Source organism: Oncorhynchus masou, chromosome 1 (genome assembly GCF_036934945.1).
Source record: "Oncorhynchus masou masou isolate Uvic2021 chromosome 1, UVic_Omas_1.1, whole genome shotgun sequence".
NCBI lineage: Eukaryota > Metazoa > Chordata > Actinopteri > Salmoniformes > Salmonidae > Oncorhynchus > Oncorhynchus masou.
The window spans coordinates 18,056,363-18,633,078 of NC_088212.1; the positions used below are offsets into that span (position 1 = coordinate 18,056,363).

General features: G+C 42.1%; 13 protein-coding genes and 1 long non-coding RNA gene across 24 annotated transcripts in view; 7 read left to right on the forward strand and 7 right to left on the reverse strand.

Moving 5' to 3' along the window:
- The first annotated feature begins 6,465 nt into the window (after window positions 1–6,465).
- LOC135523044 (fibrinogen C domain-containing protein 1-like) lies at window positions 6,466–117,771 on the forward strand. The gene is made up of 10 exons (XM_064949798.1): window positions 6,466–6,558; window positions 15,858–15,868; window positions 16,467–16,517; window positions 21,261–21,278; window positions 36,028–36,513; window positions 47,244–47,403; window positions 47,842–47,978; window positions 83,640–83,736; window positions 105,097–105,276; window positions 115,053–117,771. The coding sequence occupies exons 1-10, from the start codon at window positions 6,471–6,473 to the stop codon at window positions 115,313–115,315; spliced, it is 1,491 nt and encodes a 496-aa protein (XP_064805870.1). The 5' UTR covers window positions 6,466–6,470; the 3' UTR covers window positions 115,316–117,771.
- LOC135523135 (uncharacterized) lies at window positions 105,196–122,907 on the reverse strand. The gene is made up of 3 exons (XR_010452791.1): window positions 122,817–122,907; window positions 122,592–122,680; window positions 105,196–106,414 (listed from the first exon to the last, which is right to left on the reverse strand). It is a non-coding gene; the product is annotated as an uncharacterized LOC135523135 (long non-coding RNA).
- traf1 (TNF receptor-associated factor 1) lies at window positions 121,547–133,356 on the forward strand. 4 transcript variants are annotated; one of them, XM_064949555.1, is made up of 11 exons: window positions 121,547–121,590; window positions 122,838–122,994; window positions 123,229–123,313; window positions 125,779–125,877; window positions 127,895–128,056; window positions 129,040–129,099; window positions 129,235–129,303; window positions 129,429–129,902; window positions 131,817–132,000; window positions 132,280–132,428; window positions 132,687–133,354. In XM_064949555.1, exons 3-11 carry the CDS (start codon window positions 123,254–123,256, stop codon window positions 132,903–132,905), a joined length of 1,476 nt encoding a protein of 491 aa, XP_064805627.1. In that variant the 5' UTR covers window positions 121,547–121,590; window positions 122,838–122,994; window positions 123,229–123,253; the 3' UTR covers window positions 132,906–133,354. The 4 variants fall into 4 exon arrangements, with proteins under 4 accessions (XP_064805627.1, XP_064805789.1, XP_064805544.1 ...); XM_064949717.1 differs by lacking the exon at window positions 121,547–121,590 and having other exon boundaries at window positions 122,674–122,994; window positions 132,280–132,295; window positions 132,387–132,428; window positions 132,687–132,819; XM_064949472.1 differs by lacking the exon at window positions 121,547–121,590 and having other exon boundaries at window positions 122,674–122,994; window positions 132,687–133,356.
- A 1,143-nt stretch (window positions 133,357–134,499) lies between these two features.
- LOC135523202 (PHD finger protein 19-like) lies at window positions 134,500–154,590 on the forward strand. Of its 3 annotated transcripts, none has more exons than XM_064949943.1 (15): window positions 134,500–134,672; window positions 135,705–135,926; window positions 136,412–136,493; window positions 137,084–137,179; window positions 138,015–138,109; window positions 138,370–138,518; window positions 138,664–138,759; window positions 138,989–139,057; window positions 139,502–139,622; window positions 139,757–139,824; window positions 140,147–140,293; window positions 140,628–140,694; window positions 141,298–141,383; window positions 149,918–150,013; window positions 152,024–154,590. In XM_064949943.1, the coding sequence occupies exons 2-15, from the start codon at window positions 135,738–135,740 to the stop codon at window positions 152,364–152,366; spliced, it is 1,704 nt and encodes a 567-aa protein (XP_064806015.1). In that variant the 5' UTR covers window positions 134,500–134,672; window positions 135,705–135,737; the 3' UTR covers window positions 152,367–154,590. The 3 variants fall into 3 exon arrangements, with proteins under 3 accessions (XP_064806015.1, XP_064806028.1, XP_064806106.1); XM_064949956.1 differs by having other exon boundaries at window positions 135,709–135,926; XM_064950034.1 differs by lacking the exon at window positions 149,918–150,013.
- Window positions 154,591–165,659: 11,069 nt separating this feature from the next.
- On the forward strand, window positions 165,660–265,382 carry LOC135523445 (disabled homolog 2-interacting protein-like). 2 transcript variants are annotated; one of them, XM_064950157.1, is made up of 16 exons: window positions 165,660–165,854; window positions 195,085–195,188; window positions 215,835–215,953; window positions 237,410–237,563; window positions 238,335–238,433; window positions 238,550–239,104; window positions 243,076–243,220; window positions 244,599–244,743; window positions 244,898–245,134; window positions 247,544–247,745; window positions 247,972–248,168; window positions 250,625–251,528; window positions 255,054–255,206; window positions 261,219–261,421; window positions 261,570–261,657; window positions 262,144–265,382. In XM_064950157.1, the coding sequence occupies exons 1-16, from the start codon at window positions 165,815–165,817 to the stop codon at window positions 262,300–262,302; spliced, it is 3,504 nt and encodes a 1,167-aa protein (XP_064806229.1). In that variant the 5' UTR covers window positions 165,660–165,814; the 3' UTR covers window positions 262,303–265,382. The 2 variants fall into 2 exon arrangements, with proteins under 2 accessions (XP_064806229.1, XP_064806316.1); XM_064950244.1 differs by lacking the exons at window positions 165,660–165,854; window positions 195,085–195,188; window positions 215,835–215,953; window positions 237,410–237,563 and adding an exon at window positions 237,577–238,177.
- A 3,706-nt stretch (window positions 265,383–269,088) lies between these two features.
- endog (endonuclease G) lies at window positions 269,089–270,904 on the reverse strand. Its single transcript, XM_064950367.1, has 3 exons — window positions 270,230–270,904; window positions 269,886–269,995; window positions 269,089–269,700 (listed from the first exon to the last, which is right to left on the reverse strand). Exons 1-3 carry the CDS (start codon window positions 270,764–270,766, stop codon window positions 269,418–269,420), a joined length of 930 nt encoding a protein of 309 aa, XP_064806439.1. The 5' UTR covers window positions 270,767–270,904; the 3' UTR covers window positions 269,089–269,417.
- Window positions 270,905–275,838: 4,934 nt separating this feature from the next.
- On the reverse strand, window positions 275,839–347,744 carry LOC135523639 (netrin-G2-like). The gene is made up of 8 exons (XM_064950483.1): window positions 347,209–347,744; window positions 345,668–346,387; window positions 336,862–337,505; window positions 296,603–296,775; window positions 296,167–296,190; window positions 278,577–278,744; window positions 277,080–277,214; window positions 275,839–276,797 (listed from the first exon to the last, which is right to left on the reverse strand). The coding sequence occupies exons 2-8, from the start codon at window positions 345,902–345,904 to the stop codon at window positions 276,577–276,579; spliced, it is 1,602 nt and encodes a 533-aa protein (XP_064806555.1). The 5' UTR covers window positions 345,905–346,387; window positions 347,209–347,744; the 3' UTR covers window positions 275,839–276,576.
- A 939-nt stretch (window positions 347,745–348,683) lies between these two features.
- med27 (mediator complex subunit 27) lies at window positions 348,684–438,443 on the forward strand. Its single transcript, XM_064950607.1, has 8 exons — window positions 348,684–348,894; window positions 353,247–353,391; window positions 395,763–395,893; window positions 408,480–408,573; window positions 427,850–427,957; window positions 433,529–433,570; window positions 434,715–434,792; window positions 437,211–438,443. The coding sequence occupies exons 1-8, from the start codon at window positions 348,692–348,694 to the stop codon at window positions 437,343–437,345; spliced, it is 936 nt and encodes a 311-aa protein (XP_064806679.1). The 5' UTR covers window positions 348,684–348,691; the 3' UTR covers window positions 437,346–438,443.
- A 35,692-nt stretch (window positions 438,444–474,135) lies between these two features.
- On the forward strand, window positions 474,136–529,582 carry LOC135523785 (rap guanine nucleotide exchange factor 1-like). Of its 2 annotated transcripts, XM_064950731.1 has the most exons (24): window positions 474,136–474,353; window positions 489,938–490,083; window positions 491,831–492,009; window positions 492,463–492,619; window positions 492,875–492,963; window positions 496,226–496,384; window positions 498,114–498,240; window positions 499,735–499,912; window positions 505,999–506,490; window positions 509,687–509,889; window positions 514,079–514,168; window positions 517,853–517,935; window positions 518,087–518,192; window positions 519,785–519,860; window positions 522,615–522,699; window positions 522,893–522,985; window positions 523,619–523,804; window positions 524,088–524,172; window positions 524,265–524,359; window positions 524,517–524,595; window positions 524,710–524,811; window positions 525,166–525,263; window positions 526,110–526,238; window positions 526,408–529,582. In XM_064950731.1, exons 1-24 carry the CDS (start codon window positions 474,326–474,328, stop codon window positions 526,556–526,558), a joined length of 3,216 nt encoding a protein of 1,071 aa, XP_064806803.1. In that variant the 5' UTR covers window positions 474,136–474,325; the 3' UTR covers window positions 526,559–529,582. The 2 variants fall into 2 exon arrangements, with proteins under 2 accessions (XP_064806803.1, XP_064806886.1); XM_064950814.1 differs by lacking the exon at window positions 514,079–514,168.
- Window positions 529,583–531,868: 2,286 nt separating this feature from the next.
- On the reverse strand, window positions 531,869–544,851 carry LOC135524165 (zinc finger protein 501-like). Of its 3 annotated transcripts, XR_010452919.1 has the most exons (3): window positions 540,019–540,258; window positions 534,971–536,476; window positions 531,890–532,216 (listed from the first exon to the last, which is right to left on the reverse strand). XR_010452919.1 is itself a non-coding variant. In XM_064951603.1 (2 exons), the coding sequence occupies exons 1-2, from the start codon at window positions 544,704–544,706 to the stop codon at window positions 535,548–535,550; spliced, it is 1,008 nt and encodes a 335-aa protein (XP_064807675.1). In that variant the 5' UTR covers window positions 544,707–544,851; the 3' UTR covers window positions 531,869–535,547. The 3 variants fall into 3 exon arrangements, 2 of the variants coding, with proteins under 2 accessions (XP_064807675.1, XP_064807549.1); XM_064951603.1 differs by lacking the exon at window positions 540,019–540,258 and adding an exon at window positions 544,628–544,851 and having other exon boundaries at window positions 531,869–536,476; XM_064951477.1 differs by having other exon boundaries at window positions 531,872–536,476.
- Window positions 544,852–546,803: 1,952 nt separating this feature from the next.
- On the reverse strand, window positions 546,804–557,579 carry ccdc180 (coiled-coil domain containing 180). Its single transcript, XM_064951848.1, has 37 exons — window positions 557,469–557,579; window positions 557,203–557,372; window positions 556,891–556,979; window positions 556,652–556,761; window positions 556,321–556,449; window positions 556,117–556,227; window positions 555,938–556,033; window positions 555,683–555,846; window positions 555,383–555,502; window positions 555,183–555,262; window positions 555,001–555,089; window positions 554,598–554,717; window positions 554,319–554,492; window positions 554,103–554,218; window positions 553,847–553,979; window positions 553,705–553,747; window positions 553,475–553,602; window positions 553,201–553,385; window positions 552,929–553,104; window positions 552,644–552,824; window positions 552,378–552,524; window positions 552,134–552,278; window positions 551,899–552,015; window positions 551,673–551,768; window positions 551,431–551,517; window positions 551,059–551,237; window positions 550,762–550,832; window positions 550,469–550,532; window positions 550,246–550,323; window positions 550,078–550,147; window positions 549,777–549,921; window positions 549,516–549,676; window positions 548,962–549,099; window positions 548,744–548,855; window positions 548,553–548,658; window positions 548,271–548,412; window positions 546,804–548,135 (listed from the first exon to the last, which is right to left on the reverse strand). The coding sequence occupies exons 1-37, from the start codon at window positions 557,526–557,528 to the stop codon at window positions 548,001–548,003; spliced, it is 4,467 nt and encodes a 1,488-aa protein (XP_064807920.1). The 5' UTR covers window positions 557,529–557,579; the 3' UTR covers window positions 546,804–548,000.
- The window catches only part of LOC135524064 (serine/threonine-protein kinase Chk2-like), a 63,850-nt gene continuing 35,872 nt past the window's right edge, over window positions 548,739–576,716 (forward strand). The window contains exon 1 of the mRNA XM_064951261.1: window positions 548,739–548,811. The gene's annotated coding sequence lies outside the window, so the exon portion shown is untranslated. The remainder of the gene's footprint in view (window positions 548,812–576,716) is intronic.
- On the reverse strand, window positions 559,320–566,732 carry card9 (caspase recruitment domain family, member 9). Of its 2 annotated transcripts, none has more exons than XM_064951012.1 (11): window positions 566,443–566,732; window positions 566,048–566,185; window positions 565,543–565,868; window positions 565,169–565,348; window positions 564,432–564,584; window positions 563,963–564,088; window positions 563,482–563,670; window positions 562,960–563,005; window positions 562,667–562,776; window positions 562,348–562,421; window positions 559,320–561,142 (listed from the first exon to the last, which is right to left on the reverse strand). In XM_064951012.1, exons 1-11 carry the CDS (start codon window positions 566,639–566,641, stop codon window positions 561,040–561,042), a joined length of 1,644 nt encoding a protein of 547 aa, XP_064807084.1. In that variant the 5' UTR covers window positions 566,642–566,732; the 3' UTR covers window positions 559,320–561,039. The 2 variants fall into 2 exon arrangements, with proteins under 2 accessions (XP_064807084.1, XP_064807008.1); XM_064950936.1 differs by having other exon boundaries at window positions 564,432–564,587; window positions 566,443–566,731.
- Window positions 567,693–576,716, reverse strand: part of LOC135524005 (snRNA-activating protein complex subunit 4-like) — a 17,909-nt gene continuing 8,885 nt past the window's right edge. Inside the window, exons 19-24 of the mRNA XM_064951137.1 lie at window positions 575,967–576,147; window positions 571,393–571,463; window positions 570,956–571,012; window positions 570,254–570,293; window positions 568,134–569,722; window positions 567,693–568,066 (exon numbers count right to left, since the gene is read on the reverse strand). Of these exons, the coding sequence (XP_064807209.1) occupies window positions 567,971–568,066; window positions 568,134–569,722; window positions 570,254–570,293; window positions 570,956–571,012; window positions 571,393–571,463; window positions 575,967–576,147 (2,034 nt within the window). The 3' untranslated portion in view covers window positions 567,693–567,970. The remainder of the gene's footprint in view (window positions 568,067–568,133; window positions 569,723–570,253; window positions 570,294–570,955; window positions 571,013–571,392; window positions 571,464–575,966; window positions 576,148–576,716) is intronic.

Genomic DNA, 576,716 nt, shown 5'->3' on the forward strand with positions numbered 1-576,716 from the left:
ATTCATAACATATCATACAAATTGCACCCCCACCCCCCCACCCCAAAACAATGAATCACAGGACTAAACATACCATATGACATGGATAAGATAGTAAACAATGGGATGACGTAGTACACAACAAACTGGGACCCGTTTTGGCCTGTGAGCATCACTTTCAAAACTACTGACTGAAATTATACAAAAGTTTGGGAGCGTCCCTCTTACTTAGTCAGAATTGAACTGTTCTTGTTCTCTTTGTGTTCATCTGATGGTGGTGTGTGATGGTGAATTAATGAAAAATGGATGTGAAAGTGCCTTTCTGTTCTCAATGCATTTGGTGTCTTATTAAAACCCCAGACAGAGGCCTTTATAGTGAGGAGGCGGTTGTGAGTCTTGGGTCATTCCAATTTATCAAATTATCCCACTGATTGTGGAGACGGACACTATTTTGTTATTAGTACGCTGGCTAAACGCAATGCAGCTGTCAAGGCAAATCCTTGGCAGTATCTGCTTCTGAAATAATTGCCTATTTACGGACCCACTGAGGTGTAGAGGATGAAATGTGGCTCAATGAGGCTGCCTCGGTGCTGTCAAGGCTGAGGAGTGCTTCCTGGTGTTCCCCTTACCTACAGTATCTGCCCTCTCTGTGGTTCTGTCTTTCTACTCCCTGTAGAACTCCCTTCTCAACTGCCTCTGTAAATGCTGGTGTGATATTTGGTCATATGATTTTTTTTTACTTGCACTGAGTAATTCATAATTATATTATTAACGAGAGAAAGAAAAAAAGGAATACATCCATATTGTTGGGCAGTCATTCAAAATATTGTATGGGAAATTAGTTGATATGCTGGGGGTATTACATACAACTCACCACGTGGCCATTTTCCTAACTTGTGTAAATCTATCCATGAGTTTCTTAGAATAGTGTCAGAATTTATTTTTGACCACCACTTCAACCCAATGCACTGGCTGGTTGCTCTTTTGTTTGGTCGTTCATATCAAGGACCTCCTGTGGGCTCTCATTATACATTGTGCAAAACAAAGGCTCACCCTGTTTTCATTTCTGCTCTTTCATCCGTTAATTGTGGCCCTTATCAGCAATCACTCTGATCTGATCAAAGAGAATAGAGTCTAGAGAGGACATCTTGTCTGCTGAATGGATGATGGACCCCTAACGATTGCTGATACATCGTTTAGTCTACCAGTTGCTATCTGAGAGAACTCTAAGAGGACCATGATCCCCTATCTTATCTCCGTGATGCAAGGACATCTTCTGACATAAGTACACTTTGGCAATCGATCAGTGCATTTCATGTTGAAAGTGTCCATCTCTCTCATCTTCACTCTTTTTGACTGCTTTCTAATATGGATATGCCAATTTAGTCAAGTCTGGTAAGAGTGCCTTGGTGTTTCAGTGTTATTACTGTGGGGTTTCTGAATATGCTGTAAGTTGGAGCAGCAAAGTCCTTCCAAGTCATGTAATAGTAATGTCTTGTCGATAGATCAAGCACCACACTCCAAGAGGGTTTGCGCAAAATTAAGCTACTTTACATTGCTACAGTATAACAATGCTATAAGGATATCCAGAGATAGTTTGTAATACTTTATCTAGAATACAACTTTATTGTCCATCGTCACTGACATTTGAGAAGTTGAAGTGCCTTGCTCAAGGGCACAACGGCAGTAGGTGGCACCTACCCCCCACTTATTAGTCTGTCTCGCTAACCTCCAGACCGCCACCACCATAAAGAACCTGGCTCCACAAAACAAAGTGCTACTTTATAGACAATGTCTTTACATAGCTGCTGCTCCCTTGGCTAGAAGGGATGTAGCTAATGTCAAAGTGTTGAAAACAACAGCAGGCCGCTAGTTTAAACTGTAAAAATACATTTAGTTTATTTCGATGGGTGAGGGAGAAATGACCTGTAATATTCGTCACCATCTGGATGTCACAGTGACAGCATGACAACAAGCCGGTCACCAGTGTTGTATAGAGGTTCTTGCCGATCCGGTCGCACAGCCTCGGATAATCTTTTAAAAGTTTTCAGTTGATGTGTGAGTAAAGACAAGGGACATCAATCAATAGATACTACCAATGTCTTAGTTCAATGCAGTGGCATCCTATCACAAGAACAAGAATAAAACACCTTTTGTTTTACCATACCATGTGAATAATAGGCCAGCCTACAGCAGGTACAAAACTATATATTCATGATTAGTTGACTGATTCAATTCATTTTCTTAAAAATATTCAGACTTTAGAACTCAATTCCCTCACACCACACAAAGGAATGGGGTACCAAATAAGTAGTTACTTTCCATTTAAGAATCTGAAAACTATTCCTTTGGCTTTTAGTCCAAACAATAGAACAATTTAAAGAAAATTCTATCGACAAATTCTCCTTTCGGGGATGTGTATCATATTCTCTTATTCTCCATGCAGTTTTTTATTGGTGCTTTAACTTTAGAGAGTCTTTTCCCTCCATTTTAAGGGCCACTTTAAAAATCAGACGACTGCTTCATTGACAGCCCTGCTCATTCTGCCAGATGATTACAGGCCTCTGCCTCTCCGAGCATGAAGGCTCCTCACATAGAATGATCAATTGATTGGTTGTGTTGAGGAGGACTTGAAAAAAAATGCATGATGGAGTTATGGTGTTTGTGAGACTGTGAGAGGTCTTACATCACATGTTCGTGAAAGTTTCTGTTTCAGACTTGTGACAAAACCTTTATATAACATTGAACTGAATAACTGATATACATCTACAGTAATCCTCTGCCGGAGTGAGCAGGACCAAAAATCTGAGGAGTTGGAGAATTTTGCATTTTTCAAACACGTGAAACAGCTTTTACCTGCAATCTAGAGCCATAATTATTATGCTTCAATCTATGTAAAAAAATATGTCTATTTTTCTGCATATCTAAGCCTACCTCTTGATCTGTCTGTATCCTCCTGACTGGTGGTTCTTTTTTTAAAGAAACAAAATATATTTATCTGCATCTCTGCTAAAATCGGGGTACATTGTTTAAGTTAATGTGATTCTTAATTCAGCACATTTAGTAATTGCTTGCTTTTCCCAAGTCTACAATGCTTGCCAGCAGGACAAGCTTGCAAGAAAAGGTATACAAAGCTATACACCTCACACACATGGTTATGGTCTCTAAGACACCTGTACTATGTCAGATATACAGTTTTTGAGTTTGCATCTTAATATTAATAATAATAATATTTATATACAGTACCAGTCAAAAGTTTGGACACGCCTATTCTTTCAAGGCTTTTTCTTTATTTGTATTATTTTCTACATTGTCAAATAATAGTGAAGACATCAGACTATGAAATAACACATATGGAATCATGTAGTAACCCAAAAAGTGTTAAACACATCAAAATATATTTTATATTTGAGATTCTTCAAAGTGGCCACCCTTTGCCTTGATGACAGCTTTGCACACTTGGCATTCTCTCAACCAGCTTCATGAGGTAGTCACCTGGAATGAATTTCAATTAACAGGTGTCCCTTGTTAATTTGTGTAATTTCTTTCCTTCTTAATACATTTGAGCCAATCAGTTGTGCTGTGACAAGGTAGGGGTGGTATACAGAAGATAGCCCTATTTGGTAAAAAAAACAAGTCCATATTATGGCAAGAACAGCTCAAATAAAAAAAGAGAAATGACAGTCCATTATTACTATAAGACATGATGGTCAGTCAATACATAACATTTCAAGAACGTTTCTTCAAGTACTGTCGCAAAAAACATCAAGCGCTATGATGAAACTGGCTCTCATGAGGACCACCACAGGAATGGAAGACCCAGAGTTACCTCTTCTGCAGAGGATACGTTCATTAGTGTAACCAGCCTCAGAAATTGCAACCCAAATAAATGCTTCACAGAATTCAAGTAACAGACACATCTCAACATCAACTGTTCAGAGGAGACTGTGTGAATCAGGTCTTCATGGTCAAATTTCTACAAAGAAACCACTACTGAAGGACACCAATAAGAAGAATAGACTTGCTTAGGCCAAGAAACACAAGCAATGGACATTAGACCAGTGGAAATCTGTCCTTGGTCTGATGAGTCCAAATTTGAGATTATTGGTTCCAACTGTCGTGTCTTTGTGAGACGCAGAGTAGGCAAACGGATGTTCTCCGCATGTGTGGTTCCCACCGTGAAGCATGCAGTAGGAGGTGTGATGGTGTGGGGGGGTTTTGCTGGTGACACTGTCTGTGATTTATGGCACACTTAACCAGCATGACTACCACAGCATTCTGCAGCGATACGCCATCCCATCTTGTTTTCACTTAGTGGGACTATCCTTTGTTTTTCAACAGGACAATGACCCAACAGACATCCAGGCTGTATAAGGGCTATTTTACCAAAAGGAGAGTGATGCAATGCTGCATCAGATGACCTGGCCTCCACAATCACCCGACCTCACCCCAATTGTGATTGTTTGGGATGAGCAGGACTGCTGAGTGAAGTAAAAGCAGCCAACAAGTGCTCAGCATATGTGGGAACTCCTTCAAGACTGTTGGAAATGCATTCCAGGTGAAGCTGGTTTAGAGAATGACAAAAGTGTGCAAAGCTGTCATCAAGGCAGTGGCAGGTTGGCAGGGTAGCAGGGTGGGAGGGTAGCCTAGTGGTTAGAGTGTTGGAATAGTAACTGGAAGGTTGCATGTTCAAACCCCGAGCTGACAAGGTACAAATCTGTCGTTCTGCCCCTGAACAGGCAGTTAACCCACTGTTCCTAGGCCGTCATAGAAAATAAGAATTTGTTCTTAACTGACTTGCCTCGTTAAATAAATAAAAATGCAAAGGCTGGCTACTTTGAAGAATCTAAAACATAACTATATTTAGATTTGTTTTTGATCAAATGTTTTAACACCTTTTTGGTTACTACCTGATTTCATATGTGTTATTTCATAGTTCTGATGACTTCATTACTTTTCTACAATGTAGAAAAAGGTCAAAATAAAGAAACACCCTTGAATGAGTAGGTGTGTCCAAACTTTTATAATATAACAATAACATTTGACATAGAAACACCGGAATTTCGGCAGGTTTTGTGAAATTATGTTTATTAATTATGAAATTATGAACACAATTAATAACATGCCATTTGACTGCAGGATAGGCAGTTTTCTGTAAATCTGGCTTTTATTCGGGTTGGCTTACATTTCTGTGATGTGTCAGACCAGGGCTCGGGCTTCAGTTCAAGCTCTAACACACACACACACCTCCAGCACTCTAAGCAGGTCCTAAGAGGGAATCAGACAATAAATATTATAATTATGAATATTATTCATCATATCGAATAAATATCCAAGAGTAATAGTTTGTCTCTTATCGATTTTCCTGCCTCCTTGTCTTCTATATTGATGCAAAGACCTTTACTAATGAACGGCATTTCAAGTATTTTCAGTTAGCTGTTTCATTCTTATCTGATTCGTTCACCCAAAAGAGCTGTTCAGTAACAGCTCTTCGACTGGCCTGTGCCCGGGGCGTCCAAATCACTAAGTCTGCCCCTGAGTATAACGCCATGCAGGCTAATGACAGGTATAAGGGCAATGTTGAACAAGCTATCTTCCTCCTTATTCTCATGTGGAAATGTTGAGATGAAATTAATTACCTGCATCATCTCAGAGGGAGGGGAAACGGTGCATAAAGCCCATGCAGGTAGACTACAGACAGGCATTATTGTAACACACACACATACACATGCATGCATGCAAAGTCGCGCGCGCACACACACAACCACACACACAGCCTCTCTCACAGTTGCCTAGTTAAATAAAGGTTAAAAAAAAAAAATACACGCATACACGCGCGCGCACTCGCACTCGCACGGCGTAGAGGAATCACTGAAGCTTGGATTTCACGTCGAGGCGCTCTTGCCCAATGCAATATGTTGCTAATCTGACTGCGCGTTAAATTATATCAGAGAGCCGCTTCATGTTTATCAACGTCAACCAGGGAAACCAGAGGCGGTTTTATCTCTTGCCCGAGCTCTTTCACTTTTTAACAAGGACGTACATAGCCCACGCGTAAAACCTCGACAGGACACGTGTAATTTTGAGTCAGAACGGAGGAAATAGACGCAGGTTTTCTTCTAGATTCTGAATAACGCGGTGAAGTTTTGATTCATTAGAATCTGCAACGCATTGAACGCTTACTGTCAAAGTGCATGTGTGTTTTTTAGTAACACGAAGGAACGTTATAGCAATTTCCTAACTGCGAAAATTCAAAGCAACTATTCTTTGCAAGGGGTCCTACAAGTATGTATGATATCAACATGTTTGTACTACTAGATTCCCATCTGGACCTCCTTTAGAATTGTAGAGATCTGTGCAGTGATTGAAGTAGTTTTTATGTGTAAACCTTTTCCCCTTCTTATTGGAATAGTTCAAACAACATAAACCCTCTGGTTGACACTTTCCCTTTACAAATGATGTCAAATCTCGGATTTTAAGATTTTCAGAGAATGGTAAATGATCGATGGAAAATCATGAACAGTGTTTCAGAACTCGAAGATGGACATCAGCATAAATCTCAGGTAGGCATTGCATGCTGCAAGTATTCATTCATTGCTCTGCTCTGCTCAAAAACATACAAAAAAAGCAGGTGAAAAACCTGCAGATACCAGAAAGTATTTAATAAAATAGCATTAATATTTTAGTGGCTCATAGTATTGCATAACTATTGCACATAGTTACACATAGAAAACGAATGACCATTTATTTCGTGGGAACTAAATGTGCCTTTTACGAAAGCCATAGCCTACCTATCACATACGGTTTATCTAATGGTCCGACTTTAAAGTTATGGTAATATGATGTGAATTGAGTGTTAAATTCCAATAATATATGATTTGCTGGTAGATCCATAATGGTGTAGGCCTATTTATTTAATTTCCTACATTCATTTATTGTAGTCTATTCATCAATTGTTATTGGAGCGCATGAATTGATGATGATTTCTAATTGACAAATGGCAAGATGTCCAAATGATCCATGGAGAAACAGAAATTGAAGCCCTCTCTACCATCGGGACTTTTCCCCTTTAGCTTGTCATATTTAGAAATTAAAATATGTTGACCTTTCATTGTCGGGTCCAGTTACTCTACGATTTGTGCATCTATTGCAACATGAGCCAGCTGCAAATCAGCATTTTTTAAATATTTTTTTATAAATGCCTGTGTGATGTGATCCTTATGTCACCTATTAACTGTATACTCGGTACATAGCCAAGTTACTCTTACTCATTGTGGATCTATTCCTCGTGTTTTTATTTTTCTAGTTTTCTATTATTTATCATTGTATCTATCTGCATTGTTGGGAAGTAAGCATTTCACTGTAAGTCTACACCTTACGTTTACGAATCATGTGACAAATACAATTGTATTTAAATTGATTTATAACAGTCACTGTGAATGAGTGAGAGCACTTCTTTCTGCTAGAGTATTTGGTATTGTGGAATGGCGTGCATAGGTTGGGCTAGGGTTGTCAAGTAGTATTGTTTAAATGTAGTTTAGTGTCTGAGATGATACATGTTGGCATGATACTCTCTTCTCTTCTGGCAGTACAAATATAGCCCATAACTATGTTATAATTAAGCCTAATTATAATTACCCAATAAGGCACGGGGTGTTGTATATGGCCAATATACCACAGCTAAGGGCTGTTCTTATGCACAACGCAACGCGGAGTTCCTGGATACAGCCCTTAGCTGTGGTATATTGGCCATATACCACTAACCCCCGAGGTGCCTTATTGCTATTATAAACTATTATTGCTATTATAAGCTATTATTAACTGGTTACCAGTAATTAGAGCAGTTAAAATACATGTTTTGTCATACTCATGGTATATAAACTGATATGTCAGCCAATCAGCATTCAGGGTTTGAACCACCCAGTTTATAACTATGTTTATTATCACTGTGTGGTTGACTTCTACAAGGCTTTATGTAACTGACTGGAAACTCTGGCTTTGGTTGAGTGGAAGGAGATGAGATTACCGTTCTGCCTTATAGAGTCTGCCTCCATTCCTCACTGTTTGCTGTGACCAAGTGTTGTAAGCCTATCTACAATATGAGCATTTCTGGAATGCTGCAGCAGTTGGCACATATTGTTAGCCAGCAATGTATTTATTTTGTGGACAGATCTTCTTCAACACCTTTACAGTATATCCTGTGTGATACAGAAAATGAATCAGTAAAGTTAATGACCATGCATTTAGGGCATGCTGAGTTGACGGGGAAGGTTAGTGAAGCTTTTGGACTTATGGCTGTGGATAGTTCCACATGGACTGTCAGTACATTGGACCAGTGATCTAGTGATAAAACAAAATAGACTGGTAAACTCTTATCGCCGGTCGCAGTGAAAAAATTAACACTCCCCACACTTTCCGCAAAAGTTGGTAAACTGTCAAGCAAAAATAATTGTGGGTAAACTGTGTTTACTTGCATTTCCCCTCCACTACATCACTGCGTTGGACTAAATTAAGTATAGCAGTCGAGAGAAAGACATGAGAGTAGATCCTTGGATGGAAGTTATCAGCCTTATGAGGCCCAGTAAGATTGCATTTAACTCCATAAGTGGCCTTGATGGTACGTTAACACACTGACCGCAGACCAGGGAGCACGGACGCACACAGACAGACGGACAGACACTCCACACACACACACACCTGATAACTGTCTGTCCTTCCTTTGGCGTAAAGAGAGAGGAAAGGGAATCAATCCATCCATCTCTCTCGCTCTCTCTCTCTCGCTCTCTCTCACTCGCTCTCTCTCACTCGCTCTCTCTCTCTCGCTCTCTCTCTCTCTCGCTCTCTCTCACTCTCTCTCACTCGCTCGCTCTCGCTCTCTCTCTCTCGCCCTCTCTCGCCCTCTCTCGCCCTCTCTCTCTCTCGCTCTCTCTCGCTCTCTCTCGCTCTCTCTCTCTCTCTCGCTCTCTCTCTCTCGCTCTCTCGCTCTCTCTTGCTCGCTCTCTCTCTCGCTCTCTCGCTCTCTCTTGCTCGCTCTCTCTCTCACTCTCTCTTGCTCGCTCTCTCTCTCTTGCTCGCTCTCTCTCTCTCTCTCGCTCGCTCTCTCTCTCTCGCTCTCTCTCTCTCGCTCTCTCTCTCTTGCTCTCTCTTGCTCGCTCTCTCTCTCTCTCTCTCTCTCTCTCTCTTGCTCTCTTTCTGGCGCCGACAGAGATGGCCGCCTCGCTTCGCGTTCCTAGGAAACTATGCAGTTTTTTGTTTTTTTACGTGTTATTTCTTACATTAGTACCCCAGGTCATCTTAGGTTTCATTACATACAGTCGAGAAGAACTACTGTATATAAGATCAGCGTCAACTCACCATCAGTACGACCAAGAGTATGTTTTTCGCGACGCGGATCCTGTGTTCTGCCTTACAAACAGGACAACGGAATGGATCGCATGCAGCGACCCAAAAAAACGACTCCGAAAAAGAGGGAAACGAGGCGGTCAGACTACGGAGACGGGCACATCGTGCCCCACTTCCTAGCATTCTTCTTGCCAATGTCCAGTCTCTTGACAACAAGGTTGATGAAATCCGAGCAAGGGTAGAATTCCAGAGGGACATCAGAGACTGTAACGTTCTGTGCTTCACGGAAACATGGCTCACTGGAGAGACGCTATCCGAAGCGGTGCAGCCAACGGGTTTCTCCACGCATCGCGCCGACAGAAACAAACACCTTTCTGGTAAGAAGAGGGGTGGGGGTGTATGCCTTATGGCTAACGAGGCATGGTGCGATGAAAGAAACATACAGGAACTCAAATCCTTCTGTTCACCTGATTTAGAATTCCTCACAATCAAATGTAGACCGCATTATCTACCAAGAGAATTCTCTTCGATTATAATCACAGCCGTATATATCCCCCCAAGCAGACACATCGATGGCTCTGAACGAACTTTATTTAACTCTTTGCAAACTGGAAACCATTTATCCGGAGGCTGCATTCTTTGTTGCTGGGGATTTTAACAAGGCTAATCTGAAAACAAGACTCCCTAAATTTTATCAGCATATCGATTGCGCAACCAGGGGCGGAAAAACCTTGGATCACTGTTACTCTAACTTCCGCGACGCATATAAGGCCCTGCACCGCCCCCCTTTCGGAAAAGCTGACCACGACTCCATTTTGCTGATACCTGCCTACAGACAAAAACTAAAAAAAGAAGCTCCCACGCTGAGGTCTGTCCAACGCTGGTCCGACCAAGCTGACTCCACACTCCAAGACTGCTTCCATCACGTGGACTGGGACATGTTTCGTATTGCGTCAGATAACAACATTGACGAATACGCTGATTCGGTGTGCGAGTTCATTAGAACGTGCGTTGAAGATGTCGTTTACATTTACATTACATTTAAGTCATTTAGCAGACGCTCTTATCCAGAGCGACTTACAAATTGGTGAATTCACCTTCTGACATCCAGTGGAACAGCCACTTTACAATAGTGCATCTAAATCATTTAAGGGGGGGGGTGAGAAGGATTACTTTATCCTATCCTAGGTCGTTCCCATAGCAACGATTAAAACATTCCCTAACCAGAAACCGTGGATTGATGGCAGCATTTGCGTGAAACTGAAAGCGCGAACCACTGCTTTCAATCAGGGCAAGGTGTCTGGTAACATGACTGAATACAAACAGTGCAGCTATTCCCTCCGTAAGGCTATCAAACAAGCTAAGCATCAGTACAGAGACAAAGTAGAATCTCAATTCAACGGCTCAGACACAAGAGGCATGTGGCAGGGTCTACAGTCAATCACAGACTACAGGAATAAATCCAGCCCAGTCACGGACCAGGATGTCTTGCTCCCAGGCAGACTAAATAACTTTTTTGCCCGCTTTGAGGACAATACAGTGCCACTGACACGGCCTGCAACGGAAACATGCGGTCTCTCCTTCACTGCAGCCGAGGTGAGTAAAACATTTAAACGTGTTAACCCTCGCAAGGCTGCAGGCCCAGACGGCATCCCCAGCCGCGCCCTCAGAGCATGCGCAGACCAGCTGGCTGGTGTGTTTACGGACATATTCAATCAATCCCTATACCAGTCTGCTGTTCCCACATGCTTCAAGAGGGCCACCATTGTTCCTGTTCCCAAGAAAGCTAAGGTAACTGAGCTAAACGACTACCGCCCGTAGCACTCACTTCCGTCATCATGAAGTGCTTTGAGAGACTAGTCAAGGACCATATCACCTCCACCCTACCTGACACCCTAGACCCACTCCAATTTGCTTACCGCCCAAATAGGTCCACAGACGATGCAATCTCAACCACACTGCACACTGCCCTAACCCATCTGGACAAGAGGAATACCTATGTGAGAATGCTGTTCATCGACTACAGCTCGGCATTCAACACCATAGTACCCTCCAAGCTCGTCATCAAGCTCAAGACCCTGGGTCTCGACCCCGCCCTGTGCAACTGGGTACTGGACTTCCTGACGGGCCGCCCCAGGTGGTGAGGGTAGGTAACAACATCTCCTCCCCGCTGATCCTCAACACTGGGGCCCCACAAGGGTGCGTTCTGAGCCCTCTCCTGTACTCCCTGTTCACCCACGACTGCGTGGCCACGCACGCCTCCAACTCAATCATCAAGTTTGCGGACGACACAACAGTGGTAGGCTTGATTACCAACAACGACGAGACGGCCTACAGGGAGGAGGTGAGGGCCCTCGGAGTGTGGTGTCAGGAAAATAACCTCACACTCAACGTCAACAAAACTAAGGAGATGATTGTGGACTTCAGGAAACAGCAGAGGGAACACCCCTCTATCCACATTGATGGAACAGTAGTGGAGAGGGTAGTAAGTTTTAAGTTCCTCGGCATACACATCACAGACAAACTGAATTGGTCCACTCACACAGACAGCATCGTGAAGAAGGTGCAGCAGCGCCTCTTCAACCTCAGGAGGCTGAAGAAATTTGGCTTGTCACCAAAAGCACTCACAAACTTCTACAGATGCACAATCAAGAGCATCCTGGCGGGCTGTATCACCGCCAGGTACGGCAACTGCTCCGCCCTCAACCGTAAGGCTCTCCAGAGGGTAGTGAGGTCTGCACAACGCATCACCGGGGGCAAACTACCTGCCCTCCAGGACACCTACACCACCCGATGTTACAGGAAGGCCATAAAGATCATCAAGGACATCAACCACCCGAGCCACTGCCTGTTCACCCCGCTATCATCCAGAAGGCGAGGTCAGTACAGGTGCATCAAAGCTGGGACCGAGAGAACAGCTTCTATCTCAAGAAAAACAGCTTCTATCTCAAGGCCATCAGACTGTTAAACAGCCACCACTAACATTGAGTGGCTGCTGCCAACACACTGACACTGACTCAACTCCAGCCACTTTAATAATGGGAATTGATGGGAAATGATGTAAATATATCACTAGCCACTTTAAACAATGCTACCTTATATAATGTTACTTACCCTACATTATTCATCTCATATGTATACGTATATACTGTACCCTATATCATCTACTGCATCCTTATGTAATACATGTATCACTAGCCACTTTAACTATGCCACTTTGTTTACATACTCATCTCATATGTATATACTGTACTCGATACCATCTACTGTATCTTGCCTATGCTGCTCTGTACCATCACTCATTCATATATCCTTATGTACATATTCTTTATCCCCTTACACTGTGTATAAGACAGTAGTTTAGGAATTGTTAGTCAGATTACTTGTTGGTTATTACTGCATTGTCGGAACTAGAAGCACAAGCATTTTGCTACACTCGCATTAACATCTGCTAACCATGTGTATGTGACAAATAAAAATTGATTTTGATTTGATTTGATTTAATTTGATCTCTCTCTCTCGCTCTCTCGCTCTCTCTTGCTCTCTCTCGGTCTCTCTCTCTTGCTCTCTCTCTCGCTCTCTCTCTTGCTCGCTCTCTCTCGCTCTCTCAGAGTGCAGTAGTTAGGCCTATAAAAAGTACTCCACAGGAATTAGTACTGCATTATATGCTGTAGTTTCACAGGTAGCCTACATATTGTTCTCATGTGCTCTCTGTCACATGTCAGTCAATCCTAGCTATTATCTCCTTTACTAGTTTGATATGTCTTAAAGGTATACTCAGCCATATAATATCATCATACACACAACAGGGTGGTTTCCTGCCTGCAGACATCAACAACAACAGACCTCAAATCTACCAAGACAACATTTGCTCTTCCAATTTGCTTCCTCACTTGGGGCATGCCCACTTTGGGGAGAACGAACAGCGGCTGTATGCAGGATGTTGCCCGGTTGTATATAATGTCATATTACTGAGTCTACCTTGACCAATATATTCTGATTCATGACAGCAGCTATTTGACCTGTATTGAATTTGTTCATCATCACATGACCTTCTGCTAAGAAAATGTATAACACTGTTTCAGAATTTATAATTTTATATGTAGCATTTAGCCTGTGGTTTTTAATGACATGATAATGACATGAGTGAACACAGCAAACTTCAGTGAGCAGCACAATGTTGACGAAGTTTGATATCTGCAGAAAACATAATTACACACCCCTAAAATGTAGAATAATAATAATAATTACACTTCAATGAAGTCAGACAGCTCAAGGTAAATGAGTAGTAACAGTACCTGGAAATGGGAACATTTATTCCCACCTTAAAGGGGTGTTTTTATTTCTCGACATCAATAAGAATGCCACAGGGTTACTTTTACACCAAACTAATGTAACTTGATGACAGATGATGATGGCTTCGGCATGTGTGTGTGCGCACGCGTGTGAATGTGTTTCAGCTGGGGACTGGACTGTGAAAGCAGACGCATGAGGCAGTCTGCTTACAGGGAAACATGAAGAGGAGATATTAATAGGGCCCCCTCCTCTCGTAATGTCTCTTAGACAGTTATCTCTGGGAGATGGCTCATTAGAACATCCTGTCCTGCCACTGGCCCATCCACTGACTAGCCCACAATCTGCCAGCTCCCATTTGCTGCACGGTCGGACCTATTAAGATGTCCCAGTACGCCCACGTTACTGTCGTCAGTCTGCACATGACAGTATGGAAATGCTGGATTGTTATGTTTGCGCCTGTTGCATTAGCTTCTTATTGTATAAGCCAATTGATCCAAGATGTGGATATAGGATCAATTGATCAGATGTGGATATAGGATCAGTCATTCACCATTTACCATGAGGAGTCCATTTTTAGAGTAAATTGTCACTAGAATATACATCTACAGGCTCAGGCCTCTGAATAAATTGGTACAAGTTATGGGGTTATTTTCTAGAGCAGTGAAAAGCAAGTTAACATTTAGTCGTCGAAGCGGCAGACAATCGCATCTTCAACAATGAAAGCGAAAAATACTCAGGCTAAAATGTCAAGAGGGTTTATAATTTGAGCTACCTCTACTGCAAATGCACACATTTTCCACCCATTTCTCTCTTCTTCCCTCATTCTGATGTCCAGCCATTCTTTGTTCAATGTGTTTTTGTTTTTGTTTTTCATATTCAATTTGACCTTTTTTTATATACTGCTTTAGTAACAACCTACTGTTTCTACCAAGCCTAAGGGAACCCTGAGGGCTCTTAAAGCGCTGTTATCACAGACGCCAGGGATCACCCTGGTGTGAAGCCACCCAGAGGAGGTGCAAATGGCTTTGACTTGCTCCACTAGCCGGTCAGCAATCAGTGAAAGGAGCGTCAACACATACACACACGCACACAGACATGCACACATGCACACACACAAACACACGCACACAAGCTGTTAAAATAAGAAGAAATGACAGTGTAGTAGAGAAACATTCATTCTGTTGATGACTTTTGAGTGGACTTGGCATCTGTCCTATCAGATCATAGACTGATAGACTGCCAAGCCCCATAATCTATTATGGACAATTGAATCAGGCTTTACAGTACAAACTCTTACTAGCCATGTCAGTCTGTCAGACCGGCTTCAAGTCATCACAGTTCCAATGTGCTAACCTGACATCTAAGCAGAGCAGAGATTTTTGGCTTCAATATACATTGACTAAAGATGATGAATATGATAGAGAAATCACTTGTTGTTGCCTCTAACACCAGAGATACAGTACATTCCAACAGACTGTAGTCAATAATGTGTATCTGAAGTATCTGTATACAGTGGTCTCTGGATTCTAGACTTCACTCCTCTGCATTTGGTATGGCCGACATCATATACATTTCTAAACAACACATTGCTATGCAATGTCTCTGTGATGCCCGGCTAATGCATTCTGCTCTGATTAATGCCGACCTATAAACATGCTGTGAGCCACTAACTGAAAAGAATGGATTACTGTGATTACCTCCAGTGGCTGAAACTGCCTTCCTTTCCTTCCTTCCAATGATAAAATGTTTCCATTTGCTTTCTACTTAAATGAGCGCTTACTGTTCATTTATCTTTGTAGTTGCAGGCAGGGCTGGGTCAAGGCAAGGGATAAGAAGATATATATTTTCTACCGGGTGGTTGGTATTCATTTGATCTTACGGCACCATGGCTCCAAATGAATAGTCCTCTCCTGTCGGCTCTCCACCACTGATTTCAATGTGACGTTTGAACTAGAATATAACTATTACAAACTCCATTACCTCCTGCCGATTTATTAATGAAGATTATATTTTAACGGCAATACCTAATGCTGCATTTAGATGAGGGACGCAAAAACCGCCATACCGATCGGCATAGCGGGACAAGAAAGCAAGAAAGACGGTGATGACAAAAGCAAGCCAGCATGACGGGGTGTGTTACTATGGTGATTTCAGGAAACAAACAGTGCAAATCAACATCCGGTAGAAAACAACACTACAGCAGATGACAAAAGTTGAAATATTTGAACTCTGGCGGCAAGTCCCGTCTAGCGTAGTGGCTGAAGGCATTCACCGCCAGACTCAACGGTATTTACCATCGTTCTCTCGTTGAAAACAATGACATCACGTTTGGCATCTAGCGTCTACCTCGTGCCATCGGTGAGATAATAATATAATTCTATATTACAGTTGGAGGTTATGTGGTTAATTATGCATGTTGTAGACAGTGAAATTTAATGAACAACGGTTTAGACCATTCATCCATCTAAAACTCCAAGGATTTAGAACAAAATTCTCCCCCAAACCACCCAGTATGTGAAAGAAACCGATTAATAGCAACTTTCATTCTGCTTAATGTAATAACTTTGAAAAGCGCACAGCCACCCCCCACTCTTGACTATTATTAGTTTTTCACTCCTTTATGCACGCCAGTGTACAATTCTCTACATCCTCTTGTTATCTTCAACACCGGGGAGGCTGTGAAAGTATACCTGATGCCACAACACTCCTGAGTAACAGCCGGGGTGGATGTAGCTCATCACAAAGCAGTTGAAGTGGGAGGGAGGGTGTTTGATGTCAGACTTGTACCTCGGATGCGTTGGAGTGTGGTAGTACAAGGCAGGGTTGAGCAGCAAACCTTCCCCTATAAGAGCTCTCTAAAGCACAGGGAGGATATGTTGAGTATCAGACTTGTGGAAGTGGTCTCGGGAGCCCGGCTCCAGCCTGCAAGACAAATCGCTTTCTCCACACTTGGCTACCTGTCCTTGGAGTCCTCTGACAGAGGAACCTGCCTGCACACTGGGGGCTACTGGAGCTGGAGACCCGGTCTGTCTGAACAGGAACTGTCTTTAGGCTACAGGCAGAGGAGGGTAAAGGAACAGAGAGGCAAAAACATACCTACATTTAGGCACATTGCACACATACACACCAGTGTGTCCCGTAAATGCATATAGGGGAAACACTGCACACACACACACACACACACACACACACACACACACACACACACACACACACACACACACACACACACACACATAATGCATCCCCAGAAATGAAACTCCTGTCAATTTGGTGAGAGCCTATTTTCTATCAGTGGGTAAAATATAAATGTTCCCCATGATTTAACTTCTAAGTGGTCCGTCTGTGAAATCAGGAAACCGTGTAGAAGTTCCAACTAGGAACGCATCATAGCTACATGGTTCTCGTCACTGGAGATAGGGGTAACACACCATCACATTTCATAAAAAAATGACCTGCACTCCAGATCGCTAAATCAGCCCATAGATAGTACGGGCATACTTGTCTAGAACGCATCCATCCCTTTATATCATCATTTAAAAATATATATACAGTATATATATTTCACCTTTATTTAACCAGGTAGGCCAGTTGAGAAGAAGTTCTCATTTACAACTGCAACCTGGCCAAGATGAAGCAAAGCAGAGCGACACAAACAACAACACAGAGTTCTACAAGGAATAAACAAACATACAGTCAATAACACAATAGAAAAGTCTATATACAGTGTGTGCAAATTAGGTAAGATAGTGGAGGTAAGGCAATAAATAAACAGCTGGTGCTTAAAATTAGAGAGGGAGATATGAGTCTCCAGCTTCAGTGATTTTTGCAATTTGTTCCAGTCACTGTCAGCAGAGAACTGGAAGGAAAGGCGGCCAAAGTAGGAATTGGCTTTGGGGGTGACCAGTGAAATATACCTGCTGGAGTGCGTGCTATGGGTGGGTGCTGCTATGGTGACCAGTAAGCTGTGATAAGGCGGTGCTTTACCTAGCAATGACTTAAAGATGACATGGAGCCAGTGGGTTTGGCAACGAATATGAAGCGAGGGCCAACCAACGAGAGCATACAGGTCGCAGTGGTGGGTAGTATATAGGGCTTTCGTGACAAAACGATGGCACTGTGATAGACTGCATCCAATTTGCTGAGTAGAGTGTTGGAGGCTATTTTGTAAATGATATTGCCGAAGTCAAGGATCGGTAGGATAGTCAGTTTTACGAGGGTATGTTTGGCAGCATGAGTGAATGATGTTTGTTGCGAAATAGGAAGTCGATTATAGATTTATTTTTGGATTGGAGACGCTTAATGTGAGTCTGGAAGGGGAGTTTACAATCTAACCAGACACCTAGGTATTTGTAGTTGTCCACGTATTCTAAGTCAGAACCGTCCAGAGTAGTGATGCTGGACTGGCAGGCAGGTGCGGGCAGCGATCGGTTGAAGAGCATGCATTTAGTTTTACTTGCATTTAAAAGCAGTTGGAGGCCACAGAAGAAGAGGTGTATTGCATTGAAGCTCGTCTGGAGGTTAGTTAACACAGTGTCCAAAGAAGGGTCAAACACACTGACTCAACTCCAGCCACTTTAATAATGGGAATTGATGGAAATTGATGGAAAATATATCACTAGCCAACAATGCTACTTAATATAATGTTTACATACCCTACATTACTCATCTCATATGTATACGTATATACTGTACTCTATATCATCTACTGCATCTCTATGTAATACATGTATCACGAGCCACTTTAAACTATGCCATGTATGTTTACATACCCTGCATTACTCATCTCATATGTATAACCTGTACTCGATACCATCTACTGCATCTTGCCTATGCCGTTCTGTACCATCACTCATTCAAATATCTTTATGTACATATTCTTTATCCCTTTACAGTTGTGTGTATAAGGTAGTCGTTTTGGAGTTGTTAGGTTAGATTACTCGTTGGTTATTACTGCATTGTCGGAACTAGAAGCACAAGCATTTCGCTACACTCGCATTAACATCTGCCAACCATGTGTATGTGACAAATACATTTGATTTGATTTGATATACAGAATTGTGTCGTCTGCATGGTGGTGTCCTCATGACAAAGTATATATTTCACTTAGATGTGCTCAATCTAAACAGTGTACAAAATTATTAAACTCAGTTTCCCTTCAAGTACCATCTCGCAATGCACCCTGTGTGTCTGTAGGAAACGTGGGAATGGGCTGTTGTTGCCATAACAACGTACTCTGCACTCATTCTGGTCAGAAAGGAACTGCAAGTTGAACTCAGTGAGATAGACACCTAAATTGATAGTGAAGTTTGTTTAGGAGATTTTACAGCTAGCTAACTACTTCACATGCTGATATTGACTTTGGTATTATTGTGTGTAGCTACATTTGCTAGCTAGCCAGCCAGCCAAGAAAAGGAGCATTGCATTGTGGGTTTTGGAGTCGACTTCAACAGATTTTCACAACGATTTGCACATGTTGCTACCAACCTTATTTCATATTTTAAATTTGTTCACATTTTTTTCTCCACATATCATCATTTAACACTGTTTAACACTGTTAGGAATTAGTGGTTTGGGGTGGATTATCCCTTTAAGACAATTGAATATAACAATTGGTACATTCTGGCACTTACTTAATCATTTTTTGAAGTAACTACCTCATCCCAAAAGTTGCTTGTTTCAGTTAATCACAAATAAACCAAACCATAATTCTTAAGTATGTTTATCATTTTGCATGTTCTGTTAATACTACTTCAAAAAATAGCACACTGTAAAGTAAAGTGTAACGAATGCTTCCAGCTGTTGGGATCTAAAGATTTTAGCAGTTGTGTTCTCTGGTTAAAATGAGACATGTCTGTTTTTCTGCATCAGATGGGTGTGAGGTGTGTACTATATTGTCCTTTTGGACTATCACAAAAATATATTTTTGTGATAAAATGCAGTATGTTGATGAAATTGATGAACAGAACAGTGAGTGGTTGCAGAGTCGTGGAATTTAGAGCCCGACCGTTTTTTTTGGGCCCGATACCGATTGAGATTTTTTGGGGGACAAAACTTACCGATACCGATATATCTGCCGATATACTGCTTTACGCTGGGGAAATTAAAAGGTGTAATTTTTCCACACTGAATTCTCAAAAATTGCCATTGAAAACAGCAATTGTTCAAGAAATATGATTCAATTGATTTCTTATATTGTGAAATTAATGACACATCATGAGGATGGCCACAAGTTTTTCGATAAGCACGAGATTCCCTTTTTTCATCCTATTGACTGAATAAAGGTTATCGGTGGAATTATTGTCCGATACCGTAGCGTTAAAAGGCCAATATCGTCCGATGATATTGAGAAATGTTAAATCGGTCAGGCTCTAGTGGAATTGCACTTTTGTTAAAATAAAATAAGTTATTCCCATAGTGGCTCATAATTTCTTCCTTTAATGAGGTGAACATTTTGAGGTACCCTCTGTTCATATTTGCATTTGAATGGCAATGCATCATACTTACTGCTTACTGTACATTACCACCTCGTTCCTCTACTCACCTGATAAATATGCATCCGGCCGTCCATTCTTTTAACATTATACAATAGCAGTACAGTTTAGCTTAACCACAATTGGAATCAAACACTTTCCTAATAATTGCTGATATACAGCCATTCCCGTTGCACTCACTATCAGTTTCTCGATTAGACACAATCTCCCTACCACTACCACTTAAAGGATGTATCGCTCAGTATTGTCCTAAATAAGCTCTCGCTGTGGCGTGATGACAAGTTGCAAATATCAGTGATGCAATCCAATGAATGCTGAAACAGAACAGCAGTGTGACTTGTGTGTTTTCCCCTCTTGGCTAGAGGATCAGACTAACACACACACAAGAGGGAGTCTTAATCACCCAGCTGCGGAGGAATAAGTTGACGACTGAGCCCGGAGCACAAAGAGTCCCCTCTGGCCATTTCATTAGCTGTGCTAGACCGTTTAAAAAGACAAAGGAGACCATGTCACAGCCCCACGACATATTGGGTATTTTTGTACGATATCTTCATTAGGTTTGAGAGATTGTTGGTTACTGGTGAAACTAGTCAACATGAGAATGAAGAAAGCTTGGTAGCCAGCTATCAATATACAGTGCAGATGTAGGATCTTAATTTGATCACCCTGTTGCTTGAGAACTTTCCTGCCAATTTAAAATTGTAGTGTATTGAGGTTTAAAAAGGCTTCTGAAGTTACGAAAAATGTATCAACCCTTACAAAAATGTATATTAATTATAATTAACATTTACTGTTGCTGCAGGATTCTTTTTTCTGCTGTAGCAAACTGGCTCAAATTACAATCCTACGTCAGTATAGCCCAGCTTTTCACTTTATCTCTGCAGCTTTGTCACTTCGAAGTAAACCCAGTAGGAAATATGCCTAAAGCCATTTTAAAGATCAAGGGTAAGCCTCAGCATCTGGTCTCCTTATATTACAGACCTATTTGTAGGGATTGGTGCTCTTCCAAAGAATTATATGTTAGGATCCAGTATGAGACATCCTCCTCTTGATTCAGGCAAACTCTGATAGCTTTCTGGGATTATTCTCCCATGGCTCTGGTGTCCAAAGATCAAACTGTTTTCTTAATTTTTCCCCCGTGCCCTGCAGCCCTCTCCTACTATGAAAGTTTTATATTGACTTTATATAAGTCTGGTTTAGGGGTTCAGATGACCATGCGCTAAATGGGCCCTCAGCAGTGTACTTTGGCAGGCAAAGCAACCAGAATAGACCATTCCGGGGGCAATATTTACCATTTGTTAGATGTTAAACAGACAAACATGAACTGTGCCGTCGAGTGAACCGTTCACCGTGTATGCATGGATGAGAATCATAGCATGTCAGTGCCAGCACGGTCACAGGGAGGCAACCAGCTCCCTCTTGAGTATGCTTGAGAATGTTCAGTGTTTGTCTTGAAGGTGAGCTAATTCACCCCTCTTATCTCTGGCACTTTCTGCCAGCTGCTGTTTCCAGATAGATTACTGTCAGATTGAGTCCACTGTATGTGTGGTAAGAACATTAGAATGGCTCACCATGACTGACAGGGAGTGTGCTTTAACGTGAGTTACCGTCCCAAACAGAACACAGGATATCAAAATCTGGGGCAAAAACAACAACAACATATGCTTGGCTGCTGTCCGGGTTGCTTTTTTACCCCCTACTGTACACAGGTAGTGGTACACAGTCTGTGACATTGACTGTGTCTGCATCTGCCCAAAGACTGATCTAGACCCCATGGTCTTTCCCTATTCCCAAGTGGAAGACAAACCACCCTCGACATCTGCACTGACATTCTAGAACACGGGGAGTGACCTTCTAGAACACTGAGAGCAGTCGAACCTCTCGACAGCAGGTCAGTTAAGGGTTGTAACTGCTTCACTGAGGAGAGGCAGTTACATTTCCTGTATGATTTTTTTTATATTTGGTAAATACTTCCCATAAAAAAAAATATAATAAATGCAGCTCCTCTGGTAATTGTATTTGTATTTATCAGAGATTCCCATTAGCTGCTGCCAAGGCAGGGGTCCAAACACATTAACGCACTTACATCTCACATAAATCAAAGATAAACAGTACATCATATATCATTATTACACCACTACATACAGTGCATTCGGACTGCATACACACCCCTTGACTTTTTCCACATTAAAGCCTTAATCCAAAATGATTTAAATAGTTTTCCCCCCTCATCAATCTACACACAATACCCCATAATGACAAAGCAAAACCTGTTTTGTTTTTTTTACATTTTTGCAAATATAACAGTGGGGAGAACAAGTATTTGATACACTGCCAATTTTGCAGGTTTTCCAACTTACAAAGCATGTAGAGGTCTGTCATTTTTTTAATCATAGGTACACTTCAACTGTGAGAGACGGAATCTAAAACAAAAATCCAGAAAATCACATTGTATGATTTTTAAGTAATTAATTAGCATTTTATTGCATGACATAAGTATTTGATCACCTACCAACCAGTAAGAATTCCGGCTCTCACAGACCTGTTCGTTTTTCTTTAAGAACCCCTCCTAGTCTCCACTCATTACCTGTATTAACTGCACCTGTTTGAACTCGTTGTTTGGAGGAAGAAGAAGGATGAGTACAACCCCAAGAATACCATCCCAACCGTGAAGCATGGAGGTGGAAACATCATTCTTTGGGGATGCTTTTCTGCAAAGGGAACAGGACGACTGCACCGTATTGAGGGGAGGATGGATGGGGCCATGTATCGCGGGATCTTGGCCAACAACCTCCTTCCCTCAGCAAGAGCATTGAAGATGGGTCGTGGCTGGGTCTTCCAGCATGACAATGACCCGAAACACACAGCCAGGGCAACTAAGGAGTAGATCCGTAAGAAGCATCTCAAGGTCCTGGAGTGGCCTAGCCAGTCATCAGACCTGAACCCAATAGAAAATCTTTGGAGGGAGCTGAAAGTCCGTATTACTCAGTGACAGCCCCGAAACCTGAAGGATCTGGAGAAGGTCTGTATGGAGGAGTGGGCCAAAATCCCTGCTGCAGTGTGTGCAAACCTGGTCAAGAACTACAGGAAATGTATGATCTCTGTAATGGCAAACAAAGGTTTCTGTACCAAATATTAAGTTCTGCTTTTCTGATGTATCAAATACTTATGTCATGCAATAAAATGTCAATTAATTACTTAAAAATCATACAATGTGATGTTCTGGACTTTTGTTTTAGATTCCGTCTCTCACAGTTGAAGTGTACCTATGATAAAAATTACAGACCTCGACATGCTTTGTAAGTAGGAAAACCTGCAAAATCGGCAGTGTATCAAATACTTGTTCTCCCAACTGCTGTTATATATATATATATATATATATATATATAAACTGAAATATCACATTTACATAAGTATTCAGACCCTTTACTCAGTACTTTGTTGAAACACCTTTGGCAGCAATTACAGCATCTTCTTGGGTATGACGCTACAAGCTTGGCACACCTGTATTTGGGGAGTTTCTCCCATTCCTCTCTGTAGATCCTCTCAACCTCTGTCAGGTCGCTGCACAACTATTTTCAAGATTCTCCAGAGATGTTTGATCGGTTTCAGGTCCGGGCTCTGGCTGAGCCACTCAAAGACATTCAGAGACTTGTCCCGGCTGTGCCTTGGCTGTGTGCTTAGGGTCATTGTCCTGTTAGAAGATGAACCTTTACTCCTGTCTGGAGCAGGTTTTCATCAAGGATCTCTCTGTACTTGTCTCCGTTCATCTTTCCCTCGATCCTGGCAGGTCTCCCAGTCCCTACCGCTGAAAAACATCCCCACAGATGATGCAGATGATCCCATGATGCTGCCACCATCATGCTTCACTGTAGGGATGGTGCCAGGTTTCCTCCAGACGTGACGCTTGGCATTCAGGCCAAAGAGTTGAATCTTGGTTTCATCCGACCAGAGAATCTACCTACCTACTATAAAGGCCTGATTGGTGGAGTGCTGCAGAGATGGTTCTCCTTCTGGAAGGTCCTCCCATCTCCACAGAGGAACTCTGGAGCTCTGTCAGAGTGACTATTGGGTTCTTGGTCACCTCCCTGACCAAGACCCTTCTCCCCCGATTGCTCAGTTTGGCCGGGTGGCCAGCTCTAAGAAGAGTCTTGGTGGTTCCAAAATTCTTCCATTTATGATGGAGGCCACTGTGTTCTTGGGGACCTTCAATGCTGCAGACATTTTTTGGTACTTTTCCCCAGATCTGTGCCTCGACACAATCCTGTCCCGGAGCTCTACGGACATATCCTCTGACCTCATGGCTTGGTTTTTGCTCTGACATGCACTGTCAACTTGGGGACCTTATAGACAGGTGTGTGCATTTCCAAATCATTTTCCAATTAATAGATTTTACCACAGGTGGACTCCAATCAAGTTGTAGAAACATCTCAAGGATGATCAATGGAAACAGGATGAACCTGAGTGTCATGTGTGCTCTCTCTCCGGCCTCTCAGTCACCAGGCTGCTCGTTATGGATTACACCTGTCACCATCGTTACACACACCTGCACGTCATCAGACTCACCTGGACTCCATCACCTCCTTGATTACCTTTACCTATATGTTACTATCTTTGGTTTCTTCCCCAGGCGTCATTGTTTCTGTTCCTGTGTCATGTCTGCATTTTTTTTCGTGTGTCTTATTTTGTATTATGGTGTGTTTATTTATTAAAACACTCACTCCCTGAACTTGCTTCCCGACTCTCAGCGCACATCATTACACTGAGCTCAATTTGGAGTCTCAAAGAAAAGGGTCTGAATACTTATGTAAGGAAGGTATTTCATTTTTTTTTATACAGTTGCAGAAATTTCTAAACCTGTTTTCGCTTTGTCATTATGGGTTATTGTGTGTAGATTGATGAGGGAAAAAATATATGTAATCCGTTTTATAATAAGGCTGTAATGTAACAAAATGTGGCAAAAGTGAAGGGGTCTGAATACTTTCCTAATGCACGGTATCTACAACACAAAATGTATTATACCACCATACAACAATATTATAATGTACTGTCTGTATGTGTTCTTCTGTTCCTCTGTGTGTGTGTGTGTGTGTGTGTGTGTGTGTGTGTGTGTGTGTGTGTGTGTGTGTGTGTGTGTGTGTGTGTGTGTGTGTGTGTGTGTGTGTGTGTGTGTGTGTGTGTGTGTGTGTGTGTGTGTGTTCACAGTCCCCGCTGTTCCATAAGGTGTATTTTTATCTGGTTTTTAAATCTAATTATACTGCTTGCTTCAGTTACCCATTGTGTGATAGAGTTCCATGTAATCATGGCTCTATGTAATACTGTGCATCTCCCATAGTCTATTCTGGATTTGAGGATTGTGAAGAAATCTCTGGTGGCATGTCTTGTGTGGTATGTATGGGTGTCCGAGCTGTGTGCTAGTAGTTTAAACAAACAGCTCTGTGCATTCAGCATGTCAATACTTCTTGCAAAAACAAGTAGTGATGAAGTCAATCCATCCTCCACTTTGAGCCATGAGAAATTTGTAAATTTTATTAATGTTAGCTCTATGTGTGCATTTAAGGGCCAGCTGTGCTGTCCAGTTCTGAGCCAATTGTAATTTTCTAAGGTTTCTCTTTGTGGCAGCTGACCACACAACTGAACAGTAGTCCAGGTGCAACAAAACTAAGGCCTGTAGGACCTTCCTTGTTGATATTGTTGTTAAGAAGGCAGAGCAGCGCTTTGTTATGGGCAGACTTCTCCCCATCTTAGCTGCTGTTGTATCAACATGTTTTGACCGTGACAGTTTAAAATCCAGGGTTACTCCAAGCAGTTTAGTCACCTCAACTTGCTCAATTTCCATGTTACTCATTACAATATTTAGTTGAGGTTTAGGGTTTAGTGAATGATTTGTCCCAAATACAGTGTTTTTAGTTTTGAAATATTTAGTACTAACTTATTCCTTGCCACACATTCTGAAACTAACTGCATGTCTGTGTTGATGTGTTTGCAGGTTGACATTTATTGGGATGAATCTTGTCCTGGAGGCAAAGTTGGGCAACTTCCACTAGATGGGCCAGCGACAAAGTCAAAAATGTACTATAATACATAAAAATGCATGAAAATAACTGCTTTTTGGTCTTAATTTAAGGTTAGGGTTAGGCATAAGGTTAGCAGTATAATTCATGTTAGGGTCAGATTTAAAATCAGATTTGATGACCTTGTGTCTGTGCCAGCTAGTGATACCCTTTAGAGCTGCCTCCAGTACGAGGCCTCCCAATAAATATCAACCTGTGAGTGTGTGTGTGTGTGTGCTCGATCCAGGCCTTTTTGGCATGTACAGTACTGAAATTAAATTGCTGCTGCAACCGCCTCGTAATTCCCTGCCGGCAAGGTTTTTGATTTGGTGCCAGGCTTTTAGCATGAGACACGTATCCTGGACCCTGTGCGCCCTCCCTGTACCCATAGCATGGGTACACCATTAAGGCCAGCACCCCTGCTCATGTCACACCAGAGTGTCATGACCTTTATTATCCCTGCCTCTTTCTAATGGTGCAGAGATCTGAGCTAGCTTCGCCTCTGCCTCCCTCCTCATAGGCTGTGTCTGAAATGCCACTCTATTCACAGTATAGTTTGCACTACGTTTGACCAGAGCCCAGGGTGCCATTCCAGACGCACCCTAGCTTCTGCTCTGACAACCTCCACATAGAAAACGGTAATGCACTTGAAGACATCCTGAGTACAAGCATGCTCTGTTTAAGTGAGGGCCACAGCTCAGAATTGCTCAGATCCAAGGTTATCTGCTCAAGTGGATTATTGTGTGTAGTGTTTCAGGCTGAGTCGTGATCTGGGAGCTATTAATCCATCGCCTGACAATGAATAGCCTGATGGCCTCCAAAATAGCATGGGTCAGCATTATGTAGTACAAGCATATATACTGGCCTTCTGCAGGAGAATACAGTGCCTTCAGAAAGTGATCATACCCCTTTACTTATTCCACATTTTGTTGTGATACAGCCTAAATTCAAAATGGATTTAATTATGAAAAACAGAAAACGTGTTTTTAGAAATGTGTGCAAATTAATTGAAAATGAAATACAGAGATATCTAATTTACATAAGGAGTCACACCCCTGAATACATGTTAGAATCACCTTTGGCAAGGTTTACAGCTGTGTGTCTTTCTGGGAAAGTCTTCAAGAGCTTTGCACACCTGGATTGTACAATATTTGCATTATTCTTTAAAAAACCTTTAAGCTCTGTCAAGTTGGTTGGTGATCATTGGTGGATAGCCATTTTAAAGTCTTGCCATTGATTTTTTAATCGAATTTAAGTCAAAGTGTTAAAAAGGCCAATCATGGACATTAATGTCATCTTGGTAAGTAAATTTTTACAATTTTTAACTACCTCATCCCCATACTGTTTTTATTTATTTACTTTTCTGCTCTTTTGCACACCTATATCTCTACCTGTGCATGACCATCTGATCATTTATCACTCCAGTGTTAATCTGCAAAATTATTCGCCTACCTCCTCATGCCTTTTGCACACAATGTATATAGATTCTTTTTTTTTCTTTTTTCTACTGTGTTATTGACTTGTTAATTGTTTACTCCATGTGTAACTCTGTGTTGTCTGTTCACACTACTATGCTTTATCTTGGCCAGGTCACAGTTGCAAATGAGAACTTGTTCTCAACTAGCCTACCTGGTTAAATAAAGGTGAAATAAAAAAATAAAAAATAAATAAAACTTCAGTGTATATTTGTCTGTGTGTTTTAGGTTATTTTCCTGCAAAAGGTGAAATTGTCTTCCAGTGTCTAGTGGAAAGCAGCCTGGACCAGTTTTTCCTCATAGGATTTTGCCTGTGCTTAGCTCTATTCTGTTTATTTTTATTCCATATAAAACTCCCAAGTCCTTGTCGATGACAAGCATACCCATAACATGATGTAGCCACCATTAAGCTTGAAAATATAAAGAGTTGTACTCGTTGATGTGTTGTGTTGGATTTGCCCTAAACATAACGCTTTGTATTCAAGTTCTTTGCCAATTGTTTGTAGTTTTACTTTAGTGAAAAATTTCTTGTTAACAAACTATAGTTTTGGCAAGTCGGTTAGGACATCTACTTTGTGCATGACACAAGTCATTTTTCCAACAATTGTTTACAGACAGATTATTTCACTTATAATTCACTGTATCACAATTCCAGTGGGTCAGAAGTTTGCATACACTAAGTTGACTGTGCCTTTAAACAGCTTGAAAAATCCAGAAAATTGTCATGACTTTAGAAGCTTCTGATAGGCTAATTGACATCATTTGAGTCAATTGGAGGTGTACCTGTGGATGTATTTCAAGGCCTACCTTCAAACTCAGTGCCTCTTTGCTTGACATCATGGGGAAATCAAAAGAAATCAGCCAAGACCTCAGAAAAAGATTGTAGACCTCTGCAAGTCTGGTTCATCCTTGGGAGCAATTTCCAAATGCCTGAAGGTACCACGTTCATCTGTACAAACAATAGACCGCAAGTATAAACACCATGGGACCATGCAGCCATCATACCGCTCAGGAAGGAGACGCTTTCTGTCGCCTAGAGATGAACGTACATTGGTGCGAAAAGTGCAAATGAATCCCAGAATAACAGGACCTTGTGAAGATGCTGGAGGAAACATGTACAAAAGTATCTATATCCACAGTAAAACAAGTCCTATATCAACATAATCTGAAAGGCCGCTCAGCAAGGAAGAATCCACTGCTCCAAACCCAGCATAAAAAAGCCAGACTATGGTTTGAAACTGAACATGTGTCATGCATAGGTGTAATAGGTGGCAGGGAAGTCAGGCGCAGGAGAGTCAAACTGAGTGTAAAATGGAGTATTTTAATAAAGTTCCACGAGTATGCTCCATAACAATAAATGAACAAACAAACCAAACATGGGTACGAGGACCCGACGCACACCTATGCAACAATCACACTATACTGACAATAAAACAATCTCTGACAAAGACATGAGGGGAAACAGAGGGTTAAATACACAACAGGTAATGAATGGGATTGAAAACAGGTGTGTGGGAAGACAAGACAAAACCAATGGAAAATGAAAAAAGGATCAATGATGGCTAGAAGACCGGTGACGTCGAACGCCGAGCACCGCCCGAACAAGGAGAGGCAACGTCTTCGGCAGAAGTCGTGACAACATGGGGTCAAACGTCATACTTTTTGGAGAAATCTACTCTGGTCTGATGAAACAAAAATAGAACTGTTTGGCCATAATGATCATTGTTATGTTTGGAGGGAAAAGGGGAGGCTTGCAAGCCGAAGAACACCATCCAAACTGTGAAGCACAGGAGTGGCAGCATCATGTTGTGGGGGTGCTTTGCTGCAGGAGGGACTTGTGCACTTCACAAAATAGATGGCATCATGAGGGAAGAAAATTATGTGGATATATTGAAGCTACATCTTAAGACATCAGTCAGGAAGCTAAAGCTTGGTTGCAAATGGATCTTCCAAATTGACAATGGCCCCAAGCATACTTACAAAGTTGTGGCAAAATGGCTTAAGGACAACAAAGTCAAGGTATTGGAGTGGCCATCACAATGACCTGATCTAAATCCTATAGAACATTTGTGGGCAGAACTGAAAAAGCTTGTGCGAGCAAGGAGGCCTATAAACCTGATTCAGTTACACCAGCTCTGTCAGGAGGAATGGGCCAAAATTCACCCAACTTATTGTGGGAAGCTTGTGGAAGGCTACCCGAAATGTTTGACCCAAGTTAAACAATTTAAAGGCAATGCTACCAAATACTAATTAAGAGTATGTAAACTTCTGACCAACTGGGAATGTGATGAATGAAATGAAAGCTGAAATAAATAGTTCTCTCTATTATTATTCTGACATTTCACATTCTTAAAATAAAGTGATGATCTTAACTGACCTAAGACAGGGAATTTTTACTAGGATTAAATGTCAGGAATTGTGAAAAACTGAGTTTAAATGTAGTTGGCTAAGGTGTATGTAAACCTCCGACTTCAACTGTAGGTTAGTATTGTGGAGTAACTACAATATTGTTGATCCATCCTCAGTTTTCTCCTGTCTCAGCCATTAGACTCTAACTGTTTTCACCATTGGCCTCTTGGTGAAATGTCTGAACGGTTTCTTTCCTCTCCGGAAACTGAGTTAGGAAGGTGCAATTACTAACTTCATGCTCAAAGGGATATTCAATATCTCGCTTTTATTTTTACCCATCTACCAATAGGTGCTCTTTGTGGTTGAATCTGTGTTTGAAATTCACTGCTCGACTGAGGGACCTTACAGATAATTGTATGTGTGGGGTACAGAGATGAAGTAGTCGTTAAAAAGTAATGTTAGACGCTATTATTGCACACAGAGTGTGTCCAGCAACTTATTATGTGACTTGTTCAGAACATTTTCCTCCAGCACTTATTTAGGCTTGCCATAACAAAGGGATTGAATACTTATTGACTCAAGACATTTCAGTTTTTCAGTTTTTATGAATTTGTAAAAATGTCTAAAAACCTCATTCCACTTTGACATTATCTGGTATTGTGTTTAGGCCAGTGACACAGAATCTCAATTTAATCCATTTGAAATTCAGACTGTAACACAACAAAATGTGGAATAAGTAAAGGGGTGTGAAAACTTTTTGAATGCACTTTACACTGTAGCTACCAAAAGCATCTGACTTCATTCTTAATGACCATCTCTAGCGAATGGGATATTAGAGGTCGGTTCAGTTTTGGTTTGATTATTCATTTATTATTATGGTATTATTTGGTTATTATTATTACTATTACGGTCTCATATGGTCTGTGTGTTTAACCGCCTCTGCCTGTGGCCCGAAAGAACAGGTGCAATGTATTATGGTCATTGTAGTAAATTACCACTTTTATGCACTAAACTAGGTTGACTATTTGCCTAATGAAAATTACAACTTCCAATCAGCCACAGTTTTTGAATTAACTTTTAGAGAAACGGCGTGTTGAGCTCACCCAAAAAAATTACTAAATGGAATTTTAGAAATTGAATCGACGTCGGTCAATTAGTTGTTTAACAACCCACCAAAAAACTAAATGTAATTTAATCGCTCAGCACTACCGCTTGGGAAGGTGGACGATATCATCTCCCATAGTGTTGATCCCATACATACAGTACCAGTCAAAAGTTTGGAAACACCTACTCATTTCAGGGTTTTTCTACATTGTAGAATAAAAGTGAAGACATCAAAACTCTGAAAAACACATATGGAATCATGTAGTAACCAAAAAAGTGTTAAACAAATCTATATTTTATATTTTATATTCTTCAATGTAGCCGACCTTTGACTTGATGACAGTTTTGTACACTCTTGGCATCCTCTCAACCAGCTTCATGAGGTAGTCACCTGGACATAATTTATATTAACAGGTGTACCTTGTTAAAAGTGAATTTGTGGAATTTCTTTCCTTCTTAATGTGTTTTAGCTAATCAGTTGTGTTGTGACAAGGTAGGGGTGGTAAACAGAAGACCCTATTTGGTAAAAGACCAAGTCCATATTATGTCAAGAACAGCTCAAATAAACAAAGAGAAACGACAGTCCATCATTACTTTAAGACATGAAGGTCAGTCAATCTGGAAAATTTCAAGAACTTAGTACAGTCGCAAGAACCATCAAGCGCTATGATGAAACTGGCTCTTATGATGACCGCCACAGGAAAGATAAGTTCATTAGCGTTACCAGCATCTGAAATTGCAGCCCAAATAAATGCATCACAGTGTTCAAGTAACAGACACATCTTAACATTAACTGTTTAGAGGAGACTGTGTGAATCAGGCCTTCATGATCAAATTGCTGCAAAGAAACACTTTTTGGTTCCAACCGCTGTGTCTTTGTAAGACGCAGTGTAGGTGAACAGATGATCTCCACATGTGTGGTTCCCATCATGAAGCATGGAGGAGGTGTGAGGGTGCTTTGCTGGTGACACTGTCAATTATTTATTTAGAATTCCAAGCACAGCTTGGCTACTTTTTTACTTATATTACCCAGTAAGTTGACTGAGAAGACATTCTCATTTACAGTAACAACCTGGGGAATAGTTACAGGGGAGAGGAGGGATGAATGAGCCAATTGTAAGTTGGGGGTGATTAGGTGGCCATGATGGTATGAAGGCCAGATTGTAAATTTAGCCAGGTTAAATTTAGCCAGGTTAACACCCCTACTCTTACAATAAGTGCCATGGGATCTTTAGTGACCACAGAGAGTCAGGACACCCATTTATGTCCCTCCCCTACACAGGGGAATGTCCCCAATCACTGCGCTGGGGCATTGGGATATTTCTTTTAGACCAGAGGAATGGGTGCCTCCTACGGGCCCTGCAACACCACTTCCAGCAGCATCTGGTCTCCCATCCAGGAACTGACCAGGACCAACCCTGCTTAGCTTCAGAAGCAAGCCAGCAGTGGGATGCAAGGTGGTATGCTGCTGCATTTTGCAGTGACATGCCATCCCATCTGGTTTGCAGTCTGTGTAAGGGATATTTTACCAAGAAGGAGAGGGATGGAATTCTGCATCAGATGACCTGGCCTCCACAGTCATTTTACCTAAACCCAATTGAGATGGTTAGGGATCAGTTGGACTGCAGAGTGAAGGTAAAGCAGCCAACAAATGCTTAGCATATGTGGGAACTCCTTCAAGACTGTTGGAAAATCATTCCAGGTAAAGCTGGTTGAGAGATTGCCAAGAGTGTGCAAAGCTGTCATCAAGGCAAAGGGTGGCTACTTTGAAGAATCTCACATTTAAAATATATTTTGATTTGTTTTAACACTTTTTTGGTTACTACATGATTCCATATGTGTTATTTCATAGTTTTGATGTATTCACTAATTATTCTACAATGTAGAAAATAGTAAAAATAAAGAAAAACCCTTGAATGAGTAGGTGTGTCCAAACTTTTGACTGGTACTCTATGTGACATAATAATCTTATGACATGACAGTGTTCTCATATTTTTGCCAATCTTTGCATTCTCATCTGTCCTTAATTCTAAGACTTATTTGAGGTGTAAAAAAATGACAGTAAAACCCAGCACAATATTTACACACAAAAAACACAGGTCCTCCTCAAAATGTCCCTTCCTTTTAGGTTAGGCTCAATTCCATTGTGAGTACCAGACGCGTCGCCTTTCACAGTCCAAAGAAGTGATCAGTAGTGCTGTCACCCCTTGTCTCCTGTGTGAGTCAGTAGCAGTGACCTCCCCTAGTCCTGAGGTGTTCAGTGTCACTGCCTGTCTGGGCCCTATCTGGCTACACTAGGTGAAACGAGAGAGGAGAGGAATGGAAAGGAGAGGTGAGGCGGAGTAGAGATAGAAGAAAGTATAGGTGGAGGGATGGAGGAGAGGAATAAGGGGTGCTCATTGTGTTCGACAGCTCACTGCTGGTGCTGCCCATGCCTGTTCTCCCAGTGAGCTTTTCTCTCTGCTGCATGGATGTATAAAAGCTGTTCTCAAATATTGTCTGTGCTCGGCAGAGTGTGCTTTTTCAATCCCAACCTCGGTGCCAAACAGGGCCAGAGGTGGCAGAGATGCCAAGATATGAGCGGCAGCTTTGACGTTGTTGTGTGCCGTGGGGACTAGCAGTGGTACAGCATCAGGACCCTCTCACTCTCTCTGAATGCTGGGCAGACTTGTCTTGCTTTGACGATTCAAGGGCACCACGGCAGAATCGGATATGAGAGGTGACTACTTGTCTCGCTTTCAAATGCCTGTGGAGGAGAGTGCACACAAAGAGATTGCTGAGACACACACACACACACACCTCTTATGTGGCAGCTTTGGTGTTGTGTGAAAGGCTGATAATTCTTGCAGACAGGCGGCATTGTTTGCTTTGGTGTAACAAATTGGTCGGGGACTCTTCCTCTTGTGCAGCATGGCGCAGTAAGCTGGGATCCTTTGTGAACATTAATTGTCTTTAAAATAAATATGACAATGCCTGCAGAGGATGCTGTGGAGGATAGTAAGTAGCTCCACACTCTGTGGAGGGGCCAGGCCGGGCCTTGTTTTAACAGGTTGGATGCTCCACTGCAGCAGTGGCACGAATTCAATGACTGGCTGTATTTCCCATTTCCTCTCTGATGCCATGCCCAGCGGGCAAAACCGGCAGCAATGATGTAATTCTGACGTCTTATATGACGTCATGGTCAGGTTGAATGTAAACTGATGAAATGAAAAACACATTCTTAACTGGTAGCAATCTGGTTATCAGATAACAACCGACATCCGTCCCAGATTGTCTTAATTTTTTCATGATTGACATCGTTACCTGGTTTTAATATCGACATTTTACAACTCTGCAACCAGAAAACCAATTTACAACCACAAAATGATGTCATTATGACATCCCATGCCAAATGTTGTGAGCTGGGTAACTTTATAGAGTACATGCATTACTAAGAGGCAGTATATACTGTAGGAGGGAGCAGACATTAATGCCATGCTCTCGGTGATGCAGTAGTGACAGAGCATGTTCAGATGTAGGATCTTAATTCTACTTTGGCATTTCAGGCTTGATCTGCCCTTATAAAAAGTTATCAACCCCTACTAAAATGTTATAATCCACATATTCATTCATATTTCCTTTTGCTGCAAGATTATTTTCCTGCTGTAGAAAACTTGCTCAAATTAAGATCCTACATCTGTAGGCCCCACTCACAAATAGAATAGTATGTCCACTCACTGCAGTAGTGCTGTAGCTGTCAGTATGTAGTGTGTGTAAGAGAATGCACAAGGAAAATGCATGAAAACATTGCTCTGGTATCACATGAGAGAGCAGTCTCTCCTATCAAGTAGAAGCAAATTTAAATGGGATTTGAAAAACAGCAGGAGGGGAACGCTTTTTCCTTGAAAAATAAACTATAATAGCAAGGCATTCAACATGGCAGTGACAGGGTTCCTGAGCTGTAGTCTTTGCCCCTCGTATCACTTAATTTTTCATTTCACTTATGTCATGATCACGGAAAGCCTATTGTAGTTCTTATTTATTTTCATATTCTATGACAATGGATGTCAATGGTATGTTAAGTATATTTAAAATTGTCTGTGTGTGAGGATTGTGAGGTTATGTGTCTAATGGTTAGAGGGCTTTTCTATGAGTATGTGAGTAAGAATCTGATTCGTTGAGACAAGGTTGGATCCTAAAGAATGTTTTCACATTTCAATCAACATTTATTCACAAGTTGAAAGGGAAATCATGTACAGCATTTCAGACAATCTATCAAAATGACATTATACAGCACATTTTGTCATAACCTACTGTCAATCTGTGCAGTGGTTTTACTATTTCTCACTTTTTGAAGGCCATAACTGGGATATGTTATTTGTCATTTATAAATCACATATTGATGTCAATGTAATGTATGCACGAAAGTTTAAGTAAGTTACACACACTTATGTCATACTGATATTCAGCCTAAAAATCTATCCAGGTTAAGTCACTGTTCCTTCACTGGTGTGTTCTATTCTGGATGCTCATATAAACCCTTTATAAGGTGTGTATAGATATCAGTAGTTAGCCAACCATACTACAAAAGGTTGAATAGAATAGAATGGAATTACTTTATTTTTCCAGAATGAACTTCAGTTGTGGCAAGTAGGATGTGGCAAGTAAGATAAAGAAACATATAAACAGCAACTTTCACACATGACCAATACAAATGCTGCCACACCAATTTATTCTAATTTAAGAACCGTGCTATGCAAAATAAAAAATGTCAGACAATTACATTTTTATTTTAAAAGCCGTACTTATAAATGTATAAATTATTTGTGAAGTATCTATGTAGTTCTTATGAAGCCTTTATGAATGCTCTATAAAGCCACTATAAGTTGTTTATTTAAAGTGGGACCTAATCTAATGCTATTCTCTCCTCTCTGGTTCTCTCTCCTTTCTCCCCAGAGGATGGGCTGTAGCTACTTCCTGTGCACCATCATGCTCTTCGTGGCCGTCCTCCTGGCCGTGACGGCAACGGGTACCATCCTCTTCATGAACCACTACCAAGCCCCGCCCCCCGGCACTAACAACGGCCCCCCACTCATCTCCACCAACCAGGATGAAGGCAACGCCCTGGTGACGGTAGAGCGGGGCGACGGCTCACGCATCAACATTTTCATCGACCCCAACTGCCCCGACTACAACAACAACTTCCTGCGGATGGAGGGTGTGCAGACTTCGCTGCTCCACTCGCTGACCGACCACGACACGAGCCTAAAGTCAGTGAAGGGCCAGGACCGAGCCTTGCTGGTGAAGTTGGCTGAGGAGGTGGCCAAGCTCTCGGCCCATGCCAGCCAGCTCAGGTTGGAGTACGAATCTCTAAGGCGAGGCCAGGGGAACCTGGGACAAGAGCTCAACACTCTGCAAACCGAGCAAGGCCGACTTATCCAGGTTAAAGCCCTTCCCTCAACGCCCCATAGGCCCCAAAGCCCCATTCCTCATCTGACCCCTGGAAAGTGGGAGTTTAATGGTTACTTTGCTTAGTGGTGTCTTTCCACCAAAGTGACTTCCACGACTGTCCCGTCTTAGATTTTTCTAGCAGAGTATGTTCTGTACTCAAGTAATCCAGGTTAAGTATTGTGCTCAAGGGCATAACTGCACTATATTCCACCTGACATTTAGGCCACAGACCTTCTGTTCAACCTTCTGCTAGTTACCATTCACTGCTTGCCTCTACTGCTGCATATGTTCATGAAACTCATACACTCTTGGAAAAAAGGGTTCCAAAAGGGTTATTCCTCTGTCCTCATAGGAGAATGATTTTTGGTTCCAGGGAGAACCCTTTTGTACAACCCTTTTGGGTTCCATGTAGATCCCTCTGTAGAAAGCGTCCTACATGGAACCTAAAAGGGTTCTTCCTGGAACCAAAAGGGTTCTTCCTGCAACCAAAAAAGGGTTTTCAAAGGGTTCTCCTATTGGGACAGTCGAAGAACCATATTAGGTTCTAGATAGATACAGTGCATTCGGGAAAGTATTCAGACCGCTTCACTTTTGCCACATTTTGTTTGGTTACAACCTTATTTTAAAATGTATTGAATGAAACATTTCCTCATCAATCTACAAACAAAACTCCATAATGACAAAGCAAAAACAGTTTTTCGAAACGTTTGCAAATATATTACCAATAAAAAACATAAATACCTTATTTACATAAGCATTCAGATCCTTTGCTGAGACAAGACATGGAGCTCAGGTGCATCTTGTTTCCATTGATTATCCTTGAGATGTTTCCAGAACTTGATTGGAGTCCATCTGTGGTAAATTCAATTGGATGAATATTATTTGGAAAGGCACACACCTGTCTATATAAGGTCCCACAGCTGACAGTCCGAGCAAAAACCAAGCCATGAGGTGAGAGGAATTATCCGTAGAGCTCCGAGACAGGATTGTGTCGAGGCACAAATCTGGGGAAAAGTACCAAAAAATTTCTGCAGCATTGAAGGTCCCCAAGAACACAGCGGCCTCCATCATTCTTAAATGGAAGAAGTTTGGAATCACCAAGACTCTTCCTAGAGCTGGCCGCCCAGCTAAACTGAGCAACCGGGGGTAAAAGGCCTTGGTCAGGGAGGCGACCAAGAACCTGACGGTCACTGACAGAGCTCCAGATTTCCTCTGTGGAGATGGGGGAACCTTCCAGAAGGACAACCAACTCTGCAGCACTTCACCAATCAGCCCTTTATGGTAGAGTGGCCAGACAGAAGCCACCCCTCAGTAAAAAGCACATGACAGCCTGCTTGGAGTTTGCCAAAAGGCACCTGAAGGACTCTGACCATGATAAACAAGATGTTCTGGTCTGATAAAACCAAGATTGAACTCTTTGGCCTGAATGCCAAGCATCACTTGGCATTCAGCATCACAATACCATCCCTACGGTAAAGCATGGTGGTGGCAGCATCATGCTGTGGGGATGTTTTTCAGCGGCAGGGACTGGGAGACTAGACAGGATCTATGAAAAGATGAATGGAGCAAAGAACAGAGAGATTCTTGATGAAAACCTGCTCCAGAGAGCTGAGAACCTCAGAATGGGGCGTAGCGTCATACCCAAGAAGACTTTAGGCTGTAATCGCTGCCAAAGGTGCTTCAACAAAGTACTGAGTAAATGGTCTGAATACTTATGTAAATATGATATTTCAGTTTTTGCTTTGTCAATGTGGGGTATTGTGTGTAGATTGATGACAAATTCATTTTTTAAATCCATTTTAGAATAAGGCTGTTGTAATGAACACTATGGGAGACAGAGAGCTGGTTTCAAGACCTGGGCGCAGCAGGTGTTCATTTTTAAAGGACCAGTGGAGGAGGCAGGTAGCTGGGTCCAGGGGCAGGCAGAAGGGGGTGCAAAAACGCAACAGTACACGTAGGGAAAATACTAGTAACGTCATCCGGGAGATCAGGCAATAGGTTGATAACAGGAAATCCGATAGACTAAGTACAGGCAGGGAATAGGCAAAAGGTGTCGTTAGTAAGGCAGGCAAAACTATCATACACGGGAGGATTTAAATCACGGGAAAAACAGCTCTCCGAATAGAAGTGTGTCAAAATACAAACAATAATTCACAATGATGGGGTGCAAAGAACTGAACTAAATAGTGTGGGATAATGACATACAGATGTGTGACCAGGTGATCAGAAATCAGGTGATTGGGATCTGGAGAGTGAGCTGTATTCAGGGGATCTACATGTTTGAGAGTGTGAGTTGGAAGCAGACGTTACAGCTGTAACTTAATTAACAAAATGTGGAAAAGTCAAGGGTTCTGAATACTTTCCAAATGCACTGGATTTACTCTTTACAGGTTTTTGGTTTGAATAATAGCTTAAAAGTTTAAGAACCATGAAAAACAGCCCCAGACCATTATTCTTCCTCCACCAAACTTTACAGTTGGAACTATGCATTGGGGCAGGTAGCGTTCTACTGGCATCTGCAAAAAAGCCAGATTTGTCCATCAACTGCCAGATGGTGAAACATGATTCATACCACTTTGAGGCTGAGCCGTTGTTGCTCCCAGACATTTCCACTTCAGATTAAAAGCACTTACAGTTGATCGGGACAGCTCTAGCAGGGCAGAGATTTGACAAACTGACTTGTTGGAAAGGTGGCATCCTATGATGGTGCCACGTTGAAAGACACTGAGCTCTTCCGTAAGGTCATTCTACTGCCATTGGTTGTCGATGGAGATTGCATACACCTGTCAGCAACGGGTGTGGCTGAAATAGCCAAATCAACTCATTCGAAGGGGTGTCCACATACTTTTGTATATACAGTGCTAGTCAAAAGTTTGGACAACTACTCATTCAAGGGTTTTCTTTATTTTGACTGTTTTCTACATTGTAAAATAATAGTGAATACATAAAACATATGAAATAACACATATGGAATCATGTAGAAACAAAAAAAGTGTTAAACATATATTTTAGATGTGTGATTCTTCAAAGTAGCCACCCTTTGCCTTGATGAAAGCTTTACACACTCTTGGTATTCTCTCAACCAGCTTCATGAGGTATTCACCTGTAATGCATTTCAATTAGCAGGTGTGCCTTGTTAAAAGTGAATTTGTGGAATGTATTTCCTTCTGAATGCGTTTGAGCCAGTCAGTTGTGTTGTGACAAGGTAAGGGTGGTATACAGAAGATAGCCCTATTTGGTAAAATACGAAGTCCATATTATGTCAATAACAGCTCAAATAAACAAAGAGAAATGACAGTCCACCATTACTTTAAGACATAAATGTCAGTCAATAGGGAAACATACAAGAATTTTGAAAGTTTCTTCAAGTGCAGTCATGAAACTGGCTCTCATGAGGATTGCCACAGGAGAGGAAGACCCAGAGTTACCTCTGCTGCAGAGGATAAGTTCATTAGCGTTACCAGAATCATAAATTGCAGCCCAAAAAATTATTCACAGAGTTCAAGTAACAGACACATCTCAGCATCAACTATTCAGAGGAGACTGCTTGAATCAAGTCTTCATGGTTGAATTGCTGCAAAGAAACCACTACTAAAGGACACAAATAAGAAGAGACTTGCTAGGGCCAATAAACACAAGCAGTGGACATTAGATGGGTGGAAATATGTACATTGGTCTGATGAGTCCAAATTTGAGATTTTTGGTTTGAACCGGCGTGTCTTTGTGAGACGCAGAGTAGTTGGATGGATGATCTCTGCATGTGTGGTTCCCACCGTGAAGCATGGAGGAGGAGGTGTGATGGTGTGGGGGTGCTTTGCTGGTGACACTGCCAGTGATGTATTTCAAATTCAAGGCACACTTAACCTCTCTTGGGTAGGGGGCAGTATTTTCACATCCGGATGAAAAGCGTGCCCAAAGTAAACTGCCTGTTACTCAGGTCCGGAAGCTAGGATATGCATATAATTGTTAGATTTGGATAGATAACACTCTACCGTTTTTAAAACTGTTAAAATAATGTCTGTGAGTATAACAGAACTAATATGGCAGGCAAAACCCCAAGGACAAACCAAAAAATTCAACCTACCACTATTTTCAATTGCTGTCACTTTTATTATAAGGTGAAGTCCTCCCAGATTGCAGTTCCTAGGGCTTCCACTAGATGTCAACAGTCTTTCGAAAGAGTCTCAGGCTGGTTTTGGAAAAATTAACCAGAAATTGTAGTTTTTCTAGGTGGCTCCCATTTTGGCTGTAGTGTTTCCAAGCGTGTGGAAGAGAGCGCGTTCTTTGATATTTTTCTCAGGTAAAGACAATAACGATTCTCTGTCCTAAATTATATCATTTATTTATGTGTTAGGTTACCGAAGGTTTGATTATAAATTTTGTTTGACTTGTTTGGAAAAGTTTATTAGTAACGTTTGGGATTCATTTTATATGCATTTTGATGGAGGGAACACTGGGTGGATTATTGACTGAAGCGCGCCAGCTAAACTGAGTTTTTATGGATATAAAGAAGGACATTATCGAACAAAAGGACCATTTATGATGTAACTGGGACCTTTTGGAGTGCCAACAGAAGAAGATCGTCAAAGGTAAGGCATTTATTATATCGCTATTTCTGACTTTTGTGACGCACCTGCCTGGTTGAAATATGTTTTTCATGGTTTTGTATGCGGGGCGCTGTCCTCAGATAATTGCATGGTGTGCTTTCACCGTAAAGCCTTTTTAAAATCTGACACTTGTGATTTTATGAAAGTTAAATATTTATAATTCTGTAGTTTGAATTTTGCGCTCTGCAATTTCACCGGATGTTGCCCAGGTGGAACGCCACCGTCCCACCTTCACCCAGCATTGCTACCACAGCATTCTGCAGCAATACGCCATCCTATCTGGTTTGCGCTTAGTGGACAATGACCCAACACACCTCCAGGCTGTGTAAAGGCTTTTCGACCAAGAAGGAGAGTGATGGAGTGCTGCATCAGATGACCTGGCATCCACAATCACCCTACCTCAACCCAATTGAGATGGTTTGGGATGAGTTGGACCTCAAAGTGAAGGAAAAGCAGCCAACAAGTGCTCAGCATATGTGGGAACTCCTTCAAGACTTTTAGAAAAGCATTCTCGATTAAGTTGGTTCAGAGAATGCCAAGAGTGTGCAAAGCTGTCATCAAGGCAAAGGGATGACTACTTAGAATAATCTCACATTTAAAATACATTTTGATTTGTTTAACACTTTTTTGGTTCATAGTTTTGATGCCTTCCCTATTATTCTACAATGGAGAAAATAGTATTTAAAAAAAACAAAAAAACTTGAATGAGTAGGTATGTCCAAGCTTTTAACTGGTACTGTATGCTGTTACAGTACCAGAACTTGTCCGTTCTGCTATTTTGATATGAACAGTTAGTTTATTCCCATCCGCACTTATTTCAAACTCACGCATTTGATCAATCCCCAGCGTGATAAGAATTAGATTTTTTTAAATGAAATCTGCAATATCCCACTGGCAGCCTGACAGCGGGAGGAGTTAATTCTCAAGTACCTGTGTTAATATTTGTCGAAAGCACACACACACATATAAACACACATACTGTATAAACACACACACACCATTATCACTGTGAGTTTCTCACTAATACAAAATACACCATTGTAATCAGATTAGTCTTGGATCAGGAAGACAATAACACAATAACACATTTACCGTAACATATAGTGTATATCGTTTTTTGGGGGCATGTTGTTCAGTCTGACTACTGTTGCTCGGCCATTGTAAGACTTGCTTATCAACTCGGTGGACAGAGGTGTGACCAGTGTCATTTTAAACTCTGCATCAACGTGGGTGTGTTTATTAGGGCATTCAATGGAAAACATTTAAAAACTCTTTGCAACACAGTCCATTTTCCTCTAATGAACACAACCTACTGTATGAGTTAATGCGCAGTGGACTTTTCTTAGCACCGTTCAGATCAGTCCATTTTTATTAAGTTTTCTCACAAGATAATTACGCTTGAGTCCCATTAGGGAGGTGATAACCTAGAGAATAAGCTATAGTCACATCCCAGGGGCTGCTCTGCCTCCAGCAGGCTTTAGATCTACCAGGGGACGGATACATAGAACTCACCGTATAGAATGTGAATATTTATTTGCTGAGGAAGGCTCAAGGTTAGGTACTTTTATCTTGTCATAAACGTGTTTCATAGTGGTTCTTTTCAGGGGGTAAAGAATAAACACACCATAAATTGTATTCACAGCACAGGGGCATTTTCACTTGTGATTACCAAATGATCCTTTCATTGGTTGAGTGAGTCTCACACACACAACATATTTAGTTTTTGTCACTATTGATTCGAGAGTGATTTTGAAGAATCTTAACTGAGGACCCAACATGTATAGAGAACAGGATACCAATGATCCCTCAAACACCTATCAAAAAGGGGATTATTCATGGTGAATGAGTCAGGTGAAGCTGCTGCAGTATTGGCATTTATCATGCATTTTCAATGCTGTTGTTCCCCTCTCAAATCAATAGAGGAGCTTTCATCTCCTGCTGAATGGTAATGGTGATATGCTAAGTATGTGTCCTCTGAGTGCCTTTGAAACCCGGATGGCAATGTAACCCTGGGAGCCTGACTCTGCACAGGAGCCCTGTCACTAATGAGGCCTGAAGACACCCTATAGCCCCCTCATTATCTCAATACACACACACCATCTGCGTGGAAAATACAAAATGCTTTATACTATAGGCTACATATTGTAGGATACTGTTCATATGATACTGTAGCAGCAGAAGGAGAAATGCTAAATACAAAGCAACAAATCGTCAAGATCCATGCAACAGTAATTTGAGCCTAAATTGCACCAGAGTATGTCGGGATGCAGACAATACCGTCTTCCATAGCCCAGTTGTCAAACCTTTTAAAGGCCTATTGTGGTCAAAATTATGTTTTTCCTGTGTTTAATACCATATTGTACGACAGCTGATGAAACTAACACTGTAAAAGTGTGAAAACATTTGATCAGAGTTATTTCCTGATAGTTGCTGGTTGAAAATACAATCTACACAGGACCTTCTAATCAGCAGGTTTTCATGGGCGGGAGTTTGGGCTTTTCCATGGTTAATAGACCAATAACAAAGCGAGTTCCAAACAGCTGGTTTCAAATGTTCCCTCCCCACTCAGATCACACGTAGTCCTAGCAAAATTCTTGCTTGAGAAATATTTGTTGGCTAAAAAGTCCCCCCATCATGTCACCAGAATAAGATCCTCAAAATGTATTGGAAAGGAGCAGCTAGCTCATCACCGGGGGCTCTCACCACCCTGTGAAGTTCATCAGAACTTATTTAATCTGTAGCCTAATAAACTGCATAGTTTCCCGAGTCATAGTGGGAGGACCACACACCATATTATCGTGTGACTCCAAGTTTACTTCGATATGATGGTTATTATATCAATGTTTGCGCATAAAGGCGTTTCCACCAGCAGTTCTCGCATAATTAACTTTACAGAAACAAAGAGATCCCACCATGTCAAACGAACAAATGATCTGTGGGCATTTACAAAAACTACTTGTTTCCATCATAGCTGTTGTGATTTGTTGGAAACATGGTTTGTGATATTAAACGGCTGCATCGGGCCTTTAAGGTCTGCCAGAGAGAAAAAACATTTTTGGAAAGTCTTTGTCTGTATCTCCTCTCATTCCTCATACCTCTCTACTCACTCTACTTCTGTAATATTGGATTCAACTACAAAATGGAAAAAGAGATCTACTTTTCTAACCTGCTGTCTTTTCTACCCTTTACCAGGGGGAATCAAAACAGCTGAGTAGGTCATAATTAAGCAATAATACATTAGAGACCATGTGTTGTGACATTTGTATCATGGCTGTGACGTGGTCATAACCATGAGATTAAACCAATCTATTATGACCCGTCTATGGAAATATGAGACTCTGACATGTTGGTTGTTTTGTTCTAAGACGCCCACTAGCCTCACAAGACTCGTCTGAAGGTAGCCAAGTACCAGTAAAAAAAATGAAAGGAAGTATTTCGTTTATGGAAGTACTGTAGTTTAGTGCCTAAAAAAAGGGGTTACATTTAAGAATACATATATCATTTCCTGATCTTTCTTCCTGATCTTCAGATATAGGACAAACACTTCAAAACAAACTACCTTTTGATTTATTTTATGACTGTTTTATCTGTTTCTCCATTTATGAATCTGTTATTCAATGTGTTTCTATGGGCTATTAGTGCTAAGGACAAATTCTATGTTTCATCAAATAAATGTTATAACATTTATTTATTATTTGATTTGGAATTTTAAGACCCCTTTAGTTATAAAATATACAGTATATATATATACAGTATATATATATATATATATATATATATATATATATATATATATATATATATACTGTATATTTTATAACTAAAGGGGTCCTAAAATTCCAAATCAAATATCTAAATGATCCTTGGTATGAACATCTCAAAACAATTCCATATTGTTCTTAGTCGAACTTTGTAGGTTGCTATGGCAAGCAAAAATGGTATCATAAGGAGTGTGAGGTATAGGGGCTGTGAAACTATCTTTGCGGTCCTTTCTAGCTCAGTTGATAGAGTATGGCACTTATAACACCAGGATAGTGGGTTTGAGTCCATCCATATGTAAAATGTATGCACGCATGACTGTAAGTCGCTTTTCGATAAAAGTTGCATATATTATTTGCAGGGCCTCATTTGTAAACAGTTGCGGTAGAAGTGGATGGTTCCAGAGTCTGGTCTAGTGTTACAGTAGTGCTGCTGACTTTAGACCATATCCCCTTGGAATTCTAAACCTGTTTGAGCCCTTCCTATCTAACTACCCCCTCTGCATCTGTCTCCTTATCTCCTTTCTACCACGCTGTCCTAAATAATGGAATACCAAAGGGAATTGGAATTTCGATCTCCTTAAAAAAGGAATAGAGGTGGTGCTGTAGTAGTTCACTACCTGCTGGGAATTCACAGTCCTGCAAGAGCTCTGCTGCATATCGTAACTTTATTATCAAAGTAAGCTCATTAGAACGACCACTACAGGCGATAGATACCCAGTCCGTCGCTACAGTGCTACATTCCATCAGGGCCGGGGTGATTATAGCCTCTGTTACAGAAACAACCGTCTCTGCCCTTTGTCGTCTCTACCCTCGCATAGTCATAGGAATCAAGAAGGAGGCATGACTCACCTCGATTCATATGTCACCCGAGCCGTTAAATGAATACTGGCTGGCACTTCTCCCCCTCCCTTGTCCCTGCCCTCTTTTCAAGTGGCATCCGCTCACTGACAGCCAGCCAAACTCTGCTGCACAGTCACATTTACATTCACACACCGAGTGTCGGAGACCCAAAGCCTCAGCTGTAGAAACACTCTCAGACGATATTGACATTTAAAGAGTAGAGCCAATGCCTTCTTCCTCATACAAGGTAGCAGGTAAATGCGAGGAGTGTCGTTGTGCTTTCCAGGCAGCGCTTTCTGGGAAGCCATTTGACAGTGTTGAGAATAGTAGCCAGAGGGGGATAAGAAAAACGTTTTTGGAGGAAAGGAGAAAGAGATGGGGGAATTTATTTATTGATTTCAATGGAGAGACCTCTGGATGTGTTTTCAGTTATTACGGTGGTAATAACTGAATCTCAAAGCACAGTGCAATTTTTATATTTGGCACCCCCTTGTCATATTTATAGTTATTTTTGATGTAGAGCACATATGATTTAAAATTATGATTGTAGGCCTACATCACGTTTTCCAAGCCGAGAGTTCGAGCAAATCTTATCCTAGAGCAAAATATGTCATTGCACATTTTTACAAGACAACCTATTGCTGGAAGTACACATACTGTGGAACCACTGCTCATAGTTTTATATCACAAAGTACAGTATATCAAAGTACAGTATCAAACTGCTGTAGGAGTTGCTACTGTGTGAGAAGAGAGAGGGCTTCAGCAGAGCAGAGAAGAGAGGAGTGGAGTGTACACCTCCTGTGGTTAGCATGTATTTTTCATACCAGCATATTGTCGTTTGAGGCCCACTCGTGATTGACAAGCAAGTGTCGTTGCCTACAGAAGCATGTTAGGGAGGGGGCGAGTGGGGAAGAGGGGGACGGACATGTGGGAGGGAATATGTGCAGAGAGTGATCATGTTTACACCATGTGCACAGGAAGTACGCTCCCGTCGGCTGTCATCAATGTCAACCCCGGGGCATTGTGGGTCTCCAAAGAGTTCCTATGTCACCTCTCCTTACTGTAGCCTTAACCTCATACAACCATCCGGGATGTCTTGCAAGCCTACGTTCTGTTTCGCTACTCAGATTCCAGTCTAGTAATTACGAGGCTACTGTGGACTTCCTAAAACATTCTCATTCTAATGAATGAACACTCACACTCAGGGAGATCCCTTTTCTAATTACATTTACTCCCCATTGTGTGGGGTGTGCTGTTAGTCCTATGTCTATCAAGGGAAATGTAATCTAATTTGTGTGTGTGTGTGTGTGTGTGTGTGTGTGTGTGTGTGTGTGTGTGTGTGTGTGTGTGTGTGTGTGTGTGTGTGTGTGTGTGTGTGTGTGTGTGTGTGTGTGTGTGTGTGTGTGTGTGTGTGTGTGTGTGTGTGTGTGTGTGTGTGTGTGTGTGTGTTGTTAAGTTGTTTTTCCAACTACCGAGTGGGTGTTTAATGGAAGGTTTGTGTGTTTGTTTCCAGCTGCTGTCTGAGAGCCAGATCAACATGGTGAAGGTGATGAACTCAGTGAACGATGCTCTCAACTCCATGCAGAAGGAGACAGGGAACCTGAAGAGCAAGTTCAAGGCAGACCTCCAGAGAGCACCTGTTCGCAGTGCCCGGCCCAAAGGCTGCTCCAATGGTAGGCCTATGGATGGACACCAGTGGTGGTTGGTGGAAGGAGAAAAAGGCAATGAGTGCATGGAAATCTCCTAACTACACCATGTCAGCTGTAGAAATGGTTGATCCTTTGAGCTGAAGTAAACCATATGTTTGGCCAACTAGATGTATTTAATGCCTGACAAGGCTATTTCACAATTTCACTAGAAGGAAAAAAGCACAGCTTCATACTGAAATATGTTTGCATACTACACCTCTGATACCACAAATTATTTTTGTAAAAAAATTGCATTTCTATAAAGTACAGGATTTGGACATGATGAAGTGAAGCTGTCTGGACAGATTCAGACGGCTGACTATTAAGAGAAGAACATGTTGGAGCTCACTGGTTTCATTTAATAATTTATATGATAAAATCCAGGATTTAAAAGTTAATCTGGTGTCTATCTGATCTCGCTAGGCTCCAGACCTCGGGACTGCAGCGATATCTACGCAAGTGGTCAGCGGGAGGACGGGATCTACTCTGTCTTTCCCATGCACTACCCTGCTGGTTTCCAGGTCTTCTGTGACATGACAACGGACGGAGGAGGATGGACGGTGAGTGTCTGATCCCTGTATCAACCTGTGTCACGCCCAGCTGTTGCGTAGGAGAAACGACGATGTTCATGTATGGTCCCAGCAAACCGGGAACATTCCCAGAACATTGGCTAAGATTTCCTATAAAGATGCATGATGCAAAAATGGCTCAGCCATTTCCTAGTTGCTAAAATTCTAATAGTTCCACTGTTTTCAGTTTATGTGACAAAACAAGAAATGATAGTGTAGAGAATCATTGTACCATCTAAACCGCTATGAAATATATTTGAAATAATCAAAAATATAGTATTTTGAAATGTTCTGAGGACCTTCAAGACAAAGTCTTGGCATAAGCTTGCCTTCTAGGCAGAGTCGCAAAGAAAAGGACATATCTCAGACTGACTAAGATGGGCAAAAGAACAGAGACACTGGACAGAGGAACTCTGCCTAGAAGGCCAGCATCACGGTGTCATCTCTTCTCTGTTGCCAATGAGACTGATGTTTTGTGGGTACTATTTAATGAAGCTGCCAGTTGAGGAATTGTGAGGTGTCTGTTTCTCAAACTAGACACTCTAATGTACTTGTCCTCTTGCTCAGTTGTGCACCGCTCCTCTTTCTGTTCTGGTTAGAGACAGTTTTCGTTGTTCTGTGAAGGGAGTAGTTCACAGCGTTGTATGAGATCTTCAGTTTCTTGACAATTTCTCGCATGGAATAGCCTTCATTTCTCAAAACAAGAATAGACTGACGAGTTTCAGAAGAAAGTGCTTTTTTTTCTGCCCATTTTGAGCCTGTAATCGAACCCACAAATGCTGATGCTCCAGATACTCAACGAGTCTAAAGAAGGCCAGTTTTATTGCTTCTTTCATCAGAACAACAGTTTTCAGCTGTGTTAACATAATTGCAAAAGGATTTTCTAATGATCAATTAGCCTTTTAAAATGATAAACTTGGATTAGCAAAAACAACGTGCCATTGGAACACAGGAGTGATGGTTGCTGATATTGGGCCTCTGTTTGCCTATGTAGATATTCCATAAAAATTCTGCCGTTTCCAGCTACAATAGTCATTTACAACATTACGAATGTCTACGCTGTATTTCTGATACATTTTTTGTTATTTTAATTGACAAAAAAATAGTTTTTCTTTCAAAAACAAGGACATTTCTAAGTGGCCCCAAACATTTGAACGGTAGTGTATATATTTTTTATAATCATTTTTTAGCAAAAGGTTAGGGCTCAAAACAGGTGGGGCTCTCCCCCACCTGCCTTGAATGATGGGTCGCCACTGACAGTTCAGCAGTTACTCCGGTCGGCCCCAGTGTCAATAAATTAATAAAACCAAAAGCTGACCTTGACTTGGAAAAGTTCCAGTGTTGGATAGCTAGTTAACATAGCATCCCTCTCTGTTTGAGTTGGCCGGACTATCTTTTGCTTTCAGTACTAAATTCATTTTCTGATCCTTTGATTGGGTGGACAACATGTAATTTCATGCTGCAAGAGCTCTGATAGGTTAGAGGTTTCCTCAGGAAGTTGTCATAATTACTGTGCAAGTCTATGGAAGGGGGTGAGAACCATAAGCCTCCTAGGTTTTGTTTTGAAGTTAATGTACCTAGAGAAGAATGGAAGCTAGCTGTCTTCTGGGTACACCATGGTGCTACCCTACAGAGTGCTGTTGAGGCTACTATAGACCTTCATTGCAAAACAGTGTGTTGTAATCAACTATTTGGAGACGTGAATATATTTAGTATAGTTTTATCTAAAAAGGATAATAATAACATTTTTATGAAAGTAGCGCACAACACACATTTAAAAGAAACAGACAGACAGACAGGCAGACAGGTAGACAGGCAGGCAGACAGGCAGACAGGCAGGCAGGCAGAGAGATGCAAGCACCAAACCAACTTTATTTGTTTATTTTTTACTTGAGTCACAGAGCAGTTAAAAGTATGGCCTTTTGTAAAAGTATTACTCACTAATTCATCAAACACATAGGAGCTTTAATAGTGGTCCGCAAACTATTAAATAAGTTCTAATTAAGTCTAACTTTCAGGGTATGTTTGGACACATTCATTTGTGTTACTTTTCTCATCAATATTATTGAAGTGACCTCTATCACTTTATTGCTCAAACGCCAATTATTCTGAATTCTGGTTCTATGAGGGATCACTTAAAAGTGCCTCTTTCTCAATTTTCAAATGCATTGCAATGTGTTTCATATATAGTGCCCAATTAACTGTTCAAGTGTCTTGAATATAATATCCACGGGCTCCTTGGCTTTCTTACCTCTCTTGCATTTTATGTTGCTCTTGTATGTAATGTTGTACAGAGCATCAAACTTTACACATGACAACATGACATGAGGTCAACAAAAAACCCTGCATGGGGTTTGCTTTATTTGTCATTGGTCACCCGATGGACATCTTCCTCCCATATGTAAGCAAGTGGACTCCCTATCCCGCTGGTGCAGTTTGAATAAGTTCCATTCTGTCACACCCTGACCATAGTTTGCTTTGTATGTTTCTATGTTTTGCTTGGTCAGGGTGTGATCTGAGTGGGCATTCTATGTTGTGTGTCTAGTTTGTCTGTTTCTGTGTTTGGCCTGATATGGTTCTCAATCAGAGGCAGGTGTTAGTCATTGTCTCTGTTTGGGAACCATATTTAGGTAGCCTGTTTGGTGTTGGGCTTTTGTGGGTGATTGTTCCTGTCTCTGTGTTTGCACCAGATAGGGCTGTTTTGGTTTTCCACGTTTGTTGTTTTGTATTCTATTACTGTTTAGTTGTCTTATTAAAAAACATGAATAGAAACCACGCTGCATTTTGGTCCGCCTCTCCATCACACCAAGAAAACTGTTACACATTCATTTCCCCGCCTGCAGTCAAGGTCTGCAGAAACCCCCCAGATGGCTTGTGCTGAGAGGAGCGGTGGTGAAATGGCATTTTAAACTGAAAAGAGTGTGATATTCATACATTCCCCCCTGCGGGATGGCAATAGCTGAAATAGTGACCTTGCAGCATTGCCTCTATGACTTGTTGAGGTCTCCAGGGCTCTAGAGTCATCTCCCCTTAGCTTGATGTCTAGAGACTGGCTCAGGTTGGTTTAGCAGAGTAGTACCAGGAGACACATTCCCAGACCAAAGAGTCATTCAATGAATCATTCAAGGAGAGCCCTTTGTTAGCTCTCCATTAAACCAACTGTGGGCAACCACCGCTCATTAGGATCAATGGCTCTGATAAACTCATTAGCCATAGTAAAGCAATTCATAAGGAGAATATTACAGACCAAGCTGTTTCCCACCGACGAGTTTCCTATATTTCTGATACATTTTCTTCCTTCTGAGCACATCTCAGCAGTGGGAGATGGAAGGCGAAGAATGGCGCATTTACAGGGAATTAATAGTCACAGCGACCCTATTCATCATCGCTGGCTTCCAGCAGTTTCCTGATGAGGATGCAGTCTCATCTCTCTCTGCACCGTTGAAGAGCTGGGAGCTCTGCTTTCCTGAGGTACAGGAGGGCTGCTGGTACACTCTCAGACATAACCCCCCCCCCTCTCTCTCTCCTGCTCTCTCTCTCTCTCCACTCTCTCTCTCTCTCCCTTTTCCTCCATTTGTTTGCCATATAAACACATGAATAGAATATGAATGAGGAAGCCAATTTATGATGTGTGGTACGAGCCTTAGCCAAGTGCTTCCTCCAAGGTCATAGTGTTGGAATCCAGTATTACCGTAGTGTTAGCCTCGTGAGAAAGCCAGATCATATCATACAACCCTAATGGAAAGCATGGATGAAGGGACACTATATGGCCAAACATATGTGGACACCTGCTCATCGAACATCTCATTCCAAAATCATGGGCATTAATATGGAATTCGTCCCCCCTTTGTTGCTATAACAGCCTCCACTCTTCTGGGAGGCTTTCCACTAGATGTTGGAACATTGCCATTGGCACTTGATACCATTCAGCCACAAGAGCATTAGTGAGTTTGGGCACTGATGTTGGGCGATTAGGCCTGGCTCGCAGTCGGCATTCCAATTCATCCCAAAGGTGTTCGATGTGATTGAGGTCAGGGCTCTGTGCAGGCCAGTCAAGTTCTTCAACACCGATCTCAACAAACCATTTCTGTATGGACCTCGCTTTCTGCACGGGGGCATTGTCATGCTGAAACAGAAAATGTCCTTCCCTAAACTGTTGCCACAAAGTTGGAAGCACAAAATCGTCTAGAATGTCATTCTATGCTGTAACGTTAAGATTTCCCTTCACTGGAACTAATGGGACTAGCCCAAACCATGAAAAACAGCCACAGAACATTAATCCTCCTCCACCAAAGTTTACAGTGGACTATGTTTACTATGTATTCGGGCAGGTAGCGTTCTCTTGGCATCTGCCAAACCCAGATTAGTCTGTTGGACTGCCAGATGGTGAAGCGTGATTCACCACTCCAGCAGACTCATTGCATTGCGCATGGTAATCTTAGGCTTACAGTATGTGCGGCTGCTCGACCATGGAAACCCGTTTCACAAAGCTCCCTACGAACAGTTCTTTTGCTGATGTTGCTTCCAGGGGCAGTTTGGAACTCGGTAGTGATTGTTGCAAAAGAGGACAGACCATTTTTAATGCCCTACCAGCTTCAGCACTCATTGGTCCAGTTCTGTGAGCTTGTGTGGCCTACCACTTCATGGCTGAGCTGTTGTTGCTCCTAGACATTTCCACAATAGCAGCACTTAGTTGACTGGGGCAGCTCTAGCAGGGCAGACATTTGACGAACTGACTAGTTGGGAAGGAGTCATCCTATGACGGTGCCACATTGAAAGTCACTGAGCTCTTGGAGATTGTTTGACTGTGTGCTCAATTTTATACACCTGTCATCAACGGGTGTGGCTGAAATAGCAGAATCCACTAATTTGAAGGGTTATCAACATACTTTTGGCCATGTAGTGTATTTTCGCTGAGGCAGCCCTGATGTTGACAAAGTGACAAAGTGAACAGAACAACCACTTAGTGGTTCTTTGTAGTATAATTGGTAGAAAATGACGCTTGTAACATCAAGATAGTGAGTTAGATTCCAGGGACCACCCATCAATAAAATGTATACACACATAACTGTAAGTAGCTTTGGATAGAATCTTCTGCTAAAGGCATATATTATTATTATTACAAGCCAGAGTGAGTTGGCAGATGTCACTCAGATCACTCTGATTTCAGTTACATGTTGAGGCTTAGCATCAGCTGTGGTGGTGAAGGAAAGGGTTACCTGCTAATAAACATTTAATATAACATTTAATATATATATATATATATATATATATATATATTTATTTATTTATTTGTGTACTTTTACCCCATTTTTTACCAATTGGTAGTTACAATCTTGTCCCATCGCTGCAACTCCCCTATGGACTCGGGAGAGGCGATGGTTGAGAGCCATGCATCCTCTGAAACATGACCCTGCCAAGCCGCACTGCTTCTTAAGCCAGCCGCACCAATGTGTCGGTGGAAACACCGTCCAGCTGGCGACTGGGGCCAGCTTGCAGGCGCCTGGCCCGCCACAAGGAGTCGCTAGGGCACGATGGGACAAGGAAATCCTGGCCGGCCAAACCCTCCCCTAACCCGGACGACACTGGGCCAATTGTGCACCGCCTCATGGGTCTCTCGGTCACTGCCGGCTGTGACACAGCCTGGGATCGAATCCAGGTCTGCGATGCAGTGCCTTAGACCAGTGCACGCTTGGGAGGCCCCCTGCTAATAAACTTTTTGATAATTAACCGTCCCCCTGGTGGAAGCTCCATAACCAGGCCTTCTTTTAGATGAGCTCCTGAGTGGTGCAGCGATCTAAGGCACTGCTAGAGGTGTCACTACAGACCCTGGTTCGATTCCAGGCTGTTGCACAATTGGCCCAGCACTGTAGATAGGTGGGTTATGACACTCTGGTGTGCAAATATGCCTAAGAGGGAGTGTCTCCATCAGGACACTTCATGCTCTACAGGAGAGCTGTCAAAGATCAAGACCTCGGAGGCCCAGCATCCATACATTATGATCACATTATAACCATCATCTGGAGGGGTCGTCACTAGCTACCACAGTCACAAAGTCATAATTATGGCTAAACCCTGCCTATTTCTACAAAAATATTTATACAGTATAGCCAATTTGTACTTTGTAGCTGTGACAACTAGTTACTGTAGTGATCGACAATATGACAGTATGCCCTCTGCTTTTATAACATTTCATAAATGCCTATCTATAGTTATAAATGGCAGAGTTGTTGTATTTCCAGTACTTTTGATCCAAAAATGTTTTTGATTTGTTTTATTTATTTTGTCTTGTTTTAAAGAGAAAGTAAAAGAAACCAGACAGTAAAACAGCCTCTCAGGGAGATGGACTTACTGGGAACCAGTCATCCAGGAATCATTCTCTGTCTAACCAACTGGGGGATTACTCCAGCACACAGGTCCTCACTGTCTCTGGCACGACAGAGCATGGGAATAAGTTTCAAGTTTTAATGTCACATGCACAAATACAGTGAATTGCCTTTCTTGCAAACTGAAAAACCAACAATGCAATTACAATGTATTAGTAGAAAAAAACATGAGAAAAATAATAGGAAATATGAAATACACAATTAAGTAAGTAGGTAAGCATACTATATACAGGAAATATTTCAAAAAGGATTTTACATGTGCAGGGATACTGGATGGAGGGATGGAGGTAGATATGTTATGTATAGGGGTGAGGGGACAATGCTACAGGATATAAGATAAACAGAGTAGCAGCAGCTTTTATGTGAGTGGGTGTTGTGACTGTTGCTCATCGAATGATTACAAGTTAATAATTGTGTGATTAACTGAATCAAGCAATTATTAACTCATTAACCTGGGGCACCATGGGAAAACTAGTTTTTATTGAGTTTCTATTTCCCAAATTAACTCAAAGAATATCAGAGTATCGATTTTACAACAGCCGCTAATTAACCAGTTACCTCTACCAATCTCGTTCTGAACGTCGTATAGCCCGTGAATCTGCACAGACCCTAGTCTCACTAATGAATTCGTACCACACCAATCTTAGTTTAATATTTATTTACAAAAAAGCTAAAATGGTGATAAAAGATGCACATAGACAAAACACATTATAGGCTATTGATTAGAACTTAGTATAACGGGCCAACACACTATGGCACATGTTACCCACAATGAGGATTTCAAAAGAGAGAGAAAAAAGAAAGTACACAAGAGAAATATACATTTGGGTGAATTTGTCAGCTATGCTATTCTAACCCTAGCCTTGCCCCAAACTGCCGCTCTTATGGGTCAGAATATAATGATGTAATTACATGGGGATGATCTCAGAGGATTCTCTGCGTGGAACGTTCCGCTGTTCGATGACGCACTTCTCCTGCGCACCTCCCTGCTCGTCCTCCCGGTATCCGTGTCCTTTTTGGCTTAGGAGTCTGTTCCCTCAACCTTTTCACTGGAAGGGGTCTTCTGAGGACAGACAGCTCTGTAGCTCAGAGCTCACAGCATAGGAATGAAACCCTTTAGATACCATGATTCGATGGGAGATGGAGGCTAGGTGGTTCAACTTGAATTCACCCGCTTAGACACAGCTACTCATCCGTAGCTTGGGTAGAAAAGGATTTCTTTGTCCTCAAACTTGCGTTGCGTTCTTTTTTAGAACTTGCTGCAGCTGGGGTCACGTAGTCCTCCTGTAAATTCTATACTCGCAGGTTTTATACCCTTGGGTCAGAAGTGGGCGTAGCCACCTTTAGGGAAATTCTCTGGGCATACCAATTTAATGAGGCAAGGTCCAGATTTGACTCAAATCCAATTTTAGACAACTAACTTAACATTTCATCTTCCCCAAAACATTCTCTTTGATTTGGATATTTTCCATACAATGTACAATGTATAAACATCAAACATATACCAGGAAAACCCTTCACATTACAATGTTTTAGTAATAACACCATCTATTAACCTTTAATAACAAAACAAAAATGACATACATTTTCATATCCCATCTATCGTCATGACCACCATTGTGGCTGACGGAAACCATTGTTACAAAGTGCCTTTATTTCATGTTTAATGTTCTGAGGCTGGTTCTCCATAGTAACAGCACAAAGGAATTGTCTGTGGCCTGAGATTTACAAGGGGCGTGAGGGGTCATAAAACCCCCCACATCTTCAGACCCCTAGATCTCTCCTCCTCTGTTGGGGAGTGGTTGTGGTTGTAGTCTCCTGTAACCTGACCTGGTCAGGACAGTCATGACAGTGTGCTGGTGTGTAAATGTACAGTATGTGCATATTACGTGTGAGTGACTTAATGATGGAGTGAGTGCTCGTGTTTGTGTGTGTGTGTGTGTGCGTGAGTGCGTGCGTGCGTGCGTGCGTGCGTGTGTGTGTGTGTGTGTGTGTGTGTGTGTGTGTGTGTGTGTGTGTGTGTGTGTGTGTGTGTGTGTGTGTGTGTGTGTGTGTGTGTGTGTGTGAGAGAGCGATAGTGTGTGAGTGTGTAAGGCCCTGTGAGTGTGCATAGAGACAGTGCAAAGATTTTAATAAAAGCTCAATAAATATACAAGTTTAACTCAGATAGTCCATGAAGCTATTTTGTTAGCTATTTGTCAGTCGTATTGCTTGGGGATAGAAGCTGTTCAAGAGCATGTTGGTGTCAGACTTGATGCACCGGCAGAGAAAATAGTCCATGGCTTGGGTGGTTGGAGTCTTTGAAGATTCTTTTCACACTGCCTGATATAGAGTTCCTCGATGTGGAACGTGACGAGGTTGGACCCAGGTGCAGAGAAGAGACCAGACGAAGAATCAGTGGTTAAGGATAAACGTAATACTTTTCTGAGAAACGGTAGCTACAGGATCACAGTACACTTGAAAAACAACAAACACTAAGTCTCAAAAACTCACTCAGGAAACAAATGCACACTGTAAACAATTCAAGCTTCCGCAAAGGACAACAGAAAACATACCTCTTTTAACAAAAAAATCATATTGAGTTAAATTGGACACACCTGAGTGTCGTTAATGTCTCTAGGACGGTCTCTGCCGCCCTCTAGTGACAGGTGGAACCATGATGTACTGGGCTGTCCACACAACTCTCTGTAGTGCCATGCAATCGAGGGCGGTGCTATTTCCATTCCAAGCAGTGATGCAGCCAGTCAATATGCTCTCAATGGTACAGCTGTAGAACCCCCGTTTCCTGTAGTCCACGATCAGCTCCTTGGTTTTGCTGACTTTGAGGGAGAGGTTGTTGCTCCGGCACCAGGCTGCCAGGTCACTGACGTACTCCCTGTATGCTGACTCATCGTCACCGGTGATCAGGCCTACCACCGTCGTGTCGTCAGTGAACTTGATAATGGTGCTGGAGTAGTGAGTGACTACACAGTTGTGGGTGAACAGGGGGTACAGGAAGGGACGAAGCACACACCCATGTGGGGCCCCTGTGTTAAGGGTCAGCGTGGCGGAGGTGATATTGCCTTTCCTCACCACCTGAGTTCGGCCTTCAGGAAGTCCAGGATCCAGTTGCAGACAGAGGTGTTCAGACCCAGAGTCCTAAGCTTAGTGACGAGTGACGAGCTTGGAGGGGACAATGGTATTGAACTCTGAGCTGTAGTCAATGAACAGCAATTCTCACATACTGTAGGTATTCCTCTTATGTAGGTGGGTGAGGGCAGTGTGGAGAGCAATTGATATTGCATCGTCTATGGATCTGTTAGGGCGGTATGCAAATTGGAGTGGGTCTAGGGTGTCTGGGATGGTGGAGTTAATGTGTGCCATAACTAGCCTCTCAAAGCACCCAATGATTATAAAAGTGAGTGCTACAGGGCCGTAGTCATTGTAGCATGAAGCCTTAGAGTCTTTAGGAACAGGAATGATTGTGGTAATATTAAAACATGTGGGGATTACAGACTGGGACAAGGAGAGGTTGAAAATGACTGTGAATATGCCTGCCAGCTGTTCTGTGCATGCTCTGAGAGCGCGCCCGTCAGGCCTTGTGGCCTTGCGGGTGTTGACCTAATTAAAGACCCTTCTCACGTCGGCTTCAGAGTGCGAGATCACCCAATCTTCTGGGTTGGTGATGGCCCTCACACCCGTCTCGATGTTGTTGTCAAAGCGTGTATAAAATGCTTTGAGTTTGTCTGGTAGAGAGGCATCATTGGGCAGCTCACGGTTGGGTCTTCCTTTGTAATCCGTAATGGACTGATGCCCCTGCCACATACGGCAGGCGGCGAAGCCTATGTAATATGATTGTACCTTATTCCTATATAGTCCTTTTGCTTGTTTGGTGACTCCTGCGGAGGTCATAGCGGGCCTTCTTGTACTTATTCTTGTCTTCGGCCACAGCATCAGTGTTGCCTACAATAGCTCTGTGGTGGTAGCCCTGTTCTTTAGTTTAGCACCAAACTCTGTGTTAATCCAGGGTTTTTCATTGGGGAAGCAGTGAACCCTCACTTGGGTTCAACATCGGTGATGTATTTTATAATGAAACCTGTGACGGAGGTGGTTAGCTTGTCAATGTTATCGGCTGAGTCTCGAAACATATTTCAATCAGCGCTAGCAAAGCAGTCCTGTAGCATAGCCTCTGATTCCGGTTACAATTTCTCAATGGAGCGAATCACGGGTATTTCCTGTTTCAACTTCTGCTTGTAAACAGGAAGCAAGAGTACGGAGTCATTATCTGATTTGCCGAATGGCGGACGAGGGAGGGCATTGTATGCTTGCTTGTGTGTAAAGTAGAAGTGGTCTAAGACTTTATCGCCTCTAGTGGCGTTAGAGACGGGTTGATGGAAGTTGGACATCACGTGCCTAAGTGATGCCAAATTAAAATCACCAGAAACCAGAAAGGCAGCCTTTGGGTGTAGGTCTTCCTGCTTGTTTATAGTCTTGTACAGTTAACTTCTTACGGCTGAAATCCCGTTAACGTGATCGATATGACAACAGCCAGTGAAAGTGCAGGGCGCCAATTTCAAACAACAGATATCTCATAATTAAAATTCCTCAAACATACAAGTATTATACACCATTTGAAAGATAAACTTGTTGTTAATCCCACCAGTGTCCGATTTCAAAAAGGCTTTACGACAAAAGCATACCTTGTGATTATGTTAGGTCAGCACCTAGTCACAGAAAAACCCAACCATTTTTCCAGCCAAAGAGAGGAGTCACAAAAAGCAGAAATAGAGATGAATCAAATCAAATCAAAATGAATCACTAACCTTTGATGATCTTCATCAGATGACACTCATAGGACTTCATGTTACACAATACATGTATGTTTTGTTCGATAAAGTTCATATTTATATCCAAAAATCTCAGTTTACATTGGCGCGTTATGTTCAGTATTGTTTTGCTTCCAAAACATCCAGTGATTTTGCAAAGAGCTACGTCAATTTACAGAAATACTCACAATAAACATTGATAAAGGATACAAGTGTTATGCATGGAATTATAGACAAACCTCTCCTTAATGCAACCGCTGTGTCAGATTTGAAAAAAGCTTTACGGAAAAAGCACACCATGCAATAATCTGAGTCCATCATTTATGTCCAAATACCTCCTTTTTGTTTGCGTGTTTAGTTCACAAATCCAAATTCATGAGGAGCGAGCACTAGGTCCAGACGAAAAGTCAAAAAGTTCCATTACAGTTTGTAGAAATATGTCAATCGATGTATAGAATCAATCTTTAGGATGTTTTTAACATAAATCTTCAATAATGTTCCAACCGGAGAATTCCTTTGTCTTTAGAAATGCAATGGAACGCAGCTACCTCTCACGGGTGCCCGCGAGACTGAGCTCATGGCCTTCTACCAGACCTCTTACTCAATCAGCTCTTATTCTCTTCTACTTCACAGTAGAAGCCTGAAACAAGGTTCTAAAGACTGTTGACATCTAGTGGAAGCCTTAGGAAGTGCAATCGGACCAAATTGTACACTGTATATTGGATAGGCAAAGACTTGAAAACCTACAAACCTCAGATTCCCCATTTCCTGGTTGGATTTGTTCTCGGGTTTTTGCCTGCCATATGAGTTCTGTTATACTCACAGACATCATTCAAACAGTTTTAGAAATTTCAGGGTGTTTTCTATCCAAATCTACTAATCATATGGGGGGCAGAACTCAATACTGCCCCCCAGCCATAAGAAGTTAAGCGGCACCTTGCTATCCTGAGGTGGAATGTATACAGCAGTCACAATAACAGCTGAAAACTCCCTCAGGAGGTAGGTTTGGCATTTGACCACCAGGTACTCCAAGACAGTGGGTTGATAAAATATAGCAATCCAGTTTCAATTTGAGCCTGTAAAGTTTGATACTGTCACACCCTGACCTTAGAGCTTTTTATGTCTCTATTTTGGTCTGGTCAGGGTGTGATTTGGGTGGGCATTCTATGTTACTTTTTCTATGGTTTTGTATTTCTTTGCTTTGGCCGTGTATGGTTCTCAATAAGGGACAGCTGTCTATCGTTGTCTCTGATTGGGAACCATACTTAGGTAGCTTTTTCCCACAGGATTTTTGTGGGTAGTTATTTTCTGTTTTGTGTTTCTGCACCTGACAGGACTGTTTCGGTTTTTGTTCATTCTTTTGTGATTTTTGTTATTTAGTGAAATAAAAGTATGAACACTTACCACCCTGAGCTTTGGTCCACACCTTCTTCAACAGATGATCGTTACAGATACATCCTTTTCTCTTAAAGCTTCTCTCCAAGCGAAGCACCCGAAGCTCGGCAGTCCTCTCCGCTCATTCTGTTTTTTTCAGTAGTTGCTTTATTTTTCTACCTCTCATAACTTGGGAAACGACATTGGAGTGAATGTGGGCTTATTTTTTATTATTATTTTTTATTATTTGTAGTGTTTACCCCATTTTCTCCCCAATAGCTGGTTGTGTGTGCTCCCTCTCCGGCCTCTAAGTCACCAGGCTGCTCAATATGGCACACACCTGTCACCATTGTTACGCGCACCTGCGTGTTGTCAGACTCACCTTCCTCCCTGACTACCTTCCCTATATGTGTCACTTCCTTTGGTTCATTGTTTCTGTTGCTGTGTCATGTCTATGCGTTGTTTGTGTTTCTTGTTTTGTATTTAGTTGTGTTTAGTTATTAAACACTCACTCCCTGAACTTGCTTCTCGAGTTATTAATAAAAAGCACATTTAATCCATATAGGACTCAAATGTCCCTGATACTAGCAGAACTAGAAATGCAATCAGACTGAATACACAATTCTTTGCATTTTATTTTATTTGCTAAAGGAAGTGTTCAAATGAATGCTTTATTCATTATGGCTCTAGAAGGTTTACTGAAATATTTATCTTTGATATACAGCACAGCAAATTTTAAACATTTTCAGTTGGATGTAATATTGCAGGTGTCTTGTAAAAAACAATTATGTTCAATGTATTTTTGATGTGTATACTACTTTTTCCAGTAACCTGTAATTCATTAGTTCCTGAAGTGTCTTTAAAAAAACTATTTAAACATGTTTTCTCTGTTGGATAAGGTTTGAACAGTATTTCTGTATAAAACCTAAAATCCTACTCTCAGATTCTATGCAATAATTCCATTGTGAAGAAGCAGGTAATTTGTGGTGATACTGTATCTTGACATTCAAATTTACAGTATGTTATGTATGGACCCAGCAGCAGTACAGAAGTCACAGAGAATGTCTAGCTCGTCCTTGTAAATATCTTGTCTATCAACGTGTCTATTGTTTGAAATATCAAATGGGTAAAAAATATTATGATGCCTCCTTCATATACTGTAGATTTTTAATTCTTAATGGGTTTGAATTCATCATTAGACATGCCTGGAATTGGAAATCCAATGTAATTTTCATCCACAATATTTCAGCAGTAGATTTTCCACAGAGCCTGTCTGAATTGGTTAAGTATGATCTTGGCAGGCGATTGAACTTCCGTTGCTGACATCAAGTCAAAATGTATTTGTCAGATTGGACAAATACACAGGTGTAGTAGTCCTTAGCGTGAAATGCTTACTTACAAGCCCTTAACCAACATTGCAGTTCAAGAAATAGAGTTAAGAAAATATTTACTAAATAAATCAAATAAAAATATATAAAAGTAACAGAAGAAAATTACATAACAATAACTAGGCTTTATACAGGGGGTACCAGTGCTGAGTCAATGTGCAGGTGTAGAGGTTAGTCGTGGTAATTTGTAAAGTGACTATGCATAGATAATAAACAGCGAGTAGCAGCATTGTAAAAAGCAAGGGGTTGGTCAATGCAAATAGTCCGGGTGGCCGTTTGATGAAGTGTTCGGCAGTCTTATGGCTTGGGGATAAAAGCTGTTAAGTAAGGAGCCTTTTGGACTTGGTGCTCTGGTACCGCTGGAGACTTTGATCATTTTTTAGGTATTCTTCTGACACCGCGTATATACAGTTGAAGTCGGAGGTTTGCATTCACCTTAGCCAAATACATTTAAACTCAGTTTTTCACAATTCCTTTTTTAATCATATTCCTAGTGGGTCAGAAGTTTACATACACTCAATTCATATTTGGTAGCATTGCCTTTAAATTGTTTAATTTGGGTCAAATGTTTCAGGTAGCCTTCCACAAGCGTCCCAAAATAAGTTGGGTGAATTTTGGCCCATTCCTCCTGACAGAGCTGGTGTAACTGAGTCAGGTTTATAGGCCTCCTTGCTCGCACATGCTTTTTCAGTTCTGCCCACACATTTTCTATAGGATTGAGGTCGGGGCTTTGTGATGGCGACTCCAATACCTTGACTTTGTTGTTCTTAAGCCATTTTGCCACAACTTTAGAAGTATGCTTGGGGCCATTGTCCATTTGGAAGACCCATTTTCGACCAAGCTTTAACCTCCTGACTGATGTCTTGAGATGTTGCTTCAATATATCTACGTAATTTTCCTCCCTCATGAGGCCATCTATTTTGTGAAGTGCACCAGTCACTCCTGCTGCAAAGCACCCACACAACATGATGCTGCCACCCCCGTGCTTCACTGTTGGGATGGTATTCTTCGGCTTGCAAGCCTCCCCCTTTTTCCTCCAAACATAACGATGGTCATTTTGGCCAAACAGTTCCCTTTTTGTTTGATCAGACCAGAGGACTTTTCTCCAAAAAGTATGATCTTTGTCCCCATGTGCAGTTGCAAACCGTAGTCTGGCTTTTTTATGGCAGTTTTGGAGCAGTGGTTTCTTCCTTGTTGAGCGACCTTTCCTGTTATGTCGATATAGGACTCGTTTTACTGTGGATATAGATACTTTTGTAACTGGTTCCTCCAGCGTCTTCACAAGGTCCTTTGCTGTTGTTCTGTTTGTACTTTTCGCACCAAAGTACATTCATCTCTAGGAGACAGAACGCGTCTCCTTCCTGAGTGGTATGACGGCTGCGTGGTCCATTCGTGTTTATACTTGCGTACTATTGTCTATACAGATGAACGTTGTACCTTCAGGCGTTTGGAAATTGGTCTAAAATATATACTAGATCTGCTGTGGCCAAGTGACCAGTGTTAATATGACCCAGTATGTTGGACATCAGTTCTCCACCCAACCACTATCAGGAGGTTTCAATATGATGATTTTGCACTGTTGAGGTCTCGTGCCATTGCCTTAGAGTTCTTCCAATTATAGAAAGAGTATTTTAGGATGAGCCAGACTTGTGGAGGTCCACAATTTATTTCCTAAGGTCTTGGCTGATTTCTTTTGATTTTCCCATGATGTCAAGCAGAGGCACTGAGTTTGAAGGTAGGCCTTGAAATACAACCACAGGTACACCTCCAATTGACACAAATTATGTCAATTAGCCTATCAGAAGCTTCTAAAGCCATGACATAATTTTCTGGATTTTTAAAAAGCTGTTTAAAGGCACAGTTAACTTAGTGTATGTTAACTTCTTGCGTCGAGCAATCCCGTATCCGGGAGCGTAATCATAGCCTCAAGCTCATTAGCATAACACAACGTTAACTATTCATGAAAATCGCAAATGAAATGAAAGAAATATATTCACTCACAAGCTTAGCCTTTTGTTAACAACACTGTCATCTCAGATTTTCAAAATATGCTTTTGAACCATAGCTACACAAGCATTTGTGTAAGAGTATTGATAGCTAGCATAGCATTAAGCCTAGCATTCAGCAGGCAACATTTTCACAAAAACAAGAAAAGAATTCAAATAAAATCATTTACCTTTGAAGAACTTCAGATGTTTTCAATGAGGAGACTCTCAGTTAGAAACGACAGAAAGTTTAGGCTCATTCCTGGCGCATTCACAGCCATATAAGGAGACATTGGAACACAGCGCCCTTCCTGTTTGAAATTTCATCTTGGTTTCGCCTGCAGCATCAGTTCTGTGGCACTCACAGATAATATCTTTGCAGTTTTGGAAATGTCAGAGTGTTTTCTTTCCAAAGCTGTCAATTATATGCATAGTCAAGCATCTTTTCATGACAAAATATCTTGTTTAAAACGGGAACGTTTTTTTATCCAAAAATTAAAAGAGCGCCCCCTATATCGAAGAAGTTAACCTCTAACCCACTGGAATTGTGATACAGTGAATTATAAGTGAAATAATCTGTCTATAAACAATTGTTGGAAAAATTACTTGTGTCATGCATGTCATGCATGTCCTAACCGACTTGCCAAAACTATAGTTTATTAACAAGAAATTTGTGGAGTAGTTGAAAAACAAGTTTTAATGACACCAACCTAAGTGTATGTATGCTTCCAACTTCAACTGTATTTACTGTACGTTTGTTTATGTGTAACTCTGTGTTGCTGTTTTTGTCGCACTGTTTTGCTTTATCTTGGCCAGGTCGCAGTTGTCAATGAGAACTTGTTCTCAACTGGCCTACCTGGTTAAATAAAGGTGAAATAAATAAATAATGGGGGCCTGTTCAGCCCTCCTTTTCCTATAGTCCACGATCAGCTCCTTTGTCTTGCTCACATTGAGGGAGAGGTTGTTGTCCTGGCACCACACTGCCAGGTCTCTGACCTCCTCCCTATAGTCTGTCTCACCGTTGTCGGTGATCAGTCACTGTTGTGTCATCAGCAAACTTAATGATTGTGATGGTGTCGTGCTTGGCCAAGCAGTCATGGGTGAACATGGAGTACAGAGGAGGGGTCTCAGCATGCACCCCTGAGAGGCCCCAGTTTTGAGGATCAGCATGGCAGATGTGTTGTTGCCTACCTTTACCACCGGGGGGTGACCCATCAGGAAGTCCGGGATCCATTTGCAGAGGGAGGTGTTTAGCCCCAGGGTCCTTAGCTTAGTGGTGAACGCTGAGCTGTAGTCAATGAACAGCATTCTCACAGATCCGGTGTAGTAGGATTCAATCTTAGTCCTGACGCTTTGCCTTTTTGATTGTTCATCTGAGGGCATAGTGGGATATCTTTGAAGTGTCCGTATTAGTGTCCTGCTCCTTGAAAGCAGCAGCTCTAGCCTTTAGCTCAGTGTGGATGTTGCCTGTAATCCATGGCTTCCAGTTCAGAAATGTATGTACGGTCACTGTGGGGACGATGTTGTCGATGCACTTATTGATGAAGCCGGTGACTGAGGTGGTATACTCCTCATTGTGATTGGATAAATTCCGGAACATATTCCAGTCTGTGCTACCAAAACAGTCCTGTAGCATAGCATCCGCACCATCTGACCACTTCTGTATTGAGCATGTCACTGGTACTTCCTGCTTTAGTTTTTGCTCTAAAGCAGGAATCAGGAGGATAGAAGTATGGTCAGATTTGCCAAATGAAGAGAGAGGGAGAGCTTTGTATGCATCTCTGTGTGTGAAGTAAAGGTGGTCTCGAGTTTTTTTCCTCTGCTTGCACATGTGACATGCTGGCAGAAATGAGGTATAGCAGATTTAAGTTTGCCTAGATGACCTTATATCTACCAGCACGTCGCATGTGCAAGCACAGGGGGAAAAAACTCTGTTTACTCCATAAACAGAGACGCAGGATAAGAGTAGGAGGGCATGGGGGAAATGGAGTGGCACTGGATCTACGCACAGTTTCCACAAGACAATGTCAATTCTAGTGCAAGTGTGACCCAGATAAGACTGAATTCCTCTAGTGTGCTTCTGCACTTCAAAGTGTAGAAGTGTAGAAGTGATAGTATGGTTTGGAGAATATTGTTGGGTCAGTGAATGTAACACAGGAGGTTGATGGCACCTTAATTGGGGAGAATGGGCACGTGGTAATGGCTGGAGCGAAATAAGTGGAAAGGTATCAACAACATCAAACACATCATTTCCATGTGTTTAATGCCATTCTATTCGCTCCATTCCAGCTACTATTATGAGCTATCCTCCTCTCAGCAGCCTCCACTGGTATATAAGTATATCCATGATGTTGTTGGGTACAATGGAAGACAGAATAGGGTTGTGCTCATTAGGGCATACAATGGAAAACATTTTAAAACATTTTGAAATGAAAATGAGCATTTCTTATTGGAAAATTCCAAATAATCCCTTCCTGTTTTAGCCTGTTTCACTGTTACGCGTTCAGTTTCTCTCCTCCACTTATTCCATGTTTCATCTAAAGCTTTTGCCACTTACAGAAAGTCTGATACATTCTCCAAATGGATGTTGGCAAGTCACATAATTTGAGTTGAGGTTCAAAGCTCTTGAACATCTTTGATTCTGTCAATACAAGTCAGACTTGACCCAACAGCAAATGAAAAGCTGAAGGTCTAAGTCTACCCCAATCGGCTTGTGACAGCACCTCAGCCTTGCTCCCTCTCTGTGTCCAAATAGAAAAACGTACAGCTTATTGGAGCTCGCTAAGCAGTTTATCAGTAATAGAAAAGGATTACAAGGGCTTCATTTGCAAAGGTAAGTAGAGAAGTACTTTACAGGTGGCCTTTATTGCGTTTGGCTTGTTAGCACTGCATTTACGGTGTGGCTCCATAATCCTAAACAGGTTCAATTAACAGTGCCAGGCATTAAATACCTTACTTTAAGTAATACTCCAGTCTATTTTTCAGCTCATTTATCACCTGATTTACTTAACAAAAGGCACAACTCAATACGTGATCCTGTCATCCTCATGACATGGCACAAGTGGTGGGGAGGCCGAGTGGGGAGGCCGATCATCAGAGAACACCATCAGACCAACTCCTCGAATTGCCTCCCAATGAAGTTTTCACTTGTGTCTAAAAAAAAATTCTACCCCATACATGTGTGTGCATTACTCTATTCATATGTGGGATGTTGTTGTTCAACAGGAAAACATTTTTTTTAATTGCTTTAAATTGCTTTGGAAAGGCCCAGGGAGACCACAGGCAGTTCAGAGTGAAAGAAAAGAGTCTGCTATTTGGATCTTCAGACAATAGTAGATTGCCTTTCTCATGTTTAAAGACACAGCAATGGACATTATATACTGTCGCTTTTGGTCATGGAATAACCTATGCAGTTATGATACAGATATTCTTCGTTCCCCATTGAATTTCTGGTGTTCGGGAGACTGTGTACTTTAACATGTGCATTCATATGTGGTCATAACCGATCAGATGAACCTAATACTTTTATTGATCAAATCTGTATAGAGAATCATGAAGTGGCTTTTGCTGTGTGATCTATTTGAGAAAATGTACAGTTGGAATAAAAAGCCTTTGTTGTGGTGGAGTGATGCACTTTCTCTCTGAGGCTTTGAAAGCTGGCGTTGGTCAGCCAGAGAAAAAGTAGGGGTCATGACACACAAGGGGGTGCAGCAATCTTGCACAACAGAATGACGTCAATGGGAATGACTTTGGGCTAGAATGGTGCTGTGCTATTGGAAAGTGATTTACAGGGACAATCTGTAGCCCACCTGTCTTTTGGGCTTGTTAACAGGCCTGTATGGAGCCTTGTGATGGAACTGGGTAAGTTCTGTTGAGCAGAGGACTGTAGGGAAGAGCAATTTGTACTGCCAATGTGATGTACAGATTAATTTGAACCAATTTGCTACAGCATGATAATAATCCTGCGGCAACAGGAAATGTATTATTGTGTGGATTATAATTAATGGACATTCTTTGTAGGGGTTGATATATTTTCGCTAAGGCAAATCAAGTCTGACATTTTAAAGTGGAAATTACAAACTTTAGAAACTGCTTTAAACCTTGAATACACAAGTTTTCATTTCCTGCAGTGCAGGAAAATTCTCAGAAATAAATTAAGATAAAATTAATATCCTACTTCTGTAACGACAACAGGAGCTTTGAAAATATGCGGCATTGTGTACTTGTGGAACTGTCAATATGTTGACTATTGTTGCTGGTAGTAGTAGTAGTTGTGGGCCAATAACTGAAAGTTCGCTGGTTTGAATATGACAAGGTGAAACATATCTGTCAATGTGCGCTTGAGCAAGGCACTTAACCCTAATTCATCTAGGGCAGGTATTCCCAAACTGCGATACGTACGTGCAACGTACGCGTGATTCACATTTAAAATATACAGTATATCTTTTTTAAATGTAATGGTATTTAAAAAATACCTTTCTTCCCATTTTCAAACAGTACATTTATATTTTCCAACTGGCTATACATTTGGGTGAGTTTTTTTCTCGCCTGAGTAGCCTCGTTTCAGTGCCAAAAATAAAATTAAACCATCTAATGTTCAGCGAAATAACAACACAATGTCAAATACATGTAGCCTCGTCAAATAATTACCATCCCAATCACATGAACCATTACTCTCTCGCGGAAAACCTTCACTCTTGCACAGACATTTAGAAACGAATCATGACCTTTGAAAAATAAGCCACGGGAGTTTTTTGAGCAAGAATAAAGATGACTTTCGAGTAGTAAGACATGTACAAAAGCAACAGACACCATGAATAAGAAGGGGCTAGAAGCGTCTTATATGGTGAGCTACCGAGTGGCTAGGACAGGAAAGCCCCATACTATTGTGGAGGACTTAACTCTTCCTGGTGCCGCGGATATGGCTGGGACAATGCTGGGGGAAAAGGCCAAAAAGACTATGCAGACAATGCCTTCATCAAATATCACTGTTTCATGACGCATCAGTGACATGGCAGGAGATGTTTTGAAACAATTACTGCTTCTTATACAAGCCAGTAAATTATATGTGTTACATCTGGATGAGTCAACAGACATGGCGGGCCTGGCACAGCTCCTGGTATTTGACATTTATGTTTGTGGGAGGTCAATTAAGGAAGAGATCCTCATCTGCAAACCACTGGAAACCAGGACAACATGAGAGGATATCTTTTAAGTACTAGACAGCTTTGTGACATCAAATGGACTTTGGTGGTCAAGATGTGGTGGTATCTGTATTGATGGTGCAAAAGCCATGACAGGGAGACATAGTGGAGTGGGATCGCGTGTGCAAGCAGTTGCTCCCGATGCCACTTGGGTACACTGCAGCATCCACCGAGAGGCTCTTGCTGCTAAAGGAATGCCTGACAGCTTGAAAGACATTTTGAACACTACAGTGAAAACACTTCCGGCGCCGACAGAGATGGCCGCCTCGCTTCGCGGTCCTAGGAAACTATGCATACTACTCGCCAATGTCCAGTCTCTTGACAACAAGGTAGACAAACGTTCTTTGTTTCATGTCTCACTCGAGACACGCTATCGGAGTCGGTACAGCCACCTGGTTTCTTCATGCATCCTGTCGACAGAAACAAGCATCTCTCTGGTAAGAAGAAGGGCGGGAGTGTATGCCTTATGATTAACGAGATGTGGTGTGATCATAACAACATACAGGAACTCAAGTTCTTTTGTTCACCTGACCTAGAATTCCTTACAATCAAATGCCGACCGCATTATCTACCAAGATAATTCTCTTCAATCATAATCACTGTTGTGTATATTCCCCCCCCAAGCAGACACATCAATGGCCTGGAAAGAACTTCATTTGACTCTATGTAAACTGGAAACCACATATGCCGAGGCTGCATTTATTGTAGCTGGGGATTTTAACAAGGCTAATCTGAAAACAAGGCTCCCTCAATGTTATCAGCATATCAATTGCGCGACCCGGGCTGGCAAAACCCTGGATCATTGTTATTCTAACTTCTTAGACGCATATAAAGCCCTCACCCGCCCCCCTTTCGGAAAAGCTGACCACGACTGTATTTTGTTGCTCCCAGCCTACAGACAGAAACTAAATTTAGTTTGCCCGTGCATCGGTGATGTTGTATGCACAGCGTCTATTAACTTCTTCGATATAGGGGGCGCTCTTTTAATTTTTGGGTAAAAAAATGTTCCCGTTTTAAACAAGATATTTTGTCACGAAAAGATGCTCGACTATGCATATAATTGACAGCTTTGGAAAGAAAACACTGACGTTTCCAAAACTGCAAAGATATTATCTGTGAGTGCCACAGAATTTATGCTACAGGCGAAACCAAGATGAAATTTCAAACAGGAAATGGCCCAAATTCTGAAGGCGCTGTGTTCCAATATCTCCTTATATGGTTGTGAATGCGCCAGGAATGAGCCTACACTTTCTGTCGTTTCCCGAAGGTGTCTGCCGCATTGTGACATATTTGTAGGCATAGCATTGGAAGATTGACCATAAGAGACTACATTTACCAGGTGTCCGCTTGGTGTCCTCTGTCTAAATTATTGCGCAATCTCCAGCTGCGTCCACTTTTCCATTTGGTTCAGAGGAGAAAGGCAACTGCCACGAATGATTTATCATCGAATAGATATGTGAAAAACTCCTTGAGGATTGATTCGAAACAACATTTGCCATGTCTCTATCGATATTATGGAGTTAATTTGGAAAAAAGTTCGGCGTTGTAATGACTGAATTTTTGTTTTTTTTTCTTAGCCAAACGTGATGAACAAAACTGAGCGATTTCTCCTACACAAATAATCTTTTGGAAAAACTGAATATTTGCTATCTAACTGAGAGTCTCCTCATTGAAAACATCCGAAGTTCTTCAAAGATAAATGATTTTATTTGAATGCTTTTCTTGTTTTTGTGAAAATGTTGCCTGCTGAATGCTAGGCTAATGCTATGCTAGCTATCAATACCTCTAACACAAATGCTTGTGTAGCGATGGTTGAAAAGCATATTTTGAAAATCTGAGATGACATTGTTGTTAACAAAAGGCTAAGCTTGTGAGTGAATATATATTTCTTTCATTTCATTTGCGATTTTCATGAATAGTTAACGTTGCGTTATGCTAATGAGCTTGAGGCTATGATTACGCTCCCGGATATGGGATTGCTCGACGCTAGAGGTTAAAACAGTCCCCAACCAGAAACCGTGGATTGATGGCAGCATTCACGCAAAACTGAAAGTGCAAACCACTGCTTTTAATCAGGGCAAGGTGACCGGAAACATGACCAAATACAAACAGTGTAGCTATTCCCGCCGCAGGGCAATCAAACAAGCTAAGCGTCAGTATAGAGACAAAGTAGAGTCGCAATTCAACGGCTCATGAACGAGAGGTAAGTGGCAGGGTCTACAGTCAATCACGGACTACAAAGAAAAACCAGCCCCGCCGCGGACCTCGATGTCTTGCTCCCAGACAAATTAAACAACTTCTTTGCTTGCTTTGAGGACAATACAGTGCCACTGACACAGCCCGCTACCAAAACCTGCAGGTTATTCTTCACTGCAGCCAACGTGAGTAAAACATTAAAACGTGTTAACCCTCGCAATGCTGCAGGCGCAGATGGCATCCCCAGCCGCGCCCTCAGAGCATGCGCAGACCAGCTGGCTGGTGTGTTTATGGACATATTCGATCAATCCTTATCCCAGTCAGCTGTTCCCACATACTTCAAGAGGGCCACCATTGTTCCTGTTCCCAAGAAAGCTAAGGTAAATGAGCTAAATGACTACCGCCCATTAGCACTCATTTCCGTCATCATGAAGTGCTTTGAGAGACGAGTCAAGGATCATATCACCTCCACACTACCTGACACCCTAGACCCACTCCAATTTGTTTACCGCCCCAATAGGTCCACAGACAACGCAATCTCAACCACACTAACCCATCTGGACAAGGAATACTTATGTAAGAATGCTGTTCATCGACCTCAGCTCAGCATTTAACACCATAGTACCCTCGAAGCTCGTCATTAAGCTGTAGACGCTGGGTCTCGACCCCGCCCTGTGCAACTGGCTCCTGGACTTCCTGACGGGCCGCCTCCAGGTGGTGAGGGTAGGTAACAACATCTCCACCCCGCTGATCCTCAACACTGGGGTCCCACAAGGGTGCGTTCTCAGCCCCCTCCCTGTTCACCCATGACTGCATGGCCATGCACGCCTCCAACTCAATCATCAAGTTTGCAGACGACACTACAGTGGTCGGCTTGATTACCAACAACGACGAGATGGCCTACAGGGAGGAGGGGAGGGCACTCGTAGTGTGGTGTCAGGAAAATAACCTCACAATCAATGTCAACAAAACAAAGGAGACGATCGTGGACTTCAGGAAACAGCAGATAGAGCAGCCCCCTATGCACATCGACGGGACAGTAGTGGAGAAGGTGGGAAGTTTTAAGTTCCTCGGCGTACACATCACATACAAACTGAGATGGTCCACCTACACAGACAGCGTGGTAAAGAAGGTGCAGCAGTGCCTCTTCAACCTCAGGAGGCTGAAGAAATTTGGCTTGTCACCAAAAACACAAACTTTTACAGATGCACAATCGAGAGCATCCTGTCAGACTGTATCACTGCCTGGTACGGCAACTGCTCCGCCCACAACCGCAAGGCTCTCCAGAGGGTAGTGAGGTCTGCACAACGCATCACCGAGGGCAAACTACCTGCCCTCCAGGACACCTATGCCACCCGATGTCACAGGAAGGCCTAAAAGATCATCAATGACAACAACCACCAGAGCCACTGCTTGTTCACCCCGCTATCTTCCAGAAGGCGAGGTCAGTACAAGTGCATCAAAGCTGGAACCGAGAGACTGAAAAACAGCTTCTATCTCAAGGCCATCAGACTGTTAAACAGCCATCACTAACATTGAGGGGGTGCTGCCAACATACTGACTCAACTCTTGCCACTTTAATAATGGAATAATTGATGTAATAAATGTATCACTAGCCACTTTAAACAATGGCACAATGGCACTTTATATAATGTTTACATACCCTACATTACTCATCTCATATGTACCTGTATATGCTGTACTCTATACCATCTACTGCATCTTGCCTATGCCATTCGGCCATCCCTCATTCATATATTTTTAGTAGCAGTAGTACTATTTGTGATGTGAATTGAATATATAGTATGCTTACTGGTCATAGTAGGGATATAGTCAGTATGCCAAAAGTTCCCGTATCCCGTACTAAATTCACCAAAATACGAAGTATACATGCAGTATTTCCCTGCTTTTAGGGCCCATAATGCAATTCTTCCCGAAATTGTGCGTGGCATCACAACGTTTTCAGGTTTGAAGAAAATGGCGGAAAATATACAGCCAAAGTCCGATAAAAGTGGATACAAATTCTGTAGGAGACTATAACACAGTAGATATGGTAGGAGAAAATCCAAAGAAAAACCAACCAGACCAAAAACCAAGACCATGCTCTTACAATGGAAAGTATAGGGGTATACTGAATTCTAGCTCCCAGGATGCAATTCCTACGGCCTCCACAGGATGTCAGCAGTCTATGTTCAAGATTTCAGGCTTGTAACTTCCAAAACTAATAAGAAACATCCGTTTTAGTACAGGGACACTGTCTTGGAAATTCGTGTTTGGTAGCGCCATGAAGACAAGACACACCTGCTAAAATCAGTTTCTTATTGAACATACTTCTTTCGGTAATAAATATTTTAGTTTGATTACATTTTAGGGTATCTGAGGAGTAAATAGAAACGTATTTTGACTTGTTGAAAAAAGGTTTAGGGGTACATTTTCGGATTATGTTCTATGCATGTTGAATGAGTGGATTACTCAAATCGATGGCGCTAACTAAACAGACTTTTTGGGATATAAAGAAGGATTTTATCTAAACGACACTACATGTTATAGCTGGGACCCTTTGGATGACAAATCAGAGGAAGATTTTCAAAAAGTAAGTGAATATTTCATCGCTATTTATGAATTTTTGAAACCTGTGCCGGTGGAAAAAATATTTTGATTTGGGGCGCTGTCCTCAAACTATCACATGGCATGCTTTTGCTGTAATCACTGTGTAATTGTTGTCTAACCAATAACCAAACAGATATTCTAATTGATTTATGAAGATCAGTCCCCATGCTTTTCTCAGAGCAGTGCAAAACGGTGCTAAATAGTTGTAGGCTATTGCTTCAAATCTTATTGCTTCTAACTTCAATATGCTCTTTAAATAAATAAGACCTACACCACTTAATGGTATATTATAATTCTGTACACGGTGTCCAGGTCAGGATAACCAAAACCTTTCTTTATTAAAGACTATCAGGAAGAATGTTGAGTACTGGGCTACAGTACAGAATGTTGAAAATGGCTACAGTACTGGGCTATTTAGTTAAAGAATCCCGGTGTCGTGGGAGACCTGGGTTCAATTCCTTGACAGGGAGGAAGGGTAGGCTGTCCTTGTAAATAAGAAATTATTCTTAATGCAACCGCTGTGTCAGATTTTTTTTCATTCTGGAAAAAGCATGCCATGCAATAACCTGAGGACGGAGCTCAGAGCCCAAACCAGCGAAAATAAATATCCGCTATGTTGCGCAGTCAACATTAGTCAGAAATAGCATTATAAATACTCACTTACCTTTGCTGACCTTCATCAGAATGCACTCCCAGGAATCCCAGTTCCACAATAAATGTTTGATTTGTTCGATAAAGTTAATAATTTATGTTCATATACCTCCTTTTGTTAGGACGTCTGGTAAACAAATTGAAACGTGCGTGCAACTTCCAGCAGGAGAGGTTGGACGAAAATTCCAAAAAGTTATATTACTGGTCATAGAAACATATCAAATGATGTATAGAATCAATCTTTAGGAAGTTTTTGTCATAAATGTTCAATAATGTTCCAACCGGAGAATTCCATTGTCTGTAGAAAAGCAATGGAACGGGAGCTACCTCTCATGCGAATGTGCATGACTGAGCGTGTGACTGCTGGCAGACCTCTGACTCATTCCCCTCTCATTCAGCCCCCCTTTATAGTAGAAGCCTCAAACAACGTTCTGAAGACGGGTGACATCTAGTGGAAGCCTTAGGAAGTGCAACATAACCAATATCCCACTGGATCTTCAACAGGAGCTGAGTTGAAAAACTACAAACCTCAGATTTCCCACTTCCTGTTCGGATTTTTTCTCAGGTTTTTGCCTGCCATATGAGTTCTGTTATACTCACAGACATCATTCAAACAGTTTTAGAAACTTCTGAGTGTTTTCTATCCAATACTACTAATAATATGCATATATTAGCATCTGGGACTGAGTAGGCAGTTTACTCTGGGCACGCTTTTCATCCAAAAGTGAAAATGCTGCCCCCTATCCCAATTAAGTTAACTAACTTGCCTAGTTAAATAGGAGCGTAACATTTCTACACCATAATTGTAGTCTAACCAATACCCAAATGGAGATTCAGTGAAAATAAAAATCTAACCGATTTATCAAGACCAGTCCCCAAATAGTTGCGCATTGGTCTAAGGCCACCAGAGATTCTGGGTTCAAGCCCAGGCTCTGCCGCAGCTGGTTGCGACCGGGAGGCCCATGGGGCGGCGCACAATTGGCCCAGCATTGTCCTGCTTAGGGAGTGCTTGGCCATCAGGGATATCCTTGTCTCATCACGCACTAGCGACTCCTGTGGTGTGCCGGGCGACGTGCACGCTGACCAGGTCGCTAGTTGTATGGTGTTTCCTGCGACACACTGGATGCGGTTGGTTTCCCGGTTGGACATGTATTGTGTCAAGAAGCAGTGCGGCTTGGTTGGGTTGTGTTTCAGAGGACGCATGGCTTTCGAACTTCGCCTCCGTACGGGAGTTGCAGCGATGAGACAAGACTGTAACTACTACCAATTGGGGAGAAAAAGGGGGAAATAGTTGTAGGCTATTGCTTCAAATACTTTTGCTTTAACTTCAATATGCTCTTTAAATAAATAAGACCTACACCACTTTTATCAGCACATTACTCAACACTAGTGAGACTCACATCGCCTACAGTAGGCCTACAGTATATCGAAAAATATGACGTGACTCTCCACCAATAATTACATATAGAGGATTGGAGGATTCTAAATTCAACCCAAAAGCCGTCTCATCGATCCCCCGGTGGCGGCCGCCACGGATATCTGTAGCAACGTATTTTGCATTGGGATGCGGTGACAGCTGCCCTTCTGGAGAGGTCCCATCCACAATGTATCAAAATACTTGGTGTTGGGAAAGGTATATTGTCCTTCTAATAGCCCATAATTATATATTATAATACTGTACATGGTGACCATATCAGGATAACCAAAGCATTTCTTTATTAAAGACTATCAGAATTAATGTTGGTACTTATTTATTTTGATCCAAAGCCATGAATTAGTGATTATGACTGTGCCATCAACTTGATAATATATAACGATATTTTGGAGGTTATTTCATTTTTTTTAATGTAAGTGAGTGATTTTAATCTGAATAAAGGCCAGAGGGAGGGAGAGAAACGCAGGACCAATTGTGCACCACCCTGTGGGACTCCCAATCACGGTCCCAATGCTTTTTGTTGTATTATTTGCTTTCTTTTTTCCGGTGTACTAAACTAAAATTGCAACCAATCATGGCCGGTTGTGATACAGCCAACCTAACTGAAGAAATACATTTGACGATAGAATTCTCAATAGAATTCTCCACCTAACCAAGTCTATTGTCCAGCTACCTGCTAACAGCCGTAATGGCCCTGTACAACGTAACCGTGTGTGTTTAAAATAGTATTTTCCAGTAAGCAACATTTTGTTTACCTTCATTAGACAACTTTGTTCCAATATTTTTGTAATTCATTGATATTTATTCCCAAAGTAATTCATTATAGATCCAGAACTGAATTAACATCGGCATTTTGAAATAGTATTTTTACCATTATTTTATTAACGAAAGCATAACACATTGTTTTAGTTTGAACTTGCAGACTGGCACGAAGAACAGCGGGAACGTTTCCCTAGTCAGTGCCATTATTAGTGCAATACCCCTTAAAGTGTTGCTCTATGCTACCCAGTGTGGCGGCTCCTCCTCCCTTCGCCATGGGCTAGGTCCGTCTTATGTGCTCGGCACTGCGGGCCCATCCAGTGCCCCCTGCCCTCGTGCCTTGAACCTTGCGCGCTTTCTGTGGATACAGCTGGAGAACTGCAAGGCAATCCCATTGTGTGCAACTCGGGAGCCATGACCAATATATATTGTCCTGCTATTAACAGGGTTAATAATATATATGTGAGAATATCCAAGGGGCTTTTATATAATTCTAAATTAATAGTAATAATAATAACAATCGCTTTCTTTAAAAAATAACAATATTTTGGAGTTTATTATATCTTTTTTTCAAATGACCTAAAATGAGAAAAAGGCCATTATTGAACATGGTGTAAGACATTGTTACTAATTTGTAAATAAAACCAGTCTGTTATTTATTTCAGTTTAGAGGGAGAGAAACCATGGGTCTCCCAGTTGAGGCCAGCACAGGTATTGAACCAGCATCTGTAGCAACACAACTTGCACTCCTAACAAAATAGAAGAATAAAAACCTTAGTGTAACATCAGTTTTAGTAATAATACTGAAGTTGTGCACAATTATCAGTTTCTATGTAGGTTTATGTCGCCCATTCATTGTCAGTTAGAGACACAGTAGGACCCAAAAGCATAACCAGTGCTCTAACTCCCCCTTGCGCTGGTCTGGAGCAATGAAGATATGACGCAGGGTACCGTACTAAACCACAAATTACCTCTAAGTACCACAGCTTAATCGCAAAACTTTTAGTGGAGCAGCCACTGTTGCTACCTAACATTAGTTGGCTACTAATACATCAAACTTGCCAGGCAGTATTATTAACTATCTGCTCTCTAACTAACTAACCAATGTTTATTGACCTGATTATTCACATCATTCTTAGCCCGAGTGATATATTCATTGTGTGTTTCAATCGACATTGTTCATTCTGGCTATCTACTCCAATTTCAGAGCACTCTCGCACAGAATAACTGATTAATTTACGAATGCTCAACACCTGTTGAATATGGCCGGTGTCAGTAAAAGTCGGTGAAGAAAAGCCTAATTAAATTGTTGCCAGCAGCACAGTTACAGTCACCAACACTCTAGATAACATGAAAACAGCCTAACAAGCTCTTTTAGGGTGAGTAAAATGGTCAGAGTGAGGTGTTCTCTCAGTCTCATTTGTGTCTGGAAGTAGCTAGCCAATGTTAGCCAGTTGGCATGGGTGCTTGACTGCCATTCTACTCCTTCGCCAGAGTGTCCAGTGTGAACTCTGAACGCTCCGAATTTATGAACGGATAATCTGACAATGTTCTAGATTTACGAATGGCCAGAGCGCACTCTGGCACTCCAGATTGAATATACGAACACAACCGAAATCGTAGAATGTTTAGCTAGTCAATTTTTATGCTAACAAAAGCTAGCAAGAGGTTGCATAGCAACAGCATCAACTTCCGGGAGACAGGTGAAGCTCTAGACGCACAACTGAAACGATACAGTTCGTTTACAGTTTACTAAAATGAACTACTAGTATATACTGTTGTATGTAGTATATTCAAACACCCATACTCATTAAGTATTTAGTATACGGTATTGTAACAACCCTTGAGTTTATAAGCGCAGATATCGACTCTGCCACACGAGCATGCTTTTGCGGCACAGTCGATAGCACGAAGGTCGAGGGTTCGAGACCTGCTCCCTGCTGTTTCATTACATTGGTGTCAGAAGTGATCAGACCTTGCATCCACGACAGTGCGTGTGCTTGGCATGTGAGCACATTCTTATAAGATGTTGAGTCGCAAGCTAGCGCGAGGACGCGCTCTTTGAAAGGAGGGAGTAATGCAACGACCCTGGGTTTATAAGCACGGATATCGACTCTGCCGCTGGAGCATACTTTTGCGGCACAGTCGATAGCGTGCTGGACTTCGGGCTAGAAGGTCGAGGGTTCGAGACCTGCTCCCTGCCTGTTTCATTACACTATGTTAGTATGGGTATTCGAACACAGCTCAGGTTTGTATGCGGCATTATTAACTCAATGATATACTGTATATTGTTTTTTAACGTTGTTTAAAACTGATATGTGGCATGTATTAATGCCAAAATAACATGCAAAACAGACAAGCCCCCCCACCCAAAAAAATGTGGGGCTCAAAACAGCCCTGAATGACAGGTTGCCACTGGTAACAGTAGTAGTAGTAGCAGTAGTAGTAGTCTAAGTAACAGTAGTTGTGTTAGTAATAGGCATGGTAGCAGTATTCTTTGTAACAGTAGTTGTATTAATTGTAGTAGCAGTAGTCTTAGTAACAGTAGTTGTGTTAGTAATAGGCATAGTAGCAGTAGTCTTAGTAACAGTAGTTGTGTTAGTAGTAGGCATTTTATTAGTAGTTGTAGTAGCAGTAATCTTAGTAACAGTAGTTGTGTTAGTAATAGACATAGTAGCAGTAGTCTTAGTAACAATAGTATTAGTAGTAGCCATTTTTTATTTTTTATTTTTTTATTTCACTTTTATTTAACCAGGTAGACAAGTTGAGAACAAGTTCTCATTTACAATTGCGACCTGGCATAGTAGCAGTAGTCTTAGTAACAGTAGTTGTATTAGTAGTAGAGATAGTAGCAGTAGTAGTAGTAGCAGTAGTAGTAGTAGCAGTACTCTTTGTAACAGTAGTTGTATTAATAGTAGTAGTAGCAATAGTAGTAGCAGTAGTCTATTAGTAGTAGGCATAGTAGCAGTAGTCTTAGTAACAGTAGTATTAGCAGTCGTAGTAGTATTAGCAGTCGTTTAGGTCAGTGCAGCAGCTTCAGGAGAACGGCTAAGTCCACTGTCTCAGTTGATTGACAGCTCTGGGGGAGTACAGTACGTTATCAAATCCTCACCACGGCGCCGTGTGGTGTCTAATATTCCCTGCCAGATTGACAAGAAGAGGGCATGTTTGTTGGCATTGGAAAAGGCCTCTCCTTTTACAAACCAGAAGATTGGCATGCTATTCTACTCTGCCAGTATTGGCTGCTCCAAGAGTCTTCCTGGGAATATTCCAATGACATGATTTGATTCTTGTGTTCTTGCACTGTGTGGTATTGTTTGAGAAGTATGAATTCAGGCTTTCAACAGCTGAGCCAGCTGAGCCCTACAACACACCAAGTACACACCGCAGAAACTCAAGCCACAGACTTTCTAATGTCTCATGCTGGTGCATTAGGGTAATATGAAACTAGCTTTTAATAATCATTCTGAGTGCTGAGATTTGTGCCAAGGAGAAATATTATGTTTTGAGACATAATAAAAGGATGACAGAACAAAACAATATCTATCAGATGCGATTGTCATTTTTTTGTTTTATAAACATTTATGCAGTATTTTCCTCCGAGTTGAATGTAACATATTCCTAAAGTGATTCATCTGGAACTTCTTATGTTATGAAAATCAACAAAGTGACATTCCATCATGACTTAAATATTCACCATCATTCTCAGGTCCCCTTTAATCTCTCCTAAAGTACACTGTATCTCTCGTTTTCTTCCAAATAAAAACGTTTTGTAAGTGATTAGAAGTAGCCTAGTCCTATACTGTATGTACTGTAGCCAGCTCTTCCATCGTTGCCATGCGCCATCCCAACATAATTTCTATTTACCTATGTATACCCAGAACATTAGTACGAGAACGTTAAAATGGCAAGCTTTCTCAGAACTTTTGAGGTTTCCATGGATGTTCCCATGACATGACTATGACGTTATCTCTATGAACGTACGGATAACACATTCCGGAAACTATTGTCGCATGTCCTTCTACTAATGTTTATTCAATTAAGTTTTCATTTTCAAAACATTAATTGGATGTTGTCATTAGCTGGAAACCTAATTGGGCACTCAATGGAACGCTGTATAACTTTGTTGGAATGCTCTCTGTTTGCTGGGATGATGGGCCTACTAGACCATAGGAAAGTTACATTTGAATCCACAAGAGATTATCCACCACTGCCTCGTGTCCATGGCAGCTGTACCATCCCAACATGCTGTTAATGAAGAGCTAAACGATGGGAGTCTGGAGTTCTCGACACATTCTGAGCAGAGCAGACCACACAAACACACCAGACAGATTGAGTGCGACGACTGGCGATGGAATCAGTAGCCCTTTCTATGGCAAACGTTTAGTCCTATTTCAGTCTTCCGTAATGTATATCAAGTGTAATATTGGGATGCAAATTCAAAATGTAATACATTTCAACTCTATATCTGACATGGTACAGGTGTCTTCTTTTTTTAAGCCCATAACCATGTGTGAGGTGTATACATTTGTTTCAAATTAGATTTGTTTGACTACAAAGAAACACTCCGTGTGACCCTGATTCAGCCCACTGCAGTAAAAGGTTAAGCTCTTCTCACATACATTATTCAAGTGATTATGTGAACTAATACCATATTGTGGAATGTGTAAGAAGACCATGCCTCTTCCGATGCTGTGCCTGTCAGACAAAGTGTGTCATCTCTTTTTCTCCAAAATGCTGTCATCTAGCATGGCGCTTTACTGTGAATGACTGAATGACTGCTCTGTATTGGGGGCTGGCAAAGAGATTCATTGGAACAGGTGAAATTGCTTTCGGGACTCACTCTTTACGGCGAGGCACAACAAACAGACACATCAGAGACAGGGGAGGGAGCGAGCAGTACACCCGCCCCTTTGGATTTTATGACACAATAACATATTTCTTTTTAGTGTTTACCCAGCATGTGGGGCTTTCGAGTCAGCGCTTTTCTCAGCAATGTTATTACAAGTGCCCCGTAGCTATACCCATCAATCATCCCCCAATTTCCCATCTCTCTATCTCTTCCAACGCCCAGGACTGTGTCAGCCAGCCTGATATGCCAGCCCGGTTTCTTTATGCCGTCTGAACACCCCTTCATTTGAAGCCAGCATCAGGCCCTCTGATGGGAATATTCATATCCCAGCTCATCAAATATTTATTAAAACATGAGAATTTGCCTTTATTTTAATCACCTGGTTTACACAAGGTGCCGTGGTGATTGGGACAGATTAAGCATCGAGAGGTGGCTAGTTGAGCATTTCCACAGATTAGAGTGAATAAGTCAAATGTATTGGGTTTCGTGGTGGGTTGGAAGAGAGAACAGATTTATTCTCAGTGAGGCCTCTACATATTAATTTTGAATGTAGCCCGAAGCACCTGCCCAGAATGTTGGCATCCTTTATTGAGAGAATTAGGGTGTTTTCACAGATCTCATGACCAAGGTCAGCGCTCTTCAAAGTGTGCATGCTGCTACATGATTAAACACATCAAATGACATTGACCTAGCCATTAGTGCATTGAGCCAGTAACCAAAAGGTTGCTGGTTCAAAGAGCCGACAAGGTTAAAAACCTGTCAATGTGCCCTTGAGCAAGGCACTTAACCCTAATTTGCTATAGGGGCACTGTACTACTATGGCTGACCCTGTAAAACAACACATTTCACTGCACCTATCATACTGCTATGGCTGACCCTGTAAAACAACAAATTTCACTGCACCTATCCTGTGTACGGTATGTGACAGTAAAACATATGAATATTAAGAGGAATAGATGTACAGTTAGTCATTAGGCGCCACATGCTTTAAAAGAGCCTTACCTTTAGTAACATTGATTACTTGAGCTTCTCCAATGGATCACTGATGACTGGGCTAGAGATGGGAATTCTATGAGGCATTTTTAGCAAAATACTCGGAGGAATAACGCTCCGACTGTATCACAATCATAATTACATTTCACGGGGACGGGTCCTCTGTCACAACGTATTTGTTTTTCAGTCAACGGGTGTGGCTGTGGCTGTGGCTGTGGCTCCTTGGGTTGTTGGTGTGGAACATGTGAGGGGGGGGCTCATTTACATTGATGGCGACCCTTGCCTCCGCTGGCATTTTCATCGGCCATTGATCCAGTGCCTGACTGATTAATCGTCTATAAAGGGATCAGGAGTCAATTAGTGTCTGAAGCTCACTTCTAATTCCAGCCATGCATCAGCATCCTAGCAGCCTTACCAGGGACCACACAGTTTACACAGACTTTCTGGAGCTATTCACATTGTCAGGCATCCCAATATTGTGCCGTTTGAATGTTAAAATGTTTGTTTTCTCTTGATTTCAAAAGGACCGTTGCATACCAAAGACAAAGACCAACCTCTCAGAGGAAAGAGCATTGTTTTATGTTCGCTATGGGTTTTCGTAGCTTTCAGCATTTTTAAGAAAGCAAAATGAATTAAAGGATGATCTGAAACTTGTGACAGATGGTGTTTTGGTCTTGTTTCTAATGCCAATCGAGCACAGTGTCTGAGACATTTAGGAGAAAGATATGTTGACATGATATGGAATTTCCAATGGTATTTTCACTATATGGGGCTGGCAAACCAACCATTCAAATTCATATTCCCTAGGCACCCAACAGAAGAAAACAGACTGAAACAGGTAGGGACTACTTGAGCTCATCCAATAAGATAATTTTCTGTTGCAATTTCATATGGTGTACACTAATTAATACAGCCCTGGATTAGGTTGCATTTGGGCATTCGTATTCACACAACAATATCCTGAAATGTTGTCATGGTAATAATATGGGGTGTTTCTTATGTTCTTCCTCCCAGGTCATTCAGCGCAGAGAGGACGGCGCAGTGAACTTCTTCCGAGCATGGGACGCATATCGCGATGGCTTCGGCAAGATCACAGGGGAGCACTGGCTTGGTGAGCACTGATAAACAGGACCAGTACCATGTATGACATTGGTTCGATAACGCTTCACGTTCTTGTCACATTTCCAAAGTCTGCCCATGAAGAAAGGAAACATTTTATTTAGGTGTGTAATACCAAAACCTCTTCCACACACTAGAACAACAATTTCAAGCAGACAAGACAGCTGAATCAAATGAACACCTACACAGAAGCTACACTGGGTTGTTGTGAAAATAGTAGGTATTTTACCTGTAACACCAGAAGCGTAGAAGCACAGAGTTACACTAAGCATCTCCATCCTCTCAGGTTTCATTCATGAGTAGGAGTGTCTCACGCTCTGTAAAAGTTACACATCTGGTGTAGCAAACAACTTGGTCTTTTGCTTTAGCTGAAGATCTACAGGGAAGCCCAAAGGGACCAGCTGAGAGCAATTGCATGTTTGTGTGTGTGCATGTGTGTGTGAAGATATAAAGAAGTTGAGTAGCTCTTTTCCTTGTGGCATTTAATACTGGGTGTTGCTACCTCACCAAAAATAAATCTGCATACGGTGTTTATATGTTTCATTTCTCAAGTTGCCTCTTTGGGACACTGACGCTTCAGGGGCATAATTGAGTTTGTTTCCTCTTGTACATTCCACCTATCAGGCTCTGGTCAAAGGTAGTGCACTATATAGCGAATAAGGGTGCCATTTGGGGATTGGACAGGGTGAGGCCCCCCGTTTGGCCCCAGCTCGTCCTCATTGTCTCTCCTCTTTGTTGCCTGAAATATGTGAATACAAGATTGTGAAGGTGGAGTGTAGTGTGTGCTTGCATGGGTGCTTGTGTGTTTTTTGTTTTCCCTCAGTGAGTGAACCGGAGCCCTAATTCAGGGTTGGAGGATTGGAAATGACAGGCCTGCCACAAAGCATCAGCATGTCCAGATTGAGTTCTCCAAGAGAGGAGCAGGAAAGAGGAAAATTGCTGCCCACCACATGTTCTGAAAGTTATTTTACCTACAGGCACAGCAGAGCACTCTTTATGTACTGTGTGAAGCATCGAGGAGGAGGGGTTCAACAGACATGACAAATGTAAAACTTGATCAATATCGTAACTTTTGAGAGTATTCACTTTACGGGCACCATTTGTTTTGATCCAGGGTTTCAGTCAGTATGGGACCTGTCAGTAAATTGTACATAGATCCCATCCCTTGGATAAAGCTTTTCCCTTATCCAAATGCCTGAGAAGACTGTGGTCACCTCCACTTGGAAGATGATCCCACCTACCACACAGACACACACACACACACACACACACACACACACACACACACACACACACACACACACACACACACACACACACACACACACACACACACACACACACACACACACACACACACACTCAGTCACTCACTCACTCACTCTCACACTCACTCTCACACTCACTCTCACACTCACTCTCACTCTCACACACACACTTAACACATTCTGCTGCTAAATCAAAAATATTATAAGTTTAAGTTAGCTGACTTATTACTGATGTTATCCAAATAACTGTTTATGGTCGAAGCAATATGATCCTGCAGATTAATTTCAGGAAAATACAAATTTGTCTTGCAGCATAAGAATTTGCCTGAAATATGAAGCTACGTGTTATTTTGATATTGTGTAGATATGAATATTAATATTTGTATTTATAGGTCATCAAAGGGTATGTTTGAAAATGCAATTCCATTTTTTTTAATTTGGTAAAGCATTAGCATATTCAGTCAAAACCAACCTAGCAGAGGACTTCAGATAAGCAATCTCTTTTATCAGTCATTTTCAAATAAATTTCAATTGGTGATCAAAAACTTAATACCAATATTCTCCTATAAAACTCAGAACCTTTACTCAGCATGCCAATATATGACCAGTGCCAACACATAGAGACACAAGCATGTAGACACAAACGTTAAGCTCCAGTTCCAGTGGTCTGCAAGGGTAGGAGGGATTATTGAAGACCAAGTGGGGGGGGACCTGACACAACTGCCATGACGTGATTATGACAGTCATAACATAACAACAGGACACCTAACATAACTGCAGTCATTTTACCTGCCTAGCCTGTCAGCACATATTACAATCTTCTCTCACAGTAATTCATTAATGACAAGGTCCATGCCTGCCAATGCCTCCTGGCGTATTGATCACAGTCTGCATAGTAATGCCTTGTTGCTCATTAAGCACTGCATGCTGGAGAATGAGGGCCAGAGAGTGTGCTGCTAGCATACAATCTCATCACTCTGCTCGTTTAGAAGAACACATGTCCCAGGGACAGGCAGGGACCAAATTTCCGCGAATGTCTTCATACTGAAAAATAACAGTCCATTAGAAGGTGTTTTAAGCACCTCTATTGTTAATGTATGAAGTGACATATTTCGATGAACTGGGTTGGCTACTGTTCTTGACCCAAATGTCTTTTGAGGATATGTTTTTTTTTTGCCATAATACTATATTTCAGCTATACCAACTGATTAAAATGAGAAACTGTGAGGTGAGATTTTGGTCTAACAAGTGCCTTGCACCGATGAGATGAATGCATAATTAATTTGACTGCATACTTTTTGCATTAACTTAAGAAGAGGTGAGTTGCGCGCCCAGGCTCTGTCGTAACCGGCCGCAACCGTGAGGTCCGTGGGGCGATGCACAATTGGCTTAGCGTCTTGCGCACCAGCAACTCCTGTGGCGGGCCGGGTGCAGTGCACGCTAACCAAGGTTGCCAGGTGCACGGTGTTTCCTCCGACACATTGGTGCGGCTGGCTTCTGGGATGGATGCGCGCTGTGTTAAGAAGCAGTGCGGCTTGGTTGGGTTGTGTATCGGAGGACGCATGACTTTCAACGTTCGTCTCTCCCGAGACCGTATGGGAGTTGTAGCGATGAGACAAGATAGTAGCTACTAAACAATTGGATACCACGAAATTGGGGAGCAAACGGGGTAAAATTCAAAAAAAAAAAAGAAGAGGTGAGGTGAGGTGAGTAAATAAGGATAGCCGGTTAAGTTTTCACATCCGCCTGGGATTTTCTTCCATTTGAATTGCCATGATGTGGGGCATAAGGTCTGTTTTGGACTGGAATTCAAATAACTTTTTCACACTACTGAGCTAAGCCTAACCGAGCTGTGCTGTGCTGTGCTGTGCTGGCCAGGTAGCCACCCTAGTTGCTGGAACTGGCTGCACAGCCACCACAGTTGCTGGAAAGGACAATGTAAAAAGAAAGCTTTGATAGCCTGAGGAACTAACAAAAAAGGGAGGGACTTACGTTCAGTAAGACAGACTAATTTTCGCTTTCTGTTGCAAAACGTTTTAAAACATTTTCCGTTGCGTGCCGTAATGAACACGACCCAGGCTAGGGAAAACAGGCTAGTGGGATGTGGCCATGACAGGTTGTCTTGTCAGGCCGTTGCCCCTGTTTCACCTAATGGAATGCTGTCTCTGTAACTTCGTAATCCTTCTACAAACTCCCTGGTTTCTTTCTTTCTCTCTCACTTGTACTCTTTGTTTTCATATTCAAATTTAGAGTTCAATTGATTTCAATAAGCTTAGATAAGCAATTTCAGCCTTGGTGCATGATTCAGTCACCTTGCATCTCTTCCCATTAGAATTTGAACAACTGCACAGAGAGTAGGATATGGAGTCTTTGCAGAATAGCTCTTCTTATACCACACTATGCAGCCCACTTTTTTTACTAATGGGTCCATTATAAACCACTGAACTCTGATGGGAAATGTGATAACAAGACTTTCTGCTGTTGATCATTACTTACATAATTCCTTTCTCTCAGGACTAACTGCTATTGTGGTAGTGATTGTTCTTTGTTTAAGCTAGCTGTGGTACTGTTGCTAGGTTTTTTAAATTGATTTGTTGCCATCTTAAATATGCACATTTCAAAGAGTGCCTTTTCTAAATATGAAAACACAGCGTTCTGCCATTCATGTAGGTCTAAGCCCTTAGATCGGAATATCTCCTAAGCGAACATATGGAATTGTTTTAAGGTAGTCATACAATTTATCACTTAACCATTTGATTTGGAATTTTAGGAGCCCTGTAGGTCTAAAAATAATTTATAACAAAATGATTTGATAAAATATTGAATTTGTTCTTTACTGCTACAGCCCATAGAAACACATTGAATAACAATTGTGGCAAAACAGTCAAAAATAAATCATAAGGACTAAGGTTTTGAAGTGTTTCTAACGGACATGAAACAAAACAAGGACAGCGGACATGAAACAAAACAAGGACAGCGTCTGGACAAGGGGAACAAAAAGACATTAATGCAGACATGGGGAAGAAACTGAGGAATTGACAGATATAGGGGAGGCAATCAATATATAATAGAGTCCAGGTGAGTCCCATGAAGCACAGATGTGCGCAATGATGGTGACAGGTGTGCGTAATGATGGGCCGCCCTCGAGCGCCAGAGAGCGGGAGCTGGAGCAGGCGTGACAGTTGCGCCATTTTTACAGCCCGGTATTGGGTTACCTTCAGATGACTGTGTGATTTGTAGCACAAAACAACCGACACTCGTGTTCGTGAGTCTCCCCTTTCGATATTGGTGATATAGTAGTTTGTAGCTCAAACGTTTCGGTCTGAATAGTTGGTTTTGTGAGAAGACCTCTTCACAATTAGGACGTCTGCGCCAGCAAGTTCAGTTGACTGCCGTAAAGCTTGTGGATGTTTTAGAGCGAAACAATCAACACTTATTGGTTTGTAGCTCAAACGGCTTTACAGACGATTTTGTGACTATTTCCTTGTCTGCATTTTCTCATGTGTAGAAAAAGACCGCTTTCACAAACTTTATATTGGCGGAAAGAGGGGATTGAGCTGCAGCCACTACAAGAAATGGCAAGTACTAGCAAAAACACACAGGGAGCTATTCAGTATTCAAAATTACATCAACATGTGACGCACAGGTGCATCAATCGACTGTGGGGTTAATGGAGGAATTAGCTTTGGGACATTATATGATGCATGATCTATAGTTCTTTGCACAGAGAGTGTTCTTTAATGAAAGCCTCTCCAACATTATCCAGGAAGAATCAGGAATTCCCCAGGGCAGCTGTCTAGGCCCCTTACTTTTTTCAATCTTCATGAGTAAAGCCAGTGTGTCTATGTATGCGGATGACTCAACACTATACACATCAGCTACTACAGTGACTGAAATGACTGCAACACTTAACAAAGAGCTGCAGTTAGTTTCAGAATGGTTGGCAAGGCATAAGATACTCCTAAATATTTCAAAAACTAAAAGCATTGTGTCATTCACTGAACCCCAAACCTCAACTAAATCTTGTAATGAATATTGTGGAAATTGAGCAAGTTGAGGTGACTAAACTGCTTGGAGTAACTCTGGATTGTAAACTGTCAGAATGATACAACAGTAGCTAAGATGGGGAGAATTCTGTCCATAATAAAGCACTGCTCTGCCTTCTTAACAGCATTATCAACATGGCATGTCCTACAGGCAGGCCTTAGTTTTGTCACACCTGGACTACTGTTCAGTCTTGTGATCAAAGAGGGACTCAGGAAAATTGCAATTGACTCAGAATAGGGCAGAATAGGGTACATGGGGAGCTAACATTAATAATATGCATGTCAATCTCTCCTGGCTCAAAGTGGAGGAGAGATTGACTTCATCACTACTTGTATTTATGAGAGGTATTGACATGTTGAATGCACCGAGCTGTCTGTTTGAACTACTGGCACACAGCTCAGATACCCATGTATACCCCACAAGACATGCCACCAAAGGTCTCTTCACATTCCCAAGTCAAGAACAGACTATGGGAGGCACGCCCCCCATAGTCTGTTCTTGACTTGGGGGCTGTGAAGGGGACTGTGAAGAGTTCTCTGGTGGCATGAAGTCAACCTCTCCTCTCTCATGACTACATGGAACTCTATTCCACATCAAGTAACTCATGCAAGCAGTAAAATTAGATTTTAAAAACAGATAAAAATACACCTTATGGAACAGCGGAGACTGTGATGACACACAAACACAGGCACAGACACATGCATACACACACACAATAACTGAACGCACTCACTTAATGTGTTGTGAAATCTGTTGTGAAGGTATTGTAACATTTTTAAAATTGTATAACTGCTTTCATTTTGCTGAACCCCAGGAGCAGCTTCTGTCTTGGCAGGAACTAATGGGAATCCATAATAAATAAAAATACAAATAGATGAGAAACACATCTACAGTATATTGACAATACTATCGACATATTCATTGAACATTGTATTGTAAAATTAAATTGCAGTTGAAGATTTACCAAAATATTTGTTATGTTAGTGTGTATACTGTAGCCTTGTCCCGCTCCAGGCATCACAGTGGTCATTATGGAGTGCTATTGCTCAGCGAGCTGCAGGCATTATCTATCTCACAGCTCCACTCTTCCTACTCTCTCTGGGTTTAAACACATTGACCCCTCAAAACACACACACACACACACTGCACTGAATCTATGCACGCACACTGGACTCTACCCACACACTCACACATACTTACACTATATACGCCCACACACACATAACCATAACATACGCACACATGTATACTGACTACACACACACACTCACACCAGTGGAGGCTGCTGAGGGGAGAACGGATCATAATAATGGCCGGAACAAAGCGAATGGAATGGAGTGAAACACCTGGAAACCATGTGTTTGATGTATTTGATAACATTCCACTGATTACGCTCCAGTCATTACCAAGAGCCCGTTCTCCCCAATTAAGGAACCACCAACCTCCTGTGACTCACACACACACACACACTTTCACCACATATGCTGCTACTGCTCATTATCTATCCTGTTGCCTAGTCACTTTACCCCTACCTATATGTACATAGCTACCTCAATTACTTTGTACCCCTGCACATGGACTAGGTACTGGTATTTCCTGTATAGAGCCATGTTATTTTTACTCGGTATTGTAATTGTTTATTCACTGTGTATTTATTCCTTTTGTCACTATTTTATTTTTTATATTATTCTTTTTTATCTTTAACTCGGCATTGTTGAAAAAGGACCCGTAAAAGGACCCGTAAGTAAACATTTCACTGTTAGTCTACACACATCTTTACCAGAAGAATATGACAAATACATTTTGATTTGATTTGATTTGACACACCAGCCCTTCCATTGCTGTCTTTCCATTCAGTTGATGTTAATTGAAATACTGCTGACAAACTAATGGTCATAGTATGTCTATTTTATTCTGTGTGTGAGTGCCTCGGAGTGTTATGCAGTATGTGTGTAGTTGGATTACTATTGTTTACTTAAAGTGATGAGATGGGCTGGATCAATCACGTTTGATGTCCTGTGTTTTTATAGCGTTGTTTGTGCAGACATGGCAAATTCCTAAACCGGCGCTCCCTTTGGATCTGACAGATGAGTTGTATCCATTGGTCAGGAACCAGATTGAGCCAGGTATTCACTGGTGAAGTTTTTCTCTTGATGTGTCCGTTCTAGATGGATATTTAGTCGCTTCAAAGTACATACAGCTCTTGCAAGTAAATGATAAGGCGTTCACAGCCGCTGCAAAGTTATCCTCAATATATTGAATAATGTAAGCTACAGTTCTGTTTTTAGTCTGATATGTATATGCCCTGTATTGCAGACCCTCCCTGAGTCCCTAATCTTATATAGTCATAAAGTAAATCGCTATAAACAACTCTGAATGGCAGAGAAGGAGAAAGATAAAGAGAATGTAAAACATTGTATTCCATTGTTCTAGAATAATATCTCACAATAGCATAGAAGCTATGAGCAGGGGTCACCAACAGTGAATATATTGTTGTAATTGCTACATTTTCTTGACCATAATGTATGTACCTACAAATACCTAGGTGACTGGTTAAACTGTAAACTCTCCTTCCAGACTCACATTAAGCCTCTCAAATCCAAAATGAAATCTAGAATCAGCTTCCTATTTCGCAACAAAGCCTCCTTCAATCATGCTGCCAAACGTACCCTCGTAAAACGGACTATCCTACCGATCCTTGACTTCGGCAGGGCAGCGATCCTTGACTTCTACTCAGCAAATTGGATGTAGTCTATCACAGTACCATCTGTTTCGTCACCAAAACCCCATATACAACCCACCACTATGACCTGTATGCTCTCGTTGGCTGGCCAAATCAAAAATCAAATCAAATTTTATTTGTCACATACACATGGTTAGCAGATGTTAATGCGAGTGTAGCGAAATGCTTGTGCTTCCAGTTCCAACAATGCAGTAATAACCAACAAGTAATCTAACTAACAATTCCAAAACTAATATCTTATACACAGTGTAAGGGGATAAAGAATATGTACATAAAGATATGAATGAGTGATGGTGCAGAGCAGCATAGGCAAGATACAGTATCGAGTACAGTATATACATATTCATAAACAAAGTGGCATAGTTAAAGTGGCTAGTGATACATGTATATACATATACATAAACAAAGTGGCATAGTTAAAGTGGCTAGTGATACATGTATTACATAAGGATGCAGTAAGGATGCAGTAGATGATAGAGTACAGTATATACGTATACATATGAGATGAATAATGTAGGGTATGTAAACATTATATTAGGTAGCATTGTTTAAAGTGGCTAGTGATATATTTTACATCCTTTCCCATCAATTCCCATTATTAAAGTGGCTGGAGTTGAGTCAGTGTGTTGGCAGCAGCCACTCAATGTTAGTGGTTGCTGTTTAACAGTCTGATGGCCTTGAGATAGAAGCTGTTTTTCAGTCTCTCGGTCCCAGCTTTGATGCACCTGTACTGACCTCGCCTTCTGGATGATAGCGGGGTGAACAGGCAGTGGCTCGGGTGGGTGTTGTCCTTGATGATCTTTATGGCCTTCCTGTAACATCGGGTGGTGTAGGTGTCCTGGAGGGCAGGTAGTTTGCCCCCGGTGATACGTTGTGCAGACCTCACTACCCTCTGGAGAGCCTTACGGTTGTGGGCGGAGCAGTTGCCGTACCAGGCGGTGATACAGCCTGCCAGGATGCTCTCGATTGTGCATCTGTAGAAGTTTGTGAGTGCTTTTGGTGACAAGCCGAATTCCTTCAGCCTCCTGAGGTTGGAGAGGCGCTGCTGCGCCTTCTTCACGATGCTGTCTGTGTGAGTGGACCAATTCAGTTTGTATGTGATGTGTATGCCGAGGAACTTAAAACTTACTACCCTCTCCACTACTGTTCCATCGATGTGGATAGTGGGGTGTTCCCTCTGCTGTTTCCTGAAGTCCACAATCATCTCCTTAGTTTTGTTGACGCTGAGTGTGAGGTTATTGTCCTGACACCACACTCCGAGGGCCCTCACCTCCTCCCTGTAGGCCGTCTCGTCGTTGTTGGTAATCAAGCCTACCACTGTTGTGTCGTCCGCAAACTTGATGATTGAGTTGGAGGCGTGCGTGGCCACGCAGTCGTGGGTGAACAGGGAGTACAGGAGAGGGCTCAGAACGCACCCTTGTGGGGCCCCAGTGTTGAGGATCAGCGGGGAGGAGATGTTGTTACCTACCCTCACCACCTGGGGGCGGGGTCGAGACCCAGGGTCTCGAGCTTGATGACGAGCTTGGAGGGTACTATGGTGTTGAATGCCGAGCTGTAGTCGATGAACAGCATTCTCACATAGGTATTCCTCTTGTCCAGATGGGTTAGGGCAGTGTGCAGTGTGGTTGAGATTGCATCGTCTGTGGACCTATTTGGGCGGTAAGCAAATTGGAGTGGGTCTAGGGTGTCAGGTAGGGTGGAGGAGATATGGTCCTTGACTAGTCTCTCAAAGCACTTCATGATGACGGAAGTGAGTGCTACGGGGCGGTAGTCGTTTAGCTCAGTTACCTTCGCTTTCTTGGGAACAGGAACAATGGTGGCCCTCTTGAAGCATGTGGGAACAGCATACTGGTATAGGGATTGATTGAATATGTCCGTAAACACACCAGCCAGCTGGTCTGCGCATGCTCTGAGGGCGCGGCTGGGGATGCCGTCTGGGCCTGCAGCCTTGCGAGGGTTAACACATTTAAATGTTTTACTCACCTCGGCTGCAGTGAAGGAGAGACCGCATGTTTCCGTTGCAGGCCATGTCAGTGGCACTGTATTGTCCTCAAAGCGGGCAAAAAAGTTATTTAGTCTGCCTGGGAGCAAGACATCCTTGTCCGTGACTGAGCTGGATTTCTTCTTATAGTCCGTGATTGACTGTAGACCCTGCCACTTACCTCTTGTGTCTGATCCGTTGAATTGAGATTCTACTTTGTCTCTATACTGACGCTTAGCTTGTTTGATAGCCTTACGGAGGGAATAGCTGCACTGTTTGTATTCGGTCATATTACCAGTCACCTTGCCCTGATTAAAAGCAGTGGTTCGCGCTTTCAGTTTCACGCGAATGCTGCCATCAATCCACGGTTTCTGGTTAGGGAATGTTTTAATCGTTGCTATGGGAACGACATCTTCAACGCACGTTCTAATGAACTCGCCCTCACTACATCTCCAAACCCACTGGCTCCAGGTAATCTATAAGTCTTTGCTAGGTAAAGCCCCGCCTTATCTCAGCTCACTGGTCACCATAGCAACATCCACCCGTAGCACGCGCTCCAGCAGATATATTTCACTGGTCATCCCGAAAGCCAACACTTCCTTTGGCCGCCTTTCCTTCCAGTTCTCTGCTGCCAATGACTGGAACGAATTGCAAAAATCACTGAAGCTGTAACTTTAAGCATCAGCTGTCAGAGCAGCTTACTGTACCTGTACACAGCCAATCTGTAAATAGCACACCCAATTACCTCATTCCCATATTGTTATTTATCTTCTTGCTCTTTTGCACCCCAGTATCACTACTTGCACATCATCATCTGCACATCTATCATTCCAGTGTTAATTGTAATTCTTTCACCTCTATGGCCTATTTATTGCCTTACCGCCCTACTCTTCTACATTTGCACCCCATGTACATTGATTTTTCTATTGTGTCATTGACTGTATGTTTGTTTATGTGTAACTCTGTGTTGTTGTTTTTGTCGCACTGCTTTGCTTTATCTTGGCCAGGTCGCAGTTGGAAATGAGAACTTGTTCTCAACTTGCCGGCCTGGTTAAATAAATGTGAAATAGATCAAATAAAATAAAATAAATTGTATTGAGCTCCATGTCAAAAGATAGTGTAAATGGTCTGAGACATTCTCATAATGGTATATCTGTCAGCACAATACTAGTGTGATTCCTGATCACACAACTCGTTTTGATCTTCGCCTCTAGATGATTCTAATTATAGCTCTCTAAATCCCTCTCCTGTAGCACTCCTTCATCTCTGACTACTTGTCAAATAACACCATAGAGTGAAGGCCTGTGAATTGATGAATGGTCTCTAATACGGTTCCAATCGGCCTTTTTCCACACAATGTACAAGTTCCCACTCCCAGTGTCTCCTACGTTGGATGGAATAAGTCAGCGAATTGTACTGAATTTTATAGAGATGAGCCACCATGACATCAGCTACTCCCTGTTGTGTCGTTTGCCAACATAATCACGGAGTCGTGTGGACCATTCTCCCGCCATGTTAAATAAAACATTATTTGGTTCAGCATTGTTAACCTCTCTGGGATATGTGGGAAAGCCAGGGAAAATACAGAGCGCCAAATTCAAATAAATTACTATAAAAATCAAACTTTCATTAAATCACACATGCAAGATAGCAAATTAAAGCTACACTTGTTGTGAATCCAGCCAACATGTTAGATTTCAAAAAGGCTTTTCGGCGAAAGCAAACAATGCTATTATCTGAGGATAGCACCTCCGTAAACAAAAGAGAGAAACAATATTTCAACACTGCAGGGGCGACACGAAACGCAAAAATAATAATATAATTCATGCCCTACCTTTGTCAAGCTTCTTTTGTTGGCACTCCAATATGTCCCATAAACATCACAAATGGTCCTTTTGTTCGATTAATTCCGTTGATATATATCCAAAATGTCCATTTATTTGGCGCGTTTGATCCAGAAAAACACCGGTTCCATCTTGCGCAACGTGACTACAAAATATCTCAAAAGTTACTTGTAGACTTTGCCAAAACATTTCAAACTACTTTTGTAATACAACTTTAGGTATTTTTTTTACGTAAATAATCGATAAAATTGAAGACGGGATGATCTGTGTTTAATACAGGAAGAGAACAAACTGTAGCTAACTTTCTGGTCACACACCTTTATCTAACAGTACATTTCAAGTGACCCTCGTTCAAGATGGCCATACTTCTTCATTACACAAAGGAATAACCTCAACCAATTTCTAAAGACTGTTGACATCCAGTGGAAGCGATAAGAACTGCAAGAAGGCCCCTTAGAAATCTGGATACCCAATGAAAACCTATTGAAAAGAGAGTGATCTCCCCCTAAAAAATCTGAATGGTTTGTCCTCTGGGTTTCGCCCGCTAAATAAGTTCTGTTATACTCACAGACATGATTCAAACAGTTTTAGAAACTTCAGCGTGTTTTCTATCCAAATCTAATAAAATAATATGCATATCATATCTTCTGGGGATGAGTAGCAGGCAGTTGAATTTGGGCATGCATTTCATCCCGACGTGAAAATACTGCCCCCTGTCACCAAGAAGTTAATAATGTGTTTCGTTAATCGCTTTTGTGGTTGTCTTAGAATAACTACTTATCTAACTCTGCGAGAAACTCTCTGCTTGTTCCACTGTCCAGAAATGGACTGAAATAAATTAGAACCACCAGTGTTATTTTGGCCAACCCATTTTGCATAAAATGTATAGGCTATCACACCATTAAGCCTTTTTATCAATCCAATCCATGCCTCTGCAATTTGCAGCCAATGTGTGTTCAACTGAGGTGAATTCCAAGTCGGGGAAATTAGATGAACAGAGCTACAAGCAGATACCCTAACTATTTTCCCTTGACTAATCTTGGTCGCATACCATACGATGGTTCCTCTGTATCTCAACTTGAATATTCATTGTTTGGATTGTTTTGAATTAAATGCACTTTGTACTTTCAATGGTAGATTTTACTCTCCGTCTGTGTGAGCTTGTTGATGCGGTTGAGAACTCGCCAACAGTAATTTTTCCTTTTAATTTCATCTGAGAGGTGCAAAGACTAATGATGAGAGAGAGATGATGCCTGACTAGCCGAGGATGTCACGCCCTGATCTGTTTCACATGTCCTTGTGCTTGTCTTCACCCCCCTCCAGGTGTTGCCCATCTTCCTTATTATCCCCTGGGTACTTATACCTGTGTTTTCTGTCTGCGGGTTTGTTTTGTTCCTCAAACCCACCAGCGGGTTTCCCCTTGCTCCTGCCTTGTCTATTTTCTAGTTTTCCCGGTTTTGTCCTTTCTGCCTGGTACTGTGCCTGCATGCCATCCAGTACCTTTGCATGCCCGTGTTCAAATGAATACACTTTTGTTACTTCGACATTGTCTGCACCTGGGTCTTACCTTCAAATGTGATAGAGGAGGCAAAATCAAGTCAATGCCCTGGAAGATAAGATGTTGATGCTCCTGGGAGTGAATTTAGCTTGATTGTATTTCTGAATTTCTCTTGACGCGACAGTATCATATAGCCAGTACAGAAGTTCAGGGGAGTCATTTGTCATTCACGCGTAGGCATAGATATGTAGGTAAACCATGCGTGGGATCATTTCCATGCAAAGTGTGAGATTTATCAATACGAGCGCAGTGGTGTAAAGTACTTAAGTAAATGTACTTTTTACTCCATACATTTTCCTTGACACCCAAAAGTACTCGTTACATTTTGAATGCTTAGCAGGACAGGAAAATAGTCAAATTCACGCACTTATCAACCGAACATCCCTTGTCATCCCTACTGCCTCTGATCTGGTGGACTCACTTAACACACATGCTTCTTGTGTAAATTATGTCTGAATGTTGGAGTGTGCCCGTGGCCTTCCATAAATAAATAAAAATTTAAAAACAAGAAAAAGGTGCCATCCAGGCCTCCCCAGTGGCACAGTGGTCTGCATCGCAGTGCTAGCTGTGCCACCAGAGACCCTGGGTTCGAGCCCAGGCTCCCTCGCAGCCGGCCGTGACCTGGAGGTCCATGGGGGTCGAAGCACAATTTTACTTTTGATACTTAAACCAATTACTTTTAGACTTTTACTCAAGTATAATTTTACTGGATGACTTTAACTTTTACTTGAATCATTTTCTATTAAGGTATCTTTTCTTTTACTCAAGTATGACAGTTGGGTACTTTTTCCACCACTGTATGAGTGTTTGCTTGAGAGTGTGTAAATTTCCGCACAGTCATGACCATGCGTATACACAGTGCCAAGTGGTGGAATAAGGGAACTGCTTGTCAACGTAGAATGGTGAAAACACAAAACATGAACACTTGCTCTTCCATGACATAGACTGACCAAGTGAATCCAGGTGAAAGCTATGATCCCTTATTGATGTCACTTGTTACACCGAACAAAAATATAAACGCAAAATTCAACAATTTCAACGATTTTACTGAGTTACAGTTCATATGAGGAAATCAGTCAATTTAAATAAATTCAGTAGGCCCTGAGAATACAGATACAACAAAATACTGTTGGTCACAGATACCTTTAAAAAAAATGGGCCTCACAATGGGCCTCATCACGGTATTTCTGTGTATTCAAATTGCCGTCAGTAAAATGCAATTGTGTTCATTGTCTATAGTTTATGCCTGCCCATACCATAACCCCACCACCAGCATTCTGTTATGTTAATAAAGTGTATTATTGGGATGCAAACTCAAAATGTAATGCATTTCAACTGTATATCTGACATGGTAAATGTGTCTTCTTTTTTTAAGACCATAACCATTTTTGTGAGGTGTATACTTTTGTTTCAAAGTAGATTTGTTTAAGACGACCAAGAAACACTCTCTGTGTGACCCTGATTTAGCCCACTGCAGTAGAAGTTTGTGTCAAGAACTGCAAAGCTGCTGGGATTTTCATGCTCAACAGTTTCCAGTGTGTATCAACAATGGTCCCCTAACCAAAAGACATCCAGCCTACTTGACACAACTGTGGGAAGCACTGGAGTCAACATGGGCCAGCATCCCTGTGGAACGCTTTTGACACCTCATAAAGTCCATGTCGTTCTGGGGGCAAAAGGGGAGAGGGGTACAACTCAATATTAGGAAGCTGTTGCTAATGTTTGGTATATTCAGTGTATATGTTGAAAATGTCTGAAATTGTGAGAGTAATAATTTAATAATTGTTGTGAATTCATACAACATTGGCATCTCACAGCCCTCGATGAGCTAATGTTTTGGATGCAATCATCAGCAAAACAAACTGTGTGTGTATGACACTTGAAGGAGTTTGATAAATCACACTTTTTCAATGCTTTATATTATACTGTCTCTTAGGCCGTGTCTACACTTGACACTTGCATGTGACTTCTGCTATCAGAATACAAAGATCGCATTGAAAAGACAGGTCTAGACACAGAAACGTCGCATTGTGAGGAGGTGGTCAGGGACGCATTCGGTGTGGATTATCCTCAGTCTGGACGTAATCAGGCTACCGAAAGCGCATACAGTGGGAGACGTGGTCAGCACTCCGCCCACAAGACTCAATTTGTTTGGCTAGGATTATGCTAACCCGTTTGCAGTCCGTTTCGCTTTGCATGCCAGCTAGCTGGCTGTTAGCTACAGTAGTTAGCTACTGCCATCAAGTTGTTGTTGTGTTGTTGTCATATTTAGCCTATTCCACCGTTTGTAGAATGCAGATTTGCATTTGAATATAGCGCAGTAAAAATTCATCTGGACACATTTAAATGTAAGTATAGACGCATGATGTGTTCAGAATTCAAAATCGGAACTCCATGATCAGAATACAAAAACTGCATTAACTGTCAAGTCTAGACACAGCCTTATAGTCTCTCCCCATCGTAATTGTACAAGCTTCATTAGCTCAGCTTTCGCAGAGAACGGCATTTTATTTTTAATTGAATAATTGCTATTTCATAAGACTGTAGGTTAAACAATGACAGAGGTTAGCTGGATATTGGGCGGTCTCCCCCGGGAGTGTTCCCTCAGAATTGCTGAATCCAGGAGGACGCTTCTCATGGAGAAGAATGTCAAAGACAAAAGCTGCATCAAGCCTAATTAAATCTTCACCCTTATTTGCATAGAACTGCGCTAAAGGCGGAGAACGGCTTTGCAAAATCAACTCTGCACAGAGACCTGAGCCTCCTCAATGCAGACGTGCTGGAAATGAGTGAAATCAATACCGATGCAGTGGTGTGCCTGTCTACGGTGCCGAAGCCACAGGCGAAACCAGATATTTAAAGTAGGGGGACGTAGGGAGGGCCCCAGGTGTCATGGTGGGATGATTAATTTAGAGCAGAACTAAGAGGCTCCATGTCACCCTTTCTGACAGGTGTTCAAAGAACCCCTAACCTAGACCTGCAACTCTCAGGGTCGGCACAGACGGCTGTGTGATGTACTCTATGAAGTCAGCCTCCTCTACCTCTCACCTCTCTCTATGCCTTTATCTGACAAGGGAGGGAGAACACCCGCGCTAGATGTGTTACCAAGAACAAGCACGACTGAAAAGTACAATCCTGCTGCTGCACAGATGGAAGAGTGTATTCTTAATAATTGGTGGCCAGGAATGTTGCTTCCTGAGGGAAAGGTAGGGTAGTCATGATCATAACCAGGTGGCGAGATTCATGTTTCCTCCTGGCACAATAAAAAAAAAGAGCTGGTTAATAAATGCATCAAATGTGGCCAATCTCCTATACATACAATAATTACTCACCTTAAATAGTTACTCAAACATAATTTTTTATCAGACCAATTTTACAGTTTCTTCATAGTTACATGTAAGCCACACAATTTAAACTTACTTTGAAATGTATACAACTACCTCATCAACTTTACTTGGTATATTTGTCACTAAAGTGATCATTTCCATCAGCATCTTACGGGTGCAAAGACTAACTAATAATATTTTACAGTTGAAGTCGGAAGTTGGCATACACTTAGGTTGGAGTCATTAAAACTTGTTTTTCAACCACTCCACAAATTTCTTGTTAACAAACTATAGTTTTGGCAAGTTGGTTAGGACATCTACTTTGTGCATGACACAAGTCATTTTTCCAACAATTGTTTACAGACAGATTATGTCACTTATAATTCACTGTATCACAATTCCAGTGGGTCAGAAGTTTACATACACAAAGTTGTCTGTGCCTCTAAACAGCTTAGAAAATTCCAGAAAATTATATCATGGCTTTAGAATCTTCTGATAGGCTACTTGACATCATTTCAGTCAATTGGAGGTGTACCTGTGGAGGTATTTCAAGGTCTACCTTCAAACTCAGTGCCTCTGCTTGACATCATGGGAAAATCAAAATAAATCATCCAAGCCCTCAGAAAAAAATTGTAGACCTCCACAAGTCTGGTTCATCCTTGGGAGCAATTTCCAAACGCCTGAAGATACCGCGTTCATCTGTACAAACAATAGTACGCAAGTATTAACACCATGGGACCACGCAGCCGTCATACCGCTCAGGAAGGAGACGTGTTCTGTCTCCTAGAGATGAACGTACTTTGGTGCGAAAAGTGCAAATCAATCCCAGAACAACAGCAAAGGACCTTGTGAAGATGCTGGAGGAAACAGGTACAAAATGTATCTATATCCACAGTAAAATGAGTCCTATATCGACATAACCTGAAAGGCCGCTTAGCAAGGAAGAAGCCACTGCTCCAAAACCGCCATAAAAAAAGCCAGACTACGGTTTGCAACTGCACATGGGGACAAAGATCGTACATTTTGGAGAAATGTCCTCTGGTCTGATTAATCAAAAATAGACCATAATGTTTGGCCAAAATGACCATCGTTATGTTTGGAGGAAAAGGGGGGAGTTGCAAGCCGAAGAACACCATCCCAACTGGGAAGCACGGGGGTGGCAGCATCATGTTGTGGGAGTGCTTTGCTGCAGGATGGACTTGTGCACTTCAGAAAATAGATGGCGTCATGAGGGAGGAAAATGATGTGGATATTTTGAAGCAACAAGACAGCAGTCAGGAAGTTAAAAGCTTGGTCGCAAATGGGTCTTCCAAATGGACAATGACCCCAAGCATACTTCCAAAGTTGTGGCAAAATGGCTTAAGGACAACAAAGTCAAGGTACTAGAGTGCCCATCACAAAGCCCTGACCTCAATCCTATAGAAAATTTGTGGGCAGAACTGAAAAAGCTTGTGCGAGCAAGAGGCCTACAAACCTGACTCAGTTACACCAGCTCTGTCAGGAGGAATGGGACAAAATTCACCCAACTTATTGTGGGAAGCTTGTGGAAGGCTACCCGAAACGTTTGACCCAAGTTAAACTATTTAAAGGCAATGCTACCAAATACTAATTGAGTGTTTGTAAACTTCTGACCCCACTGGGAATGTGATTAAATAAATAAAAGCTGAAATAAGTCATTCTCTCTACTATTATTCTGCCATTTCACATTCTTAAAATAAAGGGAATTGTTACTCGGATTAAATGTCAGGAATTGTGAAAAACTGAGTTTAAATGTATTTGGCTATGGTGTATGTAAACGTCCGACTTCAACTGTATGTGTCAAAGTCATTAACAAAAACTATTTAAGGCATTACCAATTACTGATTAAAGATGCAGTCCGGGTTCTTAAGCGCAACGAATTCGTAACATATTGTGCGAATCGGATTCGTAACATAAAGTGTAATAATATAACCCATGACATAACATCATACGAAATGGACGACATAGTACACAATTCGATAATGTAGTACACCAAAAACAGGGATCCGTTTTGGCACTGCAGCACCACTTTCAAAACTATTGGCTGGAATTATACAAAGGTTCTGGAGTATCACTTCAACACCTGAGTGCTAAGATTTAATTTGAGATAATGAATATGCTGTTAAACGTCTCCACTGCAATGAGCGCTATTTCATTGGATGAGAGATTCCCAAGGGGTCTAATTAAAACCTAAGCACAATTATGGAAATTCACAGGAAAGTGCAGTTTAAATATAAGTAGTGTGCTTAATTTCCCCCAAAAATTCCAAAGCTTTGATGCTGGAAAATGTTAAATGATTTGGCTTGAGATATGTAAACTGTCAGTCTAAAAGCCAAAAGGAGCTGGGGTAAAAAGATACATACTGTGAGCACAGGGATGTAGGGTTAAGACAACACTGAAAAACTCACATTTTCAGGCATGAGAATTGATAGATTGACCATTTTGCGTTGATAAGGACAGACCTACCGGTATGTGCCAGACGGCTCAACTGGGATGAATGAGTGAAGGTCAGACAAAAAGAGGTTCCAATTGGAAAACAGCATGGAGAGTTGTTCATCTCATCAATAATTCAAAAGAGAACATGCAAACTGGCAAGTAAATGCATTTTTTTATTTGTGCTTTTTCAGTGTACATATCTATCTGTTTCGACATACAGGAAGTCTCTATGGCCTGAGGCTCTGCGTGTACCAATTAATGTCTCAAACTTTTTCCCAAATGATGAAATAACTATCAGATCTATCTGATTGGTACACGTTGCTCTAGTCTAGATGGTCGTGAACTGTTATGGAGACGCATGCAGACAGTGCCACGTCACTTAGTGCATTTTTGCATCATGCACATCGTCTAAGATGTCCTTGAGCTCCACAGTTTCACAAGTCCACAACACCCTCTTACGTTAGCCCTTCACTCATTCAATAAGTATTCCAACCTTGTGTGTGTCTGATGAAATAAACAGTCAATACAGAACAAGTTGAAGGGCACACAAAACACATTGTAGGTTCCCAATATTAAGACAATGTATTCCAGAATATGAAGCTGTTTGCCTTCAGTATTATTCTCCTGCCCTCTGTTTCCTGTGATCTGCAGGTTGGGGAGAATGTCAGACAATCTCTGTAGACCGCTCCTTGCAGAGGGATTATCAGGCAGTAGCAGCGATCAATGCCCGAAAAGGCATGGTTATCAAAGGGGGTTTGTGTCGACAACACTGACAAACACACAAGTTTACCCTGAGACACTGAAAGCTGTGGTGGTTTATTTACTGTAGTTACTGAGTTATCTGTGGGTGTCTTTAATCTCAAATTCTGTAGTCCTTATTTCTTCAGGGGCAAAACTAGTACATATGATTTCATATTATGGATGATGCCACAATGCCATCTCATAGCTTGTTTTGCGAACACACCTAAGTGCATGCAGAGTTCCATCTGATCTGTCATCATAATAGTATCTCATAATTAATAATTGTTGACTTGCTTATATGATCCTAACACACCCTTACAAAAAGGAATGGTGCCCCGTGTGAGGGAAACCCCTTTATATTCTATCGATACAGGTGCACGAGTGGGCACACCGTTGCATAACCTTCCAGTGTAAATAGCCCATCTATTTGCTGTGGAATGAACCCATTAAACAACACTGTTTATGCCTGATGATGAACTCTAGATATGCTCTGCTGCTGGGAGAAGCCTATCCAATGGATCCAGCTGTTTGAACAATGTGTCTGCACTGGGCAGAGGACGGATTAGGGGGGAGAGAGATTAGGCTACTTGGTGTGGCTTTCCACTGTAATATTAAGGTCATTCTCGAGTGCTGAACCTTTTGGAGTTAAACTTAATCTAAAATCGATTTAGACGCTCCTCCAGCAGCCATATAGTGAATTGGTCAATCAGCGTGCTAGCGATGCGTTCCAAGATTTCTATATGAGAACATTAACTCTTTCTGGTATTTGAGACCACCGCACCATAGCACAGCACATACAATGTGCATACAGAGCATTATGGGTAATAATGTGATAAATGTTAATTGTGACTTTCTCCTCAATTTTCTCCTCACTGGCTATGTGAAAACTAATGTGGCCACCTGCAGTGGAGGCCCACTGCAGTGGAGGCCCAATGAAACGACGTGGAACCAACATGGAATAGACGTTGAATTGACGTCTGTGCCCAGTGGGGGTTCACTTGTAGGAACCATACGAGATGTTCCACAACTGTCGACAACAGCTGTAGAGACGCAGCATGATTGGCTTAGCACTGGCAAAATCTCCTGGCCTATTGTTTTTCTGTCCTGGTGGTATAGCACATAGACCAGTCTACGGCCTACAAAGAGAATTCATATGAGGGAGAGCACAGTAGTTCCTTGCCAAGCACCCATATACTTGCAGAGAGAGAGAGAGGTGCACCCACTGGGTCTGAAACACCTGAAAAGTTAGTTACTGTGCCTTGGATACTGTTATTGTTCAGTGATGGAAAGTGCTCCATTGTGCCATTCCTATTTCTCCATCTTCCTATTGGTCCTACTGTGAAGCTGTTCATGTCAGATCATGACGGGCCTCTCCTCTGTTTCATCTCAGGTTTGAAGAGGATGCATGCCTTGACCATCCAAGCCAACTACGAGCTGCGAATTGACCTGGAGGACTTTGAGAACAGCACAGCTTTCGCCCAGTATGGAGCCTTTGGAGTGGGACTGTTCTCTGTTGACCCGGATGAAGATGGCTACCCGCTGACTATTGCTGACTACTCAGGCACTGCAGGTAATGCAATACCCTACTGTACTGTAGCCATTTATTATGGCTCATACCTGTCGGTTTAGTAGACTTTATAAATCCCCTATAAACCCTATAAATTTCAGTTTGTTTTAACTTCTTTAAAACTTGTCATTTCTATTGGTTCTACTGATCTTTCTATTGGTCCTATTGATCTTCCAATTGGACCTACTGATCTTCCTATTGGTCCTACTCATCTTCATATTGGACCTACTGATCTTTCTATTGATCCTACTAATCTTCATATTGGTCCTATTGATCTTCATATTGGTCCTACTGATCTTCATATTGGTCCTATTGATCTTCCTATTGGTCCTACTGATCTTTCTATTGGTTCTACTGATCTTCATATTGGTCCAACTGATATTCCTATTGGTCCTACTGATCTTCATTTTGGTCCTACTGATCTTCCTAATGATTTTCATATTGGTCCTACTGATCTTCCTATTGGTCCTACTGATCTTCCTATTGATCCCACTGTTTTTCATATTGATCCTACTGATCTTCATATTGATCTTCATATTTGTCCTACTGATTTTCATATTGGTCCTACTGATATTCACATTGATCCTACTGATCTTCATATTGATCTTCATATTGGTCCTACTGATTTTCATATTGGTCCTACTGATCTACATACTGATCCTACTGATCTTCATATTGGTCCTACTGATCTTCATATTGGTCCTACTGATCTTCCTATTGATCTTCATATTGGTCCTACTGATCAAATCAAATCAAATTTATTATATAGCCCTTCGTACATCAGCTGATATCTCAAAGTGCTGTACAGAAACACAGCCTAAAATCCCAAACAGCAAGCAATGCAGGTGTAGAAGCACAGTGGCTAGGAAAAACGCCCTAGAAAGGCCAAAACCTAGGAAGAAACCTAGAGAGGAACCAGGCTATGTGGGGTGGCCAGTCCTCTCCTGGCTGTGCCAGGTGGAGATTATAACAGAACATGGCCAAGATGTTCAAATGTTCATAAATGACCAGCATGGTCAAATAATAATAATCACAGGCAGAACAGTTGAAACTGGAGCAGCAGCACAGCCAGGTGGACTGGGGACAGCAAGGAGTCATCATGTCAGGTAGTCCTGGGGCATGGTCCTAGGGCTCAGGTCCTCTGAGAGAGAGAAAAAAAGAAAGAGAGAATTAGAAAGAGCATACTTAAATTCACACAGGACACCGGATAGGACAGGAGAAGTACTCCAGATATAACAAACTGACCCTAGCCCCCGACACATAAACTACTGCAGCATAAATACTGGAGGCTGAGACAGGAGGGGTACTGATCTTCCTATTGGTCCTACTGATCTTCCTATTGGAACTATTGATCTTCTTATTGGTCCTACTGATCTTCATATTGGTCCTATTGATCTTTCTATTGGTCAATTCACCCCTCTCTGGGAAGATATACAGTACAGTTTTGAAACATCCAGATATCTGGAAAATCTTATTCAGACATCTGTCAACCAATACGAGAGATCTTTTCAGCTGTAGATCATGAGTAGCAGCATCCAGGCAGTGTGTGTGTGTAATTCTCCTCGATTCAGCTCTATCGCAGGGGGCTCTTTTGGATGTTAATTGGATCCCTCTACTCAGTTAGTCCCAGGGTCCCCTCCTCAGACCCTCACTCATGGTTGGGCCCAGCCAGACAGACTGTTGACCTTCTGGAGCTGCTGGAAAGGGCAGGAATAATGAAGTTGCAAGATGCCTCTGTGGCCACTGCTAATAAAGCAGGTCGTTATTACGGCCCGACATAAACAAACATTCGGATTATCATAAATCAGGAGGAGAATACTGCTTCCACTCGTGTTTAATTAGTGAGGTAGTCTTTAAAGGGCTGCTGCTTGGGATTCAGGGAACATTGATTCCCAATCTTATCAATTAAAACAGTTTTTTCATCAGATTAATTGATTCTCTAGTGTTAAAAAAAATAACATGTTTATTTAATTAAGGTTGATACTGCAGCGGCACTGTGTTGTCTTTAGCACAGTCCCGAGTTTTCTTTCAATACCAGCATTTAAATGATTTGGGAAGGGGTCTGAATACTTTCTCAATGCACTGTAAGTCCCATGCCATTATTTTATTTTAATATTTTATATTATATGATTTTATAGAAAGAAAAATATAATTGAACTTAAAATATAAAGGATATTTTTCCCATTTCGGAGCGGGTGTGCATATGAAGTGGCTGTGTGAAGTGAAGTGATTCAGAGTTACTTGGCAACTCTAGTTGTGAATGGTACAAACCTTAGAATGTCTTAGAAATCAAAACATATACAGTATGGACTACATGATGCGACTGTAGGCTTTTTATGATTTGAGAAAGAGGCAGAAAAAGCTTGTGCTCTGTTCCTTGCCTCAGGCTGCACATCTGTTCTCTCATCAAGTGATCATATTTTCACCCATCATACTATTCTCAATTTAATCTTGTCTTAACTAATATGTAATAATTAGTTTAGAATGGCCCATTATCAAATGGACAGGGACAGGGAAAAAAGCGAATGGAGGCCACACGCTTTCCAGCCAGTCCGTTTTTCAAATATGCCTGGTAGGCTACTTCGGTTTTATAGCTGAGCTGTGCTTAATATGAACAGCTGAGAAGTAAATATTAAAACACTTATTTCACTCCATACATCAACCACTGTTTGAGGAGTGTGCTCTCACCACCCGACAGTGTAACGGCTTTCTTCTGTGGACGAAGGATCGGACCAAAGCGCAGCGTGGTTAGTGTTCAACATGTTTAATAAAGACAATAAACGTGAACACTACAAAATACAAAACAACAAAATGTGAAAAACCCGAAACAGTCCTACCTGGTGCATAGACACAAAGACTACAACCACCCACAAAACCCAACACAAAACAGGCTACCTAAATATGGTTCCCAATCAGAGACAATGAATAACACCTGCCTCTGATTGAGAACCATATCAGGCCAAACATAGAAATGGGAAAACTAGACACACAACATAGAATGCCCACTCAGCTCACGTCCTAACCAACACTAAAACAAAGAAAACACAAAAGAACTATGGTCAGAACGTGACAGACAGGTGATATTCTGCCCAACTCTGTGTGCCATGGGCTCTCCAACCCTATTCTTGCAGCTACCCAGTGCTTCACTTGGGAAACCAAGTGAAATCTGTTTGGAAACATCGATAGTAACATGTTTTCACAACCAAGCATATTTCACTAAACTGTTGACAGCCCCTCTCTCTGCACGCTGGAGAAAGAAATGAAGGAGAGAGGGGAGGAAATGGAAACGTAAGGTGGAGAGATATTCTGGATAGCTAAAGGTAATCTGTCACTCAATTAATTATGAAAATATTAAACATTCCCTATTACTAGGCTATTCAAAATCGCCCTGCACAATCAATGAACCAACTGCATCGCCCAGGGCTATATGTTCGCTCCCAGAATCATGGATAGAAATGTTGGAGTGAAGCATAAGGTCCATCCAGTATGCATCATAATACAGTCTACACTCAAAGGCGATCACTCAAATGTGTTTAATTTTGGAGTATAGGCAGCCGCTAGACCAATTATGTACCTCTTAAATCATCACTTTTGTTTAATGTTTTTCTGCCATCTGTAATATGCGGTAGGCTATGTATTATATAATGGCACAATCATAATTTTAATTCAGTTTTTGTTCGGGCTTGGGCTCATAAGCCTATGCATATGCATCATCTGTAATATGCGTATGAGTGTTTTGAATGAATCGTCACCTTAGAAAGCTCTGTCCATTTCATTGTGTTAGGCTTTGAAATGACATCCGCAATGACATGTTTTACACATGCTTTTGAACCTCTTTCTTCAAATTGATTATCACAGTGAGGTGAGTTTTTAAAGCAGATACTGTTTAGAATAGAAGTGTTTGATGTGATTTTCAATTGCATTTGGATTGTGGTTAGTGGTTAATTTTGGAGTATAGGCAGCCGTTAGAGGGACAATAGAGCCCTGAGTATCAGGCCATTAGAACCAGATGGAGGGACAATAGAGCCTTGAGTATCAGGCCATTAGGACCCGATGGAGGGACTATAGAGCCTTGAGTATCAGGCCATTAGGACCTGATGGAGGGACAATAGAGCACTGAGTACCAGGCCATTGGGACCTGATGGTTGTTAACGAGTTATTTACTACCAATGCATGTCTGGTGTGGCGGTAATACGGTCACCGCAACAGCCCTAGTTGAGAGAGAGAGAGACCGCAACAGCCCTAGTTGAGAGCGAGAGAGACCACAACAGCCCTAGTTGAGAGCGAGAGAGACCGCAACAGCCCTAGTTGAAAGAGAGAGAGACCGCAACAGCCGTAGTTGAAAGAGAGAGAGACCACAACAGCCCTAGTTGAGAGAGAGAGAGACCGCAACAGCCCTAGTTGAGAGCGAGAGAGACCACAACAGCCCTAGTTGAAAGAGAGAGAGACCGCAACAGCCCTAGTTGAGAGAGAGAGACCGCAACAGCCCTAGTAGAGAGAGAGAGACCGCAACAGCCCTAGTAGAGAGAGAGAGACCGCAACAGCCCTAATAGAGAGAGAGAGACCGCAACAGCCCTAGTAGAGAGAGAGAGAGAGAATTGGTAAACACCTTGAGTGCTTACTCTCAGAACTTAAAATAAACGCTTTAATGACAGTTTGTTACCTAACTGAAATGTTTTAACCGTTTCATTAGGTGGACAAAAAAGGAATACGATTACCCATGAGTGCTGAATAATTTTTGCTACAATGCTCGTGGAGAAGAGCATAAGTTCTCTCTGATGTTTTAATGTATTCATTATGATTATGAGTTCTGTTGCATGTTTAAATACTTTCGCTGCTCTCGTTGTAGATTTCTCTGATTTTTTTTATTCAAATGTGTCCTACATTACATTCCATTACATTTTTATAATGGTACAGTAGGCATCCTTTTTCGGAGGCGTTTTACAGAATGTAAGATGTGAATCATTAATACAGTGTTTCATATCCTGACACTATGTTAACAATAATTCAATATTATAAAGGTTGCCAACCTTTTTCTCAGTAATCCACAAGCTTGTTGATAAGGGGTAGAGTAGGTAGGCCTACAATGCTCCGGGGTGGATTACTGCAACTCGCTGTTGGCTGGGCTCCCTGCCTGTGCCATTAAATTACAACTCATCCCTTTCATCTGCAGCCCGTCTGGTGTTCACCACCTTCCTGCATGATTTTACTATTATCATCACCACCCCTTTCATCCGCATCTCTCCACTGGCTCCCAGTCCTTTCATCTGCATGATTTTACTATTATCAAGACCATGGTGCTTGCATCGGAGCTGTGAGGGGAACATCACCACTCCCTTTCATCTGCTGATTTCAGGCCCTCACCACCCAAGCAAGGGCACTATTTCATCCACCTCTGGCCTGCATCACCTCCCTACCATTGAGGATTTTACTATTTCCCGCTCAGCCCAGTCAAAACTGTTCGCTGCTCTTTCCCCCCAATGGTGGAACAAACTCCCTCATCTTAACGCCAGGACAGCGGAGTCAATCACCACCTTCATCGGAGACACCTGAAACCCCACCTCTTCAAGGAATACCTAGGATAGGATAAGTAATCCTTCTCACCACAGCCCCCTTAATGATTTAGATGCACTATTGTAAAGTGGCTGTTCCACTGGATGTCAGCACAAAAACCAAGGTGAATTCACAATTTAAATAATGAAAATGTCTGGATAACCAGGTCTGTAAAAAATGACAAAACTTAAATGTAATGTAAATGGGGTACTTCTTCCATAGGAAGAGAGGCAGACTGACATAGGACTGCAGTTTTCCCTAATCAACTGACACTGAGATTTGTGCAGTTGGATGATTTTACTATTATCATCACCACTCCCTTTCATCTGCATGATTTTGCTATTATCATCACCACTCCCTTTCATCTGCATGATTTTACTATTATCATCACCACTCCCTTTCATCTGCATGATTTTACTATTATCATCACCACTCCCTTTCATCTGCATGATTTTACTATTATCATCACCACTCCATTTCATCTGCATGATTTTACTATTATCATCACCACTCCCTTTCATCTTCATGATTTTACTATTATCATCACCACTCCCTTTCATCTGCATGATTTTACTATTATCATCACCACTCCCTTTCATCTGCATGATTTTACTATTATCATCACCACTCCCTTTCATCTTCATGATTTTACTATTATCATCACCACTCTCTTTCATCTTCATGATTTTACTATTACCATCACAACTGTAATGGTCTGGGTGTAGCTGGTGCAGAGGAGTCAGGCGCAAGACAGCAGAGATGAGTAACACAAGTAACTTTACTCAAAGATTGCAATAACATGTCGTAATACCGAGCCCACAATAACGGACCAAACATATATAAAACAATCACGCACAAAAACCATGGGGAAAACAGAGGTTTAAATAATGAAAATATAATTGGGGAATTGAAACCAGGTGTGTAAAACAAAGACAAAACAAATGGAAAATGAAAAGTGGATCGGCGATGGCTAGAAGGCCGGTGACGTCGACCGCAGAACGCTGCCGAACAAGGAGAGGGACCAACTTCGGCGGAAGTCGTGACAACAATGTTCTTTCATCGTCATGATTTTACCACTCTCTTTCATCTTCATGATTTTACTATTATCATCACCACTCCCTTTCATCTGCATGATTTTACTATTATCATCACCACTCCCTTTCATCTGCATGATTTTACTATTATCATAACCACTCCCTTTCATCTGCATGATTTTACTATTATCATCACCACTCCCTTTCATCTTCATTATTTTACTATTATCATCACAGCACTCTTTCATCTTCATGATTTTACTATTATCATCACCACTCCCTTTCATCTTCATGATTTTACTATTATCATCACCACTCCCTTTCATCTTAATGATTTTACTATTATCATCACCACTCTCTTTCATCTTCATGATTTTACTATTACCATCACAACTGTAATGGTCTGGGTGTAGCTGGTGCAGAGGAGTCAGGCGCAAGACAGCAGAGATGAGTAACACAAGTAACTTTACTCAAAGATTGCAATAACATGTCGTAATACCGAGCCCACAATAACGGACCAAACATATATAAAACAATCACGCACAAAAACCATGGGGAAAACAGAGGTTTAAATAATGAAAATGTAATTGGGGAATTGAAACCAGGTGTGTAAAACAAAGGCAAAACAAATGGTAAATGAAAAGTGGATCGGCGATGGCTAGAAGGCCGATGACGTCGACCGCCGAATGCTGCCGATCAAGGAGAGGGACCAACTTCGGCGGAAGTCGTGACAACAATGTTCTTTCATCGTCATGATTTTACCACTCTCTTTCATCTTCATGATTTTACTATTATCATCACTACTCCGTTTCATCTGCATGATTTTACTATTATCATCACCACTCCCTTTCATCTGCATGATTTTACTATTATCATCACCACTCCCTTTCATCTGCATGATTTTACTATTATCATCACCACTCCCTTTCATCTGCATGATTTTACTATTATCATCACCACTCCCTTTCATCTGCATGATTTTACTATTATCATCACCACTCCCTTTCATCTGCATGATTTTACTATTATCATCACCACTCCCTTTCATCTTAATGATTATACTATTATCATCACCACTCCCTTTCATCTTCATGATTTTACTATTACCATCACAACTGTAATGGTCTGGGTGTAGCTGGTGCAGCGGAGTCAGGCGCAAGACAGCAGAGATGAGTAACACAAGTAACTTTACTCAAAGATTGCAATAACATGTCGTAATACCGAGCCCACAATAATGGACCAAACATATATAAAACAATCACGCACAAAAACCATGGGGAAAACAGAGGTTTAAATAATGAAAATGTAATTGGGGAATTGAAACCAGGTGTGTAAAACAAAGACAAAACAAATGGAAAATGAAAAGTGGATCGGCGATGGCTAGATGGCCGGTGACGTCGACCGCCGAACGCTGCCGAACAAGAAGGAGAGGGACCAACTTCGGCGGAAGTCGTGACAACAATGTTCTTTCATCGTCATGATTTTACCACTCTCTTTCATCTTCATGATTTTACTATTATCATCACAACGTTCTTTCATCTTCATGATTATACTATTATCATCACAACACTCTTTCATCTTCATGATTTTACTATTATTATCACCACTCTCTTTCATCTTCATGATTTTACTATTATCATCACAACTCTCTTTTATCTTCATGATTTTACTATTATCATCACAACTCTCTTTCATCTTCATGATTTTTATTTGGATCCTCATTAGCTGTTGAAGCAGTAGCAGCTATCCTTCCTGCGATCCACAGAAAACATGTAGCGTGACAAAATTCAGAACAGTAATGGACAGGAACAGCAAGCAACATTTAAACTAAAGACACTATGACTAAAGGAAAAAACTACTATTTTAAAGATTATAAGAAGAAGAAAGAGAAAATAAATAAAATTAATAATACTAAGAATAATGTGTGGGTACGTGTAGTGTGTGTTTGTTAGAGTGTGTGTGTGTATGTGTGTATGTATATGTGTGTGTGCGTGTGCGTGCGTGCGTGTGCGTGTGTGTATGTCTCTTCACAGTTTTCTCTTCACAGAAAAAAAACAAATGATGCGGTCTGTAGGAATCCGATGACATTATCGTAGGAGTAAGGGAACGGTGTCCTGGCTAAATTCCCAATCTGACCTTGCATACTACAGTGTAACTTGTTCTTAGCCAACTCACCTGGTTGAACAAGAGTTCATTAAATAGGTCTATACTGATGCTCCTGGTGGAAAATTGAAATATACAACAGGATCTGTGCTCTGCATAGTGGGATATATGGGAAGAGATTTTCCTCGTTACCATCAGCCCAAGATTACAAGACAATGAAGACATAACATCCTGTATGGAAGCAAAATAAGCATCTGAGAGGATATCAGTACAAGAAACCACGGTGCTATGTAGGAAAGAAGCAGCTGTCCAGTCACAGCAGAATCAGCACCTGCAGAGTAGAGCTTGGTGTTGCATTGAGAGGGGATTAGATTAACATGCCACTGGCTGCTACGTTACATCCCTGAGACATACAGTACACCATAGGGTTTAATAAGGCCACCACTGCTGCAGCACATAAAGCCTACAGCCTCTCTACATGCCCCCCTCTGATCTGCGCACACACATGCACACACACACATATATACACACACACATATCTCTCTCTTTCACGCACGCACACACATTCAACCCACACATATCTCTCACACGCACGCACGCACACACACACACACACGCACACACACGCACACACACACACACACACACACACACACACACACACACACACACACACACACACACACACACACACACACACACACACACACACACACACATACACAGAACCTGTCTAAAGGGAAGTAACGGACTTCCCTGTCCCTGTGGTGTTCATTTTTTTTCAATTAGCAGTTTACTATTATATTTCACCCAGCAGTAATGGTCCTTGTTGTTAAACCTCTCACACATATACAGTCCGGTACAGTACCTCCACCCCTGTCATTATGATCCTGACAAAATGTCAAAGTGCTAACATGCTGGATGTGAAGGAGGTGAGAGCTAACACTGTACCTCTCTCATTACCCACCCTCTCTCTCCGTCTCTGTCTCTCTGTACTCCCTGCTGCTGCACCCACCCCTCTTTTTGTTCTGTCTGTCTGCCTGCCTGCCTGCCGGTCGGCCTGTCTGTCTGTCTGTCTGTCTTTGTAAGGTGACTCGATGCTCAAACACAATGGGATGAAATTCACCACCAAGGATCAAGATAACGATCACTCAGAGAACAACTGTGCCTCCTTCTACCACGGCGCCTGGTGGTACCGCAACTGCCACACGTCCAACCTGAACGGACAATACCTGCGTGGGCAGCACACCTCCTACGCCGACGGCATCGAATGGTCCTCCTGGACGGGTTGGCAGTACTCCCTCAAATTCGCAGAGATGAAGATTAGGGCCACGAGAGAGGAGAACAAATGAGATGGAAACAATACTACGTGAAACTATAGACTACTGGACTTAGGTGTTTTTAAAGACACTCAACCTGCCGAGAATCAGAATGAGGACTATGCTCGTACTTTAACCCCTGTCCAAAAACATTTTAATCCCCTCTTGTGGTGTTGTGTTGAAGCCTCCAAGGTTTTGTAACCTTTTGCAATCTCTCGCTGATCTGATCATGTTTGTAATAATTATGTCAAAATAATGCAGGTAATGTCAGAACTACAGTATCGTTGTGGAATTTTGAAATATGAAATGTTAGGATTTCTCTCATTCCCTTAAATTAATAGAATTTCTTACAGTTTATTTTGGCTGTCCCTGTTACTTGTATATACAGTTATCTGTGCATCTGACAGCATCATGAGTTCTCCTAAGTGTTACGCACTGGTTTCGGTGAACCAAGTTTGCTTGATGAGTAACCTTGCTTGAGACCTGGAGACTTGTGTTAGCTCCCCAAGCTAATGCTTAGACTATAGCTCAGTGGGCTATGACCATATTGTGGCGCACAGGAAACGTGGGTTTTAACCCGGTCAGTTACATGAGCTCCTGGTTGACCCCTAGCTCCTGGTTGACCCCTAGCTCTTTGTTGACCCCTAGCTCCTGGTTAACCCCTAGCTCCTGGTTGACCCCTTGCTCCTGGTTGACCCCTAGCTCCTGGTTGACCCCTAGCTCCTGGTTAATCCCTAGCTCCTGGTTGACCCGTAGCTCCTGGTTGACCCCTAGCTCCTGGTTGACCTCTAGCTTCTGATTGACCCCTAGCTTCTGATTGACCCCTAGCTACTGGTTAACCTCTAGCTAATGGTTGACCCCTAGCTCATGGTTAACCCCTAGACATACCTTGTGATCATGTGTCAGTCTTGTGCCCAGTAAGACACATTCATGACAAAGACATTATATCCGTCAGACAGGGTTTTTCAAGCCAATCACTTCATAAATGGCATCCTTGTTTTTTATGTAACATTTTCAAAAGACATTGACCCCACAAGACTGGCTTTGAGTGGCATGTGTGTGTGTGACCTGTGACAGTGGTAGTAGAGAGAATTAAGAGCATAGGTGAGGGGGCTCGGCCAACTCAAATCAGTTGTTTCAGTATACTGGCTGCATTTACACAGGCAGCTCAATTCATTAATCAGATCAGCTCTGAAAAAGATTTTATGTGAAAGATCTGATGTGATTGGTCAAAAGACCAAGGAGTGTAAAAAAATATCAGAATGTGGCTATCTGTGTAAACGCAGCCTTCTAGTCTCAGTCCTCTTCAGTGATGCGTCTGTACAGGAGGTGGTTAATAAGTAAGGCAAATCGTGTTCTTTACTCAGTACCAAATATTGAGATTCCCTTATGGGCACCCACAATAGAAGAAAAAAACATATCCAAAACGCATTATTTGTATCATAATACAATGACTTCTGGCAACTCATTCCCCACAAAAAGCAGCTATTTGGCCAGGCATTGAATGGCATTGTGTCACTGGTACAGTAGGACTGTACAGTGTGTCTTTCTCCTTCTTTACAGTGACTTGACATTGCTTTAGATGCCTTTGTGGCAGCAGACAATTGTACATCTGTGTGGTGTCTCCTCAGCTGTAAAGTCAGAATGACAACATGTCAGGTAGGCTAGCAGCAGGTAGGTAGCCTATAAGACTGGTGAGCAAGTTACCGAAGGTAACCGAAGCCTAGTTGAAAAATAAGCCGTTGTGATCTTGAGCAAGGCACTTAACCCTAATTGCTTCTGTAAGTTGCTCTGGATACGAGTGTCTGCTAAATTACTAAAATGTAAAAATATGTTGTTACAAAGTTGTAGTGGCACATTGAGGCTCACAACTTGGAGTCTTGAAACGACATTATGTGGTAGTTATGTATTTACTGGGAATGTGGTGGTCTTCTATGAATACTGTATTATGTTGCAGCCATTGTTAATTTACTGTAATCATGTACTTGTTTATTTCCTTATTTAACCATGATGTCGTCATGATGTGGCTAATGTTTCTATTTAAAGGTTGAGTGAAAGCATATCTTATTAACCTCACCAATATGTGATAGGTAGAGAGATCTGTCTAAGTTTGGCTGAAGCTCAAAAGATGGAATCCACAGTAAGGGAAACTGCGCAACTGTCTGCCCAACGGCCGTAGTTATTGTTTTGTTCATGAACTAGGGCAGAGAAGTCCGTGGGGGAAAAAAACAGTGTTTGTCGTTTACAGTAACTTCTTTGTTGTTGTAATACCACAATCTAACGTGGCAGTTTAACCAATAAGGATTCCAGCTTGAAGGTGAGATTTTTATTTTTATGTTGATATTATTTTGAGTCTGTTTATAATGGTCTGCTGTTGTTGTAAAAGATCCCTCAGTCAAATATGAGCACTTTAAAAGCAGATACGTTGCGATTGACATACAGTATAATTTGTATGTTTTGTCTCAAAAGGAATAAAAAAAGAAACCATTGTTTAGATGTGTATAGTTGTCTCTTCACAGAATTTGAAAATAAAGGTTTAACGGGTCTGGGTGGTAATGTCTGTTTAGAAGCTTCATAAAGGTATCTTACATGTACTAACAGTTATCATTTTACAAGCTTAGTTCTTTCTTTGTTATTATTGTAGCCTTATGGTATAGCTCATCATGGTAAGACTACAAAATTAGATGATAATCCATGATTCCACAAACTTTTTTTAACCTTTATTTAACTAGGCAAGTCAGTTCAGAACAAATTCTTATTTACAATGACGGCCTACCCCGGCCAAACCCGGAAGACGCTGGGCCAATTGTGCGACGCCCTATGGGACTCCCAATCACATCCAGATCTGATACAACCTGGATTCAAACCAGGACTTGCACTTAGATGCAGTGCCCTAGACCGCTGCACCACTCGGGAGCCCAAGTGGTGATGAGAAAGACATTGAAACAAAACATTCTCAATAAGAGACTACTGTCAGTTTGTAATTTTGGGGAGGTACAAAAATATGTCTATTCTACATAAATAGGCTGCTATAATATATTAGAAATAGAATATCCTCCCTAAAAATTAGTTAGTCTGTGACTTTAATGACCTCTGGAACCTCTAGTGGTGATCTGTTGAACTGCATCCTTATCCAAGACCCTAATAGCCCTAACCCACCATCCGTGGAAGTTACTAAGGCGTGAAATTGTGCATGTCCTTCATTATAACTCCCCCTTAGGAAGACGACTGACTTCTGCTGTTCTCATCGTTTTTCCCCTAAATGCACATTGTCCATCACCGTTCCCTTTCGGTTCATTTTTCTTTTTGTTTATGAACCAAAAAATAGGCAGAAATGGTTTGTTTTGTGGAACGGAATGAGACCAGGTAGACATTTGTAAACAGTCTATCATATACTACAATGACTATTAGCTCAGGATGTTTTCAATCTAAACCAACTGTCCTGACTGGGCTATTTCCCTGGATGTCCATGGCTTTTTCTTGAATCCTGCTACTGTGTTTGAATGTTCTCAACAGCATTTATGAAATATTCATTTTCTTGGTGTATGTATGCTTGGTGCGTTGGAACTATTTCTGTGTCATCCCTATTTTGTATTATCTGTCTCCAGTTGACATATTTATGCCTGGTAATTACTCTTCAAGTCAGGGAAGCTAGAACAAGGCTTTCTGGAGCAGGGCTCATAAGCAGGTAATTGAAAAGATGAGCCTAGAATAGATTGTGCGTGTGTGTGTCTCTCTCTCCCTCTCTTTCTCTCTTTTTTTCTCTCTCCTCTCTTCTTCTCTTTCTCTCTCTCTTTCTCTCTCTCTCTCCCCCCCTTCTTTCTCTCTCTCTCCCTCTCTCTCTCTCTCTCTCTCTCTCTCTCTCTCTCAAAGCCTACTTTCTGGACACTTTGACCACTTGATATAATATGAGCTCTCTCTTGCAGGCATCTTTAAGTGTTGCAATCAAGCGTTACAGACCAGGAATGGTGAGACGGTGCCTTTAGAAATGTCAGTGGGAAGTTAGCCTGGTTTAGAAACAAGGTAGGATAGACGGTGATGCGGGTACTTAAATAGTTTAATCTCCTGATTGGTAGAAGTTATTTCTGTTCTGCAATATTTTTAGGAGGACAAAATACTTAATAGTTTAAAAACTACAAATGGTATCAACAGCTGCAATCTATGTGTGGTATGTCTACATGTTTTAGAAATGGAATGGGGTGTCTAGCTTAAAAGGTTTAAGATAAATTGTGGTCTAAAGAATAGTAGGGAGAAGAAGTATGTTGAATGTCTAGAGCAGTCTTGAAGCAAGCACATTAGTTATGGCTCTAGGCGCAACAAACCTTTGTCAATGAGGAAGCTAAGAATTAAGAATTCAATGGCTGGATGGAATAACCTATGACATCCAAGCATCATTATGCAATTCACAACAGGAAATTATGGCACCAGGAAACAAGTAGTTGGTGAATAAACTGTGTGTGCCCCATCCAGCCAAACACTCTAATTATCCCACCATGTTGCAGCAATAGACTCATTGGGTGAAGTATTTGAAAATGACATTCTGACAGCACAGGGCTGTTGTGTGATTACAAGAGAAAATGGGGAGCGATATGGTGTGTTGAGCCACTGTCATCATTACCCTATAAAAAGCCTGTGTTCCTGCTGTTCTGTTTCTCAGCAGACGTGGGTTCAAATACTATTGGAAATATTTAAAATGCTTTAGCTCTAGTTTGCTCAACTCTGCCTGGAGTACAAAATGGGAGGGGATTGCACTCGTGTTCTATTGGTTCCATTGTGCCAGGCAAGCTCAAATTAAGCCCAGATAAAGTTTTTGAAATAATTTGAAATAGTATTTGATTTGAACCCAGGTCTGTTCCTTATCAGGGCTATCAGAGTCAGTGAAGTACAGAGACAGTACAGTTGATGTTTACAGCAACTCTCAGTTCTTTGTGTTCAGACTGAACTGCATACACCACAAGTTACTGACACAAACGGTCAGTTCTAGAAAATTTCTCCTATTTAAGGAGGTGTCCAAGTAATGTGTAAAACAAAAGGGGTGGAGAGTTAGTGACGTATAGGTTGACTCATAACGCGCATTGTTATACTGGTGGATTTAGGGTCATGATATATTGGTTGGATGAAGGGCGGGTGGGTTGCGGCCAGGTTGAATAAAGAGAAACAATACCTTAAAAAAATCTGTAAATGTATCATTCTAGTGCAATTCATATCTGTAAGCTACATTTATTTTTTTTCTCATTATTTGAGGCTATCTGGCATTAGTGCATAAGCCTAATCTTTAGGGCCAAACTATATGCGTGCCAAGTAGCCTACACCCCAAAAGCCAAATGGCTGAAAAACTTTGATTCACAGAGGCAAAAAGAACAATGCTTGAGTTGAATTCAATAAGAGAAAAGCTGTGAAATGGAGAGTTGAAAATAAAGACAACGGAGGGACATTAAAGTAACGTTTGGTAAAGTTTTGGTGAAGTGGTAAAAGAGGGTGATAGCAGTGCTGGCGATGTTATGTGTGAGGATGCTATATCATCATCCTCTTTTACCACTTCACCAAAACTTTACCTGCCTGTTGCTATTTGGCGCACATAAAGTTAGGCCCTAAAGCTTAGGCTTACTCACTAATGCCGAACAATAATGAATGTAAAACCTCAATGTAGCCTCCAGATATAAACTGCACAACAATTATACATTTATGGATTTCTTAAGGTATTGTTTTCTCTTTATTACGATTTTACTTGAATATGCTTTAGAGCTATTATAACTTTAATTTGAATGTGCAAATGTTTAAGCAAGAGCAGTCCAATAGGTTTTATATTATTTGTGTTCTCATGTGGTTGTAGCACAGATGGAAGAAGGAGCCCGTTGTCTCACCAGATGTATAAATCTGAAGCATCCATTTAGAACTTCCACTCACCACCAAATATGGAGATGAGAGGAAGTCCAGTGGCAGAAATTGAGAGAAGATGGAGCTAGATGAAATTTGGCCGACATTCTGCGGATGTTCTTATCATGAAACATTCAATCTCAATACCAATACAGTTTTTTGTTCCAAAAACTAGAGTCTGTTACGAACAGAGTGCAATGAGTTTTGTCAACTTAAAAATTGCATCGTTAGGAGTGCAAAGGCGAATTGAGTTATTGCACACACACACACTTCACAGAGTAGGCGTTCCCTAATGGAATTATGCAAATACATGCAAGAAAGAGCCAATAGGATCTCGCTAGCTTGTGCTTGGCTCTGACCACTTCCTTACTTGTTCTGCCCACTATGTTTCACTTTCTCCCATTGGTAACAACATCGGTGGTGTATCTCAGGTTAGTTACTAGTATCTTTGGTTGTACTGTACAGTGCTTCAACTTTGAACAGATTATTTTAGAATAATACCAATGTGAATAGAAAATATGCTCTTTTGCCAAGAACAATGGATCTTGTGAATGCTCCTGTAAACTGCACTTTTAAAACATCCTTGCACATCACTTGCATCACTGTTAGTTTTGCCATGACAGCCTGTTGCCATGCAACAACAAAGCAGATAGTTATGGTTCATTTTTATGGGACCTTTTGAGGAGTCAATGCTTATGCCATATTATGTGTTGTGTGTTGTTTTTTACAACTGTCATGTTTTAGTAATGTGCTCATTATTGTAATCATCTTCAGTTACCTAATTGAGTTATTCTGTATAATGACAAAAAACTTTTTTTACTGACAGTAACAGCAACAATAGGCAAACTTCTCAGGGGCCTCTACCACAAGGTTGTGTTCGGTGTTGAGTGACAGGATGTGTGGAAATGATAGAACAGGGACTTTCCTATTTGGCGGATGTGACGGTCATGGAGGCAATTGAACCCCCTCGCGATTTCTGAGAAATAGGTTACAATAACTGTGTGTGTGTTTGAGGGAGAGGGGGGGGGGAGAGGGATTGGGGAGAGGGGGAGGGAGAGAGAGGGGGAGGGGGAGAGAGAGAGAAGGGGGGAGAGGGCGAGGGAGAAAGCTTGAGAGAGAGTGAGACAGAAAGAGAGAAAGGGGGAGAGTGAGAGGCAAAGAAAGAAAGAAAGAAAGAAAGAAAGAAAGAAAGAAAGAAAAAGAAAGAAAGAAAGGAGAGAGAGAGAGAGAGAAAGAGACAGAGAGAGATAGAGAGGGAAAGAAAGAAAGAATGAGAGAGAGGAGAGTGAGAGAGAGAGAGAGAGAAAGAGACAGAGAGAGATAGAGAGAGAGAGAAAGCGTAGGGTAGGGGGTAATAGCATTACGTAAGCTGGCTCCTGGAAATATTTACCCCTCATTTGCACACCATGCTTGGAGTTGATGCCTTACTCACCGTAAAGTACAAGATTGCTCGGCACCACACATGGGGTTTTAACACGTTTCCAGGTTACCACAGGGGGGAAATCCACGGTAGTTTTCTCGCTTCAAAAAGGTTACAAAGGTTGACACTATTTAATGGACACATCATATATTAGGAGAGAATAGTGACAATTACCATCTTAAACATAACTTGGTGAATTATAAATGGAGTCTAGTTTAAAACCGACTGGCAACTTACACAATGATCCATCTGCACCAGGTGAAAATGAGTATCCTTCTGGATTTCCTCAAAGTATTTGCGATGATGTACCCCAGCAGAAGTACCTGTGCAGCAACTGTAATAACGTACTGAATGAGGCACGTCAGACTTTGTGCGGCCACCGCTACTGCCTCGCTTGTGTCAGTTGGTTAGTGAGGTAAGGCATTTAAATTACTTATATTCAAAGTTTTGTGAAACATCTTCAACAATTACCAAAGTTAACAATTTCCTCATTTATCATCCACTCTCTTGCCAGTGTCTAACACAGCCTACAACTTCCCTTTTTTGCCATTCCCTTAATTAAATTAAGTTAAGATATTACAATTCTGTTAACATATCTGTGTATATTGTATTGTAAATCTAATCCCATGTGTTCATTGTTGTTATTTAGTAATAACAACAACCTTGTTTGCAAGATGTGCAAAGAAGAAGATCCAAGCTCAGAGAGTGAAACAAGCATACTGACATCAGACAATGTATGTAAAGTATTACTGCACTTTGATTAAATGCTGTCATAGCACAAGTGGATAGAATTGAATGATACAGCAAGCCTATATGACCTTGAGTATGGGCAACAAAAACATTAAGGTACGGATAAGTTACTGCAAAAAAAAATGCTTTAACAACACATTAAAGAGGCAATCTAGGTTTGGTAAATTCTTTTTTAACTTTTACATTTATGATATACGTTGGACGAGTTTAATCCAAAGGGAAACCGTTGTTGGAGAGTCCCCCATGCCCCTGTATCTTTACATAGAGGTGTGATGATAATTTCCATTCTTCATTATTTGACTATTATGCATGGTACAGACGCCAAGGTACTGCTCTAATATAGAAAAGCAAGATTACATTTATTCCTAAATACACATTAAAATAGAGGCTCTACAACAGTATAATATTGGTGCTTCTAGTGTTATCCCAAGCACTCTCCTTCTATCTACCTTCTTCAGATTTCCATCTACCTTCCATCTACCATCCATCTACCTTCCTCAACCTTCCAGCTACCTTCCATCTACCATCCAATCTACCTTCCATCTACCATCCAATCTACCTTCCATCTACCTTCCCTTACCTTTCAAATATTCTCTGTGATTTACCTTTAATATACCTTCCATCTACCATCCATCTACCTTCCATCTACCTTCCATCTACCATCCAATCTACCTTCCATCTACCTTCCCTTACCTTTCAAATATTCTCTGTGATTTACCTTTAATATACCTTCCATCTACCATCCATCTACCTTCCATCTACCTTCCATCTACCATCCAATCTACCTTCCATCTACCTTCCCTTACCTTTCAAATATTCTCTGTGATTTACCTTTAATATACCTTCCATCTACCATCCATCTACCTTCCATCTACCATCCATCTACCTTCCATCTACGTCTGGCATTTAATCCTTTCTATTCCTACACAAAATAAATGTGCAATAGTAAATATTGTATCTGGATAGATAAAATGATTTACTATTGTCTGACATATGCAACATTTACTGTGAATGCAATCTCTGCTAAAGCGGGAACATCAGCTTTAATTATATTTCTACTGCACTGTAGCGCAACTCTTCAGCGCTACAGATTGAATAGTGCCCTAGATATTGTTTAAAACACTGACAATTGAGTTATACTTTTCAGCTCCCCAAAACAGGAAACTCATAGGTCTGACATTGGCAGTGACATAATCTACCCCCTCTAATCAGAGTTTATATTCTGATTTTAGCTGAATTCTCACCAGAGAATTGCATTGACACAAACTATTTCACTGTTCTGGTCTAAGTCTTCTCAGAAGAATGTAAGAATTGAGAAAGACAATCAATGTGAAGAGATTGCTGGAGTGGAGTGCAGTGGTGTAATTAGAATGGCTGTAGAGTTCACAGCGTTGAACAAGTTGAAATGTGTCTGATGTAAATTAGTCCACTGCTGAGGTTCTGAGTCCATAGAAAAATAATGACTAAAAAGGACATTCCCATTCATGTCAAAATGCAGTGTTATTTTTCTATGGCGGAGACATGTGTCTCACCAAAAAATGACTAGTGAATAGTAATATGTTAAGTCAGCAGGTAACATAAAACTAATACTTCAGCATGTGTGACATATAACTACAATGGTTAAAAGGTATTATTTTTCATAATACCATATTAATGAGCCCATGTTGGTCATCACTGTAACCGAATGCTTCTGATCCAAGTCTAAGCCCAGAAGAAGGTGGTTCAGCATGAGCTCCTCCCATCATCCTATGCAGAACAGCAGACGGCCCATAATCAGCTCACTTGTTTAATTAGGATTTTGGTCTGTCGTGCTAAAATAATAGGCTCGTAGTATATTCATATCAATATGACGGAACATTTGGAAAAATCTATTTTCATAGCGGATGACTCCTATATTTTGATTCAATCGGGTTAATGAGCCACATTGAATACTTAGTGAGCATCACAGTGGAATGGAAACTAATTGCTGAAGCTTATAACAGTAACTCACATTTTTTACCTTACATTTAGCATTAATCTTCCCTTTTCTATGGTCACAAAGCAAAGGCTTGACTGCCTCCAACTGTTCCTTCCACAGTGGGTGCATTGTTGGTCGTCAGTTTTCACTAGCTATTGTAATATTGAATGATTATTATGATGATGATTAAAGCGATAGAATGGCTCTGTGTGTTTATTGCTTCTGAAATCTAACAGTATAGAGACACAGACAGCAGCACTTCAAAGATCCACTTCAAACTGTATCAACTCAGAACAATGACAGCCGGAAAACGTTGTCGTTCAAACCAGTTTAGCACTGAAGAAATCGGCAGTGTGATATATAGAAATCCGGCCATTCTTTATTATGCATAAACATTTTCCCTCTGAGGAATAAAGTGATTTAAAGTGGAAGTACTGAATTATTAATTGAAGTACTGAAAGTTGATCATCTTTCTCCTATGTGTTACATCAGTTATTCAGTGATTCAGCCATCAATAAGGAGATCTTGGAGTTGAAAGTGCATTGTGCTAACCAAGGTTGCTCCTGGAGGAGTATTCTCAAGGACTTTGAGGTATTGACACTTTTTTATACATTTGAAGGATACATTTAAGAATGACTTTTTTGTGTGACAGTGGCACTCATATACAGTACCAGTCAAAAGTTTGGACACACCTACCTAGAATAATAGTGAAGACATCAAAATTATAAAATAACACATATGTAGTTATGTAGTAACAAAAAAAGTGTTAAACAAATCTAAATATATTTTATATTTGAGATTCTTCAAAGTAGCCACCCTTTGCCTTGATGACAGCTTTGCCCACTCTTGGCATTCTCAAAACCAGCTTCATGAGGAATGCTTTTCCAACTGTCTTGAAGGAGTTCTCACATTTGCAGTGTGTATCACTGCAGAATGCTGTGGTATGCTGGTTAAGTGTGCATTGAATTCTAAATAAATCACTGATAGTGTCACCAGCAAAGCACCCCCACACCATCACACCTCCTCCTCCATGCTTCACGGTGGGAACCACACATGCAGAGATCATCCGTTCGCCTACTCTGCATCTCACAAAGACACAGAGGTCATCAGACCAAAGGACAGATTTCCACTAGTCTAATGTCCATTGCTCCTTTCTTGGCCCAAGCAAGTTTCTTCTTCTTATTGGTGTCCTTTAGTAGTGGTTACTTTGCAGCAATTCGATCATGAAGGCCTGATTCACGCAGTCTCCTCTGAACAGTTGGTGTTGAGATGTGTCTGTTACTTGAACTATGTGAAGCATTTATTTGGGCTGCAATCTGAGGTGCAGTTAACTCCAATTAACTTATCCTCTGCAGAAGAGGTAACTCTAGGTGTTCCTTTCCTGTGCTGATCCTCATGAGAGCCAGTTTCATCATAGCGCTTGATGGTTTTTGCAACTGCACTTGAAGAAACTTTAAAAGTTCTCGGAATGTTCCGGATTGACTGACCTTCATGTCTTAAAGTAATGATGATTGTCATTTCTCTTTGCTTATTTGAGCTTATTTACTAAATAGGGCTATCTTCTGTATACCGCCCCTACCTTGTCACACGACAACTGATTGGCTCAAACGCATTAAGAAGGAAAGAAGTTCCACAAATGAACTTTTATCAAGGCACATTTGTTAATTGAAATGCATTCCAGGTGACTACCTCATGAAGTTGTGTCGTTGTATGTGTCGAACTGCTTTGCTTTATCTTGGCCAGGTCGCAATTGTACATGAGAACTTGTTCTCAACTTGCCTACCTGGTTAAATAAAGGTAAAATAAAATAAAATAAATAAATAAAAAAGTTGGTTGAGAGAATGCCAGGAGTGTGCATAGCTGTCATCATGTCAAAGGGTGGGACTTTAAAGAATCTCAAATATAAAATATATTTTGATTTGTTTGGACACTACATGATTGCATATGTGTTATTTCATAGTTTTGATGTCTTCACTATTATCCTACAATGTAGAAAACAGTACAAATTAAGAAAGACCCTTGAATGAGTAGGTGTGTCCAAGCCTTTGACTGGTGCTGTAGCTTTATTTTTTATTAAAAAATACACTGTAATTTGTAGGTAAAATGTTAAATGTTTTTTACAGTAGTTGCATAATTAGATCAGGATCAGGGGCCAATATGTAATCTAAACTAAATTAAAATGCCAAGTCCTCTTGTAACCCAAATCTTTTAAATTGGTACCAAAATAATTCAAAGATTTTTAGAGCTAAGTTATTTCGATCACAATGCTACAATTCTAATAAGGACAGTACTTAGTGATTATACATCATCCAATGCTGCTAAGATAATTAGGTTGTTTATTACAAGTATATCATCTCATAAAGTTTAGTTGAAATGTTGCCATTGAAAGTTTATTTGAAAAGAAGGGGAAACAGAATCTAATAAAAATAACAAAGGCCTATTTTGAATGATCTAGATCAAAATGACCTATGATGGCTGATATTGATTTTGCACTGAGATCAAGATGTTGAGGATGACATTGATTGATTCACTGAAATGTTGTGCTGAGCTCGGTTTGGTTATAGATTGCTTTGTTGTCCTTTCTAAATTGTCTTGAATCCTCGTTCAGGAGCACCAGGGGCAGTGTGAGTATGCCCTAATCCCCTGCAACATAGGCTGTGGTCACATGGTGCTGCGAAAGGCCTTGGCCTGTCACCTGGAGAAGGCCTGTCCAAACAACATGTCAGTGTGCCCCGCATGCTGCCACTCTTTGCGCCCCATAGAGCTACAGGTAAGACTGGCCCAAAGAATCCAGTTCCAGACGTGCATTCAGTAGCTGTCAAACTAACCACCTCGCCTGAGTTGCAAATACTGACACTAACAGGTCTCGCTGACATTCTGAGATGTTCAGCCCTGGTATGAAGTGTTTTTCCTCCTACAAAATGGTTAGATAAGAGGTAAAGAGTTCCATGAGTTTTGAAAGTTTGGAACACACCCAATAAAAATGTAGTGCTTGCTGACTAATGGAGTTATGGAAAGAAATAGCCAGATACTGTTTCCTGTGGCTCTAAACTGCAGGAGTTACAGAGTTGGGAATTCGAAAAAAAATATGTTGGAATATTTCTCTAGTAAAAAAAAACATTGGCTGGGGTCTTGGAGATGGGGTCAGTGTGACATTGGAGGGGTCCCTGCAGCGCAGCTGAAGCCGCAGGGTCTCTAGTGTTTACTGCTGCCCCATATTCCCTTTCGCCAGTGATCTGAGTAGGGCGGAGGCTGCCGAGAGCGTTGGACTGCAGCAAAGGGGAGCAGAAAGCCACAGAACACTTTAGACTCAAGTAAAGTTAGGTTAACCATTAGGGGGTAGGGCATCATGTTTCGGGGTAAAATGTATACAAGGGATTGTTAGAACCGACTGCAAAAGCTTTAAGTGCATACTACTCACAGTAATACTGTACTACTTAAGTAATTTATTTAACTAGGCAAGTCAGTTAAGAACAAATTCTTATTTTCAATGACAGCCTAGGAACAGTGGGTTAACTGCCTGTTCAGGGGCAGTTTGGAGATTTGAACTTGCAACCTTTCGGTTACTAGTCCAACAGTCTAACCGCTAGGCTCCCCTGCCGCCCCAAAATACTGTACTACTTTACTGTTCTACTGTTCTACAATGGTATTACTAGATACCTCGTGTAGCTATTGATTCTATGAAAGAAACTGTAGGCCTACAGATGACTGTTTCTCTCAATATCTTCAGCATTTTTGTGTGTTATTTTACAGACACACTCATGTCACAGTCTTGGAGAGGAAAAAGCGGATGAAAAACAAAGAAAGGGAAAGGTAGGAAAAAATATGTTTGTTCTTAATGTAGCGCCTGTCAAATCCAATGATGTTATTTGTTGTATAGCTGATGGTTGTTGTGAAACACTTCTTTGTTGCCACATGTTAATTGTCAAAATTGTCTTGATTCTACAGAGTAATCCTCTTCCAGGTTCCAAGGGGAAAGAGTATTGTGTTTTCTCTGAAGTTGGTTGCACATTTAAGGTATTCTATTAATGCCATTACTGCATTATAATAAATGGGGCATCAAATAAAAATAATGTGGCAAATAAGAAAGCTTTTGCAGTACAGTTATTGACATTTTTGCCTTCTAATCCCATGTATTTTAGGGGACCACAGAGAAGCTGAGAGTGCATGAGAACAGCAGCCATGTTGGCCACCTTCAGCTCCTGCTGCGTGCTGCGACCACCAGCAGCAGTGACCTGCAGGCCTCCCCACTAACAGCCCCTGCCCCAGGCAAGGAGAACAGGGCTATGGATGAGCAGCTGCCCCATCTCAGAGACACTCTGTCTGGCCTGAGACTCCATTGGGACATGGGACTATTAAAGGGGGAAGGGGAGCTGGAGACGGAAGGAGGGGACGGAAGGAATAGCTCGGCAGCTCACAGCCTGCGAGATGATGACCAGGTGACCATACTCTTGGACCTAGGGCGGCAGATAGACACACTGCAGCAGAGGGTCCAGATATCTGAGAACATCATCTCCGTCCTGAACAGGGAGGTGGAGAAGACCCAGCTGAGCATGAAGGCTGTGGAGAGGGAGAACCAGAGCAACCAGGAAATGATTTATCACTTAGAAATAAAGGTACAGTATATCTTGAGTTCGAGCATAAACTCATCTTTCTGGACCAGCTGATTCATTCCAGAGCATGCCGTGAACTTCCAAAAAGTTGAATCACACTCCAATAAGTTCAGTTGAATTATACTTCGTTAAACAACTATTAAGAAGTGCATGCGTCTACTGTCCTCCCAAATTGTAGAAAAGTAGGCTAATACGTTCAAGAAAGTAACTTTTCTGATGCTCCTAATTTGCAGCGGTGGAATTGTAGACTAAGTATTGCTGCATACACCAACTATTCTTGAATAGCATAATAAAATGCTGGTCTGGCTGGCTGAACAGTGATGGGGAAAAGAAATCCTCAAATGTCACATATTGGTCGGAAAAACGGACTGTTGTCAAGAATGAATTTGGCCTTCCTGAAAAATATCAATTTATATGCCGCTTCTGCAAGCATTCCTCCCTGACTCTTAGAGTAGACAGCCTCTTCTCATGTAGCAGTACATACTGATGTAGGATCTTAATTTGAGCCAGTTTCCTACAGCAGGAAAATAATCCTGCAGCAACAGGAAATGTGAATCATTATGTGGATTATAATTAATAGATATTTTGTAGTGGTTGATACATTTTTCGTAAGGAAAAATCAAGTCTGAAATTTCAAAGTGGACATTACCAACTTTAGAAGCCCTTTTAACCCTGAAAATACACTAAGAGTTAAATATTTCCTGAATTACAGGAATGTTCTCCTGCAACAGAGTGATCAAATGAAGATCCTACATCTGTAGAATACAATAGGTACTTTATTTATCCCAAGGGGACATTTAATGTCAAACAGCAGCAGACAAAAAATACACATTTATGAGACAAAAAAGTGGAATAGAAAATCAGAAGCCATAAAAAGTGCCATAAACATGCCATAAATGGCTTAAGAATGCACAAGCTACTGTTGATGGGAGTCAGTTGATGAAAATCACAATTCAACAACCCCCTTACTCATAATGAATAGGAAAAGAGATGTCATTATTCAGTGACAGCTGTGGGGATTTCAGCTTTTGGGGGATTTCCTACTGTAACTCTGAGTAAATATTTGATAAATCTGTTCTTAAGAAGCCCGCCCCTGGAGAGAAAATTGTATGTTTTGAAGTAAATTTCTTGCAATTCTACACATTTTGCCATGACTTATGTGATGTTAATGATCTGAGTAAGAGTGACTAAGAAAATCAATGTGGGATCCCTGGAGGTCAGGGCCCCTGGGCACATTCTCTGTGCCCGGTTGCTATTTGGCCATGATTACTTCAAGTATAGATAACTGGTTAAACTAATTTACCAATCTAAATATTGTAAACTGACATGGCTAATTGAGACACAACCAACTGTGGAACTTTTACCTTGTGTGTTCTAATATTGTAACCCTCAACGGTAAGTTGAGACCCTGACTGAGTTCCTAAAACATTAAAAAAGTTATTATTACATTTTTTGGGTCGAGGACCCCCTAGCGGCCGGGGGGCCCTAACCGACTGATTATGTCACTTATGCCAGGAGCAGGCCCTGTTTATCAGTTGAACACATTACAATGGTCTCTGTGCTTGTTGCACTGGATACTAAAATGTGTCAGCTTAATTAACAGAAGAATATAAGGTCATTTTACATTGTCAAGAAGTTTTTATCTGTTGTATTCACTGTAAACCATATGCTCCAATATTTCTCACAAATCAAAAACATAACTTTCAAAGTGGAAATTACAAACTCCAGATGCCTTTTTTTTAATACAATTTTTAAATGTTCTGCATTGCAGGAAAGGTGTCCTGCAACATGGTGATCAAATTAACATACTACATTTGTATGTGGAGGATGTTGATAGAGTAACCTGACTATGCCTTCTTAATTGACCCAGAGGAGATTAATAAAGTTGTTTGAATTTAATTGAATATTGCCCTGTAGGTGACAGAGCAGGAGCATAGAATGGCCAGGAAAGATCTGGTCATCAGCTCCATGAAACAATGTCTCAGCGCCCACCAGGAGGTCTCTTATGACGGCACCTTCATCTGGAGGCTGTCTGACCTCAGCACCAAAATGAAGGAGGCCGTCTCTAGCCATGGGAATAGACCAAACCTGTACTCTCCAGGTACAGTAGTCTTTCAACTTGATCTAAAACATAGGAACCAGTGGTGAAGGGCAGTCTATTTCCACGGAGGGACAGTCTTCTATGCATACAGCATTAAATAGGCCTTCATTAGAAAGTGCTTCATTTCAACTAAATTGTTCTTATGTAGATGCTTTGTTGAAACATTATACAGACAGCACTGGTTCAGAGGAACCAAGGTACCTCCAATATTATTCGTATCCACTGAAACACTGGAACAAGTTCATATCAATGTGTTTGTGTCCTCTCTCCTTTTTCTAGCGTTCTACACAGCCAGGTATGGATTCAAGGTGTGCATGAGGCTGTACCTGAATGGTGACGGGGTGGGAAAAGGCACTCATATCTCTCTTTTCTTTGTGATCATGAAGGGGGAGTATGACCTACTCCTCTCATGGCCATTCAAGCACAAGGTAAGGAAGACTATCTGTGTTATATCTGTGTAACATACATCATAAATGGTTTATTTAAAGGGTTGAAGTTTTCAACTGAAATGTTATTTGAGATGTGTCTCTACAGTAGATAAAACTCGACAAAAACTCATCATGCCTCTTTTTGGATGTAGTTCTCATCTCTTTCCCTCTGCATCATTAACATTATGAAGAATGATCAGCCATCTTGTGAGTGTCTGTCAGACATGTTAATGTCTAATCAGCATATCTCCTCACCAGGTCACCTTCTTCCTGCTTGATCAGAATCACAGAGAACACGTGATTGACGCCTTCCGGCCCGATCTAACCTCCTCATCCTTCCAAAGGCCTGTCTCTGATATGAATGTGGCCAGTGGCTGCCCACTTTTCTTCCCTCTTGGTAAACTTCACTCGCCTAAGCATGCCTACTTGAAAGACGACACAATCTTCATCAAGTGTGTTGTTGACACTTCATCCTGAGCCATGCTTCAAATGATCTATCAAAGGAGGAGGAGGAGGGGGGGGGGGGTTAGAATAAGGATTAGGGAATGGGTTGGTTTTCACATCAACCTTGGTTTAGGTTATGTTGAGGACACTTTAAGGGGTCTGAGAGCTAGATATTTTTTGGCTTTACATATAAATATATATTTAATCTATTCTTTAGAAGAAGAGAAAAATCTGAAATATCTTGGATGGTTGTACTTGTATTTATGAAGGTGTATCATTTTCAGAAATAATTTCAAGACAATCAATGGGGTTTTGTTACTGCTAATTAGATATTATAATTTTGTTTAAAAAAACCTGTGAATTCATGAGATGAATAAAGAAAATATAAACACTGAATTGCATCAACCACCAATTATGTTAATATATGCCATTTAACAGATGCTTTTATCCAAACCAACTTACAGTCATGCATGCATAAATGTTACGTATGGCTGGTGCTAGGAATCGAATCTACTACCCTAGCATTACATGTGCCATGCTCTACCAACTGAGCTATAAAGGACCACCGCGTTATTTATGCTTTAAAGTGTTTTTGACAAATGTTGGTTCAGTAAGCCATGGCACCAAACACTCTCAGGTGACATTTTGGAGATTTTTATGTTACACATTGAATAAAATTGGATGCCTCTATAAGCTACTTGGTTACCATTCTCAAAACTGTCCATGCAGGTGCATGTAGGCTAATTACAACAACATCACAATGTGTTTGATTAGTTGCATTTAGAGTGCCTCAAATGTTTAACATTTAAGATAATTGTAAAAGTGTATAGCAGTACTTACAAGTAGTATATACCAGTGACATTATGGCAGAAAAGATTTAAAAAATAGAATTGTCCCCTCAACTCATCTGCTAAATGACATCTCAGCTGATCCCATAGATTTCCTCTCAGTGTAGTTCCATAAGCAAAATCCTTATAAACATACAGCAGCGCTGTGGAAGTAAACAGAGCCTTCCCATAAATGGATCTCTATAGATTTCATTCTTTTTTATTTGCTTAAGAGTAAGCTCAAATAAACAGGGCAGAATCCGCAATCCGACATCAGTGCTAGTATATGAAATCCTAGATTCTCAAGGAATTTGATTACTAGAACATATTCATGTAATGTGTGTGTTATTCATTACATACAAAAACATTAATGTATTCAGTCATGCAACATGAATGCTACATACACTGTGCAGGCATTTTCTTTACAAAAATGTACAAATATATTATGAGTCTTATGATGATGATGACATATAATGATGATGGTGAAGACGACAATGAAGACGATTATGACATATGATGATGGTGAATAGGGTAGTATAGCTAGTAATACAGTTTTGTGTAATAATCAGCAGTAGTGGTAGGCGGTATTATCAAAGATACTACTATCATTCGCAATGATATGGATATTATCATAATAACTAAAAGTGCTTGAAAATGCTAAATCACTTTTTGGGGGGGGGGGGGGGGGGGGACGTTTAAGGCTCACTAAAAGAAGAAAAATAAATGTTCCTAAGCAGCTAGAGAGCGAAATGTTGAACTTCCTGTATGAAGATGATGATGTGATTATGCTAATTACATAAGGAAAACGTAAATTGATTCGCGGGAAAAAATGAAAAATGGCGACTTGCATAGTTTGAACTTTAGCGCCTGTACACATATTGCAAGAATCGACAACTCCTAGCGAATGGAACGTTACTCAACAGCAGCGACATTATTTCGAGCATTGACCCTGGATTGGAAGTAAACCAAGACGGTAAGAGAAGTCCATATACATATTACAGCTCACTGAATTGGATTTCATTTTTGCATCTCCTCCTACTTTTAATGTCGCAAACTATTGTTATAAAGTGCTCAATCTCATTATTCGGGTATTCATAGATTACATTTAGCAAGCTAAACTAGATGTTCCTTGCATAAATGCATATGCGATACACTACCAAGGGGCAAGTAACATTCGTTTCATTGGTTTGACAGTTGCAGTTTAGCTGGCTAACTAGCAGATATAGCTAGCTAGCTACCAAGCTATATATGGCTGATATAATAACTATAACATGTTTAGACAGCAGACTAGTTAGCGATTAAGAGTTTTGTGAGAAGACATGCAGTCGAGGAGATGCAAAAGTGTGATCAGGTTAGCAAAATAAAATACTTTTAATAATTTATGTTGGCGATATGCCCATCTTATTGACGGGACATAATTTAGCCAATCAACTAGTCTGTAATCAGTTTGATAAATGACATTCGAGAGTCGTTACAGTTTGATAGACTACTTGCTAACTGTTAAAAACGTGCCATGCCACTTTGTAATACTTGTACACGACCAGTTTGACTCGCGCAAGTGCTGCAATTTGCGACTGCGTTGACAAGTCAAATTCAAATGTGATGGCTGGCTGCAGTTGGCTGATGAGTCAGTCCGCTGAGGTATAAAATACCTTGGTCAGACCTGTAGGCTGTGCTGTGATCGACACGCAATAGAACATCCAAATTGAGTCATCAGGCATCAGCCTACATCAGAACAGGGGTGGGGTGTTAAAACAAATATGTTGATGAAGGGCTGGATTTCATGATGCATACATAGGCATATGTCCTATTTTTTTTATTCTTCAGGAAATGCATTTTATGACACCTTAACAATAGTTTTTGTCTATAGTAGGTGCATGTCAATACATTTGATTAAAAAAAGAACACTGACACAACAATGTTCAACCACCACCTCCATAATGTTGTGATCATGAGGACATACAGTTGCTACCTCAATGACAATGTAAAGCCCTGATTCTCCTAGGAAGACTATTAGTGTGGACAGCCCAGCTGCAGCATGTTGCAGTCAGCCTACAGAGATAACTTCTGCAGTGTGGAGCCAGATGAGGTGCTGGAGGCCAAGCATTTACCCCAGAAGAGGGAGAGAGGGCGGAGCTTCACAGACATGGAAAGCAGCGTGACCGTGGGCCAGTATGTACTGTGTCGCTGGTCTGATGGCCTATACTACCTGGGGAAGATCCAGAGAGTAAGTCCCCAGCACAACAGGACATTGTTTTATCAGTTAAATACTGTAGTATACTTCCACACAATGATTTGGAATCATTTTATTTACATAACAATAAGTACACTCTTAGGAGAAAAAAAGGTGCTATAGAACCTAAAATGGTTATTCGGCTGACCCCATAGGAGAACCTTTTGAAGAACCCATTTTGGTTCCAGTGAGGACCTTTTTGGATTCCATTTAGAATTCTTTCCACAGAGGGTTCTATGGGGACAGCCAAATAACCCTTTTTTCTAAGAGTGTACTGTCCAAATACTGCTCTGGAGTATTCACACAAATATGGTGGTTTCTCTGTAGATTTTAGGCACTACAGCAGTAATTTGTGTATTATGACAAATGTAATGTAACACTATTATTGGAAAAGAACTGTAATAAACCTGTCATACACAATTTGCCTCCCACCTCATACTATCTGTTTTCTCATACTATCTGTTTTCACTTCATTCAAGGTGAGTACCTCTAAGCAGAGCTGCTTTGTCACTTTTGAAGATAATTCAAAATTCTGGGTTCTCTGGAAAGACATCCAACATGGTGAGTGAAGAGAAACGGATATATTCATGTTATTGTTGTTGTCTCTGTGTAAAATAAAACAAATGTGTGAATTAGTTTAACTGTCAAACTTACATCCTCAATGAATTTATGTCTGCTGATAATATGGATCTACACCAGACAGGTTCAACATCTCAAAAGCTCTCTCCAAAAGCCATGATTAATGTGTAATCCACTTTCAACAGAATTACACAGCATCCTAACTGGAAATCATTACAGTTTCTTACAGTAGCTCCCTGGACCCTCATGAAGCTCCTTTATTCTGGGCTACATATTCCTCAACACTTTCAATTGGCTTCCCATTACTTAGCCAACACTTGTACTATACAGTAGGCCACTTAAAGGCATATTTAGACACTTCCCTAATGGACTTGACTGTCCTTTAACTCTTCAACTGTCTAAATGACACTTTTCTCAGAAAGGGCCAATTTATGTCAGTAATGCCTCGCAGATGGCTCTTAATTGAATATCTTGCATGTGCTGTTGACATGCTGACATCATGTTGGATGTAGCTGAAGTATAATCATCATTGAATGTACGCTAATGCTATTCTTCTCTCCCAAAACATGCAGCTGGAGTTCCGGGGGAGGAGCCCAAATGCTCAGTCTGTTCCGAAATGGTGCTGGTATCCGACAATGAGATCCTGCTATGTGGAAAATGTGGAATAGGTGAGTCGCTGTAGAGTCTGACGACCCTTAAAGGAGGACGTGGCTACACTCCTCTTTCTTGCACTTATATGCAAGTGGATTGAAGTTCTTTACAGATTGTGATTAAGAAGGGAGGGGATCTCATTGTTCATTGTATACAAGGCTCTATGTGCTTCTATATTTACTTCATGTATTTTAATGCTTTGACACTATCTCTAAAAGCATAAACTATATTTGAACTGTATTAAATTGACTGGAACAACATACAGAACTGAAGAAGGGTACATATGTGGCATAACTACATGTCATCTGCTAAAGGTCATTGAATCTCTGAAAGTGAAACAGTGAACATTTTCAGTTGGACAAAGTGCACAGAAAGCCTCTGTGACTCATAACATCTTTTCAACCCTGTGTACGTTAAACTAAGTACTTTCCATGGGTGTTTGTCTTAAAGAGACAGGTCCCATCTGACATCTACATTTTGTCCATGACAAGGACATGTATTAGGGTGGGGCAATGCAACAGTTGTGCAGGGTCCTGTAGTGTCAGGCTGTAGTGTCTCGTTGGTTTTGTTTCTACTTGGCTCTTAATTAAAGTAATTGATTGCTTTGGGAGTCCACTCCCTCTGGCTTCCCAACATTTGCTGGACAGGATTAAAGCTGGTTGGATGCCCCCTTCAGATCAACATAACATATTGCTGTGTCTCAAAGTACGGCCGGCAATAGCACTTTTTCATGGATCCATCCATTTATTCATGTATTTAACCATTTGTTTATTTTTATTGGGTTTGAGCATTATGTTTATCTATTGGGCCAGCATTATGTTTTCATTGTCCTCCTATCTTTGTTTCTGCCAGGTTACCACCAGCAGTGCCACATGCCACAGGTGGAGAGCTCAATGGTTTTGTCACCATGGTTTTGCAGGAGGTGCATCTTTGTTTTAGCTGTGCGGGTGAGTATTATTGATAGAACAAGCTGCTCTTCAATTGAGCAAGAAACTAATATAACTAATATAATTTTTAATGACTGTTTGTCTAGGGTAGTGTTCAACAGGAAGAAAACGTTTTGAAATGGGAAGGCACTACCTCAACACGTCCAATAAGAACAAAGATTTTTGTTTTCTGTGACCAAACGTTTTGCTACGATGTGTCCGATTGAACGCTGTCCTATAATGCCTAACCATGTTGACGTGGCTGTTTCTCCTTATCACAGAAAGGGGGAGCTCTCAAAAAGGGGCCCATAGCAAAAGCACTGCAGGCCATGAAGCAGGTGCTTACCTACAGCCCAGAAGAGCTGGAATGGGATTCCCAGCACCACACAAATCACCAACAGTGTTATTGCTACTGTGGAGGACCTGGAGAGTGAGTGTGCTGGCTAGACACACTGCAGCATAGCATTTTACATATCCACTCTTTTAGAAAGCAACTGGATTTGATTCAGATACAGCACTCTGTTGCTCATTTAGTAACTCACTTTTCACTAATGGCTGCTCTCCTCCCCTCCCAGGTGGTACTTGAAGATGCTGCAGTGTTTTCGGTGTGAACAGTGGTTCCATGAGGCCTGTATCCAGTGCCTACAGGAGTCCATGATGTTTGGAGATAGGTGTGTGGAATTGTTATCAAACAGAAGAGGTTTTTTTCTGGGGGTTCCCACGGTTAGGACAAATCCTGAGATGTCAGAGGAAATAATTCTAGTCTGGAAAGTGATAGACGTGTCATGGAAGTCGAGGGTATACCGATATGACTGAGGACCATTATGGATTTTTGATTTCCCCTAGAGGCACGTGACTTGTGCTTTCTCCTCCTCTGACCTCTCTGCCTTTCTCTTTCAGGTTTTACTTGTTCATCTGTTCCATGTGTAATAAAGGAGTAGAGTACATCAAGAGACTGGCCCTCCGATGGTAAATGGCTACTATACTCTTCATATCTACCTCTGAGACACACTCTGAGACTCCAGATGTGGTACTCTAATTAAGAACACAATGGGCACTGGTGTCCTATAGTACAGTAGGTAGAGGATGTGTGGCATTATTATGCTCTTGTGCTTATGACAATGTGCTAGTGTAAACTGCCCCTAACATGATTGTTTTGCTGTTAATACACATTGGGGTGCTAGGCAGCACAATATTTGATTAAGAGGACTACATTTACACATCTCGCTAAACCCAACTCCCTATCTGCTAACTCATGGATGTATAATTGAGAGTTGTATCCCTTATGATGTGATATGTGAATGCTGCTGGTGAGGAAAACCGGTTCTGCACCCAATCACTCTAGATACATTACAATCAGTTCTCATCTTATTTCATGGGATTCCCATCAATTGTCTCTGGTTTCTTATCCAGGGTGGATGTGGTGCACTTGGCACTTTACAATCTAGGAGTCCAGAGTAAGAAGAAGTACTTTGAGCTGGAGGAGATCCTCAACTTTGTCAGCAACAACTGGGACCATTTCCAGTTGGGCAAGGTTAGAAACGAAGAAATCGTGTCTGAATTCTGAATAGGAATCCAGATAGGAAATTCAGATTTAATGCTGTCTTGTGAAAAACAGATATTTTTAAAGCAAATTGCATCAGACTGACATTTTAATATTCCCCACAGCTCTCCAATACTCCTCCAACAGAAAGAGGCCAATATCTCCTTGATGCTCTGAACAACTACAAGAGCAAGTAAGACATCTCTCTCCGTTTTATATATATATATACAGTGCCTTGCGAAAGTATTCGGCCCCCTTGAACTTTGCGACCTTTTGCCACATTTCAGGCTTCAAACATAAAGATATAAAACTGTATTTTTTTGTGAAGAATCAACAACAAGTGGGACACAATCATGAAGTGGAACGACATTTATTGGATATTTCAAACTTTTTTAACAAATCAAAAACTGAAAAATTGGGCGTGCAAAATTATTACTTGGCTGAAGGTGTATTTGTTGATATCATACCCCCTCTGCCAGACCATGAACTTGTCACTGCCCTCGTTATTCCTCCAGGTTTCTCTGTGGGAAGGAGATCAAGAAGAGGAAATGCATCTTCCGCCTGAGGACCCGCGTTCCCCCCAACCCTCCCTCTAAACTGTTTCCTGAGAGGGCTCAGAACGAGGGATGGAGAGGACGAAAGAAAGGCACAGGCAGGAACAGGTATTTTGCGTTGTAGTGATAGCAGAAACCTAGTTGAAATACAGTGTATCCAGCTAACTTTCTACAAGACCTCAGTCAGAAAGTGTTGATCATTGGTAAGTGTAATGTTTCCTAGGACCTCCCTCCATTAATTTACCCCTAACAGAGAACAAACATTAAGATGAAAGTTCTCATTTAGTGGTAATGGCTATGTAACAGTTCTACTCAAAGAACTAAAGACTGTGCTGAAAACAATATAATTTTATCAGGGAATTACTGAATGATATTAGGCTGTCAAATTGTCACCCAGTAATCAAATTGTGTGACTAGAAAGTGAAAGTTGTCTCTTCCTCAGCTCTCTCCCTGCAGAGAAGAGGAGGAAGAGAAGATCAAAATGGCTGCTGGAGGACGCCATCCCCAATGTGAGTTCTCTGATTGTCTCAACATCTAACTCCGGTCGTGCCGACCACCTTTTCTACTGTTTCACTGAGCCTGAACTTTGAATAAATCTGCGCTGCTTTTGTTTTTTTCCTACCGCTGATGATTATCTCCTGTTCCTCCTCCTCCATTTTTCTGTGCTCTTTTCCCCCCCTCCATCTCAGACCACTGTCCCTCTTCTAAAAGTCTATCTCCTGTCCGCCATGTACCATGAAGTCCCTGTGTGTCATTGCCCTCATCCCTCTCTCTTCACGGTTCGACTCAAAGGGAATTACTTACAGTTGGCCTCTGAGGCATTTTACTGACAAATCCCTCTGAGCAGTGCCATGTCTGTCTGGTCCCCAGGCACAATGTGCTCTAACAACAAACCTCTGACATTTCCTAGTAATAAAGCTAATACTGCCAGGCAGGAAGGATGAAGGTGCTCAGATGAAAACATAGACAGCAATGGCAATATAGACAGCATGTATAGACAGAACTGATGAGAACAAGGTTGATGATGGGAACAATGTTGTTTATGACTTTTTATGACAATGGTTGAGTACTATAATACCAACAGTGTGTTTGTGTGATGATGTGTTGTGTAGAATGACCTGACCTCCACCTGGAGCACCAACCATCACATGGCCAACATCTTTGACTTCACCTTGGACGAGTTACAAAGTCTCAAAAGGTAAATGTTGTGGATTTTAAGGGCCAGTTTCCCGGACACAGGTTAAGCATAGTCCTGGATTAAGAAGCATGTTCAATGGCATTTCTCTCCATTAAAATGTGTTTTGAATCAAGGTTTAGTCTGTGTCTGGAAAACCAGCTCTAAGAGTGTAAGTTTGAAGACTTTTGTCTGGACATTGCAAACATTTGACATTGACTTCATTGCCATCGATTGAGTGCAGTTATTTTCTGGGCCCTAACAATCTACCCCCATTTACATGCATTTCCCTTTGAAAGACACACTTTTTTTCTGTCAGTCTTTGGTCACCACTGTGATTTTCATCAATGTGCCAAATGATGTGATTTAATTACCTTTTCTTGTAAAGGCTATCAAATAACGGCCTCCCGAGTGGCGCAGTGCTCGCCGTGCCACTAGAGATTCTGGGTTCGAGTCCAGGCTGTGTTGCAGCCGGCCGCGACAGGGAGACCCTTGAGGTGGTGCACAATTGGCCCAGCGTCGTCCGGGTTAGGGGAGGGTTCGGCCGGCAGGGATGTCCTTGTCCCATTGCGCGCTAGCGACTCCAGGGCCGAGACACAATAGCCAGACACAATGGCCAGGTGCACTGTGTTTCCTCCGATACATTGGTGTGGCTGGCCTATGGGTTAAGTGGGCATTGTGCCAAGAGGCAGTGCGGCTTGGTTGGGTTGTGCTTCAGGGGACGCACAGCTCTCGACCTTCGCCTCTCCTGAGGTCCGTACGGGAGTTGCAGCGATGGGACAAGACTAACTACAAATTGGGGAGAAAACAGGGTAAAAATAAATCCATTATCAAATTTTATTGGTCACATACACATTTAGCAGAAGTTATTGCGGGTGTAGTGAAATGCTTGTGTTCCTAGTTCCAACAGTGCAGTAATATCTAACAATACACACATGTAAAAGAAAGGAATTAAGAAATATATAAATATTAGATTGAGCAATGTGGTTGTGGCATTGACAAAAATGTAGCAGAATACAGTATATACATATGAGGTATGTAAACATTATTAAAGTGACTAGGGTTCCATTATTAACGTGACCAGTAATTCCAAGTATATGAATATAAGGCAGCAGCCTCTAAGGTGCAGAGTTGAGTAACTGGGTGGAAGCCGGCTAGTGATGGCTATTTAAGTCTGATTGCTTTGAGATAGAAGCTGTTTTTCAGTCCCAGCTTTGATGCTCCTGTACCGACCTTGCCTTCTGGATGATAGCAGGGTGAACAGGCCGTGGTTCGGGTGGTTGATGTCCTTGATGATCTTTTTGGTCTTCCTGTGACATCGGGTGCTGTAGGTGTTCTGGAGGGCAGGTAGTTTGCCCCTGGTGATGTGTTAGGCAGACTGCACCACCGTCTGGAGAGCCCTGTGTTTGCGGACGGTTAAGGTTGCCGTAACAGTCGGTGATACAGTCCGACAGGATGCTCTCAATTGTGCATCTGTAAAAGTTTGTGAGGGTTTTAGGGGACACCCACATGTATTCAGCCTGAGGTTGAGGAGGCGCTGTTGCGTCTTCTTCTCGACACTGTCTGTGTGGGTGGAACATTTCAGATCGTCAGTGGTGTGTATGCCGAGGAACTTGAAGCTTTCCACCTTCTCCACTGCTGTCGCGTTGATGTGGATGGGGCATACTCCCTCTGCTGTTTCCTGAAGTCCAAGATCAGCTCCTTTTGTTTTGTTTGAGTGAGAGGTTATTTTCCTCTCCCAGGGCCCTCACCTCCCTGTAGGCTGTCTCGTCATTGTTGTGTCGTCTACAAACTTGATGATTGAGTTGGAGGCGTGCGTGACCCCACAGTCATGGGTGAACAGCGAGTAGAGGAGGGGGCTGAGCACGCACCCTTGTGGGGCCCCTGTGTTGAGGATCAGTGAAGTGGAGGTGTTGCTTCCTACCTTCACCACCTTGGGGTGTCCCATCAGGAAGTCCAGGACCCAGATGCACAGGGTGGCGTTCATACCTAGGGCCCCGAGCTTTATGATGAGCTTGGAGGGTACTATGGTGTTGAATGCTGAGCTATAGTCAATGAACAGCATTCTTACATAGGTATTCCTCTTGTCCAGATGAGATTGCATCATCTGTGGATCTATTGGGGTGGTAAGCAAATTGAAGTGGGTCTAGGGTGTCAGGTAAGGTAGAGGTGACATGATCCTTGACTCTCAAAGCACTTCATGATGACAGAAGTGAGTGCTATGGGGCGGTAATCATTTAGTTCAGTTACCTTTGCTTATTTGGGTATAGGAACAATGGTGACCATCTTGAAGCAAGTGGGGACAGCAGACTGGGATAGGGAGAGAGAGAATATGTCCGTAAACACTCCAGCCAGATGGTCTGCGCATGCTCTGAGGACGCGGCTAGAGATGCCGTCTGGACCGGCAGCCTTGCGAGGGTCCATCTAGTACTTGCCATCTAGTACTTCCGGCGCCGACAGAGATGGCCGCCTCGCTTCGCGTTCCTAGGAAACTATATGCAGTTTTTTTTTTTTTTTTACGTGTTATTTCTTACATTAGTACCCCAGGTCATCTTAGGTTTCATTACATACAGTCGAGAAGAACTACTGTATATAAGATCAGCATCAACTCACCATCAGTATGACCAAGAATATGTTTTTTGCGACGCGGATCCTGTGTTCTGCCTTACAAACAGGACAACGGAATGGATCGCATGCAGCGACCCAAAAAAAAACGACTCCGAAAAAGAAGGAAACGAGGCGGTCTTCTGGTCAGACTACGGAGACGGGCACATCGTGCCCCACTTCCCAGCATTCTTCTTGCCAATGTCCAGTCTCTTGACAACAAGGTTGATGAAATCCGAGCAAGGGTAGCATTCCAGAGGGACATCAGAGACTGTAACGTTCTGTGCTTCACGGAAACATGGCTCACTGGAGAGACGCTATCTGAAGCGGTGCAGCCAACGGGTTTCTCCACGCATCGCGCCGACAGAAACAAACACCTTTCTGGTAAGAAGAGGGGTGGGGGCGTATGCCTTATGGCTAACGAGGCATGGTGCGATGAAAGAAACATACAGGAACTCAAATCCTTCTGTTCACCTGATTTAGAATTCCTCACAATCAAATGTAGACCGCATTATCTACCAAGAGAATTCTCTTCGATTATAATCACAGCCGAATATATTCCCCCCAAGCAGACACATCGATGGCTCTGAACGAACTTTATTTAACTCTTTGCAAACTGGAAACCATTTATCCGGAGGCTGCATTCATTGTTGCTGGGGATTTTAACAAGGCTAATCTGAAAACAAGACTCCCTAAATTTTATCAGCATATCGATTGCGCAACCAGGGGTGGAAAAACCTTGGATCACTGTTACTCTAACTTCCGCGACGCATATAAGGCCCTGCCCCGCCCCCCTTTCGAAAAAGCTGACCACGACTCCATTTTGCTGATACAGACAAAAACTAAAAAAAGAAGCTCCCACGCTGAGGTCTGTCCAACGCTGGTCCAACCAAGCTGACTCCACACTCCAAGACTGCTTCCATCACGTGGACTGGGACATGTTTCGTATTGCGTCAGATAACAACATTGACGAATACGCTGATTCGGTGTGCAAGTTCATTAGAACGTGCGTTGAAGATGTCGTTCCCATAGCAACGATTAAAACATTCCCTAACCAGAAACCGTGGATTGATGGCAGCATTCGCGTGAAACTGAAAGCGCGAACCACTGCTTTTAATCAGGGCAAGGTGTCTGGTAACATGACTGAATACAAACAGTGCAGCTATTCCCTCCGTAAGGCTATCAAACAAGTTAAGCGTCAGTACAGAGACAAAGTAGAATCTCAATTCAACGGCTCAGACACAAGAGCCATGTGGCAGGGTCTACAGTCAATCACGGACTACAGGAAGAAATCCAGCCCAGTCACGGACCAGGATGTCTTGCTCCCAGGCAGACTAAATAACTTTTTTGCCCGCTTTGAGGACAATACAATGCCACTGACACGGCCTGCAACGGAAACATGCGGTCTCTCCTTCACTGCAGCCGAGGTGAGAAAAACATTTTAAACGTGTTAACCCTCGCAAGGCTGCAGGCCCAGACGGCATCCCCAGCCGCGCCCTCAGAGCATGCGCAGACCAGCTGGCTGGTGTGTGTACGGACATATTCAATCAATCCCTATACCAGTCTGCTGTTCCCACATGCTTCAAGAGGGCCACCATTGTTCCTGTTCCCAAGAAAGCTAAGGTAACTGAGCTAAACGACTACCGCCCCGTAGCACTCACTTCTGTCATCATGAAGTGCTTTGAGAGACTAGTCAAGGACCATATCACCTCCACCCTACCTGACACCCTAGACCCACTCCAATTTGCTTACCGCCCAAATAGGTCCACAGACGATGCAATCTCAACCACACTGCACACTCCCCTAACCCATCTGGACAAGAGGAATACCTATGTGAGAATGCTGTTCATCGACTACAGCTCGGCATTCAACACCATAGTACCCTCCAAGCTCGTCATCAAGCTCGAGACCCTGGGTCTCGACCCCGCCCTGTGCAACTGGGTACTGGACTTCCTGACGGGCCGCCCCCAGGTGGTGAGGGTATTTAAAAACCTCTCCTCCCCGCTGATCCTCAACACTGGGGCCCCACAAGGGTGCGTTCTGAGCCCTCTCCTGTACTCCCTGTTCACCCACGACTGCGTGGCCACGCACGCCTCCATCTCAATCATCAAGTTTGCGGACGACACAACAGTGGTAGGCTTGATTACCAACAACGACGAGACGGCCTACAGGGAGGAGGTGAGGGCCCTCGGAGTGTTGTGTCAGGAAAATGACCTCACACTCAATGTCAACAAAACTAAGAAGATGATTGTGGACTTCAGGAAACAGCAGAGGGAACACCCCCCTATCCACATCGATGGAACAGTAGTGGAGAGAGTAGCAAGTTTTAAGTTCCTCGGCATACACATCACAGACAAACTGAATTGGTCCACTCACACAGACAGCATCGTGAAGAAGGCGCAGCAGCGCCTCTTCAACCTCAGGAGGCTGAAGAAATTTGGCTTGTCACCAAAAGCACTCACAAACTTCTACAGATGCACAATCGAGAGCATCCTGGCGGGCTGTATCACCGCCTGGTACGGCAACTGCTCCGCCCTCAACCGTAAGGCTCTCCAGAGGGTAGTGAGGTCTGCACAACGCATCACCGGGGGCAAACTACCTGCCCTCCAGGAAACCTACACCACCCAATGTTACAGGAAGTCCATAAAGATCATCAAGGACATCAACCACCCGAGCCACTGCCTGTTCACCCCGCTATCATCCAGAAGGCGAGGTCAGTACAGGTGCATCAAAGCTGGGACCGAGAGACTGAAAAACAGCTTCTATCTCAAGGCCATCAGACTGTTAAACAGCCACCACTAACATTGAGTGGCTGCTGCCAACACACTGACACTGACTCAACTCCAGCCACTTTAATAATGGGAATTGATGGGAAATGATGTAAATATATCACTAGCCACTTTAAACAATGCTACCTTATATAATGTTACTTACCCTACATTATTCATCTCATATGTATACGTATATACTGTACCCTATATCATCTACTGCATCCTTATGTAATACATGTATCACTAGCCACTTTAACTATGCCACTTTGTTTACATACTCATCTCATATGTATATACTGTACTCGATACCATCTACTGTATCTTGCCTATGCTGCTCTGTACCATCACTCATTCATATATCCTTATGTACATATTCTTTATCCCCTTACACTGTGTATAAGACAGTAGTTTAGGAATTGTTAGTTAGATTACTTGTTGGTTATTACTGCATTGTCGGAACTAGAAGCACAAGCATTTCGCTACACTCGCATTAACATCTGCTAACCATGTGTATGTGACAAATAAAATTTGATTTGATTTGGTTAACACGTTTTAAATGTTTTACTCATGTTAGCCACAGAGATGGAGAGCCCACAGTTCTTGGTAGCGGGCTGCGTTGGTGGCACTGTTATCCCCAAAACGGGTGAAGAAGGTGTTTAGCTTGTTCCGGGAGCAAGACATCGGAGTCCGCAAGGTGGCTGTTTTCCCCTGTGTAATCTGTGATTGTCTGTAGACCCTGCCACATACGTCTTGTGTCTGAGCAGTTGAATTGTGACTCCACTTTGTCTCTATTAGGGGTCGACCGATTAATTAGGGCCGATTTCAAGTTTTCATAACAATTGGAAATCTGTATTTTGGGGCGCAGATTGAATTTTTTTAATTCAAATTGGATTTTTTTATACCTTTTATTTAACGAGGCAAGTCAGTGAAGAACACATTCTTATTTTCAATGACGGCCTTGGAACGGTGGGTTAACTGCCTCGTTCAGGGGCAGAAAGACAGATTTTCACATTGTCAGCTCGGGGGATCCAATCTTGCAACCTTACAGTTAACTAGTCCAACGCAATAACAACCTGCCTCTCTCGTTGCACTCCACAAGGATAATGCCTGTTACGCAAATGCAGTAAGCCAACGTAAGTTGCTAGCTAGCATTAAACTTATCTTATAAAAAACAATCAATCATAATCACTAGTTAACTACACATGGTTGATGATATTACTATATATTATCTAGCGTGTCCTGCGTTGCATATAATTTGACGGAGCATACAAGTATCTAAGTATCTGACTGAGCGGTGGTAGGCAGAAGCAGGCGTGTAAACATTCATTCAAACAGCACTTTCGTGCGTTTTGCCAGCAGCTCTTTGATGTGCGTCAAGCATTGCGCTGTTTATGACTTCAAGCCTATCAGCTCCCGAGATGAGGCTGGTGTAACCGAAGTGAAATGGCTTGCTAGTCAGCACGCGCTAATAGCGTTTCAAGCGTCACTTGCTCTGAACCTTCTAGTAGTTATTCCCCTTGCTCTGCATGGGTAACGCTGCTTCGATGGGGGCTGTTGTCGTTGTGTTGCTGGTTCGAGCCCAGGGAGGAGCGAGGAGAGGGACGGAAGCTATACTGTTACACTGGCAATACTAAAGTGCCTATAAGAACATCTAATAGTCAAAGGTTAATGAAATACAAATGGTATAGAGGGAAATAGTCCTATAATTCCTATAATAACTACAACCTAAAACTTCTTACCTGGGAATATTGAAGACTCATTTTAAAAGGAACCACCAGCTTTCATATGTTCTCATGTTCTGAGCAAGGAACTGAAATGTTAGCTTTCTTACATAGCACATATTGCACTTTTACACTCTTCTCCAACACTTTGTTTTTGCATTATTTAAACCAAATTGAATATGTTTCATTATTTACTTGAGGCTAAATATATTTTATTGATGTATTATTATATTAAGTTAAAATAAGTGTTCATTCAGTATTGTTGTAATTGTCATTATTAAAAAAAATCTATATAATAAAAATAAAAATTGGCCGATTAATCGGTGTCGACTTTTTTGGTCCTCCAATAATCGGTATCGGCGTTGAAAAATCATAATCAATCGACCTCTAGTCTCTATACTGACGTTTCTCCTGTTTGATTGTCTTACGGAGGGAATAACTACACCGTTTGTATTCGGCCATGGTATCAGCTCTCGAACAGCGCTGAACAATACAAGAAAGAAAGGCAAACACTTTGGGGAATGTTGACAATCAACAGAGCTTTCTTAGAGGAGACTCAATAGATGGGGACGAGCTGGTGCAACTCCAAAAAGGTGACTAACTCTGTTGGAATGTGAGAAGTGGAATAGGCTCATAGCTGTGTAGCACCTGAACTGAGCTGGAGGATGAAAACGGCTAATGATGATTCTGTGAGAGTAGACTTTGAAGCATTACATTAACGTCCTTCCATTAGCTAGATGTAGTAATTTCACTCACTCACACGCACGCGCACACACCTTTAGCATGCAGGCACTTGTATTATGGGCTCAGAACAGTGACTTGGAATTTGCAGTCACAACGTGAGGGTGAGCAGCCATGGTGATCGTTGATTTTCCTTAGTGAGGTTTGGAATAAAAACAAAGAAAATAGGACTGTCAATGCTAGAGCTTTTCTTTTCCATCCAGGGGCCCTATCAATCTCTGATTATTCTGCCCCATCATTCTGTGATTATTCTGCCCCACCCAGGGGCCCCATCATTCTCTGACTATTCTGCCCCATCCAGGGGCCCCACCATTCTCTGATTATTTTGCCCTATCATTCTCTGATTATTCTGCCCCATCATTCTCTGATTATTCTGCCCCATCATTCTCTGATTATTCTGCCCCATCATTCTCTGATTATTCTGCCCTATCATTCTCTGATTATTCTGCCCCATCATTCTCTGATTATTCTGCCCCATCATTCTCTGATTATTTTGCCCCATCATTCGCTGATTATTCTGCCCCATCATTCGCTGATTATTCTGCCCCATCATTCTCTGATTATTCTGCCCCATCATTCTCTGATTATTCTGCCCCATCATTCGCTGATTATTCTGCCCCATCCAGGGGCTCCATCATTTTTTGATTATTCTGCCCCATCATTTTCTGATTAGCGCCGTAATTCCAGCGTTTGAATGGATCTGTTGTTGTTTACTCCTCAGCACCAGCTCAGGACGGACCTTCAGTCTGGACCTGGACTCCACAGACGCGGCTAGTACCACAGGATCTGCCACCACCAGTGTCTCCTATGACCTCAGGTACAGCACTGTGGTCGCAATGGCCTCTGGTACAGCACTGTGGTCGCCATGGCCTTGGGTACAGTACTGTGGCCGCAATGGCCTCAGGTACAGCACTGTGGTCGCTAAGACTTTTGTTGTTAGAAAGGTAACTCTCACATACATTATCTGTGCACCTTATCCTCTTTGGTGCTCTTTACAGGAAGAGGGCTCTGACCTCAACACCATTCAAGAACCTGCTTGACTGTAGTCCAGGGCCCTTATCCACAAAGTGTCTCAGAATAGGAGTGCTGATCTAGGATCAGGTCCCCACTGTCTACTGTACGTAATCGTATTGATTATGATTTAAAAGGCGAAACTGATTGTAGTGAATACGGACCCAGGTGTTGGCGTCAAAGGGGACTTCCAGGTGAACGAGCAGGTTGCGTGATCAATGTGATGATCAGTCTCCCTCCCTCTTCCCCCAGCTGTTTCTCACTCATTTGTTCTTTTAGTTTTTTTGGCTCAACCGTGTGTAGTGTGGTGCAAACCGATCGATAAGACCCCTGACTCTAAACGCTGCAGCCCAGGATGTCAGATGAGCTTTTCTCTCTGCCTTTCCAAGCTCTTGAACATGTTCCTATGTGAGAAGTTGCAGAGAGACAAGCGTGTTTGACATCACACAAGAAGTATGATTTGAGGTCTTGGACAATTAATGCAGTTGACTCCTGTACATCTTCCAATATTTGCTTATAGTCGTCTTGGTTGGAACTAAGCAACTCAATATATCCACATTGACAAACCCAACATTGTTTGAACATTGTGAATCCCCCCCTTTTTGGGAACACCCCTGGGCTCTAACTGACTGACTTTATTTTGCGACATTCTCGGTTCTGGCTCCTCCTCTCACAAGAAGGGGGGTTCTGAAGTTTGACATTCGGAGTGTGTTGACATTTTATGGTGGGTTTTTTTGGAAACTTTTTGTTGTTGCTCTTTGCCTTTACTGTATTTTAGTTCCATGGCTGAAACTCCTACTAATGGGGTGACCGTGGTGCTTCCGACGTCTCCTGTGGCTCAGAGAGAGGGGATTGATTGTTATGATGATGTTTACGCTGATGTAACTGCCCTGCCTGTCTCCAAGCTGGTGCTCTGCCTTGACACACACACACTGTCCTAAGAGATGAAAGCAGTGTGTGTGTGTGTGTGTGTGGCTAGAGACGGGCCTCATCATTTCATGTCCCTATTCCCAGATACCCCAGATATTTCATCCCTCTGTTTTAGTCTGTTTATTTTTAAATATGGCTTCTGCTCATTAACATCTCTGTCTGATACTCTAGAGAGGCCATGTTGGGGAAATAAGAGGCGTGTGGTGTGTTTGTGGAGACAGAGTGATTCCGTGGGGCGACAGAGCTTGTGCCCCCGCTGTGCCCTTCTCTCTCACTGTGGTTCAGATCAAACATACCAGTTTAGCATCTGCCTCTCCTCCACTCCCTCTCTTGCTGGCTCCCGTTGGCTAGGATGTGTCAATGTAATGAGATGTTGAGTTAACTGACAGTCAACTTGGTATCGGAAAAGAGGACGTCATCTGATTTGGGAATCCACCTATCTAAGCCTAGTGTATTTTTTTAATAGAAACAGAAATGTTTCCATCTGTTTAGTCTTCTTCAGACTGTTTTTAAGGGGGATGTATAAAAGCAGCACCGACAGTCATAGGGCATGAAAACCACAGACCGATGGAAAGGGTATATAGCGGACCACAGCTACCCCTGGTGGCTGATTGAAGTCATGTTTGTAGTTGGACTGGGTGTGCAATGTCCAGTTGCCATTTTTTTGTTGTTGACTCTACAAAGGTATGTCTGGTGGCACAGCAAAGCAGTCAATTCAGGAAACCGTTGTTGCGTTTGTTTCAATAGGTTGCTGATATTAGGGTCATGTTCATTTGGCACCAAACAGACTGACTGGACTTGTCCAATAAGAAATGTTCATTTTGCAAAACATTTCCATAAATGCTTTGCTGCATGCCCTAATTAATGTTTTTCTAACCTGTTGCAGGAAGAATGTTGGCAGCCGTAAGAGGAAGCTGCCCACCTCAAACTACACGGTGCTGGCCACTAAGAAGGAGGTGGTGGAGAACGAGCTGAGCCCTATGGAGCAGAGCCTGCCGGGAGAGGAGACGGCCTCCGTGATGCTGGACAACGCCATCGACAGCCACACCTTCGACAGCATCAGCGAGGACGACTCATCCCTCTCCCACCTCAAGTCCTCCATCACCAACTACTTTGGGGCGGCAGGGCGGCTTACCTGTGGAGAGAAGTACCAGGTGCTGGCCCGCCGGGTCACTCTGGAGGGGAAGGTGCAGTATCTGGTGGAGTGGGAGGGCACCACGCCCTACTGACCTGGCCAACCAGACAGGCTGTTTTCAGTTAGGTGTTGCAGAGAAGGGGGGAATAAACGGCAAGATCAGCCTAGCAAGGCCTACCTAGTTGTACTCATTTAATTGTTTCATGTTGCTTTCTCTTGTGCTACAGTACTATTTCAGTATATATGACAAGTAAAAATGGTTGTTCTCTTCCACCATAGCTAAGGTTTTTATTATTTAATTTGTAATTCAACCGGAATGTATTGAACAGAAACGTAAAGATTGAGTATGTTTTTTTTATTTTTATAGAGACATTGTCTGTTTGGTAGCGTCCTCAAGAATTTTCAACTGTAACACACCCTGAAAAATAGTCCCATGGGGCACAGATGTAAATTCAACGGCTATTCCACGTTATTTCGTTGATTCAACCAATGTGTGCCTGTTGGGGTTTGCCTTGGTCTTCACCGGATGATAGTTTGAGTAGAAGATTTGTGATGGTACTGTAAAGGTAACGTGAGATATGGTACCGGGGTCCAAAAAATAACAATACCACTGATTCTAAAGGATGGCAGCAAAACTGTTGAAAGAGCACTGCTAAAATGGTCTGTCAGTGTCCCTAAATTCAATTCAGACAACTTCCAATAATATTCTGCTCTACTAATAGTTTTTCAGTGTTTTTTTTACCTTATGTTTTGAATTGTTTCTCTTAACAGCAATATGCCATATCCAAGCAACATTTAATATGCCATATCCAAGCAACATTTAACTTGTAGCAAGTTATACCTTTGTCATTGTTGTGCCTCTCCACTGATCAATGAAACCGCAGTTTAACAGCTTTATCTACGCAGTACTGTAATGCCAAGTCTAAAAGCTGAGTAACAAACACATGTTTTTATGAATTATCATTTAGCAGTCAGTTTATACTTGGTCCTTTAATTTTCAAATGTGTTTCGAGAGAGTTTTTCCGGATGGTTAGTGGGACAAGAGACCAAAGCAAATACTACAAGCATTTCTGATAGTGTTCCTGGTTTTCCTTTCATCTCTAGTGGTTTATGCTGACATAGGTAGTTTGGCTTACGTAGATGCAAAACTGTTGTATTTAATGGAAATTCAAGGTAGAGGATGGAGAACTTATTTTAACATAGTACTTTTAGACACTGTAAGATCTTTTTTGACATTTGAAATATAGAAAGTTAGAATGAGAATATTCCTTTAGTCATGGACTTTAAGGGGGAGTCTTGGTCTATGCTCTTACAATATCCAAAGATGACTTTATATATTACTCTCCCACCTATAGATATTTCTGTTTCCTCAAGACATGTATTTGTTTTGTTCCAGACTTGGATATCTTTTCGCTGACAGTGAAACCTTGGGCTGTGTACATTAGGGCACTCAGTGGGGGGAGAGAGAATTTAGCGGAAAACAAAAATGAGCATTTAGGCCTATTTATTTGACACGCCCAGGTAATCCCTCCGTTTCGTTTAGATTTCTTCTGATTGTGCTTAATGAACAGGATACAGAACCTTTCGACCTTGATAAATATGATTCGATATGAGTACGTCAGTACATCATGAAAGATAAATGACGCTTTCCTATTAACATTTCTGTTAATGTACATCACCCTCTTTACGTCATTGCACTATTGACACATCTTAAACTATGCAAGTATGTTTTTTTTTTTAAATTGATGTTACTAAATAACCAAATATTATTTACAATATAGTTTTAATTGATTATTATGTAAATTTGTGATCAGAAGTCACATGCTATATATGCGTTATATTATTAATAAGCAAAGTTTTAAGCTACTTGTAATATGTTTCCCCTTTAGCATTTTGCAACTGTTTTATGCACTTACTTTCCTTCAAATTACAGTATGACTGTATTCACTCACAGTTTATATTATGAGTAGGTTCATATCTATCCTACGGAGTTTCCATTTTATGGATGATTCTTGAATAGTGACACATCAATGGTAAACTGTGTGCAGCATAAAAGTTTGACTTTAGTTGTATTTTAAATCAAATAAAATGCATCTTTAAACATGAATGACTGTATAATAGTTGTTTTGCCATGTTACATGCCCAGAGCTGTGTATATAGAGAACTTCCTGTGTACTGTACATTTACCCCTATTTCCTATGCTTGTTAGAAATGTTAACTGTTACATCTCTCAGCGGGCATTACGCATCCTTATTTGTCATTCATTAAACTTTTATTTGGTCTTTCGAATTGTAATAAAAATCATTTGAGATGCCTTACTGTATGTACAGGACACATGGTATACACCATCCAATGAAATGCTTACTTGCAGGTTCCTTTTTGACAATGCAACAATAAAAAATCATACAACCAAGTAAATGGCTCAGTAGAATAGAATAAATATTTTAGCATCAACTTATGATATAGGAAGGCCATTATTTTGGGGAAAGGGATTGGGGGGGGGAAAGTGTTGACATTGTCCAGTATTTAGCAATAAATGAGTCTGGTAGCAGCAGTTGTGATGTGTGAAGCATGAATGTATAGGCTGTGTTTAGACAAGCAACCCAATTCTGATTTAAAAAAATGTCACATTGGTATTTTGACTAATCAGATCAGCTCTGAAAAAGATCTGATTGGTCAAAATACCAATTAGTGGAAAAAATATCCGAATTGGGCTGCCTGTGTAAATGCAGCGTGCGCGTGTTAAGGTGCAGAGTCAGTTTAGGTGGCCAGTTCAATTGTTCAGCACTCTGAAGGCTTGTACTGTAAATTAAAACTGTCTGCCAGACCGGAAGGGAGTGAACAGCTCCTGGCTGGGGTGTGTAGTTTCCTTGATGATGCTGCGGGACATCCCCGGGCACCGTTTTGAGTCGATGCCCTGGATGGGTGGGAGCACGGTCCCGGTGATGAATTGGTCTTCACCACCCCATGTTCTTTTGCCCCTCCTTAGATATAGATGCCATACCAATTTACCTTATTGCAATAGAATAGCCCAAAAAACGAATTCACACAGAAATACAAATGTAAAATGGTACATAATCTTAAAACCATATCCACATCTGTTCAGTACTCACAAAAGTCTTTAGCATTAATAAAACCAAGCCTGGTGGTTTTCCAGAGCAGTATGTGTAGAGAAGTGTTAAAGGAGCCTGTAATGAATGTACAGAAAGAGACTAAATTAACTGTTATGAGACTGACAGTATCAACTTTACACATGATTACACAGCAAACATCCTTGGAGGAACATGCATGACCCTCACCAGTGTCACCTTACCATATTAACGACACAACTATAAAGATAACTCGATGTTCATCTGCTTATATTACATGAAGAGTAGGCTATGAAATGTTTCTCAACATTCCTGTCAGTTTACTGTTTATACTAAGTAGTGTAAATATCTGGTAAATTGTTTATGCATTCTGGTATACCTAAAACACATGACCTCTAATCAGGGGCACAACTGTGGTTTTAGAAGTGGGGTGGGACAGAATTATTATTTTTTAATCCAGTCTGATAAACACTACAAACAGTCTACCCGACCCATCAGAGGTGTCCGCAAGGTCCTAGAATACATCGTGGCCTAGTTTTGTATCACATTCCAATGATAAAACTGGGGGGGACAAAAATGCAATTTCCGAATGTGGGGAGGACATGTCCCCAGTGAATGTTGCCCCACTGCCTTTATCATTAAACTGGTGACTAGTGAAAATTATTAGTGCATATTCTTGAAACAGACAATTATTTTTCAACCTCTAGCCTTGGCACTAGAGGGCAGCATAATAGCACGAAACAGATGGAGACTTGACGCCAGATTAGATCCAGTGACTGATCAGTTCTGTCGTGATTGTAACCAGTGGTGGAAAAAGTAACCAATTGTCATACTTGAGTAAAAGTAAAGATACCTTAATAGAAAATGACTCAAGTAAAACTGAAAGTCACCAAGTAAAATACTTACTTGAGTAAAAGTCTAAAAGTATTTGATTTTAAATATACTTAAGTATATACTGAAGCACCCCCTATCTACATCGATGGGACAGCAGTGGAGAAGGTAGAAAGTTTTAAGTTCCTCGGCGTACATATCCCTGATAAACTGAAATGGTCCACCCACACAGACAGTGTGGTAAAGAAGGAGCAACAGCGCCTCTTCAACTTCAGGAGGCTGAAGAAATTTGGCTTGTCACCTTAAACCATCACAAGCTTTTACAGACGCACAATTGAGAGCATCCTGTCTGGCTGTATCACCACCTGGTACGGAAACTGCACCGCCCACAACCGCAGGGCTCTCCAAAGGGTAGTGTGGACTGCACAACGCATCACCGGGGGCAAATGACCTGTCCTCCATGACACCGACAGCACCGATGTCACAGGAAGGCCAAAGAGAACATCAGGAACAACAACCACCCGAGCCACTGCCTGTTCACCCCGCTACCATCCAGAAGGCGAGGTCAGTACATTTGCGTTAAAGCTGGGACCGAGAGACTGAAAAACAGTTTCTATCTCGAAGGCCATCAGACTGTTAAACAGCCATCACTAACACAGAGAGGCGGCCGCCTACATACAGACTTGCAATCATTGGCTACTTTAATAAATAGAACACTTGTCACTTTAATAACGCCACTTTAATCATGTTTTCATATCTTTCATTACTCATCTCATATGTATATACTGTATTCTATACCATCTATTGCATCTTAGCCTATGCCGCTCTGACATTACTCATCCATTTATTCTTATTCCATTCCTTTAGTTAGATTTGTGTGTATTAGGTATTTGTTGTGGAATTGTTAGATTACTTGTTAGATATTGCTGCGCTGTCAGAACTAGAAGCACAAGCATTTCGATACACTCGCAATAACATCTGTAATGTAAATGTAATTGCAAAAATATACTTAAGTATCAAAAGTAAAAGTATAAATCATTTAAAAATCTTTATATTAAGCAAATCATACAGCACCATTTTCTTGTTTTAAAAATTCACGGATATCCAACACTCAGACATCATTTACAAAAAAATGTGTGTTTAGTGAGTCCGCCAGATCATTAATTTACATTTTAAGTCATTTTGCAGACGCTCTTATCCAGAGCAACTATGGTTAAGTGCCTTACTCAAGGGCACATTGACAGATTTTTCTCCTACTGTATTTGGCTCGGGAATGCAAAGCAGCGACCTTTCGGTTACTGGCCTACCGCACAACCGCTAAGCTACCTGCAACCCCATTCAAAATGTAACGAGTGCTTTTGAGTATCAGGGAAAATGTATGGAGTAAAAAGTACATTATTTTCTATAGGAATGTACTGAAGTAAAAGTAGGAGTAGTCAAAAATATAAATAGTAATGTAAAGTACAGATACCCCAGAAAACGTCAAGTCGTACTTTAAAGTATTTCCACAATAATCGAGAATTTCAATAAGCATTTCTCTACGGCTGGTCATCCTCCTGGCTACCCCACCCCCGGCCAACAGCTCCGCACCCCCCGCAGCTACTTGCCCAAGCCTCCCCAACTTCTCCTTCACCCAAATCCAGATAGCAGATGTTCCGAAAGAGCTGCAAAACCTGGACCCGTGCAAATCAGCAGGGCTAGACAATCTGGACCCTCTCTTTCTAAAATTATCCACCGCCAGTGTTGCAAGCCCTATCACCAGTCTGTTCAACCTCTCTTTCCTAAAAGAGAATGGAAAGTTGCCGCGGTCATCCCCCTCTTCAAAGGGAGTGACACTCTAGACCCAAACTGTTACAGACCTATATCCATCCTACCCTGCCTTTCTAAAGTCTTCGAAAGCCAAGTTAACAAACAGATCACTGACCATTTCGAATCCTACCATACCTTCTCCGCTGTGCAATCTGGTTTCCAAGCTGATCACGGGTGCACCTCAGCCACTCTCAAGGTACTAAACGATATCATAACCGCTGTTGATAAAAGACAGTACTGTGTGGCCATCTTCATCGACCTGGCCAAGGCTTTCGATTCTGTCAAACACCGTATTCTTATCGGTAGACTCAACAGCCTTGGTTTCTCAAACGACTGCCTCGCCTGGTTCATCAACTACTTCTCAGACAGAGTTCAGTGTGTAAAATCGGAGGGCCTGTTGTCCGGACCTCTGGCAGTCTCTATGGGGGTACCACAGGATTCAATTCTCGGGCCAACTCTTTTCTCTGTATATATCAACGATGTCGCTCTTGCTGCAGGTGATTCCTTGATCCACCTCTACGCAGACTACATCATTCTGTATACATCGGGCCCTTCTTTGGACACTGTGTTAACAAACCTCCAAACAAGCTTCAATACCATGCATGTTTTTCTTATTTTTCTTTTCTATTTTTTTGTTGAATTTTACCCCCTTTTTTGTGGTATCCAATTGTTAGTAGCTACTATCTTTTCTCATCGCTACAACTCCCGTACTGGAGTTGTACGAAGGTTGAAAGTCATGTGTCCTCCGATACACAACCCAACCAAGCCGCACTGCTTCTTAACACAGTGCGCATCCAACCCGGAAGCCAGCCGCATCAATGTGTCCGAGGAAACACCGTGTACCTGGCAACCTTGGTTAGCGTGCACTGCGCCCGGTCCGCCACAGGAGTCCCTGGTGCGCGATGAGACAAGGATATCCCTACCGGCCAAACCCTCCATAACCCGGAAGACGCTATACCAATTGTGCGTCGGCCCGACTAGCATCACTACTCTGGACGGTTCTGACTTAGAATATGTGGACAACTACAAATACCTAGGTGTCTGGCTAGACTGTAAACTCCCCTTCCAGACTCATATTAAGCATCTCCAATCCAAAATTAAATCTTGAATCGGCTTCCTATTTCACAACAAAGAATCTTTCACTCACGCTGCCAAACATACCCTTATAAAACTGACTATCCTACCGATCCTCGACTTCGGTGATGTCATTTACAAAATAGCCTCCAACACTCTACTCAGCAAACTGGATGCAGTCTATCACAGTGCCATCCGTTTTGTCACCAAAGCCCCATATACCACCCACCACTGCAACCTGTATGCTGTCGTCGGCTGGCTCTCGCTTCATACTCGTCGACAGAGCACTGGCTCCAGGTCATCTATAAGTCTTTGCTAGGTAAAGCTCTGCCTTATCTCAGCTCACTGGTCACCATAACAACACCCACCCGTAGCACGCGCTCCAGTAGGTATATCTCGCTGGTCATCCCCAAAGCTAACACCTACTTTGGCCGCCTTTCCTTCCACTTCTCTGCTGCCAATGACTGGAACGAACTGCAAAAAAATTGCTGAGGTTGGAGACATATCTCCCTCATTAACTTTAAGCATCAGCTATCTGGGCAGCTTACCGATCGCTGCAGCTGTACACAGCCCATCTGTAAATAGCCCATCCAACTACCTACCTCATCCCCATATTGTTTTTATTTACTTTTTTTTGCTCTTTTGCACACCAGTATTTCTACTTGCACATCATCATCTGCACATCTATCACTCCAGTGTTAATTTGCTAAATTGTAATTACTTCGCTACTATGGCCCATTTATTGCCTTACCTCCTTATGCCATATGCACACACTGTATATAGATTTTATATAACTCTGTGTTGTTGTTTTTTGTCGCACTGCTTTGCTTTATCTTGGCCAGGTTGCAGTTGTAAATGACAACTTGTTCTCAACTGGCTTACCTGGTTAAATAAAGGTGAAATAAAATTAAAATATATATATTTTTTACCTAAGTACTTTACACCACTGATTGAAAGTCACAATGACAATCAAATTAGAGGTCTGAAGACATACACTATGAATACTTACACTACACAGCCAAAAGTATGTGCTCTTCGAACATCTCATTCCAAAATCATGGGCATTAATATGGAGTTGGTCCCCTCTTCCAATTGTGGCGAGCTTTACACCACTCCAGCCAACGCTTGGCATTGTGGGAATGGTAAACTTAGGCTTGTGTGCAGCTGCTCGTCCATGGAAATCCATTTCTTGACGCTCCCGTCTAAACAGTTTTTGTGCTGACCTTGCTTCCAGAGGCAGTTTGGAACTCCGTAGTGAGTGTTGCAACTGGGGTACACGATTCTTATGCGCTTCAGCACTCCACGGTCCCATTCTGTGAACTTGTGTGGCCTACCACTTAGCAGCTGAGCCGTTTTTGCTCCTAGGTATTTCCACTTCACAATAACAGCACTTACAGTTGAGATCTCTATGGCGATTGCATGGCTGTGTGCGGAATTTTATAAATGTGTCTTCTTCTATGGTATAATGTCATTCGCAACAATGTGAAGTGCGGGTGTTATACACCTGTCAGCAACCATTGTGGCTGAAATAGCCGAATCCACTCATTTTGAAGGCGTGTCCATATACTTTTGACCATGTAGTGTATCTACTGCAGGGCTAAATACGCCAAGCTTCTACGTCCCATAAACGTTTCCAAAAAGTAATGTATTTCAAAGTAAATAAGAGAGAAACAAACCCGAAACAATTGATCACAGCCTAGGTCTATGCCAGACAGTTAATCCTTTAATTTAATTAAGGTGTTTAAGGACGTTGTGGCTGTGTCAAAACACGGCCCTATTTTCTGTCAGCAAGTTTTATTTTGTATTTGAAGTGTGAAATGCACAGCGCGAGGCCCAGAAGTTGTGGAAGCCATGTGGATAGTCCTGAAAAGTGAGAGTGAACATTCGCACGGATTATTCTCTTACACTGAATTTCCATTTGTATTCATCATGGTGTGATATGCGAAACAATGCTTAAAGTAGATTACATGCCTCAATCATTAATAGCTGAGGGAGACGTCACTTTATTTTTGAATCGTTATCCCCGGGAAAAGTGCGCTCTACTTCGAAATAATATGCAGAATTTGGTGACCCATCTTTCACGATGTCAATTTCAAGGCTGGATGAGGGTTATCGGTAAGTAGCAATTAAACACAGCAAACGTGTTTAGCTAACTAGCTAGCTAATGGAACCTCAAGTACGGATGAAAGGGGGAGGAAGTCGCTTTGCCTCAAAGCAATCGGCTCCTAGCTAACTAGGTTGATATGCTTGAGAAAATGTTATTCCATGCACGTGAAGTAAACACTCCGTGTACAAAACAATACGAACACCTGCTCTTTCCATGACAGACTCACCAGGTGTATCCAGGCGAAAGCTATGATCCCTTATTGATGTCACTTGTTAAAACCACTTCAAGCAGTGTGTAGATGAAGGGGGTGAGACATGTTAAAGAAGGATTTTAAAGCCTTGAGATAATTGAGACATGGATTGTGTGACATTGAGGGTGAATGGGCAAGACAAAAGTGCGCCGGGTATGGTAGTACCAGGCGCACCTGTTTGTGTCAAGAACTGCAACACTGCTGGGTTTTTCACGCTCAGCAGTTTCCCGTGTGTATCAATAATGGTCCACCACCCAAATGACATACAGCCAACTTAATACAACTGTGGGAAGCACTGGAATCAACATGTGCCAGCATCCCTGTCGAACGCTTTCGGCACCTTGTAGAGCCCATGCCCCGACGAATTGAAGCTGTTCTGAGGGTGCAACTCAATATTGGAAAGGTGTTTTTAATGTTTTGGCCAGCTCTAAATTAAAATTCCTGATGTAGTAATTCTAGCTACACATGAGTCATGACAGGTGAACATCTAATTCATGTGTCTTTCCTTTTCTTCTTGACAAGTTATGAAACCATAATACCAATATTAAAATGCAGGATACAAGCTTGGTTGTGTAAAAAACAGTAACACAGTTGACAGGAGTGATGCAACCATTACAAAGAAAAAGTAAGCAGGACTAAGCTCTAAGCTTAACTGGACACATGGGACACTTATCCATGCTTCAGAAGAGGGAACAATCACTCAGCCTTGCTATGTCTTCAGTCTGATATGGGCACACACTTACTGACAATGCTGATGTAGCCTATCATAAGGTTAACATCAAATGAGACAAAATCCTTCTTCCTCAAGCAGTATATTACTTGAACTTGTGAACAGCACAGATCATGTCATTGCAGGCGAAGAGGATGTAACACGCATGGGACATTTGACCCCTGGTAGTAACCTTAATCTCCCAGAAAGTGGGGATTACTAAAAGCACAGCGTTCGCCTGCAATGACATGATCTGTGCTGCCTGTACGAGACCCCCATACTACAGTGAAGGTTATTGAATGATTCCCTTGATTTGATAAGGCTTGATGCCCTCTGTGTGATGTGGCGGAAGAAGGGATCTGAAAAATGCATTGATTGTTTGCTCTTTATCAGAGCTTACATGAGTCCCATCTCCACTGTACAATCCGGGATGCTGGCATGTTTTTTTTTTATGTGCACGTTTGTCATCCATTCCAATAGAAGGGACTTGCTTCTATGTACTTACAGGTACTGTAATTCATATTGGAATAAATACACTAAAGCCTATTAATTAAATGGAATCCACATTCATTGTCTGTCATAGCTTGTTAATATGCATGTTTTGCAGATATGAAGAGCTCATCAACTAACTGGATATCCTGTGGCCAGCCTTTCAGTGAGCCTGCCATATGGAAGCCAAAGTTCTGCATAGTTACCGACTGTCAGCTACTCCTATTGGACAAACAAGAGGTATTTAACTCCTACCAAATAATGAATGATATGTGGTGTGAGGATTGAAGAGATGGGAAATCATGTAGGCCTACATTTGTATTGTTTTTTTTAAGGAGAGTGGAATTCCACCCTTCTGGACCCTGGTGTGAACTGTCCCATTGTTTATTACCAGTAGCAACTGTAGCATAAGTTGTTGTCATTGCCTGCTGTCCTGGCTGTTACCCAGATCCACCCGCTGCTGCTGCAGGAGCGCCGGGCCGAGTCGTGCACAGTGTGGCTACTACGTCATACCCTCACTGTGCCCAGAGACTGCCACACCGTTGGAGACAAAACAGCCCTGGCCACAGACAACAGTAAGTACAGTCTACCCACTCCTACCCTACCAGACTGAGTACACATCACTCCACTATACTATGGGATGAAACGCTTACCTGTCAATCAACACAGTAGAGTACAAGTAAAATATGTGATCTTGTTCGTTCACTCCGTCTTTGAAGAAGAAATTGCAAAGTAATCAACAATCAGAAGCAGAGTAAACTAGGCTACTTGTTGTAAATATTGGTTTTGACATTTGACTAAGGATGGAGTCTGGAGTAACTGATTTTTGGCTTTGTTTGAGTCTTAATGCTACAAATGAATTGAGCCTAGATGTAGGTATATGAAACTTGATGCGAAAATTGCTTGTGGTGGTGAAATCAAGGCTTTTTTTCAGAATGGGGATAAACTGCTTGTGGATTAGGCCTAACGGTGGAAGAGTGTGCTTAGACATGAAAAAATACTGAAACTAATGTTTTGCAAAATTTTCAGGTTTATGTTTAGGCTTGTCCTGGAGACAGAACTGAGGGATTTCTGCTAGATGGGCCAGCGGAAAAGTCAAAATGGGCTATATTGTAAAAATGTGTAAAAACAAACATGTGCCTTTTTGAGCTAACAGCACCTCTTACTGAGACATGGGTGAACCTAGCCTATTTCCTTTCCTTACCACTGGAGGTCTCAGCAGTCAATGACTCTGAACATCCTCAAACCTTTTCTAGTCATTCCTTTCCCAGTACGCTGCAATAATGGCAATCTGTGACCACAGGGCTCAAAATAGAAATTCCTTGGTGTAATATAATCCATACATTTGCCTATTATTGCACAGTAGTGTCCCTAGGTGTGCCCCAAGTAGAGTCCTTCAAAGGTCAGTTTTTTGCCGCCACGCCGGCCACATCAATTCAGAGCCCCACCCGACATCAGGACAGATTTTTCTCCGCAACCCGACCCACTGGCATAGAATTGTTCAAAGAGCTGATCTGTAAACCAGTCATATAACATGAATTTATGTAAAAAAATGTATGACTCCAGAGTAGTAGGTTTTATTATGAATATTATTAGGCTATTATTACTATTCCCCTTCCCTGCATTAATTAATTTGTCTGCATATCTATTCACCATTTGGATAAAAGGGAACCATGCCATGCATTAAGAACTATATTATTTTATTTTATAATGCGATGTGTCACTCAAATCGCTTTGAGAGAAAGAGCCTTCTAATTAGACTTCTTACCTAATGAAAGCATGTAGCCGACATAACAAAATAAGACCTTTACCTTCAATATTGTTTAGATAATCAAATAGCTTAAATTGAAATAAACCATTCCCAGACTCGAATATAGGCTGCAAAAATAGGCTACATTTATTTAGTAGGTTCCTCAAACTTTTACCAGCCGCTCCGGTTTACACTTTTTACATGCTTGCCTGTAGTCTGATGAACAAAAGCCTGAATTAATGTAATAAATAATTGATAATTAACTGAATTATCGAAAACAAATAGGCCTACCTGCTTGCACCTCGTGCAAGCTGTGCATCCATCTACCTCGTCATTGTCCTTCCAAACTGGGGATTTCACTCGTGCAGCACCTGTTTCCCCTATAATGTTGTAGCCTATATTTCTCTCTGGTTAGGCCTATGCTAGACATTTTTGCGTGAGCTAGGCTAGTCCCGTGTAGCTTAGTTGGTGGAGAAAAAATGTAAAATGTCAACAAAAAATGTATCCAGGGAAAGTAAGCTTGGCAATGTGTCATATACTTATGTGGGGAGAGGGAACATAAGCTCTGTGTGTGGACAATTTATAACGTTTTAGCATCACACAAATAAGGGATACTGTAGTTCCCAGCTCCAAACACTCTCAATGCGAGCGCGGCTGATGTCTTAAGTCTGCATCGCTGCTCACAGAATGGAATTCGCAAACACAACGCAACACATGAAGCTTCTGGGTTTTTAAAAAGTGTATTATCTTGATTTTAAATGTTTCCGACCTGCAATGTAATGGTTCTGAACCACGAGCCAGCCCACGGATTGAAATAATGTTTTCATTCTACCAGGAACCGTGGGTATCCGATGCAGGACTCCAGCCCCTAGCTGCTGTACCCCTTAGCTCCTGTGCCCTTAGCTGCTGTGCCCCTTAGCTGCTGTGCCCCTTAGCTGCTGTGCCCCTTAGCTGCTGTGCCCCATAGCTGTTGTGCCCCATAGCTGCTGTGCCCTTAGCTGCTGTGCCCCTAGCTGCTGTTGCCCCTGCATCGCAACCTGGTTGTGTAGAGGAGAAGGTGGCTGGCCATTGGTCAGGATCTCAGAGAACTGAAGTGAGAGGGATTCTGAGCTATGTTTTGTTTAGTGACCATATGATGAAAAGGGAGAGAAGAAGAAAAACATGCTGTGTCTTTAAGAGCTGAGTAGCGAAAGCTGGCAGCCAGGCCTTGAGTTGAGCTCAACCCAATCATAGTCTTGGAACGGCTGCCAGATGTAGCGTAGCAGCAGCCAGAACACAGCAGAGCTGCCCCTGCAAAACTAGGCAGCGCTACTCACTGGGACAGGCGGGAGACGAGGATACGTTTCTGTGCCTCACTCGATTCTACATCCTCACGCACACACACACGCACAGGGCTGGCAGAAAGGAGTATGCCTCATTCGGTGCTGTGAAGTTATGGAGTTGGACAATGCGGCCAAACCGGAGAGCTACAATGGTAAGGAGAACGTTTTAATAAAGCAGACAAACTGTTGAAGCCTGCTTCTGTCCCCGTGGCAAAGGGCGCTTTTTTAAGGTTAGGAAGATTGTTAGTTGTTCACTTTGTGCTTCTCTCTCACTCAGTTCCAGATTTGAGTTCTGATGAAGTGGGGTTGTTTGCTGTGGAGACAGATTGCTTGTGGAATTCCTATGAATCAGATGTTTTGTTCGAGTAGATAGAGCAGAAGCCTGGGGGTTCTAATACTGTATTCAACATACTGTTAACTAGGAAGAACTTTTAGTCCATTTGAAAGCCACTAGGAAGAATGTTTTAGTCCATAGAGATTGTTAGTTGAGTTAGTTGAAAAAGGGATTGGACTGTTTGCTGTTTTTGCATAGAATGTGATGTCTGGGGTATTTTTCTGTCTCAGAATAAATTCGAACACTCTGTACAGCAACTGGATTTCCACTCTGTAATCTGTGGGCTGAATGACTCATAAAAATGTTGGGTCTTCTGAGGAATAACAACTGCGCAGCACATCGGCTCAAGTGTGAGGACGTGTAGGAATCACTAAGATGTGTGAGAAAACAACAGAGATTGTTTCTCTTAAAAGCTTGTACATTATTTTAACATTTCAGGAGAACTTTTCAGTGTACTGTTGATGAGAAATTATCCTTTGTTTCAAATAGCAATCCACTTGGAATACTTAGAATATTTCCACAGCCACACTTGGCTGACTTGGATTTATTCCGTTTTATTAGCCGGGCTCTGTGTCATTTTCAAATTTGTCATGAGAATACCACACTAACTTTAATTTCCTTGGAAATATAGTCTGTTCTCTTATTAAATCCTACAACTAAGTGTACTTCAATGAGTTGAACCAATATCTAATATCTACACAGTCGAGCATGGATTAGAGTAGTCACCCATCCTGGTGTTGGTGCTCAGACAGTCTTCCTCTAGGCTCTTGTCTGGGTTGTGCTGGCCCTATGCTCCCCCTGATGCACCAGTCAGTAACCTAGACACTTCTTTGTTCATAACTGCCAGTATCTTCATGTCAATGCCCTGATATGATCAACACATTTACTTATACTATTCTTTAGTTCGTAAGAGTTTGAATGAAGACATCAGCCTATTTTTCTATTTAACATGCCCTATGGTTCATTTGAATACATATTTTAGAATTTCTAGCTTTATGAGCATTCAATGTTTTGGTGTGATGAATAATTAATTGAAGGATATTAGCACTTGCAAGATTCACTGTCAGTACTAAAGATACTGGTCTGGTGCAGACCTTTTTTTACCTCTACTACTCTAACAGCTGAAAAACACAATCAGAAATTCCTTCTCAAATATTCATGAATATTGAGCTGAAATAGCAATATCAACAGTTAATATTACATAGTGTTTACTCATCATTCTCTTAAGTATCCAAAACCATTTGTTTTTCTGACACTAAGGGGTGATATGCTCCAGACAACCTGCAGTAGGCCTAAATCTAACACAAGGTGTTAGCATAATCTTGATGACATAATTATTAAATTGGACATCATCTGCTTTAGCATGAAAATTGTCAACATTTTCTTACTGTGTTGCAATTATGGATTGGCAGTAGCTTATAGTGGACATGTTATTGCAGTTTTGGGATGATCTTAACTCTACTGTTGGGGAGAAAGACCCAACATCCCACAGTGGCATTATACTTGGGTCCCATCCTTATGTTCATCAATTTAGATGTCTCCCTAGTTACAAAAATTGTAATATTCACTGCCAACATTTAGATACAGCATGTCTTTCAAACCAAATAATCTAACCACTTTTGCCTGATTTTGAAATGTCAATGAAACAATTATAAACTGTAAAATGTGTTGTACGGCGGTTTACTAAAAATCTCCCATGTTTTTTTTTCTTCCAATTTTACCAAGTAGGCTAAACAGTTTTGTTTTTATCCCCTCTAGCATGGGAGAACTTGTCTGCTTGGGATGAGTCCCCTCTCCAGATTGAAAAATGCCTCCAGTGTACATAAGTGGAATTAGGAGCTAGAAGCAGAACTGCCATGTCTGCCGGTGCCATCTTGGCAATTAAGTGTCCGCCTTATTTCCATGACCAAAGAACTCTAATATAGGTTAGAAAATAATATCTCGAAAGTCTATTTGCATTGGATTATTTACAGTGCCCCTTTAAAAAGTGGTACGGCTTGCTCATGCCTTTTGAGTTAAAGCTGAGGATTGTGGATGACATTTTAATGGGTCCATTTTGGCCCTCTTGAAAGGCAAAGTGCCTGCCTCTGAATTTATTACACTTCTTTTTTGACTCAACTTTTTGGGGCGTTAAACTGCGTAGGTGCATTTAAATCTAGCTTTAAACTGTGTTGAAGATTCATTAGTAACCTTTTTAGTCTATGCAATGGTAGTTTTTGTTTTTAAATCCACTTTATCCTGTACAGTTGTGAAAGTATGTTGGCTAGCTGACACCAGCTCTTCCATGTCATTTAGGTGGAAACATGAGGCTGTCACTCATCAAATTGTCTTTGAATATAGTAACAAGGCTCAGTTGTCAGTGCTCCTGCTATGTGCTTCAGTGGTTTTACTGATCGGTATGATGACAGTTGCCTTTGGCACTTCAATTCACCTCGAGAGCAAGGTACTGATTTGAGAGATTTTACATTTCTATGAAATGTTTGAGATTGATACGGGTCCCTTTACTCAGCTCAGTTGTATTAGAGCGGAGTAACTTTAATTGTCAGATATATATACAAATAAAGATAAAATGTTGACTAGATTAGGCTACATGGTTTGACTAAATGGTGTGAAGTATTTGACACACTCGTTCTCTTTTTCTATTCTTTAAACTCCACCTGTTGAGCCACTGTGGTTAAATGTTGAGCTGCCAAGGAGAAGACAATAAGCACATGTCCCTTCACTGTAGATCTCGTGCTCCATCTTTGACATATACACATAAACATGTTAAAGTGTGTGGGCTTGTGACATTTGATGTCCGAATTCCTTCAGGAGCAACTTGGCTCAGCTGGCCGTCGTACGCCAGGGCAATTTGCTGACCTCACATGCTGCACATAAGTGTCTTTGTCTGTGAAAAACCAGCTGACTTGTATTAATCCCCTGCCCAATCTTCACTGTTGTTTCTATAGTCCTCCACTCAGGAAGTTCTGTCTTGCACAGCTAGTCAGGCCAATGGGCTGGAGTGCACCACACAATGATAGACTCATAGCGATGAGTTGAGAACATACAGTGGAATAGCATAGAGAGAGAGAAAGTATTTTGCATAAATTCAGAACAGTATTACCCCTCTTTGTAGGCCAAGGACACCGTTGTTCAAGAAACAGCGGCCGGCTATGGCAGAGATAAATCACAGATTTAAAAAAAATAAAATCTCATAACAAGACCATACTTTCAAAGCCATGTTATTTTTCCGTATGCCAGTGATAATATGATACATTTCACTATGCTTTGTCGTGTCTTTGGCTATGCCGGATTAAGTGATATGACATGCTATTCTATAAAATAATTTCTCCGTAATTAATATTACCTGATTGAGCTAATCATGTAAATGTAATTAACTAGAGAGTTGGGCACCATGAAATAATATTTATAGAGCTGTTATCTTCCGAATAAACTCTTAAAGACCTAGTAATATTTTACATCAATAGCAGTCAATATTAATCGTCATCTTAATTCAGTCTCATCTGAAAGTTGTAAATTCTTGGTTATCTGCATGAACCCTGGCTAACAAGTTGAATCAGCAATGCAAAATTGGGTTTAAATATTTATTTACTAAATACCTAACTAATCACACAGAATTACACATACACATATTTAAATCATAACTTGATTACAAATTACGTCATAAAGGAAAATGTCCCTAACGGCTGGAACAGATATGACAGCTGGTTACACAAGAAAAGGGGCTGGGTTTGAGTGAAAGAGCGGGAAGACTGAGGAACAAAGGACGAAGCTGTGCTATCGTAAATACAGTATCTTATTCATTCTAAATTACCGCCTATTTGGAAAAGGAAAATTAAATAAATATTTACTCTGAGCTGCGCTTCGGTAGGTTGGTGGTAGATGGAAGGCCGTGTTGCCCAACCGAGTCTTTTGAAGAATGTCTCTGCTGGTAAATTGAATACGTTGTAGTGATGTCGTGGTGTGGTAGACGGGATACTCTCTGTTCCTTCCTAACCCTCGTTTGCAGCGGCTGTTGCTAACTCAACGGCTAGGAGGTATCACTTCTGTAGTGAATAAGAGTTCAAAGTTCATACCATTCACAACCAAAGCTCACTCTGATGTTGGCTTCGTTCTGTAGTTATTATCTGAACCATTCTGACATCAGACCATCGTCCTCGGAACAGGAGGTTATATTGTTGTCAAGGGCTTATATAGGAAGGGAAAGGAGGGCGTGTTTGAAAAGTTTTAGAGCCCATGTCCCTTCACAGGGGCGGGCCACTGATTGAGCAGAGCCCTATCTTATGAAAACCCAAATCTCACATTTTTAGAAGGAAAATCACATTTCACCCCATCACAAATAATTTCATATTCAAACATTTAAATTGAACAACAATTCCATGTGAATCTGATAACTCTGATGTGTAGACTTTCCACTGTAGAGTTTGTCATCTTAACATTGATGAGAATGTCTCAGATGACAACCGAACTGACATCATATTCATTATGTACCACCGCATATGTTCAATTGGTCGGATTACCAGAACATAGTTCATTTCCCCCTACCTTCTGATGTTCCCAGAATCTCTATGTTAACCAAGGGTTTTGCAAATGTAACATCAGTAGGGTAGAGAGAGGGGAAGAGGTATTTATGACTGTCATAAACCTACCCCAGGCCAACGTCATGACACTTCTTTTGAAGGACATTTCACAAGGCTTGTGAAGCCTGCCTTCTCAGTTCTGACTCCAGCTACCTACTGTAGCTTGACTCCCTATATACCGTGCCCTCTGATTGGCTACTCTAAGCCAAGAATGTAGCTCTCTGCAGTGCTTGTTCCCCTGAATGCCACAGAGAGAAAGATGCCTCATTTCTATTATTTTCTTTACTCATGGAAGAGTGAGGGACACACCTCGGAGAGGCAGTCTTGATTTTGTGACGGCCTCTCTTTGAGTTGAGAGAAGGGGGAAATGGCCCGGGCCATTGTGGATGTCTCTAACTTACTGTTTAGCTTTCAGAGGGAATGATCAAAGGCACTCTTTCTTTGGAGTGAGAAAAAGTACGTCTGAAGTTTTCCCTCATCCTTACACCTTTCCCAGCTGTGATTTTTTGCTGAGAGAGAGAGAGAGAGCGAGACTGTATCTCTCCAGGGAGTCCCTTCATTGCTTTGTGCTCTTTGTGGAAGACAGACGTACGTTGCAGTGCAATCCACAGGTACTGTACATTCCAATCACAAAACTCCAGAGAGTCAACAATGCTTTTGAATGTACCCCTCCACATTGACTTGGTACTGGTACTCCTTGTATATAGCCTCGTTATTGTTTTTGTGTTACTATTTTATTTTTCACTTAGCAAATATGTCTTTTAAAATCTGCATTGTTGGGAATGGGCTTGTAAGTAAGCATTTCACTGTAGTCTACACCCTGTTGTATTTGGCATGTGTGACCAATACCATTTTGAGTTGATATGTATGTTTTCAATCTAGATAAAAAAATCTAGTTTGCTGCCATGGTAACGCCAGTATAGAAATGCCAGCCGGTAGCTCTTCAATCATGCCAAGTTGTGACTTCACCACCCATAAGTCACCAAAGGAAGTTATTTTTGGAAGAATGTGTTGTACTGTATAGGTCTAAGTCAGCAAGCAGTAGGTGCATTAAACACCAGCTCGGTGTGAATTTGAATGGTATAATTCTCCATCAGGAGTCACATTTCAATACATTAAAACGGACACAGAAATATGGCAGGGCTGTAATAGCCCGTAAACTTGAGTGAAACCCTGCAGCATGAGGATGGTTTTTGTGTTGTTTCTTGCATCGTGCTGTGTTGTGAAGAATGTTTGGCTTAAAAGTATTTCAGACCTGGTTGGATGCTGTACACCTTGTCTAGTGATTGCATTTGGTGTCTAGACTGCTCTCGTCAATGTACAATAGCTCAGAGTCACACTGCCTGCAGAAACAATAGTCCCTTACTAGTTTACCATCAACTGGACTGAGAAGGTAGAGAGAATGTACACAACACTGCTTATTATCCTTCCATCAGGACATTATTTCTGTACACTTTTCAAACCACATTCTCCAGAGGGAAACCCATCTTTTCCATTCATTTGCCACGCTCACTCACTCCTAGAATCTTCTGTGCTCAAACAATGTCGCTTTGATGATAAATTATGACAATCTCAATCTTTACTTGGGTTGTCAGAGATATGTGTATAGGTGGCAGGGAAGTCAGGTGCAGGAGAGTCAAACGGAGTGTAAAATGGAGTCTTTTAATAATGTCCAAGTAACATGCTCCATAACACTAAATAGAAAAATGAATATAAACAAATATGGGTACGAAGACCCGTTGCGCACCTATACAAAAAAAAACACTACACTGACAATAAACAATTTCTGACAAAGACATGAGGGGAAACAGAGGGTTAAATACACAACAGGTAATGAATGGGATTGAAAACAGGTGTGTGGGAAGACAAGACAAAACCAATGGAAAATGAAAAATGGATCAATGATGGCTAGAAGACCGGTGACGTCGAACGCCGAGCACCGCCCGAGCAAGGAGAGGCAACGACTTCGGCAGAAGTCGTGACATGGGTTGTAAAATTCCGGAAAACATTCCCAGTTTTCTGGATCTTTCTGAAACGTTGCAATCCTAATCTTTACATATAGACACACAGTCAGCATGCTATTGATAGGATTGCTAATCCTGATAAAAGTAGAGCTGGGACAATAAACAGAAAATGATCGATACTGACCGAACCAATCATTTATCGAGGACATTTTACTGATTTGGATAATAACGATAAGTACCCTTTACTAAAGGAATGTGAAGTTTGAAATGTTGTAGCCTAAGTCTTATGGCTGGGCGATATGGGCAAAATGTCATATTACATTAAAAAATTGTGTCTTTTGACAGCTCTTTGGTCTTGGCCATAGTGGAGTTTGGAGTGTGACTGTTTGAGGTTGTGGACAGGTGTCTTTTATACTGATAACTAGTTCAAACAGGTGCCATTAATACAGGTAACGAGTGGAGGACAGAGGAGCCTCTTAAAGAAGAAGTTACAGGTCTGTGCGAGCCAGAAATCTTGCTTGTTTGTAGGTGACCAAATACTTATTTTCCACCATAATTTGCATATAAATTCATTAAAAATCCTACAATGTGATTTTTTTTTCAGGATTTTTTTTCTCATTTTGTCTGTCATAGTTGAAGTGTACTTATGATGAAAATTACAGGCCTCTCTCATCTTTGATGGCTGACTAAATACTTTTTTGCCCCACTGTATATATATCCTACCTTGCCTTTCTAAGGTCTTCGAAAGCCAAGTTAACAAACAGATCACCGTCCATTTCGAAACCCACCGTACCTTCTCCACTATGCAATCTGGTTTCCTAGCTGGTCATGGGTGCACCTCAGCCACGCTCAAGGTCCTAAATGATATAACAGCCATCGATAAGAGACAGTACTGTGCAGCCGTATTCATCGACCTGGCCAAGGCTTTGGACTCTGTCAATCACCACATTCCTATTGGCAGACTCAACAGCCTTGGTTTCTCAAATGACTGCCTTGCCTGGTTCACCAACTACTTGTCAGATAGAGTTCAGTGTGTCAAATTGGAGGGCCTGTTGTCCCGACCTCTGGAAGTCTATGGGGGTGCCACAGGGTCCAATTCTCGGGCCGACTCTTTTCTCTATGCATCAATGATGTCGCTCTTGCTGCTGGTGATTCTCTGATCCACCTCTACGCAGACGACACCATTCTGTATACCTCTTGCCCTTCTTTGGAAACTGTGTTAACTAACCTCCAGACGAGCTTCAGTGCCATACAACTCTCCTTCCTTGGCATCCAGCTGCTCTTAAACGCAGCATCACTAATCTGGATGGTTCTGACTTAGAATATGTGGACAACTACAAATACCTAGGTATCTGGTTAGACTGTAAACTCTCCTGCCATACTCACATTAAGCATCTCCAATCCAAAATTTAAATCTAGAATCGGCTTCCTATTTCACAACAAAGCATCCCTCACTCATGCTGCCAAACATACCCTTGTAAAACTGACTATCCTGCCGATCCTTGACTTCGGCGATGTCATTTACAAAATAGCCTCCATCACTCTACTCAACAAATTGGATGCAGTCTATCACAGTGCCATCCATTTTGTAACCAAAGCCCCATATACTACCCACCACTGCGACATGTATGCTCACGTTGGTTGGCCCTCGCTTCATATTTGTCTCCAAACCCGCTGGCCACAGGTCATCTATCATTTTTTGCTAGATAAAGCCCCGCCTTATCTCAGCTCACTGGTCAACATAGCAGCACCCACCCGTAGCACGGGTTCCAGCATGGAATATTTCACTGTTTACCCCTATAGCCAATTCTTCCTTTGGCCGCCTTTCCTTCCAGTTCTCTGCTGCCAATGACTGGAACTAACTGAAAAAATCACTGAAGCTGGAGACTCATATCTCCCTTACTAACTTTAAGCACCAGCTGTCCGAGCAGCTCACAGATCACTGCACCTGTACATAGCCCATCTGTAAATAACCCATTCAACTACCTCATCCCCATACTGTTATTTTTGCTCCATTGCACCCCAGTATCTCTACTTGCACATCATCATTTGCACATCTATCACTCCATTGTAATTATTTCGCCACTATGGCCTATTTATTGCCTTACCTCCCTTATCTTACCTCATTTGCACACACTGTACATAGAAAAAAAGTATATTGTGTTATTGACTGTATGTTTGTTTATTCTATGTTTAACTCTGTTGTTGTTTGTGTCGCTTTGCTTTATGTTGGCCAGGTCACATAAGCCACCCTTTTCCTTGATGACAGCTTTGCACACTTGTGGCATTCTCTCTTTCAGCTTTATATATATATGTATGTATGTATGTGTGTGTATGTGTGTATGTGTGTGTGTTTTAACCTTTATTTTACTAGGCAAGTCAGTTAAGAACAAACTCTTATTTTCAGTGACGGCCTAGGAACAGTGGGTTAACTGCCTGTTCAGGGGCAGAACGACAGATTTTGCAACCTTTCGGTTACTAGTCCAATGCTCTAACCACTAGGCTACACTGCGCCAACAGTGAAGATTACACACACCGGACAGTTAGGGACACCATCCTGGTCACGAAAATTGATCGCTCCTACAGACTGCGAGTCACATGGCCATGGCTTTTTATATAACGCAGGCCGACATTCAGTGAGGCATTCAGTTACTGTTTGATTGAACGTTAAAATAGGCAAAACAAGTAACCTAAGCGACATTGAGCGTGGTATAATCGTTGGTGCCAAGTGAGCCGGATCCAGTATCTCTGAAATGACTGCACTCATGGGTTTTTCACGCACCAATATCTAGGGTTTTTCACGCACCAGTATCTACGGTTTACCGAGAATAGCGTGTCAAACAAAAAACATCCGGTCAGCGGCAGTCCTGTGGGGGAAAACAGTTCTTTGACGAGAGCGGTCAAAAGGACAATGGCAAGAATTGTGTAAGCTTACAGGCGGGCAACCAACCAACAAATGCCAGCTGCATACCACCCTGCATACCGCTGCTGGCTTGCTTCTGAAGCTAAGCAGGGTTGGTGCTGGTCAGTTCCTGAATGGGAGACCAGATGCTGCTGGAATTGGTGTTGGAGGGCCAGTTGGAGGCACTCTTTCCACTGGTCTAAAAAAATATCCCAATGCCCCAGGGCAGTGATTGGGGACACTGCCCTGTATAGGGTTCTGTCTTTCGGATGGGACGTGAAACGGGTGTCTCTGAGTCTCTGGGGTCATTAAAGATCCCATGGCATTTATCGTAAGAGTAGGGGTGTTAACCCCGGTGTCCTGGCTAAATTCCCAATCTGGCCCTCAAACCATCACGGTCACCTAATAATCCCCAGTTTACAATTGGCTCATTAATCCCCCTCCTCTCCCCTGTAACTATTCCCCAGGTCGTTGCTGCAAAGGAGAACGTGTTCTCAGTCAACTTACCTGGTAAAATAACGGATAAATAAAAATGGCGGTACAATAGTGGTGTGCAGAACGGCATCTTGGAACGCACAACTCGTTGATCCTTGTCATGGATGGGCTATTGCATCAGACGACCACACCGGGTTCCACACCTATCAGCTAAAAACAAGAAGAAGCAGCTCCAGTGGGCACGCGATCATCACCAACATTTGAGGACAATTGAGTGAAAAAAAATTGGCTGGAATATGACCTTGAGTTCAGTTTACTTGAGTGGCAAGCACAGTCTGCACAGTCCCCAGACCTCAACCCAATAAAGCATCTTTGGGATGAGAAGCATCTTTGGGATGAGATGGAACAGGCTGTTCACAGCATGAATGTACCGCTGTTCTGGAGGCGAAGGGGGGTCCGACCCACTACTAGATGGGTGTACCTAATAAATACCCAATATCTCACATTGGTCATATGCACGACTGCAAAAAAGATGGGAACAGCATGCAGACTCAAGTAGGTCACCCAGACCTCTGTTTCCTGCTCATGAGACATTTTCCGCAGCCTGGCGTGAAACACCTCTGCCTGTATTTCTGGCCTGGCCTTGGCTTTAAACAACGACACATTTTGGAACACTGCTGATTTGAGAGCGCTCCAGAGATTACTCTTGTTTTTGGAAGAGCAGAGCTGTGGAGAATTGGAGAATTCACAGCCCCCAGGCTTTTCACAGAGAAGCCTCTCACGGCAACGGGTGGGCGCAGGTGGGAGGGAGCAGCACTAGGTACTGTATGAAGGAGCAGACCAGACTGAGGGGTGGGTGACTGAGTGTATGTGACATGCCTAAGAGGGCTAGGATTCCAAAAGGGTTAGATCCTATCACAGCTGTATTACCACCCTCTCCAGAGGCATGAATTGCATTTATGAAGGGGGGGAAAACAACTAACTGAAACCTGCCCCCGTCAAGGCTTCATGTGTCCTCTAAACTGCTTGCAGCATGGCAGAGATTTTTCAGGGGCTGGAGGTTGTTGGAACATTCTTTCAGCGATGCATATTTGTTAGATTACAAAGCTGCAGAATGTGGGTTGCACTAGTCTAAGAAATTAAATTAAGGCAAAGAGAAACCCTGGACTCTGATCACTGGAGCCTCGCTTTGCAGTCCCGGGTTTGAACAATGACAGCAATTGTCTCTCAATGATCTATGCAATGCTGTAGGCATGCAAAAAATAAACATGTATTTTTGCAGCACTTATGTATAGACAGTAGACCTAGATGTATAATTGCACATATACACTACATGACCAAAAGTATATCTCATTCTCTATCTCATTCCAAAATCATGGGCATTAATATGGAGTTGGTCCCCCCCTGCTATAATAGCCTCCACTCTTCTGGGAAGGCATTCTACTAGATTTTGGAACATTGCTGTGGGGTCTTGCTTCCATTCAGCCCCAAGCATTAGTGAGGTTGGGAACTGATGTTGGGCATTTAGGCCTGGCTCACAGTCGGTGTTCCAATCCATCCCAAAGGTGTTTGATGGGGTCAGGGCTCTGTGCAGGCCAGTCAAGTTCTTCCACAACGATCTCGGCAAACCATTTCTGTATGGACCTCTCTTTGTGGATGGGGGCATTGTCATGCTGAAACAGGAAAGAGCCTTCCCCAAACTGTTGCCACAAAGTTGAAAGCACAGAATCGTCTAGAATGTCATTGTATGCTGTAGCGTTAAGATTTCCCTTGAAAAACAGCCCCAGACCATTATTCCTGCTCCACCAAAGTTTACAGTTGGCACTATGCATTAGGGAAGGTAGCGTTCTCCTGGCGTCTGTCAGACTGCCAGATGGTGAAGCGTGATTCATCACTCCCAAAGAACGCTTTTCCACTACTTCAGAGTCCAACGATGGCGTGCTTTACACCACTGCAGCCGACACTTGGCATTGCGCATGGTGATCTTGGGCTTGTGTGTGGCTGCTCGACCATGGAAACCCATTTCATGAAGCTCCCGACAAACAGTTTTTGTGCTGAAGTTGCTTCCGGAGGCAGTTTGGAACTCAGTAGTGAGTGTTGCAACCGAGAACAGAGGATTTTTACTCGCTTCAGAACTCACAATCCCATTCTGTGAGCTTGTGTGGCCTACCACTTTGCAGCTGAGGTGTTGTTGCTCCTAGATGTTTCCACTTCACAATAACAGCACTTACTATTGACCGGGGCAGCTCTAGCAGGTAGAGGTCGACCGATTTAATAGGCATGGCCGATTTAATTAGGGCCGATTTTCAAGTTTTTATAACAATCGGTAATCGGCATTTTTGGACGCCGATTACATTGCATTCCACGAGGAAACTGCGTGGAAGGCTGACCACCTGTTACGGGAGTGCAGCAATGAGCAAAGGTAAGTTGCTAGCTAGCATTAAACCTATGAAAAACAATCAATCTTAGCATAATCACAAGTTAACTACACATGGTTGAGGATATTACTAGTTTAACTAGCTTGTCCTGCATTGCATATAATCAATGCGGTGCCTGTTCATTTATCATCAAATCACAGCCTACTACGGGTGATGATTTAACAAGAGCATTCGTAATTAATTTTGCCAGAACTGTACATAATTATGACATAACGTTGAAGGTTGTGCAATGTAACAGCAATATTTAGAGTAATGGATGCCACCCGTTCAATAAAATACAGAACGGTTCCGTATTTCACTGAAAGAATAAACTTTTGTTTTCAAAATGATAGTTTCCGGATTTGACCATATTAATGACCTAAGACTCGTATTTCTGTACATTTATTATAATTAAGTCTATGATTTGGCATTTGATAGAGCAGTCTGACTGAGTGGTGGTAGGCAGCAGCAGGCTCGTAAACATTCATTCAAACAGCACTTTCCTGCATTTGCCAGCAGCTCTTCGCATGGCTTGAAGCACAGCGCTGTTTATGACTTCAGGCCTATCAACTCCTGAGATTCTCCTAGCATATTAGCTAGGTTTCCATCCAATTGGCGACAGATTTTCATTAAATGGAGTTGTTGCAGATGAAAGGCTGTGCATGTGCAATATGATGGTTATTGTGTGTGCAATAGGATGATTATTATATCAATATTTGCGCATAAATGCGTTTCCACCACCATTTCTTGGGTAATTCATTTTACTGACACAAAAAGATCCCACCTTGTCTAGCGTATTTCATTTTGTCGACATCTGGAAAGTTGCCATTTCCATCAGGCCTGTCGTGACTTTTATTTTTTATACCCGACATGTTCTTTACTCAAATAAAAAGGTTGGATGGAAATCTGCTTAGATACATCCAAAATCCTGTGGATCCATTTTCAATGCTTACACATACTGAGGTGATATACAGGTTACCAGCCGCACAAATTGTGTCCATCCCTTTACTATGTTTAGCTTAATCCCCATTCCACACAATAATCTCTGCCCTTGCATGACTCAATTGACGTCCTGTGCAGAGGTGTCAATAAAACCTTTAGAATACCGCTGGCAGGGCTTTGTATGTTGGCATCCTGCTGTGTGAAAGCCCTGAATCGGGATCAGTCGGCCACGTCACTCGTCTGGTAATCACAATACCGTGACCCACTGAGATTATTGACTTAATCTCTAAATCTAGCATATTAGCTAGGTTTCCATCCAATTGGCGACAGGTTTTCATGTGAATATTCTAAAATCTGCATAAAAAACAATTGTGCATTTCCCCACCACTTTCCATTAAATTGACTTGTTACGGATAAAAGGCTGTGCGTGCTGACGTAGTGAACATCAAAATAACTTTTGCGGTCAAATTCCCATCTACTTAAATTTAAGTTACAAGCTCATCACCGTGCACTTTCACCACCCTGTGAAGTTCATCATCATTCATCTGTAGCCTAATTAACTGCATGCTTTCCCAACCAGTCTAGTGGGAGGACCACACAACATGTCATCGCGTGACTCCAAGTTTACTTTGATATGATGGTTATTATAGCAATATTTATGCATAAAGCCGTTTCCACTGCACTTTCTTGCATAATACATTTTACCGACACAAAAAGATCCCAGCAAAAAGATCCCACCTTGTCTAGCGTATTTATTTTGTAGACGTTTGGAAAGTTTACCGACCAATTTGCTGTTTCCATCAGGCCCGTTGTTACATTCTTTTATCCGACATGTACTTTACTCACATAAAAAGGTTGGATGGAACCCTGCTTAGAGACATCCACAGTTCTGTGGATCCATGTTCAATGCTTACACATACTGAGGTGGTATACAGGTTAACAGCCACACAAATGGTGTCCATCCCTTTTACTATGCTTAGCTTAATCCCCAATCCACACTGTGCCCTGAGGTTGCAGGCTCAAGGGACTAAGCTGTCAGTGTACATGAATATTGCACAGAAATCTCTGCTTGCTGGCTGGTAGGATTGTTAGACGAATAATGAAAGGATGGCTGTATGTAATGTCTGACTGCATAGCTGACATATTTCAGTTACCACTGAAATGTATTACATGTGTGTTCTAAGTATGTTTCTTTTTTATTAAATGTATAATTTCTGTGGGTCGTTGAATGACTTTGTCAGATTGGAGAAAGTGGGGTTTCTCTTTTTAGATTATTTCTTTAGAACCTTTTTCTGTCATGATACTCTTAGCAGTAGTTTGAAGCCTCACATTCATTAGGATAAATGTTGAGTGAAGAATTAATCAGTCATCCTATTTCTTATGTTGAACTTCAATAATAAGCTACTTTTTAAATGTCATTTTTTAATTAGACTACATTCCATGGTTTGTAAACTCAGCAAAAAAAGAAACGCCCTCTCACTGTCACCTGCGTTTTATTTTCAGCAAACTTAACAAGTGTAAATATTTGTATGAACATAAGATTCAACAACAGACATAGACTGAACAAGTTCCACAGACATTTGACTAACAGAAATGGAATAATGTGTTTGTGAACAAAGGCGGGGTCAAAATCAAAAGTAACAGTCAGTATCGGGTGGGTTCCAGCCGCATTAAGCACTGCAGTGCATCTCCTCCTCATGGACTGCACCAGATTTGCCAGTTCTTGCTGTGAGATACCCCACTCTTCCACAAAGGCACCTGCAAGTTCCCGGACATTTCTGGGGGGAATGGCCTTAGCCCTCTCCCTCCGATCCAACAGGTCCCAGACGTGCTCAATGGGATTGAGATCCGTGCTATTCGCTGGCCTTGGCAGAACACTAACATTCCTGTCTTGCAGGAAATCACGCACAGAGCGAGCAGTATGGCTGGAGGTATTGTCATGCTGGAGGGTCATGTCAGGATGAGCCTGCAGGAAGGGTACCACATGAGGGAGGAGGTTGTCTTCCCTGTAACGCACAGCGTTGAGATTGCCTGCAATGACAACAAGCTCAGTCCAATGATGCTGTGACATGACGGACCCTCCACCTCCAAATCCCGCTCCAGAGTACAGGTCTCGGTGTAACGCTCATTCCTTCGACTATAAACACAAATCCGACCATCACCTCTGGTGAGACAAAACCGCGACTCGTCAGTGAAGAGCACTTTTTGCTAGTCCTGTCTGGTCCAGCAACAGTGGGTTTGTGTCCATAGGCGACGTTGTTGCAGGTGAGGACCTGCCTTACAACAGGCCTACAAGCCCTCAGCCCAGCCTCTCTCAGCCTATTGCAGACAGTCAGCACTGATGGAGGGATTGTGCGTTCCTGGTGTAATTTGGGCAGTTGCTGTTGCCATCCTGTACCTGTCCCGCAGGTGTGATGTGCGTATGTACCGATCCTGTGCAGGTGTTGTTACACCTGGTCTGCCACTGCGAGGATGATCAGCTGTCCGTCCTGTCTCCCCGTAGCTCTGTCTTAGGCATCTCACAGTACGGACCTTGTCATTTATTGCCCTGGCCACATATGCAGTCCCCATGCCTCCTTGCAGCATGCCTAAGGCACGTTTACGCAGATGAGCAGGAACCCTGGGCATCTTTCTTTTGGTGTTTTTCAGAGTCAGTAGAAAGGCCTCTTTAGTGTCCTAAGTTTTCATAACTGTGACCTTAATTGCCTACCATCTTTAAGCTGTTAGTGTCTTAACGACCGTTCAACAGGTGCATGTTCATTAATTGTTCATGGTTCATTGAACAAGCATGGGTAACAGTGTTTAAACCCTTTACAATGAAGATCTGTGAAGTTATTTGGATTTTTACGAATTATCTTTGACAGACAGGGTCCTAAAAAAGGGACGTTTATTTTTTTTTGCTGAGTTTATAATCCTCTTTTGCTCACACTGAGTGTGTGTGTGTGTGTGTGTGTGTGTGTGTGTTAATTATTGTCTCAGATGAATGAAGCCTATTGAAGCCATTCAAATCAAACTGAGCTGATAACGGTCTTTTTGTAGGTTTATCATGTTAAACGGCAGATGCAGAGAACATTAGCAATGACAATGCCGTTATGATTCACATCACAAATCAACTCATTATTTACATTCACAAAATGCATGTTCTTGCATAGATAATTAATCTGTTTTTGTTATGCTGGCACATACATGCTTGTACGGTGGTGCCAATTTTCTCCCCGGTCTCTAAATGTATTCATGTCCAGGCCACTGTGGTCCAGAGATAAAACAGACAGTGTCTTCAACGTCATCCTATAATTCATTGGGATCTGTCAAATGTACACAATAGCTTCTGCCGCTCTCAACACACAGGCGTTTTCTCCTCTGTTCTCTGCATGTGTAATGAAGCAAGCTGATGTCCTGTGTAGTTACCACTGTGCTGAAGACTGCGGCTGTTCAAAGATACTACTGTATGCTGTGTTACAGCTTTTTAATTAATTGAAAACTTGTGTTTTGTCAATGATGGAAAAATACGGAAAGAGATGTTTTATATCGCCTACAGTGGAAGCTGCTGAGGGGAGGACGGCTCATAATAATGGCTGGAATGGAGCAAATGGAATGGCATCAACCCATGTGTTTCATGTATTTGATACCGTTCCACTTATTCCACCCCAGCCATTACCACAAGCCTGTCCTCCCCAATTAAGGTGCCACCAACCTCCTGTGATAGCCTAGTCTCTGGAGGGATGTTTTTGAAGGTTTTCCATGAATGATGTTGTTAGCAAATTGAAAGCAATTTTCTTATAACATCATGAAACACGACCTCATCAGTAGTAGGGAAAGAGATACATGGGCTGTGTTCCGAATCCCTACCCAAAGTGTATACTTGCGCACTCCACTCATGGATTGAATAACATTGGATTGGTGTAAGTAAGCGCAGACTAAGGGAGTGCACACTTCAAAGCCTGGATGAGCCTTTGATAATCCACCCAAGTTCAATAGCACTTCTCCCCTTCTCCAAAGGAGGGCGCTGCATGAAAACATTTGGGGCCATGACTCGAGGCACCACAGAATAGATATACTGAAACATTACCAGCTTAATTTGATTCCTATTACCCACCACTGTCTAATAGATTTTACTGACACAAAAAATATCCCACCTTGTCTAGCGTATTTATTTTGTAGACGTTTGGAAAGTTTACGGACAAATTTTCTGTTTCCATCAGGCCCGTCGTTACATCAGGCCCGTCGTTACATCAGGCCCGTCGTTACATCAGGCCCGTCGTTACATCAGGCCCGTCGTTACATTATTTTATCTGACGTACTTTACTCACATAAAAAGGTTGGATGGAAACCTGTGGGTGAAATAATGCCTTTATGGGGAGGAAGTGGGTCCCAGCGACACACACACACACACACACACACACACACACACACACACACACCCAAAAGGCTTCTCCAAACATATTGCCTCCCTGCCAAAGATGGAGCATATATTTGTTCATCAACACTCTGGGGTCGTTTTGGACAGGACAGGATTACTTGTGTGGATGGGCCCCTGGGAGGAGATCATGGCCAGTATTCACAAAGCATCTCAGAGAAGCAGTGCTTATCTAGGATCAGATTGGATCATAATGAATAGGATTATATGAACTGTGGGGGAACTGATCCTAGATCAGCACTCCTACTGAGATACTTTATGAATATGGGCCCAGGGCATAGCATAATGCAGCAGGGGCAGTAATAGTATCATCAGTCATTGATGATAGTCAGCTCTGTGTGGGGGCAGACAATGTCTAGCCACTCCTGGGCAGAGCATGGTTCAAATTAGAGGTCGACCAGCATGGCCAATTTAATTAGGGACGATTTCAAGTTTTCATAACAATCTGTAACCGTCATTTTTGGACACCGATTATGGCCGATTACATTGCACTCCACGAGGAGACTGCGTGGCAGGCTGACCACCTGTTACGAGTGTGCAGCAAGGAGCCAAAGTAAGGTGCTAGCTAGCATTAACCTAATAAAAAACAATAAATCTTAACATAATCACTAGTTTATCTAGCTTGTCCTATAATCAATGCGGTTCCTGTTAATTTATCATCAAATCACAGCCTACTTTGCCAAACGGGTGATGATTTAACAATAGCATTCGCAAAAAAAGCCCTGTCGTTGCACCAATGTACCTAACCATAAACATCAATCAACATCTTTCTTAATATCGATACACAAGTATATTATTTTAAACCAGCATATTTAGTCAATATTGCCTGCTATCACAAATTTATTTTAACTATTGAAATTTTGTCACTTCTCTTGCATTCTGTGCAAGCAGAGTCAGGGTATATGCAGCAGTTTGGGCCACCTGGCTCATTGCGAACTGTGTGAAGACCATTTCTTCCTATAAAAACTAATTAATTTGCCACAATTTTACATAATTATGACATAACATTGAACATTCTGCAATGTAACATCAATATTTAGACTTAAAGATGCCACCCGTTAGATAAAATGCGGAACGGTTCCATTTCTCACTGAAAGAATAAACGTTATGTTTTTGAAATTCTAGTTTCGGATTTGACCTTATTAATGGAGCCTTAGGCTCATATTGCTGTGTGTTTATTATATTATAATTTAAGTCTATGATTTGATAGAGCAGTCTGACTGAGCTGTGGTAGACAGCAGCAGGCTCGTAAGCATTCATTCAAACAGCACTTTATTGCGTTTGCCAGCAGCTCTTCGCTGTGCTTCGAGCATTGTGCTGTTTATGACTTCAAGCCTATCAACTCCCAAGATTAGGCTGGCAATACTATGGTGCCTATAAGAACATCCAATAGTCAAGGGTATGTGAAATACAAGTGGTATAGAGAGAAATACTCCTATAATTCCTATAATAACGACAACCTTCAATATTCCCAGTTAAGAAGTTTAAGACTCATGTTAAAAGGAGCCACCAGCTTTCATATGTTCTCAGGCTCTGAGCAAGGAACTTAAACGTTAGCTTTTTTACATGGCACATATTGCACTTTTACTTTCTTCTCCAAAATGGTGTTTTTGCATTTTTTTAAACCAAATTGAACATGTTTCATTATTTATTTGAAACTAAATTGATTTTATATATGTATTATATTAAAATAAGTGTTCATTCAGTATTGTTGTAATTGTCATTATTACAAAAAAATAGATATATATATATCTGACTGCACTGCCTCTGTTAATCCTACTGCTTCCTCGAAGGGTGATCCAACTTGAGTTCTTGTTTTTGAACCTAGTCCATGTACAGTTGTGCAGTGAGGGATCCCCACGCGTTAGCATTCCTGTAGTAATGTTGTTATCATGTCTGTTCCACTGGGCTTGATCAAGCAGGTACATCATACTGTAACATACCATAAGATTACACATTTATCTCCATCTGGGAATTCTGATGGGACACATTTATTTTTTATTTTAGCTTTATTTAACTAGGCAAGTCAGTTAAGAACAAATTCTTATTTTCAATGACGGCCTACAGTGGGTTAACTGCCTGTTCAGGGGCAGAACGACAGATTTGTACCTTGTCAGCTTGGGGATTTGAACATGCAACCTTTTGGTTACTAGTCCAACACTCTGACCACTAGGCTACCACTGCCACCCCAACACATGCTTGGGCTGGGACGATACCATTATTGTGATACTCGTTAGTATCATGGCAAGGAAACAAAACAGAAAGTGGATTTAACTTAAAACAGCCCTAATGTTCTAAACAAACATCCTTATGTTGTCATCCAGAGTCGCGTTTATTTATTTTCCAAGCTACAGCACACAATATTTTACATACAGCAGGTTTTCAAAGAACCAAAGAGTTTAGTCCGCTTCATGTTTTCATTTTTGCCCCAAAATTGTGCTACTGGTGTCGACACAGCCCTAACGCATTCCCCAGCCTCTTAGCATGATTTGTGAAAGACACATAGTCATTTTAGTAGTTTGGGACAGATTGGGCCTGCGGGCCGTATGTTTGACATCCCCGAACTAGTATAAGTAGGGTTTTGTTTTTCCTAGTATGTTCAGGTTGCCAGGACAAACTCCCGGCCGTGCGACTGGCTGTAGTTTCCAGGGTGACATGTGAGGGGCTCAGAGGGGTGTGTGACAGGCTGTTTTTCCAAGGGTGACATGTGAGGGGTACGTGACTGGGAGTGTAACAGTAGCAGCACTGTTGCTGGGCTGACGGCACGTGCTCCCCGGTCAAGGCTTTGGGGGTGTAGGGTCACATGCTGTCAACATCTAAAAAAATAACATTGCATCATAATATAGCCTATCACCAGGGTTGTACCTCTATACTGCTCTTCAATGACGAACTCTCAGCAGTGGTATCTCTAAAAAATAATATATTTTTTAAATTATTATTTATTTTTGGTGTTGTGAGTTGACACCGTCACGCTGCCGGAGAGGTCACAAGCATGACCCCTGACCTGCCCCCTCAGAAGTAGAACTCAACCCCTCACAGGAATTGACCCCCTCCCCAAGATTGTTTATCCTGACATGTAGGTGCAGTGCTGTTCTCTAGTCGAGCACATGACATCAGAAACTGCTCAGCTCAGTACAACAGTGATGACTGAATAGTCACAATAGTCTGAATAGGTTTCTGGCAGACTGTTAGTATATCGGAGGTTGAAATGTCGGGCACAATGAGGAAAGGTTTGGGGAGGAAGTCCTAATACTACAGACTACTGGGTCAGACCCGTCTGCACAGACAGCACATCCAGGAGTAGGACCAGAGCTGCAAACAGGGATAACCAACTACTGTTTTATCCTCTGGGACAGTCCTCCACCAAAACATTAATCCCTCAGGATTGTTATTTGTCACTTCACTGAGTTTTGTCTAACCTAAATATCCCAGGAGAAAGTGTGATGTATAGTAGTGAGCAAGTTGGCAACACAGTAAACAAGGTCTGTCCCTGACAAAAAAAAGGAATATTGTTGACCTAGGGAGAGAAAAAAACAACAACATTTTAACGTGTTTTTTTAATTTTATTTTTATAAAATAAACTATATGTATTGAGCTTGTCTGATGCTTCAAGCACACTGTTTGATGAAATAAGAAACGTATGACTCCAGAGGGAGCCAGAGATCAAGATAACCAGAAGAAAAAAGCCGTAAACTGACCTGACCATCCTCCTTTCGCTCCTGCTGGCTTTGCAGATTCTGCTGTTACTCTCCTGAAGTTGCCAGTAATAGGCTACAATGAGTCGGCAACCTTTTTCATGTGGAATGACCATTTATCTTAGTATTTCTACCAATCTGCGTGCCAGTTATGGTTTTCATATGCACATTTTCATGAAACAGTTTCATATAATTTATAATAACGTCTTCGTATCTCAATCATTGTCATGTGGTTATTTACATTTTCTATCCAAATAAAAATTATACAAACCCAAAAATGTACTTCTATTGCCATTGTCAACTATGTAAAAATAGCCTACATAAAGACAACAAATAAAAACCATTGCATCCTGCAGGTAGAATATATCCTATAAATCACATTGGCTACAGCATAGCGACAAACTATCTGCGACAAACTTGAAATATTTGTATCAACTTGGGTCCGCAGAGATTCCTGTGCCAGTGAGCTCGGGACAGTCACGGCTGTAGGCTATTTGTGCAAGGGATAAGAGCTCATCAGGTAGGCCAATTTTATTACGTTTCCACTGGATCAGAGCATGACATTTTTCCCTTTCATGCTGAGTGATTATCGAAAGGGAGAGAGATGGAAATATTAGTAAAATACATTGACAAACTATTGTCATTCTCAATGGATCTAAAAACAGACTTTGTTTGCTTGCTGTTTTAGGTTAAGAAAACATTACTTTGAGAAGCTCCACAGCTCATTAGTGGTGGTGCGTTAAGCCAATCATAAATACTATCAGATCCCCAGATGGGCACATTCATATGCCTACATTTACATGCAGGCCAAGTCGCCTATAGGCTTACTTCTATGCGTAATCAGGTGCATATCCTTACTCAACATTGACAGGAGCACTCCAAGCAAGAAACACTGACTAAATTGACAACTTGTCAATGGAATTAAATAAATAAACTTGTTTCTCACAAGCATAGGTTGTGTGTTCTGCAAACAACATGTTCACTCTGACAATAAGAACGGTAAAATACTGGAATAATAATATATTCAAATCAAACTTTAGTCTAGGTAATTGAGGTAATATGTACATGTGGGTAGAGTTAAAATGACTATACATAAATAATAAACCAGAGAGTAGCAGCAGCGTAACAGAGGGGTGTGGGTAGACCTTTGATTAGCTGTTCAGGAGTCTTATGGCCTGGGGGAAGAAGCTATTAAGCCTTTTGGACCTAGACTTGGCACTCTGCTACCGCTTGCCGTGCGGTAGCCTGAGAGAACAGTCTATGACTAGGGCCTTCCTCTGACACCTCCTGGTATAGAGGTCCTGGATGGAAGAAGCTTGGCCCCAGTGAGGTACTGAATGCATTAACAGAAATTAACGTAACCAAACAAACATTGTAGATTTGAAATTATAGGAATTAACGATAAATGTACTACTGGTGATGTATGTATTGGGGAATTGATAGACACTAACAATGAAGAAGAAAAAGAAAGAGAAACGCACACCTATAAAGACGAGGTGCTGGCTAGCGGAGTAGAAACTTGAAAATAAAAATAAAAGAGAGCCACACACTCTTGGAGCTCAGATGCAAAAATGTAATACCAACGTTTCGACAGCCAAGCTGTCTTCATCAGGGTATAATCACAAACACTGCGGGATGACTCGTTTATATAGTGTCAAAGGACACAGGTGTCTGTAATCATGGCCAGGAGTGGCTTAATATCATTGGTTAATAATCAAATATTAAAATGTCATACAAAGAACAGCATACAAACAAATGGATAGCATACGATCATAGATTAATTTGACTATACAAGTTTACACACAATTACAATGGCAAAGTCACAATAATCACAAGAATGGCTTCAGATCAAAGTCTACGTTGAGACCGAAGGGCGCAAGGGTCTTTAAATTAAAGATCCAGGCAGCCTCTCGTTTTAACAATAAATTATCAAGGTCACCCCCTCTCCTAGGGAGGGTGACATGTTCGATGCCAATATAACGCAGAGACGAAATCGAGTGGCCTGCCTCCAAGAAGTGGGCCGCAACTGGATAAGTCAAGTTTTTACACCTAATGGCGCTACGGTGCTCTGAGATACGTACTTTTAATTCGCGCTTTGTTTTACCTACATCATTTTTACCACAAGGACAAGTTATAAGATAAATAACTGCCTTCGTGGAGCACGTAATAACACCTTTTATTGGGATCGATTTCCCTGTTTGTGGGTGTTTGAAGGATCTACATTTATAAGTGCCATTGCATTGAGCACAGCCATTACATTTGTAATTTCCATCCAGTAGGGGCGCAAATAGACGTTGCTCAGGAATATCTTGGGGTGGTAAATCAGAGTTTACCAATTGATCTCTGAGATTTCTGCCCCGCGAGAATATGACCAAGGGAAGGTCAAAAAACACATTACCAAGACTATCATCGGATTTTAGGATGTGCCAATGTTTGTGAACAATTCCCTTAATTTGTTCAGAGCACTTTGAATAACGGGTAGTTAGAACGCAAGAATGCATCTTTTTGCGAGATTTACCTTGAAAAAGGTCATGTCTCGTTTTGTTTTGAATTTTCTCAATGGCAATATTAATCTGATCATTCTTGTAGCCCCTCTCCTTGAACTTTCTTTGCGTCTCAGCCATATTTCTGTCGAAATCGGACTGTTTTTTGCAAATTCTTTTGATTCGACAGAATTGGCTGTAGGGCAAACTGTTTTTCAAGGGAAGTGGGTGACAACTATCAGCCCTCAGCAAACTGTTACGATCAGTAGGTTTCTGTAAAGATCAGTGTATAAAACATTATCTTCACACAAGATCAGAAGATCAAGAAAACTGATTAGACGTGTATCAAACTGCATAGTAAATCTCAGATGCTCAGAACAGGAGTTAAGAAAAGCATGGAACGCCTGGAGCTGTTTAGCATCACCCCTCCATAGCACAAAAATATCATCAATATACCGTTTCCAAATAATGATGTGAGGCAAGAAAACATTTTTGAGAGGATTGACTTGACTTATCCAGTTGCGGCCCACTTCTTGGAGGCAGGCCACTCGATTTCGTCTCTGCGTTATATTGGCATCGAACATGTCACCCTCCCTAGGAGAGGGGGTGACCTTGATAATTTATTGTTAAAACGAGAGGCTGCCTGGATCTTTAATTTAAAGACCCATGCGCCCTTCGGTCTCAACGTAGACTTTGATCTGAAGCCATTCTTGTGATTATTGTGACTTTGCCATTGTAATTGTGTGTAAACTTGTATAGTCAAATTAATCTATGATCGTATGCTATCCATTTGTTTGTATGCTGTTCTTTGTATGACATTTTAATATTTGATTATTAACCAATGATATTAAGCCACTCCTGGCCATGATTACAGACACCTGTGTCCTTTGACACTATATAAACGAGTCATCCCGCAGTGTTTGTGATTATACCCTGATGAAGACAGCTTGGCTGTCGAAACGTTGGTATTACATTTTTGCATCTGAGCTCCAAGAGTGTGCGGCTCTCTTTTATTTTTATTTTCAAGACACTAACAATGAAACACAAACAATTCACACAATAAAGTTATGAAACAAATTGATGGGAGAAAGGGCATTCTGGAGAGAGATGTGCATCTTAAAACCACATCCCCTTCTTCTTGGACTGCCATCCAGCGGCTTGCGCAATGGATTAGTCTCGGCCCCATATATATTTCCTACTGCTCGACAAAAGATTATTGTTTGACCAACAGCCTATCAACCAAACAATCGACCAGTCGACTAATTGGGGTCAGCCCTACAGTAAACAGCCCTGGTAATGTTTGTCTGAAGTTGTCTGATGATCTGTGCCTTTCGGCTTGGGCTCTGGACTGAATTAAAGGCTCATTTGTCATGTAGGAATTTACACACAGGTATAGGTTGGGCTATGGGGAAAGGGGACCCCTCTTTCCTAACCTAATAATGCTTACCCCTGGCTTTTACTTTGAATTAGTGGAAGGAAAACACATTTTTCCAAGTTGGAGATGAAAAACCACAAGCTTCCTGCGTTGTTTCCTGCCTTGTTTACGATCTGTACCTAGAGTTGCTCTTCAAAGTCGTCTTTGAACTACTCAGAATTCCTTTGTATTCATATAAACATTTTGGATAATGGACTTTTTGTGCTTTGGAGAGAAAAGATCATCTTTTTCGCATCACAGTGCTATTGTGTGACACTCGCACTGAAACTGAGACCTTTGGGACATAACTGCATTGTTTGGATTATCCAATGCCCAAAATGTCTGAAGACGGAGCACATTTTTGATTGTTAGTGTTAAAGGGATACTTTGGGATTTTGGCAATGAGGCCCTTTATCTACTTCCCCAGAGTCGGATGAACACTTTAAGATACTGTATCAAACAAGAAATCAGACAAAAGATTGATGCAATGGTGTGCGGCGGTAGGCAGTTAACTGTTTGTAATATAACAGCTCTCCATTGAAGACTTCTCTTTGATCCAGGTTGGTTCTTCACACTGCCTTGGGGATGCACTCCCGCTGGCCTATACACCATGGACTGACTGCACTAAAAGACCGATAAACACCCTCTGCTCTGTCAGTAGAACATTTTATTTTACAGAGGCTGTACAGTAATTTATGTAGGCATATAAACTCAGAAAAAAAAGAAACATCTCTTTTTCAGGACCCTGTCTTTCAAATATAATTAGTAAAATTCAGATAATTTCACCGATCTTCATTGTAAAGGGTTTAAACACTGGTTCCCATGCTTGTTCTATGAACCATAAACATTTACATTACATTTAACATTTAAGTCATTTAGCAGACGCTCTTATCCAGAGCGACTTACAAATTGGTGAATTCACCTTCTGACATCCAGTGGAACAGCAGCCACTTTACAATAGTGCATCTAAATCATTTAAGGGGGGGGGGTGAGAAGGATTACTTTATCCTATCCTAGGTATTCCTTGAAGAGGAATTAATGAACATGCACCTGTGGAACGGTCGTTAAGACACTAACAGCTTACAGACGGTAGGCAATTAAGGTCACAGTTATGAAAACTTAGCACACTAAAGAGGCCTTTCTACTGACTGAAAAACACCAAAAGAAAGATGTCCAGGGTACCTGCGCATCTGCATGAACGTGCCTGTAGGCATGCTGCAAGGAGTCATGAGGACTGCAGATGTGAGACGTCTCAGACAGCGCTACAGGGAGACAGGATGGACAGCCGATCGTCCTCGCAGTGGCAGACCACGTGTAACAACACCTGCACAGGATCGGTACATCTGAACATCACACCTGCGGGACAGGTACAGGAATGCAACAGCAACTGACCGAGTTACACCAGGAATGCACAATCCCTCCATCAGTGCTCAGACAGTCAGTTTTTTGTCTCACCAGGGGTGAGGGTTTTGTCTCACCAGGGGTGAGGGTTTTGTCTCACCAGGGGTGAGGGTTTTGTCTCACCAGGGGTGATGGTCAAATTCGCGTTTCTCGTCGAAGGAATGAGCATTACACCGAGGCCTGTACTATGGAGCGGGATGGATTTGCAGGCGGAGAGTCCGTCATGGTCTGGGGCGGTGTGTCACAGCATCATAGGACTGAGTTTGCTGTCGTTGCAGGCAATCTCAATGCTGTGCATTACAGGGAAGACATTCTCCTCACTCATGTGGTGCCCTTCCTGCAGGCTCATCCTGACATAACTCTCCAGCATGACAATGGCACCAGCCATACTGCTCGTTCTGTGCATGAATTCCTGCAAGACAGGAATGTCAGTGTTCTGCCATGACCAGTGAAGAGCCCGGATCTCAATCTGTGACCTGTTGGATCGGAGGGTGAGGGCTAGGGCCATTCCACCAAGGCACCTTCAAGTTCCCCGACATTTCTGGGGGGGGAAGACATCTCACAGGGTGTCAAATCGGAGGGCCTGTTGTCCGGACCTCTGGCAGTCTCTATGGGTGTGCCACAGGTTTCAGTTCTCGGGCCGACCCTTTTCTCTGTATACATTAATGATGTCGCTCTTGCTGCTGGTGATTATCTGATCCACTTCTACGCAGACGACACCATTCTGTATACCTCTGGCCCTTCATTGGACACTGTGTTAACAAACCTCCAGACGAACTTCAATGCCCTACAACACTCCTTCCGTGGCCTCCAACTGCTCTTAAATGCAAGTAAAACTAAATGCATGCTCTTCAACCAATCGCTGCCAGCACCTGCCCGCCCGCCCGTCACTACGCTGGACGGTTCTAACTTAGAATATGTGGACAACTACAAATACCTAGGTGTCTGGTTAGACTGTAAACTCTCCTTCCAGACTCACATTAAGCGTCTCCAATCCAAAATTAAATCTAGAATTGGCTTCCTATTTGGCAACAAAGCATCCTTCACTCATGCGGCCAAACACCCTCGTAAAACTGACTATCCTACTGATTCTTGACTTCGACGATGTAATTTACAAAATAGCCTCCAATACTCTACTCAGCAAATTGGATACAGTCTATCACCGTGCCATCCGTTTTGTCACCAAAGCCCCATATACTACCCACCACTGCGACCTGTATGCTCTCCAGCCAACGAGAACATACAGGTCGCCAAACCCACTGGCTCCAGGTCATCTGTAAGTCTTTGCAAGGTAAAGCTCCACCTTATCTCAGCTCACTAGTCACCATAGCAGCACCCACCGGTAGCACACGCTCCAGAATAAGGAAAACATGACTTGGGGCTTTGGCACAAAGTTAGTCTGCAAATGTTAATGAGGGAAGTCCCTGTTTACATGTACAAGTATTAGTATTTAAAGAATAGAACTGACAGAAATGGTTAGCCTAGTCTTGGGTAACAATACTTAACACGTATTTCAGGTACCTCCAATTCATTCAGAATTTAAAGAATTCGAAATAATGTGATTTATTTATTTGAACCAACATTTTAGGCTTGAAGAAATGTCAGATAGTCAAGGCAGACTTATGACGATGCCTTCGGAAAGCTAGCCAGCGGAGTATGCAACCAGAGGATATGCCTGGAGACAGCCAAATGCAGTGTAAACTGTCTCCAGACCTCTACGCATCACTTTCTCATTTTGACAGCGTTCTCTTCCTGTTTGTGTGAAGTGATCTTGTCGTGTTGATGTGCTTTCATATTATCTCTTGGCTTTTCTGTGGTTGATGAGCTATGGTAGCTAGCTTAGCAAAACCCATTATTAGCCGAAATTGTTCTAAAAGCCAGAAGTGAAGTATTACACACTATCAGAATATTCTCATGTAATTGAATGCAGTGATTGACTCTTTTCTCCTTCCTCCGTGAGAAGGTTTGAGGCGATAAATGAGGGAGCTCAGAGGTGTGCCTTCTTGTTCGAGCCTTATCTTTCCCACAGAGGCAGAATTAAGAGTGAAGCGTATCTCTCGGTGTATCAACTTAGAACAGATTCCGACACAGAGAGAACAAGCATGGATTTCGTAGTCTGTCAGGGATGGCGGTTTTCCATGCGAACTCTGCTTCTACCTTTCTCTCATTACCTGTTTGTTTATGTAGAATGTAATGTGTAGCGCATCTCAAACACATCATTTAGGTGAAGCCAGAGCCAAGTGGTTGTCTACCCTTTTCATTTTAAGATTGTTCCTCCTTTCTGAAGATCATATGAACATTGTTCGGGATTATGATAGCACCGCAAACATCTACCTTTTGGAATTTGATTGAATTGTGCCGCAATGACTTACATGCTAATTCCTCTCCCCCTCCCCAGAGCTCCCTCCTGAGAGGGTGGGTCGCAGGCGTAGCATGCCGGGCAGCGCTCTGGATAAAAGCCCCTCCATGGACCCGGCCACCTCTACCCCATTCAAAGTCACGGTGAGCATTCAACAGTACACCTACTCTACTGCTCCCTCTCTCTAGTCCCCCCTCCCATCTCGAGCTCTCTTCCCATCCCCCCTCTCAAATTCAAATTGTTTTATTGCAATGAAATACAATTGTACATGGATGATAGTTGCACTGTATTACTTGTAAATTACTGTATATACAATGTAACTCTTCAGGGAATTAATGGTCATGGGATGTCCCTCAGACTATGGCAACCATATGCATATCTGGCCGTAATATTTGTGGTTCTCCCTCACCCAGAATAATTGCTGCATTATGTCATTAGTAAATGCACAGAATTTGGGAATTGATTGAGATATTTTCTAGAAAAAAATCTTCTCTTATTTAGGAATATTTTGCACAGTAAATCAAAAAGTGTCTCTACCTCCCCTGTCGTGCAGTGACCACATAGACACTCCTCTTTGAGTAGCCATGTGTTTTTGTCTGTCCCTTTTTCTATAGCCAATTTGTGGTCACTGAGCCTGTATTTGGTCAGGATCCGTCTCTGTTTTGTATCTCTGAGAGTAGAGATATTCTGCCAATTTGTATGTTCTTTTGAGGGCCAAATTTAGTTTATTCAGTGTTTTTGTTTCATTTTCCCAATTTGTCAAATAGGTTTTCATTTATGTAACAATTTGATTGATTTCCTTGTGTGTTTAAATTATAGGGTTATAGGGTTTTTTAACAGCTGACATAGGGGACTCTTTTCAGGGTTCAGCTCTTGGGTTTCCAGTGCTTTGATTTGTAAGGCTGTTAATTTCAAAATGTTAGTGTCCTTTTCTTTATATTTACAATTAAAGAGAATCATCCAAGTTCCACTCTGCATGGATTATTTGGAACTCTCTTTTGGATATTTAGGATAATTCTGCAGAATTCTGTGTGTCGATTTTCTATTGGGTTTTTACCAATGCCTATAATCGTAATTACAGATTGGACCCCAAACCTTGCTTCCATATACTGGAATTGGTCAAAATACACTACTGAATATTTTGCCCCAGATTTGGATAGGAATATTTATTTTAGAGAATTGTAATTTTATGGACTAAAATACTTCACAGGGTTTTTCTTTTAGTGCATTCACTGCCAGACCAAATCCACCACAGGCACTGATTTTTTTTGTCCCTTTTAGTTGTACCTGGGACTAAATTTGAATGAGTGTCTGCTGCTCTGATTCCTGGCCTTTTTCTGGAAAATCAGAACTTTGGTTTTCTGAAAGTTATTGTTGATTGCCCCACTGATGCTGTATTCTCAAAGAATGTTAAGTTGTTCCTGTAGACCTTGCTCTGTTAATGACAGTAGGACAATGTCACCTGTGTAGAGCAGGAATCTGACCTCATCCTTGAGGGTGAGTCCAGGGGCTGCAGATCGGTCCAACAACACTGCTAGTTCATTGATGTAGACGTTGAACAGGGTTGCTGCACCCTTGTCTCAACCCTCACCCTTGAGCAAATTTATTTTATTTTATTGTTCAGTTTAATGCTACATGTGTTTCAGTAAATACATTTTATGATGTATACTTTACCCCCAATGCTGCTTTGGAGGGTTTTGTAATATAATCCATAATTCCATATGGAATCAAAAGCATTCTTAAAATCAACAAATGTGCAAATATTTTTCCTCTGCATTTCTGATGTACTTGTTGGTTTATTAGTGTGTAATGTTTGTATGTGGTCTGTTCTGAGTTTGGGTAGAAATACTTTTTTTGTTGTTGCTGTGAGCAAGGTCTGTATTCAGAATACAGCAGAACAGTTTCCCTATGTTACTTGTGACACATATTCCCCTATAGTTATTAGGGTCTAATTTGTCACATTTTTATGTATGGGGGTTATGAGTCCCTGGTTCCAAATATCAGGGAAGCAGCCACACTTCAAAACCAGGTTGAATAATTTTAATAAGGTTTCCTGCAACTCAGGAGTAATGTGTTTAAGCATTTAATTCCTGATGCTGCCTTTCCAGGTTTTGTATTTGGGGTTTAAAGTAATGTCTTCTGATGGTATTATTCCATAGACTTTCAAAGTTATCTATTTATCCTTTTTTAAATTTAGATCATTCCATTTCTCCCAGAACAGGTTTCCATCAATGAAGTCTATTTTAGAGTGTTTTCAAAATGCTTCCGTTTCTTCCATCTTAGGTTTTGTTTGTATTCTTTCAATGTATCAAATCAAAACAATTTAATTTGTCACATACATCTGAATACAACAGGTGTAGACCTTACTGTAAAATGCTTACTTACAAGCCCTTAACCAACAATGCAGTTTTAAGAAAATAAGAGTTAAGCAAATATTTTCAAAATAAGCTAAAGTAACAATAAAATAACAATATGGCTATGTACAGGGGGTACCAGTACCAAATTAATGTGCGGGGATACAGGTTAGTGGAGGTAATTGAGGTAATATGTACATGTTGGTAGGGCTGGTCTGAATGCCGGGTTTGATGATATAACAGTATTGCTGCACATACCGGTTTTGGTTTTTACTTCTATAACGGTATTTGAATGTTTGGTTCGTTAAATGTGATAAGCTATGTATAAAGTCAATTTGTATAGTTTACTTCACTTCTTGAGTCATCTATATCCGTTCTCACTCCATTCCGTTTTCCACACAGACCTAGCCCTGTCCCCTGAATTTGTTGTTCCTCTACCACGAGTCACTTGCGTTCAGTTTCTGCATGGTCAATGCAGCAGATTAAACAATGTTGATGAAAATGAATGCTGTTATCACTTTACTTCTTAATATACATCCTCTAGACTTCTACAATTATGCTTAGTTTGTGTTTCTTACATCTGCAAACAGCTAGTTTGTCTTTTCTTAGTAAGTTGGGCCTAAATCTTGTTAGCTGCTATTGCTAATCGCTAGCTAGCTAATAAATGTACTGAGTCAGAGCAAACAACTAGCTATACAGCCTGATAATACTAGTGATGGTGTACACCTGCATGTTTGTTGTGCAACAGTAACTTCTAAATCAGAGGACAACACAAAGCAAGAATGTTAGCTACATGAAGTAGCTAAAAGAGAAGCAAAGATTATAGGGTCCCCTAGGAAACACTTGTCAACACTTTGGTTCCTACCCTGTCACAATAACTCCTCCCTGGCATTTTCATTTGTTGTCATGTCAAACACTGTATTCAAAGTGCCCACTATTATATTCTAACTATAGAATTTTAATGGTCATTCTATATCCATGATTCCAACAGTTCATCTAAAGTGTTTTGCTCTAAATCACAAGTCAAATCGCAGTTGCAACATTTTGTCAAAATGTAAGTCTAGATTGTTTGCCCATATCATGCCGCTGCCCGAGACAGTGTGGAAATTATCTCAAATGAGTGCAAGAAATTTAGAAATGGATGAAAATGCTGACTTTTTTGGTGGGGTTGAATTGAACGGTATAAAATAATCCAAATAGAGAAAGACCCATAGAAATCACTATAAATATATGTTTTGCCACCAATGTTCACTCAACTTTTTCCAGCACCGAGCAAATTTCAGGTCATCTGAGCGCAAATTTAAATGTTGTGAAAATTCTGTGCAACTTCCAGCATGCGTTTACTTTGAACACTGAGGCTGCCCTCTGCCTATTGGCTACTTAGCTTATTCAAGCCTGTCTCAAATTACAACATTGCCCCTTTCTAAGACAAAAAACAAGCTCTTTACCAGACTCTTTTCAAAGACGTCTAGAAATATACACGTTTTGTACTCTTTTCGGAAGCAATCACTCCCCTATTGCTGACTACAAAAGATCTATAACTGGGCTAATAACTCACTAACTAGCAAAGGATATGAACAAAATGTGCACACATGGCTACATGCAGCTCTTGCTTTGATCTTAAAACAAGTGCATCTACTCACAAAAGCTCATGCTGTAAACACAGTCCAGTTCAATGTAAATGGCACAGATCCATATATGACAATGGTCTATTTGCATATAGGCCTACTGCAGCTCTAATGGTTTATGCCACGCTGCTCTGTGTAGAGTACGGGCGTGTCAATGCAATTGACAATAGATGCAATACAACAAAATCGCTTGCATAGTTTTTGTTTCGGTATCTTACATTGAAAATGACTAATATTGTGTTGATTCGATCACAATTGCCACAGTAAAGGGAAACGTTGATAGTGTTAACATGGAAAACTCTAGAACAGGGGTCACCAACCTTTTTTGAGTCAAGATCACTGAGTTTATTTTATTTTTATTTAACCAGGCAAGTCAGTTAAGAACAAATTCTTATTTTCAATGATGGCCTAGGAACAGTGGTTTATTACTGCCTGGTCAGGGGCAGAACGACAGATTTGTACCTTGTCAGCCTGGGGGTTTGAACTTGCAACCTTCTGGTTACAAGTCCAATGCTCTAACCACTAGGCTACACTGCCACCCTGAGTCAAAATGCAAGCTGAGATTTACTGCTCAGATGTTGAAAAAAAGAGTAAAAGTAAGCCTTCCATTTCCATTGATAATTTTTGTGTGATTTTGTTGTCAGCACATTCAACTATGTAAAGAAAAAAGTATTTTTTTGAGCAGTGTATATCTTTGAGAATATCCAACGGGCTTTTATATAATGTTAGCTTGCTGGCTCGCTCGCTAAAGTTACGTGTATGATCTGTGTAGCAATATTATTAGAATCAGAAATCCATTTGCATTCTTAGTTATAGCCTAATGGTAGCTAGGTAACATTGAACCTGGTTGGTTAGCTTTAGCTACCTCGAGATTCATACTACAGCTATGACAATATTTTTATTGGTGGGTAGAAGTATGAGTTGGGACTATGCCGGTTCATTGTTTAAATGGCTAGCTACATGTCTAAACAAAGCACTTCCCCAGATGATTACATGACCCATCAAGTTAGACATGTATGTCTGGGGGTGATTAGAGCCATCTATTGTATTTCAAGAACATGTGCACATGTCTAGACAATAGTGACGCATCCATTTACCTACAGTGGTTCCTCCTTTAAAAATTGTGCGCTTACACCGAAAGACGTAGAGGTAAATTGTGGTTTAGTACGGTAATCAGCATCACCACTTCATTGTTCCGGACCAGCACAAGGGGGAATTAGAGCACCGATTATGCTTTTGGGTCCTACTGTGTCTCTAACTGACAATGAATGGTCTACATAAACCTAAATAGAAACTGATAATTGTGCACGACTTAAGTATTACTTACTAAAACTGTAACACTAAGATTTGTATTATTTTATTTTGTTATTATTTTGCTCTTTCTGTAGTTGTGTAGGCCACTCCCGACCGGTCATGTTGTACAGCGCCTGAGTGGCGCAACGGTCTAAGACACTGCATAGTAGTGCAAGTTGTCTTGCTACAGATGCTGGTTCAATACCTCTACTGGCCTCAACTGGGAGACCCATGAGATGACTGTAGGTTTAAGGTTTCTCTCCCTCTAAAAACAGACATAAATAATTCTAAATAATGTTTGTATATTTAGTTATGGATCCATAACGAATGACAATGGGAATAAGTATTGGACAAAGTTGTAAACAAATTGTTGCTTACTGGAAAATGCTCTTTCAAACACACACGGTCACGTTGTACAGGGCTAAATTTTGGCTCAACGGTTTGACTCCCTCTAAAAACAGAAACAAATATTATTTAGGCCTTTATTCAGATTACAATTGCTCACTTGTTTTTTTTTAATGAAATAACCTTATTGTTATATATTATCAAGTTGATGGCACAGTCATATAGCCGGCACCAACATAAAGCTGAGTAACTCATTCATGGCTTTGGATCAAAATAAATAAGTACCAACATTCTTTATGATCGTCTTTAATAAAGAAATGTTTTGGTTATCCTGATCTGGACACCATGTACAGTTTTATTATAGTCCATTATGGGCTATTAGCAGGACAATATACCTTTACCAACCCCTCTCTGTATTTTGATACTTTGTGGATGGGGGCTCCCGCAGTGCAAAATGCATTGCTACAGATGCAGGTTTGATACCTGTGCCGGACAACAACGGGAGACCCATGAGGCAGCTTTTGGTTTTAATTTAGAATCCTCCAATCCTTTATATGTAATTATTGGCGGAGAGTCATGTCATATCTTTCGATATACTGTAGGCATGAGTCTCACTAGTGATGAGTCTCACTAGTGATGAGTAATGTGCTGTTTAAAGAGGTCTTATTTATTTAGAGCATATTGAAGTTAGAAGCAATAGGATTTGAAGCAATAGCCTACAACTATTTTAGCACCGTTTCACACTGCTCTGAGACAGGCATGGGGATTGGTCTTAATAAATCAATGAGATTTTTATTTTCACTGAATCTCTTTTTGGGTATTGGTTAGTCTAGAATTAGAAAATGAGGGTGTAGAAATGTTATGCTCTTAGTGTAACTTTTATTTAACAAGGCAAGTCAGTTAGGAACAAATTCTTATTTACAAGGACAGCCTACTCCTTCCTCCCCGTCGAGAAATTTAACCCCGGTCTTCCTCTTGCCCGCACGACACGTGGATTCTTTAGCTAAATAGCCAGTAATGGAGCCTACTCCCAACCGTCACGTAGTACAGCGCCATATTTTCTGTTCCATCCTCACGGAAACCCAGGGCGTTTTTCATTTTTCTTATACTATATATATATATATATGTTCTTACAAAAAAGGTTTTAAATTCTCTAGTACAGCCACTATTGAAGGCTATCAAACTCTTCTCAAAGATGCCCTCTGGTGGTAAAACTAGCACTAACAAGCATTAGTGGTACCAGTGGTTGGCACTTAAATTATGTGCCATAGAATTCTGCGGCACCATGCATTCTGTGCCGCAGTATGCTGAAACTTTTTAAAGGACAAACCATAGTACATATTGTTTGACACTCCGGTTCACACTGACCGTGGCGTGTGCAGAAAGTAGCAAATAATTTTTTCCAACTGATCTGTCTGCTTATTTCAAGGCATCAATGTTGTTGAGAAAGGAAAACTTTTGTAGTTCTTGATGGCTAACGTTATATATTTAAAAAACGGCGCATGCTACATTGCAGACCAATCCAAACTCATCTACTGGCATGTCAGGCCCATTCATTCTCTCAGCCAATCATTGCTAGTAGGAAGGTTCTTGTCTTTTTTGTAGTTAAATCAACTAGGCTCGTAATTTAACAATTTTATTAGTATTTACGGATGGAATACACTTGTTATTACGGCACATGAAAGTTCACATGTTCGATAAAAAACTTGTGCTTACGTTCAAATGCCTCTCCTGTGAAGTGCGACATACGCCTAGTTTCCTGAAACGAGTCACATTTGTCCAAGTATGTATGACAAGGTTTCCAGCTTGGCTTGATAGAGCCCTTGTAGTGCACTGTCAGTGTTGGGACACCAGAATTTAGCTGTCTTAGGAATAGTAACATATCTTCCAGATAATTTCCCCTTTGCCAATATAATTCATCCATCCACCTGACAGGTGTCATATCAAAAAGCTGATTAACAGCATGATCGCTGAAAAGAGCTTCTGGACATCAGAACACGATTACTCACTTCGAACTGGACAAAGATTTTTTTTCTCTAATGAGTCCGACGTGAAGGATATACTGCTTTGTTGAGACAAGGCCCAAATCTCTGGCATCCACGTGAAGAAAATATGGAGGATAAAGGGGAGGAGGGCGGGCTGCCTTGTATGAATTTGCAGATGAGTAGGTAAACCACCACTACCCTCTGCGCAATCATTGGAAAAGAAACTGGCTATCTACGATTTAAGACTATCCTACCAGCGGGACATTAAAAACTGGAATATCTTATGTTTCACCGAGACGTGGCTAAATGACGACACGGATAAAATAGAGCTGGCTTGTTTCTCCGTGCTTCGGCAGGACAGAGCAGCTACGTCTGGTAAGACAAGAGGAGGGGGTGTGTGTCTATTTGTCAATAACTGCTGGTGCGCGATATCTAATATTAAAGAAGTTTCAAGGTATTGCGTACCTGAGGTAGAATACCTCATGATAAGCTGTAGACCACACTATCTACCAAGAGAGTTCTCATCTATATTATTCGTAGATATCTTATACAGGACTCAACGAGCTATATATGGCCATCAGCAAACAAGAAAATGCTCATCCAGAATTGGCACTCCTAGTGGCCCGGGACTTTAATGCAGGCAAACTTAAATCTGTTTCCCATCATTTCTACCAGCTTGTCACATATTCAACCAGAGGGGGGGGGGGACTCTAGACCACCTTTACTCCACACACACAGAGATGCATACAAAGCTCTCTCTTTTGCCCTCCATTTGGAAAATCTGAACATAATTCTCTCCTCCTGATCCCTGGTTCCAAGCAAAAACTAAAGTAAGTAGTACCAGTGACTTGCTCAATAAGGAAGTGGTAAGATGACTTGGATGCTACGCTACAGGACTGTTTTGCCAGCACAGACTGGAATATGTTCTGGGATTCATCCAATGGCATTGAGGAGTATACCAACTCAGTCACCAGCTTCATGAATAAGTGCATCGACGACGACAACGCCCCCACAGTGACCGTACGTGCACATCCCAACCAGAAGCCATGGATTACAGGCAACATCCGCACAGCTAAAGGCTTGAGCTCCTGCTTTCAAGGAGCGAGACACGAATCCGAACACTTGTAAGAAATCCCGCTATGCCTTCAGACGAACCATCAAACAGGCAAAGCGTCAATACAGGACTAAGATTGTCCAAGTATTACTACACCGGCTCTGACGCTCGTCGGACGTCCAAATCAAATCAAATTTTATTTGTCACATACACATGGTTAGCAGATGTTAATGCGAGTGGAGCGAAATGCTTGTGCTTCTAGTTCCGACAATGCAGTAATAACCAACAAGTAATCCAACTAACAATTCCAAAACTACTGTCTTACACACAAGTGTATAAGGGGATAAATAATATGTACATAAAGATATATGAATGAGTGATGGTACAGAGCAGCATAGGCAAGGTACAGTAGATGGTACCGAGTACAGTATATACATATGAGATGAGTATGTAAAAAAAGTAGCGTAGTTAAAGTGGCTAGTGAGACATGTATTACATAAAGATGCGGTAGATGATATAGAGTACAGTATATACGTATACATATGAGATGAATAATGTAGGGTATGTAAACATTATATTAGGTAGCATTGTTTAAAGTGGCTAGTGATATATTTTACATCATTTCCCATCAATTCCCATTTATTAAAGTGGCTGGAGTTGAGTCAGTGTGTTGGCAGCAGCCACTCAATGTTAGTGGTTGCTGTTTAACAGTCTGATGGCCTTGAGATAGAAGCTGTTTTTCAGTCTCTCAGTCTCCGGCTTTGATGCACCTGTACTGACCTCGCCTTCTGGATGATAGCGGGGTGAACAGGCAGTGGCTCCGGTGGTTGTTGTCCTTGATGATCTTTATGGCCTTCCTGTAACATCGGGTGGTGTAGGTGACCTGGAGGGCAGGTAGTTTGCCCCCGGTGATGCGTTGTGCAGACCTCACTACCCTCTGGAGAGCCTTACGGTTGTGGGCGGAGCAGTTGCCGTACCAGGCGGTGATACAGCCCGCCAGGATGCTCTCGATTTTGCATCTGTAGAAGTTTGTGAGTGCTTTTGGTGACAAGCCAAATTTTTTCAGCCTCCTGAGGTTGAAGAGGCGCTGCTGCGCCTTCTTCACGATGCTGTCTGTGTGGGTGGACCAATTCAGTTTGTCTGTGATGTGTATGCCGAGGAACTTAAAACTTACTACCCTCTCCACTACTGTTCCATCGATGTGGATAGGGGGGTGTTCCCTCTGCTGTTTCCTGAAGTCCACAATCATCTCCTTAGTTTTGTTGACGTTGAGTGTGAGGTTATTTTCCTGACACCACACTCCGAGGGCCCTCACCTCCTCCCTGTAGGCCGTCTCGTCGTTGTTGGTAATCAAGCCTACCACTGTTGTGTCGTCCGCAAACTTGATGATTGAGTTGGAGGCGTGCGTGGCCACGCAGTCGTGGGTGAACAGGGAGTACAGGAGAGGACTCAGAACGCCCCCTTGTGGGGCCCCAGTGTTGAGGATCAGCGGGGTGGAGATGTTGTTGCCTACCCTCACCACCTGGGGGCGGCCCGTCAGGAAGTCCAGTACCCAGTTGCACAGAGCGGGGTCGAGACCCAAGGTCTCGAGCTTGATGACGAGCTTGGAGGGTACTATGGTGTTAAATGCCGAGCTGTAGTCGATGAACAGCATTCTCACATAGGTATTCCTCTTGTCCAGATGGGTTAGGGCAGTGTGCAGTGTGGTTGAGATTGCATCGTCTGTGGACCTATTTGGGCGGTTAGCAAATTGGAGTGGGTCTAGGGTGTCAGGTAGGGTGGAGGTGATATGGTCCTTGACTAGTCTCTCAAAGTACTTCATGATGACGGAAGTGAGTGCTACGGGGCGGTAGTCGTTTAGCTCAGTTACCTTAGCTTTCTTGGGAACAGGAACAATGGTGGCCCTCTTGAAGCATGTGGGAACAGCAGACTGGGATAGGGATTGATTGAATATGTCCGTAAACACACCAGCCAGCTGGTCTGCGCATGCTTTGAGGGCGCGGCTGGGGATGCCGTCTGGGCCTGCAGCCTTGCGAGGGTTAACACGTTTAAATGTTTTACTCACCTCGGCTGCAGTGAAGGAGAGTCCGCATGTTTTCGTTGCAGGCCGTGTCAGTGGCACTGTATTGTCCTCAAAGCGGGCAGAAAAGTTATTTCGTCTGCCTGGGAGCAAGACATCCTGGTCCGTGACGGGGCTGGTTTTCTTTTTCTAATCCGCGATTGACTGTAGACCCTGCCACATACCTCTTGTGTCTGAGCCGTTGAATTGAGATTCTACTTTGTCTCTATACTGACGCTTAGCTTGTTTGATTGCCTTGCGGAGGGAATAGCTGCACTGTTTGTATTCGGTCATGTTTCCGGTCACCTTGCCCTGATTAAAAGCAGTGGTTCGCGCTTTCAGTTTCACGCGAATGCTGCCATAAATCCACGGTTTCTGGTTTGGGAATGTTTTAATCGTTGCTATGGGAACGACATCTTCAACGCACGTTCTAATGAACTCGCACACCGAATCAGCGCATTCGTCAATGTTGTTGTCTGACGCAATACGAAACATATCCCAGTCCACGTGATGGAAGCAGTCTTGGAGTGTGGAATCAGATTGGTCGGACAAGCGTTGGACAGACCTCAGCGTGGGAGCTTCTTCTTTAGGTTCTGTCTGTAGGCAGGGATCAACCAAATGGAGTCGTGGTCAGCTTTTCCGAAAGGAGGGCGGGGCAGGGCCTTATAAGCGTTGTGGAAGTTAGAATAGCAATGATCCAAGGTTTGCGCAATCGATATGCTGATACAATTTAGGGAGTCTTGTTTTCAGATTAGCCTTGTTAAAATCCCCAGCTACAATGAATACAGCCTCAGGATGTATGGATTCCAGTTTGCAAAGAGTCAATTAAAGTTTGTTCAGAGCCATCAATGTGTCTGCTTGGGGGGAATATATACGGCTGTGATTTTAATCGAAGAGAATTCCCTTGGTAGATAATGCGGTCGACACTTGATTGTGAGGAATTCTAAATCAGGTGAACAGAAGGATTTGAGTTCCTGTATGTTTTTGTGATCACACCACGTCTCGTTAGCCATAAGGCATATGCCCCCGCCCCTCTTCTTACCAGAAAGATGTTTGTTTCTGTCTGTGCGATGCGTGGAGAAACCAGCACCGACTCCGATAGCGTCTCTCCATTGAGCCATGTTTCCGTGAAGCAAAGAACGTTACAGTCTCTGATGTCCCTCTGGAATGCTACCCTTGCTCAGATTTCATCAACCTTGTTGTCAAGAGACTGGACATTGGCGAGAAGTATACTAGGAAGTGGGGCACGATGTGCCCGTCTCCGGAGTCTGACCAGAAGACCGCCTCATTTCCCTCTTTTACGAAGTCGTTTTTTGGGTCGCCGGCTGGGATCCATTCCGTTGTCCTGGGTGAAAGGCAGAACACAGGATCCGCTTCGCGAAAGTCATATTCTTGGTCGTACTCATGGTGACTTGACGCTGCTCTTATATTCAGTAGTTCTTCTCGACTGTATGTAATGAAACCTAAGATGACCTGGGGTACTAATGTAAGAAATAACACGTAAAAAAACAAAAAACTGCATAGTTTCCTAGGAACGCGAAGCGAGGCGGCCATCTCTGTCGGCGCCGGAAGTGTCAGGGCTTGAAAACTATTCCGAACTACAAAGGGAAACCACCCGCAAGGTGCCCAGTTACGCGAGCCTACCAGACAAGCTAAATGCCATTTATTCTCGCTTCGAGGCAAGCAATACTGAAGCATGCATGAGAGCACCAGCAGTTCCGGATGACTGTGTGATCACACTCTCTGTAGCCGGTGTGAGCAAGACTTTTAAACAGGTGAACATTCACAAAGCCGCTGGGCCAGACTGATTGCCAGGACATGTATTCAAAGCAAGCGCGGACCAACTGGCAAGTGGCTTCACTAACATTTTCAACCTCTCCCTGACCGAGGCTGTAATACCAACATGTTTCAAAAAGCCATTGTCCCTGTGCCCAAGAAAGTGAAGGTAACCTGCCTAAAAGATTACTGCCCTGTAGCACTCAGGTCGGTAGCCATGAAGTGCTTTGAGAGGCTGGTCATGGCTTACATCCACACCATCATGCCGGAAACCCTAGACCCACTCCAATTTGTATACCGCCCCAACAAATCTACAGATGTCTCAATTGCAGATGTCTCATACTCCACACTGCCCTTTCCAACCTGGACAAAAGGAACACCTACTGTATGTGAGAATGCTGTTCATTGACTACAGCTCAGTGTTCAACACCATAGTACCCACAAAGCTCATCACTAAGCTAAGGACCCATGGACTAAACACCTCCCTCTGCAACTGGATCCTGGTCTTCCAGATGGGACGCCACCAGGTAGTAAGGGTAGGCAACAACGCATCTGCCACACTGATCCTCAACACTGGTTTCCCTCTGGGGTTTATTCTTAGTCCCTTCCTGTACTCCCTGTTCACCCATGACTGCGTGGCCAAGCACAACTCCAACACTATCAAGTTTGCTGATGACACAACAGTGGTAGGCCTGATCACAGACAACTATGAGACAGCCTATAGGGAGGAGGTCAGAGACAGTGTGGTGCCAGGACAACAACCTCTCCCTCACTGTGAGCAAGACAAAGGAGCTGATCGTGGATTATAGGAAAAGGAGGGCCGAACAGGCCACCATTTAACATCCTCAGGGCTTTAGTGGAGCGGGTCGAGAGCTTCCAAGTTCCTTGGTGTCCACATCACCAACAAATGATCATGGTCCAAACACACCAAGACAGTTGTAAAGAGGGCACAACAACATATTTTTCACCTCAGGAGACTGAAAAAATTTAGCATGGGTCCTCAGATTCTCAAAACGTTCTACAGCTGCACCATCGAGAGCATCCTGACCAGTTGCATCACCGCCTGTGATGGCAACTGCTCGGGCATCTGACCATAAGGCGCTACAAAGTGTAGTGCGTACGGCCCAGTTCATCACTGGGGCCAAGCTTCCTGCCATCCAGGACCTATATCATAGGCGGTGTCAGAGAAAAGCCCATAAAATTGTCAGGGACTCCAGTCACCCAAGTCATAGACTTTTCTTTCTGCTACCGCACGGCAAGCGGTACTGGAGCGCAAAGTCTAGGACCAAAGGTTCCTTAACAGCTTTTTCCCCCAAGCCATAAAACTGCTGAACAATTAATCAAATAGCCACCCAGACTATTTACATTGACACCCTCTTTGTTTTTACACTAATGCTACTCACTGTTTATTATCTATGCGTAGTCATTTTACAAATTACCTTGACTAACCTGTACCCCCACACATTGACTCTGTACCGGTACCCCCTGTATATAGCCTCATTATTGTTTTGTAATTTTATTTAGTAAATATTTTGTAAGTATATTTAGTAAATATTTTCTTAACTCTATTTCTTGAACTGCATTGTTGGTTAAGGTCTTGTAAGTAAGCATTTCACGATAAGGTCTACACCTTGTTGTATTCGGCGTATATGACAAATCAAATTTGATTACACAGGTGCACCTTGTGCTTGGGACAAAAAGCCACTCTAAAATGGGCAGTTTTGTCACACAACACAATGCCACAGATGTCTCATGTTTTGAGGGAGCGGGCAATTGCCATGCTGACTGCAGGAATGTCCACCAGATCTGTTGCCAGAGATTTGAATGTTAATTTCTCTATCATAAGCCACCTCCAATGTTGTTTTAAAGAATTTGGCAGTACGTCCAACCGGCCTCACAACTGTAGATCACGTGTTACCACCCCATCCCAGGACCTGCATTTTGAATGCACATAGATACCATGATGAGATCCTGAGGGACATTGTCGTGCCATTCATCTGCCGCAATCACCTCATGTTTCAGCACGGATGGCCCCATGTCGCAAAGATCTGTACACAATTCTTGGTGAAAATGTCCCAGTTCTTCCATGGTGTGCATACTCACCAGACATGTCACCCATTGAGCATGTTTTGGATGCTCTGGATCGACGTGTATGACCGCACGTTCCAGTTCCCACCAATATCCAGCAACTTCGTATCCCCATTGTCATGACGTTGGCCTGGGGGATAGGTTTATGACAGTCATAAATACCTCTTCCCCCCTTTTTCCTCTCTCTACCCTACTAAGGTTTGCAAAACGCCTTGGTTAACATAGAGATTCTGGGAACGTCAGAATGTGGGGGGAAATGAACTATATTCTGGTAATCCGAACAATTGAACATATGCAGTGGTACTTAATGAATATGATGTCAGTTCGGTTGTCATCTGAGACATTCTCATCAATGATAAGATGACATAAACTCTACAGTGGAAAGTCTATACATCAGAGTTATCAGATTCACATGGAATTGTTGTTCAATTTAAATGTTTGAATATGAAATTATTTGTGATGGGATGAAATGTGATTTTAGCTTCTAAAATGTGAGATGTTAGGGCTGCTCACTCAGTGGCCCGCCCACGTGAAGCGACAGAGGTTGTAAACACCCCTTCTCTTCCTTCCTATATAAGCTCTTGACGACAACATAACTATCTGTTCCAATGAGGTAGGATGACGATCCTATGTCAGAATGGTTCAGATAAAACTGCAGAACGAAGCCAACATCAGCATGAGCTTTGGTTGCGAATGGTATGAACTTTGAACTCTTATTCACAACAGAAGTGATACCTCCTAGCCGTTAAGTTAGCGACCGCAGCTGCAAATGCAGGTTAGGAAGGAACAGACAGAGTATCCCATCTACCACACAACGACGCTACTACAATTACCACCAGAGACAATGTTCAAAGGACAGAGGACTCGGTTTGGCAACACGGTCTTCCATCTACCACCAACCTACTGAAGCGCAGCTCAAGATTAAATATTTATTGCATTTTCCTTTTCCAAATGGGCGGTAATTTAGAATGCATAAGATACTGTATTTACGATAGCACAGCTTCTTCCCTTTGTTCCCCAGTCTCCCGCTCTTTCACTCAACCCAGCCCCTTTTCCTTTGTGTAACAAGCGTTCATATCTGTTCCGCCCGCTAGGGACATTTTCCTATGACGTAAAGAATTATCTAGGTATAATTCATTCTTTTTATATGTAATTCTGTGTGATTAGTTAGGTATTTAGTAAATAAATAAGTAACCCCAATTTTGTATTGCTGATTCAAATTGTTAGCCAGGGTTCTTGAAGATAACCAAGAATTTACAACTTTCAGATTATGAGACTGAAGTAAGATGACGATTAATGTTGACTGCTATTGATGTAAAATATTACTAAATCTTTAAAGAGTTTATTCGGAAGATAACAGCTCTATAAATATTATTTTGTGGTGCCTGACTCTCTAGTAATTTACATTTACATGATTAGCTCAATCAGGTGATATTAATTACGGAGAAATTATTTTATAGAATTGCATGTCATAGCAATTAATCCGGCATAGCCAAAGACACGACACCATTGAAGAAGAGTAGGACAAGATTCCGCAGGCCACAATTAACAGCTCTATGCGAAGGAGATGTGTTGCGCTGCATGAGGCATGTGATGGTCACACCATATACTGACTGGTTTTCTGGTCCACGCCCTTACCTTTTTTTTAAGGTATCTGTCACTATTGTTTATTATTGTTCAGTGTATTTTACATCTGCTCTTTAAAACCAAGTGTATGTAAATACAATGCCACATTTTTATACTTTTGTCAACCAAAGAAAATCTTTTTGGCTATGAATGGAGGCAAGACTGGTAGATTATGGTCCCTTACCCCCGAATGGAAGGTTCATGTTACTTCAACAGAATATGATCAGGTTAGTGAATTCCCCTTAGAGCAGATGTAGGAAGTGTGATTGCTCAGGTGATCTGGGAGTTGGTGCACAGGCACATACACACAGCTCTTTTGTTTGTAATGTCAGGCTACTAATCAGTGGGCTTCCTTTGCTGTTACTCTGTTGGATCTTGACAAGCACAGTGACCTTCCTGACTGTTTAGATAGGGTAAATAGATGGAGGAGCCATCAGGTCAGGCTGGTGGTGCCAGAGAACCAGCTCCATGTTATCAGATGGCACTTTGGCTCCCAACGGTCACATTCGAGGGAGAGAGCAGATATCTGATCAGCTTATCCTCGCAGGCCACCCTGCACTGAGCAGAGCTCTGAGTGGGAGGGAGGAATGGAGGGGGAGTTGGAAGTGATGTTAATTGAACAGGACCTGGAGCTTGTTGGAGCAGAAGGGGGGGAGGCGAGAATCTCAATACCGCCAGCAGGTGGTCCCTGTGAGAACCAGCATGAGACGTGAACAGCGAAGAGGATATCCCAAAGGTCTCATTCATACAAATCTGAAGTTAGAATTTCCACTGTAGTTTGAGCACAGCAGTGAGTCTTTTGATTTGACATTCAGCTTCTAGGCCCTACTTACTGGACAGATCAGTAGAACCACTACTCAATGGTATGTGTCCAACCCCTGAATGTATTTTTTTTTGTCAAATTCACATGCAGCACCACAGTCCGAACAAAAAGAAAACCAAGGGTTAATCATCGTTTCATCCATTGTGTTTACTATCCTGCCCTACCCAGAGCTACCCCACATCGGTTACCCTAACCCACCCTACCATGCCCTATCCTACCTCCCCCTACCCTACTCTATCATTCCCTACCTGCCCTACCTATCCCTACCCTGCCTTCCTCGCGTTACCCTACCATTCCCTACCCTGCCTTCCTCGCGTAACCCTACCTCACTGTGCCCTGCCCTACCTACCCTTCCCTACCTCACCTTACCCTGCCTTTCCTTAACTCACCCAAACCTACCTCGCCCTACCTTACCCTGCGCTACCTTACCTGCCCTACCCCTCCTCGCCCTACTCTACCTTGCCCTACTCTACCACGCCTTATCCTGCCACACCTCACCCTACTCTTCTCTACCTCATCCTGTCCTACCTCGCTCTACCCTACCTACCTCACCCTACCCTGCCTACCCTACCTCGCCTTATCCTGCCCCTCCCTACTTCACTCTACCCAGCCCTATCCTACCTCACCCCCTACTCTATCAATCCCTACCTGCCCTACCTTCCCCTACCCTACCTCACTGTGTACTACCTCGCCCCACCCACCCTACCGTACCCTGCCCTACCCTTTCTGCCCTACACTGCCTACCTCACCCTTCCCTTTTTTCTACCTCAACCTACCCTGCCTTACCCTACCTCACCCTACCCTGCCCCTCCCTACCTTACCCTGCCATGCCCTACCCCACCCTTCCCAGCCCTACCTCACCCTACCCTGCCTTACCATACAATGCCCCTCCCTACCTTATCCTACCCTGCCTGACACTACCCTATCCTACCTCTCCCTACTCTATCATTCCCCTACCTGCCCTACCTTGCCTTCCTCGTGTTACCCTACCACACCCTACCCTGCCTTCCTTGCCTTACGCTACTTCACTCTACCCTGCCTCGCCCTACCTACCCTGTCCTTCCCTTCCTCAACCTGCTCTATCTACCTCACTCCACCTTACCTCGCCCCTACTCTACCATGCCATACCCCCCACCCTACCTCGCTCTACTCTACCTACCCTACCTTCCTCGCCCTATACCATGCCATACCCTTCCCTGCCTTGCCCTACCTTGCCAGTCCTTATAACTACCTTACCTGCCCTTCTCTATCTTACCTGCCCTACCTCACCCTTCCCTGTCCTACCCTACCCTGTCCAACCCTACCTCGCCCTGTCCTACCTTACCCTACCGCAACCTTCCCTGTCCTAGTTTGCCCTTCCATTGTCCTACCCCACCCCACCCTGACCTACCTACTTTTGCCCTACATGCCCTACCTAACCCTAACCTACCTCACCAGACCGTATCCCACTCTACCTCACCCTATCCTACCCTTCCTCACCCTATTCTACCCTACCTCACCCAGAGGTTCTCTGTAGGGGAGCCAGGGTCTGCTGAATCATCAAACACCTCTCTCTCCTCCAGCTCTGTCAAGCACAATGAATCATTTGCATTCCAGTCTCTCTGCAAATGTCATAGGAAGGGAAAGCCTAAGAATAGAGATCCCAGATTCCCCACAAATTACAGCAGGAAAGGAGTAATGCCTCCCAAGAGTCTGGCATAATTGGAAGGGATGATTTCTTTACCAGAAGCAGAAACGTTTGGGTCTTTTGAAGAACTGATTTGCTTGAAGGTACCATTTTAGAAATGGGAGTCTTGACTGAAACCAGTAAAACCCAACCTCAAGTCAGCTCAACATCGAGAGGCTAGGCTATGTTCAATATCTGTAATGTGATGTCATGAATGATTCCCTCCTTGTGTGCATTTTACTTGTCAGTAGCTCGGTTTACATCCAATTGGCGACAGATTTTCACACGAAGATTGTATAATTGGAATAAAAACAATATGAGCATTTTCCCACCAGACATGATTCCATCAAACTGACTTGCAGATAAAAGGATGTGCGTGATGACGTAGTGCACATAAACATTACTTTTGCGGCTTAATTCACAAGTACCAAATAAAGAAATACTGTTTAAATGGATTTTCATCTTATTTCTACTGATAGTTTTGTCACATGTTTGCATTTTATAATGAATGTTCCCATTCTGGTCTTGGCACGTGCGCTCTTGCCAACAGCTCGCAGATACAGTGCGGGTATAGATTATTATGGAGAAGATTTATTTGTCAAATGGCAGCAAGCATCGATCATGTCACCCGAATAAGACCCCCAATGTTTGTTGGAAAGGAACATCAAGCTCATCACCTTGTACTTCCAACACCCTGTGAAGATAATGTATTTATTCAATCTGTAGCCTAATAAACGGTATGCTTAACAAAAGAGCTTTCCCAAACGAGTCTAGTGGGAGGACCACACAGTATCATCGCGTCCCTCCAAGTTTACTTCGATATGATTGTTATTATATAAATATTTGCACATAAAGTCTTTTCCACTGCCATTTCTCGCATAATTAATTGTACTGATACAAAAAGATCCCACCTTGTCTAGAGTATTTTGGTTTGGTCGACATTTTGGAAAGTTTACCTGCAGGCCTGTCGTGAATTGTTTTGATCCAACATGTAATTTACTCCATCCAAAAAGATTGGATGGAAACCTGGTTAGTGTCACAGATTTCTTGAATGGATTAAAGAGTTCCTCTGTTTGCATGGGAGCTCATGTGATTCAATTGGGGATCGGTGTAGCCTAATGCGGATGGCACAAATATAGTGTAGACTGTAAAATGATAAGTTATAATAACTAAATACATTTTGGGAGAATTTACCCATGGTTGCTCTAGAAGGAAATAGCCTATTTTTTTATGAGCAGTGCTTGTACAATACTGCAGATGGAGATTTTCATGTTATTCCTTGAAGCAGACTAGTGTCGACAATTCTTCCATTTCACAAATGTGTGCACAGGGCAGCTACATTAGCTATAGAGTGATGTCTGTAAACTGTTAATTTGTTTGGTGTGGGAGACCGTGGGAACTGAAGTGTGAGACCGATCCTTGTAAAAAACTGTTATTGGATGTATGGATCACAATGTCTGGTGATTGTCTTTTATCCTTAATGCCCAAAGCCTCTCGTTCCTCCTTTGTTGCTTTCCACCCACAATCTTCTTAAATGGCTGCAAAAAGACTATAGTTCAACCATTTGCTCAAATAGTAATTAAGGAAATGCATTAATTGCACAGGGAAGAAGCCTTGTGTAATGTTTAACATTGCAGCACCATCATTATCACCGCACATGGTTGTGGCTGAGGCTGTATCTTGTTTTGTTCCCCTCACAACCACAGGAGATGCAGACGGGTCTAGGTTTTAGAATAATCCAACTCTTGTTGAGCTCTAATCTCTACAGCCTATCAAATGCACATTCTCAGTTATCCCCTCTCACCTTGCGGCCGCTCAAGTTCTGTCATTTTACGTGGAATAGTGTTTCCATGGCAACAGGGATTTAGGGGAGTCGCACATCAACGCGGCTGCTTCTGCTGTGTGTGCACAGCTCTCCGAATGCCACGGACGAGAGGAGACTGGGGGAGAGAGAGAGGAAGAGCTCAATCAATAGCATTTCCTCTTGTTGCTCCACCGTTTATTTTGTGTTTTATCTAAATGAAATGGGGCTGTGAGTAAATTTTCTCTCCTCCCCCCTGGGCCACGGCGACGCCCCTCTCTCCCTGTCCAGGGCTTCCTGAGCCGCCGACTAAAGGGCTCCATCAAACGCACCAAAAGCCAACCCAAGCTGGACCGCAACAGCAGCTTCAGAAACATCCTGCCGGGCTTCAAGACCACAGACAATGACAGGTGAGATGCTATTTATCAACCCCCTCCACACACACACACACACACACACACACACACACACAGAACTGTACACACACAAACACATATTTCATTCTACAAACAAACACACTCATATACACACACTCTTCACAAGGCTATTAATGTGCACTGGCTATCTTCCATTCACTAACCGCTCTATGTTGTCAAGGTCAGTCAATAGTCAATTCTCACAGGAAAAATAATCTTTGTATTGTACAATGGGCTAATCCACATACTGTACAGTGTGATGTCCTCCCCAACCTTCATATTGTGGGGCTGTGACACCTCACTGGCTGGTGGAATGACACTGTCAGTAGCATGGCTGCAGTGCTTTACGTGGTTCATGCAGTGCTTTACGTGGTTCTTAACCTGCACACACAGTACAGGCTCTTGTTGAGGTGGGAGGAATTGGCTGAGCTGCGCTACGCTGTGCTGTCTGGAGATTTCATCCCTCATTACACCTGCCCATTAGCCTAGGTTTGGAGGAAGAGGAAATCTTTCTCATGGCAACCACAAGGCACTGGAGCATGATAGTGGCAATGCTTGTGTGAGTAGCTATCCTGGAGTATGATGCAGTGGACCGTACATGCTTGAATACGGTTTGTTACTTTTGAGGGTGTGTTTGTTTGTGTGGGGATGTTTGGAACTGGCATCCAAGCTCCTGGCTCTAGTAGTGTAGACCAGTGTTTACTGTACCATCAACTGAATTTTGGTCTGCCTGGAGTACCCCTAAAGTACACACTCGTGCATTTTACTAGTAAGCCTAAAGTCTTATGGATCTTCTCAAGTACCCTCTGTGGATAGGCCAAGTGGATAGGTCCTAGTTCCCCTGGTTGGGAACAACAACTGGTGTAGACAAACAGACTGGGCGGGTGTCGTCAACACCAGTCACTGACAAGTCCACTCCACTCAATGAGCTCACACAACCCACTGAGTGAACGTTATAAATGGCCATGCAGCAGAGTGGTGCCACCTCCACTACACACTGTCTTGTTTTGTTTCTATAGTGGCATGGACTCAAGTAGAGGTTGATGTAGCCTATATGCTATATCTGTTCTAATGGTGATTTGATTTAGTTTCTGAACTCGAACATGTACCCTAACAACCATTTCATTATCAAGACTGTATGAAGAGCCAATGTGGGCTTGTTCCTTATTCCATAGCTGTACATTATGTTGTGACATTGTCATTTGTATGGACCTCCTTTGTCTTTGAGGCATTGGTTTTGCTAACCCGGGACGCCTTTGCCTCGAAAGACTCACCCTGCACAGAACAGTGAACTGAGAGAACCCCCCTCCCCCAGTGCTGTAGTGTTTCTGTGGTCCCTTCCGTTGCCTGGTTAGCCATTGGAAGGGTTTCCAGGTCATCTTTTAGTTCCAGCTCAGGGCAGTACTGTACAGTACAGGCAGTGGCCTACTTAATTACAGTGGCACACAGCTCTGTAACAGAGAGACACACTAATACCAAGAGACATGGGACCCTCGGGCCAGCCTGTGTCGCAAGCCTTCTCAGCTTCGTGTGTGTGTGTACTTGTGTCTTTGTTTGGTTTTTATTTAAAGCTTCAATATGTAACTTTTTGGGCGATCCGTCCAAATTCACATTGAAATGTTTGTTTATAGATCTGTCATTCTCATTGAAAGCAAGTCTAGGAAGTGGTAGATATGTTATATGTGTGCTATGTCTATGCTTCCATTGCTCAAGTGTAGTTTTTGCGTCTTTTACTTTCGGCTTTGTACACCAGCTTCGAACAGCTGAAAATACAGTATTCTTGTTTATGGAAAATATATTTCAGAGGTTTAGATGGTATAATGATTCTCTACTCCCATCAAACTGAACTCTGGACCTCGAAGCCACTTCCACTGCATTTTATCATTGTTCCCCTCTCATCAGGGACTGATTTAGACCCGCGACACCAGGTGTGTGCAATTAATTATTAGGCAGAACACAATACCAGCAGGCTCCGGACTTTGTAGGGTAAGAGTTGAGTACCCTTGCTCTACACTATCCTTGCTAGTTTTGTCACATAAACTAAAATTGAACAAACCATTTGAAAAATAGGAAATAGACTGGTGCCTTTTTTTGATGGCAAGCTGCTGTCTTCGTTTTAGAGCCTGATACCAATATTGTTTTTCTCTTGACTATAGTCACGAATTCGGACTGATACTGTACTGTATGTACTATATTGCAATTGGCTGTGTTGAGCTAGTGATTTCTCAGTGTGACTGGCTGACTGGCTCAATGGCTGGCTGGCTCAATGGCTGACTGGCTCAGTGGCTGGCTGGCTCAATGACTGACTTACCGGCTGGCTCAATGAATGAATGACTGACTGACCGGCTGGCTCAATGAATGACTGACTGACTGACCGGCTGGCTCAATGACTGACTGACTGACTGACCGGCTGGCTGGCTGGCTGCCTCAATGACTGCCTGGCTGGCTCAATGACTGCCTGGCTGGCTGACTCAATGACTGCCTGGCTGGCTCAATGGCTGACTGACTGGCTGGCTCAATGACTAGCTTGATGGCTGGCTCAATGACTGACTGATTGGCTGGCTCAATGACTGACTGGCTGGCTGGCTCAATGACTGACTGACTGGCTGGCTCAATGACTAGCTGGCTGGCTGGCTCAATGAATGACAGGCTCAATGACTGGCTGGCTGGCTAGCTGGCTCAATGACTGACTGGCTGGCTGGCCCAATGACTGTCTTGCTGGCTCAATGACTGGTTGCTTGGCTCAATGATTGGATGGCTGACTGGCTGGCTGGCTCAATGACTGACTGGCTGGCTGGCTCAATGACTGACTGGCTGGCTGGCTCAATGAATGACAGGCTCAATGACTGGCTGGCTGGCTAGCTGGCTCAATGACTGACTGGCTGGCTGGCCCAATGACTGTCTTGCTGGCTCAATGACTGGTTGCTTGGCTCAATGATTGGATGGCTGACTGGCTGGCTGGCTCAATGACTAGCTGGCTGACTGGCTGGCTGGCTCAATGAATGACTGGCTGGCTGGCTCAATGACTGACTGGCTGGCTGACTGGCTGGCTGGCTCAATGACTGACTAGCTGGCTGACTGGCTGGCTGGCTCAATGAATGACTGGCTGGCTGGCTCAATGACTGGCTGGCTGGCCGGCTTACTTACTGACTGGCTGGCTGGCTGGCTCAATGGCTGGCCGGCTTACTGACTGACTGGCTGGCTGGCTGGCTCAATGACTGGCTGGCTGGCTGGCTCAATGACTGACTGGCTGGCTGGCTCAATGGCTGGCTGGCTCAATGACTGGCTGGCTGGCTGGCTCAATGACTGACTGGCTGGCTGGCTCAATGGCTGGCTGGCTCAATGACTGACTCAGCGGCTGGCTCAATGACTGACTCAGCGGCTGGCTCAATGACTGACTCAGCGGCTGGCTCAATGACTGACTGACTGGCAGGCTCAATGACTGACTGACTGGCAGGCTCAATGACTGGCTGGCTGGCTCAATGACCGGCTGGCTGGTTGTCTCAATGACTGGCTGGTTGTCTCAATGACTGGCTGGTTGTCTCAATGACTGGCTGGTTGTCTCAATGACTGGCTGGTTGTCTCAATGACTGGCCGGTTGTCTCAATGACTGACTGGCTGTCTCGACTGACTGATTGACTGACTGACTGACTGACTGGCTGTCTCAACTGACTGACTCAATGACTGACTTACTGACCATGCAATCTACACTATAAATATATAGCCCACTGATTCAGAAACCAAATAAGTAGACTCGTAACTTTACCCAGGAAATGCACTAAATAGATCAATCAAAATTGTACTGTATGTCTTCAGAGGCATCTTGACTCTTTTAATATCGCTCAGGTATTTACTGGCAGTAGTCCCAGGCAGGCGGGGATGAGCAATGTGGATGTGGTGCATAATAAAGGCAGGATGAGGATTTGGCCTCGCTGTCAGAACGATATTTGCCACTTTTTGAGTCTCGGAGATTTGTGCTTAATTTGATAACTGGCATGTCGAATTTCATTCTGGAAGGTGAGGGAATTCCTCTTGTAGGATAGCCTATTATTAAATTCAAAATCTGTACGATTTCCTGGTTTTCAATGGTCATTTAAATGAGTGATATACGGTATTTACCTATTGATTCTTGAATAATACAACTTATAAATGCCTCATGACTGGATCCATACACTTCCATTAGGGTCTACAATACATTTTGTTGTCTAATCACAAACTTATGTCATATCTCCCTTCCATCTTTCATTTCAAATGTGATTGATTTATTCCGATAAAGGTTATTTCATGAGTCTGTATAAAAGCTTACTAGCCTGTGATTTGAGAGTGAATAATGAGGTATGCCCTTTTACTCAGTCTGGTGCATCTGTTATCAAACATATTTGTCTCAAATACAATTTCAGCTGGAGGAGCTTGAGGCTTATCATGCAATCATCAGCTAACAATTTCTTATTGGTCAGTTTTTAACCTACACAAAACAACATTCCAAAAATAAGCAACATTCACAGATATACAAAAATCATTGTAGAACCTATTCTGTCAATACAGTATGTAGCCTTTATATAGGGCATTTTATTTTCAGAGAGATTGATAAGACTTGCAAGAGCCTTCATTCAGAGAAAAAAACACTCTTAAGGAAAATAACCCATTGTGTCTCTACTGTCTAGACCAATGCTTTTCTCCACACCCACTCACTGTTGAAGCTATAAAAACACCCAGCAGGGTCAGTCTTTTTCCAAATGTCAGGTCAAATTCCACATTTGAACTTTTACAGCAAATGTATTGTATTTGATAGCTACTGTACTTATAACATACAGCTGGCTTGTATACAGACCATATGTTTGGTCCTTGTATAAGAGTATTTGATAGCTACTGTACTTATAACATACAGCTGGCTTGTATACAGACCATACGTTTGGTCCTTGTATAAGAGTATTTGATAGCTACTGTACTTATAACATACAGCTGGCTTGTATACAGACCATACGTTTGGTCCTTGTATAAGAGTATTTGATAGCTACTGTACTTATAACATACAGCTGGCTTGTATACAGACCATACGTTTGGTCCTTGTATAAGAGTATTTGATAGCTACTGTACTTATAGCATACAGCTGGCTTGTATACAGACCATACGTTTGGTCCTTGTATAAGAGTATTTGATTTTGAACTGGATCTTTCCGAGACCATCCGCCAAATGTTCCTGGCATCATGACTGTGCTCAATGGGCTTGGAGCAGAGCAACTTAATATTGCAGGCCTATACGGTAACTGCTGTCAGGAGCAGGAAGAAGGCGGGGAGGGGAGCTACTGCTTGACAGAGGCTGTCATCATGTCATGTCTCTGTTCCTTCTCAACACTGTCTGACATGGGAAATGACTCTGAGATCTTCTCACTGACAGACTGCATGTTAATGCAGCCCGCTCTATTCCTATCAGGCTCTGAGCCTTCCAGGGCCATCAGCAAACACCATGCCAGGAGGAGACGGCATTGTTGATTGATTACACTGGTGGTGCTGTACCGGGTTTCCCATCAGTGTTATGTCTTGACATTGAGCACACGTTTGTTGAGAATCAAATCCCAATGACTGCAGAGAAACAGGATTCTGTCTGCCGCAAGACAGATTTTTTTGTCAACCCCACTAGCCCAGAAATGTCACGCTGAGCTACGTGAGATGACATCATAATGGGTGCAAGTGTTGTGTTGGTGATGTTGTTGATGCTGAAGGTTACAGGTCAAGACTGTTGTAGTGGTGATGTTGTTGATGCTGAAGGTTACAGTATATGTTGATGCAGAACTACCAGAGGCCACTGTCCTGACTGAGCAGTGATCTGGCCAGCCAATGGAAGTGGTAAGCTATAATGCTTACGGCAGTGAATCCCACTCATCGGCACAAAGCCCCTGTCTTGTTACTTTGGATTTATTTGATTTAAATGAGAGCTTAACCCAATCCTTAACCGTTCGGTGTGGTTCGTCGTTTCACACACGCACGCATTCACGCACATACTTATTCATTCTGTGTGAGTATGTAGTCCTTACCTGTAATTGGGTAGCTAATCGTTACAGGGCCGTTAAGCAGGAGATGATCACCTTGTTGGACTATCAGTCCTGGTTTTAGGCTGGGATTTCTCTATCTCTCCTATTCTTTACTAAGTGGTCTTTGTTTTTATATGTTTTTACATTATGCCACCTTTAATATAGTACTACTTAGCAACCTATCTATATTAGCCTCCTCTGGAGTACTCTTCGTTTTAATGTGGAAGGTAAGCAGAATGCCCTTAAGGTACCAGAATTCTGTGGTGACGCGAGCAATGTGTCAGAAACAGTTGTGTGGCTCAAGCTGAGCTCACTTCCATGTAAGACTTCAGAGACACGATCATTTGTGTGAAAGGAGAAAAAAACATATTGTGAAGTCTAGAAAATAAAATTGGCTGAAAATTGCTCACTTATCCATGGAAAGTGTCAGTTGCTGGGGAAGCAAAGATACCATTTACTTTATGCAGTGTTGTCATAGAAACAATAAAAACCTGACAGTTATCAAGTGTGTATATTGTTAATTGTAGCATTGTGCTTGTGCCTCCAGTGACTGAAATTCTTCTCAGAGCTGGCTGTCAATGACTGTCCCTCTTCTGACAGTGTAGGGAAGATAATGGCCACTTATGCTTTACCCTTGTAACTTTAGTGCTTTACTACAACTTTAGTGAATGCTGCCTATGAACTAGGCTTCTGAATTCTTCTGAACAGAGCACAGCTTCAAAAGATCTGATTGACCAATTAGCCCAAAGCTGACAGAGCATACCATATGGCCTCTCCCTGTACTGTCCGCACGCACCCCCTCACTACTCCCCCGGAGGCAGGTCCCTGTGCAGGGAGCAGGCCGGTCTGTCACAAAGACACCAAGACAAAAGACCGCACGCATGCACAAACACGTACGTACACACACACACACACACACACACACACACACACACACACACGGCAGCGGGGGCAGAGCTACATCACGCCACACAGCCTTATGCTGCGTGCACACAGACACACAGACAGAGAGAAGGAAGGATAGGAGAGGGATAGAGAGAGAGCGCAAGACGGTCGACTCCAAGCAGTCCTCCACCAGCCAGATAGAGGGAGAGAAGGAGAGAGAAAGCAGTTGCCCTTAAAGGAGAGGAGTGGGGGAGGAAGTAGGGCAGGCTGTCTCTCAGTGGGGCTAGAATAAAGAGTCCAGAGGAGACAGACTGGGAGGGGAGGGAGGGAAGGGGGTGGGAAGAGTGGCAGAGGGAGGGAAGAGAGAGAGAGGGAGGGTAGGACAGCACAAGGCTAATAGCAGCTAGCAGAAGCCCACTGTGAAAGCACCACCACGCTCTCAGTAGAAAATGGAACTCTGAGACGGCTCCCTCATCATCCCCCACCTCTTCCACGCCCCCGTCCCCCCGCTCCGATTGTTTCCGGGGATTCTGATAGAATGTCTGGTGAGTATTCCGCCACATCTAATGGACTGCACTGTCTTCATCTCAGTGTGTTAGAGACGCTTAACAAGCTGCATTTACATATAGGCTTTGTGGGCTCGGCATCTCATTATCTGTCTATAGACATTGAGGGTGTTTCTCATGTTTGGATGCTATGTGGTAGTCTCTGTTTAGAGCTGAGCGATATGGACAAAAATCCATTAATCAACATTAATAAATAGAAGATTATAATTCTTTGTTGTTTGTATCCTTTAAACTACTAGTACTACTACTAGTAGTTTGATGGTTGTAGCCTTCAATTGTCCCATTAGCAATAACCCATACTAGAAAACTTATTTCAATCCAAACTTTGCATATCTCTAGCATAAGCTACTTATCATGATGAATGATATCAGCAAAATGCCTGCTATAAGTGATCGGTATGGTCGGTGTCAATCATTTTCAGTTTGTGGTCCCAGCTCTACTCTCTGTCATTCTGGTTCAGGTTTTCATGTACAGAGTCATATAATTTAAATTTTGAATGACGGCGTGTCACATTAAATATTTGCTGCTAGTAGACATCTTCATTTGCTTTTAACCAGGCAGCACAGTGTTCCTTTGTGTCAGAATAGAAGCACAACACTGTAGTTCACTCTGTAATGACATCTCAACAATGTTACTTTGAAAGGCATCCACAGATATGCTGCTATTCTAAAACCTATTGAAATATTCAATAGAGAAGTGGCAATCAGCTATACCCGTGTGTGTGTGTGATGCATAGAGAGTCGTGGGGAGATATTTTCCTCAATCTTAATTCACAAGGAGCTCCATGTTGAGTATCAGGTCGTGTGCATGTGAAGAAGCTGAAACAGGGACCATAGAGGTCTGAATCCAGACCAACACTACCTCCCTTAATGCAGCACAGCTTCTCTGACTGCAAAAGAGAAGAAGGATGTTGGAGAAAATATTAAGGGCTTTAATGATTTCTGCCATGGCATTGTTTTACAGGCCTGTAAAAAAGGCATTGTGATATGCCTGCTGGCGCCTCTGTGCCTGCCGCGCACACACACACGCTAGACAGAGAGGCCAACCTTTTAATGGAAGGATTCTGGAGTCTGAAGTAAAGTGTTGGTGCTCATTAAATCCAAACTCCTGTCACATCCAATTTCTGGAAGCAATCAGACATCTTTTTAGCAGTGGAACAGTTGCCAAAAGGAGGCGAAAACATGTCATCACCCTTCTAAGCCAATGTGATATCATGTCTTCCCAGTCGCAGCACTTATTTTAAACACTAAACGTGTTTAAAGACTTCAGTTTAGTGTGTATTTATTTATTCAAGATTTAAACTGATATGAATTTTAATATTTAGGTTTAATTTATTTGCACCAAATAAAACAATACAGATAAAATTTAAATTAAAATGAAAAAGTGTGCAGGTATGGTTTGGAAGGCCTTCCAGTGCATTCGGAAAGTATTCAGACCACTCCCCTTTTACACATTTTGCTACGTTACAAGCTTATTCTAAAATGGATTTAAAAAAGAACTAATCCTCAACAATCTACACACAATACCCCGTAATGACAAAGCGAAAACAGGTTTTTAGAAATGTTTGCAAATGTATTAAAAAACAAAAACAGATACTTTATTTACATAAGTATTCAGAACCTTGGCTATGAGACTAGAAAATTAGCACAGGTGCATCTTGTTTCCATTTATATTTATAATGGAGCCCCATTTGCTACTGCCAAGGCATCAGCTACTCTTCCTGGGATCCAACAAAATTAAGGCAGTTTATACATTTTTAAAACATTACAATACATTCACAGATTTCAAAACACACTGTGTGCCCTCAGGCCCCTACTCCACCACTACCACATATCTACAGTACTAAATCTATGTGTATGTATCGTGTGTGTGTGTATATGCATGTGTCTGTTCCAATGTTTGTGTTGCTTCACAGTTCTCGCTGTTCCATAAGGTGTTTTTTTATTTTTTTTATCGAATTTACTGCTTGCGTCAGTTACTTGATGTGGAATAGAGTTCCATGTAGTCATGGCTCTATGTAGTACTGTGTGCCTCAAATAGTCTGTTCTGGACTTGGTGACTGTGAAGATGTGTCCGAGCTGTGTGCCAGTAGTTTAGACAGATAGCTGGGTGCATTCAACATGTCAATACCTCTCATAAATAAAAGTAGTGATGAAGTCAATCCCTCCTCCACTTTCCGCCAGGAGAGATTGACATGCATATTATTAATATTAGCTCTCTGTGTACATCCAAGGGCCAGCCGTGCTGCCCTGTTCTAAGCCAATTACAATTTTCCTACGTCCTTTTTTGTGACATTTGACCACACGACTGAACAGTGGTCAAGGTGCGACAAAACTAGGGCCTGTAGGACCTGCCTTGTTGATAGTGTTGTAAAGAAGGCAGAGCATCGTTTTATTATAGACAGACTTCTCCCCATCTTAGCTAATACTGCATCGATATGTTTTGACCATGACAGTTTACAATCGAGTGTTACTCCAAGCAGTTTAGTCATCTCAACTTGCTCAATTTCCACATTATTTATTACAAGATTTAGTTGAGGTTTAGGTTTTAGTGAGAGTTCCAAATACAATGATTTTAGTTTTAGAAATATTTAGGGCTAACTTATTCCTTGCCACCCACTCTGAAACTAGCAGTAGCTCTTTGTTGAGGGTAGCAGTCATTTCAGTCACGGTAATAGCTGACGTGTATAGTGTTGAGTCATCCGCATACATAGAAACTCTCGCTTTATTCAGTCAGTGGCATGTCGTTAGTAAAACTTTTAAAAAGCAAGGGGCCTAAACAGCTACCCTGGGGAATTCCTGATTCTAACTGAGTTATATTTGATAGGCTTCCATTAAAGAACACCCTCTGTGTTCTGTTAGACAAGTAACTCCTTATCCACATTATAGCAGGGGTGTAAAGCCATAACACATAGGTTTTCCAGCAGCAGGCTATGATCAGTCATTTTATCATTCATTTCTCTCAGCCACTCATCAGTCATTTGTGTAAGTGTTGTGCTTGTTGAGTGTTCTTCTCTATAAGCATGCTGAAATTCTCAATTTCTCAATTTGTTTACTGTGAAATAGCATTGTATCTGGTCAAACACCATTTTTCCCAGAAGTTTACTAAGGGTTGGTAACAGGCTGATTGGTCCGGCTATTTGAGCCAGTAAAGGGGGGTTTACTATTCTCGGGTAGCGGAATGACTTTAGCTTCCCTCCAGGCCTGAGGGCACACACTCTCTAGTAGGTTTATATTTAAGATGTGGCAAATAGGAGTGGCAATATCGTCTGCTATTATCCTCAGTAATTTTCCATCTAGATTGTCACCCCGGTGGCTTGACATTGTTGATGGACAACAATAATTTTTTCACCTCTTCCACTCTGACTTTATGGAATTCAAAAGTACAATTCTCATCTTTCATAAGTTGGTTCAATATACTTGGATGTGTAGTGTCAGCGTTTGTTGCTGGCATGTCATCCCTAAGTTTGCTTATCTTGCCCATGAAGAAGTCATTAAAGTAGTGTGCAATATCAGTGGGCTTTGTGATGAATGAGCCATCGGATTCAATGAATGAAGGAGCCAAGTTGGCTTTTTTTCCCCAAAATGTAATTTAAAGTGCCCCAAAGCTTTTTACTATCATTCTTGATATAATGTATCTTTGTTTCATAGTGTAGTTTCTTTTAATTTAGTTTAATTTAATTCACATGATTTCTTAATTGCAGTATGTTTGCCAATCAGTTGGGCTGCCAGACTTAATAGCCATACATTTTGCCTCAAACTATTTTTCAATTCCTCATCAATCCAAGGGGATTTAACAGTTTTAACAGCACTTGGTGGTCTATAGCAGCATCCCACAAGAATGGGCAAAGGTGAGGCAGATGAACCTGTAGCCATATTACTTCAACAGTATTTAACATTAGATCATCTCTTAAGCTTTACAGGAATGTGGTTCTGTGGTTACAGGAATGTGGTTCAGCAATGTAGACCGCAACACCGCCTCCGTTGGCATTTCTGTCTTTTCGGTAGAGGTTATAACCATGTATTGCTACCACTGTATCATCAAAGGTATTACCTAAGTGAGTTTCAGAGATCGTCAGAATATGAATGTCATCTGTTACAAGCAAATTATTGACTTCATGGACCTTGTATTTTAGGCTACATATGTTAGTATGGGGTCTTTTTAGCAATTTTCTGGGTTGCTTGATTGTTTTTAATGCTTTACTAGGAAGCTTGTCACAGGTAGACTTCCTCATGTTATTTACATTGGAGCTGATAGTGCAGGGCGAGCTGCGTAAAGTGGTCTTTCTACTATTGCACATCGCCTCAGTGCTAACAATGTAACTCTGGTTTATAGGCTCATGATTACTGCTTACAATAACTGTAGGATAAACAGATGTACTTGGTGCAATTAGGGGTACATAAATTAAATTACTTACATTGTGTTTGCCAATGCCCCTAAGATCATGTACATTTGATGCAGCATTATGACGACTCGTTGTCACAATAGTAGGGATTAACTGAGCTGGTCTTGGATCATTTACCAGTCATTGTGTCACGCCCTGGTCTATATTTATTATGTTACCTTCATTTATTGAGTCAGACCAGGGTGTGACATGGGTTTATTTGTAGTGTGTTTCGTCTTGGGGTTGTGTGGGGTGTACAGATTGGTCTATGGCTGCCTGAGGCGGTTCTCAATCAGAGTCAGGTGATTATCGTTGTCTCTGATTGGGAACCATATTTAGGTAGCCTGGGTTTCACTGTGTGTTTGTGGGTGATTGTTCCTGTCTCTGTGTTTGTTGCACCAGTCAGGGCTGTTTCAGTTTTCGACGTTTGTTGTTTTGTATTGTTCGTGTTTTTCATCATTAAAGATGTATCGAACGAACCACGTTGCATTTTGGTCCGATCCTTGTTCCACCTCTTCGTCAGAGGAGGAGTTGGAAGAAAGCCGTTACACATTGTTTCAACGCAGCCTTGAAATAAGTGGACAGAGTCCAGGAGCCAAGATGATTTGGATGGACTCTGTCATTCCTGTTTCCAGAAGGTGTCAATGTTATCAATAAAAGTGACTCCAGCAGAGCTACAGTAGTATTTTAGCAAGATGTGTAATGCCAGCAGTCTGCTGAATCTTTCACACCCGCGGCCCAACGATGGTACTGGACCTGAAATTATTGGCCGTTTTTGGAGTCTTTTAATGACAGTCATTGACTGTCCTTGAAATGTTTCTACAGCTTGATCCGTAGAGCTCTGAGACAGGATTGTTTCGAGGCATTAGATTTGGAGAATGGTCTCCAAAAAATGTCTGCAGCATTGAAGGTCCCCAAGAATAATGTGGCTTCCATCATTTTTAAACAGAAGAATTTTGGACCCACCAAGACTCTTCCTAGAGCTGGCTGTCCGGTCAAACTGAGCAATCGGAGGAGAACCAGGGACTGTAGTGACGCCTCTTGCACTGAGATGCAGTGCCTTGGACCACTGCGCCACTCGGGAGCCCGATGGTCACTCTGACAGAGCTCCAGAGTTTCTCTGTGGTAATGGGAGAACCTTCCAGAAGGATAGTCATCTCTCCAGCACTCCACCAATCAGGCCTTTATGGTAGAGTGGCCAGACGGAAGCCACTCCTCAATAAAAGGCACATGATAGCACACTTGGAGTTTGCCAAAAGGCACCTAAAAGACTCAGACCATGAGAAACAAGATTCTCTGGTCTGATGAAACTAAGATTGAACTCTTTAGCCTGAATGCCAAATGTCACGTCTGGAGATAACCTGGCATCATCCCATACAGTGAAGCATGGTAGTGGCAGCATCATGCTGTGGAGATGTTTATCAGTGGCAGGGACTGGGAGACTAGTCAGGATCGAGGGAAATATGAACCAATGCCTGAGGTTATTGTCCTGCTAAAAGGTGAATTCATCTCCCAGTGTCTGGTGGAAAGCACACTGAACCAGGTTTTACTCTAGGATTTTGCCTGTGCTTAGCCCCATTAAGTCATTTTTTTATCCTGAAAAAACTCCCCAGTCCTTAACGATTACAAGCATACCCATAACATGATGCAGCCACCACTCTGCTTGAAAATATGGAGAGTGGTACTCAATAATGAGTTGTATTTGATTTGCCCTAAAAATAATACTTTGTATTCAGGACACAAAGTGAATTGCTTTGCCAAAATGTTTTCAGTATTACTTTTGTGCCTTGTTGCAAACAGGATGCATGTTTTGGAATATTTTTATTCTGTACAAGCTTTTTCACTCTCTCAATTAGGTTTGTATTGTGGATGAACTATATTGTTGTTGATCCATCCTCTGATTCTCATATAACAACCATTATCCTCTGTAACTGTTTCAAAGTCACCATTGGCCTCATGGTGAAATCTCTGAGTGGTTTCCTTCCTCTCCGGCAACTGAGTTAGGAAGGACGCCTCTATCCTTGTAGTGACTGGGTGTATTGATACACCATCCAAATAACTTCATTATGCTCAAAGGGATTTTCAATGTCTTCTTTCTTTTTTACCCACCCAAGGTGCCCTTTGCGAGGCATTCGAAAACCTCCCTGGTCTGTGTGGTTGAATCTGTTTGGATTCAATGCTCGAGTTAGCGACCTTACAGATAATTGTATGTGTGGGGTACAGAGTTGAGGTAGTTATTCAAAAATCATGTTAAACATTATTATTGCACACATTGAGTCCATGCAACTTATTATGTGACTTGTTACGCACATTTTTACTCCTGGACTTATTTAGGCTTGCCATAACAAAGGGGTTGAAAACGTATTCACTCAAGACATTTCAGCTTTTCATTTTGTATACATTTGTAAAAATGTCAACCAAAAAAAACATAATTCCACTTTGACATTGTGTGTGTGTGTGTGTGTGTGTGTGTGTGTGTGTGTGTGTGTGTGTGTGTGTGTGTGTGTGTGTGTGTGTGTGTGTGTGTGTGTGTGTGATCCAGTGACAAAAATATCCAAATTTTATATTTTTTAAATTCAGACTGTAATGCAACAAAATGTGGACAAAGTCAAGGGGTGTGAATATGTTCTGAATGCACTGTACACATTAAAATACACCTTTTATTACACACAATACAAAAGCAAAATTAAATCAGAAAAAAGCTGACGTTCTTCAGAGGCGCAGAATAGCCTATTTCTGCATAGCCTCCATGCTTTCTCCATGCTTTCTGCCTGTTATTTTGTGGGACATCTTTGCATCTTTGTTTTCTATTCGGAACTAGGGTCCTTCGCGAGGCACATTTCCTGTTAGTAGGGAGTGTTTGAAACATTTTGGAGGTGGCCAGGATTTTAAAAAATAACTGTCAAAAAGCCACTTAAACTGATATATCTGAGATAAAACTTGGAGATGGCTGCAGCAATGAATAACGATGAATAGGCTCGTCTTTATTCGCATCAAATATTTTGCAAATCTGTTGTCTTTGTTACACCTTTTTTTCCTTTTGATGTTTTAACTTTAACGGACTGGAACTGCACAACAGATGGCAAATCAACTGCATACAGGGGAGATAGTGAAATGCTGCACTGTGCATTTAATCTGGTAGTTTGAATACAGTGCAACACTGCTACGCCCAGCAAAGGTCGCTACTTGGCAACCCCGAAGACTGCATGAAATAGCCTACATCTGGTGTAATAACACTACAAAACAGTGTTATGCCTCTTACTCACTCTAAATGAGACAAGAATGAGACAGAAATAAGCATGAACTACATGGCAAGGCCACATGAGTTAAATGAAAGATTGAATGCAGAAAATAAAGTGTTCTTCATTATGTTGTTAGCATAGAGGGATCTGAAAACATTATAGCATAGAAATTTGAAGCTCGTGTTGACTGAGTTATATTCTTCATTCTGTGCCAGTCTATTGTATACATGCAGACATGTTACTGTATCCACATTTTCATTTTTAAATATATTTTTTTATATCTCCAGTATGTTCTGTGTTTATGCACACCTTGACTCAGCCGAGTCACAAAGGCACTTGTTTCTCCGCACTTAATGACCTTATTATTTCCTGTTATGTTATTCAGGCTCCTATAAGCCATCCAGTTCCTTGGCAGCATCACCGGATCTTCACTTTATAAGGCTTGACATCATCTACATCCTGTGATTTGTCTGTGTTCCAAATGTTGATTCTCCCATTTGGGACACTACTAAGCCAGCACTGTGTTCTTAATCCCTTGAATGCTGGTGACAAAATCAGTGAAACATTTATTTTTTTCTCCAGATAAAGTATCTCTGGGGTTTCTAAACACGAACAACAATATCAGTATAGAATTGGATGTTATTTTTTACTGATATTATTTTTAAATGATAGCGATGGGACCTGTCTTTACAGTAGTGCCACTTGTCTGCTGAACAGCAATACATATAACCTCATGAAATACTAGAGGAGAATATGCTATTGATAAATTACCCCTTCATACATCAAAATATCTAAATGTGCTAGTACTGTAAGTAGTATTTGCCTATGTTTTTATGTGTTTAGCTCAAATAAGAATTCTACTGTCGCAGAGACACGAAAGTCCAATCTAATTTAATCAGCTGTTATGGAGTTGTGGGCGTACAGTTGAAGTCAGAAGTTTACATACACTTAGGTCGGAGTCCTTAAAACTCCTTTTTCAACCACTCCACAAATTTATTGTTAATAAACTATAGTTTTGGCAAGTCGGATAGGACATCTACTTTGTGCATGACACAAATCATTTTTCCAACAATTGTTTACAGACAGATTATTTCACTGTATCATAATTCCAGTGGGTCAGACCTCTGAAAGAAACTTTCAGACTTCCACATGTCTGGTTCATCCTTGGGAGCAATTTCCAAATGCCTGAAGGTACCACGTGTATCTGTACAAACAATAGTACGCAAGTATAAACACCATGGGACCACGCAGCCGTCATACTGCTCAGGAAGGAGACGCGTTCTGTCTCCTGGAGATGAACGTACTTTGGTGCGAAAAGTACAAATCAATCCCAGAACAACAGCAAAGGACTTTGTGAAGATACTGGAGGAAACAGGTACAAAATTATCTATATCCACAGTAAAATGAGTCCTATATTGACATAACCTGAAAGGCCGCTCAGCAAGGAAGAAGCCACTGCTCCAAAACCGCCATTAAAAAAAACAGTCTACAGTTTGCAACTGCACATGGGGACAAAGATCGTACTTTTTGGAGAAATGTCCTCTGGTCTGATGAAACAATAATAGAACTGTTTGGTCATAATAACCATTGTTATGTTTGGAGGAAAAAGGGGGAGGCTTGCAAGCTGAAGAACACCATCCCACCACAGTGGTAGCATCATGTTGTGGGGGTGCTTTGCTGCAGGAGGGACTGGTGCACTTCACAAAATAGATGGCATCATGAGGCAGGAAAATTATGTGGATATATTGAAGCAACATCTCAAGACATCAGTCAGGAAGTTAAAGCTTGGTTGTAAATGGGTCTTCCAAATGGACAATGACCCCAAGCATACTTCCAAAGTTGTGGCAAAATGGCTTAAGGACAACAAAGTCGAGGTATTGGAGTGGCCATCACAAGGCCCTGACGTCAATTCTATAGAAAATGTGTGGGCAGAACTGAAAAAGTGTGTGCGAGCATGACGCCTACACACCTGACTCAGTTACACCAGCTCTTTCAGGAGGAATTGGCCAAAATTCACCCAACTTATTGTAGGAAGCTTGTGGAAGGCTACCCGGAACGTTTGACCCAAGTTAAACAATTTAAAGGCAATGGCAAAAAATACTAATTGAGTGTATGTGACCCACTGGGAATGTGATGAAAGAAATAAAAGCTGAAATAAATCAATCTATCTACTATTATTCTGACATTTCACCTTCTTAAAATAAAGTGATGATCCCAACTGACCTAAGACAAACCATGCATTTTTACTAGGATTAAATGTCAAGAATTGTGAAAAACTGAGTTTAAATGTATTTGGCTAAGGTGTATGTAAACCTCAGACTTCAACTGTTTGTTACAATAGACCGTGCAGCTTTGAACTATGTAGCGTGCTTTACAAAGTCATGTGATCCATGATTCTGACCATCTATGGTTGTGGCATTGTCAGCATTGTTACTTACACACAGGGCTGGATTAATGCAGGAACTTACCGCGGCTGAAGCCCCTGGATGGCCCAGGCCCGTGGTGGGCCCAAGATGCAGCAAAAAAATGTATGTACAAAAACCAAGTGTGTGTGTGTATATATATATATATATATATATACGTATTTAGTATATATACAGTGGGGCAAAAAAATATTTAGTCAGCCACCAATTGTGCAAGTTCTCCCACTTAAAAAGATGAGAGAGGCCTGTAATTTTCATCATAGGTCCACTTCAACTATGACAGACAAAAATGAGGGGGAAAAAATCCAGAAAATCACATTGTAGGATTTTTAATGAATTTATTTGCAAATTATGGTGGAAAATAAGTATTTGGTCACCTACAAACAAGCAAGATTTCTGGCTCTCACAGACCTGTAACTTCTTCTTTAAGAGGCTCCTCCTTCCTCCACTTGTTACCTGTATTAATGGCACCTGTTTGAACTTGTTATCAGTATAAAAGACACCTGTCCACAACCTCAAACAGTCACACTCCAAACTCCACTATGGCCAAGACCAAAGAGCTGTCAAAGGACACCAGAAATAAAATTGTAGACCTGCACCAGGCTGGGAAGACTGAATTTGCAATAGGTAAGCAGCTTGGTTTGAAGAAATCAACTGTGGGAGCAATTATTAGGAAATGGAAGACATACAAGACCACTGATAATCTCCCTCGATCTGGGGCTCCACGCAAGATCTCATCCCGTGGGGGTCAAAATGATCACAAGAACGGTGAGCAAAAATCACAGAACCACACGGGGGGACCTAGTGAATGACCTGCAGAGAGCTGGGACTAAAGTAAAAAAAAGGGACTCAAATCCTGCAGTGCCAGACGTGTCCCCCTGCTTATGCCAGTACATGTCCAGGCCCGTCTGAAGTTTGCTAGACAACATTTGGATGATCCAGAAGAAGATTGAGAGAATGTCATATGGTCAGATGATACCAAAATATAACTTTTTGGTAAAAACTCGTCGTGTTTGGATTACAAAGAATGCTGAGTTGCATCCAAAGAACACCATACCTACTGTGAAGCATGGGGGTGGAAACATCATGCTTTGGGGCTGTTTTTCTGCAAAGGAACCAGGACGACTGATCCGTGTAAAGGAAAGAATGAATGGGGCCATGTATCGTGATATTTTGAGTGAAAACCTCCTTCCATCAGCAAGGGAAAAGCATTCCATGTGAAGAGAATGCCAAGTGTGCAAAGCTGTCAAGACAAAGGGTGGCTTCTTTGAAGAATCTAAAATATATTTTTATTTGTTTAACACTTTTTTGTTCACTACATGAGTCCATATGTGTTATTTCATAGTTTTGATGTCTTCACTATTATTCTAGAATGTATAAAATAATAAAAATTCAGAAAAACCCTTGAATGAGTAGCGGTGTCCAAACTTTTGACTTGTAATGTATATACATTTTTTCCTAATATCGTACACTCTGTGTGTGTGTGTCGCTTCATTGACCTGGGCTATTGTTTGTTTTTTAAAGGCAGATTTTTTTTCGGGCCCTGCTAGCAAATGTTCCCCATGTGTGGAAGTCCTTAAAACGCCACTGCTCATCTGTAGCCTATGCCACATGGAAAACAGTATTATGGCTTTTTCTTCAACAGTGAATGTACCACTCATCGAATTGCATCTTGGTGCACAGATTTGTTTACTGAAAATGATGGTGTGCCGGAAACAGGTTGTTTTAGGAGGCAGGGGATATGAAAACGGTTTCAGGGGGCAGGGGATATGAAAAAAATCAAAGCAGTCCTGGCCCTGTTTACACCTTGTATCCTTTAAGACCAATGGTCCAATGAGTTCATTGAAACAATGCTAATTTTATTACATAATGGCCTTGTGTGTGTGCTTGGCCCCCAACAGCCTGCAGTGGCATTGATACGATCATTAGGTAAATGCTGAGCCACAGAACTCAAGTTGAATAGCTGCCATCAGACAAGCATGAATCTCTCTCTCAATAAGTGAATTAAAAATCTGAAAAGTTGTCAGCACAGTGCATTAACAGACTGCAACATGAGTTGTGGAGTTTGGTCTAGAAATCCTGAAGCTTGTTTGCCATTGACTAGAAATATGCTTATAAAAATGTATATCATTGATCCCATACTATGGAAACCAACCCATTTCTATTCAAAGACCACTATAACAGTACTGCATGGGAACTAGTACAACTGTGTCTATTTGTTTAATTTCATTTAGACTTATTGTAAGCGACTTTAAACTCACATTTTTAAGATAGTCACCAAGAACTAAATACATCCAGAGCTACCCATTTTAAAATGTTACCGACATGCTAAACGTTTTCCCATAAGGGATCTAGCTTCTCAGAGAGGAAGGTTTATATTAGTCCGCTCAGCTCTGCCAGTTATGCCTTTTTCTCTGTATCGTTCTCAGTATCTCACTCTGTCCCCACACTGATAAGTTGAGCTAGAGAATACAACGACAAATTCATTACCTGAGGATTTTTTCCAGACTCATCCCATGAGGCAGGAAGTAGAGCCATGTTTAATTCATGCAGCCAATGGAGAGCCAGGGGAGCGATGAGTCAGCAGATATCTGTTTGCTGCCCAGCAGGTGCTTAATTGCCCTGCTTATCCTCCGAGACATTGATTGTAGTGTGCATGTGTTAACCAACACCACTTACAGAACAACTGAAAAGATGAACATGCACTGTAGGGGTAAACATTTCTTCTACTCTCTCTGTCTATATTATCTGTGAGACTTAATTGGCTTTTTGGCTTTTTCAGTAATTAAAATACAGTTGAGTTGTGGATTGAAGACGGAGCGTGTATTACGGATGCTATGATTTTTACGTACAATTCATATATGGAACCAATAAAACTAAAAGGAACCCTTGAAGTTACTTGGTTGCACAAATATCTTTATCTGTATCCGCTCTCATGTTTTGCTGTGGGTAGTATGGCTTACTGTGGGTAGTATGGTACTGTAGTATGTTTTACCATGGGTAGAATGTTTCACTGTGGATAGTATGGTAGTATATTTTACTGTGGGTTGTATGGTTTACTGTGGTGTAGTATGTTTTACCATGGGTAGTATGTTTTACCATGGGTAGTATGTTTTACCATGGGTAGTATGTTTTACCATGGGTAGTATGTTTTACCATGGGTAGTATGTTTTACCATGGGTAGTATGTTTTACCATGGGTAGTATGTTTTACCATGGGTAGTATGTTTTACTGTGGGTAGTATGTTTTACCATGGGTAGTATGTTTTACTGTGGTGTAGTATGTTTTATTGTGGGTAGTATGGTTGTATGTTTTACTGTTGGTAGTATGTTTTATTGTGGGTAGTATGTTTTACTGTGGGTAGTATGGCAGTATGTTTTATTGTGGGTAGTTACTTGGTTGAACAAATATCTTTCTGTATCCGCTCTCATGTTTTGCTGTGGGTAGTATGGCTTTATTGCCTTCTTTCACTTCAAGGATATCAATTGTTCTCTTGAGCTGTGTTATTGCCGTTCACCTTTAACGGTCTTGATGTTGGTCTTCTTCTCCCACTCCTACTATCTGTGACTAAGTGACCAGTAAGAATGCAACCTCCCTGTTTCTGCAGCTGTGCTCTGCCATTTGCCAGAGGTACTTTAAAGCATGGTGTTGGAGCAGCGTCCCCACCTGCTATACCATCAAAAAGACGTCCAAGCAGAAGAGCTACCAGCTGGGAGAGACTAGAGAGCCCCGTCATGCCAACCCCATAGAGCCAGATCCCGTGGCATCTGACAGGGTGTACCCACAACACCAGTCTGGTTTCGGTTCACATGCCTCCCCCAGCCCTCCTCTCTGTGTGGGACATCGCACTGGCTGTTGCCTGCGTTGACACATTGTATGTGTGTGACTGACTGACCGTGTCTCTTCCTCTTCTCCCCAGATCCCATCTGATGCCGAGGCTGAAGGAATCGCGGTCTCACGAGTCGTTGCTCAGCCCCAGCAGTGCAGTAGAAGCTTTAGATCTCAGCATGGAGGATGAGGTGTTGATCAAACCGGTGCACGGCAGCATCCTGGGCCAGGACTACTGTTTCGAGGTGAGCCCACCCCCCACCACCACCACTGCCTGTCATGACTGTCGCAGCTCAAGGCTCGCTGACTGCTGACTCATTTTAATAGTATTTCTTAGGATCCTGAACCTCTGTACATAATGCATTGTGTTTAATATACTCTTCATTTCGTTGCCATTACATATGTCTGAAAAGCTGCAGGTCTCTGACTTTCTGTCAAGCAGCCAGTGCCTTTGGGTAGTGTGTGTGTGTAGCTGGGCATTTGTTAGGGAGGAGGGTCTCCCCGCCCCTGCGCTTCCTGCCTGGTAGGGGCCTGTGTGTCTAACTGACCCATCTGTTGGCATCTCCATGCTCCTGCTCTCTGTGGATCTGCTCTGAGAGGTGAGCTCCGAGGGGTCCCCATTCACAAGGATTTACTGCCTATTATGCTAAAGCACGCTGCCAGCTGGACAGACCATGGCTCTGTGACCGAGAGGAAGTCTGATGGGGTCAGCCAAAAAAACAACAAGCATTTCTGTCATGATCAAGTGCAAGAGGATTTCAATGGCTGTCCAGGCTTTGTTTAGTCTGGTATCAGTGTGCACTGTGCAGACCCTGCAGCGCAGCTTGTGTGTGTGATACCCAACCCTGCTTTAGATTGGGTATGTAAGCCATCATTGTAAATAAGAATTTGTTCTTAACTGACCTGCCTAGTTAAATAAAGGTTATTTCGAAAAGATTGATACACACAGGCCATCATATGGGTGTTTTTCATGATTCATAACCTAAAGGGCTTAATCATCTGCCATACTTTCACAGGTAACTACTTCCACTGGTACCAAATGCTTTTCGTGTCGGTCATCTGCCGAGAGGGACAAATGGATGGAAAACTTAAGGAGAGCTGTACATCCTAACAAAGTAAACCAAATGCTATATAGCGTATAGGGCCCTCTGTGGAAGAAAATAATAACAGTACAATAGAATACATGTCAAAGTACCCAGGAAAAGTCTCACATGTTTGATGTTTTTCACAGGACAACAGTCGGCGTGTGGAGAACCTTCTAAAATTGTGGATTATTGAGGCCAAGGACCTTCCAGCCAAGAAAAGGTATTTCTGTGAGTTGTGTCTGGACGACACGCTTTACGCACGGACTACCTGCAAATTCAAAATGGACAATGTATTCTGGGGAGAGCACTTTGAGTTCAACAACTTACCTTCCGTCAAAAGTGTCACTGTCCACCTGTACAAGGAGTCGGACAAAAAGAAAAAGAAGGACAAGAACAACTATGTGGGCCTGGTCAACATTCCCGTCGGTGCCGTCACGGGACGCCAGTTTGTGGAGAAGTGGTATTCTGTGAGCACGCCCAACCCGAACAAAGGGAAAACTCCCGGACCTATGATTCGGCTCAAGTCGCGGTACCAGAGCATGAGTATCCTGCCCATGGAGTCATATAAGGAGTTTGCAGAGTACATCACCAATAACTACATGCTGCTGTGCTCCATCCTGGAGCCTGGCCTTAGTGTGAAGAACAAGGAGGAGATGGCCAGTGCCCTGGTTCACATCCTACAGAGCACCGGCAAGGCAAAGGTAAGGCCTCCTACTTTCCACAGAGGCTGTCCTACACTCAAACGGTAGTGTGTTGTGTTCTCTGCATTTCCGTTTTCAAAGGATAGTCCAAAATAGTCATATTGCCGAATGTCAAATATAAACACAACCCAGATCGAATTGATAGTAAAGACAAAGCTCTCCTATTGTAATCATTACAACTGTGAGGGTTTTGATTGGTCACAGTCAGTGATACCATTGTCTCAGATAAGTCAACATCTCAGCTGCATATTGCACACAAAAGCTGCAAAATATTAGGCAAGATAGTATAGGGGTCTGGGGTTTGAAAAGGAGTCCAGATAAGGTTATCTTGTCTCCGTCTAGGATTGGGGTTTAAAAGTCAAGTTAGCCTCATATTTCTAGTCTTTGGGAGTCCTCCCACATGCTTACTATAAGCAGTCTCCTAGACCTAGAAGAATGTGAATGCTTCCTGTTTGGGTTGGGAGAGGGTCGTGTTTATTAGGAGTCAAACAGAAGAAAGTGAACGGAAACAGGGATGTACTACTGGGACTTTTTGTTTTCCGTTGCAAAATGTTTTCTGGTGTTCCCTGCTGTGGAAAGATAATGGGTATCACCCCTGCTTAGAGTGGGTGGTTGGGGGACTGTGATGACAACACTATATTGTATCAGTATTTTCTAATGAGGACTAGCTGAAAGGGGACTTGGGTACACTAACTGCTGCTAATACCTCCAATTTAGGACAATGGGCTGTGGTCAAAATGTTACATTTGAAACATAGGCCTAGATCATTTTAATTCAGTCCCTGTTTTTCACCACTTGCCATACGTTAGGCTATGTGGTAAATAGTCCTTCTTAAGTCCAGGTAATCAATACATGCCATTGAGGGATTGTTGTTTGGTGTTTTTGAACCAACAGTAATGGAATTTTAAAAATGTCGCTGAACTCCACACATGAAAATCTTCCCTACTACACAGATCAAATCAAGCTTTCTTTATACAGCACATTTCAGACATTGCAACAAATAAACAATGAAAATAAAGGCTGAGATATTTACTACACAATAAACTTGAGATAAAAAGCTAAAGAATGACAAATTGGACAACTAAAAAGCACCCTAAGGAAAAGCAAAGCTAAAAATGTGTTTTAAGATCTCTTTTAAATATGTCCACCAATGTAGGTCATGTTAAGATTCCGTCTTCATCCACGTTCCGTCTTTATTTCATACTGCGCAGATAATCAGGTCTCACCATGCCTGGAGAAGTGTTTCACATCTCAGGAGCTACATGAACGTGATCTATCTTGTTGAAATCAAGGCTATATCTCATATGAATGAGGTTGTGATCTGGTACACGGCCACTGGGCTGTCTTCTCTCACACCAGTCCCAGGAAGGAAAGCGGTGTCAGCCCCCTGTGGTAATTAGCCTAGTCGTCCTCGTTAATTCCTGATCCGCTCCATCCACTCTTCAGCTCCTGCTGTAAAACCATGCAGTGAGACTGAACGATAATGCGCGTGAGTGTGTGTTCGTGTGCACAAGGTCAGCACTTGTTATTGCGGAGCGCTGTTTCAGCATAGAAACTTCTCTTTAGATTTTGTCCCTCAAACTTTTCTGCTGCTGTGTAACACCACTGTAATAATGCCGATGCCCCACAGAAGCTTACGCCTACTAGTCTTTGCTAGAACAGCAACAGGACGATGGAGCTTCATTAAACAGCCTTTCTTACGTTGGCCTACGTTCTGCTCTGAGAAACAAGTGGAGCTTTGCCTCATTATGCATCTATACACTGCCCTGTGGTGGCTCACACCCCCTCCTCATTTAATTTCCCTGTTTAGCCCTAATCCAATAGATGGATAGATAAGGATCCGTGGCTCTACGCTTTCACTTAGGTTCCTCCTAGTCTAGAGGCTCTCTTTCATTTTAAAATGACTGTTGCTATTGGCTTCATTTTAAAATGACTGTTGCTATTGGCTACAACTTCAAAAAGACAAACAGCATAAGAGCTTGTTAGTGTGTTACCCACCTGGCATAAGAGCTTGTTAGTGTGTTACCCACCTGGCATAAGAGCTTGTTAGTGTGTTACCCACCTGGCATAAGAGCTTGTTAGTGTGTTACCCACCTGGCATAAGAGCTTGTTAGTGTGTTACCCACCTGGCATAAGAGCTTGTTAGTGTGTTACCCACCTGGCATAAGAGCTTGTTAGTGTGTTACCCACCTGGCATAAGAGCTTGTTAGTGTGTTACCCACCTGGCATAAGAGCTTGTTAGTGCGTTACCCACCTGGCATAGTGTTAGTATGTGCAGTCAGTGCATGTTAAAGACTTCTCTAGCCGCTCTCCAGGCCTGTCTGGGGGTAGCAGTAGGGAGTGGGACAGTAAAACGCTTTTCACACTAGTGTTGTGCTGAGCTGAACTGTACTTTGCTGACCTGGAACATTTCCTTTTCACTTTGCCCTTTCCCAGCATGGGTCCAACAACTATGGTGGATGTGTAACCGGGCCGGCTCAAATCAAATCACATTTTTATTGGTCACATACATATGGTTAGCAGATGCTATTGCGAGTGTAGCGAAATGCTTGTAAAAGTCGTGTGAGACGGGTATAGCATAGTCATGTGTGTGGCTGTCAGTGACTGTGTGCTGTCAGTGACTGTGTGCTGTCAGTGACTGTGTTAGTGTCTGTCAGGATACACGGCACCTCGTACATTCATAATCCTCTGCACCATCCAGATATCATAGTTTAATGGTTGGATGATCTGGTACGAGGTCCACAGCTTGTCAACATGGGAGATACCAGTTACATTGACGAGGAGCATTCAGGTATTTAGCCTACATTTGACTGATACAGTAAATACTGTGCGTACAGTAGCTGAAATGTCTACCTCTCTCTCTGGTACAGTCTTTGGGATTATGATAGCATGTTCCCTTTGATGCCCCATTAGCATGCATAGCCTAGCTAGCCTATCACCATGCCTTCCATAGATGTGACTGCAGTCAACCAGAGCAGATTACAGGAGCTCATAAAGAGGGAGTGTGACTGGTTAAGAAGGACACCGCCTGAGAACGAGTGTATGTGTGGGCGGGGGGAAGGAAAGGAGGGGCTAACCACTTGATCCATTAGCACAGAATTGATAAGAGTGGAAGAGTCACTTGTCTGAGCTGCCTGTCTCTCTCTTTCTCTCTCTGTCCAAACTCACTGCTCTCAATCAGGCTTAGGCTGTGCAGCAGTACAGTTATTTATTTATGTAGAGACTGTTCACGCGCTGCATTTCAGATCACGTTGATAGGCTCATTTCCTTGCAATACACACTATCTAGATCTGTTCCCAGAACCAGGCTGGTTGCCTGGTTCCATGATGCAGCTCTGATCTGCCTGCCCACTGGGCACAGACGTCAGTTCAACGTCTAGTTTTGATTTACATTTGGTTGAGTTGTCAACTAACGTGAATTCAACAGAACATGTCATTGGATTTAGGTTAAAAGTTTGGTGAAAGAACATATGAAATCCCCTTACGTTGGTGACTTTTTTCAAATCCAATCAGTTTTCCATGTTGATTCAATATCACTACATATATTTTTTGGGGTTGAAATTATATGGAAACGATGTTGATTCAACCAGTTTTTGCCCAAATGGTGCCCATTCACTCACCTTATTACCAGTTGTATTTGTATGTTCTTGGCGGTGAATATGAGGCGAGGGGACACCTTCCAATACTTAAAAAGGGCATGCTTCCTTCTTCCTCCCTCTCCCCTTCTGACAATTATGGTGACATGATAGGATTGGTGAAAGCTACAGTATGTTGTGGAAACCTTGCTGTTAGCCTACCTAGCCAATGGGATGAGATCACTGGAAGGAAGGAAGGAAGGAAGGAAGGAAGGAAGGAAGGAAGGAAGGAAGGAAGGAAGGAAGGAAGGAAGGAAGGAAGGAAGGAAGGAAGGAAGGAAGGAAGGAAGGAAGGAAGGAATTGGAACAAGGCCTCACAGTTCTATTTTGCTTTCAGGACTTCCTGACTGACCTGATGATGTCAGAAGTGGATCGCTGTGGGGAGAACGAGCACCTGATCTTCAGGGAGAACACACTGGCCACCAAAGCCATTGAGGAGTACCTTAAACTGGTGGGGCAGAAGTACCTGCAGGACGCACTAGGTCGGTGACATCCAGACACTCTAAAGGGGACAGTGCTACTATTACAGCAAAGAAAAAGTATTTTAAGATAGAAGAGGAGCCATGAACACATGGAATAGGCCTGTGTGTTGTTCATTAAGTATCATACTTCTGGCTAGTATCTGGCCTTCAGAAAAACTCCCTGTACTCTCCACACACAGTACATTTTTAAGTGACTCTTCAGATCAATTATTCATTGTTTTTCTGGAAAGTGACTGTTTCAGTGGTGGAAAAAGTATCCAGTAAAATAAAGATACCTTAATAGAAAACGACTCAAGCAAATGTAGAAGTCACCCAGCAAAAAAGTATAAAAGTATTTCCTTTTAAATACACTTAAGTATCAAAAGTAAATGTATTTGCTAAAATATACTTAAGTATTATAAGTATATTATTTTAAACCAGACAGCACAATTTTCTTGTTTTTTAAATTTATGGATAGCCTACAACACAGACATCATTTACACCATTTACAAATGAAGCATTTGTGTTTAGTGAGTCCGCCAGATCAGAGGCAGTAGAGATGTCCAGGATTGTTCTCTTGATAAGTGTGTGAATTGGACTTTTGTCTGTCCTGCTAAGCATTCAAAATGTAACGTGTACTTTTAGGTTTCAGGGGAAATGTAAAAAAGTACATTATTTTCTTTAGGAATGTCATGAAGTAAAAGTTGTCAAATATAGAAATAGTAAAGTACAGATACACCAAACAACTACTTAAGTAGTACTTTAAAATATTTTTGCTTAAGTACTTTTCACCACTGCTTTGTTTGAAGCCATGTTGAATGATTCAGAGCGTTGGTCTGTCCTTGATGGTTGACTGGCACTCTTATTAAAAGTATGTCACCAAAGATAATGAAAAGGGAATAAAATAATAATGTCAGAACTTGGGGCTCTTTTGCTAGCTGTCTAGCGATGTAAAAATTTGGTGAAAGACAATCAGTGAGAAAATGATTCATCAATCTAGCTGCGGGGTAGAGATTTGAATCTGTCATCTGATGTCCGTGGACTCAATTCAACAAAGGGAACAGTATTGTTTTTTACCATGTTTTGTCATGCACCACAGGCTATTTAACACACCACATTATAATAATCCAATAGTCCATAAACAGTTATAGCAAATAACAGCAGCAGTTTCCTTACCTAGTACAATTAGTGGGTTTTCTATCAGTGTGCATGACATTAGCGTGTGCCAACTAGCAGAACTGTACGATTTTAGTGCCAAAAGAAATTGAATCTGAATTGAATTTCTTTTGCCTCTAAAATCACTTCATAACTGTAGGCCTATATGTACTGTAAGGGAGATTGTGGTCCTAGTCAGAGTAGTGACAACAGGCCTATGTGCTGATCTCCCTCCCTCTCCCAGGAGAGTTCATCAAAGCCCTGTACGAGTCAGACGAGAACTGCGAGGTGGACCCAGGGAAGTGTTCCTCAGGAGACCTCCCTGAGAACCAGAGCAACCTGAAGATGTGCTGTGAGCTGGCCTTCTGCAAGATCATCGACTCCTACCGGTAAATAAACTCACATCCCTCCCCCTCACTGCCAATAGAAGTAGCTAGCATTAGCCCTCATATTCTATTACTGAGCTTTCACCATCATCTAATGAAAGCTTGAATTGTGCAAATTACGTAAAAAATGAATGTACCTGTCAATGTTTCCATGCAGTGTTTTTCCGCGGGAACTGAAGGAGGTGTTTGCCTCGTGGAGGCAGCAGTGCAGCAGTCGGGGCCGGCCGGACATCAGCGAGCGTCTGATCAGTGCCTCTCTGTTCCTGCGCTTCCTGTGTCCAGCCGTTATGTCCCCGTCACTTTTCAACCTGATGCAGGAGTATCCCGACGACCGCACCGCTCGCACCCTCACGCTCATCGCTAAGGTCACGCAGAACCTCGCCAACTTCACCAAGTAAGTGTGGGTGTGTGTACTAGTGTGTTAATGATGCACGGGTTGACTTATAACCCACAGTCCCCGCGGTTATGTCTGCAGGGCAGGCTGGTTTAAATAGTGTGTGGGTGAAGAGCGGGTGGGTGGCGGGCAGGTTGAATAAAGAGAAAACAATACCTTAAAAAATGCATAAATGTATAATTCTTGTGAAATGTATATCTATAGGCTACATTGATGTTTTTCTTTCATACTTTTAATGCTATCTGGAATTAGTGAGTAAGCCTAAACTTTAGGGCTTTTGGGAATGGGCAGAAAAAGTTATTGTTGATACACAGAGGCAAAAAGGACAATGTCAGAGTTTAATTCAATAAGAGAAAAGCTGTGAATGGAGAGCTGAAAATAAAGAGAAGGGAGGGCCAGAAAAGTAATGTTTGGGAAAGATTTGGTGTGATGATTGTGAGGCACTATACAAATTTCATTGTCCCGGGGACTTCAAATAGGCCTATGACAAATCAAGGGAACTGAAGCCTACTGTTCAGATGGGTTAAATGGAAACTGAAATCTGGACACTGACGGTAGGTCTATAACCTTTCACATAGCTGTAATAATATTACAGAAGAGCAAATTCTCTGACAGAGGAAATGCTGCTTGTATCTAATTATAGACAAGTTGACCTAACAAATTATAAGCAGAAACGTATCTAAATCAGGCGCAACAAATCCTGCAACCCCTGTCAAAAAAATATTTTGCCGTCTCCGACTGTAGCCTATGGTGCATTTTCTATATTAGCTAGTTAGGGGCCTCATATTTTCACTTTATCACATATAAATTCAGCAAAAAAAGAAACATCCTCTCACTGTCAACTGCATTTATTTTCAGCAAACTTATCATGTGTAAATATTTGTATGAACATTACAAGATTCAACAACTGAGACATAAACTGAACAAGTTCCACAGACATGTGACTACATAAATGGAATAATGTGTCCCTGAACAAAGGGGGGTCAGTATCTGGTGTGGCCACCAGCTGCATTAAGTACTGCAGTGCATCTCATCCTCATAGACTGCACCAGATTTGCCAGTTCTTGCTGTGAGATGTTACCCCACTCTTCCACCAAGGCACCTGCAAGTTCCCAGACATTTCTGGGGTGAATGGCCCTAGCCCTCACCCTCGGATCCAACAGGTCCCAGATGTGCTCAATGGGATTGAGAATGGGGCTCTTTGCTGGCCATGGCAGAACACTGACATTCCTGTCTTGCAGGAAATCACGCACAGAACGAGCAGTATGGCTGGTGGAATTGTCATGCTGGAGGGTCATGTCAGGATGAGCCTGCAGGAAGGGTACCACATGAGGGAGGAGGTTATCTTCTCGGTAATGCACAGCGTTGAGATTGCCTGCAATGAAAACAAGCTCAGTCCGATGATGCTGTGACACACAGCCCCAGACCATGACGGACCCTCCACTTCTAAATTGATCCTGCTCCAGAGTACAGGCCTTGGTGTAATGTTCATTCCTTCGACGATAAAAGCGAATCCGACCATCACCCCTCCCTGGTGAGACAAAACCGCGACTCGTCAGTGAAGAGCACTTTTCCTGTCTGGTCCAGCAACGGTGGATTTGTGCACATAGGCAACGTTTTGGCCGGTGATGTCTGAGGACATGCCTTACAACAAGCCTACAAGCCCTCAGTCCAGCCTCTCTCAGCCTATTGCGGACAGTCTGAGCACTGATGGAGAGATTGTGAGTTCCTGGTGTAAATCGGGCAGTTGTTGTTGCCGTACCTGTCCCGCAGGTGTGATGTTCGGATGTACCGATCCTGTGCAGGTGTTGTTACACCTGGTCTGCCCCTGCGAGGACAATCAGCTGTCCGTCCTGTCTTTCTGTAGCGCTGTCTTAGGCGTCTCACAGTACGGACATTGTAATTTATTGCCCTGGCCACATCTGCAGTCCTCATGCCTCCTTGCAGCATGCCTAAGGCACATTCACGTGGATGAGCAGGGACTTTGGGAATCTTTCTTTTGGTGTTTTTCAGAGTCAGTAATAACGCCTCTTCAGTGTCCTAAGTTTTTATAACTGTGACCTTAAGCTGTTAGTGTCTTAACATTCTTAACATTCCACAGGTGCATGTTCATTAATTGTTTATGATTCATTGAACAAGCATGGGAAACAGTGTTTAAACCCTTTACAATAAAGATCTGTGAAGTTATTTGGATTTTTACGAATTATCTTTGATAAACAAGGTCCTGAAAAATGGACGTTTCTTTTTTTTGCTGAGTTTAATTGAGCGGTTGCAGGTGGGTTATTAGCAATTGCGGGTGACCCGCACACCACTAGTGTACATCCATAAAATTTGCATGTTTGTATATGTGTATGTTTGTCTGTTGGAAACCGCATCATTCCTCCTGTTTTTGTTTCTTTATCTGTTCAGGTTTGGTAACAAGGAGGAGTACATGTCCTTTATGAACCACTTCCTGGAGCACGAATGGACCAACATGCAGCGCTTCCTGCTGGAGATCTCCAACCCAGAGACCATCTCCAACACGGCAGGGTTCGAGGGTTACATCGACCTGGGCCGCGAGCTCTCATCCCTGCATTCCCTGCTGGCTGAGGATGTCTCTCAGCTGGATCAGGTACAAGGATTACGCCACACTACTGGGATTTACTCTCCAATGTCACATTCTCACTACTTTCAGTAACCAAGCTACCGGATACTAGTCCTTTCCTATGGCTTGACAAAAGTGGACATACTGATTTTATATGTGAAAATGACATTATACAAAATAATTAGATCATAGGGATTGCATGAGACATATGCATTGGAGATATCAGTGTACATTATTATTTTGTCTCCTGCAGAGCACAGCCTCTAAGCTGGGTCCCCTGGCCCGTATATTGCGGGACGTGAACTCTGCGCTGACCAACCCATCTGGGGTCCAGGTGTCCACCCCCACAGATGGCATGGGCTCTCCTCCCCTCCCCCTCCCATTGGCAAGCTGCAGCCTGTCCACCGGCCTACCTCTTCACAAGATAGTCGTGGACAGCGAGCTCTCTGGGTAAGGGGACCACAGAATTCTAATGAGATTGTGTGTCATACGAAGCATAAATAACACTATCTGCAGAGATCTGGATATCTATGTAGGAGTATACATGATCAGCATTTCAACATTTAACTTACAGGCCCAATGCAGTTGTTTTTATATTGCTATCAAGTAATTTCTGGGTAACAATTAAGTACCTTACTGTAAAATGTTTCCATTCAAATGGGCAAAAAACTCTTTCTCAAGCAAGAATTTTGTGTGAACTGTCGTAGTGGGAAGGGGAAAACCGAAAACTAGCTGTTATTGGCAGAGTGGTTTGGAACACTTTTTGTTATTAGTCTATTAACTAATTTAATGGTGACGTCACAATGGATAGACGACTCTCGCCCATGATACAAATTTTAACACTTTTACAGTGTCGGTTTCATAAGCTGTTGTTCATATGTGACCAGCCGGCTCGATTTGGTCTCATGTAGCCAATTTAGAAATGTTTTTTTTACATTCGATAAAAGCAGAGACTCAGGGCTAGAAGATGGAGGAATAATGTGAAAGTAATTCTGCTTTGATATTTAATAAACTTGTAACCCCACTTTTGAGAAAATGGCCCTTGAATATTTTTCTACACCTACTGGAGAGCTCTTCTTTGTCTACACCCATTCAGCATAGTTCACACCCTCTTAAGCCTTAGCCTAACCATCTCTTTAAGGAGGCCATATTCTAAACAGTATGGTTGGTACGGTAGTGTGCTAACCAACCAAAGATTTCAAGAATAAAAGCTGGTTTATACTACGTCTATCAACATGTCTGTATACAGTTGTCATAGTGACATCATGAACATTCCATTGTCATCTGACATCAAACTTGTCGTTATGAAAAAGTATAAACACAAAAACGACAGGCTGCATAGACATCGGCAGCCTGGTAGTCCAAAATAGCATAACTGGTGTATTTTAACACCAATAAACCGATACGTTTTTAAAATAATTCAGTATATGTAATTTTGGTGAACCAGGCAAAAAGGCTAAAAGCAACTTTCTAAACAATGTTTTAGTTGTAGTTTTTTAACTAGCTAGCTAACGTTAAGTTAGCTTACGGTTGTGAGTGTGACGTAGCTAGCTCATAACGTTATTACCTCATAACGTTACTACCCTGCATGAATATACAGTTAGCTAAAGCTAACCAACTAGGTTCAATGTTAGCTAGCTAGCTAACATCAGGCTCTAACTAGCAATACAAATGGCTCTGAGATACGAATAATATTATCTAGCTAGCAAGCAAACGTTAGCTATCTAGCTAACAGTACGCTTTAACTTGCAATGAAAATTTGAAATGTATGATATCTGAAAATGTAGCTAGCTAGACTCTCTTACCCGTATACATGGATGAATGCTTCTCCCTCTCTTTCTCGGATGCCATGGTTGCACTTCGTTTGAGGATGTGTTTTTTGCAGTTCTTCGTGATATATTTCAAAAAAGCCTTATTAGAAAGGATTACCGCTACATACTGAGCAGCTCATGTTATAGACCAGGGGTGGGCAACTCTAGTCCCCGAGCACCTGATTGGTGTCACACTTTTTCTCCATCCCTAGCAAACAGAGCTGATTAATCAAATTGCATTCTAAACTGAAGAGCATGGTTAGGTGATTATTGGAGTCAGGTGTGTTAGCTGGAGCAAAACTGTGACACCAATAAGGCACTCGAGGACTGGAATTGCCCATCCCTGGTCTATAACATGAGCTGCTCAGTATGTAGCGGTAATCCTTTCTAATAAGGCTTTTTTGAAATATATCACGAAGAACTGCATTCAGACCAATCCGAACTTATCTCTTGGCATGTCCAGCCTATCCATTATCTCAGCCAATCATGGCTCGTGGGAAGGTTCCTGTCTTGCACAGCGGTCTAAGGCACTGCATCTCAGTGCTAGAGGTGTCACTACAGACCATGGTTCAATTCCAGGCTGTATCACAACCGGCCGGGATTGGAAGTCCCATAGGGCGGCGCACAATTGGCCCAGCATCGTCCGGGTTTGGCCGGGGTAGGCCGTCATTGTAAATAAGAATTTGTTCTTAACTGACTTGCCTAGTTAAATAAAAAATAAACTGACTTGGTTCGTAATTTAACAATTGCATTTGTATGTACAGATGGCACATATGGTGTTATTAAGGTACATGAAAGTTCACATTCCAGAACGTGCAAAAAAAACGCATTTAGATTTTTTCAAATGTTTACGTTCAAATGCCTCTCCTGTGAAGTAGTGGCGCGCGACATATGTCTAGCTTCCTGAAATGAGTCACATATGATATAAAACACAGGTAAACATAATTTTGACTTCACTGGGCCTTTTAATAGATGTTTATTTTACAATTCATACGTTATTTTAACAGTCCTTTGAAAACCACAAGGATATTATCTTTACAGTGTCTCTGGTCTAAAACAACATTTCTCTCATTTGATACTGTTGTCTTGGTGCAGGTTGGTGGATTTTACGAGGCTGCCGTCGCCAACCCCAGAGAACAAGGATATATTCTTTGTGACGAGGAACTCTGGCATCCAACAGTCTCCAGCCAGAAGCTCCAGCTACTCGGAGGCCAACGAGGCTGAGGTGCAGCTCCCCAACAGCAGCAAGAGTCTGTCCATGGTGGACCTGCAGGACAGCCGCAGCCTGGAGAGTACCCCTGGCCCCAGCCCTGGCTCCCCCAGCGACATGCTCTTTAATGACAGCCAGTCCCCCGTCACCCCTGGGCCTGGGGGTTGGGCCGCCCGCACCCCACAGGGCATCATCCCCACCCCCGGCCCCGGACCCACTCTAAGGAGGACAGGTCAGACCCCTACCACCCCCAGCACAGAGAGCAGCACCCCAGGGAGGCCCACCCAGCTCCTGGCCCCGCTCTCCTTCCAGAACCCTGTTTACCAGATGGCCACGGGGATGACCATGAGCGTGTCCCCGCGGGGTCCCCTGGCTGACTCGGGCTCTGATGGCCACAGCTCCGTCAGCTCTCAGGGCAACAACACAGAGGACACCCCCAAGCAGCCAGGGGTCTTCCTCACCCAGGGGGTGGCGGTCAGTAGTGGAGGAGGCAGCAGCAGTGAGTTTACCACCCGCCGCCAGCTGTCACTCGGGGAACACCAGCCCAACGTGCCGCGGCAGAACAGCGCCGGCCCTCAGCGCAGGATAGACCAGCCCCCTCCGCCCGTCACCAGGGGCAGAACACCACCCAACATGCTCCAGACAGCCTACCCCGGTCCGCGGCCCTCCAGTGGCAGCATGATGTCATCATCCCCCGACTGGGGGCCCAGTGGCGGCAACCGTCTGAGACAGCAGTCGTCTTCGTCTAAAGGGGACAGTCCTGAGACCAAGCAGCGCACCATGCACAAAGTGAGTAGAGCATGTAACATCAGGGGGGGGTCTCACTGGGTGGTGGAGCATTCAGTTCTTGACACAATTACCGTACCCTGTTCAAAGGCACTTCAATATTTTCACCTTCTAAATGGCGCACACACACAATCCATGTCACAATTGTCTCAATGTTTAAAAATCCTTCTTTAACCTGTATGTTCATGTCATTGTCAGTCAAAAATCATTCAAATTTAGTAGAATAACGACAATGTTACAATGCAAACTCCCTTGCACTGCTTCGCAACACCTTTTTCTTAGTAGTTTAGGTGTTCTGGCCCTCATATTCCCATAATTTGCTTCTGAAGCCAGTTTTGTAAACAAGGTGCGGGAGTGGAGGAATTTATTTATTAAACTTTTATTTAACTAGGCAAGTCAGTTAAGAACAAATTCTTATTTACAATGACGGCCCTGACGACACTGGGCCAATTGTGCGCCGCCCTATGGGACTCCCAATCACGGCCGGATGTGATACAGCCTGGATTCGAACCAGGGACTGCCTCTTGTGACGCCTCTTGCACTGAGATGCAGTGCCTTTGAAAGCTTCGTCCATGTGTGTGTGTGTTAACTATTTAACTGTACTAGAATGCTTAAAAGGAATTCTAGTGCATAATATTGGTACCAGGTTTGTTTTGGGGCAAGGAAAATATCAGATATTGGTGTCGGCCAAAAATGTCATATCAGTGCATCACCTTCAACAACACATCTGCCACACTGATCCTCAACACAGGGGCACTTCAAGGGTGCGTGCTTTGTCCCCTCCTGTACTCCCTATTCACCCATGACTGCCTGGCCTTGCACGACTCAAACACCAAGTTTGCCGGTGACACAACGGTGGTAGGCCTAATCGCCGACATCAATGAGACAGCCTACAGGGAGGAGGTCAGATAGGTGGCAGGGTGGTGCTAGGACAACAACCTCTTCCTCAAAGTGAGCAAGATAAAGGAGCTGATCGTGGACTACGGGAAAAGGAGGGCCGATTACACCCCCATTCACATTAACGGTGCTGTAGTGGAGCGGGTCGAGAACTTCAAGTTCCTTGGTGTCCACATCACTATCAAGCTATCATCTAAAAACACAAAGACAGTCGTGAAGAGGGCATGACAACGTGTACTTCCCCTCAGGAGACTGAAAAGATTTGGCATGGGTCCTCAGATCCTCAAAAAGTTCTACAGCTGCACCATCGAGAGAATCCTGATTGGTTGCATCACCACTTGGTATGGCAACTACTTGCCATCTGAGGTTAGTGCGTCCGGCCCACTACATCACTGGGGCCAAGCCTCCTGTCATGCAGGCCTCTATACCAGGCGGTGTCAGAAGAAGGCCCTAAAAATGGTCAGACTCCAGCCACCCAAGTCATAGACTGTTCTCTGCTATTGCACGGCAAGCGGTACCGGACCGCCAAGTCTAGGACCAAAAGGCTCCTTAACCTCTCTAGGACGCTAGCGTCACATCTGTCCAACATCCAGTGAGGTTGCAGAGCTCCAAATTCAATTACAGACATGCTCATTATAAAAATTCAGAAAACAAAACATATTTTACATAGGTTTAAAGATTAACTTCTTGTTAAACCAACCACAGTGTCATATTTATAAAATGCTTTTCGGCGAAAGCATACCTAGCCCAGAACATAGCCCAGTTGACAAATTATTACAAACAGCCAAGCAGAAGCGTTACAAAACTCAGAAATAGAGATAAAATGAATCCCTTACCTTTGATCTTCATATGGTGGCAATCAGAAGACATTCATTTACTCGAAAAATTTACCTTTTGTTCGATGAAGTCTCTTTATATCCAAAAACCTCCGTTTTGTTAGCGCGTTTTCTTCAGTAATCCACAGGCTCAAACTCAGTCAAAACAATCAGACAAAAAAATCCAAATTGTATCTGTAAAGTTCATAGAAACATGTCAAACGATGTTTATGTTCAATTCCTCAGGTTGTTTTTTAAAATGATCTATAATATTTCATATAACGTTGTCAATATAAAAGGTAAACAAGAAATGCACATGCGCCTGAAAAAACTCTGCGTCACGTTAGGGTCCACTCGTTCAGACTGGTCTTACTCCCTCATTTATAAGAATACAAGCCTGAAACAATTTCTAAAGACTGTTGACATCTAGTGAAAGGCATAGGAACTGCAAATGGAGTCCTAAGTCAATGGATACTGTAATGGCATTGAATAGAAAACTACAAAACCAACAACAAACTACTTCCTGAATGGATTTTTCTCAGGTTTTCGCCTGCTAAATCAGTTCTGTTCTACTCACAGACATTATTTTAACAGTTTTGGAAACTTTAGAGTTTTCTATCCGAATCTACCAGTTATATGCATATCATATATTCTGGGCCCGAGTAGCAGGCCGTTTAATTTGGTCATGCTTTTCATCCAAAATTCCAAATGCTGCCCCCTAACCTAGAGAGGTTAACAGCTTCTACCCAAAAGACTGCTGTAACTGTACCCTGTATATATCCTCGTTATTGTTACTTTTATTTTTTTACTTTTATTTTGATTTTACTTTATTTAACTCTTCATTGTTGGTTAAGGGCTTGTCAGTAAGCATTTCACAATAAGATCTAACCTGTTGTATTAGACGCATTTGACAATTTGATTTAATAAACTAGGAAGGCTGGTTTGATGTTTCGTTTGAAGAAGCCATGCTGTCTGATGTTTCTCTCTTCTTGCTTGATTTTTAAAAGTGACTGTGTTGCTTGTGCGGTGTCTAATGCATTTCGACACAGCCTTAATTCATCACTATGCAGTGTTCAATGTGGAATGTTCATCCATTAAAAAATTCAAAAGAACAGGCAGAATAAACTAAATTGAACGTCTGTATATCGAAAATAAGATATTTTAAATCTCCGTTTCAAATGATCCCTCTTTGAGAATAACTACTCCAGGCATGAGATGTGCATCACTTCACACTGGCAACTTTATTCATTTGGATAAATATTCTGTTATATTTTATTCTTATATTACATCATGTTTTTTTACTATAAAATAGGTGTCTTGACTGTGATAAAGGCTCAGGAATTAAGAGCATCTGTCTACTAAATGAACAAAACAAGGCTATGCCTTTACACAGCCATAGAGTTCTACAAGCAGGTTACTGCCTTTATGAAGATTGTGTTTCAAGATATAATATAATAACCAGTTGATATTATGGTTTCAATAAATTCATCTTACATGGCACTTGCTTTTTTATTGAGGCAATTTAGCTATTAGGATTTGTTTGTAATGGTTATGATAAATAAGGCATTGTTGTGATCTGTTGGCATACTGTATAGATACAATGTGCGGGCCCAGTGCTGGCCTTGTGTTCTAAAAATATATATTCTCAGTTTGGGTACTCAAAAAAAGAAACGAGTACTTGAACAGCCAAAACATGTCAAATGGCCATCCCTATCCTATTGTGATTTTCATCATGCAACATTTATTTGCCCTGCCTCACTTCTTCTAACAATTACTTACCAGACGGCTTGTGTGTGTTGTGTGTGTGTTCCACCAGGCGTCCTCCCCTGTGAACCCCAATGCCCTGGACCGTACTGCTGCCTGGCTGTTGAATATGAATGTGCAGTATTTAGACCATGAGGGAGTTGACCCAGATACCAAGCACAGGGAAGACCTCAGAAACAAAGAGGAGCTCACCCAGACTGAAAAGGTAATGTCTAGCATCTTGTAAAACCTAGCATCTGCTACAACTCAACATCACAATAATATTCAGCACGGCTGCTCTACTTCTTTAGAGGAGTAGCATAAAGTCAGAACATATTCATGGTTATTAACATGAGCTATCAATACGAGATTCTAAGGTTGTTATTAATGAAGTGAAAGTGTTGCGGTGTTGTGGAAAGTGTTGTATATCTCCCTACTAGCAGGTCTTGATTTGAATGCATGTGGCTATTAAAGGGTTATTTGCTGCTTAAGTGGTATGAAAATGATACTGTGTGCAGAGAAGCACCATGATATACTGTATACTGGTGGTGAAATGATAGTATATGAGTTGAATTAGCCTCTCTATTCTGACATTGTTGAAATGTAGGTAGACTGCCAGGTGTAGGTTGACGTTTATTGTCATGGATCTTGCCCTGGAGGCAGAACTTAGTGATTTCCACTAGATGTTGCCAGCTGCAAAGTCATAATTGGATATGTTGTAAAAAATTCAAGAAAACTAAAATGTGCTTTTTGGTATTAAATTAAGGTTAGGCATTAGGCTAAGCAGTGTGTTTAGGGTTAGGCATTAGGCTAAGCATTGTGGTTAGGGTTAGGCATTAGGCTAAGCAGTGTGGTTAGGGTTAGGCATTAGGCTAAGCAGTGTGGTTAGGGTTAGGCATTAGGCTAAGCAGTGTGGTTAGGGTTAGGCATTAGGCTAAGCAGTGTGGTTAGGGTTAGGCATTAGGCTAAGCAGTGTGGTTAGGGTTAGGCATTAGGCTAAGCAGTGTGGTTAGGGTTAGGCATTAGGCTAAGCAGTGTGGTTAGGGTTAGGCATTAGGCATTAGGGCTAGGCATTAGGCAGTGTGGTTAGGGTTAGGCATTAGGCTAAGCAGTGTGGTTAGGGTTAGGCATTAGGCAGTGTGGTTATTAGCAGTGTGGTTAGGGTTAGGCATTAGGCTAAGCAGTGTGGTTAGGTTAGGCATTGTGGTTAGGGGTTAGGCATTAGGCTAAGCAGTGTGGTTAGGGTTAGGCATTAGGCTAAGCAGTGTGGTTAGGGTTAGGCATTAGGCTAAGCAGTGTGGTTAGGGTTAGGCATTAGGCTAAGCAGTGTGGTTAGGGTTAGGCATTAGGCTAAGCAGTGTGGTTAGGGTTAGGCATTAGGCTAGGCATTAAGCAGTGTGGTTAGGGTTAGGCATTAGGCTAAGCAGTGTGGTTAGGGTTAGGCATTAGGCTAAGCAGTGTGGTTAGGGTTAGGCATTAGGCTAAGCAGTGTGGTTAGGGTTAGGCATTAGGCTAAGCAGTGTGGTTAGGGTTAGGCATTAGGCTAATTAGGCTAAGGCATTAGGCAGTGTGGTTAGGGTTAGGCATTAGGCTAAGGCAGTGTGGTTAGGGTTAGGCATTAGGCTAGGCAGTGTGGTTAGGGTTAGGCATTAGGCTAGGCAGTGTGGTTAGGGTTAGGCATTAGGCTAAGCAGTGTGGTTAGGGTTAGGCATTAGGCTAAGCAGTGTGGTTAGGGTTAGGCAGGCAGTGTTGGTTAGTGTGGTTAGGCATTAGGCTAGGCAGTGTGGTTAGGGTTAGGCATTAGGCTATTAGGCAGTGTGGTTAGGGTTAGGCATTAGGCTTAAGCAGTGTGGTTAGGGTTAGGCATTAGGCTAAGCAGTGTGGTTAGGGTTAGGCATTAGGCTAAGCAGTGTGGTAAGGGTTAGGCATTAGGCTTGGCAGTGTGGTTAGGCATTAGGCTATTAGCAGTGTGGTTAGGGTTAGGCATTAGGCTAAGCAGTGTGGTTAGGGTTAGGCATTAGGGCTAGCAGTGTGGTTAGTGTGGTTAGGCATTAGGCATTAGGCAGTGTGGTTAGGGTTAGGCATTAGGCAGTGTGGTTAGGGTTAGGCATTAGGCAGTGTGGTTAGGGTTAGGCATTAGGCTAGGCAGTGTGGTTAGGGTTAGGCATTAGGCTAGGCAGTGTGGTTAGGGTTAGGCATTAGGCTTGGCAGTGTGGTTAGGGTTAGGCATTAGGCTAAGCAGTGTGGTTAGGGTTAGGCATTAGGCTAAGCAGTGTGGTTAGGGTTAGGCATTAGGGCTAGGGTTAGGCAAGCAGTGTGGTTAGGGTTAGGCATTAGGCTAAGCAGTGTGGTAGGGTTAGGCATTAGGCATTAGGGCAGTGTGGTTAGGGTTAGGCATTAGGCTAAGCAGTGTGGTTAGTGGTTAGGCATTAGGCTAAGCAGTGTGGTTAGGGTTAGGGTGGTTAGGGTTAGGCATTAGGCTAAGCAGTGTGGTTAGGGTTAGGCATTAGGCTAAGCAGTGTGGTTAGGGTTAGGCATTAGGCTAAGCAGTGTGGTTAGGGTTAGGCATTAGGCTAAGCAGTGTGGTTAGGCATTAGGCTTGGCAGTGTGGTTAGGGTTAGGCATTAGGCTAAGCAGTGTGGTTAGGGTTAGGCATTAGGTTAGGCTAAGCAGTGTGGTTAGGGTTAGGCATTCTGCTAAGCAGTGTGGTTAAGCATTCGGCTTAGCAGTGTGGTTAGGGTTAGGCATTAGGCTAAGCAGTGTGGTTATGGTTAGGCATTAGGCTAAGCAGTGTGGTTAGGGTTAGGCATTAGGCTAAGCAGTGTGGTTAGGCATTAGGCAGTGTGGTTAGGGTTGGCAAGCAGTGTGGTTGGTTAGGTTAGGGGTTAGGCATTAGGCTAAGCAGTGTGGTTAGGGTTAGGCATTAGGCTAAGCAGTGTGGTTAGGGTTAGGCATTAGGCTAAGCAGTGTGGTTAGGGTTAGGCATTCGGCAGTGTGGTTAGGGTTAGGCATTAGGCTAAGCAGTGTGGTTAGGGGCATTCGGGCAGTGTGGTTAGGGTTAGGCATTAGGCTAAGCAGTGTGGTTAGGCATTAGGCTTGGCAGTGTGGTTAGGGTTAGGCATTAGGGCAGTGTGGTTAGGGTTAGGCATTAGGCTAAGCAGTGGTTAGGGTTAGGCATTAGGCTAAGCAGTGGTTGGTTAGGCATTAGGCTAAGCAGTGTGGTTAGGGTTAGGCATTAGGCTAAGCAGTGTGGTTATGGTTAGGGCATTAGGCTAAGCAGTGTGGTTAGGGTTAGGCATTAGGCTAAGCAGTGTGGTTAGGGTTAGGCATTAGGCTAAGCAGTGTGGTTAGGGTTAGGCATTAGGCAGTGTGGTTAGGGTTAGGCATTGCAGTGTGGTTAGGGTTAGGCAGCTGTGGTTAGGGTTAGGCATTAGGCTAGGCAGTGTGGTTAGGGTTAGGCATTAGGCAGTGTGGTTAGGGTTAGGTTAGGCATTAGGCTAAGGCAGTGTGGTTAGGGTTAGGCATTAGGCATTAGGCTAGGCAGTGTGGTTAGGGTTAGGCATTAGGCTAAGCAGTGTGGTTAGGGTTAGGCATTAGGCTAAGCAGTGTGGTTAGGGTTAGGCATTAGGCTAAGCAGTGTGGTTAGGGTTAGGCATTAGGCTAAGCAGTGTGGTTAGGGTTAGGCATTAGGCTTGGCAGTGTGGTTAGGCATTAGGCTTGGCAGTGTGGTTAGGGTTAGGCATTAGGCTAAGCAGTGTGGTTAGGGTTAGGCATTAGGCTAAGCAGTGTGGTTAGGGTTAGGTAAGGGTTAGTGTGGTTAGGGTTAGGCATTAGGCTAAGCAGTGTGGTTAGGGTTAGGCATTAGGCATTGGCAGTGTGGTTAGGGTTAGGCATTAGGCTTGGCAGTGTGGTTAGGCTAAGCAGTGTGGTTAGGCATTAGGCTTGGCAGTGTGGTTAGGGTTAGGCATTCGGCTAAGCAGTGTGGTTAGGGTTAGGCATTAGGCTAAGCAGTATGGTTAAGCATTAGGCTAAGCAGTGTGGTTAGGGTTAGGCATTAGGCTAAGCAGTGTGGTTAGGGTTAGGCATTAGGCTAAGCAGTGTGGTTAGGGTTAGGCATTAGGCTAAGCAGTGGCAGGGTTAGGTAGGCTAAGCAGTGTGGTTAGGCATTAGGCTAAGCAGTGTGGTTAGGGTTAGGCATTAGGCTAAGCAGTGTGGTTAGGGTTAGGCATTAGGCTAAGCAGTGTGGTTAGGGTTAGGCATTAGGCTAAGCAGTGTGGTTAGGGTTAGGCATTAGGCTAAGCAGTGTGGTTAGGGTTAGGCATTAGGCTAAGCAGTGTGGTTAGGGTTAGGCATTAGGCTAAGCAGTGTGGTTAGGGTTAGGCATTAGGCTAAGCAGTGTGGTTAGGCATTAGGCTAAGCAGTGTGGTTAGGGTTAGGCATTAGGCTAAGCAGTGTGGTTAGGGTTAGGCATTAGGCAGTGTGGTTAGGCATTAGGCTTGGCAGTGTGGTTAGGGTTAGGCATTAGGCTAAGCAGTGTGGTTAGGGTTAGGCATTAGGCTAAGCAGTGTGGTTAGGGTTAGGCATTAGGCTAAGCAGTGTGGTTAGGCATTAGGCTAAGCAGTGTGGTTAGGGTTAGGCATTAGGCTAAGCAGTGTGGTTAGGGTTAGGCATTAGGCTAAGCAGTGTGGTTAGGGTTAGGCATTAGGCTAAGCAGTGTGGTTAAGCATTCGGCTTAGCAGTGTGGTTAGGTTAGGCATTCGGCTTAGCAGTGTGGTTAAGGTTAGGGTTAGATGTTGTGGCTGTGCCAGCTAGACCACTCTGCAGAGCTGCCTCCGGGGCAATATTCATGACAATAAATGCCAATCTGCTAGATGGGTATAGGCTGAACTGCACACACTGAAGCTCAAGAGAATATTTATCTCAACAGGCAAGTGTGTGCCCTCCCCTCCCTCTGCCAATTTCCCCAGCTACTCCAATGAATTATACACCAGCAACATATTGCACTTGAACACACTTACAAGCTGAAGTTACAAAACTACACAGACACATTTTCATCACACACATTGGATTTCAATTTGTAGATGTTGTTAAGAGGTGTTTTAGTGATTATTTCACAGTTTTCAGGTCTGCCAAAGTGAGAACCAAACACAAATCAAACTTCTGTTCATTATTGTTGACAATTACTACCTGTAAATGCTATTTTAGTTGAAGGGCTCTTTAATCTGTTTGTATTAAACATACACAATACAGTACTCAGTGCTGGAATGTAATATTTGAAGAATTTCTCATATTTCAATCCCTATGGTTTTAGACCGGGTTCTGTCTACTGTATGGTTTCTATGGAGTCTAGTTGCTACATTAAACAACAGCAGTGTCTTTTTTTAATAGTTTGTTAAATGCTGTGGGTTTTTTTTGAGGAATATGTTCGGGATTCACTTGCTTGCAGAATTTCCCAGAGACAGCAGAAATGTACCTGAAAGCTTTGCAGGATCCCACATTTGAAACCAGACCCATTTGAACCTAGCATGACTAGCAGCTTTGACTTGATTGTGTACCTGAGTTTTCATCCATACACTTGCATTAGCATACACTGTAAATTACAGTAGTTACTCCACAGAAGATGGTATGACTACTCTTCTGTCAGCAGTTGAGCCCATGAAAAACAGAATCCATTTTTTTATTTTTTTTTATTTAACTAGACAAGTCAGTTAAGAACAAATTCTTATTTACAATGACGGTCTACCAAAAGGCAAAAGGCCTCCTGTGGGGACGGGGGCTGGGATTAAAAAATGCAAATTAGACAAAACACACATCAGGACACGAGAGACAACACTACATAAAGTGAGACCTAAGACAACACCATAGCATGGAAGCAACACAACATGACAACAACATGGGTAGCAACACAACATGGCAGCAGTACAAAACATGGTACACACCATTATTGGTTACAGTCAACAGCACAAAGGGCAAGAAGGTAGAGACAACAATACATCACACAAAGCAGCCACAACTGTCAGTAAGAGTGTCCATGATTGTGTCTTTGAATGAAGAGATGGAGATAAAACTGTCCAGTTTGAGTGTTTGTTGTAACTCGTTCCAGTCGCTAGCTGCAGTGAACAGAAAGCATAACAAACAACCACAAACGGTCTCTTAGCCCGCTGAATGGGGGCTGCTTTGAGAATGACAAGTGTGTGTGTGTGACACTGGTCTGTCTGCCACTCTGTCCTGTGTCCAGTACCAGCAGGAAATAGCCATCCTGCAGGACAGGCTGTGTCAGTCAGCCAAGAAGCTGGAGGAGTATGAGTGTCATCTGAAGGGCCAGGACGAGCAGACTCAGACGATGCTCCTGGAGTACCAGGCGCGCCTGGAGGACACAGAGGAGCGTCTGAGCCGGCAGCAGGACGACAAGGAGCTCCAGATGAAGAGCATCATCACGAGGTGAGGTGTCCTTTACCTACCAGTGGAGACTGGTGTCACTTTAAATCGGAGGACGGGCTCATTGTGGCTCGTTATAATGTCTGTGGCTGAATAAATGGAACGGTATTGAACAGCCATCAATACAAACATATCTTTGTTACTCTTTCAGGCTGATGTCAGTTGAGGAGGAATTGAAAAAAGATCATTCAGATATGCAGTCGATAGTGGACTCTAAACAGAAGATCATTGAAGCCCAGGTGAGTGTTTAGTGTCCACAAGAGATGTTTTGCCTGGCAATAGATGTTTTTTACACAACTGTCAATATAAAGTATTTACTCAAATATTTTATTCACAGATTTACTGTAACATGTCAGACTACGGATTTGAAGAGAACAGCGCCCTCTGGCTTTATAAATGTTAACAACCTCCTCAGATTGAAAATGATAGGTCTCACTCACTGCAAACAATCCAGCCACTGGAATTACTGTGACAAGTACAAAATGTACTGTATGTGGACAATCTTAAGTTTTTACTTCAGCAACATTCCTTTTCTGTTTACAATAGTGGCTGCTTGTTTTGTTTAAGTCATGTTGGTTTGCTTAGAAGCGGTAGTACAGTCGATCAGAGACATGTTATGAAGGATTCATTGGATTGTGTGATGACAACCCTCTTCTCTTCCTCCCTCTGTCTTTCTCTTCCTCCATCATTCTCTGTTCCTCCCTCTCTCCCTCCTCACACTGCAGGAGAAACGCATCGCCTCTCTAGACGCGGCCAACGCCCGCCTGATGAGCGCTCTGACCCAGCTGAAGGAGCGCTACAGCATGCAGAACCGTAACGGCATCTCCCCCACCAAGCTCCAGATCACAGAGAACGGAGAGTTCAGGAACAGCAGCAACTGCTAGGGAGGGGAGAGGGGGCTAAGCCCAACTCAATGACACTTGGGCTGGGGGAGGGAGGAGGAACTACCAAAACCCAGGCACTCTCCAGAGAAATAGATTTATACTGTCCAAATCCATTATTTTCAATGGATGTGGTCAGGATCACAGAAAGAAGGGCTAGACTGACTGAAACTGCTGCTTAAAAATATAAAGGACTTGATCAGATTCAATCAAATGTATTTATAAAGCCCTCCTTACATCAGCTGATGTAACAAAGTGCTGTACAGAACCCCAGCCTAAAACCCCAAACAGCAAGCAATGCAGGTTTAGAAGCACGGTGGCTAGGAAGAAACCTAGAGAGGAACTAGGCTAGGAGGGGGTAAATGTTGGCTTTTCATAGCCGATCATTCAGAGTATCTCTACCGCACCTGCTGTCTCTAGAGAGTTGAAAACAGCAGGTCTGGGACAAGGTAGCACGTCCGGTGAACAGGTCAGGGTTCCATAGCCGCGGCAGAACAGTTGAAACTGGAGCAGCAGCACGACCAGGTGGACTGGGGACAGCAAGGAGTCATCATGCCAGGTAGTCCTGAGGCATGGTCCTAGGGCCCAGGTCCTCCGAGAGAGAGAGAATTAGAGGGAGCATATGAGCATACTTAAATTCACACAGAACACCAGATAAGACAGGAGAAATACTCCAGATATAACAGACTGACCCTAGCCCTCCGACACAAACTATTGCAGCATAAATACTGGAGGCTGAGACAGGAGGGGTTGGGAGACACGATACCCCCGGGCACGGCCAAAGAGGCAGGATATAACCCCACCCACTTTGCCAAAGCACAGGCCCCACACCAGTAGAAGGATATCTTCAACCACCAATTTACTATCCTGAGACAACGCAGAGTATAGCCCACAAAGATCGGCACGAACCCGGGGGGGGGGGTGCCAACCCGGACAGGAAGTCCCCGTCAGTGACTCAACTCACTCAAGTGACGCACCCGTCCTAGAGACGGCATGGAAGAGCACCAGTAAGTCAGTGACTCAGCACCTGTAATAGGGTTTGAGGCGAGGCAGAGAATCCCAGTGGGAGAGTGGAGAGGGGAACCGGCCAGGCAGAGACAGCAAGGGCGGTTTGTTGCTCCCATGCCTTTCCGTTCACCTTCACACTCCTGGGCCAGACGACACTCAATCATAGGACCTACTGAAGAGATGAGTCTTTATTAAAGACTTAAAGGTTGAGACCGAGTGCATCTCTCACATGGATAGGCAGAACATTCCAGATTGACTTTAGAGAAAGCTATAACGTCTACACCTGGCTGCAAGACATCCTAAACTCGCTATCCTAGTACATAAAACAACAGTTTATCGATTTAAGGTTGTGCTGTTATCTTAGAGCCTGTTTTGAAGTGATTTGAACAATTATAAGCTTTAATGTTTCTGGTTTCTCATCTACACTTATAATTTCCAGTCACTGTGTTTATATAGCACCTGGTGCTTAAAGAGGACGCTCGTTTATGGGCCCTGTGTTTTCAGAGTTTAGTAAACAGAGTAAGTACTTCATACTCACAGCCAAGCTGTTTCTTCCAGCAATAGTGTAGTACAACACAAGTGTATAGTACATTGTAGCATCAATATTTTATTTTACTCAATGGCTGTTTTTTAATCCCAGTGTTTTTTAGTTTGTTTTTTACTTCAAAAGCATACAGTATATGTTGCCAAGTGAACAACTCTATCAGTGAAAGCCTCCTCTCATGTTGACAAGCTTTTGAAAACCGTTCTGGTTCGACTTTTCCCGAAAGCACGTCCCAATAGAAAGTGTTTCTATATTCTTCCTGTGTATTTTACGTATACTCTGCTGTTCTTACCTCATCAGGACTGCAGTAGCACAACGAACGTGCTGTTTTAAATTGCTAATGGTAAAGAAAGGGCTCAGCTATATCATTTTTTGCATACTTTGTATATGCTTAAATATGAGTATATTTAGAGGTTTACATACCTCGTAGATGTATATAAAATGTTCACAGTATTTATATTGATTGTCTGGAAGGGGAATAGTATTTTGTACTGTGTGTTCATTGTGTTAAACTCGGCTGTGCTAATATTGCAAGACAATAGTAAGAGTTTGATTGTAATTGTATGTCTACTTCAGTAGACAGTTCACACATCGTTTCCCCCATTATCCCCTTTTCATATGTGGGTTCTTTGTTAAAAATGAACAATTTATTGATGCTATTATATAATATTGATAAACATAGTTTACTGTTTTGTCCTCTGCGTATCAAAATTGTTATGTGTAGGCCAAACCTTCACTGTTTGCAATTTGACAGTGCTGAATAGAATAGGACTGAACTCAAATACCTGGCCACTCCCCTGGCCACTCCCCTGGCCACTCCCCTGGCCACTCCCCTGGCCACTCCCCTGGCCACTCCCCTGGCCACTCTTCTGGCCACTCTTCTGGCCACTCTTCTGGCCACTCCCCTGGCCACTCCCCTGGCCACTCCTCTACCCTTGCGCTTCTGGAAGAGTCATTTCACTAACGGCCCTACACCAACACTCCTTCATTTAGAATACCTTCTATCCAAAGTGAGTGATGAACGTCTCTTCCGGGCAGTACATCCACATGGGGTTTTAGGCTGTAACTGAGGTATAAACCAGATTCATTGTCAGTTCAAGTTCCCTCTAGTGTTGATTGAAGCTATGAACATGGAGTGGACTTAAGGCCTTTTTTGTAGTCTTATTTAAGATGCAGGTAGCTAACTTTAGCAACCTTCAAAGGTGGTCTCAACAAGTGGCTTTGCATGACTTGTCAATTCTGACTTCCGCTAATTGTCATCTGAAAACACCAGTGGTCTGCTTTCAGGAAATTAGTCACCTGAATTACTGTGTTGACCTGTGTTTTGGTCTGTGGAAATGTTAAGCTTAAACATAATTTGATTTTTTTTATCAACTAGACTATTGTTAAAGTACGTTATGTTTTATAAAAAAAAATGTAAAGTTATGTGTAAAATGGTATTTATGTTATGCTATAAATTGTTTGTTTCAATCAGTTCAACATTATTTATTGAATATCTTTGTTTTTTGTTTTAATAAAATGCTGAATAGTATTTGTCAGAGTATGATGGATTGTGTTGAAGTTGCAGTTATAGAACATCTGCATTCTGATAGCAATGTGCTGCAGGTATAGAACATCTGCATTCTGATAGCAATGTGCTGCAGGTATAGAACATCTGCATTCTGATAGCAATGTGCTGCAGGTATAGAACATCTGCATTCTGATAGAATTGTGCTGCAGGTATAGAACATCTACATTCTGATAGCAATGTGCTGCAGGTATAGAACATCTGCATTCTGATAGCAATGTGCTGCAGGTATAGAACATCTGCATTCTGATAGCAATGTGCTGCAGGTATAGAACATCTGCATTCTCATAGCAATGTGCTGCAGGTATAGAACATCTGCATTCTCATAGCAATGTGCTGCAGGTATAGAACATCTGCATTCTGATAGCAATGTGCTGCAGGTATAGAACATCTGCAATTCTGCAGGTATAGAACAGCAATGTGCTGCAAGTATAGAACATCTGCATTCTGATAGCAATGTGCTGCAGGTATAGAACATCTACATTCTGATAGCAATGTGCTGCAGGTATAGAACATCTGCATTCTGATAGCAATGTGCTGCAGGTATAGAACATCTGTATTCTGATAGAAATGTGCTGCAGGTATAGAACATCTGCATTTTGATAGCAATGTGCTGCAGGTATAGAACATCTGCATTCTGATAGAAATGTGCATCTATTTCCCTCAAGTGTTCTTGTTGCACCCAACCTGCACACAGAAAATCTCTTTGGAGGATTTAAATTTAAACTTTCCTTGCCCTATATAATACTGAACAATATTTTTGCCATGTTGTTACTGCAAACATTTCTATGAATGTTAAAATAATAATTTTATGTGTGTAAATGGAAACAAGAATAGGCCTATCATTGTAAAAGTAAAAACATGTATGTAATTTATGTAGAAATGCAACTACAATTAAAGATTTATTTCGCTAATTTAATCATGTAGTGTTTCTCATGTGGTATTTATTTTTACAAACTACCTGAAATGCTGTCATTGATCAGTGACATTTATGTAAATATTGCCACCTAGCGGTATAAAGCAAGTACAGTAATTAAACCATTAGTATGCACAAAACAAGCAGCAGGCAAACTTGGTTGAATGGACATCAACAAGAAACCAGAAACTAATGACATCACTTGTCCGCTGGGATGAATCTAGAATTAATACACATCCCCCTCTCCAAGGATGTCTCAAGGAGAGCTGGGATATGTTAAAAAAAAAATGTAAAAAAATATATATATATATTACATTTGATTAGCAGATGCTCCTATTACATACATTTTCATACTTTTTTTGCACCAATTTACACATTCGTATTAATACACACTTGTAGGTACCACCGGCAGGTTAAAAGCATTGGGCCAATAACCGAGCCGACAAGGTGATGGTCTGTCTGAACCCTTGAGCAAGGCACTTAACCCTAATTGCTAATCGCCGTCAATAATGGCTGATTCCTGGTTGCGACCCCACTCTCCGAGGGTGTCTCAGTGGGATATATAAAAAAACTAAATTCCAATTCACATATGTATAATGCACACTTGTACATGTGTGAAATAGGACCAATATAAGCACCAATTGACCAAAAACACAAAGACAAATGCTCATCTGAGTGATCTGTCGTTATCCATACAGAGTGGACCCGGGATTCTTATCTAGACTGTTAATGCTCTGATCACTATCTGGTATGTGGGCTGTTGACCAGACGACATCCCAGAGGTGGGAGGGTAATTCAGTCCAGAATATTTCTGATAGCCCTCATATGCAACCTGTGGGAACTCAGACAGTTCCACTGGCCTCTTCCTTCTTCTCCACAGCAGCAGAGACACATTGCACATATCATCCAGCGGGTTACACATCACACCCGATGGTACCTCAGCATACACTCTGACAGAGAGCCACACATTTGATCATTCTGCTACTTCTACCTCCGAAGGTCTCTGATCTCAATGAGTTTGAACATTCAGGACAAGGCGTTCATTGATAAATCCCTTACATGTCTTCTTGCGGATAATACGAGGTCAGTATTATCATTTTCAGGGAGAGTTTGGGGTCTCTGCCTACCTAGTATGTTGCTAAGCAGATGTGCTTCCCTTTCCCCAATATGTATTTTGTTCAGATGTTCAGTTTCCCTAAGGAGAAATGATACATGAGACATATAGGTTGTGAAGTCAAATCCATTCTAACTGTATATTAGAGCTAATTCATCTGTTGTAAAAGTGTTCAAACAGGAAAATATGAAAACAGTAACAGTATCTCACCGCGTGCATGTCCAGGACTTTTGTTAAACAACAATCCTTGCTGTATTCTGAAGAATGTCATATTTCATTCAGTTCCCTTAGCTAAATATGCCTGTATGCTGCCACCCACCTCAATTACCATAATAATGTGTCACTGCAGGTCAGTCATTCTCTAAACGGAAAACATCAACATAAAGCGTACCTTCAGGTTGCGTTTTGCTGGAGAAATGGCAGTAGTTCCAAAAGCTACACATCCATCATATTAAATGATAGGCCTACTCCTTGTGCTGCGATGTCTTGTGCTCCTAAGCATGTTATGCATATTTATCTGTTTTGTTTTTAAGTTAATCCTCGTGATTTTCTGGAGCATTCCAGTTCTGTCCCTTCTAAAAGACACTACAGTCCCAAGGGGTCTGAGAAGCCAGTCTGAGCCAGGTACACAGAACATTCCATGATAACGGAATTACTCTCAGATACTCCAATTTTTCACTTTAAAATGCATTCCAAACAAAAAACATTGATTTCAAAGTTTAACAAACCATAGAACTAACTCTATGCGCACGGACTACTTTCAACAGTTTTTCCAAAAAACAAATTTACAGGAAGAACTGTGCGGATTCAAAGTTTGGTAACAGAATAAAAGTGAGGGAGATTTTACTGTAATTATGTTACCTACCTTTCCATCTACACAGGTTTTCCAGTAAGTGTTTTTTTTGTTTACTGTGTAAATTGTTAAGTGGTATTGTATGGTTTGTTAAACTTTGAAATCAATGGTTTCTGTTTGGCATACATTTTAGTCTCACTGTAATTTTGTTACCGTAGAATTGCCCTCAAGTAAATACAGTGGAAGGTGGAAGGGATTTACTGTACATGTTTAGGAACTTACATACAGGGACTTACATGAACCCATTGTAAACTTTTTATAGAATCTTACAGAAGCCATGGGCAATGTGGACTGCAGACATGGTGAAGTCTCTGTGCATAGTATTTTCTGTGGTTCAATGTGTGTAGGAAGGAGAGTGAAGAACACCTGATATTAATTTAAGCATCCAGAATGGTGCAGATATGTTACAAGTAGGGCTGATATGATTCCCTATTAAACATATTGGTTCTTCGCCTGTATCTGTATGTTCTGTGGCTCTGCCACACCAAAATGCACAGAAATATGGATGTTGTCTTTTTATCAAGGGGTTGACATGTTTTCATCACTAGAATGGTACGGTAATAAGACCAAGACTAGTAGAACAAAACAGTCTTCACCTGTCCTCGATGAAAAATGAGCAGTACTTTAGAACGTGTAAGCCCTGCCTTCAGCATTTCTGCTTGGTCCTTTTCCAGTATCAGGGCCAGTCCCCACTTTTCACAGATGGAACAGCTTATTTAATGTGAAGATGTGTGTCCCCTTGGGATAGTCAAAAATAATAAGCAAGAATCATTCAGAACTAGTCTAATGCTCCTAAATATTTATTAGCATCACATCCTACTGGACAATAATTGGATTGTTTCCCTTTTTGTTTAATTCAATGCAGGATAAGCACTACAATGATAAAGCAGATGAGTTTGGTGCAGTCACATGTAAACCTTACTGAGGATGTTCATCACACGACACAGAGCTGAATAACCAAGGTTGTGTTCAGAAGCCAAAAATGAAAGTAAACTTAAAAATAGAGTGAAACGGGTCAGTACTGTCCAATGAAAATGTTTGTTTTCAATTCTAACATTTTTTCTACAGTGTGCCCTAATGAACCAGACCCACCACACTACACAGAGCTGACCAGACTCAATTGCCTCCAGCAGTGATAGCCAGCAGGCTGTTTGTCCTCTTCATAATGTTGGGTACAAAGAGCAGTCCTGAGGCTCTCTCAATGCTCTCGATAGGCACCAGGAAGTGCTCCAGAGGAATCTGATTATCCACAGGTGTGTTGGGCATCACATACGAGCGCAGCTCCACCTCTCCCCTCTGCTTCTCCAGGATCACCACCTTGAAGAAATGGGTGGGGACCGCCACATGGTTCCTCCCCATCACCTGGTACTTCACATACATTTTCCCATCTGGTTCCTGTCTATAGCAGAGAGAAGGAACAGTTATGACTTCTGTATCATTCTCACCTTGGACCCCATTCACACAGATCATGATGCTTGCATAGTGCCTGTTTGCAAAAGCAGATCACTGTGTGAATGGCTTTAAGATGGCAACACTGAAAAATACCATTAAGTTTGTTATGGAAGTCTTTCAAATGACACTCACCTGGGCAGATAAAGTGGTCCCGTGCACACAAACACATTCATGTAGTGCTTGGTAAGTGAACGGCAGTACTGCTCCAAGTTGTTCCATGCATTTTGATTTAAATTTGGGTTCTAGGGGAAGACGAGGTGAATAAAAGAAACTTGATTTTCTTGAACAGCCATTCATTGATTCATGCACTTTGCTCTGGAAGTGTAGCTACATGGGATTCAGAAGCCTTTTTGACTCATCATTCGCGTTTTAAACTGCACACGTATATTGCCACCTTTACCACTCGCACACTGTGTAACACTTATTAATCTTCACATTGCCTAATATGCCATGTTTCCCCACAATACATGACTTGCCTGTGGTGAGACATTACTGAGATAGAACGTGTCATCCATTGCCTTTTGATTCCATTTGTGATTGGCAGCTGCTGCCAAATGCCCCCTGTCAAATCCACTGCCTCTGTAGTCTGCATTGGTAGCCCTGTGGTATACGTGCACCGTATCATCCTCTTTAAAGTCGCAAAATTTCCTATTTGAAGGTCCTGTCAAGCCATCAGGACTGAGTTGCTCTATAACCCATGCAGCAGTCCTGTTTCTGGGATCATAAGATGTCACGTAGGACTCCCTCGTCTTGATATTGGCGAGAGATGGGAAGCCGTACTTCATTGCAGCTGTTGATCGGGACCCTACCATTTGACCGCCTCCTTGGTACGTGGTAAGGTCGGTTGCTGCGTCCACACTTGGAATAGGAATAACGGGTACTCGATTGAGTAACCCATGGCTCGGATTTATGCATCTATTCGTCGAATCGCCATTCAGAGACGCACCAATAGCCGCTCCCACAGTCAAGGACACGCCGGAGATAAACCACTTAGAACAGATTACACGATACATTTTATGCACCGGAATAATTACCACAAACTATTACGAAGTCTTTACCACTTTTACAACAATCAGCTACATAAAAAGTTAATTTCATATCACACATTTCCACATGCTCGTTTCTTTTTCAATACTCGCTGTCATGGAATGGGCGCATCCATATGACGATTTCAGTAGCTTCGTCTTAAAGGTACAATACAGAATTTAGTAGGCTCTAGTACAGCGTAAACTACGGTGCCTTCAGAAAGTATTTATACCCCTTGATTTATTCCACATTTTGTTGTTACAGCCTGAACTCAAAATGGATTAAAAATATTTGTTTTCCTCACCCATCTACACACAATACCCCTTAATGACAAAGTGAAAATGTTTATACATTTTAGCAAATTTATTGAAAATTAAACATAACATTTGCATAAGTATTCAGACCCCTGAGTCAATACTACACCTACAGCTTTGAGTCATCTTGGGTATGTTTGTATCAGCTTAGCACTGGATTTGGAGATCTTCTCCCATTCTTCCTTGCAGATGTTCTCAAGCTCTGTTAAATTAGATGGGGAGTGGCGGTAAACAGCAATCTTCAAGTCTTTCCACAAATTTTCTACATCATGTCCAAACAATTGAATTGGCCACAAGTGGACTCCAATCAAGTTGTAGTGATGTCTCAAGGTTGATCAAAGGGAATTCTATACACTTTACTCAATTTGGAGCGTCATAAAAGTGGGGTGTGAATACTTATGTAAATTAGATATTTCTGTATTTATTTTCAATACATTTGGAAACATTTCTAAAAACATGTTTTCACTTTGTCATTATGGGGTATCGTGTGTATACATGGGTGAGAAAACAATTACATGTTATCAATTTTGAATTCAGGCTGTAAAACAACAAAATGTGGAATAAGTCAATGGGTATGAATACTTTCGGAAAGCACTGTACAATTGTATGGCTCTGACTATACCAACAACACGTGACCAACGCATTCAGTTTGACAAAATACATTGGTGGTGGTAGATCATCTTTAATTAATCAATTCAGTCGTTATAACATTTCTGCCTGTTGTCTTTTGTGGCCTTAATACAACAAAATATTAATGTAAAAAGCGAACTTAAAAAACAAAGTTCCTAATAATATTGAGTATAAGAGCAAAGCAGATCAACACATTTAGCAGAAATCAGGTCTCCGGAAAGGGATTGATCTAAGGACACACCATGATAAGTTACACTTGTTTTAGATTCAATCTCTTTGCCTGCACAGTTTACCTTTATCTTGTCAGCCCTAAGCAATCTATGTTTTGTTCCAAACAAAAATCTATTAAGTTTTTCCCAAATGTGTGACAATTTGTTGCCAGTCAACCAATTCCTTACTCAGGGTCTCCTCTATGTAAAATGTATCCTTCCCTGATCCTAAACTCAGCAAAAAAAGAAATGTCCCTTTTTCAGGACCCTGTCTTTCAAAGATAATTCATAAAAATCAAAATAACTTCACAGATCTTCATCGTAAAGAGTTTAAACACTGTTTCCCATGATTGTTCAATGAACCATAAACAATTAATGAACATGCACCTGTGGAACGGTCATTAAGACACCAACAGCTTACAGACGGTAGGCAATTAAGGTCACATTTATGAAAACTTAGGACACTAAAGAGGCCTTTCTACTGACTCTGAAAAACACACAAAAAAAGATGCCCAGGGTCCCTGCTCATCTGCGAAAACGTGCCATAGGCATGCTGCAAGGAGGCATGAGCACTGCAGATGTGGCCAGGGCAATACATTACAAGGTCCATACTGTGAGACGCCTAAGACAGCACAACAGAGAGACAGGACGGACAGCTGATCATCCTCACAGTGGCAGACCACGTGTAACAACACTTGCACAGGATCGGTACATCCGAACATCACACCTGCGGGACAGGTAAAGGATGGCAACAACAGCTGCCCGAGTTACACCAGGAATGCACAATCCCTCCATCGGTGCTCAGACTGTCCACAATAGGCTGAGAGAGGCTGGACTGAGGGCTTGTAGGCCTGTTGTAAGGCAGGTCCTCACCAGACATCACCTGCAACTGACTGGCTGTTACTTTTGATTTTGACCCCACCTTTGTTCAGTGACACATTCCATTTCTGTTAGTCACATGTCTGTGGAACTTGTTCAGTTTATGTCTCAGTTGTTGAATCTTATGTTCATACAAATATTTACACATGTTCAGTTTGCTGAAAATTAATACAGTTGACAGTGAGAGGACATTGCTTTTTTTGCTGAGTTTAAGTATGGTTGAATCAGCATAAAGCAGGAGTTTGCTCTTTACTCTATCTGGCATATCATTAACGTATATAAGAACTACAATTTCTTATATAAAGAAAAACAAATGGAATCTATGCGGTACTCCACAGGGTTTTTCTTTGGCCTCTGACAGAACATCACCAACATTACATACTTGCAATAAACACAAGGGAGGCAGAGAGCTAGTTTCAAGCACAGAGCGCAACAGGTGTTTAGTGAAAGGGACCATAGGAGGAGGCAGATAGCTGGGTCCAGGGGCAGGCAGAAGGTCATAAACGGTAGGTCCAAAAATGGCAACAGTACAGGCAGGGAATAGGCAAAAGGCATCGTGAGTGAGGCAGACTATCATACACGGGAGGAGAGAAGGACGGGAAAAACACAGCGCTCCGAAAAAGTGTGTCTCAAAACTAACAACACCTCACAGTGATGGGGTGCAAGGAACTGAAGTAAATAGTGTGGGATGATGACATGCAGGTGTGTGAACAGGTGATTAGAATTCTGATGATTGGGATCTGCAGAGTGAGCTGGAAAGTGGGCTGCGTTCCGGGGATCTAAGTGTTTGGGAGTGTGAGTTGGATGCAGATGTTACAATACTTGTGTTTTGTTGATCAGATAAGACCGAAACCAATTCCCTGCTACATCATTTAGACCCATGCATTTCAGTTTCATCAGGAGAATATCATGGTCCACTGTGTCAAAAGCTTTCTGCAAGTCTAACATGACCATACCTGTGTAGTTCCCCTTCTCACCTTTCTGCTTAATGTGGTCAAAAAAGTGGATAAGGCAAGAATCAGTAGAATGAGCTGTTCCAAAGCCAGATTGTAGTTCATAAAGAAGTTTGTGCTCGAGAAGGTATCTCTCAAGTTGATTAAAAGCTAATCTCTCAACAACTTTGGATAAGGTGACACAGGCCTGTAGTTTTCTACATTTGTTTTACTGCTCTTCTTGTGGAGCGGAACCAACCGAGCTGTTTTGAGATCATTGGGAAATGTACCACTTCTTATATGGTTTTCTTGATGAATTCCATCCTCCTGCCAGTGTGTAAACCTGGGTACCAGGATCAGGGTAAGGGACATCCCAGAGGCCATGGGTATGGCTGGAACCTGGAACCTGGCTGGAACCTCCTGGGTTCGGTCACTGAATATATAATAGTGGACTCTGAACCCAAACAAATAGTTATGCTCTGCCGTCACCAAAAAAGGAAGCGAATGTACCTGCCAATCACATCAAATAAAATGTCAATGAAGTTCAAATAATAACAGGTATTATAATTCAGAAAAACATTGAAAACAACTCAAATTTGGTTTAATTCATTAATATGTATTTACTTTCCAACAGCAAAAATTGTAGTTGCTATAGTGACGTTTTTGATACATGTTGTCAATGATGTCTTAATTGAAGGTGCACTCCCAGATGATGGGTGCCAACCACGACGTCGCTGTCAGAACGTCTGCTCTTCAGTTCTGCAGTGTCTGAGGAAGTCAGATACAGAGAATCATTATCATAGAAAATACTATCTTCTACATTTGACATATTGCTTTTCTTTTTCTATTAGATTTCAGCAATTCATAATTTTACGTTTGCAAACACAGTGAATTAACTGTTACCTTGGATTCATACATTTGTGCTGTGTGTAGACACATCTAAAAACAACAACAATTTATTTAATTCCAAGAATGGAAATTAGGTTTTACCTTACTGAAATTACATTGATTGACTCACCTGTCAGGAGAGGTGACCTCTACTTTTATTTGTCTCCAGGTTTCTTTGACATCCATTTTCATTCCTTGCCCAATGATCGATTGATCCCTGACTCTGAAATGTCAATAATAGGCATAGTGCTTGAATATTAAACAGAGAAAGTCAAGAAGGGAACTGGACACCCAGAGTTAATAGCATGTGCTTGACGTTGACTTAAATACTGTAGGTGCCGGTACTCATTTTGGGTACTGCTACTGTTTATATTTAGGTGCAGCAGCTCCACAATACTTTCGGGCTAATATTCTATGAGGTCACAAACACAAAATAGAAAAAAATCACAAACACAAAATAGAAGATTTTGCATACCTTATTTTCTGACTCCGGTGCTCTTCTTCCATTGAGGATTTGTAGTGTCTCAATCTTATTTTGTTCTTTACAACTGTCATCCAACAAATCATTGGCTGCTAAAATCCAGAGCTGGGATCTTGTTAATGTTGGATATGGGCTCTCACATTTCACATGCACAGTTTCAAAACAGAATTTCATGATGCATATCCAGATATGATATCCCTTGCATACCATGTTTCTGATGCTCAGGATAAGGATACATAGAAACTCATAATACTGTAGTATCAATGTCATGGTTTCATTATCATAATACTGTAGTATCAATGTAATGGCTTCATATCATAATACTGTAGTATCAATGTAATGGCTTCATATCATAATACTGTAGTATCAATGTCTTGGTTTCATATTGTTTGACCTAAATCAATCACCTAATTGTAGCTCTAGCATTGTACATGTTTTGTTAGAGACATATGTGATAATGCTCGTTTGGGATGTCAACGTGTAATGTAATACCAAGTAAAAATAAATATCTAAAGCTAGGTTCTAGAAATGTGTTCCTCCAGAAGTATTATATTCACCTATTAGAGAGAGAGCAAGTGTGTGTGTGTGTGTGTGTGTGTGTGTTTGTGTGTGTGTGTGTGTGTGTGTGTGTGTGTGTGTGTGTGTGTGTGTGTGTGTGTGTGTGTGTGTGTGTGTGTGTGTGTGTGTGTGTGCGCTTGTTGGATAAAACCTTGGACTGAATTCTTCAACTTTCAGACCTTCAGGCTTTATTCCTGCAATGGCATCAGGAACATCATCTAACAGTCACATTCTCAGGAATATTTAGAATAATAAAAAGCTCATCATGGGTCATTTTCTTCAGAATGATAACGTTTACTTGGAACAAAAATAACAATTTCTACAAAAAAATATTCATACATAGATTTGTTTGATTTGGATAGGATATACTCTCTCTCTCTGCGCTTCATGATTTCCATGCGACAATTGATTCTCCACCACAAGCTACTGAAACATCAACTCTGGTAAAAATACACAAAAAAATGTTTACTTTTTCTCCACTTTTCAGTTCAATGATTGTTCCAGGAAACAAATAAACTATGCAGCAAAGTAAGGAAACGTGAATTTGAGAGTAAGATAAACTTGGCATTAGTAGGCCTCAGCAGTGATTACAGCCATCTCTGTTCAGAAAGCAAGTTGGCTAAGTGCAGTATTTCAGTGAGAACAAACTTAGATGTACGACAATACAATTCGCTCTAAACTTTTCTAAGATAGTGATTTTGTTTTTTTGGTATAAGTTCTTTCAGCACTGGCATTCATAGAGAGAGAGGAACTCTCTTTGTCTCATCGTGGCGAAGGTGACAGGGGGCTGGAGCCCTCAAACACTCTCCCAGAATGCAACAGCACAGTTAGACTGAGCTAAGCACTGCGAATGGCGGATCCCAAAAATGTAGCCAGGTGTACTCCAGCTGTCCCGGGTGTAGCTCATTAAGCAGTGACTTGTTTAAGCAGGGCGTTGGCTAGAAGGAAACTCAGCATGGCAACTAGGCTGAGGTAGGAGGCAGAGGCACCGCTGCAGCCCCTCTCTCCCTCACAGAGCAGCTGCTCACACAGCAGGCCCTTGTACTCTGGCAGACACAGACACTTCTGGTTCTGGAAGCAGGTGCCTCCATTCTGGCACAGCAGCATGTCGTCGTCGCAGACGTTGGCTACGAGGGGAGACAGGGAGGAGATGGAGAATAAGGAGGGAGGAAACTAAGTGGCCCGCTGAATGCCTCAAGCCTAGAAACAATACAGGATACTCTGGTTCTGGCAACAGTTACTGTACATTAACAAGACACCTGTTCTGACCTTACCTGTACAGTTCAAATTTTATCTTGAATTAGTGATTATACAGTAAAGTTTGCTAGATTGTTACACAACCTTGCAAAGGACTCATGGCTCATGGCGCTCACATGGTGCTCACACACACACACACACACATTCCTTACGGGAGCAGCCTTGTCTCCAGCTGTATCCAGGCAGGCAGTCCTCGCACTTTGTCCCAGTGGAGCCATCCCTACACTGGCAGTACCCTGTCTCGTTGCAGCGGGCGTGGAAGGACCCCAGCTGGTTACAGTTACACTCTGCACAAAGGGATTAACAAGACATTGCTGTTTTAGTGGGTAGAAATACAGCACAGCACATCTAAATAATCTAAGTGCTCATCAATCTAGTTGAAACAGCAGTGTCACTAGCCCCGGTCACATAGACCTACATCAACATAAACATGTCAGTGGTATTATACTGACCATTTTATGCACGTTTAATCATTTTACAGGAAGGAACATTGAGTTTAAAAAAAAAACTTTTTTACTCCCTGACACATCTCTCAGCCTGAGGAAACTTTGACAGCCTGGGGCATTGCTTTACCATTTCTCTGTAATATTACAGTATATTACTTTAAGTACATGTATTATTACTTTAGTACATATTACTTTAGTACAAGGTAGGACAGGGTCGTCTTCATTCGCAACCAAACAGAAGGAAATGGACTGAAACGGGGGAATTTGTCAAGTAAGAAAAGTGCCTGATTTTGATTCCATTGCAAAATGTAGAATGTCCAATAGATCACAACAGTACTAACAGTATTGCTGTTGTGTATGATAGATCCTCCAGTAGGTGTCAGTGTGCCATTGTGTCATTCTTGCTTGGCACTGTGCAGTACTTTGTGTAGTGATACTGTATTTATGTAGTAAAATGTTAATCAAGGGTTTATAAAGGGACTGAAAAGTGTATACTTTCATAGACTATTTATTATGAGTATATATAAATCAGTAATAAATCATTCAACCTCATTGGTTGAATTTGTGTAATTGTAATTTTTTGGTTTACAAATCATTTGTTTATAAATACACCTGAATGTTGCATGCTGTTTAAAATTGTTGACAGTTACATTTAATTTAGACACTGGCTGTATTCTTTAGTTACAGTCATTTTTTCATCTTACCTATGATAAATGGGGAGTTGAATAGGATGCATGGCAATGGGCTCCACCAACACAATTCTAATATAGATGTGAAAAGAGCATTTAAAGTATACTTAACAACGTAACAGTTAACAACTTTAGACAGGATACCTTCATGTATTGTTACATATGCTGCTTTACAAACATTGTATGCTGATTAATTTAGAGCCAGCAGGTCTAATTGTAATTCCTTAGCATTTTAGGCTACGATGGTATGAATCGCAATGTTTTCAACCTTTTCTGAATAAATGATTAGCTAGCTATAATGATTATATTTAGCTGTTATAGGCTCAAAGGATCATGCTTTAATACTCTTGACCTGCAAGGGGTCATACAGGAGACATCACAGATTTGCAGGTGATTAGTAGGGATTGAAGGTAATACACAATGATACATCTGTCTTGTTTTGCCTTTATCAAACATTTTCCACTGTGCATATCATTGTGTAATGTACATTAAGGAACTGATGAGAGGTCCTGACCTATACAAACGTTGTCATCGTCCAGCTCGGCAGAGATATTCCGGAAGTATCCCAGTCGACAGTGCTGACAGTTCTGCCCCCTAGTGTTGTGTTTGCAGCTGACACAAGTCACGATGTTGATAAAGTCAATATAACTGCAGCGGTTCGAGTGGCCATAGCACTCACAGTCTGACAAGGGGAAAGAGCGGAGTAGGGTTAGTGGAGGAGGAGGAGGAGGAATGGTCCTATTCAAACAATTCAAACTCAGAAGTAGCACTCAAAGTTATTCACTCTACACTCTTAGAAAAATGTTTCCAAACGGGTTATTTGGCTGTCCCCATAGGAGAACCCTTTTTAGTTCCATGTAGAACCCACTGTGGAAAGGGTTCTATATGCAACCCAAAAGGGTTCTACCTGGAACTAAAAAAAGGTTATTCAAAGGGTTCACCTATGGGGACAGCCGAAGAACCCTTCAAGGTTCGAGATAGCAAATGTATTTCTAAGTGTACAACTTAACTGTTTCACTCATTATACAAAAGCCAAATGGATAAGACATAGCAGGATCCATAGGCCTGAATTATGCTGAGTTCAGAAACCACTTCCTGACTTTGTGGCCCCATGGGAAATCCATTGACCTCAATAAGTCAAAATCTGCATTATTTAACCAGCTAATGATCCGGCCTCAATACTGTACATTGATTTACAGAGGTGTAACGTAATTAATGGTAGCGCAAATACACCAAATAAGTTGTTTCAATTTTGTTTGCATTACAGTGATCAATTGATTGTCATAATGGAGCTTATTATGCATTAGCAGTTTGTTCCATTATACTACAAGAAGCTAAGTAATGCTACATTTACAAGGAGATTTAGATTATGGTTTAGTTGTTTAATCAGGCATCATGTTACATCTCTTTGTTTAGAAGGGATTCATTATTGACACATTATTTTGAAGATGCTGCTGGTGCAATATGAAGACCTGCTGTGCCACAGAGTAGAGCAGTGGGACGGGGGGGCAAGAACAGCTTATCAAATATGAATGGGCCAATTACCCTACAATTTGTTGAAAGAATGGCCACTGTCTCACAAATGAATCCACAGTTCAAACAGACATCCACACTAATCACATTACGCAATCAGTGGAAACATAGACGCTATAGGTTGTGAGATTTCATTAAGTTCACAATAAAAAGGAACGACAGTATTACTAAAATGGAACGGAAATTAGTTGCTTACCTTATGAAACAAACAGAACACCAAAATGCAACGAAGAAACAACAAAAGATGAATGAATGAAGGAAAATAATTGGCAAACTTTGGCCATTTTTCCACAGTTGTCTTGTCCAAACTGATCTAATGCGGGAAATGATTTCTTACCTTGAAACTGGACGTATGCAACCTTAGACTGGCTGTATTTGGACCCACCAGGAATCAACAGTTTGACAACCGCTTGAGAAATAAAGCATATATTTAACTGAGTTATAGCTAATACTAACATGCCCATGTGAACATGCCTCTACTACGTAGTCGCTGAAATATAATGACCACTAAAATCAAAATGTCTGCCAAACATAAGAGGTTACAACCTGCTAATAGTGAGTCACTGTCAGACATCTCATAGGATTCACAGGCAAAGACAGCATACAATCCATAAATAGTTATCAACCATGTAAATCTACCCATTAACACAAAGCATTGTGCATTACAGCGTTCAGTAATTAACAAAGCGTAGCTATTTAGTGCTCTACCAGAACAACATCTCATTCCCAAACAGACAATCCACCTCACCAGCAGTAAGAGGCCTTACTAGGGATGTGTATATTAGGGAATGCAATGGAAAAAACGTGTAATGTTTTTTTACAACTGAAAACAAAAATTTGCTTCAGTCTGTTTTCTTCAGTTTTGGTGCCTAATGAACACCACCCTGAAGTGATAGTAATCACCGTCCAAAGTTAGTTTTCAATACTGGTTCATCTACAGCTGGTGAGTGGAGTCTAAGTGGTGACAGAATCACCCACACAATACTATGTGGCCCATTCTGTAACATGTCAACAACAAAAAATACATTAGATTTCATGCACACACACACACACACACACACACACACACACACACACACACACACACACACACACACACACACACACACACACTACTCCTAATGCATGTTAGCAGCCTGGTGCTTTGAGTCAATAGCCTCATGAATCCATGGATCAGGTATCTTACTGGGACATGGGCTCAGCCCAAAAAATGTCTCAATGCTTTTCTACTCCTATTTTGTTCATCAATTATCTATTTGCACTCTGACCCCCCCCCCCCCCCCCAGTGGGGATGTTTTCCTATAGCAACCAGGCGACTAACACGTCAACTTCAACCCCATTGCTGAGTCACCGTGAGTGGGTTCAGGGAATTCGAAATGGATGGTTACCGACACCGCTACAAACTGACATGCTAATGATAGCATAATTAGCATACAGTACAAACACTACTAGACTACTGTTGATCAATATACCTTATGTTGTCTCTTTCTTTTTCACCTTCCCTTTGCTTTCCCATTTGGCTTCAGTTTTGGGGGTAACTATGTACACCAGAGAGATTGTGAGAGATCAGAATAAATAGCAACTTCAAACGGTTTACTCATTCTTTATTAGTGTTGATGTAACGGCGTTCTTCTTTTGTTGAAAGAGAGTCGGACCGAAATGCAGCGTGTAAGTTACTCATGTTTAATAGTGTTTAATAGTGTTTAATAGTGAAGACAAACGAACGAACTATACATGAACAACTAATAAATACAAAACAACAAACAGAACGTGAAACAGAACGTGAAACCAATTACAGCCTGACTGGTGCACACTACACAGAGACAGGAACAATCACCCACGAAATGCAAAGCGAAAACCAGGCTACCTAAATACGGTTCCCAATCAGAGACAACGAGAATCACCTGACTCTGATTGAGAACCGCCTCAGGCAGCCAAACCTATTAAACACACACACCCCTAATCAGCTACAATCCCAACTACTACAAACCCCAATATGAAACTAGAATACAACATAAACCCATGTCACACCCTGGCCTGACTAACTAATAAACTAAAACACAAAATACTAAGACCAAGGCGTGACAGTTGAATGAACCTTTAGGTATTATCCCCCCAACTATTTGAGGAAGCCACAGGCAACACCCTGTATGAAGGTCATAACACCTTACTGACACGACTGCATATTAGCAGCATATAGACTGCATACACAACTGCATATTAGAGTGTCATTTTGTTCATTCTAAATGTGGTTCCTTCAATATTTGCAGTGTTACCATAGTTTACTGATGGAATATGCATAAACTTATAAATGGAAGAAAAAATATATATCACAATGTACCTGTTTCCTGTTTAACATTTTCTTATTTTTTCCCCCTTTCTCACTATCCCCAGTATCAGGAGCTGGATCACCTGAATCGGGAGCTGGATCACCTGAATCAGGAGTCAGGAGCTTGATCACTTGTGTCAGGAGATGGGGTTGCTGAAGATGAGTCTGGAGCTGTAGTAACTACATCAGGTGCCTGGATAGGATCATCAGATGTTAAGGTATCTGTGTCAGGGGATGGAACTGCTGCATCAACCAGTGCCCGGGAAAGAGGTTCGGGTGCTGAAGTAACGGTGTCGGGAGGTGGAGGAACTGCTCCTGGTATTGAAATAGCTCCAACAGATGTTGAAGTAGCCACGTCAGAGGTGAGTGTATCTCCATTAGATGCTGGAATAAATGTAGCAGATACTGAGGTATCAGCATCAGGTGCAGAGGTAAATCCATTTCTTAGTGGTGTTACTATATCAGATACTGTAACTGTGTCCGATGCCAGAAAGGGCACACCAGATGTCGAAGTGAATTCATCAGATGCTGAAGTAACGGTGCCAGAAGTTGTGGTAAATATGTCAGATGTTGGAGTCACTGTGTAAAATGTTGTAGTACTGGTGTCAGATGCTGTGGTACTGGTGTCAGATGCTATTGTACTGGTGTCAGATGCTATTGTACTGGTGTCAGATGCTGTGGGACTGGTGTCAGATGCTGTGGGACTGGTGTCAGATGCTGCGGTACTGGTGTCAGATGCTATATGTACTGGTGTCAGATGTTGTGGGACTGGTGTCAGATGCTGTGGGACTGGTGTCAGAAGTCACTGTGTAAGAAGTTGTCATTGCGCTGTCTAGTGTTTGAGTAAATCCATCTGATGTTGGAATGGTTGCATCAAATGTGACGTCAGCTGCTTCAGATGATTGAGTAACTGCAATTGTGTCAAGATGGCATATTAACCACTATATCTATAATATATTGATGTTGGCTCGCTGGCATTGTCCAGTGACAATGCCAACTGTTCCCCCATTTCAGTCAGTATCAGTAGAAATGGAATACCCCATGCCCTGATATCATCACTTCCATTGCATCTGCCCTGTGGCCCAACCTCAGGCACAGTGTTCTGTGCCTCCATCCTGTTATGGTTTCATGTATGTATCTATCTCCACGGGCTCCATAATTTTGCATGTTTTGGTCTCCCTTACCATGACCGGTCTTTTGAAATTGTGAAATATTTAGCAGCTGTTCATTCAATTGTTATTCAGAAATAGATCAGAAATGCTTGAGCTTTGACCCCCAGCACAGTAATGCTGGCTCAACCTTGTGCTCCAGAAAGAGATGATGTTACACAATGATAGCGTATTTCATGATTTATCGCCTCTGGCTGTTGATTGTGTCCAGTATAGCACCGGCTGGGCGGGCAGCACACAATGCACTGGTGGATGCATACAATGCGCCGGTGGATATAATCAGACTCTTGCTAAGCAGGAGGAAGGTGCTAAGGGGGCAACAAACAGAATGGCCATTTGATTTAAAAGTAAAATGCCACAAAGCTCTTTGATGTCGTTTTTATTGCAGGTGATTGGAAACGTTATGTTGCATTCTCTTTCCTATCAAGGGAATCAAAGTCGCTACATTCATCTGTGTTCTAGAAATCCCTGGGATAAGATCAACATGCTGCCAGTTCCTGAGAAATAGTGAGCCTACTGGGTATTTAATCTTCCAAACAAGAGAGTAGAAAACACCTGGCCAACTTCTCACCTTCAGTATTTACAAACGGTCACTGTCAAAATAGACAAAAAACAGCATAGAATGATAGAGTTACCTTATCATCATTGGTCCTGTCAAAGTATGCATTCCATACTCTCCAAACTCCCCTATTCACTCCCACTGTCTCTTTATATCTGGGGGTTACAAATGTGGGCTCTGTACAGTGAGTAAAAAAACAAGGCTCTGTTCTAATACTCACCCAGCCTCTGAGGGACACAACTAAGTGTAAGCTAGTAGCTGACACAAGACAGGAACCCCTGAAGTGTAAATACCCTAGCACATGGAGATGTTAACAGAGCAGCATCATGGCCCACATATTGTAGCGTGCCTTAAGGACTACTTTAGCCCAGTAATCATGTTTAATCTCTTTACCCCAGTGCAACTTACAGGGAGATTAAGGCACTCTATGGCCTCCAGCAGTCATGATCCACACTGAAAGAGGTTAATGGGTGTAGATAGGGTGTCTACAGGCTTCTTTGAGTTCTCTGACAAACAGTGAGGATTTCTGAATCTCTTGCCTGTCACTCTTACACATCTGTTTCAAGTGAGGCGTGTTTCGCTATCCTTATAGTCCCAAACATTTGTAAAATGTACTAAATGATAAGTCATAGAAAAATCTGTGACTATCAGTAGGTCCAAGGTGGATGCATTGCAAGAATAGTCTAACCAATATTCACACTTTTGGATCTATAAACAATATCAAAAAGACATTTACAGAAAAAAGGTGTCAAAGCTAATGTAGTGTAAGGGTGCAAGGTCAGAGGTCAGGGATTCCTCCGGTGTATCTGGGTACTTACCTTTCGGCTGTGCATTCACTGTGGTTGTGGGGGTGTTACCTCCAGGGGTGGCGAGGTCACTGTGTTTAAGGATGGACTACCTGTCTGGTCGGGACTGGCACAGTGGCTGGTATAGTGGAGGTTTGGTCAGTTGCCACAAGCAACACTTGAGGGAGTAATTGGAGAGCATTTACTGAGCCAGTAATGAGGTAGTTAGGTTGAGAGGTTTATTGTGTATTCATAAGGCAGGTATTATTTCATTAACTTCAACAGCCACACACCAATGCTCTCCAGATGTTGTCTAACATCATATTACAACTGCAATCCTAGTGTTTGCCTAGTGAGACTAAAAGTATCCCGACTAAAATACTTTGAATTCATATACAGTTTGAGGTGATCATACTCTATACTACTACTACTACGAGACGTGTGTTCATCTCACTAGTTTCCCACCTGGTGTGTCAGCGAGGGAATCCCTGGGCTGCGTGCTGGATGTGGGACCCACCACAGCTGTCACTGTGTCAGTGATGCTGCTGGTGTCTATTTGGCACAGAAGATGATGAGGGTCATACAGTGTCTCGTAAGGGTCTGACATTTTGAAGTATTCTAACAATGAACGCTATGCTTCTAACTAAAGGTACATTGGCTGAGAGACAGAAATACAAGCACACACACAAATTAATGAACGCACGTATAAAACACACACGTACATGCATGCAAACATGCCTACACACACAATATTGGTTTCTTGGCGCTTGGCCTATAACCAAATCATGTTTTTAATATCCCCTATGTCCGATATTTTAAATCATACTAATATTATGCGTCAACGTCAACATGGTTCAGGTATAGCACTAAGCGTGGAGTCTCCCTGTAGTGTAGTGAGACGTGGCAGAGAGGAGCGACTCGCCCTCCTCCTGTAGATGGGCGCATTGGGATTCAGTGGGGCGCACTTGGAACAGTGGGAGCATTCCTGCTGTCTGGCATGCTGATGTTTTATTAACGCAGAATCCCTCCCCAGTGGTTGATCATTAGCACATGGCCAAAAGGACACACTCTCAATTCAATCTTTACTTAAAAAGAGGCCCAATTATCAGCCGGGAAGAGTTAATACACACTGGGCACCAGGCACAAGCGCATATCATTAAGGAAATGTTTGTGCATGTACTTTGGGACAACTGCTGGAGCATATCTTAATAGCATCCATGTGGGGAATTCAATTCTGTTCCGCTTTCTTATGATCTGTATTTACATATCTGAATACTACTGTAAAGTTAGTTGTTGGAAGGATTGGACCAAGGTGCAGCGTGGAAGGCGTTCATCCTATGTCTTAATGTGAACCAGCAGCAAAACAAATAAAGAGTAACAAAACAAATGTGCAGCTTTGTAGGGCTTAAAAGCAACAATACAAAATCAAGATCCCACAAACAACAGGTGGGAAAAGGCTGCCTAAATATGATCCCCAATCAGAGACAACGATAGACAGCTGCCTCTGATTGGGAACCATACCAGGCCAACATAGAAAAGAAAAAACTAGACTACCCACCCGAGTCACACCGTGACCTAACCAAAATAGAGAAATAAAAGGTTCTCTAAGGTCAGGGCGGCAGGGTAGCCTAGTGGTTAGAGCGTTGGACTATTAACCGAAAGGTTGCAAATTCGAATCCCCGAGCTGACAAGGTACAAATCTGGTACAAATACCCCTGAACAGGCAGTTAACCCAATGTTCCTAGGCCATCATTGAAAATAAGAATTTGTTCTTAACTTACTTGCCTAGTTAATTAAAGGTAAAATAAAAGTGCGTGATAACTACGTGCCAAGAAGAACATTATGGCTTCGTTAGGGTGGGGTATTATTGACAAATGGCCGTGCTGAAATCATATGTCAGCTGGAGGTGAATTTACCTGTGGTAAACTATCTGGGCTACATGGGACTCACACCTATGTGGAGCAGAGCTAGGTACTGAGGCAAGTCACAATTCATATGTACTGCAGCTGTGGGGTAACACTTACTATCTGCCTCAATGGACAACCAGTTTAGAGAATAATGTTACCAGAGAAGATCTGTTCTCTGATTGATATCCCTAGATCATATATTACTCTCAGCCTCTTGATGGTAGAGTTACACTGACGTGTCTGTGTGTGTGGGTGTGTGCTTGAAGGAGATGTAAATGAACATCACTACAATGTGCCATTGGTTGAATTTGTCATTGGTCATCCATAAATGCAATGAATTTCACCTTGTAGTGCATTCGGAAAGTATTCAGACCCCTTGACATTTACCAGCCTTATTCTAAAAGTGAGAAAAACAATTCCTCTGCAATCTACACACAGTACCCAATAATGACGAAGTGGAAACAGGGTTTTAGAAATGTTTGCATATTAATTCAAAATTAAAAACAGAAATACCTTATTTACATAAGTATTCAGACCCTTTGCTTTGAGACTCGAAATTGAGCTCAGGTGCATCCTGTTTCCATTGAGCTAGCCACCTGGCCAAACTGAGCAATCGGAGGAGAAGAACCCGATGGTCACTCTGACAGAGTTCTAGAGTTCCTCTGTGGAGATGGGAGAATCTTCCAGAAGGACAACAATCTCCGCAGCACTCCACCATTCAGGCATTTATGGTAGAGTGGCCAGATGGAAGCCACTCCTCAGTAAAATGCAAATGATAGAACTGCTTGGAGTTTGCCAAAAGTCATCTAAAGACTCTCAGAACATGAGAAACAAGATTCTCTGGTCTCATGAAACAATATTGAACTCTTTGGCTTGAATGCCAAGTGTCACGTCTGGAGCCTGGCACCATCCCTACAGTGAAGCATGGTAGTGGCAGCGTCATGCTGTGGGGATGTTTTTCAGCGGCAGGGACTGGGAGACTAGTCAGGATCGAGGGAAAGATTAACAGAGCAAAGTACAGAGAGATCCTTGATGAAAACCTGCTCAAGAGCACTCAGGACCTCAGACGGGGGAGAAGGATCACCTTCCAACTGGACAAAGACCCTAAGCACACAGCCAAGACAACGCAGGAGTGGCTTCGGGACAAGTCTCAATGTCCTTGAGTGGCCCAGCCAGAGCCCAGACTTGAACCCGATCGATCATCTCTGGAGAGACCTGATAATAGCTGTGCAGCAAGCAACACTCCCCATCCAACCTGACAGAGATTGAGAGGATCTGCAGAGAAGAATGGTAGAAACTCCCCAAATTCAGGTGTGCCAAGCTTGTAGCGTCATACTCAAGAAGACTCAATGCTGCAATCGCTGCCAAAGGTGCTTCAACAAAGTACTGAGTAAATGGTCTGAATATTTATGTAAATGTGGGGCAGCAGTGTAGCCTAGTGGTTAGAGCATTGGACTAGTAACCAAAAGGTTGCAAGTTCAAATCCCCGAGCTGACAAGGTACAAAATCTGTCGTTCTGCCCCTGAACAGGCAGTTAACCCACTGTTCCTAGGCCAGCAATGAAAATAAGAATTTGTTCTTAACTGACTTGCCTAGTAAAATAAAATAAAAAATGTTACATTATCATTTTTTTTATTTTTAATAAATTAGTAAACATTTCTAAAAACCTGTTTTTGCTTTGTCATTATGGGGTATTCTGTGTAGTTTTAGACTAAGGCTGTAACGTAACAAAATGTGGGAAAAGTCAAGGGGTCTGAATACTTTCCAAAAGGCACTGTATTGTATAGTAAATCCTATCACAACCGTCTTGTGATTGTTTTATAGTATTAATATCTAAAAAGATTGTCCTTGGTGGGGAATGTATTGTACAGTATGCACTATTTGTGGTGAGAATGGAGGGATATAAATATTCATCACTCATCCCTCCATCATTCCAACCTTTCTCCCTCCCGGAGACAGGGAAAGATTCTGTCATCGTGAGGAATCTCAATTTGGAGAACAACGCCGCTGTGATACAGGGATCATGTGTGGAATTAATATGATATAGAATGATACAGCCATCCTCTGTTATACCCAATCTTTAATCACCTTTAATCCTATGGTTGGGACTGACTACACACCTGGAATTGATAGGAACCCCACCAAGATCTGTATTCATAAAGCGTCTCAGAGCAGGACTGCTGATCTAGGATCAGGACCTCCCCTGTTCATAATCTTATTCATTATTTCTTAAAAGTCTAAGCCGTTGGGGGTGGTCATACTATGGATCATTTAGCTATTTGATAAAAATTTTAGGGCCCCTTTAGGTATAAAATATATATATTGAATTTGGCCTTTACTACTATAGCCCAGGGAAACGCTTTGAATAAAACAGTCATAACAGTAAAAAAATAAATAATAAGAAACAAGGTTTTGAAGTGTTTGTCTTATATCTCGGAGATATAAGACTGCTCAGGAAATATATTTACACTACCGTTCAACAGTTTGGAGCCACTTAGAAATGTCCTTGTTTTTGAATGGACATTTTTTTTTTGTCCATTTAAAATAACATCAAATTCATCAGAAATACCGTGTAGACATTGTTAATGTTGTAAATAACTATTGTAGCTGGAAATGGCAGATTCTTTATGGAATATCTAAGTAGACATGCAGAGGCCCATTATCAGCAACCATCACTCCTGTGTTCCAATGGCACGTTGTGTTAGCTAATCCAAGTTTATCATTTTAAAAGTCTCAACGTCAACAGTGAAGAGGCGACTCTGGGATGCTTGCCTTCGAGGCAGAGTTGCAAAGAAAAAGCCATATCTCAGACTGGCCAATAAAAAGAAAAGATTAAGATTGGCAAAAGAACACAGACACTGGACAGAGGAACTCTGCCTAGAAGGCCAGCATCCCGGAGTCGCCCCTTCACTGTTGACGTTGAGACTGGTGTTTTACGGGTACTATTTAATGAAGCTGCCAGTTGAGGACTTGTGAGGCGTCTGTTTCTCAAACTAGACACTCTAAAGTACTTATCCTCTTGCTCAGTTGTGCCTCCCACTCCTCTTTCTATTGTGGTTAGTGCCAGTTTGCGTTGTTCTGTGAAGGGAGAAGTACACAGCGTTGTACGAGATCTTCAGTTTCTTGGTAATTTCTCACATGGAATAGTCTTCATGTCTCAGAACAAGTATAGACTGACAAGTGTCAGAAGAAAGTTCTTTGTTTCTGGCCATTTTGAGCCTGTAATCGAACCCACAAATGCCGATGCTCCAGAGATACTCAACGAGTCTAAAGAAGGCCAGTTTTATTGCTTCTTTAATCAGTACAACAGTTTTCAGCTGTGCTAACATAATTGCAAAAGGGTTTTCTATTCAATTAGCCTTTTAAAATGATACACTTGGATTAGCTAACACAACGTGACATTGGAACACATGAGTGATGGTTGCTGATAATGGGCCTCTGTACCCCTATGCAGATATTCCATGAAAAAAATTGCCGTTTCCAGCTACAATAGTCATTTACAACATGAACAATGTCTACACCGCATTTCTGATCAATTTCTTGTTATTTTAAAGGACAAATTATTTTTTTTTTTACAGGATTAAGATTGAATCCTACTACACCAGCTCTGACGCTCGTCGGATGTGGCAGGGCTTGAAAACTATTACGGACTGCAAAGGGAAACCCAGACATGAGCTGCCCAGTGACACGAGCCCACCAGATGAGCTAAATGCCTTTAATGTTTGCTTCGAGGCAAGCAACACTGAAGCATGCACAAGAGCACCAGCTGTTCTGGATGACTGTGTGATAACGATCTCGGTAGCCGATGTGAACAAAACCTTTAAACAGGTCAACATTCACAAAGCCGTTGGGCCAGACGGATTACCAGGACGTGTACTCAAAGCATGCGCTGACCAACTGTCAAGTGTCTTCACTGACATTTTCAACCTCTCCTTGACAGAGTCTGTAATGCCTACATGTTTCAAGCAGACCACCATAGTCGTTGTGCCCAAGGAAGCGAAGCTATAGTCCCTGTGTCCAAGGAAGCGAAGGTAACCTGCCTAAATGATTACCGCCCCATGGCACCAATTGCAACTGGATCCTGGACTTCCTGATGGGCTGCCCCCAGGTGGTAAGAGTAGGGGGCCCTCAGGGGTGTGTACTTAGTCCACTCCTGTATTCCCTGTTCACCCACGACTGCGTGGCCAAACATGACTCCAACACCATCATTAAGTTTGCTGACGACACAACAGTGGTAGGCCTGATCACCGACAACATAGAGACGGCCTATAGGGAGGAGGTCAGAGAACTGGCAGTGTGGTGCCAGGACAACAACCTCTCCCTCAATGTAAGCAAGACAAAGGAGATGATCATGGACTACAGGGAAAGGCGGGCCGAACAGGCCCCCAATACATTGACAGGGCTGTAGTGGAGCGGGTCGGGAGTTTCAAGTTCCTTGCTGTTCACATCACCACGAACTATCATGGTCCAAACATACCAAGACAGTCATGAAGAGGGTACGACAAAACCTTTTCCCCCTCAGGAGACTGTAAAGACTTGGCATAGGCCCCCAGATCCTCCAAAGGTTCTACAGCTGCACCATTGAGAGCATCCTGACCGGTTGCATCCCCGCCTGGTATGGCAACTGCTCGGCATCTGACCGTAAGTCGATACAGAGGGTAGTGCGAACGGCCCAGTACATCACTGGGACCAAGCTTCCTGCCATCCAGAACCTATATAATAGGCGGTGTCAGAGGAAAGCCCATAAAATGTCAGAGACTCCAGACTGTTTTCTCTGCTAATGCATGGCAAGTGGCACCGGAGCGCCAAGTCTAGGAACAAAAGGCTCCTCAACAGCTTCTACCCCCAAGCCATTAGACTGCTGAACAATTCATAAAAATCGCCAAAGGACAATTTACATTGACATACACCCCCCCCTTGTACACTGCTGCTACTCACTGTTTGTTTGTTATCTATATATAGTCACACCACCTACATGTACAGATTACCTCAACTTGCCTGTACCCCTGCACTCTGACTCGGTACCAGTGCCCCCTGTATATAGCCTCATTATTGATATTGTGTTCCTTTTTATTATTACTTTTTATTTTAGCCTACTTGGTAAATATGTTCTTCTTCTTGAACTGCACTGTTGGTTAAGGACTTGTAAGTAAGCACTTCACGGTAAAGTCTACACTTCTTTTAATTGGCGCATGTGACAAATAAAGTTTGATTTGATTTGTGTCACCACAGAGAAAGGTATCAGAGCAAGGTGATTAAAAATAAACATGGATTACCTTTCCTCTTGAGTATTGATATTGAGCATATTCCATAATTCATCAGGACAGATGGGGGGAGACATGACCAGGGCCGGATTAAGAAATCTTTGGACCCTAAGGCTTTGTTTTTTTTATAGCCCCAAAACACCAAACTGTGTGTTTTTCTAGTAATTGTATTTTGATATCTGCAAAAGGCAAACCAACAGCCGCAACCAACCATAGAAATATATATCCTTTACATGTTTTGTTTTCCGGCCTCTTCGGCCCCCCACTGGCCTGGGCTTTAGCCCCGGTAAGCCTCTTCCTTAATGCACGTGTCTATAGGTTTCCAATTATGAAATTAAAAAGTGACTAATTTCCTCCCATGAGCTTAGAATAGTTCAAGCTATCATGAACATTTTAAATATCTCAGAGTACAACTATGAGTCCTTGACATTAGAAAGACCCATTTCAGTGAAAGCTAAATGGACAACTGACCCTGAAGTTCTCCACTGTTAACACCATATCACTTTCCCAATGGACAGTAGCTGGTGTCATCACAGTACAGTATCCTGTCCTATGCTGTTCCCATGGGGATTGTCCTTAGACTTTACTACACTCTACAAACTAGCCTAGAATTTCTCTATTTTCAGACAGCTAAACTAAAAGATTTCCTCTGGGCAAGTGTATTGTGGATTTTTACATTTTCACTTGTGAGGTTTTGAAGTCACTACTGACAGGGAACCCACGCTGTAAACACTCTCACACTCAGCGCCTGTGAGATTTTGAACTTACTATTGACAGGGAACCCACGCTGTAAACACTCTCACACTCAGCGTCTGTGAGGTTTTGAAGTCACTACTGACAGGGAACCCACGCGTAAACACTCTCACACTCAGCGCCTGTGAGGTTTTGAAGTCACTACTGACAGGGAACCCACGCTGTAAACACTCTCACACTTAGCGCCTGTGAGGTTTTGAAGTCACTACTGACAGGGAACCCACGCTGTAAACACTCTCACACTCAGCGCCTGTGAGGTTTTGAAGTCACTACTGACAGGGAACCCACGCTGTAAACACTCTCACACTCAGCGCCTGTGAGGTTTTGAAGTCACTACTGACAGGGAACCCACGCTGTAAACACTCTCACACTCAGCGCCTGTGAGGTTTTGAAGTCACTACTGACAGGGAACCCACGCTGTAAAAACTCTCACACTCAGCGCCTGTGAGGTTTTGAAGTCACTACTGACAGGGAACCCACGCTGTAAAAACTCTCACACTTAGCGCCTGTGAGATCTTGTCACTTCACGGCAGTAGACAGACATTATGGGAGATCCAGTTCTATGGAAGTATAATTCAGCACAAATTCTCTCTCACACGCACACACAGAAATGAATGCATACAAATACAAACAGAAATGTGCATGAATGCAAACCATCACACACAAGCACACACATACAGACACGCACAGAAAATGTTTATTACAAATAATGACATCTTTACTCCTCTGATAACACAACACACATGCAGATATGAATATGTTCTATTCTTTCCAGTATGCTATGCATCACAAACTACTGTAGTGGGGTTGGTAAAAACTATGTGTGAGATATACAACACTCATACTCAACCAGCCACTTTACTACTACAAACTAAATGACCAAGATTCATCAACTCCTCTCTTCTCCTTTGCCTTTGTGCTACGTCAACACTATAGTATACTTCCCTTTCAGCTTTGCAGTACTACACATTTCCTGGTCATCAGGAATGCACCGGGGACACATTCTACTGTATGTGCTGCTTTAGTAAATGTACTTTGGTTTAAAAGTCAATAGGAGGCAGGAGGTTGATGAGCTCTCAGGCTGTCTGCATCTGAAATGGCACCTTGTGTCTGTCATATACCCGAGTTATAATAAGTGCGCTTAAATGGAACGTAATTGCTTTTTTAATGCGATTTTCTCTCAACGCGTAGTCTGATCTTGAACAAGCATGAGAATAGCATGCTACTCACCTCACTATTCATTGGGGGAGGAGATCAAAGAAATGAAAGTGTGTCTACAGATAAACCGTATTCTGACCTTGACTTAAATTCCCTCACAGCTCCACCACCTTTACACACGTTGAAATTATGAATAAGGCCGAGTAACCTGTTGGTTCCAAGTGGAACATCATCTACATTATTTTTTTGGATAGAAATAACACCATTCTCCATGCACTGTATTTTACAACTTGATACGAGCTATTAATAAGACCTAGGTAAATGAGTCATCTGTTTGGATAAGGGGATTGAACATTTAGTGACAATTGTTTTAGATCTTATTTGACCATATTATCCCTGGAGATTCATGTGAAACCAGTCATATGGTGGCAAACTGAAGCATATCAACATGTCACCATTTCCACAGTGAAGTTTATAAAATGCTGGCCTTATAATTTATGAAATGTGAAATGTGGAAACCCAAGCAATAGGCTTCTGTAGCCTATCGCAAATGACAGTGTAGCACCAAACCTACCAAGTTGATTCATGATTTTTTTATAAAATCGCCAGACTTTTCACTGTATTTAAAAAAAATACTTGCCATTATCGGTAGCCACCGTCAGTTATACCAACGTACATTTATAACTGTCACTGACTTTAGTGTTAGTTTCCTTACATTTTGCATCATTCTATTACATGGTTAGTTTACCTTTCTTTCCTCTGTCACATTTGTGCGATTGTTCCTGAGGATCGCTAGCAATAGTGGCTAACATATTACAAGTTGTGCAATAATATGACACATTATAACCTATTTGAGTCATTATGGAACGCAGACCATACATAGCAGTTTAAACATGGATCCTGGTGCACGGCTCACAACAGCTGGACCATTGTCATCACAGTTCTATGATTAGTGAGAATTACTAGGGTAGATTTATCGGACTACCATTCAACCCCTATTGTATGCTTTCTCCCCGTCCAATAATTAATTGACTGAACAATTGAATCTGGCAGCTTTCAGGATGAATCAAACCACTGTATTTTTGATTTACCAATATATTTAGTGCATAAAGGCTCTCCAAATGTATTTATTTTTAATTCATAAATACTTTGCTAACCCTAAATAATATAAATATTATTTTATAAATAATAATAATAATAATAATATTTTGAAATGTACCAATTGGTGCTGAAAGGAGAGGAATATGCATTTAGTGTTACATGGTTTCCTCTTATTGATCCGTAATATTCTGAAATGTTTTCCTGTATATTTTCTAACTAAGGTAGACTACCCCATATTAAATGGATGGATTTAGATAAATGTACTGAAAACCTTATTGAATGAAAACTCCACTAGAAATTATATTGGGAGGTTTTCAGCAGTTGAATTCAATTCATTCAGAGCACGCAAGGGAACCAGGCCTGCAAAGCCTGTTACGCAGCTACAAAAGATATGTCTGAATACCAACTTCTGAGAAGTGCGTAGAAAAGGCGTACATTTCCTAAGTCTGAATCGGGCCCATAGTGCACTACTTTTTACCAGGGCCCATATGGTTCTGTAGTAGTAGTGCACTATATAGGCAATATAGGGAATAGGGTGCCATTTCGGATCCAGCCTATGTTCCTTTTAGGCAGGCACTCTGCCTGGCTGTCAGACACTCCAACCATAGTTGCTCTCCCACCTTCTATACTAGTGGTAAATGTGGGCAGTTGGTCTGTGGGTGGATTGGCTGTAGTTGCCAACGCAGGTGTGGTTGTTGGCGGGAGCTGGACTGTTGTGGGGGCTGAGAGGGCACAACACCAAGAAGGTAGAGAAAAAAATCAAATTATATCAACAAATGCACTAACATGGGAATATCCGGATCATGGATATACCATCAAATAACCCATTATGTGATTCCGCTTGCCACAGACACATGTACAGAGCCATCACTTGTTTGGCCGTTGTGGAGAACACCTTGCTTTCAACAATATGGTTATTCCATCACAGCTGTGGCTGTACAGCATCTCTTATACAGATGTACAATCTTAATTTGGAAAAACTTTCCTGCAACACAGGAAATATAAAACTTATAGTGCATCTGAGGTTTAAAAAGGCTTCTGAAGTTAAATTTCCACTTTGAAATTTCAGACTTGATATTCCCTTACAAAAAATGTATCAATCCCTACAAAAATGTCCATTAATTATGATCCATATAATAATTTACATTTCCTGTTGCTGCAGCATTATTGTCCTGCTGTGGCAAACTGGTTTAAATTAAGATCTTACATCGCTAGGTCTGCACAGAACCCACATGCACTCACAGTCCCTCTCACACCATGTCCTTGGCTAGCCCTCATCTACAAAACCTGTTACACTGAAACACTTTGAAGCCCCTCCTCCCATTTGATTTATAGACCGGCACTGAGGGATATAAAACTGTGGAAAAATGTGTTGGGAGTGTGATCATCATGATTACCATGAAGGGACCCACCACAACACCAGAGTGGAGGGACATAAATGATATAATATGATAGACAATAAATATGATTTTTATTTAAGTACGAACAGAGAATGAAAAAGAAATGATAACAAGCTCTATCCTGTTTGATAAGGATTGTTACTTACTGCCAAGAGTCCCAGCAGCCTCACCTGACGGACAGACAGACAGACAGAGAAAGAGAGAGAGTGAGAGAAACAAATGGAGATTTACTCATTTATTTTTGAGAATAAGTGTCTTTATTTATATATTTTTATTTTTAAAGAGATAAAGGCTTTTCAGCTTTCAGTGCTTAATGTACAGAACATCAGGCACCAAATCTGTCATTGGAAGCGACAAGCCCCCTTTCCCGCTGCAGTTTGTGAGTAAAGAATAAGGTGCTTCTGCATACAGTGTCAGTGTACATCTGTAGAATTCCTCAACAAAGGGACTTGTCTCTGTGGCTGCATAGAGCAGATGGCCCAAATCATTTTTCAGCCATTACTTCATCCATCAAGTAACGTGCCTGGCAAAGTATTTTTGGTATAATATGATGTTTGAAGTGTACAGCTGTCAGCTACGTACAGGTATTGGGGGATCCGTTGGGGGTGGGTAGGTAGGATCCAGGTTTCCATGACTTGGCTTTGAAGCCCCTCTCACAGCGAGTGCAGTCCTGGCCCGTCGTATTGTGCTCACAGTCACACTGCAGGCTGCCCTCCCGAAAGGTGCACTGGCCAGCATGGAGGTTACACTTACACCTATGGCAAGATGGGGGTGGGGGGGTAGAAGCACCATCAATCCACAACACTGTGATGGCCTCACTTGAACAACTCCTGCGCTAATCATGCATGATCAAGTACACCTTGCGGTTAGTGACACAGTTTTTGATCAATATTATTTTTTATAAATTGCATTCCTGGATAAATTGTGGTGTTAAAGAGTAAGCCTAAAGAGTATGATTTATAGCACATTGTTAATTTATTGTGGGCTCAAAGATGAGTATGACGAGAGAGAGAGAGATAAAACGTTCTTGAAGATCGTGATTGACAATCAGCAGTATGCATTTGCATGTTTTATAAGTGGCAAGAGCTAAATCTTTCAGGGAAACAGAATCAAATAAATAGATAAGAAAATAAAAAGTATCAGGTCAAACAACATTTCCTGATCTCGAGAAATTACTAGGCCATTTACATCCAAATCATTTTTTGAAGGGGTAAGATTGAGATGGCGAGAGAGGTGGCAAGCAGGATAGCATGGTAATTGTGACATTTGAATAACAATAATAATCAGATGAGGGAGTCACTTCCAATATAAAGTGTTCCACTCTGGTGAGCCGACCACCCTTCATTTGCATGAAATATTCATAGGACGGACCTCCACACCTCCACAAGGATTTGTATTTTTGTATTTTATTACGGTTCACCATTAGCTGCTGCCCTGCAGCAGCGACTCTTCCTGTGTTCCAAACAAGATTAAGGCAATTACATACAAAATAAAACAGTACATCACATAACACATTATTACACACTACTCAACCACAGCATCTCTACAATACAACACATTATAACACAATAATCTACCACATCTCTACAATACAACACATTATAACACACTACTCTACCACAACATATCTACAATACAACACATTATTACACACTACTCTACCACAACATATCTACAATACAACACATTATAACACACTACTCTACCACAACATATCTACAATACAACACATTATTACACACTACTCTACCACAACATATCTACAATACAACACATTATTACACACTACTCTACCACAGCATATCTACAATACAACACATTATTACACACTACCACAACATATCTACAATACAATACATTATAACACAATAATCTACCACATCTCTACAATACAACACATTATAACAATAATCTACCACACATACAATCTACAATACAACACATTATTACACACTACTCTACCACAGCATCTCTACAATACAACACATTATTACACACTACTCTACCACAGCATCTCTACAATACAACACATTATTACACACTACTCTACCACAACATCTTGACAAGACAACATCCATAATACAGCAATATAACAATATTACAATGTGTAGAGTGCATGTGTGTGTGACTGTGTGTGTGACTGTGTGTGTGACTGTGTCTGTGACTGTGTGTGTGACTGTGTGTGTGACTGTGTCTGTGACTGTGTGTGTGACTGTGTGTGTGACTGTGTGTGTGACTGTGTGTGTGTCTGTGAGTGTGACTGTGTGTGTGACTGTGTCTGTGACTGTGTGTGTGACTGTGTGTGTGACTGTGTGTGTGACTGTGTGTGTGACTGTGTCTGTGACTGTGTGTGTGACTGTGTGTGTGACTGTGTGTGTGACTGTGTCTGTGACTGTGTGTGTGACTGTGTGTGTGACTGTGTGTGTGACTGTGTCTGTGACTGTGTCTGTGACTGTGTGTGTGACTGTGTGTGTGACTGTGTCTGTGACTGTGTGTGTGACTGTGTGTGTGACTGTGTCTGTGACTGTGTCTGTGACTGTGTGTGTGACTGTGTGTCTGTGACTGTGTGTGTGACTGTGTCTGTGACTGTGTGTGTGACTGTGTGTGTGACTGTGTCTGTGACTGTGTGTGTGTGTGACTGTGACTGTGTGTGTGACTGTGTCTGTGACTGTGTGTGTGACTGTGTCTGTGACTGTGTGTGTGACTGTGTCTGTGACTGTGTGTGTGACTGTGTCTGTGACTGTGTGTGTGACTGTGTCTGTGACTGTGTCTGTGAATGTGTGTGTGACTGTGTGTGTGACTGTGTCTGTGACTGTGTGTGTGACTGTGTGTGTGACTGTGTGTGTGACTGTGTGTGTGACTGTGTGTGTGACTGTGTCTGTGACTGTGTGTGTGACTGTGTCTGTGACTGTGTCTGTGACTGTGTGTGTGACTGTGTCTGTGACTGTGTGTGTGACTGTGTCTGTGACTGTGTGTGTGACTGTGACTGTGTGTGTGACTGTGTGTGTGTGACTGTGTGTGTGACTGTGTGTGTGTGTGTGTGTGACTGTGTGTGTGACTGTGTGTGTGACTGTGTGTGTGACTGTGTGTGTGTGACTGTGTCTGTGACTGTGTGTGTGACTGTGTGTGTGACTGTGTGTGTGTGACTGTGTGTGTGACTGTGTCTGTGACTGTGTGTGTGACTGTGTGTGTGACTGTGTGTGTGACTGTGTGTGTGACTGTGTGTGTGACTGTGTCTGTGACTGTGTGTGTGACTGTGTGTGTGACTGTGTGTGTGTGACTGTGTGTGTGACTGTGTCTGTGACTGTGTGTGTGACTGTGTGTGTGACTGTGTGTGTGACTGTGTCTGTGACTGTGTGTGTGACTGTGTGTGTGACTGTGTGTGTGTCTGTGTGTGTGTGACTGTGTGTGTGACTGTGTGTGTGACTGTGTGTGTGACTGTGTGTGTGACTGTGTGTGTGCCTCTTCACAGGATGCACTGTTCCATAAGGTGTAGTTCTATATGTTTTTTTGGTCTCTGATTTTACTGCTTACATGAGTTACTTGATGTGGAATAGAGTTCCATATAGCCATGGCTCTGTGTAAGTACTGTGCCTTCCCCATGGTCTGGACTTTGGGACTGTGTAGAGACCTCTGGTGGCATGTCTTGTGGGTTATGCATGGGTGTCTGAGCAGTGTGCTAGTAGTTTAAACCGCAAGACAAGTAGTGATGCAGGAAAGATTGACATGCATGTTATTAATGATGTTAGCTCTCCATGAACATTTATGTGCCAGCCGTGCTGCTTCTGTTGATAACAGACTGATTGGTTGGCAGTTTGAGCCAGTAAAGGGTGGTTTACTATTCTTGGGTCGCAGATATCTCGTCCCCTCGCCTCTCTTTGCCTACTCATCTCCTCTGATCTACACTTACTGTGCCCTATAGCTAGCTAGACTTCCATTGAAAAACCTGATTGAGATTACAGTGAACTTCCTGAACTCTCCAAAGGATTGCTCTTCGTCTGTAGATGTCCAGCAAACACAACGACATTGTGTCAACATTGTCCAACAACAAACCATACTGTTATAGGCATACAAAACATTTATTCTGAATCTTCTCAATCAACTCTGGGTGAAAATACAGTAGAATCAGAATTTGTTATTTGGTACTTAGCATATCCAAAAACAGCCACTTTGATACCATGAAGATGTACAGTCGTGGCCGAAAGTTTTGAGAATGAGACAAATATTAATTTTCACAGTCTACTGCCTCAGTTTATATGATGGCAATTTGCATGTACTCCAGAATGTTATGAAGAGTGATCAGATGAATTGCAATTCATTGTTCAAGTCCCTCTTTGCCATGCAAATGAACCGTATCCCCAAAAAACATTTCCACTGCATTTCAGGCCTGCCACAAAAGGACCAGCTGACATCATGTCAGTGATTCTCTCGTTAACACAGGTGTGAGTGTTGACGAGGACAAGGCTGGAGATCACTCTGTAATGCTGATTGAGTTCGAATAACAGACTGGAAGCTTCAAAAGGAGGGTGGTGCTTGGACCTTTTCGGGTGTGTTTTAATCAGTGAATATGTCATCACACTGTCTTCAACATTCGCCTAAAATGACATACCCAAATTTAACTGCCTGTAGCTCAGGACCTGAAGCAAGGATATGCATATTATATATACCATTTGAAAGGATAAACTTTGAAGTTTGTGGAAATTAGAAATGAATGAAGGAGAATAACACATTTGATCTGGTAAAATATAATACAAACAAAAAAAACATGCGATTTCATATTTTTTTCTGTTCCATTATCTTGGAAATGCAAGAGAAAGGCCATAATATAATGTTTCAGTATAGGCACAATTTAGATTTTGGACACTAGGTGGCAGCAGTGTGTGTGCAAAGTTTCAGATTGATCCAGTGAAGAGTTGCAATACTGTACAGTATTTTGTATCAAGTCTGCACAAATGTGCCAAATTGGTCAGTTGATACATGTTCAAGTACATAACAATAGAGAACATACAAAACTGATATGCTAATACAAAATTTAAGTTTACACACTCCCAGGAATGTCATACATGATGGATCATTAGCTTATACACTAATTTTCACACATCTAGATGGCCGGGCGGGGTAGGTATGGAGCCAGAAACAGGGGTTCATGCTGTTGAACCCAGTTCCTACATTTGAATATAACATTTATTTTATCAAACAAAACTATGCTACATTTTTATCTCTTGGACTCTCAGGATGACAAATCAGAGCAAGATTACTGAATGTATTACTGAAAAGTACATTATTTACCTTTGGAGTTCAATGTATCAACCCAGTTGCTGTGATAAGTTATCTTTTGTTGTGCACTCTCCTCAAACAATAGCATAGTATTTTGTTCACTGTAATAGCTACTGTAAATTGGACCGCGTAGATAGATTAACAAGAATTTAAGCTTTCTGCCCATTTAAGACATGTCTATGTCCTGGAAAGTTTGCTGTTACTTACAATGTCATTCTGATAATGGGATTCCAGCATGCATACAAAGAAGGGAATTCTACGAGTACGGTCTTAGCATAAACGACAGATGATTGGTGAAAGAGTATGGATGACAGGAAGTTAGTTGGTGTACTGTTGCTAGATTTCAGTGCTGCTTTTGATGTAATTGATCATGAACTGTTACTAGGTAAACTCAAATGTTATGGTTTTAAGTCTGCAGCTCTATCCTGGATGGAAAGCTATCTATCCAGGAGATGGCAAACAGTGTTCTTTCACGGTAGCTTTTCAAACAGTAAATATATACACTGTGGTGTTCCTCAAGGAAGTTTCCTAGGCCCACTTCTCTACTCTATCTTTACTGATGATTTACATTCAGTAATGAATAAAGCAAGAGTGGTCATGTATGCTGATGACTCTAGCATCAGAATGTAATGAGCTAACATATGTACTGAGCATTGAACTAAGAATGGTGTCTGAGTGGGTTGATATGAACAAATTGGTTTTGAACATTTCTAAAACTAAATGTATTGTATTTGGTTCAAGATATATCCTTGCTGATGATCCCCAATTGAATTTGCCGATGAATAGAACGCATGTAGAGCAAGTGAAAAAACTAAACTACTGGGCGTCATGTTTGACGCAGCTTAATAATCATGGTCAGAACACATAGACACTATTATTATTAAGATGGGTAAGGGAATTGCTGTTACAAGAAAATGTTCAAAGTATGTAACATCTATGACTCTGAATCAGATGATTAAATCCCCTGTCCTATCACACTGTCCAGTTATATTGTCATCTGCAGCAAAGAAAGATATAAAAAAACTCCAAATGGCTCAAAACAGGGCTGCCAGATTAGCTCTTCATGACTCTATCTGTATGAATATTATCCAAATGCATCAGAATCTCTCATTATCCAGTCTTCAGATTTTGTTTTAGGAATGTTATATATTTTTTAGAAAACACAGTTTTTTTCTGGCCAGTTAGTACATCCGAGCAACACGATAACCACCAAACCAGACAGGCAAGGACAAATCACTATAAATCTACAGTTTTATATAGAGCCATAGCTGAATGGAACTCTTTACCAATCCACATTTCTCAGGCAAAAAGTAAATCCACCTTCAAGAAAAAACTAAAATAACATATAACGCTATATACCATATCACTGGACAGGAAATAGTAAGCATCAACTGAATGTTAAATGTGTTTCCTGTCAGGTATTTTAATTGTCTGTATTGTCTACTTGTTGAATGTTTGTGAAGTCTTGATTTGTGGTTCTTTGTAATGTCTTGTTAATTGGTGTTGGACCCCAGGAAGATTAGCTAGCATTATGGTGTTAGCTAATGAAGACCCTAATAAAAATAACAAATTAGTCAAATTAGCGCACGTTAGCATTAACCTTCCCGGTATAGGGACACCGGTAGAGGTTTTTAATTAAAGGTGAGATATACTTTCCTCCTGGTAAAGATAGATACAAGGGTGGATCATGTGAAGATGTGGCTCTTTCTCATTTCAAACTGAACACAATGAGGAGGATAATTGACAGACAGCCTGGTTTCATTCCAAACCGATTGACTTCAATTAAGTCTGTTTTCAAAAGCCCCTCTGGAAACTGTTGGAGTTTCTCCCACCCTCTTGAGACCTGTAAGCCATAATTAAGAACTTGGCGACAATCGCAGGGCTTTTTCATCCCAGGGCTCCTGGAGACAGAACTCCCATCAAATGCCTCTTCATTACAAATAAATCAGCAGCCCACTTCGTCTCAGTGCCTTCTGTGCAAACCCCCGGCGCTCCAGCTTATCACTAGGTCCTCCACTTTAGCTACACTATTAATCAATTACAGAACTATTTGGGCAGTTAGCGATCTCCCACCAAACATCTATGAACAAAGATAATCTTATTCACTCCTTAACATGCTCATGGAAGTTGCTCATCAACTATTTTGCAAGAAAGCTCTAAACATTGAATAAATACAGTCTTTCCCAAACTAGTTCTGGCTTACATAGGAACATTTTCCATCCTCCTCCACCATTTATGCTTACAAATACTGCATGAACATTTGCATCCACGTGGTCCCTTATTACTGTAACAAAGCCACTGTGCCTTATTTAATGACAGAGACCCTACCCAAGCCCTATCCCTGATTGTAATGCTTCCAGGAGAAAGTGCAAGCTCTAAAAAACATCTGATGCAAAAGAGATCTGTCTTGTCTGATGGCAGAATAAATGCCTGCTGGCATATTCTAAATGTGCTTAGTTATGGACTGTGAAACACTATGCAATGTGCACACACTAGTAGGCAGACTGGTATGCATCACCATCAACATGAATATTACAAATTATTGACACCTCACAAAAGTGCAAAGTGGACAGTAAAGCCCCATGATTAAACATGGAGAGTGAGCCAAGGACAGGATGAATCATTTGCTACACTGTAAAGGACAATATGGACAAGGTCGCTCTGTCTTTGACAAAAACATATTGTTTTCCCTTCTCCTTTGAGAAGTCACTGAAGCATGGGAGTGGCTGCGGAATAGAGAACAGACCCTCACACCAAGCCGTATACTATATATTAATGGTTCTGCTCACACTACGCTCTACATTCAGGAAGTATCCTGCCTTCACGCAGTGACTGTCACACACACACACACATACACAGTCACACATGTACACACACAAGCACGCATGCACACACAGTCATTCATTACTGAGACCACATTAGATTTTCAAGCGCAAAAACAGTGTGCGGAAAATTATGCTTTTGTCAAGGTGTGAGGATGTGTGCGTTGGATTTTCAAAGTGCCTTTAGAAACCCCCGTTATGATTGTGGAATGAGCCTCACTCCTGTGCTCTCGGAGGAAAATGCTCTCCTTCCTTCCCAGAACCAGGGCAGCTATATCCGGCTGCTGCAGGGCAACACCCCCGCTGCCTGGGCTCATGAGCTCATGTTAAGGGCCAGCGCCAGCCAGGCCCTGCTATTGGGCCAGGATCAAACCCCCATCCGGCCATCTGGAGAGGAAGAAGAAACAGGACCGCACATTCTACATATTCTTTAACAGGGAAGACATATTGAGACCTAGGTCTCTTTTTCAAGTGGCCCATGTATAATACAACATAACTATACACATTATACACAAAATACTGTATATATGCATATTTACACACACATTAAAATAGAAAAATCCAGTCATGGGAAGCACAAATAAAACATTAGAAACCACCTGGAAATACAGCATTCCTCCAAACATAAGTCCCCAATCAATACTTTAAATTGCCCAAACGGCACCAGAACATCAAGATGAAATGTATTTGGTATTTTGTTCCAGCAATATGGTGCATTAAAACTAAAAGCAGATTTACCTAGCTCGGTGGAGACCTTAGGAACCTCAAGAGTTAACCAATCCTATGAACAGGTTAGGCAACTCAGGTGTATATACTTCAACAGCAAAGTTAGATAAGACAGAAGTTTATGAAGTAGGGCCTTGTAAACACAAAGGAAGTAATGCAGAGATCTGTGGGTCTTTGAGCAAAGTCCAGCCAACCTTTTGATACAGGATGCAGCAATGAGTATCAAAACTGTGACCTGTAACAAAACAAAGAGCATATGGTACTGTAGATGACATCCAAGGGATTAAGAATAGTAGCAGCTGCACCTAAATAATATCACCATAATCAAGAACAAATAAAAAGGTTGACTGAGAATGTGATTCCAACTACTAAGAGAAAGGCACACTCTGTTTCTGTAGAAAAAGTCAACTTTAAAATCTTAGCTTCTTAACCAGCTCATCTATATAATTTTTAAAACGTCAAATCCATATAAATCTAAATGCATAAGTATTTATATGCGGGAACACATTCAATTGAAGAACCATCTAATGAGTGAACATGTAGACAATCTGAAACATTCTTACGAGAGTTTAAAAACAACGTGTATGGGGGGCGGAGCTAGCATGTTGGAGTGAACGATTGTGCGTGAGAGGCGCCTGCAACTTTTTTGCGAAATAATCTAATTTAACCTACTTTATGGCACTTTTTACAACAAACGTTTCTTTCTAATACAAGATTGTAACTTTTTATATGAAAATGCCGAGTAATAAGCGACCAAAGGACAAAAAACTTCCCTACTTCCCACTAAACAATGAGACAGACATGGCGGGAGGCACCTGCAACAACGTGACACTTACAGAACTTACCCGGGCTTTGGGGGAGCTACGTGTTGCTATAGCTGAGGATCTTAAGGCCACTATTGCTGAACTGGACACCAAAATCGAGAGCATCATTCGAACGGTCGCTTCGCATGGTCAGAGTATTGTGGACCTTGAGAAAGCTTCTGAATTCAACGCTGGGTAAGATCGACAAGTTAGAGAAGCTATGCACGTCATTGCAGGATAGTGTGCAGAGGTTTTCTGTAAAATTGGTAGACCTGGAGGGCCGATCCAGACGTAATAACCTTCGCGTTGTTGGTCTGGCAGAGGGGGTAGAGGCGGGCTCTCGCACCACCGACTTCTTCGCCAAGCTATTGAAGGATGCAATGGGATCGGATGTTTTGGATTCGGATCTCCACCTGGACCGTGCACATCGCTCCCTTGTCCCAGTGCCTGGACCGGGCCAAGGTCCTCGCCCAGTAATCATCTGTTGTCACAGTTTCAAGACCAAGGATCTTATCCTGCGTGAAGCTCGAATGAGGGGCAACCTGTCACATAAAGGGCATCCATTCCGTGTATATGAGGATTATGCGCCCGATTTGGCAAAGCATCGCGCCGACTACAGAGATGTCATGACCAAACTCTACAAACTCCATCTTCACCCAGCCTTGCTCTTCCCTGCAAGACTAAGAATTTGGCTCTCCTCGGTTTTGGACGCAGAGAAGTTTATCTGGGGATATACACCAATCCCCCGTACAGGTTAGAGTGCCTTGTCATTGCGTGTTAGGGTCTGCTCATGGACTCGAATCCATACTATACCATATTGGGTGAAACCGTATTTAAACGGGCTCAACAAGGGCTACCGAACATGAAAGACGCTGAGCCGACCAATGGAGGGCGGTCAGAGCTCTCATTTAATGTTAAATTCACTTTCATCCCGGCTGTGCTCAGAGCGATGCATATTTTTACTTCCAGGTTTGATCACTGACACTTTCGGATGGATATACTTATATTCCCCCACTTTTGTTTTGTTTCGTTATTTATTTTACAATCCTTACATTATTCTTATTACCATACCATTTATTTATTGCTTGCAGGGGACTGGGGGTGATGGTTGGGAAGGGGCAGACGCAGACACCTGGTTTGCAAGTTGATGTTTTGTGCCGTTCTGCCTTTGTCTAGCCGTGGGCCGCTCTCCCGATTAGAGCCCCACCAGCCCTTTTTAGTGCTTATGGCTGTGTAGGTGTGCGTACATATAATTACTATTTGTACTTTATGACTATTTTCTCTTAGCATTTTAGTATTATGTATGTGTATTTTTAAATCAGTGTAGATTGTTATACTGGGGTATGAATGTTTGTATGTGTATATGTGCATATGGATGTATATACAGTGCCTTGCGAAAGTATTCGGCCCCCTTGAACTTTGCGACCTTTTGCCACATTTCAGGCTTCAAACATAGAGATATAAAACTGTATTTTTTTGTGAAGAATCAACAACAAGTGGGACACAATCATGAAGTGGAACGACATTTATTGGATATTTCAAACTTTTTTAACAAATCAAAACTGAAAAATTGGGCGTGCAAAATTATTCAGCCCCTTTACTTTCAGTGCAGCAAACTCTCTCCAGAAGTTCAGTGAGGATCTCTGAATGGTCCAATGTTGACCTAAATGACTAATGATGATAAATACAATCCACCTGTGTGTAATCAAGTCTCCGTATAAATGCGCTTGCACTGTGTTAGTCTCAGAGGTCCGTTAAAAGCGCAAAGAGCATCATGAAGAACAAGGAACACACCAGGCAGGTCCGAGATACTGTTGTGAAGAAGTTTAAAGCCGGATTTGGATGCAAAAAGATTTCCCAAGCTTTAAACATCCCAAGGAGCACTGTGCAAGCGATAATATTGAAATGGAAGGAGTATCAGACCACTGCAAATCTACCAAGACCTGGCCGTCCCTCTAAACTTTCAGCTCATACAAGGAGAAGACTGATCAGAGATGCAGCCAAGAGGCCCATGATCACTCTGGATGAACTGCAGAGATCTACAGCTGAGGTGGGAGACTCTGTCCATAGGACAACAATCAGTCGTATATTGCACAAATCTGGCCTTTATGGAAGAGTGGCAAGAAGAAAGCCATTTCTTAAAGATATCCATAAAAAGTGTTGTTTAAACTTTTTGGCAACAATGCAAAACATTATGTTTGGCGTAAAAGCAACACAGCTCATCACCCTGAACACACCATACCCACTGTCCAACATGGTGGTGGCAGCATCATGGTTTGGGCCTGCTTTTCTTCAGCAGGGACAGGGAAGATGGTTAAAATTGATGGGATGATGGATGGAGCCAAATACAGGACCATTCAGGAAGAAAACGTGATGGAGTCTGCAAAAGACCTGAGACTGGGACGGAGATTTGTCTTCCAACAAGACAATGATCCAAAACATAAAGCAAAATCTACAATGGAATGGTTCAAAAATAAACATATCCAGGTGTTAGAATGGCCAAGTCAAAGTCCAGACCAGAATCCAATCGAGAATATGTGGAAAGAACTGAAAACTGCTGTTCACAAATGCTCTCCATCCAACCTCACTGAGCTAGAGCTGTTTTGCAAGGAGGAACGGGAAAATAATTCAGTCTCTCGATGTGCAAAACTGATAGAGACATACCCCAAGTGACTTACAGCTGTAATCGCAGCAAAAGGTGGCGCTACAAAGTATTAACTTAAGGGGACTGAATAATTTTGCACGCCAATTTTTCAGTTTTTGATTTGTTAAAAAAGTTTGAAATATCCAATTAATGTCGTTCCACTTCATGATTGTGTCCCACTTGTTGTTGATTCTTCACAAAAAAATACAGTTTTATATCTTTATGTTTGAGGCCTGAAATGTGGCAAAAGGTCACAAAGTTCAAGGGGGCCGAATACTTTCACAAGGCACTGTACATATTCTTTAAATATATATTTTTATAGACATTTTTTTGTGTGGGTATGTATGTAGGTATGTATGTATGTGTATGTATGTGTATATATATATGTGTATATATATATTTTTTTTTAAATTGATTTTCTTATTTAAAAATTTTTTTTAATGGGGGGAACGTTTAATTTAGCAAATCGTTGTTCCGATCTCCTGACCCACAGTATGTAAAGGTACGGCTGACTATGTTGGTTGCGGATGGTTTATTTTTGGACCGGCAGTGCTTAGCAATATAATCTTGAGGCTATATCTTGCTTATCTCTGGGATTGACCCAGGATGACGCTTAAATGCGCAATATGTTTAAGTTGCAACTTATTCTGTTTACGTTTATTAGATGCCAACTGAACACTTTATTCGCGGGAGCCTCCTCAGTTCATATGTTAGTAGAAGTTCTAGGATAGTGAGAGGTGAACGTATAGATGGGATTTTATCTTTGTTTTACCTCTTGTTCGAGGTCGCGCCGTGCTTTTTTGGCATCGGCCAGACAATGTGTTTATTATTTTTATTTTTCCTTTTTTTCTCCTGTTTGTGCATGCCTGTTATATATGGGTTGATGGGGGGGGGGGGGGGTAAGTGTTGGGGAAATTAGGGGAACAGGGTGGGAAGTAAAGGTGCTTACTGGGGGGAGGGGTGGGTTGGATACTGCTCGGGTGTAGGTGCTACATATGCTGATCGTGATGGTTTGGTGATTTTTCTTAACTTTATCAAGTTACATGGTATGCAGGCCACCATAGGAACTACAAACGAGAGGAGGGCAGGGCTTACATTCACTTCCTGGAATGTCAAGGGTTTAAACGAACCAATTAAGAGGGGCAAGGTCCTAGCCCACCTGAAAGCACTCTCGTCTGATATTATATTTTTGCAAGAAACCCATATGAAGAATAACTCTCATAGCAGACTTAAGTGTAGGTGGGTGGGTCAAGTGTATCACTCTAACTTCTCTGCCAAAACGAGAGGCACAGCAATTCTGGTACGGAAAGGAATTCCCTTTCTACATAAAACCACCCTTGCGGATAAAGAGGGTCGGTATGTGATTGTGATAGGAGAAATCCACTCTACCTCAGTAACTCTACTAAATATCTATGGGCCAAACATTGATAACCCCTCTTTTTTCAAAAGAGTCCTTGCCCTGATTCCAGATATCTCCCATACTAACCTGGTCATTGGAGGGGACCTTAACTGTGTGCTAGAGCAGTATTTGGATAGATCCTCTACCCGGCGAACCCCTACCTCCTATTCAAGCGAATTCTTGAATACCTACATAAAAAATTCGAACTTATTTGATATATGGAGGATCACTAACCCTACGGGTAGGGAATACTCTTTTACTCTCATGTTCACAATGTTTACACTCGAACTGACTACTTTTTGTTGGATGCTAGACTACTCCCCTACACCTGTAATGTGAGGTATCATGATATTATAATCTCGGACCACAGTCCACTCACCTTCTCCCTGAGATTGGGTGACATTGTACCAAATGAGAAGGTCTGGAGGTTGAATCCTCAGCTCCTCACAGAACCAACATTCTGTGAATATCTTAAAGACCAAATTACATTTTTCTTTGATACCAACGACAACACAGAGACCTCCCCAGCATTATTCTGGGAAACACTGAAGGCTTATCTGAGAGGCTGTATCATCTCCTTTCAGCCTGCCAGGTGTAGGCTAAACAGAGGAAAACTGGAAGAACTGGAGGGACAAATTCACTTACTGGATAGGGAGAATGCTAGCCACCCATCTATGGAGAAACATAAAAAAATTACCTCTTTAAAATTTGAATATAATCAGATTCTCTCAGCTAAAATTGCTAAATCTTTTCTCTATGCCAAGCAAAAATATTTTGAGTTTGGTGACAAACCACACAAATTACTCGCCAGACAACTTCGAAAAAATGTGAGTGACCGAATGATTCACAAAGTTAAATCTGCATCTGGGGAATTACTCTCTTCCCCCAAAGACATAAATGACAGATTCCGGCAGTTTTATGAGACTCTATATACATCTAAAGCGGATCTCAACCCCTTAATTATGCAAACATTTTTGGAGGACTGTAATCTTCCTGCCCTGAACCAGGAAGATTCTAACTTCCTGAATAAGGAAATATCTCTTGATGAAATTCGAGAAACAATTAAATCTCTAAAGAGTGGCAAGACCCCGGGCCCAGATGGATACCCTGGTGAATTCAATAAAACATTCAGCAACATGCTCTCTCCCTACCTGCACAAAATGTTGGTTCAGGCCAATGAGGATGGAGCTCTCCCTTCTACTTTGGACAAAGCGTTCATTACAGTTATACATAAGAAGGGTAAAGATCCAGAAGAGGTAGGGTCATACAGACCAATATCTCTCCTTAATACAGACCAAAAGATTTTAGCAAAAACTCTGGCTAACAGGCTTAGCACTTTAATTGGCAAATTGGTCCACTCGGATCAGACCGGCTTTATCCCTAACAGAAACCCATTCTTCAATCTCAGGCGCCTCTTCAATATTATGTATTCTCAGAGGTTACCCAACGTGGACCTTGCCGTCATATCTCTTGACGCCGAAAAGGCCTTTGACCAAGTTGAGTGGCCCTATCTATTCAAGGTCCTACAGAAATTTAATATTGGAGATGAGTTCATAAATCGGATCCAGCTTTTATATAGGAACCCCTGTGCCAGAATACTCACTAACCAATCATTGTCGCCCCGATTTAACCTTAACAGGGGGACAAGGCAGGGTTGTGCGCTGTCGCCTATGCTCTTCGCCCTAATTATCGAACCCCTCGCTCAGACGATTAGATCTCATGCAGCAATACACGGCTATAATACTAAAGATACTCTAAATAAGATTTCCCTATACGCAGATGACATCCTCCTCTATGTAACAGAACCCCAGGCTAGTATCCCAGCTATTCTTGATGTGATCAATTTGTTTGGTACCTTCTCGGGATACAGAATAAATTGGAACAAGAGTGAATTAATGCCCATACGGTCGCAAAACACCTCCCGGCTAGAACATCTCCCATGTAAGTTATATTCAGAAAAATGTACCTACCTAGGAATTGTAGTTACCAAACAATACTCCTTACTATTTAAAGAGAATTTCCCCTCTCTGATACAAAAACTCAAAGCAAACATACTATTTTGGAGAACTCTCCCAATTTCTCTGCTCGGAAGAATTAATGCCATCAAAATGGTCTTCCTCCCACAACTGCTCTACCTATATCAGAACGTCCCAGTATTCATACATAAATCCTTTCATAAACAACTGGACTCAATTATCAATCCTTTCGTCTGGGATTATAAAACACACAGGATAGGTAAAAAACACCTCTGTAAATCCAAGATGGAAGGAGGACTGTCTCTCCCAAATTTTATATTTCATTACTGGGCCGCTAACCTCCGCGTTGTTATGTTTCTGCTGGATGACGCACTTCCGTCATCCAGCTGGCTTAGTATGGAGCGTGAGGAGTGTCACCCCTTCTCTAATGGCGCTGTGATTTTGTCGCCTGTCAATCTGGAGATGTCACTTTATTGTAACAATTCTATTATACATAGCACAGTCCAAATCTGGAAGCAAATGAAAGTCCACTTTGAGCTTAGACCAATGTCATTCATGCTCCCTGTCGCCAGGAATCCCTCCTTTGCCCCTTCTAACATAGATAACAACTTTGAGCGATGGGGAGAGCTGGGGATAAGTACCATAGGGGATTTATACATAGAAATGACCTTTGCTTCCTTTGAGTTGCTGAGGGAAACTTATAATCTTCCCAGAAGTAATTTTTTCAGATACCTACAAATTAGAGACTACGTTAGAAAACACCTCCCAACATTTGGGAATGCTAAACCTTCCATGTTTGACAGATGCATAAAAATATGCCCACCTCAGATAAACTGATATCGCGTCTATATGATGCTTTTCAATCTGTTAGCACACCTTCTACAGATGCCATCAAGGCAAAATGGGAGGAAGAACTAGGGACTGACATTTCTGTGGCAGACTGGGAAGAGAGCTTGGAGTATATCCACACATGCTCCATTAATTCCAGACATCGTCTCATAAAATTCAAGGTATTACACAGATTGCACTATTCCAAAACTAAACTGCATAGGATATTTCCTGATACATCCCCTACATGTGATAAATGTCAGGCTGCGCAGGGTACACTACTCCACTGCTTCGCCCTATGCTCTAGCTTGCATGGTTATTGGTGTGGAATTTTTGGGATCCTCTCTGAAGTTTTGGAGACTTCAATAGATCCAGACCCGCTTCTGATAATCCTGGGAGTATCTGAGTCCCTAAACGGATTAACCAACCCCCAAAAACAACTAATCTCGTACGGTCTCATTTCGGCAAAAAAACTCATCTTGTTGTTTTGGAAAAGGAGGGAAGCGCCCTCTACCAAATTATGGCTCAGTGAATTGGCAAACACTGTACACTTAGAAAGAATTAGATATATTCTGAACAATAAATTATCAACATTTGATCAAATCTGGCAGCCTTTCCTCTCCTACTTGGACGAGTCGGAGCTGTGAATTTGTACTTATTAACGCACTCTCAACTGTAATATTTGAATCTACCTTTGGGCAGCATGTGCTGGCCCAGCCACCCGAGCAGTTGGAGGGGGATAAGTGGGGGATAGGGGGAAACTCTTCCCTCTTTCTTTCTACGTGTCCTTGTTTTGTATGTCGTGTTTTGTATTATTTGTTTTGCACCCAGGGCTCTGGGTCTTGTTGTTCCTGAATGCTCTTTTATGTTTAGATAATAATTGTATACCTGTCTTGTATACCTATACACCATTCTTGTGTGTGTTTAATAAAAAATATTTGAAACAAAAACAACGTGTATTTGGTTTTGCCCCTATTAAGCACAAGTTTTAAATCAGCAAGGGATTCCTGCATAGCTATAAAATCTGACAGTAGTTTTGACACAGAACGGATCTTGGCATGGCACCAGCCCTACACACAGTGTCCCCGGTTCGCCAGCACAGCCCAGTGCGGTCTGTTCCACCTCACCGCACTGGCCTGGCTACGGGGAGTATCCAGCCAGGTAAGGTTGTGCAGGATCGGTGCTCGAGACCTCCAGTGCGCCTCCACGGTCCGGTCTATCCGGTGCCTCCTCCACGCACAAGGCCTCCGGTGGCAGCCCCACGCACCAGGCTGTCTCTCCATCTCCTTCCTCCAGGTGCTCCCGCCTGTCCAGCACTGCCAGAGTCTCCCTCCTGTCCAGCGCTGCCAGAGTCTCCCTCCTGTCCAGCGCTGCCAGAGTCTCCCTCCTGTCCAGCGCTGCCAGAGTCTCCCTCCTGTCCAGCGCTGCCAGAGTCTCCCTCCTGTCCAGAGCTGCCAGAGTCTCCCGTCTGTCCTGAGCTGCCAGAGCCGCCCGTCTGTCCTGAGCTGCCAGAGCCACCCATCTGCCCTGAGCTGCCAGAGCCGCCCGTCTGTCCTGAGCTGCCAGAGCCACCTGTCTGTCCTAACATGCCAGAGCCGCCCGGCTGTCCTGAGCTGCCTGAGCTGCCAGAGCCGCCCGTCTGTCCTGAGCTGCCAGAGCCGCCCGTCTGTCCTGAGCTGCCAAAGCCTCCCGTCTGTCCTGAGCTGCCAGAGCCTCCCGTCTGTCCTGAGCTGCCAGAGCCGCCCGCCAGTCAGGAGCTGCCAGAGCCGTCCGTCAGTCAGGAGTTGCCAGAGTCGCCCGGCGCTGTCGTAGTCACTCTTCACGCAGGAGCTGCTGAAGTCTCCCGCCTGTCTGGTGCTGCCGGAATCTTCCGTCCATTCGGGGCCCGCTGCTAGGGTCCCCAGTCCGAGGTCGGCGGCGAGGGTCGCCGCTCTAAAGGCGCCACTGAGGCAGGGAAAGAAGCGTGCAAAGACTATGGTGGAGTGGGGTCCACGTCCCACGCCAGAGCCGCCACCACAGACAGACACCCTCCCAGACCCTCCCATATAGGTTCAGGTTTTGCGGCCGGAGTCCGCACCTTTGGGGGGGTACTGTCACGTTCTGACCTTAGTTCTTTTGCTATGTCTTTGTTTTAGTATGGTCAGGACGTGAGTTGGGTGGGTAGTCTATGTTTGTTTTTCTATGTTGTGGTTTTGTGTTTGGCATGGTATGGTTTCAATCAGAGGCAGGTGTCGTTCGTTGTCTCTGATTGAGAATCATACTTAGGTAGCCTTTTCCCACCTGTGTAGGGTGGGTGATTGTTTTCAGTTATGTGTATGTCAACTTACAGAACTGTTTCGTTTCGCTCTCCTCTTGTTATTCTGTTTAGTGTTCTCTGTTTAATAAATATAATGATGAACACTTACCATGCTGCGCTTTGGTCCTCACCTCATTCCAACGACGAGCGTTACAATAATAGTATCAGTACATCAAATAAAAAATAGCAAAGAACTGTGATGGAAATGTTATACTTGTGCTTTTCTAATAACTAATTTCTGTGTTCTATTCATGTGCTGTTCTAATAACCAATTTCTGTTTTCATGCAAGTGACTGATTGAACGAATCCTCACTTATCAGTATCTGCAATTTGGTAGTACGCCCAGACCTTGTTTGGAGAACGAAAGACATCTCAGTTTCAAGGTCTCAGCTTAGAGAGAAGAAGCCTTGTGAGGTATTGGTCGGTCACATGAATGAAGCAAATATTAATGATTAATTCATTATGAAAAAGCTAATTCATGCAAATATGACTTGTCAGTATATAAGGGAACTAACGGGACTGCCCCATTAGAGCTCCTGACAGATGTTCATCAAGATTCTTGGAACATCTCCAGCGTGCTGACAATAAACAATGATTCATTTAAGATTGACTTTGAGTGTCCCTGTGTAAGAATTTCCACAACAGTACATTTACCAACGATTCAAGAATCTTAGCTGGACAAGGAAGCCTTGAAATAGGTAGATAATGATTAAGATCACTACTATCCCCGTCCTTATGGAGTGAAGGAACAAGAACTGATTTCTGTATTTTTGGAATATTTCCTGATAACAATGTTAAATAAAAAAATATAGGTACTTAAGCAGACCAGGATCCAATTGGTCAGCCCCTGTGGATTTCTTGTTGTCTATTGCTAGTAAAGCATGACTTAGTAAAGCAGGACTTTTTTTCTTCTGTAAATAGCCTAAAAGAAAAGCTTTGACTATCATTTCTCTGAACATTCACCAAATTTTCCCTATCAGTATCCAGCACAATATCATTGTGAATAGGCTTAGAAGTTATTTCAAAGAGACAGTCCGCTGAAATAAAATGGTAATTAAATGCATCAATGATGTAATTTTTTCCCTTAATGAGGCCAATGTCTGAATACATTTTTTTGTGGCAGAGAGGAAGCAGACCCGTCAGGGATGTGACAGTTTTCCAGAATTTAGCCAGGTTCCCATTACAATCCAAAAGAGTGGTTACATAATACTCCCGAGTGGCGCAACATTTTAAGGCACTGCATCTCAGTGCAGAGGTGTCACTACAGTCCCTGGTTCAAATCCAGACTGTATCATATCCGGCAGTGATTGGGCGGCGCACAATTTGCCCAGCATTGTCTGGGTTTAGCTGGGGTAGGCCGTCATTGAAAATAAGAATTTGTTCTGACTTGCCTAGTTAAATAAAGGTTAAATAAATAAATAAAACATAATAATCAGATTTAGCCTTTCTGCTTTGTCTTACACAATCATTCCTCAGTTGCTTAAACAATTGCCAGTCTGTGCCTGTCTATGTTCCTGTCCTTGACCCAAGCATCATCTCTTTTATGAATGACTTCTGATAATTCCGGAGTGTACCAGGCATTCGATCTACCTTCAAAGCTTACTTTTATGAAGGGAGCATGATTATCCACAATAGTATTGAAGACAAAGCTAAATCAGGCTCAAAACTAAATCAAGTTCAGGGTTCGCTGAAATACAATCAAGGTCACTAAAATAAAGATAATGTGAAAAAAAGCTTGTTCACTTACGTTTTAAAGTTCCTGTTTGCGATGTAACGAAGCTTACATTTTTTGTATTCTCACATCTCTGTCACGCCCTGACCATAGAGAGCTGTTTATTCTCTATGTTGGTTGGGTCCCACCACAACAGGACCAAGCAGTGTGCTCGGGAGGAGATGGCATCCTGGTCTTTGAAGGAGATCAGGGAGAGAATAGCCTGGACTTGGGAAGAAATAATGGCAGGAGACAAGAGCCTGCCATGGAAGTAGGTGGAAGCAGCGAAGGAGGGACAGCGACGAAGTCAGGGAGGAAGGCCACAGAAGGCACATGGAGCAGTCGGCGGAGCCGAGGAGTGAACCAGAGCAAGTCTGGGAGAAGAAGAAGAATTTGGAGGAGAGAGAAATGGGAGAGTTGTTGAGTTGGTGGAGGATGCACGGAATTAAGGAACATGTTGTCAGTTTGGTGCCACCTGCGTCAGCTCCCCGTACTCGTCCTGAGAAGTTTGTTAAAGTTCTGGAACAATTGATGCCAGCAATACACACCAGGTCTCCAATGCACCTTCACAAACCAGTATGTCCTGTGCCAGCTCCTCGCACTCTCCCTCAAGTGTGCTTTCCCAGTCAGGTCCATCCTGTTCCTGCTCCTCGCATTCGCCCTTAGGTGCGTGTCACCAGCCGGGTGCCACCTGTACCTGTCCCAAGCATCAGGCCTCCAGTGCTCCTCCATAGTCCAGTACGTCCTGTTCCTCCTCCCCGCACTCGCCCTGAGGTGCGTGTCATCAGCCCGGTACCATCAGTGCCGGTCCCACATACCAAGCTTCCGGCGACAGTTCCCAGTCCAGAGCTTCTGGCGACAGTTCCCAGTCCAGAGCTTCTGGCGACAGTTCCCAGTCCAGAGCTTCCGGTGACAGTTCCCAGTCCAGAGCTTCCAGCGACGTTTCACATTCCAGAATCTCCAACGACGGTCCACGGTCCGGAACCTCCTGAGACGGTCCGCGGTCCAGAGCCTCCAGCGACGGTCTGCGGTCCAGAGCCACCAGCTAAGGTCTGCGGTCCAGAGCCTCCAGCGGGGATTCCCAGTCCGGAGCCCTCGGCCATGATCTACGGTCCGGTGGCTCCGGCGACGATCCACGGTCTGGTTCCTCCGGCGACGATACACGGTCTGGTTCCTCCGGCGACGATCCACGGTCCAGAGCCACTGGCGACGATCCACTGTCCGGGGCCCCCGGCGGCGATCCACGGTCCGGAGCATCCGGCGACGCGCCCCGCACCGGAGCCGCCCCCGATGGTAGATGCCCACCTGGACCCTCCCCTATTGAGTCAGGTTTTGCATCCAGACCTTTGGGGAGGGGGTACTGTCACGCCCTGACCATAGAGAGCTGTTTATTCTCTATGTTGGTTGGGTCTGGGTGTGATTTAGGGCGGGTTATCTAGGGGAATTGTATTTCTATGGTGGCCTGATATGGTTCCTAATCAGAGGCAGCTGTTTATCGTTGTCTCTGATTGGGGATCATATTAAGGTAGCCATTTCCCCCATTGTGATTTGTGGGATCTTGACTATGTTTGCGTGTAGTTGCTTTCTGCACTGCATGTAGCTTCACGTTTAGTTTTTTTGCTTTATTATTTTTGTGCTTTAAGTTTCTCTTCTAAATGAAAGGATGGAAATATACCACGCTGCATCTTGGTCCACTCCTTATAACGATCGTGACAATCTCTAACACAAACAACTGGGAAAAGGTCAATAATGTCTTGGGCGAAGACACCAGTTGAAACATATTTCTTAGGTGTATTCATTAACACAAGCTCAGAGTTTACTTTGAAGGATCTTTAGGGTTGGGCTGTGTATGTTTAGTCATCATCTGGGTTAGGTTAAGTTCATTACAAATGTATTTTAGATTGTCTGAAGAATGCATTTCTTCATAATTTAAGTCAGCCAGGATAATTTCTGATTTAGTAAAATAGGACAACTAGTTAACTCCTCGAGTACACAAAGATTAGCAGAGGGAGGTTGGTCGACCACTACAACAGTTATGGATACATTTTTCTCCAGACAAAAGGCTTAAATATGGTAGCAAAACATTTCAGTAAAGAGACAGCAAAATATTTTTTTTGAAGAATAATCAGTCTACCCTGTCTGTCAGCTCTAAACATAATATAACCCTCAATATTAATATCAGAATCCAGAATGTCCCCAGAGGTCCAAGTTTCCGTCAGTAGCAGAGTGTCTGGATTTGTCTGCATAGCCCAAATCTTGATGTAATCCAGTTTAGGAAGTAAAATCCTGATGTTCAGATGCATCAACCCAAGTCCTTAACGATTTTTTAAAAAGTCACATGGAGTCTCCAACTCAATCAAGCCACTGTACATTCAATAGGCGGTTGCAGACCCTGTTTGATGGTTGATATTGATATAGTTGGTATGGCTATAAGATTGCATAGAACTACATCATTTGGGATATCTATCCCCATTAGTATTAGAGGAAGGAAAAGACATTTGAATGACTTTTCCAATGACTTTTCTAAAGTTAGCACCAAAGGGCCTGAGGCCCCAGCCAATGTCAATATGAGGAACTCTCAGAGTAGACAATGATAGAATGTTATAAACTGACTTACATGGGCTTTGGTTGCTATTGTGCAACAGCCCAAGGCCTCTATGTGATTTGGAAACCGATGGAGAATTAAAGTTGATGGAATTCACATTTGAACTAAAAGCACTGGGTGAGCAGGCCACCGTGGGCTCCTATTTTGAGCTAACAATAGCAGATCTAAGAGTAGAGTTCAAACGAATAGGTACAAGATTACAACTGACGACACCCCTGGCAGTATAGACAACAGTATGACGATACCGCTTAGAGAGGATGGGAAGTATTACCTGAGCGGGTTTGGTCTGTCACTGCGTCAATATCTTAACGCGGCCTTGAAAAGGTGAAGAGAGTGTTCAGGCTCCTAGATGGTTTGGGTGGAGTCAAATATCTCTGTAGAGCATCTTTTGTTTCCAAAAAGTGCAGAAATGGTCAATAACAGTTATGCCAACTGAGTGGCAGTAATCTTTAAGCCAGATATGAAGTGCTGCAGAACCTTTCATAACCACAATCCAGCGACAGCACGGGACCAGAGATAATAGGCTGATTTTCAGAGCCTTTCAGAGTGTTGATCAGCCCAATAAAGTCCTGTTTCATTCGCTCTGATTGACCCATTTTGATGTAATTTGATCCCAGATGCACTACGACAGCAGCAGCCCTGGGATGCAGGATCGATAACCGAAGCATCCGTCAGCTCCTCATAAATCATCCTTCTCCTTTATTCTCCAAAGGGGGTGGGGAGGAGGGGCCGGGATGGGAAGGTGGTTGGTAGGATGGGAAGAGGGAGTGAGATCGGAGGGGAGAGGTGGCCCCGGCCAGGCCACACTACTGCTACCATACATGGGTTGAAGTCATATGAAGTCAGTTGCAATTTCAAACACAGACTTAGAAACAGTGTTTTTAATCCACCTAATATAAAGACAATCACAGCCTGTAAACAGCTGAATGTTTATTACCGTTGGTGAGCCAGAGACGCCAGAGACACCAGCTCCACCTTTCAATAAGAAACACGCAAAAAAAGGTTTGCATTTGCCGGAAATTAGAAATTCCGCATTTAGGTGAGTAAATAACAGCAAGTGCTAAACAAATATGGATAGACAGATCAAAGGCTGGCGTAGTCAGGTGCCCCGCTCGCTCACAGCTGGGAGCTGCCGTTAATGGGAGATTTATTTAATTCCTCAACTTCTCTCGGGAGAATTGCCGGGCGTCCACTCCCACTGCCTCATGATGACTTGTTTAATCCCAAATAAGAATGGATAGCGAGAACACAGGGACAAATGGTGCCTTCCGATTCACCTCCTGCACAGAGGGGGCCACAACCATCATTATTACAGCTGTTAACACTCACTTCTTTCCCTAGTGGGGCTGTCCATGCATAGAAAGACAAGTACAATAGAGAAGGACAGAAACACTCAAATGTATAAATGTACAATCACTTTTTCAAATCAAATCAAATTGCATTTGTCACATGCTTCGTAAACAACAGTTAAATGCTTACTTACGGGTCCTTTTTCAACAATGCAGAGTTAAAGATAGTCAGCCGGCACAACTAGGCTCATAACCACCATGATGCATTTATAGAGTGGGCTACACTTGACTATTGTGATGGTCGATGAATCTGAGAGGATAAAAGTAATTGCATGACTTCATTCTGTATATCAGTATTGGTTGTTTAGGAGGAAGGTCATAAGGTTCCATGACTTTGTCCACACAGGCTATCTGAACACATAAAACACATAAAATTTGGGGTGTTTTATTTAACTTTGTACACCTGTGGTGTTCTCGATCAAAAATGACCGGTCATTAGAAATTAATGGGTGAGACTTCAATTAGTGTATAAAATTGAGTTCAGGCACATGCCCATTCATCAGATGGACACACGTCCTCTACCAGACCCATACATGCATTTGTGTTTGAACACACACACACACACACACACACACACACACACACACACACACACACACACACACACACACACACACACACACACACACACACACACACACACACACACACACACACACACACACACACACCTCACTCCCCTTCTTGGCTTCCATGGCAACCCCCACAGGAATCTTTCCTCAGTAGAATCTTTCCCCCATGGGAACCACACCTGTTGGCATTCTCACAAACAATCGCAACATTGTTTCAATAATATATCAAACTTTTCTCACAGCTCTTTTTTGAGGCCTTGCTCACAATTCATTCTGTGGCAGCACAATGACCATACAATATACTATATGTCAGGCTCTTGATCATATCTTTGATCATGACACTGGTGAGGAGGAGAGAGTCCTTTGACACAAAGTTGTCCGTGATAAATAGCAGAATATGCTAAAAACGAGTTGTATGAGCTCAGGTTAATGAGGCCTACAGGCCATAAATAGCAAATAGAAGTTCAAAACTTGTAATGTTCACAAGAACTTAAGTTGATAAAGTGATCTAACACAACATTAGGTGATAATTTATGTATTATTATGGATTTATAATCAGCTATAATGGGGCGGTCATTTTGGACCGGGAACACAGAATTAATTAACATGAAACAAACACAATAGGAGGGTTAAACAGGCTTTTCTGCTTTGGTTCAGATCTGTGCCTGGGACCAGAAGGACTCTGACCTCCACTAATGATAAGCTGCTCAGGGTTTTCACAACAGCTCTCCACTGGAAGTAACATTTCACCTGACTAACAGTGAAACTAACAGCCCCTGTGCATTCTTATAGAGGTTCTGAGGCACAGCTGCTTTAGAATTCTGCTAGCCCCTTGCCAGGAAAAATGTCTGAGAGAGGCAGTCATACAGAGTTCATTGCTCCACATGCTTTTTGCAATTTCTCTCTTTTCTCTTTCACTGTTCTCTGAGGAACGTCTGATATGAGAAGAAAACAAATCTCTGCTGTTTCCAGCTAATACCCGCGAGAGCACTGGATCCCAACGCAACCCGGAGGGATGCACATCTACAGGAGACCTTTTCTCCATATTTTCACCCTTGCCCCTACTGGAGAATTTTGCGATTTAAGTGTTGGTGAGTGCCAGCACGGACCAGGGAGACATCACCTCATGAAGGGAGCAGCAGCCCTTCTACAACATCAAGCTGCTGGCTCTTTTACTACCAATTGCCAACGACCTTGAAAGCTTTGGCTTGGACAGCTCCTTTAAATTATTCACACAGGGTGCAAAAAAAACAACTTCTACTGCACTCCCAACCAACAAGGGCGGAAGTCAAATGCAAAGCGCAGCTCCTTTTCCTGAAGGGATATGCAGATAGGCAGAGATATACTGTAGATACATTAGTGTAAGTGAGAAGTGTAGACAAAGGGGAGCTTTAGAAAGGGAGACGGCTTCAAATTTCCAAGAGCACACCAAAATAGCACACGGGGAAAATAAAAAGGGTCCGTCCTTGCATAATTAATTTGTGGGCTCCGTGGGTTGAGTCTCAGTGGGATTCTGCCAATTATGACCAGAGTGTTTTGAAAGCACCCGCAGTGCAACTGTCCACAGCAGGGACAGTTAGGGACTGGATCCCCTGCGGCAGGGTAGCCTAGTGGTTAGAGCGTTGGACTAGTAACCAGAAGGTTGTGAGTTCAAACCCCGACCTGACAAGGTACAAATCTGTCGTTCTGCCCCTGAACAGGCAGTTAACCCACTGTTCCCAGGCCGTCATTGAAAATAAGAATGTGTTCTTAACTGACTTGCCTGGTTAAATAAAGGTAAAAAAAAAAAACTTCTCCCACTATACACTGTAGTAGAGGCTACTCAGAGGAGGAGGGGGAGGACCATCCTCCTCAGTGAATTTCCTAAAAATGTAAATTGTTAAAAAAGTTAAGTTATCCTCTTTAGATAAAACTATACTAAATATAGTCACGTCACCAAATAACTGAACTCACTATATTGCAATGAAGGTCTACAGTAGCCTCAACAGCACTCTGTAAGGTAGTAAGTATCATGGTGTAGCCAGAGGACAGATAGCTTTCGTCCTTCTTTGCGTACATTGACTTCAATACAAAACCTAGGAGGCTCGTGGTTTTCACCCCCTTCCATAGACTTCCACAGTAATTAAGACAACTTCCGGAGGACATCCTCCAGCCTAGTTCTTGCAGCATGAACTGACATGTTGTCCGCCCAATCAAAGGATAAGATAATTAATCTAGTACTGAAAGCATAATCTACAGCTAACTAGCACTGCAATAAAATGTGGTGAGTAGCTGTCTCAAAAGAGAGTGAAAGACAGTAGTTGAACAGTTTTGAACAAATTCATTTCTTCCAAAATAAAGGAGAAGCCTACTGAAACACCCTGCTCAAACAGAGGGGTGCTATGTTCGCTAGCTGGCTATGACTTTCCAACACAAAACTGGAACTCTTCCAATTCAAGATTAGCTTTTGGTATTACTAATTTATTGCACCCGGGGCCCACCGGTGTAACTGCTTACTGACTGTACACTAACGTTACTGCATGATTGTAGCGGGTTTACAAACAGGCTAGTTCTATTAGCTAAGCTGACTATGACGTTACTTTAGATAATATGGTGACAAAGATGTAGGATGTTTGTAGAGGTTTGGCTTGGCTGTTATGAGAGTGAACTGTTTACGTGGGATCAGGGGTGTATTCATTCTGCCGGTTCTGTTGAAAAACGTTTCTTAAACGGAAGAAAACTCAAATTTGTCTCTCGACCTGTGTTCACCTATGTTGTAAATTGTATTTTCATAGGCTCTGTCGTAGCAACCTCATGATGGGTATAAGGAAAACTTTACTATCATGTGGTAGCCTAAACCTATCGCTGTTACATTGAACTGGGTGAATGGAATATGAATGAGGGTCATCCAATATGCCTTTATAGAAATAAGGCCATGCTCATGACAACAAATATCGTCCTCCCTCATCTTAAAACAGCACTGACCACCACTGACACACCGTGTGTAGAAGCACATCTAGCTTTTTGGGGGCCAAAAAACGACATTTGGTTTGGGGGTCCCCCACCGAGTGGGCAAAATTTTTATTGAAAATATTGCAGTTTTGAAGCTAATTTCCTGCAATTCTACAGAATTTGTCAATACTTACACCATATTCATATGATATCAGGGCTACTGAGCACATGCCCTGCATGCCTGGTCAATAATTTGGTGATGATTACTACAAGATTTAGATAGCTGGCTAGACTACCTTACCAAGCAATCTAAAAATGTTTAGCTGACATGGGTTAATTGGGTAACTGTCAGTGGAAAACTGCTGATGCGTTGCCAAATTTTGAAATTGCATATTGTGTACATTTTAAACTCTCAACGGTAAGTTGAGTTCCTAAACTCCTAGCGGCCACGGGGCCCTATGCACAATGCGTAGTCTGCATTTAGGCAGAGACGCTTCTGACCCGGTGTATCTGTATTTGTGCAATTTATATCTACAGCAAATGAAGAGAGTAAAAAGCTATACGACAAAGTAATTATTGTCATTGTAAATGATTTGACACACACTGTCTGAGATAATATTCTGAGAACCATATGTATCTTAGAGCTTGGTGACAGCGTGATTGTCCTATGGTTATTTTGCATACAACCTTTCCACAACTTTCTGGGAATGGTTAAGTTTATTAGGACCCCCATTAGCTATTGCACATGCAGCAGTTACTCTTCCTGGGGTACACATATAACATACTAATACATGACAACGTACAGAACAGATATAGACAAGAACAACATAAGGTATTACATTCAATTCTAAATAAAAAATTATAATTTATTTATTTACATAAGTATTCAGACCCTTTGCTATGAGACTCAAAATTGGGCTCAGGTGCATTCTGTTTCCATTGATCATCCTTGAGATATTTCTACAACTTGATTGGAGTCCACCTGTAGTAAATGCAATTGTTTAGACATGATTTAGAAAGGCACACACCTGTCTATATAAAGGTCCCAAAGTTGAAAGTGCATGTCAGAGCAAAAATCAAGCCATGAGGTCGAAGGAATTGTCCGTAGAGCTCCGAGACAGGATTGTGTCGAGGCACTGATCTGAGGAAGGGTACCAAAAACTTTCTACAGCATTGAAGGTCCCCAAGAACACAGTGGCCTCCATCATTCTTAAATGGAAGAAGTTTGGACCACCAAGACTCTTCCTAGAGCTGGCTGCCCAGCCAAACTGAGCAATCAGGGAGAAGGGCCTCGGTCAGGGAGGTGACCAAGAACCCGATTGAAACTTCAAGAAGGACAACCATCTCCACAGCACTCCACCAATCAGGCCACCATGGTAGAGTGGCCAGACTGAAGCCACTCCTCAGTAAAAAGCACATGACAGCCCGCTTAGAGTTGGCCAAAAAGCATTTAAAGACTTTCAGACCATGAGAAACAAAATTCTCTGGTCTGATGAAACCAAGATTGAACTCTTTGGTCTGAATGCCAAGTGTTACTTCTAGAGGAAACCTGGCATCATCCCTACAGTGAAGCATGGTGGTGGCAGCATCTTGCTGTGGGAATGTTTTTCAGCGGCAGGGACTGAGAGACTAGTCAGGATAGAGGCAAAGATTAACGGAGCAAAGTACAGAGAGCTCCTTGTTGAAAACCTGATCAAGACCTTCCAACAGGACAATGACCCTAAGCACACAGCCAAGACAATGCAGGAGTGGCTTCAGGACAAATCTCTGAATGTCCTTGAGTGGCCCAGCCAGAGCCCGGACTTGAACCCGATCGAACATCGCTCCCCATCCAACCTGACAGAGTGTGACAGGATCTGCAGAGAAGAATGGGAGAAACTCCCCAAATACAGGTGTGCCAAGCGTGAATTTCAGTATTTCAGCATAACGTCTCCTAGAGGAATCCTCTAAGAATGTTATTTATAAACATATACATTCCATTCTCAGCATCAAGAAAATTATCTCTATCCTCTATCTTGTTAAGTGTGTTCAGGTGTGTTAGCCTGAACACAAATAGATTTTTGGGGGGTTTGGATCATTTGATTTACACAACATGCCTATCAATTTGAAGATGCAAGAAATAAGACAAAAAAACATAAAGCATAACTATTCACCCCCCCCCCCCCACCCCCCACCCACCCAAAGTCAATACTTTGTAGAGCCACCTTTTGCAGCAATTACAGCTGCAAGTCTCTTGGGGTATGTCTCTATAAGCTTGGCACATCTAGCCACTCTGATTTTTGCCCTTTCTTCAAGGCAAAACTGCTCCAGCTCCTTCAAGTTGGATGGGTTCCGCTGGTGTACAGCAATCTTTAAGTCATACCACTAATTTTCAATTGGATTGAGGTCTGGGCTTTGACTAGGCCATTCCAAGACATTCAAATGTTTCCCCTTAAACCACTTGAGTGTTGCTTTAGCAGTATGCCTCGGGTCATTGTCCTGCTGGAAAGGGTACTTCCGTCCCAGTCTCAAATCTCTAGAACACTGAAACAAGTTTCCCTCAAGAATTTCCCTGTATTTAGCGCCATCCATCAGTTTCCCAGTCCCTTCCAATGAAAAACATCCCCAATGCATGATGCTTCATGGTGGGGATGGGGTTCTCTGGGGTGATGTGAGGTGTTGGGTTTGCGCCAGACATAGCGTTTTCCTTGATGGCCAAAAAGCTCAATTTTAGTCTCATCTGACCAGAGTACCTTCTTCCATATGTTTGGGGAGTGTCCCACATGCCTTTTGGTGAACACCTCACTGACCATTTTACTCAACCTGGCAGAGCTGGTTAGACGGTTTTCATGTTATCCAGTCCGTTGGTGACTAACTGTGCTGCTGGCAACAATTTAATTACGATGTTTTGCTTATGTTTACTGACACTGGCCATATTCAACGGGTGTTGAGTGTTCGTAAATTCATCAGTTATTTTGCGCTCTGGTACACTCAGAGGAGAGTTCTCTGAAATTGGAGTAGATCGCCAGAGTGAATTTACAAAAGCACCCGAATGTCCATTGAGAATGCACAACAACTATACCACTTAGCTAAGCTATGAATGACGGGAATAATCAGGTCGTTGGGTAATTAGTTAGATAGCATATAGTCAATATACTGGTAAGTTTGATATATTATAAGCCAAATAACGTTAGGTAGCTAGCTAACATACCGGTACATACTGCTGTAATGATATGCTATGTGGTTCATAAGGATAGCGTAGCTAACAAATTGTCAGCCAACATAACGTGTAAGCTAACTTACTTAAAGTCATTACTTTATTACATTGCTCAACATTTTCTTAACGTTTGTCATAATTAGTTAAAGCAATGAATTTGTATCCGCTCTCGTTGGACTTCGGCTGCATATTTTCTGCCATTTTCTTCAAATCTGAAAACGATGTGAAGCCGTGCCCATTTTCTGAAGAATTGCATTATGGGACCTAAAAGCACAGAAATAGTGTCCACTGCTTGTATACTTCGTATTTTGGCGAATGTAGTACAACATCCGGGAACTTTTGGCATACTAACTATATCCATAATATGACCAATAAGCACCTGTTCACCTGTTCTGGGAACAAACATTTTTAGGTTGCAGGGAGGTTCTGAGAATACTCAATTTACATCACAAATAGTATGGTTAGTATGAGTATTTGAACACAGCTCATGAGTTCAAAACAGTTAACCTAATCTAGCAGTGTTATCAAAAGTCTTATTGAAACATTATTCAGAAACCTCAAGTAACCTATAATTTCCATTCTCAAAGGGTAAAAAAATAAAATAAACTCCCAGTAAAAAGTTAAAGGAACAATAGTAAAATGTTCTCAGAACCTCCCTGCAACCTAAAAATGTATGTTCCCAGAACAGGTGAAATGTTCACTTACATTCTCAGAACGGTTAAACGGAACATTTTTAAAACGGTCAGGTATGTATGGCTTTGTTCCCAGAACCAATGGAAAACCAAAAACTTGCGCTCCCACAACTTCCAAAGAACTAAATGTGCTAGCTGGGTAATGATAATGAACCGTATGCTCTCGATCATTAGAGGACGGATGGACAGGTTGGCTGGCCAGGGATCTCCTACTGTGATGGAGCTGCACCAAAAATAGTCCTCCTCATCATAGAATTGGGCAGATGAAAATTTGATGAGGGACAGCGTGCTGCTGAAATATTCTGTTTGCCTTCATAAAGACACCCTCTTTTGTTTTTGCCCCTGAGGGCATGGGATCCATGTAGGCTGTCATGATATTTACGCCTGAGGTGCTGCTGGGGTACAAGTAGGATCCCACACTTAGCAGCCTTTCAAAGATCCCATATCTGCAAACGTTGCTTGCTGCATAAAAACCAGACATTTCCAGCCCTTTCCTAAGAGACAAATTGTCCGCAGAGTAACCTTTGAAAAAACTGGCATCATTGGGAAACAAACCACTCTTCACTTCGAATGATGCTTTACTCCCTCAATTAAACCTTTGTAAATTTACATTTCAATATTTCCCTCTACAAATAGAAACCTTTATCCATCTCTTCCTTAACATCTTACTTCTGCAATCTGGAAGATAGAGTTTTTGACAATAAACTATAATGATAAAAGACCCAAAATGATCCTGCTGAGTGACAATTTAATTTGATTTTTTTTCCACCTTTATTGCAATGCAAAGCTAGTCAGAAGATTACTTTTTTATTCTCAAATTGACACACTAGAAGCTCATAGTGTCAAATGGCTGTTTCATCTCATTGGGTAATGATGTTCCAACAGTAACCAACCCCCCAAAAAGTCTGTTTTATTGTCACATACACCGGATAGCAGAGCAGGCAGACTGGGGAGAGCGAGCGTGGGAGAGAGTGTGCTGTTCTCCACTCATACAGAGCTTACTTCCTGAGATGACAGCATTAATTCCTCATGTTCCAACCCCCTGAAATGTTAATTTCATTAGCTGCATTAGGGTTGAACTGTAAGTGTTGGAGTACCAGACGGCGAGCAGTGTTTTCTATTTTCATAATTCATCTGCAACCCAAAGCTGACAACGTCAGGGCAGAAAGCATGGACTGGTTAACTCTGTTATCATCCTAAGCCTGGGCCGAGCATCATTAGTCATACAATAAGCTACTCCCCTACAGGGAAACACAGAGAGAAAATAACTGTTGGAAAACTATGGTTCAGTTCAGTATGTCTTGTGAACAGGCCGACTATACATTCAGTGGGAGCAGACAGCAATTCCTTAAAGGGCTTTCAAATGAAAGTTAGAAACAGACATAATAACACAATGCATTTCACATACATTTTCTAGAACGGTCCGTTTCTGCAGACAGTCTTGAAAATGTTGGGAATACCCAAGTGGCTGTATCACAACCGGCCGTGATTGGGAGTCCCATAGGGCGGCGCACAATTGGCCCAATGTCGTCCGGGTTTGGCCGGGGTAGGCCGTCATTGTAAATAAGAATTTGTTCTTAACTGACTTGCCTAGTTAAATAAAGGTTAAATAAAAAAATATATATATTTGTAATGCGCCTCGACAAAGCAACACAAAGTTCACATGATCACAAAATCAAGTGCTGAGTCAGCGTGATTCCACAAAATGTTACTACACTCCATGCCACTGTGTGAGTGTGTGTGTGTGCTATTTCATGTCGTGCACAGGTGTCATCATGCCAGCCAGGTTTCTGTTCTATCGGCAGAATCCCTCAGACAAACAAACTGTATGTGCACTAACTAAGTGACGCCTTGCAGTTTTCTGCAGAAGCATATCATTATTGATAATCTTTTCAAAATAAACCTTTTCTCAACATACAAGTACAGGATTCGATGGCAGGTAGAAGAGGATGCTGTCGAGAGAGAAAGAAAGAGCTGAATCAGAACATCTTTAAAAGTAATGAAATGTACTGGCTGAGTACTGACGACACTCATCCCCTCATTAACTGCTGAAGGACATGGCAGAAAGATGAGGAAGACCAGAAAACAGAATCAGAATCTGATGAAGAGGACTTCCCACTCAATTAACAGTCCTTTGGATTTTGATTCAGTGCTTCCGACAAAACACACTGAACATACCACTAATGATATGATATATGATGTTTTATTTATTTTTTTATTTTTTATTTCACCTTTATTTAACCAGGTAGGCTAGTTGAGAACAAGTTCTCATTTACAACTACGACCTGGCCAAGATAAAGCATAGCAGTGTGAACAGACAACACAGAGTTACACATGGAGTAAACAATTAACAAGTCAATAACACTGTAGAAAAAGAAAGAGAAAAAAAAGAGAGTCTATAAACATTGTGTGCAAAAGGCATGAGGAGGTAGGCGAATAATTACAATTTTGCAGATTAACACTGGAGTGATAAATGATCAGATGGTCATGTGCAGGTAGAGATACTGGTGTGCAAAAGAGCAGAAAAGTAAATAAATATAAACAGTATGGGGATGAGGTAGGTAAATTGGGTGGGCTATTTACCGATAGACTATGTACAGCTGCAGCGATCGGTTAGCTGCTCAGATAGCAGATGATTGAAGTTGGTGAGGGAGATAAAATTCTCCAACTTCAGCGATTTTTGCAATTCGTTCCAGTCACAGGCAGCAGAGAACTGGAATGAAAGGCGGCCAAATGAGGTGTTGGCTTTAGGGATGATCAGTGAGATACACCTGCTGGAGCGAGTGCTACGGGTGGGTGTTGCCATCGTGACCAATGAACTGAGATAAGGCGGAGCTTTACCTAGCATGGACTTGTAGATGACCTGGAGCCAGTGGGTCTGGCGACGAATATGTAGCGAGGGCCAGCCGACTAGAGCATACAGGTGCAGTGGTGGGTGGTATAAGGTGCTTTAGTAACAAAACGGATGGCACTGTGATAAACTGCATCCAGTTTGCTGAGTAGAGTATTGGAAGCTATTTTGTAGATAACATAGCCGAAGTCAAGGATCAGTAGGATAGTCAGTTTTACTAGGGTAAGTTTGGCGGCGTGAGTGAAGGAGGCTTTGTTGCGGAATAGACAGCCGACTCTAGATTTGATTTTAGATTGGAGATGTTTGATATGAGTCTGGAAGGAGAGTTTACAGTCTAGCCAGACACCTAGGTACTTATAGATGTCCACATATTCTAGGTCGGAACCATCCAGGGTGGTGATGCTAGTCGGGCGTGCGGGTGCAGGCAGTGAACGGTTGAAAAGCATGCATTTGGTTTTACTAGCGTTTAAGAGCAGTTGGAGGCCACGGAAGGAGTGTTGTATGCCATTGAAGCTCGTTTGGAGGTCAGATAGCACAGTGTCCAAGGAAGGGCCGGAAGTATACAGAATGGTGTCGTCTGCGTAGAGGTTGATCAGGGAATTGCCCGCAGCAAGAGCAACATCATTGATATATACAGAGAAAAGAGCCGGCCTGAGAATCAAACCCTGTTGCACCCCCATAGAGACTGCCAGAGGACCGGACAACATGCCCTCCGATTTGACACACTGAACTCTGTCTGCAAAGTAGTTGGTGAACCAGGCAAAGCAGTCATTAGAAAAACCGAGGCTACTGAGTTTGCCCATAAGAATATGGTGATTGACAGAGTTGAAAGCCTTGGCCAGGTCGATGAAGACGGCTGTACAGTACTGTCTTTTATCGATGGCGGTTATGATATCGTTTAGTACCTTGAGCGTGGCTGAGGTGCACCCGTGACCGGCTCGGAAACCAGATTGCACAGCGGAGAAGGTACGGTGGGATTCGAGATGGTCAGTGACCTGTTTGTTGACTTGGCTTTCAAAGACCTTAGATAGGCAGGGCAGGATGGATATAGGTCTGTAACAGTTTGGGTCCAGGGTGTCTCCCCCTTTGAAGAGGGGGATGACTGCGGTAGCTTCCCAATCCTTGGGGATCTCAGATGATATGGAAGAGAGGTTGAACAGGCTGGTAATAGGGGTTGCGACAATGGCGGCGGATAGTTTCAGAAATAGAGGGTCCAGATTGTCATGTCCAGCTGATTTGTACGGGTCCAGGTTTTGCAGCTCTTTCAGAACATCTGCTACCTGGATTTGGGTAAAGGAGAACCTGGAGAGGCTTGGGCGAGTAGCTGCGGGGGGGGGGGGGAGGGGGGGGGGGGGGCTGTTGGCCGAGGTTGGAGTAGCCAGGAGGAAGGCATGGCCAGCCGTTGAGAAATGCTTGTTGAAGTTTTCAATAATCATGGATTTATTGGTGGTGACCATGTTACCTAGCCTCAGTGTAGTGGGCAGCTGGGAGGTGCTCTTGTTCTCCATGGAATTTACAGTGTCCCAGAACTTTTTGGAGTTAGAGCTACAGGATGCAAATTTCTGCCTGAAGAAGCTGGCCTTTGCTTTCCTGACTGACTGCGTTTATTGGTCCTGACTTCCCTGAACAGTTGCATATCGCGGGTACTATTCGACTATTCGATGCTATTGCAGTCCACCACAGTATTTACACTGAGTGTACAAAACATTAAGAACACCTTCTTAATATTGAGTTGCGCCCCCTTTTGCCCCTCAGAACAGCCTCAATTCGTTGAGGCATGGACTCTACAAGGTGTCGACAGCGTTCCACATGGATGTTGACCCATGATGACTCCAATGCTTCCCACAGTTGTGTCAAGTTAGCTGGATGTCCTTTGGGTGGTGGACCTTTGGGTGTTGAAAAGGTTGAGCGTAAAAAACCCAGCAGCGTTGCAGTTCTTGACACACTCAAACCGTTGTGCCTGGCACCTACTATCATACCCTGTTCAAAGGCACTTAAAGGGATACTTTGGGATTTTGGCAAAGAGTTATTTTATCTATTTCCCCAGAGTCAGGTGAACTTGTGGATACCATTTTTATGTCTCTGCATGCTAGCAGATACCCATAGACTTCCAGTCATTACGCTAACACTAGTTAGCATTGGCTTGCAAAACTACTCTAACTTCCTTCATACTGTCAACAGACATAAAAATGGTATCCACCAGTTCATTGGACTGGAAGTAGATAAAGGGTCTCATTGCCCGAAGTATCCCTTAAATCTTTTTCTTGCCAATTCACCCTCTCGATGGAAAGCAAATGAAAATCCTTCTTTGACCAGGTCTCCTCCCCTTCATCTACGCTGATTGAAATGGATTTAACAAGTGACATCAATAAGGGATCATAGTTTTAACCTGGATTCAACTGGTCAGTCTATGACAATGTTTTTTATACTCAATGTAATTACTGGCTACACTCATCCCCTCATTAACTGCTGAAGGACATAGTAGAACGATGAGGAAGACCAGAAAACAGAAGAATCTGATGAAGAGGACTTCACACTCAATTAACAGTTCTGTCAGTTACATACCAGTAATGATATATGTACCGTATATAATTACTTGTACAATGGAAGGGCAGGCATACATTCCCTTGTGGCTTGCCGACTCCAGACAGGGTGTGACTGAGCATTTGACCTCGCCCTCACTGAAGCTAAGGCCCATTGCTGGATGTTTGACAGACAGCACTGATTGTGATGGCATAAGGATTTTTTTTAGAAGCAAACTCACAAGTCTCATGAAAGTTGTTTAAGTGCCCTCTCCCCTCACTCCCAACCTGCAGTCATTACATTCATAATGTTTTTCCTCATACTACTGCTCCACAGCACACGACTCCGCTCTAGAAACACAAGCTGCTCCCAAAACTAGGCCAAGTCCTGCGTCATGCACAACCAATTGCAGACCAAAGCAAAAATTTACAGAAAGACTGTAGCCTATAGACACAGTAGCAGCAGCGCACTAACTTCATCCCTACCCTTGCCTTACCCAAGACAAGAAAGTTGTGCTGAGGTCACACTGACATTTGTTCTTCTGTGCTCTACAGAGATCTATCCAGAGTGTGCCTTCAGTTGAGTTCCAGATACACGTGTCCTTTTTACCCCCACTCAAATAATGACCTTACAAGGACATAGGCAGGTAAAATAATGGTGTCAGAGACCAGCCCTTTGTCATAGTGACAGTTAAGGATATATCCCATAATACTTTTCACATCTGTGATTGGACAGGCCCATAAGGCTGAGAGGGTCACTGCTGTCACTGTCAGGTGTGACAGACTGTCATCTTAGGGAGACACTCTCTATGTGCTCCTCGTAATATCAGCCACCCGGTCTTCTTCACAGCTCAAATCTCTCCACAGTCACAACACAGCGCAGCAACAGAAGCAATGGAGAAAAGCCACTCAGAGCTCCCTCCGTGCTGTGCACAGGCCTGAGAGGACACTGTTTGACAACTATCTGGATGCCATGCCGACTGGACTGTCTGTGTGGATATAAATGATAGGCTGGAAAACTCTCTCCAATGGTAGAGTTCTCATTCCAACACTGCTAAACACAGTTAACAAAGTAATGCCTGTGTTCTGTATATTAATATATTATTAACAGCCATTGTGGGCTGGGGTGGTGCATGTTTAGAGGTGGTTGGATTGGGAGGATCTGGAGAGAAATATAGTGCCTGTCCTATTGGTCTCTCACATAATCCACTTACTTTCTAAGAGTTTTCCATCTGGATACATGTTATTATTATTTTTCCAACGGGAGAGGAAGCAGGAGATTTAAAGTGCGAGAGGTCAAAATGTCACTGTCAGCTCTGCCTACAGTATCCTTGTGGAAAAAAATAAATCATGTTAGCACGCAGAGGTATTCCTCCACACTTATATAATCAGGTTGCCCATGTGTCTCCCTAGTCCCAGCCCAAGGAAATCCCCTGTTCCACAGTTCCTTAGTTAGACTGTGTGGAAGGAGGATCAGACCTAACATTATACAGTATTACATTCTCACTACCTAGGTTTTGGAGAAGAAAAAAAATCACAGAATCCCAACAGGCAAAAGATAGCACCTGGAACCCTAACTTGAGACAAGCCTGTGAACATCAAGCTTTCTTGGAAAATTATTAATTATAAACAGTTGTTAGTGTTAAGGTCCTTTTCCCCACTGTGACAGATGCCGAAACAGGACCAAAGTTTACACAGACCACCTCACAGAGCCCAGGCAGATAAAGACAGCATTAGTGGGGCCTCTGTCTGACACTTGGGTTTCTGCTGACAGCTTGACGTCTCCTATCATTGTGTATTAGAGGAAGGTGGGCGAGGAGGTCAGGCAGATGATGGCTATGCCAATATATTAAACCCAACAACTGGAGCCATCTGTCTCCTGAAACAAGATAATACTGTATGCACCGGGGTCACTCTCACACTAACCTAACGTAGCAAGCGTAAAAGAAACACCTGAAACTAGATCCCCTACTTATTGGTCTTGCCCCGACAGTTTTATCTTCTGTGCTGTTCAACCAATCCAGTAAATGTGGAGGAGGAGTTAAGATGGAGTGTCGCCTTGTTAACGTCCAAAAGTGGAAGTCGCATCACAGGCTCTCTTTCCATTTCCCCTCAAAACTGGAACATCTGGTTGTTGGGGACTGGACTCTCACCCCAATCTACCTATCAATGACAGCGTCCCTATTTCCACCCTTTATTTAATAGTTTCCTGATTGTCACAATATGATTAATTTAGATATGTGTTTGTATAATACAAACCAAGGGTTTTCAAATGCCTTCTGGACACAAATAAGCTTCACACCATAAATATTTTGTAATGTTCTATTTGTAGACTACCCGGCCAGCTCAACTTCATCCACACCAGCTGGTGATTATTTAGATATTGCCGTATCAGGCTTGTGTGTGTGTGCGGTTTAGTCCTTTTCTAAGCAGACATATTAAATTCAAACTGTAGGATAGTAATGATCCAGTGCATGCTGAGTGACCAGAGTGGAGGTCTGAGAATGGTTTCCTTCTTTTCTTCTTGTTCTATCCTTTTAATCTTTTAACAGGCACACGGACAGAATGGGAGAAACAGATATATCTGTTTTGCTCTAGTATGCTGTTTCTCAAAATAATGTGTGCCATCAAGCTACAGTCCTTCCTCCTTGAGGCCACTTCAAACTAGCACTTTGAGGAACGAGGGAGGAGAAGGAGCAGTGCGAGGAGAGGAGGAAGGGGAAGGTGAGGTGGAGGAGAAGGGGGGTTGGAGAAGGAGGAGGGAGAGGAGAGAAGGGGAAGAGGAGGTGGAGGAGGAGGCGAAGTGGGAGATGAGGAGAGAAAAGGAGGAGTAGGAAGAAGTGAAGAGGGAGGCGAGGAGAGAAAAGGGGGAGTTGGAGAAGGAGTCAGTTCCATTCCTGTGCTGATGGGCCTGATGTCATTACAGAGCCCTGGGCCTCCTCCATATGTGTGTGCAGTCCATTTAGGGAGGCACACACACACAGGCCATAAGGGAGGCCGTCCCATCCCCTTCATTTAAACACTGCAAGCGCGTCTCAATACTTAGGGATGATCAAAATATCAAGAAGAATTTCCTGGTGGTTATTAGCTTAACATGTCCCTATTCCCTGATCATTGTAAACCAGTGAACAGCAGTCATGGGCTCTTTACCTTATCTCTCTGTGTCCATTTGACCGCTCAACTTCCCCTACCCCCATCCTCAACCCCCTCTAAAAACAATTTGCTCTTTGATGTACAGGAATAGCTATTGACTGACAGCTTGTATTACAGGAGGTTTGGGCAATGCAATGATGCCCGGAGGGGCTAATTCATACATTTTTATAAATATTTATATTAGCAAATGTTACTGATTTAGCACTAAGATTGGATTGCTATAGATTTCACTGTCAGTAGAAAGAGCGACCGTTTCTTTGACAGTATCAAGCCGGTTTGTGTTTCAGACAATTTCCTGCACAGCTCCTCATCAGAAACCAAGACCGTGGCCACTCTTTCCTTCTGGACTATTGTATACAGTGTACACTGTACGGTATAACATTAGTACTGTGCATTTTTCTATTTGACTACAAAAAAGACCCTTACTCATATCTTTGCAAGAGATATTGTCCAATGAGACAAAGAAAGGTAAGGGTGTGTGTATTTACCTGGCTGGTACATCTATGTTGGAGATGGCGTAGAAGTATTTGAGGAGGTTGTCTCTCTGGACGTAGGTTCCCCCCAAGGCCGGCTTCAGCAGCCTCAGTCTTAGGTTGGTGAAGGTGAAGAAGTCCCTCAGGCCCTTCATACTCTCCATGCGTGTGTACAGGCTGTCCATATTGAGCAGCTTGGGCCCTGCGAAAATAGCAAAGCGCGCCATCACCTCGAAGCGCAGCACCTTCTCGTTCTTGGAGCCCACCCAGCGAGAGTACTGCTCGGTACAGATGACCCGAGTCACGTTTGTTGCCGACAGGTCCTGCACCCGCTTGGCGGGCATGTCGAAGGCGTCCATGCAGTCGTCTGCGTAAAACTGGTAGGGCTGCCAGGTGCGCCCTTTGTCCAGGGACTTGTCCAGCACCATGATGGTGGGGCGGCCATACTCGAAAGTGACCTGGATGTCATCGGTCAGCTCCAAGCTCTTGTTCCAGGCCAGGGAGATGTTGGCCAGCAGGGGCTCTGGGTAGCGGCTCCACGTCACCGTCTGCCAGTAGGTGATGAGGCCACTGCTCTCACGGTCCTGCATCAGCTGGGGAGGGTGAGCCAGGTCCGGGTTGGAGGCGTCACATTCGTCACTACACAGGTACGGGTTCTCCTGAAAGATGGAAAGACAACTGGTCAGTGTTGGAAAACACTGTTCTACTCCCTTCCCTTTAGAATATAGTACACATTTACTATCTCACCATTTTATAACATTCTAAATCCATACTGAGTTTTTATTTCATCTAGCATAGTGTCTATGAATTATACAATCTGAGAAAAAAGGGTTCCAAAAGCATCTTTAGGCTGTTCCCATAAGACAACCCTTTTTGGTTCCAAGTAGAATCCTTTTGGGTTCTATGTAGAACCGTCTGTGGAAAGGCTTCTACATGGAGCCGAAAAGGGATCTACCTAGAACCAAAATGGTTCTACCTAGAACCAAATAGGGTTCTTTAAATGGTTCTACTATGGGGATAGCCAAAGAACCCTTTTAGGTTCTAGATAGCACCTTTTTTTAAGTGTAAGAATGACCCCTTAAAGGTTCCCACAAGCTCACAAAGTACGCAACTGATGTTTTTGTAGTATTTATTGGTTCTTTGGAAGCCTTTGCTTATGAGAAACAAGTCAGATAAAATTAAAGTAACATTTGCATTATCTTATATAGGCTACTTCCCCCCCTAACAAAGAAACCTGAAACAACCTGGAAACAGATTTTCCAAAACAATCTGGCCAACCTTTTTAATGGGTCCCCCTGGGACCATGTTTGTGTGTTTGTCCCAACATGTTAACACACTCAGCATATGTCTCCATTAAACACTTTGTAGGCTGTGTTTGGTGGATATCCATCTGGGAATTGACCTGTATGCAGGAATCATTGCCTCTGGTTATATCAACACTCATTTAATGCACATTGTGAATTAGTGTTTCCATTTCATCAAATGATATCACTCAACAACAAAAAAAACATCAGAAAGACTAATGAGATGGGTTGCATACCTAAATGTCTGAAAATAGATAGCTTCAACAGTGTTGAGGTGTAACACTACTCTACTGACACAGATGGATTACACACGGAATGGATCAACAAGGGGGGTTGCCTGCTATGTGGTCATCCCTGACCTCTAAATCCCAGTGTCAATACGTCACATTGGTCTGCCTGAGTGCAAACTGTCCCACTCGTCACCAACAGTCATACTCACCCACACAGCTTCCAGGCCTGGGTTCAAATACTATTTGAATTTGTATGTGTATTTATTAAGGATCCCTATTAGCTGCTGCTTGGCAGCAGCTACTCTTCCTGTGGTCCAGCAAAAATTAAGGCAGTAATATACATTGTAATAAAAAAAGGTAACATTAAAATACATTTTACAACAGGTTTCACAATACATTAAGTGTGTGCAAATCATCTCAAATACTGTATTAGTGCTTGATTGAGCTTGCTTGTTGCAATTGAACCAATAAACAATTATACAAAATGTCTTAAACCCCAGCTTCCTGGAACTCCAGACAGACAGGCATTAGATATATTTCAAATATACTGAACAAAAATGTAAACACAACATGTAAAGTGTTGGTCCCATGTTACATGAGCTGAAATCAAATATCCCCAAAATGTTATATCCCTGTTAGTGAGCATTTCTCCTTTGCCAAGATAATCCATCCACCTGACAGGTGTGGCATATCAAGAAGCTGATTACACAGCATGATCATTACCCAGGTGCACCTTGTGCTGGGGAAAATAAAGGCCACTCTAAAATATGCAGTTTCATCACACAACACAATGCCACAGATGTCTCAAGTTTTGGGGGAGCGTGCAATTGGTATGCTGACTGCAGGAATGTCCACGAGAGCTGTTGCCAGACAATTTAATGTTCAGTTCTCTACCATAAGCCACCTCCAATGTCGCTTTAGAGAATTTGCCACTAAGTCGAATCAGCTTCACAACCGCAGAACACGTGTAACCACGCCAGCCCAGGACCTCCACATCCGCTTCTTCACCTGCGGAATCGTCTGAGACGAGCCACCCGGACAGCTGATGAAACAGTGGTTTTGCAAACTGAAGAATTTCTGCACAAACTGACAGAAACCGTCTCAGGGATGCGCATCTACGTTCTTGTCATCCTCACCAGAGTCTTGACCTGACTGCAGTTTGGCGTCATAAAAGACTTAGTGGGAAAACGCTCACCTTTGATGGCCACTGGCACGCTGGAGAAGTGTGCTCTTCACGGATTAATCGCCATGTCGCAAATATCTGTACACAATTCTTGGAAGCTGAAAATGTCCCAGTTCTTCCATGGCCTGCCTACTCTCCAAACATGTCACCCATTGAGCATGATTGAGATGCTCTGGTCAACGTGTACGACAGCATGTTCCAGTTCCCACCAATATCCAAGAACTTGACACAGCCATTGAAGAGGAGTGGGACAACATTCCACAGGCTGCAATCAAACAGCCTGCGAAGGAGATGTGTCACTTTGCATGGGGCAAATGGTGGTCATCCTAGATACTGGGCGTGATCAGATTAATTTCAATTATTTGCAAAGTCCCTCTTTGCCATGCGAATGAACTGAATCCCCCAAAAACATTTCCACTGCTGTCACGCCCTGACCTTAGAGAGCTTTTTTATGTCTCTTTTTGGTTTGGTCAGGGTGTGATTTGGGTGGGTATTCTATGTCCTCTATTTCTATGATTTGTGTTTCTATGTGTTGGCCGGGTATGGTTCTCAATCAGGGACAGCTTTCTATCGTTGTTTCTGATTGGGAATCATACTTAGGTAGCCCTTTTTCCCTCCTTTCAGTATGGGTAGTTGACTTTGTTAGAGGCATTATTGCCAAAGTTAAGCTTCACGGTCGTTTCCTTGTTTTGTTGGCTACATTTCTATAAATAAAAGGAATATGTACGCTCACGACGCTGGACTTTGGTCCACTTCTTACGACGCCCGTGACAACTGTATTTCAGCCCTGCCACAAAAGGACCAGCTGACATGTCAGTGGTTCTCTTGTTAACACAGGTGTGAGTGTTGAGGAGGACAAGGCTGGAGATCACTCTGTCATGCTGATTGAGTTCGAATAACAGACTGGAAGCTTCAAAAGGAGGGTGGTGCTTGGAATCATTGTTCTTCCTCTGTCAACCATGGTTACCTCCAAGGAAACACGTGCCGTCATCATTGCTTTGCACAAAAAGGGCTTCACATGCAAGGATATTGCTGCCAGTAAGATTGCACCTAAATCAACCATTTATCGGATCATCAAGAACTTCAAGGAGAGCTGTTCAATTGTTGTGAAAAAAGCTTCAGAGCACCCAAGAAAGTCCAGCAAGCGACAGGACCGTCTCCCAAAGCTAATTCAGCTGCGGGATCGGGGCACCACCAGTACAGAGCTTGCTCAGGTATGGCAGTTGTAAGTGCATCTGCACGCACAGTGAGGCAAAGACTTTTGGAGGATGGCCTGGAGTCAAGAAGGGCAGCAAAGAAGCCACTTCTCTCCAGGAAAAACATCAGGGATAGACTGGTATTATTTAAAAGGTACAGGGATTGGACTGCTGAGGACTGGGGTAAAGTCATTTTCTCTGATGAATCCCCTTTCCGATTGTTTGGGCATCCGGAAAAAAGCTTGTCCAGAGAAGACAAGGTGAGCGCTACCATCAGTCCTGTGTCATGCCAACATCAAAGCATCCTGAGACCATTCATGTGTGGGGTTGCTTCTCAGCCAAGTGAGTGGGCTCACTCACAATTTTGCCTAAGAACACAGCCATGAATAAAGAATGGTACCTACACATCCTCCAAGAGAAACTTCTCCCAACCCTCCAGGAACAGTTTGGTGACGAACAATGCCTTTTCCAGCATGATGGAGCACCTTGCCATAAGGCAAAAGTGATAACTCAGTGGCTTGGGGATCAAAACATCAATATTTTGGGTCCATGGCCAGGAAACTCCCCAGACCTTAATCCCATTGAGAACTTGTGGTCAATCCTCAAGAGGCGGTGGACAAACAAAAACCCACAAATTCTGACAAACTCCAAGCATTGCTTATGCAAGAATGGGTTGCCATCAGTCAGGATGTGGCCCAGAAGTTATTTGACAGCATGCCAGAGCGGATTTCAGAGGTCTTGAAAAAGAAGGGTCAACACTGCAAATATTGACTGTTTGCATCAACTTCATGTAATTGTCAATAAAAGCCTTTGACACTGGCAAAAATATCTAAAGACACTGAAGCAGCAAACTTTGTGGAAATTAATATTTGTGTCATTCTCAACTTATGGCCACGACTGTACATGTGATGGAAGATTGCACTGCATATGTGAAGAATGCACTGTGCATGCAGAGGGTTGCAATTCCATTGAATTGGGGACAGTTTAACCAAAATATGCCACAAGATCTAGAATTGCCTTGTGTATCCCACAATTTTTTTTTTTACTCTTAAGCTAACTTTTAAAAATACATTTAAGCAACATTCCCAGGCTTAACTTCCCCTGGAAAATTTCAGAAAAAAATTTACCGGAAAGTTTCCGACCCTTTGCAACCCTACCTCTGACCTACCCTGAAGATGACCTCACCAGTTCATTCACACAGTCAGAGGCCAGTCGACATTATTAATCCCAATCATAGTCAGCCAGTCAACATTGTTAAGACATTGTCTTTAAATCCAATCAGATCCTATCTGTGGAACTGCACTGACCGAAATAGGAAAAAGGAAGAGACATGTCAGAGGAGAGGATAAGTGAAGAGAAGAGAGCCCACAGATTTGGACAGGACCACAGTCCACACACATGCCCAACTGCATTGGTGTGGATGGAGAGCCATGTACTGTAGTGTTTAGCGCTGCTATTTACCCACATGGAGAGATGTGTCTCCTCTCCTCTCTGGCTCTCTTGCTTGACTTAATTACAGTGAAAGAAGCTCCCGTGGGAGGGCTGCTGATATAACAGCTGGGAAACAGCAGCCTAATTATACTAGAGAGAAAACAAGCCTCACAAGAGCCTCACCTTTCCCAGCATGGACCACAGGCTACTGTCTTTTAATCTGAACGCACACACACACAGACACACACACACAGACACACACTATGATGTTCATAGCACTGTAAAAGGGCTGTAAATCAATCAAAAACCTTATTTTTTTCATGTTGGTTTCCTAAAAATCTTATAATTCCCTGAAAGGTGACGTAGATGATTACCACACTAACAACTTAATTTGAAGAATTCCCCAAGACCTCCAGTGGCATGACAACAGTCAGATGGAGATTATTGCTTCTGGTCATAGCCAAATGGGATGAAATCCTTCCCCTTTGGGAGCATAGGAGGGGGGCTGAAGCTACCAGGACTTATGTATAATTCATGACACGGGACAAAACTGGCCAAAGCTGCACATTTGTGACATCACAGTACCTCTACACCGGGTAGGATAAATACACCATGGTGACATATCTAATCTAAACAGTTCTCATAACACACTGCAAACAATGTACCAAATTGAAGCCCTTCTATAATGCACTCCACTGCTGTGTTGTAACCTGCAGTGCTATTTTTAGTTTTGGATGTTTTTACATTGTAATGTAGGGCATTTCTGTTGAAAAATAGTACTGGTAAATAATCATTTGAGCTCATAGGATTGAGAGTGGAAGTGATGCCTCACTTCACATATGGACACTGTCTGTCTCCTCTCTTTGTCTTTCAAACTGTGTATAATTACATCAGAAGTGGGTCTGAGTTTTGTTGTTTTGCTTAGCTCCCTCCCTCCCTCATTCCCTCCCTCCCTCCCTCCCTCATTCTCTCCCTCTTCCCTCCTCTCAGGTTAACTCTTGGAACTACCCATTCCGGATCCGGGAGAATTGTCATCAACTACACTAATTAGCATAGCGCAACGGTCAAAGAATATTACTAGAAAATATTCATATTCATGAAATCACAAGTGAAATATAGTGAAATATAGTGAAACACAGCCTTTTGTTAATCACCCTGTCATCTCAGATTTTGAAATTATGCTTTACAGCCAAAGCAAGACAAGCGTTTGTGTAAGTTTATCGATAGCCTAGAATAGCATTATGTCCATCTAGCAGCAGGAAGCTTGGTCCCGAAAATCAGAAAAGCAATCAAATTATTTGTTTACTTTTGACTCCCTCTTCCCTCCTCTCATTAAGCAATGCTACATGCAGTCTGCCCTGTTCCCAGCAAATGTACGTACAGAGTCTGCTCTGCTCCCAGCACTGAGTAAAAATGCAATGGCATCTCCTGTGGGCCTACATTGACAGATACAGTATTTGCTCTAAATCATTCATGAGCAGGAAAGCTTTTCCAAGGAAAGTCAACATACTCAATAGGGGGATGGCTTATTCTAAGCAATGAAGTTGCTTTTTTAATTAACTGTCCCTTTAATGTAACTTTTTTGTTGACTCTCCCTTTTGTTAACTCTCCCTATAATTGCAGGCACCTCTGAGCCACAGAGACATGTAGAGATCGCTACGTATCAGTCCTCAAATGGAGCTTCCTGTGTTACACAGGCTATTGGCGTTAGCGATCTCTATACATCTCTATGCTCTGCGAGCACCTGCAACCAATTTCCCTCATTAAATACCTAAAAATCTGACTGCCTGTCTGGACTCCCTGTGGCCTCTAAAGATCCCTTATCAATCATTGTGAGAGACAGAGTGTTAGGCTCAATGTCGCAACCTGGCTCATGCTATCTCTATCTCTTATCCCCCTTTCAATTTGCCACAATCCATCCTAACCTCTCCACTACCACAGCCAATGTGAGGTTTGCAATCTGGCACGAAGAAAGCTGCTGTGAGCATTACCCAGGTGGATGCTACATATTGCTGCATGTTTAGTTGTAAATGTGATGATCATAATTACCATTGGTGATATTTAGGATGTTAAGTGACTTGTCACTAAACACAAAGACAGATGCTCAAATCAGTGAGTAAGTCTATGGCTATATGACAATTGATCAGCAGAAGTTGCAGATAACACAGTATCAAAATGTACATAGTATGCTTTGTGATCATTATTTGACCTGTGAAGTTCTCCATGGGTTCCAAAATATTATTTGCCATTTTGTTGCAGTTCTACAGTTCACAGTTTCTGTCCCCAAGTAGTACAGCCCAGCTTGTCAGCACCCCCCCCCCAAAAAAAAAAAAAAAACACTGAGCCTACACATAAACAAGCTTATAACTTTACGGGATACAAAATACTACAAAGAACTGTGAATGTAGCCCTATACCATTCACATGCGCTCATGATAGTGCACCTCGCATAGCCCCATAGTCTAGTGTGTCCGTTTAAACAATGTTGGTTATAAGTTAGTGATGGGGGGTGGGAAATTGTTAGTTGCATACAGTATGGGAATATTTTGGGAAGATAATGCTTGACTCCAAGTATCGATTTTTAAAAAAATGTTTAAAAAAAGTCTACCTAGTCAGCTGTACCTGCGCCAAAAATCTGGTATTTTGCATCCTACAGCTTCTCCATCTTCTTTTTAAATTGCCAACATGTTTTCAGCACTTATTTCCATGACTGATCAAAACTAATTTTCGCATGCTATCTCCTGTCCCTCTGCAGCAGACATACAGTGTAGTGAGCAATATGTTTGGAACATCAAATCCCAATAAAACCGCAGTATCCAATTGCAATACATAGAATAGTAATTCATATCAGTACCTAGTATCTCTTCCACAAACACAATACAAATGTAATCTAATAATATTGTTTTAAAATCAAACACATTTTTATTTAGTTAAATAACCAGAGATAGACTTAGTGGGTTGTAGTATGCAACCGTTAGGTAATAAATAACGGTATTGATGCAGAAACCTGTGTAACATTGTCCAATGTACTAATGATCAATTACCTGGTGATTTTGAAGATAAAGTATTTTCTGATTTGTTTCAGTGTATTTTTGCTGCTAAAAATAAATAAATATAGTAATATTAAATTAATATATTTCATATTTATATAAAATTATTTTTTATATAATTAAGTTACTATATTCTATTGGTGCATTTATGGAGACAGTGATTCCACACAATTTTAATTGTCTTTAAGTCTTGTTTACATTTTTCACTATAATAAAAAGTACTAAAAGTCGGTTTCAACTCTTCTGTCCTGAGTTGTCTCATAGAAAAGGTACATTGTCATGCCATCATTGTCCTACCATTAGCTCGAGGTAAAAGGATCAGATACCCTACCCACATCCTAATGAACAACTTCCATGTCAATTTTCTGTTATAGAGACAACACTTCAAAGTTTAGGCCTATTGTAAAAATCATGAACCTGAAACTTACCAGAGTACAGAACCTCTCCGGGGGATTTCCGCAAGTGATGCCAAGGGGATCCACCGTAATTTGCATGAACTCCTTCATAGCCGTGGGTTTGGGCTGGCATGCGTAAAACTCCCATGTCTGTCCATTATCCATACTAACCAGACTTTTGCATATGTCATACTGGCCAAGTGTCAAAGTCACAAAGTGCAGAAGAAAGACCACCTGTGAGAGCATGGCACTCGTAGAGACCACATCCATCGTCCAAGACCGAGTGTCCGGAGGGAGGAAAGATGTGCCACCGTCGGTCCACACACAGAGAGGATCAGCTTCGAATCCGTTTTGTTTTCATGTTGAGACACCTGCCGCTTGTAGGATACAACTTAACTCTGCTGGATGCCTATACAAATCTAGGCCTATGCCTTCCCAAATAAGCTACATGTACTTCAGTTTCGAAATATGTGTTGTCCTACGTTGAAATTACATCAATGAAAGCATTCCTTTAAAGTATAGTTAGTTGCACTTTAAAAGGAGCCTGTTGTGTTTGATATTGGTGACATGCAAATCTTGCTCAGATCAAACACCTTTGGCACTCCAGGCAAGTCACAGTAAAAGCAGTCGCATGTCCATGAGTAGCCTATACCATTTAGAATATTCCCGCGGTCCACTCAGAAGCTCCCTCTTGATGAGATTTTGTTGAGTTTAATGTCATTCAAATGATGGGTTTACATGCTCCATTTTTGGCTATATCGAGAAGGAGAAAAGACAATTTGTTTAACACACACTGGACGATAAACGTGGTTTCCACGTGAAATAGACGTTGAATTGATGTCTGTGCCCAGTGGGCAGCTTATTGGGGGGAGAATTGCCACTCACATTTTCAACAAAATAAGGCACACAAAAACTCTACTGTAGGCTACTGCTACTTCTTTATTGTTATTATTATTACTATTATTTATTTTTACGACAACTAGCAACCATCAATCTTTAATTAGATACACTTGAACAAATTTTAAACCCTTTATAATACATATCGGTGTAGACTAAATTTGAAATATTGTAGCCTTTCACTTTGTTTTCACAACCAATTCATATTCATAAAACGACCATAATTGATGCATTTTCCTAACTCAAATGCAAGTTCAAAAAGTTATCCAACGTCCCCACAGAAGGATGACTGTTGAACTCATATACTCTGCCATTAGAGGTAACGGAACTGTCTCCCAGGCAAATGGAGACATACCTAGGCTACACTTTGCAAATAAACACGCTAGAAATATCGCATTGTGACGAATTCTATAAACTTTGAAAATGTTTGGACTCCCATAGGTGGGGGACGGATGTTCTCAACTTTGACACTACATCCTATGTCAAACCTCTAAAGCTCTCTGAAGTGTATTTATGATTCCAAATGTATAAAGGTAATACGAAATATGTAGCTAGTCATTACTGCATGGTTGCAAGCATTATTCATTTTGACGGTGTAATTCGTTTTTAATAGATACATAAATAAGCACCATCAATTCCTCGTGTTCTAGGTAGAACTCGAATAGCACGGCACTTACAAATTGCTCCGAGAAGGAAGGCATGTTCATATTCTGCCATGGGTGCATCCCTTTGCAAAAGTGTTGTCAGCATTCTGAAGCCTGCCGTTGCACCTTGGTTCGTCGTTAAAAAGAAGCTTAACGTCACTGTATTTAACTGTATTCCCTTCAGTAAGAGGATTAGATGAGATGCTCTCCCCTTCTGTTTGTTTCTCTTCTGTTTGATACTTTTGAGGAAAGCAGTGCGTTGTTATGATGATACCGACTACATCCCGTACGCGCAATAGATTACTTCTAAATATATCATATTTCAATACTTTTTCAGGAATGGCATTGCGTCTGTTCATGTTCCCCTACTTTTTACGATATCAGTTTTGTCCTACGCGCTCAAGGGCAGAAGGAAATAGCTTAATTTCTCTCTCTCTCTCTCTCGACCTCACTTTCCCCATGCATTAACACACTATCTCATTTCAAAAATCCCTACTGCTCTTGTTCTCCTGCGCTCTTTTCGTCTCCATATTTGGCTATCAGAATCTGATCTGCAAACTACGTGTTTGTGAAGAGGGTGCGCAACTTCATCTACCGCCCAGTAATATAACCATCCCATGAGTCGATCGGGCTACCTGTCCTGCTTAAAGGAACAGCTCAAACGAGTCACTCAAGGCAGACATAAATATCTAGTTTTCACTCAGCAATAGACTAACGCAAATTGTTTTACAGTTAAACAACTTGAAGTTCCTTTATGGCTCTTGAAAATTATAGTCTATGCATTCTAAACAGTCTAGGTCTGTAGCCTAAAACTCTAGAGGAATATGTAGGCTAGCTTATGCTTTTTTATTGTTGACAATTGCATTAATGAATAATTAAGATGGACAGTAAAAAGAAAAAGTAGCCTAACCCTAAAGGTGCGACTTTAGGATATAGGTGTAATTCAAGTAATAGCATCAAGCCAAGGGGAGCTTCTTACTTATTAAGGAACACTAAGTTGAGCTGTCCATGGTCCTGATGGTGACACACACTTTATTTGTTGCTGTAAATTTAACCTTGATTTAACTAGGCAAGTCAGTTTAAAAACAACTTCTTATTTACAATGACAGCCTGGCCAACGCTGGACCAATTGTGCACCGCCCTATGGGTCTCCCAATCACGGCCGGATGTGATACAGCCTGGATTCGAACCAGGGACTTTTCCCTCTGCACTGAGATACAGCGCCTCAGACCACTGCGCCACTTGGGAGCAGAGGAAAGCAATGAGTGTAGAGCCTACACATTTCTACAGGGTCACATGAAGCCAAATTATTGTCACAGGCAGGCAGTGACACAATGTTTGTAGACAGAAAACATAGCAATGATTAACAAAAAATTGATTAAGGGGGAAATACCTGTTGTTGGCAAATGAGAGCAAAAGTGTGGGCATGGGAAGAGAGAACTACAATCCCCTTGCTACATGCATTCCAAATCAATGACGTTGTTTATGCGACGTACAGTCCCAGCGTGTGGAAAAAATGGCGGACGCAATGAACGTCGGTGTGAATTTAGAAGCATTTTCTCAAGCAATAAATGCTATTCAGGCACTTCGTTCGAGTGTAACAAGGGTTTTTGACTCTCTGAAAGATGGGATGAAAAACAAAGAAACCCTTGAAGGACGCGAAAAGGTTTTTATTACCGAGTTTCAAGATAACCTGCAGTCTGTGAATCGCGACTTGAAGTGAGTAACGTTAGCCGTAGCTAGCTGTAAACACAAGAAAATGCGAAATATTTGCTGATAACAGACCGCGTGCTGTTCAGTTATAGTCCGTGAGGAATGTACTGTTGAAGTAGAAATGGTGTGCGTGTATATATGTAAAGTTAGCTTGTGTGTGTGCTCGAGCAATTAATAATAATGTGTTTTATATAGCGTTTTTCGTTACAAAAATTCTCAAAAACGCATAATAACAACTAGCTAGCTAGCTAGCTAACCCCCAGCACACTGGCAAGTCTTGCATGCACACCTCAAGTGCTTTCCATTACATGGTGATTGTTAATAGCTATGTTTCCATCCAATTGGCGACAGTTTTTTAATGCAAATATTCTAAAATCAGCATAAAAATAATATGCGCATTTTCCCAGCAGAGATGATTGCATCAAATTGACTTGTTGCAGATAAAAGGCTGTATGTGATGATGTAGTTAACAGTAAAAAAAACTATTGGGGTTAAATTCCCATCTACTGATTAAAAAAAAATACAAGTTAAATGGGTTTCCATTTAACCAGCCTGAATTCGTCTACACACAATACCCCATAATTACAAAATGAAAACATGTTTTTAAACTTTTTTGCAAATAAATGAATGATGAATGTTCCATTATATAACGAGTGCCCACTCTGCAATTGGCACGTGCGCTGTGGCCAACAGCGCCATATAGCCTACATGATGAAATTATGGACAAAAGAGTGAGATTTATTTTTATTTGTCAAATGGCAGCAAACAACAATCATCATGTTGTTTTTTTCACCTTTATTTAACCAGGTAGGCTAGTTGAGAACAAGTTCTCATTTACAACTGCGACCTGGCCAAGTATAAAACAAAGCAGTGTGACACAAATGACAACAGAGTTACACATGGAATAAACAAACATACAGTCAATAATACAATAGAGAAAGTCTATATACAGTGTGTGCAAAAGGAGGTAGGATAAGGGGGGTGAGGCAATGAATAGGCCATAGTGGCAAAATTATTACAGTATGGCAAATTAAACACTGGGGTGATAGATGTGCAGAAGATGAGTGTGCAAGTAGCTATACTGGGTTGCAAAGGAGCAAAATAAATAACAATATGGTGATGAGGTAGTTGGATGGGCTAATTTACAGATGAGCTATGTACAGGTGCAGTGATCTGTGAGCTGCTCGTGACAGCTGGTGCTGAAAACTAGTGAGGAAGATATGAGTCTCCAGCTTCAGTGATTTTTGCAGTTCGTTCCAGTCATTGGCAGCAGAGAACTGGAAGGAAAGGCTGCCGGAGGAGGAATTGGCTTTGGGGTTGACCAGTGAAATATACCTTCTGAAGCACGTGCTGCAGGTGGGTGCTGCTTTCGTGACCAGTGAGCTGAGATAAGGTGGGGCTTTACATGGTAACTACTTATAGATGATCTGGAGCCAGTGGGTTTGGCGATGGATATGAAGCGAGGGCCAGCCAACGAGAGCATACAGGTCGCAGTGGTGGGTAGTATATGGGGCTTTGGTGACAAAACGGATGGCACTGTGATAGACTGTATCCAGTTTGTTGAGTAGAGTGTTGGAGGCTATTTTGTAAATGACATTGCCGAGTCAAGGATCTGTAGGATAGTAAGTTTTACAAGGGTATGTTTGGCAGCATGAGTGAAGGAGGTTTGGTGCGAAATAGGAAGCCGATTCTAGATTTCATTTAGGATTGAAGATGCTTTATGTGAGTCTGGAAGGAGAGTTTACAGTGTAACCAGACACCTAGGTATTTGTAGTAGTCCACATATTCTAAGTCAGAACCGTCCAGAGTATTGATGTTGGACGGTTGGGTAGGTGTGGGCAGCGATCGGTTGAAGAACATGCATTTAGTTTTGCTTGCATTTAAGAGCAGTTGGAGGCCACAGAAGGAGAGTTGTATGGCATTGAAGCTCATCTGGAGGTTAGTTAACACAGTGTCCAAAGAAGGGCCAGAAGTATACACAATGGTGTCATCCGAATAAGACCCCCAATGTTTATTGGAAAGGAACATCAAGCTCATCACTGTATCACAATTTATTTAATCTGTAGCCTAATAAACTTCATGCTTTCCCAACGAGTCTAGTGGGAGGACCACACAACATGTCATCGTGTGACTCAAAGTTTACTTTGATATGATGGTGATTATCAATATTTGCGCATAAGCTTTCCAGCAACATTTCTTGCATAATTAATTTTACAGACACAGAAAGATCTCACCCTGTCTAGCATATTATGTTTTGTAGACATTTGGAAAGTTTACCAACAAAAAATCTGTTTCCATCAGGCCTGTCATGACATTTTGTATCTGACTTACTTTACTCACATAACAAGTTTGGATGGAAACCTGGTTGAATGTAAAACATTTGTTGCGCTCGCCAGATACTGTTGACGTGAAGGACTCTAACATACAGTGGGGCAAAACAGTATTTAGTCAGCTCCCAATTGTGCAAGTTCTCCCACTTAAAAAGATGAGAGGCCTGTAATTTAGGTACACTTCATAGGTACACTTCAACTGTGACACAAAATGAGGAAAAAAAATCCAGAAAATCACATTGTAGGATTTTTAATTAATTAATTTGCAAATTATGGTGGAAAATAAGTATTTGGTCAATAACAAAAGTTTATCTCAATACTTTGTTATATACCCTTTGTTGGCAATGACAGAGGTCAAACGTTTTCTGTAAGTCTTCACAAGGTTTTCACACACTGTTGCTGGTATTTTGCCCCATTCCTCCATGCAGATCTCCACTAGAGCAGTGATGTTTTGGGGCTGTTGTTGGGCAACACAGACTTTCAACTCCCTCCAAAGATTTTCTATGGGGTTGAGATCTGGAGTCTGGCTAAGGCCACTACAGGACCTTGAAATGCTTTTATAAAGCCACTCCTTCGTTGCCCGGGCGGTGTGTTTGGGATCATTGTCATGCTGAAAGACCCAGCCACGTTTCATCTTCAATGCCCTTGCTGATGGAAGGAGGTTTTCACTCAAAATCTCACGATACATGGCCCCATTCATTCTTTCCTTTACAAGGAGTCGTCCTGGTCCCTTTGCAGAAAAACAGCCCCAAAGCATGATGTTTCCACCCCCATGCTCCACAGTTGGTATGGTGTTCTTTGGATGCAACTCAGCATTCTTTGTCCTCCAAACACAACGAGTTTTTACCAAAAAGTTATATTTTGGTTTCATCTGACCATATGACATTCTCCTAATCTTCTTCTGGATCATCCAAATGCTCTCTAGCAAACTTCAGACGGGCTTGGACATGTACTGGGGGACACGTCTGGCACTGCAGGATTTGAGTCCCTGGCGGCGTAGTGTGTTACTGATGGTAGGCTTTGTTACTTTGGTCCTAGCTCTCTGCAGGTCATTCACTAGGTCCCCCCGTGTGGTTCTGGGATTTTTGCTCACCGTTCTTGTGATCATTTTGACCCCACGGGGTGAGATCTTGCGTGGAGCCCCAGATCGAGGGAGATTATCAGTGGTCTTGTATGTCTTCCATTTCCTAATAATTGCTCCCACAGTTGATTTCTTCAAACCAAGCTGCTTACCTATTGCAGATTCAGTCTTCCCAGCCTGGTGCAGGTCTACAATTTTGTTTCTGGTGTCCTTTGACATCTCTTTGGTCTTGGCCATAGTGGAGTTTGGAGTGTGACTGTTTGAGGTTGTGGAGAGGTGTCTTTTATACTGATAACAAGTACAAACAGGTGCCATTAATACAGGTAACGAGTGGAGGACAGAGGAGCCTCTTGAAGATGAAGTTACAGGTCTGTGAGAGCCAGAAATCTTGCTTGTTTGTAGGTGACCAAATACTTATTTTCCACCATAATTTGCAAATAAATTCATTAAAAATCCTACAATGTGATTTTCTGGATTTGTTTTCCTCATTTTGTCTGTCATAGTTGAAGTGTATCAATGATAAATTACAGGCCTCATCTTTTTAAGTGGGAGAACTTGCACAATTGGTGGCTGACTAAATACCTGTTTGCCCCACTGTAAATGTTATTCTCCCAAAAAGGAATATGCTGTGGACCACTTTGCATATTTAGCAATGCTGTAGAACCATGCACCTCAAAAAAATGAACTGTTGCAAAAGTATAAATTCCATCAGATTTGTAAAATATTAACAGGAATGCACTTTTAATTGAAAATATTGGGCATTTGCTATGTGCGCTGTTTTCTTTGGATATCTTAGATGTAAATCTTAGATGATTAATATACATGTGTATTGATATAAATTCTTTGTTGGCTCCATTGTGGTGAATCTATTCTGTTGTCTTTTTATTGATGTGTTAAAGGGAAAAACAAGACTATTCTAACAGCTGCTATTCTATGTACTTGCGTAGTGAATTGGAACGCCTCAGTACGCTGGTTGGCAGACCTTCAGAGAGTCATCCCCTTCACAACAGTGGCCTGCTGAGTCTGGACCCAGTTCAGGACAAGACTCCGCTGTACAGTCAGCTCCTTCAGGCTTACAAGTGGTCTAACAAGGTAGGCTAAGCTTTTCTACTGGGCTACAAAATATAAGGTCAATATTCAGTTGTAGTGTGTACTGGATTTTCTGCAATGCAGTTTCTTTCATGCTGTGTGAAATATTGGAATCTTGTGAACTATTGCCTTGGATGTCAATGTGAAGCCCCTCCATCCTTAAAAACATTTGTTTTGTATCCCATCTATTATCCCAATTTTAGACATTGTAAACTCATTGATAAAGTAGCTCCCGTTTCCTCCGTAATACGCTTCCAGTGCATTAGCTAAAGACCTACAATGACATGCTAGCATCTCTGTTAGCCACAAAAACACCTGACCACCCTATTGTTGCTGTTACGAATCCCTTTTGGCCCGACAGTCTAGGGGGGATGGTAATGAGACCCGTAACTTAACTCAGGCAAATTATAATAGTGACAAAATAAAAGTGTGAACGACAACTGAAAAAAAGTGTGAACGACAACCAGGACAACTGAAATCTACCGTCAAACTCTAGGTTTATTTGAAAACACACAGTAATGGGGGGGGCAGGAAAAGGGGCTGAGCTGGACCGAATGAAAGAAACAATAAGTATTCAAAAACACCCATAAGCTAGACTAGCCTACTTTAACAACAGCTAACTAACCAAAAATACAGTGGGTGGTCCGCCCAGTTCTAACTAGTGTATTTAACAAAGTCTACCTACGGGTAGTGTATGCCCATGGGCGTCTTGGTTTCCCCTTTCCCACCAGCAAACAAACACCATAACCAAAAACAATACTCACAGGTGAGGACAAAGTGCTATAGAGGTGCTCAAACAAAAGAGAGGTTAATACACAAAGAGAGAGTGAAACACAGAGACCTACAGACATGGCATTACAGAGAGATTGAGCTCTAGAGCAAACAACTGACAGGGTTTTTAAACCAAGGGAAAGGAACGGTGATAGGGTAGGAAACAGGAGGAGGTGTGTCTTCTGATTGATGATTGGATTGGTGACTGATTGGGGAGTGATGATTTTCACCTGTGAGGGGAGAAGGAGGGAAAAGAAACACACCCACAGGATACACACAGGATACTTGTATCCGTAACACTCCCACCCTTAAAAGAGCAACCCTAGGGGGGATTGCGACCACAGTATTAATGAATACTCACAACAACAACAAAGCAACAACCTTGCAAAACATACAACAATCATTATGCACGAGACAAAGCATCCGCAAACACATTATCAGAACCCTTTTTCTGGCGGATCTCAATTATAATTTTGTACAATCAGCGCCCAACACATAAGGCGCTGGTTCTGGTTGTACATCCGGTGGAGAAAAACTAAGGGGTTATGGTCAGTATATACAATCACTGGTAGGGCACTGGAACCAATATATACTTCAAAGTTTTGCAGAGCCAACAACAAAGCAAGAGCTTCTTGTTCTATTGTTGCATAGTTTGTTTGTTATTTTTCCTGTAAATTTAATAAATGTCAAACAGGATGATCCACTCCACTCTTGTCCTGCTGCAGTAGAACAGCACCAACCCCTCTGGCACTAGCATCTACCTCAAGCTTGAACGGTTGTTCAAAATCCAGAGCAGCAAGTACAGGGGTACTACTTAAGAGTGCTTTCGCAGATTCAAAAGCTCTCTTACAATGAGGGGACCACATTGTAAGAGAGCTGAGCAAATCGGTCAATGGAGCAACTACCGCAGATAATTTTTTACAGAAGCTACGGTAGTAGCCAACCATCCATAAAAAGCGGCGTAGCTCTCGTCTGGTGGTAGGTGCAGGGAATGCAGTTATAGCCAAGACCTTGGCATCAACAGGGCGCACCTGTCCATGGCCAACCTCTTTACCGAGATTGGGAAGGCTACTGTTACCTAACTCGCACTTTGCCAAGTTCAGGGTTAGAGAAGCAGCTGCCAACCATTCACATACTACTCTTAGAGAGTCAACATGATCTGACCACTCAGACGAATAAATCACTAGGTCATCAAGGTATGCACTACAATTAGGAACGCCAGCTAATACGGAGTTAACCAGTCATTGGAAAGTGGCTGGTGCATTTCGCATCCCAAAAGCCATGACTGAGTACTGTAGGAAGTTGTCTGGGGTCACAAAGGCAGAAATCTAAAGGTAGGAAGCGTGAATTTAACGGAACCTGCCAGTAACCTTTTAAGAGGTCCAACTTAGTTACATATTAGCAGCACCAATAGTGTCGATACAGTCGTCCAGTCTGGGTAACGGGTACGAATCTGGCATTGTGACAGAATTTACCTTTCGATAATCCGTACATAACCTGGACGTACCATCAGGTTTAGGAACCAGAATGCAAGAAGAACTCCAAGGGCTGGAACTTGGCGTAGCCTGGTCATTCTCCAACAAATATTTCACCTCATCCCTCATCTTCCTCTTGGAAGCGTTGATACGATATGGGTGTTGCTTGATAGGTGTAGCATTTCCAACATGAATGTCATGTTCCAACATGTTTGTGCGAGTAGGAACGTCATTAAAGAGTAATGGAAAACTGTGTAGTAGCCTCACAATATCATTGGCCTGTCCATCCGTTAAATGAACCAGACCGGATTGGATAGACAGCAGCATTTCTGAGTTGGGCAAGCTAACACACTGCTGCTGAGTATTGCGCAACTCCAAGCTATCAACATCATAAATATGACAGTCCACTATCATAGCAGTAGTAGCAGAGGAGACAGCAGTACCTTCCTCTGTTTTTGAGCTCTCTAACTGTGTGATGGGTCGGGTGTGGTAAGCTTTCAACATGTTAATGTGACACACACGAGATTGGCATTGTCTATCAGGAGTTTGAAGCACATAGTCAGTGTCACTTATTTTCTTTTCAATTAAATAAGGACCAGAGAAACGAGCTGACAGTGAAGATCCTGGAACAGGTAATAACACCAGTACTTGGTCACCTGGCTGTAGTGGGTGAGAAACAGCCTCTTTATCATAGTGTCTTTTCATGCTCCTCTGTGAGGAAGACAGAACTTCCTTTGCGAGAGCACAAGCTTGGTGTAGGCGCTCACAAAAGCGACTAACGTAGTCCAACACATTCTCGTCTCCTGTACACAACTCTTAGGACAAGAACTGTTCTTTAAGGACTTTCATTGGTCCTCTCACTGTATGACCAAACACTAGTTTAGCCGGGCTGAAACCTAGGGGCTCCTGCACAGTTTCGAGCAGCAAACAAAACTAGAGGAACTCCCTCATCCCAATCTTTCTCAGATTCCAAACAATATTTACGTAACATAGACTTCAGTGTCTGATGCCATCTTTCAAGCGCACCTTGAGACTAGGAAATTGGTACCTTGATCGCTTTGTACCACCTTAGGTAACCCGAATGTCGTGAAGAATTTTATTAAGGCTTTACTCACTACCGGGGCTGTAATCCTTCGCAGAGGAATGGCCTCAGGGTATCTTGTAGCCATACACATAATCGTTAACAAAAACTGGTTACCCGATTTTGTCTTCGGTAACGGTCCGACACAATCAACCACCACATGTTCGAATGGTTCACCTATGACATGTATGGGACAAAGAGGAGCGGGAGGCATAACCCGATTTGGTTTTCCTGTTATCTGACATGTGGCATGTCCGACAGAACTGAGACATCTTGTTTTAAACCCGGCCAAAAGAAATGTCGAAGGATCCGATCATAAGTCTTTGTGATTCCTAAATGACCAGACCACTGGTGATCATGAGCAAGGGATAATACATTTTGTCGAAAGGCTGTAGGAATCACTATTTGGTAAACAGCATTCCAATCTCCACCCGCGTCAACATGGGATTTCCATTTACGCATGTGGAGATTACCATCAATGAAGTAAGCCACGTTCTTCTTCTTCACATCTTCCAATGAGACAACACTAGAAAAACATTTAGCAAGTTTGTTGTCAACCTTTTGGTTAGCAATCAGCTGCTCACGATAGACTGGTAACTGTATTGCATCAGCAATAAGTTCAATGTTCTTTGATTCTTTCCTGGGCTGTTTGTCAGAGGTGATCAGCTTCTCAGATGTATCACACAATCCATCCTCTTGATCAACCTCTTTGAACAGAACAGTGTTCGACAAATCTATCATGTCACCCTCTTGTCGTGCCTGAGCACGAGTGACAGCACAAGCGGGGAACACGTGGATAACTCTGTGCCAGCTCATTCGAGAGAGAGTGGTCACTTTTATCCAATACTTCCAATACGGGTACTACCTTTCCTCCGGCAATATCGTTACCCATTATAAAGGTCACACCTTTCACTGGCAACATAGGACGTACCCCCATTCTGAATATTCCACTGATTAACTCACTGTACTTTCACAAAGTGCAATGGCACTGGGACAAAACCCATTTCAATACCTTGCACTAACACACTGGAACCACAGTAGGTATCGTCAGATAAGGGCAACACATCAGACAATATAAACGACTGCGCCGCACCAGTATCTCTAAGGATTTTAACCGGACGCTGAGACGCTTCGTCATTCGTTAGGGACACAAACCCCTCAAATGAATGGTTCATAACTGCGGTCGGGGACTGAGACTTTCAAACTACATTTACCCTGAGGCACCTGTTTTGTTGCAGACCTCACAACTGTACGAATTAGACCAACACCTGTTGGCGGCTTGGCATGAAGAGGCATCCCTTGTTTGCGTTTAAGCATGAAGCAATCATTAATCATATGTCCCACTTTATGACAATAGAAACAGGGACGCTCATTCTTCTGGCGTGCTTGAGATACTACTGCTGGCCGACTAGGGCTAAAGGTAGGAAACTCAGTGGCTCTACTCTCAGTATGAGCCGAAAATACACTCTTGTGCGTCAACACAAACTCGTCTGCCAACACAGACGCTTCTGCCAGAGAGGATACTTACTGTTCATTTAGGTAAACTACAATGCGTTCGGGTAAGCAATTTTTAAACTCTTCCAACAAGATTAACTCCCGGAGAGAGTTGAAATCAGTTACCTTACTAGCAGCATGCCATTTATCAAACGGATTTCCCTTGTCTCTAGCAAATTCCACATAAGTCTTACTAGAAGACTTTCTATGAGACCTAAATCTGTCGGTATGCCTCAGGCACAAGCTCATAGGCACGAAGAACAGTAGCTTTGACCACTTCATAATTCAAACTGTCCTCCAGAGGTAGCGCTGACTAAACCTCTTGGGCTTTACCAGTTAATTTACACTGAAGCAATAGGCACCATATGTCTTCAGGCCATTTCAATGCTACGGCTATACGCTCAAATACACAAAAATAGGAGTCAACCTCCGACTCTCTGAACAAAGGTACTAAGGCAATCTGCCTACTAATGTCAAACGTTTGAGGACACAGCAGGTGAGGACGACTCAATAACAGTGACAGCAGGACCGGAGGCTAGCCTCGCTGTCTCTGCCTCCAGTTCCATCCCATATTTAAACGTCATCTGCCGCAGTTCTTTATCTGCCTCAATTTTACACATCTCCAAACTTGTTCTCTTTTTTTTCTTCCTCAATTTTACACATCTCCAACTGGGATATATTTTATTTTTTTCCAGTTGGAACTAATGTAAAACATGTTTGGCATCACCGTTTGACAGTGGGGAGAGTGGATCAGTGACGGGACCATGTGGCTGGTGTTTTAGCCTCGCTCATTATCAGACACCAATGGGCTTACAGGAGTTCCATCCCTACAGGGGTATTTTAAGCGGTAACACAAGCACCTGCTCTTCCAACAATACATTTAACACTAGCTGTTTAACATCTCCTTAACTAAACTCTGTGGAATCGATATTGAATAATGGTCAGCCAAGGTCATTAAATCAACTCTCCATTTATCAAAAACTCCCACGAAGGTTTATCCAAAAAGGACTTCAACTCCTAGCCATCTTAACCTAGTCACAAGAGCCAACGAAAATAGCAAACACATGTGGCTCAGGTGTTTCAACACTGAACTATACCACTAAAACAATCTCAGACACCATGGGTGTCAGTGAAGACAGATCCCGGATGAGCCCCCACTTATATTACGAATCCCTTTTGGCCCGACAGTCTAGGGGGGGATGGTAATGAGACCCGTAACACAACTCAGGCAAATTATAATAGTGACAAAATAAAAGTGTGAACGAAATAATCAGGACAACTGAAATCTACCGTCAAACTCTAGGTTTATTTGAAAACACAGGGTATTGGGGGGGGGCAGGAAAAGGGGCTGAGCTGGACCCAAGGAATGAAACATCAATAAGTATTCAAAAACACCCCTAAGCTAGACTAGCCTACTTTAACAACAGCTAACTAACTAACCAAAAATACAGTGGGTGGTCCGCCCAGTTCTAACTAGTGTATTTAACAAAGTCTACCTAGGGGTAGTGTATGCCCATGGGCGACTTGTCTTGGTTTCCCCTTTTCCCACCAGCAAACAAACACAAACACCATAACCAAAAACAATACTCACAGGTGAGGACAAAGTGCTATGGAGGTGCTCAAACAAAAGAAAGGTTAATACACAAAGAGAGCGTGAAACACAGAGACCTACAGACATGGCATTACAGAGAGATTGAGCTCTAGAGCAAACAACTGACAGGGTTTTTAAACCAAGGGAAAGGAACGTTGATAGGGTAGGAAACAGGAGGAGGTGTGTCTTCTGATTGATGATTGGATTGGTGAGTGATGATTTTCACCTGTGAGGGGAGAAGGAGAGAAAAGAAACACACCCACAGGATACACACACAGGATACTTGTATCCGTAACAGTTGCGAAATTGTTACGTTTTTAAGGCATAGGCTGCTGCTACTCGCTGTTTATTATTTATGCATAGTCACCTTACAAATTATCTCGGCTAACCTGTGTCCCCACACATTGACTCGGTACCCCCTGTATATAGCCTCGTTATAATGTACATTTTTTGTTACTTTTTTGATTGATTATATTTGTTTTTTACTTTAGTTTATTTAGTAAATATTTTATTAACTCTATTCATTGAACGGCACCCCTTGATACTCCCCATCCCGGATCCGGGATCGTGAATAAAGCCTCAGGATCATTAGCATAACGCAACGTTAACGATTTCTGAAAATCGCAAATAAAATGAAAATAATGCGCCTGCTCTCAAGCTTAGCCTTTTCTTAACAACACTGTCATCTCAGATTTTCAAAATATGCTTTTGAACCATAGCAATTCACTAATTTGTGTAAGAGTATGCAAAGCTAGCTTAGCATTTTGAGTAGCATTTAGCACGCAACATTTTCACAAAAACCAGATAACCAAATAAATAAAATCATTTACCTTTGAAGAGCTTCGGATGTTTTCAATGAGGAGACTCAGTTACAGAGCAAATGTTCAGTTTTTCCTGAAAGAATCTTTGTGTAGGAGAAATCGCTCCGTTTTGTACATCCCATTCGGCTACCGAAACGAACCGAAAATTCAGTCACCAACAACGTCAAACTTTTTCCGAATTAACTCCATAATATCGACCGAAACATGGCAAACGTTGTTTGGAATCAATCCTCAAGGTGTTTTTTCACATATCTCTTCATTGATATATCGTTCGTGGAAGCCTGCTTTCTTCTCTGAATTCCATGGAAAAATACTTGCAGCTGAGGTTTGCTCACCAATTTCGGCGCAGGACACCGGGCGGACACCTGGTAAATGTGGTCTCTTATGGTCAATCTTCCAATGATATGCCTACAAATACGTCACAATGCTGCAGACACCTTGGGGAAATGACAGAAAGGGCAGACTCATTCCTCTCGCATTCACAGCCATATAAGGAGACAATGGAAAACGGAGCCTCAAAAATCCTACTCATTTCCTGGATGCCGTTTCATCTTGGTTTTGCCTGTAGCTCACGTTCTAGGGCACACACAGAGAATATCTTTGCAGTTCTGGAAACATCAGAGTGTTTTCTTTCCAAAGCTACCAATTATATGCATAGTCGAGCATCTTTTTGTGACAAAATATTGCGCTTAAAACGGGCACGTCTTTTTATGCAAAAATGAAATGGCGCCCCCATAGCATCAAGAGGTTAAGGGCTTGTAAGTAAGCATTTCACAGTAAGGTTGTAACAAAGAACTTTCTTCTGAAACTCATCAGTCTATTCTTGTTCTGAGCGGCAGGGTGGCCTAGTGGTTAGAGGGTTGGACTAGTAACCAGAAGGTTGCAAGTTCAAACCCCCGAGCTGACAAGGTACAAATCTGTCGCTCTTCCCTTGAACAGGCAGTTAACCCACTGTTCCTAGGCCGTCATTGAAAATAAGAATTTGTTCTTAACTGACTTACCTGGTTAAATAAAGGTTAAAATAAAATAAATAAATAAAATGAAAGCTATTCCATGCGAGAAATTGCCAGGAATCTGAAGATCCCGTGCAACGCTGTCGTCTACTCTTCATAGAAAAGCGGCCCCGGTGCACAACTGAGCGAGAAAACAAGTATATTAGTGTCTAGTTTGAGAATCAGACACCTCACGTGTCCTCAACTGGCAACTTCATTAAATAGTACCCGCAAAACACCAGTCTCAACGTCAACAGTGAAGATGCGACTCTGAGATGCTGGCCTTCTAGGCAGAGTTGCAAAGAAAAAGCCATATCTCAGACTGGCCAATAAAAAGAAAAGATTAAGATGGGCAAAAGAACACAGATACTGGACAGAGGAAGACTGGAAAGAAGTGTTATGGATAGACTAAGTTTGAGGTGTTCGGATCACAAAGAAGAACATTTGTGAGACGCAGAAAAAATGAAAAGATGCTAGAGGAGTGCTTGACGCCATCTGTCAAGCATGGTGGAGGCAATGTGATGGTCTGGGGGTGCTTTGTTGGTGGTAAAGTGAGAGATTTGTACAGGGTAGAAGGGATCTTGAAGAAGGAAGGCTATCACTCCATTTTGCCACACACATGCCATACCCTGTGGACGGCTCTTAATTGGAGCCAATTTCCTCCTACAACAGGACAATGACCCAAAGCACAGCTCCAAACTATGCAAGAACTATTTAGCAAAGAAGTTAGCTGGTATTCTGTCTATAATGGAGTGGTCAGCACAGTCACCAGATCTCAACCCTATTGAGCTGTTCTGGGAGCAGCTTGACCATACGTAAGAAGTGCCCATCAAGCCAATCCAACTTGTGGGAGGTGCTTCAGGAAGCATGGGGTGAAATCCCTTCAGATTTCCTCAAGAAATTGACAATTAGAATGCCAAAGGTCTGCAAGGCTTTAATTGCTGCAATGGAAGATTCTTTGACGATAGCAAAGTTTGAAGGACACAATTACTATTTAAATTAAAAAATCTTTATTTATAACCATGTCAACGTCTTGACTATATTTCCTATTCATTTTGCAAATATTTTCATGTAAGTTTTCATGTGTCAAATCGGAGGGCCTGTTGTCCGGACCTCTGGCAGTCTCTATGGGGGTGCCACAGGGTTCAAATCCCGGGCCAACTCTTTTCTCTGTATATATCAATGATGTCGCTCTTGCTGCTGATGATTCTCTGATCCACCTCTACGCAGACAACACCATTCTGTATACACCTTCTGTGATGTCATACATCACTCCTTCTGTGGTCTCCAACTGCTTTTAAATGCTAGTAAAACTAAATGCATGCTCTTCAACCGATTGCTGCCCATGTCCGCCAGCCTAGCATCACTACTCTTGACGGTTCTGACTTAGAATATGTAGAGAACTACAAATACCTAGGTGTCTGGTTAGACTGTAAACTCTCCTTCCAGACTCACATTAAGCATCGACAATCAAAAATGTCATCTAGAATCGGCTTCCAATTTTGCAACAAAGCCTCCTACCCTTTTAAAACGGACTATCCTACCGATCCTTGACTTCAGCGATGTCTTTTACAAAATAGCCTCCAACACTACTCAACAAATTGGAAGCAGTCTATCACAGTGCCATCCATTTCGTCACCAAAGCATCCCAAATACTATCCACCACTGTGACCTGTATGCTCTCGTTGGCTGGCCCTCGCTACATAGTCATCGCCAAACCCACTGGCTCCAGGTTATCTTTTAGTCTTTGCTTGGTAAAGCCCCGCCTTATCTCAGCCCACTGGTCACCATAGCAACACCCACCCGTAGCATGCGCTCCAGCAGGTATATTTCACTGGTCATCCCCAAAGCCTTTGGCCACCTTTCCTTCCAGTTCTCTGCTGCCAATGACTGGAACGAATTTCAAAAATCACTGAAGCCGGAGACCCAACTACCTCATCCCATTACTGTTAATTATTCGTTTTTTTGCTCTTTTGCACCCCAGTATCTCTACTTGCACATCATCATCATCTGCACAGCTATCACTCGTGTTAATCCAAATTGTAATTATTTTGCCTCTATGACCTATTCATTGTCTTACCTCCCTAATCCTACTACATTTGCAGACTTTGTACATAGATTTTTCTAATGTGTTATTGACTGTACGTTTGTTTATCCCATATAACTCTGTTGTTTTTGTTGCACTGATTTGCTTTATCTTGGCCAGGTCGCAGTTGTAAATGTGAACTTGTTCTCGACTGGCCTACCTGATTAAATAAAGGTGAAATAAATAAATGGAAAACAAGGACATTTCTAAGTTACACTACCGTTCAAAAGTTTGGGGTATATAGCTTATTTTTATTTCAGGGTGACTGTTGCCTTTATTTCGCACTGGAAAGGGTGCTCACTAAGTCACCATTGTGGACTAATATTGTTTTAGGAATAAGATTTTTATGTATCACTGTGACAGTTTTCTGACCATGTTCTGGAGTGCTTGTGATGGAGCCAGTCACACTGTTTGATGTAGCCTAATATAAAAGTCCAGGGCTCTCCTGTTGAGAATGCACAGATGTCTCCCACTCCAGTATCTGATACACTTGTGCCTGAAGTGATCTTGAACCCCATGTCCCCATTTTCAATGTCCATTTTCATGGGGTACTTTGGCTTCCTTTGATATCTTGGCTTTCACAAGAAAATAACTAAATGAACGTTATTTCCCTTACACACAAGACTCCCTCCTAGTGCTCTTATATAGATAAGAGAACGCAAGGTAGCGTATCTTCATTAAGGAAGATGCATTGCCTTCATCAAGTATTCATACCCTTGACTTATTCCTAAATTTGTTGTTATAGCCTGAATTCAAAATGTATTAAATAACTGTTTTTCACCCATCTACACATAATACCCCATAATGACAAAGTGAAAACATGTTTTTAGACATTTTTTTCAAATATATTGAAAATGAAATACAGAAATATCTAATTTAAATAAGTATTCACACCCCTGTGTCAATACATGTTGCAATCACCTTTGGCAGCAATTGCAGCTGTGAGTCTTTCTGCCTAAGTCCGTAGAGCTTTCTACATCTTGGATTGTACAATATTTGCCCATTTTATCTTTAAGCTCGGTTGAATTGGTTGTTGATCATTGCTACACAGCCATTTTCAAGTCTTGCCTTAGATTTTCAAGCCGATTTAAGTCAAGAGTAACTAGACCGCTCAGGGACATTAAATGTTTTATTGGTAAGCAACTCCAGTGTAGATTTGGCCTGTTTTAGGTTATTTCCTGGTGAAAGGTGAATTAATCTCCCAGTGTCTGACTGAACCAGATTTCCGGCTAGGATTTTGCCTGTGCTTAGCTCCATTCAGCTTATTTTTTTCCCCCCTGAAAAACTCCCCCGTCCTTAACGAATACAAGCGATTACATAGCATGATGCAGCCACCACTATTTTTGAAAATATGGAGAGTGATGCTCAGTAATGTATTGGATTTGCCCCAAACATAACACTTTGTATCCAAGACAAAAAGCAAGCTGCTTTGCCACGTTTTTGCTGATTTATGCTGAACAAAAATATAAATGCAACATGCAACAATTTCAAGATTCTGAGTTATAGTTCATTTAAGGAAATCAGTCAATTTAAGTAAATAAATTAGGCCCTAATCTATAGATATCACATGGCTGGGCAGGGGCGGAGCCATGGGTCTTTAGGTCCAAGACCACCCGTACTTGATCAACGGTTATTGTCGGCTAAAGAAATTTAAAAAATACACGTAACTGTCTACCATTCCAGCATGTTGCTTTTTTTGCCCAAAGGGAGGATAAAAACAGTTGATCAATAGCAGTTTTCAAGCTATTGATCAGTCGGCTAAGGCTGCATACCTCTGCTGTCTTTTCCCATGTCTCTATCTGACTTGCTCGCCAACTTGACTCCTCACGGTCATGGGCAGAGGGCACCCACCCAAATACACTGAAGTTTCACTTATGGTAGTTTGCCTCCCGTCAACGGTACTTTCATTCATCATAACTAGTGCATATGGAACTCCGGATGTTGTTGAACTGCTTTTTGGATGTATGCTGAACAAAAATATAAATGCAACATGCAACAATTTTAAAGATTTTACTGAGTTACAGTTCATATAAGGAAATAAATGTATAAAATCTATCGGATTTACATGACTGGTATCAATCTGTTGGCCATTTGCATCATGCAGCGCCACACATCTCCTTCGCATAGAGGTGGTCAGGCTGTTGATTGTGGAATGTTGTCCCACTCCTTCAATCACTGTGCGAAGTTGCTGGATATTGGTGGGAACTGGAATGCTCTGTTGTATACGTTTATCCAGAGCATCCCAAACAGGCTCTATGGGTGACATGTCTGGTGAGTATGCAAGCCATGGAAGATCTAGGACATTTTCAGGTTCCAGGAATTGCGTACTGATCATTGCGTGCATTATCATGCTAAAACCCGAGGTGATGTGGAGAGGTCATGGGCTGGCATGGTTACACGTGTTTTGACGTACTGCCAAATTCTCTACAATTACGCTGGGGGCTTATGGTAGAGAAATTAATATTAAGTTCTCTGAAAACAGCTCTGGTGGGCTTTCCTTCAGTCAGTATGCCAGTTTCACGCTCCCTCAAGACTTAAGACATCTGTGGCATTGTACTGTGTGACAAAACTGCACATTTTAGAGTGGCCATTTAGTGTCCCCAGCACAAGGTGCACCTGTGTAACAATAATGCTGTTTAATCAGTTTCTTGCTGTGCCACACCTGTCAGGTGGATGGTTTGTCTTGGAAAAGAAGAAATGCTCACTAACAGGGATGTAAAAACATTTGAGAGAAGTAAGCTCTTTCTGGGATCTTTTATTTCAGTTGATGCAACATGGGACCAACACTTTACATGTTGCGTTTTATATTTTTTGGTTCAGTGTAGATCCACTCAGGTATAAGTGTTTTTCTTTGGGTTTGTCTTTCTGTGTAGCACTTCTGAGTTTACGTACTGAATACTCTTCCTAGATTGTGCAGGCTATTCAATGTTGTTGTTTTGTGTTTTGCTGTGTTAAAGTCACGGGTGAGTGCTGTTGTATTATTTTTTTCCTCTTCTTAAAGTACGATACTCTGTGTAAAAGAGAAAGACTTGCTCAGTGGTTGGTGAAGGGAGGGAGGTGTCTTTGTCCATCTTCTCCCCACCTCCACTCTCTGGTGTTTTCCCCCAGCCCACAGCCCAGGTGTGAAGCAGAGTTGGAGGCAGATTATCTCTGTCTCCACCACGCCTCCAGAGGGGTCCACAGAAGGGCCGGGGCTCTGGTGCAGGAGTATCGACGCTCCCCTTGCACTTGGCCAAAGACTACAGCACTGACCCTTTCTCCTGCAGTCTTCATGTTAATGTAAACACAATTGATTAGAGAATTACCAGTTCCGCAAATATAGAGGAAGCAACAAACAAAAAAAGTTTGCACAGTTGTGCTGTGACTCATGTGTGCACAAATGGTAGGCTATACCCAAGCTGGTGGTAAACCAAGGTCATTAACAAGGGTACATGATGCTTCTGGAATTGCCATTCATCTCATGTTCTTTTTCTCCATGAATTGCATTCCAGGATATTCAAAAACATGGATTGTAGTTCGCATAAAATGATAACAAAGTGTGAAAAATGATACAGCCTGTTTTAGAAAAAGAACCAGATTTCAAGATGGGATATATGCAAGAATGAGTAAACAAACATTTCATTAAAGGGAAACATGTTCAGCCCACGGCTACTACTTGTCACTCACCATAGCCCAACCTAAGAAATGTTCAGTTTGAGAAAGCTCAAGGTCCATTTTGTCCTTAGGCCTAGACTATTATGTTTAATAAAAACATATTTTTCTTCCTATTGCTCTAATTTAAGGTGACCGTGTAGTTCACTTGGTAGCCTGTTTGCCCTGTCATGTTCTTTTTGGCCTTAAGCAAGGTGAATTATATATTAGCCAACTCCTCTGACTGCTGTTTCACTGTGTGAAACACTGACACATAATACGTTTTCTAAACCTATTACATTGAAATCTAATTGTATTTGTCACAGGTGTAGATTAACAGGGAAATGCTTACTTGCGGGCCCCAACAATGCAGAGAGAAAAATAATAGAAAGATGATATCATGAGGAATAAATACACAATGAGTAACGATAACTTGGCTATACACTGAGTATACCAAACATTATGACCACCTTCCTAATATTGCGTTTCACCTCCCTCCCCTTTGCCCTCAGAACAGCTTAAATTTGTCAGGGCATGAACAATCTACAAGGTGTCGAAAGTGTTCCAAAGGGAGGCTGGCCCATGTTGACTCCAACGCTACCCACAGTTATGTCAAGTTGGCTGGATGTCCTTTGGTTTGTGGACTATTTTTAATACACACGGGAAAGTGTTGAGTGTGAAAAGCAGCGTTGCAGTTCTTGACATAAACCAGTGTGCTTGGCACCTACTACCATAGCCAGTTCAAAGGTACTTTTGTCTTGCCCATTCACCCTCTGAATGGCACACATACACAATCCATGTCTCAATTGTTTCAAGGCTTAAAAATCCTTCTTTAACCTGTCTCCTCCCCTTCATCTACACTGCTTGAAGTGGATTTAACAAGTGACCGCAAAAAGGGATCATAACTTTCACCTGGTCAATCTATCATGGATAGAGTATGTGTTCCTAATGTTTTGTAAACTCAGTGGATACACATGTACAGAGGTACAAGGTAATTGAGGTAGATATGTACATATAGGTAGGGATAAAGTGACTAAGCAACAGGATAGATAATAAGCAGTATTAGTATTATAAGCAGCATTCTGATAATTGAATAGTGGTTCCATCACACCTCATTCTCTTAGGTCAGAGGTCGGCAACCCGTGATTTTTGTTTTTATTTAAAACAGTATAATAAATATTTATTACAATCAAACCTGTTTGTATTATAATACTTGTATCTGTGCTTTATTATTCAATTTCGTGTATGGCTTGATGTGGGTATTTCAATTAATCACTGGAGTACAATATTTCCTTTTGTTGGTAGGTTTTTAAATCCAAAAAGTATGTTCACGAGTTTCGAGTATCCCTGCAACTTCATCAGACAGCCATTGTGTCCACTGCTCTGTGGCCCTAAACGTCAGATTTCATGGTAATTTGATCCGACTGCTATCTGTGGTGCTGAATATCATTTATTGCCGCTATTGTCCTCAAAAGGGCTGGAATTTATTTTGCGTTTCCCTCAACAGGTGACATCAATAAGTGATCATAGCTTTCACCTGGATTCACCTGGTCAGTCTGTCATAGGAAGAGCGTGTTTTGTAAACTCAGTGTATATATACATTATTTTAATAGCAGGACAACGTAAGGTTCATTGTTCCACTGAAGAGTATGAATTAGGCTGTTTGAGATTATTTAAATCGTAGTAACATGTACACTCATTGTTTGATGTATAATGAAAGTATTCAGACCTCTGGACTTTTTCCACATTTTGTTACTTTACTGCGTTATTCTAAAATTGATGAAATCAATTATTTTCCTCATCAATCAATGCACAATACCCCATGATGACTAAGCAAAACAGGTTTTTAGACATTTTTGCAAATATATTATATACATACAGTTGAAGTCGGAAGTTTACATACACCTTGGCCAACTACATTTAAACTCAGTTTTTCACAATTCCTGACATTTAATCCTAGTAACAATTCCCTGTCTTAGGTCAGTTAGGATCACCACTTTATTTTAAGAATGTGAAATGTCAGAATAATTGTAAAGAGTGATTAATTCCCGCTTTTATTTCTTTCATCACATTCCCAGTGAGTCAGAAGTTTACATACACTCAATTAGTATTTGGTAGCATTGCCTTTTAATTTGTTTAACTTGGGTCAAACGTTTCGGGTAGCCTTCCACAAGCTTTCCACAATAAGTTGGGTGAATTTTGGCCCATTCCTGCTGACAGAGCTGGTGTAACTGAGTCAGATTTGTAGGCCTCCTTGCTCACACACGCTTTTTCAGTTCTGCCCACACGTTTTCTATGGGTTTGAGGTTAGTACTTTGTGATGGCCACTCCAATACATTGCCTTTGTTGTCCTTAAGCCATTTTGCCACAACTTTGGAAGTATGCTTGGGGTCATTGTCCATTTGGAAGACCCATTTGCAACCAAACTTTAAATTCCTGACTGATGTCTTGAGATGTTGCTTCAATATATCCGCATAATTTTCCTGCCTCATGACGCCATCTATTTTGTGAAGTGCAACAGTCCCTCCTGCAGCAAAGCACCCCCACAACATGATGCTGCCACCCCCATGCTTCACGGTTGGGATGGGGTTCTTCGGCTTGCAAGCAGCCCCTTTTTCCTCCAAACACAACGATGGTTATTATGGCCAAACAGTTATTTTTTTGTTTCCTCAGATCAGAGGACATTTCTCCAAAAGGTACGATCTTTGTCCCCATGTGCAGCTGCAAACCATAGTCTGGCTTTTTTATGGTGGTTTTGGAGCAGTGGCTTCTTCCTTGCTGAGCTGCCTTTCAGGTTATGTCGATATAGGACTTGTTTTACTGTGGATATTGACACTTTTGTACCTGTTTCCTCCAGCATCTTCACAGTGTCCTTTGCTGTTGTTCTGGGATTGATTTGTACTTTTCACAACAAAGTACGTTCATCTCTAGGACACAGAACTAGCTTTTTCAAACAGAAATTTGCATCCTGTAGTACGAACTTAAAAAAGTTCTGGGACACTGTAAAGTCCATGGAGAATAAGAGCACCTCCTCCCAGCTGCCCACTGCTCTGAGGCTAGGAAACACTATCACCACCGATAAATCCACTTTAATTGAGAATTTCAATAAGCATTTCTCTACGGCTGGCCATGCTTTCCACCTGGCTACCACTACCCCCGTCAACTGCCCGGCACCCTCCACAGCAACCCGCCAAAGCTGCTACCATTTCTCCTTCACCCAAATCCAGATAGCTGATGTTCTGTATTCTTAATCTGGAATCATACAAATCAGCCGGACTAGACAATCTGGACCCTTTCTTTCTAAAATTATCTGCCGAAATTGTTGCAAATCCTATTACTAGCCTGTTAAACCTCTCTTTCGTATCGTCTGAGATTCCCAAAGATTGGAAAGCTGCCGCGGTCATCCACTCTTCAAAGGGGTGACACTCTAGACCCAAACTGCTACAGACTTATATCTATCCTACCCCGTCTTTCTAAGGTCTTTGAAAGCCAAGTTAACAAACAGATCACCAACCATTTCGAATCCCACCGTACCTTCTCCGCTATGTAATCTGGTTTCAGAGCTGGTCATGGGTGCACCTCAGCCACGCTCAAGGTCCTAAACGACATCATAACCGCCATCGATAAGAGACTTTACTGTGCAGCCGTATTCATCGACATGGCCAAGGCTTTCGACTCTGTCAATCACAACATTCTTATTGGCAGACTCGACAGCCTTGGTTTCTCAAATTATTGCCTCACCTGGTTTCCCAACTACTTCTCTGATAGAGTTCAGTGTGTCAAATCAGAGGGCCTGTTGTCTGGACCTCTGGCAGTCTCTATGGGGTGCCACAGGGTTCAATCCTCGGACCGACTCTCTTCTCTGTATACATCAATGATGTTGCTCTTGCTGCTGGTACAATGCCATACAACTCTCCTTCCATGGCCTCCAACTGCTCTTAAACGCAAGTAAAACTAAAACTAAATGCATGCTATTCAACCGATCACTGCCCGCACCTGCTCGCCCGTCCAGCATCCCTACTCTGGACGGCTCTGACTTAGAATATGTGGACAACTACAAATACCTAGGCGTCTGGTTAGACCGTCAACTCTCCTTTCAGACTCACGTTAAGCATCTCCAAATCTAGAATCGGCTTCCTATATCGCAACAAAGCATCCTTCACTCATGCTGCCAAACATACCCTCATAAAACTGACCATCCTACCGATCCTCGACTTCGGTGATGTTATCTATAAAATAGCCTCCAACACTACTCAACAAACTGGATGCAGTCTATCACAGTGCCATCCATTTTGTCACCAAAGCCCCATATACTATCCGCCATTGCGACCTATGTGCTCTCGTTGGTTGGCCCTTGCTTGTTACTCATCGCCAAATCCACTGGCTACAGGTTATCTTCAAGTCTCTGCTTGCTAAAGCCCCACCTTATCTCAGCTCACTGGTCACCATAGCAGCACCCACTTGTAGCACACGTTACAGCAGGTATATCTCAACGGTCACCCCCAAAGCCAATTCCTCCTTTGGTCATATTTCCTTACAGTTCTCTGCTGCCAATGACTGGAACAAACTGCACAAATCTCTGAAGCTGGAGACTCGTATCTCCCTCACTAGCTTTAAGCACCCGCTGTCAGAGCAGCTCACAGATCACTGCACCTGTCCATAGCCCATCTGAAAAAGCCCATCTATCTACCTACCTCATCCCCATACTGTATTTATTTATCTATCTTGCTCCTTTGCACCCCAGTATCTCTACTTGCACATTCATCTTCTGCACATCTACCATTCCAGTGTTTTAATTGCTATATTGTAATTACTTCGCCACCATGGCCTATTTATTGCCCAACTCCCTTATCTTACCTCATTTGCACTCACTGTATATAGACTATTTGTTTTATTTTGTTCTATTTTATTATTGTCTGTATGTTTTGTTTATTCCATGTGTAACTCTGTATTGTTGTATGTGTCGAATTGCTGTGCTTTATCTTGGTCAGGTCGCAGTTGCAAATTAGAACTTGTTCTCAACTAGCCTACCTGGTTAAATAAGAGATTTTTATTTCAATGTCACATCAATAGACAAACACAGTCTGCTTAAACTAATAATACTCAAACAATTATACTTTTTCATGTCTTTATTGAACACACCGTCTAACCATTCACAGTGCAGAGTGGAAAAGTATGTGAACCCTTGGATTTAATATCTGGTTGACCCTCCTTTGGCAGCAATAACCTCAACCAAAAGTTGTCTGTGGTTGCGAATCAGACCTGCACAACGTTCAGGAGGAATTTTGGACCATTCCTCTTTACGAAACTGTTTCAAGTCAGCAATATTCTTTGGATGTCTGGTGTGAACTGCTCTCTTGAGGTCATGCCACAGCATATCATTCGGGTTGAGGTCAGGATTCTGACTGGGCCACTCCCAGAAGGTGTATTTACTTCTGTGTTTTGGGTTGTTGTCCTGTTGCATCACCCAACTTCTGTTGAGCTTCAATTGGCGGCAGTTAGCCTAATATTCTCCTGCAAAATGTCTTGATAAATTGTCTTGATAAAATGTTTTTTTCCGTCGACGATTGCAAGCTGTCCAGGCCCTGAGGCAGCACATCAGCCCCAAACCATGATGCTTCCTCCACCATCCTTTACAGTTGGAATGAGGTTTTGTTATTGCTGTGCCTTTTTTTCTCTGCACATAGTGTTGTGTGTTCCTTCCAAACAATGCAACTTTAGTTTCATCTGTCCACAGAATATTTTGCCGGTAGCGCTGTGGAACCTCCAGGTGCACTTTTGCAAACTTCAGACGTGCAGCAATGTTTTCTTAGGACAGTAGTGGCTTCTACCGTGGTATGTTTCCATGAACACCATTCTTGTTTAGTGTTTTACGTATCGTAGACTCTTCAACAGAGATGTTAGCATGTTCCAGAGATTTCCTGTAAGTATTTAGCTGACTCTCTAGGATTCTTCTTAACATCATTGAGCATTCTGTGAGTTTAGTCATCTGTACTGGAAGGCACTCCTAGGGAGAGTAGCAACAGTGCTGACCTTTCTCCATTGATAGACAATTTGTCTTACCATGGACTGATGAACATCAAGAGATACTTTTGTAACCCTTTCCAGCTTAATGCAAGTCAACAATTCTTAATCTTAGGTCTTCTGAGATCTATTTCGTTCAAGGCATGGTTCACATCAGGTAATGCTTCTTGTGAATAGCAAACTCAAATTTTGTGAGTTTTTTTGTAAAGGGCAAGCCTGCTCTAACCAACATCTCCAATCTTGTCTCATTGATTGGACTCCAGGTTAGGTGACTCCTTACTCCAATTAGCTTTAGGAAAAGTCATTATCACATACTTTTCCCAACCTCCACTGTGAATGTTTAAATGATCTATTCAAAATCGACAAGAAAAATACAATAATTTGTGTTATTGGTTTAAGCACACTCTGTTTATTGTTGTGACTTAGATTACCAATTCATTCAGAAATCCAGATAATTCCAAAGGGTTCACATTTTTTATTGCCACTGTATTAGATGAGTAATGCAAAATATGTAAACATTATAAAAGTGACTAGTGATTTTAATTCTATGTATATAGGGCAGCAGCCTCTAAGGTGCTAGTGATGGCTATTTAACAGTCTAATGGCCTTGAGTTGGAAGCTGTTTTTCCGTCTCTCGGTCCCAGCTTTGATGCACCAGTACTGACCTCGCCTTCTGGATGATAGCGGGATGAACATGCAGTGGCTCTATTTGTCCTTGATGTTCTTTTTGGCATTCCTGTGACATCAGGTGCTGTGGCCTGGAGGGTAGGTAGTTTTCCCCCGGTGATGCGTTGTGCAGACCGCACCTCTGGAGTCTTGTGGTTGCGTGCTGTGCAGTTGCCGTAGCAGGCGGTGTTACAGCACGACATGATGCTCTCAATTGCGCATCTGTTAAAGTTTGTGAGGGTTTTAAATGCCAAGCCAAATTTATTCAGCGTCCGGAGGTTGAAGAGATGTCGTTGCGCCTTCTTCACTACACTGTCTGTGTGGTGTGACCATTTCAGATTGTCAGTGATGTGTACACAGAGGAACTTGAAGCTTTCCACCTTCTCCACTGCAGTCCCGTGGATAGTTTGCTCCCACTGCTGTTTCCTGAAGTCCACGATCAGCTCTTTTGTTTTGTTGACTTTGGGTGGGATGTTATTTTCCTGGCACCACACTCCCAGGGCCCTCACCTCCCTGTAGGCTGTCTCGTCATTGTTGGTAATCAGGCCGACTACGGTTGTCGTCTGCAAACTTGATGATTGCGATGGAGGCGTGCGTGACCACGTGGTCATGGGTGAACAGGGAGTATGAGAGGGGGCTGAGCACGCATCCTTCTGGGGCCCAAGTGTTGAGGATCAGTGAAGTGGAGGTGTTGTTTCCTACCTTCAAAATCTGTGGGCGTCCCGTCAGGAGGTCCAGGACCCAGTTGCACAGATAGAATAGGGCAGTGCGATGGCGATTTCATTGCATCTATCTAGGCAATAAGCAAATTGAAGTGGGTCTAGGGTGTCAGGTAAGGTGATAGGATCCTTGACTGGCCTCTTAAAGCACTTCATGCTGACAAGTGAGTGCTATGGGGTGATCGTCATTTAGTTCAGTTACCTTTGCTTTCTTGGGTACAGGAACAATGGTGGGCATCTTGAAGCATGTTGAGGACAGCAGACTGGGAACTGGAGAGATTGAATGTGTCCGTAAACACTCCAGCCAGCTGGTCTGCGTGTGCTCTGAGAACCCGTCTTGGAATGCCGTCTGGGTCGGCAGCCTTGTGAGTGTTTTACTCACGTCGGTCACAGAGAAGAAGAGCCCACAGTCCTTGGTAGCGGGCCGTGTCGGTGGCACTGTGTTATCCTCAAAGCGGGCGAAGAAGGTGTTTAGCTTGTCCGGAAGCAAGACGTCGGGTTTCACCTGATATTTATACCTGTCTGTGCGATGAATTGAGAACCTAACTGGCTGTACGGACTCAGACAGTATATCCCGACAGAGCCATGTTTCCGTGAAACAGATTGTTACAGTCCCTGATGTCTCTGGAAGGAAATCCTCGCCCTGAGCTCGTCAACTTTATTATCCAGAGACTGAACATTAGCCGGTAATATACTCTGAAGCGGTGGGTGGTGTGCGCTTCCTGAGTCGGACTAGAAGTCCACTCCGAGTACCTCTCCTCCGCCGGCGGTGTTTTGGATCAGCCTCTGGAATCAGTTCAATTGCCCTGGGGGTACGAACAAAGGATCCGATTAGGGTAAATTTTATTCCTTGTCATAATGTTGGTGATGCTGGGGAGTTACCTCCACTCTGATATCCAAAAGTTCTACCCTGTTGTATGTAATAACACACAAAATGTTCAGGGCTAATAATGTAAGAAATAACACAGCAAAAAAGCATGTATATTAAGTTTCCTACGAGCTTGAAGCACGGCAACCCTATCTGTCGGCGCCATTTTCTCCTGTCCAGCTTATCTCGGAGAGATCCTTGATTAAAACATGCTCCAGAGCGCTCAGAACCTCAGACTGGGGTGAAGGTTCACCTTCCAACAGGACAACAACCCTAAGCACACAGTCAAGACAACATAGGAGTAGCTTCGGGACAAGTCTTTGAATGTGCTTGAGTGGCCCAGCCAGAGCGCGGACTTGAACCCGTTCTAACATTTCTGGAGAGACCTGAAAATAGCTGTGCAGCAACGCTCCCCATCCAACCTGACAGCTTGAGTCGATATGCAAAGAAGAATGGGAGAAACTCCCCAAATACGGGTGTGACAAGCTTGTAGCGTCATACCCAAGAAGACTTTAGGCTGTAACTTCTGTCAAAGGTGCTTTAACCTTTCTGGCGCAGGCGTTCCGCTTGCGATCCACCTCGTCAACATCCGGTGAAATTGCAGAGCTCCAAATTCAAATACAGAAATAGTCATAATAAACATTCATAAAAAATACAAGTGTTATAGATCGGCTTAAAGATGGACTTCTTGTTAATCCAGCCGCTTTGTCAGATTTCAAAAAGGCTTTATGGCAAAAGCATACCATGTGATTATCAGAGGGCAGCGCCCCGCTTACAAAAGCATATAAACATTTAACAACCAAGTAAAGGAATTACAAAAGTCAGAAATGGCGATAAAATTAATCACTAACCTTTGAAGATCTTCATATGGTTGCAGTCACAAAAGTCCCAGCTACACAATTAATGTTAGTTTTGTTTGATAAAGCCTCTCTTTATATGATTTTTGTAAGTCGCTCTGGATAAGAGCGTCTGCTAAATGACTTAAATGATGAATGATGTAATATCCCCAAAACTCGCGTTTTGTTCAGTAATCCACTGGCTCAAAGGTAGTTAAAGATGCAGACGAATACATCCTTATAGTAAAGGTAAAGTTCGTTGAAACATGTCAAACAATGTTTATAAATAATCGTCAGGTTGTCAATTGTCTAAATAATCGATAATATTTCAACTGGACAATAGCGTCTTCGATAGAAAGGAAAAACAACGAAGGGCACGCACTTGATCACGCGCGCAAACCAGCCCTGCTTTCTTCCACAGGCAGAAAGGTCTCTTATTCTTCGTTTTTCAGAAAACAAGCCTGAAACAATGTCTGAAGACTGTTGACATCTCGTGGAAGCCATATGAACTGCAATCTGGGTCCTACCCCATTAGATACTCTATAGGCATTCAAATGAAAATAGCCACATAAAAAGAAATCCCACTTCCTGGATGGATTTTCCTCAGGTTTTCGCCTGCCATATCAGTTCTGTTATACTCACAGACATTATTTGAACCATTTTGGAAACTTGTGAGTGTTTTCTATACAAATCTATAAATCTTAATTATCATATAATTTGTTGTTTGTTGACTCCAACACGGCGGCTATTGTGACTGTTTCTTCTGAGCGCCGTCTCAGATTATTGCATGGTTTGTTTATTCCGTAAAGTTCTTTTGAAATCAGATACAGCGGTTGCATTAATGGCTGTGATAGGATGGATCAACGACATTGTAGTTACCCCACAATACTAACCTAAATGACAGAGTGAGGAGAAGGAAACATGTAGAGAATAAAAATATTCCAAAACATGCATTCTTTTTGCAATAAGGCACTAAAGTAAAACTGCAAAAAATGTGGCAAATAAATTAACTTTTTGTGCTGAATACAAAGTGTTATGTTTGGGGAAAATACAAACACATCACTGAGTACCACTCTTCATATTTTCAAACATGGTGATGGCTGCATCATGTTATGTTTAGGATAACAATAAATGACATAGCGCTAAGCACAGGCAAAATCCTAGAGGAAAACCTGGTTGTCTGCTTTCCAACAGACACTGGGAAACAAATTCACTTTTTAGCAGGACAATAACCTAAAACACAAGCCCAAATCTACATGAGTTGCTTACTAAGAAGACATAGAATGTTCTTGAGTGACTTATTACAGTTTAGATTTAAATCGACTTGAAAATATATGGCAAGACATGAAAATGGCTGTCTAGCAATGATCAAGAACCAACTTGACAGAGCTTAAAGAAAATAAAAAAAGTGTGTAAATATTGTACAATCCAGGTGTGCAAGGCTCTTAGACTTGCCCAGAAAACTCACAGCTGTAATCGCTGCCAAATGTGATTTTAACATGTATTGACTCAGGGGTGTGAATCCATAGGTCAATTAGATATTTCTGTATTTCACTTTCAATAAATTAGCAAAAAGGTCTGAAAACATGTTTTCACTCTTTCATTATGGGGTGTTGTGTGTAGATGGGTGAGAAAAAAACCCAATTTTAATCCATTTTGAATTCAGGCTGTAACACAACAAAATGTGGAATAAGTCAAGGTCTGCAAATACTTTCTGAAGGCACTGCAGATGTGGCGCGGCTACTGATGTACAGTGCTAAGCTGTATCCTCCGGACTGCATTGCTACATTTCCCCTCAACCCTTTCAGCCCTGTTTGCTTCTTCAAGGTCACATTGCCAGCGGCAGTCTTACATTCCCCACTTAAAAAGCAAGAGGCCAGAGGCCACAAATCCAGACAGCTAATGATCTCAGAGATTAAGAAGCCACTATTAGTCCTATCTTTCTGAAAATTGGTCTAATAGCTAATTATGCATCGATGTTATCTTTAAAAATACCTCTCTAGATCTACATTACTCCATTCACTTGCATTCAATTTTAATTAGTGAGAAGGTTCACATCTTGCTTTTCCATAATGCTGGTGTGAAATTCAATATACAGTTTCATGCATTAGAATTCAATGCTAGAATGCATTAATGTGGCTTTTGAATGACCTCACTTGCTACTGGTAAAAATCCTTCTGACTGGTATCGTGTACAGCATTTCTCATCCAATGTCATTACTTATGTCTATCTTTCTTGGTAAACTAGTCTAATCAAAAACCCTGATGGCAATAAGAATAAGCCGATAATTATTTTCTCTGCACAAGTCCCGATATTCCACCAACAGGTTGTAAGTCTTAATCATCTGTTGAACAAGGCTGTCAAAACAGACGAATGACGGGGATCAGCCCCTTACCCAAGTTATGATCAGAGAGCAGAAAGCTTGCCTCCACACCACACCACACAACACGGCTCTGCTCTGCCAGTAATGATGGAGCACATGTCTGCAGATTGCTGCAAAAGGCACAACTAATGGCTGGTCAGTTTGGAAGATCTGGACTGTGAGGGGGGAGGGGGAATCAACTTTTAAAAAGCAGAGACCTTTTGAAAATATGCTGCTCAGAGAAAAGATGTTTGATGTTCAAACTTTGCTGGCATGGATCCCTTATTAGTTCTCAAACACGGGACTATAAAGCTTAGAGAACAGTCGCCTGTGTTTGCTTTCGCCTGCTAATTCCTCATTAAAAAAGTTCAGGACTGCAGGGGACCTTTTGATAATATTTTCCAAATATTTGTTTTCTGAATACCACAGATTCATCTGTAACTGCTCATGTCTGATGCTTTCAGAAGGACCTTTTCATCTTGGATTTCTTTCATTATTTGCAGTGTATTTTCTTCCAAAACGAGCCAACACGTTGTATTGAACCCTGTGGACATGATGATTTTTCAGCCAGTCTTCTTTGAGCAATCCAAGAATTGGAATATTCCATAATCTTTCACAGTACACTTTGTCAATTGCATTAGCCTATGCCTGTAGCGGTTGCCTCACCAATGTGCACAACCCCATGTTGTTTCTGAGATCTAAGTGTATTCTGAAATTATTCTATGCTGAGCACTGATTGGTCGGGCCAATTGAGGTAGTATGTATGAATGTATAGTTAATTAAAGTGACTGTGCATATATGATAAACGGAGAGTAGCAGCAGCGTAAAAGAGTTAGCAAAATGCATCATACGAGGCACCAGGCCATATGCAAAACGAATTCCATCAATATTACATCCGCGTGCGTTCTACCATGACAGAAACCAAAAGATAATTTAATATGATCATTATTTCATATCAAGTCCATATTCTGCGCCTCCATTTAAAAAAAAAAAAATCTGCACTTAATAATGTGCAAAACAAAATTCCTATGACAATCGAAAAAACGCAGGGCTGGATCAACTTGGGAATCATCGTGTAATAAGAGCCCCCACGTCCTGGGGTTGAGGAATAAAAGATGTGAGCACGTCCAAGATAAGATTTTACATTTACGTGTAGTGTATGCCCTGATAAATTACTGATAAAAAAATCAAACGGGAGCATTTGTTCAGTCATTCTGGTAGCGGTCATTGGCGGTTAGTTCTGCATTGTCACACCTCTTCTTCTTCTTCTTTTTAATCAGAGTCAGTAGAAACTTGTTTAAACCCAAATTAGTTTCCTGTGAGGAATATGTCCAATCTCATTTGCGTTTGAACTTTAGATCGCTGGTTATTTGGTGTATTGAAAGTGATTTAAAATATGTTTGCAATGGGAAGTAATAGCTGGCTTGTTAATTTTGTGTTGGAACTACTAAATGGTTGTTTTTCTATTATTATGATTGAGGTCTACTGGCTTATTTGAGTGAATGGGCAGCTAATTATTTCACATTATTTTATGCTGTGTGTTGCTGTTTCTATCAGCACTCTGTTTCTATCAGCACTCTCTTTCAGCATGCTGAAATAGTGGAGGCAGGGCACCTGTTTTCTTTGCTCTGAGTTGCAGTAACTCTCCGTGTTCCTGAATCAGTAGTTAATCCTATATTTGACTGTTGTCTGTTGGAACTGTTTCTTTGAAACGATGTATGTATTTTTGTCCTTATATCACGGTGGCGTATGAATGCATTTCTAAGAGATTAGATTAGCCTAAACAATGCAATTATCACAGCAGGTTGTAATATGGATTTTTCTGGCTTGGTTCCCTCGTGATTAACACACACTGATACTGTTGTGCCGCTCTTGTGTCCGTGTGCTGTCTCTCTGTGAGCTGTGTCCTGTTTTGATTGTGTCGTAAAAGCATTGCTTCTCCTCCCTCTCCTGGCACTTTCAGTGATGCTCTGTTTATTTTCTTGAGTTTTGAATTTGATTTGATGTATTGGAAATGTTTTCTCCAACTGAAGGACTAGGTCCAATAGTCATGGTTCGCCATTGGGAGGAGATGCAGGGAGTTGTGGAGGTTGGGGACCTGGACAGGCAAGGAGACAGATGGCTCTAATTGAATGGAATGGGTAGCAGGTAACTAGAGCTTGTGTCAGAGCTGAATGGAGATAATATCCGGTTACGTTCACACAGCACCCTGCTGTTCCCGCTCTCTCCCACATATGAGGCTTTTGGGAGCGCTCTGTAACTTGACTGAAAAGGGGGAAGAAATGCTGTCAGAACGTTCGGAAATGACATGTTTATTCAGTATTATCTTCTTTGTGAAAGAGTTCCCAAACAATATTCTGAAGTGGGAGTAGAGCCACTAGTATTGAATAATATGTAGGCCTTACTGTATACACTGTGCTACGTTGCTGCTGCAGTTGACTTCTGCCGTGGCTAGCTACTACCATCATCTGACATATGGGCTTAACGCAGGACTGTTCAATTCCAGTCCTGGAGGGTCAAAACACTTCTGTTTTTCATCCTCTCCTTTAAACAGGGACACCAGGTAAGTGCAATTTAACTACCAGTTAGCTAAAAGCTGGTTTCTGTTTCTATCAAATTCTCTATATGTGTCGACATAAGGTAGTCGGGTGAAGGTGATTTAAGAAATAACTGAAACGTTATCTTGGCAACTACATGTTATGGCAAATACTACATCTAGAAATGGAGACAAACAAGCACAGCTAAACAATGTGACCATGGACTGAGTAGCTGATGAAGTGAGTTTAGAGACGTTACTGACAAATTCGCACTGGCAATGAGAAACTGTCTAAGCAGATGAATAAAATATCGAATGTTAAAAAAATCTAAACTGATATGGCTGAGCTGGGTGAACATGTAGAGAAGGCTGAAACCGAACAAAATACATAATTACGGGGCTTACTGAAAGATTAAACGGGATGGAGGTCTTCAGTCGCCGTTCAAATCTTCTTTTCGTAAATTTCCCAAAAGCTGTAGAACAAACGGAATGGACAAATTCCTGGAAAAGGTCATACCAAAACTATTGGGCCAGTAGAACTTCACACGGGCTCCCACAATTGAACAAGCAAATCAAACAGATGGCCCGAGAGGGGACACGAGCAGCAAAGGGGAGCAGGGGCGTCATTGCGTTTATATTGATTTAACACTTTTTTGGTTACTACATGATTCCATGTGTGTTATTTCATAGTGTTGATGTCTTCACTATTATTGTACAATGTAGAAAATAGTAAAAATAAAGAAAAAACCTGGAATGAGTACGTGAGTGCCAACTTTTGATAGGTACTGTATATATACACAAATGTATGTGGACACACTTTCAAATTAGTGGATTTTGCGATTTCAACCACACCCTTTGCTGACAGGTGTAAAAAAAATAGAGCACACAGCCATGAAATCTCCATAGAAAAAAATTGCCGGTAGAATGGCCCTAAGAGCTCAGTGACTTTCAACGTGACACCGTCATAGGATGCCAGTGGCGGGAAAAAGTACCCAATTGTCAGACTTGAGTAAAAGTATAGATACCTTTTTAATAGAAAATGACTCTGGTAAAAGTGAAAGTCACCCTGTAAAATAGTATTTGGTTTTAAATATACTTAAGTATCAAAATAAAAATATTGTTTCAAATTCCTTATATTAAGCAAAGCAGCTGGCCATATGTTCTAGTTTATTTATTTACAGATAGCCAGGGACACGCTCCAACTTGGAAATAATTTACAAACGAAGCATTTTGTTTAGTAAGTCTGCCAGATCAGAGGCAATAGGGATGACCAGGGATGTTCTCTTGATAAGTGTTAATTAGACCATTTTCCTGTCCTAAGCATTCAAAATGTAGCTTGTACTTTTGGGTGTCAGGGAAAATGTTTGGAGTGAAAAGTACATTATTTTCTTTATGAATGTTGTGAAGTAAAGGTTGTCAAAAATATTAATAGGAAAGTACAGATACCCCAAAAAACTACTTAAATGGTACTTGTATTTTTCTTAACTACTTTACACCACTGTAGGATGCCTCCTTTCCAACAAGTCAGTTTGTCAAAGCGTCAGCTGGAGTGGTGTAAAGCCCCCCGCAATTTGACTCTGGAGCATTGGAAACGCGTTCTCTGGAGTGATGAATCACGCTTCACCATTTGGCAGTGATAAATCACGCTTCACCATTTTGCAGTCTGACGGACAAATCTGCATTGGCGAATGCCATGAGAACACTACCTGCCCGAATGCATAGTGCCAACTGTAAAGTTTGGTGGAGGTGGAATTAATGGTTTCATGGTTCGGGCTAGGTCACTTAGTTTCAGTGAAGTGTAACCTTAACACTACAGCATACAATGACATTCTAGAAGATTCCGTGCTTTCAACTTTGTGGCAACAGTTTGGGGAAGGCCCTTTCCTGTTTCAGCATGACCATGCCCCTGTGCACAAAGTGATGTCCATACAGAAATGGTTTGTCGATCGGTGTGGCAGAACTTGACTGGCCTGCACAGAGCCCTGACCACAACACCTTTGGGATGAATTGGAACGCCGACTGCGAGCCAGGCCTGATCGCCCCACATCAGTGCCCGACCTCACTAATGCTCTTGTGGCTGAATGGAAGCAAGTCCCGGCAGCGGTGTTCCAACATCTAGTGGAAAGCCTTCCCAGAAGATTGGAGGCTATTATGGCAGCAAGGGGGTGGCATATTCCATATTTATGCCCATGATTTTGGAATGTGATGTTCGACGAGCTGTTGTTCACATACTTTTGGTCATGTAGTGTGTGTGTGTATATATACTGAACATAAATATAAACACAACATGCAACAATTTCATTTTTTTTTTAAGGAGTTACAGTTTAAATGAGGAAATCAGTCAATTTAAATAACTTCCTTAGGCCCTAATCTATGGATTTCACATAACTGTGAATACAGATATGCATCTGTTGGTCATAGATACCTTAAATAAAAAGTTGGCCTCGCAATGGACCTAAGAATCTAGTCACGCTATTTTTGTGCATTCTCATTACCACTGATATAATGCAATTGTGTTCATTGTCCGTAGCTTATGCCTGCCCATACCATAACCCCACCTCCACCATGGGGCACTCTGTTCACAACATTGACATTATCAATCCACTCACCCACACAACGCCATACACGTGTTCTGCGGTTGTGATTCCGGTTGTACATACTGCCAAATTCTCTAAAACAACGTTGGAGGTGGTTTATGGTAGAGAAATGAACATGCACTTCTCTGGCAACAGCTCTGGTGGACATTCCTGCAGTCACCATGCCAATTGCATGCTCCCTCAACACTTGAGACATCTATGGCATTGTGTTGTGTGACAAAACTGCACATTTTAGTGGCCTTTTATTGTCCCCAGTACAAGGTTCACCTGTGTAATGACCATGCTGTTTAATTAGCTTCTTGATATGCTACACCTGTCAGATGGATGGATTATCTTGGCAAAGGAGAAATGCTCACTAACATGGATGTAAACAAATTTGTGCACACAATTTGAGAGAAATAAGCTTTATGTGTGTATATGGAACATATCTGAGATCTTTTATTTCAGCTCATGAAACATGGGACCAACACTTTATATTTTTGTTTAGTGTATAATATTATTATTTAAAAAAATGTATTGCATAGAGACATAGTCATGAAGCAGTACCCTGCATTAAAAAGAATAGCCACTACCGAGGCGCCAATATGGTTGCTCTCTCACCTCTGCAACAGTACATGATGGATTCATGCAGGAATCATCAACGGGGAGGAGTGGAAAGGGAAGTTTTTGGCGACCTTGAGATAGGTTGACGTTGTCCTCCACCTACTCCTCAAGATCCAGAGAAGAATCAATTCTCATTTATAAAATTTTTTACTCCAGAAAAACGGCCAAATGGACGTTTTATAATGGTTAAAGGAAATCTGGCACAAGAAAAAGTCACTTTGCTGAATTGTTATTGCGCAAGTGAAGATGACCCAAAGTTCATTAATGACCTTATACTGAAACTATCTCAATGTGAGGCAATATTATATGGGGGGGGGGGGGATTTTATTTGTGTGCGGGATGCAGATCTAGACAAATCATCAACTAAACTGTATACTATTCCTAACATGTCTAAGGTATTAAACCACAACAGATCCATCTCGTTGATATGTGAACTGTGGAGATATTAACGTCCAACTGAAAGACAATACTCCTTTTACGTTCATGTCCACAACTCATATTCACTTTAAACAAATTTGTAAACCTTTCTTCATTTGACTGTTTCTGAGTGTAAATACCTTTTTGAATAGTTACAGACTATAGCCCATTTTCCTTAACAGTAAATAAGCTCAAACCTCCTATGCCAATAACAAAGACATGGTGATTCAACACAATGTTCCTTGGAGATAAGGAATTTAACCTCATATCTCAACACAGACATATTTGGGTAAATAACTGTAGATAATGAAGTTTGACCAACTGTTGTCTGGGAAGCTCTCAACGCATATATGAGATGGTGTATCATGTCTTACTCTTCACATTATTTCTAATTCATAAAGAATTAGAAATACTAGAACCATAAATCCACGACTTAGAAAGAAAACAGTTTAGATAGAAATGCTGACACCCTTCAACAGTTGAACACTTTGAAGCTCAAATATTACACGAACACCTGCTGAGACTGCTGCCATGAAACACAAGCAGCAATATGTTGAGCAAGGTGAAATTGCAGTTGGTAGCATAACAATTAATTGATTTCAGAAGGATCCAGTCTTTAAAACATTTATTACAACTGTATCAGTCCGAAAACAAAAGTTCAATGGACGATATAGACATTCTCCTTAAGGCCATCTTACCAATTATTCAGTGACTTCAGAAAGTATTCATACCCGTTGACTTACTCCACATTTTAGTGTTACAGCCTGAATTCAAAATGTATTAAATTGTTGTTGTTTTTTCTCCCATCTGGTCACAATACTCAATGATGATAATGTGAGAACATGTTTTTAGAAACGTTTGCTAATTAATGAAAATGAAATGCAGAAATATCTAATTTACATTCACACCCCTGAGTCATTACTTTGTAGAAGCATCTTTGACAGCAATTACAACTGTGAGTCTTTCTGCGTAAGTCTCTTTCTGGGCTCCCGAGTGGTGCAGCGGTCCAAGGCACTGCATCTCAGTGCAAGCGGCATCACCATAGTACCTGGTTCGAATCCAGGCTGTATCACATCTGGCCGTGATTGGGAGTCCCATAGGGCGGCTCAAAATTGGCCCAGCATCGTTATTGACCCAGCATTTTTATTTTGACCAATCCAGCATTGGAAAAGCTCCATTGTCTTTGTGGTTGAATCTATGTTTGAAATTCACTGCTCGACAGAGGGACATTGCAGAGATCATGTTAAACAGGGGTGAGTCCTTATTATGTTACTTGTTAAGCAACTCCTGAACTTACTTATGCTTGCCATGACAAAGGGGTTGAATTCTTATTGACTCAAGACATTTCAGATTTTCATTTCTTATTAATTTATTCAAATTTCTTAACATAATTTTGCTTAGACGTTATGGGGTTTTGTGGTTAGTGACAACATATCTCAATTTAATCCATATTAAATTCAGGCTTTAACAACAACAAATGTGGAAAAAGTCAAGAGGTGTGAATACTTTCCGAGGGCACTGTATGTGAACCAGAGAAGATGAATATGGATAGAAACATTACCCCAGATGAATTGTTGGCCATCAATAATTTACAAAATGGGAAATCCCAGTGGAATTTTTAAGACACTTTGTCTCAAATTGCTAAAGCCCATGTTACTTATGCTCACAGCAGCTCTAGAGAGAAATGAACTTCCCCAGTCACTATGTTTGGCTACAATCACCCTACTTAAAAATAAATGAGGATCCATGGTAATGCCGATCCATCTGCCCAGTATCACTCTTGAATGTGGATTATAAAATCATTGGTAAGGTATTTGCATAGAAACGGTAATGCATAGTTTATTCATTCATATCAAACAGGATGTATATGGAACAGGATGTCTTCAGAGGTCTTGCTCTATTTAAAATCAAATGTTATTTGTCACATACACATGGTTAGCAGATGTTAATGTGAGTGTAGCGAAATGCAGTAATAACCAACGAGTAATCTCACCTAACAATTTCACAACAACTACCTTATATACACACAAGTGTAAAGAGATGAAGATTATGTACATACAAATATATGAATGAGTGATGGTACAGAACAACATGGGCAAGATGCAGTAGATGGTATATCTATATACAGTATATACATATGAGATGAGTAATGTAGGGTATGTAAACATTATATTAAGTGGCATTGTTTAAAGTGGCTAATGATATGTTTATTACAGTTTATATGATTAAAGTGGCTGGAGTTGAGTCAGTATGTTGGCAGCAGCCACTCAATGTTAGTGGCCTTGAGATAGAAGCTGTTTTTCAGTTTCTCGGTCCCTGCTTTGATGCACCTGACAATGATCCCAAACACACCGCCCGGGCAATGAATGAGTGGCTTCGTAAAAAGCATTTCAAGGTCCTGGAGTGGCCTAGCCAGTCTCCAGATCTCAACCCCATAGAAAATCTTTGGAGGGAGTTGAAAGTCCATGTTGCTCAGCAACAGCCCTAAACCATCACTGATTGAGAGGAGATCTACATGGAGGAATGGGCCAAAATACCAGCAACAGTGTGTGTGAACCTTGTGAAGACTAACAGAAAACGTTTGACCTCTGTCATTGCCAACAAAGGGTATAAAACAAAGTATTGAGATAAACTTTTGTTATTATTATCTTATTTTCCACCAAAATTTGCAAATAAATTCATTAAAAATCCTACAATGTGATTTTCTGGATTTTTTTCCTTCTAATTTTGTCTGTCGTAGTTGAAGTGTACCTATGATGAACATTACAAGCCTCTCTCATCTTTTTAAGTTGGAGAACTTGCACAATTGGTGGCTGACTAAATACTTTATTGCCCCACTGTATGAAAGCTGGTGGTTCCTTTTAGATTGTAGTTATTATAGGAATTATAGGACTATTTCCCTCTATAACATTTGTATTTGATTAACCTTTGACTATTGGATGTTCTTATAGGCACTTTAGTATTGCCAGTGTAACATTTGAAACGCTATTAGCGCTCACTAACTAGCTAGCCATTTCACTTCGGTTACACCAGCCTCATCTTGGGAGTTGATAGGCTTGAAGTCAAATCAAATCAAATTTTATTTGTCACATACACATGGTTAGCAGATGTTAATGCGAGTGTAGCGAAATGCTTGTGCTTCTAGTTCCGACAATGCAGTAATAACCAACAAGTAATATAACTAACAATTCCAAAACTACTGTCTTATACACAGTGTAAGGGGATAAAGAATATGTACATAAAGATATGAATGAGTGATGGTGCAGAGCAGCATAGGCAAGATACAGTAGATGGTATCGAGTACAGTATATACATATGAGATGAGTATGTAAACAAAGTGGCATAGTGAAAGTGGCTAGTGATACATGTATTACATAAGGATGCAGTAGATGATATAGAGTACAGTGTATATACGTATACATATGAGATGAATAATGTAGGGTATGTAAACATTATATTAGGTAGCATTGTTTAAAGTGGCTAGTGATATATTTTACATCATTTCCCATCAATTCCCATTATTAAAGTGGCTGGAGTTGAGTCAGTGTGTTGGCAGCAGCCACTCAATGTTAGTGGTTGCTGTTTTAACAGTCTGATGGCCTTGAGATAGAAGCTGTTTTTCAGTCTCTCGGTCCCAGATTTGATGCACCTGTACTGACCTCGCCTTCTGGATGATAGCGGGGTGAACAGGCTGTGGCTCGGGTGGGTGTTGTCCTTGATGATCTTTATGGCCTTCCTGTAACATCGGGTGGTGTAGGTGTCCTGGAGGGCAGGTAGTTTGCCCCCGGTAATGCGTTGTGCAGGCCTCACTACCCTCTGGAGAGCCTTACGGTTGTGGGCGGAGCAGTTGCCGTACCAGGCGGTGATACAGCCCGCCAGGATGCTCTCGATTGTGCATCTGTCGAAGTTTGTGAGTGCTTTTGGTGACAAGCCAAATTTTTTCAGCCCCCTGAGGTTGAAGAGGCGCTGCTGCGCCTTCTTCACGATGCTGTCTGTGTGAGTGGACCAATTCAGTTTGTCTGTGATGTGTATGCTGAGGAACTTAAAACTTACTACCCTCTCGCCTACTGTTCCATCGATGTGGATAGGGGGGTGTTCCCTCTGCTGTTTCCTGAAGTCCACAATCATCTCCTTAGTTTTGTTGATGTTGAGTGTGAGGTTATTTTCCTGACACCACACTCCGAAGGCCCTCACCTCCTCCCTGTAGGCCGTCTCGTCGTTGTTGGTAATCAAGCCTACCACTGTTGTGTCGTCCGCAAACTTGATGATTGAGTTGGAGGCGTGCGTGGCCACGCAGTCGTGGGTGAACGGGGAGTACAGGAGAGGGCTCAGAACGCACCCTTGTGGGGCCCCAGTGTTGAGGATCAGCGGGGTGGAGATGTTGTTGCCTACCCTCACCACCTGGGGCGGCCCGTCAGGAAGTCCAGTACCCAGTTGCACAGGGCGGGGTCGAAACCCAGGGTCTCGAGCTTGATGACGAGCTTGGAGGGTACTATGGTGTTAAATGCCGAGCTGTAGTCGATGAACAGCATTCTCACATAGGTATTCCTCTTGTCCAGATGGGTTAGGGCAGTGTGCAGTGTGGTTGAGATTGCGTCGTCTGTGGACCTATTTGGGCGGTAAGCAAATTGGAGTGGGTCTAGGATGTCAGGTAGGGTGGAGGCGATATGGTCCTTGACTCGTCTCTCAAAGCACTTCATGATGACGGAAGTGAGTGCTACGGGGCGGTAGTCGTTTAGCTCAGTTTCCTTAGCTTTCTTGGGAACAGGAACAATGGTGGCCCTCTTGAAGCATGTGGGAACAGCAGACTGGTATAGGGATTGATTGAATATGTCCGTAAACAAACCAGCCAGCTGGTCTGCGCATGCTCTGAGGGCGCGGCTGGGGATGCCGTCTGGGCCTGCAGCCTTGCGAGGGTTAACACGTTTAAATTTTTTACTCACGTTTAAATGTCATAAACAGCGCAATGCTTGACGCACAACGAAGAGCTGCTGGCAAAATGCACGAAAGTGCTGTTTGAATGAATGTTTACACGCCTGCTTCTGCCTACCACCGCTCAGTCAGATACTTACAGTGCCTTGCGAAAGTATTCGGCCACCTTGAACTTTGCGACTTTTTGCCACATTTCAGGCTTCAAACATAAAGATATAAAAATGTATTTTTTTTTTTGAAGAATCAACAACAAGTGGGACACAATCATGAAGTGGAACGACATGTATTGGATATTTCAAACTTTTTCAACAAATCAAAAACTGAAAAATTGGGCGTGCAAAATTATTCAGCCCCCTTAAGTTAATACTTTGTAGCGCCACCTTTTGCTGCGATTACAGCTGTAAGTCGCTTGGGGTATGTCTCTATCAGTTTTGCACATCGAGAGACTGAAATTTTTGCAAAAGGTCGCAAAGTTCAAGGGGGCCGAATACTTTCGCAAGGCACTGTAGATACTTGTATGCTTGTATGCTCAGTCAGATTATATGCAACGCAGTACACGCTAGCTAATATCTAGTAATATCGTCAACCATGTGTAGTTAACTAGTGATTATGAATGATGTTTTTTTCTAAGATAAGTTTAATGCTAGCTAGCAACTTACCCTGGCTTACTGCATTCACGTAACAGGCAGGCAGTCTCCTTGTGGAGTGCAACGAGAGAGACGTAGGTCGTTAGAGCGTTGGACGAGTTATCTGTTGTCAGCTCGGGGGATCCAATCTTGCAAGGTGAAAATCTGTCTTTCTGCCCTTGAACAAGGCAGTTAACCCACCATTCCTAGGCCGTCATTGAAAATAAGAATGTGTTCTTAACTGACTTGCCTAGTTAAATAAAGGTGTAAAAAAAAAATTTGTCGCCCAAAAATACCGATTTCCGATTGTTATGAAAACCTGAAATCGGCCCTAAGTAATCGGCCATTCCGATTAATCGGTCGACCTCTAGTTCAGAACCTATCAGGAAAAAATGAGAAAAGGATCTAAATGAAGAAATTGAGGAGAACCATTGGTCACAGATATGTGAAAATGCTCATCATACCTGTTCCTACAACCTAAGACATAAACTACTGCAATTTAACATAATTCATAGGACTTGTTCACAGACATATCACATCTTTGTTGGATATGCAAAAAGCATTGCATATTCTGTGGTCCTGTGCCAAACTGACACCATTTTGGGATAATATTTGTATCATTTCATTGTGTCTAGGAATTTATATTCATCCATCTTCACGATTATGTCTGTTGAAAATGTGAATATTACTGATCAATATCAGAGAAATGTATAGCCGTCAATTGGAAAGAAGTATCTGGTTACATCACTTTAGATATGGTATATTATAAAGTTAAACAAACAATTGAGAGATTTGACAATTTGGAGGACATGCAGTATGTTGATCACCTTGGAGAATGTTTTGCATAGTGGGCATTTTGTTTTCATATTTGAAAGAAAAATGTCAAAACAGAAACCAGAAGTGTTTCGGACCTCGAGGACCGCAATTGAACAGCCCTGGGCTAAAGCAACATTATCTGCTCTGCAGCTTTTATGCTTGTTTATTTCTATCCATTGGATTTAGTTTGTTTGGCATTCAGGTTGAGCTTCACTGGGCTCCTGCAGCATCGGGCTGCTTCACAATCCAGGCCTAACAAAGTAGCCTCATTAGCCATGAAGAGGAGGCTTGGTCAATTAAAATAATTCCCCGTTAGCACAGCTGCTTTGGTCAGCTGAATTTAGCTAGGGGAGCGCTGTGTAGTCTGCCTCTCGCCTTGATTTGATTTGAAACGGCTCTCCATAGCCGCACATCTTGGGTAATTAGTTCAAGAGGAGGAATATTTGAATAGCAATTAATGAGCTGCGGGATTATATGAGCCCCAATTTAAGTGCTTTTTCTGTGGATGAGCCCTGTGGCGAAGTGAGGTGATGTACCATAAGATAGCTGGCGGAATCAGTCCAGATGAGACCTGCTACCTGTTTGCACTGCAGCCAGGAGACCCTGAGGAATGGTGCGAGGTTGTCCTCTACTTGTTGATTTTATTTCTGTTGTCTCCTGTTGTGGTAATACTTTGAGACATATTGGTATAGGCTTACTGCATTTTGATACAGGATACATTAAAACTGATCAGAAGCATGGCTTTATCATATCAGCAATTTTCAACCTGTTGAAGAATTGCTGCATAGAAACCCTTAACATTATACACAAAATGCAACAATTTCTAATATTTTACTGAGTTACAGTTGATATAAGGAAATTAGTCAATTGAAATTAACACATTAGGCCTAATCTATGGATTTCACGTGACAGGGAATTCAGATATGAATCTATTGGTCACAGATACCTGAATCAGAAAACCTTTCAGTATCTAGTGTGACCTCTATTTTTACCTCATGCAGAGCGACACATCTTGACATGGTGGATTTGCTGGATATTGACGGGAAAATGCTGTCAAACACATTGATCCAGAGCATCCCAAACATGCTCAATGGGTGACATGCTTGGCGAGTGCAGGCCATAGAAAAACTGGGACATGTTCAGCTTCCAGGAATTGTGTATAGATCCTTGCGACGTGTATTATCATGCTGAAACATGAGGTGATGGCGGTGGAGGAATGGCAAGACAATGTGCCTCAGGATCTCCTCACAGTATCTCTTTAAATTGCCATTGATAAAATGCAATTGTTTTCGATGTCCATAGCTTATGCCTGCCTGCCCATACCATAACCCGATTTCCACCATGGGGCACTCTGTTCACAACACTAACATCAGCAAACAGCTCAGCCACACGACGCCATACACATTGCCTGATTTCTGCCCGGGTATAGTTGAAACTGGGATTCATCTGTGAAGAGCATAGTTCTCCAGCGTGCCAGAGGCCATCGAAGGGGAGAATTTGCCCAATGAAGTCGGTTACGACGCTCACCGGCAGTCATGTCAAGACCCTGGTGAGGACGATGAGCATGCAGATGAGCATCCCTGAGACGGTTACTGACAGTTTGTTTGAAATTCTTCAGTTGTGCAAACCCACAGTTTCATCAGCATGTCCGGGTGGCTGGTCTCCGACCATTCCGCAGGTGAAGACGCCGGATGTTGAGGTCCTGGGCTGGCGAGGTCACGTGGTCTGCAGTTGTGAGGCCGGGTTGGACGTACTACCAAATTCTCTAAAACGAGGCAGCTTATGGTAGAGAAATGAGCATTCAATTCCCTGGCAACAGCTCTGGTGGATATTCCTGCAGTCAGCATGCCAATTGCACTCTCCCTAAAAAATTGACATCTGTGGCGTTGTGTGACAAAACTGCACATTTTAATGGCCTTGCGTTATCCCCAGCACAAGTTGCACCTGTGTTCTGATCATGCTGTTTACTCAGTTTCTTGATATGCCACACCTGTCAGGTGGATGAATTATCTTCCCAAAGATGACATGCTCACTAACAGGGATGTTAACAAATTTTGTGCTCAATTTGAGAGAAATAAGCTTTTTGTGCTAATGGAACATTTCTGGGATCTTTATCTCAGTTCATGAAATATGGGACCAACACTTTTACATGTTGAATTTATATTTTTGATCAGTATAAGTTGACTAATAAAACATTTATTATACACGGAGTGTAAAAAAACATTATGAACACTTTCCATGACACTGTCTGACCAGGTGAATCGAGGTGAATGCTATGATCCCTTATTGATGTCACCTGTTAAATCCACTCCAGTCAGTGTAGATGAAGACAGGTTTAAGAAGGATTTTTAAGCCTTGAGACAATTGAGACATGGATTGTGTATGTATGCCATTCAGAGGGTGAAGACAAAAAAATGTAAGTCTGCCTTTGAATGGGGTATGGTATAGGTGCCAGGCTCACCTGTTTGAGTGTGTCAAGAACTGCGATGCTGCTGGGTTTTTTTTCACACTCAACAGTTACCCGTGTGTATCCAGAATGGTCCACCACCCAGAGGGCATCCAGCCAAAGGCAGGCCTGTGGTCGAAAATGGGTCATTGATGAAAGTGGACAAAGGAGGCTGACACGAATTGTGCAGAGCTACAGATGGGTTACAATTAGTCAGCTGACAGTCCAGCACAACATTGGTGCTCAAAGACCCATAAAAGAATGCACAACTCATCATACCTTGACACGAATGGGGTATGGCAGCCGACGACAGAGTTCTACTTCTTTCAGGAAAAATGTAAAAACTGAGGATGCAGTGGGCTCAGGAACGAAAACACTGGACCTTGGAGAATCTGATTAATCCCAGTTCCTGCTATTTCATGCTTTTGGGAGGACTAGGGTATGGAGAAAACCCCATGAGTACATGCATCCATCCTGTCGTGTGTCAACATTGCAGGCTGGTGGTGATGTTGTGGGTTGTGTTTTCATGGCACACATTGGGCCCCTTGCAACTTTTAAATTCCACAGGATATCTGAACATCATTGCCAGTCAGGTGCATCCTTCATGGCAGCAGTGTCTCCATCTGCAAATCGATTTTTTTTCAGCAGGATAATGCCCCATGCCACATGGCTAGGATTGTCCAGGAATGGTTCCACGAATATGACAGTTAATTCCGCTTACTGCAGTGGCCTGTCCAGTCACCAGATCTCAATCCAATTGAGCATCTGTAGGATGAGATGGAACAAGCTATTCGGAGTAGAGATCCACTACCAGCCATCTGGTGGGAAGCATATGAGTCAACATGGACCAGAATCCCTGTGGAACGCCCCTACGAATTGAGACTGTTCTGAGGGCAAAGGGGAGTGCAACTCAATATTAGGAAATTGCTCCTCATGTTTTGTACACTCAGTGTACATGCTTATTAAACATTATGCTAATTGTACCTGTAAATTCATACCAAATTAGTAATGTCTTTATCAGGCCTGTACATACCCTGTTTTAATTTTTTATTGCTGGTCCCTTTAGGCTTTACAGCCACATTTGACAACTGCCGTTGGGCTGTAGGACGGGCACTGATTTTAACACCTGTGTGTTCTGCATAGCTTCCATCTCTTTCACGCCATTTCATCAGACGTGGAGTGGCACTGCCGACAGGCTTCTGTCGCTTCTACATCAAAGTGAGAGCTGCTTTACTTGCCACTTGTCGCTCCCAAACCAACAACAGGAGGAGAGGGGGAGGCAGAGTGGGCAGGAGTGGAGGATATAGTTGGGCTACCAAACCAAATATTTCTCCTTTTTAAGTGAGCAGATTGTTGTCAGGCTTGGGTTTTAGCTTTGGGAAAACAGTCGGCTACAGTGTCTCAATTAAACTTGATGATGAGTCACTTCTTTTCTTATTTTTCTCTACTCTGCTGCCAATGTTATCTTGTGAATGTTCTGGTTTTGTGTGGGCTGCTCCAGGCTAGAACAGAGGACACATTATAATATATAACAGTACAGCTTTTAACTTGTCATGTGTCACTTAACTCAAGGTCAGATTTCTACCTTTTATTGCCTTTAATCTGACACCTGTCACATTACTGTCATATCGTTGGCCTTGGAGCTGTATTTAAGTGTCTCAAGGTTTAGTGACAAAACAGACCCAGGTTAACTCAGCTTTTGGGTATTCACTATGTATGCTTGATGTGGTTTAGAGCTGCTCAGGATGATCTCCACCCTGTAATAGAGTACCGTCTGAAGTGTCTTGTCCTTCTCACCACAGTAGATACATATCCTACCACATGGTTCCAATGTTTCTGTGGGTTGCTTAAGCAAGGTGCATTTGGATTTCAGCATTGGCCATATATGTCTTAATCCCTAATGCCCCATGTTTCCTGTTAGGCTGAGTTATTGTATTAAAACATGCCATGTTTTTATTATTTTCTGTTCTTTTCTCCCCATTCAGTTGCAGTACCATGCTGGCTTGGCATCCAGTCTTCTTAACCAGCAGTCATTGAAGCGCTCAGCTAACCAAATGGGGGCATCTGCCAAGAGAAGACCCAAAGTCCAGCCCAGTACCCTGGTTCTGCCACCACAGTAAGTACAGCCCCTCTTCCTGCTTAAACATTTCCCTGATAGTTGCTAATGCAATGACTGAATGACTGAAAGATGAATGATCTCCCTCCAGTTATTTGTCTTTCTGTTTAGAGTTGTCATAGTCCAGAGGGATCATGTGACTAATACAAATGGTGCATTGTCTTATTTTGTTGTCTTAGACCTCTTGCTTTGATAAGAGAGTGATGAGAGTGGGGGAAGGGCATGCAGGAGGCCTGGTTGGAGGGACTGAGGGACGACGTCCCCTGTGGAAGATGAAAGTGGTTGAAGGAGAGCGAAAATAGTGGTCCCCCGCGGGCATAGTGCGTGGTCCCCAGCTGGAAATGCTGCTACAAAACAGAAATCCATTGTGTGTTGGGCTCTTATGGATAGTCCTTGATCAGTGTGGCATTGTACCCTTAATCATCTTTGTACGCTGGTCTTTGAAATCGCCCACCTTTTTTCATCAATGTGCCTTTTGATAGATATAGGCTTTGGTTTTCATAATGTTATTACAATGCAGCTTTCTGGTGGATCAGGTTTGCAGAATGTGTGAAAATGGCACCTGGTGCTCTCTTCTGTTCACCCTCACACCCCTTGTCAACAAAAGAAAGATCCTCACAAAATGTCAGATTCACTGGGTTTGGGTGACATTTCCCCCCCATATTTCCCATCTGGCACTTTAGCAGTTTTTGGCTTGGGAGGTAGGGCTGTCTTTGCTCAGTAAAGTGTCTGCACTCTGGATGTAAAAGGAAATATCAATAGTGGGCAACAGTGAAGGCACGGCTGTCACTGTACATCTTCCCTGAGCAGCTTCTCACTGTCCGATACCTGCGTTGTGCCGGGGTGACTCTGAGCGTTGGGGAAGTCTAATGGCTCCGTACAGCACAGGAAGAGAGTGGATGAAGAGTGGGTCAAGGTGAAGCCAACCAGCGGCTCCTCTGTCAAACGTCATTGTTCTGATGAATTTGCCGTTTCTAAAAGGAGCAGCCAGCGCATGAATTATGCAGCACAACCTTTAAGTTTTTTTTGCATCCACCCTCCGGCATTTTTCTTCTCTATGTAGCTACAGAAATGCCCCAGAAAGTGCACTGTGTAATTACAGTATTCCAAAGAAATGTTGATGGTAGTGAAAATGATATGATAGTACTGAAAATGATATAATAATGGGTTTATGCAGACACTAGCTACCAAGGAGTCAAGTCCTTAACAGACACTTTTCTGTTGGACATTAGATCAATGGCAGGCCATTAGAGACTGGCCAGGGTGAAGGTTCAAATCGAATCGGCTATGTCATGTGAGCTAATCCTTGAAAAAAATCATGGTCAACGTATGGAGAAACCAGGTTATACAATCTATTAGCCTATTAGTCCAACAAGTCACAAGATGAGTTTGGCATGCAGGAGTCAAGACTGGATGCTGAAGAGATTAACAAATAATAGAATACATCTGACTGCTAACTAGCACGCCTCATGGTAGGACGTTGTCTGGGATGTGGCTTTGGTATGAAAGGGGGTTTCCAGATGCATATGAGAGAAGCAAAGAGGCAGAATTCTATTTGGCTGAATTTGCCGAAATAGTCATACCTGAACAGCAAACCTGGTTTTAAAAAAAACAGATAAACCAACACCTCACGGCACAACGCCTCTCCCCTATTTGACCTAGATATTTTGTGTTTATGTATTGATCAAATCAAATTGTGTTTGTCACGTACGCATGGTTAGCAGATGTTAATGTGAGTGTAGCGAAATGCTTGTGCTTCTAGTTCCGACAGTGCAGTAATATCTAACAAATTCACAACAACTACAGTTGAAGTCGGAAGTTTACATACACTTAGGTTGGAGTCATTAAACTAGATATTCAACCACTCCGTACATTTCTTGTTTACAAACTATAGTTTTGGCAAGTCGGATAGGACATCTACTTTGTGCATGACACATGTCATTTTTCCAACAATTGTTTACAGACAGATTATTTCACTTATTCACTGTATCACAAGAAGTTTACATACACTAAGATGCCTATGCCTTTAAACAGCTTGGAAAATTCCATAAAATGATGTCATGGCTATAGAAGCTTCTGATTGGCTAATTGACATAATTTGAGTCAATTGGAGGCGTACCTGTAGATGTATTTCAAGGCCTACCTTCAAACTCACTGCCTCTGCTTGACATCATGGGAAAATCAAAAGAAATCAGCCAAGACCTCAGAAAAAAGATTGTAGACCTCCACAAGTCTGGTTCATCCTTGGGAGCAATTTCCAAGCGCCTGAAAGTACCACGTTCATCTGTACAAACAATAGTACGCAAGTATAAACACCATGGGACCACGCAATCATACCACTCAGGAAGGAGACGCGTTCTGTCTCCTAGAGATGATGGTGTGAAAAGTGCAAATCAATCCCAGAACAACAGCAAAGGACCTTGTGAAGATGCTGTAGGAAACAGGTACAAAAGTATCTAAATCCACAGTACAAACGAGTCCTATATCGACATAACCTGAAAGGCTGCTCAGCAAGGAAGAAGCCACTGCTCCAAAACCGCCCCAAAAAAGCCAGACTACGGTTTCCAACTGCACATGGGGACAAAGATAGTACTTTTTGGAGAAATGTCCTCTGGTCTGTTGAAACAAAACTAGCACTGTTTGGCCATAATGACCATCGGTATGTTTGGAAGAAAAATGGGGATGCTTGCAAGCTGAAGAATACCATCCCAACCGCGAAGCACGGGGGTAGCAGCATCATGTTGTGTGGGTGCTTTGCTACAGGACGGACTGGTGCACTTCACAAAATAGATCATGAGGGAGAAAAATTGTGGCTATATTGAAGCAACATTTCAAGACATCAGTAAAGAAGTTAAAGCTTGGTGGAAAATGGGTCGTCCAAATGGACAATGACCCCAAGCATACTTCCAAAGTTGTGTCAAAATGGTTTAAGGACAGCAAAGTCAATGTATTGGAGTGGCCATCACAAAGCCCTGACCTCAATCTGATAGAAAATGTGTGGGCAGAACTTTAAAAGCATGTGCAAGCAAGGAGGCCTACAAACCTGACTCAGTTACACCAGCTCTGTCTTGAGGAATGGGCCAAAATTCACCCTACTTATTGTGGGAAGCTTGTAGAAGGCCACCCGAAACGTTTGACCCAAGTTAAACAATTTCAAGGCAATGCTACCAAATACTAATTGAGTGTATGTAAACTTCTGACCCACTGGGAATGTGATGAAATAAATAAACGCTGAAATAAATCAGTCTCTCTCTTATTATTCTGACATTTCACGCTCTTAAAATAAAGTGGTGATCCTAACTGACCTAAGACAGGGAATTTTTACTAGGATTAAATGTCAAATATTGTAAAAATAAATAAATACAGGAAGAAATCCAGCCCAGTCACGGACCAGGATGTCTTGCTCCCAGGCAGACTAAATAACTTTTTTGCCCGCTTTGAGGACAATACAGTGCCACTGACACTGCCTGCAACGGAAAAATGCGGTCTCTCCTTCACTGCAGCCGAGGTGAGTAAAACATTTAAACGTGTTAACCCTCGCAAGGCTGCAGGCCCAGACGGCATCCCCAGCCGCGCCCTCAGAGCATGCGCAGACCAGCTGGCTGGTGTGTTTACGGACATATTCAATCAATCCCTATACCAGTCTGCTGTTCCCACATGCTTCAAGAGGGCCACCATTGTTCCTGTTCCCAAGAAAGCTAAGGTAACTGAGCTAAACGACTACCGCCCCGTAGCACTCACTTCCGTCATCATGAAGTGCTTTGAGAGACTAGTCAAGGACCATATCACCTCCACCCTACCTGACACCCTAGACCCACTCCAATTTGCTTACCGCTCAAATAGGTCCACAGACGATGCAATCTCAACCACACTGCACACTGCCCTAACCCATCTGGACAAGAGGAATACCTATGTGAGAATGCTGTTCATCGACTACAGCTCGGCATTCAACACCATAGTACCCTCCAAGCTCGTCATCAAGCTCGAGACCCTGGGTCTCGACCCCGCCCTGTGCAACTGGGTACTGGACTTCCTGACGGGCCGCCCCCCACGTGGTGAGGGTAGGTAACAACATCTCCTCCCCACTGATCCTCAACACTGGGGCCCCACAAGGGTGCGTTCTGAGCCCTCTCCTGTACTCCTTGTTCACCCACGACTGCATGGCCACGCACGCCCCCAACTCAATCATCAAGTTTGCGGACGACACAACAGTGGTAGGCTTGATTACCAACAACGACGAGACGGCCTACAGGGAGGAGGTGAGGGCCCTCGGAGTGTGGTGTCAGGAAAATAACCTCACACTCAACGTCAACAAAACTAAGGAGATGATTGTGGACTTCAGGAAACAGCAGAGGGAACACCCCCCTATCCACATTGTTGGAACAGTAGTGGAGAGAGTAGCAAGTTTTAAGTTCCTCGGCATACACATCACAGACAAACTGAATTGGTCCACTCACACAGACAGCGTCGTGAAGAAGGCGCAGCAGCGCCTCTTCAACCTCAGGAGGCTGAAAAAATTTGGCTTGTCACCAAAAGCACTCACAAACTTCTACAGATGCACAATCGAGAGCATCCTGGCGGGCTGTATCACCGCCTGGTACGGCAACTGCTCCGCCCTCAACCGTAAGGCTCTCCAGAGGGTAGTGAGGTCTGCACAACGCATCACCGGGGGCAAACTACCTGCCCTCCAGGACACCTACACCACCCGATGTTACAGGAAGGCCATAAAGATCATCAAGGACATCAACCACCCGAGCCACTGCCTGTTCACCCCGCTATCATCCAGAAGGCGAGGTCAGTACAGGTGCATCAAAGCTGGAACCGAGAGACTGAAAAACAGCTTCTATCTCAAGGCATCAGACTGTTAAACAGCCACCACTAACATTGAGTGGCTGCTGCCAACTCACTGACACTGACTCAACGCCAGCCACTTTAATAATGGGAATTGATGGGAAATTATGTAAATATATCACTAGCCACTTTAAACAACACTACCTTATATAATGTCACTTACCCTACATTATTCATCTCATATGCATACGTATATACACTGTACTCTATATCATCGACTGCATCCTTATGTAATACAAGTATCACTAGCCACTTTAACTATGCCACTTTGTTTACATACTCATCTCATATGTATATACTGTACTCGATACCATCTACTGTATCTTGCCTATGCTGCTCTGTACCATCACTCATTCATATATCCTTATGTACATATTCTTTATCCCCTTACACTGTGTATAAGACAGTAGTTTAGGAATTGTTAGTTAGATTACTTGTTGGTTATTACTGCATTGTCGGAACTAGAAGCACAAGCATTTCGCTACACTCGCATTAACATCTGCTAACCATGTGTATGTGACAAATCAAATTTGATTTGATTTGATTTTCAATCAGTGTAGATGAAGGTGAGGTGAGGACACAGGTTAAAGAAGGATGTTTAAGATGTTTAAGCCTTGAGGCATGGATTGTGTATGTGTGCTATTGAGAGTGAATGGGCAAGACAAAAAATGTGTCTTTGAACTGGGTATGGTCGTAGGTGACAGGCCCTCTGGTTTGAGTGTGTCAAGAACTGTAATTCTGCTGGGTTTTTCATGCTTAACAGTTTCCCTGTGTATCAAGAATGGTTCACCACCCAAAGGATATGCAGCCAACTTAACACACCAGTGGGAAGTATTGGCAGCAACATTGGCCAGCATCCCTGTGGAACGCTTTTGACATCTTGTGGAGGCCATGCCCCAACAAATTGAGGCTGTTCTGAGGGCAAAAAAGGGTGCAACTCAATAGTAGGAAGGTGTTCCTAATGGTTTGTAATGTGTAGTAATATGGTGATATTGCATCTGCTTCTGGAAGGTCATCTACGTACTGTGAGCTGTGCAATGCCATTTTGGTGGGACTCGATAATTTTGTCTCTCCTGGGACACAGACCTTTGTCCTTGGAACATCAATTCAGATTGCAGTTGTCACCTTGGACTTGTCTATTTCTATCAGCATAGAGGCTAAGCAGGTCTATTGGGAGCCAACCCCATCACCTTCCCCACTGCACTGCTCTCTTAGGTCTGGCCTTGTCACAAGTATCACACAAACACACAAGTCCACTCACATATTAACACTGTAACAGAACAAGAGTCGGAACATTTCTGAAACACAAGCTTTTTTTCACATTTATCTTAAATGTGACATCACATTGTAACTGGAGTGATCATTTCCAGATGGTTTGTCTTCTCGATGAAGTTTGGGCCATCACATGGTTCTTCCCATTTTCTATCATTGATCCCTAATATTCTGAAACCATTCTCTCCATATATTCTAGTGAGTCTGTGGACAAAATTCCAACTAAAAAATAGACACAGTATTTAAAGGGATGACTTAAGAGAAATGTACTGAAAAGCCTATTGAACGAAAACTTCACAAGAAAATCTGTTGGCCAGTAAGTGAGTGTTTTCAGCAGTTGAATTACATTTATTTAGCGCGCACAAGGGAGCCATGCCTGCAAAGCCCGTTAAGCACCTGCACAAGGTAAGTCTGAATACCAACTTACTGAGAAGTGAGTAGGAAAGGCATGTGTAATAAAGGTGTAATATCCTAAGTCGGAATCAGGCCCTATGTGCATTGGGTTGAACATAGGCAGTAGAGTTGCTTAATAAAGATGCAGAATGTCAATTGGCAGCATTGTAGGGTGCCAGGCGGCGGCCAGACAGTTACAAGACTTGTACTTACATTCATACTGTATATTCAAAAAGACTAGCTGCTACACAGACAGTCTAATCTTCATGTGTTTTCTTTTAGTCAAGTCCTATTTTTTTAATCCATATGTACAATCAACTCTCGCATAGAGTTAGGCCTAAATTCCCTGTTTGGAGCATTTGAATTAGGTTAGGGTTACATGATGATGTCCCAGAATCACCTGCTACCCGCACCATGGAGGACTTGGTGGCAAGGGGTGGTTGACTTTCCCAATTCAACATTTAGAATATTCGGCTGTCAATGAAGGCTTAAATTGGGAAGCCAATCAGAGCACAAGGGTCCTCTCCCCACAAGAAAATGAAAGTACATTTAGTCAGTCCACAGCGAGCTGAACGTTTTTGCGCCATTGTGTTTTCATCTTTAACCCTCCAAACCATCTATAGACTAGACTATTGTCTGTCATCAGGGCCACATTTGCTGTGAGCACACCAGGCATGGCAGAGATCAACAATTCTGAAGATTGTGCAAAGCTGTTGTAACCGATGTGAAATGGCTAGCTAGTTAGCGGTGGTGCACGCTAATAGCGTTTCGATCGGTGATGTCACTGAAACCTTGAAGTATTGTTTCCACTTGCTCTGCAAGGGCTGCGGCCTTTGTGGAGTTATGGGTACTGATGCTTTGTGGGTGTCAGTTGTTGATGTGTGCAGAAGGTCCCTAGTTCAAGCCCAGGTTGGGATGAGAAGAGGGACGGAAGCGTTATTTCATAGTTTTGATGTCTCCATTATTATTCTACAATGTAGAAAATAGTACAAATTTAAGAAAAACCCTTGAATAAGTAGGTGTGTCCAAACTTTTGATTGGTAGTGTATATATGTTATTTTTTGCTAGGTAGTAAACATTAGCTAGTGTTAGTCGGTTGGACCTGTGCCAAAACTCTGGCATTTCTTATCCTATAGCTTGTTCTCCATCTTTTGTTGTGCCAACATTTTTGAGCACTTATCTCAAACTTGTTTTCTACTGGCTCTCTCTTGTTTCTCTTCAGCAGAGTTGCAATACATATTGTATTGGCACCTAAGTATTGTGATAATATAGTTCTTGGCAATTCCAAGCCCTCATTAGGACAAAGGATGATAATGCAGCCACTTCAACACACAGAGGCAAATATTTGACTGTCTCAAACCCATCCTCGTTTTGTATTTAGGGAGCAGCTCAATATCAAGTAATTAGGGCTATGCTAATTGAGTATCCCCATGGTGCATGGTTTCGTTTTAGGGAAGTCAACTTTACATGGAGACTGGAAGAAACTTGCAAGAAAAACAGGCCGCTGTTTTTTTTTAAAGGTGTATGGAAGTTTTCAATGTTGAACCATACATGTACCAGGGGAATTTCTGGGGTGTCAGGCTCAAATAACTTGGTTTAGTTATAAGTGGAACTTGAAACTCCTAGCCCAGAATGGTAAGTATCCAACGCCTAGGGAGATGTTAATTTACAATACTGATTTGAGTCAGTGAAAATGTGTTGTGTTCTGGTTAAATGAGTTTCACTCCGTAGATGAATTATTAAGCAGTTAGATGTAAGAACAAGTCTTGTCTTGTAACTGTCTGGCAGACTGCACCCTACAATGCTGCCAATTGACATTCTGCATCTTTATTAAGCAACTCTACTGCCTATGTTCAACCCAATGCACATAGGGCCTGATTCCGACTTAGGATATTACACCTTTATTACACATGCCTTTCCTACTCACTTCTCAGTAAGTTGGTATTCAGACATACCTTGTGCAGGTGCTTAACGGGCTTTGCAGGCATGGCTCCCTTGTGCGCGCTAAATAAATGTAATTCAACTGCTGAAAACACTCTCTTACTGGCCAACAGATTTTCTTGTGAAGTTTTCATTCAAAAGGCTTTTCAGTACATTTCTCTTAAATCATCCCTTTAAAAATGGTGTACCTTTTTAGTTGGAATTTTGTCCACAGACTCACTAGAATATATGGAGAGAATGGATTCAGAATATTAGGGCTCAATGAAAGAAATCCACCTAAATATATGCATATTCGTCTCTGTTTCAGCACCAATTGGTACATTTTAAAATACTCTGATCTTGTAGATTATTTAGGGTTAGGAAAATATTTGTGAATAATATATATATTTTTTTAAACAAGTTAGGAGAGCCTTTAAAAACATTCAGTTCTTCAACCCATGGTAATGTTGGAAGATTAGTGTACATAGAATTATAATAGGTCGAATAGTGTACAATAGTAGGCTATACCCTTGTCTACTACCTGCACTAGCCTTGGAACTGTGTGACAACACAGCCAAGTATTGTACCATGCGTCGGGTTCAAACTGTTGCAGCTTGGTCTGCGCTCCGCTAAATAACAATTTAATTAGCCCACATACCTTTAAAAAAATATATATACTACCGTTCAAAAGTTTGGGGTCACTTAAAAATTTCCTTTGTTTTTGAAAGAAAATAAAAAATGTTGGTCCATTTAAAATAACATCAAATTGATCAGAAATACATTGTAGATATTGTTAATGTTGTAAATGACTATTGTAGCTGGAAACAGCAGATTTTTAATGAAATATGTACATAGGCGTACACAGAGAGGCCAATAATCAGCAAACATCACTCCTGTGTTCCAATGGCATGTTGTGTTAGTTTGAGAAACAGACGCCTCACATATCCTCAACTGGCAGCTTCATTAAATAATACCTACAAAACAGCAGTCTCAATGTCAACAATGAAGAGACGACTCCCGGATGCTGGCCGCCTAGGCAGAGTTGCAAGGAAAAAGCCATATCTCGGACTGGCCAATAAAAAGAAACGATTAAGATGGGAAAGATTAAAATGGGATTAAGATGGACCTAGAAGGCCAGCATCCCAGAGTCGCATTTTCACTGTTGACGTTGAGACGGGTGTTTTGCGGGTACTATTTAATGAAGTTGCCAGTTGAGGACTTGAGGCATCTGTTTCTCAAACTAGATACTCTAATGTACTTGACTTCTTGCTCAGTTGTGCACCGGGGCCTCCCACTTTTTTGTTCTGGTTTGGGCCAGTTTGTGCTGTTCTGTGAAGGGTGTAGTACACAGCGTTGTACGAGGTCTTCAGTTTCTTGACAGTTTCTCGCATTGAATTGCCTTTATTTCTCAGAACAAGAATAGACTGACGAGTTTCAGAAGAAAGGTCTTTGTTTCTGGTCATTTGAGCCTGTAATCAAACCCACAAATGCTGATACTCAACTAGTCTAAAGAAGGCCAGTTTTATTGCTTCTTTAATCAGCAAAATAGTTTTCAGCTGTGCTAACATAATTGCAAAATGATCAATTAGCCTTTTAAAATGATAAACTTGGATTAGCTAACACAACGTGCCATTGGAACACAGGAGTGATGTTTGATGATTATTGGCCTCTCTATGTACGCCTATGTGGATATTCCATAACAAAAATTATGCCCTTTCTCGGTACAATAGTCATTTACAACATTAACAATGTCTACACAGTATTTCTGATCATTTCAATGTTATTTTAATGGACAAAATATTTGTTTTTCTTTCAAAAACAAGGACATTTCTAAGTGACCCAAACGTTTGAACGGTAGTGTATATTATCAACTGTTACTAATGATCCTCAGCAACAACCAGCTGAAGGAAACTAACAGTAAATTGACAGTTGAATGTATGTGGTTATTCGTCCTACCAAGGGTCGATACTGATCGTTGCTAATATTTAACATGATAGAAAAGAGGTGGGTTGGCCGATAAATATGACATTCGAGACTGCCCCTCCCTGCAAGTTAAAAGGCTCTACAATTTCAATTCTGCATAATGGCACAGCATTTCATAAACTTTACTGTGGAAAAGTCATGTTGATATGCTTCAGTTTGCTGCCATATAACTGGTTTCACATTTGTCTCCTGCTATTATAAGGTAGAATTGATCAAAAACAACGGTCTTTACAATTCCCTTATCCAAACTGTTTACTCATTTACCTAGCTCTTATCAAGTTGTAAGTTATAGTGCATGGAGAATGCTGTTATTTCTATCGGAAAAAAAGAGAGTATATACTTTGTCCACTTTTACTTGAAACCAGCAGGTTTGCTCTACTTCGTTCATGGTTTTATCTCGGGTAAAGGTAGTGGAGTTATTAGGGAATTAACTCAAGGTCAGAACAAGGCGTATCTGTAGACACACCCCCATCACACCATCTATTCTATCTCCACCCCAAAAGAAAAGCGGGTAAATCGCATTCTATTAACAAGGGGAATAAAACAATTTCATACATTTTAGAATAAGGCTGTAACCTAACAATGTTTAAAAAGTGAAGGGGTCTGAATACCTGAAGAAAACGCACGAACAAAACTGAGGTTTTTGGATATGAAGACACTTTATCGAACAAAAGGAACATTTATTGAGTAAATGAATGTCTTCTGAGTGCAACCATATGAAGATCATCAAAGGTAAGGGATTCATTTTATCTCTATTTCTGACTTGTGTAACTCTTCTACTTGGCTGGTTACTGTTTGTAATGATTTGTCTGCTGGGCTATGTTCTCAAATAATCGTAAGGTATGCGTTCGCCGTAAAGCATTTTTCAAATCTGACACCGTGGTTGGATCCACAAGAAGTTCATCTTTAAACCAGGGCAGCCTGCCTGGGCGGCAGGGTAGCCTAGTGGTTAGAGCGTTGGACTAGCAACCGGAAGGTTGGAAGTTCAAACCCCCGAGCTGACAAGGTACAAATCTGTTGTTCTGCCCCTGAACAGGCAGTTAACCCACTGTTCCTAGGCTGTCATTGAAAATAAGAATTTGTTCTTAACTGCCTTGCCTAGTTAAATTAAGGTAAAATAAATAAATACAAATTCAGAATTTTTATAATGAGTATTTCTGTATTTGAATTTGGCGCTCTGCAATCTCACTGGTAGTTGGCCAGGTGGGACGCTAGCATCCCACATACCCTGAGGTTCATCTACACACAATACCCCATGACGACAAAACAATAACTTTTTTTTGTGATAGTTTATATGAAACAAAATAACAGACATCACATTTACATAAGTATTCAGACCCTTTACTCAGTACTCTGTTGAAGCACCTTTAGCAGTGATTACATCGTCTTTAGGTGCCTTTTGGCAAACTCCAACTGTCATGTGCCATTTACTGAGGACTGGCTTCGGTCGGGCCACTCTACCATAAAGGCCTAATGGTGGAGGGCTGCAGAGATGGTTGTCCTTCTGGAATGTTCTCCCATTTCCATAGATGAACTCTTGAGCTCTGTCAGAGTGACCATCGGGTTCTTGGTCATCTCCCTGACCGAGGCCCTTCTCCCTGGATGGCCCAGTTTGGTCGGGTGGCCAGCTCTAGGAAGAGTCTTGGTGGTTCCAAACTTCTTCCATTTTAGAATGAAAAAATCCACTGTGACAGAATCCTGTCTCGGAGCTCTACGGACAATTCCTTCCTCATGGCTTGGTTTGCTCTGACATGCACTGTCAACTGTGGGACCTTATGTAGACAGGTGTGTGCCTTTCCAAGTTATGTCCAATCAATTGAATTTACCAAAGGGGGACTCCAAGTTATAGAAACACCTCATGGATGATCAATGGAAACAGGATGCACCTGAGCTCAATTTCGAGTCTCATATAAATAAGGTATTTCTGTTTATTTTTTATACTTTTGCAAAAATGTATAAAAACCTGTTTTCACTTTGTCATTATGGGGTATCGTGTGTAGATTGCTGAATATATTGTTTTATTTAATCAATTTTACAATAAGACTGTAACCTAACAAAATGTAGAAAAGGTCAAGGGTGTCTGAATACTTTCCAAAGGCACTGTTTTGTAGTTTGAAACATTTGCTATTTTTTTCAAAGGGTAAAAATGTACTCTGTCATCCTCCAGGTATGTGGACGACGTGATATCAAGGATCGGCAGGATGTTTCCAGACATGTCGATTGAACTCTTCCGACCCAACGGGACGTCAGCAGTACTTCTGGTAAGATTCCTCCTCACCACTGGGAATACAACACTCCTCTGGTCCAAAACTGCTTCTCACACATTCAACATCTGACCAATTATTCAAGTTTGGAAGGCCACTCCCAATATAAATATGTAAAAATGCTGACCAAGATGATATTTGCATGGTGTCAGCAATATCCACAATAGAACATGCAAGCTATGCACCTTGTCCTCAGTTTTTTCCTTCATCGGATACCAGGATGAGTGCAGCTTCCTGTCCATGACTGCTGTCCAAAAATACAGAACCAAGGAGCTATTATGGTGTGTATGTTCTGTGACAAGATATCCATGATAGAGGGACACTGGTTAAGTTCCTTGACTAATGATTGTCATGTGCAGTTGACAGGGTACTGCACATCTGACTGTTCATGCAAGAGGTAGATTATAGAGAAACATCTTCAGTCCTTCAACCAACACTAGGTTCTCCCCAGCTCTGCTTTTGCTCTGAGTTTTATTTATATGAAGTGCTTAAGCATTCAAAGAGTTGCGCTGTTAAATATTAATAGTACCTGTAATTATTAACATGGTTCCCTGGGATGTGTACTGGAGCTCTGCTCGACAGCAGCATACATACTGCTGAACGGCACAGCTACTGTTCTTTACCATCTCTTACCACAAAAAGGACCCTACAAAGTCAGTGCCTCTGACTTAGTGATGAGAGAAATAGCACTCTGGTCAGTCTTGCTATTTTCATCATGACCGCCAGGTCGTCAGCACTCAGCACTTTGGCCTTCCCTTTAAGTATTTTTGTATTTTATTACAGATCCCCATTAGCTGTTGCCAAGGCTACTCTTCCTGGGGTCCAAACAAGATTAATGCAATTGCATACAAAATGAAACCGTACATCACACAACACATTATTACACACTACTCTACCACAACATATCTACAATACAACACATTATTACACACTACTCAACCACAGCATCTCTACAATACAACACATTATTACACACTACTCAACCACAGCATCTCTACAATACAACACATTATTACACACTACTCAACCACAGCATCTCTACAATACAACACATTATTACACACTACTCAACCACAGCATCTCTACAATACAACACATTATTACACACTACTCTACCACAACATATCTATAATACAACACATTATAACACACTACCACAACATATCTACAATACAACACATTATTACACACTACTCTACCACAACATATCTACAATACAACACATTATTACACACTACTCTACCACAACATATCTACAATACAAAATCCATAATACAATGTAAGTGTGTGTAGAGTGCGTGTGTTAGCGTGTCTTCAGTCTGCACTGTTTTCCTTATGAGGTGTAGCTTCTTCTTTTTCTTGCATTAGTTACAGTGCCTTCAGAAATGAAGAAAAAATGACAAGCCGAAATGTCAATAAGTATTCAACCCCATTTATGGCAAGCCTAAATAAATTCAAGAGTAAAAATGTGCTTAATAAGTTGCAAGGACTCACTCTCTGTGCAATAATAGTGTTTAACATAATTTTTGAATCATTACCTCAACTTTGTACCCCACACACACACAATTATCTGTAAGGTCCCTCAGTTGAGCAGTGAATTTCAAACACAGATTCAACCACAAAGACCATGGAGGTTTTCCAATGCCTCGCAAAGAAGGGCACCTTTTGATAGAGATTAAAACATGTAAACAAAGAAGACCTTGAATATCCCTTTGAGCATGATGAAGTTATTAATGACTCTTTGGATGGTGTATCAGTCCACCCAGTCACTACAAAGATACAAGCGTCCTTTCTAACTCATTTGCTGGAGAGGAAGGAAAATGCTCAGGGATTTCTCAGTGAGGCCAATGACGACTTTAAAATATTTACAGGGTTTAATGGCTGCGATAGGAGAACTGAGGATGGATCAACAAAATTGTAGTTATTCTACAAGACTAACCTAATTGACCGACTGAAAAGAAGGGAGCCTGTGCAGAATAAACATATTCCAAAAGATTTATCCTGTTTGTAGCACATTTACGCGATGGGACAAGAAGATCTCGGGCCGGCCAAACCCTCTCCTAACCCGGACGATGCCAATTGTGCGTCGCCTCATGGGTCTCCCAGCCACGGCCAGCTGTGCGAGAGTCTGGGAATGAATCCGGGTCTGTAGTGACACATCAAGCACTGCAATGCAGTGTCTTAGACCGCTGCACCACTCGGGAAGGCCCCCACAAATTGATTTTAACAAATAACTAGTCCCCCAAAAATGCGGCCCTCTATTGAATTTCAAAATCCTGATGTGGCCCTCGAGTGAAAAAGATTGCCCATCCCTGAACTAGACTCTACCCACACACTCACATACTACACTGACACTCCAACATACACACACGCAGATGCATATTGACGCCATGCACATACATACTCAGACACACTTTATATATGCTGCTGCTACTCTGTTTATAATATATCCTGATTGCCTAGTCACTTTTACCCCTACCAACATGTACATACTGTGTTACTTCAATTACGTCAACTACCGCGTACCACTGCACATTGACTCGGTACTGGTGCTCCTTGTATATAGCCTTATTTTTTTATTGTTACTATTTCATTGGAAAGTCTACACCTGTTGTTTTCAGTGCATGCAACAATACGATTTGATTTGTTAAGTGTTGCAGCGATTTTACTTATTGTGGTTGATGTGTATAGTGTTAAGTCATCAGCATACATAGACACACAGGCTTTACTCAGTGCCAGTGGCAGGTCATAAGTAAACATTTAAAAAAGTAAGGGGCCTAGACAGCTGGCCTGGGTAATGCATGACTCTACCTGGATTATGTTGGAGAGGATTCCATTAAAGAACCCCTTCTGTGTTCTGTTGGACAGGTAACTCTCCATCCACGATATAGCAGGGAATGTTTAACCATAACACATAAAGTACTTTTTTCCAGAAGCACATTTTGATCGATAATATCAAAAGCTACACTGACGTGTAACAAGACAGCTCCCACAATTTTCTTATTATCCATTTCTTTTTGCGAATCATCAGTCATTTGTGTAAGTGCTGTACATGTTTAGTGCCCTTCCCTATAAGCATGCTGAAAGTCTGTCAATTTGTTTACTGTGAAATACACTGAACAAAAATATAAACACAACATTTAAAGAGTTGGTGCCATGTTTCATGAGCTGAAATTAAATATCCCAGACATGTCCCATATGCACAACAGCTTATTTTGCTCAAATGTTGTGCACAAGTTAGTTTACATCCATGTCAGTGAGCATTTCTCCTTTGCCAAGATAATCCATCCACCTGACAGGTGTGGCATATCAAGAAGCTTAGTAAACAGCATGATCAGCACACAGGTGCACCTTGTGCTGGGGACAATAAAAGGTCACGCTAAAATGTGCAGTTTTGTTACACAACGCCACAGATTTCTCACATTTTATAGGAGTGTGCAATTGGCATGCTAACTGCAGGAATGTCCGCAAGCTGTTGCCAGATAATTTAATGTTCATGTTTCTACTATAAGCTGCCTCCAACGTCGTTTAGAGAATTTGGCAGTACGTCCAACCGGCCTCACAATCGCAGACCAAGTGTAACCACGCCAGCCCAGGACCTCCACATCCGGCTTCTTCACCTGCCGAATCGTCTAAGACCATGCAACTGTGGGTTTGCCCAACCAAATAATTTCTGCACAAACTGTCAAACCGTCTCAGGGAAGCTCATCTGCTTGACCGTTGTCCCCTCACCAGGGTCTTGACCTGACTGCAGTTCGGCGTTGTAACCATCTTCAGTGGGAAAATGCTCACCTTCACTGGCCACTGGCATGCTGGAGAAGTGTGCTCTTCACTGATGAATCCTGGTTTCAGCTGTACCGGGCAGATGGCAGACATGGTGTCGTCTGGGCGAGTAGATGTTTCAGCATGATAATGCGCAGCCCAATGTCTCCAGGATCTGTACACAATTCCTGGAATCTGAAACTGTCCCAGTTCTTCCATGGCCTGCATACTCACCAGATATGCCGTTGAGCATGTTTGGGATGCTCTGGATTGACGTGTACGACAGCGCGTTCCAGTTCCCACCAACTTCCAGAAACCACTCACAGCCATTGAAGAGGAATGGGACAACATTCCACAGGCCACAATCAACAGCCTGGTCAACGACGCAGTGGAGATGTCACGCTGCATGAGGCTAATGGTGATCACACCAGAAACTGACTGGCCCCTACATTTCTTTAAAGGTTTTTGTGGCCAACAGATGCATACCTGTATTCTCAGTCATGTGAAATCCATAGATTAGGGCCTAATGTATTTATTTAAATTGACTGATTTCCTTATATGAACAGTAACAGTAAAATCTTTGAAGTTGTTGCATGTTGCGGTTATATTTTTGTTCAGTATAGCGTTGTATCTAGCTGACCAGTGGCTTCAACCATTTGTCTGTGTCTTTGCTCAATGATGCTAAGATCCCTTCATGCGCCAGTACTGTGTCCAACTCTAATCCATTTGGTGTGTGAAGACAGAAATTAAGAGGATAGAGAGGGTAAGAGAAGCAGAAAGAGAGTGGCTGACGGGAGAGAAATAGACAGGAAGATTACAAATACGCCATCCAAATTATGTATATACAGTCGGGCACAAAATTATTTAGTCAGCCACCAATTGTGCAAGTTCTCACACTTAAAAATATGAGAGAGGCCTGTAATTTTCATCATCGGTACACTTCAACTCTGACAGACAAAATGAGGGGGAAAAATCCAGAAAATCACATTGTAGGATTTTTAATGAATTTATTTGCAAATTATGGTGGAAAATAAGTATTTGGTCACCTACAAACAAGCAAGATTTCTGGCTCTCACAGACCTGTAACTTCTTTAAGAGACCTTCTGTCCTCCACTTGTTACCTGTATTAATGGCACCTGTTTGAACTTGTTATCAATATAGAAAACACCTGTCCACAACCTCAAACAGTCACACTCCAAACTCCACTATGGCCAAGACCAAAGAGCTGTCAAAGGACACCAGAAACAAAATTGTAGACCTGCACCAGGCTGGGAAGACTGAATCTACAATAAGTAAGCAGCTTGGTTTGAAGAAATCAACTGTGGGAGCAATTATTAGGAAATGGAAGACATACAAGACCACTGATAATCTCCCTCGATCTGGGGCTCCACGCAAGATCTCACCCCGTGGGGTCAAAATGATCACAAGAACGGTGAGCAAAAATCTCAGACCCACACGGGGGGACCTAGTGAATGACCTGCAGAGAGCTGGGACCAAAGTAACAAGGCCTACTATCAACAACACACTACGCCGCCAGGGACTCAAATCCTGCAGTGCCAGACGTGTCCCCCTGCTTAAGCCAGTACATGTCCAGGCCCGTCTGAAGTTTGCTGGAGAGCATTTGGATGATCCAGAAGAAGATTGGGAGAATGACATATGGTCAGATGAAACCAAAATAGAACTTTTTGGTAAAAACTCAATGCCGAGTTGCATCCAAAGAACACCATACCTACTGTGAAGCATGGGGGTGGAAACATCATGCTTTGGGGCTGTTTTTCTGCAAAGGGACCAGGACGACTGATCCGCGTAAAGGAAAGAATGAATGGGGCCATGTATTGTGAGATTGAGTGAAAACCTCCTTCCATCAGCAAGGGCATTGAAGATGAAACGTGGCTGGGTCTTTCAGCATGACAATGATCCCAAACACACCGCCCGGGCAACGAAGGAGTGGCTTCGTAAGAAGCATTTCAAGGTCCGGGAGTGGCCTAGCCAGTCTCCAGATCTCAACCCCGTAGAAAATCTTTGGAGGGAGTTGAAAGTCCGTGTTGCCCAGCAACAGCCCCAAAACATCACTGCTCTAGAGGAGATCTGCATGGAGGAATGGGCCAAAATACCAGCAACAGTGTGTGAAAACCTTGTGAAGACTTACAGAAAACGTTTGACCTCTGTCATTGCCAACAAAGGGTATATAACAAAGTATTGAGAAACTTTTGTTATTGACCAAATACTTATTTTCCACCATAATTTGCAAATAAATTCATTAAAAATCCTACAATGTGATTTTCTGGATTTTTTTCCCTCATTTTGTCTGTCATAGTTGAAGTGTACCTATGATGAAAATTACAAGCCTCTCATCTTTTTAAGTGGGAAAACTTGCACAATTGGTGGCTGACTAAATCCTTTCTTGCCCCCCCTGTAAACCCTGGATTACCAATATGCTGCCACCGGTCAGCCATATTGGCATTCCTCAGTAGGAATTCAATGAAATTATTAAAGCACAAAATGTAAGAGGTTTTTGTTGTAGTGGGGAAAGTAACATTAGAAGATTAAAAAAAGTATACTTTAAGGAACATCTTTGTATGTATTCTTTTTAATGTTTAGCGCAAGATAATTTAAAAGTATGCATTGTCTGTAATGATCATCGCAAAAACAATTCTAGACATTCTCGACAATGCATTTCAAAAGCTTCCATAATTTGTTGTACAATTATGTGGAAGTGCCAAGATGGAGTCTCGGTTGCTTTAAAACAGCGCCCCCTGTCAGTCATCTAATGTATACATAAATCATGTGCCATCCCCACCAACAGGGGTTCACTGGCTCACAGATGGCCCAGTTGGCAGGCTAGCAGCTCAGCCAGATACAGTTCTACTCCCAGCCCTGTCCTCCATAGTACACCCAGACCTCATTACCTCACCACCACCGTCACTGTCACAGCAGAGCTCGAAAGAACACAGTCATTTAAATACAAGCAACTCAAATGTTGGTTTCTTGCACATGGATTTGTTAATGGACTGTTAGTTTAGTAACAATCACGGCGTGTGTGTTTGGCCACTGTTAAAGTTAATCATCTGTCCATCTCTTAAAGTGGGGTTTAAGGGATGGACAATCATTTTTGAGTCACCCCATCAGAATATAATGTACTTCATTGTCAGAAGATTTTTAAAGAGAGGTTAGCTTTCGAAAAGCCCAGAATGTACGAATTAACGATTTACAAAACTGAAGTTCTTGCCTTTTGGGGTGGCATGTCCTTGAAGGAATTTAGTGTAGAACATGACTGACAACTGGCAAGCGTGTGTTCTGCTAAGGGAAATCAATAGCATAGAGGAACAAAGTCTATCAGGCCACCATGGGTTTCGTCTGGTAACCTGTAATAGAAAATGAAAGGCCCTGCTTGTGCTGTGTTACTCGCTCTCTCCCGTTCTCTCTTTCTCTCCTCTCTCCCCATCCTCCCTTTCTTTCGTTTTCCCCTTCTCTCACCCCTTCTTCTCTCTCTCTCTCGCTCATTCATCCACCCTCTCTCCCTGTCTCTCGCGCTCTCTTCCTCACTCTCACGTTCTGTGTTTGTAAACGGCGTCAGCAGCGAGAGAGAATGCAGCGTTAATTGGGGCGGTTGATTGAGGTCAGAGGAAAGGCTCAGAGCGTGTACTCCCCTCCCGTGGCAGTCTACAGGCGTCCACAGGCTTCCCATCTGAAACTGTTCCAAACATTTCATGCATATATTATGATGACATTTTGACATTTTTGTTCGGTTTGGTCTTGGGCGAGGGATTTTTGTTGGCTGTTCTAGAGGCAAGACTACGCCCCTTCGTCAATAATTGGTCAACAGTAGGGATTCTACAATAGTGTTGTCATTCAACGATAGACGACTCATTTTTATGGACATTTTTTACTTGAGAAATATTACACCGAACATCTTAGTTACAGTACCTTCAGAAAGTACCTTTTCCACATTTTGTTGTGTTACAGCCTGAATTAGAAATTGTTTAAATTTAGATTTTCTGACACTCGCCTACACACAATATGGCTGTCCCCGACAACATCAAAAAATGTTAGTCGACAGAGAATTGTCTGTTCCATCGCCCAATCGATTGGTCGACATTTTACAATACAGTCAACTACATGTAGGCTACTGAGCTTGTTTGATGCTTTAAACACTGCGACGACAAATGAAGACACAAATTACTAAAGAGGGGGAGCCAGAGATCAATATAGCCTAACCAGAAGAAAAAATCCTGTTCCCTACCCTCTTCCCCTTGCTTGCTGCTGCTGGCCTTCACAGATTCTGCCGTTAAGCTCCAGAAGGTGCGAGTAATGGGCTACACCATCAGTTGGCAACGTTTTCCATTTGGTGTGCCAAGTTATCGTACCATTTCTACTGACCTGCGTGCCAGTTATTTTAGGCGCAGTATTTGCAGCATACTGCAGTTATGCTGCACTTTAACTCTAGTTATAATGCAATTATACTGCAGTCTTTTTTCGTGATGGAAATCATACAAATCTAAAAGTAACTTCTGTTGCCATTGCCAATATTTAACAATCGCCTACATAAAGCCAACAAATAAAAACATTACAGCCCGCAAGTATAAAATATCCTGATTTTAAAATATCCTAATCATCACATTGGCTATGCGTGGCCAATCTGCAAGAAACTTGAAACATTGTATTAACTTGGTCTGGTGTGAAGCTTGTGCTAGCAAACCTACAACGTTGTATAAAATATTCTGGGCCCTCTGTTTCCTGTGCCAGTGAGCTCCAAACAGAAAGACACTGCTGTAGCCTGTTTACGCAAGGGATAAGAAGGTAGGCCTATTTTATGAAGTTTCCACCAGATCAGAGCTTGACATTTTTTCCACTTTCATGCTGTAGTAATCGAAAGCGAGAGAGCTGTAAAGATTACATTGAGGAACTATTGTCATTCTCAATGGATGTAAAAACAGACTTTGTTTACTTGCTGTTTGAGGTAAAGAAAAATTACTTTGAGAAGCTCCACAATGATGATGAGTTAAGACAATCAGAAATAGTATCAGATACCCAAATGGGCACATTTTATAGGGCTACATTTGCACCGGGTCCAGGTAGACTAGTACTACTTCTATATGTGCGTGTCCTTACTCAAGATTGACAGGAGCGCTCGAACAGAAGACAATTAATAAATTGACAATTCGTAAATGGAATAGGAAAGAAATTACACGTTTTTCTGACAAGTGTAGTCTAGGTTGTGCGCTCTGCAAACGTGTCCACTCCTACAATGACAACTTTAAAACTGTAACATTAATATATTGAATGCATTAACATAATTACCTTAACAAAACAAACATTGTAGATTAGAAATTATGGGAAACAACAGTAAATGTACTACTGGTGATACTGGTGTGCCCTCCCCTCAGCCTCCCAATGGATTAGTCCACTGACAGGCGTGAATCAGACAGGTGTCTCGAGTGCCATAATTCCTTTAAATAAATTTGCCACTTCTCAACTAAAAAAAACCTTAGGCTGTTGGTCGACCATCAACAAAACAATCGACCAATTGACTAAATGTGGTCAGCCCTAACACTCAGTACCCCATAGTGTTAAAGTGGACTCAAGTTTATCTTTACAAATTAACCTTTCTCGCGCAGGGAACACCTCGACAACATTCCTCTGAAAAGGCAACGTGTGAAATTCAAAAATATTTTGGGGGAATATGTAACTTTCACACATTAACAAGTCCAATACAGCAAATGAAAGATAAACATCTTGTTAATCTACCCATCGTGTCCGATTTAAAAAATGCTTTATAGCTAAAGCACAACATATGATTATGTTAGATCACCGCCAAGTCGGAAAAAAATTCCAGCCAAAGATAGGAGTCACAAAAAGCAGAAATATAGCTAAAATTAATCACTAACCTTTGATGATCTTCATCAAATGACACTCATAGGACATCATGTTACACAATAGATGTATGTTTTGTTCGATAATGTGCATATTTATATCCAAAAATCTCAGTTTACATTGGCGCCTTACGTGCAGTAATGTTTTGATTCCAAAACAGAAATACTAATAATAAATATTGATAAAAGATACTAGTGTTATTTACAGAATTAAAGATAGACTTCTCCTTAATGCAACTGCTGTGTCAGATTTCAAAAAAACTTTGCGGAAAGCATAATCTGAGAACGGAGCTCAGAGCCCAAAACAGCCAGAGGAATAGCCACCATTTTGGAATCAACAAAGTTAGAAACAACACCATAACAATCCCCTAACCTTTGAGGATCTTCATCAGAAGGCACTCCCAGGAATCCGAGTTCGACAATAAATTACTGATTTGTTCCATCATTTATGTCTAAATAGCCACTTGTTATTAGCGTGTTCAGCCCAGTAATCCATCTTCATGAGGCACGAGCATTTCATCCAGACAAAAACTCAAAGTTCCATTACGGTCGTTTAGAAACATGTCAAACGATGTATGGAATCAGTCATTAGGATGTTTTAACATAAAACATGAATAATGTTCCAACCGGAGAATTCCTTTTTCTTCAGAAAAAGCACTGGAATGCGAGGTAACTCTGTCGGTACCGCGCATCATGAGGCCAAGGCTCTCTGCCAGACCACTGACTCAGAGGTCTCATGAGCCCCTCCTTTATAGTAGAATCCTCATTCAAGTTTCAAAAGACGGTTGACATCTAGTGGAAGCCCTAGGAAGTGCAACCTCATCTCTATCTCAATTTGTACTCGGTAGGCCAATCTTTGAAAAACTACAAAACTCAGATGTCCCTCTTCCTGGATGGATTTTTCTCAGGTTTTTGCCTGCCATAGGAGTTCTGTTATACTCAGACCACATTCAAACAGTTTTAGAAACTTCAGAGTGTTTTCTATCCAATGCTAATAATATGCATATATTAGCATCTGGGACAGCAGAGAAGGAGGCAGTCCACTCTGGGCACGCTATTCATCCAAAAGTGAAAATGCTGCCCCCTATCCCATTAATAAATAATTAAAAGCTGAAATGTCTTGCGTCAATAATTATTCAACCCCTTTATGACAAGCCTAAATAACTTCAGGAGTAAAAATGTGCTTAACAAGTCCCATAAGTTGCATGGTCTATAATAGTATTTAGATAGCCAGTACGAGGGTTTGCACTTAGGTTAGAATGAAAGGCGGCCGGTACGTGGAGGAGAAAATATTTGTAGAGTTCAAAAAGTACTCGCACTCAAAACCATGAAAAGGAATAACCCAAGGAGTCCGAGATGATGTAAAAAATAATGTAATTAATTAAATCCATGCTCGAAAGAATACATAAAGTGAAAGTGCAAGGTGCTGAATAAAATGAAAAGGGAACAGAGCATATGTTTCGGCCTTATGTCTTTATCTGTGCTGTAGGAACAAATTAACAACACAAGTACTTAAGACACACCTGCTGTGCGTAACAGGCGCAGGCAGATAGTTGATTAGAGACTGGCGAATCGGAAGTCAATGCATATTATTAACAAGGGATATATAGAAGAGTATCAAAAATTGACCATTCAAATGTCACATAACTGGAAGGAGACAACAGTCTGGGCTATATAATATCATAAGCAATAGATATGAAGTAGGCGAAACATTTCTTTGTACAGCACTGTCATAGGCATAAGGCCAAAACGTGTGCTCCGTTCCTATTTAATTTTGTTTAGCACCTTGCATTTTCACTTTTTTAAATATTTTGAGCATGGATTCAATTAATTATATATATTTTTTCCATTGCGGCCTCCTTGGGTAATTCCTTTTCATGCTTTTGGGTGCGAGTACTTTTTGAACGATGTTCCAAAACATGCATATTGTTTGAAATAAGACACTAAAGTAAAACTGCAAAGAATGTGGCTACTTTGAATACAAAGTATTATGATTTGGGCAAAACCAACACAACACATCACTGAGTACCACTTCATATTTTCAAGAATGGTGGTGGCTGCATCATGTTATGGGAATGCTTGTCATCAGCAAGGACTAGGGAGTTTTTTTAGGATGAAAAGAAACGGAATAGAGCTAAGCACATGCACAATCTTAAAGGGAAACCTGATTCAGTCTGCTTTCCAACAGACACTGGGAGACAAATTCACCTTTCAGCAGGACAATAATGTAAAACACAAGCCGAAATATATGCTGGAGCTGCTTACCAAGATGCCATTGAATGGTCCTGAGTGGCCTAGTTAAAGTTTTGACTTAAATTGGCTTGAAAATCTATGGCAAGATTTGAAAAAGTCTAGTAATGACCAACAATCGAGGTGCAAATCTCTTTAGACTTACCCAGAAATACTCACAGCTGTAATTGCTACCAAAGCTGATTCTAACCTGTATTGACTCAGGGGTATGAATCCTGCATCTTGATAGTTATGTTTGATGATCCTAGTTGTTTGTTGTTGCTTCTTTTTAAACATTTGAGAGGAGCAGGGGTGTGCTGTACATGGGGCTCATTCATTTAATTTTAAAGTGACCTTGTTGGGGTATCGATCTAAATAATAAAAATCCCACATCAAGGTGTGAACACCTGGGTCAAGGGGAGCTGGGCGGGCAGGCAGCGCTCCATGTGTGGAATATTGACCTGATATCCTCTGACTGGCTTAATTCTGAGGAGGAGAGACCCTCCAGGGCTGAGGTCAGGACAGGGAGACAACAAACATGGCCGTCATCAAAAGATATAGCCAGCCTCACCAAACCCTCAACAAGCAGGATCAGGTAGCAGACTGACTGGCAGCCAGGTGGGCAAATAAGTCCTGTTTTGGTGATGAAATAAATCAGTGATCCCTCCTGTTTTTTTAACCAGTTCAAAGAAGAAACAGATTCACTGTCAGCAATTCACTCCCCCTTGTGTCACACAGCAGCATTGTTGGATTTAATTGACTTTTTCTTCAGACCAAATTATTAACTGTCAAGAGGAAAGGTTATTGTTGTATTTTCTACCATTTGTTGCCCAGAGCCACACAAACTCAAAAAACTTGACATCATTCCTTATGGTGACATATCAGTGGGCTAATAGTTTGGGATGTTAAATTATGAGCCTCTACGTGTCTTTGACATGTTTGCTGTGAATAGGCTATAGGATGTGAAAATGGCAGAGCATTTTATTGCGAGGCTGACTTCCCTTTGTCTCTCACTATCTTGTTCTGTTCTCCATCTCAACTTGTCAGATTTATTTTTTTCCTCTCGGGACCATGGAGGACGTCAGTCACATCCAGACCCACTTGTTGCTTGGAAACTGTTACTTTTTTTAATCGTGTCTCCAATTGGTTGTGTGCTCTGCTCTCTACAGTATGCGATCTGCTGCCCACTCTCTCGCTAAATAAAACGGCCCACCATCTGTGAGCCTATGCTGCAGCCACGGACAGAAATGCACTTTTCCTTTTCCTAATTAACCACACTAGGCCAGCTCATTGGGGACCAAAGTGGAGCTCTGTTCTGCCCACTGAGTCATACTTTTAGTCTGGGCGTCAAGAGAGCACTTTGTAAACGTAGGAAGTATTGCTGCCTAGGTAGGGAGTCTGCTAGTCTCATTTGTATAATATGTAATAGTAGTGTGTCAGTCATTTCAAACGCATTTTGAAACATTCAGAAAATATTAAGTAGAGAGTACCTGAGTGTAGAGAGAAGTCTTAGACTCTATGCTTGTGCTTATTGTAGTTGGGAATATGTCCAACATAATCTCTCAACATTTGTTCAGGAAGGAGACCCAGATCAATTCCTCATGTAAGCGTACGTGCACCTGTGCGTCTGTGTGTGAGCGCACTGCTAGGCTTTCGTCTGTCCCATTTTTTTGGGATAGACGGAGCCATTCGCTGATGTTTGTATTTTAGCGCCTCGTTCGTGTAGGTTATGTAGTACTTTGGAGCTCCACAAACTCACTCTGTTTGGACCTCCACAAAGAGAAGGCATAATGGACTATAACAAGGTGATTCACAATCTGCTCCCACAAATGTATCAACTGAGGCTTTTAGGAATGAGAAATTGTTTAAAGTAGAGCCCGGGTCTACATTCCAAGCCACATGTTCTATTGATACCGTTATATTCCTTTGAGACTGGAGAAATCCGCAGGTCTCAAATGAAAGATTACTTTATTACTTTAATATATTATATAACGTAAGTAGCCTAGTACTTAGCCTAGTACTTTATTTAAATATAGTTGATGTCAATCCGCCTTGGAAAAGAAAACCGAGAGGAATCCAATTGTTTACAGTACCGTTACAATCTCCAGTGCACTCGGAAAGTATTCAGACAGCTTGACTTTTTCCACATTTTGTTATGTTACAGCCTTATTCTAAAATTGATTTAATATTTTTCCCCTCACCAATCTACGCACAATACCCCATAATGACAAAGCAAAAAAAATAAAAAATATCACATTTGCTTAAGTATTCAGACCCTTTACTCAGTACTTTGTTGAAGCACGTTTGGCAGTGATTACAGCCTCGAGTCTTGGTGTTGGGTTAAATGGGGCGGCAGGTAGCCTAATGGTTAGAGCGTTGGAATAGTAAGTTGCAAGATCGAATCCCCGAGCTGACAAGGTACAAATCTGTCGTTCTGCCCCTGAACAAAGCAGTTAACCCACTGTTACTAGGCCATCGTTGAAAATAAGAATTTGTTCTTAACTGACTTGCGTAGTTAAAGGTTAAGGAAAAAAATGCACAAGGCATTCAGTTGTACAACTGACTAGGTATCCCCCTTTCCCTTTCTTGGGTATGACGCTACAAGCTTGGGTAGCTACAAGCTATGCTACAAGCACACCTGTATTTGGGGAGTATTTCCCATTCTTCTCTGAAGATCCTCTCAGTCTTTGTCAGGTTAGATGGGGAATGTCGCTGCACAGCTATTTTCAGATCTCTGCAGGGAATTTCGATCAGGTTAAAGTGCGGGCTCTGGCTGGGCCACTCAAGGACATTCAGATACTTGTCCCAATGCCACTCCTGCGTTGTCTTGGCTGTGTGCTTAGGGTCGTTCTCCTGTTGGAAGGTGAACCTTCGCCACAGTACGAGGTCCTGAGCGCTCTGGAGCAGGTTTTCATCAAGGATCTCACTGTACTTTGCCCGCGATCCTGACTAGTCTCCCAGTCCCTGCCTCTGAAAAACATTCCCACAGCATGATGCTGCCTCCATCATTTTATTATTATTATTTTCACCTTTATTTAACCAGGTAGGCTAGTTGAGAACAAGTTCTCATTTACAACTGTGACCTGGCCAAGATAAAGCAAAGTAGTGCGACACAAACAAGACAGAGATACACATGGGATAAACAAGCGTACAGTCAATGACATAATAGGGGGGGGAAAGTCTATATACAGTGTGTGCAAATGACATGAGGTTTGGCAATAAATAGGCCATAGTAGCAAAGTAATTACAATTTAGCATATTAACACTGGAGTGATAGGTGAGCAGATGATGGTGTGTAAGTACTGATACTGGTGTGCAAAAGAGCAGAAAAGTAAATAAAAACAGTATGGGGATGAGGTAGGTTGATTGGGTGGGCTATTTACAGATGGACTATGTACAGCTGCAGCGATCGGTGAGCTGCTCAGATAGCTGATGTTTAAAGTTAGTTAGGGAAATGTAAGTCTCCAGCTTCAGGGATTTTTGCAATTCATTCCAGTCACTGGCAGCAGAGAACTGGAAGGAAAGGCGGCCAAAGGAGGTCTTGGTTTTGGGGATGACCAGTGAGATATACGTACCTGCTGGAGCGCGTGCTACGGGTGGGTGTTGTTATCGTGACCAGTGAGCTGAGATAAGGTGGAGCATTACCTAGCATAGACTTATAGATGACCTGGAGCCAGTGGGTCTGGCAACGAATATGTAGGGAGGGCCAGCCGACTAGAGCATACAGGTCGCAGTGGTGGGTGGTATAAGGCACTTTGGTAACAAAACGGATGCCACTTTGATAGACTACATCCAATTTGCTGAGTAGAGTATTGGAAGCTATTTTGTAGATGACATCGCCGAATTCGAGGAACAGTAGGAAAGTCAGTTTTACTAGGGTAAGTTTGGCGGCATGAGTGAAGGAGGCTTTGTTGCGAAATAGAAAGCTGATTCTAGATTTGATTTTGGATTGGAGATCATGCTTCACCGTAGTGATTGTGCCAGGTTTCCTCCTGACGTGACGCTTGACATTCAGGCCAAAGAGTTCAATCTTGGTTTCATCAGACCAGAGAATCTTGTTTCTCGTGGTCTGATAGTCCTTGAGGTGCCTGTTGGCAAACTCCAAGTGGGCTGTCATGTGCCTTTTTCTGAGACAATTCCTTCAACCTCATGGCAACTCTGGGTTTTCCTTTCTTGTGGCGGTCCTCATGAGAGCCATTTTCACCATAGCGCTTGATGGTTTTTGCAACTGCACTTGAAGAAAGTTTTATAGTTCTTGAAATTGTTTAACACTATTTTCTGTTTACTACATGATGTATGTGTTATTTCATAGTTTTGATGTCTTCACTATTGTAGAAAAAAGAGAAGAAAAAAACTGGAATGAGTAGGTGTCCAAACTTTTGACTGGTACTGTATGTAAATAAGGTATTTCTGTTATTTATTTTAAATATATTTGCAAAAATGTCTAAACCTGTTTTTGCTTTGTCATTATTGGTTATTGTGTGTAGATTGATGAGGGGGGAAAAGTAATTTAATAAATTTTAGAATAAGGCTTTAACACAAAATGTGGAAAAGGGGAAGGAGTCTGAATACTTTTTGAATGCACTGTATATCAAATCAAATGTATTTATAAAGCCCTTCTTACATCAGCTGATATCTCAAAGTGCTGTACAGAAACCCAGCCTAAAACCCCAAACCGCAAGCAATGCATGTGTAAAAGCATGCCAGGTTCTTCATCCTCTAGTCAACTGTAATTTTAGCTGTTTACAAATAAATGTTTTTCTAGACTCCATATTGACTTGTGAGGTACATAAACTTCTGACAACTTTGATTCGGTGTGAATTGTCCATGTAATGATGATGATTGATTTGTTGTCCATTACAAACTTTCTTGCAGAATAATTTATAAATACTGAAAAGGCTACTAAAACTACAGAAAGGCTCTTAAAATGATTTGGATTTGCTGAAGCTGAAGTGAGGTTGATGACTGTTTGTCAGACATGGGAGAAGTCAGTACTCAGTCATTCGGTCAATGTGTACTTGAGCCTCATGTCCTGGGCCTGGCCAGGGTAAAGCAGAGCAGAGAGCCAGGGCCCTGCCTTTATAAAAGGCCTGTCTTCAGTAATGTATTCTCCCTTTGAGCACCTGTCTTGCAAGTAGCGAGCAGGCCGCCGGAGAGGTTTGACAGCCTTAGAGCCGCCCTGACACAGCCCAACCGCTAAAGACTGGAAAATGTGTGTTGCTGAGGAACCCTCATGAAATATGAATGGATGCTCCTGCGTTTTCTAGACATGTTTAATCACGTCAGAGGATTTTCTAGTACACGCTCCTACGTTGAACTTAAAGGGTAGTATTCAATTGTTTCAAAATGTATTTTGGTTTGTCATCTCTCTGAAGGACTTTTTGAGAGACGTGTGTGTACTTCTCTGAGTAGTGGTTCTGGGTTGATCTACAGTTTATCCTACTTTAACTGGCCATGCAGCAAGACTTTCCTCCTCTCATCATACTACATAAATACTGCATTTACCTAGTTAGCCTTGAAGTGTTTTTGAAACATCACTGTCTTTTACTAATCTGTGCTAACACTTACCAGGAGTATGTTTCTCTCCTTTCTACACTGTAAATGCACTCGATGGGTTCAGGCGCTCCTTGAAATTTGTTTGCTGATCACCTCTCCAATTAGCTGGTTACAAGAGCTGTGGAAGTGACCAGCCTTTTACAGAAGCCTCTTAGGCCATCTAACAGGCCGTCTTCTGTGGAGAAACAAATGATTTTCAATGGTGATATTTTCTCCATTAATGGATTTATTCATTTATGCATGGAGGGTTGTTAGATTCTCTGTCACCGGACTTAATACGTATCCTTTTGTTTTTTATTTTGGTGTGCAGAACAATCCATCAAGTCAAATGCTTTTGAAGTGTTTTCCTCACTGCAGAAATTCAAATACCGAGCACAGTAAGATGACCATTTTCTCTCATAGCTTAGAGCTTACTAATCCACTGAACTGAAACACTGATCAGTTTCCATTGTATTTAGAGCTAGAAAAACATCCAATTGGTCGAATATTTAATAAGAAACAATTTAATGAGCCATCTGAAATGACCATTGCAGATGTCTTGGGGGCACTTCATTTTACAGTACTGCTTCCACAATGTTTGTATGATATTAACAGGAAATTATCTGGCAACAAATTGATATGTTAGAGTTCAACACAATTGGTAACTACTGTAACTGGTACTAAATTGTACCCGTGAAACGGTTTAATTTTTTAATTGGTTTTCTTATTACTGTGTAATTAACATGTTACAATGTAAGCCTACCATAAGGCTTTCACAGACTCAAACAATGTCAACACAATCTTCTCAGCTTGGGGAAGCCTGATGAAGACAATTTAGTTGTGAACACTATACTATATTAATGAAAATAGTTTTTTTGTAGATATAGCCAGCCTAATGTCGAGGTAAATGGCTGGTAACATTCGTAAAAAAGACTGCCTCTGATTATTTAGGTCTTTAATTTATCGAAAAATGAATTACAAAATGTGTAGGCCTACTTAGTATATTTTGTAACATGCAACATCTTTTGAAACATTTCTTTTCTTTTGAAACAACTTTGCATGAACTGTTGCTCAGTTCATGCAAAGTTGTTCTGCTAAGTCTGCCATTGAATCCAACTGGCTTGTTTAAACAAAGGTTTTCTCAGTCACCCCCCCTTTCTCATGTTTGAGTGGAGTCCTGAAAGCCCTCCCAAATATTGTGCTCTCCCTGTCAGTCTGGGACCGTCTTCCCTCCCATTCACCAGCTGAGCCGGAGCGCTGACTTGGAGGAATAATTCCGACTGGGTAGAGCAGCCCATAAGCACCGCTGTTTTGTTCTAGGGACGCTGCTGCTGTTGGAACAACTTTGACAAATGAAGCAAGGTTTTTTCTCCCTCTTATCATGCTCCCCCTCTAACCCTTTCTCTCCCTCCTCTCTTTTTCTCGCTCTCCCTCTTTCTCCATCTTTCCCTCTCTCTCTCTCACTCCCTCTCTCTCTGGTACCTAAAGAGGTCAATTTCAGCTGTTTCTTTCTTATCCCCTGCTCTTACACAGAGATAGTCAAATCCCTTTGTAAGCTTTACTCAGCCTTGAAAGATCAAGGTCAATATCTAACAGGGCACTTTGCAACTCAGTAATTATGTATGTCAAGCGTGTGTCAGATGAAAAGAGGTGTCTGCTCTTTTCCAAGGTTAATTCACTGGAAGTACAATATTCACTGGAAGTACAAGCCTATTGGGCCATCCAGTGGAGAGCACTGTAGGTTAACCTTCACCTCAAGGGGAGAGAGAAGGGGAGAGAAGCATAGACTTCATAGACATGGCAGTTGGTTAGGAGAGGATTGAACAAGGCTTAATTTGTCGTTGTCTTTTCATCTCTGCTGTCTCTTCCTTTAGGTGACGTTGGGGAAGGTGCTGAAAGCCATTGTGGTGATGAGAAGCTTGTTCATAGACCGGACCATCGTGAGAGGATTCAGCGAGAATGTGTATTCCGAGGATGGCAAGGTATTGTGTTCAGGGTTAAAAGGGAGGTTAGTGCCCAAACAGCTGGATTGGGGTTGTACTGCATGAGATGGTGAGGTGCGACCCACTCTCCATTGAAAAAATATGCATACGGTATTACTTCACATAAGGTATTACTTCACATAAGGTATTACATTACAAAAGGTATTACTTTTACACTCAGGTCAAGAGACGTCATACTAGGCATATTATCTGTTCACATCCCAGGAGACTTCAGTCGAAAGGTCTTCACGGGTCCCAAAAATGTTGATCCATTCTGAAATGGATCCGTGGCTTTCCCACATGACCCAATATGCATCCCGGAGCCAACTAGGTAAAAAACATGTCGACGTAACCCTAAATGCTCCTTTAAGTCACTCTGAATAAGAGTGTCGGCTAAATAACTCAAATGTTTAAAAAGATATATATATATATATGTGTAAAATCAAAAAAGTAAAATCCATTAAAAAGAAACTTTTTAAGAGAGACCCGTTCCAAAAAGAGCTGTGGAAAAACAGACCCCAACAGACCTGTGCCGGTTCGGACTAGAGAGACCCATTCACTTCCGAGAGTAGAAAAAGAGAGAGAGAAACCTGATAGCGCCATCAATAAACAAGCGATATTGGCCAAATTATTTACAGTTGAAGTCGGAAGTTTACATACACCTTATGCAAATACATTTAAACTCAGTTTTTCACAATTCCTGACATTTAATCTAAGCCAAAATTCCCTATTTTAGGTCAGTTAGGATCACCACTTTATTTTAAGAATGTGAAATGTCAGAATAATAATAGAGAGAATTATTTAATTCCACTTTTATTTCTTTCATCACATTCCCAGTGGGTCAGAAGTTTACATACAGTCAATTAATATTTGGAAGCATTGCCTTTAAATTGTCTAACTTGGGTCAAACGTTTCAGGAAGCCTTCCACAAGCTTCCCACAATAAGTTGGGTGAATTTTGGCCCATTCCTCCTGACAGAGCTGGTGTAACCGAGTCAGGTTTGTAGGCCTCCTTGCTCGCACGCCTTTTCAGTTCTGCCCACATATTTTCTATAGGATTGAGTTCAGGGCTTTGTGATGGCCATTCCAATACCTTGACTTTGTTGTCCTTAAGCCATTGTGCCACAACTTTGGAAGTATGCTTGGGGTCATTGTCCATTTGGAAGACCCATTGGCGACCAAGCTTTAACTTCCTGACTGATGTCTTGAGATGTTTCTTCAATATAGCCACATAATTTTAATTCCTCATGAAGCCATCATTTTGTGAAGTGCACCAGTCCCTCCTGCAGCAAAGCACCCCTACAACATGATGCTGCTACCCCTGTGCTTCACGGTTGAGATGGTGTTCTTCGGCTTGCAAGCATCCCCCTTTTTCCTGGTCGTTATGGCCAAACAGTTATATTTTTGTTTCATCCGACCAGAGGACATTTCTCAAAAAAGTTCAAACGGATGAAGATGCAGTGCCTTAGACCACTGCGCCACCCGGGAGGCCTGTAGTCTGGCTTTTTTATGGTGGTTTTGGAGCAGTGGCTTCTTTCTTGCTGAGCAGCCTTTCAGGTTATGTTGGTATAGGACTCGTTTTACTGTGGGTATAGATACTTTTGTACCTGTTTCCTCCAGCATCTTCACAAGGTCCTTTGCTGCTGTTCTGGGATCGATTTGCACTTTTCGCACCAAAGTACGTTCATCTCTAGGAGACAGAACGCATCTCCTTCCTGAGCGGTGTGACGGCTTCGTGGTCCCATGGTGTTTATACTTGCACAGATGAACGTGGTACCTTCAGGCGTTTGGTTCATCATTGGCAATTTCCAGACTTGTGGAGGTCTACAATCTTTTGTGCCCCTGAACAAGACAGTTAACCTATTGTTCCCCGATAGGCCGTCATTGTAAATAAGTATTTGTTCTTAACTGACTTACCTCGTTAAATAATGCTTAAATAAAAAAATATATTTAGCCATACCACACCAGACCTTGACGAAGGATTCTTAACTGTATTAGGGTAATATAGGGTAATATCAAAAGTAAGGCATCTTTGTTTATACGGAAAATACAAACAGGTTATTGCATCATTTAATAAAGTTTTGCTTCTCGCCCCTCCTTTTCATGGTTTTAGTGTGAGTGCGAGTAGCCTGGTCTGGACCTCCATTCCTCATTGTCAGTTTTCTGTTGGCACGGCTGAATAATTTAGGTGACCACTTCCTCTCTTGCACACTCACATGAAAAACTTTTAAAGGATATGTGACATTGGCTTTCCTCTACGATTTCCACTCTATCAGATTCAACATTAATCCCTAATTAATTTTGAATGTGGCTCTGTGTTGGTGTTTCGCCCTCACTCAGCCAGAGAGTGAGGACTCTTTGAACTGACATCAATATTAGGAGGCCATCAAAGCCACAGAGAACCTTGATCACCATTAATTATGCCAATGAATGGTAGCCTTCTGAACCTCCTGCCAGAACAATGCTGTCTGATGTACTCAACTGTGTGTGTGTATGTGTGCGCACACACAAGCACATGCATGGATTTAGTGTTTCAAATCGAGCTCTCACATACACTACCGTTCAAAAATTTAGGGTCACTTAGAAATGTCCTTGTTTTTGAAAGAAAAGCAAATTTTTTGTCCATTAAAATAAATCAGAAATACAGTGTAGACATTGTTATCCTCTTGAAGCTAGGGGGCACTATTTCTATGTTTGGAAAAATAACGTTCCCAAAGTAAACGGCCTATTTCTCAGGACCAGATGCTAGAATATGCATATAATTGACAGATTAGGATAGAAAACACTCTAAAGTTTCCAAAACTGAAACTGTAAAAATATTGTCTGTGAGTATAACAGAAGTGATAGTGCAGGCGAAAGCCTGAGAAAAATCCAATCAGGAAGTGACTCTTATTTTGAAACCCCTGTGTTCCTATGCATCCCTATTGCCCATTGAAAGGGATATGAACCAGATTCCTTTTTCTATGGCTTCCCTAAGGTGTCAACCGCCTTTAGACATAGTTTCAGACTTTTATTTTAAGGAATGAGCGTGAACGACCACATTGCGTAAGTGGACAGGTGGGGGCTCTGAGTGATTTGTGTGCAAAAGATAGAGGCAACCATTGTTACTCCCGGTCCTAGTGAAAAGCCAACTGTCCCAGTTGATATATTATCGAATAGATATTTGAAAAACACCCTGAGGATTGATTATAAAATACTTTTGACATGTTTCTGTTGACATTATTGATATAATTTGAAATTTTTGTCTGCGTTGTCATGACCTCTCTTTCCGGTGGATTCCTGGGCATAACGCCCCAAACTAACGTAGGTATTTGGATATAAAAAATATCTTTATGGAACAAAAGGAACATTTGTTGTCGAACTGGGAGTCTCGTGAGTGAAAACATCCGAAGATCATCAAAGGTAATCGATTAATTTGATTGCTTTTCTAATTTTCGTGACCAAGTTACCTGATGCTAGGTGTACTTATTGTTTTGTCGAGCAATCGATAAACTTATACAAACGCTTGTATTGCTTTCGCTGTAAAGCATAATTTCAAAATCTGAGATGACAGGTGGATTAACAAAAGGCTAAGCTGTGTTTTCCTATGTTGCACTTGTGATTTTAATGAATATTAATATTTTCTAGTCCTCAACTGGCAGCTTCATTAAATAGTACCCGCACAACACCAGTCTCAACGTCAACAGTAAAGATTCGACTCCGGGATGCTGGCCTTCTAGGCAGAGTTCCTCTGTCCAGTGTCTTGTGTTCTTTTGCCCATCTTAATCTTTTCTTTTTTTTGGCCAGTCTGAGATATGGCTTTTTCTTTGCAGCTCTGGCCAACATCCCAGAGTCGTAGCTTCACTGTTGATGTTGAGACTGAGGTTTTGTGGGTACTATGTAATGAAGCTGCCAGTTGAGGACTTATGGGGTGTCTGTTTCTCAAACTAGACACTCTAATGTACTTGTCCTCTTGCTCAGTTGTGCACCGTGGCCTCCCACTCCTCTTTCTATTGTGGTTAGAGCCAGTTTACACAGCAATGTACCAGATCTTCAGTTTCTTGACAATTTCTCGCATGGAATAGCCTTAATTTCTCAGAACAAGAATTGACTGATGAGTTTAGGAAGAAAGTCCTTTGTTTCTGGTCATTTTGAGCCTGTAAAATCGAACCCACAAATGCTGATGCTCCAGATACACAACTGGTCTAAAGACGGCCAGTTTTATTGATTCTTTAATCGGTAAAACAGCTGTGGTAACATAATCACAAAATACTTTTATAATGATCAATTAGCCTTTTAAAATTATAAACTTGGATTAGCTAACACAACGTGCCATTGGAACGCAGAAGTGATGGTTGCTGATTATGGGCATCTGTAGATATTCCAGCTACAATAGTAATTTACAACATTAACAATGTCTACACTGTATTTCTGATCAATTTGGTGTTATTTTAATGGACAAAAACGTGCTTTTCTTTCAAAAACAAGGACATTTCTAAGTGACCCCAAACTTTTGAACGGTAGTGTATATGTAACTGCCACAACTACCCAGGGTACTTTATAGAGATAATGTGCTCCATGGAAAATGTTTTGAAGTCCAGACATTCCCAAAGCTCCACCTAGGATGAGTTAGACAGACACAACAGCAGCCAAGGTTTTGTTTAGGATGTCTCGCACCCCCGCCCCTCAGGCTCCAACATCCCTATTTCTGCCGTTTTCTCCACTAATTATCATACGGTAAGAAGCAGCAGGAGCAGCAAGTTGAACCTTCTAGCATACAGAGAGAGAGGGAAAAGGAGAAGGAAAACTGCACTATCAAAGGAGGGCTTCAAAGACTATCGAATGCATCTCTTGGGTAATTTGTGATCCTGTATTATTTTCCCTTCAAAGGGTCTCTGTGTGTCGGTAGTGGGTAAAGGGACAGAGGGGGATTGAATCCGATTTCTCTAATAAATGCTGACACCAGGCCTGTTTGATATTAGTTTCAGGGTAGTGTTTTGATTTGTTATCGCCTTTGAAACTGTTTGGACGACCTTCACACAATCTCCTGCCCTTCTCTCCCAGTTCACTGAAGGACCATGCAAGTCACAGGACAGCAGGGGATCCAGAAGAGAGGAGCCATTTGAATTTAAAATATAGACCTGATCAAATGATCAATACAATGTTAATGAATGGAATTATAAAGATTATAGACTTAAGTGAATGTTGATGGTGTAGTCCAGAGGTATTTTACTTTTTTTCCCACCTTTAGTTAATCAGGTAGGCCAGTTGGGAACAAGTTATCGTTTACAACTTTTCTGTTCTACCTGATAATGAATGGCACACTCCTGGTGTCCCAGGTCTAAATCAGTCCCTGATTAGAGGGAACATTGAAAAAATGCAGTGGAACTGGCTTCGAAGTCCATAGTTGAGTTTGGGGGAGGTCAGTCTTGATGATGACGACACGTGTACTCCAATCTCATTGTTCTAAATTCTCAAAATTAACATTTGCTGTGATTTGTATCGTATACAACTGAAGAAAATGATGTGTGTGGATTTGAAAATGTACGATTGATTACATAGATATGAGAATAATATCATTTTCTCTCCTCAGCTGGATATCTGGTCAAAGTCAAACTATCAGGTATTTCAGAAGGTGAGACCCTATCTCTATGTTTACTCCAAACGGAGATGCAATGCACAACCCTCTGTCTCTCTCCCATTGGGCCAGCTGTTGCTGGCTGTTCTCACCCACTTGTCAAGGCCTGTCATACCAAAATGTACTCGGTTTCCGGTCGGATTTAATTTCAAACTCATTTCTGGCGAGCATATGGGGGTTATGAGTCGTCCTCACTTCCCTCTCATCCTCCCTCACCAAATCTCATCAGGCGGAGTCATCGCCATGGCAGCATATGGGCAGCCAGAAAGCCACACACACCAACGACTGGGATGGAGCCAGCATTAATAGAAAGAGAGCCCCCAATTGTGTTTTTCATAGAGCATTGTCACTTGTGCCCCCTGGCTGTTCAAAGCACAGTATGTTTATTTCTTGATCTCATCCTAATGCTAAGTCAAACAGGAGGAAGGCGAGAGAGAGGGAGGATGGGCACCTCAGCTTCCCCTCCCATCTGTCGCTGCACTGCCAAGGTCTGACTTGTCACCAAAGCCTCTTTGTTACCCGCCCAGTCATATCCTTACATCTTCTTTGAGGAGAAATGTCCCCTTCTGCTTTGATATGTTTTCCCTGTGCATTTAGTGTACTATATGCCTGCCATGTGCTGCTAATAGCCGTGTCCCTAATGCTTTGCCAGATGGTAAAAATGTAATAGCAATGGACATATTGACTGGACACAGAATAAAACAATACTAGCTACATCGACAGAAGAACTTAGTTACGTAATAGATGGCCCGCAGATAATTGCATGTGGGATGAATATTTGATTTTGATCAAAGTATTAAGAATAAAAAAAACAGTCACTGCCAAGTGAATGTGTAGGAGTGAGAGATGGTTACAGTATACGCTATGATTAGTATTGCTCCAATGACAACCATGCAGTAGTCTACCAGAACTCTTTTAGTTATTTTAAAAGTTGAGTAATAAGTACTCCGTCTTTGAAAACATCTTGTTTTACTTGACCGCTTGAATTGATTATGTTATGTAATGCTTGCTCATAAAACCATATAGAATTGAAAATGAACTGGCAGGCTTAATGTGATTTTATTGTTTCAGGTTTAGCAGAGACACCTGGAATGTTCTCAAATGTTCATGGGTTTTTACAAGCTCCGTTTTCTCTCTTAAGGTTACGGATCATGCCACCACTGCTCTGCTGCACTACCAACTTCCACAAATGCCCGACGTGGTGGTACGGTCCTTCATGGTGAGCACATTCACAAAGCAAACACTCTACATAACCCTCTCCCACCCTTTGTCTGAGCTCCTCTACTTGATAATACACTCTGTCTTTTGTCCCATATCTTCACCATGTACACATAGCCGATGGATTGCACTTCCATTGCTAGTCAGTCCAGGCATCTTATCACACAGTACTGTAACAGTACCTCATTTGATTTAAAGACTTAAAGACACATTTTTTATAAGGGGAGGAGTGGGTTGAAAATTGTCAGGCTATTACTGATTGAGTCAGACAAAGCTTCCATCTCTCACTGACGCTAGTAGCCAGTCACCACATAGAGTCCAATAGAGGAGGTACCTCAGGAAGCATAGAAAATACTTGTCATTGTTATTGTGTGATGTATCAGGTACCATCGGATGTTCTTACTCCTGGCTTCCCGGAGTGCAGGTGGGGTTATATATTAGTGTTTTGATGTTTTAGTCTTTAAATAGCCTGACTGTCCACTCTGTAGATCCATGCTCTTAGTGCTGAAGTGAGGGAGATTGATTAGCCGCTCCTCTCCGGTGCTGAAAATCAATGAGATACTATTTTGATCTGACCCGGCCAGGGTGTGGGGGCTGGGTAGCACCACCGTCCTTTAGGGAGGGGTTTCAAATGGACAGCTCAACGGCTCGGCTTCAGGGCCAACAGCGGGGCGCCTCCTTTACTGACCTGTCCTCATTTACAGCTTGACACTGTTCAGAAAGTCATGATCACTACATACCCAGGCATCACCATGTTTTGAAACGTCTTAAGACATCTTAAAAAGTCAAGACATCTTTAAGGTGACTTTCGACTGTCTTCAAACGTATTGAGACAATCTTAGAATGAATGAGACATTTCAAGGCACTATAAATAGTATTTATATGGTTTAGTTGTTTACTTATTGATTCTATGTTTGTCTTATAGTGATTTGACAATCACTTACTCATTGCTAGCACAAACTTTACAAACAAATCTGTTTAAAACAGATCACTTCAACACTTGCAGGATACCTCTGATGTGCTAGAGTAGGACCTAATAACAGTGAAATACAATATTACATTTAAGTATGTGATTATTTCTCAATAGATGTAAATATTCAGGTAGAAAAGATGGGCAAGACTCCAGGCTCTGTCGCAGCCGGCCACAACCGGGAGACCCATGGGACTGCTCACAATTGGCCCAACGTCGTCCGGGTTAGGGGAGGGTTTGGCTGGCAGGGATGTTCTTGTCCCATCGAGCACTAGGGACTCCTGTGGCGGGCCGGGCGTAATGCAGGCTGACACGGTCGCCAGGTGTCCAGTGTTTCCTCCGACACATTGGTGCGGCTGGCATCCGGGTGAAGCGGGCGTTGTGTCAAGAAGCAGTGTGGCTTGGTTGGGTTGTGTTTCGGAAGATGCACGGCTCTCGGCCTTCGCCTCTCCTGAGTTCTGTACGGGAGTTGCAGCGATGGGACAAGACTGTAACTACCAATTGGATACCACGAAATTGGGAGAAAAAAGGGGCAAAAAATGTTTGATATAAAATAGATGGTTATGATAGGAAACTAAATGTACAGATTCTTAGAAGTAGATGGTCATGATAGGAAGCTAAATGTAGAGATTCTTAGAAGTAGATGGTCATGATAGGAAGCTAAATGTACAGATTCATGGAAATAGATGGTCATGATAGGAAGCTAAATGTACAAAGTTATTGTGCTGATGTTGCTTCCAGAGGCAGTTTGGAACTCTGTAGTGAGTGTTGCAACTGAAGACAGGCGATTTTTACGCGCTTTCAGCATTCGGTGGTCCTGTCCTCTGATCTAAAAGTAAAAGGGTGTGAGTACTTTCTGAAGGTACTGTATGTCTGCAATCAATCCTGTTGAAGGGAACAGTTGGCCTAAGTCCCGTCTTAAATAGCTACTAAAACAGTCAAACAAATATGGCTTTTCTGCACCTGTTTCTCAGTTGCTATTCCATAGGCTTGCAGAGACATTTATCTCTTCTTACACATCACTGTATGTAGCCTTCTGGTTGCAGAGCTAACCTGAGATTGTTGTAATGGGTCTTTTCTCACGCTTCCCAGTGACAGTGGTGAACATTACCCTGGCTGGTGATGACTCTTGGAGCAGGGTTTTAATCCTCTAGATTGATGGTGCCGGTGAATGTGTTCTGCCAGGTGTGTGACTGAGAAAGAGGTGTGGCTGGCTGGAGCCCACTGACTGGCTGGGAGAGAAAGCGGGGGGAGCCCAAGCAGGAGGAGAGGCTCCATTTCACCCCCATAGGTGGATCAACCGCAGGCCCCCACATTGGGTCTCTCTCACCATTGTCAGCACATATGCTCATTGTAGTGGCCATCATTGAGTTTTGATTATCAGTCTACTCCTGACAAATATATCACTGTCCTCCAGTCTGAATGTCCCTTTTCTGCTCTCCTCGGCAGACCTGGCTAAGAAGCTACATCAAGCTGTTCCAGACCCCTTGTCAGCGCTGTGGAAAGTTTCTGCAAGAGGGACTTCCCCCGACCTGGAGAGACTTTCGTACCCTGGAGGCTTTCCACGACACGTGCAGGCAATGAGGAAACGGTGGGGACAGGTTCCATTGGAAACTGCTCTGACAACTAATCTGATAAGACGAGAGCAGGACAAGACTTCACCTTCTCTTCAACCTCTGTCTACATTGTGCATGTAGAGCAACAACCCCGGGATATATAGACTATCATGCCCGGTAGTCCACTTCCTGGTTGAATAGGCATCAGGTAGCCGACTGGGATGAAGAGAGGGCTTCAGTATGTAGGGGGAATTCCAGTTTACAGACGTCAACATCCAAATTAAAATGCCAAGACTGCCACCGTTGACTCTTCCATCATTAACATGACATGAATGTTGTTTAGGTCTGTAAGTCCCCCCCCCTCCCCCGCTGTATATGATGATGTCATATTAATGAGTCTACCTTTAACCTAATCTCACACAGCTGACCAAATGTTTGCCTTATAGAGAATTGTTCATTGCTCCTACTCCAGTTCCCTGGTTGTGCGGGAACCTTTTTTTCTGTTCCACACAACTCTCCAAATAACAAAAGAAAAAGTTATTTTTCATCAAAGGCTGAGCGAACATATTCATGCCCCAAATCTTGTGCCGTTTTTTTAGCATTGTGTTGTAATTGGTCACTTTTATACAAGAGCTGGGTTTAATATTTCTTGATCTATGCTGGATATGTGGAGGGAAAAGTATTTTTTGTGAGGTGGTTGTTAAAAAGTCAACTTCAAAAAGTAGGTCATGACCCTTATGTATTTAGATGGCAAGCGAAGGGAATTGCTAATTTTGTACAGATGTAATGTCTTAACTTTATCACCCTATTAAATGAGAACTTTTCTGCAATGCAGGAAATGTTTAACTTGTAGTCTATTTGAGGTTTTAAAAGTTTAATTTCCATTTAGTAGTTTGACTTGATTTTCCCTCCAAAAAAAATGTATCAACCCCTACATAAATGTCCATAAATTATAATCCACATAATAATTTCAGTTTCCTGTTGCTGCAGGATTATTTTCTTGCTGTACCAAACTGGCTCAAATGAAGATCCTACATCTGTAGAATTAGGCGCCTGCCTTTTTGTACATTTTCAAAATAGTCTTTTTTTATAACCATTGTCTAAATAAAGTACAGAATTATTTTAATTATAGCCGTCTGTCATTTTATCTCAATCTTCTGGAGGATGGAGGAAAGGGTCTTGTCAATTCACAACACATTTTGAATATCTCTAGTCTTCAATGTTGTTCATCAATTTTCAGATTAGACATTACACATGCATTTCATCATTCATGGGGCTCTTTGTGACTGTGAACAGCAGTTATCAAGGATCCTTGTCACATTCTCAAAGAGCGTACAGTTCACAGTCAAATGCAGTGTAAATGTTTTACACCACATGCAAAACTGAAATACTGAAATAAAGGTATTTTAAGTCACAAAGAGACAGCACACAACACTCTCCAAACTAAAAACTTTGTTGCACAGTTTTGAAAAAACTATGAGTTTATGTGAGGGGTTGAGATTACATGAAGAGTGAAAGTAGAATGGGCCATTGTTTCGTAACCTCCCCAGTACAGTACGGACATTGTACTTTGTCACCTCTGTACATGTCGCTTTCTGGCTTTCCAGCTCTGAATTATTGATTTTGTTTATGTTACGATGTAGAATCAGCCATAGAAAGAGCTATTCAGATGAAGCATAAAAGGAATGATGATGATGGTGGTAACAGCATACTGTTAGTGCCGTCTCCTCCATAGGACAGGACCGTGTGTCTGTCCATCTGTTTTGTCCGTCCGTCCATTGGAAGCGGTCAGTGCTCCGTTCAGAGAAGCTCCACACACCCCTTCCGTCCAGTTTATTTAGCTGTGTAAAATAGCCACCAGGCCCTAATCAGAGGTTTGAAAAATAGCCGCTCTATGTCCTCCTGGGAAGCCACACTGTTTTGTTGTTTATTAGAATACACCGGAACACGATAGAGATATGAGTGGGATATACAGAAGAAAGTGGGGGACCTGGGGATCGTACCACTGCCTCCAGGGGCAGTGTTTAGTCTGGACTCTTCACGTTACCATTAGACCAGCATCTGGAACACTGGGTAGCTACTGTACACTTGAGTATGAGGATGTGAATGTCATTTTATGTTTGGAAAACAGACTCACTCCTAATAATGAATCATGAAAACATAAAATGGTACAGTATATGATAGTTTACACTAGCTAGTGTTGCAATCTAACGGTTGTCTGACTGAACATCAGAAGAATACTTCTCTGGACTATTGGTAACTGCTGCTCTAGGCTGTCGCCACTGCTTGCTGGTCTCGCAATTACTTCTTCTCACGGTTTCAACTCCTCTTCAGTGTATTACGGTTCAAATAAATATGGCTGTATGTTCCTATGTAAAATATATACACTGCTCAAAAAAATAAAGGGAACACTTAAACAACACAATGTAACTACAAGTCAATCACACTTCTGTGAAATCAAACTGTCCACTTAGCAAGCAACACTGATTGACAATAAATGTCACATGCTGTTGTGCAAATGGAATAGACAACAGGTGGAAATTATAGGCATTTAGCAAGACACCCCCAATAAAGGAGTGGTTCTGCGGGGGGGACCACAGACCACTTCTCAGTTCCTATGCTTCCTGGCTGATGTTTTGGTCACTTTTGAATGCTGGCGGTGCTTTCACTCTAGTGGTAGCATGACACGGAGTCTACAACCCACACAAGTGGCTCAGGTAGTGCAGCTCATCCAGGATGGCACATCAATGCGAGATGTGGCAAGAAGGTTTGCTGTGTCTGTCAGCGTAGTGTCCAGAACATGGAGGCGCTACCAGGAGACGTGGAGGAGGCCGTAGGAGGGCAACAACCCAGCAGCAGGACCGCTACCTCCGCCTTTTGCAAGGAGGAGCAGGAGGGGCACTGCCACAGCCCTGCAAAATGACCTCCAGCAGGCCACAAATGTGCATGTGTCTGCTCAAACGGTCAGAAACAGACTCCATGAGGGTGGTATGAGGGCCCGACGTCCACCGGTTGGGGTTTGTGCTTACAGCCCAACACCATGCAGGATGTTTGGCATTTGCCAGGGAACACCAAGATTGGCAAATTTGCCACTAGTGCCCTGTGCTCTTCACAGAAGAAAGCAGGTTCACAATGAGCACATATGACAGACGTGACAGTATGGAGACGCCGTGGAGAACGTTCGGCTGCCTGAAACATCCTCCTGCATGACTGGTTTGGCGGTGGGTCAGTCATGGTGTGGCATTTCTTTGGGGGGCTGCACAGCCCTCCATATGCTCGCCAGAGGTAGCCGGACTGCCATTAGGTACCCGAGATGAGATCCTCAGACCCCTTGTGAGACCATATGCTGGTGTGGTTGGCCCTGGGTTCCTCCTAATGCAAGACGATGCTAGATCTCATGTGGCTGGAGTGTGTCAGCAGTTCCTACAAGAGGAAGGCATTGATGCTATGGACTGGCCCGCCCGTTCCCCAGACCTGAATCCAATTGAGCACATCTGGGACATCATGTCTCGCTCCATCCACCAATGCCACGTTACACCACAGACTGTCCAGGAGTTGGCGAATGCTTTAGTCCAGGTCTGGGAGGAGATCTCTCAGGAGACCATCCGCCACCTCATCAGGAGCATGCCCAGGCGTTGTAGGGAGGTCATACAGGCACGTGGAGGCCACACACACTACTGAGCCTAATTTTGACTTGTTTTAAGGACATTACATCAAATTTGGATCAGCCTGTAGTGTGGTTTTCCACTTTAATTTTGAGTGTGACTCCAAATCCAGACCTCCATGGGTTAATAAATTTGATTGATTGATTTCTATTGATAATTTTTGTGTGATTTTGTTGTCAGCACATTCAACTATGTAAAGAAAAAAGTATTTAATAAGAATATTTCATTCATTCAGATCTAGGATGTGTTATTTTAGTGTTTTTGAGCAGTGTATTTTTTAAATGGTGAAGACTTACAGAAAACGTTTGACCTCTGTCATTGCCAACAAAGGGTATATAACAAAGTATTGAGATAAACTTTTGTTATTGACGAAATACTTATTTTCCACCATAATTTGCAAATAAATTCATTAAAAATCCTACAATATGATTTTCTGGATTTTTTTTCTCATGGGTGGGAGAACTTGTACAATTGGTGGCTGACTAAATACTGTTTTGCCCCACTGTATATATATATATGTTTTTTTTTTTACAAGTAAGAGTCTTGTCCCACCACTGCATTTCCATTAGCCTCCCACTGTTTCCTTTGAGTTACCCGTTGTTGCTGCATTTCCTCGTAATCCTTCCCCTCCCATTATCCCACCCTCTCCCAGCCCCCCTCCTCACCCCACCTCACACACATTCTCCCTTGGAATGCCTATTATTGCTCCCCAACACTACTTATGATTGATAATGAGTGCTGGTGTTCCTCTCCCCTCAGGTGTGAAAGAAGACCAAGAGAGCAGGGTGTAAGGTGTGTAGCTAGCAACGCTGCTGAATGACTGGTGTCGACAGAGCCAACTGTGCTCCCGCGCTGTAAGCCTTTTTTCAGCACACCTTTCAGTGCACACACTGGTAGTTAAGACTACTCAATTATCCTCACAGGATTCACTATCCAAATACACACTATAATGTGTGTTATGTTAGAAAATGTTGACATTATACACAGACAAGACATGTTCCCTCCTTGTTTTATAAAGTTTCCCCTCGTCATGAAAATGGAAACTGACAGCACAATAAAAGAGTGGCTAAGTCTATGTCAAAGGTTGTCAAAAACCTATTGAACAGACACCCTGACATGTCTTAATTACAGTGGAGGTGTTTTTTTTCTTTTTACCATGGACTCCCATTCTGCCTGCATTACCGAGTAGAGGGGAGGTGGAAGGAGGTCTGTGTAAGGGAGGTCAGTCGTTGTCCTTAGAGGCAGATGGTGATGAGTTCCTCTCGATGCCAGGAGAAGCCTGGACAGGCTCCATTCACACAGCCCTAGGCGTATGTAGGAGGTGGGTACACCGGGGTCGGCCTCAGCAGTGGAGGCCACATCCAACTCCCATCTGTTCTTTGGCTCCTCCACCAGATCTCCAACTAGCACTGTGTTATCAGCAGCACTCCACCACGTGAGTCCTGCCTTCTCTCTGGTCATGGAAAGGTCATTAACTGTGAACCTGTCAAAACCACACCACAGTAATGATTGTATATCAGCATGTTTGAATAGAAAGATACAGTGACACATTTGAATGGCATTTAAAATGATGATGCAACAAAGTGATGAACCTAAGCAAGTAGTACATATCATTGGTCCTCCGTATGTTTACATGCTTTCTAATAATTTGATATTAAACTGATTATGGGAGTAGACAGAGTATGACATTGGTCATGTCAACACCTTACTCTGCTTATCTTCAGCATAAGGTAGTAATCGAAGTAAGCATACGCTGATTAAAACACCTGGTTTTCTGATTTTTTTTTTGAATTATTAGACATGTAAACAGCTTAATCAGAGTTCCAGCGATGTATTTGATCTGCACATTTTATTTTTTTGTTTTAACTTTATTTAACCAGGTAGGCTAGTTGAGAACAAGTTCTCATTTGCAACTGCGACCTGGCCAAGATAAAGCAAAGCAGTTTGACACATACAACAACACAGAGTTACACATGGAATAAACAAACATACAATCAATAATACAGTAGAAAAATATATATATACAGCATGTGCATATGAGGTAGGATAAGAGATGTAAGGCAATAAATAGGCCATGGTGGCGAGGTAATTACAATATAGAAATTAAACACTGGAATGGTAGAATGTGCAGAAGATGAATGTGCAAGTAGATATACTGGGGTTCAAAGGAGCAAGATAAACTAATAAATACAGTATGGGGATGAGGTAGATTGGATGGGCTAATTTACAGATGTACAGGTGCAGTGATCTGTGTGCTGCTCTGACAGTTGGTGCTTAAAGCTAGTGAGGGAGGTAAGAGTCTCCAGCTTCAGTGATTTTTGCAGTTCGTTCCAGTGATTGGCAGCAGAAAACTGGAAGGAGAGGCGGCCAAAGGAAAAACTGGCTTTGGGGGTGACCAGTAAGATATACCTGCTGGAGCGCGTGCTACGGGTGGGTGCTGCTATGGTGACCAGTGAGCTGAGACAAGGCGGGGCTTTACCTAGCAGAGACCTGGGGCCAGTGGGTTTGGCGACGAGTTTGACGCGAGGGCCAGCCAAAGAGAGCGTACAGGTCGACAAAACGGATGGCACTGTGACAGACTGCATCCAATTTGTTGAGTAGAGTGTTGGAGGCTATTTTGTAAATGACATCGCCGAAGTCGAGGATCGGAAGGATGGTCAGTTTTACGAGAGTACGTTTGGCAGCATGAGTGAAGGATACTTTGTTGCAAAATAGGAAGCCGATTCTAGATTTAATTTTGGATTGGAGATGTTTAATGTGAGTCTGGAAGGAGAGTTTACAGTCTAACCAGACACCTAGGTATTTGTAGTTGTCCACATATTCTACGTCAGAACCATCCAGAGTAGTTATACTGGATGGGCGGGCAGATGCGGGCAGCGATCGGTTGAAAAGCAGGAATTTAATTTTACTTGCATTTAAGAGCAGTTGGAGGCCACGGAAGGGGAGTTGTATGGCATTGAAGCTCATCTGGAGGTTAGTTAACACAGTGTCCAAAGAAGGGCCAGAGGTATACAGAATGGTGTCGTCTGCATAGAGGTTGGTCAAAGAATCACCAGCAGCAAGAGTAACATCATTGATGTATACAGGGAAGAGAGTCGACCCAATAATTAAACCCTGTGGCACCCCCCCATGGAGACTGCCACAGGTCCGAACAACAGGACCTCCAATTTTACACACTGAACTGTATCAGAGAAGTAGTTAGTGAACCAGGCGAGCCAGTCATTTGAGAAGCCAAGGATGTTGAGTCTGCCAATAAGAATGTTGTGATTGATGGAGTCAAAAGCCTTGGCCAGGTCGATGAATACGGCTGCACAGTTATTTCTCTTATCGATGGCGGTTATGATATCGTTTAGGACCTTGAGCATGGCTGAGGTGCACCCATGACCAGCTCTGAAACCAGATTGCATAGCGGAGAAGGTACAGTGTGATTTGAAATGGTCTGTAATCTGTTTGTTAACTTGGCTTTCGAAGACCTTAGAAAGGCAAAGGTAGAATAGATCTAGGTCTGTAGCAGTTGGGGTTTAGAGTCTCTCCCCTTTTGAAGAGGGGGATGACCGCGGCAGCTTTCCAATCTATGGAAATCTCAGACGTTACGAAAGAGAGGTTGAACAGTCTAGTAATAGGATTTTCAGCAATTTCAGCAGATACTTTTAGAAAGAGAGGGTCCAGATTGTCTAGCCCGGCTGATTTGTAGGGGTCCAGATTTTGCAGCTGTTTCAGAACATCAGCTATCTGGATTTGGGTGAAGGAGAAGTGGGGGAGGTTCGGGCGAGTTACTGTGGGGATCGCAGGGCTGTTGACCGGGGTAGGGGTAGCCTGATGGAAAGCATGGCTATTCGTAGAAAATGATTATTGAAATTCTCAATTATAATGGATTTATCAGTGGTAACAGTGTTTCCTAGCCTCAGTGCAGTGGGCAGCCGGGAGGAGGTACTCTTATTCTCCATGGACTTTATAGTGTCCCAATTTGTTTTGAGTTTGTTCTACAGGATGCAAATTTCTGCTTGAAAAAACTTGCCTTAGCTTTCCTAACTGCCTGTGTATATTTGTTTCTAACTTCCCTGAAAAGTTGTTAATGCAGAACACCACAGGATGTGTTTGTGCTGGTCAAGGGCAGTCAGGTCTGGAGAGAACCAAGGGCTATATCTGTTCCTGGTTCTACATTTTTGGAATGGGGCATGCTTCTTTAAGATGGTGAGGAATGCACTTTTAAAGAATAACCAGGCATCCTCTACTGACAGGATGTCCAGGATACCTGGGCCAGTATCCTTCCAGGAGACCTGGGCCAGGTTGATTAGAAATGCCTGCTTTCTCTGTTTTAGGGAGAGTTTGACAGTGATGAGGGGTGGTGGATTGACCGCAGACCCATTACGGATGCAGGCAAAGAGGCAGTGATCACTGAGATCTTGGTTGAAAACAGCAGAGGTGTATTTGGAGGGCAAGTTGGTTAGGAATATCTATGAGGGTGCACGTGTTTACGGATTTTGGGTTGTACCTGGTGGGTTCATTGATAATTTGTGTGAGATTGAGGGCATCAAGCTTAGATTGTAGGATGGCCGGGGTGTTAAGCATGTCACAGCTTAGGTCACCAAGCAGCAAAAGCTCTGAAGATAGATGGGGGGCAATCAATTCACATATGGTGTCCAGGGCACAGCTTGGGGCAGAGGGTGGTCTATAGCAAGCAGCAACAGTGAGAGACTTGTTTCTGGAAATATGGATTTTTAAAAGTAGAAGTTCAAATTGTTTGGACACAGACCTGGATAGTAAGGCAGAAATCTGCAGGCTATCTCTGCAGTATATTGCAACACCGCCCCCTTTGGCAGTTCTATCTTGTCGGAAAATGTTATAGTTAGGGATGGAAATTTCAGGGTTTTTGGTGGACTTCCTAATCCAGGAATCAGAAACGGCTAGGACATCCAGGTTGGCAGAGTGTGTGAATAAAACAAACTTAGGGAGGAGGCTTCTAATGTTAACATGCAAGAAACCAAGGCTTTTACGGTTACAGAAGTCAAAAAGTGAGAGCGCCTGGGGAGTAGGAGTGGAGCTAGGCACTGCTGGGCCTGGATTAACTTCTACATCACCAGAGGAACAGAGGAGGAGTAGGATGAGGGTATGGCTTAAGGCTATCAGGACTGGTCGTTTAGTGCGTTCAGAGCAGAGAGTAAAAGGAGCAGGTTTCTGGGTGTGAGAGAATAGATTCAAGGCATAATGTACAGACAGAGGTATGGTAGGATGTGAGTACATTGGAGGTAAACCTAGGCATTGAGTAATGATGAGAGAGATATTGTCTCTAGAGACGTTTAAACCAGGTGATGTCACCGCATATGTGGGAGGTGGAATTAAATGGTAGGTTAAGGCATATTGAGCAGGGCTAGAGGCTCTACAGTGAGATAAGTCAATAATCACTAACCAGGACAGTAATGGACAAGGCATATTGATATTAGGGAGAGGCATACGTAGCCTGGTGATCAATAGGGGTCCAGTGAGTGGTCGGGCTGGCTGGAGACACGGTGATTCAGGCAGCTAGCAGGCCGGGGCTAACAAGCTAGCAGACCGGAGCTAGCAGAAGGGCCTTGTAGGGACATCTCGACATAGGAAAGTCTGTTTTGGTCTCCACGTGCGGTGACGTTGTTAGACCTGTCGTGATGGATTAGTAGGGTTCCGAGTAGCAGAGGGGTCCAAGTCCAATTGGCAAAATAGGTATAGTGGCCCAAGAAGTTGGCCGATGGATCTATACAGCTAACAGTCCAATATGCTCTAGACCAATAGCAGCTAGCGGGACACGGCGATCGGATGAGCATTCAGGGGTGGTCGCGATGTAGAAGCCAGTTGAGTACCCCCTCGAGCAGATTACATCGTAGTCCAGTCGTGAAGGATCGGCGGGGTTTCGTACCGGCGGGGTTCCGTACCGGCAGTAGAAGGGGTCCGGGTATTATAGACAAGGAGTGGCTGATGGGCCTCTTTAGCTAGCCGGGAGAAAGGGCCTAGCATGGGCTAGCTCCAGGCTAATTGGTGCTTGCTCCGGGACAGACATTAGCCAGTACTCGGATAGCAGCTAGCTAGCTGCAAAGATCCAGGTGTAAATGTCCAAAGCTTGAGGTAGGAATCCGGGGATATGGAGAAAAAATATGTCCGGTATGCTCTGGTTTGAGTCGCGTCATACAAACTGGCAAGAGCTTTCCGAGCTAAAGATTAGCTGATGACCACTAGCAGTGGTTAATTGATTAATAGCTAGTGAGGTGGCTAGCTTCTGTTGGGGGATTCCGAATACGAATAATACTTTAGAAAATATTTTTTTAAAGATATATACAAGGGACACGACAAGACCGGGACAAAAGACATCTGACTGCTATGCCATCTTGGATTATTTTATAACATGTACCAGCAGTTCAAGTTTGGAGTTTGTAAAAAAAAATTGCGAATGGTTTTCACATACAAACTTTATACAGTGCCTTCAGAAAGTATTCACACCTAGGTTTGCAAAAGGGTCGGAAACTTTCCGGTAAATTTCCGGAATCATACTGGAAATTTTCCATGGGAATTTAAGCCCGGAAATTTGGGTAATTTTGCTTAAATTCATCAAAAAAGTTAGCTTATAACAGTGAACCTTTTTTTGTGGAATTACACATAAGGCAATTCTAAGTCTGGTGGCATATTTTGGTTAAACTATCCCCAATTCAATGGATTTGCAATCCTCTGCATGCACAGCACATTCTTCCATCACATGTACAGCTGATTCTCAAGATTTTGCACACTAATGAGATGCTATTGAGCCCACATTACTACACTGTCTGAGCCAAGAACTACGTGCTTTCTGGTAAGTTTTGATTACAATACTGGGTGGGGTGAATATATTTTATATGACGAACATGATTTTTTGTTAACTAGTAAATAGTAGTCTCCAGCAAAGTGTGTTTAAATCATTTCTAACTTGTTATCAATTTCTGCTAGTTAGTTTTTGCTACAATGTGGGTTTTAGCTTGCTTTAGCTTGCTAAATGAGGAGTGTTAATTATTTCCATACATTTCATTTTAAAACATTTATCTTACAAAGGAGTTGTTTAATCTAACTGCTTAACTATTTGTCTGTATAAGGAATTGTAGTTTTTCTTTTACTCATTTTTTTCTAGTCTTTACAGGACAATGTCACATGCACTATCTAACGTGTTCACTGCAGCTAATGTAGAAGGAAAAGCTGTGTACATTTGCAAATACTGTGCCAAATCACATGTGAAGAATGCAACAAAGATGCAGAATCATCTGGCCAAGTGCATAAAGTTCCCTCAGCGCTGACAACAACCAACCTCTGACAAAAGTCCCTCTACTTCTATTCGAGGTGAAAATGATGAATCCTTATCGATAGCAACAACTCATGGTCCTCCTGGAATCAGAAGTTTTTTTGACTCAATGCAGGAACATAGTCAGAGAAGTGCTGATGAATGTCTTGCTCGAGCTGTGTATGGAACTGGTTCACCTCTGATGCTCACAGACAATGTGTATTGGAAGAGATTGCTGAATGTTCTTCGCCCAGCATACACCTCTCCAACCAGACATGGTTTATCTACTCATTTGCTGGATGCAGAGTTCAATTGAGTTCAAATCAAATCAAAGGTTATTTGTCACATGTGCCGAATACACCTTACAGTGAAATGCTTACTTACAGGCTCTAACCAATAGTGCAAAAAAAGGCATTCGGTGAACAATAGGTAAGTAAAGAAATAAAAACAACAGTAGAAAGACAGCGAAAAACAGTAGTGAGGCTGTATACAGTAGCGAGGCTATAAAAGTAGCGAGGCTACATACAGACACTGGTTAGTTAGGCTTATTGAGGTAGTATGTACATGTAGATACGGTTCAAGTGAAGTGAAGATCAAGACAATTTATAGAGAAAGACTGTATTGCAATCATCTCTGATGGGTGGTCAAATGTTTATGGGCAAAGAATAACTAACTACATCATCTCCACCCCTCAATCAGTATTCTACAAGAGCACAGACTCAAGGGACAACAGACACACCGGTCTCTATATTGCAGATGAGCTGAAGGCAGCCATCAATGACCTTGGACCACAGAAGGTATTTGCACTGGTTTTTATTGATTGATTGATTGATTTCACCTTTATTTAACCAGGTAGGCTAGTTGAGAAAAAGTTCTCATTTGCAATTGCGACCTGGCCAAAATATGGTGACAGACAATGCTGCGAACATGAAGGCTGCTTGGTCTAAAGTGGAGGAGTCCTACCCTCACTTCACACCCATTGGCTGTGCTGCTCATGCATTGAAGCTGCTCCTCAAGAACATCATGGCACTGAAAACAATTGATACACTACAAGAGAGCTAAGGAAATGTTTAGGTATGTGAAGGGTCATCAAGTTATAGCAGCAATCTACCTCACCAAGCAAAGTGAGAAGAATAAGAGCACCACATTGAAGCTGCCCAGCGACACCCATTGGGGTGGTGTTGTCATCATGTTTGACAGTCTCCTGGAGGGGAAGGAGTCTCTCCAAGAAATGGCCATATCACAGTCTGCCAATATGGACAGCCCCATCAAGAGGATCCTCCTGTATGATGTATTTTGGGAGAGAGTGGTGAGCAGCCTGAAACTCCGGAAACCTATAGTAGTAGCCATTACACGGATTGAGGGAGACAATGCCATTCTGTCTGATGTTCAGACTCTGCTTGCAGATGTAAGAGAAGAAATCCGTACTGCCCTGCCCACTTCACTGTTGCTCCAAGCAGAAGAAACTGCAGTTCTGAAAAACAGCGTACATTTTGGATCCCAAGTTTGCTGGCAAGAGCATCCTGTCTGGTGCAGAGATCAACAAGGCCTATAGTGTCATCACTATCGTGTCTCGCCACCTTGGCCTGGATGAGGGCAAGGTTCTTGGCAGTCTGGCGAAGTACACTTTCAAGAAAGTGCTTTGGGATGGAGATGCAATATTGCAGTCATGCCAACATATCCCATCACCCACCTGTTGGAAGGGACTTTGTGGATCTGAGGCTCTTTCCCCTGTTGCCGCCATCATCCTCCAAATCCCACCAACATCAGCCGCCTCAGAGCGCAACTGGTCCTTGTAAGGAACACGCACAACAAAGCACGCAACAGGCTGACCAATACAAGGGTTGACAAATTTGAGGCTTTTTGAGGCTTTTTGAGCTTGACAATGAGCCATCCTCAACAAGGTTGGAAAGTGACAGTGAAGATGAGGCCTCAGAGTCTGATGTTCAAGAGGTGGACATTGAGGAAGTCCAGGGAGAAGACATGGAAGCCTGAGAGGAAGACAACCAAAGCTTTAGTTTCTAGACTATCAATTTACAGATGTATGTTGAAAAAGGTTTTGGGAGATGCGATGGATCATTGGGGATCATTCAATATTCCCTTTCTTTTGTTGTTCAGTTAAATCATCCCATGTGAAGAGTCAACTCATTTAATTAAAGTTCAATTCATAACTAAATAGTTTTTTTTTCTATTGGAAGGATTTAGTCATTTGCAATGATGTCTACTTATGATAACGTAAAAGGTTTATGTTTCTGTCTCCATATGATATGGTAAATATATCCAATTAAAACAACATCTACATTTAAATGGATTTAATATTAATTTGCGTATATTTCTGTTAATTCCCAGATAGTCCCATTAATTCCCACGGAACGTTTCCACCTCTGAATATTTCCCAAAATGTGCAACCCTATTCACACCCCTTGACTTTTTCCACATTTTGTAGTGTTACAGACTGAATTTAAAATGGGTTCAATTGAGATGTTGTGTCATTGGCCAACACTCAATACCCCATAATGTCAAAGTGGAATTATGTTTTTAGAAATGTTTAAAAATGAAAAGCTTAAATGTCTTGAGTCAAATATTCAACCTCTTTGTTATGGCAAGCCTAAATGAGTAAAAATGTGCTGAACAAGTCACAAGTTGCATGGACTCACTCTCTATGCAATTAGAGTGTTTAACATGATTTTTTGAATGACTACCTCATCTCTGTACCCCACACATACAAATATTTGTGAGGTCCCTCAGTTGAGCAGTGAATTTCAAACACAAATTCAACCACAAAGACCAGGGACTTTTTACAATGCTTCGCAATGAAGGGAACCTATTTTTTTTTAAAGCAGACATTTGAATATCCCTTTGGGCATGGGGAAGTTATTCATTACACTTTTGATGATGTATCAATACACCCAGTCACTACAAAGATACAGGCGAACTTCCTACCTCAATTGCAATAGGAGAGGAAGGAAGCCGCTCAGGGATTTTACAATCAGGCCAATGGTGACTTTAAAACAGTTGCTGAGTTGAAAGGCTGTGATAGGAGAAAGCTGGGGGTGGATCAAGAACTTTGTAGTTACTCCACAATACTAATCTAAATTACAGAGTGAAAAGAAGGAAGACTGTACAGAAAAAAATACTCCACAACATGCATCCTGTTTGCAGTAAGGCACTAAAGTAAATCTGCAAAAAATGTAGCAAAGAAGTCTTATTTTTGGGGCAAACACAAAACATCTCTGAGTATCATGCTTCATATTTTCAAGCATGGCGGTGGCTGTATCGTGTTATGGGTATGCTTGTCATCGGCAAAGCCTTGGGAGTTTTTTAGAATAAAAATAAATGGAATAGAGCTATGCACAGGCACAATACTAGAGGAGAACCTGGTTCAGTCTGCTTTCCAACAGACACTGGGAGACAAATTCACCTTTTAGCAAGACAATAACCTAAAACGCAAAGCCAAATATACACTGGAGTTGCTTACCAAGACAACATTGAATTTTCCTGAGTGGTCTAGTTACAGTTCTGACATAAATTGTCTTGAAAATCTATGGCAACACTTGGTAATGGCAGTATAGCAATGATCATCAACCAACTTGACAGAGATTGAAGAATTTTTTAAAGAATAATGTGCAAATATTGTACAATTCAGGTGTGCAAAGATCTTAGAGACTTATCCAGAAAGACTCACAGCTGTTATCGCTGCCAAAGGTGATTCCAAGATTTATTGACTCGGGTGTGAATACTTATGTTAATGATATATTTATTTTTGCTTAATCTATTTTGAATTCAGGCTGTAACACAACAAAATGTGGAATAAGTCAAGGGGTATGAATACTTTCTGAAGGCACTGTATGTCCAAACTCAATCAAATAGGCTTCCCAAATATAAAGTGGTCACTGTGGTAGAATGTTTTCATCAGGAAGCCTGATTTCAGATGTCCATGAAAACAGGATTATTAGGGAAATCATTCTTCTTGCAAAGCATGTAAATGTTAAAATCTAACTATTTTAATATGACTATTCACAATTATCACATTGTGTAAATGCTACTGTACTCAATGACAGGTGGGGGGGGCTCTTGGCTGAGGAGTAGTGAGGCACCAAGCTAGTGATACACCAGCCCTGAAAGCTCTCTGAATCAGATGCTCTACTGGCTCCTGGACAGAAATAGAATTGTATCCCATTCCATAACAGATGGTTAAACTTTCATAGAGAGAAACCAAAGTCAAGTACAAGATGCACAGTATTAGGGAGAAATGGGAATGATTTTCTACTCAACAGTAGTTCTGCTGTGGCAAATCTAGCCCAGCAGTTGGCCGCAGGTGGTCTTACAATCACATTCACTTTAATGTGATTGTGTGTTTTTATTGATTCTATGGAATCCAGGATTCCCTGGAAAACAGTGGGAATTATTACTGAGCGGACTTTCCTGGCTAAACAGATTAAATGACATTCACTAATGTACATGCCATAACATTGATACCGTTGGTACATTGTCCAGTAGTTGGAACTCACCAATACGAGTTTGTAATGGTAGACATGCAGTATATAGTTTTATGATGAAGTTCTTAAACGTTATCCTGTGTAAATGTTAATGCCTATGATTGAGTTGTAGCACTGGCTGAGAGAAAAGAAAAGCACAACGACATGATTAGACAGGCTAATCACAGAATAAGTTTGCAATAAACAGTGAGAGATGTACTGCCCTGATGAACCCCACGTATTAAAATAATAATTATAGTCATCCAATTAAATATCATCTCCAGGGCATTGTTCCTTCAATGCTGTCAGTTTTATATATCTATGCAAATGTACAGTTATGAATAAGTGCTTGAAATTTTCATAATGCTGAATTACAGCATTCTAATGTCAGTTTCTTTATTTGGAAACAGTGCTTTAGTGTGATATTTGACAGAATTGACTTTGCTTCAAAGAAGAATGCATTATTCCTAGAAGTTTTCAGTGCGCACCGGGCGGCAGTCTTCTAATTTATTGATAATTGTGTTTAAATTAGAGTCCCTATCAGTTCAGTAAACTATGGCAAAAACACATAGGTTTACAGATTTGGAGGACTGGAAATCGGGGCCCTATTGTGATAATTGAAAACTATTTGTTGTCCCTAGTTCCTACTAAACAAAATAAGGAAACTAGAATAGCATAGAAAAAGTACTATAATCAATGTGCAATATATTCCCCCATTCTCTTCCCTCTGGGAACAAGCATTTCCTGGCTGGTTGAAGCCAGTAAAGTGAATTCAGCTACAGTATCAATAGCCTGGCAGAGCATTAAAGGCAGCACAGTCAGGGCAGCTACAGTATCAATAGCCTGGCAGAGCATTAAAGGCAGCACAGTCAGGGCAGCTACAGTATCAATAGCCTGGCAGAGCATTAAAGGCAGCACAGTCAGGGCAGCTACAGCCCCCAGTGGCAAACACACCTTGAAATCTAGATTGGAGATTCGCAAGTCACTGAGGTCAGAAGACTGATTGATATTTAATTAAATGTAAATATTAAAATAGATGTTTGTATCCGAGTTGCATCTTGAAAGTGCTACTGTGGGGTCCGTAGGGGGTTAATGATGTGAATTGTATTGATGTTGGGCTCTCTGACAAGTGTTAACTGATTTTCTGTCCCTGGCATTATTGTGCTGCTTGTTAATCCATTGACGTCAGATCGTGGTAGGGCTCAGTAGGTATAGGTCATCGCTAACAGGATGCTAATGAGGGCCGGCTAATACATTTGTGCTTTATCAGCCAATCAATGCATGCTGCAGCCGGCCTTAGCCTGAGAAGCTAGCAATGCCGTGAGAAACTGGACCCAGGTTCAAAATCTCCCAGTCACCCACCCTCCAACTCCGGGCCTATATTTTTGTTCCTTCAAAGGGTTTAATTTTCCAATTCCAACCAAGTAAATCATTCGTTTTACTATAGACAGTTGAATTGATCAAATAATCCGAGATACATGATACTAACAAATTATTTGGGAGTTTCAAGCAGGTTTTATTGACCACTTTCCAGGTGGTAAAATTGACCATGGTACTAAATTACATGTTGCAAAATCAAGGGATATACTGTAGACAGTGGCATTACAAATGTATTCTCAAGTGCTTTTGGGTTTGCCAAGCATATTACTCTCAGACATGCACTGATAGTTTGGGGGCAATACATTAGTCCTTTCTTAAAACTCTCAGAGGAATGGTGTTACTCAATCTTTTCCACAGCGCTGCCTGCTCCCAGAGAGCACAGCTTTGTTAAAATGTTTTACTTTAATCCCTGAACTGGCAGGCAGGAAAAGGAAGGCGAGGAATTCATCTTGGAGAAAGATCCTAAATAAAAACAGCAGAGGAAGAACCAGCGCCAGGCAACTATACTGCACACGTCCTTTGTCTTTTTAAATGGAAATCGTGTAACACTGTTGGATTAAATCATAGCTGTGGAGAGAGGGCCGCTCAATCCACATTCCGGACTAATCTGTATCCCTATGACCATCTGTATCTCACAGGGCTCGGGGGGTGTTAGACTCTTCAAACACATGCAGAGAACGTCTGTCAAGTCAGCCTGTTCTTCGACACAAAGACATTCATGCAGAAAAGATGGAAATCAGCTCACATTAAACTTGCCACATATAAACTCTCAGATCAGATCTGTGTGGATTGGGGATGAGATCCACAGATGCAGTGCCTACGCCATAGCACATAGGCTTTCACAGGGGCATGATGTCTTTTGAAACTGAGGGCCGAGGCTTCCTCAAATGTATCCACTTGCACACTGAAAGTCTAATATATATATATATATATATATATATATATATATATATATATATATATTTGCATATACAGTACATTCGGAAGGTATTCAGTCCCCTCAATTTTTTCCACATTTTGTTACGTTACAGCCTTATTCTAAAATGTATCAAATATAGATTTTTTTTCTCATCAATCTACACATAGTACCCCATAATGACGAAGTAAAAACAGGTTTTTAAAATTTTTTGGAAATGTATTAAAAATAAAAAACAGAAATTCCTTATTTACATAACTATTCAAACCCTTTGCTTTGAGACTTGAAATTGAGCTCAGGTGCATCCTGTTTCCATTGATCATACTTGAGATGTTTCTACAAGAGTCCACCTGTGGTAAATTCAATTGACTGGACATGATTTGGAAAGGTACACACCTGTCTATATAAGGTCCTACAGTGCATGTCAGAGCAAAAACCAAGTCATGAGATCGAAGGAATCGTCCGTAGAGCTCAGAGACAGGATTGTGTCGAGGCACAGATCTGGAGAAGGGTACTAAAAGATTTATGCAGCATTTGAAAGTCCCCATGAACACAGAGGCCCCCATCATTCTTAAATGGAAGAAGTTTGGAACCACCAAAACTCTTCTTAGAGCTGGCCACCTGACCAAACTGAGCAATCGGGGGAGAAGGGCCTTTGTCAGGGAGGTTACCAAGAACTCGATGGTCACGCTGACAGAGCTCCAGAGTCCCTCTGTGGAGATGGGAGAACCTTCCATAGAACAACCATCTTGCAGCACTCTGCCAATCAGAATAAGTACAGAGAGATCCTTGATGATAACCTGCTCCAGAGCGCTCAGGACTTTAGACTGGGGCGTAAGTTCACCTTCCAACAGGACAATGACCCTAAGCACACAGCCAAGACAACGCAGGAGTGGCTTCGGGACAAGTTCCTGATTGTCCTTGAGTGGCCCAGCCAGAGCCCGGACTTGAACTCGATCTAACATCTCTGGAGAGACCTGAAAATAGCTGTGTAGTGACGCTCCCCATCCAACCTGACAGAGCTTGAGAAGATCTGCAGAGAAGAATGGGAGAAACTCCCCAAATACATGTGTGCCAAGCTTGTAGCGTCATACCCAAGAAGTCTCAAGGAGTTGAGACTTCTGAGTATGCTGAGTTCAATTGTGTTCATTGATAATGTAGAAAAATGATTTTATAAATGTTAGAATAAGGCTGTAACGTAACAAAATGTGGAAAAAGTCAAGGGGTCTGAATACACTGTATATTCAAAGATCGAATTTGGCCATTGCTTAATTGGTGCATGTCACTTCTGATCTCCCTACCCCAAAGATAACATGCACCTAATGTATACAGCTTCAATGGGCATGGCAGCCCTGCTTTACCCTACTCTGCCCCCTCTCATCCTAATGGAAAGGACATGATGGAGTGCTAAATGGACTCATAGAGTTCATGGAATTAAGTAATTATACTTGATGAAATCGTATTAGTTGAGCACGATCACATATGACCTTCACTCAAAATTAGTAATGCATTTAATGTTTATTTGAGGCTCATTATCAAATTTTATAACTTTTTCGTTGGATTATCTTTTTTCTCAGTGACAGACCAGAGATTTGATTTCTCTTTGATTCGTGTCAACTTCTAAGAGAGCATGTTCACCAAGAAATTGCAATGTTTAATTTATAAGCAAATCAAAATGATGAAATATATCATCAAGTAAGAGGTAACTACCGATTATTACATTAAGTTTGTTCATAAAACCTTGTATACCGGGATGTAATATGCAGTATTCATTTTTTATTTGCTATTGGATTTGGAATACAGACACAATTTCAATCAACGAATGCTTTCTGTTTCTGAAACAAATCTAATGTAAAGCACAATCACATGATCACACATTTTTTTGGATGTAGCAGTTAATTATCATTCAACATTGTTGTATTACTCTCATTTTACTACAGTATATACTGTCATTATACACAGAGGGTCAGTAATAAGAGGTAGCTAATTACCATACAACAGATGGGCAACCAATTACAAACGTGCACTTTTACACTGTTGCATTCTACAATTTGAACTCAGCTGGAAACGTGTAGATTTATTTCTGATCTAGCTTCTCTAACACGAGCATAGCTTCTTTAATTTGCATGAAAGTCTAACCTTCATTAGAGATGAGCAGATCACTCCAGGGGCTATTCTTAAATGATTCCTCAATGCGTTTGATTTTAGATTTCTCTGCTGTTTGAAGGCTCCTACTTAGAGTGGGGGAAGTGCATGACCAGAATACTAACCTAATGTATGTACTTGTTCACAAAGGAAGTGAATTGACCTCTATTCAAAGAGGAGCAAAGATAACCATGGAATGTGGAATACTATTTGTCAAGGAAGTTTTGATGTCCTGAAGGTTTGAGCATCATTTAAAAAATATATATATTTAACCATTATTTATCTAGGCAAGTCCGTTAAGAAATGAAAACTTACCCTTGCCAAACCCAAACCTGGAAGACGCTAGGCCAGTTGTGTGCTAGGCCAATTGTGGGACTCACAATCACAGCCGGTTGTGATACAACCTGAAATCGAACCAGGGTCTGAGTTGTTGTTTGTGTTGCACTGCTTTGCTTTATCTTGGCCAGGTCGCAGTTGTAAATGTGTACTTGTTCTCAACTAGCTTACCTGGTTAAATAAAGGTGAAATAAATCCAATCAAATCAAAGTAGTGACGCCTCTAGCACTGAGATGCAATGCCTTCGACTGTCGACCCACTCGGGAGCCCCTCATTAAGCACTACTTTAAAATAATTTAATCTTACAAAAAAAGCATATAACTTTGAATCATTACCAATTCATACCTTGAGGTAAGAAACCACTTAAACTACAGCGATGAAAGAAACGTCAACACTGCTAATTTCTGTAATCAGATACCACCCAGTTTATTTTAGTTTATGTTAGAACATACCGCATCTAAATTAATTTAGAAGAAAATGCTTCATCATTCTTTTATTAATGTGTGAATATTTATCCTGGCTTTCCTCGTTACTTTGGGAGCGATATGCTAGCTGTCATATTCCCACTAAATATGTAAGCAGAAAGAAAATAGAGCGCACTATACCATGCATTCCAATGAGGGAGGGATATTAGAAATTCCTTTTGATGGGAAATCTATTTGAATATCTTTCAAGCTGTTTTTCTTTAAAGATACATCATACAAATACTGTATATTTTTTACATCAGTACTCCTGCTATAAACCGCCAAAGGTAGTTTGGGACATTTTCAATTATATTGTGAAATATTCCTGAGCATTTCCCTGGAAATAATCCTTTGAGTAAAAAATTAAATAATATATAATAACAATAATAATAAAACTCAATAAGGTTTCCAAAATAGTAAATTGTGTCCAATTCATAGAATTCCATGACTATAACTATGCACACTTTGTCAGCCTAGGCATTACTGCAAGTGGCATACACTTCAAATATCTCTGTTCTTTCATAAGTATGTTGTCCCAAGTAGTATACTAATTTATGATTATGTTTTAGTAACTACTTTGGAGAGAATTGACCAAGCAACAGAAACCCATGGCTTTTCAGCCTCTAAATTGCTCCTTTATTCCTTGTTGCATCAGTGTCTCCATCATCCTCCTCAACTTTTTAAATCACCAGCTGCCACTGCTTTACTGTAGAGACATCTCTCACCTCTCATCAGATCCTGTCTCATCGAGCACTCTTAAAATAAGTCTTCTCTACCAGTGCACCAATCTTAATGATGTGTGATGTAAGATGGGTTTTTTTGTGTAGCGGTACATTATGCTTGTAATATGGACATGGATAACTAATGGATCTTGGAGGTGCCACTTCTCCAAGGTCTTCATTATCCTCTATTTATCAGGAGCCAGAAAGTTAAAGAGGTGGCTTTAAGCACCACGCCTCTGTCCTGCTCCACATGGCTTGGTCTAAATGCCATGTATTGCAGATGTGTTACTCCCCTGGCCCTGTCCAACTGCTTCCATCTTTTTCCTGCATCGCTGAAAGGACCCACTCAGCTTCCCCTATCAGATCCCATCTAATCACTCTTTAAGCATACTGTCTTTTGTCTTTTCCTTTAACCCGGGGGAAAAGCCTGTTTAGGACCGTGGCCACTGCTGTGTGCTTGGCCAAGGTCACAGAGAGACTGTCGCTGCATGTCCTTCCTGCAGACTACAGTAATGAGGGATGTGTTCTTCTTGTTCCAGGATAGACTGCATTTCCTCTAGGGTACACAGTCAAAGATCATACAGACTGAAGCGGTACTCAAAGAAAAGTATCGGGAATGGACCAGCAAACAGAGGAATTAAAACCTTGTAAAATTGTCTCCACTGTTATACAATATTGCTATATTTTAAAGGTGTGCGTGTCTGTGTGCATGTCTGTGTGCGCGTATCTGTGTGCGCGTATCTGTGTGCGCGTGTCTGTGTGCGCGTGTCTGTGTGCGCGTGTCTGTGTGCGTGTGTCTGTGTGCGTGTCTGTGTGCGCGTGTCTGTGTGCGTGTGTCTGCGTGCGTGTCTGTGTGCGTGTCTGTGTGTGTGCGTGTCTGTGTGCGCGTGTCTGCGTGCGTGTCTGCGTGCGCGTGTCTGCGTGCGCGTGTCTGCGTGCCTGTCTGTGTGCGTGCATGTCTGCGTGCGTGTCTGCGTGCCTGTCTGTGTGCGTGCGTGTCTGCGTGCGCGTGTCTGCGTGCGCGTCTGCGTGTGTGTTGGGGGTCAGAGCAGAGATGTGGATGGGATAGTAGCTCACCATCAATACGTTTTTATTGAATCACAGGGCCTGTCACCTGAAATAAAACAGCGTGACCCCGCTGACAGGGGCCTGGGATGAGATCTTCTTCCTTCCTCTGCTCTTTCATGGAAGACTTGTCAAGGTCTGCGTCAATAATAGATGGGAACGGTGCATCTCTCAGGCCTGGGGGGGATTTTACATTTTAGTGAATTTTGTAAGCAATCACCATGTGCACACAGAAGTGTGTGTGAGAGAACTCGAGAGACCGGGAGAGGGAGAAAGAGAGAGGAAGAAAAGAGAGAGGGGGGAGAGGGGCAGAAAGAGAGATGGGTAAGTGAGAGTGAGATTGAGAGTGAGAGGTGGGGGGATGGGGAGGGGTGGAGGACACTCATACATTTTTATCACCAATCTGCATGCTGCCTCTTAAATAATGTATTGATCTCTGGACTTGTTCTTAATTCCCCTGTTATCTGGGTGTGCAAAGTAGACATGGTTGCTCGTGATGGATGAGTGGTTTGGCCAAGCTGTCTATGTACTTTGACAGCCTTAGTCCCACTTCAGTGCTGGAGGTGACCTTTGCCAAGGTTGGAAGAGTGGGCATCTTTTTCAAACCTCTCCCATTTAAAATGCAGATTAGAGCACAGTTCCTATAGTTACTGTCGTTGATGTCACTTTTCCAAAGAACAATTTGAATATAGTAACCACAGCCTAAATGTTTCAACTGAGATCATTCATGTGGTATGACAGAGGATATTGGCGGGTAATGTACAATACCAGTCAAAAGTTTGGATACACCAACTCATTCAAGGGTTTTTCTTTATTTTTTACTTTTTTCTACATTGTAGTGACGATAAAGACATCAAAACTATGCAATAACACATAGGAATCATGTAGTAACCAAAAAAGTGTTAAAGAAATCAAAATATATTTCATATTTGAGATTCTTCAAATAAGCCACCCTTTGCCTTGATGACAGCTTCACACACTCTTGGCATTCTCTCAACCAGCTTCATGAGGTAGTCAACTGGAATGCATTTCAATTAACAGGTGTGCCTTGTTAAAAGTTCATTTGTGGAATTTCTTTCCTTCTTAATGTGTTTGAGTCAATCAGTTGTATTGTGACAAGGTAGGGGTGGTATACAGAAGATAGCCCTATTTGGTAAAAGACCAAGTCAATATTATGGCAAGAACAGCTCAAATAAGCAAATAGAAAGACAGTCCATTATTACTTCAAGACAACATTTCAAGAACATTGAAAGTTTCTTCAAGTGCATTCACAAAAACCATCAAGTGCTATCATGAAACTGGCTCTCATGAGAACCGCCACAGGAAAGGAAGACCCAGAGTTAGAGGATAGGTTCATTAGAGTTAGCAGCCTCAGAAATTGCAGCCCAAATAAATGCTTCAGAGTTCAAGTAACAGACATCTCAAAATCAGCTTTTCAGAGGAGACTGCGTGAGTCAAGCCTTCATGGCCCGAAATGCTGCAAAGAAACCACTACAAAAGGACACCAATAAGAAGAAGAGACTTGCTTGTGCCAAGAAACACGAGCAATAGACATTAGACCTGTGGAAATCTGTCCTTTGGTCTGATGAGTCCAAATTTGAGGTTTTTGGTTCCTACCGCCGTGTCTTTGTGAGATGCAGAGTAGGTGAATGGTAACTTTCGGTGTTCCTCGAGGTTCCTTTTTAGGACCACTATAGTTTTCACTATACAGTGGGGAGAACAAGTATTTGATACACTGCCGATTTTGCAGGTTTTCCTACTTACAAAGCATGTAAAGATCTGTCATTTTTATTATAGGTACACTTCAACTGTTTGAGACGGAATCTAAAACAAAAATCCAGAAAATCACATTGTATGATTTTTAAGTAATTCATTTGCATCCAATTTGTAAGTCGCTCTGGATAAGAGCGTCTGCTAAATGACTTGAATGTAAATGTTATTGCATGACATAAGTATTTGATCACCTACCAACCAATAAGAATCCCGGCACTCACAGACCTGTAGGTTTTTCTTTAAGAATCCCTCCTGTTCTCCACTCATTACCTGTATTAACTGCACCTGTTTGAACTCGTTACCTGTATAAAAGACACCTGGCCACACACTCAATCAAACAGACTCCAACCTCTCCACAATGGCCAAGACCAGAGAGCTGTGTAAGGACATCCGGGATAAAATTGTAGACCTGCACAAGGCTGGGTTGGGCTACAGGACAATAGGCAAGCAGCTTGGTGAGAAGGCAACAACTGTTGGCGCAATTATTAGAAAATGGAAGAAGTTCAAGATGACGGTCAGTCACCCTCGGTCTGGGGCTCCATGCAAGATCTCATCTCATGGGGCATCAATGATCATGAGGAAGGTGAGGGATCAGCCCAGAACTACACGGCAGGACCTGATCAATGACCTGAAGAGAGCTGGGACCACAGTCTCAAAGAAAACCATTAGTAACACATTACGCCGTCATGGATTAAAACCCTGCAGCGCAAGCAAGGTCCCCCAGCGCATGTCCAGGCCTGTCTGAAGTTTGCCAATGACCATCTGGATGATCCAGAGGAGGAATGGGAGAAGGTCATGTGGTCTGATGAGACAAAAATAGAGCTTTTTGGTCTGAACTCCACCCGCCGTGTTTGGAGGAAGAAGAAGGATGAGTACAACCCCAAGAACAGCATCCCAACTGTGAAGCATGGAGGTGGAAACATCATTCTTTGGGGATGCTTTTCTGCAAAGGGGGCAGGACGACTGCACCATATTGAGGGGAGGATGGATGGGGCCATGTATCTTGAGATCTTGGCCAAGAACCTCCTTCCCTCAGTAAGAGCATTGAAGATGGGTCGTGGCTGGGTCTTCCAGCATGACAACGACCCGAAACACACAGCCAGGGCAACTAAGGAGTGGCTACGTAAGAAGCATCTCAAGATCCTGGAGTGGCCTAGCCAGTCTCCAGACCTGAACCCAATAGAAAATCTTTGGAGGGAGCTGAAAGTCCGTAATGCCCAGTGACAGCCCCGAAACCTGAAGGATCTGGAGAAGGTCTGTATGGAGGAGGGGGCCAAAATCCCTGCTGCAGTGGGTGGAAACCTGGTCAAGAACTACAGGAAACGTATGATCTCTGTAATTGCAAACAAATGTACCAAATAGTGGTACAGTGTATGAAATACTTGTTCTCCCCACTGTATATTCTACCTCTTGGTGATGTAGTTCTGAAACATAAGGTCAACTTTCACTGCTATGGGGACAACACACAACTGTACATTTCGATGAAACATGGTGAAGCCCCAAAATTGTCTTCCCTGGAAGCCTGTGTTTCAGACATAAGGAAGTGGATGGCGGCAAATGTTTTAATTTTAAACGAGGACAAAAGTTGTAGGTCCCAAGAAACAAAGAGATCTGCTGTTGGATCTGACAATCTTGATGGTTGTACAGTTGTTGCAAATAAAACTGAAGTACCTCTGGGTTACTCTGGACCCTGATCTCTCTTTTGACGAACATATCAAGAATTTTTAATGGACAGCATTTTTCCATCTACGTAACGTTGCAAAAATGTGAAACTTTTTTCAAAAAATGAGGCAAAAAAGCTAATCAATGCTTTTGTTACTTCTAGATTAGACTACTGAAATGCTATACTCTCTGGCTACCCAGAAAAAATACTAAATAAACTTCAGTTAGGCTGCTAGAATCAAATTTGATCATATTACTCCTCTGTTCCTGTTAAGGCTAGGGCTGATTTCAAGGTTTTACTACAAACCTACAAAGTATTAAATGGGCTTGCTTCAACCTATCTTTCTGATTTGGTCCTGTTGTACATACCAACACGTACTCTACAGTCACAAGATGCAGGCCTCATTATTGTCCCTAGAATTTCTAAGCGAGAAGCTGGAGGCAGGGCTTGTTCCTATAGAGCTCCATTTTTATAGAATGTCTACCTATCCATGTGAGAGACTCAGACTCGGTCTCAACCTTTAATTCTTTACTGAAGATCATCTCTGCAGTAGGTGATTATGATTACGTATAGTCTGGACTAAGGGTGCGATGGTGAACGGCAAGGCACTGGAGCAACGAACTACCCTTGCTTTCTCTGCCTGACTGGCTTCCCTCTCTCCACTGGGATTCTCTGCCTCTGACCCTATTACGGGGGCTGAGTCACTGGCTTACTAGTGCTCTTCCATGCCATCCCTAGGAGAGGTGCATCACTTGAGTGGGTTTAGTCACTGACATGATCTTCCTGTCTGGGTTTTGTGCCCCCTCGGGCTCGTGCGGACGAGGAGAACTTTGTGGGATATACTCAGCCTTGTCTCAGGGTAGTAAGTTGGTGGTCTGTTGATAGCCCTCTAGTGGTGTGGGGGCTATGCGTTGACAAAGTGGGTGGGGTTATATCCTGCCTTGTTGGCCCTGTTCAGGGGTATTGTTGAACAGTGTCACCCGACCCCCCCGTCTCAGCCTCCAGTATCTATGCTGCAATAGTCTGTGCTGGGGGGCTCGGGTCAGACTGTTATATCTGGTGTAATTATCCTGTCTTATCTGGTGTCCTGTGTGAATTTAAGTATTCTCCCTCTAATTCTCTCTCTCTCCCTCTCCCGACCCCTCCCGGAGGACCTTAGCCCTAGGACCATGCCTCAGGATACCTGGCCTGGTGACTCCTGGCTGTCCCCGGTCCACCTGGTCGTGCTGCTGCTCGTGTCAACTGTTCTGCCTGCTGCTATGGAACCCTGACCTGTTCACCTGACGTGCTACCTTGTCCTGGCCATATACTTTTATAATTTGCCACCGTGCTTCTACATCTTCATTGCTTGCTGTTTGGGGGTTTAGGCTGGGTTTCTATACAGCACTTTGTGACATCTGCTGATGTAAAAATGGCTTTATAAATAAATGTGATTGATTGATTTGATTGAAATGGGTGTGGTATCCTCGAGTTATGTTTGTGTAAAACCACAAAGACACCGTTGTTGCACCAGTGGTGTAGTGGGTTGGGTATACATCAAACATGGCCTGTCAGAAGGTGTTGACTTCTTTCTGGACAGATTGCTCTGCATGTCACATTTTTACCCCACACAAAATGGAAAAGCATGATTCTCACTTTTCATGAATTCCTAAATGCATGCCTCATCTACCTTCTACACCCCCCCCCCCCTTCTCTCCCTCCCTCTCAGTAATGTAAATTTGGTCTTTGATAATAAATAGACTTAGGCAGTGAGAAGTGCATAGACTGGGTATACTATAATTTATATTTCAGCTGAACACATGCAGCCCATACTGAGCTCCTGATGCTGTGTGTATGGGTTCCTTGGAGAGGAGAGGATAGTGTGTTTGTTATTCATAGAGCTATTAGTGAAGCTGTTAATGAATTGGACCACTCGCTCAATGCTGGGTATTGTTTGTTTTGTCCTATTTGCTGTTAACTAGATGCCCATAGACTTTAAGGCAGCCAGGGGGGTTTTAATAAAAAAAATAAGGAAAACAGCATACAGATCTGCAACTGAAAACCTTTTTTTATGAATAATTAATTACTAATATCTTAGCAAACCTCCTGGGGTCCTAAACAAATTGTGATACTGTTGTTTTAGTTTTAGTGATGAGATGGCTTTGAGCCATGGTAAAACCACATTGATGTCTGGGTCTTTAGGTTTTGTGTTTCACCCCATCCAATAACTCATTGCCAGAGGTAAAACCTAATTAGAAACTACACCCCATTGCAGTTACAGTACCTCCCTCTAAAACAGATCAATACATTTATTAAACAAGCCTTCTCTACAGTATGTAGGAATGTTGTTCAGAACAACAATTGTAGTTGTGATAGTCACAGCATAAATATAAGGTAAATAAAACACATGGGAAGGAATACTCAGAAAGAGCAGAGTTTGAATAGGTATTGTAATTTTAATCATTGAAAAATAAAAGTGTGTGTGTGTGTGTGTGTGTCGCCGGCGCTCTGGCAGTTAGTGTGGCTCTCAATGTTTTTTACACACCCCAACAAACATAAACATCAAATATGTGTGCTGTCTCAATGGAAAACTTGCTCACCCTCAGCTCAACCATCAAATAATAATTTTCTCTTAACTCAAATCTCAATAATGAGATAAGTAGTCATATCTTTAAGTGAGGTCATTATTGGTCACATTCTACGATGTACAGAATGGAGTACAATCTGAGGACTTTAAATATATTGTATATTTCTATGCTGCTTTTCTTGACAAGGGTTCACTTAAAGAGATGTCAATCTTTATGCAACTTTCCTGGTTCAATAAGATACATACAAATACATATGTTATAGAAGGAAACTCACCTGCTCCTGTGCATCAATTAGATCATGTTGTTGAGCAACTAGTTGATGATGGAGATAGATGGCCATCTAGTGGCCACCAATGTCCACTGAACAACAGGGTATAACAAAAGGAATATTCTCAGCTTGTGGTATAGAGTTGCCTTTGTCAAATGGACATAATAGGCTATAGGATATATCCGTTTCCCTGAGCAGAGGTAGTGCATCCCTGCCCAACTATCCTGCAATCTCTGCAAGAATGGACTTGATTGATCTGACAGATTTCCTGCTGATTTAAAATCAAATCAAATATTATTTGTCACATGCTTGGTAAACAACCGGTTTAGACTAACAGTGAAATGCTTATGGGCCCTTCCCAACAATGTAAAGAGAGAGAAAATAGAGAAATAATATACAAGTAATAATAAAATTAATAACAAATACGCAATGAGTAACAATAACTTGGCTATATACATGCGGTACCAGTACCGAGTTGAGTTGATGAGCAGGGGTACAAGGTAATTGAGGTAGATTTGAGGTAGATGTGTACATACACTTAGTGTATAAAACATTAAGAATACCTTCCTAGTATTCAGTTCACTCGGTCAGTCTATGTCATGGAAAGAGCATTCAGAATGTTTAGTACACTCAGTGTATAACTAGGCAACGGGATAGATAATAAACAGTAGCAGCAGTGTATGTAATGATTTTTTTAAACAGTTTGTTCAAAAAGGGTCAATGCAAATCTCATTTCAATTATTATTTTTTTACTTTACTTTATTTAGTAAAGATTTTCTTAACTTTTATTTTCTTAAAACTGCATTGTTGGTTAAGCACTTGTAAGTAAGCATTTCAAGGTAAGGTCTACTACACCTGTTGTATTTGTCGCATGTGACAAACAAAATATTATTTAATTTGATGGTATACCCATTGATTGTTATGAGAAATGAAAAATTAGGAATGTGTTACCTTTTCATAAACCAAAATCTAAGGTTGTGTATCCATAATTTCTAGACTTCTCAGTCACCTCTTCTGGAGGGCTTATAGGAATTGAATGATAAAGAATTGGGTTACAATGGAATGGAGTTCCTTTTTTCTCATAGTTTAATCATGCCAAGTAGCCACAGCACAAATAGTAGCACAAATGCAATACAAGCACAAGCACAAATACAATACAATATGTTAAATGTTCCTGTGGCTGTCAGCTAACCCAAGAGTTCCTACCCTCTTGATGAGGTTTTGTACCAAGGTCGCTACTTTATTTGCTTGCTTCGGAGAGTGCGTTCCACACTCTTGAGACACTCGCGCCCATACCTTTGGGACAGACTCTCGATGGCCTCACCAGGGTGCCATCCCACTTCCGACACCAATGTACAAGTTCAGGGATAGCTCCGGCCACTTCTGCTGTCAGCCCAACTCCTTAACCTTTACACCAAGAGGTCTACATCTGGACAAGGTCGCTAGCTGTACAAAGGTCACAACAATATCATCAACTGAAAATACCATTGAATAGCAGGAAATAGCCCAGATTTAACCTTTTCTGATAGTTTGTGAATCCTGAAATCAATATATATTTTCTGATGGAAAATATTGAGGACTGTTTTTACTTTAAATACGAAATGACATGAGCTGCATACTCCACTAAACCCATAATAAGTCATATTTATATTTTCTCTCCTATTTCCTATACTAAAACATGCATCATGATTACAAACACAGTCAATAACGTCTCTGAATTCAATTCAAGGGGCTTTATCGGCATGGGAAACATATATTAACATTGCCAAAGCAAGTGAAGTAGATAATATACAAAAGTGGAAAAAATAAAATAAAATTAACAGTAAACATTACACTCACAGAAGTTCCAAAATAAGACATTACAAATGTCATATTATGTATATATACAGTCTAACAATGTACAAATGGTTAAAGTACAAAAGAGAAAATAAATAAACATAAATATGGGTTGTATTTACAATGGTGTTTGTTCTTCACTGGTTGACCTTGTGGCAACAGGTCACAAGTCTTGCTGCTGTGATGGCACACTGTGGTATTTCACCCAGTAGATATGGAAGGGTAGCCTAGTGGTTAGAGCGTTGGACTAGTAACTGGAAAGTTGCGAGTTCAAACCCCCGAGCTGACAAGGTACAAATCTGTCATTCTGCTCCTGAACAGGCAGTTAACCCACTGTTCCTGGGCTGTCATTGAAAATAAGAATTTGTTCTTAACTGATTTGCCTGGTAAAATAAAAAAATGCAGGTTTGTTTTCAAATTCTTTGTGGATCTATTTAATCTGAGGGAAATATGTGTCTCTAATATGGTCATACATTGGGTAGGAGGTTAGGAAGTGCAGCTCAGTTTCCACCTCATTTTGTGGGCAGTGTGCACACGGTGTCCTTTCTCAATAGCAAGGCTATGCTCACTGAGTCTGTACATAGTCAAAGCTTTCCTTAAGTTTGGGTCAGTCACAGTGGTCAGCTATTCTGCCACTGTGTACTCTCTGTTTAGGGCCAAATAGCATTCTAGTTTCCTCTGTTTTTTTGTTAATTCTTTCCAAAGTGTCTAAGTAATATCTTTTTGTTTTCCCTTTACTTGGTTGGGTCTATCAGGCTTTGTCGATACAGGACTCTACCTGTTTCCTCCAGCATCTTCACAAGGTCCTTGGCTGTTGTTCTGGGTCTAATTGTGTTGCTGTTCTGGTGCACTGTGGGGTATGTTCTGGTGCACTGTGGGGAATCTTCTCCCTCTCTTCTTAAATGTTGTTTTTAAACCACTCCACAAATTTCTTGTTAACAAACTATAGTTTTGGCAAGTCAGTTAGGACATCTACTTTGTTCATGACACAATTCATTTTTCCAACAATTGTTTACAGACCGATTATTTCACTTATTATTCACTGTATCACAATTCCAGTGGGTCAGAAGTTTACATACATAAGTTGACTGTGACTTTAAACAGTTTGGAAAGTTCCAGAAAATTATGTAATGGCTTTAGAAGCTTCTGATAGGCTAATTGACATCATTTGAGTCAATTGGAGCTTTACCTGTGGATGTATTTCAAGGCCAACCTTCAAACTCAGTGCCTCTTTGCGTGACATCATAAGAAAATCAAAATAAATCAACCAAGTCTGGTTCATCCTTGGGAGCAATTTCCAAACACCTGAAGATACCACGTTCATCTGTACAAACAATAGTACGCAAGTATAAACACCATGGGATCACGCAGCCGTCAAACCGCTCAGGAAGGAGACGCGTTCTGTCTCCTAGAGATGAACGCACTTTGGTGCGAAGTGCAAATCAATCCCAGAACAACAGCAAAGGACCTTGTGAAGATGCTGGAGGAAATAGGTAGAGTCCTGTATGGACATAACCTGAAAGGCCGCTCAGTAAGGAAGAAGCCACTGCTCCAAAACCGTCATAAAAAAGCCAGACTACGGTTTGCAACTGCACATGGGGACAATGATCATACTTTTTGGAGAAATATCCTCTGGTCTGATGAAACAAAAATAGAACTGTTTGGCAATAATGACCATCATTGTGTTTGGAAGGAAAAGGGGGAGGCTTGCAAGCCGAAGAACACCATCCCAACCGTGAAGCACGGGGGTGGCAGCATCATGTTGTGGGGGTGCTTTGCTGCAGGAGGGACTGGTGCACTTCACAAAATAGATGGCATCATGAGGCCAGACAATTATGTGGCTATATTGAAGCAACATTTCAAGACATCAGTCAATAAGTTAAAGCTTGGTCGCTAATGGGTCTTCCAAATGGACAATGACCCCAAGCATACTTCCAAAGTTGTGGCACGATGGCTTAAGGACAACACCGTCAAGTTATTGGAGTGGCCATCACAAAGCACTGACCTCAATCCTATAGAAAATGTGTGCGTGTGCGACCAAGGAGGCCTACAAACCTGACTCAGTTATGCAAGCTCTGTCAGAAGGAATGGGCCAAGCTTATTGTGGGAAGCTTGTAAAAGACCACCCGAAACGTTTGACCCAAGTTAACCAATTTAAAGGCAATGCTACCAAATACTAATTGAGTGTATGTAGACTTCTGACCCACTGGGAATGTCATGAAAGAAAAAAAAGCTGAAATTAATAATTCTCTACTATTATTCTGACATTTCACATTCTTAAAATAAGTGGTGATCCTAACTGACCTAAAACAGAAAATTTTTACTAGGATTAAATGTCAGGAATTGTGATAAACTGAGTTTAAATGTATTTGGCTACGGTGTATGTAAACTTCTGACTTCAACTGTGTGTGACTTCCATGTTGAGGACCTCTTTGCGGGGGAGGGGCATAGGTCTGATCTGAGGGGGCCTAAATGGGGTGCGGCCATGGTTGACTTGAGGGGGTTTTGATTGGTTGGGGTGGGGGTGTGTATGTGGCTGGTGGTGTTGTCGTCTGGATGTAGGTCCTCTCGGCGTGGGTCCTCTGTGTGTAGGTCCAGGGGGAGGGGTCCCGCAGGTCTGGGAGTGTGTCTCGCTGGTCTGGGCGGGGTGTCTATTGATCTGTTGCGCCTGTGTGAAGTGTTGGGACTGCGTTTGTCCTTTAGAGTCCGGGTGAAGGTAGGCACTGCTGCCTTGTATAGGTGGACCTGGTCATAGAGGCTGTTCAAGTCCAGGATGGAGTGGTGGGCCAGGAAAACATTTGGTTTTGAGGCACAGTCATGGGAAATACTTGCGTTTACCCACTGTATGGTAGCAGGGTGGAGATAACCCCTTGTGCATTGGGGACAGTAGAAGAAGCTTTTTCAATCACTCCCTTCAGTGCTGTGGCCACCCTTTCCTGCTGTGTTCTCAGGTCATTTGTGCCTGTGTGTATTATGTGACTGGGTGAACCTAATTGGTCCTCAGACAGAAGGTCTAGGGCGGGCTGGGTGTTTGGACACCAGATTTTAGACACACTGCGTGTGGGAAAAAGTTTTTCTCTTGTATATATTTCCCATTTGAGCCCATAAGGAGTACAATCTGTGCTATGTGTATGTCCTCAGTGTGTGTGTGTGTGTGTGTGTGTGTGTGCCATCCCTCTCACTCTCTCCTCCAGCAGTCTGATCCTCTCCTCTAGTGCTCTGTTCTTCTCCTGCTCTTGCTTTTTATTTTGTTGAAGTTGTCTCACCACAGTCCAGATATGTCTCTCTCCACCTCCAGCTTTCCAGGGCTGGTTAAGGGGGTGTTATTGTGATGGACTGTTGTCACGGTCTGTGCTGACTGGAGTGTAATCACCTACTGTTCCAGCTCCACCTGACTTACCTCCAGCTGGGTAAATGTATCCTTCATTTCAATGAGGGGGTAGTACTCTGTGCTGGGAGATTGACTTTCCACTTGTGGTTGCTTGTCTGCAGGGTTATATAATGAAGAGGTCTGGTCTGACCCGCTTGGGGTGGGGGTGTCTTTCTCAAGGGAGAGCTTCTACTGCTGGGCTAATTCTTTGATTAGGTGAAAGTCAGCTGAAACTGGGGTTGCCCTGAACCAATACTGTTCCAGACTTATAGAGATTTATATTAGCTGACTCAGAGTCCTTGTTGTCTAGTGTCCTGAGTTTCCACCCTCGTTAACACCCTCGTTAACAACCCTTTTAGCAGAGGGGTATTGTGCTAATATAGCACTGTGCCATGCCAGGGGATGGTTTGTGTAGAAGATGAGGTTGCTGTTCCCATTTTTATAATAGTCAGCAAAATGGGTGTCTTTATTTTCCATAAGGAGCTTCATTTTGTGATATTTTCTTGCCTTATCATTCTTTACATACACAGGGTGCTCTATTTTAATTACCTCTGAACAGCGGGAGGCAGCTTCCAAGGCCTCTCCATTTGTTCGGAGTAGACTGTGCGACTCTCCTGCCATTGTTGGGCTAAAGGAATTTGACACCTCTCACCTGACACGTCAGTGCTAATTAAAGTTGTATCAAGCTTGGCAGCCTTAATTTAGCATTCAGTCCTTATAAAGTAATGCAATGTATTTTTCTTCTTGGCTTTTGGAAATAAAATATAGCTTCAGACTAAACATTTTTCACTCAGTTCCAGGTTGGATGGTGCCACGTGGAAAGTGTTCATGATTCTTTTATTCAAAAACACTCAAACAACAGCGAAACCGAAAGTGCACAGTTCTGTCAGGCTAAGACACTAAACAGAAAACAAGATCCCACAACCTAATGGTGGGGAAAAGGGCTGCCTAAGTATGATCCCCAATCAGAGACAACGATAGACAGCTGCCTCTGATTGGGAACCACACTCGGCCAAAAACGAAGAAACAGAAGACATAGAATTTCCTACCCGATTCACACCCTGACCTAACCAAACAGAATAATAAGGATCTCTAAGGTCAGGGCGTGACACTCTCTCACTCATCTATCTATCCTACCCTGCCTTTCTAAAGTCTTCGAAAGCCAAGTTAACAAACAGATCACTGATCATTTCAAATCCCACTGTACCTTCTCCGCTATGCAATCTGGTTTCAGAGCGGGTCATGGGTGCACCTCAGCCACACTCAAGGTCCTAAACGATATTATAACCGCCATCAATAAAATACAATATTGTGCAGCCGTCTTCATCGACCTGGCCAAGGCTTTTGACTCTGTCAATCGCCACATTCTTATTGGCAGACTCAACAGCCTTGGTTTCTCAAATGACTGCCTCGTCTGGTTCACCAACTACTTCTCAGATAGAGTTCAGTGTGTCAAATCGGAGGGCCTGTTGTCCGGACCTCTGGCAGTCTCCATGGGGGTGCCACAAGGTTCAATTCTTGGGCCTACTCATTTCTCTGTATACATCAATGATGTCGCTCTTGCTGCTGGTGATTCTCTGATCCACCTCTATACAGACGACACCATTCTATATACTTCTGGCCCTTCTTTGGACACTGTGTTAACTAACCTCCAGACGAGCGCCAACGCCATACAACACTCCTTCTGTGGCCTCCAACTGCTCTCAAATGTTAGTAAAACCAAATGCATGCTCTTCAACCGATCGCTGCCCGCACCCATCCGCCCGTCTAGCATCACTACTCTGGACGGTTCCGACTTAGAATATGTGGACAACTACAAATACCTAGGTGTCTGGTTAGACTGTAAACTCTCCTTCCAGACTCACATTAAGCATCTTCAATCAAAAATGTAATCGCAACAATGCATCCTTCACCCATGCTGCCAAACATATCCTCGTAAAACTGACTATCCTACCGATCCTTGACTTCGGCGATGTCATTTACAAAATAGCCTCTAACACTACTCAGCAAATTGGATGTAGTCTATCACAGTGCTATTCGTTTTGTCACCAAAGTCCCATACACTATCCACCACTGCAACCTGTATGCTCTCGTTGGCTGGCCCTCGCTTGATATTCATTGCCGAACCCACTGGCTCCAGGTCATCTATACGTCTTTGCTAGGTAAAGCCCCACTTTATCTCAGCTCACTGGTCACCATAGCAGCACCCACCCGTAGCACGCGCTCCAGCAGGTATATTTCCTCCTTTGGATGCCTTTCCTTCCAGTTGTCTGCTGCCAATGACTGGAACGAATTGCAAAAATCACTGAAGCTGGAGTCTTATATCTCACTCACTAACTTTAAGCATCGACTGTCAGAGCAGCTTACCGATCATTGCACCTGTACACAGCCCTTCCGTAAATAGCCCTCCCAACTACCTCATCCCCATATTGTTTGTTTTTTTGCTCCTTTGTGTGAGTAGAGATACTGGGGTGCATTCATCTTCTGCACATCTATCACTCCAGTGTTTTAATTGCTAAATTGAAATTATTTTGCCATTATGGCCTATTTATTGCCTTTACCTCCCCAATTTGCACACACTGTATATAGAGTTTTCTATTGCATTATTGACTGTATGTTTGTTTATCCTATGTGTAACTCTGTGTTGTTTGTGTCGCACTGCTATGCTTTATCTTGGCCAGGTCGCGGTTGTAAATGAGAACTTGGTCTCAACTAGCCTACCTGGTTAAATAAAGGTAAAATTAAATTAAACTCATGAATCAGATTATACTAAATCCATCACCGGAGGGCACACTTTTCGTCGCGTGCACTACTAACATTTCTTCATTCCAGCCACAAGGGGGGGTATTGATTATGATACTGAGCCGAGTTGTCTGCTTCTGGCTGCTAGTCTGCCCATCATCATCATTCTCTCATCGTCGGGGTCTGGCTGGCTGGGATAGCAGAAATTGCTGGTTGTTGTATTTGCGTCGGAACTATCAAAACTCAATCGCTTTGACTGAAAGATGTGGGATTAAAAGAGAATAAATGGTCAAAATACCTCCCTGGGTTTAATTTGTTCCACGATACTGCCACCACTTCGAAATGTCGGGGAAAATAGAGAGTAAACCAGGTAAGCACGGCTTGACTGGACTAAATAGCTAACGGCAGCTAGCGAGGGTTTCCACTAAATAACACAGCTACAAATTCAGATTCCACAGCCACAAAGTCAAAATATAGCCTTTTGGTCTTAATTTAAGGTTAGGGTTATTACGGTTAGGTTGGAAATATGAGTTGAAAAGATAAATTGTATAAATGGGCGGGGTTTAGGCATAATTAGGATTTTGTGGCTATGTTAACTAGTGACGACCTCTCACTAGATGCTAGTCAGTCTGATTTGTCTGCCTTTTTTCTTCTCGCTAGAAATACGGCCGCATCACCCACCAAATTTTCACATTCTGTCGTAGCGTTAGCTAGGTAGCTACTACCTAGTCAATATTGGCCAAACATTCAATCAGTGTTTAACTAGCTAATATTAGCTAGCTAACCAGGCAAAGTTAGATTGCTAGCATTGGCTAGCTACATGGTAGCCTAGCTAACTGAGTTAACGTGATTGAAATGGGAAAACACAACTTACATATTTTGTTACAATGTTGCTATAAATCTATTCGCATTTAATTAGTTATCTGTCTCGCTATTTTTTTTATTCTGAAAAGAGCTGGTGGCGAATTTATAGCATGTCTAGCAAACTAGCTAGCTAAGATAGCTAGCTTAGGAGCTAGTTAACCTCCGCTGTCGAGCTACAGTCTGCTGTAGCCCGAATTGAAACTTGTTTGACAGTATTGATAGTAACTTTAACAAGGTAGCTCGTTAATTATAGCTACATCATAATATAGTTTGCGTGTCACTGTTACTTTTAAAATACACAGTGACAATAGCCGTCATTCATTCTAGGCTACCTGATAAATAGGGTCTAGCTAGCAATGTGGTAGTAGTGTTTCTCCATCCCTATGATTTACAGCCAGTAGCTGTCAAGGGTTGGTTTATTACCCTCCACCACCTGCTCTGACCTTCCTGATCAGGGACTAGCTATTCGAGGAGAATAACAAGTACTTTGTCTAATTCACAGTGTGAGAGTCTTTCTCTTCTCATGGGTTATGAGAACTAGTGTGAGTCATAGTTCACTGAAAACCTTCCTACATCCTCTTTGGCTGGAGAGAGTCACTTCTCACTACTTCAGTCAAGTGTCCCCATCTGTAGCCAGTATGTATGTGTTCTATGTATTTAGTGAGTTGACACTAGAGAACTAGTTGAGACTGCTAAGGAGTCAGTCAACCCATCATTTTTGCCACCTTCAAATGAATTGGGTGTGTTTATGATGAAATGTGTTACTCATACCTGCCATACGATTCAGGAATGATTCGATTAAAGTTTATACTGTTTCAGAGAAGACTTAAGGCCTATTGATTTGCTCTCTGTTGGGTTGTTGTGGGTTTAGAAATGGTCATACATCTGGAATTCTAATTGGCAGGGCCAGCACTAATCTCAGGAGGTGTTGTTCACTACTGGTTCATGGTGAACTAGAAGTGGTAGGATCAGGATGTCCTTGTTGAGTGTGTGCTGTGATTCTGATCAGTGGCTGCTGGTTGGTGTTGGTTGAATGACTGTGGACAAGCTAACGCATTAATAACAGTGTTAACTCATCGGATGTGTAATTACAGTGGTGTTCAAATGAGCTGATTAGATATAATCTCCTCTAGTCTTAAATGGCCATTGGCAACACATTCCTTTTAGATTGATGAAAAAAATGGTGTTGGTTATCTCGGAGTGCACATTAAGAGCTTCCCAGCAGTGGTTGTCAGAGGAAGGCCTTCTTGCTGCCATACAAAGAAGACCCTGTCCCTTTGGGCTCGAACCAGGGACCTTCTGCACATCAACAATATGCACTCACAAAGCAGCGTTACCTATCACTCCAAAAAAGCCTTGGTCCTTGCGGCGCAAGGAATATAACTAGCTTACTTCAAGTCTCAGGGGGAGTTTCATCACTTGCACAAGGGATGCTACTAGCATACCGCCCAACAAGCTAGCAATTCCAAATGGGCTTGGCTACACAGATGGGAGGGGGGAATTGCGGTACTGTGTTTTATTTTAAATTATGTCATTTTTATGTTTTGCAGGCTAAATGTTACCAGTGCCGGCAGATCAGTTTGGAACAGTCTGAGGCCCTATTGTATTTGTGTTCTCTCTTGTAGCTATGATTCTTGATACTTTCCCACTGAGAGATAACTATAGAGGCTATGTCTTTGTGGCAATTTTTTTTTTTTTTTTTTTTTTTTACAATTTACCTTCATCTTCAGTATTCCTCCCACTAGTTCTCTGCAGTTCCTCTTGGTCTAGGGCCGTATCCACAAAGCGTCTCAGAGTAGGAGTGCTGATCTAGGATCTGTCCATATAATCATATTAATTATGAACAAAACCCCCAAAACTGATCCTAGATCAGAACTGCTACTCAGAGACGCTTTGTGGAAACGGGCCCTGATAAGTTCTGATGCATCATTATGCGTGACCTACATTTGTGGTTCTTTTGGGGGGCTACTTCCCTGGGGCCGAGCTCCCTGCCATCTTGGACCTCTATAACAGGTGGTGTCAGAGGAAGGCCCTTAAAATTGTCAACGACCGCTAAATAGTTAACCAAATAGCTATTCGGACTATCTGCTATTTACACTAACTCTTTTGATTCATCACATACGCTGCTGCTACTGCTTATTACCTATCTTGTTGCCTTGTCACTTCCGCCCTACCCATATGTCCATATTTACGTTAATTACCTCGTACCCCTGCACATCTACTCAGTACTGGTACCCTGTGTATATAAACCAAGGTATCGTTACTTTTTGTATTTATTCCTTGTGTAATTATCTTTCTATTATTTGTATATTTTTCTCTGCATTGTTCGGAAGGGTCCGTAAGTAAGCATTTCACTGTTAGTCTACACAATTTGATTTGATAGACAGTTGGGATAATGGGACAATTCTAAGTGCAACGCATTTCTCATCCCTGAATTGATGTAAGTTTTTTTCCGAGCCATATCTCGCGCCAGTTCCACAGTGTCTTAATATACACAGGAATGCTGTCCGACCCTAGTGCCAGCTGTAAGCAAGTGGAACGGATCTGCTGGCTACAGTCATGCCTGTTCTGGCCTCACCTTTCTTTACAACCATGGTGGAGAGATTTCCACTCTTGCACAGAGACCGAGCAAACAGGGGAGTGGTTACTGCACCCTCTTGCTCATGTAAATGTTATTTTCAAGTTAGCTAGAGTGGCTGTTGCAGATGGATATATAGCAGTCATGCCATGTTAAAAGTAGCTAGGAACAGTTATTCTCTACATTCAAAATAGTAATTGAAGAACTAAGCTAAGTTCCAGTAGCATTGTGTTCTAGTTAAATGAGTTTTGAAATAGAAGAGGAAGTAATGAGTAGGACCCGGAAGTTCTGAAACAGGCTATGAAGGCTAATGTCTAAATGTATCTATTACAGGAAGTGAAATGGTTCAGCCCTCACAATGTTGGAAACTGATGCCGTGGCCATATAGGCTTGGTTATATTTTGGTTTAATAGTCAGGCTGCTTGAAGACCTGAGAGCAAAGTGACCCTTTATAGCTTGTGGAGCAGCGGGACATGTCAAGGAAGTACATTCAACAACATCAGAGAGCAGTCAGAACCCATACATACAGAGGCTCCTTTTGGCATTTCAATGTCATGGTGTTGGTTTAAAGTAGGAGCAAAAAGGTGTTATACAGAGGAAACCGAAACATTGGTCCTGAATTTGGACATCTGCCTGTTCTGTTTAAGTTAACGCTGACATGAAGGCACAATGTTTTACTACCTCTTTATTATTATGATTTCTGATGATTGATCCCTAGTTATTTTTCTATTTTATCTTGACCTCATTTGTTGTTGAATGTCCATAGATGGATCAATTCTGATCAATGAATTCATTTTTTCTTAGTAACTCAACCACTGCTCAATTGTTTTTGTGCCCTATCTGCTATTGGGTTATTGCATTGGAGTGTTTCTTACAACTCATTATAATGACCTCTGTGTATTAGCCTACTTGATGACTGGGTGTGTCGTAGATGTTGCTGGCAGTAGATGTGAGCAGCAAACGTAGGCCTTTTTGTATTGCTTCAACCTGTCTACACTGCTTAAATCAATGAGCAACTCAATGTTTAGGCTAGGTAAAATATGGGGTGCTTATATTTGACCTGTTTCACACGTGTAACCTGTACAAGTGTGTGGTGTGTAATGCAAAAAACACATTTCCATATCCCACTGAGACACCCTCAGAGAGTGGGGTCACGGCATGGGATCAGCCATTATTGATGGCGACCCGGGAGCAATTAGGGTTAAATAGGGTTAAGTGCTCAAGGGCAGATCGATAGATTTTTCCTCTAGTCAGCTCTGGGATTCGAACTACCAACCTTTTTGTTACTGGCCCAACGCTCTAACTGCTAGGCTACTTGCCGGTGTAAGCTGTTTATTGAAAGTCTTGACTGAAATAATAGTGTATAGTTATTGTACTGGGACTGGGAGTACATACAGTCTTTATTCACACCCACATTTGTGTCCGCCGATCCTGATGATCACTCTTATCGCTGAATGCAGAAATGATATGACGGCAATAGATTTTATTAATTTCTCCTGGAGACCTAGTGGGCATTAGCGAGGTTCACGGCGTTGTTGTCCTTTCCGCATGATGCTTGTCTACCATTGGACACGTGTCCGAACTCCGATGAATGTAAGGCCCCTGCTGCTCAGGCAAGACTTGAGTTGAGCAGACAAGCAGTTGCCACAGGTGTCTCCAGGCGAAGAATTGAGCTGAGCAGACAAGCTGTTGCCACAGGTGTCTCCAGGGGCAGAATTGAGTTGAGCAGACAAGCTGTTGCCACAGGTGTCTCCAGGGGCAGAATTGAGTTGAGCAGACAAGCTGTTGCCACAGGTGTCTCCAGGGGCAGAATTGAGTTGAGCAGACAAGCTGTTGCCATGGACGTCTCCATGGGCAGACTTGCGGTGTGCAGCAGCACTCCACACCGTCTGACCTCGGGTCTGCACCGATGTGGAACTAACAGAGCTTTTGTGGAAACCACTGCACATTAGGAGGCTCAAGTGTAGCACTGCACAGGGAAAGGGAATCATAACATGCATAGATCTAGTTTTTATATTGCTACGTGACATGTATATGAAATTACAACACACCCAGTGACAATCATAGTTTTTCTCCATAGTTTTGAAAACTGCCTCTTAAAGGAGAAGTTAACTTAATTTGAACAGAATTTGTATTTTGGATGGAAATGGCATGTTATAGAAGTACCCAGATCCTTTTTTGCACTCATTTTTGAGAAACTTATCCCACTAGATATACTTCCTCGTGCTCGCTCAGCAGTTGTGCACACAGGTTGCACAGAGAAGTATCATTCAAGTTGCACAAAATAGAATATAACTTTGCAGATAAAGTTCGTAATGACACAATTTCATGTGTCCAACATCAAAAGGCCTGCATCACTGTACTGAGAGTGTTGTCGTGTCTAAAATGACTTATTTGGGGCGTTTGTTCATGTTTTATCTGTGCCCCAGCAACTGCTGAACGAGCACGCGGAAGTATATCGCTGGTGGGGTAAGTTTCAAGTGAGATCGCATAAAAAGTGTCTGGGCACTATAAAATATCCACACCTCTGGTATGCTCCCATGGTGATTCAGTGATCAAACTCAATTCAATATGTATTTTTTTGCGTCTGATAAGAGGGAGCATACCAGAGTTCCAGACTAGAGGTCGACCAATTAATCAGGATGGCTGATTTAATTAGGACCGATTTCAAGTTTTCATAACAATTGGAAATCAGTATTTTTGGGTGCCGATTATTATAATAATTTTTTTATACCTTTATTTAACTTAGCAAGTCAGTTAAGAACACATTCTTATTTTCAATGACGGTCTAGGAACGGTGGGTTAACTGCCTTGTTCAGGGGCAGAACGACAGATTTTCACCTTGTCAGCAGCTCCGGGGATCCAATCTTACAACCTTACAGTTAACTAGTCCAACGCCCTAACCACCTGCCTCTCATTGCACTCCATGAGGAGGCTGCCTGTTACGCGAATGCAGTAGAAGCCAAGGTAAGTTGCTAGCTAGCATTAAACTTATCTTTTAAAAAACAATCAATCAATCATAATCACTAGTTATAACTACACATGGTTAATGATATTACTAGTTTATCTAGCGTGTCCTGCATTGCATATAATCGATGCAATGCTGGGGGATGATTTAACAAAAGCGCATTTGCGGAAAAAGCACAATCGTTGGACGACTGTAACCTAACCATAAACACCAATGCCTTTCTTAAAATCAATACACAGAAGTATATATTTTTAAACCTGCATATTTAGCTAAAAGAAATCCAGCTTAGCAGGCAATATTAACCAGGTGAAATTGTCACTTCTCTTGCGTTCATTGCAATCAGAGTCAGGGTATATGCAGCAGTTTGGGCAGCCTGGCTCATTCCGAAATAATTTGCCAGAATTTTACGTAATTATGACAACATTGAAGGTTGTGCAATGTAACAAGATTATTTAGACTTAGGGATGCCACACGTTAGATAAAATACCAAACGGTTCCGTATTTCACTGAAATAATAAACGTTTTGTTTTCGAAATGATAATTTCCGGATTCGACCATATTAATGACCAAAGGCTCGTATTTCTGTGTGTTATGTTATAATTAAGTCTATGATTTGATAGAGCAGTTTGACTGAGCGACGGTAGGCACCAGCAGGCTCGTAAGCATTCATTCAAACAGCACTTTCGTGCGTTTTGCCAGCAGCTCTTCACTGTGCTTCAAGCATTGCACTGTTTATGACTTCAAACCTATCAACTCCCGAGATTAGGCTGGTGTAACCGATGTGAAATGGCTAGCAAGTTAGTGGGGTGCGTGCTAATAGTGTTTCAAACGTCACTCGCTCTGAGACTTGGAGTAGTTGTTACCCTTGCTCTGCATGGGTAATGCTGCTTTGAGGGTGGCAGTTGTCGATGTGTTCCTGGTTCGAGCCCAGGTGTGAGCGAGGAGAGGGGCGGAAGCTATACTGTTACACTGGCAATACTAAAGTGCCTAGAAGAACATCCAATTGTCAAAGGTATATGAAATACAAATAGTATAGAGAGAAATAGGCCTATAATTCCTATAATAACTACAACCTAAAACTTCTTACCTGGGAATATTGAAGATCCATGTTAAAAGGAACCACCAGCTTTCACATGTTCTCATGTTCTGAGCAAGGAACTTAAACTTTAGCTTTCTTACATGGCACATATTGCACTTTTACTTTCTTCTCCAACACTTAGTTTTTGCATTATTTAAACCAAATTGAACATGTTTCATTATTTATTTGAGGCTAAATTGATTTTATTGTATATATAATAAGTTGAAATAAAAGTGTTCATTCAGTACTGTTGTAATTGTCATTATTATAAATACAAAAACTCGGCATTGGCTTTTTTTGGTCCTCCAATAATTGGTATCGGTGTTGAAAAATCATAATCGGTCGACCTCTACTCCTGACTCCAATTAGCTTTTGGAGAAGTCATTAGCCTAGGGGTTCACATAATTTAAACAATCACAGTGTAGGTTGTAAAAAAGTATCTATTCAATATAGACAAGAAAAATACAGTTATTCGTATGTTATTAGTTTAACACACTGTGTCTGTCCATTGTTGTGACTAAGATGAAGATCAGATCAAATTTCTGACTAATTTATGCAGAAATCCAGGTCATTCCAAAGGGTTCACATAGTTTTTCTTGCCACTGTACATCCAAAATACAGATTTGGTTCAAATTAAGTGAACTTCACCTTTACCATTGCCTGATCATCCATTCCGTAGCTATTTCAGAAAGATGTTTACCATGATCTACCCTTGGGAAGACAGAGATTTACTGGGATCTGATAATCAACCTTTTCCTGTATAACATTCTCACATCATAGTTTCCAAACTGGTCAAAGCAACCTAGTTAGCCAGACGATGACTTGTTGTGACTCTATTTTGGAAACTCATTCATTTTGTTCACTGCTGGCAGCAGGCAGTCACAATCACAACAACCTGCCTGTTTTAGCGGAAGGGTGGCACATCCCCAGAGACTGATGGGCAAAGCGAGGAATTCACAGCAAACACTGGATGAGATGAGCAGTGAATGGACATCCAGACTGCATTCATCCTCATTGACTCTAAAGGCAGAATCATTTCACCCCCTGTTGTGAAGCCTGCTGATTCTCTCTCTAAAGCCATTGACCTATCCCTGGCAGGAGTCCCATGCTTCTGTACACAACGGAAGAGCAGCACAATCATTGGTGTTTATTTATGTACTCAATATCCAGTTTCAACCCCCCCTTTTCACCCATTTAGTATGGGTATGCCAGCAGCATAAAGCTTTTGTTTTCAGTTTCTCTGCAAATCTTCACTACCTCGCAGAGAAGGGGAAATGGGCTGTATCCTGTATAGGCTACCTGAGGTGTTTTGAATGCTGTGCTGTGCACAACTAGTGCCTTCCGAATAGGCTTCACTGATGCATAATGTAGCTTAGCTCATTAAGCCCCTCTGTTCAATTTTAGTTTGTAGTCAAATAATATTTCACTTTTGTTTAAATAGTCTGGTTTTCAAGGGAACCTCACTTAAATTACAAACTTAAGCTACATACACTGAACAAAAATACAGTATAAATACAACATGCAACAATTTCAAAGATTTTACTGAGTTACAGTTAATATAGGCCCTAAATTCATTCTGCCCTAATCTACGCATTTCCCATGACTGGGAATATGTATATGCATCTGTTGGTCACAGATACCTTAAAAAAAAAAAAGGTAGGAGCGTGGATCAGAAAACCAGTCAGTATCGGGTGTGACCACCATTTGCCTCATACAGCGCGACACATCTCCTTCATATAGAGTTGATCAGGCTAATGATTGTGGCCTGTGGAATGTCCCACTCCTCTTCAATGGCTGTGCGAAGTTGCTGTGTATTGGTATCCCAAAAATGCTAAATGGGTGACTTCTGGTGAGTATGCAGTCCATGGAAGAACTGGGACATTTTCAGCTTACAGCACACAGATGAGCTTCCCTGAGATGGTTTCTGACAGTTTGTGCAGAAATTCTTTGGTTATGCAAACATACTGTTTCATCAGCTGTGGGCTGGAATCAGCGACCCCGCAGGTGAAGAAGCCTGTACTTCCGGTGCTGACAGAGATGGCCGCCTCGCTTCATGTTCCTAGGAAACTATGCAGTATTTAGTTTCCTTATGTGTTATTTCTTACATTGTTACCCAAGAAAATATGATGTTTTATTACATACAGTCGGGAGGAACTATTGGAAATAGGAGCAACGTCAACTCACCAACATTAAGACCAGGAATACGACTTTCCCGAAGCGGATCCTCTGTTTGGTCCACCACTTAGGACAATGGATCAGATCCTCTGTTTGGTCCACCACTCAGGACAATGGATCGTAGGGGATCCTCTGTTTGGTCCACCACTCAGGACAATGGATCGAATCCCAGCCGGCGACACAAAACAACGGTGCTGCAGACGGAGCAGTCTTCTGGTCAGGCTCCGTAGACGGGCACATCACGCACTGCTCCTGAGCATTCTACTCGCCAATGTCCAGTCTCTTGACAACAAGGTAGACGAAATCCGATCCAAGGGTTGCCTTCCAGAGAGGCATCAGAGATTGTAACGTTCTTTGTTTCACGGAAACATGGCTCACTCGGGATACGTCATCAGTCGGTACAGCCACCTGGCTTCTTCACGCAGAAACAAACATCTCTCTGGTAAGAAGAAGGGCGGGGGTGTATGCCTTATGATTAACGAGACGTGGTGTGATCATAACCACATACAGGAACTCAAGTCATTTTGTTCACCTGACCTAGAATTGCTTACAATCAAATGCCGACCGCATTATCTACCAAGAGAAATCTCTTCGATCATAATCACAGTCGTGTATATCCCCCCAAGCAGACACATCGACAGCCCTGAAAGAACTTCATTTGACTATATGTTAACTGGAAACCACACATCCTGAGGTTGCATTTATTACAGCTGGGGATTTTAACAAGGCTAATCTGAAAACAAGGCTCCCTAATTTTATCAGCATATCAAATGCACGACCCGTGCTGGCAAAACCCTGAATCATAGAATAACAATCTTCCACGTCGCATATAAAGCCCTCCCCCGCCCTCCTTTCGGAAAATCTGACCACGACTCCATTTTGTTGCTCCAAGCCTATAGACGTAAACTAAAACGGGAAGTGCCCGTGCTCAGGTCTGTTCAACGCTGGGCCGACCAATCAGGTTCCATGCTTCAAGATTGCTTCGATCACGTGGACTGGGATATGTTCCGCATAGCGTCGGACAATAACATTGATGAATACGCTGATTCAGTGAGCGAGTTTATTAGCAAGTGCATCGGTGATGTTGTACCCACAGCATTCCCCAACCAGAAACCGTGGATTGATGGCAGTATTCGGGCAAAACTGAAAGTGCGAACCACTGCTTTTAATCAGGGTAAGGTGACCGGAAACATGACCGAATACAAAAATTTGTAAGTCGCTCTGGATAAGAGCGTCTGCTAAATGACTTAAATGTAAATGTAAACAGTTTAGCTATTCCCTCCGCAAGGCAATCAAACAAGCTAAGCGTCGGTATAGAGACAAAGTAGAGTCACAATTCAACGGATCAGACACGAGAGGTATGTGACAGGGTCTACAGTCAATCACTGACTACAAAAGGAAAGCTACCCCCTTTGCGGACCACGGTGTCTTGCTCCCAGTCAAACTAAACAACTTTTTTGCTCGCTTTGAGGACAATACAGTACCACTGACACGGCCCTCTACCAAAACCTGCGGGTTCTCTTTCACGGCAGCCAACGTGAGTAAAACATTTAAACGTGTTAACCCTCGCAAGGCTGCCGGCCTAGACAAGCCCTTAGAGCATGCGCAGACCAGCTGGCTGGTGTGTTTACGGACATATTAAATCAATCCTTATCCCAGTCTGCTGTTCGCACATGCTTCAAAAGGGCCACCATTGTTCCTGTTCCCAAGAAAGCGAGGGTAACTGAGCTAAATGACTATCGCCCCATAGCACTCACTTCCGTCGTCATGAAGTGCTTTGAGAGACGAGTCAAGGACCATATCACCTCTACCTTACCTGACACCCTAGACACAATACGATTTGCTTACCGCCCCAATAGGTCCACAGATGATGCAATCACACTGCACACTGCCATAACCCATCTGGACAAGAGGAATACATAAGTAAGAATGCTGTTCATCGACTACAGCTCAGCATTTAACACCATAGTACCCTCCAAACTCGTCACTCGTCTCGACCCCTGTCCTGTGCCACTGGGTACTGGACTTCCTGACGGGCCGCCCCCAGGTGGTGAGGGTAGGTAACAACATCTCCACCCCTCTGATCCTCAACACTGGGGCCCCACAAGGGTGCGTTCTGAGCCCTCTCCTGTACTCCCTGTTCACCCATGACTGCATGGCCATGCACGCCTCCAACTCAATCATCAAGTTTGCAGATGACACTACAGTGGTAGGCTTGATTACCAACAACGACGAGACGGCCTACAGGGAGGAGGTGAGGGCCCTCGGAGTGTGGTGTCAGGAAAATAACCTCACACTCAACGTCAACAAAACAAAGGAGATGATCGTGGACTTCAGGAAACAGCAGAGGGAGCACCCCCTTATCCACATCGACGGGACAGTAGTGGAGAAGGTGGAAAATTTTAAGTTCCTTGGCGTACACATCACGGACAAACTGAAATGGTCCACCCACACAGACAGCGTGGTGTAGAAGGCGCAGCAGCGCCTCTTCAACATCAGGAGGCTGAAGAAATTCAGCTCGTCACCAAAAGCACTCACAAACTTTTACAGATGCACAATCGAGAGCATCCTGTCAGGCTGTATCACAGCCTGGAAAGGCAACTGCTCCGCCCACAACCATAAGGCTCTCTAGAGGGTAGTGAGGTCTGCACAACGCATCACCGGGGCCAAACTACCTGCCCTCCAGGACACCTACACCACCCGATGTCACAGGAAGGCCAAAAAGATAATCAAGGACACCAACCGCCTGAGCCACAGCCTGTTCACCCCGCTATCATCCAGAAGGCGAGGTCAGTACAGGTGTATCAAAGCGGGGACCAAGAGACTGAAAAACAGCTTCTATCTCAAGGCCATCAGACTGTTCAACAGCCATCACTAACATTGAGTGGCTGCTGCCAAGATACTGACTCATCTCTAGCCACTTTAATAATGTAAAATTGATGTAATAAATGTATCACTAGCCACTTTAAACAAGGCCACTTTATATAATGTTTACATACCCTACATTACTCATCTCATATGTATATACTATCCTCTATACCAGGGGTGTCAAAGTCAAATGGACGGAGGGCCAAATAAAAAATTTAGCTACAAGCCGAGGGCCGGACTGTTCGAATGTTCATTGAAAAATTTTTAAATGACGCATATAGTCTAGTGAACCTAATTGAACCTACTGAAAACCTAACAAATATATTCCAATATGATCAGATAAATAAAGCAATATTTTCTTATGGCTCTGTCAGTAATCTTTAATTTTCAACAGACACAAAAGACAAATTTCCTTTATATAAAAATCCCCATAACATGAACATTAAATAAAAGAAACCGGTATTCAAGGCACCATCAGTAGCCTATATTTTCTATTTTGCAAAAGTGGGCTAAATTTACTTCAAAGAAAAAAACAATAATAGCAATTTTCTATCATCCACTCAACTGAAATATTTTTAAAATATAATTGGATTGAAATACAATAAAATAAAGTGCAAAAATCTATTAATCAAAAACAACACTTTGTTTAAGGAGAAGTAACATGCAGTGAAAACAAATAACAAAAACTCCTCTGTCACGCTTAGGCTGGAGTCCACTCCGCGGATGAAAATTGACAACTGGGCAATGTCAGAAATGTCGGTGCTCTCATCCACAGCCAAGGAATATGCAATGAAATCTTTTCCCTTTTTCACAAGCTGCTCTTTTAGATTGATGGACAACTGGTCTACTCTCTCGGCAATGGTGTTTCTGCTCAGACTCACATTTAAAAAGAGTTGCCTTTTTTCTGGGCAAACTTCGTCACAAACTTTAATCATGCAGTTTTTGATGAAATCCCCCTCCGTAAATGGCCGGGCTGATTTAGCGATCTCTTCTGCCAAAATAAAACTGGCCTTGACAGCAGCCTGGCCTTGTGATTTGGCTTTTTTGAACAGAGCCTGTCGAGATTTGAGGCCTCGTTTTAATTCCTCTGCCTTTTGTAGCCTTTGTTCCATGTCCATATTCTTGTTTTTGTCCGCGTGTTTCGTTTCATAATGTCGTCTCAGATTATACTCTTTCAGTACCGCCACACTTTCTCCACACAGAAGACACACAGGTTTTCCAGCTACCTCCGTGAACATATACTCCGACTCCCACCTTGTTTGAAACCCCGGTTCTCAGTGTCCACCTTCCGTTTTGCCATTTTTGATGGGTATCTGAAAGTTAATTTTACTGTGATGCTGACGACTGCTGTGCCAATAAATATTGAAATGAAGCAGCCTACTGCTCGGTGCGTCACCGTTGCATTGTGGGAAATGTAGTATTGGTGCGTGTAAAAGATCTGCGGGCTGCCGGCTTGCTGCGGTCTGCGGGCCGGTTCTAATAATAAATCAAGATCATCCCAGGGGCCGTAAAAAACCTTCTCGCGGGCCGGATGTGGCCCGCGGGCCTTGACTCTGACATATGTGCTCTATACCATCTACTGCATCTTGCCTATGCCGTTCGGCCATCGCTCATTCATATATTGTTATGTACATATTCTTATTCTTCCCTTTACACTTGTGTGTATAAGGTAGTTGTTGTGACATTGTTAGGTTAGATTACTTGTTAGATATTACAGCATGGTTGGAACTAGAAGCACAAGCATTTCGCTACACTCACATTAACATCTGCTAACCATGTGTTGGGACAAATAAAATTTGATTTGGATGTGAAGGTCCTGGGCTGGCACGGTTACATGTGGTCTGCAGTTTTGAGGCCGGTTGGACGCACTGACAAATTCTCTAAAATGACATTGGAGGTGGCTTATGGTAGAAAAATTAACATTACATTCTCTGGCAACAGCTTAGGTGGACATTCCTGCAGTCCGCATGCCAATTGCACACTCCCTCAGCACTTGAGCCATCTGTGGAATTGTGTTGTGTGACAAAACTGCACATTTTAAAGTGTCCTTTTATTTCCCCAGCACAAGGTGGACCTGTGTAATGATCATGCTGTTTAATCAACTTCTTGATATGCTACACCTGTCAGGTGGATGGATTATCTTGGTAAAGGAGAAATGCTCACAAACAAGGATGTAAACAAATTTGTGGACAAAAATCTTAGAGAAATAAGATTTCTGTGCATATGGAAATATTCTGGGATCTTTTATTTCAGCCCATGAAACATGGGACCAACACTTTACATGTTTTGTTTATTTTTGATCAGTGTATTTATTTCCTTACCTTGTTATCAGTCTATGGAAAGGAGAGACTATAGTCAACATGTTTGGGTTTGTTTACGTAGCCACTGCCACAATCCGCTAACTGTAGTTAGCAACTTCCTCCAAACTGCACACAGAGACATAAAAATGGTATCCACGAGTTCATCTGGGAAGTAGATAAATGGCTTCATTGCCGTAATCCTGAAGTATCCCCTTAAGGTCAGCGGGCTAACAGTCTTGTGTAGCACAGAAGTCCGGGTTGGTTGGTTTTGAACCCAATCGGTCACACAGGCATGCACAGTGCAGCACCGCCTGCAGTCAACTCTTAGAGGGCCGTGATGGGAGCCAGATTGTTTGGAGATCATGAGAAAACATGTAGTATTGTAAATAAACTGCTTGTTGCCATAGCAGTGGTCTATTCGGGGTGTTGGGGTTGTGGGGAATCGCTGCTCTCATAACAGTGAGCACGAGTGAGGGTACGCCTTTTGTCATGTAGTGTGTTAAGTCACCACTTAAACACTCCCAAATAAAGAGTCCCATGTGCAACACATCATTCCGCAGAAGGTTCTCTCATAAAGCTGATGTCATTGTGTCCCAGCCCCTTTGTCTGTACGGGTTGCTAAAGGATTAATTTGGGCCATGGACTTCATGCAGTTGACAATGAAAAACAGGCAGATTTGTTTTATGTACTCTACAACGTATTTTAGGTTTTGAGGGTAACCATTATTTCTATACAGTTGAAGTACAGTACATGTTATTTTTTATGAGGACCGATTACAAGGCTCTCACTCATATTATGCAGTTAAGGTGAGGTAGGTCTATCTATTATCTCACTCTGACAAAAATTCACTTTTGAAGAACACATGCACAAAATCTTCAGAGGATCTCTCATATTGATTGTTCTTCAGAATTTACGTGCTTACTATTTCTTATAGGCCGAAGTTCTGAACAAATGCAGTTGGGAGAGGTTGTGTTTCATTAAATGAAACTTCCATAGTTTGACGTGTGGTGTCTCAAAAAGTGACTTTCTAACTAGTGTTCTCTCAATTCACGCTCCCTTGATTATGAAGATTAGCGGTTCTTCTCTTAACTCTGCCTTTCTCTTCTTTCCCTCTCCTCCTCAGACTCCCAACGCTCCCATTTGTCTTCCTTCACCATGAAGCTTATGGACAAGTTCCACTCTCCCAAAATCAAAAGGACACCCTCAAAGAAAGTCAGTAAGCCGCCTTTAGAACATGGCGTCAAGACTGCGGAGAAACCTGCTAACAAGGTGTGTTTAATGTACACTGCTCAAAAAAATAAAGGGAACACTTAAACAACACCATGTAACTCCAAGTCAATCACACTTCTGTGAAATCAAACTGCCCACTTAGGAAGCAATACTGATTGACAATAAATTTCACATGCTGTTTTGCAAATGGAATAGACAACAGGTAGAAATTATAGGCAATTAGCAAGACACCCCCAATAAAGGAGTGGTTCTGCAGGTGGTGACCACAGACCACTTCTCAGTTCCTATGCTTCCTGGCTGATGTTTTGGTCACTTTTGAATGCTGGCAGTGCTTTCACTCTAGTGGTAGCATGAGAAGGAGTCTACAACCCACACAAGTGGCTCAGGTAGTGCAGCTCATCCAGGATGGCACATCAATGTGAGCTATGGCAAGAAGGTTTGCTGTGTCTGTCAGCGTAGTGTCCAGAGCATGGAGGCGCTACCAGGAGACAGACCAGTACATCAGGAGACGTGGAGGAGGCCGTAGGAGGGCAACAACCCAACAGCAGGACCGCTACCTCCGCCTTGGTGCAGGGAGGAGCACTGCCAAAGCCCTGCAAAATGACCTCCAGCAGGCCACAAATGTGCATGTGTCTGCTCAAATGGTCAGAAACAGACTCCATGAGGGTGGTATGAGGGCCCGACGTCCACCGTGCAGGACGTTTGGCATTTGCCAGAGAACACCAAGATTGGCAAATTCGCCACTGGCTCCCTGTGCTCTTCACAGATGAAAGCAGGTTCACACTGAGCATGTGACAGACGTAACAGAGTCTGGAGACGCCGTGGAGAACGTTCTGCTGCCTGCAACATCCTCCAGCATGACCGGTTTGGCGGTGGGTCAGTCATGGTGTGGGGTGGCTTTTCTTTGGGGGGCCGCACAGCCCTCCATGTGCTCGCCAAAGGTAGCCTGACTGCCATTAGGTACCGAGATGAGATCCTCAGACCCCTTGTGAGACCATATGTGGGTGCGGTTGGCCCTGGGTTCCTCCTAATGCAAGACAATGCTAGACCTCATGTGGCTGGAGTGTGTCAGCAGTTCCTGCAAGAGGAAGGTATTGATGCTATGGACTGGCCCGCCCGTTCCCCAGACCTGAATCCAATTGAGCACATCTGGGACATCATGTCTCGCTCCACCCACCAACGCCGCCACGTTGCACCACAGACTGTCCAGGAGTTGGCGGATGCTTTAGTCTGGGAGGAGATCCCTCAGGAGACCATCCGCCACCTCATCAGGAGCATGCCCAGGTGTTGTAGGGAGGTCATACAGGCACGTGGAGGCCACACACACTACTGAGCCTCATTTTGACTTGTTTTAAGGACATTACCTCAAAGTTGGATCAGCCTGTAGAGTGTTTTCCACTTTAATTTCGAGTGTGACTCCAAATCCAGACCTCCATGGGTTGATAAATTTGATTTTGTTGTCAGCACATTCAGCTGTGTAAAGAAAAAAGTATTTAATAATAATATTTAATTCATTCAGATCTAGGATGTGTTATTTTAGTGTTCCCTTTATTTTTTGAGCAGTGTATATATCTCTCCCTCTACATAGACCTCAAGCTTTTGCTGTGCCCATCTCAAAAATTGCAATTAGTTGTTGATTTATATCCTACAAGAAAACAGAGTGAGACTGAAGGCAGAGTGACAAAGCTTCATGTTATGCAATAATCACACAACCAAGATGCCATTAATAAAAGTAATGCCACGCCACCAAGTTCACGATTGTTCTCACGTTGTCTTACTATTACAGAGTCTGAGTCGGTTAGAGGAGCAAGAGAAAGACGTGGTCAGTGCCTTGCGTTACTTCAAGACCATCATTGACAAGATGGCGGTGGACAAGAAGGTGCTGGAGATGTTACCAGGCTCTGCCAGTAAGGTCCTGGAGGCCATCCTGCCTTTAGTCCAAGTGGATGCAAGGATCCAGCACAGGTGAGTCTGGCCCAGGGGAGATACACTTTCCTCATCAATCTACACACAATACCCCATAATGACAAAGCAAAACATTTTTCTATAATGTATTTTGCAAAAAACTGTTTTTCCTTTGTCGTTATGAGCTATTGTGTGTCGATTGAGGGGGGAAAAATATTGAATCAATTTTAGAATAAGGCTTTTTAATATAACAAAATGTGGAAAAGGGGAAGGGGTCTGAATACTTTCTGAATGCACTGTATCTGGAGCTTGTTGGCCCATTGAGGATTTTTAGACAACGCTTCAACCGTCACGAGATGAGATCCAGCCAAATGTCATTTTAAGGTTGCTGATTATATTAGTTTTAAGGTTGAAATCATGAGGAACTTTCAAAGACTGATACAGAATTGCCAACCAACCATGGAGTGTTTTTGTCAGTCTGTTAGCCCAATCTTTCCTCTGGGGTGTTCACAGCTCGGGGGTGTCCTCCTGTCTGAACCGTGTGTACCAGAGTCTGGGCAATCTCATCCGTTGGTCTGACCAAGTCATGCTGGAGGGGGTCAACCTGGAAGATAAAGAAACCATCGTTACCGTCACCACTGTGATCAAGGCAGTGCTTGATGGTGTTAAGGTAATGTTAGCATACCAGACTGTCACCACTGTGATCAAGGTAGTGCTTGGCGGTGCTAAGGAAAAGTTAGCATTCCAGAAAACAAGTAAACATGAAATATGATAAATCGCAGATTATGTGTACCATTTAATGCACATTATGGTTTTTGGGGAAATGGTAGCCAGCCGAGTACTTAGTACTCTCTCGGTAAGAGATGGTAAAAATGGCTATTAAGTTGTCTAGCATTTATTAACTGCACACGGTGATTGTTCACAGGAGCTAGTGAAACTAACCATAGAGAAACAGGAGCATCCTTCCCCCACGTCTCCTGTCAAACCAGTGCCAGTGGCCACCCCACCCGAGAGGTGAGTGAGCCACGGAGGGCATCAATACACTCCTCCACTAACCTCATTTTCTCATATGTTCAGTAAATACAGTGGGGCAAAAAAGTATTTAGTCAGCCACCAATTGTGCAAGTTCTCCCACTTAAAAATATGAGAGGCCTGTAATTTTCATCATAGGTACACTTCAACTATGACAGACAAAGTAAGTATTTGGTCACCTACAAACAAGCAAGATTTCTGGCTCTCACAGACCTGTAACTTCTTCAAGAGGCTCCTCTGTCCTCCACTCGTTACCTGTATTAATGGCACCTGTTTGAACTTGTTATCAGTGTAAAAGACACCTGTCCACAACCTCAAACAGTCACACTCCAAACGCCACTATGGCCAAGACCAAAGAGCTGTCAAAGGACACCAGAAACAAAATTGTAGACCTGCACCAGGCTGGGAAGACTGAATCTGCAATAGGTAAACAGCTTGGTTTGAAGAAATCAACTGTGGGAGCAATTATTAGGAAATGGAAGACATACAAGACCACTGATAATCTCCCTCGATCTGGGGCTCCACGCAAGATCTCACCCCGTGGGGTCAAAATGATCACAAGAACAGTGAGCAAAAATCCCAGAACCACACGGGGGGACCTAGTGAATGACCTGCAGAGAGCTGGGACCAAAGTAATAAAGCCTACCATCAGTAACACACTACGCCGCCAGGGACTCAAATCCTGCAGTGCCAGACGTGTCCCCCAGTACATGTCCAAGCCCGTCTGAAGTTTGCTAGAGAGCATTTGGATGATCCAGAAGAAGATTAGGAGAATGTCATATGGTCAGATGAAACCAAAATATAACTTTTTGGTAAAAACTCAACTCGTCGTGTTTGGAGGACAAAGAATGCTGAGTTGCATGCCAAGAACACCATACCTACTGTGAAGCATGGGGGTGGAAACATCCTGCTTTGTGGCTGTTTTTCTGCAAAGGGACCAGGACGACTGATCCGTGTAAAGGAAAGAATGAATGGGGCCATGTATCGTGAGATTTTGAGTGAAAACCTCCTTCCATCAGCAAGGGCATTGAAGATTAAACGTGGCTGGGTCTTTCAGCATGACAATGATCCCAAACACACCGCCCGGGCATGAAGGAGTGGCTTTGTAAGAAGCATTTCAAGGTCCTGGAGTGGCCTAGCCAGTCCAGATCTCAACCCCATAGAAAATCTTTGGAGGGAGTTGAAAGTCCGTGTTGCCCAGCAACAGCCCCAAAACATCACTGCTCTAGAGGAGATCTGCATGGAGGAATGGGCCAAAATACCAGCAACAGTGTGTGAAAACCTTGTGAAGACTTACAGAAAATGTTTGACCTCTGTCATTGCCAACAAAGGGTATATAACAAAGTATTGAGAAACTTTTGTTATTGACCAAATACTTATTTTCCACCATAATTTGCAAATAAATTCATTAAAAATCTGGATTTTATTTTCTAATTTTGTCTGTCATAGTTGAAGTGTACCTACAGTGCCTTGCGAATGTATTCGGCCCCCTTGAACTTTGCGACCTTTTGCCACATTTCAGGCTTCAAACATAAAGAGATAAAACTGTATTTTTTGTGAAGAATCAACAACAAGTGGGACACAATCATGAAGTGGAACGACATTTATTGGATATTTCAAACTTTTTTAACAAATCAAAAACTGAAAAATTGGGCGTGCAAAATTATTCAGCCCCCTTGAGTTAATACTTTGTAGTGCCACCTTTGTAGTGCCACCAGCTGTAAGTCGCTTGGGGTATGTCTATCAGTTTTGCACATCGAGAGACTGAATTTTTTCCCATTCCTCCTTGCAAAACAGCTCGAGCTCAGTGAGGTTGGATGGAGAGCATTTGTGAACAGCAGTTTTCATTTCTTTCCACAGATTCTCGATTGGATTCAGGTCTGGACTTTGACTTGTCCATTCTAACACCTGGATATGTTTATTTTTGAACCATTCCATTGTAGATTTTGCTTTATGTTTTGGATCATTGTCTTGTTGGAAGACAAATCTCCGTCCCAGTCTTAGGTCTTTTGCAGACTCCATCAGGTTTTCTTCCAGAATGGTCCTGTATTTGGCTCCATCCATCTTCCCATCAATGTTAACCATCTTCCCTGTCCCTGCTGAAGAAAAGCAGGCCCAAACCATGATGCTGCCACCACCATGTTTGACAGTGGGTATAGTGTTCAGGGTGATGAGCTGTGTTGCTTTTACGCCAAACATAACGTTTTGCATTGTTGCCAAAAAGTTCAATTTTGGTTTCATCTGACCAGAGCACCTTCTTCCACATGTTTGGTGTGTCTCCCAGGTGGCTTGTGGCAAACTTTAAATTACACTTTTTATGGATATCTTTAAGAAATGGCTTTCTTCTTGCCACTCTTCCATAAAGGCCAGATTTGTGCATCATACGACTGATTGTTGTCCTATAGACAGAGTCTCCCACCTCAGCTGTAGATCTCTGCAGTTCATCCAGAGTGATCATGGGCCTCTTGGCTGCATCTCTGATCAGTCTTCTCCTTGTATGAGCTGAAAGTTTAGAGGGACGGCCAGGTCTTGGTAGATTTGCAGTGGTCTGATACTCCTTCCATTTCAATATTATCGCTTGCACAGTGCTCCTTGGGATGTTTATAGCTTGGGAAATCTTTTTGTATCCAAATCCGGCTTTAAACTTCTTCACAACAGTATCTCGGACCTGCCTGGTGTGTTCCTTGTTCTTCATGATGCTCTCTGCGCTTTTAACGGACCTCTGAGACTATCACAGTGCAGGTGCATTTATACGGAGACTTGATTACACACAGGTGGATTGTATTTATCATCATTAGTCATTTAGGTCAACATTGGATCATTCAGAGATCCTCACTGAACTTCTGGAGAGAGTTTGCTGCACTGAAAGTAAAGGGGCTGAATAATTTTGCACGCCCAATTGTTCAGTTTTTGATTTGTTAAAAAAGTTTGAAATATCCAATAAATGTCGTTCCACTTCATGATTGTGTCCCACTTGTTGTTGATTCTTCACAAAAAAATACAGTTTTATATCTTTATGTTTGAAGCCTGAAATGTGACAAAAGGTGGCAAAGTTCAAGGGGGCCGAATACTTTCGCAAGGCACTGTATGATGAAAATTACAGGCATCTCTCATCTTTTTAAGTGGGAGAACTTGCACACTTGGTGGCTGACTAAATACTTTTTTGCCCCACTGTATATATCAGACTTGATGGTAATTGTACAAGATGTAAAACAACATTAGTAAACAACTTGCATACCCACAGTGCTGCTGAGCCGCCTGCCAATGAGAAGGAGAGTCTGGACAAGAGCTCAGCCACGTCCCAATCTATGGAAGCCCTGACTGAACCCACTGGAGAGGAGGAGGAGGAGGTGGTGGCCCCACCAAAACCCCCTCTCCCTGGCCTCAAGATGGCTGAACACAAGTAAGAGCTCATTTCATGGAGATAGTGTCTGTTTCATAGCTTCAATATACAGTAGTTCATCAATGGAGCCACCCTATCACTGGCCCAGACATGTCGCTTCAGGCAAGTCCAAGTCAAGTCTCCAGTATCTCACCTCTCTTTCTTCAAATGGCACAGAGCTGCATATCAACCATTCTGCAGGATACCATTCCATTCTGCAGGATACCATTCCATTCTGCAGGATACCATTCCATTCTGCAGGATACCATTCCATTCTGCAGGATACCATTCCATTCTGCAGGATACCATTCCATTCGGCAGGATACCATTCCATTCTGCAGGATACCATTCCATTCTGCAGGATACCATTGCATTCAGACTTAATAAACTGCTTCGGAATGGGAAAAGTTTAACCCCTCATAAGATAATTTAATTGACTGCTCTCAGTCACAGCACAATGCAGGGTCAAGTCTGCACTGAAGTAAATGCAGTAGCCAAGTCACAAATCACTGTTAAGCCAAGACTCAAGTCCCCAACTCTGTATACTTGTTAGGCCTGCCGATAACGCAGCACACAGCTCTCTTGAAGCCAACACCAATTTATCAACTGAAAAACATTCAATGTATACCACTCATCACATTGAATGTCCTTGGATTACAGGCCAATGTGATTGCCGCTCGTCTCTTTACAAGAAGACAAGAGAGGTACAATAGCTGGGAAACTGTGTGTTATAAGTAGTCTTGATTCTTTAGAAAGCTTTATAGACTTTGAAGGGGGTAAAAAAGGGAAGTGTCAGAAATTAGACTTCCTCTGGAGAGGTAACTGTCACGGCACCATCTCTGACGCTCTTTTCTTTTGGGAGAAACTGTGCTCTCGGCAGAGGCTGGTGAGTTTACGGCCAGAGAGTGACGACAAGGAATGGAAATGGACCAGATTCCAGAGCCCACCACAAACACACTGGACAGCAGCATATCCAGACACTTATAAATCCTTAAAGGCTCTTTGTCTTTCCTTCTCTCTGAATTTCACTTATCCCGCAACTGGTGCGAGTAGCTCTTTGAATGTCACCTTGCACACAGCAGGTGCGGGTAGCTCTCTAAATTTCACCTTGCCCACAGCAGGTGCGTGTAGCTCTCTGAAAGTCACCTTGCCCACAGCAGGGTAGCCCTCGACAGCGGTCTGTGTGTCTTACGCAGGGGCACACTGCAGATTTTGTCCTTCTTTTTTGTGGTAATTCATTTTCATTTTTATCCTCCCTGGGGACTTGCCTTGTCACCCTCACCCCACTCCCTAACTGGCATAGAGTATATCCTCCACTTCTTCATCGCCACAGCTACCTGCCTGCCCTGCATCTTGTCATTGGGCCATCTGTGTGCACTGCTGTGTGGAAACAATTCAGTAGCTGCTGCTCTCTCCATCTCTATCTGTTTGTGGAGCGGGAAAAAGCAGCCAGGCAGTGACCCGTGCACTGCACATTTTTCCCATTGTTCTGCTACTACAGAAGGCTCTCGGAAAATGTCAGATATTGTATATTAACTCTCAACCCACCCAGGCCAGTGTCAGTGCTGTCTTTTCCTATCCTCCCTCCACCATACATACTACATAATACATACTACACAGTACACACAGAAGAAGTGAATCAGTCAGTGTACTGTGGCTAGGGCTGCATGCGTGGCTTTTGGAATACTTTGCATTGATGGACATTGCACGCTGCTTCATATTTAAATGTCACCTTCTTCTCCCCCTCCAGTCCTCCTGCTCTGCCTCCAAAGAAGCGCCAGTCTGCCCCCTCACCCACCCGGGTGGCAGTAGTGGCCCCCATGAGCCGCGCCACCAGTGGCTCCAGTCTTCCCATGGGCATCGGCCTCCACAAACAGGTACAGTGACTCCAGTCTTCCCATGGGCATCAGCCTCCACAAACAGGTACAGTGACTCCAGTCTTCCCATGGGCATCAGCCTCCACAAACAGGTACAGTGACTCCAGTCTTCCCATGGGCATCAGCCTCCACAAACAGGTATAGTGACTCCAGTCTTCCCATGGGCATCGGCCTCCACAAACAGGTACAGTGACTCCAGCCTTCTCATGGGCATCGGCCTCCACAAACAGGTACAGTGACTCCAGTCTTCCCATGGGCATCAGCCTCCACAAACAGGTACAGTGACTCCAGCCTTCTCATGGGCATCGGCCTCCACAAACAGGTACAGTGGCTCCGGTCTTTCATGGGCATCGGCCTCCACAAACAGGTACAGTGACTTTGGTCTTTCATGGGCATCAGCCTCCACAAACCGGTACAGTGACTCCGGTCTTTCATGGGCATCGGCCTCCACAAACAGGTACAGTGACTCCAGTCTTCTCATGGGCATCGGCCTCCACAAACAGGTACAGTGGCTCCAGTCTTTCATGGGCATCGGCCTCCACAAACAGGTACAGTGACTCCGGTCTTTCATGGGCATCAGCCTCCACAAACAGGTACAGTGACTCCAGTCTTCCCATGGGCATCAGCCTCCACAAACAGGTACAGTGACTCCAGTCTTCTCATGGGCATCGGCCTCCACAAACAGGTACAGTGGCTCCAGTCTTTCATGGGCATCGGCCTCCACAAACAGGTACAGTGGCTCCGGTGATCGGCCTCCACAAACAGGTACAGTGACTTCGGTCTTTCATGGGCATCGGCCTCCACAAACAGGTACAGTGACTTCGGTCTTTCATGGGCATCGGCCTCCACAAACAGGTACAGTGACTTCGGTCTTTCATGGGCATCAGCCTCCACAAACCGGTACAGTGACTCCGGTCTTTCATGGGCATCGGCCTCCACAAACAGGTACAGTGACTTCGGTCTTTCATGGGCATCAGCCTCCACAAACCGGTACAGTGACTCCGGTCTTTCATGGGCATCGGCCTCCACAAACCGGTACAGTGACTCCGGTCTTTCATGGGCATCGGCCTCCACAAACAGGTACAGTGACTCCAGTCTTCTCATGGGCATCGGCCTCCACAAACAGGTACAGTGGCTCCAGTCTTTCATGGGCATCGGCCTCCACAAACAGGTACAGTGACTCCGGGCTTTCATGGGCATCAGCCTCCACAAACAGGTACAGTGACTCCAGTCTTTCATGGGCATCGGCCTCAACAAACGGGTACAGTGGAAGGAGCAGCTACACACACTGGGCCTGTGTCTGAAATGGCACCATATTCAGTATAGTGTACTACTTCTGGCCAGGCCCCATAGGGAATAAGTTGCCATTTTGGATTTTGCTATGTTTTACACCAGGGTGTGACATATATAAGCCATTTCTTGCACTGTTTCTTTTTTGCCGGCTATTATGTATTTTTCCACTAAAACGGGTCTTGTCACCACTCTGGTTGGCAGGAGTACGAGGTGGATGCCCTGCAGCGGCGCTTCTCTGGGGGCAGCCATTACTACGGAGGGGAGTCGCCGCGCATATCCCCCTGCAATAGCATGGGCAAGCTGAGCAAGTCAGACGGGCAGCTGTCCTGGACAATGGACAGTGGGCAGTGCTCATGCAACACCAGCAGTGAGGCTCTGGGTGAGTACTCAAACAGGCGTCAAAGCTCGATCTTTAACCAGAGATCCATTTTATTTTTCAAATAATGTAAACTATTTGGTGGAATGTGCTTTGTGGCTACCCGAATGGGCAAGTCAAATGTTGTCTTTAAGACAACGTTAATTTGCTTTGACTCTAGTGTTCCATTTGTAAATTTTACTTGCCCGTTTGGGCAGTATTTCGTGTAATATTCACTCAATTCCATTCCAACCTCTCCCTCCGCACGTGCTCAGTGCACACACAAGCTCCTGTTAGGTTTACAGAAATAATTGTCTATAAAAATATATGTAACTGATGGAATACACAAGCTACATTCCTTACAAATTATGACAGTTTTATCACAAATTCAAAATGGACAGGTTGATTGAAGTAGAAAAATGTGTTCCAACAACAGGCTGCAGTTTTTGAATAATTGCGTCCTGTCTATTTTCCGCTTAAGCTACTTTGCAAACGGCTAGTGCCATTTAGAATTAGTTAGCCTAGGCTATAACCCCCCAAAACATAGACAGGTTCCACACTGACAATATGCAAAAACATTAGTTTGACAAAGAGCGTATTTTCATCAGAAACATCAAGCACGCAGTGGCAAGAAAACGTACATTAACGTTCAAATGTTTGGGGTCACTTAGAAATGTCCTTCTTTTTGAAATAAAGCAAATTTTTTGTCGATTAAAATACCATCAAATTGATCAGAAATACAGCTGGAAATGGCTGATTGTTTTAATGGAACATCTACATAGGCGTAGAGGCCATTATCAGCAACCATCACTCCTGTGTTCCAATGGCACGTTGTGTTAGCTATTCCAAGTTTATAATTTTAAAAGGCTAATTGATCATTAGAAAACCATTTTGCAATTATGTTAGCACAGCTGAAAACTGTTTTGCTGATTTAAAGAATCAATAAAACTGTCCTTCTTTAGATTAATTGAGTATCTGGAGCATCAGCATTTGTGGGTTTGATTACAGGTTCAAAATGTCCAGAAACAAGAATTTCTTCTAAAACTCGTCAGTCTATTCTTGTTCTGAGAAATGAAGGCTATTCCATCTAAGAAATTGCCAAGAAACGAAAGATCTCACACAACGCTGTGTACTACTCCCATAACACAACAGCGCAAACTGTCTCTAACCAGAATAGAAAGAGGAGTGGGAGGCCCCGATGCACAACTGAGCAAGAGGACAACTACATTAGAGTGTCTCGTTTGAGAAACAGATGCCTCACAAGTCCTCAACTGGCAGCTTAATTAACTTAATGCGACGAGCAATCCCGGATCCGGGATCCTATTTATAGCCTCAAGCTCATTAGCATAACGCAACGTTAACTATTCATGAAAATCGCAAATGAAATGAAATAAATATATTTGCTCTCAAGCTTAGACTTTTGTTAACAACACTGTCATCTCAGATTTTCAAAATATGCTTTTCAACCATAGCTATACAAGCATTTGTGTAAGAGTATTGATAGCTAGCATAGCTATAAGCATAGAATTCAGCCAGCAACATTTTCACAAAAACAAGAAAAGCATTCAAATAAAATCATTTACCTTTGAAGAACTTCGGATGTTTTCAATGAGGAGACTCTCAGTTAGATAGCAAATGTTCAGTTTTTCCTGAAAGATTCTTTGTGTAGGACAAATCTCTCCGTTTTGTTCACGTTTGGCTACGAAAAAAACCTGTATCCAGTTATAGCCTCAAGCTCATTAGCGTAACGTAACGTTAACTATTTATGAAAATCGCAAATGAAATGAAATAAATATGCTAGCTCTCAAGCTTAGCCTTTTCTTAACAACACGGTCATCTCAGATTTTCAAAATATGCTTTTCAACCATAGCAAAACAAGCATTTGTGTAAGAGTATTGATAGCTAGCGTAGCATTTAGCATAGCATTTAGCGGGCAACGTTTTCACAAAAACCAGAAAAGCATTCAAATAAAATCATTTACCTTTGAAGAACTTCGGATGTTTTCAATGAGGAGACTCTCAGTTAGATAGCAAATGTTCAGTTTTTCCTGAAAGATTCTTTGTGTAGGAGAAATCGCTCCGTTTTGTACATCACTTGGCTACCAAAAAAACCCAGAAAATTCAGTCACCAAAACGCCAAACTTTTTTCCAAATTAACTCCATAATATCGACTGAAACATGGCAAACGTTGTTTAGAATCAATCCTCAAGGTGTTTTTCACATATCTCTTCATTGATATATCGTTCGTGGAAGTCTGCTTTCTTCTCTGAATTAAATGGAAAAATACTTGCAGCTGAGGTTCACGCACCAATTTCGACGCAGGACACCGGGCGGACACCTGGTAAATGTGGTCTCTTATGGTCAATCTTCCAATGATATTCCTACAAATACGTCACAATGCTGCAGACACCTTGGGGAAACGGCAGAAATTGTGGGCTCTCTGCTTGCACATTCACAGCCATATAAGGAGACATTGGAAAACAGCGCTTCAAAAATTTTGCTCATTTCCTGTTTGAAGTTTCATCTTGGTTTCGCCTGTAGCATCAGTTCTGTGGCACTCACAGATAATATCTTTGCAGTTTTGGAAACGTCAGAGTGTTTTCTTTCCAAAGCTGTCAATTGTATGCATAGTCGAGCATCTTTTCGTGACAAAATATCTTGTTTAAAACGGGAACGTTTTTTTTATCCAAAAATGAAATACTGCCCCTAGAGTTCAGAGGTTAAACTTCTTCGGGATCGGTGTCCCTTCCACGGGACGGTTGAGCTAACGTAGGCTAATGCGATTAGCATGAGGTTGTAAGTAGCAAGAAAATTTCCCAGGACATAGACATATCTGATATTGTCAGAAAGCTTTAATTCTTGTTAATCTAACTGCACTGTCCAATTTACAGTAGCTATTACAGTGAAATAATTCCATTCTATTGTTTGAGGAGAGTGCACAGTTTTGAACATGAAAAGTTATTAATAAACAAATTAGGCACATTTTGGCAGTCTCGATACAACATTTTGAACAGAAATGCAATGGTTCATTGGATCAGTCAAACTTTGCACATACACTGCTGCCATCTAGTGGCCAAAATCTAAATTGCAGCTGGGCTGGAATAATACATTATGGTTTTTCTCTTGCATTTCAAGGATGATAGTACAACAACAAAAAATACACAAGACTGGTTGGTTTTATCTTTGTATTATCTTTTACCAGATCTAGTGTGTTATATTCTTCTACATTCCTTTCACATTTCCCCAAACTTCAAAGTGTTTCCTTTCAAATGGTACCAAGAATAAGCATGTCCTTGCTTCGGGGCCTGAGTTACAGGCAGTTAGATTTGGGTATGTCATTTTAGGTGAAAATTGGGGAAAGGAGGTGGATCCTTAAGGGATCCTTAAATTCAAGGGTTCACATACTTTTTCCAACCTGCACTGTGAATGTTTACACAGTGTGTTCAATAAAGACATGAACATGTATAATTGTTTGTTATTAGTTTAAGCAGACTGTGTTTGTCTATAGTTGTGAAATAAAAAACAATACAAAAACAATCAGATAACATTTGATGACCAATTCATGCAGAAATCCAGATAATTCTAAAGGGTTCACATACTTTTTCTTCCCACTGTATGCCTACTCACCAAACAGATGTCATGGCCATAATTCATCACTATGCAGTGTTCAATGTGGAATTGTTCATCCATTTTGAAAATTCCGAAGATTAATTCGAACGTCTGTATATCGAAAAGATGACAAATGTTGGTTTGTAACCCTGAATTTTTTCTTTCATCTCAAACAAATTGAGCCCCGTTTCAAATGATCCCTCTCTGAGAATATCTGCTCCAGGCATGAGATGTGCATCACTTCACACTGGCAACTTTATTCATTTGGATAAATATTCTGTTATATTTTATTCTTATATTACATCATGTTTTTTTTACTATAAAATAGGTGTCTTGACTGTGATAAAGGCTCAGGAATTAAGAGCATCTGTCTACTAAATGAACAAAACAAGGCTATGCCTTTATACAGCCATAGAGTTCTACAAGCAGGTTACTGCCTTTATGAAGATTGTGTTTCAAGATATAATATAATAACCAGTTGATATTTTGGTTTCAATAAATTCATCTTACATGGCACTTGCTTTTTTATTGAGGCAATTTAGCTATTAGGATTTGTTTGTAATGGTTATGATAAATTACGCGCCGTTGCAATCTTATGACATCTAGAAAAATGCATCTAGCAAAATCCAGTGCGGGCCTTGTGTTCTAAAAAAATGTTTTTTTTTTCATGTGAGTACTCGAACAGTCAAAAGATTTCAAATGCTCATCCCTAACACACACACATGAAACTCACACACATAACAAACACATATGAGTTACATGTTCCTGCACTGGCTTCACAGAGGCCTGATTGGAGAGGAGCCCATTGGGTAGAGAGGATCCCATTGGTTTTCGAGAGGAGCCACTATGAGCCCATTAGGTTAGAGAGGAGCCACTATGAGCCCATTAGGTTAGAGAGGAGCCACTATGAGCCCATTAGGTTAGAGAGGAGCCACTATGAGCCCATTAGGTTAGAGAGGAGCCACTATGAGCCCATTAGGTTTGAGAAGAGCCACTATGAGCCCATTAGGTTTGAGAAGAGCCACTATGAGCCCATTAGGTTTGAGAAGAGCCACTATGAGCCCATTAGGTTTGAGAAGAGCCACTATGAGCCCATTAGGTTAGAGAGGAGCCACTATGAGCCCATTAGGTTAGAGAGGAGACACTATGAGCCCATTAGGTTAGAGAGGAGACACTATGAACCCATTAGGTTAGAGAGGAGCCACTATGAGCCCATTAGGTAGAGAGGAGCCACTATGAGCCCATTAGGTAGAGAGGAGCCACTATGAGCCCATTAGGTAGAGAGGAGCCACTATGAGCCCATTGGGTTAGAGAGTAAGTCACTATGAGCCCATTAGGTTAGAGAGGAAGTCACTATGAGCCCATTAGGTTAGAGAGGAAGTCACTATGAGCCCATTAGGCTAGAGAGGAGACACTATGAGCCCATTAGGTTAGAGAGGAGCCACTATGAGCCCATTAGGTTAGAGAGGAGCCACTATGGGCCCATTAGGTTAGAGAGGAGCCACTATGGGCCCATTAGGTTAGAGAGGAAGTCACTATGAGCCCATTAGGTAGAGAGGAGCCACTATGAGCCCATTAGTTAGAGAGGAGCCACTATGAGCTCATTAGGTAGAGAGGAACCATTATGAGCCCATTAGGTTAGAGAGGAGACACTATGAGCCCATTGGGTAGAGAGGAGCCACTATGAGCCCATTAGGTTAGAGGAGCCAATATGAGCCCATTAGATAGAGAGGAGCCGCGATGATTCCAGCAAGAGAGGCCTGTCTCTTTGATTAGGAGCACCGTGGTCACCACGGGATCACCATAGTTTGTCTTGATGTGGCAGCCACAGTGTGCGGAAACAAGCCTGCTGCTGATGCGTATAATGAGTCAACACACGCAGGCAGGAGCTTCCTGTTCCTGCCACCTCCAACAGCACAGAGCATTGTTTACGAGCTGTGACCACCATCTTGTGAGACAAGACTTCACCGAGGCTGCATCTCAATAGTCTTTAAGCAGTCTCCTCTCCTTCATCTGCATCGGTCTGGAAACAGGATAGCAGGGAGGAGGGCAATATGGTGGATGCTTACTGGGAATTTGTTGAGGAGAGGAAGCCATGCGATGCTATTGAGATGCAGCCTCAAAAAGTCTAAGCTGTAATACCACAGCTGAAACCTTTTGGGACCGAAGACAAGAAAGTGACGGTTGTCAAGGTGATAAGAACATTGCATCAGGTGGCCCTTTTCTCAGTGGAAAGAGAAGCGAGCCGTTTTGTGCCTTTTCCATTGTCATCAACGGACGTGTCATGGATCAGTTTCAAAACCAACCCTTTGAAATCCCAATATCCCACCTCACCCCCTAATGAAAATAGATTCTGCCAATGTGTTTGTTGTGCTCCTGAGTGGGTTTTTTAGAGAAAAGTACCTTTTATGCCAAAGTGACAGTGTGGCATTGTTTTCAGTGCTCTGGGGGTGACTCACCTGTCCCCCATCTCTCTCCCTCTCTCCCTCCTCCCCTCCACAGACACCACAGACCACTACGACCCGGACTACGACTTCTTGCACCAGGACCTGTCCAGCTTGGAGCAGATGACTCCTGTGCCAGTGGGAGCGTGCCTCAGCCCCCTGCCTGAGTCCCACAGCGAGTCTTCCTGCCCTGGCCCCGGTCCGCCGCTGGCACAACTCCACTTCAGCTCCCTCCAGGGCTGCGCCGTGACCTCCGCCCTGCCGCCCCCTGCCCTGCCGGAAAAGAAGCGCAGAGGTGGCGCCTGCTCAGGTTTTTCCGATGGCTCCTACTCGGGCTCATCCTGGTGCGTTTCCTTTGAGCGCCACCCATCCCAGTACGACAACCTCATGGAGGAGGACCTACCGCCTGTGCCCCCCTTTCCCCTGTTCACGCCCGACATCTTGCCCCTGTGCCACACCGCCGGGGGGTTTGTGTCTGAGTTCAGCGGCAGCGAGACGACAGACGTACCTCAGAGTCCACCGCCACTCCCTGAGAAGAAGAGCCGTCACAGTAAGTATCTGATGTCAGGGGGAGGCAGAAATAATTCATAAAAAGCCTTATACAATCTCTACTGTTACCAGAATTTTGACATTTAAGCTCCAAATACAGCAGATTAGGCCCCTTAGGTATGTCGGTAATGCACATGGAGGCCTACTGCTGTGCTATAATGATAAAACCACAGAATTAAATGGAACACATTATATTTTATCTCAGTGTAATGTTGGGGTCCCATGTTTTTTTTCCAGTAGGGGTTGTGGCTGGGTTCATACAAAACCTGGCACCCTTAAGGCGTCAGCAAGCTCCAGTTCGGCTGGCACCTAGCCAAACTCGGTTAGGTGAACCGAACGATTGTGCTCTTATACTTCCTTAAAAGACCTTCACTTGAAAAACAAGAAAAAAAGCACCAATAGTACTGTTTGTCCTTTTTTTGAGATGCCTTAGCAAGTATACACTTCCTCAAAATAGTTAGAATTAATTTTTATTTTATTTTTTATTTTTCCTTTATTTAACTAAGCAAGTCAGTTAAGAACAAATTGTTATTTTCAATGATGGCCTAGGAACAGCGGGTTAACTGCCTGTTCAGGGGCAGAACGACAGATTTGTACCCTATCAGCTCGGGGATTTGAACTTGCAACCTTTTGGTTACTAGTCCAATGCTCTAACCACTAGGTTACCCTGCCAAAAATCTGTCATTTATTTCTTGATGTTTTTGCCGAGGATATCTTCGATTATACATCTAAGATGTTTGGTGCAGTATTTTGTGAATGAAAAAGTGTGCAAGAAAAAGAGTAATCTCTTGTTGAATGACAGCAAAGACATTATTGAAGAATCCAAACTGTTGACCAATCACCGATGAAGGGGCGTAGACTTCTATGGGGTCAATTTCACGCCATATGTATTGAATTCAAGATAAAATAAATCGTGAACATGAAAAATAAAGTTGAGAATATTAACATTATATTTTCAGGACGGGTGAAATAATGGATGTTGAAATCAAAAACCCAACAATTAAAAGCAAAATGAATAGAATTGTAAACAAAAATAAGACATCAAACCCCAAAAACTTGTAAGCAAATAATTTTAAAGCGAGAGAAAAAGAGAGAAAAACTCTGACAAATGATTCCATTTTTTTTTTGAAAACTAATGCAAATATCGTTTTCGGTTAAACTTTCCCAGTAACCAATCCTATTGAATAGATTTTGCCTCCGCTCTTGCCTGAATGTACTACCTTTCGGTTACGCATCTCGTATCTTTTCTTTCACTGCCAGTCTTTTCGATTGCAAGTTTGGGCATCATTTTCACGTGAAAGGCGAGGTTTAGAGGGAGGCGTAGACAATGAGTCTCCATTGGTCCGCTAGTTTTGGAGTAACGGTTCGTCTTAACCCAATCAATGAACATGAATTACCTGTCGCACAACGTTCAGCGCAGGTGTTGGTAAATGGTTCGCCATACATCTGCGCTAAACTTTGTGCAACAGGTAATTCATATGTTTACTAAGTTGTTAGATGGTTTGTTATTAAATGTATTAGATAGACATGCTTCTAATATCTGTACATTGTTGATCCGTGACTGACATATTTTTGTTCATTGATTGGGTTAAGACGAACCATCACTCCAAAACTAGTGGACCAATGGAGACTCATTGTCTAGACCTCCCTCTAAACCCCACCCTTCAGGGAAAAATTATGCAAAAACTCGCAATCGAAAAAAGACTGGCAAAGAAACTGACATCGAAGCAAAGATACGAGTAGCGTAACCAAATGGTAGTACATGCAGGCAAGAGTTTAGGCAAAATATATTCAGTATGATTGGTTGCTGGGAAAGTTTAACCGAAAACGATTTTTGCATTTGTTTTCAAAATTCTTGGGTTTGGTTTTGATGTCTTATTTTTGTTTACAATTCTATACATTTTGCTTTCAATTGTTGGGTTTTTGATTTCAACATCCATTATTAATTTCACTCATCCTCGAAAATATAATGTTTACAATTCTCAACTTTATTTTTCCATGTTCACGATTTTTTATTTTTTTTATCAATACATATGGCGTGAAATTGACCCCGTAGACTTCGGCTACCAACTTCGGTTTGCCTCAAGAAAAAATGTTGTGCGCCCAAACAGATGACAAAAAAAACATACCCTAGTCTAAAACGTCACAAAATGTTGTCATAATATATGCACAAACTCTTCCGAACTGTTTCGGCTGGGAAGCATTTGGACACCTTTATTGGGCAGGTGTGTCCGTCTGATACATGCTTGTAATCCCTGCAGATCTGCCATACTTATTATGTTCCTATAGGATTTGGTTGTTCCATCCTGCCCTCAACCCTCTGTCTGCTAGCTAGGCCATCACAATGGAGCCAGCCATGTTGGATAGGACATGCTGCTGCTGCTGCTGAATGAGGAGCTGTTGGGAGTTCCATGCGCTTCATGTTTGTGCTGCGGGCTAGCCCTGTGTGGGTGTGTGTGGATGAGTACACAGCTAGGAGCCCTGTGCGCACACATACACACACAGAGGCCTGGAGGTTTCACTTATGCCAGCCCTGTGAGCTCACATGAAATAATGCATTTGTTGATGGAATGTGTCAGTTAATAGAGGAGGGGACTCTCCCGGCTGTGCAGGAAATGAGCTTGTGCTGATTGGCCCTCTCAGCGTATGTGTTGAAGGGTGGCCATAACTATGTAGTAATCAGGACATTTTATATGGTCAGTAGCACTATAAAGAGCTTAAAACCAGGACCAGAAGGTTTGGCTGTACTTGTGCCTCCGCTAGCCTGTTTATTTAGATTTTCAACATTTACATTTACATTTAAGTCATTTAGCAGACGCTCTTATCCAGAGCGACTTACAAATTCAACAGCAGAGCACTGTTCTAATGACTAAATGGTCAGGGTTTCTACAGGGCTAGCATTGTCATCTCCCCCAAAATACGATTTTCTTGTTTTGAAATTGTATTTAATGCACACCACGACCATTTTTAATTTTTACAATTTACAGGATTGGAAGTGAAGGGCTCCATTTAAACCAACGTTTGACATGTAGAATTTCCTCATCTGAACACTATAACAATGTGTAAACGGTTTGGGATACTCTGAAGAACACTGTCATTATCATCTGCAAGCGCATTGTCATTGTAATATCTCTGTTTTTTTTGGTCTGTGTTTGTGTGCGTGTGTGTGCGTCTGTGTGCACGTCTCACCCCCACAGTTCTGAAATACATGCAGTTTGTGGAAGACTACTCGGAGCCCCAGCCCTCAGTTTTCTACCAGATGCCACAGAGCAAGAGCATCTATGAGCAACGCAACAAGCACTTCCAGGAAGTCTACGGCTTCAATGACTCGTTTAGCAGCAGCGACTCTGTCCACGAGCCCCTCCCACCCCCGGCACTGCCACCCAAACAGAGGCAACTGGTAAACTATAGCCCCTCACCCCACACTGAAGCCACACTGAGGCCTCACACTCCCCAGTGTTACAACATGCAGTACGCCAGCCCATCCACACACCCTGTTCACACACATCCATCACTTACCAAGGCCCAATACATATGCATTTCAAGAAACTCATTTTCTTATCATATATTGTACCAAGTGTGTAGGATTGAGTGGTGAGTGAGTCCATGATGTTTTAGCCCATCTGTATAACATAGAAGAAGAAAAGCAGGGTGTTAAGTTCTAAACATCCAGAAGGCAAGCAGACTCTAGTGGTAACTCATCTCCAAACTCTACTTCAATGCATAGAGAAAACATTTTAAAAGACATGTTTTATTGTCACATACACCGGATAGGTGCAGAGAAATGTGTTGCTTTACAGGGTCAGCCATAGTAGTACGGCACCCCTGGAGCAAATTAGGGTTAAGTGCCTTGCTTAAGGGAACTTAAGCCGATTTTTCACCTTGTCGGCTCGGGTATTCGAACCAGTAGGCTACCTTTTTTGCATCATAAAAAAACATCTTAACAACAAATACAAATCAGTGCAACGGTACAATTTAAATTACTACCACTTCTCAGTAAGATTGTTTTCCGCCGGCATAAGACGATTGGCCTTTTGTGCAGACTTGTCCTCCATGATGTCCCATCTTACATCCCACCACTGTGTTTGAATTGAATTTGTTTTCATCATTTTGGCCATTTGTTAAGTTTGTTTCAGGCCTCTGCAAGGCTGTAGTAGTTTATTTCCCAGATTATATTCAATGCCATAATCTCTCTACCAGACATTCATGGTTGGAAAAAGTAATTTGCTCTGCCAGAAAAAAAAGCATGAACCCGATATAAATGAGTCAATCCATGCTCAAGGTTTATCCATATTTATGGACATTTTTAAACATATCTAAAGCGGATCAAAATGTGAGAAATGAAAATGAAACATTTCTGCAATTTTTTTCCTGTTATTTGACCTTGTGGATTACTGCATGCCCAGTTCATAGTGGGTGAGGATTAAGACCAATCACAGAATCCTCTGGGGAGCAGGGAAATAAAACAAGGATTGGTTTGAACTTAAGCTATAGATGTAGACAGGGGCACAACTTTGGTTTTATAAGTGGGAGGGACATAAACATTAAAAAAATTAAATGTATCCAGTCGGATAAACACGCCAAACAGCCTACCAGACTGCTCTGAGACGTCTGCATGGCCCTAAAGCACACAGTTGCTGTACGTAAATCTCTGTACGTAAATCTGTGGCACTCCATTTAGTATGATATATTATGTTACGTTAGGTTGCATTATGACTTGCCTAGTTAAATGAAGGTAAACTTTTTTTATATATATTTTTTTTTTTTAATGAATGGAGTAGCGATCAAAATCAAATGTTATTAGTCACATGCGCAGAATCCAACAGGTGTAGACCTTACCGTGAAATGCTTACTTTCAAGCAAGCCCTTAACCTACAATGCAGTTTTTATATATTTACTAAATAAACTAAAGTAAAAAAAAATAGGTCATTTGTAGATGTAGGTAGGGGTAAGTTGACTATGCATAGATCATACAATATCATACTAATTATAGGATGTATAGTATCAAACGTCTTACCTGGACATACAATAGCATACGAATTGGATAATATACATCTTGGTGCATGTATAGTATTATACTATTTCTCTGAGACCAGGTTGCTTGTTGTGCCTTAACAACAAAGGAGAATCATGGAAATAATTTACGTTGGCAGTTAGGGGAACTAATGACAAAGGTTAGGATAATTTATGTAAATGCTTAGGTGAAACGGGTTAAAGGGAAAATCCACTCAAACTATATTTTAGTATTTTTTTCCTTTAGTCTACTGTTGATACTTTCCACGGAAACTCTGACATTTCCGACATGGTAACTGCGTTCAACAAATCAGCAAGTCGGAAATGTTGGAGTTCCTAGTTCCGACAAGGATGTGAACGCGGACTAGTTCCCAGCAGTGTCACCGGCCACAGCATCATGATGATGCGTTTTAAATATAAAAAAATCTAAAAAAAAAAAAAACATTTTGGGGCTTCATTTTCCATTGCACTCATCAAATCTCATTCCTTTTTTCTTTTTGGAAAGCCCGGCCTCCATCAGAGCGATGCATAACACAGAGGTAACAGTAGAATATTAGAAAGCACTAGTGTGTTTCTATTTTAACGCTTTGTCTGCCGTAGCATTCTATTAGTCCATCAAGCCTATTGTTTTCTGCTGCTTCTAGATTGGGCTTAACTATCTGCGTAGACCTACGTCTTCTTTTGCTAACTAACATTTCCCACTGTACTTTCTCCCTGCTCCTCTCTTTCTACTTTCTCCTTCCCTCACACTCTCCTTTCCCCCCTTCCAGGCCTCCCACTCTGCCTCTTCCTCGTCCTCTTCTTCGTCCTCTCTCTCCTGCCACCTTCAGCAGTCGCAGGCTGCAGTGGTGGTGGAGGAGGAGACGGGGGCTGCTCTCAGCATGTCAGTCTCTAACTCCTCCCTGACCACCCCTATGGTGAGTGACTCTCAGTTGGCTTGTCTGCCTGCCTTTCTGATTCTCTGCTCTTATCACTCTCTACAGTAGACTTGGCTTTAAATAGTATTTGTTTTCTTTCTAAAACATTTTATTTAACCTGGAAAGTCACGGGCAAAGTGCGGTGCTAAATTAAATGAAAGTGTTGCACTTTGGGAACTATTTAATTGGTCCCACCGTGTCAGGCAAGCTCGATCAAGTGCATCAGAAGTATTTGAAAAGAAAACCAATACCAGTTGAAACCTTGTCTGCTCCGCCACAGACATGACTGCGCTTCTGCTTTAGAAGTATTGACACCAATACAAAAAGTTAATTTATTAGCCATTAGCCATTGTAGACATGTTCAGCTACTGATAAGGGAGTATATTGTGCAAAAAACACACACACTGGCAAACACGTTCATTCTTCACTCTCTATCAGACCCCTCAATATTTATACAGTAAATGGCAATCTCTGTTAGAGAGAAAGAGAGAAAGCATGCAGTTGTTTTCATCCAGAATTTGTGAAATGTGTTATTTATATTAGCGGAAGTCATTCATTTAAAACTGGGGCTTGAACACAATCCAGAACTATTATGATACAAACGCAGCAAATGAATGTTCTGTATTCTTCTTTGTCTAATCATTCTAGTTTTGGAGCAATGATGAGGACAATTGATCTGTTCTTGCTGAAGAACCATTGATTCTTGTTGCACCCTTTTGACTTGGTTTCAATTAAACCTATATGCATGAGATATTCAACAGATCTGTTACAAGTTACAACAAGCACATTTTGTGAATATGTAATTTTGAAGAGACTGAGTTGATTTAGCAATTCTAGTCACTGACTGACCAGTCAGATACAGACAATATAGCCTACAGTCATATTGTTCTCCGATGGCAAGTATGCCGATGCATCACTCTCAATGATCTATTTCAAAAAAGATTTGCTCTTTGACCTTGTAGATCTCTCAAGTAGCTTTTGTCTTAATCTCTCTTTCTCTTTCCTTCTCGTTTCTCGCCCTCGTTCTCTCAGCATAAGACAGTTCTCCGGTCCTATTCTCAGGACTTTGCACCTCTCTGCCAATCTTCCATTCCATATCTTCTCTTATCTGTCTCTTCCCACTCTCCCATTGTCCACCAATCACAGAGCATGGACCTAGCGGCCGCGGGCAGTGGCAGCCCTGACCCTGTGCTGGTGGCCAACGGCTCTCTGGACAGCTCTCTTGCTATCGGTCTTCTCACTGACTCTTCTTTCTCTGACACTCGTCAAACCTCTTTGGTGAGCCCTAGCTGTGTGTTGTGACAAGTGTTAGGCACTGTGCGAAAAGAAAATGGGATTGTGTTTGACAGGGGGGGTGCTATTGAAGAAGAGCACAGATCTGGAGTAGGGTATAAACATTGTTAGCAAAGGGCTGTTTCAATGTCGGTGACGTGATGTTCTTATCCTTGAAAATAGGCCAAACCCTAGGTAAAACAAGTCTGCAGCTCTATGTATGCTGTTGTGATTGGAACAGTTGGTTCTTAGTGGTTTCATTTGAGATGATATAGGTACTTGTTTGTTTTGTCCGGCTAGTTGTGAGAAGCTTTCGCATTCGGAACCACATTTGCTTTTTCCAAGCATCTGTCATTCTCGTTGCTGTCTTTCTTTTTTCCCCCGTAGAGCGAAAGCGCTAACGAGGAAGGCGGGGAGGGAGAGTACGTTAATCTGTACACATCCAGCCAAGCCAAAGGAGATGGGTTCTCCCGCCGAGTAAGTAGCCTAAGCAGAGAGGTTGCATGAGAGCGAGGAGAGAAAAGCGTGCTTTCACAGACAGTTGCACCATGACTGACAACAGACCTCACTAAGTAACCCTATCTGTATGTGACCTAACCACTCAGGATTCGTTGTGTCTCTTCGATCGCTTGGCATGCCCTGCTTTGGTAACTGCCTGTACATGACCATGTTTCTCTTCCTTTCCCCAAATCCCCTACTACTGGACTGTCCCTATTAGGTTGACCGATTATGATTTTTTCAACGCCGATACCGATTTATTGGAGGACCAAAAAAAGCCGATACCGATTAATTGTCTGAATTTATTTATTTGTAATAATGACAATTACAACAATACTGAATGAACACTTTTATTTTAACTTAGTATAATACATCAATAAAAACAATTTAGTCTCAAATAAATAATGAAACATGTTCAATTTGGTTTAAATAATGCAAAAACAAAGTGTTGCAGAAGAAGGTAAAAGTGCAATATGTGCCATGTAAGAAAGCTAATATTTAAGTTCCTTGCTCAGAACATGAGAACATATGAAAGCTGGTGGTTCCTTTTAACATGGGTCTTCAATATTCCCAGGTAAGAAGTTTTAGGTAGTTATTGTAGGAATTATAGGACTATTTCTCTCTATACCATTTGTATTTCGTATACCTTTGACTATTGGATGTTCTTATAGGCACTATAGTATTGCCAGTGTAACGGTATCGCTTCCGTCCCTCTCCTCGCCCCTACCTGGGCTCGAACCAGGGTTACATCGACAACAGCCACCCTCAAAGCATCGTTACCCATCGCTCCACAAAAGCCTTGGCCCTTACATTGCAAGGGGAACAACTACTTCAAGGTCTCAGAGCTAGTGACGTCACCGATTGAAACGCTATTAGCGCGCACCCTGCTAACTAGCTAGCCATTTCACATCGGTTACATCAGCCTAATCTCGGGAGTTGATAGACTTGAAGTCATAAACAGCTCAATGCTTGAGGCACAGCGAAGAGCTGCTAGCAAATGCAGTAGTGCTGTTTAAATGAATGCTTATGAGGCTGCTGCTGCCTACCACCACTCAGACTGCTCTATCAAATATCAAATCATAGACTTAATAATAACATAATAACACACAGAAATACAAGCCTTAGGTCATTAATATGGTCAATGTTTATTCTTTCAGTGAAATACGGAACCGTTCTGTATTTTATCTAACGGGTGGCATCCATAAGTCTATAATATTGCTGTTACATTGCACAAACTTCAATGTTATGTCATGATTATGTACAATTCTGGCAAATTAATTAGTCTTTGTTAGGAATAAATGGTCTTCACACAGTTCGCGACGAGCCAGGCGGCCCAAACTGCTGCATATACCCTGACTCTGCTTGCACTGAACGCAAGAGAAGTGACACAATTTCCCTAGTTAAAAGAAATTCATGTTAGCAGGCAATATTAACTAAATATGCAGGTTTAAAAATATATACTTGTGTATTGATTTTAAAGAAAGGCATTGATGTTTATGGTTAGGTACACATTGGTGCAACGACAGTGCTTTTTGCGCGAATGCGCTTGTTAGATCATCACCCGTTTGGCGAAGTAGGCTGTGATTCGATGAGAAATTAATGGGCACCGCATTGATTATATGCAATGCAGGACAAGCTAGATAAACTAGTAATATCATCAACCATGTACAGTTAACTAGTGATTATGTGAAGATTGATTGTTTTTTATAAGATAAATTTAATGCTAGCTAGCAACTTACCTTGGCTTCTTGCTGCACTCACGTAACAGGTAGTCAGCCTGCCACGCAGTCTCCTCGTGGAGTGCAATGTAATCGCCCACAATCGGTGTCCAAAAATGCCAATTACCTATTCTTATGAAAACTTGAAATCGGCCATTCCGATTAATCGGTCGACCTCTAGTCCCCATTCCCTACTATATGGGCCTATGTGTAGTTCTAGCTCAAAGTACATCAGTCACTCCCCTGTCATTGTCTCAAGGGGGGTTTGTCTCCAAGTGACAGTGAGACATTTTCTATCATGTTCATAAACTTGGCCTTTAAGGTCAATGGTGGTTGTCCACCTGGGTCAGGTCTGGATCGTAGTAACTAATTACAACTGGATTCATGAATGGCTCTGAGTTAAGTCTGTGTATTTAACATCTTCCAGAAGGCCTTTCATCAGGAAGGACAGCCCAATACAACGACTAAACGCTCAGCTTATTTATTCAGTCTTTCTCGCTCAAAGTTCTCCCCATTCCCCATGTTTTTAGTAAAAAGACAATCTGGACTGTCTTCTGGGATGGAGATGGGTAGATACAGTGCCTTCAGAAAGTATTTACACTTCTTCCACATTTTGTTATGTGACAGCCTGAATTTAAGGTGGATTAAATTGAGATTTTGTGTCAGTGGCCTACACACAATACCCCATAAAGTGGAATTACATTTGTAGACATTTTTACAAATTCCAAAATGTCTTAAGTCAATAAGTATTCAACCCCTTTTCTTATGGCAAGCATAAATACGTTCAGGAGTAAAAATGTGCTTAAAAAGTCACAAATTGCATTGACTCACTCTCTGCGCAATAATTGTGTTTAACATTTGAATGACTACCTCATCTCTGTACCCCGCACATACAATTATCTCTAAGGTCCCTCATGGCCAAATCTACACTGAGTTACTAACCACAATGACATTGAATGTTCCGAAGTAGCCGAGTTCTAGTTTTGACTTAAATATTCTTGAAAATCCATGGCAAGACTTGAAAATGGCTCTCAAGCAATGATCAACAACCAACTTGACAGAGCTTGAAGAATTTAAAAAAGAAAAAATTCTAAGTATTGTACAATCCCGGTATGCAAAGCTCTTAGTCTTACCCAGAAAGAATGATTCTAACATGTAACTCAGGGGGTTTGGATATTTATCTAATCAAGATATTAGTGTTTTATTTTTCTTACACATTAGTTATATTGTGTAAAAAAAAAAGAATAGACAAATCAATTTTAATCCCACTTTGTAACACAACCAAATGTGGAAAGAGTCAAGGGGTGTGAATACTTGTGTGAATACTTTCTGAAGGCACTGTATATTAAGTGTATTGTGTATTTAGTGTTGCATTTGCACTAGAGAAGTGAGGCTAGAGTTATGCATGTATCCATACCACAGGAGATTGGTGGCATCTTAATTGCGGAGGACTGGCCCATGGTAATGACTGGAGTGGAAGGTGGAATGGTATCAAATACATTAAAGATATGGTTTCATTCCATTTCTCCGTTCTAGTTGTTATTATGAGCCGTCCTCCCCTCAGCAGCCTCCACTGATCCATAGAGCGTATAATATGAATAGTGTGTGTGAACTACCAATGTCTGTTTTCCTCAAAGCTGACGGAACAACTCACTGAATACTAAGTTGAAACCTCCATGTGCTTAGACAACGTACCCACACATCTACCTTAACTAAGAAAGCATTTTCACCTTTATCTCGACCTCAGGGTCATGTTCATTTGGTACCGAACAGAAGAAAATAACCTGAAACAAGCATAGAAATAAATGTCCAATGAGAAATGCACATTTTTGTTTTCCACTGCAAATCATTGTGAAACCTTTTCTGTGCCATGCCCTAACGAACATGACCTCAGGCTGCTGGATTTGGTGCGAGACCGGTCCTAACCACTCTGTGTTGTTATCAGGATTCGTCTGCCATAGATGACTCACTGGAGGACACTGCCTCAGAGAACCCACTGTGCAATAACAAGGACATGTCCGATGACCGGTAAGAACCCATGCCATGACAGTCTGGCCTTTCTGTTTCCTTTTATTTTGAGGTTAAATAAATAATAAAATATTCTCCATTGTTCCTACTCTCCAGTGACAGAAGGAAGGATTCCCTTTGTTGTTATATTCTTTTTCTCTTTCTCACTCAGCCGAAGACAAAAGTCGTCTGAAGATGGGCAGAGTAGCGAGGAGACGGATGAGCTTTCCCTCATCGATCACATGGAGATCATGTCCCGGTTAACACTAAAGCAGGAGGTAAACGTGTCCTCGTTTTCTACTGTTGATGGTCAGCCCATTTTACCTCGCGTCTCTTTCAGATCAAGCAGTTTAATCATAGAGCAGGAGATGCCTCTTTTTATGTGATACTTCATAGGATCCTACATGGCTCTACGGTGCAACTATTTTACTCGCATATGCGCCTAGAAATAGATGTTGTCAAACGTTTTACATTTATTTTAATTTTTTACCCCTTTTTCTCCCCAATTTCGTGGTATCCAATTGGTAGTTACAGTCTTGTCTCATCGCTGCAACTCCCGTACAGAACTCAGGAGAGGCGAAGGTCGAGAGTCGTCCGTCCTCAGAAACACAACCCAGCCAAGCCGCACCGCTTCGTGACACAATGCCCGCTTAACCCGGAAGCCAGCCGCACCAATGTGTCGGAGGAAACACCGTACACCTGGCGACCGTGTCAGCATGCATTGCGCCAGGCCCGCCACAGGAGTCGCTAGAGCACGATGGGACAAGGACATCCCTGCCGGCGAAACCCTCCCCTAAACCCGGCCAACGCTGGGCCGCCCCATGGGTCTCCCGGTCAAGGCCGACTGTAACAGAGCCTGGACCCGAACCAGGATATCTCTAAGGCAGTGCCTTAGACCACTGCTCCACTCAGGAGACCCCTGTGTCCAAATTTAGCTGAAAGTCTACTAAAGTGTGACTTTGTTCTCGTGTTTCTTGGCTATTTACATTGTTTTGTTCACACACTAGGTTTTATTTCAATGTTAGTTTGAGCTTGCTCAACTGCTAGCGAAGAGACATGTCGCAGAATCTCATCTCTCACAGATAGACATGTGAGTCCCACCGTTACAATGGTAACGTCCCGCCCCTTAAAGGGGCAGCTGAAATGTTTTGTCTCTCCTAAGTGTCTCAAATATTTGAGGGTACATTGTAATTGATTCAGCATGGAACACTCCAAAAACCAAACGTTTTTCCATTTCTTAGAATAAAAACACTCTTCCTCATACTTTTATTGTGCACCTACATTTTATTTTTGTCCTCGTAAAATGTCAGCATAGATCCCTGTCCTACAAGAAGGATACTACTAATACAGAATAAGCCACCAATCAGCTGTTTACAGAGAGCTTGCCCTCTGCTGGCCCCTGCCTCTGTAACTCAAATGCAACGTCCCTGTCTGTTACTGTTACGAGGTCCAGAGCCTGCTGGTTTTCTGTTCTACCTGATAATTAATTGCACCCACCTGGTATCCCAGGTCTAAATCAGTCCCTGATTAGAGGGGAACAATAAAAAAAACACCATGGAAATTGCTTTGAAGTCTAGAGTTGATTTTGAGGGGGCTATATGATCACATTCTCACAGTAGATGATAAATATGTAGGTGAAGATCTGGAGTTAGCATGGCAAGGTCAGTGCAGCTTTAGTAGCGCCTATCTCCTTATAGAAAACCCCCTCATGGTTAGCATGAATTTTCAAAACATATTTTTCAATATTGTCAAAATGGTTTCATCAGGACAGTCACTTGTAGGGCTACACTAGGACTCCTCATGATGTCAACAATTAGGCTAATCCTCTCTCTCTGCTCTTACAACTTTATCTGTCCACATGTGATACCAGAACGATGACGGTCCAGATGTCCGAGCCGGATCGGGGGATATTTTATTAGTCCACGCCACAGAAACGGACCGCAAAGGTAATTTATGACTTCCATAGTACACCCCCCACCGTGTAGAAGCACGGTGACTAGGAAAAACTCCCTAGAAAGGCCAAAACCTAGGAAGAAACCTAGAGAGGAACCAGGCTATGTGGGGTGGCCAGTCCTCTTCTGGCTGTGCCGGGTGGAGATTATAACAGAACATGGCGAAGATGTTCAAATGTTCAGAAATGACCAGCATGGTCCAATAATAATGAGGCAGAACAGTTGAAACTGGAGCAGCAGCACGGCCAGGTGGACTGGGGACAGCAAGGAGTCATCATGTCAGGTAGTCCTGAGGCATGGTCCTAGGGCTCAGGTCCTCCGAGAGAGAGAAAAAAAGAGAGAAAGAGAGAATTAGAGAGAGCACACTTAAATTCACACAAGACACCGAATAGGACAGGAGAAGTACTACAGACATAACAAACTGAGCCCCCCGACACATAAACTACAGCAGCATAAATACTGGAGGCTGAGACGGGAGGGGTCAGGAGACACTGTGGCCCCACCCGAGGACACCCCCGGACAGGGCCAAACAGGAAGGATATAACCCCACCCACTTTGCCAAAGCACAGCCCCCACACCACTAGAGGGATATCTTCACCCACCAACTTACCATCCCGAGACAAGTGGCCCCAGTAAGCCAGTGACTCAGCCCCTGTAATAGGGTTAGAGGCAGAGAATCCCAGTGGAAAGAGGGGCCAGGCACAAAGGGCGGTTTGTTGCTCCAGAGCCTTTCCGTTCACCTTCTCACTCCTGGGCCAGACTACACTCAATCACATGACCACTGAAAAGATGAGTCTTCAGTAAAGACTTAAAGGTAGAGCCCGAGTGTGCGTCTCTTACATGGGTAGGCAGACCATTCCATTAAAATGGAGCTCTATAGGAGAAAGCCCTGCCTCCAGCTGTTTGCTTAGAAATTCTAGGGATAATTAGGAGGCCTGCGTCTTGTGACCGTAGCGTACATGTAGGTATGTACGGCAGGACCAAATCAGAGAGATAGGTAGGAGCAAGCCCATGTAATGCTTTGTAGGTTAGCAGTAAAACCTTGAAATCAGCCCTTGCCTTGACAGGAAGCCAGTGTAGGGACGCTAGCACTGGAGTAATATGATCAAATTTTTTGGTTCTAGTCAGGATTCTAGCAGCCGTATTTAGCACTAACTGAAGTTTATTTAGTGCTTTATCCGGGTAGCCGGAAAGTAGAGCATTGCAGTAGTCTAACCTAGAAGTGACAAAAGCATGGATTAATTTTTCTGCATCAATTTTGGACAGAAAGTTTCAGATTTTTGCAATGTTACGAATATGGAAAAAAGCTGTCCTTGAAATGGTCTTGATATGTTCTTCAGAAGAGAGATCATGGTCCAGAGTAACGCAGAGGTCCTTCATAGTTTTATTTGAGACGACTGTACAACCATTAAGATTAATTGTCAGATTCAACAGAAGATCTCGTTGTTTCTTGGGACCTAGAACAAGCATCTCTGTTTCGTCCAAGTTTAAAAGTAGAAAGTTTGCAGCCATCCACTTCCTTATGTCTGAAACACATGCTTCTAGCGAGGGCAATTTTGGGGCTTCACCATGTTTCATTGAAATGTACAGATGTGTGTCATCCACATAGCAGTGAAAGTTAACATTATGTTTTCGAATGACATCCCCAAGAGGTAAAATATATAGTGAAAACAATAGTGGTCCTACAACGGAACCTGGAGGAACACCGAAACTTACAGTTGATTTGTCAGAGGAGAAACCATTCACAGAGACAAACTGATATCTTTCCGACAGATAAGATCTAAACCAGGCCAGAACTTGTCCGTGTAGACCAATTTGGGTTTCCAATCTCTCCAAAAGAATGTGGTGATCGATGGTATCAAAAGCAGCACTAAGGTCTAGGAGCACGAGGACAGATGCAGAGCCTCGGTCTGATGCCATTAAAAGGTAATTTACCACCTTCACAAGTGCGCAGTCTCAGTGCTATGATGGGGTCTAAAACCAGACTGAAGCATTTCGTATACATTGACAGACAGTGTGCGCTGTTCTGTGAAGTGAGTAGCACACAGCGTTATACTAGATCTTCAGTTTCTTGGCAATTTCTCACATGGAATAGCCTTCATATCTCAGAACAAGAATAGTCTGACGAGTTTCAGAAGAAAGTTATTTGTTTATTTTTGAGCCTGTTATCGAACCCACAAATGCTGATGCTCCAGATACTCAATTAGTCTAAAGAAGGCCAGTTCTATTGCTATTCTATTTTCTATTCTATCTTTAATCAGAACAACAGTTTTCAGCTGTGCTAACATAATTGCAAAAGGGTTTTCTAATGATCAATTAGCCTTTTAAATGACAAACTTGGATTAGCTAACACAAGGTGCCATTGGAACACAGGAGTGATGATTGCTGATAATGGGCCTCTGTTCGCCTATGTAGATATTCCATAAAAAAATCTGCTGTTTCCAGCTACAATAGTAATTTACAACATTAACAATGTCTACACTGTAGTTCTGATCAATTTGATGTTATTTTAATGGACAAAAAAAGTGCTTTTCTTTCCAAAGCAAGGACATTTTTAAGTGACCCCAAACTTTTGAATGGTAGTGTAAATAATTCATGTATAGTCCAGAAATGGATGTAGCAACTAAGGATTCTAGCTTTTACTAGTACTGCTTTTCTATAATACACCCAGACTTTCCTTCCTTCCAAATAGAGCTCTGGGGAAGTGAGAGGATATTCAGTAATCTCCTTTGTGGTCTTCTTTTCCAGATCTTGTCTTGTACTGTGAGGCTTTCCTGACGACGTACAGAACGTTCATAACCCCAGAGGACCTTATCAAAAAGCTGCACTCCAGATATCCTTTCCATGCTTCACTTCTCACATGTGGACCCAAAGAGTTTCCTCCAACAAAGCCTGCTTGGTTGAGACAATGGGGAATGGGTAGCAAAATCCCTACCACATCACTCCCCTAGTCATATACACTCTGAATACTGTAAGATGTGTAATATACTTTGACTATTTGTTTGTTTTCCTTAACACCTCAACACATACACCAGGTTTTGTCACTGCCCAGATACCTTCAAGAAGAAAGTCAGCAAAAACACCTTCTTTGTTCTTGTCCGTGTGGTGGACGAGCTGTGGTGAGGTCTCTAGCCTGCCATTTGACCAGAAGTCTAGCTATCAAAAACAAGCAATCTGCAAAGAAAAGTTTGTCCTTCAATGACTGTGCAACAATGACGATTCTTATTCACTATTCCTTTGGTCTGTTCCTGGTAAAAGGGGGAGGGGTTAACCAGTCATGATTACAGAAACGCAAACTCGTCACGTTTTGGCTATTTTCACTGTAGACCCGAAGAAGAAAAAAATTTGGGCGGGGTGTCTGTTTCTCATATCAAAATAAATGACAGAGCACAGAATGCATTCCTACATGTCCTACAAAGAGAATATCAATCAGAGTTCAGAGCAGGATGTCAGATACATCCAATATCAATGTGTGACAGCTGTGATCAGCCAGCCGCATCCCCTACCAGCCAATAGCCTGCTCGGTTGTCTGCTCTTTTTGCGCATATCCATCAGTTTTCAAATGTAATTTAGCCATGATGGCAAGCTGGTGTGTGCAGAGAGTGATAGGACTTCTGTTACATTTGTTTAATTATTGGAGCAGCTCGCAGCGCAAGTAAACACCTCCTCGGGTCTTTTTCCACCTCCACCACCCTCTCTCATACCCTTCTCTCATCTCTCCATCCCCTCGGCTGTGTGTGTGTGTGTGTCAGTCTGGTGGAGATGACGGAGGACATCCTGATGCAGCTGATGGACTTGGTGTTCAGGCTGGTGTGTAACGGTGAGCTGAGCCTGGCCCGCGTCCTCCGCACAAACATCCTGGACAAGGTGGAGCAGAGGAAGCTACTGCGCTACACCTACTCGCTCAAACCACTGGCCGCAAGAGGTGTCGCCGCCAGGTAGGTCCGCCCGCAATTAGTGGATGAGGATACTGTGACAGCTAAAACGTCACGTCCCTTGTCTCGGTATAATGGATCAATAATGATTGTATTGCAATGTATTTTGTATTGTTTCAGAGAATGTTACCGCTTGCAGAGACATTTAGAAATGTTCTGCTCCGTGACAGTGAAGGATTTCCTTGTTGTGTTCTGAACATCAATGTATCACAGTGTCTAGTTCTATCTTGGGCCATATTCACTTTCTTCTCATTTCCTCCCCCCCATTTTCTGTGTGAAACTTTAGACCTGGGACCCTGCACGACTTCCGAAGTCATGAGATCGCCGACCAGCTAACTCTCCTGGATGCAGAGCTCTTCTACAAAATTGAGGTAGCTCATCCAAGCATGTCTTTCTCCTCCTCCTGTGTATGCTGCCCCTCTGCCTAAAAAGTAGTTATTTGTGTGTCTCTCTCTCTGGACAGATCCCTGAGGTGTTGCTTTGGGCTAAGGAGCAGAACGAGGAGAAGAGTGCCAACCTCACACAGTTCACAGAGCACTTTAACAACATGTCCTACTGGTAAGCCTGCACCTCACATCTTCTCTTAGTCACCACGCTGCTTCTCTTGTTCACTGCAGAACTTCAGTTCACTGCCCTCTCTCCGAGAGGAAAGCAGCCAGGTCTGGAGAACATGTGATGAAACTGATGCATCTCTCCCCCTTCGTGTCTCCCTCAGGGTACGCTCCATAATCATTCTGCAAGAGAAAGCCCAGGACCGAGAAAAGCTCCTCCTCAAATTTATTAAAATAATGAAGGTATGCCTTTTGAAATGTGGATACTTGAGCAAACAGTTGTTTTGGGCGTGTTTGTTGAAAAAGCAACAAATTCTCAGGTGCATTTTAAGATGGTCTCCCTCCACTCTCTTGCAGCACTTACGGAAGCTAAATAATTTCAACTCATATTTGGCAATATTATCTGCCTTGGATTCAGCTCCCATCCGAAGACTGGAGTGGCAGAAAACAACCTCAGAGGTGAGATAGACTGTGGTCTAATCAATGTCCAAAGATTGCTCTGAAACATCAATTTATTGTAAAAAAAAAAAAAAAAAAAAAAAAAGTGTCATCCTCACAGCAGTTCTTTTTACCTTTATTTAACTAGGCAAGTCAGTTAAGAACAGGTTAAATGCCTGTTCAGGGGCAGAATGACAGATTTGTAACTTGTCAGCTCAGGGATTTGAACTTGTAACCTTCCGGTTACTAGTCCAACGATCTAACCACTAGGTTACCCTGCCGCCCAGTTACTGTAAGGTAGCTCTAATATGAACTCTCTCTACACGTGTTGGTGTTTGATGTTAACATGGACGACTGTCACTGTTCTCTTTACAGGGCCTAGAGGAATACTGCACGTTAATAGACAGTTCCTCGTCGTTCCGGGTCTACCGAGCGGCACTGGCAGACGTGGAGCCCCCATGTATACCATATCTGTAAGTCAACCTGCTGGTTTTAAGTGTATGCACTTTGCTGTTCTGTAAGTCAACCTGCTGGTTTAAAGTGTATGCACTTTGCTGTTCTGTAAGTCAACCTGCTGGTTTAAAGTGTATGCACTTTGCTGTTCTGTAAGTCAACCTGCTGGTTTAAAGTGTATGCACTTTGCTGTTCTGTAAGTCAACCTGCTGGTTTAAAGTGTATGCACTTTGCTGTTCTGTAAGTCAACCTGCTGGTTTAAAGTGTATGCACTTTGCTGTTCTGTAAGTCAACCTGCTGGTTTAAAGTGTATGCACTTTGCTGTTCTGTAAGTCAACCTGCTGGTTTAAAGGGTATGCACTTTGCTGTTCTGTAAGTCAACCTGCTGGTTTAAAGTGTATGCACTTTGCTGTTCTGTAAGTCAACTTGCTGGGTTAAAGTGTATGCATTTTGCTGTTCTGTAAGTCAACCTGCTGGGTTAAAGTGTATGCACTTTGCTGTTCTGTAAGTCAACTTGCTGGCTTAAAGTGTATGCACTTTGCTGTTCTGTAAGTCAACCTGCTGGTTTAAAGTGTATGCACTTTGCTGTTCTGTAAGTCAACTTGCTGGGTTAAAGTGTATGCACTTTGCTGTTCTGTAAGTCAACTTGCTGGTTTAAAGTGTATGCACTTTGCTGTTCTGTAAGTCAACCTGCTGGGTTAAAGTGTATGCACTTTGCTGTTCTGTAAGTCAACTTGCTGGGTTAAAGTGTATACACTTCGCTGTCACAAGTGATGCAAATGGATTTGCACGTCTACCATTTGTATTGCTTACTTTGCATTTCTCGTCTTTACTGTTTCTTGTTTTTTTCCTCACTCGACACACAGGGGTCTTATCCTCCAGGACTTGACCTTTGTCCATCTGGGCAACCCTGATCAAATCAACGGGAAGGTCAACTTCTCCAAGCGCTGGCAGCAGTTCAACATCCTGGACAGCATGAGGCGCTTCCAGCAGGTGTATGTATACAGTGGTCAATCTGGCTGTCGCTCTCATACAGCTTTATGTTCAACGCACTTTTCTTTCACGTAACAATTTGTTAAATCATTGGCCTATCTTGGAATTTTATATTTTCCATTAACTTTTACCACCTTTGCAATGTTTAGATGGTGTTTTCCTCTCTCCCAGGCATTATGATCTGAAACACAACGACGATATTGTCTCCTTCTTCAACGACTTCAGCGACCACCTGGCAGAGGAGGCTCTGTGGGAGTTGTCTTTGAAGATCAAACCTCGGAACATTACGCGGCGCAAAACAGAGCGCGAAGAAAAGACATAGGAACATGTCCCACTGTATTGGGCCTTGGGTCAAACTCTTCTTGATTACAAGAGACTACAAACGAGAACTGTGAAGGCAGCTAAAAGACTGGGATGTTTTTTTGTTAGTAGTTTACAGGACCTCTCCGACTTAGGATTCTCTGTTGTGGATTGCACTGGGTCTCAGTCCGTGTGTGAGTAAAGCCAGTGAGATAGACACTGTGCACAGCACAAAGTGTTGGGAGGCTCGCAAAAAGATTCCTCATGTTCAACTTTGTCGCCAACCTCATCCACCCAATGCCATATTATGGGTATAGTCCAAGCATTTCAGGATCTCACAACCAGAGACATTGTCCTGACTAAAAGCATATCATACTGATGTGTGCCATGGGAAACACCACTCAGTTTAGGCTTCTTTTTTTATATGGGACACCAGCCCTTTTTTTGATGACACAAACTGGGATACCATAACGCCTGACATGGCAGAGAACTGCTGTTGGTGGTGCAGAACTTTGAGGGAAATACCTCAAATCACCCGGGTCTGCTTCAAGACTACTGGTGGTAAAGATATTACTGATGCACACAAGACTGAATTTTGTAGTTCAAGGAAGTGTTGTATGATACTGTCTGACTGATGCAATGCAGTTTTCCTTTTGTTCTTTAAAAGGATATTTCAGAAATGGGGAGAAGTGATATGAAGTTTATATACAGTACCAGTCAAAAGTTTGGACACACCTACTCATTCAAGTGTTTTTATTTGTACTATTTTCTACATTGTAGAATAATAGTTGATATCAAAACGATGAAATAACAAAAAAAAATGTTTTACCTTTATTTAACTAGGCAAGTCAGTTAAGAAGAAATTCTTATTTACAATGACTGCCTACCCCGGCCAACCCCGGGCGATGCTCCCAATCACGGCCGGATGTGATACAGCCTGGATTCAAACCAGGGACTGTAGTGATGCCTCTTGCACTGAGATGCAGTGCCTTAGACTGCTGTGCCACTCAGATCCCACATACTGTATGAAATCATGTAGTAACCAAAAAAGTGTTAAACATGTCAAAATATATTTTATATTTGAGATTTATCACAGTAGTGACCCTTTGCCTTGATGATAGCTTTGTACACTCTTGGCATGCCTTAAAAGTTAATGTGTGTAATTTCTTTCCTTAATGCATTTGAGCCAATCAGTTGTGTTGTGACAAGGTAGGGGTGGTATACAGAAAATAGCCATATTTGGAAAAAGACCAGGTCTATATTATGGCAAGAACAGCTCAAATAAACAAAGAGAAACGACAGTCCATTACTTTAAGACATGAAGGTCGGTCAATCTGGAAAATGGCAAGAACGTTTCTTCAAGTGCAGTTGTAAAAAACCATCAAGCACTATGATGAAACTGGCTCTCATGAGGACTGTCACAGGAAAAGAACACCCAGAGTTACCTCTGCTGCAAAGGATAAGTTCATTAGAGTTAACTGCACCTCAGTTTGCAGCCCAAATAAATGATTCACAGAGTTCAAGTAAGAACACATCTCAACATCAACGGTTCAGAGGAGACTGCGTGAATCAGGCCTTCATGGTCAAATTGCTGAAAAGAAACCACTTCTTAAGGACACCAATAATAAGAAGAGACTTGCTTGGGCCAAGAAACACGAGCAATGGTGGAAATACCTCCTTTGGTCTGATGAGTCCAAATCTGAGATTTTTGGTTCCAACCGACTTGTCTTTGTGAGATGCAGAGTAGGTGAACGGATGGTCTCTGCGGTTCCCACCGTGAAGCATGGAGGAGGTGTGATGGTGCTTTGCTGGTGACACTGTCAGTGATTTATTTAGAATTCAAGGCACACTTAACCAGCATGGCTACCACAGCATTCTGCAGTGATACGCCATCCCATCTGGTTTGCGGTTAGTGGGACTATCATTTGTTTTTCAACAGGATAATGACCCAAAACACCTCCAGGCAGTCTACAGGCTATTTTACCAAGAAGGAGAGTGATGGAGTGCTGCATCAGATGACCTAGCCTCCACAATCACCTGGCCTCAACCCAATTAAGATGGTTTGGGTTGGAATGAGTTGGAAAAGCAGCCAACAAGTGCTCAGCACATGTGGGAACATATGTGCAAAGCCGTCAAAGGCAAAGAGTAGTTACTTTGAAGAATCTCAAATATAGAATATTTTGATTTGTTTAACACTTTTTGGGTTACTACATTATTCCATGTGTTATTTCATAGTTTTGATGTCTTGTTCTACAATGTACAAAATAGTCAAAATAAAGAAAATCCCTTGAATGAGGTGTCCAAACATTTGACTGGTGCACTTAAAAATCGAACAAACACCTCACGAGTGGCGCAGAGGTCTAAGGCACTGCATCGCAATGCTTGAGGCGTCACTACAGACCCGGGTTCGATCCCAGGCTGTGTCACAACCAGCTGTGACCAGGAGTCCCATATGGCGGCATGCAGTTGGCCCAGCGTCGTCCGGGTTAGGGGAGGGTTTAGCCGGGAGGGGCTTTACTTGTCTCATCGCGCTCTAGCAACTCCTTGTGGCGGGCCGGGTGCCTGCAGTCTGATTTCGGTCATCAGTTTCCTCGACACATTGGTGCAGCTGGCTTCCGGGTTAAGCGGGCGGGTGTTAAGAAGCGCAGTTTGGCGGGTCATGTTTCGGAGGACACATGACCTGACCTTCGCCTCTCCTGAGCCCGTTGGAGAGTTGCAGTAATGAGACAACATTGCAATTGAATATCACAAAATTGAGGAGAAAAAGGGGATAAATAGAATATAAAATAAAACATTAATGAACAAAATGGTGATGTGATTTGTGTCAAGGGATCTATACATAGCAGTGAACATTACAGCAATCATAAGTGGACCTTAGGCAAGCATGTCCATATCAAGTCTCTCTCAAAGACTGAGGGACACCTCAATGCCAAATGACGCAAATACATTACATTACAAATACAAGATGGTACATTATCCCTTGACAGAATCAATCCTACCAGACCACAGATCCCTGTGCAAGTAAATAAAACCTGCAGTATTTCTACATGTTGTGTGTGCATTATTTATTCCTCTCTGCCATAGTCATCCCGTGCAGTGTGCAAATAGATGGCATCAAGTAAGCATAGAATGAATAGAGGGTCAATGGAGGTTTTCCTGATGAATAAAACATGTCTAATTGCAATCATGCCTGAAATATGTCAGTCAGAAGCTCAGTCAGAACATACTTGAAAAATCTGTCCCGCGCCATTGGACAATTTTCTCCCCATTTTATTGAAGAAGTGAACCTTTTGAGTCTCAAATTGATTGCAGTACCAGAGTTGAGGGCGCAAAGTCAGTGCACCGATGTATTCCAGTGTAACCACAGGAGATTCCCTAAAAACACACCACTTTGATACAGCTACAACCGGACGTGACTTTTTCGCAGCAAGTTAGAACTTAAGCAGCAGGTTTGGATAATTAGGTTAGGGTTAGTGTCTAACCGTCTACAAAGTCACTTCCAGTCGTAGCTGTATCAAAGTGCCATTTTTAGGAAGTCCCGGCAGCAGGGCTGTCCATCCGTGAGACCATAAATCAGTAGTCGACTTGAGGGTAGACTCTAATTGTCTAAACTTGGGGAGATTCTCATTTGGGCAAAAGACCATCCTCTCCTCAACGACTTAGTCCTCTCCTCCTTGACCTGGAAACCGATAAGTGGTCGAGTAGTGTCAATTAGTTAGTAGGCGACCGGAAGAGTGTCCTCACCTTCTCCCACCGAGGAAGCACAAGGCCTTTTCTCATTTGGGAAAAAGTCTGTCCTCCGTAACCCGGAAACCGATAAGTGGTCGAGGAGATGTCAATTCATTAGTAGGCAAATGGAATACTTCCTCCCCTTCTCGATAACCATCGGTCATCGAGGATATTCATGTGTATCCTGAGTCCTCCACAGAAGTGGTTTAAAATGTGCCACACACCCTCTGAATTAGCTTTTGTTTTGGTCGGAGGAAAGCATGCACACATTTTAAAACAATATGCTACTTATAGTTTTATCTATAAAATGTATGGCAAAACTAACTTGTGTTTTTATGACTGCACATTTATTCAGGGTTCTACCACTGTAAACGTAATTTGAGTTGAATTATTTCATACAAGCGCATTGTCCACATTCAGTCTCCTCTCCTTGATTGCCTTTTACAAATGGAGGCGAGAGGGGACGGAGGAGAGCGGACGCAGGAGTTGAGCAAATCAAATTGAGAAAAGGCATAGTGCTGTCTGGGATCTTTGTGTCGTCCCTACCCTTCCCTCATAAATAAGTACTACTCAACACTACTATACAAAACCTTCTGGTTTTACTACATGATTGCTTTTGAGATGTGTATAAACCACTGCTACTTAAGTCGTTTTAGGGATATCTGTACTTTACTATTAATATTTTTAACTACATTCACTCAATATATTTTCCCTAAATTATGTCAGTGTTGGAGTGTGTCCCTGACTATCCGTAAAAAAAAATATTTGTGTGATCTGGTTTTCCAAATATGGAATTTAAAATGATTTATACTTTTCCTTTTGATAGTTAAGTATGGTTCAAATTAAATACTTTTACTCAAGTATAGCAGTTGGGTACTTTATCCACCACTGACCAGTAGTGATTTACACTACCGTTCAAAAGTTTGGGGTCACTTAGAAATGTCCTTGTTTTTGAAAGAAAAGCAAATTTTTTGTCCATTAAAATAACATCAAATAGATTTTTTATGGACTATCTACACAGGAGTGATGATTGCTGATTATGGCCTGTGTTCCAATAGCACATTGTGTTAGCCAATCCAAGTTTAGCATTTTAAAAGGCTAATTGATCATTAGAAAACCCTTTTGCAATTGTTAGCACAGCTGAAAACTGTTTTGCTGATTAAAGAAGCTAAAATAAATTGCCTTCTTTAGACTAGTTGATTATCTGGAGCATCAGCATTTGTGGGTTTGATTACAGGCTCAAAATGGCCAGAAACAAAGGACTTTCTTCTGAAACTCATCAGGCTATTCCATGTGAGAAATTGCCAAGAAACTGAAGATCTGGTACAACACTGTGTTCTACTCCCTTCACAGAACAGCACAAACTGGTGCTAACCAAAATAGAAAGAGTGGGAGGCCCCGGTGCACAACTGAGGAAGAGGACAAGTACATTAGTGTCTAGTTTGAGAAACAGATGCCCCACAAGTCCTCAACTGGTAGCTTCATTAAATAGTACCTGCAAAACACCAGTCTCAATGTCAACAGTGAAGATGCGACTCTGGGATGCTGGCCTTCTAGGCAGAGTTCCTCTGTCCAGTGCCTGTTCTTTTGCCCATCTTAATCTTTACTTTTTCTTTGCAACTGCCAAGTGCACATTTTATTAACTCAAGTTTCTAACTAGTTATATCAAACAAGAAATAAGATTATGCAAATATATTTATTTTATTAAATTCATTTGAGGCCTTGTCTTCATTCAGCTTTGACATGTATCTTGGTCCTGTTTCTTGTTGCAATCACATTTCTCCACCATGTACCCTTTTAGAAAATAAAGACAAGTACAAGAGACAACCAACTAGAAGCCATTATCAACCATCTGCCAGTAGAGGTCACATAAGACAACACAGAAAAACATTTGATAAACAATGCTAATCTTACCAACAATGGCCTCCAGTCTTCTTATTTGGAGGGCCTCCTTGGCAACAGGTAAACAAAATAGGAAGTAGAATGGGTAAGTATACCAATATGAACATACTGTACATGTGCATACAAACATACTTATTAGCTAGCAAACAGAAAACAGAGGCTACATAGCTACATTTCAATAGGTCCGTGCTATCTGGGGTCCTTGGGACATCCCTACCTCATTAATGTTGACATAATGGGTAAGGGTTAGGGTAGGGATGTCCCAAGGATCCTGAAATAGCACTGTACCTTCTTGGTTACCTTAACTTTTTCAAAAAGGAGTGAGATGACACAGGAGTTGAGCAAATCCAAATGAGAATCTCCCATGGAAATTCAGGCTAAGGTTTAGTGATGGTTTGAATGGTCAAAGATGGAAAAAGTACCCAATTGTCATACTTGAGTAAAAGTAATGATGAAATAATAAGTAAACAATTATTCAAGTAAAAGTTAGTCACCAAGTAAAATACTACTTGAGTAAAATAAAAAAAAAACTGGTTTTACTATGAATCAAATTCCTTATAACCAGTTGAATGATATGTCAACATTTAGATTTCTCCCTAAATAGACATACCAAAACATAATTATTTTTCATGATGGCCATAAACAATAACTGGTCATGTTGCATAGTTTAAGAAAGGTCTTGAACATTGTTGTATACATTGCTGAGGTGTACTCACTTCTGAGGACTCAATCTCAAATATTATGAAAAATTATTTTTTATTTCCTATTCCCCCAAAAATTGAGCTTGAAATGACAGAAATTATTTTAATATAGTAACACCTTTCCCCTTTAATCATTTATTTTATGGTTTTAACATACTTAGTGACAGTACAATTTTGGAACTATTTCATATAACTTAGAGCAGAGAATTGTCTACTAAAATGTCCTCCAAGAGGCAGACACCATTAAAATGTGTGCAGACTCGTTACAACTTCAACTTTAAGCAAGAAGTCCTTTTGTCCGTCTGTGACCAAGAGAAAGTGGTCTTGCTCCAATTCTGTTAAATGATTGTCATTTTTTAATGTTGTGAGAGCTCAATCTGGCAGACAATATCACAGCGAGATGAAACCACAACTGTTGGATTCGCTAGACGGTTTATTTATGTAACCTTTATTTGAAAAAGGCAAGTCAGTTAAGAACAAATTCGTATTTACAATGACGGCCTATCCCGGCCAAACCCTAACCCAGACGACGCTGAGCCAATTGTGCGCCGCCCTATGGGACTCCCAATCACGGCCGGTTGTGATGACAGCCCTTTTAAATACTGCCTCCCAGGCTGGGCTCTGGCTAGGCCAGAAAGTCTGACATCACTCCCTATGCAAATGTAGAGGTAAGCAAACCGGACGGCACAATTATTAAAACATTTTTACATTTAAAGGACAGCGAATGGTATACTCCAACACAGACGCCATTTTGATCAGAAGCATTAGGGATGGCCACGTGTTCTCTTGATAAGTCCATGAATTGCACCATTTTGCTGTTTTGCTTCAGAATTCTAAATGTAACAAGTACTTTTAGGTGTCAGAGGAAATGAATGGGAGTAAAAAGTACATATTTTCTTTAGGAATGTAGAGCAGTAAAAGTTGTCAAAAACATAAATACTAAGTAAAGTAAGTAAAGTGCACCATTCTTCAACAGTATGAGGTATGTTGAGTATCTTTGCTCCCGTTTGATGGATGTGGTGGGGTGTGCCATGATCATATTGCTATTTACAGTGTGGAAAAAGTACCCAATTATCATACTTGATAGAAAGTCACCCAGTACAAATCTACTTGAGTGAAAGTCAAAGTATTTGGTTTTAAATATACTAAAGTATTAAAAATAAAAGTATAAATCATTTCAAAGTCCTTATTTTAAGCAAAACAGACAGCAATATTTATTTATTTATGGCTAGCCAGGGCCACACTCAAACATAATTTACAAATGTAGCATGTGTTTAGTGAGTCTGCCAGATCAGAAGCAGTAGGGATGACCAGGGATTTTCTCTTGATAAATGTGTGAATTGGTAAATGTTCCTGTCCTGCTAAGCGTTCAAAATGTAAAGATTACTTTTGGGTGTCAGGGAACATGTATGGAACAGAAAGTACATTATTTTCTTTACAAAAGTAGTGGAGTAAATCTAAAAGTTGTCAAAAAATATAAAAAGTAGTACTTCAAAGTATTTTTACTTTATAAAAATCCATCATCCATGCATGATATGGATTTTAGTTTTCATGCCCAGTCAAATAAACAAAATCAATTGTTTATTTAAATGTTTCAAAGAATATTCCTAACATAAAGATAAAAAGAGATACCTACTTTAGAAAAGAAGAGGAGAATCTTTAAGTGTCAACTTTATTTCTCATCTCCCAAAACTAATCTCTCCTTAACCATTGAGGTTCTGCCTTCATTTTCCACATCATTTTGATATGCCAAGTGAGTCCAAGTAAAAGCTAACATTTTATATACGTTTTTATGCTGGAGTCAAAATCAAACGTCCAAATGTAGTGGAGGTGATTTTTGATTCCCACCAGTTTCCCCAAGGTCAGTAGGACAGACATCAAATAATGCAGTGAATTGATGAGTTCAAGTAGCATCTACAGAGGACTGCAGTCAAATATCCTGTATGTCAAACTAATGAGCAGGGACTCCTGTTGCAAAACAATCCTCAAATTTCTCTCTGTTAGACAACTGTGGGCATCATGCAATATTCTCAGAGATTAATCATTAATTTATTCAGACCCCCACAAGAACTGTGTCTCCATTTGGAAGTTGAAACATGTACCTCTCAATCTTCTGTCTGATGCCCACACACGGTACAGTCATGTTTTGTGCATTCTCTCCATGCATCCTCTTAGGGTTTCATTTGTTTTGAAGCATGAATCCCAAATCACTGCATTTACATATTTTCTCCAGTGTGTATTCTCCTGTGACTGTTTAATACACTTGCATCCCTAGCATTTTCTTCAGACAGGACACATAAACCCTGCGTGAGTTGGAAACCAGTGGTGAAAGATTTGCTACTATTTTAGCAGTAATGTGGTTTCTTCCCCTCTGTGACTCCTCATAAGCGATTTTATTATATGCTTATTCAGATTGGATTGCTGAGTGAAACATTTGTCACAATCCTGTCAGCGAAATTATTTATCACCTGTATGAATCCTCATATGCACTTTCAGATGACTTCTTTCAGTAAAATGTTTGATACAAAGATGACAAGGATGTGGTTTGTCTCCTGTGTGGCTCTTCATATGAGATTTCAGATTTCCCTTTTGAGAAAAAAAAATAGCAATGCGATTTCTCCCGTGTGGCTCCTCATGTGCTGTGTCATGTGTGTACTCCTAGTGAATGCTTTGCCACAATCATGGCAGCAATACAGATTCTCCCCCGTGTGGCTCCTCACATGTTGTGTCATGTGTGAATGCTTTGCCACAATCATGGCAGCAATATGGCTTCTCCCCTGTATGACTCCTCATATGCCGTGTCATGCAATCCCTTCGAGTGAATGCTCTGCCACAATCATGGCAGCAATACGGCTTCTCCCCTGTGTGGCTCCTCATATGCCGTTTCATATAATCACTTCGGGTGAATGCTTTGCCACAATCTTGACAGCAATATGGCTTCTCCCCTGTGTGGATCCTCATATGCCGTTTCAGAACTCCACCTCGAGCAAAACATTTTCCACAATCCTGACAGCGATGCAATTTCTCCTCTAGGTAGCTCCTCATATGGGTAATTTGTTTAGAGTTGGACCTGATAGGTGATTTCAGATGGGACACCACAGATTTCCTGCCCTGAGAGCTGATAAGGGAGCTTTGTACTTTTTCTGTCCGCATCCTTTTTGATTTCCGCGGCTTCAAAGCTGACAGAGGTCCTTCACTCTCATTCCAGTCAATAACTTCACTATTTTCACTCTGAGCTGTAGAACAGGCTGGATTTACTGCAGTGATGGGCTTATAGTCACTGGCTAGTTCTGATGAGTCCTCTTCCCCAGGTTCTGTTTTGATCTGTTTAGTGGAGGGGTCTCGGTCTTTGTATTCTTTACTTCGGGTTATGCTCAGATGTGAGGACTCGTCATACTCACTTTTCACACTGAAAGGAATGAATACAGAGTCTTTATCATTCTTCAGCTCTTGAAATGGCTCTTCTCCATGGCTGGTCATACGTTCCTCCTGTTCCTCTTTAATCTGTGTGGGTTTTGAGTCCCGCTCCAGACCGAGGCTACATTCTTGTTCACAATGGTTCTGCTCAAGGTAAACCTCCTCTTCAGAGACTGTGGTTTTCTGGAGATCTGAAGGGAAGGAGAAAGAATGTATTTGAAATAAGGGTTTCTGTAAACCTGGCAATATTTCAGGTGCAGCGAACAACTAATTTACCATTAGAATGCACATGAAAAGCTTTGTATGCCTATTTGGACCATTCAATGTAAATTCTTCAATATCTACCTTCATATGTATGTTACTCATTTGCAACGCTCATGGAATTACTGATGTAACGGAATGATCCCAAGGTTTATGTACACATCCACCCTCTAAACCACCTTAATCAAAGTTTTTCAACTGGTCGCTCAGAACAGCATTGTTTCCGTTTAATGAGACGTTGCATGTTGTGCCCCGTTTAGCCGCAATTAGGATATTTTCGATTAACCTTAATTTAGTGACACTTTCTTTGTTCTCAATTTGAAAGTCACCGATACTTGCTAAATTCCCATGGCTAATTGCAGGGGGAACGTTGGAATATAGAAAAGGATTTGTCATTAAATTTGTAGCGCAAATTTATTTTATTTAATAACAGCGCATTTCTAAGTCAAAACGTTCCACCTGCAAATAGCAATGGGAGCAACACCGGTGTCTTCCAAGTCAAGGATGTAGAAAGTTTTGCCATGTAAAGGATAGTTAAACAGCTGACGGTGCTTTTCATTACCTAAGCCACGGGTAATCAACTACTACTTGAGAAGGTCCGGTCACACAAATTTCCAAGATGGCAAAATTCCAGATGGATATTGTCTTTAATTGGCGTAGTAACAAACCCCCACCTCGTGGCCCATGTGACGCCAAACTGTTCACACCCCTCGTTGGTGCAGAGAAGATTTAGTTAATTTCAAGCTAATTTCCTGCCATTCTACACACTTTGCCTATGTATTATGTGTGTTCATACTGTACGATACGTGAATCAACAAAATCAATGGGGGCCACCTGGGGGGAGGGGGGGTCGAGGCCCCTGGACACGAAGGGTGAGTTCATCTGCCCAGGAGTTGCTGACGAATGCCAGATATTTTACGTATCAGCTAACTGCATCATAGTTACAGTAATCTGGTGCCTGACCGACAACGCGGTCAATGACACACATCCATTGGCTGACGCATGCAACTGCAATCTGCCAATGATAACTACAAGATTTAGATAGTTGGTTAGCCCAGGGTTTCCCAAACTCGGTGCTTATTTAGTTTTAACCAGCTAATCTGCCATGACGGATATCAGAATTGGCTTCGCTAAAGTACCCAAACAAAGCCAAAGGAGAGCGATGAGCAGCGATGCCGAGCTCCAGCTAGCTACGTGTGCAGAACCTAGCCCCCCTTCCACAAGCGCCAACATTTGTATTTATTAGGCAGCAGCTACTCTTCCCGGGGTCCAGACAAATTAAGGCAGCTGTACAATTTAAAAACATTACAATACATTCACAACAGATTAAGTGTTACTACCACATACAATTGAAGTCGTAAGTTTACATCCACTTAGGTTGGAATCATTAAAGCTCGTTTTTCAACCACTCCACAAAATTCTTGTTAACAAACTATAGTTTTGGCAAGTCGGTTAGGACATCTACTTTGTGCATGACAAGTAATTTTTCCAACAATTGTTTACAGACAGATGAATTCACTGTATCACAGAATTCATTCATTTGAGTCAATTGGAGGTGTACCTGTGGATGTATTTCAAGGCCTACCTTCAAACTCAGTGCCCCTTTGCTTGACATCATGGGAAAATCAAAAGAAATCAGCCAAGACCTCAGAAAAAAATTGTCCTCCAATAATGGTATCAGTGTTGAAAAATCATAATTGGTCAACCTCTAATTCCAACCACTGCAATTTAGCTGGTACACCACTGAAATTGACATTTTAACTTCTAATTACTACCACAAAGACGATTGCCGGTCCAACCACCATCAAATGTCAACTCAATTAGCCCATGTCAGCAAAATATTTTTAGATTGGTAAATTAGTCTAGGGGCCAGCTATCTAAACTTGAGGTAATCATGATCGAATTACCTACTGGGTAACCTCCATTGGTTTTGCTAGTCACTCTCACTCAAATTAAAACCAGCAAACATCTAAAACTGCACACAAAAAAATTCACCCTATGGCAAAACAAGTAGTATTGCATTACATGAGTTTTAAAATGTCCAAATTCTCTCTCCGCCCATGGCAAGTGTAGAATTGCAGAAAACGTACTTTAATACTGCAACATTTTCTGTACCCCCCATGGCAAATTGTGTAGAATTTCAGGACATTTACTCAAAAACATCTATTTTTCTCTCCACTAAAATGTTTTGCTTGCAAGGTGGCGGGGGCCCCAAAGCAACATTTCACTTAGGGCCCCCCAAAAGGCTGGCTCTGACTGCATGTGTGGGTATGGATGTGGGTACGCAGACCCGTGAGCCACTGCAGTCCCTCATGATGAGTTCAGAGTTCAGTTTTTTGTGGCCCCCACACCCATCAAAGTTGCCCATCCCTGATTTACAACAATAGATATTCTCATTCAAGTCAACATTCTCTGATGTGTGGACCTCCAACCCTCTTTGTGTTACCATTTGAAAGTTGTTTTTAGAACATTTATCAGCCTAGACATGACACCCACCCTGTCTCAACCGATGGCAGGCTCAACACAAAAACCTTAGATCTTAAAAATGGTCTAAGCTACAACATATGCAGAAATGTATATTTGTTTGTTGATCATTTTAAAAAGGTAAAAATACATGTTATATATTTTCCAGTGATGAAGACATGGATGGCTCATGGTATGGTGGGTTATTATGCAAAATGGGTCAACTTTGGGCACCTCTCTCTCATAAATGTTTTGGCATTCAAGTCCAAAAAGTCACTTTCTGACCACTTCAACCATGGACAAATATGTATGGAAAGTTTCATTCAAATCAAAAGGGGTGCAGTCAAAAAGTGATTGAAATCAAATGGAACAATCTCAAATGGCTTGTTTGCATAAAGGCCTAATGTAGCTCTGATTGGCGTATTTTTTTAAATTAATTGTCCAAACGCACGGCCGCATTCCCACTCTATATTGCTATAGCATTTTCACAACTGCCTTAGTGTATGTAATTCCCAAACAATAAAAATTGAACACTTAGATTTGGTCATTTTCAAGTTCTCGCTTGTCAGAACATTATTTTCAAACGTTTCATTCTTCCTGGGGCGTGTACATGAGCAGATTTTATAATATTTCATGCTGCTAAAATGCTGTCAGCTCCACTTTAAATCACCGTAGAGTAAGTGTGTATTTTGCATTTGAAATTATTTTGTAATGTGATATGAAAGTAGAGGGATTTATGTTTCTAGATACGTACCGCAATTGAGAATCAATTCATGTTTTGATAGAGTATTTGACTGTTTTGGCTACCAGAACCAAGTCGCTTTTATAAAAGAATATGCAAGGTCCTTATAGGTACTAAAGGAGTAGCCTAACGTTAGGCTCCTTTAGTCCATTATTGGGCTAGGGCTCCCCCGGTCCGACGCTACTGATCAACAAGAAATAACCCATGTTTAATAGCTAAATTAACGAATTGCCAATGTTTAATGACGAGACGTAAAGTGTAACAAACCTGCTCTATGTAACTGTATCTCTGGTAGAAGGATGAAATCAAGCAGCCTCTTTACACAGTCGTTCTCCTCTTTCGATGGGGAAACATTTTCCTGGTACTCTGTTATGGTCTTTTCAACAGCTCTGAATAGTTTAGGACACGCTCTAAATCGTTCGTTGAAAATCAATCTCAACAACTCTATATTAGACATTTTCACACAATGGTTGGTAGCTATCTAGTGTGTTATTTCTTCTTCTTCTTCTTCTTTTAAGCTTAAATGACAGACTACTACAACCTTTTGGCGTATTGCCGCCACCTACTGTGCGAGGAAGTGAAGGAGATTTTATTTTTTATTTTTAACATTGCGGGAAATTGGTATGTTGTTCTTTTCCATGCGGCAGATATATTAGAGAAAGGGGAAAATAGGAATCCCTGTGGCCAATGACACCCTATCAACCTTTACTCTCTGTCTTTGTTAGTGCAAATTCAGCGCTCCGATGTTTTCCAGACTAGCCAATCACAGGAGAGTCCCTTAAAACACGCCATTCCTGACCGGAAGTGACTTTTTCGTAGCAGATTAGGATAATGAACAAACCGTAATATTTTTAAAAGCAAGTTTTTATTTTTGTATTGTACGGGTAAAAGTTCCGACTTTTATTTAATTCAATAAACTCATGCCTGTTCCACAGATACTGCGTTTTGGAAGTGTCAATGGGGAAATTATATGTGTCTTTCATTTGGTACCAATCGGTCAGCAGGTGTCGCTATTTGAAAAGGCAACAGTATTACATGATAATCTAGATAAATGGCCTCCTAAGGATAGCAACTAGGAATATATGTTTAAATTTAGGTGTTTTAGATATTTGGAGACATAAGAACTTATATAAGAAGATGTTTACATGGAGTACCCTAAGATGTATCTATTCAATACCGTATTGATTTCTGGCTGATATCTGAAGATATGGCTGACAAGATTGATACAGTCGCAATTTAACCATCGATTTTAACACACCACAAAAGGATTTCAATAAAGATAAATATGCATGGTTTGTCAACAACAACAAAATTTAGTCAAGTTTACTGAAAATGTAATCATTTCAGAGAATGAAGTATTTAAGAAGGAAGTAACAGGAATTGGAAGTTACTGGGAACTAATGAAATGTGATATAAGGCTTTTGGCTATTTCAGTGGGGAAAGAAGTTGCTTGTGCGAAAAGAATATAACATCATAAATGGAATAATGGATTATACAAAAAAATCTGATCTAACGAATCAGGAATTACTGGAGCTATCATCCATGCAAATGCAGTTTGACCATATCTATGAGAAAAAGGTCCGGGGAGCGTTTGTAAGATCAAGGCAAAAATGGATGTAAGAATGCGAGAAAAATACAAAATAGTTATTTATTTGAGAAAAAAAGGCAGGTGAAATGAATTCTGTATGTAAATGAATTATCAATAATACTCCCAATGAAAATCCTAAAGAAATCTCTCAGCATGTTGCCCAGTTTTATCAGAATCTGTATACATCAGCCCAGTTAACTTCCAATATGGATTCTTTCTTAAACAATGTAGAAAACATTGCTAAGAAGATAATGATTTCAGGGATTTTTGTGATGAGTTATCTGAAATGGAAATAAAAGATTGTATTAAAAGCCTAAGGCACTGCATCGCAATGCTTGAGGTGTCACTACAGACCTGGGTTCGAACCCAGGTTGTTGTAATAGTTTAGACTGTCCCCTCGCGCAAACCAGGGACCCTCTGCACAAATCAACAACAGTCACCCATGAAGCATCGTTACCCATCGCTCCACAAAAGCTGCGGCCCTTGCAGGGCAAGGGGAACCACTACTTCAAGGTCTCAGAGCAAGTGACGTCACCGATTGAAACGCTATTTAGCGTGCACCACCGCTAACTAGCTAGCCGTTTCACATCCGTTACACTCACCCCCCTTTTGACCTCCTCCTTTTCCGCAGCAACCAGTGATCCGGGTCAACAGCATCAATGTAACAGTACAAATTTAGACCGTCCCCTCGCCCATACCCGGGCACGAACCAGGGACCCTCTGCACACATCAACAACAGTCACCCACAAAGCATCGTTACCCATCGCTCCACAAAAGCAACGGCCCTTGCAGAGCAAGGGGAGCAACTACTTCAAGGTCTCAGAGCAAGTGACGTCACCGATTGAAACGCTATTTAACGCGAAACTGAAAGCACGAACCGAACCACTGCTTTTAATCAGGGCAAGGTGACCGGAAACATGACAGACTAAAAACAATGTAGCTATTCCCTCCCAAAACATGACGAATAAAAACAAGCTAAGCGTCAGTATAGAGACAAAGTAGAGTTGCAATTCAATGGCTCAGACACAAGAGGTATGTGGCAGGGTCTACAGTCAATCAAAAAGAAAACCAGCCCCGTCGGGGACCAGACAGACTAAACAACTTCTTTGCTCGCTTTGAGGACAATACAGTGCCACTCACTTCCGTCATCATGAAGTACTTTGAGAGACTTTGTGATGGCCACTCCAATACATTGACTTTGCTGTCCTTAAACCATTTTGACACAACTTTGGAAGTATGCTTGGGGTCATTGTCCATTTGGACGACCCATTTTCCACCAAGCTTTAACTTCTTGACTGATGTCTTGAAATGTTGCTTCAATATAGCCACAATTTTTCTCCCTCATGATCTATTTTGTGAAGTGCACCAGTCCGTCCTGCAGCAAAGCACCCACACAACATGATGCTGCTACCCCCGTGCTTCGCGGTTGGGATGGTATTCTTCAGCTTGCAAGCATCCCCATTTTTCTTCCAAACATACCGATGGTCATTATGGCCAAACAGTGCTAGTTTTGTTTCAACAGACCAGAGGACATTTCTCCAAAAAGTACTATCTTTGTCCCCATGTGCAGTTGGAAACCGTAGTCTGGCTTTTTTGGGGCGGTTTTGGAGCAGTGGCTTCTTCCTTGCTGAGCAGCCTTTCAGGTTATGTCGATATAGGACTCGTTTGTACTGTGGATTTAGATACTTTTGTACCTGTTTCCTACAGCATCTTCACAAGGTCCTTTGCTGTTGTTCTGGGATTGATTTGCACTTTTCACACCATCATCTCTAGGAGACAGAACGCGTCTCCTTCCTGAGTGGTATGATTGCGTGGTACCATGGTGTTTATACTTGCGTACTATTGTTTGTACAGATGAACGTGGTACTTTCAGGCGCTTGGAAATTGCTCCCAAGTATGAGCCAGACTTGTGGAGGTCTACAATCTTTTTTCTGAGGTCTTGGCTGATTTCTTTTGATTTTCCCATGATGTCAAGCAGAGGCAGTGAGTTTGAAGGTAGGCCTTGAAATACATCTACAGGTACGCCTCCAATTGACTCAAATTATGTCAATTAGCCAATCAGAAGCTTCTATAGCCATGACATCATTTTATGGAATTTTCCAAGCTGTTTAAAGGCATAGGCATCTTAGTGTATGTAAACTTCTTGTGATACAGTGAATAAGTGAAATAATCTGTCTGTAAACAATTGTTGGAAAAATGACCTGTGCATTTCGCTACACTCACATTAACATCTGCTAACCATGCGTACGTGACAAACACAATTTGATTTGATCAATACATAAACACAAAATATCTAGGTCAAATAGGGGAGAGGCGTTGTGCCGTGAGGTGTTGGTTTATCTGTTTTTTTAAAACCAGGTTTGCTGTTCAGGTATGACTATTTCGTCAAATTCAGCCAAACAGAATTCTGCCTCTTTGCTTCTCTCATATGCATCTGGAAACCCCCTTTCATACCAAAGCCACATCCCAGACAACGTCCTACCATGAGGCGTGCTAGTTAGCAGTCAGATGTATTCTATTATTTTTAATCTCTTCAGCATCCAGTCTTGACTCCTGCATGCCAAACTCATCTTGTGACTTGTTGGACTAATAGGCTAATAGATTGTATAACCTGGTTTCTCCATACGTTGACCATGATTGTTTTCAAGGATTAGCTCACATGACATAGCAGATTCGATTTGAACCTTCACCCTGGCCAGTCTCTAATGGCCTGCCATTGATCTAATGTCCAACAGAAAAGTGTCTGTTAAGGACTTGACTCCTTGGTAGCTAGTGTCTGCATAAACCCATTACTATATCATTTTCAGTACTATCATATCATTTTCACTACCATCAACATTTCTTTGGAATACTGTAATTACACAGTGCACTTTCTGGGGCATTTCTGTAGCTACATAGAGAAGAAAAATGCCGGAGGGTGGATGCAAAAAAAACTTAAAGGTTGTGCTGCATAATTGCGCAATCGATATGCTGATTTAGGGAGTCTTGTTTTCAGATTAGCCTTGTTAAAATCCCCAGCTTCAATGAATGCAGCCTCAGGATGTATGGATTCCAGTTTGCAAAGAGTCAAATAAAGTTCGTTCAGAGCCATCGATGTGTCTGCTTGGGGGGGAATATATACAGCTTTGATTATAATCGAAGAGAATTCTCTTGGTAGATAATGCGGTCGACATTTGATTGTGAGGAATTCTAAATCAGGTGAACAGAAGGATTTGAGTTCCTGTATGTTTCTGTGATCACACCACGTCTCGTTAGCCATAAGGCATACGCCCCCGCCCCTCTTCTTACCAGAAAGATGTTTTTTTCTGTCGGCGTGGAGAACCCCGCTGGCTGCACCGCCTCCGATAGCGTCTCTCCAGTGACCCATGTTTCCGTGAAGCAAAGAACGTTACAGTCTCTGATGTCCCTCTGGAATGCTACCCTTGCTCGGATTTCATCAACCTTGTTGTCAAGAGACTGGACATTGGCGGGAAGAATGCTAGGGAGTGGTGCACGATGTGCCCGTCTCCGGAGTCTGACCAGAAGACCGCCTCGTTTCCCTCTTTTACGGAGTCGTTTTTTTGGGTCGCCGGCTGGGATCCATTCCGTTGTCCTGGTTGAAAGGCAGAACATAGGATACGCTTCGCGAAAGTCATATTCTTGGTCGTACTGATGGTGAGTTGACGCTGATCTTATATTCAGTAGTTCTTCTCGACTGTATGTAATGAAACCTAAGATGACCTGGGGTACTAATGTAAGAAATAACACGTAAAAAAAAAAAAAAAAAAAAAACTGCATAGTTTCCTAGGAACGCGAAGCAAGGCGGCCATCTCTGTCGGCGCCGGAAGTAGCCTCAACATCTTGGCCATGTTCTGTTATAATCTCCACCCGGCACAGTCAGAAGAGGACTGGCCACCCCTCATAGCCTGGTTCCTCTCTAGGTTTCTTCCTAGGTTCTGGCCTTTCTAGGGAGTTTTTACTAGCTGCCGTGCTTCTTTGAGATATCAGCTGATGTAAGAAGGGCTTTATAAATAAATGTGATTTGATTTGACAGACAGTGACACATTCAATACCGCCTTGCACACTCTTGCGTGCATCTATCTGATTTAGGGTGTAATCATTACACAGTTGCAAAATGTAGTTTCTATTGGACAATTTCAGATAGGTCTATCCCGGTTTTGTTTGCTTCCATTTAAGAAACGTTTTTCAACATTAATACACCCCTGATCAGGTCCTGAATGTTCTGCCGCCCTAGGCGAGACAAAACAATAGCTGATCCCCGCAAAACTAGAATAGTCCCAGCTAACTAACTGTACGCTTTAACTTCAATGAAAACTTTCTGACAAAATTAGACATGTATAATATTGATGGGGTCAAATTGGGGTCATGATAGGGTCCGCACCAAATGTTTGATGTATTATAATAAATGATTGTTGTTTTAATAGAATGGGAAGGGTTATAAGATCCCTCCCCCACTACATTTATAGGGTCCTAGACTTCAACTTGGGGGAGTGGACATCTACTGCTGAGGCTTTAGAAAACACTGGAACTATTGTATCTCTCTTGCAAGTTTGTATAGCTGCGTATGCATGGGCTTGGTCGGATATGCATGGGCTTGGTCGGATGAGTAGCAGGTGATGACGTATCCAGTAACATCACTAGGGCTGGACTTCGGGCTTAATTAAATAACTTGGGACTTTTCCTATGGGGCAGAACTCATGAGAGACATCAGTTGTATATGTGATGTTTGATCTTTGACTTCTGTATACAGCTGTATTTTGATTAAAATTGTTATGTTTTATAAGTGCACATTTTGAGTGTTCCTGATTTGTTAAGTAAATAAAACGGAGCACAGAAAAACGGAACAAACAATATCTGGCAATGATCTCACTGCTTCCACCGGGCATTCCACGGTTTTCAAAACTCTATCAGCTTCTTCCGTGGCAACGACACCGTTTCTTCCCCACCATTGTCATCAGAAGACTCCACAATGTCTGGTTCAATTAAAGTGTTTTTGCCTAAATCAGGAATTTCCTCATTGTCCGATTCATTTTCAGAATCAGAGAGTTTGAAAATTATCCAGAAAGTAGTCCACAACCCTTTCCCGCTGAGCTTTATCGATAGCACTCTATCACATCCAGCCGTGATTGGGAGTCCCATAGGGCGGCACACAATTGGCCCAGCGTCGTCACAGTTGGGCCAGCATTGTAAATAAGAATTTGTTCTTAACTGACTTGCCAAGGTAAAATAAACCAATAAAAATTCTGGTGACATGATGCTTGACTGCCGTTTTACAAATAAAATTATTCTCGCTCTTGTCCATAATAATCTCATAATGTACAGTAGCCTACCTGCGCTGTATCTGTGAGCTGTTGGCTAGAGTGCACGTGCCAAGACCAGAGTAGGCACATTTGCTATTTAACACAACAGATTTTGTGACAAACCTATCCGTAGAGTTGAAAATGCGATAGAAACACAATGAACTTTAGATTTTTATTTGGTATGTGAAAACTTAAGCGAAAAAGTACATTTGTGTGTGCACTGTCATCATGCGATGACTTATCTGCAACAAGTCAGTTTGGTGGAAACATATCACTGGTAGGAATGCGCATATTTACTTTATGCAGATTCTTATTGTTCTCCTTTTTCGTGATATCCAATTGGTAGCGTCCTGCCATGGTGCACTGCTTCTTGACACACTGCTCGCTTAACCTGGAAGCCAGCCGCACCAATGTGTTCGGTGAAAGAAACACTGTATAACTGGAGACTGTGTTTAACCCGGACGACTCTCGGCCAATTGTGCGCCGCAGGTCTCTCAGGCACGGCCAAGAATCGAACCCGGATCTGTAGTGACTTCTCAAGCACGGCGATGCAGTGCCTTAGACCGCTGATGTTTTGGCCTTCCATGGTGACATCACCATGCGGTAAATTAGATAATAGACCAGGGGTAGATAACCATGGTATGGAGTGTGCAAGCAATTCATGTGGCAATAATTATGAAGACCACAACATTTGAAATAAAAAATAATGTATAACAACAACAAAGCTGCATTCATTGTAAAGAGTTAGTCCGGGATTCTATCCATAGCACAGCTCACTGCACAGTCGAAATTGCAGTTTTTGAAGGTAATTTCAGATTGATCTGACATATACAGCATTTACCGAACATTGCCTTTAAAAGCCATAGTCTACAATCTGTGATCTGATAAAATCCCGGCCAGAATTAACAAAAATCTACGCTCTGTGTGTAACGGATGTGAAACGGCTAGCTTAGTTAGCGGTGTGCGCTAAATAGCGTTTCAATCGGTGACGTCACTTGCTCTGAGACCTTGAAGTAGTAGTTCCCCTTGCTCTGCAAGGGCCGCGGCTATTGTGGAGCGATGGGTAACGATGCTTCGTGGGTGTCGGTTGTTGATGTGTGCAGAGTCCTTGGTTCACGCCCGGGTATGGGCGAGGGGACGGTCTAAACTTATATGGTTACATGTGTATTGAATATTGTATTTTATAGCCGATATTAGTCACACATACGCGATTTTGCCGAAGCAGTATTTTCAATCCCTTAGTGGCAGAAAAAGAAAGAAAAATGCAAACCATGATTTTATTTGTCACTGGAAATCTCATTTTAATCTAGTCTAGTCCTGCTGTAGAAAACGGTGAGCTCTGGTGCGCAGTTGCTAGGTGCTCACTCAGCGTTGAGCTGGGTCAGAGTGTTCAGTAAGCCTCTCCAGTGTTCCTCCCAGCACTGCACCTCTGTCCTCTGGACCTGGCTCTCCTGCGCGGCCCGGGCCAGCTCCTCCCTGTACCGCTGCTCATAGCACTGTGGGCCCCAAACCAAACACACATTTTACAACATCCTATTTAATTGAACATTCTAATAGGTCATATTATGTATTATAGCTAGCCTCTGGGTTTGTCTGCTCACATGTCTGAGGATAATGCCTTGGCCTCCTACCTGGTACATAGATTCACGGGCCTCCACTGCTCTCAGGTGGCCTAAAGTGGTCTTTGCAGTGGTGATGGAGGCTGTTTTCTTGCATGGTTGCTCCACTGGACCATCAGTACTGGATCCAAAGTAAGAGATTCCTGGCCACGTTCTACCACATAAAATGTCATATATGGTTACGTTTCCAGGACTATTAATCATATTTATTTAAAGAGGTGCACAATATGAAAATATTACTGCAGTCTTTACTGTACCATCATATTGTGCTTTTCACTGCCAGACTGCGTTTACCTGCTGCCTCGCTGTATTAGATGTGCACTTTGCTTCTCCTCTAGCGGAATACCAGCTTGTTTTCGGCGAATTAGAGTGGTGACATTTTCACTCTTCATTTCAGCTTCTACAATTCCAGATCAGATCAAACAAGAAGGCGGTTATTTTGACTTTTAAATCAACAAGGCTTGCGAGGATGGATGGAGACTTACGGCCAATTTGGACCTCATCTACGGTCAGGAGGTTGTCCATCTGGAACAGCAGGTTCTCTGTCAGAGAGGTGAGTGCTCTCACAAACTCCTCCCCATGTTTCCTCACACATGCCTGAAATCCACAAAATGATGTGCATCCATGAGACTCACAGCCACCAAATTGCCAACTCCCTACTGCTGATAAGGTGAAAACAGATGTGGATATGGTCAGTGCTTACTTGTAGCTCTTGCAGAGTGTTCGTGATGGCATTGGTCAGCTCTCTTTGTCTCTCCTCTTCAGCACGATTCAAGGCCTCCAGCTCTTTCTCACAAGCAGGATGGCTCAGACGCACACTCAGCTTGCCACTGTGCTTTTTCTGAAAGGACAAGTTACAGACATGAATGCCTTTCCACACCAGGAGATTCACTAGTATGACTGACTCCCCTCCCACCACCCGTTGGAATATATTTTATAATGCATCTTTCTTCCACTGAGATAATAACAGATTTCTGAGTGAATAGATGTAAGGTGGCTCTATTCAATCCACGCTGAAGGTCTGCTTTATAGCGCGATTGATAGTTAAAGACAATGTTCCCGCGGTCGCAGAGACTGTATTCACTGTAAAAACTGCATATGTCGGCTCAATCGGAAATTGCCTTTAAATTTTAACGCGGACCTTTGGCGATACGGATTGAATCCAGCCCATGGTTTCCACTCTATTGCTTTCACCAATCTTCCCTCGTCAGATCAGAGATTTCCTCAAGGAAAGACATTTAAACAAGGCGACAGTACCTTCCTGCCCTCGCTCTCATGCAGAGTGATGCCTAGCTGTTGACGGATGTTGTCCGTGTCCTGGCAAAGGCTCCCCAGGTGTTGTTCTCCCAGTTTAGAGATGAGCACCCCAGGCACCTTGGAAAGACCCTCCTCAATGTCTTTCAGCTGCTGTCGGAATTCTGTCCAAAGTCAGGGAACACGTGACAGGAAGGAGAGGAAGGGGGAGAAAATGTGCCTCAACTGTACCCAATCGATGGAAATGCAAAAGTCCATGCTAACCTTGCAGACAGTTGTTGTGGTAGTCCTGAGTTTGGCTCTGGTAGACGAGCAGCCTTTTGTTAATCTCCTCAGCACATTGTTCAAACGTCTCCTGGAGGTACTGAGGCCTTGTGATAGGCCGGCGTTCCTTCTTCTTATAGAACTCCTGATCGCCACACACAATTAAATTAGTGTTACCGTCAATTAACATTGGGAAGATTGTGATAATTGGGAATATTAGACTTTACTACAAATAACATAGGATCAAATGACACATAGCAAAATTGGGTTTAACTGCAGATTATAATGAATGAGCTGTTACCTCAGCAACCAGGAGAAGAATATCATTGGTCTTCCAAAGAATGCTGGTTATCAAACTTTTGAAGGTAGTTCTGAAAGAATGACAGAAGTGTGAGAATTTAAATTAGTATTGATCTGCAAAGCATTGATCTCAGTAAGGCATGCTGCTGCGCTATTAAGGACTACTCACACGCCTTGTGTCTCTGGTTTGGGACCAAACACCTGGAATCTCTTGTCAAAGCGAGTGGGTTTAGAAAACCTCTTCACACTATAAAATAAATAGATGAGAGTGCTTAGGTCTCCATGTAAACTGACCAGCAATACTAAGCTATACAGGAACTCTACTGTTACTACAAATGATTTCTGCATGATTGTGCTCCAGTGATAACGACACAGAGAAGGTTCCCTCTGACCTTTGTGTACTGACAGATTCGGCAGAATCCCCTGACCTCTGCCCAATAGGAGACGACAACCTGACTACAAAGAGCACAGAGGGACAAAACATTACATCTTACTGGAATCAGCATGACTTTTGCATTTGATCTTAGCCTTGGAGCCAGACAGACCACATTGTACTTAGCTATACTAATGTACGAACAGCAATATTGCTCAGCGTCTGGGCACCAGGCTAGTTCTTATTGGCTAGATTTAATTCCATCCTTCCTCTGAAGTGGGTGACAACATTGTAAGCCAACATGGCTGGTACCTGTGACTGCTGCTGAGACCCTCTCTGTCGACTCTGAATTGGCTTCCTGGGTGACTTTAGGCTTGCTTAGCCTGAGGAATCATCAGAGAATGTCAGTTCTCCTTTTCACTGCATTTCTCATGTAAAAGATCAGTCATTAAATTGGCCTATTTGGACCTAATACATCTCGTCTTTGACCAGGGAGTTCTGACAGCCGCTTTCCTACATGGATACTGTCTATATGAACATGATTCTCTATGGCCTTATAAACAGAGTTACCGATTGTATTATTAGAGGCTGTGTGAGCTTTTCTCTGACCTCAGCAGTCCCCGGATGACCCCCACGGCCACATCATCCATGAAGGACACCCCCATGCGGCTGGGCTGGAGCAGACCGTCTATGGCAGGGCTTGCTGACTTGCGGGACTTTGGGCGTGCTGCTACAGCGAAGGCCCCCTGGAGAGGGCATTCAGGCATCAGTACTGCCATGGAAGGGTTCTGCACACAAAACACACTGCATTAAACCCTAGCTGGACCTCAGTCATGGTCAATGCAACAATAAAAACTATGGATCAACAACAACATAGTAAAATCCACTACAGTCTATTTCTCATATAACAATGTGTTTTTGGGTAAGCTGTCTTTATGTATGTTTATATAGAAGACTTTATATCCATTGCAACACACTTACCAAAAAGCATTGGAGATAATGGCATCGTGCCCTCAATTCCTCTATTATAGACCACGTAAAAGTGAAAACATCATCTGTCGTCACTGTCTACAAGAGGGAAAATGAATGAACAAATATTAGGAAAAATAGTACAAATATGCTGTTATTGATGCGAAAAAAATAATGTGCTATGCTCTGTCTAGTAGTCTTTTACAAAAGAAAAATATAAATCAATCAGCGCACATTTGGATTGAGTTTAGTACCTTTTCTGGACTGCTTCTGGCACAAGTATTTACCAAACTTTTTAACTCTGTCAGGAGGCTGTTGATTTTCTTATTGTGCATGTTGCTCTTTGTTGCCTGTAAAATAGAAGCAGACACATTTTGACCTGTGGGTGTATGTTAAGATATGAGTAATGGCAAGAGAGGGATGCAAGACGGTAAACGAGAGATATCATGAGAGGCGGGCAGACCAGATATAATAATGTACCTCTGTTTTTATCTGAACCTGTGTATTTGTTAGCATTCCTTGGATTTTCTCCAGAAACTTCAAATCCACTGTCAAAAAGTGGAATTTCTCCTCAAACCTGTTTATCACATCCTTCGCCTAAGGGGTAAATGCAACATTGGTATGGCAAAGCTCAGCACAAATATGTAACACTGAAATAATCTGGGTCAAAACAAATGTAATGTGACTTTTCTTTGAGCTTAGTTAAAGTTCATACCAGCTCCAGACACTTGGACTCTGTCCCCTCCATATCCAGCATTATGGCCTCGTCGTTGGTGTCGATACGTTTAACCATTTTCTCAATCCGTTTGTGATGCGCCTCTATCTCTTTGGGTGTGAAGTTCCCTCCATCTGAGAACAGCCTGCAGGCATAAAGGCCATCCTTTACCAAATAATCCGTACTTTGACACCCTATTAAAAAAGTATAGAGGAACAACTCAGGATAGAGGAACAACTCCTACTTAAAGGATTTGATTAACTGGACGTTGGTCTCTCTTAGGCCATCCAGCTTGGACTCCAGAGTCTGTCTGAAGTTTCTCTGTGATGCCTGAATGATGTTCATGTGGCTCTCCAAATTGGATTGCAGCGTACCACATAGTCCAACCAGCCTGAGGACAGAGATGAGCAGTGATGCATTGACAAAGAGAAAAAGATCAACAAAAGTCATCATTACTGCACGTAAATGGATGTTCTAAACGTTTTGATAGATAACCACAAATGTCCTTACACGTCTGACTTGGTGGCATAGGTAAAGACATCCTCCATGCTGTAAATCTGGGATCTGAAGTCCTCAGTCAGTTTGTGCTGTCGAATCTGGAGTTCGTGGAAGTCCGTTCGGCAGTTGCCAAGGGCCTGCAAGATGCCTTTACAGTGCCTATCCACACGATCTCTGTGCAGTACCAGTTCCGCTAAAGAGGGCAGACAGACAAATGTACATACATTTACAGTAAACTACTGGGAGGACTGTTTATTTAGAGTGGACTTGGAAGGTGAGATGGGTTAATCTTCTCACCAGCACGGACATTGTGGATGTCCACCTCGATTCTCTTAGCCCGTGGTTGGTGGAGGTGCAGCCGGAGATCCTGCTCTGACTTCAGTGCTTCCTTCTTGGCTGCCACAATATTCATTGTGTTGGTCAGAGCAGTCTGATATCTCTCTTCGAGGTGATTGAAAAACAACAGACGTATACTACGAGGAAAGAGGGACATTGTTCAGAAAAAGGCTCTCCTTCAACAGTAAATAATGACTTGTACTACAGGTAAATGATTTTATACAGGCCTGTACTCTTTTTGTATATCAGCAAGAAGACTTCTGGGGAACACAACCAACTCCATCTCAGATGGAATGGAATCCTGCTCCGTGTCCCATTGAGAGACAAAGCTCTGACCGTTGTATACATTGCCTTTAGAGGTGCAGAATGTCTCACTGGACTGAGAGTCAAGAAACTCCCGATGGGAATCAATGACATCCTACAGCAAGGAGAAACCATTTATATTCCATGCCTACACTGCCATGGTAAAATAAAAGTAGCAGTTTGTGTTTTTGCATGGATTTGAACCTCAGTGTCAAATTCATCAAAGGATGAATGTGCTGGATTTGGACTTTTCTGGAATCCTCCCGGACAACGTTTCCTTCCCTGTACAGTGGTCTGTCTTGTCCTCTTCACACTGGCCCTCCCACTTAAATCTATTGATCCAACATCCCACAAATGTTTGCTCATACATAGGATCCTGAAGTAATGTCACAGCAATGAAATTGAATGCTGCTAAAGGAAAATATCCAACTCACCGAGGTTTATGCCGGGATAAAGGGAGCGAAGTTCCTCAGAGTCCTGTGGTTAAAAGATAGACCCTTAAAGTTATTAACAAATAGTCTGTACAAGGCTAATCGTTATAGTAATAGTGGTTTGCTTTACATCTTAGATCCGTACCTGACTACCGGTATATATCTCCTTGACGTTGAAGAATCGACTGACAGCAAAGCTGTAAGAGTGCAGCTCCTCCAAGACCATGGCAGGATAACTCTCCACTGTGTCCACCTCTTCTTTGTAGAAGTGCATGTATCTATGGAAATCATACAACAGCTGTAGGAAATGCCTAGTCTGCATGTAAAGTTGAGACCAGGCTCAGAAAAAACTCCTTCTGTCGAGAAATACTATTATATTTCTGGAAAAACAGACAGCTTACACAAGTTTTATTTCATCCAGGGAGTGTAGAGCCTTCTCCAGCGCGATTTTGAGTGCCTCTTCAGTGCTCTCCTGTCTCAGTCTGTCCAACATCACATCAAGATTAGCCTCCTTCTTCTGGAAAACAGACAGCAGTGGGAGATATCAGGGGACCTTGTTCTGCTATCAGTATCCTTGATCCTTGTGGTGGCAGGGCAGTGCTGGGGGGGGGGGTCACCTGGATTTCATGCTCCTGACTGTAGCGCACCTCGTCCAGCTGGTCTTGCAGCTGCTGCTCCCTCCTCTGCAGCCCAGCACTGTGCACCTCCCACAGGTGAGATGCCCCACGTGTGAATTTGAAAAGTGACTTACTTAGCACAGCAGCTCTCTTGGCCAAAGACTCAAACGCTCTCTGGGGTAAGAGACGGAAAGTCTGGGCATTACGGAACACCAACCTTTAACAGGATGAATAGAAAATACAGTGCTGTTGTTGTCTTTCTCTTTTCCCAGGACTTACATCCATGGTGGCAAGGTGCTCCTCGGTCTGGCTCTGGCATTTCCCAATCAGAGGCAGGAACTCAACATTAACAGTATCCTGGATCTCTTCTGGAGAAACCCCATATGTAGTAATCTCTTTCTAAGTAAACCAATGGAAAGGAAAATGTGACTTCGGCATGGTTACAGGGTACATTTCCAGATTAACAAATTAAATGAGAAATATTTATAATTCAAAGATAATATAATAATAATTGATTTTATAGGGGCAGATTCAATGAAAACATTGTCACAATTAATTATCAAGGGTCAGGTGCACTGCACCATCATGCCTTAGCTCGTGCTAATTTCCAGAATCAGTCCCAAGATGTGCTTTAAATAAGATGATCTAAAAGGTGGAAAAGAAAAACATGACCGATATGTACCTTGACTTGTTCTACCTCTGCTAGGCATTCTTGCCAAGTATTTTCATAATAGGAATGTAGCTTCCTCATTGATTCAATGTGCATACAATCTGAGGAAACATGGAAATGTAAAACACAGAACAAGCATATAAACTTGTATATAAACATAATATTAAGACAGTATAGAATAAGGATTTGCTCACCAATTTGCTCGTTGACAGATGACAAAGAGTTATACCACTCAGCGATTAGAGTCTTTGAACATCTTGGAGGTATCATGGCACTACAAATAAACCCAGACACAATGAATCAATCATTGTCGTCATATCTGTCTAATGTATCCCTAACTAAGTGTGACACACTGACTCATCTCACAACAAGGGGAAATTGCCTGCTCACTCACGTGAGTGACTGAAGAATTTTGATGCGTTTTTCTCTAAAAGATTGCTGTGCTGCACTCATGGTGTCCAGAATAGCTTGTACGTCCTTAGGACCTTGGATTGGAGGGCTTCCCATGAAATCTCTAATGCCAAAAAGTTGATGGGATTTAGAAGTTAACCAAGAATTATGACGCCACTAAATACCACAACTCAAATATAAGGAGGCAGACTTTTTTGGTAGTCAAAGTTAAAGACAGAATAGCCTACTAGAAGTTCCATGGAAGAGATGAATTAATTTGTTGAACACTGAAGAAACAACCTACTTGAACCTGCTGACCACACCAAGGACCTTAAAGCTCTTCCAGTCTTGCAGTTTGTCCTCCCATCTGAGTCGGTGGAATACCTCCTTCTGTAGATCATTCTCCATCAGGTTCAGGTAGAGCTTGGCCACTGCTCGTCTATTTGCTAGAATAGCCTGGTTTATCATCTGCGGAGGGAGGCGACATGAGTGTCTCTGTGCACTGCAGTTAGTGTCATTTCTACATTACCTTGATGATAATGAACCAAGAACATCCTACCATGGCTTCTCTATTGATCAGTCGGTGGATATCCGAAGGCATTACGTAGCAGACTTTTTCCAGTTTCCCTGTGTATTTTCTCAGCAATGCTGCAATCTGGACACCAATAGAACAATGTCAAGAACAATATCAAGTCATTTACATAGTGATAATTTATAGTACTATTCTATAAGACTCACCATGGCTGTTCTGTCAGACTCATACTTAGCCAGGGTATCATCCAGATCCTTGATCCACTTCCTCCTAATCACTGACTCTTGTTTCACTGTATCCCAGAACTCATGAAGTCCCTGTAAGAGCAGTTGTGACAATTCAAATGGTTGTTGTTGGTTATTTATTCTATTGATGTCATGAAAAGAAAAGCCATTTAAGGCCATTCTGACCTGTAAGGTGAACTTCTCCAAATCAGAAATATTTTCAATCCTCTGCATTTGTCTCTCCACATTGCCATCATACACAGAGAGTTGGTGCAGCACCTCTTGCCCAGTTTGCCTGAATAATGTCTCATACTCCTGCGAGAAATAAGGCATCATGTCACTTCTAAACTATTAGAATTATAGTAATAATTATAATTACCAAGCCATTACATTGAATACCTCAAAATTGTATTGTACCAACTTACAGTAACTCACGTTTTTGTTTATTATACTATGCCTATGACTGCTTCAATATATAAACTCAAACTTGGTACCGTTGTGAATATAAGGTGCCTACCACACTGAGCACAGAAAGGTCCCTGTACAACTGTGCCACAGCCTCTAGGTGGTTCCTCTGCTTTTTCTCCATCAGGCGGTCAATGATGTCTGACCCTGGCTTTTCTGCCACTGCAGAGATAAGAAGGAAGGGATCAATAACCTCAGGCGAAACAAGCACAAGTCTGCATTCGCCTACCATCACTCATCACCCACCCTCTTACAATGTTTAAGCCTGCAAAACTTTAGTGTGCTACTTGCCAACATGGTCAGGAAGTCCACGGATCTCCTCCTCAACAAGCTGCTCCTCACTCGTCTGGCATTGTTTGATGCCTGAGAACAGTTGGTCCCTGTGGTGTCAAACAGGGTCAGACAGACTCACACACCCTTCAAAAGTACATGAATATTGCAAATTGACAATACGCGATGACCCACTGGGCACACACTGGTTGAATCAATGTTGTTTCAATGTAATTTAAATTAAATTAAACATAGAATTTAAATCTGTGCCCAGTGGGGAATGTGTTCGGAGTATGTATGAAGGATGCAACTTGTATTCCACAGTGCCTGTACCTAACAGCCATTTCCTCTGAGCATTGGTGGGTTTCAGCCTGAAGAGTTCTAATTCGCTGCTGCAGACCAGTGTCTGTGTCCCTACTAAGAGGAGGGTTGTCCCTTGGTAAGAATCCTTCATTAGTCTCACGTTTCCTCCGAGTATCATGTAGAGACCTTGACAGCTGAACCTGAGGATAAAATTGATGCGTGGCATTAACGTGCAACAACATAGACACTACGAAACGTTTAAAGCATTTCATATCAATAATCAACCCATAGCCTACCTGGGCGTCAAACATCTGGCGGTAGACTTTCCCACTTGGAATGACACGAGTCTCAGCCATAATGTCGAGACAGGAGTTTTACGTAGTTTACCTAAACATGCAATGTAATCAAGCAGCTACTGTAACGTTAGCTAACGTTATTTGCTACTTCAGTAACGTTACTTTGCAAAACAGCTCAGCGCAAAGCCCTAGCCATAGTTGAAAATATACATTGCATGACAATACATTGTGTTCTATTTTAGCTATATAATATAGAGTTAATACTTATTTGGCTATCACGTTATTAGCTCAAGTTCGATTGAGTTTAGTTAGGATGCGAACTCACTATTCCATCCGAGCCAGGTAGAGCGTCCATTCGTCGCCATGACAACATATCCTCGAAGCCATCTCGGGTTCGTTTCTAACAAGTAAACACAGAGTTTCAAAACCCAGAGACTCAACATCGAGAGACTTCCAGGAATGCTTAAACAGACCAGACTGGGCATTGGGGGTTAATAAGAGATGTGAAAAAATCTTCCTTAGCTGTTAATTTTCTCAAAATCTGAAGGCACATCCTAGATTCGAGACAATGTCTTAAGTAGTTGAACATGTTATTACTCCAACCTTGTGAAAGTTACAAACTGACCCGTTTTCATTTTTTCTCAAAAATAATTGTATTATATTGAAGGAGTGCATTTGATTTGAAGGCCTGCACAAGCGGAGTTTGGTCGAGATACCCGATGACGTCTATCTACGCATGCGCTTAGCTAGGCAAAGTCGCCATGACGTCCCCTACAAAAGGGATCGGGGATTTCTATTGGAGAAGCAGTTTCTTCCTATCTTCATACTGTACTGTCTTTGATGTAACGTTTGTGAAAATGTTCAATTCCGTAACACAACATTCAAACCAATGATGCAAACATTGCATCCGTTTGGGTCCATAAATGCCAAATAGTTTGCGCATTTAGTGCAAGTGTGTACGACGCCTCTTCACCAAATAATTGTGTACAAATTGTAGTTTGACTTACATTTTACATTGACATTTTAGTAATTTAGCAGACGCTCTCATTCAGAGCGATTTACAGGAGCAATTATGGTTAAATGCTTTGCTCAAGTGCACATTGACAGATTGTTTCACCTAGTTGGCTCGGGGATTCGAATTAGCTGGCCCAACGCTCTTAAACGCTAGGCTATCTGCCGCCCCTCTTTAAGGTAGTCACGAGTTACCACAGACGTCATAAACCACGCCCATTTCTAAAATGTATCATCTTAGAACATGATTTTAAAACAAAACTGAATCATTTACATTACATTTAAGTCATTTGGCAGACGCTCTTATCCAGAGCGACTTACAGTTTTAGACTATTGATGTTAAACGATTGACTGTTGAGAGAAATCATATGGGAACACAGTTTGCAGGGTGTACTTACTGATGCATGTTTTGAAAAATCTGGAAAGAAAAGGCCCGTTGAACGTAGCAGAGTGACATGGCCAGCGTTTCTCCCGACAAAGGTCATGACATAGGAAGAACTCTGGATCCTATACTGATCCACGCAGACAGTCTGTGTGATCATCATGGACTTGTTTAACCACACTGCTAACCTTATGCCTAACCTTAAATTAAGAGCAAAAAGTAAATGTTAAGTTTTCTTGAATCTTTACAAATCAGCTAATTTTGATTTTGTGGCTGTAATAACTAGTGACAACACCAACTTTTCTTTGCCTTTCGTATTAGCTACATTATCCAATTTCCTCTGCTTTTGCATGACAAAAAATGCACATTAAGAAGTACAAGCAAAGATATTAGATGAAGGCTTCTATACGGTCTCTGGTGTATGTAACTTTACATACAGAAACACATTCATCACGCAGTCACAGTTGAAAATATTGCAATTTTATTAAAACCATACAAAGAGTAAATATATACAGTACCATTCAAAAGTTTGGACACACCAAGTCATTCAAAGGTTTTTCTTTATTTTGACTATTTTCTACATTGTACGGTAATAGTGAATACATAAAATCTATGAAATAACACATACTGCACCATGTAGTAACCAAAAAAGTGTTTAACAAAACAAAATATATGTTATATTTGAGATTCTTCAAAGAAGCCACCCTTTGATGACAGCTTTACACACTCTTAGCATTCTCTCAACCAGCTTCATGAGGTAGTCACCTGGAACGCATTTCAATTAACAAGTGTGCCTCGATAAAAGTTCATTTGTGGAATTTCTTTCCTTCTTAATGTGTTTGAGCAAATCAATTGTGTTGTGACAAGGTAGGGTTGGTATACAGCAGACCCTATTTGGTAAAATACCAAGTCCATATTATGGCAAGAACAGCTCAAATAATCAAAGAGAAACAACAGTCCATTATTACTTTAAGACATGAAGGTCAGTCAATCTGGAAAACTTTGAAAGTTTCTTCAAGTGCAGTCGCAAAAACCATCAACCGCTATGATGAAACTAGCCCGCATGAGGACTGCTACAGGAAAGGAGGACCCAGAGTTACCTCTGCTGAAGAGGATAAGTACATTATAGTTACCAGCCTCAGAAATTGCAGCCCAAATAAATGCTTCACAGAGTTCAAGTAACAGACATATCTCAACATTAACTGTTTAGAGGAGAATGCGTGAATCAGGCCTTCATGGTCGAGTTGCTGCAAAGAAACCACTATTAAAGGATACCAATAATAAGAAGAGACTTGCTTGCCAAGAAACACGAGCAATGGACATTAGACTGGTGGAAATCTGTCCTTTGGTCTGATGAGTCCAAATTTGAGATTTTTGGTTCCAATTGCTGTGTCTTTGTGAGCTACAGAGTAGGTGAACGGATGCTCTCCGCATGTGTGGTTCCCACCGTGAAGCATGGAAGAGGTGTGGTGGTGTGGGGGTGCTTTGCTGGTGACAATGTCAGTGATTTATTTAGAATTCAATGCACACTTAACCAGCATGGCTACCACAGCATTCTGCAGCGATACTCTATCTCATCTGGTTTGCGCTTAGTGGACAATGACCCAACACACCTCCAGGCTGCTTGAGGGCTATTTGACCAAGACGGAGAGTGATGGAGTGCTGCATCAGATGACCTGGCCTCCACAATCACCAAATCTCAACCCAAATGAGATGGTTTGGGATGAGTTGGACCGCAGGGTGAAGGAATAGCAGCCAACAAGTGCTCAGCATACATGTGGGAACTCCTTCAAGACTGTTGGAAAAGTATTCAAGGTGAAGCTGGTTGAGAGAATGCCAAGTGTGTGCAAAGCTGTCATCAAGGCAAAGGGTGGCTACTTTGAAGAATATATTTTGATTTGTTTAACACTTTTATTGCTTACTACATGATTCCATATTTGTTATTTCATAGTTTTGATGTTTTCACTATTATTCTACAATGTAGAAAATAGTAAAAATAAAGAAAAACCCTTGAATGAATAGGTGTCCAATCTTTTGACTGGTACTCTACATCATTTCAACAAAATTATTATTTCATTGATTTAATAATTCTAATATTTTTGTTAAGGAAAGTAAACTAGCCTATGTTTCTGAAGGACCTTGCCATGTCCCCCAGCCACTCCACTGCCCCCCCTCCCGTCACATCCCATCCGTGTCAGTGTTGTCACTTCCACTGCTGTTGTCCAGGACACACGGTTTGCATTCCTTGCATGTGGCCTTTGACCTCCGAAGGGCACGTTTCCTGTCGTTAAGGAATGAAATCATTATACTACCGTTCAAAAGTTTGGGGTCACTTAGAAATATCCTTGTTTTTTAAAGAAAAGCACATTTTTTGTCCATTAAAATAACATCAAATATGATCAGAAATACAGTGTAGACATCGTTAACATTGTAAATGACGATTGTAGCTGGAAACGGACGATTTTTAAAGGAATATCTACATAGGTGTACAGAGGCCCATTATCAGCAACCATCACTCCTGTGTTCCAATGGCACATTGCGTTAGCTAATCCAAGTTTATAATTTTAAAAGGCCAATTTATCATTAGAAAACCCTTTTGCAATTATGTTAGCACAACTGAAAACTGTTGTTCTGATTAAATAAGCAATAAAACTGACCTTCTTTAGAATAGTTGAGTATCTGGATTAAAGAAGCAATAAAACTGTCCTTTAGAATAGTTGAGTATCTGGAGCAACAGTATTTGTGGGTTCGATTACAGGCTCAAAATGGCCAGAAACAAAGAACTTTCTTCTGACACTCGTCAGTCTGTTCTTGTTCTGAGAAATGAAGGCTATTACATGTGAGAAATTGCCAAGAAACTAAAGATCTCGTACAACGCTGTGTACTACTATCTCCACAGAACCGCACAAACTGGCACTACCCAGGATAGAAAGAGGAGTGGGAGGCCCCGGTGCACAACTGAGCAAGAGGACAAGGACATTAGAGTGTCTAGTTTGAGAAACAGGCGCCTCACAAGTCCTTAACTGGCAGCTTCAATAAATAGTACCCGCAAAACACAAGTCTCAACGTCAACAGTGAAGAGGTGACTCTGGGATGCTGGCCTTCTAGGCAGAGTTCCTATGTCCAGTGTCTGTGTTCTTTTGCCCATCTTAATCTTTTCTTTTTATTAGCCAGTCTTCTGAGATATGGATTTTTTTGCAACTCTGCCATTTTTCTTTGCTTTTCTTTCAAAAACAAGGACATTTCTAAGTGACCCCAAACTTTTGAACGGTAGTGTGTGTGTGTATATATATATTTATTTATTTTTTTGCACAGAACATGATAACACAGGCAGCAGAAAAGTCACTTTACATCACTCCCATACATTACCCATTGCAGGGCATAGCAGTTTTACCCCTATGGAGACAATTTATGACAAAATACAGATACTGCATTTTCAGTAAATGTCCTTATGTGGTGTTCTCTAAAACATATAAACTTGCCAACCTTCTGTAGTAGAAGTTACACCTCTCTCTGGGCTTGCTGCAGTCTGAGGGCTCATCCTCTGATAAAGCCCTTTCCTGTCACGTGGAGCAAAGCAAAATACATATACAATACACAGTAACCATAAACTTCATATTATTTTCCTTTTTAAACTGAAATATGTTTTTCTTGGGGCTAAAATGTGAAATGTGTTCAATGCAGATAATTGAGGTTCAGTTGATGTTACTACTATAACAAGTGGCTTATTATATAATAAGAAAACCTCACAACCCCAGGCCAGCCACATGTGACCTAGTCAAAAGAAACAATTGAAGGTACTTACTCCTGAGATATTATCCTCCGGGGACCCTTCTGCACACAACGGGTGGACTTGCAAAGCAATGCACACATCATACTCCCCCGATGTCTGACATTGCAGGTCCCCATTACTAGCTGTGATAAAGATTTTTTTAAATGTAGTTAACAACATAGAATGTTGGGAGTTCAAAATGCATGGTGAAATCATATATCAAGCTAAGCTTATGATTACCATGAACACAAAAAGTATAACTTTTCTGATCATTGTTGAATTTTGTTGTTGTTGTGATTATTTGTCACTTGTCATAGACTTCTTGCCTTCGGTTAATGTATCTCTGCAGTCTTCCTCACTGGTCTGGCTTTTCTGTTGCAGAGAACACACGGAAAGAGAACACTCAATAAAGTGGGTTGCAGAGACAAGAAAACACTAGCTGCCAAAGTGGATGGATCATTGCAGGTCATTTGTAATAGAGGAAACACAGAGAGGTCAAAAGTAGAAGTAGAATTATTCAGATCCCTGAACATTGCAAACATAATGATACTGCATGGACAACATTTGTTGTAAATCAGGAAGCAAATTACATTTACAATATCAGCAAGGAAGCATTCTCAAAATATGACACCTGAGAGGGAAACCATAAATCGATATAAATACATTTCCAAAATCAATAGAATATCCTACGCTATCCTTTATAAACATTAAAAAAAAACAGAAACAAAGGCAAATTAAGATAGAATTGGAAAAGCTAGCAATGCCAGTTCAGTGATTCTGATGACATATTTTATGTTTGAGTTAAAAGACAGATCTAAATGGAAGTGGTTGGTGGAATCCATTCTCACATCATGTGGGGAGCAGGTGTCAATGTGAAGCCTGGTCTGTAGAGCCATAACCTCTGCCTCAGTCCGGAACAACTGGACCTGCAGCTCATCACAGCGCTCACCCAGCTCCCGAATCTGCTTCCGGTACTGGTCCTTCTCCTGGAGGCTCCGTGAATTCTCCTGGTGGTACTCCTCTCGAGAGGCGATGGCCTACCGCAAAACAAAAGCTTTGGTTTGCTTTGCTGTAATGTTTCATATGAAACAAATGGCAATGGTGCGGATGAGCTTCTGATCACAACCACACATATAGTCAACTTTTTTTTTAGCAAATAGAAGTCACCTCTTCTGGATGAAAGAAATAAGCAGTATGGGGTGAATCCTAACCTTCACTAATGATGAATTTTCACTTTGATGTAATTTGGAGACTAAATAAAGGGGAAGATAGGATTTCCCAAGACAGTGAGGTCCAAGAATCACAGTCCTAAAATCACACCATGATCACCTTGTCTCTCTCCCTGATAACCTCATCCATCTGTTTCAGGATGTCCTCCATTCGCTCACGATACATTTTTGCATCTTTCTTTGATGTTGTGCACTTCAACTCAAGAACCTCCTTCGCCTCCAAGTACTGCAAGAACAAATCAAACCTATATATTACAATTTGAACACCATAATTTGTGACATTGGAAGAGACCACTTGAACAATTTAACCTTGCACAATCAGCTATTCCAATGAATGAGGAACACGCTTGGGCAGATTACAAAAATAAGGAAATATATTCATCCTGATGCTCAAGATCATAATTTTTGAGGAAATAATATAATTTCTTTGGAATTTTTTGTTCCTCTTGCACTTGTGTTGAAAGAGCAGTTGAATAGCTTATATTTTAGAAATGCAAGGTAATTAGTAGTCTTCTCCTACAGCTATTCCTAAGCAGTGCTCAGTGCATCAGGCCATGATGTGTATGTACCCGATTCCGTAGTGCCTCAGCATCGTGCAGATCTCTGCGTAGGTTGTAGATGTTGTTGACCAGCTCCTGGTGCTGAGCCTGAGAGTGCTGCTTGTAGTCCTCTAGACTCTCAACGCTCAGCTTCTCTTGATCCAATGGGGCTGGAGCTGTCCCCTGCTGGAAGATATAGATTAATCCTGTCACACTACTCACTCAATCACATACACAATTCATTTTTTACACTACCGTACCGACATGAACAGTAACTGTGCTGGCTCATATGTTCTTTTCACGTTGTCCTTTTGAGCACAGTTCCAACAAACTATAGTGGATGCCTAACCAAGCCAGCACAACTTGGCTCGGCTTGGCTCAGTAATGAAAAATGGTACAATTCTGCGTCTGAACAATCACTTTATTTGTTTAGACATTTTTCTTGTGGTGCACAAAATGCCACTCCTAGCTATTATTCCAAAATGTGTCCAGTGCAGTGCAGTGTCCTTTTTATTTAACTGCATATCTAAACATTTCCTGAGAAATGATCACTGAAACAAAATCCCACTGCTAGCTGTTATTCCATTTTTTTCAAATTGTTGTCGACTGACTTTGTGCTGTTCTATGATGAATGTCTCAACATGTCTGGCTACAGAGGTCTTTCGATACTTAAAATGTAAACCAATAGTTAGTGGTTTGGTGTGTTTGGGTTTGCCAGAGCTGCAAGCCCCCCCCCCCGAACCTGATTGAGTAGAGATCAAACATACCTGAGCTGAGCTCTCCAGCTCCTGGATGCGCACTGTGAGCAGATCGTTGTCTCTCTGGAGCTGCCAAATCATGTCCTGACTGGGTCTCTTCTCAATGGCATTCTTCAGGTTCACAGTTTGCTTGCGTTGGATTTTCGAGTCACTCTCTGCCTTCATCAGACTGTGCTTCAGCTTTTCTATCTAGTGATCAATGAAAATCCCATCAAAACTGTTTTCGTTTTTGCCGATTGACTTTATGTTGTTCTATAACGAATGTCGCCACAGGTCGGACTACAGAGGTTTTCCTATACTGAATGTAAACCAATAGTTATTGTTTTTGTCATTAGTTGTTGTGTTTGGGTTTGCCAGAACTGCAACATCCCCCCATATCTCACCTCTAACTGCAGATCCCGGTTGGACATGAGAGCACTATTCTTCTCTTCGCTCAGCTTGGTTATGTTATGCATCAGGCTGTAGTTCTCATCCTTCAGGTGGCATACTACCTCCCATTGCTGGTCTCTCTCCTCCCTCATACACTGCACGCGCTCCTGCTGCTTCCGCAGCTCCCTCTCCTTAACCTGCTGCTGCCGTAAAGCGTCCTCCTGCGTGGCTGCAGCCCAAGTGGCCTCTTGTCTGCGCCGGCGTTCTTCCTGCAGGCCCTTCTGCAGACGTGTGACTTCACTCATCAAGAACTGAGTCAGTCCTGACTCACCCACCGTGTCTATGACGTCAGAGAGGACAGGATGTTTTTAGGATCAAATCCATTGTCATAGACACCAGCACTTTGAAAGATCCTGCCAAAAATTCTACCTACAGTATATCTTACACAAATACCTACAAGCTTGCATAATAGACACACAACATGTCTATAGAAACACGTCATGTTGTATAGCTACTCACCAACTAGTACAGAAAAGACCCGGGCAGGTTCTTTGCCAGTAATTTTGCGATACAATCGAGGATAGTCCAGCTCCAAGCTCTCGAGGAATGTCACATAGCCTTTGAGTCCAGTTCTTTGAAGAATATCCAATAGTACACCTGTGAACATGGATCTGAGGTTTATAAATACGGTACTGGTATGAATTTCAGGAGACTGTGGGCAAATTCCAGGTCATATTTATTTAGCAGATTATCACATCTCTTAATGCCTCAATTGATATATAGCAATCTCCTGAGAAGCAGTGTGCCTGCAATACAAACCTGGAATTCAACCAAATTATTGTAGTTCAAAGTAGAAAGTGTAACACTTGACCCTTTGTTTGCTCTATAACCTGAAATAGAGGACAGTGCCTTACCTACTTTGCGTTGGCGGATGACCAGACTGGGGTCATTGAATATCTGCTCCTCATCCTCACTGCTTAGCACCTTACAATGACGCAAGTAAGGAGTGATTCGCGACGGCTCAATGGTCTTTATCAGCAGCATTCTATAATCCTCCAGCTGGACCCAGCACTGCTCATCCTCCATATCTGACACACTCTGACTGTCAGTCATGATTGTCTCAGTGTCACTGTACGTTCAACAACTCCTTCACTAAGGGCTTATCAACTGGGAGCAAAATCTAGATGGTTAAGTGGTTCCAATCCAAATGTGGAACTGTTATGTGGAAATACTGTTTTATGACGCAAGAGTCAAGTTCCTTTTTGTAGAAGTCATTTCAGTTTTTTAATTTCCCCCATTTTGTGCCACAGTGTGCCGAGACAAACTCTTCAAGAAAATAATGTGCAATTGCCAGTGTGACAACATTAGTTCCTTCTTGAGTGGTTGTGAATAATCCTTTATTCTCAATAAACCAACACCAAATTATGGAGTGACAAGAGTATTGGCAGTAGTACACACCTCTTGTTTAAGGACTGTGAGGCAATGACTCAATCACTTCCTTCCCTCATTTGTTAAAAAAACAGTTCTGCTGATGAAACAGTATTACACTGACTTGATTACTGTAGTTTCTAAAGTTAAGGTACAATATATTTTCATTGTAAATAATATAGAAAACAGGATACTCGCCCACCAGGGAGAATATTGTTTATATTTTTTTCTTGAGAATTGACTGGTTTATATACACAATGTAATATTAATCTATTTAACCAGGGTTGCAAAATTCCAGTAACTTTCCCAAAAGTCCCAGCTTTTCCAGAAATCGTGGTTTGAGAATTCACAACATTCTGTTTATTCCGTCTTGATTCTGAAAATCTTTCAACCAGGACTTCTGGAAAACCTGACGATTTTGGGAAAGTTACCAGAATTTTGCATCACTCATGAAACTGCATAATCCTTTGGGCTAATAAATATTTGAATCCTTAGTTTGAGGCGTAAAAAAACTTTTGCATCCTGGCTAATAAACATTTATTCACAGGTAAGGTTCACCACTTTGAGGACATTTCTGGTCAAAAATAAAACAGTGACAGAATATGAGTTTTATAGCTAGTATTTTCTGCACAGATTTAAACTATTATGCACCATGAAAATGTCACCCTCAGTGACCACTGTGGTCTGCAAAAAAAACTGGTTGTTGGGAGTCGATCTGACGAATGTGCTCTGCAGATCCAATGTATACGCATTTATTAACAGAATGATTTATTACAAAATATGTACAGGTCAACATAATTATTCTTATACATTGTGTAAATAGTTCAATTATAAACAAAAACAAGTACAAATATGAACCATTCATTAAGTACAATTTCAACAGCAACTATACTGTAATGAGTGATGTCATAGATCCCTTTTTATGACCCTGACATCACAACAAAATTGGCAAGAACTTTTAAACACAAAAACCTGGTTTAACCCATAAGATGACACATTCCAAAACTATTCAAATTACTCCATGCCTAGGTCACTGCTTTTATTTCTTGTGGTGATTCCAGAGAAGAAGGTGGCAGGAGATCCTGTTCCATCAGTGCTTAGCAGAGGGGCCTGAGAAAAGAACATAAAGGCAGTGTATCGAACATAAGAAGGAGGATTGGTTTGAGACTGAACTCACCTGGAGTGTTGTTTGCTGTTCATACAAAGTATAGATCTGCATCCCTGGAGGGTTCCTGAAAGGTTCCTCCTCCACATCACTGTGGTCCGGGGTGGGAGACATGGGGAATTTGACTGGATTGATAGTAGCCAGAAGAGCAGGCATGGTGAAACAAGACAAGAAGCGAGCCTTCAGGAGGTGGTAGCCCGGGTTATGGATGAAACGCTCTGCCACGAGGCTCCGCACTGCCGCTACCTGTTGCTCCTCTTCCTGGTTCTCTTTCTCCTCTGGGTGCAGGACCATCATGGCACTAATTGCCAATGTCGTTTTACATTTCAGGAGACTCGACAGGGTATCCAGGCTGCTGACAAAGGGGGGAAGGTAGGGTAGAGTGACATCAAACTCCGGAAGCGCAATTCCATTCTTGCCATTCAACCACTCGCTCACTTTGGCCGGGTCCTCCATGAATATCAGGTTGGGATCAAACTGTATTACTTCTGGATTGCGGGGTGGAGGGACACGTTTAGGGGGATAAAGCTGCACGATTCGGAAGGCTCCCTGAGGGAATGAGGCTGGAAGAGAGCCTGGAGGGACGTTGAGGACGAAAGCCTGTGGCGGGCCAGTCTGTGGTCTGATGGGAGCCGAGATGACCGTGTTCTTGGGAACAGAGAGAACAGGTGACACTGCATTGAGCTGGGGACAAGTGGTTGCCACAGTCTGCAGGACTGGGTTAGTCATTCTCATGCTGTTCACTGGGTTGGTCATCCTTGGAGCAGTGTTGCTTATGAAGGTAGTGGAGGCGGAGGGAGAGGAAAAAACAGATGGGGAGGCAGTTCCCTGTGCTATGGATGATGCAGAGGGAGATGGGCAGACATGGGTCACATTGGAGGAGGCCTGTGCTGCAGCAGCATTTAGTGTTAGAGGGACTTGCTGGTTGATAATAACAGGTGATGGACAAGCAGGTGCAAAAGCATTTGCTGGTAGATTCTGAGGTGTCATCTGAATGCCAATACCACTGATTGGCACAAGTCCATCGCGCGTCAGGACCCAGGCAGTTTGTGGAGGGGACAGAATTATGTTAGAAAGTTGGCCAACCAGGTTTCCTTTGGGAGGACTTTGCGTACGGGCTTTCTTGCGGTTAGGCGACTGTTCCACTGACTTTTTTGCAATTGCAGCATCCTTGACCCCTTTGGGGGCCTGTGATTTCTCAGTTGGTTTGAGATTGCGTTTCTTTGCTGAAAGATTCCCATTTACCTGAACATTCACCCTGTCTATTATGATTGAGGATTGGACAGGAGCAGGGAGTATAGGTTGGCTGGGGGTTGAGGGTAAAGGTTGACCAGGGGTGGAAGGTATGGGTCGGCTGGGGGTAGAGGGTCCGGGTTGGGTAAGTGTAGAAGGCATGAGTTGTTGTCTGGAAGTTGGAGTGAATGGGACCATAGGATGTGGGGTGGACTGTACTACAGGCTGTCCAATGACAAAGGTCTGAGGGGTCATCATCACAAGTTGACTGTTCTGTTGCTGGCTGTTCTGCTGCTCGTTTCCCTTCCGTTTCAGCATACTGGCTACCGTTCTGGGACCATGCAGTTGCGTTGTTTTTTTCAATAAAGCTAGAATAAAGTAAATAAAAAAAGAGGCATTTATGTAAAACATAATTCACATATGGGTGTAATTACCACAATTATAAAAAAAATAATTTTACATTTAATATCAATGAATAGATTTGTTGTCTTTAAATACTTTGCAGTTGACCATCGCTGATCGGGGTGCTGAAGCTCTTAGCTAATTAATAAGTGATTTTTGGTGGCGAGAGCATGCAGAGAATGTAAGCAGGAAGTGACTGCCCCTCAGCCTCAAGTTTCTCAACTTTTGTAGTTTAATTTTTTTTGTCTTCAACGCGCAGGAAAGTAATGCACTGGTCTTCAAGTGCATAAACATCATAAAAGGGATCTGACAGAGGTCAATTCATCCACAAACACAATTGTATATACATTTTATAATGGCTGCATTTTCATACATTTTTTTAAATAACCACGAAGCCCATTCAAAACAGCATGGGAATCGATACGGAAGTAAAGGGGAAGTGGACACTTTCACAGGGTATGACATATTCAAGGCGATATACAAACATAATATGTTACCCTGTTTCGCTTCCCAAGATCTGTGTCCCGTGAGTACCGCCTGAAAAAGATAAAATGACATCACAATTGCTCTGTTCAATTGCTCTGTACAGTGCATTTGGAAAGTATTCAGACCCCTTTACTTTGTTATCTTACAGACTTATTCTAAAATGTATTAAAATTGTGTCCCCCCCCCAATCTATACACAATACCCCATAATGAAAAAGCAAAAACAGGTTGACATTTTTGCATTTTTTAAAGAAATATTACATTTACATAAGTATTCAGACCCTTCACTCAGTACTTTGTTGAAGCATATTTGGAAGTGATTACAGCCTCAAGTCTTCTTGGGTATGACGCTACAAGCTTGGCACACCTGTATTTGGGGAGTTTCTCGCATTCTTCTCTGCAGATCTTCTCAAGCTCTGTCAGATTGGATGGGGAGCATCGCTGCATAGCTACTATCAAGTCTCTCCAGAGATGTTCGATCGGGTTCAAATCCGGGCTCTGGCTGGGTCACTCAAGGACATTCAGAGATTTGTCTGATGATTTAATCAATTTAATCAATTTTAAAATAAGTCTGTAACGTAACAAAATGTGGAAAAAGTCAAGGGGTCTGAATGCACAGTAAGTAGCAATTATTATATAGATGCAAAAACCTAAAACTGTAAAGGTTTTAAAGTATGAGGACTTTTTGTTTATGGTGTAGTAAATTATACTCACTTGTTTGTTACGCATTTTAATTATCTGCTTACAGCCCCCAGCATCCACACGGAGGACCTGTTTCAGATTGCATTAGAAAATGCATAATATAAAATGTTCATATGATCAGGATCGGCTGACAATGGATTCAAAATATGGTATTATCAGTTAACCCTTTTCAGATTTTCTGGACTGAGGTTATGATGCATTAATTTGGTACCATAATAGCTAGTCATGTGCTCTTGATATGCCAATAAAGAACATATGTTGTAAAATGTGTTCCACTTTTCCTGTATGTAGCGTGACGTCATTCGTGTTTGTCTATCAGCATTAGAATACATGCCAGAATTTCTGCATAGGCCTAGGTGCTCGCCTCCATAAGAAAAACCCAACTAATATAATGGCATTATTGTGCTCATTCATATAAAAATGTTGCCCCCACTGGGTTCATTCCCTACCTGCAGAAAGAACAAGAACACTGGGGTCTTGGTGAGTCCAATGCTCTCTGATCTCTCTCGCACCATGTCAGCTACAAAAACAAGAGAAAGTAGGATCAATTTAGAGTCATATACACTGACTATATAAAACATTAAGAACCCCTGCTCTTTCCATGACAGACTGACCAGGTGAAAGTTATGATCCACTATTGATGTCACTTGTTAAACCCACTAAAAAGCAGTGCAGATGACGGAGGGTAGAGGATAGGGGTTAAAGAAGGATTTTTATGCCTTGAGACAGTTGAAACTGGTAGTAGGCGCCAGGCGCACCGTTGTGTGTCAAGAACTGCAACGCTTCCAGGTTTTTCATGCTCAACAATTTCCCGTGTGTCAAGAATGGTCCACCACCCAAAGGACATCCAGCCAACTTGACAACTGTGGGAAGAATTGGAGTCAACATGGGCCAGTATATGGGAATGCTTTCCACACATTGTACACCACCAGTCAAAAATTTTAGAACACCTACTCATTCAATGTTTTTTCTTTATTTGTACTATTTACTACATTGTAGAATAATAGTGAAGACAAACTATGAAATAATATATATGGAATCATGTAGTAACCAAAATAATGTGTTCAACAAATCAAAATATATTCTTAAAAATAGCCACCCTTTGCCTTGATGACAGCTTTGCACACTCTTGGCATTCTCTAAACCAGCTTCATGAGGCAGTCACCTGGAATGCATTTCAATTAACAGGTGTGCCTTCTTAAAAGTTAAAGCATTTCAGAAGGGAACGTTGATTTGTGACAAGGGGATGGGGGTGTTATACGGAAAATAGCCATATTTGGTAAAAGAACAAGTCCATATTATGGCAAGAACAGCTCAAATATGCAAAGCGAAATGACAGTCCATCATTACTTTAAGACATGAAGGCCAGTCAATACAGAAAATTTCTAGAACTTTGAACATTTCTTCAAGTACAGTCACAAAAACCATCAAGCGCTATGATGAAACTGGCTCTAATGAGGACCGCCACAGGAATGGAAGACCCAGAGTTAGAATGGGTCTCCCATTATCTAATGAGGATAAGCTCATTAGAGTTAATAGTATCAGAATTTGCAGCCCAAATAAATGCTTCAGAGTTCAAGTAACAGACATCTCAACATCAACTGTTCTGAGGAGACTGTGTGAATCAGGCCTTCATGGTTGAATTGCTGCAAAGAAACCACTACTAAAGGACACCGATAATAAGAAGAGACTTGCTTGGGCCAAGAAACACTAGCAATGGACGGACGTTAGACAGGTGGAAATTTGTCCTTTGGTTTGGTGTCTAAATTGGAGATTTTTGGTTCCAACCTCCATGTCATTGTGAGACGAGGTGTGCGTGTATGGATTATATCAGCATGTGTATTTCACACCGTAAAGCATGGAGGAGGTGTTATGGTGTGGGGGAATTTTGCTGGTGACATTGTCTGAGATTAATTTAGAATTTAAGGCAGACTTAACCAGCATGGCTACCACAGCCTTCTGCAGCGATACGCAGTCCCATCTGATTTGGGCTTAGTGGGACTATCATTTGTTTTTCAACAAGTCAATGACCCAACACACCTCCAGGCTGTGTAAGGGCTATTTTACCAAGAAGGATAGTAATTGAGTGCTGCATCAGATGACCTGGCCTCCACAATCCCTCCAACCTCAACCAAATTGAGATGGTTTGTGATGAGTTGGACTGCAGAGTGAAGGAAAAGCAGCCAACAAGTGCTCAGCATGTGGGAACTCCTTCAAGACTGTTGGAAAAACAGAGAATGCCAAGAGTGTGCAAAGCTGTCAATATTAAGAAGGTGCTCTTAATGCTTGGTATACTCAGTGTGTATATGGAGTTTAGCCAATGCGGTATACAGTGGGGCAAAAAAATATTTAGTCAGCCACCAATTGTGCAAGTTCTCCCACTTAAAAAGATTCATTTTCCTAACTTGCTACGTTAATTATCCTAACCTGCTACATAAATTCTCTTAACCTGCAATGTAAACATTAAACTGACCAGCGGTAATCCTGACTATGGCCGGTCTGACCAATAATGGAATGCTGATTTTACACCCATCACTGTTGAGCCACCCACTTCTTTTGCAACGCCCACTTTCAGACACATTCCAAGTATGCAGTTACCCATAGTTGGAGCCTCCCCTTGAGAAACCAAATTGAATCTGTCTAATAGGAGCTCAAACAGGTACAGTACATAAGCACTTGGCCCCTTCCAGGATTACACAATTACAATATTGGCAATTACAACCAATAAACTGGTTCTACATTGTAAAATACAATTTCCACATCCATTGTTACATTTACAGTAGGGCAAAAAGTATTTAGTCAGCCACCAATTGTGCAAGTTCTCCCACTTAAAAAGACGAGGCCTGTAATTTTCATCATAGGTACACTTCAACTACGACAGACAAAATGAGAAAAAAAATCCAGAAAATCACATTGTAGGATTTTTAATGAATTTATTTGCAAATTATGGTGGAAAATAAGTATTTGGTCACCTACAAACAAGCAAGATTTCTGGCTCTCACAGACCTGTAACTTCATCTTTAAGAGGCTCCTCTGTCCTCCACTCATTACTTGTATTAATGGCACCCGTTTGAACTTGTTATCAGTATAAAAGACATGTCCACAATCTCAAACAGTCACACTCCAAACTCCACTATGGCCAAGACCAAAGAGCTGTCAAAGGACACCAGAAACAAAATTGTAGACCTGCACCAGGCTGGGAAGACTGAATCTGCAATAGGTAAACAGCTTGGTTTAAAGAAATCAACTGTGGGAGCAATTATTAGGAAATGGAAGACATACAAGACCACTGATAACCTCCCTCGATCTGGGGCTACACGTAAGATCTCACCCCGTGGGGTCAAAATGATCACAAGAACGGTGAGCAAAAATCCCAGAACCACACGGGGTGACCTAGTGAATGACCTGCAGAGAGCTGGGACCAAAGTAACAAAGCCTACCATCAGTAACACACTACGCCGCCAGGGACTCAAATCCTGCCAGACGTGTCCCACTGCTTAAGCAAGTACATGTCAAGGCCCGTCTGAAGTTTGCTAGAGAGCATTTGGATGATCCAGAAGATTGGGAGAATGTCATATGGTCAGACGAAACCAAAATATATAACTTGTTGGTAAAAACTCAACTTGTCGTGTTTGGAGGACAAAGAATGCTGAGTTGCATCCAAAGAACACCATACCTACTGTGAAGCATGGGGGTGGAAACATGCTTTGGGGCTGTTTTTCTGCAAAGGGACCAGGACGACTGATCCGTGTAAAGAAAAGAATGGGGCCATGTATCGTGAGATTGAGTGAAAACCTCCTTCCATCAGCAAGGGCATTGAAGATGAAACGTGGCTGGGTCTTTCAGCATGACAATGATCCCAAACACACCGCCCGGACAACGAAGGAGTGGCTTCGTAAGAAGCATTTCAAGGTCCTGGAGTGGCCGAGCCAGTCTCCAAATCTCAACCCCATAGAAAATCTTTGGAGGGAGTTGAAAGTCCATGTTGCCCAGCAACAGCCCCAAAACATCACTGCTCTAGAGGAGATCTGCATGGAGGAATGGGCCAAAATACCAGCAACAGTGTGTGAAAACCTTGTGAAGACTTACAGAAAAAGTTTGACCTCTGTCGTCGCCAGCAAAGGGTATATTACAAAGTATTGAGGTAAACTTTTGTTATTGACCAAATACTTATTTTCCACCATAATTTGCAAATTCATTAAAAATCCTACAATGTGATTGTCTGGATATGTTCTCATTTTGTCTGTCATAGTTGAAGTGTACCTATGATGAAAATTACAGGCCTCTCATCTTTTTAAGTGGGAGAATTTGCACAATTTAGCGGCTGACTAAATACTTTTTTGCCCCACTGTATGTCTGAATGTTCCAAGAGTGCCACTTTTCTCCTCCATAGCTGTTGCTAAGTGATAACTGAAGCTTCCGCATTGTGCTGTTTATTTGCAATTTGTTGACATCACAACACAGTACAGACTTGGATACAGATTACCCCGAATGCTAATCAATAAAAACATGTTACATTTGCAGCTCTGTGTTGCTTGTTTACCGTGGGTAATTTCAGAGGGAACCATCAGAGGCACTCTCGTATTGTTACATCACCAACATGTATAGAATAAAGGCGCTAACGTAGCAGCCATTTTAAAACCTGGCCAAGCTACCACCATACCCCGTTCAAAGGCAATTCAATCTTTTGTCTTGCATATTCCCCCTCTGAATAGAACACATACACAATCCATGTCTCAATTATCTTGAGGCATCAAAATCCTTCTTTAACCTGTCTCCTCCCCACGGACTGAAGTGGATTTAAGAAGTGATATCACTTAGGGATCATAGCTTTAACCTGGTCATTCTACGGCATGGAAAGAGCAGGTATTCGTAATGTTTTGTACACTTACTGTATATAACTCTGGGTCAAGTCCTTGGTTCAGTCTTCCAAAACCCATTATTTAACAACAAGAACGCTCATTTTACTTATCTGCAAGTGAGAGAAGTTAGGATGTATTACCTGTGACAACTCATAAAGTACCTTCACTGAGCTTGTTTGAAGAGATTGGTGGGGGCATAAGCACATTGCCCACCCAGGGAGTGACTGCCAACTGAAGGGAATAGTTGAGAGTGGTGTCGGTTTCACTGTTGGCAGAGGAGTACTTTTGCCTTGAGCAATTGTGGGGCGTCCCCTGGTCGCTGCTTGTAGACCCACTGTTTTTCTGCAGACATGTACAGTACAAGTCAAAAGTTTGGACACACCTACTCATCCAAGGGTTTTTCTTTATTTTTTTACATTGTAGAATAATAGTGATGACATCAAAACTATGAAATAACAAATCAAAATATTTTTTAGATTTGAGATTCTTCAAAGTAGCCACCCTTTGTCTTGATGACAGCTTTGCACACACTTGGCATTCTCTCAACCAGCTTTATGAGGAATGCTTTTCCAACTATCTTGAAGGAGTTCCCACATAGCACTTGTTGGCTGCTTTTCCTTCACTCTGTGGGTCAACTCATCCCAAACCATCTCAATTGGGTTGAGGTCGGGTAATTGTGGAGGTCAGGTCATCTGATCCAGCACTCCATCACTCTCCTTGGTCAAATTTCCCTTACACAGCCTGGTGGTGTGTTGGGTCATTGTCCCGTTGAAAAACAAATGAAAGTCCCACTAAGCGCAAACCAGATGGGATGGCGTAATGCTGTGGTAGCCATGCTGGTTAAGTGTGCCTTGAATTTTAAATAAATAACAGAGAGCGTCACCAGCAAAGCACCCCCACGCTTCACGGTT

Excerpts from the sequence above, each read along its gene's own strand:
- LOC135523044 (XM_064949798.1), top strand. The coding sequence starts at position 6,471 with ATGGTAAATGATCGATGGAAAATCATGAACAGTGTTTCAGAACTCGAA. Across the intron at positions 47,404-47,841 it reads GCCCAAAGGCTGCTCCAATG|GCTCCAGACCTCGGGACTGC; the intron begins GTAGGCCTATGG and ends TGATCTCGCTAG. Across the intron at positions 47,979-83,639 it reads CGGACGGAGGAGGATGGACG|GTCATTCAGCGCAGAGAGGA; the intron begins GTGAGTGTCTGA and ends TCTTCCTCCCAG.
- traf1 (XM_064949472.1), top strand. The coding sequence starts at position 122,783 with ATGGAGTCTAGTTTAAAACCGACTGGCAACTTACACAATGATCCATCT. Across the intron at positions 129,100-129,234 it reads AAAAACAAAGAAAGGGAAAG|AGTAATCCTCTTCCAGGTTC; the intron begins GTAGGAAAAAAT and ends TTGATTCTACAG. Across the intron at positions 132,001-132,279 it reads ACCAAACCTGTACTCTCCAG|CGTTCTACACAGCCAGGTAT; the intron begins GTACAGTAGTCT and ends TCCTTTTTCTAG.
- LOC135523202 (XM_064949943.1), top strand. The coding sequence starts at position 135,738 with ATGTTGCAGTCAGCCTACAGAGATAACTTCTGCAGTGTGGAGCCAGAT. Across the intron at positions 135,927-136,411 it reads ACCTGGGGAAGATCCAGAGA|GTGAGTACCTCTAAGCAGAG; the intron begins GTAAGTCCCCAG and ends ACTTCATTCAAG. Across the intron at positions 140,294-140,627 it reads AAAGGCACAGGCAGGAACAG|CTCTCTCCCTGCAGAGAAGA; the intron begins GTATTTTGCGTT and ends TCTCTTCCTCAG.
- LOC135523445 (XM_064950157.1), top strand. The coding sequence starts at position 165,815 with ATGGAGTTGGACAATGCGGCCAAACCGGAGAGCTACAATG. Across the intron at positions 215,954-237,409 it reads AAGACCACAGACAATGACAG|ATCCCATCTGATGCCGAGGC; the intron begins GTGAGATGCTAT and ends TCTTCTCCCCAG. Across the intron at positions 261,658-262,143 it reads AGAAGATCATTGAAGCCCAG|GAGAAACGCATCGCCTCTCT; the intron begins GTGAGTGTTTAG and ends CTCACACTGCAG.
- endog (XM_064950367.1), bottom strand. The coding sequence starts at position 270,766 with ATGTATCGTGTAATCTGTTCTAAGTGGTTTATCTCCGGCGTGTCCTTG. Across the intron at positions 269,996-270,229 it reads TCAGTAATGTCTCACCACAG|AACCCAAATTTAAATCAAAA; the intron begins GCAAGTCATGTA and ends GTCTTCCCCTAG. Across the intron at positions 269,701-269,885 it reads GGACCACTTTATCTGCCCAG|ACAGGAACCAGATGGGAAAA; the intron begins GTGAGTGTCATT and ends TCTCTGCTATAG.
- LOC135523639 (XM_064950483.1), bottom strand. The coding sequence starts at position 345,904 with ATGGATGTGGTCTCTACGAGTGCCATGCTCTCACAGGTGGTCTTTCTT. Across the intron at positions 296,776-336,861 it reads AACATAGATGTACCAGCCAG|GTGTAAGTGTAACCTCCATG; the intron begins GTAAATACACAC and ends ATCTTGCCATAG. Across the intron at positions 277,215-278,576 it reads CGATGACAACGTTTGTATAG|AGTGTAACTGTAACCAGCTG; the intron begins GTCAGGACCTCT and ends CCCTTTGTGCAG.
- med27 (XM_064950607.1), top strand. The coding sequence starts at position 348,692 with ATGGCGGACGCAATGAACGTCGGTGTGAATTTAGAAGCATTTTCTCAA. Across the intron at positions 348,895-353,246 it reads TCTGTGAATCGCGACTTGAA|TGAATTGGAACGCCTCAGTA; the intron begins GTGAGTAACGTT and ends GTACTTGCGTAG. Across the intron at positions 353,392-395,762 it reads CTTACAAGTGGTCTAACAAG|TTGCAGTACCATGCTGGCTT; the intron begins GTAGGCTAAGCT and ends CTCCCCATTCAG.
- LOC135523785 (XM_064950731.1), top strand. The coding sequence starts at position 474,326 with ATGTCGGGGAAAATAGAGAGTAAACCAG. Across the intron at positions 499,913-505,998 it reads CACCAGCAGTGAGGCTCTGG|ACACCACAGACCACTACGAC; the intron begins GTGAGTACTCAA and ends TCCCCTCCACAG. Across the intron at positions 514,169-517,852 it reads GAGATGGGTTCTCCCGCCGA|GATTCGTCTGCCATAGATGA; the intron begins GTAAGTAGCCTA and ends TGTTGTTATCAG.
- LOC135524165 (XM_064951477.1), bottom strand. The coding sequence starts at position 540,208 with ATGTCTAATATAGAGTTGTTGAGATTGATTTTCAACGAACGATTTAGA. Across the intron at positions 536,477-540,018 it reads GATACAGTTACATAGAGCAG|ATCTCCAGAAAACCACAGTC; the intron begins GTTTGTTACACT and ends CCTTCCCTTCAG.
- ccdc180 (XM_064951848.1), bottom strand. The coding sequence starts at position 557,528 with ATGGCTGAGACTCGTGTCATTCCAAGTGGGAAAGTCTACCGCCAGATG. Across the intron at positions 553,105-553,200 it reads CTTGCTGATATACAAAAAGA|TATACGTCTGTTGTTTTTCA; the intron begins GTACAGGCCTGT and ends CTTTCCTCGTAG. Across the intron at positions 548,136-548,270 it reads CCCGTGAATCTATGTACCAG|TGCTATGAGCAGCGGTACAG; the intron begins GTAGGAGGCCAA and ends TGGGGCCCACAG.
- card9 (XM_064950936.1), bottom strand. The coding sequence starts at position 566,641 with ATGACTGACAGTCAGAGTGTGTCAGATATGGAGGATGAGCAGTGCTGG. Across the intron at positions 565,349-565,542 it reads ACCGGGATCTGCAGTTAGAG|ATAGAAAAGCTGAAGCACAG; the intron begins GTGAGATATGGG and ends ATTGATCACTAG. Across the intron at positions 562,777-562,959 it reads CAGAGATACATTAACCGAAG|CTAGTAATGGGGACCTGCAA; the intron begins GCAAGAAGTCTA and ends TCTTTATCACAG.